Source organism: Schistocerca gregaria, chromosome 2 (assembly GCF_023897955.1).
Source record: "Schistocerca gregaria isolate iqSchGreg1 chromosome 2, iqSchGreg1.2, whole genome shotgun sequence".
Lineage (NCBI taxonomy): Eukaryota > Metazoa > Arthropoda > Insecta > Orthoptera > Acrididae > Schistocerca > Schistocerca gregaria.
The window spans coordinates 474,023,356-474,600,071 of NC_064921.1; the positions used below are offsets into that span (position 1 = coordinate 474,023,356).

The following is a 576,716-nucleotide window of genomic DNA, read 5'->3' on the forward strand; positions in this document are numbered from 1 at the left end:
TTCTTGATTTTTTACTATTATTATTTCCACTTGATTTTACAAATTACTGTTATGCTGATTTGTCTTTTTCTTACATCAAGCTAGAATAACTTCTCCAGTATCTTTAACTTTCCCGAAATGAAACAGATCTACAGTACTCTTCACCCGTTCTTTATAATCTCCTGTAGGTACATTATTCTATTCAGTGCCTATGTGATGATAATGGTTTTCCACAAATCTGATGACAAGTCTTCTGTTTCATAAGTTTCTTCTCTGTAGATTCACAGAGAACTAATTGTGACAGCCTTAGGTACTTCAAGTCATAAAATTTTACTATAGAACTTAAAACATTATGGTATTAAAGCCACTCCTTGCTTGGGTGGACTTCTACCACAACAACAGAAAATTGCACTAATAAATCTTACCACAGGCATAAAACTAAATTCTGAGTGAGGAAAACATTAAATATGGTGTCCTGCAAGGTTGAAACTAGGTGAAGTTGCCCTATGATAAGATGTTAGACTGGGATTCAGGAGAATGGCTGTACAAACTCTCATCTGGCCATGTAGATCTACATTTTGCATAGATTCCATAAATTTCTAAGGCATATGCTGAGTTAGTAACTTTGAAAAGGACATACCCAAGTTCCTTCCCACTTGTCCCTGAAGACTGATTTGATATAGCTCTCCACAATAGTCTATCTTGTGCAAGCCTCTTCATTTATATAGTTACTGCAAACTACATACATTTAAACCTGTTTACAGTACTTGTCCCTTTGACTGTCATTACAATTTTTACCCCTTACACACCCCTCCATCACCAAACTGGTACTTGTTTGATGCATCAGGATATTTCTACTTTCCCCAGTTTTACGCAGTCCATCCTCTTTAGTTATATGACCTAACCTTGTAATCTTCATAATTCTGCTAGAGCTCCACATTTCAAAAGCTTCTGTTCTCTTCTTGTATTGTCTATCATCCATATTTCACTTTCATATAATGCAACACTCCAAATAAATAGCCACTTAAGTTTATATGTAATATTAACAAATTTCTCTTTTTTCAGAAATTGTTTACTTGCTGTTGCCAGTCGGCTTTTAATTTCCTCTCTCCTCTGGCACCCATCAGTTATTTTGCTGCCAAAATAGCAGAACCTGCTCATTACTTTTTGTCTCTCATGTCCTAAGCAATTTCCATTTGCATTGTATGGGTTAATCTGATTATATTCCATTACTTTCAGGGCGAATCTGAGAACACTTTTCCAAAGAAGTGTATCCTACCTCTTCCTTCAGGCTTTAGTTAGCTTTCACTTTTTTTCCCCCAAATCAGTCTTCTGCCTCGTTTGACGTGTTCCATCATGAATTCCTCTCTTGTAGCAACCTCTTCACCTCAGGGTAGCATATGCAAGAAATATTCTTAATTATTTGTTGGATATATTCCAATTTTTGTCTTACACTACAATTCTTGCTCCTTTCAGTTACCTCTATTACTATGGGAATTATTCCCCTAAATCCTTTCACATGTGTTACCGTCCTGTCCTCCTCTTCTAATCAATGTTTTTCATACATTCATTTAGTTGGCCAGTCTGTGAAGAACTGCCTCATTGCATGTTACAAGTCCACATAATTTTGAACATCCTTCAATAGCACCACAGAAGTGCCTTCTACACCTTTGTTAATCTGCTTTTTATATGCTCATGGTTTTGTCCATCATGAAGTCATTATTTTGCTACCGAGGTAGCAGTATTCCTTCACTTCTTGGCTAACAATCTTAATTTTAAATTTATTGCTAATCTCGTATCTCCTGCCCCTCATTTCCTAAACTCTCATTTCTTTTTGGTTTCCTCTCAATCCATGGTGTGTGCTCATAAACTGTTAATTTATTACAACAGCCTAGCAGTCAGTGGCACCTACAGGTTTTCAATTGGTAGGACTGAAATATTTTCATCATATGTGTAATTTAGAATTTTAAGAACTTTTCATCTGCTCATTATTTTCTCTTACTGGTTTCTACCGTGTACTTTTAGAACATGTTAGTGTTATCAGTACAAACAAGGTAACAGTATAGTTGTAGTTAAACCTTCTTCTACATCCCAGATTTTACGCTTTCCCACCATTTATATTATTTTCTGTTGGTCCTGTTGTAAGCGCTATTCCCTTAATTAATTGTTTTCATGCTGTTAAAAGTTTCATATAGATAACATTTTGTGCTTTTGAACAAGTAGCACATAGTTTCAGCATAGATTTTTCAACAGTTTTATGTGGAACTATATCATGCTAAGATATGTGTTGCATTTTTAGGGGCACTTTCAAAGTTCCTCAATGTCTTGTTACTAGGCTCGTCTCTAAACTGCAATAAATAATCAAAAAAAGCATTTGAATCTGTTTTCCCTCATAAAAGTACTTCATGTAAGACATAAAACAACACATTAGAAACAACTGATTTCAACTTAGCACTACCTGTTTGTACTAATTTCATGAGATTCTCATTGACAAATTGTCCCAGTCTCTTGGTTCTGTGTATCATGACAGTAACAAAATTATTCAACTTATCTTTTTAAAGACCCTAATTTTACTGAAATTGTTAGTCAGTGGATGGAAGAAGTGGTCAGTGATACAGATGAAGAACTAGATGAAAAAGATAACAATTTTATAATAGCCAGTGATTACAGTTCTACTACTAAGTATCACCCAGACAATGCCACATGCAACTTCTATTTCTATATCCCTGGATCTCATCTATTGTGACAAATAGTTTCTCCAAGCAACTTTACGAACGAACAAACAGCATGGAAGTCCAGCTTTTTCAAGAAGTTAACTAAAGAGCTTCATGCACATGAGGTTCCTGCTACTAACACATGAGAGAACTGTTGAAGGCTGATTAAGACTGAAGACTTTCAAAGACTGCAACTGAGACTGGGCCTGGTAGCTGCTGCCAAGCATTCTAAATTGCAGCGGTATAGAGCGCTCGTAGTTGGAGCCACTGAAGGCATGGCTCAGCGAGTGTGTATCACGGGATCTGATGGGTCCTCGCGTGATCGCTATTGGCGCCTGTCCGAAACATGCTTTTCCACTGCCAAATGTGGGATGCTGATGGGGGTGGTATCAATCTATGACATGACAAAATTTAAAAATAAGTGATGCAGCAATGACAATAAACATATGAATCGCCAATTTATTTTCATCGCGTACAATTATCTTCTTGAACAGCATTGTAGCTCATAAGGAAGGAAAAGATTACGTCAGCAAACTCTAGGCATTACTTATAGGTAATAATAAAGCTGCTGATTGTGACAAAACAACTATAAGTGTACTAGTCCCCCTAAGAATGATATCTGTGGTGAGACTTGCCTTATTATGTATGAAAAAGTTACCCACCCATTTCCCACATCACTAGGTGAGTACATTTTCATTTCAGTATGTGATAAGTTGGAAATCTGAGTCGTTAAGGGATCAAGACGGGATGGTTGAAGTAGTTAAGAAAACTTCTCATGAGGAGTGATAAATCCGAGTTCTAGTCCTGGTGTGGCACAAATTTTTAACTTTCACAATTGCATTACCACAATACTGCGTGCAGCTGGAAGTGCAAATTCCCATCCATCCCTCCCCTTTCTTTCCCAATTCTCTATTTCATATACATCATCATGAACCCTATATAGCTATTGATGTAACAAAACAGCTGCACAATAAAATACACTCGACAAAAGCTTACTCCTTCAGAATTAAAGTAATGTTTATGTACTGTATGCCACTAATTTAAAGTAGTATATTGTGTCATATTTATTTTCATTTATTGAAGGGGTTTTCATCTGGGCTGTGCTGGCCACTGTTCAGTACTCATCGGTAAACGTATGAACTCGTCGTCATTGGAACTAATATAACCTGTGTGCTCACTGTTGCACAGCTACATTTTTCTTTAGCACCAGTAAAAACTCATTTAATTTTAACTAACCTTTAAGTATTTTACTAGAGAAACAGAAACATCCACATGATAATAGTGCTGAAGTTGTTCTTTCGAATGCTGCTCTTGTTTTGTTGGGAACAAAATGTTAATTGGATCCTTCTATTTGCCACCAAACTCATTTCCTAATGTAATTGAAAACTTTAGAGAAAAACTCAGATCACTTGTACATAAATTCTCCAATCATACTGTAATCATCTATGAAGACTTTAATGATCTATCAATAAGTTAGGAAAATTACAGTCGTGTTATTGTGGGCATGATAAGACATCCTGACAACATTAATAAATGCCTTCTCTGAAGGCAATCTGAACAGATATTTCAGAACCTCACTCATGCTGGAAGTATATTGGAGCTAGTGGCAACAACTAGACCAGATCTCTTTTGCAATGTCTACATTGAAACTGGTATCAGTGACCAATACATACCAAAGTCAAATGACAAGTAAAACAAGTAGGAAGATATACACATTCAGTAAACTAGATAAAAAAACAGTAGTGCCATATCTCAATTATGAACTTGAAACTTTTAGCAGAGGGTTGGAGTGTGCAGAGGAACTATGGCTCAAGTTTAAAAGAATAGTTGACCATGCATTGGATAGATATGTACCCAGAAGAATAGTTCATAATTGTAAGGACCCTCCATGGTATGCAGTCATTGAAGAGAAACTTTTAAGGAAACCGACACTACTGCATAATAAGTGTCAAACAAAGCATTGGGCTGCAGATGGAGAGATGCTGAATGAAACATGTTTGGTTGTTAAGAGAGAAATACATGAAGCTTCAATGACTACTGTGAAAGTATTAGTGTTTTCAATGTTGTTATATGTATATATATAATTAAAATTTGGAAGTTGTCTCTCATAGGTTATCATAGATTTGTTATTTGTTTTCAGTTTTTTGGTGTAGCTCTCTGTGACATGTGTCTCTTAGTTATACACTGATGATATTGTTGTACTTTTGTGGTTTTTTGAATAAATGTGTGGCGATTATTAATAAGTGAAATGCGTGGTTTATCTGTGAATGGCTTTCTTTGGATCAGTCGAATGTTTGTTTTCTCCCATGTTGTAACACTCAGGTTTTCTGCTGTATTGTGTGAAGTAATTCAGTGTTTAATAAATGTATTTCTATCGTAACATTTTTTATTACTGACGTACATTACCTTAACTGCACCATGTAAGTGTTTATCACCTATATTTCATATGCTTCAGTATGCATCTGTAGACATATGTGCTATATTATTTTAACACACATTATTACCCCACCTTTATTCATTGAATTCCTAGCATAATAAACAGCTATGTTGAACTTATACAGTTGCATCATCTCAATCCTTTCCTTCAAATGATATTCAGTAAAACTTTATATATGGGCATTGCTTTTCACTAATGTACTATGTGAACAATGATCATATAATATATAGGAGAAACAATGAATATCTTGATCATGATACAAGAAGTAAACATGATCTTCAAAAATCTCAGCATGATACAGAAAGAAGTATATTATTCGAGCATAAAAGTATACAATAAACTTCCAGTTCGTGCTAAATTAGTCATTGGGGATAAGACTAAATTCAGAAAACAGTTAAAACTATATCATTTGAATAGTTTTTTGTATTCTTTACGGGGATTTTTTTGACAATGGGTAATAATTAGAGGAATGTGTTTAATTTTAAGTATTCATATAAGAATTGATTGTGTCAGTGGTTAACAACACTTTTTGTATGAATTAGAATGTAAGCCTTACAATTTGTTCGTATAACCATGATTACTACTACAACCAATGTTGTTATCTGAAGATTTAAATCTCGTGTATCTATTTACCAATGATTTAGATTGTAAGTCCCATGACCATGTCCATATGATTATTATTGTAATACTGACATTTTAAGAATAATAATAATAATAATACTTCATTCAACATTGAATGATTAACTACATATGTATAAAAACAGGTTACAATCCATGATACATAGCACAATAATACATTCTTCTAAATACATCATTGATTAAGAAAATGATTAAATTACAGATATGTTTAAGCGAGCTGTAGTGGCATAATTATGTGTTGCCTTACATGATCAGAATGAATAATATATACCTACCGGTCCCAATCCTCATTCCCCACCCCCCACGCCCCCCCCTGAACTCTGGGGACTCCCCTCATCGACACAAGCACACTTTTGATATAAATTTGATTAACAAATTAATTAAATCAATCAATTAATTAACCCCTCCCTCTCTAGGAAACACACCAGCCCTCCGCCTCCTCTCCCCCATCTGGAAATTGGCGGCTAATCTATTGTAGTGTATCCAATATCGTTTAAAAAAACATATACTTTGTGTGGATTATTGTTTGTTTAATCAAGTTAGAGATACAAGGCGGCGTGTGGAATATAGTTTATTTATTTGAAGAATTAGGTGGGAAATCAATTGCAATGTGCGGAATATTGTTTAAACAATTTAGGGATTCGAGGCAGTGTTTGGAATATAGTGTATTTATTTAAAGAAATTGAAGGAAATCTATTGCAGTGTGTTGAATATTGTTTAAAAAATTTAGACAATGTGCTGAATATTGTTCATTTCAACATTTTATGTGATATGAGGCGGTGTATGGAAAATAATTTATTCATTTATTTAAAGTAGCAATAGCTAGATGTCGGTTAACCACTGAAAGACTGGCGCATCCTACGCGCTCATGTCCCGACGTCCAGATGCCGTACGCCAATCCTCTCAATCGCCACCGGCGCCAACGCTCGGAGGTCAATGAAAAAGGCCGCCGTGGCAGCAGCTGCAGTCGTTTATGCCAGAGTGTGTAGCACGCCCCATCATGGAATCGTAGGAATTCTGATGTTATCATTATGTCCAGGGCAAACACCAGTTATTTTGAATCTTCTCTCACGCAACATACACGTCCGTTTCTGAGGCCACTCGCCCAGCACACTGGTTACTCCGCTACCGCTGGCAAGATCAAACAGGTCGGGGCATTCTTTGTATCTAACCGGACGTCACAGGCTGTGCTAATCTGTTACTCCCAGTCGCCGACTCCTCGTGATCGCTGCTGCTGCCAGCTGTGGTAGGCTGCGAAACAAGCAGCTGTAGCTTGGATGTATACAGTAATTCTAATCAATTCCACCCCGACATAGACCCCCAGTTTAAAAAATCCACTTTACCCAATCCGAGACAGCATTGTTGTTGACCAAAAACCTGGAATTTCTCACCCGAAATGTACAATTCTCTCCTTTATTTTCGAACAAAGAAGGAATCGAGCCATACATGCTCTTTCACATCGCTAAAGTATCGTTATTTGTTGTGAAATTCCTATGACAGTATGGCACAGGCTACATTTCCTCTAAGATTTTATCGTCAGGTAGGAAAATATCTGTTATATTCGACTTCATATCGTGCACCACAGAATTAGAATATTAAACTCACTTTTGGCCCATGATAGTGCGCTGGGATCTACCTCTGTCTGAGGACACCTCCTCACTTTCGATCTCTCTCTTAAAGCAGGCAAATCTCTCGCCACATACGAAGTCTCTTAAGACAAAAACACAAAAAATGGTTCAAATGGATCTGAGCACCATGGGACTTAACATCTAACGTCATCAGTCCCCTAGAACTTAGAACTACTTACCTAAGGACATCACACACATCTATGCCTGGTTCCTGACTGAAGCGTCTAGAATCACTCGGTCACAACAGCCGGCGCAAAAACACAAACATTTGTAAATATCAGTTTATGCTCTGTATTATTTTATAAAATCGGAACAGAATGGAAGTTGGAGAGTGCCATATCCAATACATTCTGCATCCCACGGAGAAACAGAAACATGTCATAGCTCTGCCAACCTTGTACAATACAGAAGGCCAGCGCTAAATGAAGTTTTTCTTGCAACACGAAGTAGTAGAACAGATAGAATGAGGAGTTATGGTGGTGTTTCTTATTAGGAAAATTAGTAAGACGCCACATCATGCAGGAACTGGAAGAAGGACAAGGATATTGGTACGGCATTGTGATTCGTCTTTAATCTACATACATAGTGCAGTCCAATGGAGATCTGCATCACTGAGTTTGCATTCATGCCTGTCACCCAAACATTCTCTCCCTTCTTGTTATTTTGTACTATCCAACAGAGAAAGTCGATAAGATATTACCATGTCCCTTGTTTCTGATATATCAAAAACATATACCATCTGCATGCCGGAATTGACTATCATTGGCGAACCTATTAAATATGCAGCTATTGGTTCATTGGATCTGGCGGCTTGTGATCGAAGATCAGGGTAAAATTTCATCACCCGTATTTTAGGAGGACCATATCCTTAGACTAGTAATCAAAAGAGAGAGTCCCTATGTTGTTGTTTGATAAATTGTTTTTTTGTTCTAATGTAACACATCCAGGCACTGTATACTAATAGCTATACACAGCATTTTTTTTTTTTTACACTGCGATTTCGAGGTCTGTGCCAAGTGCTAACCTGATTCCAATGTGATATATGTACCTTTGTGAACTCATCATTTCTGAGAACGCATGCTGTTACAGCGCGATTACCTGAAAATACTACATTAATTCAATATATGCTCAAAATGATGTCCATCAACCTCAATGCATTTGGTAATACCTGTAAGACATTCCTCTCAACAGCAAGTAATTCGCCTTCTGTAATGTTCACACATGCATTGACAATGCGCTGACACATGTAGTCACGCGTTGTCGGTGGATCACGATAGCAAATATCCTTCAACTTTCCCCACAGAAAGAAATCTGCGAACGTCAGATCCAGTGAACGTGCAGGCCATGGTATGGTGCTTCGGTCACCAATCTACCTGTCATGAAATATGCTATTCAATACCACTTCAACCGCATGCGAGCTGTGTGCCGGAAATCCATCATGTTGGACGTTCATCGCCATTCTGTCATGCAGTGAAACATCTTGTAGTAACGTCGGTAGAACATTACATAGGAAATCAGCATACATTGCAACATTTGGATTGCCATCGACAAAATGGGGGCCAATTATCCTTCCTCCCAATAATGCCGTACCATACATTAACCCTCCAAGGTCGCTGATGTTCCACTTGTCGCAGCCATTGTGGATTTTCCATTGCCAAATAGTGCATATCGTGCCGGTTTACGTTACCGCTGTTGGTGAATGAAGCTTCGTCGCTAAATAGAACGCTTTCAGAAATCTGTCATCGTCTCATAATTTCTCTTGTGCCCAGTGGCAGAACTGTACACGACGTTCAAAGTCGTCGCCATGCAGTTCCTGGTGCATAGAAATGTGGTATGGATGCAATGGATGTTGATGTAGCATTCTCAACACCAATGTTTTTGAGATTCTCGATTCTCGCGCAATTTGTGTGCTACTGATGTGTAGATTAGCCGCGACAGCACCTAAAACTCCTACTTGGGCATCATCATTTGTTGCAGGTCGTGGTTGACGTTTGACATGTGGCTGAACACTTCCTGTTTCCTTAAATGACGTAACTATCTGGCAAACGGTCCGGACACTTGGATGATGTCTTTCAGGATACCGAACATCATACATAGCACACACCCATTGGGCATGTTGATCACAATAGCCATACATCAACACTACCTTTTTCGCAATTTGTAAACAGTCTATTTTAACAGGGGTAATGTATCATGAAGCAAATACTGCCCACATACCGAATGTTACGTGATACCATGTACTTATACGTTTGTGACTATTACAGCGCCATCTATCACAAAGGAGAAAAAGTGGTCCAACTAAAACTTTCATATTTCTTTACGTACTGCATGAATATGTAATAAAAAATGGAGGTTCCTGTTTTAAAAAAAAACGCAGTTGATATCCGTTTGCCCTCTGGCAGCTCCATCTAGCGGGACAACCATAGCGCCATCTGGTTTCCCCCTTCAAGCTAGACGAGTTTCGTTCTTTGTAGTTTTTCGTTTGATGCGTATTTCGTGAGATATTTGGCCTGGTCACTATCAATGGACCACCCTTTATATACCAGACTGCTTCCTATAGCGATCCACATATTTCTAGTACTTCGATCATAGTGAATAATTTACGATAACGATTGCCCATCTCTCCCTGTGCATATAGGAGTAACAGAGCATTCTCGGGTTCTTAGTATAAAGTTGGAGACTGAAAGCTCTCCCCACATTGTCTTTGAGCAAACCTCCATGCAACACTGTAACCGATTTAATTTGTAGCTAACCAGAAGTAGGAGGCTACTATATGCCCTACACTCCAAGTCTTGTGAAGGAACAGAGCAAGCCGAGTCCATAACTGCTTCTCAGCAAAGACTCTTCCACACCAGTATTATTCACAGTGCCTAGCATGTGGACAAGATCTCTTCCTATACACGCACGTCGAGGAGGTTAGCACCCGCTATTGGTGTATAGTAGATATGGAAGTGTTGTGATAATATAACAGATAGTTAAGAAGAAATGTGTGGTTTTAGGCATGATAGAGCTCCCGACAAATGTAGTTTGAAACATTTTACGTAAATCAGGTGTGCTATCAATTCTGAAATATTGTTCCAGTGTTTGGTGCCCATACCAAGAAATTATCGCAAAGAGAGTAATGGTCGTCGAATATAAAGGCATTGCAAAGGCTATATGGTTGTGCACGTAAACACTATAACGCTAGAGCAGTGCGGTTCCCGACCTATTAGTCATGTGGAATGCAACGCTGTCTAAGTCCAATGTAAGAAACATATTCCCAGCGCATGAGATACATTCTCCCTGCAAGTTTCTCTGCGATAAACCATGGCGACAAACTATAAAGTGATAAAACTACTACTTCGCACTCCAAAGAAAACATCGATTCTTTGTAATACAAACCCTACATAGGTTTCTTGAGGTGTATGAGGCCTACTGTTTATGAATTTCAAGCCCGATTATGTTTTGTAAATTATGATATGTTCACAACAGGCCTATAAAAACACCGCGGACAGCCGAAAATGCATATGAAGGAACAGTGACATCATACAAGGAAATAAACACCACAATCGGTACCAAAGGAGATGCAACAGTCTTACCTTCCTCTTGCATGCAGAAGTCATGGTCCGATGTTAGGCTGTATTGCTCGTGTGTGGGTTAATATTACCGTTTTTCCTTGACGTCATGTCCCTAGAATACCTGCTCTCTCCAATGTTAAAGTGTGTATACGTAGCATCAGTCTACTCTCCTCCTCCAGAACACGCAATCTTATGGGATTTCAGTACTCCTTTCACTGTATTTGTCTCTAATTTTATGTATTCTCAGTCAATTTCCGTAATTTTACTAGGTTTTCGCGATTTTACGTATTTCATGGTATTTCCTTCAATTTCTACGTATCTCACATCAGTGTTTAATGATTATACCAGATGTTCCTCAAGTTTTACCGATTTTATGTCATTTTGCATATTTTTCACAGTTTCCATATGTATATAGTCATACTGCAGACATACCAATGTGGTGTTTGATTTTCTATGGGAAAATCACCAACCTATTAAAAAATCCTAAGTCTTTCTCTCTCCCTGACGATGCACTTGCATGCGTTTAGGATAGGACGAACATGAAAGGTATAGTAACAGTCGCTTTGTACCTGTATGAAACTGGAGACTATTTACGTCCAAGGTGTGGCAGAGCACGGTACCGAAGCAGGTTTTCCACCGATGGATATGTTTCATTACATATGAATTGGAAGTCCTCTGATGACTGTGGTTTGGAGAGGTTTGCTATTAGCGATTGCACGTAGATAGTGCTCTAAGTAACAGACAGAACCCGCAGTTGTATACGAGTCAAAAGCAAATTATACCACACAACTGATGGACCCCAAGAGACCGACGTAAAAAAGGGTAAATGCATGATAAATGACCTGCAGCAACATCTCCCTCCCCCCCCCCCTCTCTCTCTCTCTCTCTCTCTCTCTCTCTCTCTCTCCCTCTCTCAGCTGATTATTCCATCTACTTTCTTCTACTTTCTATCGTCCTTCAATACAGATCCTTGTCAGTGTAGAAACAGATGGCTCTCTTTTCTAGGAAAGCAACAAAGACAGCAGTCAACTTGCATGTACCACTGTTACCTCAATAGACATACAGTGGAATGTCATTAAAAAACCAAACTGTTTGTTAGCTGACTCGCATTATTGCGATTGGCGGAGAGTAAAGAGAAGCACATTGTAAATACTGTTTGTTAGGATTTAAAACACCTAAACGGTCTTGCACAGGATCAAACACGCGATCCATTCTGTAGTTGTATATGAAGTGACCCCAGCAGGTAATACAACGCTCTTTACCCAAGGCCGCTTTATAAAAATCTATAAGGTGATTGCCGGTAACTTTGGGGTCATACCTAGGCTTGTGGTTCGACATATATAAATTTATTACTCTACATTTGTTGGTCATCCCCATGTGATCACAACATCACTTCTCGCTCCATATTCAAAAACTGATATAGTGTTCTCCGACTTCTGTTCAGTTCCGACTTAAATTGGGACGATCACACGGATGAAGCCGCAGGGATCGCGGGGGAAAACAGAGGAGGAGTTACAAGACGCATAGGAACTGTCTAAAATACCTCGCTGGAGTTTTTGCTCTATGGGATCCTTACTTACAGATAGGTTCGAAACAGGTGACTCAATTCAACGTAAGGGAATGTCACGAATGTGATTCACCACGGCTGTAATCAATTAAAGACGTCGCCATAGAACCCATCGCCAGTATGTGGTTGACTGGATAGACTTGACTTCAAAACACAGACAGCATTTCTACCAGAAAGCGTTACGCTATCAGTGACTCGTGCATGTGTCTATAGAACCAAGCCCGCTTTTTATGCCGGGTGACGATAACACAGTCACTGTGATCATGTTTTTAATGGCGCGATCCTTACGCTAAATGAATGCTGCCGGCAGTAGAATCCTTGTGTGGTCAGCTTCAAATGTTGGTTCTCAATAGTGTTCCTCGAGAAGAACATCGTCTTCCTTCCAGGTATTCCCATTTGAACCATCTCGTAGTGTACTACGACAGCTGAAAAAAAGTTATTCGCTATGCGAAGTGACTCTCATGATCAATTTAATTAATTAGCCTATCAGCTTGATATCAATGATGTGCTGCCTGGCGGATGGAAGCGATAAGAGTGGTGCAATGGATATGGTTCTTGACTTGGAGCGGTAAACAGGTTTTTTTTTCGTTGTGGTTATATCTTTTAACGAAATTTTTATCTCCCACCTACACAGGGAGAGACGACCATCGTAATAAAATCAGATGTATTAGCGAATTTATAAAGTGATATATAGTACGAAGGTTGCCCAGAAAATAATGCACCGCATTTTTTTTTTCTCAGCCGAAAACAATGCTATGAATGCGAAATGTTACACATGTATTATTTGAAGTCTCCTGAGTGAGCATGCGAAGTTTCCATCACTTCCGGCAGATAGCATAGCTGTAGGACAGTTTCAAAATGGCTTCTGCAAGTGATGGACGTTACAAGCAAAGTACCATCATTGAATTTCCCACTGCAGAAGAAGAAACTGGGGGGAATATTCACAATCGCTTGTGCAAAGTCTATGAAGCATTTGCTGTCGACAGAAGTACAGTTAGTCGCTGGGCACAGATGGTGAGTTCATCAGAAGCGGTTTGGCGGAGCTCCACGATTTTCAGCAGTTGGGGAGACGATGCACAGCTGTCACACCTGACAGCCCTGACCAAGCCCCGTTGGACTTGTTTGGGGCATTAAATGATGCCATTCGTGATCGACGTTCTGAGGACGATAAGGACGTGATTTACACAGTGAAGCACTGGCTCCACCACCAGGACAGGAATTGGCACCGGCAGTGCACACACGCCCTTGTTTCACGATGGAGGAAGACCATGGAACAGGGTGGAGACTATGTAGAAAAATAGGGTATGTAGATGAAACACCATTCTTTCATGAGTGTATTCTCATTATGTTCAATCAAGAATCGTCGAAGAAAAAAAATGCAATGCATTACTTTCTAGACAACCCTTGTGTAAACTGATATTTAGATCGTCTTTGTACTGTTACCTTAAGAGACATCATATGTGGCGACAGATTTGGCTACTTTAAGGGAGAGATGTAAAGTGAGGAGGTGTCCTATGACAGAGGTAGATCCTAGCGTACCATCACGAGCCACAAAATTAGTTTAACATTGTAGTCCTGTGATGCATGATATGAAGGTGATTAGAACAGATTTTTTTCCTATTTGATGAAAAAATGCTTTGAGGAAATGTAGCCTGTGCCATACTGTTACAGGAATTTCACAGCAAGTAAAGATACTTTAGATACATGAAAAAGTATGTATGCCTCCATTTCTTCTTTCTTCGAAAATAACTTGTATAAAAAAAGAGGAATGTACATTTTGCGTGAGAAATTCGAGGTTCATGGTCAGCAACATTGCTGTCTCGGATTGGGTAAAGTGGATTTTTTAAACTAGGGGTCTATGTCGGGGTGGAATTGATTAGAACTACTGTATACATCCAAGCTGCAGCTGCTTGTTTCGCAGTGGACCACAGCTGGCAGCAGCAGCGGTCACGAGGACTGGAAGTAACAGATTAGCTCAGCCTGTGACGTCCGGTTAGATGCAAAGAATGCCCCAACCTGTTTGATCTTGCCTCCAGTACGGAGTAACCAGTGTGCTGGGTGAGCGGCGACAGAAACGGACGTGCATGTTGCCTGAGAGAACATACAAAATAACTGGTGTTTGTGCTGGACGTTGTGTCAACATCAGAATTCCCACCACACCGATCATCTCCGGATGCCCTCCATGGCTGAGGGTGGAGTACTCTGGTATACACACATGTCAAAGACTGCAGCTGCGGTCGTGGCCATAGTTTTCAAGGATCTCTGAGAGCTGCCGCTGGTGACATATGAGAGGACTGGCGCGCTGCAACTGGACATGAGTGCGTGGTGTATGGGAGTGTTTCAGTGATCTCTACATCTAGCTACTGCTACAGACAGGATTGTCGTTTAAGTGTGTCGTGTTTAGTGCTTCTCAGTACATCGAAGTGAACTCTGTCTTGCATGGGCTTTACTGTTGACTCTACTCTATCACACAGTAGACACATCCTCCACCTCCTCCTTCTGACTGTAGTAGAGAGAAACAATTTAGGAATTCTATAGTGCTTTATAAACCCAATCATAATGTCGCATGCCCGATTGAAAGCAATCTCTAGCATCTAGGCATGACAACTACTATTACTACATATTGGATCATGATTTAAGTGTATCATGGTTAGTGCTTCATAATACACTCTAGTGAACTCTGTCCTGCAGAAGTATTTTTTGTTGTTGTTGTTACTATCCAATCATGTGGTAGACCCTCTTCTCTCCCCCTTTTTTGTCCCGATGTAGCGGAGAGAATGAATTTACGATTTCTATAGCGGTTTAAAAAAGAAAATACACTTAGCAGACCTTGACACTATAAACACATATCGAAATTTGAAATTGCAACTCTCATTTCTAACATCATCGCCTCCAATTGTGACGTCAAATAATAGCAGTTTTGGATTATTTAATGAAATTTCTCATCAAAAAATGACACTATTGTTAATGCACACAAACTACTATGGAGTGTCGATCTTATTTTATTTCCAGTAGTTTTAAACTGTGTGATGTAAACTTTTTACATGTGTGTGTTAATGATTTAATTAGTATTTCCTGTGGCACATCTTCTGAAGAGACATTTGTGACATCTTCAAGATATGATACTCCACACCAGGTTTAATAACTCTTGAAATACACTCCTGGAAATTGAAATAAGAACACCGTGAATTCATTGTCCCAGGAAGGGGAAACTTTATTGACACATTCCTGGGGTCAGATACATCACATGATCACACTGACAGAACCACAGGCACATAGACACAGGCAACAGAGCATGCACAATGTCGGCACTAGTACAGTGTATATCCACCTTTCGCAGCAATGCAGGCTGCTATTCTCCTATGGAGACGATCGTAGAGATGCTGGATGTACTCCTGTGGAACGGCTTGCCATGCCATTTCCACCTGGCGCCTCAGTTGGACCAGCGTTCGTGCTGGACGTGCAGACCGCGTGAGACGACGCTTCATCCAGTCCCAAACATGCTCAATGGGGGACAGATCCGGAGATCTTGCTGGCCAGGGTAGTTGACTTACACCTTCCAGAGCACGTTGGGTGGCACGGGATACATGCGGACGTGCATTGTCCTGTTGGAACAGCAAGTTCCCTTGCCGGTCTAGGAATGGTAGAATGATGGGTTCGATTATGGTTTGTATGTACCGTGCACTATTCAGTGTCCCCTCGACGATCACCAGAGGTGTACGGCCAGTGTAGGAGATCGCTCCCCACACCATGATGCCGGGTGTTGGCCCTGTGTGCCTCGGTCGTATGCAGTCCTGATTGTGGCGCTCACCTGCACGGCGCCAAACACGCATACGACCATCATTGGCACCAAGGCAGAAGCGACTCTCATCGCTGAAGACGACACGTCTCCATTCGTCCCTCCATTCACGCCTGTCGCGACACCACTGGAGGCGGGGTGCACGATGTTGCGGCGTGAGCAGAAGACGGCCTAACGGTGTGCGGGACCGTAGCCCAACTTCATGGAGACGGTTGCGAATGGTCCTCGCCGATACCCCAGGAGCAACAGTGTCCCTAATTTGCTGGGAAGTGGCGGTGCGGTCCCCTACGGCACTGCGTAGGATCCTACGGTCTAGGCGTGCATCCGTGCGTCGCTGCGGTCCGGTCCCAGGTCGACGGGCATGTGCACCTTCCGCCGACCACTGGCGACAACATCGATGTACTGTGGAGACCTCACGCCCCACGTGTTGAGCAATTCGGCGCTACGTCCACCCGGCCTCCCGCATGCCCACTATACGCCCTCGCTCAAAGTCCGTCAAGTGCACATACGGTTCACGTCCACGCTGTCGCGGCATGCTACCACTGTTAAAGACTGCGATGGAGCTCCGTATGCCACGGCAAACTGGCTGGCACTGACGGCGGCGGCACAAATGCTGCGCAGCTAGCACCATTCGACGGCCAACACCGCGATTCCTGGTGTGTCCGCTGTGCCGTGCGTGTGATCATTGCTTGTACAGCCCTCTCGCAGTGTCCGGAGCAAGTATGGTGGGTCTGACACACCGGTGTCAATGTGTTCTTTTTTCCATTTCCAGGAGTGTAGTTCGTGAAGTGTATCACAAGAAAGTTCATCAGGAAGGTTGGGGCAGTTTAGAGTCAATGGCGGAATGAAATATCCCATACTAGTTCCTATATCATCTGTAAAGCAAACTACAGCTCTCCATCTCTCTCTTTCTCTGTCTCTCTCTCTCTCTTTCTTTGTATGCAGTATTACAATGTATTTAGAGTCAACCTGCTACTAGTTTGTGACATCGCCAATTTGTCTGTGTGTGAGTAATAGCTACAAATACTGCCTTACATTTCCTACACCATTGTCTAACGACTGGAAAATAATTATTTATTAACTTCAGCAGTATTTCAAGATTGATTCCCAGTCAGGTACTAGCCACATGTTGCATGTTCTGGTATCTGACAGGCTGGTTCATGCGTGCAGAAACAGTACTTGACCTCTTGAGATGGCAGACAGCAGCCGAAAGTGCTGTGGTGAGGCCAGTGGTGCCTCCAAATCGGTGCGGGGCTCCCTGACTCCGGGCAGTCAGCATGGGTGGTGGGTGTGAGAAAGTTTTTCAGCTATGTTTAACCGATCTGTGACAGTGGAATTTTGCCGCCAATTTGCAGGTGGGGAGGGGGGGAGGCGGAGGGCTGGCGTGTTTCCCAGAGGGGGGAGGGGGTTAAATTGATCGATTTAATTAATAAGTGAATCAAATTTATATCAAAAGTGTGCTTGTATTGGTGAGGGGAGTCTCCAGAGGTGTGTGGGCGGAGGAGTGGGAGGGAAGGAGTAGGGGGAGCCATGGGGGTTTCTTCGAAAGTCACTTAGCCAAACAATAGGTTAAGGACCTGTCAATCAAAAGGACACATTGTCCCCAGGGGGTCATAATCTTCTTACCAGAAACTGAGGACCTGTCAATCAAAAGAGAACAATAGGTTTGCCCCTGAATGTGTACTTGCTCCTGATATAGGCAACTCACAATGTGTGGTGATGTCCTTGTTGCCCTACTACTAATCCTACCTTCTATCACCAATACAACGTGAGGTATGAGCCACAGAAGAATTCCATTTTTGTGAGCAGAGTTTTGGAACGCATTAGGTAACACATGCTGTTGTGTGCGTACTGATTTATCATGCGCATTTTAGTGTTAGGAGTCACCAAAGAAATCCCCTATTCACCTTTGATACAGCTCTTTTCATTTAAGCAGTGAGGCTGCATGTTTAAGAGAACTAGAATCTCTCAGGAAAGAAAGGAATTTGGATTGAACTGGCTGTGGCCTATGCTAAAGGATCAACATCAGTATTTGCTTAAATCGAAAATGGGAAACCATATAAACCCATTTTGAAGGTTGCTGGCGCATACATTCGAACCACCTCACATCCTGAATCCAGAGTTTGCTACCACAGCACCTCTATGTGTGTATCTGCCCCAGTTGCTAGAGAATTTGGCATAACTGGTTGATGAACATTGTTTTAAAGTGAAATAAAATGCATAACAACAAAAGAAGTAATTCTGATATTGCATTTTTTCCCTTTAATTCCGCTTGTTTGGTCATGCGATAGTGCATGAATGCAGGCATATTTTAAGATTTAATTTTCAACGCGTTCCTGGCTTCAGTTATTATAGCATTATGACACTATACTAGATTTTTGGCGGCAGGGTGGAGGGAATGGAGGCCACAGTTGGTTTGGACAAATTCAAGCAGCCCACTTCTTTTAGAAACGAACAAGCTATACAGTGTGCTATCATCACATACCGCTCCAGAAACACCTCCCTGTCGTTCCATCCCAGTACTGGTTTTCAAGATTTTGGATGATACAGGCCAATCCAAGCGTATTTTTATGCATTGATTTTAATGTAATGTTATTTGTAACATTGTTTACTGCTCCACTGTCTGGTGAACTACTGAACTGTAGCAACCCCAAAGCTCTACCAGTCTCGAAATAATGGCTCTGCATTTGCATTAAACAGCTGTAATTACACTATTACAGTACTATGTACATAATTTTAACTTGTAACGCCAGTGGGCGAATCAAAATCGGTTTCGTCTTTTTTCTTGTTGCAGTGAAAACTTCAGCTGTAATGAAGGAGAAAAATACACCTGTTTTTGATGTTATTCAGTACTTAGCAAGGAAAAACAAATGGACAAGGCAACAGTCGTGTGTTATCTTCACATATTGTCTGACTTGTTTGTATGTATATATTTTATCCAGAAAATTAATGTCTATATTTTTGAAAGTTTAGAATATGCATTTTTTTATTGTTGCATTTCTAAGCAGTTTACCATACAAACTTCGTCAACAACATCTGTTATGAAGTTCACTGTTATCATTAATGAAACGAATCCCTGTTGTTCCTTAATTCTAAGGCTATATTCCAACTATTTGCATTTCATAACCTAACGTTTAACGTTCTCAACCTTTTTCCCTAACATGAAAGACTGATATTTAGTCTTGAACATCAGTGTTACTACATTTGAAAGACAGACAGATATTGAAATGATATTTTGTTTTTAACATCAGCGTTACTATGTTTGAAAGACAGCCAGATATTGAAACTTCAATATGTCATAAAAAGAGCTACCAAACACTAAAGACCAATTCACACTTGATATCACGTAATGTCATGTCACACCAATACCAACTCATGCAAGGCCACACAACTGTACCGTGATACTGAAACCAAAAGCCTACTGAGGTACAAAGCAGCAAACACTAAAATAATTGTTGTTGTTGTTGTGGTCTTCAGTCCTGAGACTGGTTTGATGCAGCTCTCCATGCTACTCTATCCTGTGCAATCTTCTTCATCTCCCAGTACCTACTGCAACCTACATCCTTCTGAATCTGCTTAGTGTATTCATCTCTTGGTCTCCCTCTACGATTCTTACCCTCCACACTGCCCTCCAGTACCAAACTGGTGATCCCTTGATGCCTCAGAACATGTCCTACCAACCGATTCCTTCTTCTGGTCAAGTAGTGCCACAAACTTCTCTTCTCCCCAATCCTATTCAATACTTCCTCATTAGTTATGTGATCTACCCATCTAATCTTCAGCATTCTTCTGTAGCACCACATTTCGAAAGCTTCTATTCTCTTCTTGTCCAAACTAGTTATCGTCCATGTTTCACTTCCATACATGGCTACACTCCATACAAATACTTTCAGAAAAGACTTCCTGACACTTAAATCTATACTCGATGTTAACAAACTTCTCTTCTTCAGAAACGCTTTCCTTGCCATTGCCAGTCTACATTTTATATCCTCTCTACTTAGGCCATCATAAGTTACTTTGCTCCCCAAATAGCAAAACGCCTTTACTACTTGAAGTGTCTCATTTCATAATCTAATTCCCTCAGCATCACCGACTTCATTCGACTACATTCCATTATCCTCGTTTTGCTTTTGTTGATGTTCATCTTATATCCTCCTTTCAAGACACTGTCCATTCCATTCAGCTGCTCTTCCAAGTCTTTTGCTGTCTCCGACAGAATTACAGTCATCGGCGAACCTCAAAGTTTCTATTTCTTCTCCATGGATTTTAATACCTACTCCGAATTTTTCTTTTGTTTCCTTTACTGCTTGCTCAATATACAGATTGAATAACATCGGGGACAGGCTACAACCCTGTCTTACTCCCTTCCCGACCACTGCTTCCCTTTCATGTCCCTCGACTCTTATAACTGCCATCTGGTTTCTGTGCAAATTGTAAATAGCCTTTCGCTCCCTGTATTTTACCCCTGCCACCTTTAGAATTTGAAAGAGATTATTCCAGTCAACATTGTCAAAAGCTTTCTCTAAGTCTACAAATGCTAGAAAATTAGGTTTGCCTTTCCTTAATCTTTCTTCTAAGATAAGTCGTAGGGTCCGTATTGCCTCACGTGTTCCAATATTTTTACGGATTCCAAACTGATCTTCCCCAAGGTCGGCTTCTACTAGTTTTTCCATTCGTTTGTAAAGAATTCGAGTTAGTATTTTACAGCTGTGGCTTATTAAACTGATAGTTCGGTAATTTTTACATCTGTCAACACCTGCTTTCTTTGGGATTGCAATTATTATATTCTTCTTGAAGTCTGAGGGTATTTCGCCTGTTTCATACATCTTGCTCACCAGATGGTAGAGTTCTGTCAGGACTGGCTCTCCAAAGGCCGTCAGTAGTTCCAATGGAATGTTATCAACTCCGGGCGCCTTGTTGCGACTCAGGTCTTTCAGTGCTCTGTCAAACTCTTCACGCAGTATCGTATCTCCCATTTCATCTTCATCTACATCCTCTTCCATTTCCATATTATTGTCCTCAAGTACATCGCCCATATATAGACCCTCTATATACTCTTTCCACCTCTCTGCTTTCCTTCTTTGCTTAGAACTGGGTTTCCATCTGAGCTCTTGATGTTCATACAAGTGGTTCTCTTATCTCCAAAGGTCTCTTTAATTTTCCTGTAGGCAGTATCTATCTTACCCCTAGTGAGATAAGCCTCTACATCCTTAAATTTGTCATCTAGCCATCCCTGCTTAGCCATTTTGCACTTCCTGTCGATCTAGTTTTTGAGAAGTTTGTATTCCTTTTTGCCTGCTTCATATACTGCATTTTTATATTTTCTCCTTTCATCAATTAAATTCAATATTTGTTCTATTACCCAAGGATTTCTACTAGCCTTCGTCTTTTTACCTACTTGATCCTCTGGTGCCTTCACTACTTCATCCCTCAAAGCTACCCATTCTTCTACTGTATTTCTTTCCCCCAATCCTGTCAATTGTTCCCTTATGCTCTCCCTGAAACTCTGTACAACCTCTGGTTCTTTCAGTTTATCCAGGTCCCATCTCCTTAATTTCCCACATTTTTGCAGTTTCTTCAGTTTTTATCTACAGCTCATAACCAATAGATTGTGGTCAGAGTCCACATCTGCCCCTGGAAATGTCTTACAATTTAAAACCTGGTTCCTAAATCTCTGTCTTGCCATTATGTAATCTATCTGATACCTTTTAGTATCTCCAGGGTTCTTCCATGTATACCATCTTCTTTCATGATTCTTAAACCAAGTGTTAGCTATGATTAAGTTGTGCTCTGTGCAAAATCCTACCAGGAGGCTTCCTCTTTCATTTCTTAGCCCCAATCCATATTCACCTATTATGTTTCCTTCTCTCCCTTTTCCTACACTCGAATTCCAGTCACCCATGACTATTAAATTTTCGTCTCCCTTCGCTACCTGAATAATTTCTTTTATCTCATCATACATTTCTTCAATTTCTTCGTCATCTGCAGAGCTAGTTGGCATATAAACTTGTACTACTGTAGTAGGTGTGGGCTTCGTATCTATCTTGGCCACAATAATGCGTTCACTATGTTGTTTGTAGTAGCTTGCCCGCATTCCAATTTTCCTCTTCATTATTAATCCTACTCCTGCATTACCCCTATTTGATTTTGTATTTATAACCCTGTAGTCACCTGACCAGAAGTCTTGTTCCTCCTGCCACCGAACTTCACTAATTCCCACTATATCTAACTTTAACCTATCCATTTCCCTTTTTAAATTTTCTAACCTACCTGCCCGATTAAGGGATCTGACATTCCACGCTCCGATCCGTAGAACGCCAGTTTTCTTTCTCCTGATAACGACATCCTCTTGAGTAGTTCCCACCCGGAGATCCGAATGGGGGACTATTTTACCTCCGGAATATTTTACCCAAGAGGACGCCATCACCATTTAATCATACAGTAAAGCTGCATCTCCTCGGAAAAAATTACGGCCATAGTTTCCCCCTTGCTTTCAGCCGTTCGCAGTACCAGCACAGCAAAGTCGTTTTGGTTATTGTTACAAAGCCAGATCAGTCAATCATCCAGACTGTTGCCCTTGCAACTACTGAAAAGGCTGCTGCCACTCTTCAGGAACCACACGTTTGTCTGGCCTCTCAACAGATACCCCTCCGTTGTGGTTGCACCTGTGGTACGGCTATCTGTATCGCTGAGGCACGCAAGCCTCCCCACCAATGGCAAGGTCCTTGGTTCATTGGGGGGGGGGGGGGCGCGGGGGGGGGGGGGAATAATTGTATGGCTCTTAAAATTAATGGATAACAGGTTCCACAGGTTCCACATATTCCCTTACAAATATTGTCTGACATCGTTGTACAGGGCAGGGTAAATAAAAGTGGCCCTGATGAGTGGATATGATTGAACCTGAATGTATGAATATAATTACTATCGATGACATGCATACCATGTGTATGCCCACCATGTGATCCACACAGGGTCAAGGTGTAGTGTAGGCTGTGTCAGTGTGAATGGAACAGTGTAAAGGCTACATTGGTACTCACAGTGGAGAAGTGGGTATTCATTGTTGAAATGGCATGGTCAGTTATTTGCTGAGAAGTTTAAGTGTGTCAAAGTGCCAGCAAAAAGTGGTATACAATGCTTAGTGTGAAAATGGTGTCACGCAGGAACTGTTTTGTACAAGTCAAAAAACATTACGAAATGTGCCACAACACCAGAGGCCAAAAAAACCAATAGATGAACAGTGGTCACTTTCAACATCTACTGCAGTCAGATTAGTACTGTATTTCATTTCTTTTGCTGTGTTTCTTTATAACTTGGAATTCTGTTCTCTGGGCCACTTTTATTTGACCCCCCTCTGTGTAAGTTGGAGTCAAATGAAAATGAAACAGACGGAAATCAAGTAAGTAAACTGTTTATAATACAAAAGTAATTGCCATAAAAGTAATCGCATTCAACCGACTGTGAAGCAAGACAAGCAAATTAGGGCCAAACATGTCTCCCTTCAGGGCTCCAGAAATCGGGAAATAGCATGGGGAGAGATCACTACTGTATGGAGGATATGTAAGGGCTTACCAGCGAAACTTCTGCAGCATACTCGAAACAGTATTGTTCTATTACAGGATACTGTCTACCAACAAGTTGGCAAGGTTGTTTCAAGTGCAATGCGGAAATTTCTCAGAAAAGCCCTTACACATCCTTCATAGAGTCCTGATCTTGCCCCATGGTGACTTCCATAATTTTGGTGCGCTGAAGAAAGACAGTCATGTCTATTGATTTAATTTGGACAAAGAGGTGTATGCCTGGATGCAATCAAGAAGAAGGCGAAGTACCAGGCAAACTTGGCAACTGTCTTGCAAGCCACCAGGAAGGGACAAAGGAGATACAGACCATGGCCTCGCCTCTAGAGATGTGGAAAAAATCCATCCACACCTGGTCCCACTGGTGGACATCCACATACAAACAGATACAATGGGGTGACACCTGTAAGCAACTAGACTATAGGAGCGCAGGAAAGACAGGACAATTACAGCCAACTGAAATCACTTTAATAATAGGTAACGAGCCGACAACAGACAAAAACGAACTAGCCTATACCTCTAAACAAGTCCTACAGGTAGTATACTCCTTTCCCAACGACGACCTCTTTGACGAAACTCACAGACGAACGGTAGAATTACAACTAACGCAACTACTAACAACAGGAACAGTGAGAACAAGAGCTGAACACATTCTGAAAAAAGATCACCTACACGAAATCACGAAAATAATAAGTTCAGGACGAAACTCCGCATCAAGACAAAAAGTAATCAAATAACTACACTTCCAGAAAGTGTCTCCACACATCCTAACCTCTATCCTGTCAATAATCTTCAATTACTGCATCATATTCGAAACCTTACCAACGACCTGGAACACCAGCAAAATGAGCAAGTCTATTAAGCCAATATTTGCAGCTTCCTCTGGCCGCTGCTAGATATTGCCCACGCTAACAAATAATAATTGTAATACATTTTACCTCGATGCCATGTAGAAAGTCTAACAAAGGTTATGTGATACATCCATGTGTTTATAGGTGAGGGAGGATGGTGGATGTTTGAGAATGATTAAATACAGTAGTGGTATGCTGTGTGACGAACCACTAAAAAATGTAACAGTAGATGATGGTTGTAAGTAATGTACAAAATCCTGTAACAAACACTCTGACTTTTCAGATCTTTAGTGTTACGCTTTCTGGTAGAAACGCTGTCTGCGATTTGGAATCAAGTCTTTCCATTCAATCACACACTTACATTGGATCCTATGGAGAGGATTTTATTTATTACAACCACTGATGAATCATATTTGTGCCTCTCTATATCTCCAAACGAGTCACCAGTTTTGAATGTACCTGCTAAGGACCCTATATAGCAAAACTCCAGTCCCTCTGCATCTTGTAACTGTTCCTCAGTCTCAACCCCGCCCTCTCTATGGCTTTGTCTATGTGATCATTCCAATTTAAGTCGGAACTGAGCGGAAGTTGGAGAACGCTCTAAGACCCTCTGCATTCCTTGTAGAAACAGTGTGAGCTGAGTTAATTCGACAGGACCATGTTTTGACCTCTTAGCAGAAATGATAACATGTTTCAATAGCTCCACCAATCGAGTACAATGTGTAAGACCAGCGCCAAACAAAGTTTTCTCCTGGAACACGGGGTAGTAGAAAAGACAGTATAAGTGGTGAAGGTGGTGCTTTTTATTGAGAAATTTAGGAAGACTCCAGATAATACGGGAAGTGGAAGAAGGGCAAGGATTTTGCAACTGCATTGCGATGTGTCACGAAACTACAGACAGATACTGCAGTCCAAAAAAAGATCTGCATCCCTCAGGATGTATTCATGTCTGTCACCTAAACACTCTCTGTATCATCTTTATTTTGCGCCATCCAAAAGAGAAAAACTGTGAAGTATAAAAACTCTGGTAGAGAACACAATAAGATATTACTGCATCCGTCCCCCCTGATACATCGAGAAGAAATACTGTCTGTATGCTGACATCGAGCATATGTGGTGATCCTATTAAAAATGCAGGCAGTGGTCCATTGTAGCAGGTAACCGCTGGTCGAAGTCCCTTGCACAGACCAGTGTAAAGTTTCGTTGCCCATACTGTAGGAGGGGTGCATCCCACAGTTATCAGTAACAAGAGTGAGTCCCTGTGATTTTATTTTGTAAGCTGTTCAATACAGTGTTTTTTCTGCTTGAACACATTCAAGCAGAGTATGACCACAGTTTTGTACCTGTCATAAATTTTGTTTTCGCACCACGATTTAGTGGTCTGTGCCAGGTGCTAAACTAACATTAACACATTTCGATCCATTGGCTCTCACAAAAAGCTGGACATTGTACGATGTGAACTATGCTGCAACCCACAACACACAGAATGGTTGAAATAAAGGAAAGAGGAAGTATTTCTCATTGACAAAATTGTGGAAGATAAAGATATGGAAGATATCGCAGCATATAGAAACTGGAAGCGTTTGTGACATTGTAGAGCTTCCTTCTACATTTAATCTCATCTTTCATAGTGATGGGATAGTAGATGTTTAAATTTTCTGTTTCAAAGAGACGAATACCATTGGTTCCTTATACTGCAGCCATGTATGTAATTACTGTTTCAGTGCTGACCATCTTGTTGCTTCTGCCAAGACTCCATCCATCTCAAACAAGTGGGTCAGTCAGTCATTACGTGATAACCAACGAGGTACCAGTAGATGGATGGGATGCAAAACACACCGTCGATGTGGAACGATGTATTGTAATAATCGTGTGATCAATTTTAGCCAATGACACAAAAGCATGCTTCCCAATTTGTGTATCATCACTAAACCTCTCCTCCTCTACTTTTCGTGTACTATGTAATAGATTGCGAATTTAGATAGAGGACTGCACAATACCTTCATTAATGATTAATTATTGAACATAGACACCATCATATAGACAGCGACCTACACTGACGTAGTTAGGTTGTCTACATGCTTCTAGCACTTCAAACATGGCGCATAATTTACGATTATGATTTCCCATCATTCCCTATGTGAGTGGGAGACACAGAGTATTCTTGCATTTTTAGGATAAAGTTACTATTTGAAAGACCTCCCCACATTGTATTTGACCAACCATCGCTACAACACTGTAGCCAGTTTAATTTGCAACTTAGGAGAAGTAGGAGGGTACCATAACCACTAGATTCCACGTCTCATGAAGGAACAGAGTAAGCTGAGTGTGTAAGCACTGTTCAGCGAAGACTGTTCCGCACCAGTCTTACTCACAGTATCCATCCAAGTGCACGAGATCTCTACATATGCGCACATGCCGAAGAGATTAGCACCCCTTATCGGTGTGTAGTAAAATGAGTGTGTTGTGATGCTATAACAGATAGTTAAGCAGAAATGTGTGGTTTTAGGCATGATGGAGCTCCAGACAGACGTAGTTTGAAGCATTTTACGTAACTCAACTGTTCTATCAATTCTAAAGTATTGTTCTAATGTCTGGGTCAGCACCAAGGAGGTATTGGCGAGAGAAAAATAGTCCTAGAACATAAACACACGCACTTCTAAGGCTACACAGCTCTGCTCTTCAACACACTATGATGTTAAAGCTAAGTGGTTTCCGAAATATTAGTCATGCATAGTGCAATGCTCTTAATATTCTAATGCAGGACATATATGTCCAACATCTGACGGACATTCACCCTCCATGTTTTTCTATCCCATTCATTATAGTGACAGACTTTAATATGATGAAACTACTTCTTTCTACATCAAAGAAAAATATAGATTCTTTGTGATCCATGCTCAATATAGCTTTCTGGTTGTGTATAGCACCCACTGTTCACATCCAGTTACGGTTCAGAAATTATACTTTGCTTGCAACAGTCCTATAAAATGAGCAACAGCAATGGAAAATGCCTCTTATACAGAAACAGAAAAACTCATAGCAGCAGTGTTTGAAACATGAAATTACATGTCATGCTGGACACTCCGTAAACAGGACAACTGTCACGCAGTGGAACAGAGGGTGGGAAACATGACTTTGGCGCGAATTGTGCTCAAAATGGCTCTGAGCACTATGGGACTTAACTTCTGAGGTCATCAGTCCCCTAGAACCTAGAACTACTTAAACCTAACTAACCTAAGGACATCACACACATCCATGCCTCAGGCAGGATTCGAACCTGCGACTATAGCGGTCGTGTGGTTCCAGACTGTAGCTCCTAGAACCGCTCGGCCATTCCGGCAGGATGATTGTGCTCTCCGCCACACACCGCTTGGTGGTTAGCGGAGTATATATGTAGATGTAGATGTAGACTAATGCATACATAGGATAAGCAATACCTCACAAACACCTGCACTAATTTAGAATCACTGGAGATAAGAAACTGAGGACACAATTTATGTCCAAGATGTGGCAGAGAAATGGATACTTCACATACATGTTCATTCATCTAGAAGGGGTTTTGAAAAACGTTTTCCATCACTGGACATGATTCATCACATATGTGTTGGAAGTCGTCTGCTGAATGTGCTATGGAGACATCTGCTGTTAACAGTTTCAGGTAGATAACCCTCTAAGTCACACAAAGAACACACAATTGTATATGAACTAATGACAAGTCATACCACTCAATGATGCATTTGACAGAATGGAGAATAATGGTTAAATGATTGATTGCATCAACATTCTACCATTAACTCATGCCTTGTTCGGCCGCAGTGGTCTCGCGGTTCTAGGCGTGCAGTCCGGAACCGCGACTGCTACGGTCGCAGGTTCGAATCCTGCCTCGGGAATGGATGTGTGTGATGTCCTTAGATTAGTTAGGTTTAAGTAGTTCTAAGTTCTAGGGGACTGATGACCACAGCTGTTAAGTCCCATAGTGCTCAGAGCCATTTGAACCATGCCTTGTTACAGACACTCTCAACTGATCACTCCCTCTACTTTTTATCATCGTTTATCACAGATCCATGTCACTTTAGAGGCAGATGGTTCTCTTTTACAGAAAAGCATCAAAGACAGCTGTCAGCTTGTATTATCACTATTACCTCAATAGACATAGTGTAGAATGTTGTTAAAAAACCATGCACAAACTGTTCTTAAAGGTATTTGTTAGCTGACACTGTGTTGTTGTGACTGGAGGAGAGTACAGAGATGCACATTGCAAATAATGTTTGTTAGGGTCTAAAAGACCTAAACTTTCTCACACAAGGTCAAACAAGCAATAAATTGTGTAGTTGTATACTTCAGTCTTCCAGCTGGTAATACAATGCTCTTTAGTTAAGGATGCTTCACAAAACTCCATAAGGCAGGTACTCCATCTTCAGGCCACGAATGGCCTACCGGGACCATCCGACCACCGTGTCATCCTCAGTGGAGGATGCGGATAGGAGGGGCGTGGGTTCAGCACACCGCTCTCCCGGTCGTAATATGGTATTCTTGACAGAAGCCGCTACTATTCGGTCGAGTAGCTCCTCAACTGGCATCATGAGGCTGAGTGCATCCCGAAAAATGGCAACAGTGCATGGCGGCCTGGATGGTCACCCATCCAAGTGCCGACCACGCCCGAAGGCGCTTAGCAGCGGTGATCTCACGGGAACCGGTGTATCCACTGCGGCAAGGCCGTTGCCCACAAAACTCCATAAGGTGTTTGCCAATAACTCTGCAGTCAAACCTAGGCTTGTGATCCGACATACATAAATTTATTGCACTACATTTGGTGGCCATCCACATTAAATATTCAATTCCAGCTGTCTCATTGCTGTCAACTAAAAATGATTGTTTCCTGGTTCCTGGTGCTTCCCTGTCATCTTTTCCTCGTGTTCCTCTTGCTGTCACACACTCGTTCCCATGTACGAAAATTTTCCTGCACCAAGCAGAATATATACAAGTACTCCTTAATTCCGCCTCAATTTCCCTGAATTTTGGCGTATTTGCCCTCAATTTATATGCATTTCCCGTAGTTTTTTGTTATTTTATCGGGTTTAAGTCACTTCTTCCCTTCAGATCAGACATCATTTCTCGCTTGGTATTCTAAAATTGCTTGTGAATGTAGTACAGTCGTCAACAACTAGCGCAAATGCATCATTTTTCTGATTGGATGGCACAGTGTAGCACTGTACACGAATGCATCCACCCATTTCCAACCACATATTTTATAGTTGCAGTGCATTTTCTTTGTTTCCTGTACGTCTGTGTCAGTACATATATTGTGGATGGCTCCCTTGACTCAGTGTAGAACCGAATTAATGTCCAGTGTGGATCCACAATGCGTTATTTGAAGAGCGATTTTCAGAGGTGGATCCATAACATGCTATGTCAGGGATAGAGTTTGGAGATGGATCCCCCCCTTGTTATTTCCAGAGATGTACTCTATGTCCGAAGGTGGATCGACCAGCAAGACGACTGGGTCATGGGAGCTATCCGCAACAAGACAGTCACAGACACACAGAAAAGAAAGAAAATGCACTGTAACTATAGAATATGTGGTTGGGAGTGACTGGATGCATCCGAGTACATTGCTATACTACACCATCCGACCAGAAAAATAGTGCATTTGTGCTAGGAGTTGGCAATTGTACTACATTTACAAGCAATTTTCGAATACAGAGTGAGAAGTTATGTCATGAGAACAAGGGCAGAAGTGACATAAAATCTACAAAATTACGAAAAATGACGGAAAATTCGTATAAATCGAGAGAAAAAACGCGAAAACGCGATGTAATTGAGGGGGAATGATGGAGTACTTGCATGTCTTCTGCTTGATACAGGAAAATTTTTGTACATGGGGAAGAGTATGTGACAGCAAGAGTAAAACGAGAGAAATATGATATGGAAGAACCATGAACAGGTGAAACAGTCATTTTTAGTCGACAGCAATAAAACAAACGGAATAGAATGTTTAACATCGATGGACACGAAATATAGTGTAATAAATTTATATATGTCAGATCACAAGCCTAGGTGTGACCAAAAAGTTATTGACAACCACCTTCTAGACTTTTATAAATGGTTCTAAGCTAAGGAGCATCGTGTTGCCAGCTCAGGGACTACAATATACAACTACAAAATCTTTTGTGTGTTTGACCTTGTGCAACTGTGTTTAAGTCTTTTAAACCCTAACAAACGTTATTTATTCTCTATACTCTCTACCAATCACAACCATGTGGTGTCAGCTAACAAATATATTACAGAACAGTTGCCACATGGTTATTTAACAAGATTCTACAGTATGTCTATTGAGGTTATAGTGATACATGCAAACTGCTTTCCTGGAAAAGAACACCATCTCCCTCTAAACTGACATTGATCTACTTTAAAGGATGATAAAAAGTAGATGGAGTGATCGATTGAGAGGAGATGTAGCAATGTATAATTTAATGGTAAACTGATGATGCAATCTAGTAAGAGGAAGCTGTTACTACAGGTAATTTATCAAGCATTTAATCATTTCTTTCTGTACTCTGATGTGTATCAGTTGAGTGGTACAGCAGTGTGTTCTGGAGGCAGCATAATTTACACCATGCAATGTCCAGCTTTCTGTGAGAGTCAGTGGATCAAAATGTGCTAATGCCGATTTATCATCTGGCACTGACCTCAAAGTCGTGGTAGAAAAACAAAATGTATGGCAGGTACAAAGCTGTAGTCATACACTGCTTGGATGTGTTACAACAGAAAAAACAATGTATCAAACTGCTTACAAAACAAAAGCACAGAGATTCTCTCTTGTGATTGATAATCTGTGGGATATGGTCCTTCTACAGTATGGATGACGAAACTTTACACTGGTCTGTGCAAGGGACCTCGATCAGTGGACACCTCCTACAATGGACCTCTACCTGTATATTTAATAGGATCGCCACATATGCTCGATGTCCACCTGCTTAGCTGAGTGGTAACGTGCTTGCCTCCCACGCAAGTGGGCCCTGGCTCGATTCCCGGCCATGTGGGAGATTTTCTCCACTCGGGGACTGGGTGTTGTGTTGTCTTCATCATCATTTCATATTTATCACCGGCGCGCAAGTCGCTCAATGTGGCGTCGACTGAAATAAGTGTTGCACTTGGCGGCCGAACTTCCCTGGATGGGGCCTCCTGGCCAACGATGCCATACACTCATTTCCATTTCTGTATGCTCAATGTCAGCATACAGACGGTAATTCTTCTCTATATATCGGGAGGGAGGGATGCGGTAATATCTTATTGTGTTCTCTACCAGAGTTTTTGTACTTTATAGTTTTTCTCTTTTGGATGGTGCAAAATAAAGATACAGAGAGTGTTTAGGTGACAGACATGAATACATCCTGAGGGATGCAGATCTTTTTTTGGACTGCAGTATCTGTCTGTAGTTTCGTGACACACCGCAATGCAGTTGCAAAATCCTTGCCCTTCTTCCACTTCCCGTATTATCTGGAGTCTTCCTAAATTTCTCAATAAAAAGCACCACCTTCACCACTTATACTGTCTTTTCTACTACCCCGTGTTCCAGGAGAAAACTTTGTTTGGCGCTGGTCTTACACATTGTACTCGATTGGTGGAGCTATTGAAACATGTTATCATTTCTGCTAAGAGGTCAAAACATGGTCTTGTCGAATTAACTCAGCTCACACTGTTTCTACAAGGAATGCAGAGGGTCTTAGAGCGTTCTCCAACTTCCGCTCAGTTCCGACTTAAATTGGAATGATCACATAGACAAAGCCATAGAGAGGGCGGGGTAGAGACTGAGGAACAGTTACAAGATGCAGAGGGACTGGAGTTTTGCTGTATAGGGTCCTTAGCAGGTACATTCGAAACTGGTGACTCGTTTGGAGATATAGAGAGGCACAAATATGATTCATCAGTGGTTGTAATAAATAAAATCCATCTCCATAGGATCCAATGTAAGTGTGTGATTGAATGGAAAGACTTGATTCCAAATCGCAGACAGCGTTTCTACCAGAAAGCGTAACACTGTAGATCTCAAAAGTCAGAATGTTTGTCACAGGATTTTGTGCATTTCTTACAACCATCATCTAGTGTCACATTTTTTAGTGGTTCGTCACACAGCACATCTACTGTATATAATCATTCTCAAACAGCCATCACCCTCCCTCGCCTATAAACGCATAGATATATTACAGAATCTGTTACACTTTCTACATGGCATCGACATAAAATGCACTACAAATACTAATTGTTAGCATGGGAATTATCTAGCAATGGCCAGAGTAAGTTGCAAATATTGGCTTAATGACCTTGTTCTTTAGCTGAATCACTTTCTAAATGTGGTGATAAGGGTGATTTTATTACGAACTAACACCACTGCACTTTCGGCCTGTTAATACAGACCTCGCGATCACCATACCTCGATTTATAAAGCATGTATAGTTTTTTAGCATGGGTATCATTAGGAGATACATGTGTGTGCCTGTAGAACCAACACTGCGTTTTATGCAGGGTGACAGTAAGATGGTCGTTGCGAGCGTGTTTTTAAGATCTGGTCTCTTACAAGAGATTAGATCTCTCTTCCTAAGAGACACAGGCACCACTCGCAAGAAAAATGAAATGAGACACGTCCATTCATCGCGGATTTTCGCTCAGTGTTGTTTGGTGCGAACAACACTCAATTATTGGCGATGTGTTATACTTAGTAGGCTCTATGCGACAGATTCACTGTAATCGACATACTTAAAAAAAAATCGTGTTAGTGTGTAAAGTTATTGTCGTCATTGGTCTGACATGTGCAAAGAAAATGATTATGTCCGAGCTAAAAGAGGTATAGGTTTGACGTGGGAAACTGTGAATTGAATTCAGCTATAGTAGTAAGGAGATGAAGGATTTTATGTGGAAAATTATGTGCAGTCATGAGAGGGATACAGTTATCGATATTTCTAGAGCCATAGCCATCAGGAGGAAGTATTTTCGGTACTTCATTCACTGTTGAATGTCATAAGATTGGGGCTGCAGTTGTAATATTTAAATTTAATTACAGTGATAAATGTGTCGCTGCTTTCTCAGGACAGCATCATCTGGTGTATGGACAGATGACGGAGATGTCCTGTGGCTAGAACGAATGGGCATTTCTGGCTTAAGGCTCGCGCAGGCGGCAGGTACAAAGGAAGGCTGTGGCTCGCTGGCTAGTCGGTTTTTGCGCACAGCTGCAGGGCGAAGTCCCGCCGGCAGTGCTTTCTAGGTAGCTGAACAGCGAGCTAATCAACAATATACATTGGGCTGTCGCCACAATTGTGTGTGTTGCCTGTATTCTCGGTGTAAAATTGAGTTATTTAATATTGATCACTGCCAAGCGTTGGCACAGGAAGTATTGATAACATCCGAATTCTTAGCACTCTGATCTCCTCGAATTCCCTCCATGGCTGGAGGTGGGTGCACTCCGGGATACATGAGCTTCCGTGACTACAGTGTTGGTTGTGGTCGCAGTTCTCAATGACCTCTGATCCTTGCCACTGGCTGTGTATGAGGGGATTGGCACACTATGTGTGAACGTTGGGACATAAGCACATGGGCTATGCATGTGTTTCAGTGATCTCTGATATCTATCCACAACTGAAGTGTGTCGTATTTAGTGCTTCTGAATACATTACAGTGTCCTCTGTGTTGCAGTGATATTTACTGTTGTCTCTATCCTAGCACGCAGTAGGTCCTTCCTCTTCCTTCCAAATGTAATGAAGAGAACCAATTTAAAAATTGTATAGTGCTTCAAAAATCCAGTTGCAATGTAAAAATTTCGACAGGTAAATTTATTGTGTCTGAGGCATTGGCACACAATTCCCTGCAGTCTGTGTGAAAGATTTCTAATAGTATAACCGCATGTGGTGAAGTTTTTTGATGGTATTCCTTGCACAATCGCAATAAAACATGATTTGTTGAATTACTTCATTTCAATGAATTTTTCAAGACACAAATTTCCAGTGCAGCAGAGAATGATGGCAAGAGACATCCAACCCCTGCAAACTGAATTTTATAAATAAACAGTATATCCTTTGCTGTGTAACTGAATTTCCTGTCGTGAGTTCCTTCTTTTCTAACACAGACCTGCTTATATCCAAGTGGGGGGTGGGAGGGGAGGGCTCGACTATTTCACAGAACTTTCATTGCCCTAGTACTCACATTTTGAAATGAAAGTCCGTAGGCTCACACTATTTGTAATGTAATTGCTTCAGGATTCAACAGATTGGAACAAATCTGATTTCTGCAAGCCAATAGGCATCTCCTCTAGTTATCACTAGAACATCTAATGGGAAAATCAGAATTTATGCAGACTTTAAAGCAACAGTTAACCCTCAGACAGTTATTGACTTGTTCCTGTTTGCATGTATCCAGGAGCTTATGGACCGACTAGCAGGTGGATAAGTCTTTTCTAAAACTGATTTAGCCAATGCTTACCTTCAACGTCCCTGGATGAGGAAACAAAAAAATTATATTGATCAATATTCAAATCAGTACCAGCCCCTTCCCTTTGGAAATGCAAGTGTTCCTGCATTGTTTCAACAGTTTCTTAAACAAGTGACCTCGAAAGTTTCATTCTGTTTAAATTATTTCGATGGCACTATTGTGTCTGCACAAATACTGGAAGAGCATCTCAGAAAGCTATAATCTCTTTTTCAAGTATTAACTGATGGAGGACACAAGTGCAGTCCACATAAATATTCATTTTTCAATGCCAAAATTGAATATTTGGGGCATCTCATTGATGTCCACAGCGCTTGTTCTCAACTAAAGGTTTAGAAGCCAGTTAGATATTACCATCTCCTAAAAATGTACAGGACCTACAAGCATTTCCGGAGTACATATTTACTACATTAAATTTATCCCGAATGCTGCACACATTGCTGTCCTGTTCCATCGCCTCTCGCGTAAAAATGCGTTTTCAATGGACTGGAGAATGCGAACGGTCATTTCAAAAGTTGAAAAATGCATTGCTTAGTCGTCCATACGATATTCATTACGACCCACAAAAATCGGTAATGCTTGTAATTGATGCTTTGTTACATGAAATAGGGACAGTTTTATCTCACAAGTTTGGAAACACTGAACGCCCCACAACATTCATATCTAAGACGCTGAATAAGGCCCATGTCAACTACAATCGATTGGAAAAAGATGCGTTAGCCATCATATAATTATGACATCATGAAGCTTCATCAATATCTGCATGGCAGACCATTTTTTCTCACGACCGATCACTAGCTGTTAACTACTCTTCTTCATCCAAAAAGAGATGTGCTTATGGTACAGCACAAAAGCCACAAACATGGTCACTAATTATTTCCAATTACCAAGTATGATATTCTCTATCGCCTATGGCACAAGAATGCAAATACAGGAACTCTGTCTTACTTACCTATGAGAAAATGATTCGGAATTAAGCACATCAGAAGCTCCCTGCCTTCAAATAGATCAATCTGATTTAAAAATCGTGCAAGCTTTTCCCATTAATTGTTGGCAGATCACATAAGCTACTGAACAGGATTACTCACTATGACTGCTCAAGTACCACATTTGGATGGGTTGTCCTTATAATCCAAAGTCAACTGCAGATGCATGAGTACGAAAATACCATACTCATCAACAACACTTTTTCTTCAGAAGTCAGTAATATTATTACATTTTCATATCACTGGTCCACATATTTTCGCTTTTTATTTTTTACAGAAACAGAAATAACTGTGCTTTGTAGACTCACATGCGCTGAACACGAATATCAAGGCTAAAATTATCGCCTAGCTTAGGGTTACAAGTAACTGTGGTGTTTATGTTTCATAGTCACATTTGTGGGACATAATAAGAGTTACACACAAAGGCATTGTATCAATGGTTCCTTTGCCACAAGTGAGCCAGGTGGATAATTCCAGCACAATTCGTCAACACTGCTTCACATTATGACTCATTTGCACACCATCCTGTCATATGAACATTTTAAATTGTACACTGCTGGAAAAAAATTAGTACAACCTTTTATAGGTTTCCAGTTCACTCAAGATTTATTGTTGCCGCAGTGTATAAGGAGTACATGAAATGATTGCATTTACATATCAATAGCACAAGTGGTTCTGGCATACCAGGTATTGATTCTTGTTGGTACACCCATATGTGTTGTGTAGCCTCCACCAGTGGCAATGCAGGTGCTGACTCTAGCATCCAATCGATCGACAGATGGCAAATACTGTCGTTGAATACGTTATGCCACGCTTGCTCGACATGTTCACATAGCGCTGTAAGAGTTGTTGGCACAATTCTTTTTCCGTCCCATTATACCCCACAGATTCGCGATTGGAGACAAGTCGAGAGATTGTGCTGGCCAAGGAAGTCGCTGCACATCTATCAGAGCATGTTGAGTTCCATGGGCAGTGTGTCAGCGAACATTATCCTGTTGGAACAACACACCACCTTCCTTTTACAAGAAAGGCAAAAGTATGGGTCTAACAACACCGTTCACATACCGAGCACTGGTCAATGTCCCGTCTGGAAACACATAAGGTGAACGAGAGTTGTATCTTATCGCACCCCAAACCATAAGGCCTGTAGTATGCCAGTGTGTCTTGACTGAAAACACTTTCTGAGACAACTGTGACCAAGTCTGTGTTGTATGCGTAAACTATCACCACTTACATGCGGGCAGAATTTACTCTGATCACTGAAGATCTTGGTGCACCATTCCATCTTCCAACAATCCTCTGATCACTCCAGCCGAGCCATGCACATCAATGCTGTGGCGTGAATGGAAGATGGGCTACAGGTGTTTGTGCCTATAGTCCCACTGCTAATAACTGGTTCACAACATTTCATGTTGACACATCTGGAAAAACAAGCTCTTTTAGCTGTGCTATAGTAGCTGTACCATCTGACACTGGTGCCCTCGATTCTGGTAGGCGTCTACACTGTGTGAACGTAAGTAGTGGGGTGAAGAGAGAACAAGGACAGTTTTAATTTATTCAAGAGGGAAGATCCTCCCCCATTCAGCTTTGGGAAATCCCCAGCCCATTGGGGGAGGGGGAGGGTCCTCCCCTTCCCCTGTGGGAAATTCCCATCCCATCCTATCACACCTCCACTTCCCCGCACCCATTTGGCAGGAAAGACCGCTCACTCTGTCCTGAGTTGTAGAGGTGGAAGGATATAGGTTACTTTATTTTCTTTATTTTGGTAGTTATCCTGTTGGAAATTGCTTCCTAAATGTTTCTTTTTTCTGCATGTGCTCACCTTGATGTGTGGAGATCAACTGAACTAGTTCACATTACTATCACCAGAGGGCACCCGAAATTTTGATATCATGGGTGAAAAAAAGTACTCACAAGCAGGTGGAAGACCAGGAATTGCCTTTGTTGTCATTTATCAGTCCTCTTTGGAAAAACTGGTTGTTGGCTATATCAAGGCTTGGCACTTAATCCCTGGGGCTGGCTTGCTGATCTACAAGTGATTAGCTGCTGGAAGGGTAGTGGCCCACTGTCCCAGTGCTACTACAACATTCAAGCTCCCTATGTGCAGGAGTCTTGTAGCAACAGCACTGGTGAATGAAACACACTTATATATATATATATATATATATATATATATATATATATATATATATATATATATATGTGTGTGTGTGTGTGTGTGTGTGTGTGTGTGTGTGTGTGTGTGTGTGTGTGTGTGTGTGTGTGTGTCACAAGTCGCATCTTAGTCAACAGAAACATGGGAAGTATTTCATACAATATTTGAGCACAGCATCGCAAGACGAAAAAACTGGCTATTCACCTTCGGTCTAGTCCAGCACCATCTACTGAGTGTATTGTGCACCTGAAGAGATGACAGGTCAGAGCTTTCTTTGTACCTATCGGCCACAAGGGGCAAAGCCCTGGTTTCTGGTCGACTGAAGCCTCATGACCACACCAGCTGCTGGACATAGATAGTTGTTTCCAACTCCTAGTGCACTGTGAGACAAGCAAGCCAGGCTTGGATGGAGAGATCTAACTGCAGTTCCACGCCCGACATGGACTCCCCAGTTTAAAAAATCAACTTTACCCAATCAGAGATGGGGCTGTTGTCCATATACGTAATGTAGATTCCTCGCTTTTAAGCACGTTATTTTCGAAGACAGAAGAAATCGGAGTGTTGATTCTTTATGTGAAAATCCTGAACTACAGTATGGTAGAGGCTCCTATTCCCCCCAACTCTCTGAAGTGAACGAACTTCCTGTGAATGTAACATTCTGATTGGTTGTTACTGAATTTACCCACCAAATTGCTGTTGCTAGTGTGGGAGCACTATCTGCCACTTTCTGCAGGTGCACAAATTATGAGAATTTCAGTGCCGAACTATTTCATACAGGTTGAGAAACATGCAGCAGTCATATTGCACTGACAGTTAAACCCTGCAAAATGGTCTACAAATCATGAATGGAATGAAGTGCGGTATATTAGCCACCATTTGGGGTCTCACGAGTGTGTGTCTATCATAAGGACGCCTCCACAAAGGTCAAAACCTCTCAATGTCCTAATGAAAGATCACATTACTAAATGCCATTGCAACGGACCAGATATTGGCCTCCTACGATCTTGTAGACCCAAACAAACCAACAAGTGGCAGCATTCTGCTGATCGGGTAATTCCAGACTCGTTTCCTGTCTCTGTCTCTCTTAAGAGGCCACTCTCTGTTTGTGCAAAACAACGACTCGAAATACATACAAGGAGATTCCCATCTCTTCTCAGAATACTGTGTTCCAATTGGCTAATGCTGGAGACAAATCGAGAGCTCACGCAATTTCGATATAACAAATAGAGTGAAATAATGCACTTGCCTTACCCTATCAAATTAACTGTTTAACAATTTACAGTAGTCAATAGATCGCTTAAAACACTCACCTCCACACTACAATGATCATTCTTTGTAATAAAACATATTTTCAACATTTGAGTACCACACGCAAACATTATGTAAGTAAAGTAATGAATGCACTGCCACAAGTAGACCACCATACTAAATATATTCGAGGTCTTGTATGTGATAACGTTTGAGAGCACAAAAACCCTCCTCCTCCCCAACGTTTCCACTAAACATATCAGGTGAAAACAGTCCAACCGATCATATAAACTCCCGATCGTGAAGAGCGCGCTGTCTGCCGACTGCCAGAAGCCACAGTCGCGCATTCCACCGCCGGAAGGGACACTGCACCGTCTCCCGAGCGCCAGTGAGGAGAGATCTGTACACTTATTGGCCACGCCAATCAACGATGTACAGAAACTACAGGGTCGCATCTTCATTGTATGCCACCAGGTACAACAGCATGTACTTCAAAGGCTGTGACATTCCTTACACCAGAGGGCAGAGGCGTGCATTGTCATGAATGGGCTCCACGCTGAACACCTCCTGTAAACATATGCTTATCCAGATAGTATGCATTTCCGGACCTGTGTTTATATTGCATCGACCTAGAACTAACATCAGATGTTTCCTTATGTTCACTTGTGATCCTCTTTCACCAAAATAACATTTTCTGCAAACCAGTATTTCCTAAATTACAAATAGATCCATAAAATACATATACAAATAACCTGACTGATTAATAAGCAGATACGCACAATTCATAAACACATTTTGTGTACTGTCCTCTTGCCATCCTATAGCTACTTTATTATTTCTGTTCATGGCTTAAGTGCACAGAGATGTCTCAGGATAACTACAGAACTGTTTCGCTCTTCTTGTCTCAACTTTCCCATTTTCCCCCAGCTTCTTCACTTTCTTCTTTGGAAGACACTGTTGACTGTGAAGGCAGCACTTCTACAACTGCCTTAAAAGGATGAATTCGACTGACGTGGTCTATTTGATGAGTCGGGAGTTATAGCTTAACAGGTGACATCATTTTTATCGCCTGAAAGGGGCCTTGATAATGTGTCACAGACTTTTTAGTTGTCCCTTTTGGTACATGTTGACTTACATCGTACTTAGGTAACATTACCTTCCTATTATGTGTCCTGTCTTGTAGCTCCCAAGGTTTGGTGTTGATCTTTTACAGCTGTCACCAAATAGTTTTTAAGCTATTAGAGAAATTTTTCACTACAAAATATCACTTCCTTTGGAAGGCTTACACAACTCAAAAAGGGACAGCATCTTCAGACCAAAAACAACCTAATGTGGAGACAACCCTGTGCTGCCATTGATTTTTTTTAATTGTATGCAAGAGAGCATCTCAGTTGTTAAGTTGCAAGTTAACATAGTAGATTAATGTCTTTGCACTTGACCAGTGACTCCTTTCTGCTCAACTGTTTGCCTGTGGATGTAAAACACTAGCATAAAACTTCTTGATATGCAATAACTGGCACAGCTGCTTCATTAAATTGGGCATAATGTGTGTCCCTTTGTCATTTATTATTGTGTCTGGCATTCTGAACTTGAGTATCCACTGGTTCACCATTGCATGTGGTACTGTTTCAGCCTACAGGTTTGGTATTCTTATCATAAAATCGAAACGTAAAAAGTGATCGATTGTCGTCAAAACATAACAGTTTCCTGCTGATATTCACACGAATGGTCCAAGGATATCCATCCCAATCATTTGAAATGGTTTATCTCCCTCGGGTAAAGTTCTTAACATAATCCTTTTGTAACTAAGCTCTACTTTTTGTGCACATGGTATACCATTCTTTATGTAACGATCGACGCTCTGTCTGCATGTTACCCACCAGAAATTTCGCGCTTCTCTGCTTTCCATTGGCCTGCGACCAGTATGTCTTTTTAAAATCGAATTGTGGGACTGCTGCAATACTTCGTTTCGTAATATCTATGGCACTATCATGTGTTGCCTACATCTCGTCTTCCTGTACAATAATCCATTCTCCATGCTCAAATATGCCTGCCATGCGAAGTGTTGACAATTTGGGCCACTGCTTTGTGCTTCTTTCCATCATCCTTGTCTAAGCCTGAGCATTCAGTGGCATGTACTTTGCAGCTCACACCATGTGCATTTGTGTGTGACCTCCTTGGATGATGTATGACTTCGAAATGAACCTCTCTGAGATGTGATACCCTTCTAGTTAATCTACTAGATGAATATTTATGTCTCAATAACCATTTTAGTGCTGCATGTTTGGTTATTGTTAAAAATGATGTTGGATACACGTTATTCTGAATACTAAAAACAGCACTTCTTTCTCAGATGTTGAATAATTACTCTCTTCCCTACTAACCTGTCTGGGTGCTTATGCTATGCAGTTTCCTGCTCATCTATTTCCTGACTCAAAACTCGAGATAAGCCCAAATTGCTGGAGTCACAAGAGAGCATGAACTCTTTCTGGAAACCTGGAAAGGCAAGAACTGGACTAAACATGAACAAGTCTTCAAGTTTTAGAAATTCTCTTTCACAATCTGATGACTAATGAAACTGTATCGCTTTCCATAACAACTGTGAGAGGAATCTTGCAATTTCAGTGAATTTTGGAATGAATTTTCTATAAAAATGGGGGAAATCTGGATATGATTGCTTCTTCTTCACTTCTTACATCAATTACAATGACTAATGAATGACTTACAATGAATTACAATGACTAATGAAACTGTATCGCTTTCCATAACAACTGTGGGAGGAATCTTCCAATTTCAGCGAATTTTAGAATGAATTTTCTATAAAAATAGGGGAAATCTGGATATGATTGCTTCTTCGCCATTTCTTACATCAATTACAACACTAGTGTTGTCACAGAAGTTCCACAGACACCAATTACAACATTGTGGTGTGGCTGTCACATATTGCTATGAGGACATCAGATTGCATCCAGCTGGAAGGCTCAGGTCATATTGGGTTTCTGTCAGCACCCTGGCAATGGCAGAGATAGCTGGATCACCACATGGTGATCTCGGGATGGTGGCTAAATGCACTACTGCTCTTATCGCCCAGATGATTAGGCGCCAGGCAGCAAGGTTCATGTCCAAGTGAGGCAGACTGCCCAGCTGTTCGATGATAATAATCTGCTATGGGAGACCTTAAATATTCCTTCTCCATGCTGATATCACGCTAACAAAGGCGTTAATGGGTTTTGCAGAAAGTTCTGAGGTGAAGCTGATGACCTAATAGTCGTAATCGGGCTACACTGCCTCCCCGAAGGCTTGCAACACAGAGATGGTTGTGAAGCAGATGAATATGCAGTCCACTGGCGAGCTCGAGCGATTTTGGCGGTGGCTAAATTCTGTCCTATAGCTTATTTTTTGGTTCTAAATCCTGTTCAACTTCTTCTCTTTACTCATGGAAGAAAGGCTATTGTGGAGACATGGCTTAGCCACTCATTTGGGCCACGTGGGGTAGCCTTGCTGTCTGAGGCATCTTGTTATGGTCCGTACGGCTCCCCCTGTCAGAGGTTCGAGTCCTCGCTCAGGAATGGGTGTGAGTGTTGTCCATAGCAGAAGTTAGCTTAAGTTAGATTAAGTTAGATTAAGTAGTGTGTAAGTTTAAGGGCTGATGACCGAAGCAGTTTTGTCCCATAAGATCGTACCACAAATTTACAAATTTTTACACTCACTTGGGGATATTTCCAGAATGAATTTTTCGCTCTTCAGCACCGGAGTGTACACTGATATGAAGCATCCTAGCGGATTAAAACAATTTGCCAGATCGAGAGACTAAGAAGGGACATTTGACTTTCACGGGCAAATGTTCTACCAAATTACCTTCCCAAGCACGACTTATGGTTGATTCTCACAAACCTTATTTCTGCCAGTACCTCATGTCCTACTTTCCAAATCCTCTTGAGAAATTTGCATGACTAGCACTTCTGGAAGAAATATATTGCTGAGATATGGCTTAGGGGATGTTTCCAGAATGAATTTCTCACTCGCCAGTGTTGTGTGTACTGATATGAAACCTCCTGGCAGATTAAAACTATGTGCCAGACCAAGACCAAGAATAAAGATTTTTGCCATTTGCGGGCAAGTGCGCTACCAACTGAGCTATCCAAGCACGACTCACGGCCTGCCTTTAAACTAAACAGTTACAACCGTTAGTACCAAATTTCCGCCTTCCAAACTTCACAAAGGTTCTCCTCAGTAATTTGCAGACATAGCGTTCCTGAAAGAAAGATATTGCGGAGACCTGGCTTAGCCACAACTTGAAGGACAGTCCATAATGAATTTTTCATTCTGCAATGGAGTTCGCACTGATATGAAACTCCCTGGCTGATTACAAATGTGAGCTCAACCAAAACTCGAAGTTACGGCCTTTGCCTATCGTGGGTAAGTGCTCTACCAGCTGAATTACCCAAACACGACTCACAGCTTCACTTCCACGAATACCTCATCTCCCACCTTTCAGACTTGACAGGAGTTCTCCTGCATAGCTTACTGGACTAGCACTCCTGGAGGGAAGCTTATTGCATGGACATGGCTTAGCCACAGACTGTGTGATGTTTCCAGAACGAAATTTTCTGTTCTACTGCAGTATGTGCGCGAAAACCCCTGGCTCTGAGTTCCAGTCTTGGTCTAGTACACAGTTTAAATCTGGCTGGAAATTTCATAAGAATGCACACTCCCTGCACAGCGAAAAATTCATTCTGGAAACATACATAAGGAAATGGCCAAGCCATGTCTTCGCACCACAGTATTTTTCTTTCATGAGTGCCAGTTCTGCAAGTTTCACAGGAGAACTTCTTGAAGTTTGCAGTACAGAATATGAGGCACTGGCGAAAGTAAAGCTGTGAGGAAGGGTCGTGAGTCGTGCTTGGGTAGCTCCGTTGTTAGAGTACTTGCCCATGAAAGGCAATGGTTTAGAATTTGAGCCTTGATGTGCCACACAATTTTAATCTGCTAGGAAATTTCATACCTCATTATGTTTGAGCTCAGAATATATTCTAAGATTCTATGATAAATGACTATGACTATGCCACTATACAGATATTACAATGCGATCCTACCCCTGTCTTAGTACAAATGACAACCAACTATGCGATGTTACACTCTACTGTTATTAAAATTTGATACTACCCCTTTGTAATTCGAAAATACTCAAAGATCTGAAAAATTTCACCACGCAAACACACACAGTAATTTGAATTAAACCTGCGGAACTTATACGAAAAACTGAATATACAACAAGTTTCTGCTTCTGCTGCTCTCACATGTCAATCTGCAAGCACAGATAAAACTGCACTGGCCTCTGTCTGCTGCTAACTGACTCTACGAAATAAACAGAAAGGACTGGCTGTCCAAAACAAACAACTGACTAACGACTCCGCGAATTTATACTTTACAGCTATCAATAAGCAATATAACTCCTCTCAAATACGAGAATACGCAAGGATTATATGTAATTAAATATGTAAGCATACAAACACTCGAAAAGAAATTAAGAATCAAACTACAAAACAAATATGAAAGCTAAATATGCGACTCCCTACTACACTGCTGCTGCACTGATACTTCACCAACGGCTGCTCAAGGCATTGTCTGAAAGACATTATTTGCAATTTCTTCAGCTGATTCTTGCTTCTGGGATGTGATTACTGTACTTGTATCATCAGTAAAAAGAACCAACTTTGCATCTTCATGAATATAGAGTGGCAAGTCGTTAATATATGTTAAGAACAATAAGGGACCCAAGACTGAACGCTGTTGGACATTGTTCTTGATACCTCCCCAGTTAGAGGGCTCTGCTGGTTTTTGCAGACTATCTGTACTGTTAATTTCAACCTTCTGCATTCTTCCAGTTAAGTATGAATTCAATCATTTGTGCACTGTTCCACTCATACCACAATACTTAAGCGTATCTAGAAGAATTTCATGATTCACACAATTAAAAGCCTTTGAGAGATCACAAAATATTCCAATGAGTGATATTCAGTTATTCGTTGCATTTAATATTTCACATGTGCAATGTGTGATTCCTTGCAAATACGGGCACAGTTTGTGTTTTGTTTGACATATCTATGACAGATTACTGTTGAAAGAGGGGTTAATCCAACCGCAAATTCAGTATAGAGTCTGATAGGGATTTCATTTGACCTGGGAATTTGTTTAATTTTAACGATTTCAGCTGTTTTTCAACATCACTAAAACTTATTTCACTCATTTCTTTCGGTGCTATGAGGATTAAACTGGGGCTATACTCTTTTATAAAAGAACATGTGAGGATGGAGTTCATCGTTGTGATTTTTATTTGTTACCCTCAGTTCCTTTTCCTGGCTCATCTGTGAGTGACTGGACACTAACTTTGGTGCCAGTAACAGCCTTTACGTATGACCGGAATTTCTTTGGGTTTTGTAAAAAATCATGTGAGAAAACTCTGCTGTGGTAGTCACAAAGACTTCATGCATTGTTCTCTTTACAGTCAAACGGGATTCATTCAGCAGCTCTCTGTCTATAGCCCTGCCCTTTGTTTTACACCTATTATGCAGTAGTCTATGTTTCTTAGAAGTTTCTTTATAGTGATAGTATACCATGGAGGGTACCTCTCGTTATGAACTGTTCTACTGAGTACATATCTATCCACTGATGGTCAACCATTCTTTTAAACTTGAGTGGTTGCTACCCTACATGCTACTGTCCTGTGGTCAAAGTTTCAAGTTCTTTATTCAGATATGACACTATTGCTTTTTATCAAGTTTACTTAACTTATATATCTTTCTACTAGTTTTGAGTTGTCCTTTGTACTTTGGTAATCACTGTTGCCACAACCGCATCTTGGTCGCTGATACGAGTTTCGATGTGGACATTCTCAAAGAGGTTTATTTGTTGCCATTGGATGTAATATATTTCCATCATGATTGTGGTTCCACGCCAGTTATGTTAGGTAATTTTCACAGAAAGTATTTAGTTATGTTTCACAGGATGTCTTGGCAAGCCCATCATTAAGAAAACTGTAATTTTTCCAGTTGGTTGTTGGGTGAGTACAGTCTGCACCAAAGATTGCCATATGACTAAGCAACTAAAGTATAAGCGAACTGAGGTTTTCTATAAACTTACATCAAGAGGTGACTCCAGTGGTTGACGCGAAATTCCAGTTCCAATTTTATGCCCACCAATGATGATGAACATACCCAGTCAAACTCACATGCACCTTCAATTTCCATCCCTGTGGATTTGAGTGTCTTGTCCACTGTGACAAATACACCACCACCATTCCCGATTAGCCTCGCCTTTCGACATACACTTAAATTTTCCAGAAAAATCTCACTGCTATCAGTCTCAGGTTTCAACCAGTTTTCTGTACATAGTATTATATGAGATTCACTGCTTTTCAGGAGCGCTTCAAATTCTGCCACTTTGTTGCAAACGCTTCAGCAGTTAACTATTAGGCTTTTAACACTCTCACCTGTGTGAGGAATTCCTTTGGATCTTACACTAGTGCTTCTGCGTCTACCACAGTTGTTGTTGTCTGGGCTGGATGGAGAATCGCCTAAACTAAAAAAAATCTTGTGTGCACCCCACGCACCGGACCTATGTGGGTAGCAGCCTCTGGTGTGTAGGACACACTTTAACCATTTAGAGGAACCCTACAGTATTCAGCCCTGCGGCGCAAGTTTAAGAAGTAACAGCCTAGCTTGTCACTCAAATATCTAAGTCTATGGTCCAATCCTTCCACTTGACTCAGAACAATACTGCAAATTGAGAGCTTTGCACAAGGCTGCTCTTCTCAAATTTCTCTGGCAGTTGCTGGAATGATCCAAGTATGAGTTCAGAACCCAGGCATTGTTGGTTACAGCTTGTTCCCTCAATGCCTGCCAGAATATCCTCATGAGCATGTTGAATGACCCCCAAGGCATACACACTGAGTGCATCTGGTGTACCTTCCTGTTCCTTACTGCCATTTCCCCAAAAACGAGCTCCTCGTCCAGGTCATGAAGACCCAGGGGATGGCTACGAGCCACTGTGTCACACTCTGCGTTGTAGCGTCATGCAGATGCAGTGTGAAGGAGCAGGTAGTCACCACGCTGCTCTCCCAGCCATTTGACAGACTTTCCACATCGTGCAGACGTTACTGTCCAATCGTAGAGGTCCTCAGTTATCATAACGAGGCTGAGAACACCCTCTACCAGTCCTCCTGCCAAAGAAAACTTCTTGGCAGTACCAGGAATGTAACCCGTGTCCTACACATGGCAGACATCTGTGCTTGCTGATCACTCAGCTGCTATACGGACAGCCATTCCATTATCGGGTACCATTATGTGCTGTATGTCTGAACTGCAAGCAATTAATAGATCCTACGCTTTTGCATTTGCCTCCTCTTCACACAGGACAAAGCAGGTTTTCCAACAGGTGAAGTGAGTCCCACTAGGTCAGTTTCAGTTTCAGTGAAAGACAGCATATTGGTTAGTGGTGTTGGTATAAGACTCTGAGTTCTCCATTGTTTCTGTTTACCCTGTACAGGATGCCTAGACCTACCACTGACATACCACTCACAGTCAAGTGGACGAGTAATGACACATCCCTTACTTTCCACATGAGAGGGTAGTACCTAAAATACCTTTGTTACCTCTGGTACACGACTCTTCGGAGCTCTACCAGTACACCGATTCGCAGCAGCTGCCAGTCAGCTGACAGTAGACAAGACAATTTTCAGCTAGTTACGAAAGTCAATTGACTCATCCCATGTTTGAGAACAGTGCTAAGAGTGGGCCTGCATTGTGGCTGGTGTAATGTTTTATAGAACAGTGAAAAATGATTTTAAAATAGGACTGCTGATTATCTTTTAAACTGTTGAGCTAAAATATAACTAATTGTCTTTAAGAACTAAAGTTCATAAATAACAATAATATCTCATGGCTCACGACCAGGTGTAAGTAATAACTTTACAATTGAAACTTATTATAGGAGAAAGTTGCCTTAGTTGGACCACATTCATATAACACTATGTGTCGATAACTTAAAACCTTCAAGTTGGTTATACCGGTGAGAAATGCTGTCAAAGGCGTGTGGCCCAATGGTCAATTGACTCTACCCAGTGAAGCAAGAATATCTGCCATTGTCGTATTCCTATCGTCTTTGTTATAAGTTTTGTGATACAAATCAAACTTCTGTATGGGCAGTATAGTTCGTAAGTGCCTTTCAATAGTCAATAACTAGACATTGCAAAGTAGAATTTAATTTTGTATGTTCCCGTAGCATTATCATGTTCGTTCAAGCGGCTGCCAAAGAGCTAATTTCGAGCGCTAGAAAACGCTACGATGACGTAAAAACCCGTGTTTGGGTTTGCTCTGCTCATACGCTTCTTATCCCAATTCTGTTTGGAATTCCGTTCCTTGGTCACTTGTAGTGCTAGTTGCCAACCCCCAATTTGTTTCTACGGCCTGCTGCATTCCATCGTTCCAAAACTAATATACTGTGCTTAGCAGTTCTATAACATTGCTGTACTAAGAAAATGCCACGCTTTAAACCCTGATGCTTCAAAGATCTGTCAAAAGGATGTAATTTTTGGTGTAACTTGCTGTTACAATTGGGAAAGGAGATGGAAGTGTATAACCATGTTACTTTCAATATATCTCTGTTAACAGTTCTCAATAAAGCTATCTTTTAAACTTGTACATCATGAATCCTACGATTACATTTATATATTAGTCATAGAATACCTCCAGATAGCACTTAAAAGTATACTGTTCTAGCCGAACGGAAAATTGATGCCTTATTTGTGTTGTATATTTGAATTCCTTGAGGAAGAAAGCTATTTTTATAGAGGCAAATGTCAATGCGAGTCTCGGTCCGCTACACAGTTTTAATCTGCCAGAAAGTTTCATATCAGCGCACACTCCGCTGGGACTGAAAATTTCATTCTGACTACGTTAGTAGTGAAGCATAAAAGTTGAAATTTTTCGTCTATCCGGGAGCGTGCTAGGGTAGCTCCCGCAGCTGCGCTATCCACCGTGTCCACATGGCTTGGTGCTAGTGATTAGAGTTGCGGCGATTTGTGAACGAATCGTTCATTTGAATGAATATAAATAAAGAACCGTAAGAATCGAATCGTGGTAGGGACGAATCGCCGTTCAAAATAATCGTAAGAACGATTGCGTATTTCTGTCTCGTGACACTTCCAAGTTTCAACGATTCATTAGAACGCTATGCATCGATGGCAACTGCCGAATCTTGCCGAATGATTACGAACGCCAGAGAGCAGTCAAGAGGGGGACTTATGTGAACAAACGACGCATGGAACGAATATCGCGAGCCGTTGACTAAATACACGAGGCAGAAAACAAAACAGACTTAATTTGTTTTCTGTCAATTCACCACTGGTTGCTGTACCAAAATCCTCCATTAACTGGAAAAACTTTTTTAAATACACGAGATACTGATAACAGAAACGAAATACAGTGAATATACAGCTGCCCATACACACGATTAAAATCAAGAAATCAAAGTATGATGAATAAATATGTACATCTAAATTGTTCCAGATGCAATGCAACACAAACACACGTTCTTTATACGGTTTAGATATATTTAAACGAAAAATTCTTGTACATACCGTATAATATTTCGCATATCTCAGAAATAGCTCTAACGATTTGGATGAAATTTTGTATTTAGACAGGTTTTTGCTTTTTGAGTTCACGTACTGTATATTTCGTAGAAACGCACTTTTAAAACAAAAAATATAAAAACGCGATTTTTCATGTTTCATAACGCCATCTCGTAAATCTGTGTTATGATTGAATGTAGCTAAGATTTTGGTTTTTTATGTTTATCTGTATATATGTGTCTTTCCTAAAAGAACGTGATTTTACACAAAAACATTTTTATATAAAAACGCGAATTTCGTGTATCTCGGAAACGGCTTTAACGATGTGGGCAAAATTTTATATTTATACACGGATTTCTATTTTTAAGTTTATCTATGTAGGCGTGTTTCTAACCTCCTGTTCTGCCATTTATGAGTAAGATGTAGAACGTTTTGGCTAGAAAGAATCGTGAACGAATCGTAGGAATCGATACTCATTGGGGGATTGAACAGCAGGAATCGTTTGCTGCCAGAGACAGCACGGTGGCACGGTTGAAAATGAGCTAGTGCCAGTGACACTGCTATATAATAAATCTGTGAAACGTTTCCAAGAGTAAAAAGGTCTATGACGTGAACATTGATCATAAAGGGCAACTCCTTATTTGGTAAGAACAAGAATCAATGAAGCCTGCTTTTCGATGAGTACATTTAATATCATTTCTTGGAAGTGTATAGCTTGTACATTATTGTTCAGTATATTTTGTTTTACTTAAATACATATTGAAGTCTTGGGGTGACAAAATCTAAAGGTGGTCCAATGTAGGCAACCATCCTCCATTTTCTGTAAGTCTTCCCTTTATTTCTCTTAACCCTGTTTTCTTTCCATGGCTAAGTAGTAGGAAAATAAATTACATGTATTTATTTTGTAGGGACTACCGCTCACAAAGGGAAAAGGAGTCGGAATAGTAGCAGTGGAACCGATGACGATCATAAGAAAAATGATGTGTCACAATTGTCACCTAAAAGTAACGCTGAACAACAATCAAATTCATCAGCAGCACCTGTAACTATAGCAGCCCCTGTTCACTATTCGCACTCAACAGCCCAACTAGCTTGTGTGTCCAAAGACGATTCGGAAATTGCAATTAATAGTTACTGCAATGAAAATGATCTGGGGCTGCTTATTGGGCTAACTACCCAGCTACCAGTGGACAAGAAGAAGGATCTCTTACTAAATCCTTGGATCCCTTTAAATAATTATGATTTTGAAAGTGATGCAAGCCATTTGCAAAGAAAATTTAAACATGCATGGTTAGATCAGTATGCACCATGGCTAGTATACTCCAAATATGTGAAAGGCGCCCTATGCAAGCACTGTGTTTTGTTCCCTCCTGTCACTGGTACTGTTAGAGGCGTTTTAGGATCATTTATCACTAGGACATTCACAAAATTAAAGAATATGCTTGAAGACTCTCGGAAACATATTAAAACCCACATTCACTTAATAGTGTCAGCTGCACCAAAATCTTTTCATGAAAATGTACCTGTGGATATCCAATTGCAGAATGTGCACCAAAGAGTGATCGATGAAAACAGGCAAATACTGTCATCCATTCTTTCTTGCATAGTGTTTTGCGGCACACATGATATGCCTCTTAGAGGAAAACAAACAGATGAAGGTGGTTTATTAGATTTACTGAACTTAAGAATCGATTCTGGCAACGACAAATTAAGGAGTCATCTGGAAAAACGTAGCCGCAATGCTGTTTACACATCGCCAAAAATACAAAATGAATTCATAAATTTGTGTGGCGATGTTATTAAGGAGAATATAACCACTGACATTTAAAAAGCGACGTTTTATGCAGTCTTGGCTGATGAAACAGCTGACATAGCTGGGAAGGAACAGCTATCAATAGGTGTGCGGTTCTACGACGAAAGAAAAGTGAAAAACCGGGAAGAATTTATAGGTTTTATAGAACTGAAGTCACAAAATGCCTCTTCAATCGCCGAAGCAATTGACAGTTTCTTGATCAGTAATAAGCTTCCAGCTGAAGTCTGTGTAGGATTTGGCTTCGATCGCTGTTCTACTATGGCAGGTAGAGAGAGTGGTGTACAAGCCATTTTAATAAAGAAATATAATCGAGATTCATACGTTCATTGCTCAAGCCACAAACTCAACCTTGTGATGAACGATGTATACGCAGTGCCAGAAATTATGAACACTGTTGCCACTGTGAAAGACACTATAAACTTTTTTAGAGAATCGAGTACACCTCGGAAATACGCTCCCAATTTAACAAAAATGTGTGAGACGAGATGGTCTGAAAAATATAAATCCATCAGACTATTTTCTCAAAATTTCCCAGAGGTTGTGAGAGCTCTAGAAAATTTGTCTACTGAGGGAAATTATGCAACGAGGAAATCTGCATATCAGTTGCATTCAGCCATTACCAAACCAGTGTTCATCTTATCTTTACAAACAATAGCCAAATACTCAGCAGTTTTGGAACTAGTAGCTAATGTCCTGCAGTCTAAGTCTGTAGATATGATCGCAGTGAGGGAACACATCAGAGGAATCCTTGACGTGCTCAGTAATGATCGAAAGGAAGCAGACAGAGTAACTAACGAATTACTTGCAAAAGCACAAGTTATAGCAGAGGAACTGGAAATAGAAATTACTGTTCCATGTTTTGCTTGCAAGCAAAAATTCAGGAACATTTCACCATCCCAAAATGACAACGAATACTGGCGACGTTCGCTGGTAATACCATACCTCGAATCATTCATGTCATCATTAAATATACGATTTTCACCAGAAAATACACCAGCTTTTGCTCTAAATAATCTACATCCCTTGAATATGAGCAATTCTAGTGTAACAGACTTCCTTAAAAGTGCAGAATTGTTTAAAACATTTTATGGATTGGATGATATTGCCAGAGAGCTGGAACTATGGTACAATTTGTGGAGGAAAAAGAATATAACTGAAGTTAAATTAAAGAATATGGAAGTCGTTGACCTGTTTAACGAGACCAATATTTTTTCCCTAGTATGAAAAAAGCACTAAAAATTTTGAGCACTATTCCATGGACAACAGCGACTGTGGAACGATCCTTCAGCACACTTCGAAGAGTGAAGACGTGGCTCAGAAGCACTATGGGAGAAGAAAGGCTCACAGGATTGTGCCTGATGAGCGTACACCGCAATTATGTAAAAGAAAACTGCAAGATGTTAGAGAAGAAAGTAGTTGAGAAATTTTGCGGCAAAGCCTAGAAGATTATTACTGAATTAAAAAGTTGTATTTTTAAACAAATGCATTCTTATATTTAAAATGTTTATTGAAAGCAGTTTTTCACTAGTTTACTGTTTTATTTGATAAGAAGTGCTGTATGTTGTCTCGAGTCCTTGTTTCCTGAGATTAGTATGACCTGTTCCCCCCCCCCCCCCCCCCCCCCACTAGTTCAGATCCTAGGTAAGCCCTTGGTCACGACGATCATTTCTGTCTGAGTAGATGGGCGCCAACAAAATATTTTCGCTTTCAAAGGGGAAAGTTGGACATTTAAATTACGTGAAAAGATCTCCCATAACGAGAAACACCTTTATTTTAATGATTGCCACCCCGACTTGCATATCGTGACCGTTACACTTTCATATCTATAATACAAAACAAGCTACCTTTCTTTGAACTTTTTCGATGACCTCCATTATATACTGCACAGCAGTACTCTATCAGAAGGCGGACAAGCATAATGGAGACAGTTTCTTTAGTGGATTTTTACATTACATTACGTTAATACTTGTTCCATATTCGAGAGGACGATGGTTAAAGCCTGCGTCTACCCATCCTGATTTAGGTTTTCGGTGATTTCCCTAAATTTCTTCAGGAAATGACAGCATGGTTCCTTTGATAGGGGATGCCGACTTCCTCCCTCACACTTCCCTAATCCGATTGGATCGATGACTTTGCTATTTTGTCCCCTCACCCAAATCAGCCAACTAACCAACTTTTTCCATAGATCATGAATGTGACATTTCGTAATGATGTGGAATATATCAGCATAACATAAGTTTTCATTACACAATATACACTCCTGGAAATTGAAATAAGAACACCGTGAATTCATTGTCCCAGGAAGGGGAAACTTTATTGACACATTCCTGGGGTCAGATACATCACAAGATCACACTGACAGAATCACAGGCACATAGACACAGGCAACAGACCATGCACAATGTCGGCACTAGTACAGTGTATATCCACCTTTCGCAGCAATGCAGGCTGCTATTCTCCCATGGAGACGATCGTAGAGATGCTGGATGTAGTCCTGTGGAACTGCTTGCCATGCCATTTCCACCTGGCGCCTCAATTGGACCAGCGTTCGTGCTGGATGTGCAGACCGCGTGAGACGACGCTTCATCCAGTCCCAAACATGCTCAATGGGGGACAGATCCGGAGATCTTGCTGGCCAGGGTAGTTGACTTACACCTTCTAGAGCACGTTGGGTGGCACGGGATACATGCGGACGTGCATTGTCCTGTTGGAACAGCAAGTTCCCTTGCCGGTCTAGGAATGGTAGAACGATGGGTTCGATGACGGTTTGGATGTACCGTGCACTATTCAGTGTCCCCTCGACGATCACCAGAGGTATACGGCCAGTGTAGGAGATCGCTCCCCACACCATGATGCCGGGTGTTGGCCCTGTGTGCCTCGGTCGTATGCAGTCCTGATTGTGGCGCTCACCTGCACGGCGCCAAACACGCATCAGACCATCATTGGCACCAAGGCAGAAGCGACTCTCATCGTTGAAGACGACACGTCTCCATTCGTCCCTCCATTCACGCCTGTCGCGACACCAGTGGAGGCGGGCTGCATGATGTTGGGGCGTGAGCGGAAGACGGCCTAACGGTGTGCGGGACCGTAGCCCAGCTTCATGGTGACGGTTGCGAATGGTCCTCGACGATACCCCAGGAGCGACAGTGTCCCTAATTTGCTGGGAAGTGGCGGTGCGGTCCCCTACGGCACTGCATAGGATCCTACGGTCTTGGCGTGCATCCGTGCGTCGCTGCGGTCTGGTCCCAGGTCGATGGGCACGTGCACCTTCCGCCGACCACTGGCGACAACATCGATGTACTGTGGAGACCTCACGCCCCACGTGTTGAGCAATTCGGCGGTACGTCCACCCGGCCTCCCGCATGCCCACTATACGCCCTCGTTCAAAGTCCGTCAAGTGCACATACGGTTCACGTCCACGCAGTCGCTGCATGCTACCAGTGTTAAAGACTGCGATGGAGCTCCGTATGCCACGGCAAACTGGCTGACACTGACGGCGGCGGTGCACAAATGCTGCGCAGCTAGCGCCATTCGACGGCCAACACCACGGTTGCTGGTGTGTCCGCTGTGCCATGCGTGTGATCATTGCTTGTACAGCCCTCTCGCAGTGTCCGGAGCAAGTATGGTGGGTCTGACACACCATTGTCAATGTGTTCTTTTTTCCATTTCCAGGAGTGTATATTTTATTTTACTTTTACAGTCCCTATTTCATACCTAAAAATTGAGTAGAAGAGTAGTTATTTAGAAATTCTTTTAAGTTGTTTTTAAATGTTGGTTGGCTATCTGTCAGATTTTGCAAATGACCAAAGGTTTTTGTGGCAGCATTATTCACCCTGTGTCTAAGGCAGATTTAATCAAGAATAGTAAAGATCATCCTTTCTTCTAGTGTTGTAGCTATTGTTTTTGAATTGGCATGGAAATTTGAAAAGTGAATATACATACTGCAGAGGTTTTGTGAAATTCACAAGTTCCTTAAATAAATGTCTTCAAGGTGATCTTGGGTGGGCTCCAGCTATTAGTCTCATTACACGCTTTTTCGCTTAATGATGAATTACCCCAAAATGTGATGTCACGTGGAAGTAGATGTAGTAGCCTAATTTCCTGATTTATTTATGTGTTCTGCCAACAAAATACAGTCTTTGGGTTTCCTTCGCCACAATATTATCTGTGTGAATGTTCCATTTTGAGCTGTTTGTCATTTTTATTGTTATCTCTAGCTATTTAGCTGAACTGAAAGCCTTTAGATTTTTGTGACGGATTCATAAATGAGTCTGCAGCTCGTGGTCTTGCAGTAGTGTTCTTGTTTCCTGTCAGATCCCTTAATTGGGCAGGTAGGTTCGAAAATTTAAAAATGGAAATGGATAGGTTAAAGTTAGATATAGTGGGAATTAGTGAAGTTCGGTGGCAGGAGGAACAAGACTTCTGGTCAGGTGACTACAGGGTTATAAACACAAAATCAAATAGGGGTAATGCAGGAGTAGGTTTAATAATGAATAGGAAAATAGGAATGTGGGTAAGTTACTACAAACAGCATAGTGAAGCATTATTGTGGCAAAGATAGATACGAAGCACACACCTACTACAGTAGTACAAGTTTATATGCTAACTAGCTCTGCGGATGACGAAGAAATTGAAGAAATGTATGATGAGATGAAAGAAATTATTCAGATAGTGAAGGGAGACGAAAATTTAATAGTCATGGGTGATTGGAATTTTAGTGTAGGAAAAGGGAGAGATGGAAACGTAGTAGGTGGATATGGATTGGGGCTAAGAAATGAAAGAGGAAGCCGCCTGGTAGAATTTTGCACAGAGCACAACTTAATCATAGCTAACACTTGGTTTAAGAATCATGAAAGAAGGTTGTATACATGGAAGAACCCTGGAGATACTAAAAGGTATCAGATAAGTTATATAATGGTAAGACAGAGATTTAGGAACCAGGTTTTAAATTGTAAGACATTTCCAGGGGCAGATGTGGACTCTGACCACAATCTATTGGTTATGACCTGTAGATTAAAACTGAAGAAACTGCAAGAAGGTGGGAATTTAAGGAGATGTGACCTGGATAAACTGAAAGAACCAGAGGTTGTACAGAGTTTCAGGGAGGGCATAAGGGAACAATTGACAGGAATGGGGGAAAGAAATACAGTAGAAGAAGAATGGATAGCTTTGAGGGATGAAGTAGTGAAGGCAGCAGAGGATCAAGTAGGTAAAAAGACGAGGGCTAGTAGAAAACCAGGGTAACAGGAGGAATATTGAATTTAATTGGTGAAAGGAGAAAATATAAAAATGCAGTAAACGAAGCAGGCAAAAAGGAATACAAACGTCTCAAAAATGAGATCGACAGGAAGTGCGAAATGGCTAAGCAGGGATGGCTAGAGGACAAATGTAAGGATGTAGAGGCTTATCTCACTAGGGGTAAGATAGATACTGCCTACAGGAAAATTAAAGAGGCCTTTGGAGATAAGAGAACCACTTGTATGAATATCAAGAGCTCAGATGGAAACCCAGTTCTAAGCAAAGAAGGGAAAGCAGAAAGGTGGAAGGAGTATATAGAGGGTCTATACAAGGGCGATATACTTGAGGACAATATTATGGAAATGGAAGAGGATGTAGATGAAGATGAAATGGGAGATATTATACTGCGTGAAGAGTCTGACAGAGCACTGAAAGACCTGAGTCGAAACAAGGCCCCAGGAGTAGACAACATTCCATTGGAACTACTGATGGCCTTGGGAGAGCCAGTCCTGACAAAACTCTACCATTTGGTGAGCAGGATATATGAAACAGGCGAAATACCCTGAGACTTCAAAAAGAATATGATAATTCCAATCCCAAAGAAAGCAGGTGTTGACAGATGTGAAAATTACCGAACAATCAGTTTAATAAGTCATAGCTGCAAAATACTAACACGAATTCTTTACAGACGAATGGAAAAACTAGTAGAAGCCGACCTCGGGGAAGATCAGTTTGGATTCCATAGAAATACTGGAACACATGAGGCAATACTGACCTTACAACGTATCTTAGAAGAAAGATTAAGGAAACCGAGCGAGGTGGCGCAGTGGTTAGCACACTCGACTCGCATTCGGGAGGACGACGGTTCAATCCCATCTCCGGCCATCCTGATTTAGGTTTTCCGTGATTTCCCTAAATCGTTTCAGGCAAATGCCGGGATGGTTCCTTTGAAAGGGCACGGCCGTTTTCCTTCCCAATCCTTCCCTAACCCGAGCTTGCGCTCCGTCTCTAATGACCTCGTTGTCGACAGGACGTTAAACACTAACCACCACCACCACCACCAGATTAAGGAAAGGCAAACCTATGTTTCTAGCATTTGTAGACTTAGAGAAAGCTTTTGACAATGTTGACTGGAGTACTCTCTTTCAAATTCTAAAGGTGGCTGGGGTAAAATACAGGGAGCGAAAGGCTATTTACAATTTGTACAAAAACCAGATGGCAGTTATAAGAGTCGAAGGACATGAAAGGGAAGCAGTGGTTGGGAAGGGAGTAAGACAGGGTTGTAGCCTCTCCCCGATGTTATTCAATCTGTATATTGAACAAGCAGTGAAGGAAATAAAAGACAAATTCGGAGTAGGTATTAAAATCCATGGAGAAGAAATAAAAACTTTGAGGTTCGCCGATGACATTGTAATTCTGTCAGAGACAGCAAAGGACTTGGAAGAGCAGTTGAATGGAATGGACAGTGTCTTGAGAGGAGTATATATGATGAACATCAACAAAAGCAAAACGAGGATAATGGAATGTAGTCGAATTAAGTCGGGTGATGCTGAGGGAATTAGATTAGGAAATGAGACACTTAAAGTAGTAAATGAGTTTAGCTATTTGGGGAGCAAAATAACTGATGATGGTCGAAGTAGAGAGGATATAAAAGGTAGACTGGCAATGGCAAGGTAAGCGTTTCTGAAGAAGAGATATTTGTTAACATCGAGTATAGATTTAAGTGTCAGGAAGTCTTTTCTGAAAGTATTTGTATGGAGTGTAGCCATGTATGGAAGTGAAACATGGACGATAAATAGTTTGGACAAGAAGAGAATAGAAGCTTTCGAAATGTGGTGCTACAGATGAATGCTGAAGATTAGATGGGTAGATCACATAACTAATGAGGAGGTATTGAATAGAATTGGTGAGAAGAGGAGTTTATGGCACAACTTGACAAGAAAAAGGAATCGGTTGGTAGGACATGTTCTGAGTTATCAAGGGATCATCAGTTTGGTATTGGAGGGCAGCGTGGAGGGTAAAAATCGTAGAGGGAGACCAAGAGATGAATACACTAAGCAGATTCAGAAAGATGTAGGTTGCAGTAGGTACTGGGAGATGAAGAAGCTTGCACAGGGTAGAGTAGCATGGAGAGCTGAATCAAACCAGTCTCAGGACTGAAGACCACAACAACAACAATGAGGTTCCAACCTCAACTTGAACGTAAGTAACATATCATTCATAGCAGCAGGTAGTAAATCTTCATTAGTAACTTCTTAGTAACAAAACAATATAGTAACTTGTCAGTAGTTTCCAGAGATAGTAAGTTATTAGCAGTAACAGTCAATGAGAAATTGTGAGTAACAACGAAGGCAGTGAATTCTCAGTAGTACCGTAACAGACAGTGGAAAAATGTCAATAGTAACAGGAGTTCTTAATTCTTAGTAGTATCAGAAGGTAAAACTTATCATGTATCAAATCTACAAAATGGTCAGAAACAGTATGAAAATCTTCTAATGGTTTTGCAGGGGAGATTGAGTTGAGAAATAACTGTTAAGAAAAAATCGATATCTGCGCCGTTTCCAAATCGTTTAGAATTGAAGTTAGCCAACTAGGTTGTCACACGCTCAAATTCAGGCACTGCAATGCACAAAAATGTGTCAATGCACAGAAAGCTGTCAGCTCATTAATTACCTGTTGCTGAAATGCTCAGTAGCCTACGAGCTAAAATGTGCCTTTTTCAGAAGTGATAAGACCAGGAGTTCCTTTGTTCGGTCTGAGGAAACCACATCAAGGGCATTGTGGCAACACTGTCTTCGGTAGGTTGCTGGAATTTGAATGTGCAACAACATGGCTAGCTAATTTCAACACTAAATAACTGAGAAATGGTGAATGTATACAGTTATTTCTGAATTATTTCTCAGTACAAACTTTCCTGCAACACCCTTATAAGCTTTTCTGTTTCTGTCCTCCTGTATACTGTGATCAATTCAGCCAGTATAGGAGGATGCCACATCAGATTCAAACTTCTCGAAATATGATTCCATTTGATCTATTAATACTGTAATCGTTTCTACATTGTTAGCTGTAGTGTGATTTAAAGAACATTCAGTTTCTATTTTTATTCGTTTACTGGCATGTCTTGTACTGAACTAATAATATCAAAATGTTTAACATTGTTTTCTACTGTTTCTTACTTGATGTTTAAATGCACCCAAAATCTTATGTCTGTGTTTTTGCTAAGTATATTGTTATTTTCTGTTTTGCCCAACCTACCATTTAATTGAAAATTTAAATCGTGTATTTGTTGTGATATGTTTTAAATTGCCTGTATCACTTTATTAGTCAGTTCACTCATTTGTGTTAATTACTGTAAAATCGCCAACATGTTTGTCTCTTTAAGTCACATTCCACTGTACAAAAGCATTTTTGTCAATTTCCTGACAAATCTTAGTGATAAAGTCCAAGAATTGGCATTGTAACTTACCTAATATGATACTAATACTAAATATTATATTTATATTGTGTCTGTGTCCTTCACTGACTTCAAAATTCTCTAAACAATTTATCTCTTGAATTTGGATTTCACCTAAAAACCAAATTTTGGTATTTACATGACAAGTTCAGTCTGTCTATTGACAAAATAAACCTCTGAGTTGCAATCAAAAGATCAGCACAGTACATCTTATCGTAAAATGTTTTCTGATTTTCCCATAAATATCAGCGTTGTAGATATTTCACTCCATTGGTATACTTAAAGATTCTGTAGCGATAATAACAGTAATAAATGAAGATATATAGTTACAATGATAAACAGAACTGATTCCATTATGTACAAGACCGATTTCATTAAAGTGCATATGATTGTTTGACTTATGTTGCAGCAAGTGTGGCATGGAGCTATGGAGCTTCAAACATGACATGGGCCACTCAAGGAAAGCACCACAACAAGCAACACCAAGAGTCATCAATGAATAAGCAATAAAAGGATGAATGTATAAAAGTTATAATAGGTTTTCTAAAAAATCTTCAGTTTGATTCAGAATATGGATAAAGGCTTCACTCCAATTTGATATCTGTGGTTCATATATATTAAATGTTCATCACTCTTTGTAACAGTTGAAAATCATTTCAAGAGTAGGAATTAACAGGTAGTACAGCAACATTAAACCTATATCAACATATCAACGATTTTGCCAACAGAACTCACTGTATGTTGAGAAAAAATGTACAGTGAAGAAGTTCGACTCAAATATTAATAAAACATAGTAGATTTATTAATAAGAAAAAGATTTTTTAATAACAGAAAAAAGATTCATTAATGAATAATTTATTTATGACTTATTTCTTAAAATAGGAATAATTTGCTACTTCCAAGTGAAGAGAATGGGAGCAGGTAACATAGTTTTGATTTGAGCGGCGTTATACAGTGAGCAAAATTAGGCAGCTAGGGTGTAATGTAAAAGGAACTAAAGACTTTGAGATTACTTTGAGTACAGATAGAATAAAGATTTAACTTCTTCTTTAAAGTGAACTATAAGTTTTCTTGGAGTGATATGGAAGTGCTGTGATTAAGTGGTGTGAATTCAGTATATGTATGTAACATTTACACCATGGGAGAATTTACATTGACTGGAAGTGACATATATAATACATATTTAATATGTCAAAGCAGTAGTAAGTGCTTCATTATTTGATCTGGGAATAATTTTAAAATATTTCATATCATTCGCAAAGAAGAAACGGGAGTGAATTTTTCTTGACAAGGCTAACAAATGAACTATTATAAAAAAACCAATAACAAGATCAATATGCCAGTAAACACTATCAAGATCCATTTGGCAGCCACTGTCAAATGCAAAGAATTTTTCAATACACATATAGAAGGCACACACACACCCAAAATTCATAGGGCATGAGCTCGGTGTGCATGAAGAATACTTTGAGAAAGTGACAGCAAAATGTGTGGTAGGTGCACTCTTACCAGTTTGATGGTGACTGGCAGCCTAAAGTCACCAATTCTTCATTTATTGATTGATCGATTTGTTCATCTGTAGAACAATATACATTGTATGGATGCCGTCATATGTTTGTGCAATATTTCTTATTGAAATAAAGATTCCTGTTATCGTATTTAAGGTTCCTATACTTGGTGCCACTTTTCTGAAACTGTTACAAAATACAATTTTCATGAACATTAAGTTACAATCTATAGTTATTTTAAATATTCATTTACAATGTAGTAGCTATATTTGGTAAATATTTTTTTAGGTTTTGTCTCTCTTCTGTATCTTGAAAATAGTCTGTACATTCCCAGCACATTATCCTGTAACTGAGTATGGAATGGATATATCGAAAGTAGGCTACTTTGAGGCATGAAACGCTGCACACGGTGCAAGGATTTGCAGGGCATAACGTGCTGAGGATAGCTTCTTTGCCAAAATTCTCAGCTGTTCTGTCCATTCCAACTGACAGTCTAAATTTTTACCCTAGAAATTGGTATAAGTTGTATAACCTATTACATCATCATTTACTTTCAATATAGAATAATGTCTTTTTTATTTAGTCAGAAGTTTATACACTATTTCTTCTTCACATTTAAAGTTACTATATTCTTTAATGACCAGTTGTGGATGTCTCTGAGAGCTTCATTGGATTTTTCTCCTAACTGAATTGAATTTTTGTTTGTAATCGCACCTGTGCTGTCATCACCAGATGAAATTTTTTCTCCATGTATTCACGAAAGAGGATTAGGCCCTATATATAGATGTCTATATTAATAAATTGTGGGTCAGTGACTCCTTAAACGACTACCGTTTTATTAATTTATTTCGCAAGTTACAGATTGAACATGATGACTGGCGAAATTGTAAAAGGTACTCGCAAACATGACAACGTGTACTGACACTCTTAACTCCTCACGTTCTATTCCCTCTGACGTTGCCTGTCCAAATACGTCCTCAGTCGTGTTCCTGTTGGGTCTCAGTATTTGTTGGTCGACTGGAAAGCGCAGGAGACCAGAAACTTGGTTTATATGTTTATTTGGTCACTCCCTGTGCCATATCCAATAGATTTCATTACTTTAATGATTTGTTTGCAGTTGATAGTCCTCAACGATTTTATTTTGTTGTTACCGTTAACCTGTTTGGAACAGAGTCAACTGTTATTATTTTATTTTCCACGAACTTCTGTGCGTGCTTGTGGCTCAGTAATATTTCGTCTTTGCATATTTCGGCTGCTAGTGATGCAGCTATCTTCAGTGTGAGTCAATGGCTGAATTAAAACCACTTGCCAAAATGATATACTGATGGAATATTGTATACAAACTGCTGATACTTTTCATTTTGTATGGCTGAAAGATGTGGAAACAATGAGGTTGCGGCACGTGAATCGCCAGACCATTGTAAATATAAAAATGAACTTATACTATTATGCAGTGAGAACCATTTAAGCAAGAAGAAGTCACCCTTGTCACGGAGCGAGGTGGCGCAGTGATAGCACGCTGGACTCGCTTTCGGGAGGACGACGGTTCAATCCGGCGTCTGGCCATGCTGATTTAGGTTCCCCGTGATTTCCCTAAATCGCTCCAGGCAAATGCTGGGATGGTTCCTTTGAAAGAGCACGGCCGACTTCCTTCCCCATCCTTCCCTAATTCGACGAGACCGATGACCTCGCTGTTTGGTCTCTTTCTCCAAACAATCCAAATCACCTTTGTCGAAGAAAAGATGGTACTATGAGGTACTCTTCAATAAAAGTCTACAACAAATAGTCGCGAAACCCTACAGGGCAAAAAAAGAAGCAACCTTCTGAGTCAGGTTAGTGCACGCCACTGACGTCAGCCGCTATGTCTTCACTTCAGCTATCAAAAAGCTCCAAGCGGCTGGTGTGTAGTAACAGAGCTATGGAGTCTTATACAAGGAAAACTTGCTATTTTTAATGGTGTTACTTCCCTACTCCCCAGTTACTAAACAAGGAAGTGACTCTTCCAATACGAAAAGGAAAATTGAATTAAAGTAATATCCCATCTCCTGTTAATATCAACTTATCATATTGAAATTTCAGTCCAGTGTTATATATACGGTTCATAGTTCATAGTAGCAGCGCCGTAACGTATCGCTGTAAAGTAATGTGTGGAAGTTTAAAAGGAACTGACTGTGGGTATGCTCGTGTTTTGGACAAGTACTTTCGTAATTCTGATGCTCTGCGGCGATTGTACTTCGTTTCACAAGTTTCTTTGCATATTTCAGACTCATATTAATACGTTCAAAACTAGGTACGTTTTCTACAGTCTTGGGGGATATTTAGATACATTTTATTGCTATGCTAGTTATAGCGGTACAATTAACTTCGAAATACAGTCTCATTTGTGTTTTGAACATGCATATACATGCTCACAACACACAATCTTTTCGCAGAACATTCATACAAGCCAGCCGCTTGGAAGCGCTGCAGTAGCAGTTGGGGGAAAATAATAATAATAAAAATGCGGCAGTTTTGCTACTTAAGTGATTTAACTACTGGCTTTAACTATAGGAACCATGTCCACTGAAGGGAAAAAAACAATAAGTAAATAATGGAAAAGCAACTAGTAACGTAGCAAGAGCTCACGTTAGTTTAAAACGTGAAGCTGAATTTCAAAATGTTGCGTTTAGGAGCTTCTGAAGAGAGTATGTACCATTTACTGCTGTACACTAACACGATCCTGTACTGTTCACATTTCGCGTACTGAAAGCAGTGCACTCTTAACTCATTTGTTTGTCCAGCTGTTGCTGACAGTGGTACCACAATTTTAGCAGTAACTATGTTTGCGAGTTGACAGCGAATTTCGTTTGTGTTTTGTTTACAGCGACAAACTATGCTGTTTTGAGTGTGTAGACAGCTCAGCTGTTTGACGTGTTGGCATTTTATGGGTGGCTAAATTACAGTTTTAAATTTTTGTCATACTAATGACAGTCATTCGCTTGACTCGAAAAGTTCACTAATTCTTTGTTGTTGCCCGTAAATACCTTTAATGTCGTGGTTCGGCGAAGGATTGTCAACGTTAAAAGGACAGCTACAGAATTTCACCAAGGAAGTTCTGTCTGATGGAGCTGAAGAAGCAAACGGTAAGAAACATTCCTAGCTGTGTTATTCCATAACATTTTACTTCAGCTCTTTAATGAAATTGGTGGTGCACCACTACCTTAAAAATTATCTTATCAAGCAATCCTTGTTACACTAATTTAATGCTGCTGCTGCAACATTTAAGATATCAGAGAGACGGACACAGTTACGTTGAGGTGTCACTGCTTTTGTGTGCATGAGGTGGGGACTATTCTAAACAGCAACTGCAAAAATAACGTACTATTTGTGTAGGCCCACATTTAAGTCTTTTTAATATTGTATGAATCCACAGTGATCTTGAAATGATCTTTTAATTGTAGCTTTGCTGTGATAGTTAGAAATATCCGCATCAACTTCAAAAATAGAAAGTAATAACTGTCAATGTCTGTGAGACACTGTAAGTGAAAGAATTGAAGCCATCATAGGAAAAGCAGGAAGTGTTATCACTTGTGTAGTTCTTTACAAGAGGTGAAGTATGATGTATGCAGGAAAGCAATTTTCTTTAAATTAACAGTACACACAAAACTGGGTGTTAAACATAGAGCTCAAGGGGCCATTTTCAGTTTTGTTTTTAAGGGATTACTTCTTCATCTCAAGAACACTTTCTTTGTTGTTGTCTTAGTAACATTCATCATGGTTTGAAAAAGTAACCCTACAGTACATGTTCTTGTTACTACCAAAACATATTCTGTAACAGATACTGTAGTTCTACTGAGTGTATTGGATTTTAGTGTGTACTGAAGCCTGTGAGCTGAGGGCTCAGTTTCCTATCACCAAACAGAGGAAATAGATGAGATTCTGACTAAGTTTTTCAGGTGGACTAAGAGAGGACACGAAAATGTGCTTTGAGCATGGTTGCATGTTTAGGCATCCTGAAGTCAGTATTTCAAACAGTCTGGAGGTAGTGTAAGGAACATAGTAACAAGACTATGGTCCGGGAGTCACTTGTGGGTGTTCTTAATGTGTGCAGTGATGAAGAGCAAAATTATGTTTTATATTTTAAGTTTATTATAAGTTATCTGGGGCGAATTGTGTTTAAACCATAAGGAAACTGTTTAGTACGGACCAGTCAAATAAGGCAGTGCAGTTGTTGAGGCACTGACCTCATATTTGGGACAATGGAGTTTGCTGTCTCCAACCATCCTAAATTATGTTTTCTGTGGTTTCCTTAAATCATTTCAGGCAAATGCTGGGATAATTTCCTGATCAAGGCCATAGCAGGCTACCTGCCTTATCCTCATAAAAGCAAACTTAGGCCTACACCGTGTGGTCAGAAACGATCTGAAAAGCTTGTAAGAGTGTTGCAGTGGAGGCTGTGGTCGGAAGTAATTCTTAAGAAAAATATTTGATTCATTGCACTGTTTCTGAGTTATTCAGCATTGAAGTTAGCCAATCAAGTCCCCCACTTGCAAATTCAAGCTGCCTGCCAGGCAGGTGTTATTACCAAGTGTGTACATTTGATTTCCTTAAACTGTGCAACCATAGCTTTTGCTTACCTTACGTAAATTTATCACTTCCAAAAAACGCACGTTTTAACTGGTAATGAACATTTCAACAAGCAGTAACTCGCTGACCCACAGATGTCTATGCATTACTGTATTTTGGTGCATGTAAGAGCTTGAGTTTGAGTGTGCAGTGACTTAATTGGCTAACTTCAATGCTATATACCTCAGAAATGGTCATGTTGAATCTCATTCTTGACAACTATTTCTCAAGACAACTTCCCCTGCAACGCCCTAACAAGTTTTTCCAACTGTTTCTGATAAAATAGAAAGGAACTTCCACATGGTAAAAATATATTAAAAACAAAGATTCCAAGACTTACCAAGCGGGAAAGCGCCGGTAGATAGGCACAATAAATAAAACACACATACACACACACACAGAATTTCTAGCTTTCGCAACCGATGGTTTCTTCTTCAGGAAAGAGGGAAGGAGAGGATGTGGGTTTTAAGCGAGAGGGTAAGGAGTCATTCCAATCCCATGAGCGGAAAGACTTCCCTTAGGGGGAAAAAAGGACAGGTGTACACTCGCGCACACACACACTCATATCTATCTGCACATACACAGACAGTGACAAATGTCTGCTTGTGTCTGTGTATGTGCGGATAGATATGAGTGTGTGTCTGCGAGTGTACACCTGTCCTTTTTTCCCCCTAAGGGAAGTCTTTCCGCTCCCGGGGTTGGAATGACTCCTTACCCTCTCCCTTAAAACCCACATCCTTTCGTCTTTCCTTCTCCTTCCCTCTTTCCTGAAGAAGCAACCGTCGGTTGCGAAAGCTAGAAATTCTGTGTGTGTGTGTGTGTGTGTGTGTGTGTTCGTGTGTTTTATTTATTGTGCCTATCTACCGGCGCTTTCCCGCTTGGTAATAGTGTGTGTGTGTGTGTGTGTGTGTGTGTGTGTGTGAGCAAAAATGATTCACTACACACTAAAAATTCAAAGTTACGAGAACAAATTAGACATATATAATTTGTAGCATTCTTTAAGCACAAGATGAATACACTTAATAAGATAAATGATGTTGAACTCTAACATGACAATACTTGCAAAATGGATGGTAGTAGATTCAAATCATTGATCGCTAAAATCAGTGAATTATTCCTACAAATTGCTGAAAATGCACCTGTAGGATTGGAAAAAGACCTTCAAAAGTAAATCTGTTAGGATTAGTTTGGCAGGCCTTGTGTACTTGAACATTACATGTCAGTTGTGTGAATACAACAGTAACAGAGATTATAATAAGTCTTTATGTCTGTAGAGAATTGTGAGACAGCCTATCTGAACATGCTGAAACACATGTGTTCAATGAAGAAGTCATTCCTGCCTACATTTATTGAATTAAAAGAAGAATATTAAAAATGTGTTACAACTAGTATTGCCACACTGTTTTGCAGAAAGTTAGTGTCCATAATTATTATTTCAGCTGAGCAGTATGCAGCTAATCAATGAATCATGGATGTTAAAAGTCCTGGTAAAATTTTTTTAAACTATAAATCACAAATTTTTTGTTCCAGATTTCAATTTCTACCAAAGAAAAGTCCATCTTTGATCCAGCACTGATAAAAATGTAGAACTGCAAGTCTCATAAAATCTCTGGTGGCAAGGCTGCAGACACTGTAGGAATTACTGATTAGTTCTCAGTTGTGCTGCACCACTCCTTCAGGAAAGACCAAAGCACTGTCCACAAATATTGTTGGAAAACGTCTGTGCTGATCAGATCATCTCTGTCAGTCATAATTGGTTTCAGAAACAGGTCCTGGTGATAACTTTGCTCTCATATCAGGCTGAGGCTGAAGGTTGGGTGTTACTGTAAAAATGTTTACTAGTTTGGCCCTGTCTTAAGGCACTGTTATAGTCTTGCCATTTAGTAACAGGTCGAGTGTTCTGTCTCCTCTTTTCAGTATTTGGTGTGGACCAAAATATGATGGCTGTAGTGCTGATTGGACACTATCTGCCCATAAAATCACAGACTTCAACTTTGAAAGTCCTTTGGATAAAGGTAGGTGTGGAACCATGCCTGAAGGCTGGTTGTGGGTGAGTATGAGCAGTGCGGTCACGTGAGTGTACACCAGAATCTGATAGGTTGGTGTTTGATGACTGCGTGGCAATCAGATAGACACATTCGCTAGGCAGTTGCGGTTATTTGCAATAAAGCTGGTGAAACCGTGAGTTTGACCTTGTGTCATATGAAGGCCGAATAGAACAATGGGAAAAGCACTAGTTCAGTGAATCATGCTGCACCTCAAAGCAGCCCTGAGTGTACGATGCAATTACTTGATCATACCACTGCTATCTGGATTATAGCTTGTGGTCCGATGATGGTTGGTAAAAAAGAATTTACCCAATTGGTGAAATAACTCTGATTCAAACTCCCAACCATGGCCTGATGTCATATGAAGAGGACAGCCAAAGTGGATAACACAGTTCAAAATGAAAGCTATGACAAACATTACTGCTGTAATGTCTGTGACTGGTATCACTTCTGGTGTGAAGTGGTCTGTCATTTCAGTAAATAGCATTTCCCATCAGAGTGTGGCAGTGGATGAATCACATTTATGTATATTTGAGCGAAATGCGCATGGGTGGATTTACATGGTACGCTACTTGGAAGTGTTGGCTGGCAAGGCATGTATAGACCCACTCAAGGCAATTCTTTTTCAACACCAGGGCAGACAAAATGCTTTGCAATCAACCGGGTCAGTGCACTGACTCCAGGGTGTCTAAGGTTGTTCAAACTATTGAAGGCATGGCATCAAAATTGACCTGGAAAGAACAATTGAGTCTTTCTAGTGGAGATGTCACAATACAGTTGACGACAGATCTGGGAATGTCAATGAGTCACAGTTGTAAGTCAGTGGAGGCATCATCCAATTATTTTTCCAGCTCTACTTTAGTTTTTTGCACCTTAGAAAGCTTTGCAAAATCTGAGATGCTGATGACAAGATCAAAACAGTGCATGGCAACATTATTTAGTCTGGATACATGGTGAATGTTGCTAGTAAATTGTGAAATAAATTCCAATTAATTGTACCGGCACTGTCATTATTGTTTTGGCAGAACGTGTAGAGAGGTGGCTTGTGGACTTTGAATATAATGAACTCTCTGGCTTCCAACTGAGGATTAAAGTACCGGAGTCCTTCATCCACTAACAACAGTTTATGTTCATAAGCGTCCCAACTGTGCTGTGAGGAGGAGATATTATGTGAAAAATATGTGAGTAGCAGCTATGTACCATGAACTTGTTCTTGCAACTCAGATCCAGTTGTGAGCTGATTGGCATTCACCACCAGAGGAAGTACTGCATCATGCTCAGGATGAGCAACCATTGCTGCATCAGCAAGGCTCTACTTCTCAACATCAAAAGCCATGTCCATTTCTTGTGCTCTCTGTACAGGGATACTGCTCTTTGTATTGGGACCTACAAGTGCAGTAGTCCATGTCTTCTGCAATGTCGTCATGAAGTAAATGTCAACAACAACAAAAAATCAACTTTCCAAGGGAACAGCATAGCTCTCTGATTGTCTCTGCCTGGCAGACTTGAGTGATAGCTCCCACATTTTCAGATAAGGTTTTCTATCCTGCTGAAGAAGTAGGATGTCCCAGGAATGTGACCTGCCAAAAACACACTTAGCTGGCCAGGTTGCTGACCACACCAAAATGCTCACAGCATTGGCTGAGTGCTGGTGATGTTGTTTTCGGCAGCAGAGAAGAAAAGATTGTCATGGAAGTAGGAGAAAATAGAGACAAGGCCTCGGAGAATGGAGTCCATGGACTGTTGTTTTGATTGTGCGGTATTATGTAAGCCAAAAATCAGAAAGAAACTCTTAGAAAGGCAAAACAATGTGACAGTGACTGTTTTTGAATACTTTCCTCTGCCACTGGGATCTGAGTAAGTGCCTTAACACAACCCAGAATGCCAAACACAGTGGTTCCACTGGGCACATCAATATATTCTCTGAAAAGTGTCTCTTGATGTTGTCCATGTATAGTCCAAACATTAATCATGTGATATTGGTCATCTTTTTTTGGAACTAAGTGGAAGACCAATGACCCAGCGGTGCTGGAGGACCAAATGATATCTTCACATAACATTGTGTTGAATGCTATTGCTACAGCTAAGCAGTTCTATGCAAGGCGTCAGGGATTGCATGAGACAGCAGACCAGATGTTTAAATTTATTGCAAAGTGCTGTGATGTACCTCTCATGATGTGGCAAGTTGCTACTGATCATTGGATATTGGTCTGGTAGTTCCATACACTTATCAAAATATTGAAGAAGTGTGACATGTAAACAGTAGCTTTATGACAATATCTTGTGACAGTAGCCTGGTGGATCTGCCCTCAAGACAGGATGAGCGGTAGATGCTAACATCTTCACACTGCTCCAGGTGGAAGGTCAGGTGGCCACTCTTTCAGCAAGTTCAGAGCAGGCACACAAGAGGAGGGATTTGCTAATAACTGGGAGCTTTAGTGTTAGGCATATTAAGGAGCGTCTTAGGGAAATAGTGTTCAGGGCTGGAAAGAAAGCCAGTGTATGCTCAGTATGTCTGCAGGGGAGCCTCATCCCAGATGTGGAGGAGGCCTTGCCTACAGCTATCAAGTGTGCAGCCATCTGCAAATTGAGGCTCATGTCTGCACCAATAACGCATGCTGCTTGAGTTCTGAGGCCATCCTCAGTTCATACAAGTGACTGGCAGAAGTGGTGGAGGCTGCTGGCCTTGCACATGGGGTGTGAGCAGTGGTTGCAGTTTTCAACATTATTCCCAGAGCTAATCGGGGTCCTTTGGTTTGGAGCTGAGTGGAGTTATCATGTGGAGAATTTTAGGACTTCTCTACCACAAAGGAGGAGCTGTTGAGGTAGCAGAATACTTGTGGGAGTGCACATGATGGGCAGACGGTAGTTTATGAGGTACTCTGATAAACACTCGGCAGTCTACATGCAGATAGCGAAATCAGACCGTTTAGAGTAAAGGTATTTCAACTGTCAAAATATAATCAGTAAATTGTTGAAGTATTCATAACAAAACTCCTGAATTTACTACATTTCTGGATATTTGTTGCACTCGGATTATTTTCAGGACAAAGAGCTGTCTGAAACCTGTCGTAGAAAGCTCTGAAATATTTAGTGAGTCATGGAACGTATTGTTGCAGAAGAATCTGAGTAGCACCGTGGTGTAGTGATTATGATACTAAACTGTTGCATGGAGGGTCGTGAGTTCAAAACTCACCTGGACTGTACAAATTTAATTACATATTTGGTTCGAGTACACTCTAGAAGTATACACAAATGTCAAGAAGCATTGTACTGGAATGTTCTGTAGCTGTCTATATACTGTATGTTTTCTGGCCAAAGGCAGTCACTCCGCGCTCTTGTATGTGCAAGTGCTGAATAAACCTTTGTTAAGTGAAGTTAATGTTCATCATTCATCTAATTACACCTTCTTCTATGTGACATTATTCTGGTGGAGACACTGGGTATTGGAACTTGTGATAGCACACATTATCGACGACACAGTGACTCCCATCAGGCCACAACGGAGCCGCCGTTTACATGGTGAGAAACCCGAGTTTGAGCCATAATCAGCAGATCGCTGTCTATCGGAGTCAGGAGAAGAAGACAAAGTTATGATGAGAGCAACTGTGTGCCACCACATGAGACATCTTTCTGGGTTCTCTGGTGACAATGGCCAAGATCCAAACAAGTGGCTGAAGGTATATGATTGTAAAGCCAAATTTAATAAATGGGATGACACCGTGTGTTTGGCCAACATATTTTTCTACTTGGAGGGCACTGTCAAGGAATGGTATGAGAACAACGAGGAGAAGTTCACAAGCTGGGAAGTATTCCAGGCGGAACTGCGCAAGTATTTCGGCGACACATGACGACAGAAGTGCAAGGCTGAAGATAAAATAAAGTGCAGGGCACAGCGTCTAGAAGAAACTACAGCACCCTGCATTCAAGACGTCTTGGAGCTGTGTAAAATAGTGGATCCTAGAATGGAGGAGGAAGATAAGGTTGCACATCTCATGCAGGGTGTTGCCGAAGACGTGTATCAAGCCCTACTCCTGAAGGAGGTTTCGATAGTAGACAACTTCATAAAATGGTGCCAGTATATCAAGACAATGCATCAAAAAAGAATTACATGCAAGAAGTTTGAACGGCCTCCAAATGTCGTATCAATGTCTGTGATGGAGGAAGCAACTGATTTCACAAGTGTTCTTCATCAGATACTGAGAGAGGAAGTTCAGAAGGCTCTTAGATTGCACGGCAAGCAAAAAACCAAGATGCTTCAAGAGGTCATAAGGGAGGAAGTGGAACAGACATTGAACCCAATCTCTTGCCTTTCATTTCCCTTTAAAACGGTGAAAAGTCGAGACCCAGGTGGAGTTACGTTCCTACAATGCCACATGAGGAACCTGTTTGGGCACCAAGGAAGACTGACATCTGGAGGACCCACTGTAACCAACCAGTATGTTTACACTGTGGACGACTGGAACATGTGGTGCACTGTTGTTGAGAAAGGTGGCAGATATTTGATGATGCCCACACCAGAAGACAGCAGATCGATCTTAGCCGATGCCAACTCCGGAACAATGAAGATGAACAAGAAGGTGTGGGTGAAGGACGACATAGGTCACCATCGCCGCAAGCTAGCCGCTGGAGAGACTTCTCCCCAGCATGCCGATCAGGCCTCCATTGCCGTTTAGAAGCTCATGCCAGTCACCTAGCCACCGCAAACTGGAGAACTAAAGGGTGCGACCTTCCTTGGTGGTGAGGCCGCCGAAGAGAAAAATCCTCCACTGTCGATCACTGAAAAATGATAGGAAACTACTTCGATATCCTCATGGATGGCCGACCAATCCAAGCTCTTGTGGACTCTCGAGCATCATAGTCAGTCATTTCGGAGAAGTACCATCGCCAGTTGCAGAAAGCCGTATTTGTCGACAGCCAAACATCTCTGCTGAAGGTGGCTAATGGGAAATATGTAAACCATACAGGAAGATGGACCATTCATGTGGGAATAAGTGGCCATACACAACCCTTAGAATTCATCATCTTACTAGAGTGTATTCGTGATGTCATTCTCGGATGGGACTTTATGAAAGCTTCTCGGGCAATTATAGATTGTGGTCGGTCGAAGATTATGCTAGACGAGATGAGATACTGTGGACAGGAAGATGCGCATCCAAGTGTGTGAAGATTATGTGTGCTGGATGAAGTGATGATTCCTGCAGTCAGTGCTAAAAAGGTAACTGTCACGTCTCATGCCATGCATCAACCCATGAATCTTCTAGTGGAGTGTAAAATAAGCATACCACTGAAGAATAACTTGGTCATCCCAGCCTCTGTCGTCTCGTTTAAGAACGGACTCGGTGAATTGTGTATAGTTAACTGTCACTGAGAACCACAGATCCTTCTAAGATGCATGTGTGTGGCAAATGCTGAGCCATTAATTGACGAACAGCCGAGCATCATAGAAACCTCCCATGTCGAGTCTGTGAGCGAAATTAGTGCTACCACTACGAGACGAGATCTTCTAGCTCACTATCACCAGATCTCATTAAGGAACAACAGAAGAAGCTACTTGCCATTCTTCATGAGTTCTCTGAATGCTTCAGTCCACAGGTGAAGAGCAAATTGGACAAATCGATGGTGAAGCACCGGATTAGCACTGGAGACCATCAACCAATAAGCCAGAGAGCATACCGTGTGTCAGCAATGGAATGTCAAATAATTCGTGATGAGGAAGAGAAAATGAAGAAGAATGACATCATTCAGCCTACACAGAGCCCATGGTTGTCACCAGTGGTCCTCGTAAGAAAGATGGATGGCAGTTGTTTGCTTTTGTGTTGATTACAGGAAGCTTAATAAGATAACTAAAAGGGACATTTACCCTCTTGCTCAAACTGACGATACACTAGATTGTATGAAGGGGGCTAAGTTTTTCTCAACCATGGACATGTACTCGGGGTCGAAGTAGATGAGGCTGATTGTGAGAGAACTGGATTCATCACCCCCTGAGAATCTGTATGAATTTGAGGTAATGCCATTTGGTTTATGTGATGCACCAGCAACTTTTGAACAGATGATGGATAATCTTCTAAGTCACTTGAAGTGGACAATGTGTCTTTGTTATTTAGATGACATTATAGTGTTCTTAAAGACATTTGATGAACATATAAAAAGACTGAGGCCCATTCTTAAGTGTCTCCAACAAGGCAGACTGAAACTTATTCCAAGAAAGTGTCTCTTTGGAGCAAAAGAAATCAAAATACTTGGACACCTTGAGTCCAACAAAGGTGTGCAGCCAGACCCACAAAAGGTGAGTTGTATAATGGAATTTCCTATTCCTAAAAGTATTAGAGGTGTGAGAAGCTTCCTCGTTTTATGTTCTTATTACCATCGTTTTATCAAAGACTGCTGTATCAAAGCCAGGCCACTCCAAGAGTTGTTAAAAGCTGATGCTAAATTTATCTGGGGTGCTGCTCAACAAGGTTCTTTTGATGTGTTGCGTAAAGCTCTGACAACTGACCCTTACTTGGTCTGTATGATGAGAGAGCAGCTACAGAACTACACACAGATGCCAGTGGGTATGGGATCAGTGCTGTTGTGCAAATTTCGGATGGAACAGAGGAGGTCATAACCTATACTTCTAGGGCACTTACAAAAGCTGAGAGAAACTACTCAACTACAGAAAGAGAATGTCTTGCTGTGATCAGGGCAATGTGCAAATTTTGAAGTATCTCTATGGAAGGCCATTCACCGTTATAGACTATCATTCACATTGTTGGTTGACAGGTCTTAAGGATCCAACAGCATGACTCGCCAGGTGGGCACTACGTCTTCAAGACTTTGTTGAAGATAGTGACTGTTTCGCTGCACTCCAGGATCTCTCTGCTGAGCAGAAGAAGGTCGCCAAGATATCTCAAATTATGCTTGCCTTAAATAGGCCAGAAGATGTGAAAGGCCAATTTAAGGTAGTTAATGGATTACTTTGCAAGAAAAACTTTTATCCATTTGGAAAAAGGTGACGACCAGTGATTCCTAAATACATGCGCTTAGATGTTCTACAGAAATTCCATGACACACCTGAGGCTGGACATCCAGGATGTATTAAGACATACACTAGAATTTGCAAGAGATTTTTCTGTCCAGGCTTATTTAGGAGTGTCCGTCACTATGTATCGCATTCTCAAGAGTGCAAGAGGAGAAAGGCGGCTCCTCAGAAACCACCTGGCCAACTCATACCAATTCCAACATCCGAAACGCCTTTCCAGCATGTTGAGCTTGATCTCGTCGGACCATTTCCAACATCTGCTAGTGGCAATAGATGGATTATTGTTTGCACTGATTATCTGACACACTATGCCATTACAAAAGCTGTGAAAACAGCTGAAGCATCTGAGGTAGCCAAAATCATCGTGGAAGACACTGTATTAAAACACGGTGCCCCAAGGTTGTTAATTACGGACCGAGGTGGTGCAACATTACTCATCACATGACAACTGCCTACCATCCACAAACTAATGGGCTTACTGAAGACCTTAATAAGACCTTGGCCAACATGTTATCAATGTTCGTCAATGTTGAGCAGAGCAACCGGAATGAAGTGCTACCTTTCGTGACGTTTGCCTACAACACTGCCAAACAAGACACCACAAGATTTATGCCATTTTTCCTGGTGCATGGGTGTGAGGCGAATATGATGATGGACACTGTGTTTCCATTACATCCTGATGACATGGATGATGACTACATCAGCCAAGTATTAACCAGAGTTGAGGAAACTTGACAGTTAGCTCCACTCCGAACACTGCAGGCTCAAGAAAATGATCGCTGAAGGTATGATGCAAGCCACCGCCCTGTTGTCTACCAGCCTGGTGACATCGTCTGGATCTTCACTCCTGTTCGGAAGGTTGATCTCTCTGAGAAGCTCCTCAGTTGCTACTTTGGACCTTACAAGGTTGTAATACAGTTGTCTGATGTTACATATGAAGTTGAAGATTTCGACCCCGACACAAGATGACAGTAGATCAGAGATATGCTGCATGTCCTTCGAATGAAGTCCAGAAGGATCCTGCAATCCAGGGTAAATTTGAAGCTCCAGCAACAGGCAACAAGTTGAAAGGTGATGAAGAGCATAGTGGCAAAATAAGTTCTAAGAAGATCACTGCCAGGGCGAGAATCAATCAGCAGGAGTCAGAGTATGCAGGACCGATGACTCATTCCCGGACTGGGAGGACCTAACACCGAGACGCTGTTCTCCTAAGGAGGGAGCAATGTCACAGAAGTAGCTGAGTAGCACCGTGGTGTAGTGGTTATGATACTAAACTGTTGTATGGAAGGTCGTGAGTTCAAAACTCAACTGGACTGTACAATTTTACTTTCAAACTTCGGTTCAAGTACATTCAAGAAGTATCCACAGATGTCAAGAAGCATTGTACTGGAAGGTTCTGTAGCTGTATATATACTGTATGTGGTCTGGTTGGAGGCAGTTCGCTCCACGCTCTTGTATGTGCAAGTGCTGAATAAACTTTTGTTAAGTGAAGTTAGTGTTTGTCATTCATCTAATTCATGACAGAGCAGATGACACAGGAGAGGGAGTGCTCATTACAGCCAACAAAAATATTGTCTCTATTAAGTATAATTTGAATGTGATTGTGAAGCTGTCTGGATGCATGCAATATGTCTACATGAAATCAAGCTAATTGTTGGGTATTTTTACCAGCCACCTGGTTCCGTCATGATAGTCTTACAGTTATTCAAAGAATGTCTGTGCTTAGTAGAACAGAAATACCCATATCATGCAATATTAGCTGGAGGCAACTTCAACCTACTGATTACAGACCAGGATGTGTATGGATGCACTGTGGGGATTACTGACAGGCAGTTTTGTGAAGTATTTTTGAACAACATGGTGATAACAGAGTTCATTGTTGAAAATGACAGATTATAACAGCAGACATACAGACCACAGTGCAACAAATCACTTACCAATTCAATGCTGTACAACACCAACCAGTGAGTATGGAGGCCATCCAGTACCACTATTTCACTATAGGTACCATATCCACCATCTTACCAGTGTGCCTCTGCTTGTTCCACATCATGAAACAAAGAGATATTAGTATGAGCTCAGAAACATCAACATTGCATACTAAACTCTTCTAGAAAGATCGTCTGGATTGATGAGTTGTGGGGTGCCTACATACATGCTGTTGCCAATATACAAGTACATCAAAGACCACATTAAGTGGTGCATCTCACTTGCAAATATAACACCATTTGTACAAGTAGCAGAGATATTTTGATGTGACAGTGTTTACTTAGGTACTTAGGTTGAAGTGCCCCCCCCCCCCCCCCCCCCCCCCCCCCCCCCCGATATGTCTGTCGTCAATCTCCCTGGCAAATAATACAAAATTGTGGCAGATGATGATCTGTTTCAGTACTTTCAATGATAACCGGGAAGCCATCATATGACTGGAAATAACTAGCATACATCACAAATGGTGTGTTCTAGAAACAACTTTACAAAGGAGTTGGAACACCTACAATCTGTTTGAAAGGAAAATGGGTATTATTCTTACGGAGTTTACGCAGTTTTAAGAAGGAGTAAATATGAAAAGTCACAAAATAAAGAAGATAAGGGGCTATTCCAGCCCAGGGCATTTCTCATACATGTTGGCAATATTTCATCAAAATTAAGTGGAATCCTGAAAAAGAATTATGCCAAAGTAATTTCCTAGTCATATACAAAGAGCTGTACTCTTCTCATCTTGGTAAAGAACCATGTGAGCCTGCCGAAAAACTAGAGTCTTAAAAATAACATGTCAATATGGATGAGCCTGATGTGACCAGACCACACTCACAACACAGTAAAAGTGTGTGGAACACACACGCACACTACCCTTGTGCACCTGAGGAAGTCAACCATAGCTGAAAACTGTATTACCATGGGACATTCAAGGACAAGGTGTGAAAAATCTTGGTTGTTTTGAGATCCTTTTCGGATCTGAATATTAAGGAATCTATGTAGATACATTTAGCTGAAGACCTTATTAATTGGAATGGCAGTTTTCAGCTGGATAAGGTGTGAACCCAGTCATTACTGTAATTTTTTCACAGGACAAAATTATGTACCTAGTGCTATGTCAATGGGCAATTGATTGTGGAGAGAGATACTGGCAGAAGTAAACCAATGAGGGTGGGTCATGGGTTTCGCTTGAGTAGTTCATTCAGTAGAGCAATTTTCCATGAAAGGCCAAGGTACCAGGTTCAAATTCCAATCTGGCACACTCTCATCACAAAGTCTTAATTTTCAGTTTGATTATTGAGCTTTAACTCTTTGGTCATGCAGTTCGACAGGGGAAATGCATTGATTAGCATTGTTATACATGTGCCTCGAATGCAGCAGACTTCAACAGAGGGAAGTCATCCAGACAATATGTATGTGTGTGTGTGTGTGTGTGTGTGTGTGTGTGTGTGTGTGTGTGTGTGTGTGTACTGCCACATCAATTTTTGTTATAAACTCAGTGATGATAAATTGTGGTTTCCAGTTCTAAAATCAGCTAAATATGGCTGCTACATTGTTGCCTGAAACACCGCAACAAGAAGTGAACAACACCTAGCTGCAACTCAGAAAATCCTTGAAATATTCATAAGGCCAGGAAAACTTCAAGATAAACAATACAATAATGTTCTGTTTCATTATGTGCACCCATATGTTCACTTACACATGATACGTGCCAGTATCCAATTCACTTATTCATGAGTGTTTTTTTTTTTGGTTCCTTTCCTTATTCTTCAAAATATTTGTCACAAAATGTTAGTGAACAGTGATTGTCTTCTAATACTTACTGTTTCAATGAAGACACAGTGTGGTTATGCTCAGAATCTGTTTTGTGCCTTAGCAACAAGTGGCTGATGGACTGTTCAGTGTAGCCACAGTATATTGTACTAGAATGACAGATATGAATTAGCAATAACATTTGAATTCAAAGGTTAGTCTCCATGTCCATCTTATGCAACTGACCATTGTACAACAGTTTTGCAGCTACTACTATGAGTAACTAGATTTCTTCTTGTTGTTATGTGAGTAAGAAAATTTGATTTAGATGAGAACAGTGTGTTAGGCACATGGATGCATAGTCTCAACATAAAAATGCAGATATATCAATATTTAGGTTGCAAACCCCTACCTAAAGTAGCTCACAGGCACAAAGGTACCAACTCTTTCAGAGGTCAGGTTATTTACCACCACACAACACCTGTGTTGGCATCTCTTACAGTTGGATGCCAACTGAACTAACTTAATTTCTTTTATAATGCCTAAGTTGGAAGAAGGTGATAGCAGAGTTAATAGTGCATATTTAGTTACAGTTCAGCCAAAGAAATGAAATCTGAGAAAATAATAGAGAAGTCCCTATCAGATCTCAGCATAACTTAAACAGGAGTATACAGTCAGTCACAATAAAACTGCTAATAAACTTGAGATATGCACAAAGCTAGATAATATCAAATTTGCTCTCTCCACTCTTTCTTGAATTAGCACACACAGTTACTCACAAGGTTACAAAACCAAAAACTGTTAACACTGTCCATGTCTGAAGACATACTACTAAAATCTGACTACCAGCCCAGGAAAGCCATGAAACAGCAAAGTTGAAAGTGGTGAATGACTGATTCCTTACTTAATAACTGGATGAGCCAACCATACTAAAATATTGTACCTAACTGGGTAGACAGTCAAACAAAACACAGATCTTAAGTACAAAATAAAAATAAATAAAAACCCTTGCCATGTGCATCTTATCGTCACTTAAAGTTGAGGTAGGTCTGCTAAAATGTGGCTCCTTACCTCTTGTCATGATATAAAATATACTTAGTTATATTGTGGCAAACTGTAATCAGTATGCCAAAGTATAGTGAGCTGATGAGTCTTAAAGACTGAGAAGGAAGCCAAGTGTCATGGGGCTGTATCCTATTCAAACATGTGCTGAACAGACTTCATCACATCTAACTGACTGGAAGGAGATGTACCACAGTCTTACAGTCACTTTTATTGATGACGACTAGTCATCGATAAAAACCAGCCACTCTTCCTCACATAGACGCACTACAGAACTATGGAGCAATGACATTATAACACACCAAGGGATAAGATGTTGGATCACTAGGTAGGTTATGTGCTTCCTAAGCCACGGTATCCATTACCTCATTTTCACAAATTCCCGTACGTCCCAGTGCCCAGCTGAATGACACCTCTTTCCCCTGTCTTTGTGGCTGGAGGAGTGCATCCTGGATATTCGTGAAGTTTAATCTGCTTGATATGTGTGTTGTATGGATTGCAGAGAACTGAGAGAATCTGAGCAGAGGAGGAATTTTAACCACTGATCTCACATCATCAAATCCACAGTTTTCAGAATTGCATAAAATTCAGCATGAGGAGATGTTCTAAAGATGTGGTTGGGAGAACTTATGGAGCAGACAATATTGTCTCAGTGTTTGGACCCATGAGTATGGTGCACATTGAAAGTGTTGAAAGTTCTTTTCTTACAAGCGTTGTCATGAATGAATAGTTCGTTGTTCTTCGTCAAGTCTAAAACTGTACTGGGCTTCAACAACAACCGGGGTGATGGTTTGCTCCAACCTCACTTCTGTACGCTAAAGAAAGATACACACAGATCTGTTAAATGCTGATGTGCTTGGATACTGAACAGTTTTGTCACTCATGGGTGACGAGTTGTGTGAATGTTAATTGATGCCAGTGATATTGTTTAGACATAAAGCAGTTTTGTTGATCAGGTAAAGTGGCTCATCTGCCTTTGCACATAAGTTCAGTTTAGAATTTGTTCTATGAGCTCCTGTGGTCAGTCTGAAGTCTGGAATTTTTAAGCCTTTTGGTCATATTGAGCCATAAACCAAGCAACCATAGTCTAGATGAACAGGTACAAAACCTTTATAAAATCTTAGAAAGAAGGATGGCTGCCCTCCTTCCTTTTTCCCCTATTCTTTCCATTCATACACTTAATAATAATAATAATAATAGTAATAATAATAATGGGAAGCACTTTAAGTCTGAGTCTTATTTTTAATTCCCATTAGTGGATTGTCCAAATCAGTTTATTATCAAATAAGATGCCCAGGAACCTCACTGAATCCTTAAACTGTGTAACAGTTTTCTACAGTCTTGGATCAAGTGAATTAAAAAGAGAATGATCAGGAATAAAGTCATCACGGACTGTTTTTTTCAGAAGAGAAATTAAAATCTGTTCTAGTAGTCCATTCTTCCAGTCTCTTGTCAATTGTAATTGATGAGACAGTGACTGGGACTAGAAATGGTGCAGAAAGTGAAGAAATTGTCTGCAGATATGGAGCAGTTCACAGACTACGTCACTGGTGACTATTTACTGTTGATTACAGTTGCAGAAAAACTCATTCCTAAAACATTCTTCTTAAGTGTACTGTTAACTTACAGAAACTTATCAGAGAGAATATTCCTGACTCTGTATCTAAACTGACATTCAGTGATCAGCAACCACTGAAAAATGAGGACACAACCATAGAAACACTTTCATGCAATTGACAGGTGATACTGCATCTCCACTCTAGTGAAACAGACATGCCACAGAATTAATGAACTATCTAAACAATTTGTTTTCAATGCGAACTTTGTCAAATATAGGCATCATAAAAATAAAAACCTGGCATGCTGTGAGAACTTTGATTCCATAATAATTTTCAGGTCACTCTTCAAGCCAAGGTAAAGTTATATTTTATATGAATTACTTCTAGAATGAATTAGAGAATATCATGTAGACATCTGCATGGAAAATAGGGAAAGCCAGTTATATATAGTTTGTCTGTAAAGAGAAGAGTGAGGAGCACTTACCTGAGAGAAACTGCCCTTTCCTGGAAGAATACTGTGCCAGCTGTGCGCTTGACTAGGTAATAATTTTCTGTTCAGCAGTTCATTGAAGTATTTGGTGACTGAAGTAGTTACTGTTTCTGTACTGTTCTTGCATCATAGTAGTTACTACTTTCTGTATTCCATATAGTGTTCACACATTCAGTGAAAAGCAAATGCTCCTTTGCTGTTTGTACACAGTATATCTGATTTCAAAGGCATGCTGTGAAGGGTCAGTATAACCTTGTGGAAGTGCTTGTAGGTGCTCCTCGTGATGTAGCTTTTTCCAACTAACATTTCACTTCACAAATTCAATACTGGGAATAAGAAGAATCTGTATGAAGCTTTAAATGCCTTTATTTTGATCTATAAAAGTTTTTTGTTATTCAAGAACAAACATTTTAAATACAGTAACTTTCCAGCAATCATAAAAAAAGTTCGATGGCTAAGTACATTTTAAGTGAAGCTTTATGGTCTTATTGGTAGCAAACTCCTTACACTCCTTTAGCTGGTTTCTTACCAGAATGTGTTGACATATAGTGTGTTGATAATATCTCACAATATGAGTGCTTTCAGTCTCTAAATTTTCTGCATCGCACATGGAAGTAAGTGCTCGATCTGGGGGTTGGCAGGCAGCATTCTGATTAACAAGAGAATCTCCAGTCTTCATGTCCTTCACTGATTTATTTTTCTTTTAATTCTGCTTGGCTTTAATAGCATAGACATTAATTGCTATACTGTAAACAATGAAAGATACAAGATGGAATGTAACAATGCCAGAGAAGGAAAGTTGCTACTCACCATATATCGGAGATGCTGAGTTGCGATAGGCACAACAAAAAGATTCCTACAATTATGGCTTTTGGCCATTAAGGCCTTTGTCAGCAGCAGACACACACACACACACACACACACACACACACACACACACACACACACACACACACATATTTTCTGGATGACATCCCTCTGTTGAAGTCTGCTGCATTCGAGGCACACCAGCACATGTATAACAATGCTAATCGATGCATTTCCCCTGTCGAACTGCATGACCAAAGAGTTAAAGCTCAATAATCAAACTGAAAATTAAGACTTTGTGATGAGAGTGTGCCAGATTGGAATTTGAACCTGGTACCTTGGCCTTTCATGGAAAATTGCTCTACTGAATGAACTACTCAAGCGAAACCCATGACCCACCCTCATTGGTTTACTTCTGCCAGTATCTCTCTCCACAATCAATTGCCCATTGACATAGCACTAGGTACATAATTTTGTCCTGTGAAAAAATTACAGTAATGACTGGGTTCACACCTTATCCAGCTGAAAACTGCCATTCCAATGAATAAGGTGGAATATAACAATGTTGCTATACCTTAGTAATTATAAAATACTGTAAAACATTTTGCAACACTCTTTTGTTTTGCATACTTTGTATCTTTTTTGACCAAAAACCTCTTTCCCCATACTCATCTTCTCTAGGAAAGTGCTGCATACAGTCACCGATGTAATGGAGGTAAAAGTGAACCAGCATTCTCAGTGCAGTTCACTGGAGCTTGTAGTGTCTCTAGTTATGGGACATTACAGCCTGTGTACAATGTGTTCAGTTTGTTAGCACACTACAAAGGGCCTTTTAAAGCTTGGACTGTGCATGAATTGTCACTTTATGGCAGGAAGGGTTGTCTGCACGGGAAGTTGTCCAATAAATTAGCAAATACCGAAACATTGTTATTAAAGAATTCAGCTGCTCTCGTGAGAAATGTAATATTGAAGATATGCCTCAGAATGGTCATCCACCACCAACAACAATAGCTGATGACCCCTACTTCCAAATTATGGCTCATAGGAACCTCAAGGAGAACACAACCTTACTGTGCACTGCCGCTTTGAGACAACTGAGTGGGCTTTGTCGACCCGTACAGTATGAAACCATCTCCACAAAATCAATTTAGACCCTTAGGCATCCATTGCAAACAACATGCACTATGATGCATGAAGAAGATGAGAAAGGATCACCTGTGATGGAATCTGGACAAGTGTGGGATTTGTCTAGTACTTGATGATTGTTGTTGAAAAGTGTTGAGGCATCAAAGCACAAATAGACATCTCAGGCATGCAGTTCTTCAGGTTTCAGCTGGGAAGTAGGTCAATCATGTTTCAGACCTGTACCCTGTACAGATGTTCGATGTCTTGTATTATTATTGAAGATTTTTTGAGAGGGCTGAGTCCTTCAAAAAGCTTCTGTCCAATGCTACAGTCAATATTATGACAATGTGTTGATCTTTCAAGATGATTATGCATGAGCGCACCAAGTTCAGTCAGTGAACACCTTCCTTGAAGAAGCTGAAGTCAATTGAATGAAATGACCTGCAGTATTTGTTGGCATGACCCCAATTTAGTATGCTGGAGACTACCTGAAACTTGAACTGCATCATTGCAGGAACCTTACTCATACACTGGATGATCTTTGGAGGTCCTGTGTTAAGAGTGGGACAGGCTGCAACAGTACTTTCTCAACCTCCTTGGGAACAGTATTCCAAGGAGGTTCCAGTCAGGTCACAATGCATGTAATGGAGCAGCACATTATTGTATGTTACCCAACAGTAGATTTTTGATGTTACGGGTGTGCAAAAATGTGAATTTTTGAACAGACTGGCTTTACTTCGTAATTGTTTTGTCTTTATTATATTAAAATTTCTTTGTAGTTTCATAACTCTTATTCTTTCATTCCTCTTCCACTTGAATCTAAGCTTGTACATTTTCATAGATATGCAGGTGGTCCAAAATAATTGTCAAGTGACATACATTGTCATGTCTACTACTCCTCCCTACAAGTGGGTCTGTTTCATTCAAGAATCTGAGTGACTTGCCCTTCCTTTCTAACCTTCCACCATATACCCATCTCTCCTCCCTGATGAAGGAACTATTATTTCTGAAAGCTGGATGCAATGTCTTTCTTGCTTTTATATGTGTCTGGTCACAATATAGATGAATGATCTAGTTGACAATGTTGTGTACTCCATGAGGCTGTTTGGAGATGATGCAGTAGAAGATGGTAGCAATGGGGAAGGCTGTTAGCAAACTGTAGGGAGACCTGCAGAGAACTGATGAATGGTGTACAGACTGACACTTGATCCTGAGCCTAAATAAATGTGACATTAATATGAATACATAGGAGTACAACCACACTGTTGGTGACAAACTGTTGTAATCAGTAACCACTGTAAAATACCTAGGAGTAATCATTTGAAGTGACCTTAAATGAAATTGCCATATAACACAAACGGTAGGAAAAGCAGATGCCAGATTGAGGTACTTAGGAGGAATGTTAAGGAAATGTAATTCATCCTTGAAGTAAATAGCTTCAAAAATTCCATAACATTTGTAATTTCGCACAAGTGATATGCTGGAGTGAAATGCAGTTGGCATCCCTGTACACACCTGTGTTTACTGTTTAACTGCTGGAAGTTTCATTGTTGTGTGTCTGTTAGTTATTGTTCAGTTCTGCATTGAGTAGAATGTTGTATCACACAGTTTGCAGATTTCGAGATGGCACAGAGTTAGAGGAGCAACGAACCTGCATTAAATTTTTTGTAAAACTTAAGAAAACCTGTATAGAGACACACCAAATGATGCAGGGAGACTAAGGTGATGTGTGCTTAAGCCATACCTTGGTGTTATGAATGGTTCACACTTAAAAATGGCCGGACGGAAGTTAAAGATGACCCAGTTCAGGACACCCTTCGACGTCTACTGACAGTGCTCATGTCATTGTGCACACCAATCAAAGACTGACTGACTGAGAGATTGTAGAAAAATGTAATATTTCAATTGAATCAGGTCATAAAATAATGTCACAGCATCTTGAAATGCATTGTGTTGCCACCAAGTTCGTCCCATGGTTCATGAGTCAAGACCAGAAAGACCTTCGCCTCACAATCTGTGAAGAGCTTTTGGATCATGCAAATGAGAACAAGATGTTTCTTGAGAGAATTGTGACTGGTGATGAGATGTGGATCTACGGTTATGATGTTGAGACCAAGGTTCAATCTTCACAGTGGGTTTGGAAAGATTCTCCAAGATCAAAAAAATCTTGTCAGGTCAGATCAAATGTCAAAAGTCATGCTGCTACTTTTCTTTGATTTTAAAGGATTACTTCATCATGAATTCGTGCTACAGGGACAAACTGTTAATCAATGGCACTATTGGGATGTGTTGCGATACCTGCAAGAAATTGTGAGAGGGAAAGGCCTGAAATTTGGTTTGACAATTCATGACTCTTTCATCATCATAATGCACCCACATATTCATCTCTGTCGGTGCGTGACTACTGCACAGAAATCAGTGTGCTGCCTCATCCTCCATACTCTCCAGGCTTTGCCCCTGTGGACTTTTTTTTTATTTCTAAAATTAAAAACCCCATTGAAAGGATGAAGATTTGCAATGATAGACGAGATAAAAGAAAATTCACAGATGGCACTTCGTGCAATCCAGAAAGAGGCATACCAAGACTGCTTCTAGAACTGGAAACGGCAGTGGGAGCTGTGTATCAGTTGTGGAGGAGAGTATTTTGAAGGAGACCATGCACAATAAATAAAATTCTGTGGACAAACTTCTCAAATTTTTTTAACAGACCTTATATTTTATCAGGCTGAGATCCATTCGAGCTTGGGTTAATTGAATACAGGGGGACACGATCCAGTGAAGAGCAGTGTGTTTCATCAGGGGATCATTTAGTCAGTGCAAAAGGATTATGGAGATGCTCAACAAACTGCAGTGGAAGATGCCATAAGAGAGGCTTTGTGCATCATGGAGTGGTTTACTATTGAAATTCCAAGAGGGTTCTTTCTAGGAGGATTCGGACATCATATTACTTCCCCCTACATATGTCTTGAAAATGACCGCAATGGAAAAATTCAAGGAATTGGAGCTAATATATAGATCTACTGACAATCATTCTTCCGACACACCATTCTCAAATGGAACAGAGAAGGAGGATGATCAGGTAGTGATATCAGTAGTACCCTCTCCCATACGTTGTCAGGTGGCTCATGTGGTAGAATTGTGGATGTAGTTAGTGCACATTTCACCTCCTCAAAGTAAGTTCTGCCCAACCTTTCTGTCTCCTACTTTATTCATTTTCTTTGTTGAATTTTACTGTGTTAGAACTAATATTAAGTTGCCATTAACAACTGTGGACACAAATTGTAGAGGAGTAGGTTTTGATGAGATTAAGATTAGATTCACTGTCCGTTCCATAAACCCAAAGTGAGGAGAACTTGGAGAATGGGAAACATATCAGGAAACAAGATTACACAAAAACTGGTATGCTAATGTTTCTTGCAACGATGCTAAGTAAGATGATCCTCAAGGAAGTGGAGAGAGGGAGAGTGGAGAGTGGTGAGAGAATATTCATTTACATAGTAATAAAAAATGCTCACCACAGATATTTAAATTTATATATATTAAAGTGCAACTCAATTCACTGCTACATCCAACCATTACCCACCCCCCTGCCTCCCAAATCACCCCGTTAACTTTCGAGAATTTCTTAACCTCAAACCTTGCCTCACCATCATTCCTCAAATCCCTCAATATGCAAGCTAACCTTACATCTGCAGAAAGAATCACAGTATACCATCTAAAAACTGACCCCGACCTTATAAGATCTTACCTGTAGACAAAGGCTCCACCACTGTTGTTTTGAACCACAAAGATTGCCTGGTAGAAGGACCCCGCCAGCTGTCAGATGCTTCCACCTACAAACTTTCCACAATGACCCCATTCCAGAAATCCAGCAGTATCTCCAGTCACTTCTTAGGCCCATCCCAGAACCTCACCCCTACCACTCCTCACACTCCTACCTTCTACATGCTCGCTAAAGTCCATAAAACCAACCACCCAGGATGCCCCATTATGGCCAATTACTGTGCCCCCACTGAGACAATCTCTGCTCTCGTAAACCAACACGTACAACCTGTTACCCAAACCCTACCCTCCTATATAAAAGATACCAACCATTGCCTCCACCGATTCTCCACAGTTCCTGTCCCTTTATCACACAGTGCTCTGCACGCCACTGTTGATGCCACTTCCCTTTACACTAACGTCCCTAATGCCCATGGCTTAACTGCTATTGAACACTATCGTTCCCAACTCCCGACAGATTCCAAACCAACAACCTCCTTCATAATTGCCATGATCAACTATATCCTCACCTAGAATTACTTCTCCTTTGTAGCCATTACTTACAAACAAATCCAGGGTAGGCTATGAGCACCCGCATGGCACTATCCTGTGCCAATCTATTCATGGGCAATGTAGAGGAATCCTTGCTAAACACCCAGAATCCTAAACCCCTCGCCTGGTTCAGATTCACTGATGACATCTTTGCAATCTGGACTGAGGGTGAGGACACCCTATCCACATTCCTCCAGAACCTCAACTACTTCTCCCCATTTGCTTCACCTGGTCCTACTCAACCCAACAAGCCACCTTCCTAGATGTTCACCTCCACCTCAAAGATGGCTACATCAGTACCTCCATCCATATCAAACCTACTAACCACCAGCAATACCTCCACTTGACATCTGCCACCCGCTCCACATCAAGAAGTCCCTTCCATACATCCTAGACACCTGTGGTCATCGCATCTGCAGTGACAAGTGGTCCCTCAGGAAATATACCAAGGGTCTCACTGAAGCCTTCACTGACTGTAAATATACTCCCAACCTTGTACAAAAACAAATCTATGTCTACATCTACATTTATACTCCACAAGCCACCCAATAGTGTGTGGCGAAGGGCACTTTACGTGCCACTGTCATTACCTTCCTTTCCTGTTCTAATCATGTATGGTTCGTGGGAAGAACGACTGCTGGAAAGCCTCTGTGCACACTTGAATCTCTCTAATTTTACATTCTTGATCTCCTCGGGAGGTATAAGTAGGGGGAAGCAATACATTCAATACCTCATCCAGAAACGCACCCTCTTGAAACTTGGACAGCAAGCTACACCACGATGTAGAGCACCTCTCTTGCAGAGTGTGCCACTTGAGTTTGCTAAACATCTCTGTAACGCTTACCAAATAACCCTGTGATGAAATGCGCCTCTCTTCTTTGGATTTTCTCTATCTCCTCTGACTTATCTATCCAGGCTCCACCATCTTGCAAAGTCCCACCATCTGGCCACAGAGGAGCATTCTCCTTATAACTCAGTACCACACAGGACTGGAGCAACTGAATTACATTGTCTGTCAGGGTTTCAGTGACCTCTCGTCATGCCCTGAAATGAGAAATATCCTGCTCTCTATGCTTCCCACTCCTCCCACAGTGGTAATCCACCGTCCACTGAACCTACACAATATACTCGTCCATCCCTACACAACTCCCACTCCCGCTGCATTCTATGTGAGCATGACAAACAACAAGCTGTCTGTCCGCATGAATGGCCACCAACAAACTGTGGCCAAGAAACAAGTGGACCACCCAGTTGCAGAGCACGCTGCCGAACATGACATCCTTCATTTCAATGTCTGCTTCGCAGCATGTGCCATATGGATGCTTCCCACCAACTAGCTTTTCTGATTTGTACAGGTGGGAACTTTCCCTGCAATACGTCCTACGTTCTCATAACCCACCTCTCCTCAACCTTCATTAGTCACTAGAATGAAATTTTCACTCTACAGCGGAGTGTGCGCTGATATGAAACTTCCTGGCAGATTAAAACTTTGCGCCGGACCGAGACTCGAACTCGGGAGCTTTCCCTTTCATGGGCAAGTGCTCTTGCCCGCGAAATGCAAAGGTCCCGAGTTTGAGTCTCGGTCCGGCTTACAGTTTTAATCTGCCAGAAAGTTTCATTAGTCACTGTCCTCACCCATCCAGCCCTATCCCTGTTCCCATTCCAGCACTACTCAGCCCCCATTCTACCATCACACCCAGTCTTTTTACTTCTTTACTTGTCTCCTTTTCCACTGGCCCTCCACCCCCTCCCCCTCCCTACCTTTCCATTTAATTTGCAGCACTTCACTGCCCGCCACCCCTACCTTACTATCCCTCTGCCTCTCCGCTTCAGCCTCCTCCTCATCCCCACCCAGTCGCCACTCCCATTATGCACTGGCACTGCTGCTCGCAGTGTAGTTTCAGTTTCCTGAGACTGCAGTCATGCATGTGAGTTGTGTTTGAGTGAATGTGGGTGTGTCTGTCATCTATTTTTGACAAGGGCTTTACTGGCCAAAAGCTTTATATGTGACAGTCTTTTTGTTGTGCCTATCTTTGACCCAGCATCTCTGCTATATCGTGAGTGGCAGCTTTTCTTTTCATGATACTGGTATATTAAAGTGCATGATATTATTCCACAGTTATCTTAAATAAGTATCATAAAAAATCGTTTTTAGAGCTTACATTATGTAAGCAGCATGGGATGTTGATTAGTGAAATGACTTAGTATTATGAAAGACTATTGCATTGCAGTACTGATTCTAACTATAATAAAGCTAAAACCTTAGATTAGAGAGTTTCTGTTATTATATTTTTCTGTGGATTAAAAGAAGTTGCCCAGCATAATTTTCTTTAATTCGGTCTTATCAGTCTTAAAGTCCATCATATTATTTTGTTACATGTACAGTTTTACATTATTTACAGAGGTTGTGTAACTGCACTGATCTTGTACTTAAGTCAGATACTAAATAGCTCTCATGTTATAAGACTTAGTTAATAATAATAATACATCAGTGGGTTCTTCTAAGAAATTCATCAGTTGAATAGAAGAAATATATTGAAATGCATATTTGTGAATAATGCAGACCCTACTGGACCAAAACTTTAAATAGTTTTAAAGACTGTTCGTGTCTCTGGTTTTTAACTGTGCTGTTGGCTTGGTGGAGAGACAAATTACTGATGAAACATTTTGTTAAACAGCAAATTTATTGAGAAGTGTGCTTGTGGACACAGAAAACTGTAGGTTGGCTGGATGAAATACCCAAAATATCATACTGAATGACGTTATGGGTTGATAGAAAACAAAGTATGTCAATTTTTTTATTTAGTGGTATTGTTATCTTTTATGTAGATCACCTGTTCTGTCAACATTAATTACAAACAAATCTTTTTGGGGTATTTAAGCAATTCCATTGTAAGTACCTGAATTCATTATCAAGTTTAAATATCTAGAATTTTACTTTGTCAACCTCTTCTATCTGGATGTTCCCAAATTTGTATGTATGTTGCAGATAATGAACTGCACATTGTAAGAATTTTCAAAGTTTAATGACAGTAATTTGGCAAGAATCTACTTATTACTGCAAATTTTCTGAACAGCACTACTAAAAATGCATTTTTGAACCATTTTACTGATTTCACTCGGACAGTATCATGTTTTAATATAGTTTTTGTTGGTAATAAAGATCACCCTGTGGCTAAACATGCATTGGTGCATGGCCAGCACATCTTGGCACAGTGTTACACTGTCCGGACTATCTGGATACTTCCCACTGACACCAACCTATCAGAACTCCGGAGATGGAAACTTGCCCTTCAATATATTCTCTCTCCCCGTTTCCCACCAGGCCTCAGCCTCTGCTAATTTCAAGTTGCCGCCCCCTCGTACATCACTTGCCATTCAACAACATCTTTGCCTCTGTACTTCTGCCTCCACTGACATCTCTGTCCAACCTCTTTGCCTTTACATACATCTGCCTGTGTCTGTCTATGTGCGGATGGATATGTGTGTGTGTGCGAGTGTATACTTGTCCTTTTTTCCCCCTTAGGTAAGTCTTTCCGCTCCTGGGATTGAAATGACTCCTTTCCCTCTCCCTTAGAACCCACATCCTTTTGTCTTTCCCTCTCCTTCCCTCTTTCCTGATGAAGCAACCTTGGGTTGCGAAAGCTTGAAATTTGTGTGTGTGTTTTTGTGTCCATCTACCAGCACTTTCTCGTTTGGTACGTCACAGCATCTTTGTTTTTTATATATATTTTTCCCGTGTTGAATGTTTCTTTCTATTATATTCATACAAAGTATTTGTTTATATGAAGTGGATTCCTGGGTAAAGACAAAACAGGATGGAAGACATGGAGGAGGAGGTGGAAGGCTAATGTGGTGACTGGCCTCAACCATTCATTCTGTGAGTGGACATATAGCCACTTCTTCAGCAGGGTCCGAGCAGGCACAGGGGGGAAGGGATTTACTAGTTACTGGGACCTCCAATGTTACATGCGTTTGGAGTCCCTTAGCAGATAGTGTTCATGGCTGGAAAGAAAACCTGTGTCCACTTGGTATGTCTGCCGTGAGGACTCATCTGAAATATGGAGGTGGCCTTGTCTGAGGCTATCGAGTGTGCAGGGTGCAGTCATCTGCAAGTTATGGCTCATGTTGGCACCAATGATGTCTGTCACATGGGTTCTGAGGCCATCCTCGGGTCATACTGACAGCTAGCAGAAGTGGTGAAGGCTGCTGGCTTCACACATTGGATGCAAGCCTAACTTGCAATTTGCAGCATTGTTCCCAGAGTTGATCAGATTCCTTTGGTTTGGAGCTGAGTGGAGGATCTCAGCTAAATGGTTCATCAACTACGTGACAGTCTTTGCTGCAGATTTCCAGCCCTGTATTATCAGTTAGAGATTTGTAGAACTCCTCTTGATAGGTCAGGGGTGCACTACCCAAAGGAAGCAGCTACTTGGGTAGCAGAGTCCTTGTGGAGTGCACATGAGGGTTTTTTAGGCTAGTCAGTAGTTTGTGCAACACTGATGAACATTCAGTGGTTGATATGCAGCAAGAGTTCAGGGTAAAGATAATTCTGACAGCCCGCCAGAAGGCAGGGATGTAGACGACATCTGCTAAGTGGTGTCTCTATAATCTGTGAGCACTGCTGCTACTGCCACAGTGCTGTCAGCAGGCCATGCCTGCTCTGCTGACCTATCAATGCTTGCGGTGGTCCTATAACGCTGGCAGCACAGGGGCTCAGATCACAGTCATGTCCTGACATCACTCGTGATCATTGGTCTATTCATCATTGCTCTGGTTGCTGGTAGTTGCTATGTCTTGGTATCTGATTTGGTTTTGCTCTATAGTCTTGGTATTTTTCAGTGGTTAATTGTTGGATGTTTTTACTGGCCACCAGATTCTGCTGTACAGTTGTAGAGTCATTCAAAGAAAGTCTACGGTCAGTAGCACGTAAATATCCAGATCGTGCAATGCTAGTTGGAGACGATTTTAACCTATAAAATATAGATTGGGATGTCTATAGTTTCCTTGCAGAGGTACAGACACAGTCTTGCAAAGTAGTTTTGAATTTGCTTTGGGAAAACTGTCTTGAGCTGCTGGTTTGGCAACCCACACGCAATGTAAATATTTTAGACCTTGTAGCTATTTCAAGAACTCAGTTAAGTAGGGTAGGAGAGTGTTTCTGCTAGAAAAATCAGATAAGCAGTTATTAGCATCACACTTAGACAGTGAATTGATGTCACTTAGTTCCAGCAAGATGGATGCAGAAGAATTGTGGACAAAGTTTAAGCAGATTGTAAATCATGGTCTGGAGATTTATGTGCCTAGTAAGTGGATTAAGAATGGGAAAGACCCATCATGGTTTAAAGAGGTTTGAAAAATGCTGAGGAAGCAGAGGCTGTTGCACTCGTAAGTTCAAAAGAGAATGTGAATATGATAGCAAGCAAACGTTAGTAGAGATTCGTACATCTGTGAAAAGATCTGTGTGCAAAGCACACAACTACTGCCACTGTCATACCTTAGCAAAAGACCTGGCAGAGAAAATTTGGGCCCTATGTAAAAATGCTAAGCAGGTTCAATTCCTTGTTGACTAGTCTGATGTGACAGTTGAAGATAGCAAAACAAAATCTGAAGTTTTAAATTTCACTTACAAGAAATCGTTCAAGTTGGAGAATTGTACAATTGTACTGTTGTTTGATCATCGAACAGACTCTTGTATGGACGACATTGCAATTAGCATCCCTGGTATAGAGAAACAACTCAAAAGAATTAGAAACCAATAAGCCAGTAGGTCAGGATGGAATCCCAATTCAGTTTTTCAAAGAGTACTCTGTGGCATTGGCCCCTTACCTAATCTTGCATTTATCGTGAATCCACAAAATTCCAAGTGCCTGGGAAAAAGTGCAGGTGACTGCGGTATATAAGAAGAGCAAAAGAATGGACCCAAAAAATTACAGGCCCATATCCCTAACATCGGTTTGCTGCAGAATCTTTGAACATATTCTCATTTCAAATATAATACATTTTCTTGAGACTGGGAAGCTTATGTTCATGAATCAGCATAGTTTTAGAAAGCATCACTCATGCGAAACTGAGCGTGCCCTTTCCTCACATGATGTACTGTGAGTGTGGATGAAGGGCAACATGCAGATTCCATGTTTCTAGAATTCTGGAAAGCATTTGATGTGATGCCCCATTGCAGGCTGTTAAAGAAGGAATGAGCATATGGAATAGGTTCACAGATGTTAGTGACTCAAAGACTTCTTAAGTTATAGAACCCAGTATGTCGTCCTCGATGGTGAGTGTTCATCAGAGACAAGATTATTGTCTGGAGTGCCCAAGGGAAGTGTGGTAAACTGCCGTTATTCTCTATATACATAAATAGTTAGGCAGACAAGGTGGGCAGCAATCTGCAGTTGTTTGCTAATGATGCTGTGGTGCACGATAAGGTGTGGAAGTTGAGTGACTGATGACTCATACAAAAGTTCTCATTGGTTTGATGAATGATAGCTACCTCCAAATGTTGAAAAACGTAAATTAATATGGATGAGTAGGAAAAGAAACCCATAATGTTCAGAGACAGCATTATTAGTGTCCTGCTTGACATAGTCACATAATTTAAACATGTGGGTATAATGTTGCAAAGCGATATGAAATGGAATGAGTTTGTGTGGGTCGAGGTAGGGAGGGCAAACGGCTGACTTTGGTTCAATGGGAGAATTCTAGGAAAATGTGGTTTATCTGTAATGGAGACCATATATAGGATGCTAGTGCAACCTGTTCTTGAGTCTGCTCATGTGTTTTGTATCCGTACCAGGTCAGATTGAAGGATGACATAAAAGCAATTCAAAGGTATGCTGCTAAATTTGTAGTTTTAACAACACTCAAGTGCTATAGAGACACTTCAGGAACTCAAATGGGAATCCCTGAAAGGAAGGTGGCATTCTCTGTGAGGAATGATATTGAGAAAATTTAGAGAACTGACCTTTGAAGCTGACTGCAGAATGATTCTGTTGCCTGCAACAAATGTTGCACATAAGGATCATTAAGACAAGATACAAAAAATTAGGGCTCGTATGGAGTCATATAGACCATTGTTTCTCCCTTGCTCTACTTGCGAGTGCAACTGGAAAGGAAATAACTGGTAGTGGTACTGGATAGTCTCTATGACATGCCACATGGTGGTTTGCAGAGTATCTATGTAGATGCAGATGTAGATATGCAAATCCATTTTTTGAGAAGATTTGTAGAGATTCAGGGTGAGAGAAGATCCCAAACAAAGGAATCATAAATGAATGAAAACTCCCAAGTACATCACCAAAGAGGTGGATGAATGGCATTTGAAGTGATACAGGCATGTGATGAAATTAGGGGATGAACAATGGCTGAATAAAGTATTATGTTGGCAACCACCATACAAGAGAAAAAAAGTAAGACCCTGTGCAGAATGGAAAACTCAAGTGGAAGAGGGTATGCAACAAATAAATTTGAAAGAAGATTTATACAATGAACCAGAGGCTTGGATGCGAGGCCGTGAGAAACAGCCTAAAGAGCTGTAAATAACTTGTAAAAATATATACAATTTATGAAGTGTCTTGAGTTTTCCACATAACTTTTCTACATTGGCCACATTTGAACTAAACATTATGAATTCATATTAGTTTGGATACTAGTTATTGTGTACATGTACTACCAAATGTACAAATACTCTACTAGCCCTATTGGTAGACTTCGTATCTTTGATGCTCTTTGTCATAGTAATAGAATTATAGTTGCTAATCCTTGTCTGATTTGCACTGTGGATAAGGATACCAAAAATATTCTCTCCCATGTTAGCTGTTGGCTTAATTCTGTGGGACAGTTTTCTGATAATTCACTCAGTATTATTTTGCAAATTGTCTTTACTGCTGGTGGTGTATGCATACTGTTTCCTAGTTAAAACTAGGTAACTTAAACTCCTCTCCCCTTTTTTTGCTAGATTGGCTTTGAAAGACTCAGTTAATCGTATTTTTGAATCTGCAGCTTTTAGGAATATAAGACTGTTAAAGTAAGTCAACCTACACTGGGTATTATCTTCCAAATAGGTCTTGCAGTGGATTCATCTTTGATCCTGGTAGACCTAACATTTTTTCGTAACACATGCTATAAACGTGCTGCTTTGTGACAGAGTGTCTGATGTATTTTTTTCAGTATATATTCCACATATTGACAGATATTTCTTATCTTGGGTTTTCATCAGTCCACAGCTTCTAGTATTTATTGAGCGCAGCTGCTTTTTTGGAAGGAGGTATGTTTGTGGACTTTGCTCTAAATGCTTTTGGCATTTTTCTTAATCTAAATAAAACCAATGGACAGAGTATATCCAGGACCTGAGTTGGGCTTAGGTGGAAGCAACTCATATGAGTTGCATGGAAAGGGATGGGTGGAAATGTAGTGCAATTGCATACAGAATACAGCCTAGAACTATTTAAAAGCTGTGTTGATCATGTATCAGCAAACATCCCAATGCTTCCACCTTATAGTAGGCACCTACTATTGGCTTTGTTCTTAACTGAGAGAGTGTAGTTTTTGTGAGACAAGACTTTATTCTGCAGTCAGACAGGTTTCATTCAGCCTCGTAAGAATGCTTTCTGAATTCATAATTTTTGATGTTGTCTGGTAACACAAGAAAAAAATTGTGAATTGAGGGTACAATGCTAGTTGAAGACTTTAGGACCCAGACCCAGCAGGAGTTTTCAGTTGTAAGGAAAATAACAGTCATAGTTTTGAGATTGCATGTCAAAGGACTCTGGCTGCACTTGCTACTTGTTAATATTCATTATATGTTCTGGCTTTCTTCAAACTGCTGCTGAATTGACATATCCGTCTTCTTATTTCTATGACATTACCATAAATGCCATATGACAAACTACAGCCTCTTTCACTCCATCCCCTATTTGTCCTTGAACTCTGTACTTGTAGATTGCATCATGAAATCTTGCTTCATTTTCAACTTTCCTAAGCCTTCTACACTGTATTGGGAGTACAGAGATTAGAAGATATAAATAAACACTTTACAAGTCTACAGATTCCATTAAGTTGAATTTTTAAAAAATACTTAGTCTCTTATATTCAGGCTTGTCATCCAAACACTATAACCTCCAGTGACAGTATTCTCCCATCGCATGAGACATAAATTTAATCTTTTTGGTTACCTGAAATAATTGGCCAGATATTTTTCCTTTTTCTTCATTAGGTGGTGGTTGCTTTCCATACTTTCATTCTAGGCATAACTCATAGTTCACTTTGTATACAAGTGTTCTCTCAAAATTGCAAAAATGTTGGTGTATTACATAAAGAACTGCATACGAAAGCAAAAAGTGATTGTTTGACATGAAAATTAATCTACTTTGCTTATTTTCATTCACTTATGTCCTATGGTATTATATTTTGAGGTAACTCTTCCCATTCTAAAAGGACATTTTCGGCTCAGAAAAGGGCGATTCACGCAATAAGTGGTGTAAGTTCATGACACCTGTTCACTAGTTTGGTTATTTTGACATTGGCCTCTTTATTATCATTTCTTGTTAGCAATATCAGCTTATTCCCAAGAATTAGTAGCTTTCACTCAGTTAATACTCTGCAGAAATCCAATGTGCATTTGGATCGCACTTCCTTAACTCTTGTGCGGAAAGGTGTGCAGTATACTGCTGCATCCATTTTCAGTAAGCTGCCACTAGAATTCAAAAATCTTAGCAGTAATCCTTGCGCTTTCAAATCGAAACTGAAGAGTTTCCTCATGGGTCACTCCTTCTATTCTGTTGAGCAGTTCCTTGAAAAATCAAGCTATTGTAGATTGTGTTTACTTAAACTTATGGGTTGACTTTTTTGGGTTCATAAACATTTTGTTTTTTATCAGTTATTACTTTTATGTTGTAATTTCATGTGCTTACATGTTTCATGACCTTGGAGGTTTGCTCCTCAATTTGGTCCTACAGTACTAGACTTGTAAATAAATAAGTAAATAAAAAAGTTCCAACAGTGAACAGAATAATAACAATGTTTTCCAGCTGTTTGTCAGGTCAGGGGTGCACTACACAAAGGAAGCAGCTACTCAGGTAGTAGAGTACGTGTGGAGTGTACATGAGGGTTTTTGAGGCTAGGTGGTAGTTTGAGGTAATCTCATGAACACTCACCAGTCAATACACATATAGGGGAATCAGACCACATTCAGAGTAAAGATAGGTTGACTGTAAAAATGTTATCAGTAAATTGCCAAAGTATTCATAACAAAGTCCCAAATTTACTGCCCTCCAGAAAAGTTCTCAATCTCCAATTAATCTTGGGGCTGAGAGCTGGAGAAAACCCAAAGTAAAAGGATCTGAGATATTTAGAGAGTCTTGGAATGTTTATTGGAAAGACAGATTGGATGCTGTAGGAGGGGGAGTGGTCATTGTAGTCAACAAAAATATTATCTCTACTGAGGTTGAAATTGAGTGTAATAGTGAAGTTGTCTAGTTGTGCATATCAGATCAAGGTGAAACCAAGTTAATTGTTGGATGTTTTTACTGACCACCCAACTCCAGTGTAATAGTTGTAGATTCATTCAAAGAAAGTCTATCCAGACCATTCAATACTATTTATTTAGTTACTTAGTATTCTTGTATCTCATCATTCTAAAAATGATATAGGATTTGTCATACATTGCCTTCATAGAAAATAGGACATGAAAAGATTTACAATTATATGTCCATAAATAAAATATTATTACATATAACATGAAGCCATATGTATAACAACATTCATAATATGCTAAATTAGAATAATAGATGAATACAGTTTAGTTTTCAATGAGCATTTTGTGCCATTATGATGAAGGAAATAACCTACTGTATATTGAATGCTGGTGATTTAAGTATTCCTTGACACTATAAAAACTCCTACTAATTAGCATTTTTTAAGTTCTTTTTTGAATATGAGGAATTTTGGTATACTTTAAATTTCCTTCGGTAGTGCACTAGTATAGACTGGGATATGTATGGATTCATTGCAGGGGTACAGACAGACAGTCTTATGAAGTACTTTTGAACATGTTTTCTGAAATCTGTCTTGAGCAGCTCACACACAATGTAAGTATATTGGGCATTGTAGCTAGAAACAGGCTGCACCTTATTGATGGCATCAGTACAGGGATGAGGATAAGTGATCATGATGTCATCATAGGGACAATGTTTAATAAGTTAATAAATTAGTCAAGAGGCTACAAGAGTGGTTCTGATAACAGATAAGCAGTTGTTAGCATCTCACTTAGACAGTGAACTGCAATCATTTAGTTCCAGAATGATGCCCACAGAGGAATTATGGGAAAAGTTTAAATAGGTTGTAAATCATGCTCTGGACAAGTATGTGACTAGTAAGTGGATGAAGGGTGAAAAACCACACCCTGGTTTAATAACAAAAGTTTGAAAATGCTGAGGAAGCGAAGGCTGTTGCACTCTTGGTTCAAAAGAGGATGCACAAATGACGACACACTAACATTAGTAGAGATTTGTGCATCTGTGAAAAGATCTATGCATGAAGCATACAACAGCTACCACTGTCATATATTGACTAAAGATCTGGCGGAGAACCCAAAAAAATTCTGGTCCTATGTAAAATCGCTAAGCATGTGGAGGGCTTCCATCCAGTCACTCGTTGACCTCTCCGGTTTGGCAGTAGAAGATAGCAAAAGGAAGGTCAAAGTTTTAAGAAATCATTCAATCAAACAAACATACCGCCATTTGACCATTGCACAGAGTCCCATATGGATGATGTAGTAATAAGCATCCCTGGCATAGAGAAACAACTGAAAGAGTAGAAAACAAGTAAGTCACCAGGTCCGCATGGAATCCCAATTTAGTTTTACAAGAGTACTCTATGTCATTGCCCCTTTACTTAGTTTGCATTTATCCAAATCTCGCAATCAGCGCAAAGTGCCAAGCAACTGGAAAAAACACCGGTGACTTCTGTATATAATAAGGGTAAAAGAATCGACAAGCTAATTTACAGACCAATATCCTTAACATCAGTTTGCTGCAGAGTTGTTGACCATATTCTGAGTTTGAATGTAATAAATTTCCTAGAGGCTGAAAAGCTCATATCCATGAATCAGCATAGCTTTAGAAAGCATCGTTCATGCGAAACCCAGCTTGCTCTCTTCTCACATGATATACTACAAAGAATGGATGAAGAGCAACAGGCAGCTACCATATTTCTAGATTTCTGAAAAGCATTTAACATGATACCCCACTGCACACTGTTAATGAAGGTTCTTGCATATGGAATAGTCTCTGAGATATGTGACTGGCTCGAAGACTTCTTAAGTAATAGAACCTAGTATATTGTCCTCGATGGTGAGTGTTCATTGGAGACAGGAGTAATACCAGGAGTGCTCCAGGGAAGTGTGACAGGATCGTTGCTATTTTCTATATACATAAATGATGTGGCAGACAGGTTGGGCAGCAGTCTGCAGTTGCTCACTGGTGATGCTGTGGTGTACAGGAAGGGGTCAAAGATAAGTGACTGTGGGTTAGTACAAGATAGCCAAGACAAAATTTCTAGTTGAGTTGATGAATGGCAGCTGGCTCTTAATGTAGAAAAATGCAGATGAGTAGGAAAAACAAACCTGTAATGTTCAGATACAGTCTCAGCAGTGTCCTGCTTGACACAGTCGCATTATTTAAATATCTGGGCATAACATTGCAATGCGATATGAAATGGAACAATCCTGTGAGGATTGTGGTAGGGAAGGCAAATTGTCGACTTCCGTTTATTGGGACAATTTTAGGAAAGTGTGGTTCATCTGTAAAGGAGATCTCCAATAGAAGGCCAGTGTGACCTATTCTTGAGTACTGCTCGAGTGTTTGGGCTCTGCACCAGGTCAGATTGAAGGAAGACATCAAAGCTATTCAGAGGCAAGCTGCTAAATTTGTAACTGGAAGGTTCAATCAGCATGCAACTGTTATGGATGTGCTTCAGGAGCTCAAGTGGAAATCCCTGGAGGGATTCATTTCAAAGAACACTACTGAGAAAGTTTAGAGAACTGTCATTTGAAGCTGATTTCAGAATGATCCTGCTGCTACCAACATACATTTCACATAGGCACCACAAAGATAAGATACAAGAAATTGGGGCTCTTATGGACACGCATAGACAGTTGTTTTTCCCTTGCACTATCTGTGAGTGAAACAGCAAAGGAAGCAACTAATTGTGGTAAGGGATACCCTCTGCCACTCACTGTATGGTGGCTTTCAGAGTATGAATGTAGATATACAGAGATGTTGAGTTGCAGCGTCTTCATCATATGGTGAGTAGCAATTATCCTTTTCATTATATTGAGCTCCTTTTTGAAGATATTTATCTGGAATGTTGCCTTGTCACTTGACATGGGATTCTGGGCGACTTTTCTGACCTCTCCTATTCCTAAACCTCACCAGTCCTTCTCCTTCATACCTCTTCCTTTCCCTTCAACCCTTCTGCCAGAAAAGGGAGTCATTGCCTCTGAAATCATGCAACTTTTAATACCTTTATATTTGTGTCCTTCTGCTGGCACTTGGTGAGTGGATTTTTTATCCATCCAATTACATTAAATTTTCGAAAGGTGATTATTTTCATTGCTAAATGAGGAAATAAAGAAATATATGACAAAATGTGACTAAAAAAAGTATACTCGGGCTCACATCTCTTTTGTGAGGACATGCGTGGCCACCACAGGGCCCCAGACCTTGTAGCATTACTTCCCTTTCCTTGCTGCATGTCTATTCTTTGACTTCTTTTTTCCTCTCTGCATTTTCACTAGATAGTCTTCTTAGTGCCGATTCTGCTTGGATCTGGTTGTGATTCTGTACCACATTTCTCATTTTCTTCCCTTCTGGCATTCTACATCTTTTCATTCTTAACTATATATTCCCCCTGTTGAGTTTAACTTGCTATTCCTTTTCCAAATTTTAAATAATCGTGAATCATGCAAGGAAAGTCATCCAGTGTGGTGTATCTTCCACTTTTTGTACCTCTCTCTCTCTTTGCATTTGTCCTTTCTTTGAAAAATGCTATGCCAAGAAACCCAGCAGCCATTCCATTGTGTGTGTGTGTGGGGGGGGGGGGGGGGGGGAGGGGGAGAGAGGAGATCATCAAGTTCCTGTATGGTGGTAGCCTCCTGACCACACAAGGACTGCACTATGGGTGTCTGAGCTGGAAACTTCCTGTGCAAGCTAAGGAATTGTGCCCATCATGGCCTGGGCATGGGGACTTCAGGCAATGTTTGATGTCCAGGTAATCGTTCTTCTTGCTGGGCGAGACACAAGGCAGGAGTCTCCATTCGGAGAAGATGGTATCATGGTGGGAGAGTCACTCGTGAAGTGAATTAAACTTACTTCCACTGGTGGCTGCAAGGGTCTAGCACTCTAATCAGATTGTAATGCAGAGAGATATGACCTCATGATGTTTCCTCCCTAGCTGTGTTGAGGGCAGAGGGACAAACCAGATGTCTGGGTCCAAAACACTTCACCTGTTACTTGGTATGTATTTGAATTGATGGGGATTATTTTACTTCAAAGAAACCATTATTTTTTGTCAAAAACATCGAAGGCAAATTTGAAGAAGTTGAGTCTCTGGGGGAAAATGCAAAATGATTTGTTATTATTTAAAACTTCCTCTAATGCCCAATATACAGTTCATCAGATACGAGATCATGTAGGTGACATACCTGTAACCATGTGCCCGCATAAAATTTTAACATGGTCCAAGAAATTTTCTTTCAGATAGATTTTACACTCCAAAACAATGAGGAGCTGCAGGCTAACCTCCAGCGGCAAAGCATACATCTGATGTGTACGAGAAGTACCCTAGGATAATTGCACTGATACAAGCACATTTATCTTAGCCTTTGAAGGGAATGTCCTCTTGAAGAAAGTTAAGGTCATAGTGTACAGCTGTTGTGTGAAATTGTATGTCCCACCACCTATGAGGTGCTTCAGATTTGTACACTTCGGGTATATATATCATTTTGCTGCATGGCAGATCCAGAATGCAGCAACTGTGGACCATCACTCCATGAAGGTAGTCCTTGTGAGCGCCCACCTTTGTGACTCAACTGCGCAGAATGTCACCCTCTCTTGTTCGCCAGTGTGCACAGTTTTCAAGAAAGAACAGAAGATCCAGTAATGCCTGTTACATACTAAGGCACGGAAGAAATATGAGCACTTGCACTGTGTGGATGTGATGGCCATTACACTAAAATCATGACCAATGCCACCCCTCCCTCCCCTACCTCTACCTTCCCCAAATCAGATCTCCCACCACTGTCCCCTCCCTTGGTTTCTACAGTTCTTTCTTTGGGAAGCAGTTCCTGCACCCAGCTGCAGAAGTTTTTTCCTTCTTCGGTTACCATTAACAGGGCTTCTTCTTGGGATCCCTCTATCCGGCAACCCCTGGACCAGAGGTCCGGTACTAAACAGTGGCTGAAGGAGCCACGGCCTGTGGGCACCAGCACTGTCTGCTCTTCAACTGTTCCTACACTCAGTGCAAATAGCCCCTTGAAAGAACCTTGCCCATCAAAGGTTATGAAGGAAAAAGAAGAAGAAGAAGAAGAAGAAGAGGAGACAAGGCTCCTCTGGTGGTCCCAGAAGCATCGGATCCCCACACACAGTGGAATTCTGCACCAATGTTTATGGATGTGGTTCTGTGCCCACTGGTGACAGGCAGTGATACTGCTGCATGATCAGTCCTCCTGTCCCCTTCACGCCTACCCTGGCCACCAGTCACGTGATCAGTCAGTGTAAGTCTAATGGGTTCTACAGTCACCTGCTGGAAATGCACCACCTTATTTCCTCTAGTTTGTGATTTGCATTTGCTCTTCAAGAAACACACTTCCCTGATGACCAGTCTCCAATGCTCTGCAGTTATCGCACATTCTGTTGGAACCGTGCTGGCCTGAGAGGGCATCTGGAGGGGTCTGTGCTTTGTCAGTGAATGAATTCCCTTTGTCTCTTGTTGGAGGCTATAGTGGTGCTGGTGCAAGCAGCATCAGTAATTACCATTTGCAATGTTTACCTACCTCCAGCAGGCCAGTTACTTATGTTGAATTGGCCACATTTTAACACAATAGTTTCCCACCTGCCTTCCCCTCCTCTTCTCCTGCTTAGGGACTTCAGTGGACACCAACCCTTGTTGGGGAGTACCACTTTGTATGATAGGGGCCTTCTAATTGACCAGCATCTCACAGACCCTGATCTGTGTCTTCTCAATAATGGTTTTCCTACCCACTTCAGTGCCACCTGTGGCACTGTTTGAGCTATCACTCTGTCTCTTCCCCTAATCTTGTGGCTCTGCTACATTGCTCACAATTACTTTTGTGACAGTGACCACTTTTAGGCGATCCTGTTGTTTCCTTGCCACTGTCAGGTGGACCAAATACCCTGTTGGGCACTTCAACAGAGACGACTGCCCTTTGCATGTCTCTGTTGTTACATTTACCTCCTCTCTGTGGGCTTATATTGATGAAGTTTTGCAAGGCATCTCAAATGCAATCATCCATGTCCCTGGAACTCCTGTTCCCCTTTCTACAGCTCCCTCCCCCCCCCCCCCCCCCCCACCTGCCCCCCAAATATCAAATGGTGCTGTGGTGGACTAAAGACATTACAATAGCTATTCATGATAGGTGATGAGTCCTTCAATGATTCAAATGACTTCCTTCACAGGCCAACATTATCACTTTTAAGCGACTTAGTGCTAAGGCTCGCTCTCTAATAAGACGCGTTAAGAAGGAATGTTGAGAGTGCTGTCTCACCTCCTTGGGGATGTGTGCCTCATCATCTCAGGTGTGGGCCAAGCTCTGTGGTCTTATGAGCTGCCAACTTCAACAGCTGTTCCAGGTCTTGTCCTACAGGGTCATCTTTCTACCAGTTCATCAATTCTTGCAGAACACATTGTGACACACTTTGCTACATCAGTGTCCTCTTCCTATCTGGATACCTTTCTACTACAGAAGCGTCAAGTCAAAGACGTCCCCTTTTACTTCACTCCTCAGCAAGCTGAACCCTATAGTGAGCTCTTCACTGTTGGAAATTACTTCAGGCTCTTGACTCGGCCCGCAACATAGCTTCAGGCTCTGATTCAATTCACAGTCAGATGATCCAACACCTGAATGTTCCTCAAAGGAAGCATCTCCTCAGGGTCTTCAGCCACCCTCCCCTCACAATGGTGAGATGGCATTGTTGTTGATTAGCACCTCATCTGTGGGTTCACAGAATACAATGAAAATGTGGCACAATATCACTACACCACAACAAATAACTTGCCTTTTCTGGGTGATTTCAGTTTTTTCTGCTGCAACTTGTGTTTTCCTAAGAATGAATGGCAAATAGACTACGAGCAGTGTGTGTATAATTGAGAAAACTAAATTAGAAGTTGTTACATAATTCACATCACTCGATCTTCAAAAGCTTTCACACACTGTTGCGTTCAAAAAATACTGTATTTAGTATCTAGTTTTTTTCATTCTCTGTTCAGACTTGTACTATGTCTAATCACTTTGTTACTGAAAGAACACTGACCTCTAATTGCCTTTTTTCTTTGTATATACTATGCAGTCATGTAACTAGAAATTATATTGGTTGTTTGGCACAGTATAATAACTTGTGCTAGATGGTATTACTTCACCGGTACTACCAATGATGGTCTGCATCATAGTGGATATTAAATTGGTTTGAAGATAGATGAACACCTGAGATTAGTTACCAGATAAAAAATACATTTGAGATGTTTTAAGATTAATTTTAATATCAACTGTTGTTGTTCCTCAGATACTGTGTCAAAAATAATTAAATTTTGAAAGTTATGGTTGTATGATTTTAATGCACATCCTTTTCGTGATTTTCAGATGAACGAACGCCAGCATTGCTGGAGTCAAAACAAAAATGTGACGAACTGGAAGCATTGTGTGAGGCTCAAAACCTGGAGGTATGCCACTATTAACATTTTTGTAATCAACAATCCACAGACTGATATTTAATTGCATAGCTATCCGTACCCTATATCCTTTTCCAAACGTTTGCTGTATTCAAGCACTGGCTTTCTTCCATAATTCCCTCACCTTAGATTGCCCCGTGCCTCCCCTCGCACCCCCCCCCCCCTCCTCTATCCAACCCCCACACACAAATTTGGTGTTTATTACCAAACTGTCTGTTACTTGATACCTCCTGTGAACCTTTCTCTTTCTTTAGTCAAGATGTGACATCTAGTTATTTTCTTCCTATTTTTATACTGTACCTCTTTATTAATTATGTGGCCTATCCACCTGTTCTTCAGCATTATTCTGCACCACTACAGTTCAGAAGCTTGTATTTTCTTTTCACCTGTACTGTTTATCATCCACACTGTCAGAAAAAGCATTTAAATTTATATTCAATGTTAACATTTTCTCTGCTTTACAACAAAAAATTTAAAATTAGATTTCTCCTGTAGACAGGGAACAGTTGGGGATGCTCGTACTCTGCAGGGTTTTTGTATGTTATTTGCAGGTGTTAACTTGCTAATTTCACACTATTTTGGTTGTACCAGGTGGAGATTTATGTTCATAAAAATTTATTGCATTAATGGTCCTTTAAGGTCAGCAGCAGAAAGACAGAAGAAATAACCACATTGTAAAAGGAAAAATCCAGCACACTGCATAAATTATGAAAGAACACATTAAAAAATGCACAGCAAAAATGAGGTCAGTCAGTCACAACAAAGGATATATGTACTGCAGATGATAGTTAATCATCGCTTGTCTCTGGCTTTGTCTTCCACCTCTACTAGCTGCACTTGTTTAAGGATTTAACACCTGATCCTCAAGTTGCTTTCCCTTGGGCATTCACATTCTCTGCTACCAACAGAAATTAACGCAATACAACATAACACTTCATTGGATATGTTGGGAGCATAAGCACACAATTGCTGATAATGCATGGGCTACTGTGTGTAAGGAGGGAGAGGAGAGTTGTGTGGGAAGTGAGACCTGTGTCCTCCTCAAGAAGCAAGAGGTACATTGGAAACAACATTGCATTCACAATGCTTACTACACTGCTACATTGCTATGGCAAACTATAATTTTTTGAGTTAAGGCTGACAACAGCAGGAAACCATCTGTACTGTCCTGGAGTTATCAGAATTCCACTGACACCCCTGCTCCCTGAGAAGTTGTAAGTTGTATGTACAGCATTATAAACTGCAACAGTTAATGTAGACAGAATATGTATAAGTTGTTGGTGTAGTGACTAGCCTGAAGACTGGTTTGATACAGCTGTTCATGCTAGTCGTTCTTCATCTTTGCATAATTACTGCAACCTACATTCATTTTGAACCCACTTAAGCATTGTATCTGTGATTCTGCAGTTCTTCATTAGTTGTCTGATCTACACATCTAATTTTCCATCATTCTTCTGTAGCATCACATTTCAAAACCTTCCATTCTGTTCTTATTTGAAGTGTTTATTGCCCAAGTTCCACTTCTGTACAAGGCACTCTACAGATGAATACCGTCAAGAAAGACTTCCTAACACTTAAATTTATATTCAGTGTTAACACGTTTCTCATTTTCAGTAACATTCTTTTTTTCTATTGGCAGTTTGCATTTAATTTACTGTCTGCTTCAATCATTGTCAGTTATTTTGCTGCCCAAATAGTAAAACTCCACTATTACTTATAGTGTGTTATTTCCTAATTTCAGTCCCATGGCACTGCCTGACTTAATTTGATTATGTTCTGTTACTCTTAATTTACTTTTGTTGGTATTCATCTTATAACCTCTTTCCGAGACACTATCCGCACCATTTATCTGGTCTTTGAAGTTCTTTGTGATCTCTGCCCGAAATAAAGCCAGTTTGGAAAACTTCAATGTTTTATTTCTTTCCCAGAATTTTAATTCCCTTTTAATTTGCTCTTTGGTCTCCCTTACTGCTTCCTCAATATACAGGTTGAATAACATCAGGGATAAGCTATAAATCTGTACATATAAATGACTTCTGTGCTTCCACTTCTGTTTCAAAAATATCTGACATATTGAAATAATTCATTATGATTTATAAAGTTTTTGTGCTGTCCATAGATGAGTTAGTTAATTATAAATGAAGAATGCATATGCATAATGATGTAAACCCAGCTGCTTCTAGAAGTTTTTGTGGTAAATTTGACTTCTACATCTCTTAACATTTTGTGCATTTAAATACTTATGCTTACTTTGTATCTCAAATTACACGTTAAGTTGTAGATTCCTACATTATTGAATGATGGATTGATCTACAGGTCAGAGTAGGGCAAGATTTTTCCTTTAGAACTGTTTTCAAAAAAGCATTGTAGTGTTCAAATAAATTCCCAGACTGTGAACTGCTTTACTTTCATTGCAGCTGTGGGAGCTGTTATCACAAAGAACATTTTGACTATAGAAACACTTTCTAGTGGGAAAAAAGGAGTAAAGTAGTCTTACAACCAACCAGTCAATTTAAAACCAAGTAAAATGATGTAATTGTAAAATACTGTGCATTTAAATGTGATGTAAAAACTGAAATCTCAGTCCCACTGTTCTGGTATAGAGCTACCTTGATTTTTACAACTCATTCGAAGTAAGAGCTGAAGAGATGTCCTCAAATAAATAAACTCGAGCTGTTTGTGTTCTGTTACAAGACAAACAATAATCGTAGCAGATAGTTTGAAGTACGCAGCAATACTATAGCATTTGTTGCACTAAGTAATATATCCTGTAAGTTCCTTTCATAATAAGTTGAAAAGAATATGGGGTTATAGTTGTCACAGTCTGGACCATCAGAGAGAATTGATGACAGGCTGAACATTTGCAGTACCTGTACTTAATTGTTTATGTAGATGTGAAGTTCATTATGTGCAAGATTGAATCCTGATGCACCTAACTGCATATTGTCAGTGATCCCACAGTACATACATAATCTTCCTCTGTCATAGTATTCCACCAGCTGCCAATCCAATATTGAAAGTTCCCTCTAAGAGAAGTGACTGTTGTTGTGCATGAATACTAGTAACTTGTCTGATAAATATCACAGATTTTTATGTATAAGCAACTGATGAATTCTCTAGCACTCCTTTCAATCTCTGCTGAACATGATTTGTCTAAAAAACATTATGAAGAGCAATGTTAAGCTAACACATGTATTCTGAGTTCTTGTAGAATTGATGCTGAAGATTGTAAAAAATAATTATGTTTGTGTGACAGGAGCACTATCGAATTTATTTTGTTGAACAGGTGTATTTAGAAATGTATTTAAATTACAGATCAGTATCACTTTTTCAAATTTTTATTTTTTAAAAATTATTTTAGCTGTTTGGCCTACAGCATGGACCTGTTTTACAAATAACTTGTCAACAGTTCTTAGATTGGTTTCATCCATGATTGCTTTTCTTTATAAAACTGCTGTTTGACCTTACTGGCAAAATACTGACACAAATAAATTTTAAAAATGTATTGCTATTTTCTGTGCAATTTAAAAAAGGTGAAAGTGAGATTAGGGTTTACCATCCAGTCAACAGTGAGGTCATTAGAGATGGAGGCTTAGGCTGTTTCAAAGATGGAGGAGGATATTGGCCCTGACCTTTCAAAGGTATTGTGCCAGCATTTTGCCAGAGTTATTTTAGGTTTCTTAGGCATTGCAGAGATACTTGATCATGTAGTAGATCATAAAAGCTTATTACTGAATCCAAGTGTTATGGTAGTGACGGCTTATCAGTAGAGGAGTTCAAATCTTCATCTCCATAACATAAAGCAGAGGGCCAGATTAAAAAGACATAACCACAAGAATGAAACCGACCTTTGAATTGCAGAGTATTTATATGTTTGTCAGTGTTGTAGTAGTAGTAGTAGTAGAAACAGACATTTGAATTGCAGAGTATTTATATATTTGTCAGTGTTGTAGTAGTAGTAGTAGTAGTAGTAGTAGTAGTTAGTAGTAGTAGTAGTAGTAGTAGTAGTAGTAGTAGTAGTTGTTGTTGTTGTTGTTGTTGTTGTTGTCATTGTCATCTTCGGTCCAAAGAGTAATTTTATGAAACTATCCATGCTCCCCATACTAACCTACATTACAGTATTTTGCTTCCATGTAAAGCAAAACGTAACACAAATACCTTCACAAGTGACTTCATAGTGTTTAAATTTGTATTTGATGTTACATTTAACTTTTTTCTCCTTTTCTGACAGCTTGACATTCTGCAGTTTATAATCTGTGTACCTCTGCCATTGTCAGCTACTTTGGTGATCAAATGGGAAATCTTGCCTACTACTTTTATGAGCAGTGTCTCATTTACTAATAGAATTTCCTCAGTATTACTTCCTTAATTTGTCCACTCTTTATTACCCATATTTTACTTTTATTTATGTTCGTCTTATTACTTTTTTTTCAAGCCGCTATCCATTCTCTCCAAGTGCTGTTCCAAGTACTTTGGCATCTCTGACAGCATTGCGATTGGGAATCCTCAAAAGTTTTTATTTCGTCTTCCTGAGGTTTAACTCAGTTTCCACATTTTTCCTCAGTTTTCTTTACTGCTTGTTTTATGTGCAGACTGAATGATGTAGAACAAATTGGTCTAATCCCATTGTCAATTACTACCTCCCTTTCATGTGCTCCAACTCTCATAACTTCATTCTAGTTACTGTAGAAGGTTTAGATTAAGTTTGCACTTCCTGTATGTAGTGCCTGCTACTTCCTGAATTTTGAAGAGTGTATTGTAGTAAACATTGCCAAAAACTTCTCTAAATCTAAAAGTGTTATAAATGTGGCTCTGCCTGTCTTTAGTATATGTTCTTGCACATTCGACATTTCTTTGATAGGTAATTCATGTTAGTGTTTGACAACCATGATTTATTAAACTGATGATTTGGTAATACACTTGTCAGCACCTGTCATTTTTGATATTGGGCTTATTAAATTCTTGAAGTCTTCTGGGTACCTTGTCTGTCTCATATATTTGTTTTTGTTTTTTTGTGGTTGGCTATCCCAAGAATCTTAATAATTATAAGGGAATGTTGTCCAGGTGACTTCAACTTAATACCAAACAACCTGTGTCAAATTCTTCTCAGAATATCACATTACCTCATCTCATCTTCATCCACTTTCACACTTCTTTCCATAATATTTGTTTAAGTTTATTTCTATTGTAAAGTACTTCTATATATTCCTTCCACCTTTCACCCTTCCTGTGTTTGCTTAGTATAGACTTGCCACCTGAGCTCTTCCCTTTTCTCCATGTCCGAGGAAGACCGGTGCTAAGATGTGAATACTAACAATCCATTAGTTTAATAAATTGTTGCTGGAAAATATTAACACAAAATATTTATAGTAGAATGGAAAGACTAGTACATGCCCTTACCTTAGGGATGATTAGTTTGGGTTCTGGAGAAATGTAGAAAAACACAAGGCAATACTGACCTTACAACTTACAGTATTTTAGATGAAGAAAGGCAAACCAAAATTTATAGCATCTGTATTTTAGAGAAATCTTTTTACAGTTGTACTACAATAGGCTTTTTGAAATTCTGGAGCAAGCGGGGATTAAGTACAGGGAGTGAAAGGTTATACAGTATATACAGAAACCAGACTGCAGTTAGTAGTGTAGAAGGACATGAAAGGGAGGCAGTGGTTGAGAAGGGAGTGAGACAGGGCTTCAACCTATTCCTGGTGTTATTTAATCTGCACATTGACAAGTAGTGAAAGAAGCCAGGAAAAATTAGGAAAGGAAATTAAAGACAGGGGAGAAGAAATAAAAACTTTGAGCTTTGCCAGTGACATTGTAATTGTGGCAGAGAAGGCAAAGGACAAAGGAGATCAGTTGATAAAAATGGATACTGTATTGAAAAGAGGTGATAAGATGTAAAGTAAAACAAAATTAATAGTATTGAATAAAAAGAAATCAGGCACTACTGAGGGAATTAAATAAGGAAATGAGATACAAAAAATAATAGGTGAGTTTTTCTATTTGTGCAGCAAAAAAACGGCAATGGCCGAAGTAGACAGGAAATAAAATAGAGACTGTCAATTGTGAGAAAATTGTTTCTGAAAAAGAAATTTGTTAACATTGAATATAAATATAAGTGTTTTCTGAAGGTTTTGGTCTGGAATTTTGCCTTGTATGGGAGTGAAATGTGGGCGATAAAGAGTTCAGACTGGCAGAGAGTAGAAGCCCTTGAAATGTGGCACTGCAGAAGAATGCAAAATATTAGATGCTTTGAACAGATAATAATGAAGAATCAAATCAGGGGAAAAATTTATGGCACAAATTGACTAGAAGGAGGAATTATTTGATACACATCCTGAGACATTGAAGAATTATCACTCTGATAATAAAGTGATGTGTTTGGGGAAGGGGGGAAGGGTGGGGGCACTTGACTACCGTAAGTTTATATGAATGTAGGGTTCAGATGTTATGCAGACATTTGGATAGGATACCCTAGCATGAAGAGCTGCAGCAATTGTTTTTTTTACTAAAGACGACAACAACAACTACTACAACTACTTTTCAAGCAAGACCCTAAACAGAAACAATCTCGACACTGCTGCAGATTATTAAATCACTCTAATCATGATTTTCTGTGGTTTCCAAGAATATATCCTATTTCCATCCCCTTCTTTGCACCACTGAAAGCTAGTGCTGTCTCTCTACTCATTTTGTCAGCATTGAACAAGGCATTAAGTGCTAACATTACATTCATATACAGCTCATTACTGGAGTTCTCAGCATTCAAGAGAACTATACCCTTCTACAAATTTTCTGAACACAACAGAGGGGTCTCGAACACACCAGGAGCACGATGGCTGCCCCTAGTCACCCGACCACAACCCTATTTTAGACACACACAATTTTCTCCTGAGTAATGCGTGAATTCAGGCCATTGAAATTATTCTTCATCTTTATTCTAACAATGCTTGTTAAATGATTATTTACTGTCTTTCCCAAAGGATTAAGCATAAGGACAGCCCCTGAACATAACATATGAACATGACTGTAATGTCGTTCTCACATTTAAAATCATTTACTTAAGTTAAGGGCAAGGATTACCTACACTGGATGAAGAACTACACTAATAGAACATCGCCCCCCCCCCCCCCACACACACACACAGAGAGAGAGAGAGAGAGAGAGAGAGAGAGAGAGAGAGAGAGAGAGAGAGAGAGAGAGATACACTAGCTATTAATATTGCATCAGGGAAGGATATAAAGTTATGAAATTGTACACAATGTGTGTGTGTGTGTGTACAGTAGAGGGGGAAGAATATGTGGCATAAGTTGTAGGTCATTTACGAGTGTATAGGGTGTGAACTTTAGTACACAGAGCTACGGCCTCTGGCTCCGACAATGGCTGTAACCCTGCTGAGTGTGGAATCCAACTGAACTTTGATGACAGATGTGCTATGTCATTCTATTATGCTTTAGCCCTGTACCAGAGTTTATGAATCACAGTAGCAGATGTGTGGTGGCATGCCAGTCTCTTGGCTACCAATACCCAGAAGTTGGTGAGAGATCTGAAGAACTTGTTGGCCAGGGCAGCATTTGAACATCCACTGTGTTGAGTAGGTCAGTACAGCATAGATTCCACATGGCCTTGCATTACGTTATTGAAAGCTCTCAGAGACCTTGAAGACTGGAGACAGCTACTGGCCTCAAAACGCGTAAGAAATGTAATGTACTTGCGGTCCAACTGCTAAGCAAACCAGAGGTGATTGTGTTTTGTACCCAGTAGCACACACCAGATGCTGGGCCCATATGATGATGAATACTGCAGTCTGACAATGTTTGTTTTCCTTGGAACCTCACACACTGATAAATCCATAATGATGGGGTTCACAGAACCAGAACTCATACAAAAAGATAACATGGTGCCACAATTGTGTCAAGCCATGGATGCCATCTATAACTGTTACCCCCTCCCCTTCCCTGTACATACACACACATCTCTCAATTATAAAACTGTTTGATGCCACATTCTTGTAGTCAAAGTGTACCAATGATTTTTTTTCTGCCCAATTCAGTTCAGCATCTCTATATTAGATACCTGATCAACCTATCTAATTCTGTAGCTTCTGGCCTCTTTTTCTCTGTATTGTTTATCATCTTCATTTCAAGTTCCACATGAGGCCACACACCAGACAAACACTTTCATAAAAGACTTCATAACTCTTGGATTTGTATTAGATGTTCACACATTTCCCTTTTTCAGAAAAGTGTTTCACACTATTTACAGTTGGCACTTTCATGTCCCATTTACTTTTGTTGTCATCAGTTATTTTGCTGGTCAAACAGCAGAACTAATCTGTTTCTCTCAGCATCTCATTTATTAATCTAATCCCCTCAGTGTCACACGACTGAATTCGACTATACATAATAACCCTCTTTTATTTTTGCCCATCTTATAACCACTTTTCAAATCACTATCCTTTCCAGATGAAACTATATTGTTCTAGAGACCTTGTCAAGTCTCAAACATCTATGATGTTTACATGCAGACTGAAGTGATGAATGAAAATTTGTACCAAGGCTGGGATTTGAACCCGAGTCTCCTGCTCATTAGTGAGGTGCACTAACCAGTACACACATTTGCCTAGTGAACAGGAGACCCAAGTCCAAACTTTAGCTTTAGTACAAATTTTCATTTGTGGCTTAGTCCGCATATATACATCATAGATGTCTGAGACTTGAAAAGGTATCTGGAACCATTTGATTAAAGCACCTATGCCTGGGCTTCTGGCAGGATCCCCCATTTTGTTTGATTCTGGGGTGCTATTTCAATATAGTTGAGACCCATTGCAATGCTGTTTGAGTTTAGGGGGAATACCAAGTGGGCTGAGGCATGAATGGGAATTTGGATGTGTGAGGGAGGAAGAGATCAATGCCAGAATACAAGAATACAATACCTCAGCTTAGCACAACTGCTTCATTCCAAATATCTCTCCAGACAGTTCAAGATTCAACTGTACAAAACCCTGATCCAGCTTGTTGTTCAATATGACAGTCAGACATGGAGTATCCGGAAACAGGACTTTCATAAGCTCCTTGTTTTTGAGAGAAAAGTGCTTCGGAAGATCTTCGGTCCAGTACTGGATGCAGATACAGGGGAATGGAGGATCAGATACAACCAAGAGCTTGAGGAACTATACCAGCCGCCCAACATAGCAGGAACTGTCAAAGCCAAACGAATGCAGTGGGCCGGCCATGTGGCCCAGATGGAGGATCACAGATGGCCTCGGAAGCTCCTGGATTTCACACCTACAGGAAAGAGACTGCCAGAGAGACCCAAGAAGCGTTGGAGGGATGAACTCCATGAAGATTTAAACCAAGTGTCAATAGATGTGGACGAATGGTGGATAGTAGCAATGGACAGAATACAGTGGAGGAGGAAACTTGTAGATGCGTGCGGTCCACTGGGCCTGATCACGTAGTAGTAGTAGTAGTAGTAGTAGTAGTAGTAGAGGGAGGAATACCAGGGTAGTCCATGCAGTTGTACAAAGCCGCTGTGCCGGGGTGGTGTAATGGTCAGCACCCTGCCTAACGAGCAGGAGACCTGTGTTCAAATCCTGCCCTTGGTACAAAGTTTCATTTGTCACTTCAGTCTGCATATATACACTAAGTATTCGATCCAAATGGCCTTCCAAACTCTTGTTGTCTTTGACAGAATTACCAAGTCCTCACCAAAGCTTTATACTTTTTCTCCATGAACCTTAATTCCCTTTTGACATTTCTTCTTAATTTCTTTTACTGCTTACTGTGTGTACAGATTTAGTAACATGAGGATAGACGCTGATCCTGCCTCACTCCTTACTCAACTACTGCTTGACTTTCATGTCCTTCAGTGGTAAGACTTGCACTTCAGTTTCTATTCAACTTGTAGACAACCTTTTCCTCCCGTGTTTTATCCCTGGTAATTTCACAATTCCAAGGAGTCAGCAATACCGACTTCGAATCTATCTGCGTAGCCCATTGGTCAGCATGTCTGATTTTCACAGGTTGCACCTCAGTTAGGTGTTCGATTCTCGGTACTGTTAGGAATTTCTCTTTGTTGGGAGTACTGGGATGAAGCTACGGTCAATCAACAGCAGCGCGTGGTCCCCTGAGACCGATCGGCGCGTTAAACTTCTTTTGCGACTCTGTTCACTTCACTCGCATGACTGCCCTAACTTGGGCTGCAAGGGCCTAGTGCTGACTGCTTATAATCCACCAACAAAAACGCCAAAGCGTCCAAGTGCGCAAAGCCTGCCAGAACGACGAATGAAGAGTCCTTCAGTTTAGGGAGGAAGTGTACCGACTGCAGTGCTGTTGCCAGCTTTCAACCACGTAGTGCTGAAGACTGCCACAACGCTGTCTGAAACGTGTGACCAAAATTCGGAAGCCGATCTCTGTCTTGACTGGCGAATTTACGAAAGTGTTGTCAATGATTCTACCGCAGGTAAATGTTTGTGACAAGCAGGAATATAAAATATGTTTCACTCGCAGCAGTTTAAGCTGTCCTCTTAGATTTCTGCTGCTTCTTGGATTGGTATGTTGACAAGAGGGGTACACTCAGCCCTTTTGTGATACGTCTTCGATGTACCATTGCCATAAAATGCCATACTGTCTTTAACAGGCAGGTTGTAATATAGAAACAACAAAATATGACGAACTCCAGTACGTTGCCTCCAGAGTAGCTCGTGAGGGACGTCACGTGACATTACCCGAATGCCGGTTGTAGCTTCCTCATTTTAGTCACTCGTCTCTCTGAAAGCAGTGGCTGCGTAAAACTAGGACTGGGCAAACCATACTCGCATCCGGAGGCGCTCGAGGTCTACCGATAAATCTGCATTGATCGGTACAGTATCCAGTTTGCTCGAACTGTCACGTGACAGTGCAGGGTACACTACAGAATCTACGAACTAGGCAACTAACTATATCTCTGCATAAAATCTGACATTTTCGTGAAACACACAGCAGGTTGCGTTAAAATCTGCCATAGTACAAATTCCTGTTGTGTTTGAACATTTAATAGGAGTTCCAATACAGAGCAGGTATTCATATATAAATATTTATATTGATTTTTAAGTAAAGCTATAACTGTTGAAAGGAAATGTCGTCCCTCAAAAAATATTTCTTGACCTCTGAATCGAGCACAATATTTTATTTGGTTATTTTAGACTGTATTGATTTATCATGTTACAAATGAGCATTTCGATTTCTGTTTATGTATTAAAATCCATGGGTATTTCAAAAATGTGTATGTACGTATGTATGTATTTGTTTTTATGTATGTATGTATGTATGTATATTCCGCATCTCCTCCTAAACCACTGGACCGATTTCAACCGAACTTGGTAGACATATCATTTGCTGTCTGGAAAGAATGATTGTTGGGTAAGAGTGGTGGGGATGAAAAAGAAGTATAGCCCACTATGAGCGAATACGCAAACTTTATTCATCCAGTATTTGAGAATGAGAGTGACATGTAACAAACTTTACACATCATTTCAAACCTATACGAAATTTTTTCTCTCCGAAACCGTTCACAAAATTATGAAATGAAAAAGTTATTGCCTGTTACATTTTTGCTTTTAATGAGTAAAACCACCGCGTCAGGCATTATGTTTTAATTTATTACTTCTTTACTACTATCTCTACTCGTGACCCATTTTGCAGACAGTATACACATATAACATTGAGTGAATGTACTTGCACAATCGCATCATTGCACGACGCACAGTTCAGAACGAGGCCTACAAGAAAGACAGGTCGCGGCGCGTACGTCACGAAGGTAGTCCTGGCTCACTCGCTCGCTCAAATCAGCAGACAAAATACGTTTCTACACCTGTTAACTCGTAATTAGGCGTGTCCGTGCAACCGAAAACTGAATCTTCTACTGGAATCCGATATTATGGAATCTTACTGTTATTAGTCCTATAATGATGAGAAGTCCATGGGCCTACTTATAATTCGTTACGGCTGTACTGGCGTACGGCACCACTTCCAGCATGTAATGAGTACTGTTAAGCAGAAGAGACTGAATGCTATAAACTAGCCGTTATACCATTTATATCGAGTATTGATCTTAAATTTTGCTGTAGTACTGTTTATCAGTAAGACTTCATATTAGCAATTCTAGTGGAAGATGCAATTCTTACTAGCTGCGAGTTAACAGGTTTAGAAACGCATTTTGACTGCTGAGCTGAGCGAGCGAGGCGAGCGAGCAAGTTCAGGACTACCTTAGTGATGTACGCGCCGCGGCCTGTGGGCCTCGGTTCCGAAGATATGACGTCATGAACACTGAGATGCGTGAAAAGTGCCGCATCATGCATGACGTTTAAATTTATTATTTCGTTGATATGTACTCTATTCGCAAACAATTTCGAAGGCAGTATCCGCGTATGCCGCAGAATGAGCCTACAAAATTATATCATTTTAATAAAATATAGTTCGGGAGATGGGACGTTATAGACATTGAACTTTGTGAAAACGAAACAGGGGGCGAAATTCGCTAAAGATATTGGTGAAATACGTATGATATATGTTAAATATATATAGCGTGCGTATGTGGCCAGAGCTGCGGATAAAAGAGCGCCTCCTAAAGCCTAGGATCGACGTCAACCGAACTTACCACACCGGAAACAAATACTATGCGGGTAAGAGCCAGCGAGATGGACAGAAATAAAGGATGAAGAAGGAGATGGGTAGAGAGAGTGAGTAGGAGAAGATAGGTGGGATAGGAGTATAATTGGAATAGCCTAAATATGTCTCGGGCAACACCGCGTTCTCTACTAGTAAGGGGTAAAAAAAATTACAATCAGGGTGACATTTTACGTCAGGGTACATTTGTACAGCTTACTCCTTTTGTTGAAAATGGCAAGTGATCCACCCGCTTGAATTATTTTGCACCAAAAGTAAGAGTTTTATTACTTCTGTGATTTCTAACTAGTATTTCAATTCTCGTTCTACCTTCCTATAATCTCTTAGGCTTGTGATTATTCGTTGATTGCATTGGCTATGAAGAGAGCTTCTGACGACAGTGTTTTAAGTTGAACAATGCAAGGTCGCTACGGATATCTTCGTATTTCAAAATAGACTTGCAAAATGGATTTACGCTGTTTTTACTACTTATTAACACCTGATTTTCTTTTGTCATGATTTAAATATACTCATAGCATTAGAAGTAGGAAAAATACTACGTTTTTTAAGAATAGTCTAAAATTAGATTAACTTTGTACCTGTATAAAAACTTAATTTTTACTGTAATAGGGCATAATTAGTATACATTTCACTTTCTCAAGCACTCAGTTAACTGTAGACATAAAATGTTGCAGTGTCTGTTTCCATTTGTAATTTGTGTCCAGTACATTTCAAAAAATGGAAAAAAGTGGTACAAAGTTACCAGTTTTTAATCAGATTGAAAAAAGTTGTTAACATTGAGATGAAACAGGAAAGAATATTAATCAAAAATTGAATCCTAATAACGAAGTAAATCGTATTAACTGGTTGTAATTGGCCTCACGACATAGATTACAGTGCCAAGACACGTCGTGAAGATGCTAGAGGCAGACTCCCCGTATCGAAGGACGAGCGAAAGCTCGACAATTTGCCTGAAGCGCGAGTGCAGCCTTTTCATTATTTATTAGTTGGTGCCGTTGTCGTTGTACCTCAGAAGCTATAGCAAACTGTATTCCACAGTGGCTTTTATTGCTAAAATCCAAAGTACAATAATTAACACAGATATACCGCATGTACCAAAAGAAATCGCTTGATCGCGGAGCTATCGAAAGTTCTGGCTGAATCCGAAATTTCTCGAGCTGACGTAAACTTCTCGAGCCATTCGAGTCGTGTTCAAGCACAGCAGTACGTAGAACTGTGGCAACGTGTGAGGCGTTGCCATAGAGACGTAAACAAAAGCGTGTTACGTGATTGGTCGTGGTAGACGAGCTAACATCCGTGCCAAGCCTACTCCAAATGTCGCCTATCTTCTCTGGTCGGACGGACTATAGTCAACAGTGTGTCAGTGCCGTATGAGCAACACCGTTTGCCGTTTAGTGGCAGCCGCGGAGGGCGGCCGTTTTAGCAGAGGGAAACGACACTGAGCGACGCAGCCGGCGTGCGCCCGCTGTTATCGCGGGTAGAGCCGTTGTGTTATCGCGGGCCGGGCGGTGTTCTGGTCGCGCTATCTCGCAAACAAGGCGGCCACGTCTGCGCTGCCACACCTCGAGCGCACCGCAAACATGCGCCAACTGCCCCGCATATGGCGCTTCTCTCTCTCTCTCTCTCTCTCTCTCTCTCTCTCTCTCTCTCTCTCTCACACACACACACACACACACACACACACACACAGTTAAATGTTGAAACTGTGTTCATCCTGTCTACTTTGGTGTACAAAGTGGGTGGCGATGAAGAGGGAGGCGGGGGGAAAGCGGACTGATGAATCACTCAGGTCCTTATCTTACCATATGTTAATTTCGCACGCTGCAGTGACGGGAAACGTCTAGAATATCCTCATAAGCCTAGAGAAAAGCACCGGCTCCCACGCTGTTTCCTGTGTTACACATGCTCTGTTTGCTTGTGGCGGATATTTTTAAGTTTCGTTACTACAAACGAGTCCAAGTTCTGTGTCGAAGAAGCGGTAACAGAAATGAAAGGGTCTGGAATTCAGAGTGAAAGTATGTCGATAAGAAGATAAGCTTTTCTTCTCGTCCATCTCGTCACGAAGAGATGACTGTACTTAGACTATGTACGGGGCACTAAACTCTTCAGACCACTGTGAAATGCATGGCAGAGGGTACTTCCCATTGTAGCAGCTTTTTCCCCATTCCATTCACAGATGGGGCGTGCGAAGAATGAATAAAGGCCTCTGTGCTTGCTGTAATTTGTTTAATCTTGTCTTCGCGATCCCTGTGGGAGCGATATTTAGAGGGTTGTAATACGTTCCGAGATTCATCACTTAAAGCTGTATTGCACGATATAGTTTGCGTCAATTGTCAAGCGTGTGCTAGTTCAGTTCTTTCAACTTCGTCGAACGAACTTGTGACCATTCAGGCAGCCCTTGTTTGTATCCTTTCAATGTCCACTGTCAGTCCTATGTGGCACGGGTCCCTCACACTTCACCAATATTCTAGGTTGCGTTGCACGCGTGTTTAGTTTGCAGTCTTCTTTGCGGACTGGTTGCAGTTCCTCAGTATTCTACCGATAAATCGCAATCTGCCATCTTCTTTACCTACGACTGAGCCTACGCTATCGTTCCATTCGGTATCACAAAAAAAGTGTAACACCCAGGTATTTGTATGAACTGCCCGAGTTCAACGGTGGGTCGTTGATATTGTAGTTGTAGGATAATAAATGGTTCAAATGGCTCTGAGCACTATGGGACTTAACATCTGAGGTCATCAGTCCCCTAGAACTTAGAACTACTTAAACCTAACTAACCTAAGGACATCACACACATCCATGCCCTAGGCAGGATTCGAACTTGCGACCGTAGCGGTCGCGCGGTTCTAGACTGAAGCGCCTAGAACCGCGCGGCCACACCGGCCGGCATAAGATAATACGTTTTTTCGTTTTGCGAAATGCACAATTTACTTTTTGAACTTTTAAAACAAGTTGCCAGTGGTTGCACCTCTTTGAAATCTTATAAAGACCTGACTGAGCATTTGTGCAGTTCTTTCAGACAGTATTTCGTTATAGAGATTTCAGCCGTCGTCATCTGTTAAGTGACGGCCCCGCAACACATTGCTCTCACTGTAACGAACCACTGGCGGTGCTAACCCTTCTTGTCGCGCTATGCGACAGCTGTTGCCGCATCCCGCATCTCTGTCGCCAAACGCCTCGATCCCGCCATTTTTCGTCATCTTCTATTCCACTTCTCTCCGTCGCCTCTTGGCTACCGCTTAGCCGCTCTTTTCGGGGGTCATTCTTCATATTCTTCTTCTTCCAGTAGGTTGTTATGTAAGTGCTCTCTTTGGCCACATCTTTTCTTCCATTCTTTTGACTTGCCCTAACCATCCTAGCTGTCTTTCTTCTGTTCTATCCGTAATACTATAACTGACTGCTCTTTATCTCATATCCTAATTTCTTTCGAAGTCAAATCGGGAAATTCTACATGTTATTCTCAAGTGGTCCATTTTTAAAGCTCTAAATGTCTCTTTATTTCTTTCTAAGTTCTCACTTCCATAACTCGTTAGTACTTCCACGATCGATTTGTGTAACCCAATGTCAGTTATTTTGATCCTTATACTTGAATTTCCTCCTGTCATCTGAGCTGTCGGAGGTTTTAACAGGTGTAGCAAAGGCTGTAAAACGTTCTACTCTTTACTCGCCGCAGCATCATGGTCAACGAGATTTAATTTTCGATCATGGTCACCGGTTGCCCTGGAAACACGAACGGAACGGCCTCTTAAGAAAGAGGGGTCGTTGTAACTTCATTTTACCTTTCAATTTGGTTTGTTAATTTTTAACGAGCGTCCCATGTTCACTGTCAGTATTCATTATAGTTTTATCCATCTACTAATGCCGTTTAGGCTCCTATGTATCGACTAACTCCCAGAATCGCGGAGTGTCTTCGCTAGAAAACGGCCCAGTTTAAGCCATCATCGTGGCGCTTTAACCCCCTTTGTGTAAGTGAGGGCAGAATGAGATGAACAGTCTACTAGTACGTAATATGAATTGACACTAAACCAGACAATGACGAAACTACCGAGGAGAAGCAGAAACTGGATTAGCGACAACCTTAGCATCAAAATAATTGGGGGACCACGACGATGACGAAATTAAGGGAATCGGCTGCCTTGGAACCAAAATAACGCTTGGCGGACGAAGCACAGAGTAAATAAGAAGCAGACCAAGAAGGCATCTGCTGTCTGAAGGCCACTGGTATCAGATAAACTCCTTAATTTGAGTACAAATTGCAAGCACTTCTGAAGCGTGAATCACTGATTTTGGAAAGCGGGAGAGCCAAAGTCATGTTGTATCATGTTGTACCAGCTGCTATGGGAAATCTTGATTATTATTACCAGTTTAGACAGTTACTAACCATAACTAGGCACAAGAAGTTTTACAGTTAAAAGTTTCAGTGGATACAGATTCGACGTTCCATCTCACTTTACATAACGTCAAAACACGAAATGAACAGCAGAACTCAATGCCGTACATAGATTTTCAACATTTTTTTCTGAATGTCCAGTAACTCAATATAATGAAACACACATTCAAGCTCTGCAGAATTGTAAACTGCTCGAACAATGTCATTGTTCCACTCCTGAACTGCGAGTGACGTCTGACAGTAATGTTATTGGAAAGTTTCGCATCTTTACCAGAAATGGAGCGCGATATTATGAGGACTTGGTTTCATCCCTAGATATTCTACCAGCATAATTAAAAACGTTAGCGTCATTCCTTGCGACCTTTATAGTGACATTCCAGTGGCAGTTACAGTGCCACTGGTCTCACAGCTTGCGGTGTTCCTTTTGTTGTAGGGAAGTCCTCTGCAGCGTAGGTGGCATAATCTCCGAAACAGCAGGCCGATTGTGTTGTCCCAAGTCCTGCACGTTATTCTTATAGTCGCATAGGATTCTAGCTTATTCAACACCCAGGCAAAAAGAAAAAAAAATGAGCAACGTGGCGCATTGGATCACTGGAACCCTCTGCTAATACTCCTCTTGGAACACTTTGTCTAGGTTCGGTGTTCCATTTTGATGAAATACAACATTGTCCCCAAAGGCATCTTGCACTGACAGAGCTTGTAAAAGGTACTCAAACATATCATCATGGTATCTTGTTCCAGTGACAGGCAGAATCATCTTAGGTGCCAGTAATCCACCATGATTTACAACATAATGTGCCTTGTGCATAATAAATACAAAGCATAAAATTGAACCACAGATTTCGGTGAAAACATGTTTGACTACCAGAAGGGCAATAAACGAATTCTCCCAGTAACTGCCTAATCAAAATGTTGTGACAGATTCTCCCTCAAAACCTTAAAACATTTTGGTAATACGTTAGGAGGGTCAATGGCATTAAAATGTGTGTCCATTCAGGTGCTGAAAACAAAGGAATGGAAATGACCAATAGCAAAACACAATTCAGAATGGTGTTATTATGCCTAGAACCGTACTAGTATCTATAAGAAGAATCTTGACGAACTACCAAGTTTGATTGACGAAAAAACAAAAGGAAGAAATTCAAAGACAATCTGCGCTATTCTTCAGGGGCCTATTTGGTCTGCGTGCATCGTGGAAATGCCCAACGATATTCAGTGAACGACGGAGCTCATCCGAGGATCTACGTTCTAGAATCAGTCGAGAAACATACAGCTTCCTCTAACACGTGTAAGGCGTTAAAATTCAGAGAAAATCGGGCTAATACGGATGGGGTACGTTCGGCGCACAGCATTGAATGGAAGTGAATCGTGAAGCGTGGGAAATCCGGAAAAGAAAGAGAATCGAAGCGTTTGAGATGTGGTGCCACACAAGGCTGTTGAAATTGTATTGATAAGATAAGAAACGAGGAGGTTCTCTGCAGATTCGGCGAGGAAAGGAATATGTGCAAAATACGGCTAAGAAGAAATACAGGATGGTGGGACATGTGTTAAGATATCAGGGAGTAGCCTCTGTGCTGGTAGAGGGAACTGTAGAGGGTAAAAGTTGTAGAGGAGGACAGGGACTGGAATATATGGAACAAATGATATTCAGTATGTTGCCCGTAAAAGGTATTCTGAGATGAAGAGGTTGGCACAGGAGAAGAAGTCGTCAGGAGTCATATCAGACCACAAAAGAAACACCCACCAAAAAGACAAAAAAGGTCAGGGTGCCGACAGTCATATTTCCCACGTACCATCCGTGAATGGAATACGAAGCGGGGAAGGGGAAAGCTTCTTGTGTACAGGGTGGTTTGATCAGATTTTTCCACACAACCAGCAACGTTTCGGCGCTCCCCTCCCCTCCTCCCCTTTAGATATGATTTGTCTTTCCTTTGGCTATTACTCATTTTATGCACGTCGTAATAATCCCCCTCCATAGCTGAATGCTGTGAGCCACACGAGAGTTATTGTTTACTTATATAAAATATTACACCAAAATTCTGTTATTATATAAGGTGATTTTTTCCACCGTGTACAAACTCCAGGAATTGATCGATGAGAAGATACGGAAAAGGTCTAATGAACTTACGTCCGGAAATGCATGGTTTCCATGCTGTAGACGATTTATTCAGTCACACTTTGTTACAGATAATTCAGTTTAATACGCGCTGTATCATGCAGCCACATTTACAGTATACATGGTTTCCTCCTAGAGGGCGGTACTGTTCCTCATAGTTATGCTATACAGCTCCCTCCTGCCATAGTAATTGGTAATGTTTTGTCCGATTCACCTCTCTTGCTGACTCGCCTTGTAGTGGATCTTATACAACATTGTACACAATGGTTTCGTATTCGAGTCGAGAGCTTGCAGGACACCAGTCCCCGTCAACAGCCAAAGCATTCAGTGTATGCAACAGTGTTTCATTGTTTGTCTGAGACAGGGTCGTTTCAGGAAGCAGAAATCGTGAAAAACGTCCCTGAAATATTCGGACACCAGACTTGGAGGAACATGTGATTAACACTGTGTCAGTACCAGGCAGCTGGCCTGCCAGAACGGGGTAAGTCAGATGACCGTGCGAAACATTCTCTATGAACTGTTACTACCCTTGTCACATACAGTGTGTGCAGAGCTTGTTAGCGACAGACTTTGCACATCGGGAGCAATTTTGTCACTTGGTTCTTCACCAGACAACCAGGATTCCGGAATTCGTTTCATCCATCCTACTCATAGATGAGGCTACATTTACACGGAGTGGACTTTATAACAGTCAACTGTGGGATAGTATGCAGAACCCCCATGGTGTGGTGACAGCGAATCATCAGCATCGGTGCAGCCGGAATTTGTGGGCCGGGATAGTTGGCTACCGTACTTTAGGACTACTCTGTCTTACACGTCGCCTAACAGGCCGGAACTGTCGGCGTTTCTTGCGGGTGACTTTACCTCGCTTGCTGGAAGAAGTGCCATTGATAATTCGAAGGGTTGTGTGGCTGCTACACGATGATGCTCCAGCCCACTTCGCCGTTAACGTCCGGACGCATCTCAATCGTGTCTCCCCTGGTCGATGGACTGGACAAGGGCGTCCAGTTGCATTACCTGCTTGTTCAGCGATCTCCACCCGTGCGGTGTCTGGTTAGGAGCCATCTCAGAAGTATCGTGTATGCAGAGTCCATTCCGGATGTGGAGACACTAGAGCAGCGTATTCATGCTGCCTTTGACTCTGTTCAGATGCACCCTGGCTGATATGAACGAGTTAGACAGAACACAGCTACAGAGCGTACACGCAAGCGTTGAGACACATAGAAACCATTTTTAGCACATGCTATAACTGTGGCTGCATGCTACAGCGCGTGTTAGACAGCAGTCTCTTTAACAGCGTATGACTTAATAAATGGTCTCTAGCATAGAAATCATGCATTTCCGGACATAAGTTCATTAGACCTTTTTTTCGGTATTCTCTCATCGATCAGTCCCTAGAGTTTGTACACGGTGGAAAAAATCACCCTGTATGTACAGGGTGAACCACAGTTAATAGTGAAAACTGACACAGATTAAAATCAGCGGAAAAATGCTCATGTCGGAGCGGAAAAAAGGCGAATATATTCCTCTTTAAGACTATTACGGAAAAGTGGGGAACCGACTGATTCAATCCTCATCCCGCGTTGCTCACCAACAACTTTGACGCACGAACATATTCCCAATCTTTTAACTCGTCATTTCGCTCTGACTGCCACTGTCTGTATATGTTTCTCTCCCACGGTCTCCGTTTCCTCCGTTTGATTTACAGTATACCCCACTGCCAGCCACTGTCTCCTCTCTCACGTACACTGTCTCCTTTTATCTTTCTTTCCCACTACCACTGCCTGCATCATACTTCGGCAGCTCAAGAATGCTGGAAGGTCCAACTTACTTTTTCCCTATAGCCACATGTTCAAAATTTCTGTCCAATATGCGTCTTTCCGTATACCCATGTGTTGAAGGTAGCCGTTGTGGGAGGGTCCAGAACCCCCATCCTTAAGTCTGTGTATGGTTTCCAGTCATCCGTATTTTTGATTTCTTCTCTCTCCTCTCTCTTTTGTTCCCACTGTTTGTACCTCCGTCTCTCTCTTTCGCTGCCACTATCTCTCACTGACCATCAGTACCTCCTCTCTCTTCGGCTCCCACTGCTACCGTCTTCATCCATCTCTCTCTCTCTCTTTTCACTGCCACTTTCTCTCTCCCGCCATCACTGTCTCTTCTCTCTTTGTTTCCCACTGGCACTGTCTCCTCGTTCTTTCAGCCCAAAGAAGGGTGAATATGTACGCATGCCAGATTTTTTTGTGAGGAATGAGGTTTGAGGTAGCTGGTCCAACACTTTTCTGTCAGAGTCTTTCCAAGAGGAATGTATTCACATTTTCTGTGCTTCAACGAAATCAATTTTCCGCTGGTTTCCTTCATTTCCCTGTTACAGCAGGGTGTGCTGCTTGTATACAATGAGTTCTGTAGATCAGCAAAATTTTGACAGTTTATTTATATGCTTCGAAAAATTTAGATTCTTTGACACATTAAATAACAAATAAGTGAGCGTAATATAAGGTTAATACAGAATCGTTTGCTTTACATTTTTATGGGTATTTCGTCAAGACCGCAATTCGTGGACAACGCCCAGCTAATGATTTGTATCTTAAAAGAGTAGAAATGTTACTAGAAATGTTGTCATAAATTTGCAGTGTTTCCAGGTGTACAAAATTTTTGGCAGTCACGTTACGTTCATTTCAGGCATGTTAACATCCTTTTCTAGCCCTTTTTTTTTTTTTTTTTTTTTTTTTTTTTGTCGCTGCAGTGCCACTTTGGGCACATCTATATAGGCGTGCAGCGCCCATTATACAGAGACAGCGCGTCATAAAAGGTTTACTCGTAAAGAATGTGGACTATAAGCATAGTTTAGTACCCTCAGAATTCTTGCGATGACCTCAGAGCGCTTGCCATGTGTTTGCCACGTTAGCTAAAACTAATTTTCGCCTCAGACAGGATATTATGTGTAGAAGTACGGTAACTTCGAACCTCTAGATAAAATTTCGACGATTTGGCATGAACTAAAATTATAGAAATGGCCGTTCCATCAGTTCGTACTTTTCGTACCCAAAAATGACGGATTTTCTCAGGAACTTCCCATGAATAAATGGCGCTTTTATAAGCCACCTAAGGTCAAACCTACACCATACCTAAAGCAGAAGATCCAACCGATTTGCTCAGTTTGCCGTCAGTGGAGGAAGTATGTATTTAAATTTTGCCACAGTATGCCCGTTCTTCAGATAGGTATAAAAATGATCGCTAGGCCAAGGGCTATAAAAAAAAACCCTTATTATCTGTGTGATCAATAAAACCCGAGATATGACACCCTGAAAAATCGGATTTTCGCGCACGGCTTTTCGGAACATATTGTTAACTGTCGGTGCACGGACCGATATATGATAACCAAAGTAAAAGCATTTCAATAAACATTGATACTCAGATAAACCATTTGTGAAATAACTGTGCATCTTTGGTTGCGAACCACCACTAATTTGAGTATGAAATATTCTCTTACTTACTACAAATGTAAACTTTTCGATTAAGTTCCCATCTAATTGTGCTCAAATTTGATTTAAACGTGCATCCGGTCCATGAGTCTCCATCAGCAACGTTTCTCATTGAATGTGCGGTTAGAGGAAGTATGTGTACAAATCACTGAGACACACATTCTTCCAAGAACACTTCATTAGCTTGAGGATGTTCCCTTTACGCAACGGTCGGTAAGTGCTACAGGATGATGGGGCACTGACACATACTGCTTCTGATGTAAGATGACATGTAATGCACCAGGAGGGCTAAGATGAAGGGGTCCAGACTGCAAGGTCACCTGACCTCAAACCTCTGGATTTTTTCTGCTTGGTTTCATCTAAAAGGTGAACTGTACACCACTCGTGTTCATTGGGTAAGTAACGGGAATAGCCGTGTGCACTACGTTATAACGTACCGAAGTAGTATTTCTTGTTAAGGTGGCCATGGGTGAAATTTGAGCCCAAATCTCATTTGGATTTTACCAAAATCTATTTCAGATACCGCGTGTTACAAAATGAATATCGTGGTTTTAAGACTTTGTAGCATTTATTACATTCAGAGTACAATCATAAATAATACAAGAAACGAAAAAGCAAGTCAAACAGCTGTTCTTACAAGTGTTCAGTGACAGCATCATTCGCCACACGGCACACATTGAGTCGATAAGCGACTTCTTCCCAGACTTTGATCAGTGTGTTTGGAGCAAAGGTTGCAACAACTGCTTCAGTCCTGTTTCTTATGTCGGGTAGATCATCTGGTAGCGGAGACTCACATACGTGATTCTTTATGAACCTCCAATGGCGTCACATGACGTGAACGTTGAGGCCTTGCGAAACAAGCTCTGTCTTTCGCTCCCTTGCGGCCAATCCATCGATAGGATACAACGTCGTTTAACCAATTGAGTATTGAGTAATGCCAGTGAGGCAGCGGACCACCTCGCTGCCAAATAAAGTTCTGTCGTTTAGCTTCTTCCAATTGTGAAAAGAGCTATAGTTCTAACACAGCAAGATAAGAAACGCCAGTTACAGTTGCTTCACGGAAAAAGGAAGGCCTATAAACGTCCTGCGGGGATATGGCACAAAATACACACAATTTAGGAAAGTCTTGTTGCTACTGTAACATCTCGTCGGGATTTGCTGACCACCATATGCGCACACTGTGTGTGTTCCCGCTTCCTCTTAGCTGAAATGTCAATTCATCACTGAAGACGACACAATCCAGGAAATCTTCCTCACGCAGCAACATTTTGTTTGGAAAGTTGGCTTGTAAACCGTAATCTGTGGAGCTTGTAACAACTGCAAACGAAACTTATAAGATAGACGTTTTCACTTGCTCTTTCATTTGATGTTTTACTTGGTCCAATCACATTAATGTGACCACCTTTCAAAATCCTGAAAAACCACCTTTCGCAGCGCAGACGTGCAGGAAGAGTATCGTTGAGGTTCCGGAAAGAACTGGCAGGAATGTAGAGCCTACTGCACTGCCGTGGTCATCTGCTCTGATTCTCGAGTGGGTTTAAAACTGGGGAGTTGGTGGCCAGAGTAGTACAGTGAATTCATCCTGATGCTCTTCGAACCACAAACGTACACTACGAGCTGTGTGGCACGTCGAATTTTCTTGCTGGTAGATGCCATTGTGCCGAGGAAAAACAGACTGCGTGTAGGGATGGACATGGCCTCCAAAGGTATATGCCCGCTTGTGATGATAGTGTGCCTTCCAGAATGCCGAGATCACCCAGGGAATGCCACGTAAACATTCGCCAGACCATATCTCTAACTCATCTGCCCTGGAGCCTTTGCTTTGAGACGTTTCTCGCCGTTCACGCCAATGGCCATCTGGCCAAAGGAGCGTTAAACGCCATTCAGTTGAAAAGGCCGCCTCTCCAGTTGCGGTATAGGCGTGCAAATTGCAGCCATCGTCAGCTAAGAAGATCAATCATGATGGGCGCACGAATCAAACGCCTGCCCATAAGGAGCAACCCCTGCCAACGGTCATTGAGACTCTTGGTATCCGCTTTGTTCATTTGGGCGGTCAGTTGCTCAACAGTTCCACGTCTATTCGCCCGTACACATATCCGCAGCCGTCAGTGACCCGTGTCATCTTATGGTCCTTAGTGTACCACAGTTGCCTCCGCGCCGGTTTTGCGCAGCGTCATTTTGAGATGCACGGTATACTCTAACCACAGCAGCAGTTTACAAGCTTAGCCGATTCGGAATTGCTTCCACATTTGTTCCGAAAGCCAACGATTATGTTGTTTTCGACGCCAGTAAATCTCTCTGTTTCCGTATTACGACAACGAGTCCACTGTTGCCCGCGTCCCCGCGACACACTTTACTCCACTGCTAGCGCTGTGAGTGGTTATTGCACGCAGACGTCGAATGTAGGCGGTGGTCACACTAAAGTGACTGGATTGTGTGTTTGTAAGTGAAATTGGGTGTAATAAATACTACAAACCTTTAAAATCCCGATATTTATTTATTTTGCGCCCATGCAAAAAAAAAAAAAAACTGTGAAATTTGCGCCCAGTATTACTGGAAGCGATCTGTTCACCACGTCACGGCCTACCTACGCCCCAAGCCCTTGTCCAACATAGACGCTCCCTGCGCCCGCCATGAGGTGCTGCGCTTTCCAGTTCGACGTGCGACAACGTCGCCATGCAAATGACCAGCAGCGTAAGCTAAACATTCTGTCTTCGGAAGAAGAATAAAAGCGTCACTGATTGTTGCATAATCTTCTACGATAGGCCCTCTTACACACGCGTATGACATTAGTTCTAGTTATTTTAATGTTTAAACCCTGTTTTACCTTCCTTTTATTATACGTTGTGTATCCTGACATGAAAAATAGTTATATATTGTCAACTTAATTATTTTTGCTACGGAAGTTATTTTGTGATAAATAATCTCCTTTTAAAGCGTAACTTACTCAGGAAGTAATCGGGTTTTTGTAATTTTTTATGCTTATGGTACGTGAAGTTTAGAATTAAAATTTCAACCGACCATAGCACTTAGTTACAAATTTCAAAAATCTCGAGAAATTCGACTTTGAATATTTACGAGGAACTTTAATTCTATAAGTTAAGGTTGTTTCCCCCCCCCCCCCCCCCCCCATGAACCATGGACCTTGCCGTTGGTGGGGAGGCTTGCGTGTCTCAGCGATGCAGATGGCCGTACCGTAGGTGCAACCACAACGGAGGGGTATCTGTTGAGAAGCCAGACAAACGTGTGGTTCCTGAAGAGGGGCAGCAGCCTTTTCAGTAGTTGCGGGGGCAACAGTCTGGATGATTGACTGATCTGGCCTTGTAACAATAACCAAAACGGCGTTGCTGTGCTGGTACTGCGAACGGCTGAAAGCAAGGGGAAACTACAGCCGTAATTTTTCCCGAGGACATGCAGCTTTACTGTATGATTAAATGATGATGGCATCCTCTTGGGTAAAATATTCCGGAGGTAAAATAGTCCCCCATTCGGATCTCCGGGCGGGGACTACTCAGGACGATGTCGTTATCAGGAGAAAGAAAACTGGCGTTCTACGGATCGGAGCGTGGAATGTCAGATCCCTTAATCGGGCAGGTAGGTTAGAAAATTTAAAAAGGGAAATGGATAGGTTAAAGTTAGATATAGTGGGAATCAGTGAAGTTCGGTGGCAGGAGGAACAAGACTTCTGGTCAGGTGATTACAGGGTTATAAACACAAAATCAAATAGGGGTTATGCAGGAGTAGGTTTAATAATGAATAGGAAAATAGGAATGCGGGTAAGCTACTACAAACAGCATAGTGAACGCATTATTGTGGCCAAGATAGATACGAAGCCCACACCTACTACAGTAGTACAAGTTTATATGCCAACTAGCTCTGCAGATGACGAAGAAATTGAAGAAATGTACGATGAAATAAAAGAAATTATTCAGATAGTGGAGGGAGACGAAAATTTAATAGTAATGGGTGACTGGAATTCGAGTGTAGGAAAAGGGAGAGAAGGAAACATAGTAGGTGAATATGGATTAGGGCTAAGAAATGAAAGAGGAAGCCGCCTAGTAGAATTTTGTACAGAGCACAACTTAGTCATAGGTAACACTTGGTTTAAGAATCATGAAAGAAGGTTGTATACGTGGAAGAACCCTGGAGATACTAAAAGGTATCAGATAGATTATATAATGGTTAGACAGAGATTTAGGAACCAGGTTTTAAGTTGTAAGACATTTCCAGGGGCAGATGTGGACTCTGACCACAATCTATTGGTTATGACCTGTAGATTAAAACTGAAGAAACTGCAAAAATGTGGGAAATTAAGGAGATGGGACCTGGATAAACTGAAAGAACCAGAGGTTGTACAGAGTTTCAGGGAGAGCATAAGGGAACAATTGACAGGAATAGGGGAAAGAAATACAGTAGAAGAAGAATGGGTAGCTCTGAGGGATGAAGTAGTGAAGGCAGCAGAGGATAAAGTAGGTAAAAAGACGAGGGCTGCTAGAAATCCTTGGGTAACAGAAGAAATATTGAATTTAATTGATGAAAGGAGAAAATATAAAAATGCAGTAAATGAAGCAGGCAAAAAGGAATACAAACGTCTCAAAAATGAGATCGACAGGAAGTGCAAAATGGCTAAACAGGGATGGCTAGAGGACAAATGTAAGGAAGTAGAAGCATATCTCACTAGGGGTAAGATAGATACTGCATACAGGAAAAATAGAGAGACCTTTGGAGAGAAGAGAACCACGTGTATGAATATCAAGAGCTCAGATGGCAACCCAGTTCTAAGCAAAGAAGGGAAGGCAGAAAGGTGGAAGGAGTATATAGAAGGTTTATACAAGGGTGATGTACTTGAGGACAATATTATGGAAATGGAAGAGGATGTAGATGAAGACGAAATTGGTGATACGATACTGCGTGAAGAGTTTGACAGAGCACTGAAAGACCTGAGTCGAAACAAGGCCCCCGGAGTAGACAACATTCCATTAGAACTACTGACGGCCTTGGGAGAGCCAGTCATGACAAAACTCTACCAGCTGGTGAGCAAGATGTATGAGACAGGCGAAATACCCTCAGACTTCAAGAAGAATATAATAATTCCAATCCCAAAGAAAGCAGGTGCTGACAGATGTGAAAATTACCGAACTATCAGTTTAATAAGTCACAGCTGCAAAATACTAACGCGAATTCTTTACAGACGAATGGAAAAACTGGTAGATGCGGACCTCGGGGAGGATCAGTTTGGATTCCGTCGAAATGTTGGAACACGTGAGGCAATACTGACCTTACGACTTATCTTAGAAGAAAGATTAAGAAAAGGCAAACCTACGTTTCTAGCATTTGTAGACTTAGAGAAAGCTTTTGACAATGTTGACTGGAATACTCTTTTTCAAATTCTAAAGGTGGCAGGGGTAAAATACAGGGAGCGAAAGACTATTTACAATTTGTACAGAAACCAGATGGCAGTCATAAGAGTCGAGGGGCATGAAAGGGAAGCAGTGGTTGGAAAAGGAGTGAGACAGGGTTGTAGCCTCTCCCCGATGTTATTCAATCTGTATATTGAGCAAGCAGTAAAGGAAACAAAAGAAAAATTTGGAGTAGGTATTAAAATTCATGGAGACGAAGTAAAAACTTTGAGGTTCGCCGATGACATTGTAATTCTGTCAGAGACGGCAAAGGACTTGGAAGTGCAGTTGAACGGTATGGACAGTGTCTTGAAAGGAGGATATAAGATGAACATCAACAAAAGGAAAACGAGGATAATGGAATGTAGTCCAATTATATCGGGTGATGCTGAGGGAATTAGATTAGGAAATGAGACACTTAAAGTAGTAAAGGAGTTTTGCTATTTAGGAAGTAAAATAACTGATGATGGTCGAAGTAGAGAGGATATAAAATGTAGACTGGCAATGGCAAGGAAAGCGTTTCTGAAGAAGAGAAATTTGTTAACATCGAATATAGATTTAAGTGTCAGGAAGTCATTTCTGAAAATATTTGTTTGGAGTGTAGCCATGTATGGAAGTGAAACATGGACGATAACTAGTTTGGACAAGAAGAGAATAGAAGCTTTCGAAATGTGGTGCTACAGAAGAATACTGAAGATAAGGTGGATAGATCACGTAACTAATGAGGAGGTATTGAATAGGATTGGGGAGAAGAGAAGTTTGTGGCACAACTTGACTAGAAGAAGGGATCGGTTGGTAGGACATGTTTTGAGGCATCAAGGGATCACAAATTTAGCATTGGAGGGCAGCGTGGAGGGTAAAAATCGTAGAGGGAGACCGAGAGATGAGTACACTAAGCAGATTCAGAAGGATGTAGGTTGCAGTAGGTACTGGGAGATGAAGAAGCTTGCACAGGATAGAGTAGCATGGAGAGCTGCATCAAACCAGTCTCAGGACTGAAGACCACAACAACAAGGTTGTTTTTCACTACGGGCTGCTTGGCTCATTCTGTAGTGTTGGAAATTGGTAATCAGATAATCAGTTGGATTGCTGGTTCGAATCTTGCAATTATATTTTTTTCGTTTTATTTTATCCGTTCAGTTCGAATACCTACAGCATTTAAATATAAAATTTATCAAATATGCGCTAAGTAACACATATCTAATCATTATTTTCATGGCAATGATCGTATTCTTCTTTCTAATTACATATCACAAGCAAAATTCTACTTTTCATTGTAAACATAAATTCTCAGTTATCGACAGTCTATAAAAGACTATTAATAAATTTGTAAGGTTTTTTTTAATTTAAACAAAATTATCGATAGTTACAAATTTATATCGCGACCCCTCTCGCCGGAGGTTCGACTTCTCCTTCGGGCATGGGTGTTTGAGTCTTTCTTGGCATAATTTAGTTTAAGTGGTGTATAAGTCGAGGGACCGACGGCCTCAGCAGTTAGGCCCTTAGGAATTCACACACATTTGAACATTTTTAAGAATTTATATTTGCAATGCTTCTTAATATTCGTGAATAATTGTTACTTCGACGTCGACTTTACCTAGATTTTTTGGGAGTTGCATCGAACACTTCAGGAGTTGATATTTGAGTTCTGAACTTGAGATACCATAAATATAAATTGTTAGAAACATGAGAATGAAGGGTGGTCTCCTTGTTAACATACTTGTAATGCTCATGTGTCTTACAGCTGGTAATAACGACAGTAATGCGCAAAATTGTCCAGCAGTTATGTTGCAGTGGTGTTGAGAAGCAGCTGAAACTGCTGAAACTGAGCAAAGCTTCATGATCCGATGGAACCCCCATCAGAGTCTATAAAAGATTTTCGGCTGAGTTAGCCCCTCTTTTAGCCATAATCTACTGTAAATCCCTCGGGAAAGAAATTCCGAGTAGTTGGACGAAGGCACAGGTCAGACCCGTGTACAGGAAGAGTATCAGCAGTGATCCACAAACATACTGTCCAATATCCTTGCAGTCAGGTATATGCAGTATTTCTTGATTTCCGAAAAACATTTGACTCAGTACCACACCCATGATCATATGTGGTATCAAGCAAAATTTGTGACTGGAATGAGAGTTTTTTGTAGGGAGGATGCAACATATTATCTTGTATGGAGAGTCATCGACAGATATAGAAGTAACTTCGGGTATGCCTCAGGAAATTTCGTTGGGACACTTGCTGTTCATGTTAGAGTTTAATGACTTTGTGAACAATGTTAATAGAATTTTAGACTTTTCGCAGATGATGTAGTCACTCGTAATGAGGTACTGCCTGAAATAAGCTGCACAAATATTGAGTCGGTCCTTAATACTATTTCAAAGAGGTTCAAAGATTAGCAACTCGCTTTAAATTTTCAGAAATGTAAAATTGTGTACTTTCACAATACAAAAAAAGACATGGTATTCTATGACTACGGTATCAACGAATCGCAATTGGAATCGACCAACTAATAACCAACTTATACAAATATCTGGGTGTAACATTTTCTAGGGATATTAAGTGGAACAATCACACAGGTTCAACCGTAGGTAAAGCAGATGGCAGTCTGCGGTTCATTAGTAGAATACTAGGGAAATACAATCACTCTACAAAGGAGACTGCATGCAAAATACTCGTGCGACTCATCATAGAACATTTCTAGAATGTATGAGACCCATATTAAACAGGACTAACAGGAGATACTAAACATAAACAGAGAAGGGCAAGATGAATGGTCACAGGTTTGTTTGATTCATGAGACTGAGTCACGGAGATGCTGAAGAAACTGAAATGACAGATGCTTGAAGGAAAACGCAAACTGTCCCGAGAAAGCCTATCTAGTAAGTTTCAGGAATCAGTTTTAAGTGATGAATCTAGAAATTCCCTAAGTATCGTTCCAGTAGGGAACGCGAGTACAAATTTAATCACAGTGCACTCAGAGGCGTCTTAGCAAATCATTCTTCCCACCATCGATACGTAAATGTAACTAGAAGCAGCTCTAAAAACTGGTGTAATGAAATGTTCAAATGGTTCAAATGGCCTTGAGCACTATGGGACTTAACTTCTGAGGTCATTAGTCCTCTACAACTTACAACTACTTAAACCTAACTACCCTAAGGACATCACACACACCCATGCCCGAGGCAGGATTCGAACCTGCGACCGTAGCGGTCGCGCGGTTCCAGACTGTAGCGCTGTAATGGGAAGTACCCTCCGTCATGCACTTCAGTGGTTTGCACAGTATGGATATAGATTAGGGCTATTATCATAGATATATTTTTCCATGTTTTAAGCCAGATACAGCGGACGCACCCAAGCAGCGCTAGGAATGGGAGAAGAAGCTATATACGGCTAAGAGTCTCCTACATATGTGCAGAATGGCCTTTTAGTGACAACGCGTCTTATGTACAAAGCATCTACCATTTGTTGATCCTTGAGTATGGACCGTATTTTATGTTCTTTTTATTTTCATTTTAAGTATGCCTTGTCGAGTAAAAGAGAGCTAATTTTTAAAATCCGTGTTTGTGATTCGCTTTTAATGTTTACTGCTGTAGTTCCTGGAGATCCGGTCGGAAGTAAAAATATTTTATCGCGTCCAGCAGAAGATAAAATAAATTGTGATCGCTTCCGACGGTAAAAATGCTGGCATTGTAGTTCTTGTTCGAACGTCTCCAAATCTCTCTATCAGAACACGGCGTAGGAACCTTGGCTCTCCTACTTGTCGGGTACATTGCGGAGTTCCGACCGGTGGGTTACTGAACCCTCCATCGACATTTTGCACTCAGGCGTTTCTGGAGCCTCCCTCAGCTTGGGACCCCAAGGGGCCGCTTGTGTCGCTTCGGACTTAAACCGGCCCTGCCAATGTACCATCCTCCATGCACCATACGATAGCTCTCAAAGTACTAATAGCCCGGCGTTTTTGCGGAGGATGCTAGGAGTAAAAGTTTGCGATCGCCTCGTAGCACACGAACTGCCGGCACAAGCCCCGCCTTAAGCCGTCGGCACACGGACCGTGCTGTCGAACATCAACGTCGAGCGTGCTGAGTTCAACGTGCTGCGGATCGCTCAGGAACGATGCGACATGTGCATACGGTACGTGGGCCCCACCGTGGTATACTCGATCACAACGCACTCCAGAGGCAGTTGCGGGATGTTTCTAGCTCGTATATCGCTCTTTTTATGAAACGGGCGCGCGTAAAATTCCCACGTTAACTCTATCAAAACGCACATTTCCTCCATTGCCCATACGCCATTCACATTGTTCTATATGTAATATGCACAAATACAAACTTCAATATCCATGTACATGTTTTAAGACGAAAAGGGAAGTACCATAATGAGATTTTCACTCTGCAGCGAGTTCGAGTCTCGGTCGGGCACACAGTTTTAATCTGCCAGGAAGTTTCATATCAGTGCACACTCCGCTGCAGAGTGAAAATCTCATTCTGAACACATCCCCCAGGCTGTGGCTAAGCCATGTCTCCACTATATCCTTTCTTTCAGGAGTGCTAGTTCTGCAAGGTTCGCAGAAGAGCTTCTGTAAAGTTTGGAAGGTAGGAGACGAGATACTGGCAGATCTAATCTGTGAGTACCGGACGTGAGTCGTGCTTCGGTAGCTCAGATGGTAGAGCACTTGCCCGCGGAAGGCAAAGGTCCCGAGTTTGAGTCTCGGTCGGGCACACAGTTTTAATCTGCCAGAATGTTTCAGGGAAGTACCATGTCCAATAAGTAAGGACACAGGCTTCATAAAAGTGCGATTCAGCTTTTGAAATAGTTCTCCACATAAGATAAGCATTATTTCACCATTCACGCATTTTATTAAAACCCCAAGGTCATTCTTACTTGATCATTGTTCCTACCCAGTAGCAGAATTTTTTCAACATGTGAATTACGAAACGTAAAAGAAAAAGGAGCAAAATATCGTTATACAAGTAGCGCAAGCTGTCCTGTAGATTAAGCCGATCGAACAAACTCACTTCTCAAAAAAAGGTGAACTTATATTTACATAACACCTAATACTATAGTATATACTTATTATTAAACTAATAATAATGCATCAAAACCTATTATGCGAATGTTAGGAAAAAAATTAGACGTGGCGAGAACCATCGGCAGGTCATGCATTACGATGTAAATCAGTAACGCTACTCACTACGCTAAACTGACAACAAACATCGCTCATCCAATTCCACCCTGTTGCCACTTGCTAAAAGCCTTAATCGTAGCTATGTTACTAATTGAATTTTAATTATAAAAAAATGTACCAAGAACAATGCGTTTTTGGTGGATCCTCAGTGTGTCGTTGCCTTCAAATGTCATACTCTCACAACACGCAAGTTAAAATAATACTTTTGCAACGAATTTTATTGCAACGAATCACACAGTTAACAACGGGTTTTCGAGTGATTCTCAATTTTTTGGTGCTCAGAAACGGTATATATATATATATATATATATATATGTGTGTGTGTGTGTGTGTGTGTGTGTGTGTGTGTGTGTGTGTGTGTTGGTTTGAAATGAATGGCAATATGGCGCCTCACAACTCTATGCTGTAGGGAGGTGGCGTGCATGTGACGTAGGTGGCGTTGTACCATCTCATTGGTCAACGCTCAGACGCACGCTCAGAATATCTGACCTGCTAGATATTGCCCTGCACACTCGGAAAGACTCCCGAACGTGCTATTCTACGCTATGATGTCAGAAACTCGGCACGCTCAACGTTCGGGTGCACGGTCCGTGTGCCGACAGCTTTATTCTCTCAGGCCACAAAGATTAAGGCTTATAAAAGCCGTTACAGCTGCTGATAGTAGCTAGGAGAGCCAGTCATGACGAAACTCTTCTATCTGGTGAGCAGGATGTATGAGACAGGCGAAATGCCCTCAGACGTCAAGAAGAATGTAGTATTTCCAATAACAAAGAAAGCAGGTTCTGACAGTTGTGAAAATTACCGAACTGTCAGTTTAATAAGTCACGGCTGCAAAATACTAACACGAATTCTTTACAGACGAATGGAAAAACAGGTGGAAGCCGACCTCGGGAAAGATCAGTTGAGATTCCGTAGAAATTTCGGAACACGCGAGGCAGTACTGACCCTATGATTTGCCTTAGAAGATTGGTTAAGGAAAGGCGAACCTATGTTTATATCATTTGTAGACTTTGAGAAAGCTTTTGAAAGTGTTGACTGGAATACTCTCTTTCAAATGCTGAAGGTTGTTGTTGTTGTTGTGGTCTTCAGTCCTGAGACTGGTTTGATGCAGCTCTCCATGCTACTCTATCCTGTGCAAGCTTCTTCATCTCCCAGTACCTACTGCAACCTACATCCTTCTGAATCTGCTTAGTGTACTCATCTCTCGGTCTCCCTCTACGATTTTTACCCTCCACGCTGCCCTCCAACGCTAAATTTGTGATCCCTTGATGCCTCAAAACATGTCCTACCAACCGATCCCTTCTTCTAGTCAAGTTGTGCCACAAACTTCTCTTCTCCCCAATCCTATTCAATACCTCCTCATTAGTTACATGATCTATCCATCTTATCTTCAGTATTCTTCTGTAGCACCACATTTCGAAAGCTTCTATTCTCTTCTTGTTCAAACTAGTTATCGTCCATGTTTCACTTCCATACATGGCTACACTCCAAACAAATATTTTCAGAAATGACTTCCTGACACTTAAATCTATATTCGATGTTAACAAATTTCTCTTCTTCAGAAACGCTTTCCTTGCCATTGCCAGTCTACATTTTATATCCTCTCTACTTCGACCATCATCAGTTATTTTACTTCCTAAATAGCAAAACTCCTTTACTATTTTAAGTGTCTCATTTCCTAATCTAATTCCCTCAGCATCACTCGATTTAATTTGACTACATTCCATTATCCTCGTTTTGCTTTTGTTGATGTTCATCTTATATCCTCCTTTCAAGACACTGTCCATTCCGTTCAACTGCTCTTCCAAGTCCTTTGCCGTCTCTGACAGAATTACAATGTCATCGGCGAACCTCAAAGTTTTTACTTCGTCTCCATGAATTTTAATACCTACTCCAAATTTTTCTTTTGTTTCCTTTACTGCTTGCTCAATATACAGATTGAATAACATCGGGGAGAGGCTACAACCCTGTCTCACTCCTTTCCCAACCACTGCTTCCCTTTCATGCCCCTCGACTCTTATGACTGCCATCTGGTTTCTGTACAAATTGTAAATAGCCTTTCGCTCCCTGTATTTTACCCCTGCCACCTTTAGAATTTGAAAAAGAGTATTCCAGTCAACATTGTCAAAAGCTTTCTCTAAGTCTACAAATGCTAGAAACGTAGGTTTGCCTTTTCTTAATCTTTCTTCTAAGATAAGTCGTAAGGTCAGTATTGCCTCACGTGTTCCAACATTTCGACGGAATCCAAACTGATCCTCCCCGAGGTCCGCATCTACCAGTTTTTCCATTCGTCTGTAAAGAATTCGCGTTAGTATTTTGCAGCTGTGACTTATTAAACTGATAGTTCGGTAATTTTCACATCTGTCAGCACCTGCTTTCTTTGGGATTGGAATTATTATATTCTTCTTGAAGTCTGAGGGTATTTCACCTGTCTCATACATCTTGCTCACCAGGTGGTAGAGTTTTGTCATGACTGGCTCTCCCAAGGCCGTCAGTAGTTCTAATGGAATGTTGTCTACTCCGGGGGCCTTGTTTCGACTCAGGTCTTTCAGTGCTCTGTCAAACTCTTCATGCAGTATCGTATCACCCATTTCGTCTTCATCTACATCCTCTTCCATTTCCATAATATTGTCCTCAAGTACATCACCCTTGTATAAACCTTCTATATACTCCTTCCACCTTTCTGCCTTCCCTTCTTTGCTTAGAACTGGGTTGCCATCTGAGCTCTTGATATTCATACACGTGGTTCTCTTCTCTCCAAGGGTCTCTTTAATTTTCCTGTAGGCAGTATCTATCTTACCCCTAGTGAGATAAGCCTCTACATCCTTACATTTGTCCTCTAGCCATCCCTGTTTAGCCATTTTGCACTTCCTGTCGATCTCATTTTTGAGACGTTTGTATTCCTTTTTGCCTGCTTCATTTACTGCATTTTTATATTTTCTCCTTTCATCAATTAAATTCAATATTTCTTCTGTTACCCAAGGATTTCTAGCAGCCCTCGTCTTTTTACCTACTTTATCCTCTGCTGCCTTCACTACTTCATCCCTCAGAGGTACCCATTCTTCTTCTACTGTATTTCTTTCCCCTATTCCTGTCAATTGTTCCCTTATGCTCTCCCTGAAACTCTGTACAACCTCTGGTTCTTTCAGTTTATCCAGGTCCCATCTCCTTAATTTCCCACATTTTTGCAGTTTCTTCAGTTTTAATCTACAGGTCATAACCAATAGATTGTGGTCAGAGTCCACATCTGCCCCTGGAAATGTCTTACAACTTAAAACCTGGTTCCTAAATCTCTGTCTTACCATTATATAATCTATCTGATACCTTTTAGTATCTCCAGGGTTCTTCCACGTATACAACCTTCTTTCATGATTCTTAAACCAAGTGTTACCTATGACTAAGTTGTGCTCTGTACAAAATTCTACTAGGCGGCTTCCTCTTTCATTTCTTAGCCCCAATCCATATTCACCTACTATGTTTCCTTCTCTCCCTTTTCCTACACTCGAATTCCAGTCACCCATTACTATTAAATTTTCGTCTCCCTTCACTATCTGAATAATTTCTTTTATTTCATCGTACATTTCTTCAATTTCTTCGTCATCTGCAGAGCTAGTTGGCATATAAACTTGTACTACTGTAGTAGGTGTGGGCTTCGTATCTATCTTGGCCACAATAATGCGTTCACTATGCTGTTTGTAGTAGCTTACCCGCATTCCTATTTTCCTATTCATTATTAAACCTACTCCTGCATAACCCCTATTTGATTTTGTGTTTATAACCCTGTAATCACCTGACCAGAAGTCTTGTTCCTCCTGCCACCGAACTTCACTAATTCCCACGATATCTAACTTTAACCTATCCATTTCCCTTTTTAAATTTTCTAACCTACCTGCCCGATTAAGGGATCTGACATTCCACGCTCCGATCCGTAGAACGCCAGTTTTCTTTCTCCTGGTAACGACATCCTCCTGAGTAGTCCCCGCCCGGAGATCCGAATGGGGGACTATTTTACCTCCGGAATATTTTACCCAAGAGGATGCCATCATCATTTAATCATACAGTAAAGCTGCATGTCCTCGGGAAAAATTACGGCTGTAGTTTCCCCTTGCTTTCAGCCGTTCGCAGTACCAGCACAGCAAGGCCGTTTTGGTTAATGTTGCAAGGCCAGATCAGTCAATCATCCAGACTGTTGCCCCTGCAACTACTGAAAAGGCTGCTGCCCCTCTTCAGGAACCACACGTTTGTCTGGCCTCTCAACAGATACCCCTCCGTTGTGGTTGCACCTACGGTACGGCCATCTGTATCGCTGAGGCACGCAAGCCTCCCCACCAACGGCAAGGTCCATGGTTCAATGGGGGGGGGGGGGGATGCTGAAGGTATCACAGCTAAAATACGGGCAGCGAAAGCCTATTTACAATTTGTACAGAAACCAGATGACAGTTATAAGAATCGAGGGACATGAAAGGGAAGCAGTGGCTGGGAAGGGAGTGAGACAGGTTTGTAGCGTATCCCCGATGTTATTCAAACTGTATATTGAGCAAGCAGTAAAGGAAACAAAAGAAAAATTCGGAGTAGGAATTAGAACCCATGGAGAAGAAATAAAAACTTTGACGTTTGCCGAAGGCATTGTAATTCTGTCAGCGACAGCAAAGGACTTGCAAGAACAGTTGAACGGAATGGACAGCGTCTTGAAAGGAGGATATACCATCAACAAAAGCAAAACGAGGATAATGAAATGTATTCGAATTAAGTCAAGTGATGCTGGGTGAATTAGATTAGGAATTAAGACACTTAAATTAATTGATGAGTTTTGCAATTTGGGCAGCAAAATAACTAATGATGGTCGAAATAGAGAGGATATAACATGTAGACTGGCGATGGCAAGTAAAGCGTTTGTGAAGAAGAGATATCTGTTCACATAAAGTATAGGTTTAAGTGTCAGCAAGTCTTTTCTGAAAGTATTTGTATGGCGTGTAGCCAAGTATCGAAGTGAAGCATGGACGATAAACAGTGTAGACAAGAAGAGAATAGTAGCTTTTGAAATGTGGTGCTACAGAAGAAAGCTGAATATTAGATGAGTAGACCACGTAACTAATGTGGAGGTACTGAATGGAATTGGGGAGAAGAGTGGTTTGTGCCACAACTTGACTAGAAGAAAGGATAGTTTGGTAGGGCACTTTCTGAGGCATCAAGGGATCACCAATTTAGTACTGCAGGGAAGCGTGGAGGGTAAAAATCGTAGAGGGAGGCGAAGAGGTGAACACAAAAAGCAGATTCAGAAGGATTTAGGTTGCAGCAGCCACTCGGAGATGAAGAAGCTTGCACAGATAGAGTCGCTTGGAGAGCTGCATAAACCTAGTCTTTCGACTGTAGACCACAACAACAAAAGAAACGAACATGTAATGAGTTAACACGTCGCAAAAGTGACACGAAAGTCGACGGTGAGACTGTAGATGGAGTAGGTACAGCGTCTTCCCCCATTTTTCACGATTATTAATTTTATTATTATTATTAGCCCTACAGGCAATACAGCACTCGAATCAACACTAATTTCACAATGGCCATTTTATTTCTACTGCGCACAATGTTATGTAGCTCAAGTTGGCAACGAACGTAAATATTCAGTAGCGGCTCGAAGTCAGCCGAATTTCACCGATTACAAAAGTACCACCTTAAAGTGTGCGCTTAGTGCAGACATACAGGGTGATAATTATTGAACCATATAAAAAACGTAAATTAGTTACAAACTACGGCGTGCACACATTTTATTCAACATGTAAACGTCACTAAAGATATTCAGACTTAGGTTATGACAAGTTCGATGTGCCATCATTGCCGATGTAGCGCAGATGAACAGCGAAATTCTGCATGGCCCGGTGAAGTGTCGGAACATCAGTGCTGTCGATGACCTCCTGAATGACTGTTTTCCGCTCCAAAGTGGTTTTGGGGTTATTACTGTACACCTTATCCTTAATATAGCCCCACAAAAGGGAGTCGCATGTGTTCAGATCCTGAAAATATGGCGGCCTCTGGGTACCACAGAGCTAGAATGCGGTTCCCAAAGTGCTCCTCCAAGACATCAAACACTCTCCTGCTTCGATGGGGTCGAGCTCCGTTTTGCATGAACAATATCTTGAAATAAGGGTCGCTTTGGATAATGGGGATGAAATCATCTTCCTGAAACCTACATGTATCGTTCGGTAGTCACCGTGCCGTCAAGGAATATCGCACCACTTATTCAAATAGTTCAAACGGCACTAAGCAATATGGGACTTAACATATGAGGTCATAAGTCCCCTAGACTTAGAACTACTTAAACCTAACTAACCTAAGGAAAACACACACATCCATGCCCGAGGCAGGATTCGAACCTGCGACCGTAGCAGCTGCGCGGTTTCGGGCTGAAGCGCCTAGAACCGCTCGGTCACAGCGGCCGGCATCGCTTATTCGATGACTGGACGTTGCACACCTCACAGTCACCTGTTGAGGGTGAAGAGACTTCTCGATCGCGAAATGGGGATTCTCAGTCCCCCAAATGCCACAATTTTGCTTATTGACGAACCCATCCAAATGAAAGTTCGTCGCTAAAGCAAACTATACCACCATGCTAATTTCCATCATGCCCCGTGGGCAACCGTGCAGTTTGAACGTCCTAACGCAAACCGTTTAGAAGTTATTTCGCATTGTCAATAATTGTCACCCTGTATGTGTATATTGGAAGATAGCGTGAGCTGCCGCCCGTCTACGTAAACGATTTCGAAACGGATCAGCTTTTTCTCCTGTTTTGTGTCATCAAGTCACTCGTAATGCGTTGTCTGAATTACGTTGAGATGTTTCTTTGTGTCTTTTCAAGTATCGTGTGTTCTGGGTTTTGCCGTTTCATATCCTGCTGATGTACCTGCATCAAATTACTTGTCTAAATGTCAGGATGCTCCCCATAGGCGTCCACTACGGGTGGGCAAAAGAAGGTTGTTTCCCTTCCATTTCCCCTATCCCTCCAACCCTCGCCCGCTCTTGGGACGTGGAGTACAGAAGGCTCATACGCTTCTAGAAGTGATTCGACAACCATCAAGTCTCTAGAATATGCACTTGTGTGCAAAACTTAAGACGAAAGTAACCTTCGTATGATGTGTCACTTCCAAGTAACACAAAACGTTGAAACTTGAACCATACACAGGAAGAACTGCTACAATATATTACTGATTGGTTGTTGTTGTTGTTGTCTTCAGTCCTGTGACTGGTTTGATGCAGCTCTCCATGCTACTCTATCCTGTGCAAGCTGCTTCATCTCCCAGTACCTACTGCAACCTACATCCTTCTGAATCTGCTTAGTGTACTCATCTCTCGGTCTCCCTCTACGATTTTTACCCTCCACGCTGCCCTCCAATGCTAAATTTCTGATCCCTTGATGCCTCAAAACATGTCCTACCAACCGATCCCTTCTTCTAGTCAAGTTGTGCCACAAACTTCTCTTCTCCCCAATCCTATTCAATACCTCCTCATTAGTTACGTGCTCTATCCACCTTATCTTCAGTATTCTTCTGTAGCACCACATTTCGAAAGCTTCTATTCTCTTCTTGTCCAAACTAGTTATCGTCCATGTTTCACTTCCATACATGGCTACACTCCAAACAAATACTTTCAGAAACGACTTCCTGATACATAAATCTATATTCGATGTTAACAAATTTCTCTTCTTCAGAAACGCTTTCCTTGCCATTGCCAGTCTACATTTTATATCCTCTCTACTTCGACCATCATCAGTTATTTTACTTCCTAAATAGCAAAACTCCTTTACTACTTTAAGTGTCTCATTTCCTAATCTAATTCCCTCAGCATCACCCGATTTAATTTGACTACATTCCATTATCCTCGTTTTGCTTTTGTTAATGTTCATCTTATATCCTCCTTTCAAGACACTGTCCATTCCGTTCAACTGCACTTCCAAGTCCTTTGCCGTCTCTGACAGAATTACAATGTCATCGGCGAACCTCAAAGTTTTTACTTCGTCTCCATGAATTTTAATACCTACTCCAAATTTTTCTTTTGTTTCCTTTACTGCTTGCTCAATATACAGATTGAATAACATCGGGGAGAGGCTACAACCCTGTCTCACTCCTTTCCCAACCACTGCTTCCCTTTCATGCCCCTCGACTCTTATGACTGCCATCTGGTTTCTGTACAAATTATAAATAGTCTTTCGCTCCCTGTATCTTACCCCTGCCACCTTTAGAATTTGAAAAAGAGTATTCCAGTCAACATTGTCAAAAGCTTTCTCTAAGTCTACAAATGCTAGAAACGTAGGTTTGCCTTTTCTTAATCTTTCTTCTAAGATAAGTCGTAAGGTCAGTATTGCCTCACGTGTTCCAACATTTCGACGGAATCCAAACTGATCCTCCCCGAGGTCTGCATCTACCAGTTTTTCCATTCGTCTGTAAAGAATTCGCGTTAGTATTTTGCAGCCGTGGCTTATTAAACTGATAGTTCGGTAATTTTCACATCTGTCAGCACCTGCTTTCTTTGGGATTGGAATTATTATATTCTTCTTGAAGTCTGAGGGTATTTCGCCTGTCTCATACATCTTGCTCACCAGCTGGTAGAGTTTTGTCAGGACTGGTTGTCCCAAGGCTGTCAGTAGTTCTAATGGAATGTTGTCTACTCCGGGGGCCTTGTTTCGACTCAGGTCTTTCAGTGCTCTGTCAAACTCTTCACGCAGTATTGTATCTCCCATTTCGTCTTTGACTCCTGATAACGACATCCTCCTGAGTAGTCCCCGCCCGGAGATCCGAATGGGGGACTATTTTACCTCCGGAATATTTTACCCAAGAGGATGCCAACATCATTTAATCATACAGTAAAGCTGCATGTCCTCGGGAAAAATTACGGCTGTAGTTTCCCCTTGCTTTCAGCCGTTCGCAGTACCAGCACAGCAAGGCCGTTTTGGTTAATGTTGCAAGGCCAGATCAGTCAATCATCCAGACTGTTGCCCCTGCAACTACTGAAAAGGCTGCTGCCCCTCTTCAGGAACCACACGTTTGTCTGGCCTCTCAACAGATACCCCTCCGTTGTGGTTGCACCTACGGTACGGCCATCTGCATCGCTGAGGCACGCAAGCCTCCCCACCAACGGCAAGGTCCATGGTTCATGGGGGGAGGTAACTGAAAGAAATAATAAGACGCACAGCAAACACACCTTATTCAAAGACAATAATACACTGAAGTCACTACGGTTCATGATATTTCCCTAGACGATACACAGGCGGGACATGTTTCTTTAAAGGGTGTGTGATCGCCACGGACGGCAGTATATGTTCAGTAAAATGTTCCTGTGCAGCGCACAGGGTTGGAAATGAGTTCTTGCTGTTCCTCCACCAGCGCGTTTGCTAACTGCTGGATGGTCTTTGGTGCACGTGGACGAGCTGCAATACGTTTGCTCAATGCATCCCATACTTTCCCAATCGGAACTGGAAGGCTAGTTCATTCGCCGAATATCCTCTTGTTCCAAGAGCATCTCTGCTTGCGCTGTTGGATGCGGTCACACATTGTCATCCATAAAAATGAAGTCAGGCTGAAATCACTCCTGAAAAGACGCACGTGGGGAAGGAGTACAGTATCAAAATAAAGTTGGCCGGTGAGTGTCAGTGTCGAAAGGTTTCGAGGTCAGTACGACAATGCAACATTTGGCCTCCGCACATGATTACACTTGAACCACCAAAAAGGTAATGTTGGACAATGTTCCGGGACGCATTACCTGATTACGCGTCTCACCATATGAGAGTACTTCCAGCACTGTCGAACGTGATCGTTGTAATTACCCTGGTGTTACGTTGTGGTGAGGGATAATGTTACGAGGGCGCACTGGGGTTCAGACCTTTAAACACGGTACACCCACCGGTCAGCGCTACTGTGGCACTGAACGTCTTTCCTATGTGCCTCTTTCCGGGGTTGCATTCGGCTCTGACTTCATTTTAATTGCTGACAAAGTGCGACCGCATCGAACAGCGCACGTGGAATAACTCTAGGAACGGGAGGCTATTCGGTGAATGAACTGGCCTGCTTTTTCCCCCCACTTAAATCCTATCGAGCATGTGCGGGAAGCTTGGCGGAGACTTACACACACACACACACACACACACACACACACACCACATGTCCCGCCTTTCGTAATGTCTAGGGGACCGCCAAGAATCGTGGTGACTTCGGTGTAATTATTGCCACTGAATGAAAATGTCTTTTTTGTGCGCCTCAAAAAATGGTTCAAATGGCTCTGAGCACTATGGGACTTAACATCTGAGGTTATCAGTCCCCTAGAACTTAGAACTATTTAACCGAACTAACCTAAGGACATCACACACATCCATGCCCGAGGCAGGATTCGAACCTGCGACCGTAGGAGCCGCGCAATTCCGGACTGAGCGCCTAGAACCGCTCAGCTACCGCGGCCGGCTCTGTGCGCCTCATTGAGGAGGTCTTTCTATTACCATCTTTACTATAGTGTAGCAGTTCTTTCTATGTATGGTCCAAGTTTCATCGATCTGTGTTTGTAGTTACAGACCATGTGAAAGTTACTTTCGTCCTTAAGTTTTGCACACCAGTGTAATACGTTTTTTGTGTCGCCTATAAAATTTAATTCTTGTTTTATGACACGTCCCGGAAGTGAAGCTCTTATTTATATAAAAAATGTCAATTTTAGAGCCTTACTTTAGTCTGGAAAAACATATGCGAGCGCTCACCATTCCCCGAACTGTGTTGCTTTTGGTATAGTGTTAAAGCTTGACGCCACTGGAAGGCTTTGCGAAAGTTCCCACAAAGAATGTTAACGGGCAAGATGGTTGCGGATTATCGTGCGCAGGACGTGTCGAGTGCCAGGAGCCGAGGGCTCGCGTTGCGAGCGCACGTGGGAAACGCCTGGCCAGTCCAGCCCGGCTCACGAGCAAGGCCCGGCTTGCAACCACTGTGCTTGTCGTTTCGCCTGGTGCCCTGGGACATAACCAATAGCATTTCATGGCATTCGGGTCGGGTCACGTACGTCCCTGGCTTTCTACTTTGGAGACCGGATTTCATAGTATTTGGTTGTTTCTGTACTATAATTCGCGTGTTATGACAGTATGCCGTTTCCAGGTAATGAGTGGAACTGTGAATATTTATCACAAACGTCCCCCTTGGTGCGATTTGTTACAATTACGTCATCGGCGGTAAAAAGCTTTAGAAGAAGCTAAAATAAACGATACTACTACGAAGAATTATTGTAATTGGCGTGGCCTTGTGGTTAGAGGCGTATGGTTAGTGCCGAAGGAAGCAGGTTCAGGTCCTGTTAATTGCTAATATTTTTTTATAATTTTCCCGTTTGCAACCGATTCTAGTTCTAACTAATTCGTGTAATAGAAGTACGTTGTGCAATATTTGATATAGAAAAGGCAATGTCCTGATTGAATCACTGACTCATCATTGCCCAGTCCAAATCACTAAGGTTGTAAACTTTAAATTTCCAGTAGGTGTTGATCTTATACTGCAAGCGTCGTTTAAGAACGTATTTTTCGAAATTCCACACCCGAGGGGGTGAAATAGGAGATTAAAGTTTTTTTTTAATATGTCACTATTAAGAATCTTCCGAAGCTAGCTAGGACCACGAAAATTTGTATTTGGTTTCTCTGTCAGAAATAAAAAAGGTGTTCAGCATTTTTTTTTAAATCCAACAACTAAGGGGTAAAATAAAGGGTGAAATATTTTTGTAAAATAAATCATTATTAAATTACTGCTAAAGCATTTTTAAAGCTGCATCTACGAGAAATGGTTTTTGACTTCTCGATTAGAAATAAAAAAAGCCCTTCAGTGTTTTTGTCAATTCAGCCCCCTAATCTAATGAAATAGGCGATGAAAATTTTTGAGAAAATATTTCGTTGTATTAACAAAAGCCGAATCCATGAAAACTGGTATTTCACTTCTGTCTTATATATAAAGAAATTTATGTTAGGGGGTGAAGTTTTCCGTCGAAATATCACCACATGAACACAAAAGGCAACATTAACAAGAACCCTGGACTTCAGTTACCAGAATCGCTTTTTGGTCTCAAGTACATTCGGATTTGACCAAGGTTAGAAGACTTAATTAGCATGAAAAGTTTAGAATGTGTTGCAATTTGTGAAGTAAATCAAAGAAAGCTACTTAACTGCGACCACGATAAATTGACGTTACGGAGAAAAGGAAGTGATTCATTAATACATAAATTTTTCAGTAGACCTAATTTCGTTTATAAAATTATTTTTGATGTAATTACTACGCAAACGCGAGCGAACACAGCAGGCGCTAGGCTAGTTTGCATATAGAAGTTGCTCCTCTATCGGATCAGTTTCTTCTATTTTGTGCCTTCAGTCTGATAAAAAAACGAAAGATGAAATTCCTGCAAGCGAAACGACCAGCAAAGACGTGTGCTCTTTATTCCGAATACGTCGCAGTTTCCGAGAGTGTGGATAGGCAGGAACCTAAGAGGACAGCTTAAATTGCAACTAGTGAAACGAGCAGCAATGAGATTTATATTCTTACTTGTCACAAATACACTGAAGTGCCAAACAAACTAGTATAAGAATGTGTATTCAAATACAGATATATGTAAACAGGCAGAACACGGCACTACGGTCGGCAACGCCTATATAATACAACAAGTGTCTTGTGCAGTTAGATCGGTTACTGGTGCCACAATGGCAGGTTATCAAGATTTAAGTGAGATTGAACGTGGTGTTACAGTCGGCGCACGAGCGGTGGGATACAGTAGCGATATCAGGAATCCGGTAAAACATCAAATCTCCGACATCGCTGCGGCCGGAAAAAGATTCTCCAAGAACGGGATCAATGACGGTTGAAGAGAATCGTTCAATGTGACAGAAGTGCAACCCTTCTGCAAGTTGTTGCAGATTTCAGTGGAGCCATCAACAAGTGTCAGCGCGCGAACCATTCAACGAAACGTCATCGATACGGGCTTTCGGAGCCGAAGGCCCACTCGTCTACCCTCGATGACTGCACAACACATCTTTACGCTTCACCTGGGCCCGTCAACACTGAACTGGACTGTTTATGGCTGGAAACATGTTGCCTGGCCTGACGAGTCTCGTTTCAAATGTATCGAGCAGATGGACGTGTACGGGTATGGAGACAGCCTCATGAATGCACGAACCATACATGTCAACACGGGACTGTTAAAGCCGGTGGAGGCTCCGTAATGGTGTGAGGCGTGTGCAGTTGGAGTGGTATGGGACTCCTGATACGTCTAGATACTACACTGACAGGTGGCATGTACGTCGGCATCTCGTCTGATGACCTGCATCCATTCATGTCCACTGTGCATTCCGACGAACTTGAGTAATTCCAGCAGGACAATGCGACACCGCACACGCCCAGAATTGTTACAGAGTGACTGCAGAAATACTCTTCTGAGTTTAAACACTTCCGCTGGCCACCAAATTCCCCAGACGTGAACATTATTGAGCATATCTGGGATGCATTGCAATGCGCTGTTCAGAAGAGATCTCCACCCGCTTGTGCTCTTACGGTGTTATGGACAGCCCGCAGAATTCATGGTGTCAGTTCCCTCCAGCACTACTTCACACATTAGGCGAGTCCATGCCACGTCGTGTTGCGGTAGTTCTGCGTGTTTGCGAGGGCGCTTCACGATGTTACACAGGTGTACCAGTTTCTTTGGCTCTTCAGTGTATTTAGCTGCGATCGAAGCATTAACAACATTTTCTAAATTCAGCAGTCAGTATCAACACCTCAGTACACAGTGGCTGATAACGAACTTTGTGCAAAATAGAGAATAGACATAAGGTGTCGGACTATGATTTGTACCATAGTTAGTTTTTTCGCCTCTCTAAGTGATTATTTGAGGACAAAATACGTTACGAAAATTGTGCATCGAAAGTGGCTTTGTTTACCCGTTGCATCGTGGGCTCCTGTTCTGAAAACGACACTCAGACACTCAGACACCTATTTACGCTGCTCCCAGAAGGTCATGGCGGATCATCAGTGTAGTGAAACCTCCTACATACAGTGACTGGAAGTAGTGTCAAGTTTTTCTATCGAAATTCAAAATACCTTTAGAGTTCCTCTGAACTGATCCTTAATTTCCTGAAAACATGTGTTTACTTATCTTTAGTTCGCCTTCTTAGCTGAGAGGTCAGCGCGTCTGACTTCGTCATCGAGCACGGGTTCGATTTCCGGCCAGGTCGGAGATTTTGTCCGCTCGGGGACAGGGTATTATGTTGTCCTCATCATCATTTCATTATCATCGACATGCAAGTCGCCAAAGTGGCATCAACTGAAAGGACTTAAAAGTCGGTGGCGGAACTTTTCCAAGTGGGGACTTCCGACCATCACTGCGGTACGATCATTTCATTTCATCCATGTTTGGACAAGGGTATATCTCCTTATGCGTTAAAAATCATCCCCTTTGTGCTTGAGCCTCTGTTCAGAATACTAATAAGTTGAACTAGTTGATTGTCCCTGCAACAAATCCACCAGGCTCACATTCTTCTCATCCCAAAAACCGTTTCGAAGTAGGTTGCAGTAGTTATGCCTACATGAACAGCTTAGACCAACGTGTAGAGCTGCTTCAAACAGTCTTCGGACTGAAGGCGGCGGCGGCAACAGCAGGAGCAGCTGCAGCAGCAGAATTTTTTTCTGTCTCAGTGGTGTTTAGTGATTCTATTTCATTGACTGATTTTTCAATTCACCTTCAAAGTAACGAACCCACTCCTGACCCTACCTAACTATATTTGGGTGAAGAACTCCTCTCCTTCCCCTTTGGAACTAGTTGTTTTGCCCCTTTATTCTAGTCGTTAACCACGAATAATGGCGGTCACACGACGGCACAGACATTGCAGTGGTAAATCGATTGATCCGCTATTGATTTCCCCCCCCCCCCCTCTCCCTCTTCTGTACAGCGCCAACCCCAGCATTTAACTGTACCCACCACCTCGACACGAACACTCCCCCCTCCCTCTTTCCAAATAATAATAATAATAATAATAATAATAATAATAATAATAATAATAATAGTAATAATAATACTGATTCTTCACCTTTTCCTGAAGTTAAGGTAAATCGCAATTTCATCTTCAGCATACTGGAATGACGGCCGGTGTGGCCGAGCTATTGATTCCCCCCCCCCCCCCTCTCCCTCTTGTGTACAGCGCCAACCCCAGCATTTAACTGTACCCACCACCTTCAGTCTGGAACCGCGCGACCGCTACGATCGCAGGTTCGAATCCTGCCTCGGGCATGGATGTAATATCCATAGGTTAGTTAGGTTTAAGTAGTTCTAAGTTCTAGGGAACTGATGACCTCAGATGTTAAGTCCTATAGAGCTAAGAGCTGTTTGAACCATTCTGGAATACTGAAACAACCTGTTGTCTGATACGAACGTCGATGTGTAATATTTTCACAAACAGTGACGGTCATTTTACGAGATGAAAAATACAAGTCCTAACATTCTGACTGCCTCCTTGTATTACTGTAGTCGCTATCTCGGCGGGTTTACGCCGTATACGTGAGTTCTTCAAATGCTCATAGTTATTGCTGCATTGGAACATAGTGATTCATGTGTTCCTCACGCTGAGTCGTCAGAGAAACTATGAATAGAGCTAATGGAGTTCCTTGATGATACTGCCGAAATTAATCTGTTTTTCACACAGCCTCGATTTCACCTTATCAGTTATCGATAAAAAAAACATTACGTAGTGACTAACAGTTGCCGAAGGAACTTGGGAATTGATGTAAAATACTAAATCGATATGTAGCATCGATGGCAGTCATTAACCTGGCATATTGAAAGTCTGCGGTCTGTACACAGTATCTCATCCTGATCTCTTACTGTGTCACGTAACTGCAGCTGTTATCACGAAGTTGCAAATGTAAGTGTAGATGTAACAGTTACATGCAGTGTATGACGCTACCGTATCTACAGTGCCCTACGTGAATGGTGACTGTGTACTTCTGATTGTTTCTCGTTATTATTCCACAAGCATACGCCTTACGACATACTCGTGCATTGAAAAAAAAATGATACAAGCTGTCGACAAGATTTTGAATGAAGGTATTCAGGTTTTCTTGGCTCTTTTCATTGATGGTAAAATCTCACGAGTTGCCAGAACCCGGTAACACCAGTAGAATCTTGAAGTAGATCCCAGCAGAAGGATCGAAACCTTGACTATTCTAGAAGTAGAGGAATATAACGCAGCGTAACAATTTGGAAAATTTTACCGTCAATGACTTTGAATATAAAAAAGTCTAATTGTCTTGCAGTTTGCATATGTACGGGAATAGAATTTTTTAATTATAAGAGGCAGCCAAATGAAAAATAGGAAGATAGAAAAAGTAAGTAAACTATTTATTATTTCCAAAGCAATCCTTGGCTTAATAAATAGTTGGTTTCTGACTGCTCGTAGAGGCAGTGAGGCGTGCTGGAGTCAGCATGATCTCTCTTTAAAATAAAGATGCTATGGTACCCATCCCCTCAGTCTTGTATTTGCAATAATCTACATGTGACTGTGGAATCAAAGTTCAAAGTTACAATGTTTTAAAATAAGTCAGTAAAACACATCAGTAATTGTTTTAACAAGCAAACTATTATGCACATTTTTCGAATTTCCTGCTGTTTCTCATGTTGCATGATAAATTATGGTAGTAAGCATGTTAATAATATCGTAGTGTTGGCCATATTGCATCTGCCATATTCAAAAAGTCTAGAAATCGTGCAGGCTGTGCCACCCCAGCCAATAGCCAATGCCCCATTTCTAATTTTTTTAATTTCCCGCCGTTTATACTTCACCTTGAAAGTGACAGTTGGGGGAGGCAGTCATAAATCATTAGTCATGGATCACAGAAATTATGTTAATCAGATAATTAGTCAGCTATGAGAATTTTCATATATTCAGACCTTCAGGTTTTATAACAATAATAGGATTTAGAACAAAACAAAACCTTATTGCAAGTATGTCACAACTCGTGAATAAACCATTATGATCAGAGTGGTACATCTCCAATACAGTTTAAATTTCGTGACATTATATACTTACGAGAAGTGAGGAACCCTGCTGTCTTGTGTGAGGGTGTGGGTGAAATAGGCGCTGATCATTAAAATTGCAGCGGCTGGAGGGCTGTATGGTTGTCCCTTTGGTGCAGTTTCCTCTTAAGCTTGTAGTGTGGGTTGCCTACTCTGCCTTATTCCGACACCCGTATGCCTACAGCTGTGCTTCTTACGGCAACATTCCCAACTGAATCAGTGGATATGCCCAGTCAAGGTTTGTAGTAAATTTGACTCGATCACTGAAGCAGTGTTACATACTCTCTTAACCGTGAAGTTTCATACCATTTCCTCCTCCAGTTCTCGAAGTTTCATTCGTTCGACAAGGGCACAGTTCATTTCTGTCCCATCTTTCCCCAACAGAGAAAGTGTCTCACCCTCTAATGCCTCTGATGTCGAATAGACGCTTCATTCGAACTTTCCTTCCTTTGGTAACGAAGTTTACATTGTATTTAAGGTACCGTGAAGTACGAATGGTATTCAGGAGACAAAAAAAGTATGAAGTTCGGATCCGCGCCGTAGATTTTTTGTGAAAACCTAGAGCTAAAATCGTAAGTGTTTTGTGGTAATATTTAATTTAATAATCAATCTCTTTTAATACAGTGGTTATACAGAGTAGTATAATGGTCACAGAATAGACAAATCACAAGTTCGGACTGCCATTGGCCGCTGTATGCTCCATAGGTTGTCTACATAATGGCGTTGCACCGTTTTTTAATTTCCTTTTCGAAGCTGCCGTAGGTCTTACATTCGCTCGGCACTGGACTTTTTACGCGTTTCGGTTTCCTTTCGACGCGAGCTTTCCTAGGACTTGGGTTATACATAATTCCGAGCATATTTATGAGTCATATACAACGACATCTTTCACTATTTTAAGATTTTCAGTATAAACCGTTTTTCACTTATGCTTCCGTCGGCTTGTCGTGAGTTTCTGTCTGTTATTTCACGATGACACCCTTAGTCGTTTGATAATACACTGAAGTGACAAAAGTCATGGGATAACGATACGCGCATATACAGATGGCGTTAGTATCACGTACACAGGATATAAAAGTGCAGTACACTGGCGAAACTGTCATTTGTACTCAGGCGATTCATGCGAATAGGTTTCCTATGTGATTGTGGGCGCTCGACGGGAATCAACAGACTTTGAACACGGAGTGGTTGGTTGGTTGATTTGGGAGGAGGGGACCAAACAGCGAGGTCATCGGTCCAATCTTATTAGAGGAGGAAGTCGACCGTGCCCTTTGAAAGGAACCATTCCGGCATTTGCCTGCAGCGATTTAGGAAAATCACGAGAAACCAAAATCAGGATGGCCGGACGCGGGATGAACCGTCGTCCTCCCGAATGCGAGTTCAGTGTGCTAACCACTGTCTCACCTCGCTCGGTGCGGAATGGTAGATGCAGCATGGGACATTCAGTTTCGGAAATCGTTATGGAATTCAATATTCCGAGACCCACAGTGTCAAAAATGTGCAGAGAAAACAAAATTTTTGGCATTACCTCTCACCACGGACTACGCAGTGGCCGATGGCCTTCGCTTAACGACTGAGAGCAGCGGCGTTTGCATAGAGCTGTCAGTGCTAACAGAAAAGCAAAACCGCTTGAAATAACTGCAGTAATAAGTGTGGGACGTACGACGAAAGTATCTGCTAGGAGAGTGCGGCGAAATTTGGTGGTAATGGGCTACGGCAGCGCCCGCATCTCGTGGTCGTGGTCGTGCGGTAGCGTTCTCGCTTCCCACGCCCGGGTTCGATTCCCGGCGGGGTCAGGGATTTTCTCTGCCTCGTGATGGCTGGGTGTTGTGTGATGTCCCTAGGTTAGTTAGGTTTAAGTAGTTCTAAGTTCTAGGGGACTGATGACCTCAGATGTTAAGTCCCATAGTGCTCAGAGCCATTTTTTTGGCTACGGCAGCAAACGATCCACGCGAGTTCCTTCGCTAACAACACGACATCGCCTGCAGCTCCTCTTCTGGGCTCGTGGCCATGTCGGTCGGACCCTAGATGACTGGAAAACCGTGTTCCGATCAGATAGGTCCAGATTTCAGTTGCTAATAGCTGATGATAGGGTTCTAGTGTGGTGCAGACCCCACGAACCCTTGAGCCCAAGAGGTCAACAAGCCAATGTGCAAGCTGGTAGTGGCTCCATAATGGCGTGGGTTGTTTCTACTTGAAATGGACTTGGTCCTCTTGTTCAACTGAACCGATCACTGACTGGAAATGGTTATGCCAGGCTGCTTGGAGACTATTTGTTGCCACTCGTGAATTTCATGGAGTCCCAAATATCGATGGAATTTTTATGGATGACCGGGCCACAATTGTTCGCGATTGGTTTGAAGAACATTGTGAACAATTCGAGCAAATGATTTGGCCATACAGATCGCCCAACATGAATCCCTACGAAAATTTATGGGGCATAATAGAGAGGTCAGCTCGTGTACAAAATCGTGCACTGACAACGCTTTCGCAATTATGGACGGCTTTAGAGGCAGCATGGCTCGGTATATCTGCAGGGAACTTCCAACGACATATTGAGTCCATGCCATGTCGTGTTCCTGCGCTAAATCGGGCAGGAGGAGGTCCGACACGATATTGGCGGTATCCCGTGACTTCTGTCACCGTATATTCACAACTATCATGAAATGATTCACAGTGTGATGTGTTTTCCGTAGTCACTATCGTACTTATTTACTGTAACGTCAATTTACGTTTCTGGTGATGGCCACGAGAGGCCAAGTGCTATAATACCGCGGTCGGCTCGTATAAAACGGAGATATGGCGCTACAGACTTAACGGTGTATATTGCTTTGAAGCCGGCGCCGCTATGTTACACATCCTAAAACATTAGCAAACTATTGGTTACGATTGCTTCTTGTTCTTTATTTCTGTCTAATGCACGCAAAAGTTGTATGAAATATTAAATATTGAAGTGCTTTCGTGAATAACACAGCGTCTGGAAGGAATTTTCAGGTATTTCTTTTCTTGTCGTAAATGCATATTTGATACATTTGATACATAATACGACAATTGGGCCTCCATAATGTAACTCTCTTTTTGTTATAAGTTTCGAACAACCAAGAACAGAGGTATATGATCTGAAAAGGCTGTGCCGGCCGGGGTGGCCGAGCGGTTCTAGGCGCTACAGTCTGGAACCGCGCGACCGCTTCGGTCGCAGGTTCGAATCCTGCCTCGGGCATGGATGTGTGTGATGTCCTTAGGTTACTTAAGTTTAAGTACTTCTAAGTCTAGGGGACTGATGACCCATAGTGCTCAGAGCCATATGAACCATTTTTTGAAAGGGCTGATTTTGTAATCAAGCATTTTCCTTCATAAGGACTGACGAAACAGATGTCCAGTCTACGTCCTCTTCCTGCAAATACGGAGAAAATATTTTGGTATGTTTCGTCGGTTTCCATCTTTCCTTCTCACAAAGTGATGGGCTGCCCATGGGATCCACAGTATCAGGAATATTAGCAAACAGTTTCATTAGTCATCTAGAAAATCAGATATTTGAAAAGATAACCACTAATGAAAGTCTCAAAATCATGTATTGGTACAGATATGTGGATGACATTATTTGTCTGGTAGATGAGCCAAGTGAAAAAATGGATAAACTCCACTCGGAAATCAACAAATCTCATTAGAACATAAAATTCACACTTGAAAAAGAAAATCAAATAAATTTTCTTGACATTACAATAAAAAAGAAAACGGCAAGCATACATTTAACAGCTTTAGAAAACCAACAGCCACAGACATAATTAATACATTCTACATTAAACATTCCCACAACCAGAAACTTGCTGCACAAAGAAACATATTACATGGATTAAACAGAATCCCACTCAACAAGAGAAACTAGGAAAAAGAAATGAATATAATCATACAAATTGCTAGGAACAATGGGTATGACACACATATTGTACACTGGCGCAGTCAAAAAATAAAAACGCAAATACAAAACAAACTCAACATTTCCAGACTACAAGAGAACTCACAAGCGACAAACTTACAAACACACACAGTGACAACACCACACTGAAAAGAACCAGATGGTATACCATGACTTACATACATAAATTAACACACACAGTTGCAAACATCCTAGAGAGACAGGGCTTCCAGGTAGCATATAAAACTGGGCAAGCCTCCAATCACACCTAAGCCAACCTGCTACCAAGAGGGACAAATTTCAACAGTCAGGAATATATAAAATTAAATTTCAAATTTGTGATGCAGTATACATAGGCATGACATGCAGGAATTTTAAAACACGGTACAAAGAACATATCAGGTGTTGGAAGTTATAAAAACGCTTCCACAGAAGCTAATGTTTGGGGAACTAATGTGGCGGATGTAAGCTTCAAGTTTATGACGTCATGACAACGCCCCTTGTTATACCTCCATATGCGCGACAAACATGTACAGAAATGATGACCTAATCGTCGTGAGCTGAGCCATTGTTTGTGCATTACTGTATTTGTCTCGTAGTTATTAGCGATTCAAATCCGACTGTGTTTTGTCACACAAGAAAGTTCGACCGTCGAGTAATGATAATTTTCATACTCGTATAGGCGAACGGGATACTGACGATGCTACAGCCGTATCGTGTTGCTCCTTTATTTACCCTTGCAGAGCAAGGTCCACGATTGATTTCCTGCAAGAAGTAAAAGAGCAAAAGTATTTGCCTTCTGGTCGTAACGGCCTAGATTACTGTAAGTGCTAAGACTTCCACGCCCAGTCTTAATTTGAATAAAATCCATTTGAGCATTAGACCGCGTCATTATGAAACACTAAAACAACTACGAAGCCGACGTGTCGACTGTCTTTGCAACGGTGCTCTTCAGTATAGAGAGACTTAACAGTTGCATTCTGGAGGTGGTCTTACACCGGCTATCAGGTGACGATCGATGTCATATTCTGGTACGTCACTGGTGAGTTTGTAATGAAGATACCTGTGGAGGGATGGGGCTATTGCCTGTGGTAATCTGACGTGTTTCGCAGGCGAATAGGCAGCTTGTGTAACGAGAGAGAGCGTTTTCTTGTAGCAAGACGTCGATCCTGCACAGCAATTCTTTTGTGTCCGCTTGTTTATATTTGTGTATCCGGGTCGTTGGCTGACGAACGCACATGGAATCATAGGGCAACCAGTCCGTCGGCACCTTGTAACCCATCCCTCGTGTTCGTGCTATTGGAGCATTTAATTGCCTCAGTAGTCTGTATTATTTTCGCAATGCATTATCTTCAGCTGCTGGTTTAACATACGGGCTTTTTGAAACTAGATACAGCGGCCACAGTCCAGGTGGTGTTCGGCTAATGCACTTCCATCTAGATTTAGGTTTTCCGTAATTTCTCTAAATATGTTAAGGCAAATGCCAGACATTGTTCCTTTGAAAAGGACGCAACCGTTTTCCTTCCCCAGTTCGAGCTTGTGCTCAGTCACTGAAGACAACGTCATCGACGGGACGTGAAACCCTAATCTTCCTTCCATCGTTCCTTGTTGCTAATCACTAATTGCTGTGCTGCAGGTTTTTTTCCGATTATTGATGGTCCTGCATCATCATCATCATCATCATCATTTGAGAATGATTATGCCTTTCAGCGTTCAGTCTGGAGCATAGCCCCCCTTATAAAATTCCTCCATGATCCCCTATTCAGTGCTAACATTGGTGCCTCTTCTGATGTTAAACCTATTACTTCAAAATCATTCTTAACCGAATCCAGGTACCTTCTCCTTGGTCTGCCCCGCCTCCTCCTACCCTCTACTGCTGAACTCACGAGTCTCTTGGGTAACCTTGCTTCTCCCATGCGTGTAACATGACCCCACCATCTAAGCCTATTCGCCCTTACTGCTACATGCATAGAGTTCATTCCCAGTTTTTCTTTGATTTCTTCATTGTGGACACCCTCCTGCCATTGTTCCCATCTACTAGTACCTGCCATCATCCTAGCTACTTTCATATCCGTAACCTCAACCTTGTTGATAAGGTAACCTGAATCCACCCAGCTTTCGCTCCCATACAACAAAGTTGGTCGAAAGATTGAACGGTGCACGGATAACTAAGTCTTGGTACTGACTTCCTTCTTGCAGAAAAGAGTAGATCGTAGCTGAGCGCTCACTGCATTAGCTTTGCTACACCTTGCTTTCAATATGTTGCCATCCTGTGAGAATATGCATCCTAAGTACTTGAAACCGTCCACCTGTTCTAACTTTGTTCCTCCTATTTGGCACTCAATCCGTTTATACTTCTTTCCCACTGACATTACTTTCGTTTTGGAGATGCTAATCTTCATACCATAGTCCTTACATTTCTGATCTAGCTCAGAAATATTACTCTACAAACTTTCAATCGAATCTGCCATCACAACTAAGTCATCCGCATATGCAAGACTGCTTGTTTTGTGTTCATATATCTTGATCTCACCCAGCCAGTCTATTGTTTTCAACATATGATCCATAAATAATATGAACAACAGTGGAGACAGGTTGCAGCCTTGTCTTACCCCTGAAACTACTCTGAACCATGAACTCAATTTACCGTCAACTCTAACTGCTGCCTGACTATCCATGTAAAGACCTTTAATTGCTTGCAAAAGTTTGCCTCCTATTCCATAATCTCGTAGAACAGACAATAACTTCCTCCTAGGAACCCGGTCATATGCCTTTTCTAGATCTATAAAGCATAGATACCGTTCCCTTTTCCACTCATAACACTTCTCCATTATTTGCCGTAAACTAAAGATCTGGTCCTGACAACCTCTAAGAGGTCTAAACCCACACTGATTTTCATCCACTTGGTCCTCCACTAATACTCGCACTTTCCTTTCAACAATACCTGAGAAGATTTTACCCACAACGCTGATTAAAGAGATACCTCTGTAGTTGTTACAAACTTTTCTGTTTCCATGTTTAAAGATTGGTGTGATTACTGCTTTTGTCCAGTCTGATGGAACCTGTCCCGACTCCCAGGCCATTTCAATTATCCTGTGTAGCCATTTAAGACCTGACGTTCCACTGTATTTGATGAGTTCCGACTTAATTTCATCCACCCCAGCTGCTTTATTGCACGGCAATCTATTGACCATTTTCTCCACTTCCTCAAATGTGATCCTATTTCCATCATCATTCTACCTTGGAATCTGAAACATTGCTGATCGTATTTTCACCTACATTGAGCAATTCTTCAAAATATTCCCTCCATCTGCCCAAGGCATCCACAGGATTCACCAGCTGTTTTCCTGACCTGTCCAAAATACTTGTCATTTCCTTCTTACCTCCCTTTCGAAGACTGCTAATTACACTCCAGAATGGGTTACCAGCAGCTTGACCCATAGTCTTCAACCTGTTTCCAATGTCTTCCCAAGATTTCTTCTTTGGATGCTGCAGTTATCTGTTTGGCTTTGTTTCTTTCTTCAACATAACTTCTCTATCTACCTGAGTTCTAGTATGTAGCCATTTTTGATACGCCTTCTTTTTCCTTTTACAGGCTGCCTTGACTGTGTCATTCCACCAAGCTGTTTGCTTCATCCTACTTGTACACACTACTGTTCCAAGACATTCTTTAGCCACTTCTAGTACTGTGTCCTTGTACCTTGTCCATTCCTTTTCCAATGACTGTAATTGACTACATTCAACTAACTGGTACCTTTCTGAGATTGCTGTTATGTACTTGTGCCTGATTTCCTTATCCTGAAGTTTCTCCACTCTTATCTTCCTACATATGGATCTGACCTCCTGCACTTTCGGCCTCACAATCCCAATTTCACTGCAGATTAAATAATGATCAGTGTCATCAAAGAATCCCCTGAATACACGTGTGTCCCTCACGGCCTTCCTGAATTCCTGATCTGTTATTATATAGACAATGACAGATCTGGTTCCCCTGCTTTCCCAAGTATACCGGTGAATGTTCTTATGTTTAAAAAAAGAGTTTGTGATTACTAAGCCCATACTGGCACAGAAATCCAAGAGTTGTTTCCCGTTCCTGTTGGCCTCCTCTCCAAATTAACCCATAACCTTTTCGTACCCTTCTGTTCGATTTCCCATCCTGGCATTAAAATCACCCATGAGCAGAACACTGTCCTTGTCCTTTACTCTAACAACTACATCACTGAGTGCCTCATAAAACTATCCATCTTATCTTGATCTGTCCCTTCACAATGCGAATATACTGACACAATCCTAATTTTCTTGCTAGAGACTGTCAAATCTATCCACATCAGTCGTTCGTTTACATACCTTACTGCAACTACGCTTGGTTCCATTTCTTTCCTGATGTAAAGCCCTACACCCCATTGTGCTATTCCTGCTTTGACTACTGACAGGTAGACCTTGTATTCTCCCACTTCCTCTTCTTTCTCACCCCTTACCCGAATGTCACTAACAGCTAAAACGTCCAACCCCATCTTACTTGCAGCCTCTGCCAGCTCTACCTTCTTCCCAAGGTAGCCCCCATTGATATTAATAGCTCCCCATCTCATTACCATTTGTTTGCGAAGTCGTATCTTAGGAGTCCCTGGTTTGTCAGTTAGAGGTGGGACTCTGTCACCTCCAAACGTCCGAGGCATTTTGCTCTGATTGTTGCCAGCATCATATTTAAAGTACCAGGGAAGCAGGTTGCTAGCCTTACTTGCCCCGAGTCCCATTGGGTTTTACCCCTAACGGCTGAGGGACTAACCGGTGGATTTGGTAGTCTTTGCCGTATGAGCACAAAGGTGACCACGACTCAGAATATGTCCGAGATGCCCAGCCTTATTCCATAGTAACTGGTATCCCGACTGTTGGGACCACTTACTTGGCCACTCATACGTTGCCCGTGGTTCATAAACTAGGACATGACTACAGGAACCCAAGCAAGTACAAATAATTTACTCCAGTTTTTTTCCGTTAAATTCTGATCTCATGCTTCTTAATCAATATGATGGGGCATGTTGACATTTGTTAAGACAATTTTTATTTCCTGGCACTCACATTTATCTTGTGAAGTGCGACACAATTGTTGTTTTGGAGAGTGCTGTGACTGATAATGTAATTGTTTTATATTCTTTTATTTAACGGAATGGCAGTCAGCTGTAATCTGCAGCCACCTACAGATCAGCTTTGCAACCTAATTATGACAACTTATGCACCTCTTAAGCTAAAACGCTGATCTGAAGAGGGTTATAGATTATAGCTGCAGTCGGTAACTCGAAGTAGATACATGATTCTCGTCCAGTTAAATAAAATAAGAAAAAATTTCATTAAAAAAAATCACCACTCTGCTGCACATAGATTTGAAGACGACCTTTTGTTACGGCTGGAACGAGTGCCATAAAAATATAAACCGGTTCTGACAGAATAAAGACAGTTTTAATGAATATAGCAATGAGGAAAGTCTCCACGATAAAAATGTCGTAATTCATAAAACATAAACGTTGGCTTCAATGGTTACGCCCAACAACTAAAAAGAACCAGTTTACATTCTGCAAGCCACAATCTAATCGATGTATGAAGGTGTTTTTTTTTTTTAATTTATCCAATTTGTAGGCTTTCGGAATGTGCCCATATAGTCATCGCAATACTGGAAATGTTATACACAGAACTCATGAAGATAGACGTTGACTGTGGATATTGTATCACAGACACAGTCCCTTGGACTGTCCAGAGATGTCACTAAACCCGCCCAAAGATGTGAACAACCATGCATGAGCAGCGCATATTAGACGGAGGGATCCGACAGCCGATCAGTTCCAGTGATTCCACCAGGAAGGAGGTACACGGCTCGTGTTTTCTGTAGTTCACACGGCTCGTGTTGTCTGTAGTTCAACCATGCGTAGACAGTCAGTACCGCTTTTCGATCCCGTCCGCATTGTCACTTTGTGCCAGGAAGGGCTCTCAACAAGGAAAGTGTCCAGGCGTCTCGGAGTGAACCAAAGCGATGTTGTTCGGACTTGGAAGACATACAGAGAGGCAGGAACTGTCGATGACATGCCTCGCTCAGGCCGCCCAAGAGCTACTACTGCAGTGACTGACAGCTACCTACGGATTACGGCTCGGATGAACCCTGACAGGAACGCCACCAAGTTGAATAATGCTTTTCGTACAGTCACAGGACGTCGTGTTACGACTCAAACTGTGCGCAATAGGCTGCATGATGCGCAACAAGCTCCCGATTCCCATGGCGAGGTCCATCTTTGCAACCACGACACCATGCAGCGCGGTACAGATGGGTTGACAACATGCCGAATGGACCGCTCAGATTTGGCATCACCTTCTCTTCACCGATGAGTGTCGCATATGCCTTCAACCAGATAATCGTTGTTGCCAATCCGGTCACGCTGAACGCCTTAGACACGAGTGCCGCAAGGTGGAGGTTCCCTGCTGTTTTGGGTTGGCATTTTGTGGGGCCGACGTACGCCGCTGGTGGCCATGGAAGTTGTCGTAACAGCTGTACGATACGTGAATTCCATCCTCGGAGCGACAGTGCAACCACACTGGCAGCATGTTGGCGTGGCATTCGTCTTCATGGACAATAATTCCCACCCCCATCGCGCACATCTTGTTAATGACTTCCTTCAGGATAACGACATCACTCGACTGGAGCGGCCAGCATGTTCTCCAGACATGAACCCTATCGAACATGCCTGGAATAGACTGAAAAGGGCTGTGTATGGACGACGTGACCCGCCACTGACTCTGAGGGTTCTACGCCGAATCGCCCTTGAGGAGTGGGACAACCTGGACCAACACTGCTTTGATGAACTTGTGGACAGTATACCACGACGAATACAGGCATGCATCAATGCAAGAGGATGTGCTTCTGGGTATTAGAGGTACCGATGTGTAGAGCAATCTGGACCACCGCCTCTGAAGGGCTCGCTGTATGGTGTACAACATGCAATGTGTTGTTTTCATGATCAATAAAAAGGCCGGAAATGACGTTTATGTTGATCTCTGCTCCAGTTTTGTGTAGAGGTTCCTTAACTCTGCGAACTGAGATGATGCAAAACTTCTTTTAATGTGTGTTTATCACAGATAAGTTTGTTTTAACATTCCATGTAGATATTGGTTTAAGTCGGACAGATTCCGATGTAAAACATGTTTTATAAACACACTATATTGAAACGAGTAAAAAAAGACGAAAATGTAACACAGGACACACAGAAGCAGCACGCTGTAAAGATCCTGCTGGTAGCACAATAAGAAAAGATAAATCGCCATTGTTACACATTTGGGATTAACCCCTATTCAGTCTATATTAATGACCATTTATGTAAATTAACAATATTTTTTTTAAAAAGCTGCAGATAGAGTATTGAATATTCCTGCAGGTCTATTAGTACCATCTAGACCAGCGTGGCTAAGAGTAGGTGTGAGAGCATGGGCAGGACCCGAGTGCCAAAGCGTTCAGCTCGACTGCACATTTCCACCACCACCACGCCACGCTGTCCGAGCGTTAGGGGTGGGGGGGGGGTGGGGGGGGGGGGACGGAAAAGAGCGAACGTGCCACATTTAAATGGCAGTGCAGTCGCTCTGCATACCACTTGGTTATATATATTTCACAATTCTCACAACACAGATCACAAAGAAAAGAAATTCTTAATATTATTTAACTATTTTTGCCACGCCTAAGACAAAATATAATTTTTATCTGGTACATATTGTCGGTATACGGACAGATGCAGGCAATTTCACAGATTTTTACACTCAAGTTGCCACATAATCGCGAGTTATTTAGTTTCATAATAGAAACAGATTTTCAGACAAATTTGTCGAGTGAAATATTGTAACACTTTTGCGGCCTCGTTAAGGAGATGTGTAATTCTAAGTGAGTATAGCAATGTAGACGCCCTGGACAGCTTTCGTGTAAAAAGATTTGTCACTAAAACTGGAATTACCGTAAAGATCAGTCAGCTACGTCTGCAGATACACAGGGGCGCTTTCAAGTGATACGACAAATGGTCTTGGAAACGGCTCTTAAACGGATGTAAGATTGGTATTGTCCTCGAAACCTTTAGAAAACTATCCTTGTAAATCTTTCAAGGCCACAATGAATTCTTCAAACCTCCCGTTTTCTTTTACATGCGTGAGCTTAGGGAACTGGACTGTTATTGGTCAGAATTTGTCCCACAACGCGATTTTCTTTTTAAATGCATCCCCATCAAATCAGAAATAAGTCGTTTGTCACCTTGCGGTGACTTACTGTGGGTAAGTCCATGTCAGCTTAAAATGCGAGGTCTTCAATCCATTCCAGATGTTCTAATTTTCGTTCCTGAGCTCCTTTTTTCTTCATAAATTCGATAATAGCTAGTCTCAAATCTAAAAATTATTGCAGGCATGGCCCTTGACTTAACCATCGTACTATGCTGCAATATACAGGATGTATCAAAAACAATCATCCGACTTGGCACGTCTATATTTCTGAAACTAATAAATATATACAATGAATTTTGTTTTTTGACGAACGGGAAAAACACACAATTTTTTTCATACCTTTTCATGGGTGTTCAATATGCAAGGCACATGTCAGTGTGGTATTCAGATTGCTCCCACAATGCAATGAGCATGTCTTGAGCTACAGCTTCCACAGCTGCTGTTATGCAATGTCTAGACATTCACTGTTGTTGGTAACGGAGTCACATAAACAGAGTCTTTTAAAAAAAAACCACAAGAAATAATCACATACAATCAGGTCCGGTGACATTGGAGGCCAGCAATGTAAGGCTGAATCATTTGATCCAGTGCGACTGATACATCGTTCAGAAACTCTTAGATTTAAAAATTCCCGCATTTCCAGATGCCAGTGTGACGGTGCCTCATCCTGTTGGTAAACAAAATCGTTGGAATCAGTCTCCAACTCTGGGGAAAGGAAGTTCTGAAGCATATCCAGTTATGTGGTTCCCGTAAGTGTGTTCTCGGCAAAGAAAAATGGTCCATCCATCTTTCCCGTGAAACTGCGCAAAACACATTAAATTTTGGAGTGTTCCTCGCACGTTGTACAACTTCACGTAGTTGTACTGTACCTCATATTCTCACATTATGCCGGTTCACCTTTCCATTCAAATCGAATGTTGCCTCGTCATTAAACATTAAGCATGGAAGAAAACTTGTCATCCGCCATCTTGCCAAGAAAGAAATTACAGAACTCTACACGTTGTTGCTTGTCACCTTCATGAAGAGCTTGCAGCAGCTGAATTTTGTATGGTTTCATGTGTAAACGTCGATGCAACACACGACAGACGGACATCGGAGGCATGTTGAGCTGTCGAGCTGTCGAGCTGCACTGCGAACGGATTTCTGCGGACTCCTTGTGAAACTATGGTGGATGCGTTCGACGTCTTTGTCAGACACTCGAGGACGGCCCGGCGATTTGCCTTTACACAAACAGCTTGTTTCTCAGAACTGTTCATGCCATCGTTCAATGCTCTGTGCTGTAGGAGGATCTACGCCACACCTAGTACGAAAGTCACGCTGAACAGTTATCACTGCTCGGCACTGGGCAAAACGTAGAACGCAAATTGCTCTCTGTTGTCCCGGCACCATTTTTACTAGAGCTGGAGTGGGCGCAGACTGCTGCTACCTAGCGGGAACCATGTAAAGCTCAATAGTTTGCTCTTTTCAACAGTACGTTGTTCATGCACGTATCTCAAATAACATAATGGTCATGATGTTTTAAAATTGGATCAATGTTTTTGATACACTCTGTATAGCGTCTCCATACTCTTCGTTCAGTTCCATCGAAAAGTGTTGCATCATACAATGGAATAATGCGTGCGACTTCGGGAATTTTACTGCTGATGGCACCAGTTTCTTTACTTGCTGCGTGCCTGAAACTTTAGCCCTACGTGCTTATTGATGAACTGAATAATGAATCCTATCTGTCGGTCGTTGTAGGTTTTTGCTCTTTCAGTGTCAACCAAATCTTTAAATACTTCCTGTATTGTATAGTAATATCTTTTCATAGTAGGTGTGCAGTACCCGTCGCTTATGTGACTGCTTAATATATAGTAAAAACTCTCATCTCTCTCCTCCGTCATTCGCATTCGTTTTTAAAGGCTCATGACGATAGATAGGTACAGTGCCTCTTTCTGTGCAAATATCCACTGACCCCGTGAACGGCCGTCACACCGCGAACAAATAGCGAGGGATAAACAGCGCTGACACACGATTCTGCCGAACTGAAGAGTTGTGCCGACCGAAAAATGCCACACAGCAGTACTAAATGAAATGTCGCACTGTGCCGAATACTTGCGGGAAGGTGACGACCAAAGCCGAGACAGGCCGAGCGAGCCGTGGCCGTCCCGCGGCCCGCACACCCTGCCCGCGTGAAGTTTAGGCACGCCGTGGCCGACGGAACAGGGGACCAGTTTACGAGAATCAGACTCGGGTATTACAGCCATACACCAGTATTCAGACGCACACACACAGGAGGTAAACACAGTGACCTAAATTTAGAGGCTGAGCGTTCCATATTCTGCTGAGTAGCCCGTGGGAATATAGTCATCTAATTGAGCTTTGGTCTTTGCATGTCATTCTCATTACCAAGAGCATTAGATGAGCAGTGCAGGGAGGTAGATCTTGATGTTAGCATTGTTGACGATCTCATACAATAGTTTATTTTCACAAGCTGCAACATGTACTGTTACGGAATTTTATCATTCTTTTCTTGCAGCGGAGTGCCGAGGGGCCCTTTGCCGGCCACGTTTCTTCAACCATTTCCCGCCTGCGCGGAATTCTGGCGTTAGCGCTAACAGAGGGCGCTGATTATGTGCAGCACTATGTTTTCTTTCATTTGTGGCTCCCTTAGCGATTTGTTTTATGATTGTTTAATATTACCCGGTGCACTATCAACGGTGTTTAATATTTATGTCATTATCTAGAATATTGGCTCTAGAGCACATGTCAACCACTGCTTTTTAACTCTTCCTCTTTTTAACAATATTACTTTTGTCGTGTTATTCTTTGTATTGCTTTTTATTACTGTAATGCCTTTTATACGTTATAAGCTTATTACAAACTTCAACAATTGTATCCCCCTTTATTTTCGCTGTTTCAATTAATTATTGAAAAGTAGTGTATGCCGACATTCGCGACATCTGGTGAACTTACGACACAAACATCTTGTGGCTGCTGTGCGGCAGCTTGTTTTAAACAGCAGTACTACTGACAACATGAGTCGTGCATGTGATGTTATTCATATGTATCTGACGATGCTGGTGCTGATTCCGATTTAACATTTGACGATGCCACTATGGCAGCAGTACATTAGGACTTGAAACAGGTATGCCTCTTCATATTTAAGGTGCACAAATGTAAATTTTGTCAGAACTATTTTTCATTATGGTCTACGTATTGTTCTTAAGCTGTATACAGTTTGCGAGTGTATTTTTTATTTTTTCCCATTTTTTCTGCAGCTCTGATGATGGTCATTAAAGACAGAAACCGGAAATCTGTTAACTAAAAGTTTGTGACCATAGATGTAAATTAAAGGAAACTTATCAATAGTTTATTTGTTACTATATTGTTGGACGCTAACAAGTTTTCGAGGCTGCTTAGGAATTGATGACCAAGAACCCGAAGATTACTTGCAAGTAAGTTTATGTGATACATGACATTCTAGAAATATAGGGTTTTGATCTTCTTCCTCTCCGCAAACACAGAGATGGGCGGCGTTTAGGTCGAGCCGATAGAGGTGTTTGTTGAACTTCCAATGATTTCAATTTCGCCCGTGCTATAACCGTCGTTGATGTTTGTTTTGTGCCTTACTGTACCATGTTACTCTCAGAATCGTGGGATAAATTAGTGCGTATTGACTGCCTTTGATTTTAGATGTCCACGACATTTTAGATGTCCAGTTAGAGGACAACCGCTTTGTGAGCATGGGTATCAAATCCGTGAAAGGGGCTTTAATAGGTCAATGCAGAGATACCTACTTTGCTAGGGTGTCTAATGGTTCATTTCCAGGTATCCCAAGAGTGGCTTTTCATTCATACCATCAAAATGTTGCGATAGTTCCTCCGAACCCGCAACACATTGTCGATAATTGCTGCAACTGTGGGGTTCGTACAACTATTATGATAGTTACTGATCAGTTGTAGGGTTGAAGTACTATCAGAGTGTGTACTGTGATCGTCTGTGCAAATAGTAGGGCTTCCTAAATAGCAGTAAGCTCGGCTGTCTTAATAGCGGAATGTGTCTCTGCGTACTCAGTAAACACTCTGAGCGCCTTCTGTATACACTACGCACGCATCGTGTTAGTGAGACAGGAATTCCATTTGCTGGTGCGTTATTGGGGACTGCTTTTGAAACGTTAAACTGGACCCGGCATCAATCTGCTGAGTCGACATTTCGTATGACCTGTTGTAGTACAGGTAGAAGAGGGCTCTTCCACATCTGGTGTCTTAGTGCCTACATCTCAGCGGAAGATACTTCATACCAGTATCAGGCATTGCCTGTTCTACACTATTCCATTATGGGCCGTTGGAGGAATTCCTAGTATCTTGTCCTCATGTTTCCTTTTGCGGAATACTTACTGAGGTAACAGAATTGATGCACTATTTACCTCGAATACGGGTTGTTTTACAATTCACACGAACGATATTAGCTTGCTTCCTATTACTTGCACTAACGTTCCTTTGACATTTGAGGTGCAATCTTCTGTGGTATACCAACCTACTGCGATCGTAGCAGTAGTAACATGTCTCAGAATTCCTGTCTGCTCTGTCGTCAGACCGGCTTGATATCAACTGCAATCACTGGGGCAGTACTCCGGAATGGGTCGCTCTATCCTGGTGTGAGATCTTCGTAACGGTGCTCCACACTTTCCCAGAAACCTTTCAGCTTAATTGAGGCCCCCATTTGCCTTCTGTACTGCTGATCTCACCTGTTAGTTCCATTTTATATTATTTCATAATTTTACTTCTACTGGTAACAAGGAAGCGGTGTCCCCTTATATGCTGTATCAGCGCTGTTGTCGTACAGGGCCATGCATTGGTGGGAAAAAGACTGACTCAGAGTGACAGGCAATAAGCTGCGGTTGGCAAAACAACTCTGCGCTGGCGTACCTCCTTCCGGCCACTGACGCAAGATGTAGTAGGTGCTTCTCACTCGACTTCGGATAGGGCGGGGTCCACTGAGCGTGGCTTCCTGCTGCGGCGGGATGACCCTCGAACATGTGGTGCTTGTCCCACATCGCTTTAAGGGCGCCAAATTTTAACTGTAGGGGTATTTTGTATTAAAGCCAAGAGGGCAAAAGTTAGTTTACCAGCTAACCTGTTCTTCATTTTAGCAAACAATGAGATGAATGCGGAACGATTTTTAAGATTTTTGAAATGTCTAACTTGCTCCCTGAACTGTTAGGGAAAAGGCTGGCTGTAAGCGACGGGCCAGTCACATTCTGTTGAATTTCTTTTAACGTATAAAATTTTTTATAGTTAATTTAAAATTTTAATAAGCCTACAACATTGTAAAATTGACCAAGCTGAAAATTTGACGTTTTTCATGGTTACATATGACCGGATAGATTTATGTGAGCAAAATTGTATTTTTATGGTGTTTTAGTTTTAACTATTTTAGCTACATTCGTACGGACTATCTTAGCAGGAGTATCGGTAACTTCATCAGGAGCTGCGTGCACCACGACCACCACACCAGAATTAATAAGAACAGGACGCTCAGCATCATCAGTAGTTTGGATGGGATGATATGACGCTCAGCATTAGGCGTTGAAGCAGAAATCTGTATTTCTCTTGCAAATCGATTTCAATCACTGTGTGACCATCTTCAGTTATTAAAGCTCTGTGGACTCATTAATACAAGCAGAAAAACTGCAGTATCTGTTCATATTAATGAAGAGTACTTGTCAAATCGCCGGCCGGTGTGGCCGTGAGGTTCTAGGCGCTTCTGTTTGGATCCGCGTGACCGCTACGGTCGCAGGTTCGAATCCTGCCTCGGGCATGGATGTGTGTGATGTCCTTAGGTTAGTTAGGTTTAAGTAGTTCTAAGTTCTAGGGGATTGATGACCTCAGAAGTTAATGCCATAGTGCTCAGAGTCATTTGAACCATTTTGTCAGACCCAAGGTGCAAATGCAGATAGCATTTGTATCTTTGGTCTTACAAGTACTCTTCATTGATATGTGCAGATGTTGCAGTTTTGCTGCTTGTGTTAATGAGTCCACAGAGCTTTAATAATAACACAGATGATGGTCGCAGAGTGACTGAAATCAATTTGCAATAGAAATGAAGATTTCCGCTTCAGCGACTAATGATTACGCTCACTTTGTTATTGATAACCTCATTCTTGAGCGCCCTCCACGAGCAAGCGCGCGCGCGCTCGCACGCACGCACGCACGCGCACACACACACACACACACACACACACACACACACACACACACACACACACACACACACTTGAACGAATTGACAAGTTCCATACGTTTCGCACAAATCTCGTAGTCTGAGTGTACTATCGGGTAGTTATTTTTTATAATCGCGTTAACTTGAATTGTCCATATTTAAGGTAGACTGCCATTAAGTACACCATATGGAAGTGTTGCTTAAGCTCGGCATAATTCAACTGAAAACAACTGGAGGCTTGGAGTAATCATTTCATGTTATGTAAACAGCAGTAACTTCACAAATTAGCCATCAGAGAAACAACTTAAATACCTTGAATGCTACATTGGATCATCAGTAAGACCTAGAAGGTGCAAAGGTGATTCTGACTAAGACAAAAGTTAAATAAAAGGAATCACTTTTTTTTATTGTAGCCAGCATACCGGAAACGTCCAACAACTTAGGCTATTTGACAAGTCTCAAGATTCACACTGAAAAAGTGAATTACTTTTTACACCAGTTTTATTTATGCAAATCGTATAGTCTAAATCGGAAATAGGCAGTGCCTGCAAGATAATTTTAGCCATTGAGAAGTTATATTGTAGGCACATGTTGGGAAACTTGTGGCAAAACTGCACCTGATAGAAAACAACCTGAGGTGAGATATGGATGCAGCGCCCAGAAACCATGTAATTAATTACCGAAAAATGTAATAAAAATATATTTTCATTTACCTGTGCCATTTAATGGAAAGGATTGCAATTATAGGCTGGTGTATGTTGATACAGATGAGTTTCTTGCTCCTTCATGTGTACTGCATTCTTTCTGACATAATTGAGATCGTTAGTTGAGAACGTGATACAGAATGTAACCATGAAATCTGAAACGTGCTTGGTTTAGGGTGGACGCGAAAAAATATTGTTAGCGAATGAGAAGCGAAGTTGTAGGTACATGTAGAGGACCTATCATACAAAATAACATAGAATTAGATATTCAGAAAGACACTAGTCCTGAATGTTCTAAAAAACGATGGTTTCTGAAATGCATGTTATTTCATCTTTAAGGAAAACGCTTTCCGCTATGATACTCGTGACTGTAAAATTGTGTAATATATACGCAAAGCATTAACAATACCGTTAACATTCAACACTGTAGCATACCTGTTGTATCATAGAACCAGTATGAATATAGGAAATGTAACATACAGATAACAAAGGAAGCCAGTATCAGCAAAAATATCAGTTTCATTTACCAAGTAGTAAAGAAGAGTTTTGGTTTTTCAGATTGCTCGATGCTAAAAAATACTCAGCTCAAAAGCTACAAACTGGTTCACGTGAGACATTACGTTTATTGCACGCAAAATTCATCCACATATTGACCTCATCTCTCTATGTACCCCTCGTGAACGCAGGGAATTCGTTACTCTTGCAAGCACGTGTGGCCTAGATTTCTATAACAAACAATAATTGATAAAAAATTTCGTGTAAATTGAGTTTATGGCTAGCCAAGGACAGTTTTTTTCTCTTTGCGCTCCTTGCATCCACTAATAAATTGCCAATCGCCTAGTAAAAGGCACTGGCCTCCCATTGCGGCCATTCAGATTAGGGTCTCCGTGATTTCCGTAACTCGCTCAAGACGTACAGTGATATGGTTCATTTCCAGAGAGTGCATACTTTTCCAGTGGAATTTCCACTCTTCGCCTAATGGCGTCGTCATCGACGGGACTCTGAAGCTAGCAGTTCTTTTCTTTGTCAGTAAATCGTGAACGAAGAACAAGTGTTGTTTGATAACAGTTTCTGGGCCGTTGAGTCCCTGTATTGTCGCCATGTTTCGTAACTATCTTCTTTCTTCAGCTTCCTTGGTGATAAGAATTCATATTTTGCCTTCCTTTAATAGTTCTGATCATCAGTGGAGCAGTTACCCAGAATATTTTTCATAGTATCCTCCAAAATTATCCCACTTAAAAGCACTGCAGAATTACCATTACCAAGGTAATCTTCAGTAACTATGAATTGAAGAATTTTTACGTACTTTTCTCCGATACGTTATATTGCTCTTGAAATTTTGAAATGTACAGCGTTGCTGTAGATTCGTTGCACTTTCGTATCATCGTCACTTGCAGTGTCCTATATTTGCTCTTCTATATGAAATAATAATAGCTTCCTTAAAAATAAGAAAGCTGGTAGGCGTGTCTACATCTGAAAGATAACGTCTATTCAAATTTCGCGCCAGTCGGCTAGTAGCGCCACTGTGAGGATGCAAATCAGGTTTGCTTAAGATGCACGCTGTAAAGCTCGTGACCGTTAGATACTTTTGAGGTTGGACGTGGTGAGTTGATGCTAGTAAAGAATGCCTTTAAGGCGACAAACACGCCAATACCGACACCTCCCTGAGTTAGAACGACGCCGTGTAGTAGGGCTATGAGAATCTGTGAGTTCGATCTGCGATACTGCAGAAATATTTGGCACGAATGTAGCCATCGTAGGCGATAGACGGTCGCCAGAAGACCAGGCTCCGGACGGCCACGTGACACTACCGAGACGAAGACCAGCGTGCTTGGCGTATGGCTCTGGCGCATGGTACTGCATTTGCAGCAGCAATTTGAGAAGCAGTTGACACCACACTGGTACAACGAACTATGGACAGACGTCCTGTAGCGTGTATTCCACTGACCCCATACCGCCGCCATTTGCGACTTAAGTGGTATCAAGTGAGAGCTCGTTGAAGGGCAGGCTGGAGGTCCGTTGTGATGAAAGCTGTTTCTGCCTCGCTGCCAATGATGGGTGTGTGTTGGTTAGGAGGCGGTCAGTTGAGGGCCTGCGAACAATCTGTCTGCTTGCTAGACACACTGAGCCTACACTTGGACTTATGATGTGGGCTGAGGTTTTTTATGACAATAGGAGCTCTCTTGTGGTTATACCACGCACCCTGACTGCAAATTTCTGCGTTAATCTGGTGATTCGACCTGTTGTACTGCCAGTCATGAACAGTATTCCAAGGGGTGCTTTCCAACAGGATAATGCTCGGCCACATATCGTTGTTGTAACCCAGCATTCTGTACAGAGTGTCGACATATTGCTTTGGTCTGCTCGATCACCAGGTCTGTTCTCAGTCGAGCACATATTGGACATGATCGGACGAAACTCCAGCGTGATCCACAAACAGCATTAACCGTCCCTGTGTTGACTGAGCAACTGCAACAGTCATGGAAGTCCAACCCACAAACTGATATCCGGCAGCTACAACGCAGTTCATGTACGTTTGCATGCTCGCATTCAAGATTCTGTCGGCTACGCCGCTTATTAATGTACCAGTATTTCACATTTGCAGTGGCTTATCTCGCGCTTAATTAATCTGCGGTCTTGTCCTGTTAATCATTTAAATATATTATCTAGGCAATTTCGTTACTCTTCATTAATTATTTTTTGGTATTGCGATTTTATTTCCATCGGGGTATTTTCTGCTGCAGTGAAAGACTGGTGTTACAGATTTGGGACACTACGTACTTCTATTGATTAAAGATATTTACTCTGTATCTCTGTTTGACGAGAGTGAAATCGGTATCGTACAAACCACGCCGTAGATAAGTCAGCTTGAGATATGTTAGCAAAGATCTGAATTCTGAGACAAGAAGTTAGCTTCCACCTTTTTGTCCTTGGACATTTCTAAAAGTTATCAAGAGGTGTAAATAAACAAAAAAATTACTGTAGGAAACGCTTACAAATGTACATATTTCTGGAAAGTTGATTAATATGTTGCGTCTACTCTTTCTCAATATTCTTTTTTATTCGCTTAATTACATTTCTAACTACATATTCATCTTTATGGCTTCAGTTCGTTATTAAGGCCCGTCATTCCGATGTTAAATCTATGGAAACGCGTTATGCGTTGAATGATGTATTATTTATTCGTATACAACAGCGCAGCTTCACTTCAAACATAGCAGACGGCTGTCTTATATACACAGAATGTAAAGACGTTTATGATCAATTTATACCAAGACAGCGTCTGTAGTGTATGAAAGCGAAATAACTTAAAAGTATCATTCACGACGAAACGGCACACCATTCATATGTGATCCAGATGGCATAGCAGTGAAGCTTTCGTCGGTAAAAAACTGAAGCCATGATGATGAAATCGTATTTCGAAATGCGCGTTAACAAGTGAAGTACGCAATTGTAAAACAGTAGGCGAAATGTGCCATTCATTATTTCTTTTCTCACTGTCTCAGACTTCCAAGATAAAGTACTATAAAAAAAGGAAATTCTTCTAGTTAAAGCAGAGTCTGAAGATAATTGTATTCTCAGTGTCATTAAATGAGACGAGATACCCGTCAGAAAGCTTTCGATTAACATCTTAATAAGTGTTCATATTGTTTCAGTATCTACAGAAATCTTTTTAACACCTTTTTAGTGTGTGTAGTTGTAAATATTTTTTCTAATTTTATCATTTGTCGGCTCCATTGTTGCGAACAGTGAGATTTTCTTTCCTCAAACTAATGTTTAGTAAATTTACAAGGACATTTACGAATACTAGAAAACTTTCTCTCACAACACGAGCAGCCTTACGCACTCACTAACGCTGTGCAGTCTTAATTGATATCTCAGACCAGTATGTGCTCCTAGTGGTAATTCATTTTAAAATCATATCTGGCTCTAGCATTTCTGATCCGTGTCAGCGCCTGTTTCGTAGTTTTACGGCTTTTTCCCGTATACATTAATGTAACTAAGCTTCCTTTTGTTCACGCGATGTTGACTTGCTGCTTTCTTTGCTACTTTAGCTTTTCGCACAGTATTTTGCGTTACGGATTGTCCAAACGAAATTTTTGGAAATAAAATATTAAGACCAAGGGTTGATGATTTTCAGCACCTAAATAATTTCAGCTGTCGAATTCACTTGTCTTACCTTCATACGAATGCTTTCTTTTTCTGGGGCGCTGTAGTGGGACCTGGTCTGGGAGTGTAATTGTCCAAAGTGCTTCTATAAGCGCATGTAAATTATAGGCCTACGGCGACGCTTGTAGATGGAGCGGAGGGTTTCTTTTTGTTTGTTTTGTTACGCATCTTTCAATAAAGATAAAAATTAAATTCGTCATTTTAGTCTGTGAAAGCCTGAGGCTCATTGAAACATTTGTAGCACTCTTGTACCGCAAATCACTACGCCATCAGACATTCTTCACGGTCATCTTGTACTCGAATTGTATCAGCACTTCTTGTACATAGGTGTTTATGGTATGAAACATTATCTTTTAACCTTAAGTGGACATTACGTAATAAGAAGCTAATTTTTAGCTAGCTGTATCAGTCACAGACACAAAGGAGATAGTAAAGTGTACCCCTGAGATATCTTAATCGTTAACACCCATTCATTCCATCAGCCAATTGTGTACTTCTGCTGCTGTTCAAAGTAGCATTTGGCAAACTTCGTGGAACAATGTTCGGGCGATTTCTAAGCCAACGTTAATGCATTTGATGAGTACCTTTCAGTTGTGTAGTTCAGATGGGAATGCAAGAGGCTTAACCGGCGATACTCCTACGGGAATAAATGGTTCACGACGAAGTGCAGCAGCTTCATTCTTGTGCACTATTTCTTCGTGATTTATTTCCCTCTTTACATGAAAAATTCTATTATTAAGACATAATAATTTAATCCGTATTTTGCATGAAGAAAGACTATATAAAATTTAGTTTATTTTCGGGCACCGAGTGGTACAGAGAACATCAGCTTAATCTGCTTATTCAAATCATGTTAATATGTGATCGTAACTAATCTGTCTTTAAGGACAGCTCTCAGTTCACTTATCTCGGTGGTCAGGAGACTCTGCGCCAAACGTGATTGCATAAGCGTTTCACATTTGTAATATCGTGATGCATTAGACGTTTGTGGAAGTTCATTTCAAAAACAGACCCGCGTTTCGGCTAGTAGACTCTCAGCGCATCGTCTCTTGCTCTTTGCAGATAGTCTTCATAAACCATTTAGAACTGGCATAAAACTTTATTCGTAGCCACAGCCAGTGATCAGCATGTACTTATTATGATAAGGACTGAACACTTCGCTGGCGGTCTTCAGATAGCGGACAACTTGTGGAAGATCCGAACACACGGATCGTTCGTCACCGATTCATCATGACAGTGGTACATATCTAACCACAGTGTCGGAAAAAGAAATAATGATGGTTTGGTCTCAGGCTCCAAAGCTGACAAGTGAGTAGCTAAATATCCAGTTTATAACGACAAATTAAAGGCATTATGCTACACTGAAAACCAATGAAACTGGTACACATGCTTGATATCATGCAGAGCCCCCACGAGCGCGGAGAAGTGGCGCAACGCGACGTGGCAGGGATTCAACTGATGTCTGATGTAGTGCTGGAGGGGATCGACGCCGTAAATCCTGCGGGCTGTCCATAAATCCGTAAGAGTACCAGGAGATGGAGATCCCTTCTGAATATTCTCAATAATGTTCATGCCTGGGAAATTTGGTGGCCAGCGGAAGTGTTTTAACTCAGAAAAGTATTCCTGGAGCCACACACTAACAATTTTGGACGTGTAGTGTGTCGCATTGTCATGCTGGAATTGCCCAAGTCCGTCGGAATTCACAATGGACATGAATGGATGATGGTGATCAGACAGGGATGCTTACATACGTGTCACCTGTGTGAGTCGTATCTAGGCGTATCAGGGATCCCATATCCTCCAGCTTGAACAGTCCCCTGCTAACATGCAGGGTCCATGGATTCATGAGGTTGCCTCCATACCGCACACGTCCATCCGCTCGATAAAATTTGAAACGAGACTCGTTAGACCAGGCAACATGTTTCCAGTCATCAACAGTCAAATGTCGGTGTTGATGCACCCAGACGAGGCGTAAAACCTTGTGTCGTGCAGTCATCAAGGATACACGAGTGGGCCTTCGGCTCCGAAAGCCCATATCGATGATGTTTCGTTGAATGGTTCGCACGTTGATTCTTGCTGGTGGCCCAACATTGAAATGTGCATCTTTTTGCGGAAGCGTTACACTTCCATCACGCTGAACGAAACTCTTCAATCGTCGTTGGCCACGTTCTTGCAGGATATTTTTCCGACTGCAGCTATGTCGGAAAATTGATGTTTTCCCAGATTCCTGATAATCACGGTACGCTCGTGAAATGCTGGTACGGGAAAATCCCCACTTCATCGCTACGTCGGAGTTGCTGTGTTCCGTCGCTCGTGCGCCGACTATAACACCACATTCAAACTCACTTAAATGTTGATAACCTGCCATTGTAGCAGCAGTAACCGATGTAACAACTGTGCCATACACTTGTTTTATATAGGCGTTGCCGACCGCAGCGCCATATTCTACCTGCTCACATATCTCTGAATTTGAATACGCATCCCTGTACCAGTTTATTGGGTGCTTCAGTGTAGTTCAGTTGAAAAGTGATAGAGACTAGATTCTGCCATTGAATCGTTATTGGAACGATACTGACTTCCACCTGAGGTGATTTATTTGAATCACGGAAGCTGTCAATATGTCTGGCTCAGTTATAACTAAAAGAAACGGCAATATTTATTATACTATTACTATGTTCATATATAAATTTACCTTTTTTTTTCAATCTCTTTTAGCAGAGCCAGGTAAACATTGGAACTGCGTAGCTATGGTGTACCTTACAGCGTTGAAATTGTGATTAAGGTTGGAGTTTTTGGGTTATTGAATGGAGAAAATGTTTTGTAGCTCGTAGTTTTTGATAGATGTTTGCTACGTTGTGACGTACGTTAAAACGTCCATAAGTAATCACTGCGTTACGTGCTCCCTTGTTCTGTCATTGTGTCACTGAACGTGTGTCGTTCATAGCAGAGCGGTAAAGGAAACTAATACAGTTGCGCTGGAACTATGTACTTGTTCCGGCAGTCAGCAATACACTTGTGGTATCGTGCAATGTATCCAGTGGAAAATCAGGTACTTACTCAAGTCTCCATTAGAGTGGAGCATGATTTTTCTGCGTGTTTCGGAGATTTTATCACTAATCTCTCCGACGCTAGAGTAGAAATGAAATGGGACCGTGTATTCACCAACGGAGTGAGAAAAAATGATTTGCTCGAAAACTGGTTTTGAACATTGATGTTCGGTGTATATGTCCGATGTCGGTGTCGTACCGTGTTTTACCGAGCCATTTGGAGTGATAATGTAAGACAAAAGACTCATGTTCGAGAAAAGTTTCGGATGTCCACGCTGTGAACCTGAATTGCGTTAACTATGAAGTTGGAACCGAACTACAGTCATCCTGAGTATATTATTAACCACAGCGTCTGTGTTACCGCTCCAGTTTAATTACAAGCGGCTGCAACTGATTGCGAGTGTATTCTAACTACATGTGCCCGTTCTATATGCCCTAAGTGTTATTCCACTATCACAGTTTTGTCAATTTAGTGAACATTACCTTATGTGCCACGACACACATTTAACGACCGTACATTAATGGGCTGTAGATATAGTGATTGTGTATAAGTGTTATGTCCCAACTGTTACCAGTGTAACTGTATCTTGGTGATATGCGGGAGTGCGATATATTGTGGACTGAAGAGCTTTCTTTGCTTCCGCTCTCAAAAGCACTTCTTACAATACCCTAAGTCGTTTTTCGCAAGATACTAGACGTCTTTCGTTACGTGAGTGCACTTTGAGCGGTTTCAACAACTCTGTTACCATCTTTCGCGAGACAGACAGGTGAGTTGCCGTCTCCGTTGTCTTAAAGTTTTTTTTTTTGTTTTTTTTTTCACTTTTCATTCTCTGCCCTGAGGGGACAGAGCGGGTTGTTTTAGGGCTTGCTGTTTGCCCTTTTCAGCCATGGGTTTCTACAATTTATTTTTAAACTTTTTTTTTACGTTTGTCTTGCTACATAGTGCAAGTTTCGTTTTGGTCATTATCAATTACAGAGATCTTAAGATATTTTAAACAATTACAAAGGTTTTTAGATATTTTAACATTTACAGTGGGATTTTAACATTTACAATGATATTTTAGCAGTTTTTGTAATATTTTAAGAATTACAACGTTTTTTTTAAATAATTTCTGTTAATATTACATTACAGTTACGATTTTTTTAATATTAATTTCAGGTTTGTTTTACAATGCATTTGTTCTTGTCGTTAATATTTAACAATTACAGATATGTTGTAGTATGTGTAAGTACTTATTCTACTATACATATGCATTTGTCTTACATTTCTTATTTGGTGTACAGAGCGAGGGAGGGGGAGTGGAGGGAGTTGGGTTGGCGGGGGAGTGGGAGTTGTTTTTGGTGTATTTTGGTGGTTCTTTGTGGGCCATGTTCTTGTGTACTTGGTGGTGTTAGTGTTTTATTCTTGGGTCCTTTCGTCTAGGTGTGGGGGGATGGTGGTGTTTGTTGTTAGTGGTGATAGGATTGGGGCGAGATCGGGGTACGTCTTCGCTGTGTTGTGGGCGATTGTGTGGGAGGGTGTTGTGTACTTGAATTTGGGTTTCCTTTTGGTTCTGTGGTTGACTGTGATTAGGTCCTCCAAGTCCGGTCTTTTGTTTAGGATGTGGTTTCCGTATCTGGCTCTCATTTTGGCCAACCTTGTTTGTAGTGGCTCTATTCTGGCTGTCTCATATACTTCATTGCTTGGTGTTAGAAACGGTAGCCTTGCGATACTTCGTATTAGTCTGCGTTCTGTGCTGAACAGTCTTTTTGCAGTCGGTGCATGTATGCCTCCCAGGGGGGCTGCAGCATACGGGTATGCGATCGGCGCTTCCTGTTAGTCGTATGTGTGGCGTGCATCTCACATGTTTCAGCAGTAACCCAGTGCATATCTTAATAGTGTTAGGAAGACTTTCTCTCTGGTTGACAACCTACGTTTTCCATGTATCCTAGCAATAAAACGAAGCTTGACATTTGCGTTACGCACAACAGAATGTGTGATTATTCCCCTGAATATATACTCACATTTTTATTGACAGTTTTTCATTAACTCGACTGATTCTAGGTTTAGATAATTGATTGTACAGTCAAAGGCCTACTGCATTTTTACATTTGGTGAAGTGAAAATTTGTTTGCCGGTCTTTGTAGCAGGCATAATGTTACCAAGATTTAGCAATATTTTACAACTTTAGTGTTGGTTAGTAGAGTCATCTATGAAAAATCTACTATCATCACTAACAAGTTCTGGTAAGTCAGTAATTGACAGATAATGCCGCTATTATGCTTTCCCGGGGCATTCTCGATATTATTAGTGTATCTGTGAAGGAGTATAATATAGGAATACGTGCAGCATTCCGTTCGTCAACACAAATCCAGCCGCAACATCAAGGTGATCCTAGGCCGCCGATCACCTACGTTGTTAAGAGGAGTAACACATTTTCATTGTTTATTTCAGATATCGGCGCTGCGTAAACAGATCTCCCAATTGCAGAGAGAACCGCGCGACGGCGCTGCGGAGGTAAGTTAAGTCCAGTTCACGCCAGTCACTAGGGTTTGTGTAAGACCAAAGAAGCGATGCTGCAAACAAAACGACAATGACACGCTGACTGTGATACTGCAACTACTACTTTTAAGCAAAAGATGTAACATCTCGTGCTTTGACAGCTGCGCGGCAAGAACAGTACAAGTAAAGCTTTACGATATATGGTGTTCATCAGTGACCTATTATTATCATTGTAGATCTAAGAAAGTACTACATGCTGTACTTAAGAGGTACTTGGTCGCTTTGGTGGCGCTGAGTGTACTGACTTACAAGACAAGGAAGTAACACACATCCAAACAGAAGTCGCCCATCATCTTCATATGCTACAGTAACTAGCCAAAGATAACTTTTGTGGGAGGTTTCCCATACTTGAACATGAAAATTTCGGTCAAGGACCTGACTTCCACATCAGAAACACTACACACAAGCAGTTACAATACAAATAAACCTTTCTTTCATAAGAGGAACATATGCCGCGACGAACGTCGGTGTCAAGTTAGTTTTGTGGGCCGCAACATGAGTCGAACTGGATCCATACGTTTCGAGAGCAATGGCCAACAGTTTTGCTATTCATGCATGGCTCACGAATCACTTGAAGTTTCAAGGTGTCACTCTCACTCGTGTCTCTACGTAACTTCCAACCTCCACGGAGGCTATCATCTTGCAGTGTTACTGGAATAGCGCCTCTAGGCGAAATGAAACAGCAGATAAATCGACTTGATTAATAATTTCAGTAATGTTCATCGCAGCGTATAATCCACAAAGAAATCTTCTCGGTAATGTTGTGTGTAAGTCGAGCACTAATCATCAATTAAAGTACATTTACAGTTAGAACAAAGTTTTCACACGACCTTTCTCCCATGCGATTACTGAAGTTTCTCGCATTAGGAATGACATCCAACCAGAGACTTATAAGAAAAATTGTCAGATCCTTGTCGGGCAATTGCCAGTTATTAACCAACCCTCCATTGGAAGAGTCAGATGCACAAGAAAAGAATGACGATTAAAAGCTTCATATAGGAAACACGTTTAGACAAGTTTCCTATCCGTCATCCTCAGATTGTCACACTGCTGATAAACTGAGATGATTTCATCGGTGGAATTCGCCACAGAAGCCTGCAGTCTGAATGAGGAATGTTCATACCGGAGTAGAGCTTATCAGACACTACGTCGAGTTCAGTTGTTACGTTTCTTCTACGTTTACTGAGATCGTCTTATAAAATGTATCCTTTTGTTGTTTATTCACGGGTCTGAAATGGGTTGCAAACGGAAGTGTAGAACTGCGCTGTAAGATGTAGTAGCTGAGTTCATTCGCTTCGTATAACCCACATTATCTTGTTATATTCTATTTATTTCGTGTTAGAAACGGTAATCTGAAAGTACAAAAAAAAGTTTCAATAGTTACAAAATAAACGTATCCCAAATAACAACGATGCACAGCTGCATGGACTTAAGTGTCTGTCTGTAAACAGAACTGCAGCAATGCCTTGCCAGTGTTATGGCGAGTTGCACGTACCACATTCGACAGTGCATTGTCTATTCTCTTCTTCCTTGTGCAGTCGCGCGCACGAGAGCGCTGGGTCTTGTAGAAAGGCTTGTTTCACTAAGTGGTCTATTGATCTGCGAAACATTATTCAGAGTCAGTTAACGGGCTTCTACGCAGACCACCTGTCTGCTATACAGCCGGTTTCTCCTCGGCAGATCTCGACCACTGGTTTTGTTTCCCTGCAGGTGGTCCGCGACACAAGCTGTATGACATTACTCACGAATGTCGTATATTTTACTTCTAGGATAAACGCATAGTTTTCGTCAGAATAACGCACAATAACGTGGCCGCTCACCCCGCAGACAGAGCTCCTCTCTTGGTGTAGTCCTCGATTTGTGGTACAATCGATACAGGCCTATCACCCATCGCTGTAGTTTCTATCCTATTCTCCACGACAACACAACTTTTTGACTGATTTGTACCGACAGCTTCAAGTACGATGAGAAAGTCGGATGTGCGTGCATCGATAAAATGTTAATGAACAATGGTCCTTCCCACTGTTCAGTATCTAAACGGCGGAATTAGTTGCGATGCACAGAAGTATGAGCTCTGAACTTACAAACCTAGCAGGCCGGAAACACACTGACGGAAAAAAAAATCGCAGCACGAAGGGAGGAGTTGTTCAACGTGAACGGAAGTTGGTAGGCGTGTTTCTACGTCTTTGTCCGTCGGATTTTGCTAATGGCGTTAAGCTACCGTAACGATTATTCAGATTTCGCGCTAGTATCGCCACTATGAGGATGCAAATGAGGTTTGTTTTAAATACGCACTGTAACGGTGGTGAGCGTTAGTTATCTTTGAGACCGGACATTGCGTGTTGATGTTAGTTAAGAAGACACTTAAGGTAACATAGACGCCATTAACAACTCTTCACTGAGTTTGAACGAGGTCGTGTAATAGGGATACGAGAAGCTGCATGTTCCTTTTGTGGTATTGCAGAAATACTTGGCAGCAATATAGTCACTATAGACGATCGCTGGCAGTGGTGGTCACAAGAATGTACGGTCGCAAGAAGATCAGGCTATAGATGGCCATGTGACACTACCGATTGGGAAGACCATCGCGTTGACCATATGGCTCTGGCGCATGGTACTGCATCTGTAGCAGTAATTTGAGCAACAATTGGCACCATAGTGTCACAACGAAATGTTACAAATCGGTCAGTTTAAGGACAGCTCCGAGCTAGACGCCCAGTAGCGTGCATTCCTCTAAACCCAAACCATCGCCATTTGCGACTTCAGTGTTGTGTTTACTGATAAAAGCTGGTTGTGCCCCTGTACCAATGACGGCCGTGTGTTGGTTAAGATGAGGCCGGTTGAGATCCGGCAACCAACTTGTCTGAGTACTACACTGAACCTAGGTCTGCAGTTATGTTCTGAGGTACGATTTTGTATGATAGCAGGAGCACTTTTGTGGCTAGCCCACGCACCCTGACTGCAAATTTCTGTGTTAACCTTTTGATTTGATCTGTTTTACTGCCAGTCATGAACGGTATTCCAGGACGAGTTTTCCAACAGGATAACGCTCGCCCACATACCGCTGTTGTAACCCAACATGTTGGACAGTGTGTCCACATGTTGCCTCGGCCTGCTCGATCACCAGATCTGTCTCCATTCGAGCACATATGGGCATTATCGGACGAAATCTCCAGCGTGATCCACAAACAGTTTTAACCGTCCCTGTATTGACCGACCAAGTGCAATAGGCATGGAACTCAATCTCACAAACTGACATTCTGCACGTGTACAACACAATGGATCCACGTTTGCATTCTTGGATGAACACCGGTTATTAATGTACCAGCATTTCACATTTGCAAGAGCTTATCTCGCGCTTACATTAGCCTGTGACCTTGCAATCTTAATCACTTAGATATATTACTTAGACAAATGTATTCCCTAAATTTCATTACTCTACATAGTTATTTTTTTGCGTTGTGGTATTCCGTTCGTCAGTGTATTTCCCTATGCAGCACTCCCTCAGCAGTTTGACGGCGATTGAGAATTACGCTTCGACTCATCCGGTGGTGTTCACTATTCACGAACTTTAATGCGACCTCGAGAACATAGGATCTTAGGTTGTTTTCCTCTAGATGCCGTGCTACTTAGGCATCTTGGGCGCTGATCGTGCTGATAAATGAGCTGAAGAAGCCTCCACAGTGTATCTTCTGTCAATACCAATCCCAAAAGCTGACTTACCATCGCGTCTCTCACATTGGGAAGACAAGCGGATGTGCAACCTCCGATTCAACACCGTTGTCCTTAATTCATTTCTTGTGATCAGCGACAAGTTTAACTACTACAAGCGTTCTGGCCATTGAACAGCTCTTCCACAGTTGAAATCGAAGGTGGCACACGTTGATGGGAATAGCTGCTGCAGCCGGATACGAGGTTATTAGGCGCGGGCAGGCAGCGCCGGCAGAGGAGGTGGTCGGCGTTTGAGCACCCCTGGGACAGCGTTATCAGCGCGAGAAAGCGCAACGTGGGCGCGATAGCGCGGCGCGTCCTGCGACGCCACACCTAGCCGGCGGGCAGCCCACGCGGCGTGCGACCACGTCGCTGACTGCTCGGCTGCCGCAGCCGTTGCTCGAGACAGCAGTTGTAGACTGCAACAGCGAAATGTCCAAATGTAAGGAAACACGGAAAAAACCATGAGGGATTCTCATTGCAAATCATTTCATTCGAAAGAATGCATATTCTGGTAGCTTAACGCCATTTTCACCGTCTGACAGAGGAAGTGTTACAAAAGTGTGATAAGTTTAGGACTTAAAAAACAAAAACAGTAGAAATGTGGATAAACTCTTAAGTTCCATGCTTCGTTTCCAAGGAATTACTGAATGTGCAGAGCATCACCCCAGTTATTTCCCTGGAGTAACAAAGAATACTGTGTTGAAATCTCTGACACAACGGGAAATAAAATTCCTTGTATTTCACTCCGAGAAAATCGACTATGGCTCTTCTTTTTTTTAGCACTTAATTTGTTGGCCAGTGGAATGCGAGGAATTCATCTAGGATGGGAAGGTCGTGCAGTCTGAATCCAAAAATTACACGATATTTTGTTTTGCTATACAATACGCAGTTAATTTCTAATGCATACTCCTGACACATTGGCGATGGAACACCGACCAAGATAGCACATAAAAAGTGTATGTTTGTGCCTACAGTCGCAATTCACTTATTTTCCCTACTGTCGACAATACAACCCTTGGGCTATCCTGTGATCAAAAGATACTATTACGTAGTTAGAACAGTAGTCCGAGAGCAATTTTCAAACGTTTTATGACAGCTTACTCCTGGCAAGCAGTAGTCACACTTGTTTCCCTAGCAGGTGTGTCAAAATGGTTCAAATGGCTCTGAGCACTATGAGACTTAACATCTGAGGTCATCAGTCCCCTAGACTTAAAACTGCTTAAATCTAACTAACCTAAGGACATCACACACATACATGCCCGAGGCAGGGTTCGAACCTCCGACCGTAGCAGCAGCGCGGTTCCGGACGGAAGCGCCTACAACCGCTCGGTCACAGCGGCCGGCCTGTGTCGCACTGAAATGAAAGATCAGTGTTGAGCTTTAAATAGATATAAATTGCGGCCAGCAGTGCTTGGTAAGAGCCCCTCTATTGTACAGAGTCTATTTACATTTATTATTATTTTTTGTTTCTGAAAAAAATTACGGCAAAAGATATCTAAAAATCGCATAAAATTTGAAAATAAGAAATTCTGTAACAAAATAGTCCCCACTATAATAAAAAACTAAAAGTAAAATCCCAAATGTGTTTAACCAAGATTATATTTTACTATTACACACAATTTATATCACTGTAAAACATCGATCTGACCATAAATCTTTAAATTTCTAATGTTTCAGCTTCCGTCGCGTTGTCGTGGCTCTGAGCAGCAGCTGCCGCTTTCTTACATATTGATTTATTTTTATTCATAGCTCACTATTCTGTTTTATGTTTCTAATCGTGCCTTTAATTTTCATCATAAAGCAGTGGGCACAAAAGCTACGCGTCAAAAAACAACTGAAATGAAGTAAAATGTACTACTGCTTTTTGCTTCTAGGAAAGCTAACGAGAAATTGGACTCGTGATTTCCTGTCAGCAAGGTCGCACTTCGTAGTAACAGACAGCAAACCATCGGGTAAAACTGAATATCAGGTGTTCCCCAGGGAAGCGTCCTGGGACCTTTACTGTTCCTGATCTATATAAATGACCTAGGTGACAATCTGAGCAGTTCTCTTAGGTTGTTCGCAGATGATGCTGTAATTTAACGTCTAGTAAGGTCATCCGAAGACCAGTATCAGTTGCAAAGCGATTTAGAAATGGTTGCTGTATGGTGTGGCAGGTGGCAGTTGACGCTAAATAACGAAAAGTGTGAGGTGATCCATATGAGTTCCAAAAGAAATCCGTTGGAATTCGATTACTCGATAAATAGTACAATTCTCAAGGCTGTCAATTCAACTAAGTACCTGGGTGTTAAAATTACGAACAACTTCAGTTGGAAAGACCACATAGATAATATTGTGGGGAAGGCGAGCCAAAGGTTGCGTTTCATTGGCAGGACACTTCGAAGATGCAACAAGTCCACTAAAGAGACAGCTTACACTACACTCGTTCATCCTCTGTTAGAATATTGCTACGCGGTGTGGGATCCTTACCAGGTGGGATTGACGGAGGACATCGAAAGGGTGCAAAAAAGGCAGCTCGTTTTGTATTATCACGTAATAGGGGAGAGAGTGTGGCAGATATGATACGCGAGTTGGGATGGAAGTCATTAAAGCAAAGTCGTTTTTCGTCGCGGCGAGGTCTATTTATAAAATTTCAGTCACCATCTTTCTCTTCCGAATGCTAAAATATTTTGTTGAGCCCAACCTACATAGCTAGGAATGATCACCAAAATAAAATAAGAGAAATCAGAGCTCGAACAGAAAGGTTAAGTGTTCGTTTTTCCCGCGCGCAGTTCGGGAGTGGAATGGTAAAGACATAGTATGATTGTGGTTAGATGAACCCTCTACCAAGCACTTAAATGTGAATTGCAGAGTAATCATGTAGATGTAGATACATGTTATAGCATGTTCACTACCGCGGTCAGACACGCTAGGCACATTCGACGTTCCTAATGTCACGAACAAAGGAATTTAACAGACTGTTAAATCTGGTGAACGTCTTTTGTTGTACAATGAGGCTTCTCTTGTATTTCCAACCTGTCTCAAGTTGTTAACAGTGGCACATTCAGCAGTTTACGAAAAAAAAAAACGAAAATATAGAAGGTAATGTAGGCCCCCTGCTGTTCCGAATCTACATAAACGACTTAGGATTCTGGAGTACTGCGGTGCAGTGTTGGATCCGCGACGGAAGGCATAGAAAAACTTCAAAGACGGGCAGCTTGTTTTCATTAAGCGAAACAGAGGAGAAACCCCACGGATATGATAAGCGAATTGGGCTGGCAATCATTAAAAGAAAGGCGTTTCGCTGCGGCAGTATCTTCTCATGAAGTTTCAATCACTAACTGTCTCCTCCGAATCCGAAAATATTTTGTTGGCCTTTGAGTGTTCGCTTTTCCCGCCCGCTGTACTAGAGTGTAACAGTAAAAAAATAGCTTCTGTGATCAGGTTGTCTCCAACGCAATCACCTGCGCCCCTGGCACTGCTGTTCCTCTTTGTACAGGCAAACTCTGCCACCGGCCAGTCTTATGGAGGACCAAAGGCGTTCCAACAGCTATTCAGTGTAGTCGTCGTGCCTTGCAACGTCTCAAGCTGCATCCTTTATGGGCCACCCTTCACTATCTAACTAAATGCACTGAGAAGGAATGCTTAAGAGTTCTACGTCTCTAACCCTGGGAATGCATCATGCCTTTTCCTCCCATGTGCAGGCCAAGTTCCATAGCTTCTGGGCCGCCAATGATCAGCAACTCTTCCGGATCTCATCCTTGAGGGTGGTCTTTGTGCAGATGCGTTAGTTCTTTCTGAACACCTTCTGACCCATTTTGCGACAACTTCGGGTTCTTCTTCTTACCCTGATATCCCTGTAACAAAGAAACGAATGTTGACTACATGCCCCGTTGTTTCACCCCCCTTGCAAGCTGAATTGCATAACGAACCTTTCAGTAACTAGGAACAGCTTCAGTTTCTTGCTTTGTGTCACTTTATGTCGCCAGGTCCTGATTCAGTTCATAATCAGCTGATCCACAGTATGAAGGCTACTCAAGGCCTACATCTACTCAGGATCTTCTTCTGTATTTGGTATGAAGATGTCTTCCGCTTGCAATGGCGAGATAGTATTATTGTACCAATCCTTAAGCCAGGCAAAATCCCAACTTCTGTTGACAGCTGACCGAATAGCGTTACTAACGTGCTCTGCAAACTGCTTGAAACGAGTTTCGGCCCTTCCTGTCCCCCTATCAGTGTGGTTGCCGGTATGGACAGGCCACAACCGACCATCTGGTTAGGCTGGAAATGGTTACATTGGAAACAGGTTGGAAATGGCAATCCTACAAGCTTTTTTCAAATGGCAACATTCCCACTGCAGTCTTTTTTGAGTTACATAAGGCTTTGACGTAGCCTGGCAGCATCACATTTTACTTACCCTTCACGACTGGGGCTTTCCAGGATCCCAACCATTTTTTACTCATCAGTTTTTATCCCACCAGTTGATCCAGTTTAGAGTTGGTACTTCAATCACCTCTTCACATGTCCAACAACGGCATTCTACTGGGCTCCATGTTGAGCGACGTACTCTTCCTCATACCTATCAATAGGCTAATGACTTCTGTATGGCTACTGGTCACCCCTGCACAGTATGTCGACGACTTTTGCATTTGTTACAGCTCTCACTCTGTAGTCTTGGTTGAATGCAAACACCAAGACGCCATGCAAAGAACCTCCGCTTGGATTATTTACAATGGTTTCCATCTCTCGCCTGCAAAGAGACAGATTATGTATTGCTGCCCCTGTCTGTCCTGACTCAGAACTCTACTCGAGCTCCCAGTGCTTGGACGTTGTTGCACAGTCCCATTTTTTGGTCCTCCTTTTTGATAAGAAGCTGACTTGGATGTCTCATATGCATCAACTAAAGATCAGCTGCTTATGGAAGCATAATGCTCTCTGGTTGCATGCCAAAGTCTCATAGATTTTGTATCATGCTAGTCTTCTCCTTATTTATCGGGTCCTGGTCAGTCTTGTTCCAACTGGGCTGTGGTTGCCAGGTTTATGCATCAGCGGCATCTTCAGCTTTGAAATTGTTAGTCCCAGTCCGTCATCATGGCATCTGAATGGTAAACTGGCACCTTCCGCAGTAGTTCTGTCGAACCTCTTCAGCTTGGATGGTACCAACTGTTGCTCACTTACGAAATCACTGCCTGATAATTTCCTCATCCGACAATTTCACATATTCTTTTGCTTGCGACAGGCATTGACCTCGTCACCTGCCCTCAGGTGGGATCATCAGTTGGAGTGCACCTCACAGCCCTCTGCCAGGAACTCCACCTAACAACCTTCCAATGTTTTCCCACACCCCGCTCCGCAGCTCACCCCCTCCCCCCCCCCCCCCCCCCCCCCCGCCATGGTTTGTACCAAAGCTGTAAAGTTGGACGATCAGTTCCACAGTTCTAAAATTTCAGTTACCCCCACGGCATGATTATTCAGAATCTGTTACTTTCTTTCCTCCAAGAGTACCAGGGTGCTACTATCAATTACAATGATGGCTCTAAAACCATGGATATGATGGGTTCGCTTTTATGTCTCCTGCCAGTCAGGAACAACATTCAATGCCAGGAAAGTTTAGTGTTTTTACGGTGGAGCTGATAGCCATTAACAAAGATCTACATTTTATCCAACAAACCACCATTGATCGCGTTTTAATTTTCAGTGACTCAGGCTGTTGATCACTATTACTCTTGTCATTCTGTGATATCTGGTATTCATAACCTTCTCTCTGATCTTAATCCTACTACTTGCTCAGTGATCTTTCTCTCGGTCCCACATCCTGTGCACATCCCAGGGAATAAATTGATTGACTGTTTGGACAGGGAAGTAATCACTCCCCTCACATTCGACGATCCCAGATGTAGAATTGCAGGCTAAAAAATGAGGCATCTGCTCACTTGGATATGGAAAACATGTGGTGGGTTACTGTACCTTCTAATAAACTCCACACTATAGAGAAGACCACTGCTACATAGTGCTCTTTCTTTAATTCCTCCCAGAAGGAATTTCACAGTGTTATGCTCACTCTGCTTTGGTCATACCAGAATAACCCATTGTTTTAGTTTATACAAGGAGTCACCTCCACAGTGAGGTTACAGAGCCTTGTAGACAATAGCTCATATTCTGTTGAAATTCCCCCTCCTGTTGATACTCCATGTTAAACATGGTTTTCCAAATTCTTCTGTGAAAGTGGTTTCCATTCTGAGATGTAAGGCTTCAAAACTACCTTCAAGGCAAGGGTGGGGTGGATGGCGTTGGTTCCCCTGTGCTTCATGCTGGCCCTAGAAGGACCCTTAACCCTACCTCCTTTGCCACGTGCCTGTTTCACCCCACTTTTACTCTGTTTTAATTGCTTGTAGGAGCAGTTTGCCTCCTTTTCTGCCATATCCTGTTTTCATATTAGATGTAGCAATGTATTGGATAGTGGGCACACTTTACTGCCTTGACTATAATGGATCAGGTGTGGAATGACTGTGGGTGAGACATCTCCCATTGCATGCAGAGACCCGAGGACACCCACGTGCTGCCTCACTCATTTATCTCGTCTTGTTTTTACGACTAATGATCCAACTGATGTTCATTACGTTTTTAGCCTTCGTTTTTCTACTGTTCTGAATCTCCCAAATAGAAGGCAATGTTTGGTCTGTAACTATCTTCGAGCTTAACTGAGGTGGCAGGGATCATATGTGAGTGGGGTTTCTCTTGCCATGGAAGAGCTCTAGGGGATCACTCCTCCATTGTGATCTACACATCGGCCTGATCCGTTTACTTCTCTGTAAATTATTTCTGATATCTTGCATTAGTATTAGCTTCAGTGCCTCGATTTTACCACTCCTATATAATTTCATCAGAACATGTTCCTGGTAGTCGATGCTAACTCCAAATGAACTACTTTGAATTCGCTCTTTATTCCCTTAACTGCCAACCAACCAACCAACAAACCACCTGCCCTTTATCTTAAAAAAACTGCCTAGTCCACTTCTAAGATCCACCGCTACCCACTTAACCACATTCTGCCTGTAATTGACTCCTGCTCTGTTAAGCAGATCCCAGTACCTCTCCATCTAAGTTGCAAGTCGAGACGACTGCAACCTTCACAGTCGTATAACCATACGAGCCTCTGATTTGGACCCTCTACTTAGCTCCGTAGCAAGGATCCGCAATCTGTCGTGTCAACGATGCTACAGGTGATGAGCTCTGCCGTCATCTTCCAAGCAAGACTGGCTTTCTGTACCACTTCGGATAGCGGCCAGGAACCAGTATAACTGGCTGCACCCTCTGCTCTTCATAGCATCCAGAACGACCTGTTCCGCATCTGGCCTGACACCGTCCAGTATGCATCCACAGTGCGCACACTGGATTTCTTCTCCTCCTTGGCAGCCATACCTGTAAGGGGCTCCGTCATGCATCTGAATTTTGAACGCCTAACTACTAAAAATCCCACCCTCTGTGAATGCCCCTACTTTTTGGCATGCAAAGGGGACAAAAAATGACCATGTGCTAATTTGAAGACTTTTTTTAAATTTAAGTGATCAGTCCTCTGACTGGTTTGTTGTGGCCCGCCACGAATTCCTTCTCAGAGTAACACTTGCAGCCTATGTCCTCAATTAGTTGGTGGATGTATTCCAATCTTTGTCTCTCTTTACAGTTTTCATCCTCTGCATCTCCCTACAGTACAATGGAAGTTATTCCCTGGTGTCTTAATATATGTCCGATCATTCTGTTCCTTCTTCTTGTCAGTGTTTTCGATATATTCTTTTCCTCGCCGATTCAGCGGAGAACCTGCTTTATTCTCTTCTGTACCCATTTTGCCACAGTTCATGCCTCACTGCCATGCAATGCTGTACTCCAAACGTACGTTCTCAGAAATTGCTGCCTCAGATTACGACCTATGTTTGATACTAGTAGATTTATCTTGGAAATGGAAGACCTTTTTGCCGGAATTAGTCTACTTTTTACGTCGTCCTTGGTCAGTCCGTCATGAGTTATTTTGCTGCCTAGGTACCAGAATTCATGAAGTTCATCTACTTCGTGACAACCAATTTTGATTTTAAGTTTATCGATGTTCTCATTTATGCTAATTCTCATTACTCTCGTCTTTCTTCCATTTACTCTCACTCCATATGCTATAGTCATTAGACTGTTCATTCCGTTCATCAGATCCTGTAATTCTTTACTTTCACTGATAGCAATGTCATCAGCTAATGTTGACATTGATATCCTTTCACCTTGAATCGTAATCGGACTGTTGAACTTTCGCTGATTTCCGTCATTGCCTCTTCGACGTACAAAAGAAAGACCACTACCCTGCCTTACACCCGTTTTCTCCACTCTTGTTGTACCCTCTTGTTTCTTGTGATTATTGTGTAATATCCATATTTCTCTATAGCTTACGCCAATTTTTTTCAGGTTTTTGAACACCTTGCACCACTTTGTCGAACGCTTTTTCAAGGTCGACAGATCCTATGAACGTGTCTTGATTTTTTTTCGGTCTTGCTTCTATTATCACCTGTAACATCAAAACTGCATATTGGTGCCTTCAACTTTCCTAAAGCCAAACTGATCGTCATCTAACAGATCCTCAGTTTTCGCCTCTTACTATCTTCACAATTGTATGGATTAGATTTTTCCGTAAGTCTGATGATATATCGCCAGTCTCATACATTCTACACACCAAAGTGAATAATCGTTTTGTTGCCATTGCCCCCAATGATTTTAGAAGTTCCGATGGAATATAATCTATCTCTTCTGCCTTTTTTATGTTAAATCTTTCAAAGCTCTTCTAAATTCTGATTCTAATACTGGGTCTCCTATCTCTTCGCTATTGACTCGTTTCTTCTTTCATCACGTCATCAGATAACTCTTCCCCGTCATAGACACCATCAACGTATGGTTTCCAACTATCCGCTCTCTCCTCTGTATTTAACAGTGGAATTTTCCTTGCACTCTTAACATCACCGCCCTTGCTTTAAATTTCACCGAAGTTGTTTTGACTTTTCTGTATGTTGAGTCAGACCGTCCGACAATGTCTGTGTTGATTTTTTCACCTTTTTAATGTAGACATTTCGCCTAGCTTTCCTACACTTCCTATTTATTTCATTCCTAGGTGACTTGTATTTCTGTATTTTTGAATTTCCCTGGACATTTGTGTACTTTCTTCCTTCATCGATCAACTGAAGTATTTCTTCTGTTACCGATGATTCTTCGCAGTTACCTTTCTTGTACCTACGTTTCTCTCTCCAACTTCTGTGATAGCCCTAATTAGAGACGTCCATTCCTCTTCGAGTAAACTGCCTACTGAGCTATTCATTATCGCAGTATCTATAGCCTCAGAGAACTTCAAGCGTATCTCTCCATTCCTTAGTACTTCCGTATCCCACTTCTTTGCTCATTGATTCTTCCTGACTAGTCTCTTAAACTTCAAGCTACTCTTTACCATTTCCAAATTGTGATCTGCGTCTACATCTGTCCCTGATTACGGCTTACGATCCAATATCTGCTTCCAGAATCTCTACCTGACCATGACGTAATGTAACTGAAATCTTCCCGTATCTCCCGGCCTTTTCGAAGTACATCTCCTCCACTTGTGACTTTTGAACAGAGTATTCCCTAGTAACATCTGAAATTGATTGCAGAACTCAATTAGTCTCCCGCCGCTCTTATTCGTAGTACCAAAGCCATATTCTCCCCTAACCCCTTCTTCTACTCCTTGCTGCTGTACAACCGCATTCCAGTCCCCCATGACTATTAGAGTTTCATCTCCTCTTACGTACTGAATTATTCGTTTAATATTTTCATATACTTTATCTCTTCATGTTTTGCTTGCGACATCGGCATGGATACCTGAACTGTTGATGTCGGCGTTGGCTTGTTGTCGATTCTGACGAGAACAACCCTATCACTGAACTGTTCACAAGAACTCACTCTCTGTCTCACATTCCTATTCATTACTAATTGTACTCCCTTTATATCATTTTCTACTGCTGTTGATATTACCGTACACTTTCCACTTCATTTCATTGGCCCCTAGTATATCTACATTGAGCCTTTGAATTTCCCTTTTCAGATTTTGTAGCTTCCAGACCACGTTCAAGCTTCTGACAAACCACCCCCAACTCGTAAAGCGTTATCCCTTCTTTGGTTATTCAATCTTTTTCTCGAGTTCATCTCCCCCTTGGCAATCCCGTCTCGGAGATCCGAATGGGGAACTAGTGCGGAATCTTTTCACCAATTGAGAGATCACCATGACATTTTTTTTAAATTATCGGTCACATGTCGTGTGGATACACGTTATGCGTCTTTAATGGAGTTGTTTCCATTGTGCCGGCCGAGGTGGCCGAGCGGTTCTAGGCGCTACAATCTGGAACCGCGCGACCTTTACGGTTGCAGGTTCGAATCCTGCTTCGGGCATGGATGTGTATGGTGTCCGTAGGTTAATTAGGTTTAAGTAGGTTTAAGTTCTAGGGGACTGATGACCTGAGAAGTTAAGTCCCATAGTGCTCAGAGCCATTTGAACCATTTTGTTTCCATTGTCTTCTGCATCATCATGCCGCTGATTATTGCCGATTCTTGCGCCTTTAAGGACGTTTTCCCACACCAAGGGCAAGAGAGTGTCCTGAAGCTCTGCCCGCTCCTCTGCACTCTTTGACAAGCCCGTTGGCATAATGAGTATGACTTCTTATGCCGGGAGTCTTCGGCCGACGTTTAATCAGTGGCGGGGTTCGAATCCGGAACCGAGGACGTTTTGATTAGTAATCTTAGACGCTATCCATACGAGCGATACGTATGAAGACTATGATACCAAATGGCTTGAGACTAGAGTTTTAGCAGTCACAGTGCTTTTGTATGGATGAGCAGTAGCAGTTCAAAAGCACTTTACTAATTTTAATAGAAAGGAAGAGGAATTAAGTCAAATACATTTGCCGATTCTGCACAAAGAGAATGATTCTAACGATCGACTACTTGTACTCGAGAATTATGCCACCCGCCATCGACGAAAACCATATGCAGGAATTGTTGTGCCCCGTAAAAATACACTCATGGAAATAGAAAAAAAGAACACATTGACACCGGTGTGTCAGACCCACCATACGTGCTCCGGACACTGCGAGAGGGCTGTACGAGCAATGATCACACGCACGGCACAGCGGACATACCAGGAACCGCGGTGTTGGCCGTCGAATGGCGCTAGCTGCGCAGCATTTGTGCACCGCCGCCGTCAGTGTCAGCCAGTTTGCCGTGGCATACAGAGCTCAATCGCAGTCTTTAACACTGGTAGCATGCCGCGACGGCGTGGACGTGAACCGTATGTGCAGTTGACGGACTTTGAGCGAGGACGTATAGTGGGCATGTGGGAGGCCGGGTGGACGTACCGCCGAATTGCTCAACACGTGGGGCGTGAGGTCTCCACAGTACATCGATGTTGTCGCCAGTGGTCGGCGGAAGGTGCACGTGCCCATCGACCTGGGACCGGACCGCAGCGACGCACGGATGCACGCCAAGACCGTAGGATCCTACGCAGTACCGTAGGGGACCGCACCGCCACTTCCCAACAAATTATGGACACTGTTGCTCCTGGGGTATCGGCGAGGACCATTCGCAACCGTCTCCATGAAGCTGGGCTACGGTCCCGCACACCGTTAGGCCGTCTTCCGCTCACGCCCCAACATTGTGCAGCCCGCCTCCAGTGGTGTCGCGACAGGCGTGAATGGAGGGACGAATGGAGACGTGTCGTCTTCAGCGATGAGAGTCGCTTCTGCCTTGGTGCCAATGATGGTCGTATGCGTGTTTGGCGCCGTGCAGGTGAACGCCACAATCAGGACTGCATACGACCGAGGCACACAGGGCCAACACCTGGCATCATGGTGTGGGGAGCGATCTCCTACACTGGCCGTACACCTCTGGTGATCGTCGAGGGGACACTGAATAGTGCACGGTACGTCCAAACCGTCATCGAACCTATCGTTCTACCATTCCTAGACCGGCAAAGGAACTTGCTGTTCCACAGGACAATGCACGTCCGCATGTATCCCGTGCCACCCAACGTACTCTAGAAGGTGTAAGTCAACTACGCTGGCCAGCAAGATCTCCAGATCTGTCCCACATTGAGCATGTTTGGGACTGGATGAAGCGTCGTCTCACGCGGTCTGCACGTCCAGCACGAACGCTGGTCCAACTGAGGCGCCAGGTGGAAATGGCATGGCAAGCCGTTCCACAGGACTACACCCAGCATCTCTACGATCGTCTCCATGGGAGAATAGCGGCCTGCATTGCTGCGAAAGGTGGATATACACTGTACTAGTGCCGACATTGTGCATGCTCTGTTGCCTGTGTCTATGTGCCTGTGGTTCTGTCAGTGTGATCATGTGATGTATCTGACCCCAGGAATGTGTCAATAAAGTTTCCCCTTCCTGGGACAATGAATTCACGGTGTTCTTATTTCAATTTCCAGGAGTGTAGAATGCCATGTCAGCGGACAGTTTTAGGCATCCAGTAAGGCCTCTCATCCCGGAAATGTTAATAGATGCCGTTCTGTGCCACTGTCTCCCTAGGTAATGAAACCCGCAATGAATTTTGCAGCTATTCTTTGCGTCTCATCTATCTTAAATCGTTATCTGAGCCTGTTAAAGAGTTCCAATTCGACGGACAATTTCCAACAATTGGCGCAAAGATGATTTTGTGAGGCACTCCTTTCTTAGGTAAATTATTTGCAAACAGTTCTTGCGGTAGACCGCTGTCTGGCATCTAGTATAAAACAAATCCCAAGTAAGACAGATGCTAAACTGATTCATTGGAAGTACTATCAGGAAACCCACAAAGCATGTAGCTTATAAAACACTCATTCGATCATTACTTGAAAAAAGATAATCAGTCTCCGATCCGTACCAGATAGAATTGATGGAAGAGATAGAGAAGATTCAAAGAAGAGCAGATTCTTTTCCTCACCACTAGATCAGTGTGGTCGTTCCACGTTAAATCAATCAATAGCGATTTGACAGATGTGATTGTTTGCAGTGACTGATTATCAATCGCTTTGCCAGGCGATAACGTTTCTTTTCGTCTATGTTATGGCATTATATGTTATGTGCTTATGTTGAAGACCAGCTGCTAATTTTCGCTCACTGCATTTCTCTAGCTTTATCACCTTCGTTGACACAACTTGACATCTAAACCCCAGAGAAATACACACGTTATCCACTAGGTTGTTTATACGTTGTTCTGCAAAATCTATGGACGAGGTAGGTGAAGTAACTACTCGCTGGAAATGAATGAAAGTGCGAGAGCATGTTTCCAGAGATCTCCCAATCACGCACAGAAAGGTGGACGCCGCATCGTCTGAGGACAGCACAAACAGAGCCCGGGATCCGCAACACGAGGCAGTGGAAGGAACGGGGGAAGAGGTTTGTGTGTGTGTGTGTGTGTGTGTGTGTGTGTGTGTGTGTGTGTGTGTTTGTCAGAGTCAGCCAGCCAGCGAGAAGTTACGAAGCACTATGGTAATGGCCAGCAGACAATATTTGGATGACTTCTCGCGGGAAAGAATCATTGGGGTACTGGAAGGGGGACAATGTGTGACGAATGTAGTCCAGGAGTTTGATATTGCTCACGTCGTCTTTGCATGGGGAATGTTCCGAAACACAGACACTGCTGCTCGAAGGGCAGGATATGGTCAGCCACAGTCAACTACATTAGCAGATGACCGTTACATTGTTCAACAGGCAAGAAGTACCCACGTCAAATAGCACGTGCAATTTTTAATTTTTAACAAAATTCCTTTCGTTCGCTTACTACCTAAAAATTAGATGCGTAGCTCATCGAAAGACAAATTGTTTCTAATTCGTATTTTGTTGCAGCTTAAATGTGTATTAGTGATTTTTTGTTTACAGTAAAAGTATCGTCATTTGTGACAAATGTGGATGTTGTCGTAGGATAGTTAGTGTGGGAGGAACTTGTCAGGACTGAGGGCTGGGTTTTTATTCGGCTGAATGCAGCGGGGAAGCCAGTATAGTATCCCTTTCAGGCTCTACCCTGGAGTTGTAGACTATGTAGTCGATATTAGAGAATCGTGGAACAGGGAAGAAATATTTGTCTCTCTCTGGTGGAATTAGAAATGATATACGTTGAACGACATAAATTGAAGGGATAAAGAGATTGCGGAAGCGGGGAAAAGGTGACAAGTAACAATCAAATGGAGGTATCATCAGAAATCACATTTCATATTCGGGTTAGTGATCAGTTTGACTTGTTATCTGAAATAGTAGAAGAGCCTCAACCAATTTGTACAAAGTTGAGTGCAGCAGACTCGCTACAACAACTTTAAGGCTATGTCGGGTGGAAAATCAAATAGAAAGAAAAGAATCCTACTTCTAACTAGCAGTCACGAGTGGTATGTAGGCCAAGTGCTACAGAAAACACTAGGTGTAGAATACCATGTCACAAGCTTCATGAAACCTAGTTCCAAGTTTAACCAAGTAATCGAGGACGTAAGAGCTTGTGCAGGGATTTCGATGAAGAGGGTGAGTCACTTACAGTAGGAGGAGCAGGAACAGTCTGGCTAGCAACATAGAGTGTAGTGCTACAGGTGACTTGGAGGAAGCAGGTGCAGCAACAGCTCACACTTGTACGGGGCTTGTGAAGGTTTACGGCGACATGATAAATCCTTGCGTAACCCAGCTGTCAGCCATGTAAACAAAGAGCTGAGTGCGTTGCTTTCGACTGAAACAAAGTTTCATATATGTTTTGTATCTGTTGCTGAAATTGGGAGTTGGGGAAACACTAATCATGGCCTGCACCTAATATAAGTGGGAAGGAGCTGAGCGCCTTGCAGAAAGTGTAAGGGGGCCCACAAGCACACGAGAAAAAATCCCTATGTGTTTTGGAGTCTGAGGGGCACTTCTTTTAGGTTAGAGTTATGTTATAGGCAGACAGTCTTGAAAGAAATTACAACAGAACAGGGTCATAATATATGTAATAGTTTCCAAAAAAGTAAAATTAATTTGATTTATAAGAACATTAGGTGGCTAAGATGTATGAGCTGCTTGTATGTCTAAAAGATGTGGAAAATTCTGAAGTGATAGATGTTCCGCGTCACTCTCAACACCATGTAGTAACAGAGTTGGACAAGTAAAATATCTGGGATTATAGATTAGATTAGCATCGTGTTCATACAAGTTACATGGAAAAAGGAGGAGTTGCAACATATGTAACAGTTGGACGCAAAGTCAGAAATATTGAAACAAACAGTTTTTTGGTGGACCACAACCCACAGTCATGTATTTGTGAGTTGTTAGTGCACAATACTTCGCTGGTAATTGTAGCAGTCTACAGATCCCCCCCCCCCCTCCCCCAGCGAATTTTCAGCTATTTATGAGAAATCGAAATGCATTATTGAGCAACATGTCAGATGAGAAGAAACAGTTAGTAGATTTTGATATAGATTTCCTAAAAGATGCAGACAGGAAAAATGAACAACCATTATTTGGGTGTTTAAATTTAATTTCAGTAGTGAATTTTCACGTGGATCCCAATTGTTAATGTACTGTCTGGTCATGATGCACAGTTAACGGAAATAAACAGTATAGCACCTTACAGTACTGAGGCAGTTCATGCAAAGAGAGAACAGGACATAGTATTTTAAGAGTAAGTTAAAAAAAAGGAAGTATATCACGAGGTGTATGTAAAAAGAGATACTAATGTCAAATTCAGTTTATTCTACAGTGAATTTGTGTCTAATTGAAAAAAGCTTTCCTAAAAAGTTATTCTGAAAATCCATTAAAAAGCAAGTGAGCTATGTAAGAGAGAGGGGGGATTTATGTATAGGTCAGATTAAGTCAAGATACGATGTTACTTGCATACTACAAAAAAATACTGTAGTAGTGTAAGGAAAGTCATAAAAATATCTAGAATGATGCACCTCCTTGACAGAAATAAATAAAGCAGATGATAAGATTAAAACTGTGAGAGATACTTTCAAGTGGGAGACACGAAGCCAGTCACTGTACAAGATAACATAACAATTAACGCTAATTACTATGGTGTCACTGACAATCCTCACGTTGCGAGTACTTTTAACTATTACGTTCTAAATGTATCAGCAAAAATAGGATTAAATGGTTCAATTGAAGGAGCAAGTGAATATATTGCAAATGTCATTCCATAAAACTTCAAGCAACTAGAAGTAGCAACACCATCCTTCACTGAAATTAATACAATTATAAAAACTGTAAAAAACAGTCTCATATGCTGTTAATGGAATTTCAAACAGAATTTTGTAAAGTTTCTCTAACTCAATATGTAACGTCCTCAGTGATAATTTAATGCGCCACTGACACAGGATTTTGCCAGACATTAAAATTTGCAATTGCTAAACTGTTCGATTAGAAAGGTGACAAAAAAGACTTACATAATTGTTGTCCAATTTCCTTACTGACATTTTTTCCAAAATATTCGAAAACGTAATGCCTTCAAGAATAGTTTCACTTTCAACTTGAAACAATTTCCTTAGCATATAACAGTTTGTCTTCCAGAAGGGTTGCTCGACTGAGAGTGCTATTTATGCATTCAACCACCAAATATTACAAGCCTTAAATAATAAAATATAGCCATTTGCAAATTTTGGTGATCCAAGCCGTTTGATTGTGTAGATGCTGTTACGCTTATAGAGAAACATAAATTTTATGGAATGGATGGCTTTACACACAACTTATTTGAATCATACTTGAGCAACTAAGTTATATGGAATGCATGGCCATACATATAACTGATTTGAATCATACGTAACAAATAGAATGCACAATGTTGTTCTGAATAATTCCAAAAATTTTGGAGAGGCAGAAAATCTTTATGTCGTTGATGAAATCACAAATGGAGTCCCACAGGGTTGAATTTTAGGTCCGCTCATATTCCTTATATACGTGAATGACCTTCCACTTTTTTTGTAGTCGATACTAGTGTTATAATGTATCCCATTACAGGGAAGGCAACATAAAACATTTTAATGATGTTCTCCAAGTTCTATGAAAATGTACCCTCCCTTACTTTTGAGAAAACACACTACATTCATCTCTGTACAACAAATAGTCACTAAATAAAATTTACGACAGGTAGCAAAGCAAGTTTCAAATCTAACCCAAAAAATTGTTTTTCCTGGAGAGCTCCTTCTACTCCATTGATGAGTTTATATTTAAAAAATTTTAAATGGTAATTTTTAAGTTTAGTCGCATTAGTAGGGCTAAAAATATTTTGGTTATTAATATAAACACTAATGATGTATTCATGTCCTGTAAACTGACTCGTACCACATCATTTCTATAAATGGTTGAATGATCTGTGGGATGCTTGACGTAACTAACAACCACATTTAACAGGAACAAAAGGTACCCAATCTCACTTTCGACAATGGCACCGGGACTGCATGGAGGTGGTCTCTGCCCTAGAACTAGTACGTTGTATTGTGTTGACATCCGTACATCGACGGCACGGTTTTTGAAGGTGCCAAGAGCATGGGGACTTAACCAACGAGGAGTGATGTCGCGCTCTCTTCTCGGATGAGAGCGGACACAGCCTGAGTAGTGATTCTGGTCGTACCCTCACATGACGAGAGGCAGGAACATTGCGAACATGATCGTGTTGGTGGTCCACCTTTTATGGTGTGTGGAGGTATAACGTTGCATGGGCGCACTGATCTCCAAATCTTTAAACACGTTACACTCAACGCCCAACGTTATTGTGACACTCTATTCCTGCCCCATATGCGTTTCTCCAGAGATGCATTCGTTCCTGACTTTATTTTTATGGACTACAATGCGTGACCTCGTCGTACAGCGCAGATGGAGTTCTCGGAAAGAGAGGATATTCGCCGAATGGACTGGCCTGTCCGTAAACCCGACTTTAATCCCATCGAGCATGCGTGGCATACGTTGGGGAGATGTACTGAAGTACGTCTACATGCACCAACGACTTTCCAGGCAATTCTCACCCACACTGATGGATGAATGGAACGCCTACCACAAGAACTCCTTACCAATCTTGTGGCCAGAATGGGGGCATGTTGCCGAGCATACATTGCTGCCCTTGATGATAACAAACAATCTTTTGTAATATGCAGGTGACCATCATATATCGCGATGACTTCAGTGTAATTATTGTGTTTAATAAATGTGTCATTTCTTTCAGTTGCCTTCTGTACTATTTTATAACAATTCTTTTTATGTATGGTCCAAGTTTCGTCCAGATAAATTACTAGTCAGTGACACATCCTGCGAAAGTTCTTTTCGTCCTTCATTTTTGCTCAGCAGTGAATGAATCGTGAACATCAAAAGCCCTGTCACAGTACCTTGAGGAACGCCGGATGCCAGTTTTGCTTCGGACGGTGCTGCCCATTAAGAACCACGCAGTAAGTTCTGTTGGCTAGGAAGTCTTCAATCAAATCCCATATCCCTCTGGATGTTCTGTATAGGGCTACAATTATTTTGTTTACAAGACGATGGTGTAGACGGTATGGAAGTGTTTCAGGAAGTGAGCTTTCCTTAGTTTTAAATGTCTATACAATTTTTATTAATGAACATTTGCACACGAAAAAAGTTGTAGTCGACTCGTAGGACCACGAGAATGTGTATACTGTACTACAATTCTACATATGCTCCCACGTTGTCGACCGAAGACGAAAACGTATAGGAATGCCATCAATTGATTTCTGTAGTAAAGCCACTGGTGCATTTCCGAGGGCAGTTGTGATCCTCTCTTCTTATTCGTTCAGTGTGCGAGGGCTTTTTCGGTACACTCCTTCTTTGGCCCAACACAATGGGCGAGGTCGAACTTCTGGAGGCCATTCATAGGATCCTCGCCGTCCCAGCCAAAATCCAGCAAAGTGTTTGTCCAGCCGGTCACGGACGATGCAGGCAAAATGAGGTGGTGCTCCATCTTACTGAAAGACTATATCTGCAACACTGTCCCACTGTGATATCAGTAGCCACACACATTCATTCAGCAAGTGACGATACCGGTCGCCGTCCTTGGTGTCCTGCAATATGAATGGACCAAGGAGGCGATCTTCGGTCATATTACACCAGAATTTCAATTTTGGTCAGCTTTGCGGTTTTTCAGTTGTCATTCCTGGATTTATTTCTGCCCAACAGTGGCAGTTGTGTCGATCGACGAATCCCTCAATGTGAAACACCCCTTCATCACTCCAAATAATGTACTTGAACAAATCCGGCCAGTCGTCATGCTATGACAACATAATTTCTCCATCTTCCTTTCACAATCCTCAAACTATAAATCCTGAACAGAATGAGGTTTCCAGGTAAGGTTCTTTAAAAGAATATGCACTGTGTGCCTGCTGATTCCACTCTTTCGAGATGCCTTGGCGTGTTTATTTAGGAGGATTGCGCATGAAGATGTCCATCACTCCCGCTAAATTTTCTGGAGATCGTCCTCCTGGTTTATCCACAACTGACCCAGTTGTCGTTTGCTTGGTGTGACAATTCCTAATGGTTTTGGCATAGAGGCCATGAACACCAGGCCACATCGCTGAACAAGGGCTGCGGATCGCGACACTTCAAACAGCGAAGCGATCTGGACGCGCTCTTGTACTCGTAAAGTCAACTTTTCTGTCATCTCGTCGTTGACCAGACATTCAAGCTATTCTCTGGGATACTGTAACAAAACACAATAAGGTTCGTTAATATATATCGACAGTCACAAAACTTACGGAAATTTAAAACTAGGGAGCGACTTCTCATTCACCATGTAGTTCCAAGCAGTCTGAATCCAAATAGGTATTGTAATATAACTATACCTTTATTCCACATACCATGTGAGCACCGCTGTAATTCCGAAACGCCATGGAATACTTATTATCCATGAAAATTTCAATAATTACAGTCAATTTATGAAGTAGTGTGGGCTGTCCTGGGTCTGATCGTCAATGCACGAAGAAAATCGGATTGTGAGGGTTTGTGTTGTTTATTGGCGGTTCCCTCTTGCGCTTACTGGCTATCCACAGAAAAATTTCAGTATCGGAAACCAAACCCATAACACAAAGAAGAACAAACGTCCAGAAATACCGCTAAGTCGTCGCAGTGGTTGCATCACATCGCCGAAATATCCTGATAAGTAGGTAGCCTTCTGACTGCGATAACGGGTTTCAGCGTAACACCTACGGCTACTTAACAGGCTTCATTGAGTGACAAACCACACAACTGATTCATATCTTTGCTGTTTGTTCTCACTTTCCTAATGACCCTTGACCTTACGTTACTTTTAAAAGATCGCTTCATCGCGAAGTAACGCCGTTCAAACATATTCCCTGCAGTCTTATGAATGGGAGGGAGCCAGGTACCGTAGCGACAAACTCACGGGGAAAGTAACGGAGGAGATTACCTGTACGTATTTTTATACTCTTCCCGGACTTTGATGAAATTGGTTAATTTCTGACTTATGAATTAGGAGAGCAATGGACAAATTACGGTTGTCTACAGCAGTTATCAGTCGCTCGATATCTGCGTTTATGTTGCAAGAGAGCGATGTTGCGGCCGGATGGTAATATCTGTTATCACGTGTTACTTTAGTGTCCCTTAAATTCACAAAATCTAATAGAGGAAAAATATCGGGCAACCATAAGGTAAAAGCACAGAACCAGTCGTCATATTATTCTCAGATAAGAAATTTGTTCTCTATTATGAGAAAAAGAAGATCGAATAACCGAAAAAGCGGAGGTGGGATCGTATCAGACATTTCTTTTCGCGTACTACGCAGCAGTCAAACAGAAATGACTCTAAGCAGATCTTATCGGGTTGGAAGGAATTGTAAGGCACCTCGGGTCATAATGAAAGTACTCCATTATACGATGAACTAATGCTGTTCACTTCACACTGCCGATATGTACTAGGTGGAGAGAGAAATTGTTGACATTCTAGTTAGTGCAGTGTCTATTGTTAGGTATCCCAATTTAAAATGCGTTTGTTTTAGAAACGCTTCTGCAGCAGATCAGTTATCGGATACGAATATGAGTACAAAATAACATACCCCATCGATAATGGAAGGACTTTTTACTAGGTAGTTGCCTGCAACGCCGTCGTCGCAACCATACTTTTCAAATTTTGTTAGCAGAAGTATCGATTAATTGACTGCAACATGCTACATACATATGATGTGTACTCTTGAGATTATTGCGGGTTGTATAGTTACAAATAACATCGATTACTTTACGTTTAGTTTTTTATTTATAAGTGGTAAATCCGTAGGAACTGTACAGTCCCTTGATATTCTGTGAGTGTGTCAAAGTACTGGCATTCCAGAAAATTCGAAAATAATTGTTCGCCGTGTGAATGTAATAAATAAGAAGAAAAAATTAGAAATTGAAAACACCTCACTAATTCCTAGTAACCCCAATTATAATGTCTCTATGTATATTATATTTTACTACTCAACTTCGGATTAAACTCCCTATCCCGTCATCACCCTATATCTACACTCCTGGAAATTGAAATAAGAACACCGTGAATTCATTGTCCCAGGAAGGGGAAACTTTATTGACACATTCCTGGGGTCAGATACATCACATGATCACACTGACAGAACCACAGGCACATAGACACAGGCAACAGAGCATGCACAATGTCGGCACTAGTACAGTGTATATCCACCTTTCGCAGCAATGCAGGCTGCTATTCTCCCATGGAGACGATCGTAGAGATGCTGGATGTAGTCCTCTGGAACGGCTTGCCATGCCATTTCCACCTGGCGCCTCAGTTGGACCAGCGTTCGTGCTGGACGTGCAGACCGCGTGAGACGACGCTTCATCCAGTCCCAAACATGCTCAATGGGGGACAGATCCGGAGATCTTGCTGGCCAGGGTAGTTGACTTACACCTTCTAGAGCACGTTGGGTGGCACGGGATACATGCGGACGTGCATTGTCCTGTTGGAACAGCAAATTCCCTTGCCGGTCTAGGAATGGTAGAACGATGGGTTCGATGACGGTTTGGATGTACCGTGCACTATTCAGCGTCCCCTCGACGATCACCAGAGGTGTACGGCCAGTGTAGGAGATCGCTCCCCACACCATGATGCCGGGTGTTGGCCCCGAGTGCCTCGGTCGTATGCAGTCCTGATTGTGGCGCTCACCTGCACGGCGCCAAACACGCATACGACCATCATTGGCACCAAGGCAGAAGCGACTCTCATCGCTGAAGACGACACGTCTCCATTCGTCCCTCCATTCACGCCTGTCGCGACACCACTGGAGGCGGGCTGCACAATGTTGGGGCGTGAGCGGAAGACGGCCTAACGGTGTGCGGGACCGTAGCCCAGCTTCATGGAGACGGTTGCGAATGGTCCTCGCCGATACCCCAGGAGCAACAGTGTCCATAATTTGCTGGGAAGTGGCGGTGCGGTCCCCTACGGCACTGCGTAGGATCCTACGGTCTTGGCGTGCATCCGTGCGTCGCTGCGGTCCGGTCCCAGGTCGACGGGCACGTGCACCTTCCGCCGACCACTGGCGACAACATCGATGTACTGTGGATACCTCACGCCCCACGTGTTGAGCAATTCGGCGGTACGTCCACCTGGCCTCCCGCATGCCCACTATACGCCCTCGCTCAAAGTCCGTCAACTGCACATACGGTTCACGTCCACGCTGTCGCGGCATGCTACCAGTGTTAAAGACTGCGATGGAGCTCTGTATGCCACGGCAAACTGGCTGACACTGACGGCGGCGGTGCACAAATGCTGCGCAGCTAGCGCCATTCGACGGCCAACACCGCGGTTCCTGGTGTGTCTGCTGTGCCGTGCGTGTGATCATTGCTTGTACAGCCCTCTCGCAGTGTCCGGAGCAAGTATGGTGGGTCTGACACACCGGTGTCAATGTGTTCTTTTATCCATTTCCAGGAGTGTAATTTCGAGCATGTCTCTAAACCGCTACCTCAAACATTCGAAGTTTTCCTTGCCATTAAATTGTAATAGAACATTAAATTTCTTTAACAATAATTTTTTGGCCTGATTGACAAGTATTATGATCTTCACATTGCGTTCTACTGAAAATCACGTCACTTTTTTCACAAATTTCTCGGAGAATTCGATAGTCTGCACATTTGCAACTGAGTAGACAATTTTGCAGATTATTTTAAGCTTCCTTAACTATCTTTTTTAGTGTAACGAGGTAGGTCTCGGAATTCTGGCAGCGTTCAACCGGTATCTGCTCTCCACGCTCTTGAAGAACACTGTTAGCGCGGCTGTCGCAATAGCCAGGAAAAATCAAACGTAACTCGCTTGCTTACTGGAAAATCCAGATATTTGTCGGATTGCATTTGTATGCCGAGCAGTGATCATTAAAAACATACACGTTTGAATGTTTTGGAGGATTGTTTCGTACACTTCAAGACACTCTCACTAAAATTAAAAACACAAGCAACGTATATAGTAGTGGTATTCACACCTACTTTAATGATAAAGTATTTCCATACTACATACTAATTTTTTTCTCAAACTAACTGTGACATATTGATGTACCGGACAGCTTTTGGTAACGCCATGTTATAAGTATTCGTCAGGATTTCCCACTACCAGAAGTGATAGCCACACGTCTCTCTCTCTCTCTCTCTCTCTCTCTCTCTCTCTCTGGTGCGCCGTTAGTTACCTTACCTTCTCATTCTCTTGCTCTGTGTGTGTGTGTGTGTGTGTGTGTGTGTGTGTGTGTGTGTGTGTGGCGTGGAGGGAGAGATGAAGCAGTCATCTCCGGTGAGTTTTCCTCCTTCGTACCTTATCTCTATTTCCACTTTTCCTTGTCGACTTCAAAGACAGGAAAACTAATCGTTCATAGAGTAAAGGTAATCGTTCAATGTCGTCTTGTAGTCATGTGGAGTGTCAGGCGGTATTATACACTCTAAGAAAGAAGAAAACGACCCACCACGAAGGAATTATCCGAATGGAGCGGAAATCGGCAGATGTGATGTAGATATACAGACAAACAAATGATTACAATATCAGAAAAACCGGATGATTTATTCGAGAGAAATAGTTTCACAAATTGAGCGAATCAGCAACACGTGGGTCCAACTCTGGCCCATATGCAAACAGTTATTCGGCTTGGTATTGATTGGCAGAGTTGATGGATGCCCTCCTGGGGGATATCGTGCCAAATTCTGTCCAATTGTGGCGTTAGTTCTTAAAAATCCCGAGGCTCTACCTCCAAACGTCCTCAGCTGGGGAGAGATCCGGCGACCTTGCTGGCCAAGGGAGGGTTTGCCAAGCACAAAGACAAGCAGTAGAAACTCTGGCCATCTGCGAGCGGGCATTGTCTTGCTGAGATGTAAGCCCAGGGTGGTTTACCATGGAAGGCAACAAAACGGGGCTTGGAATGTCGTCGGCATAGCGCTGTGCTGTAAGGATGCCATATATGACGATCAAAGGGGTCTTACTATGAAAGAAATGACAGCACAGACCGTCATTCCTGGTTGTCGGGCCGTATGGCCGGCGACAGTGAGGTTGGTATCCTACCGCTATCCGGGACGACTCCAGACACGTCTTCGGCCTGGAATCTTATTGGCTGGAGTAGAATTGCCTTTAGTGATGAGTCGTCCTCTTTCGAACTGAGCCCCGATGTCTGTCTGTACATGTACATTACATCTACCATTTCCGTCCTATTCGAATAATTTTTCGGTGGTGCATCGCTTTTTTTAATTTTTTATTATTTGTCTTAGTGTGCTTACGTTTGTGATTTCGTTGTGCGTATTGCGATGTCTGTTTCCTATGCAGATTTGACATTTGCACGGTTCTTCCTTATGTGGAAAGTCATTTATAGCACATATTTCCACATACGTTCCTTTTGTGCAGTGGTTGACATTCCGTAGCTCTCGCGCCGCTGTTTCGGGTACCGCAAGTCTGCCATATCATCACCACGACCATACAACAACCGAAGAGCACTCAGGAACTTGGGAACATGCTCATCAGGTTATTCCACACTAGGTGGTCATCCGACATACGTGGTTAGTTAATTATCGCAGTCTTCTGTCAGGAAAAGGAAAGAAACCTTTCTGCCGACCGTTCTCGATTAATCTTAAATGTCACACCCTTCGCATCCTCACCCCATCTCTAAGCGTGTTAGAGGTGTCTTACCCGACAGTAGATTTATTTCCTTATAGTAAGTCGTATTCGTACCAAGTTTGGTGCCGGCCGAAGTGGCCGAGCGTTTGTAGGCGCTACAGTCTGGAACCGCGCGACCGATACGGTCGCAGGTCCGAATCCTGCTTCGGGCATGGATGTGTGTGATGTCCTTAGGTTAGTTAGGTTTAAGTAGTTCTAAGGTCTACGGCACTGATGACCTCAGAAGTTAAGTCCCATAGTGCTCAGTGCCATTTGAACCACTTGAACCAAGTTTGGTTGGAATTGTTCCCAGCGTTCCAATGATATGGTTACATGTCCGCTGTTAGCCCATAGATAAAGTGTGGTAACGTGCAGTGATCCGTTTTCTGTATTTGTAAGGAAACAACTCTGAGAGTCGTTAAGTGGTGCTTACGCTTACAAGTCTGAAGAATTAACTATAAACATTGCACATTGCAGCTCTCAGATATTATGACAAAGACATTTTTTAAATGTTGAACAGCAAAGCTGCTACTTATGTACGGTATAACCTACAATAAATAAGCCAGCTTGAGACACAGTGTAATCGAATGCGAACAAATTATCCAGCTATTGACATAAATAAATAAAAGTAAGTGTTTCTTTTTGCGTTTGTCCTGTATGGGTTGCTAAATCATTTATCTGATTGCGAGGAAACTTTGGTGAGTTGTTTTCCGTTCGCCCGCGAAGGTTCCTAGAAAAGAAGAAGGAAAAAAAAAAGCCGCGGCGCGAAAACAGCGAGATTTGTGCATTTATGCATCTGCATCCACTATTTGAGGATGATAGCACTTAGCAACTGGCAGCAAACTTTACATAGTTTATAATTTCAAACCTATACGAAAATTTTTCTCGCTCGTACACACCCCTCCCTCGGTCCCTCCCGAGCCGCACAAAATGATGAGAGGAAAAGAGGTTATCGCCTGCTGCATTTTCGCTGTACATGCCGTAAAACTGCTGCATCAGGTATGATGTTTTAATGAACGTCATAAACAATGAAATTCGTGAGAAACTGCCGCGTCAGACATGACGTTTTCTTTTATTACTTCTTTACTGCTAAAGCTATTCGCAACACTTTTCGCAGACGTATTAAAAGAAGGTTTATGAAACGATTGGGCGTATTCCAATGCAATGTTGTGTCAAAATTTCACACCATTTAGTCAAGTCGCACCAGAGGGAAAAATCAAAAATATTTTATATCCAAAAGCACTTCAATAAACAGATTATAAAACCAAACACTTTTTCTCGTTCAAGATAATGATCTGACGTATTTGTAAGTTTGATGAATAAATAGAACTGTCTAGACCAAAAATATCCTAAATACAAAATACTTAGCTTGTGAAAATGAGCAGAGCCGGAAACTAGTCGCCCACTAAGTAAATAACGTTTAAAATGTGTTTTTTTTTTTTTTTTTTTCGAGTAATGGAATGACAGACCATCTTTCTTTGAAGAGCCGGAACGTAGAAGAAGTGGAGGCTCTCGTGGTTGGAGACCTGCCTGTCACAATGGAGACGATAGTGGAAAAATGTCGAGTCTAGGAGCCCTGCGTACTGGGTTCGCTAGACAATCAAACAAGTCGTATTAATTAGTTTCATTAGAATAAGCAAGACACAAACTTAACATTGAAAGATGTGTTGCAAGCAAAGGGCGACATACAAAATAATGTCTTCTTCAGAATAGACAAACAACTGTGCTACGTAGCGTCGGCTAACGAAATGGCTGACGTTGAAGCTGCTATCGAAGTGGGTTGGCACCAGTCGGGCGCGGCGCCTATGTCCTCTCAACGTCGCATTGTCGTCCTGGAGAGAGGTCGGTATGCGTTCGATTGACTGACTTCTCATAGCCTTCTCTTCCCTGTCGTTCCCGACTGGCGTGCCGACGATTACTTTACGGGGTAACAAAAGAGTGTAAATCAGTCACTGATCACTTTTCAACATTTCGCACATGATAAAGGTCGCCACTCGTCGGGTTCCGCGACTGTACTTAGGCGGTAGCGGAAATGTTCCTGCTATGTTAGGCCAATACAGATGACGTCTGTATGCACCTGAACACCGTGGACTAGTGCTGGGTGTATCATTATGACCCTAGACTAAAGCAAACACTGAAGACATGTGGACTCGCCTCCGCCGGAACGGGCGATGACGCAACAACCCGCTGAGTGATGCCGAGTGTGGTTCGGAACTCCTCGCAAGTATCTCGAACAGAATGACCTCATCCGTGCCAATCAGCACGGACGTCTAAAAAATAGGTAATGTGAATCTCAACTCGTGCTTTTCTCGCATGACATCCTCAACGCTGTGGATCAAGGCAGTCAGGAAAATGCAGTGTTTCTTGTGTTCCAGGAGGTAGTTACCTTGGCACCACACATGTGCTCATTATCGAAAGTAGGGTCATATGCAATATGAAGCGAGATTTATGACTACATTGATGATTTCTCGTTGAGACGACACAGCCTACTGTCCTGGATGGATTGTTATCGACAGATGTAGAACTAACTTCAGACGTGCCTCCAGCGAAGTGTGTTCGGGGTGTTGCCGTTCTTATTGTTCATCACTGATCTAGGGACAGTATAATAGTAACTTCAGAGTGTTTGCATATGATACAGTAATCTATAATGAAGCAACATGAAAAAGCTGCGCAAATATTAAAACAGGCGCAAACATTGGCAACTTGCTTTAAATGTCCAGAAGTGCACTTACGAAAAAATATCGATGAGCCACTGTTGGAATCGGCCAACTCTTACAAATATCTGGGGGTAACAGTTTGTGGGGATATGCAATGGAAAGATCACGTAGGCTCAGTCGTAGGCGAATCAGATGCCAGACTACGGTACATTGGTATATGTTATGAAAAATCAGTCAGTCTAGAAAGTACCGCGCTGTCTCAGGCGGCTTGCCAAGGTTCACTTGTCTCCCCCCGTCGGAGGAACGAGTCCTCCCTCGGGTATGGGTGTGTGTGTTGTTCTTAGTATAAGTTAGTTTAAGTAGTGAGTAAGTCTAGGGACCGATGACCTCAGCAGTTTGGCCCCTTAGGAATTCACACACATTTGAACATTTTTGAAACCTTTATAAGACATGGCGCTGAAATCTGACGAAGCTTTGAAAGGCTGGAATTTACCAGAGGGTGTGTTTTCGCTCCACGACAACGCCTCAGCTCATTCTGCACAGGACAGCCACACGCTTTGTTGCTTTCCGCTACAAAATTTTTTGCTCAACTCCCATATTCCCTTGAAACAACATGCAGAGACTAGTTCTTCTATCCTCGAATGAAGGAATGATTCCTGGCAGTCATTTACGGAATGATTAGGAATTTTTTTCCGAAGTATAACGTTTCGTGAACAGCCAAAATGCAGAATTGTACAAACAAGGTCTCTGCCAAGTCATCCATCGTTCGGAAAATTTGTCGCATTTGAACGGATTTCAGGGTCGCAACTTGATATTTTGTGGATAATTAAAAGTTAATGACTACGTATTATACATTTGAGTCAGACGGTACGATAAAACACTGCCCCTTCAGCAGTTGATGCCTCGTCTAGTCTGAGCTTGTGATAGTCGTTTCTCCCGCTCACCATTCGTGACTGAGACAGGAGAATGAAGTAAGTGACTGTATTACAGGAAATACTTTTCGCCATACACTGTAAAGTGAATGGGCGGAGATTGCAACATGATCAGCAAGTGATTGACAGAACGGAGTGTACTGGATTGGGGGTGCGTTGGCAGGCCTGGCGGGTGGGCACGGTGTTTGCAGTGCAGCCGGTCGGTGTCACCTGCGCTTCTCGCGTTCCCAGAAGTGGCCACGGCCGCAGATAAGCGCCGGCGGCCCGTGAGAACCCGCCACTCTCCCGCGCTGCCGCGCCTCCTTAGGCACTACGCACTGCTGCCAACCTAAGCAGTGTCTCTCTGCTGAGCATGTTTTTCACTTCTCAAGTAATTCCTACTTTCTTCTTTTAACTGCGTCACGTTTCCTGGTATTTCCTTCTACATACACAGTACTTATACAGGCATTTAGCATGGTACCCCATGTTACGGTTCTCCGTTGGAGTCGCTTATGAGGTGCAGAAAGAGTGTTTAAATGACTCTTGTATTAATCAAGTAGTGCCTTCACTGGTCTTACAGGGGCGATACATTGGGAGCTTTCGGATAACTGTAGATTATTCACATAATACTGGTTCTTGAAGTTTTGTGGGCGGGCTTTCCAAAGTCCCCCAATTCATGTTTTTTCATCTTTCCCTGATGTTCTCCCCTAAGTCAAACCATCCTATGACCATTCTCGCCATTCTCCGAGGTATACTTTCATATTCCTTGTAAGTTGGATTTGGTATAAGTCCTGTATTCCAAGACGGGATGCACAAGTGATCTGCAAGCAGTCACCTTTGTAGGCTGACTACATATTCCCAGTGTCCTGCCAGTGGTATGAAGTCTACGAACTGTCTTACCTACAACTCAGCTTATGTGGTCATTCCCTTTCATTTTCCAATAACATGTTACATCCAGATGTTGATATGAGTCGACTACTTTCAATAACAACTCATTGATGTTGTAGTCATATTTCGTCCAGAACTGTTAAATGTTCATTATCATCTACGTTAGTGCTTAGGTCTTCAGGCGTTTTCCGTCTCTTTATTGTGCCTACCATGTTTTACAGGAGCGTCCCTGGTTTCGTCGACCTACTTTCAGAGAAGCAAAATTTACTATAAACAGTCACTTCTACCAAATGTGCAGTTTCAGTAATCTATATCAGTTAACAAAAACTCATGACCATCTTTCACTTTAGAGCTCTCTGTCCAGATTCATATGTATGGCCACTGATTTCGTTGTCCATCTCTAGTCGTATTTTTTTTTCTTTTGTTTTCAGGAAGGACACGTTCATTAATTTCGTGTGGCTTTGTAGACTGTAGCCTTTTACTCCTTTTCCTGTTGCTGATGACTTACAGTTCCTGGTCACGGGGAGTTGTTGTGTAGAGCTGAATTGCAAATCTCCTATCAGAGTTACGCGCGGTGAAAAAGTAAACATTGTCGCTGGTGAACTTGAACACTTGGTCGCCAAAGCAACTCGAGAAACTTGGGTGCGATAGATAATGGCTTCTGCAAAGCCGTCTCGCAAGTAAGAACAACGAGATTCTTCATTTTTCAGAACGTTCGGATTGTGTAAAGGTAGAGGGGCATACATTTATACGAAGCAAGAAAACCTAACGAGCTGCCGCAGTGGCAAGTCACTTGACACAAATTCTGTAGGATGGTGGTTCAAATACCCGCCCGGCCATCCAGATTTTGGTTTTCCGTGATTTCCCTAAATCAATTGAGGCGGATGTCAGGGTGGTTGCTTTGACAAGGAACGGCCGTTTTCCTTCCCCGTTAATTCCCCAAATCTGAGCACGTTCCACGCCTCTAATGCCCTATTACACATGGCTTTTTACTACGGCATGAGGGTTCACCGTTTTGTGATGCTTGTGGCTATGAAGACTGTAGCCTTTTACTCCTTTTCCTGTTGTTGATGACTTATAATTCTTGGTCACGGGGAGTTACTGTGTAAAGCTGAATTGCAAATTGCACCGTCTTTTAACAGAGTGCAATTTATGCCGTGATGCAAGGGCAGAAGCAAATATCGGTGGTGATCTGCCCTGTATTTTAGCCGATGATGCGACGAGTGTGACTGTTTCAAAGTTTGGTTATCTGTGTGCGCCAGCCGTGGTGGCCGTGCGGTTCTAGGCGCAGTTCAGTCCCATAGTGCTCAGAGCCATTTGAACCATTTTTTTTTTTATGTGTCTGCATTCTGGCATAAGCTTTTAGGATGGAAGTTTTGGTGTGTTTCAGAGTGGATGGTTCCTCCTTTTTTATTCTTGCAGTCAATCAGCCACGTCAATATGCTATATTGTTTTAACTCCTCCTACGACTTTCTTTATGTGTAGTTAATGTTTTAATATTGACATGACACTTCGTTTCTTGCTTCCGCGTGGGAGCTTTCCACATTTTGTTTCTTTTAATTTCTACACTGTTTTATACTCCTCTTAAGTGTCCTTTTCCGGCATTCGTCTCAAACTTTCTTCGCTCGGGCGCTGAAGACCTTGCTGTCGTACGCCTATCCCATCATAACCATCCGTCCAATGACTTCGTCACATATCTACTTGCGCCGATCAATCACCAATTCACTAACGTCTCGTGTCAGTGATTTCCGACTTCGCCGTTTGTCTGTATTGTTAGTTTTCTCTCCTGTAAATTTCATCCACCTGTCCACATTGCTCTTCTCAATTATGTCACCCATCTTCGCACTCTCTCTGTAATCCACTGTGACTTTACGCCTTCCTTTCTTTCGAAGAACTGCGTTGTAGAATGGATGAATCAGAATGCAGAATGCGAGCGTCATCACTGGTGTAACTTCCGCGTCCTGAACTTGACCGCTGAGGCGATCAGTGTTGGTGGTGATCCCGGATTTCTGGCCGTATCGCCGTGCCGCGCATATTAACCGCGTGGCTGATTTATGGGGACGCTGTGCTCAGCCCTCGAGCTGCTAGGCATCAATAAGGCTTGTTTACCGGCAACGCGGCTGCTTAGCCCTGCTTATGAGGTCTGGGTCCGGCCCAGCACGTGTGGGACGCGCCGGCGTTGCCAGGCACACTATCGATTGGAACACCTCTCTGATAAATCTGCACCACGCTAATGAAATTTTCCAGAAATCCAGTTACCTCTCTGTACTTCGGGTAACGCCATTATGAGGCAGCTGTTTGCGAGCAAAGTTAATAACAGGGCGCGTGTGTCGAATTGATTTGTCAGCGAATGATTGCACGCTCTGGCTATCAAGAAAACACGTGAGCAGAGAGTAGTGCAGTATGTAGGTGCCCGAATACTGCGGCAGCGGCGCTGTAACAAACAACACTTGTCTGAGGCAGCGACGGAACGAGGTGGCCCTCTGCATAAACCACTGGCCACATATTCATTAGAGCAGAGGGTAAATCCCAATCCAGCCCTCCTGGTCTTGGTGTCCAGTGGTTTAATCTCCTGAGGCGAATATATCATGCATTTTTTAAAAGACCACCGCCGCTTTCGTTTCCATTCTCGTGATTCGACCCATCTGTGATGACTGCGATGCTGAATTTCAAATATCCTCCTTACCGTAGAGAGAGGTCTAGAAAGTGTTGCAAAATGAAAAGCATTTTTGCAATCAGAGAACTTTGTTGATTTTTTTTACTCTAGAAGTCGTTGTCTAAATTAAGTCACTCTTCGAAAATGTAAAATAGGAAAAAAGTTAACTACTGTAACCAGTTCTGCCTCGACGATTTGTTAAGTATAAATGTTCAGTGTCACCTATATTGTGAGCGCTCCCTAGGCGGTTGGGTATTATTGAAGCTAGCGATACTACCTATCTGCGTTGACCCATGACGTTATCAGAGTGGCGGACACAAATCGCTCATCAAAATAAATATTCATGAAATAAACGCTATAACAAATTTAAATTTATCAGCGTTCCTGGTAATGGCAACGTGACCGCTTGCCGAAATTTTGTGCCCGCTGGACATTGGCATCGTGAACTGTTTCGACAAGAATTATAGTTATTCACATGACATCACATTCGTATGCTTCGTCTCGTCAACTCGCAGTGAATATGGACGAAATACAAGACAGATACTATATTTTTAACGAAATAGTTGCAGATCCTAGAAAGCCAAATACACTGGAAAATTATGGCTATTAGAAGAGCTCATTGCAACTTCAGGCGTAATCCTAAGCTAAATATTAGGAGAGCTACAATTGTTTTAATTGTGAAAGATTTCAAAATTAATAACTAAACCACTGGAGTGACTTGATTATATGAAGTGTAAGGGTGAAAGCTGACGACGTCACTAAACATCACACGTTACCTCGCAAACCATGGATTTGTATAGTGAACCACAGACGAGTTGATTAAATGTCAGACGAAATAAATCCTCCACATTTGCACGTAATATGAAGGCAGCATGAGTTTCCTATATCCTTATCTAAGCACATGATTGAGAATCCACAATTTGTTATTTCAGATATATTTATTATTTTATGTTACTTTTGTCACATTGAAAGTGTGAATGAGCCATGCTTCGTGAACTTTATTAATAACTTGTTTATACTGTGTTATTTCAGTAAGAGGTCGCAAGACGACTGCAATAATTTTCACTATTTCCTAGTACCTTATATATCGGATATTTTTCCTAACAGTCGTCAGTCGGTTTTTCTCCGACGTTTCGGCAGAAATTTACAATTTAGTTTTGACGATGTGTAGCTGGAGTGATCCCAAACAAATACTGCTCATCTACTATTTCATCAAGAGCCAGTGCCGACGATAAGCGTCGCTTTGTTTCCCACAACAAACAGATTTTCAAAGCGGAATTTTACGTATGTAAAGGTTTTTGTAATGCCATTTAGCCTGAAGATCAGGTTTAACCCTCGAAACACGTCGCTAAATAAATAAGTAATACAATAGTTGACAAAGTTTGTGACTGGTAGCGCTAATTTAAAAAAACCTTTACACATTTCTTGAAACAGTCATGGTCGAAAAATAGTCAAAATGGAATTTTACATGTTACCCGATAGTCCCCCATTCAAATCTCTGGGCGGGGACTACTCAGGAGGACGTCGTTATCAGGAGAAACAAAACTGTCGTTCTACGGACCGGAGCGTGGAATATCAGATCCCTTAATCGGGTAGATAGGTTAGAAAATTTAAAAAGGTAAATGGATAGGTGGAAGTTAGATATAGTGGGAATTAGGGAAGCACGGTGGGAGGAGGAACAAGACTTCTGGTCAGGCGAATACGGGGTTATAAATACAAAAACAAACAGGGGCAATGCAGAAGTAAGTTTAATAATGAATAAAAAAAATAGGAGCGCGGTTAAGCTACTACGAACAGCATAGTGAACGCATTATTGTAACCAACATAGACACGAAGTCCACGCCTACCACGGCGGTACAAGTTTATATGCCCACTAGCTCCGCAGATGAAGAGATTGAAGAAATGTATGATGAGATAAAAGGGACTATTCAGATAGTGAAGGGAGACGAAAATTTAATTGTAATGGGGACTGGAATTCGATAGCAGGAAAAGTAGTAAGTGAATATGGAAGAGGGTTAAGGAATGAAAGAGGAAGCGCTTGGTATAATTTTGCACAGAACGTAACATAATCATAGCTAACACTTACAAGGGGAGGCCGCCAATTGTGAAATTCAGATTCGATTCATACTGCGCATAATAAAAGCTCATGGCCAGAGGTGTTATGTGGCAAAGCACCAAGATGCACTTCTCAGCTGTTGTCGAGAAAATCGACAGTTAAAAGAAACCGTTGCGGTGAAATACTGTCTACGATTAATAATTTTCTGCAGCGTAATTGTTGAAACTGATCGCCGGGAGCTATATATATATATTTGAATTACAAAAAACAAATACTAAAAAAAAAAAGGTTGACTGGGGCGAGATTCGATCCGGCGACCTTCGGATTACGAACCACAGCGCTTACCGCTGCGCACGACGCTGCAGAAAATTATTAATCGTAGAGAGTATTTCACCGCAACGGTTTCTTTTAACTGTCCATTTTCTCGACAACGGCTGAGAAGTGCATCTTGGTGCTTTGCCACATTACACCTCTGGCCATGATCTTTTATTACGCGCAGTATGAATAGAATCTGAATTTCACAATTGGCGGCCTCCCGTTGTTAGTTTAAGAATCATCAAAGAATGTTGTATACGTGGAAGAGGCCCGGAGACACTGGAAGGTTTCAGATTGATTATATAATGGTAAGACAGAGATTTAGGAACTAGGTTTTAAATTGTAGGACATTTCCAGAGGCAGATGTGGACTCTGCTCACAACCTATTGGTTGTGAACTGTCGATTAAAACTGAAGAAACAGCAAAAAGGTAAGAATTTAAGGAGATGGGGCCTGGATAAACTGACTAAACCAGAGGTTGTAGAGAGTTTCAGAGAGAGCATTAGGATCGATTGACAAGAACGGGAAAGAAATACAATAGAAGGAGAATGGGTGGCTTTGAGAGATGAAATAGTGAAGGCAGCAGAGAATCGGGTACGTAAAAAGAAGACGGCTAGCAGAAATCCTTGGGTAAAAAAGTGTTGAATTTAATTGATGAAAGGAGAAAATATAAAAATGCAGTAAATGAAGCAGGCAAAAAGAAATACAAATGTCTCAAAAATTAGATCGATAGGAAGTGTAAAACGTTTATAAGCAGGAATGGCTAGAGGAAAAAATAAGGATGTAGAAGCATATACCACTATGGGTAAGGTAGATACTGCCTACTGGAAAATAAGAGACCTTTGGAGAAAAGAGAGCGACTTGTATGAATATCAACAGCTCAGATGGAAAACCAGTTCTAAGCAAAGAAGGGAAAGCAGAAAGGTGGAAGAAGTATATAGAAGGTCTATACAAAAGGGAAGTACTTGAGAGCAATATTATGGAAATGGAAGACAACGTAGTTGAAGATGAAATGGGAGATATGATACTGCGTGAAGAATTTGACAGAGTAATGAAAGATCTAAGTCAAAATAAGGCCCCAGGAGTAGACATTTCCTTAGAACTACTGATAGCCTTGGGAGAGCCAGTCCTGACAAAACTCTACCATCTGGTGAGCAAGATGTATGAGACATGGGAAATACCCTCAGACTTCAAGAAGAATGTAATAATTCCAATCCCAAACAAAGAAGGTGTTGACAAGTGTGAAAATTATCCAACTGTCAGTTTAATAAGTCACGGCTGCAAAATACTAACGCGAATTCCTTACAGACGAATGGAAAAACTGGTAGAAGCCGACCTCGGAGAAGATCAGTTTGGATTCCGTAGAAATGTCAGAACACGTGAGGCAATACTGACCTTACGACTTATATTAGAAGATAGATTAAGGAAAGGCAAACCTACGTTTCTAGCTTTTGTAGACTCAGAGAGGGCTTTCGATGATGTTGACTAGAATACCCTCTTTCAAATTCTGAAGGTGGCTGGGGTAAAATACAGGGAGCGAAAGGCTATTTACAATTTGTACAGAAACCAGATAGAAGTTATAAGAATGGAGGGGCGTTGGAAGGGAAGAAGTGTTTGGGAAGGGAGTAAGACAGGGTTGTAGCCTCTCCCCGATGTTATTCAATCTGTATCTTGAGCAAGCGGTAAAGGAAACAAAAGAAAAAAATATGGAGTATGAATTAAAATCCATGGAGAAGAAATAAAAACTTTGAAGTTTGCCGATAACATTTTAATTCTGTCAGTAGAGGAATGGACAGTGTCTTGAAAGGAGGATATAAGACGAACATCAACAAAAGGAAAACGAGGATAATAATGGAATGTATTGTACGTTAACCGGGGGCCTAGAAACGACAGAGAGGCTCCGTCCTCGCCGCAGCCGCCGGCCCGTGTGGCCGAGCGGTTCTAGGCGCTTCAGTCTGGGACTGTGCGACCGCTACGGTCGCAGGTTCGAATCTTGCCTCGGGCATGAATGTGTGTGATGTCCTTAGGTTAGTTAGGTTTAAGTAGTTCTAAGTTCTAGGGGACTGATGACCTCAGATGTTAAGTCCCATAGTGCTCAGAGCCATTTGAACCCGCCGCAGCCGCAGTGGTCCGCAATACCATGACGACTACCATAGTCCACTTCACCCCCTCCGCCGCCGCACACCGAACCACTCTTTCAGGGTTATTGTGCGGTTCGGCCCGAGGTGAAACCCCCCCAGGGAAAGTCTCACACCGGCCGAGGTCAACCCCTATGTTTGCGTGGTAGAGTAATGGCGGTGTACGCGTACGTGGAGAACTTGTGTGTGCAGCAATCGCCGACATAGTGTAACTGAGGCGGAATAAGGGGAACCAGCCCGCATTCGCCGAGGCAGATGGAAAACCGCCTAAGAACTACCCACAAACAGGCCGGTTCACCGGACCTCGACCAAGTCCGCCGGGCGGATTCGTGCCGGGGACCGGGAGCTCCTTCCCTCTCCGGAAAACCGTACGCTAGACCGCACGGCCAACCGGGCGGGCCTTGAAGTGTGCACTGAATGAAGTGTAGCGCAGGACCGCCTGCTTTCTAGGAGGGCCGAGCAGAGACCGCCCACATGTGGCTCGCACATCCGGCTTTTGTAATGTTTGGCACGCCGTGGCCGATCCCGGCCTAGAGTACACTCAGGTACTTGACCTACTTCCCCATTCGCACTGCGAATACCGGGAATCTGGCTGCTACCCTATGTTCATAGCTACTTGGTGCATCGTCACCACAGCTCCTTGGCAGTCTCCATTTTAAAGACCACAACAACAGTTCATAGCACGCTGTCTGGACGCTATAAAGCATGTGTCCGACACTGACGTTACATACTGTTCTGGTTGTGTCGTTCATGATGAGCAGGACCTCAACGAATGGGCCGTTTACTAGAATTATATGTATTAACAAGGGCAGTAAAACACGAGTAATAACCAGTACTTCAGAAGGAATGGCACTGCACTGACTGCCACCGCCATGCAGCAGCGCTGCTCAATGGCTGCTGGAGTACTGATTATTATTCGTGTTTTATTGTGTCTGTTAATATATACAGATAAAGGAGGGGCACTATATATATATATATATATATATATATATATATATATATATATATATATATATATATCTCCAGAGAAGGGTAGCCGAAAACAACCGGTATGCTTCACTTCCTGACAGGTTAAAGTCTGGGTGCCGAATTCAGACTCAATCATCGTTCTAGTGATTAACATGATTTTTGCCTCTGGCAGTGCTATATGTATATACAGATATCAACATGCGTCGTCCATTTACAGTCAGTTTTGTTGTAAGAGAGATCTAATGTCCAGTAAAGAATTGTGGTCCTCAAACCAGCCTTTGGACTGGCGGAGGATATATGTTGGGCAGTAACATATGAAGTTGGTGAACACATTCTTCTACGAAAGTAATCTATTAAATAATCAGTGAGCGATTAAAGGCTTAGCTATTCTTTGAAGAAACTGTATGAAGTGTCCCATTTCTTATCTGTCAAGAAGTTTCGAATCATTACATACTCCAGTGCACAGTGAATATTTATTCCGCAGGTATGTTCTGCGACAAAACTTTAACGTGATCATAAAGTCACGTAAAATTATGCGAAAACAGTTTTCTTACAAAATGCACCAAACCCGATCTGGAGCGTGGATATGTTCGCAGTCAGTATACGTTTCGTGTGTGTTGTATAAACAGTTTTCATGGATAGGTGACGTTACCTACGCATTAAGGTGGTGTGTCAAGATACTGGTGATTTTCGGATATCCATACGTGAACGTATTACTTTGAATTGGTGTGGAAGTGACTATACACATCTGATGATAGAATGTGTTTTCCGAAATCAGTGTTACAGGGTCCAGTCACATTAGTGTGACCACCGCCTATGTTCAACGTTAACGTGCAGTAACCACACGCAGACAGCAGGTGGCAGCACTATCAGTGGAGGTATATAAAGTATGTCGGGGGGACGCGGGAAACAATGCAGTCGTTGTCGTAGAGCGGAAACGGAGCGATTTATCTGATGTCGAAAAGGGCAAGGTCATAGATTTTCGGGCCAAGGGTTGCAGCATTTCCGAAACGGCTAGGTTTGTAAACTGTTCGCGTGGTGCCTCTGTTAAAGTAGGCCCATAACGTGCGTGGCAAAATGGCACTATCCAAAACCAGCACCGACGTATCTTTGGCGCACGGATATGGAGATGTCAGGTGAATAGAGGTGCAACTTTTGAGCAATTGCCGCCCGGATGGATCAAGCGGCTATGAGCAGTGTCTTCTTAACGACCTTTCAGCGGACGTTGCTACGTATGCGCTTCCTCAGCAGGCGCCTGGTTCAAGTACCCATGCTGATGCTGGTCGTCATCGACGAAGGCTGGAATATGGACGCCAATACCACAACTGGACCTCCCTGTGATTGGCGGCAGGTGGCCTTTTCAGATGACGTGTTATACCCCATCGGACATATAGCCATTGGCGTGTACGGGTTGAAACGTCTCAAAGCAAACACCTTGCAACTAGGAGGGATTGTTATGGCCTGGTGGATGTTTTCGTGGTATTCCCTGTGGGCTCTCGTCATTCTGCAAGACACAGTCGATCAACACAAGGATACATCTTGCGACGGTACCTAACTGTTACTACTGAGTACAGTTGGTCTTCCAAACAGCTGTCCACACGAACAAACCTTTGCGTCTTTATCTACGGTTACTTGTACTTCAGGTACTGGGGCTATGCGCGGCTCTGTCTAGAAATGAAGAGTTCGCCGCAGTCATGTGCTCGAGCCTCGCACATCTGCTTTGATGCCCCACAGCTAATTCGCTGCAAATAATAACCTGTAGCTGTGACCCTGCAGTCAGATAGTATGTGCATTGACTAGAATTGCGAGTTAATAAATTACACAGAAATATAAAAGTTAAACGAATAATGTAATAAAAATGGTTATATTCTAACGTCTGCAATTGTAGACCACAAAGAACTGTGCTGAATAACCTGTAGTTAAGAAAGGACATCTCAACTAAACGGGAAGCGGTCCTACGATAATGAGATGAAGTAAAAACAGGAAATACCCTTAACAGATGCAGTAAAGTTACGGTGAGAGCGATACGAGAATGGGAGCAAAATCCCGAAACTAAACAGTCATCGAACATACGCGAAAACTAAGTCCATTTCGTAATCACAGTACACGAAATATTCAGCAGCTCAAAACTGTTCAGAGTTCAACATGATGATTCACAATTAACACATGCGATGCAAGAAATAGTAACTCATACTCTATTCTCAGTTCCGTAAATCAAGCGGAAATAGTTCTACCCTGGATCATAGTCAGACCTCTCGAAGTATAAAGCCCCTTCAGAAGGTAAAGTATGGTAGCGGCTGTTCACCGCCCAGAACCAATCACAGGTAGGTCAGCCTTCTTCAAGAACAAACGCAAAAGTGTCCAGAATCGCTCCCTTGAGCTCATCACTCCAGAAGCCGCAGTCTCCTCTTGACTCCCGTAGTATTCCGCTACTTTCTGCCATTTTATTGGCTGAATCCTTAAGCTCTACAGACACGATCTGATTCAAACTGGCCACTTCCCAGACCAAACTAAAATATTACAACACTATTTAAATAAAGAAATGTTACAAACATTGGTTACACTCAGATCATTTACAGTAATAGTTGGTTCATAAATTAAGCCTTCATTCTTTCGTAAGTGCGCTCACATTAAATGACAACGAATTGTTGTTAAATATTATTTAAATAATTATTGATGCCTTGTTGACAGAACAGTCTTTTGGTTCTCTTTTGAACTGTGGTGTCCACTAACACATGCAATTTTAAATTAACGCAATTTTTAATAGCTCTTGAAATTAGCATTTAAATAGAGTTACTGGCAAAATAGTTAACTGTACCTTAAATGAAAACATCAGTATGGCCAATGATGAGGTACTGGTGCTGTGTTCATTTTTGTGTAAATGTGGAGAATACGATGTTCTGACAAATACTTACGTAATAAAAAAGATATAATAAATCAACAAATAAAATGTAGATACTTAGCTTTCAGAGATTATAACTATAGAGGCTTGGTATTATCTGAGATATCGCATGTTGAAATCACGAGTAGCATTAAAAAGTTGTTAATTCAGAGGTTCATTTTGAAAATGTTTATTCACTGTGATATATTATGTTCTTTAGTTTTAAAAATACTGAAATATTGTTTCGTTATTTGGACGCGCCTCGTTATGTGAATTATTATAGACTCTCAAAGACCTGTAAAAGGCTATCTTTAACGTCCTCTGTTTCCCTAATTTCTTGGAGCATCTTCTGCGCAAAGGCCATGCGAGTAACAGCATTCCAAATTCTCACCTTCCGGATTTTCCCCGTTTCCGGCGACGCAGCTAGATTTTGCACCTGGACTCCCTAGTACCGATCACGTAGACGGAAGCCGGAACTGCAGCGACTTGCCGTGAGACCTGGGCCCGTAAGTGTTCAGCCGTATAAAAAATTCATCTTGCCTTGTACCAATACTGGGAGACCGATTACCTCGCCTAGAAACGTGTAACGTTACAATCTATCCTTTGGAAACATGAAATTCGGTTTTCCTCAGCACTATGGCATGTTTCAGCGGGATAATGCAATGACTCTCATGTGGCCGGCAGGAGAGGCCGAGCGGTTCCAGGCGTTTCAGTCCGGAACCGCATCACCGCTGCGGTCGCAGGTTCGAATCCTGCCTCGGGCACGAATGTGTGTGATGTCTTTAGGTTAGTTAGGTTTAAGTAGTTCTAAGTTCTAGGGGACTTATGACCTCCGCTGTTAAGTCCCATAGTGCTCAGAGACATTTGAACTATTTTTTGAACTCTCATGTGCGGCTTTCGAAGAGCGCCGGGAGGAGTTAACCGTACTCCCCCGGCCACCCAAGTCGCCGGATTTAAACCGAATCGAGAATCTTCGAGACCACCTCGATCAGGCTGCTCATGCCATGGATCCTCAAACGAGAAACCTAGCGCAGCTGGCAACAGCACTAGAGTCGCCATAGCTCCAAATCCCTGTCGGTTCCTTCCAGAACCTCACTGACAGTCTTCCTGCATGTTTTTTTTCTGCAAAAGGTGGTTATCAAGGGTTCTGTCAGTTGGTCACATTAATGTCACTGGACAGAGTGTATGTTGAATGAATAGTCGTCGTCAAACAAAAGCGACCCGAGGAAGTCTGTTGTCTTTCACGTAGTAAAATACAAGGCGGCTGAGTGCCTGCGAGATACCATCGTCAACAGCGGTGGAGAGATTGAAAATATTTCTTATACAATTTTCGACCCGGGCACTACAAATTCACGCATTAGGATTTCACATTGTGGCATGCCGTCCACGCGGGTTGCAGTCCAGATAGACGGAGAAGTTTGCTCGTGCAGACCCTATGTCACCGTGGGAGACTCGGATTTTCGTCGTTCAGCTAATTATAACCGGCCGTAGCTCGTACGCCGGATGTAGGCCGGTCAGCAGTTAGCGTGCAGCTGGCGGTTTTCTGGGTGTGCGGCGTCCAAAAACGATAGCCCGCCGACCCGCGCCCTCTGCCTCCCCGGGCACCTGTTGCAGCGTCGCGGACCGTCGGAGGCGCGGCGTGGTCGCTCTGGAGCCGCGGGCCGCACCCCGGCCGCCCTAATTGCGAAAGGCCCGCGGGCAGGTTGGGCGCCGTGCGGCGGCGCCATATGGCGGTGTTTGCCCTGCTGCCGCCGCTGGCAGATATTGCGAGCAGTGTGGCGTCGCACGTGCTGCCCTCCCCACGGCGTAATCAGCCGCGCAGCGCGCGCTCCCATAAACCACGGTGTGACTCACCGCCACTTCCGGGAAAGCGAGCCGCGGGCCGCGGGCCGCTTCCAGCTTACTCTCCGGCACTCGCGCTCGTCTGCAGTAGTTCCGATGCGCAGATGTCACCTGATTATGAATTGCTAACAAGACCTCTGGGAAAATCAGTTTGGATTCCGTAGAAATGTTGGAACACTTGAGGCAATACTGACACTACGACTTATCTTAGAGAACTGATTATCAAAGGCAAACCTACGTTTCTAGCATTTGCAGGCTGAGAGAAAGCTTTTGACAATGTTGACTGGAATACTCTCTTTCAAATTCTGAAGGTGGCAAGGGTAAAATACAGGGAGCGAAAGGCTATTTTCAATTTGTACAGCAACCAGATGGCCGTTGTAAGAGTCGAGGGACATCAAAGGAAAGCAGTGGTTTGTGAAGGGAGTGAAACAGGGTTGTAGCCTATCCCCGATGTTATTCAATCTGTATATTGAGCAAGAAGTAAAGGAAACAAAAGAAACATTCGGAGTAGGAATTAAAATCCAGGGAGAAGAAATAAAAACTTGTAATTCTGTCAGAGACAGCAAAGGACTTGGAAGAGCAGTTGAATGGAATGGACAGTGTCTTGAAAGGAGAGTACAAGATGAACATCATCAAAAGCAAAACGAGGTGATGCTGAGGGAATTAGATTAGGAAATGAGACACTTAAAGTAGTAAAGGAGTTTTGCTATTTGGGGAGCAAAATAACTGATGATGGTCGAAGTAGAGAGGATATAAAATGTAGATTGGCAATGGCAAGGAAAGCGTTTCTGAAGAAGAGAAATTTGTTAACATCGAGTATAGATTTAAGGGTCAGAAAGTTTTTGTATGGAGTGTAGCCGTGTATGGAAGTGAAACGTGGACGATAAATAGTGTAGACAAGAAGAGAATAGAAGCTTTCGAAATGTGGTGATACAGAAGAATGCTGAAGGTTTGATGGGTAGATCACGTAACTAATGAGGAGGTGTTGAAGAGAATTGGGGAGAGGAGGAGTTTGTGGCACAACTTGACTAGAAGAAGGGTTCCGCTGTTAGGACATATTCTGACGCATCAAGGGATCACCAATGTAGTATTGGAGGGCAGCATGGAGGGTAAAATTCGTAGAGGGAGACCGAGAGATTAATACACTAAACAGATTCAGAAGGATGTAGGTTCCAGTATGTACTGGGAGATGAAGAAGCTTGCACAGGATAGTGTAGCATGGAGAGCTGCATCAAACCAGTCTCTGGACTGGATTGTGATCCGTCGACCACCTCGGATGAGAGTTTCCGCTTGTTTCAACAGTGTAGGAGTCACAGCTGCGGCTGCCGGCCGACACACGGGAGACCAGACAGGTTTTGCACGACACAGCTGAGGAAAGCCATCTCGCCCAACGGCTGACCGCGCTTTTGTCCACTGCCAGGTCTCCGTAGGCATTACGCAAGCGCCTATGAATATCTGGGATGCTCTGGTTTTCCGCCAAAAGAAACTCAATGACAATGTTTGTCTTTAGGCAGCGTTAAGTGACAGCGCGCATTTCACGGGGACTACTCGTCCAGTATCTCAAAATGAGAGCTCTTAGCCTCTTCTAAAACTATACAAATAATTTCAAACTTTTAGAAATCTTTTCTATCCAACACTCGCCACAAAATGATGAAAGTAAAAAACTTTATCGCTTACTACATTTTCGCTGTCCATGCAGTAAAACGCCAGTCAGGCACGGCGTTTAAATGTATTACTTCTTTACTGCTCACTCTCTTCGCAACACATTTTGCAGACAGAATACACATACACCACACAATGTAGCTACAAAACGATAACCAAACAAATGGAAAAAAATTGATCCATGGAATGAAAGTACCAAGAATTTTTAAATAAAAATGAATTTGTAATAGACCATATGTTGAAATCGAATTAAAAACAATAAAATAATTTCTCCTAGCTGCATTCAGATTCCTAGCCCCGTACAGACAGCCCTGAAAATTTTTGATTGCAAATTTTGAATTGTTGTGAAAGTACTTGCAAGATTTAAAATGAGAAACATGAGCGTAAACAATAGATAATAGTAAGGAGGTAAACTGTTCATGCATCAGTTAGTTATGTATCGCATGTGCTCCACGATCCACGTTTTATATTTTTCAAGTATTTTCACAACTATTAAAAATTCGCAATCAGAAATTTTCGTACTCATTATCTATATGGGGCTACGAATCTGTATAGTGCTAGGAGATACAATTTTATATTTTTCAGCCCGATTTCAGATGGGGTACATTAACATTCATTTTTATTTAAATAATTATTTTCTGCTTTTTAATCTTGCGTGTGTGAATTTCTTCAATTGATTTCAAACATTTTGATGACATTACAGCAGAGACATGTGGTAAATCTTAGTATCTCCTCACCTGACTCAAATTGCTAGCTGTGACATATACCTTGCGAATAAGACTGTGAAGGTAAAAATTAGAGAGATTCATGCTCACAGGGAGCAGGGTCTGCACGCAACAGGAACAGAAAAAAGGGATATTGCATGGTACACAGGTACCCCCTGCCACACGCTAGACAAGAAAGCGTGTTAATACTGCACTGCTTCTAGTTCTGAGCTGTGTTTAAAATTTAAAATGTGTAGCTCATTCGGAAGTTAGTTTAAAATCAGTTGCAAAATTTGTACTGGACAGAAAGACAAACAGCTGTATCCATCTGCTGGCATACTGCCTGGAATGCATTCCAATACTGAATGCACAACACGTTGGTCCTGCAGGAGAACTGAGGTGTTAGGCATTACCAATCTTCTTCACCTCCATGTGAGCTAGGTGTATCAGACAGACAAGAAAGCGAGTTAATATTGGATTGCCTTGCAGTTAAAAATTTCAGGTCTCTACCTCATTGTAAAGTTGGTTTAAAATCAATTGCAAAATTTGTACCAGACAGACAAAGTGCTGTAATAAAAACGTGATAAACATGTGGAACTTCCTTAGCCATTTGAGAACTGACCACCCTGTGAACAAAGCAAAGCTGCATATGTGGGGACTTACCGATGACGACCAATGTGACTGCAGAACTTCGGAACGAACACTGGACCACATTTTGCACCACTACCCAAAAAGAATATTCAAGGATAAATTAAAAGACTTTGCAGTTGCAACACTTGCAGCAATTAACTAGCTGTTTCATATTTTCCAATCTGTATCAGTTTAATGTATGTACTTGTAAAATGTCATTGTGGAAGCCACCACCTAAAATAAATGAACCTAATAGATTGAATCAGTAATTACTGCAATAGTCCTAGCCTGGTTCATATTTCCAGTGCATCAGTCTAAGCTGAATACTAAACTAGGACTGACTATTTTGCTATCAAATTTTAATTCTTTCTTCTTAAAAAGGATCTTTTAGTGGGTTATAAAGGGCCTCTAGTTCCATGGTAACTGTTACGTACTTCACCATATTTACATTAGTTGCCCAGGTGCTCCACCCTTTCCACTTGGTGCTGCGTGGCGGTCGGGATGTTCTTTGCAGTGTACATCCAACAGATTTTTACAAAACTCAAGTAAAAAAATCCTAGTTTACACCCTTCTGCCATCACTCAGCAACCACATTATATTCATTAGATTCCCAAGAGAATTTAGGATCAAAACCCCCAAATCCCTAATAACATGAAAACTCACAAACCCACTACCCAATCCTAGATAAACCCAAGAAAATAAAACACTTCTCTCACAAACCACAAGACCAGACTAAAAAAGCCATGACTATCACCCCTCCACTCCAAAAGGCAGAAGTAAATGTCGCTAAGACAAAACACTTCATCAACTCAGCTCTCAAGTAAGGCTTATAATAAGAGAGAGACGGCGCCGGCGGAGGCCCATACGCAGCAACGGTAGCCGAACACTCATTGATGAGACACTGTTGGTAGACCATTGGATTATCTAGGCCGTGAGTAGCTCAACAGTTGCACATATATTCGCCCATACATACATTCGCAGCCATCGTCCACCTCTTCTATCTATGGCCCGTGGTGTACAGCAATTGCTAGAGCACCGGGTTTGGATAGTGCTATTCACCATGGACGCTGTACTTTAGCCATCGCAGCAAGCGAACAGTTTAGAAACTTCGGAAATGCTTCCATCCTTGGCCTGAAAGGCGATGCTCATGCCCTTTTGGGCGTCAGAGTAATTGCCCCGTTTCCACATTACGACAACGATAGCACTGTCTTCCGCGCCCTGTTCTCCCTCCTCCCTCTCCCCCCTGACACGCTTCACTGCTAGTGCTGCCACCTGCCAATATTGCATGTTGATGTCGAACATTGACGGTGGTCACATTAATATGACTGGACCATGCAAATTTCCCAGTACATGAGAAGAAGCGGGCCGCATGCGACGAGATAGTCGCTTGTTTGGGGGGGGGGGGGGGGGGGGAGGGGGGTCAGGCCCAGCGCACAAATTGCGGCGTCGGATCCAAAGGGCAGATTGTATGATTCTAAAATAAGTGTAAAATTGTTCGAGAGGAATGTGGTGCGGCATGTAACGGAGTATCTGGTAGCTTTCATACCTTCATGTGCTGTCAGTTTGTTGTAGGTCTCTCCGACGCAGAAGTTGTAAGACGCCCACATATCAGAATAAGTTGTTTCAAGTGGCAAAAGAGACAGCAACGGGGGACAGAGGCCATCGATTGAATAAATGATTTTGGGAGAAGTCTCGTGTTTGCGGTGCAATGTCAAGTTAAAAAATATCTTTCCCTGACAAATTAGCATTCCCTTAGCAAGATGACTATTGTTGCAATATTTTATCTTGAGATGTAGTTAACGTTTTGAAAATCGGTAGCTTTCATGAGAAGCAACATTTGTAAAACGTGATCTTTCTACATCTACATCTACATCCATACTCCGCAAGCCACCTGACGGTGTGTGGCGGAGGGTACCCTGAGTACCTCTATCGGTTCTCCCTTCTATTCCAGTCTCGTATTGTACGTGGAAAGAAGGATTGTCGGTATGCTTCTGTGTGGGCTCTAATCTCTCTGATTTTATCCTCATGGTCTCTTCGCGAGATATACGTAGGAGGGAGCAATATAGTGCTTGACTCTTCGGTGAAGGTATGTTCTCGAAACTTTAACAAAAGCCCGTACCGAGCTACTGAGCGTCTCTCCTGCAGAGTCTTCCACTGGAGTTTATCTATCATCTCCGTAACGCTTTCGCAATTACTAAATGATCCTGTAACGAAGCGCGCTGCTCTCCGTTGGATCTTCTCTATCTCTTCTATCAACCCTACCTGGTGCGGATCCCACACTGCTGAGCAGTATTCAAGCATTGGGCGAACAAGCGTACTGTAACCTACTTCCTTTGTTGTCGGATTGCATTTCCTTAAGATTCTTCCAGTAAATGCTGTACAGAATCTAATTTGTGGTAGTTTACTTGTCTTTATTGCGTAAATAAACTGATGTTCGATCTAAGGGCACAAGTGTAAAAGAAAATAGGCAATCCTCTCGTGACTGGAGCATTGGTTTGTTAGCATTCACTAGGATTTTTTGTACAGTTTAACTCAAGTTTCACCCGTAGAAATACTTGGAGTATGCGAAGACATTAAGTTGCAGCACAGCTTTGATTGCGTATTAAACTGTGCCTCTGCTTGCAAGTAGCCGGTTGAATCATACGAGATTCCACCGTGATTGTTTTTAATGGCACACATTCAGTGTGACGGTAACTTATAAAAATAAAGGGACATATGTCTAAAGTATTAGTGGCAGTTAAAGGACACTTGAAAGATGTCTGCCTAACACCAAATTTGTATGAACGTGATACAACTCTCACCAGCTAAAGGACCCGATTGGATGTAATTCGTGGGTGGATCTTTCTGAAAACTGCGCTGTCAATAAATGAGAGTTAACTTTGTACAACAATGCAGAGCATAGTTTTCCTTAAGTTCGAGGAGGACGGAATGGGATTATACGGCACTGCCTCTACTACACCTACACCATACTCTCCAAGCTGCGTTACATTTTGTGGCGGAGGGTACATTTCGGACCGCTGTCTTTTCCTCCCTTCTGTGTTTCACTCGCGAAGAGTGCGCGGTAAGAACCTCATATGAGATCAAATTTCTCTGATTTTTTTCGTCGTGGAAATACAGTTTCCAGTGATTTCTCGCCAGTAGTGCATCTCTTCTCCTGTTTACGCGCAGTACGCTACGCTCATTGACTTTCAGGGTCAGCTACCAGTCCCCCGACAAGCAGTAGTCCTCTGCATGTCTTCCTGCATTGTCATAGTCATCTAACGTTGCAACGTTCCTGTGGAGAACAACAACATCTCCAACGTCGTCTGCTAGACGATTAATATAAATTGTAAGCTATAATACTCCCTTGAGGTGCTCCCGAAATTACCTTAATATCTGTCGATTTTGTTGCGTTAGTAACGACGTGTTGAGTTCTGTGTGCAAAAAAATCCTGAATCCAGTCACAAATTTGGTTCGGTAATTAGAAGCACGTTAAAGGGCTTTGGGTAAGTGTACCGATTGCCTTCCGCAGTCGAGAAACACAGCGTCAACGTGGGCGCTGGTCTCTACGTGAAAAATATTGACTCAACTGTTCAGTGATTAAGTGACGAACGTTTGAGGCGGACAAAGAGATGAAAGAATTTATCGGTGTTTAGCAAGGACAGATAACGCCGCTTCGGAAGAATGGAACTTCGACACAGTCCGAGAGTTGTAGTAGCTGAAGACAATAAGTTACTTATTCTTAATTATGTTCAACGAATCCTTTACACACACACACACACACACACACACACACACAAAATACTACAGTATAGTGCATACTGAAAGTAGCTTTGTACTGACCACTGATTTCGGATGTAGATTGCGTTCAAGCCCGAAACAAAATTAGCAGGTCACAAATTGGCAGAACTATTTTTTCGTAGATATGCGATTTTTTTCAATTTGTTCTAGTGTTGCGTAACGTTTAACTGTATGTTTCAGTTGACGAAGGATATTGAGTGTGATGTGCAGTGGTCAGTTTTTAAACAATGGTTCTTTCATCTGAACAACGTATTTCTCTTGTTGAACATGTGTTTTGACAGGGCGGTAAATACTCAGATTTAGTGCAGGATACATTTGCTAAAACATTCTTGGTAGCAGCTGTACCCCATCGTTATGCAGTTCGTTGATCTATTGAGAAATTCCGAGAGACAGGGCCACTATTAGATGCCCCACGCACTGACAATTACCTAAATAAACTAACAGAAGATGGATATTCCTGACTGTGCAGCACAGCCCAGCAGTATTGTTGCTCAAGATGGCACAAGAAGAAGATATCGAGCTTGCACGGGGCATAAAAGCGGTTAGGCAAACGTCGAAATCGTTTCCATGCATGAATTGAAAGGTGCAGGCTTTGAAAATTGAATCAGTTACAGCAAATGGTTTACATCTCTTACTGAGTGGAATACCATTGATATTCCTCTACAGTGGAGGCCTGGTCCCACATCTCCAGTCATGTTAACACACAAAACACACGATTATCGTCAACGGAGAATCCTCGTACTGTTCATGAAACGCCATTGCTTCATCAGAAAATTGGAGTGACCGTACCAATATCCGGATGCTATGTACCAATATCCAGACAGCGCATTATTGGACATTTATTTTTTAAAGAATCAGTTATTGTTTAATGATCCACGATTTCACTGGCCAGCAAAAGGAAGACGAAATGAGCTACTTGTGGTTTCAACAATATCGCGCTACTGAGCTCGCAGCTAAAAACGCAATGGGTCTTCTGGAAGAGTTTGTTGGGCAACGTGTCATATCAAAAAAACCGACGGTCCCTCACTCGCCGGGGAAGCATCTCCGGAGACGTTTTCCGATAAAATTAAGCGGGTTCAGACTTGTGTAGCCGTCCGCGAATATTTCCAACATATGTTGTAACTCCACAGCGACATTCCAAGCGCCCTGTACTTCTTTGGAGTAGAAAGAGGTGTTAGGGAGATATAATTTCAGTTTCTGTTTGAAGTTATTATCCCTTAACCCCTTCGTGGTTGATAAAACATACATGTCCCGCTAAAATAATATGAAGTTTTGAGCGCTGGGACGTTTGTGTCTCATATCTGTCCGCCCCCGGTAGCTGAGTGGTCAGCGCGACAGAATGTCAGTCCCGGGTCCGATTCCCAGCAGGGTCGGATATTTTCTCCGCTCAGGGACTGGGTGTTGTGTTGTCCTAATGATCATCATTTCATCCCCATCGATGCGCAAGTCGCCGAAGTGGCGTCAAATCGAAAGACTTGCACCCGGCGAACGGTCTACCCGGCGGGAGGCCCTAGTCACACCACATTTATTTATCTCATATCTGTCTATTGGAAGCATGTAGTGAGGTGTTTTGGAGAAAAACACAACGGACTGTTGGGTGGATATATATAAGGCTGCGAGCGATCAGATGGGGCGGCGTGTGTTTATAGTGTGCCTGTTTCACGAAAATAAGATCAAATCACCATCTTCTCTCCAGAATGAGATTTTCACTCTGCAGCGGAGTGTGCTCTGATATGAAACTTCCTGGCAGATTAAAACTGTGTGCCCGACCGAGACTCGAACTCGGGACCTTTGCCTTTCGCGGGCAAGTGCTCTACCATCTTCTCTATTCGAAGAGTGTCTGAAGTGACTAATTGTGCTTTCTTATACGTCATAGACATTGTTTTGGAACATTACTACTCACCCCTGTAATTGTATTGTTGGCAGGAGAATAAGTGTGTTTTGGTACTGATTTGTTATACTTTTTCCTTTATCGCCATCCTGATAAGATCACTTGAAGACATGGATCTAGTTAGATTCAGAGGTATCCCACTTCACCGATACTTACAACATCGGCCAGCTTAAATTATTTTGTACTAAAAGTTTATTACGAGGGTGACTCAAATGAAAACCTTAAATTTTGTAATAACAAATCGAAATTTCGCGCCGTTATCCTGTAAGTTGGTAAGCGTGCTACAAACAGCGTGCAGAATGGCCTGTAGGTGGCAGCATAGTGCAGATGCACACATACCGTCGCAGTATCAGTATAAATATGGCCGCCCCACTTGCGATTTGCACCAGGGAAGAAAAGCGTTCTGTTATTCGGTTTTTGAGTAGTGAAGGTGTGAAACCTATTGAAATTCATCGGCGAATGAAGGTTCAGTACGGTGATGCATGTTTGTCACAGCAGCAAGTCTACGAATGGAGTAGGAAGTTCGCAAATGGTGTGACTTCAGTGGAAGATGCTCCTCGTCCAGGTCAGGCACAACGAGTTGTGACTCCACAGAACATTGCAGCAGTTGAAGCCATAGTGAAGGAAAACTGCCGAGTGAGACTGAATGACATTGCAGCATGTTTACAGATTAGTCATGGGTCAGCACTCCACATTGTGCATGATGTGCTCCAGTTTCACAAAGTGTCTGCAAGATGAGTGCAATGGCAGCTGACTCCTGAAATGAGAGAACGATGTGTTGGTGCTTGTGAAGAACTTCTTCGGCGCCTTGATGGTTTCCTTGCAAGAATCATTGGGGACGAAACCTGGGTTCACTTCCACCAACCAGAAACGAAGAGAGCGAGCAAAGAATGGCGCCATTCTTCATCATCAAAACCAAAGAAGTTTCGAACAAAACCATCAGCAGGGAAGGTTATGCTGACTCTCTTTTGGGACGAAAAAGGCGTCATTTTGGAGCATTACGTGCCTAGAGGGACCATTGTCACCAGTGCATCATGCACAGATCTCCTAAAGAATCCTCTGCAGCCAGCAATGAAATCAGAGCAACGTGGATTGCTGTCAGCAGGTTTCCTTTTGCAGCATGACAATGCAAGGCCCCACAGTGCCCGTACAACAGTTGCAACAATCACAGACCTGCATTTTGAGTGTCTTCGTCATTCACCATACCAATCCCATATGTTTGGACCACTCAAAGACGCATTGGGAGGAAAGAAGTTTGGTTCTGATGAAGAGGTACGCCACGCGGTGCATGAGAGGTTCCGCGGACTACCAAAAGAATATTTTTCTAATGGAATTTATGTACTTTGTAAGCGCTGGAGGGACTTGCATTGAGCGTGGGGGAGATTATGTTTAAAATTGATATAGCTTTGTACCACTTCTTTACAATTAATAATATTTAAAAAATATTTAAGGTTTTGATTTGTCTCACCCTCGTATTTATCATAAAGGAAAAAGGCGTTAATCTTTTATTTTTCAGATGTATGCTAAATAAATTTTAATCACGAAAGTGTTAAGTTCGTCGTATCAGAACCGCCCGCGGATATTCGCGCGGGTTTGTTAACGCTTCCGGATTAGAGAAGGCACGCCGGCACCTGATCGAATCCCCCTTGTGGATTAACGACGAGGGTCGCGTGTCGGCCAGCCTGGGTGTAGTTTTCTGGAGCTTCCCCATATCAAACTGGGTGAAAACTAACCTGGTACCGACGTCCTGCCTCAGTTACACGATTCTTAAACATTTAGAGAAGGTTTACGAACTTTCATATGGGATAAAACTACGTCGCGCGGCCTAAGGGCATCTTGTCACGGTTCGCGCGGCTCCCCCCGCCGGAGGTTCGAGTCTCCCTCGGGCATGGGTGTTTGTGTTGTACTTAGCGTAAGTTAGATTAAATAGTAGTGTGTAGGCCTAGGGGCCGATGACCTCAGCAGTTTGGTCCCATAAGACCTTACCACAAATTTCCAAAAATTTGAAGGGACCGATGGCCTTTTTAGGCTGGTCCCTGAAACCCCACAAACCAATCAGCGAAAAATTTCCACCACCAACATTGCCAGGTCGAATAATTAACATGGCGACCCCTTGAAGATAGGGGATCAAGACCAAGAAAAAGAAGAAAGAAAGCGTAAATCCTTTACATTACTGGTTAGGTGGTCGAAGGTTTTTTATTGCTCAATACGATACTTTCTTTCTCTAAGATTGAGTGTAATGGATAGCGTAAATTATTTCTTTTTGCAGTATTATACCTATGAAATTTGTTTTAGAAATTTGATGGCTTGTTGATAACAAACCCCCTAAGGGAATAATGTACTGTAAGGATGTTATCAGCTTTCGCACTGCTTAAAGAGAAGCCTATAGGAGATTCTAGAGTGCACGCCACACATTATCCTTATTACACACTTTTGTGCAACACACAGTTTTTTCTTCAGTGACGAATTACTTCAGAATATGTCATAAGACAATCGACAGTGGTGTCAACACGTGGAATAACAAGCCATCGACAGAACTGTGCATTACAGTGGAAGTTTGGTAGTCCAGGCGTGCAGTCATTCGTAGCACTGTTGCAACAGACGGTTCAGAATAGCAGTGGCCAGCTTGGCAACATAACGCTCATAGCAATTCAATGCGAACCGTACCTTAAGATTTCCCCAGCAGACGCCCACTGCGTCACCCGGGCGTCTCGGTTTCAGCAGCGAACAGGGTCATCGACGCAGCGACCATACCGCTTGTACCACTGATGACTGGGAAAAGGTGTGCTGATCTGCTGAGCCTCCAGCTACACATATTGCTAAATTAACGTCCGCTGCAACGTTTTACTGTCTGCACGTAAAGGCTATCTCGGAAACTACTGTATGGTTTTTGATACAATTCTCACTAATAGACAAACTGATTCACGAGGGAGGTTTACATGTATAATTTATTAACGCTATGCCAGACAAGTAGTCCGGCCGTAGATAGGTATTGCTACCCGTATGAAGAGAGGTAGGTCGCAAATTTCTACTATGTGCCGTGGGATGGATTGGCCGCGTCTGGCTTTATCTGGTGCGGCGGTGGTTTCATCGTGCGGGAGGTCCACATAGGCGTCGTTCTACCTGAGCCAATCAGCAAAGACAATAAAAAGGCAGTAGTAGTAGTATTAGTAGTTGTTGTTGTTTTTGTTGTTGTAACGAGCATTCTTTAATTAGTGAAATACATGATTTGCTGTTTAAGTTAAAGTTTAATGTTATCTCAGGTTTAATATTGATATCTGCTTGTTTTATAAAGTACATGAAATTGAAGAGTAATTAGTTGAATTGAAAAACAAACAAAAAAAAACAGTTTTCTACTTATGACCCTATTTTCCTGGCTTCAATTAGTGCGTGTTAAGATAGACTATTACGCACTTATTTTCACTCCATGTTAAACAGTGTAAGTAACAGCAGAGGCCAACACTTGTTCTAACAGCTTCGGGGCAGGCAGCGATGCCTTAACCCTTTGGGTACCAGTGGTTTCTGCCTGAAACCACCATATTATTATTATTATTATTATTATTATTATTATTAAGTACCAGTGTCTAGCATAAACAACAGATGCTGTTGCAAGGCAGAGACATCAAGTGATACGGTGAGGTACTTCTATGAATGTAGTGCAGTATAGCAGTCACTTACAGCGTTCAAAGCAACAGTCGACACGGAGATCATGCTACCTGCTCGTAGTAGATTGCGCCATGAGGTTTTTTATTATTATATTTTTTTAGTGGCCATATTGAGGAGATCAGTGACAGTAAGTATATATAAAGTTACGGTATCGTAAATTTGGGTTTGTAATACAGTTTTTAGGATTGGTTTCGAAATGAAACCACTGGGACACTATGTAGTTTTCATACAAAATTTATTAAGTTTTAGGCCTATTTTCGCTTGTTATTGAGGACAATAATGGTTTTTGGGCATTATGAGGTCATGAATGTTTTGAGATGTGGGATTTTATATAGGAGAAATGCGAATTTGCTATTATGATGGTTGGTTGAAAACTGTATGTTCTTATGGTTCCAAAGTGAAATACCTTCTTAAAACAATTTGATTGTTTATTCTTTGGCAACTTTTTATTATATTCGTTGCTTACTATGACAATAAAGATTAATTTTGTGAAATATTTAGAATTATATTCCGAAGTGAAAGTACCTTCTTAAAACGACTGAGAGTTTACTTTTTGCCAGTTTGTTCTTGTATTCGTTGCTTACTATGCTAATAAAGATTGCGCTTATTGTTGGAACTCAAAAGGTTAAGGCGAAGGAAAATATTTCTAACACTTCGCCTGATGCTCGTGGGTCGGCGGAGCTTTCCTTACCGTGAACGCACGAACTTGGTACACATTAGACTGCCATATCTCTACATCTACCCTCTCATTTCTCAAATCTTATCTTTCTGAAATTTGTTTCTAATCAGATTTAGCAAATTTTACAATATTTTAGGTAGTTTTAGTAAAAATTAAACATTATTGAAAAATATTGCACACGACAATTTAAATGTAGTAAATAAATCACAAAATGTATAAGCTTTCTAAAAGAAACTGAAAGTATTACAAAATCTGTATCTTCATCATGACAGCTGATGTATTTTTTGTTTTAATATAATGTATAATAAAGAACAGATTTTATTTGCTCCTTATAACTTATTAATACTTTATAAATTATTAGTTAGAAAGAAAGGAAAATGTCTGTAATTAAGAGCTGAGAAAATAACACTTTCCAGCAATTACGTTTTTATTATAATTTTACTTTGCATTTCCTTGCTTTGAATGAAACTCATAGATTTTCATTGAAGCCAATCTCAGCAGCTGCGCCATGTTTTCTCGACAAATCTTAATTTTATAGCTTACTTTCACCCAAACTCGATCTTGAGCAACTCTTTATCATTTTAATTTGTTAACACTGCATTCACAAGATGTTGCAATTACTACCATTGTCATTAATATCCTCAAAGCTATTTCGTTGTTCGGGTAAGCGTCTCTTATCCCATACTTTGATAAAATGTTCATAATGGGAGGTAGGTCAATGCTCAATGCTTTTCTTCAGCTCTTTCATCCTACTACTTGGCGCAGCTACTTCGTTAGTAGCTTCACTGTATCAATATCTCTGCTTTATGTGGCACAAAAATGAGCTACACGTTTATCATGTCAAGAAACAGCGCTTTCTTGTAAGGTATTTCCTGTAAGGAATGAAATGGTGTTGCATATGAGAGATTTGTTTTCCATTTCACGAATTATTCTATCAAATACTTCGAAGCACTCATGCTCAAACAGTTTATCAGCACAGATCAAGTTTACTTTGTATTCAGTCATTTCTCCAACCATCCTCTTCACTTCTCTCAACCTTTTAACAACAAAACTGCTTTGGATGGTTGTAGGACCACAATCATATATGGCTTGGTTATTGTATTTCTACACTCCTTCTTTTCGTAGCTGTATAATACTTTTCGCCATAGTAGATTTCAGTCTCGGTGCTAAATAAAGGGGAGTAATTTTTTCTTGTAGCGCTTCGATAGCACAGTCGAATTGTATTAATACATCAGGCCACAGCTCTAAAATCTCCAGTCAGCTTCTATGGAAAGGATCAAGAACATGTTGCCGTTTCAGTTGCCCATTTTCCTCATACACTGTAACACCTTGTGTAGAGAAGCTGAGCTTTGAAGAGTTATCACAGCGTAAGGCCTAGAAGACCACTTTCATCGCAGTGTCTCTTGAGAGTCTTTTAAAAACAATCAAGGAAAACCTCCCACCGCAAAGTGAAGCTACTGAAGTACCTAAAAAACTATAATACTTTTCGAACAAAACAAAGTGACCATTAGAACTTACACTTCCGTGGCAGCACGCCAATGAGATTTAGACTGTGTGCTGCACAAGGCACAAATTCAGCGAGGTGATTTTTTTTTTTTTTTTTTTTTGCATATACAGGGTGTTTCAAAAATGACCGGTATATATGAAACGGCAATACAAACTAAACGAGCAGCGATAGAAATACATCGTTTGTTGCAATATGCTTGGGACAACAGTACATTTTCAGACAGACAAACTTTCGAAATTACAGTAGTTACAATTGTCAACAACAGATGGCGCTGCGGTCTGGGAAACTCTATAGTACGATATTTTCCACATATCCACCATCGTAGCAATAATATGGCGTAGTCTCTGAATGAAATTACCCGAAACCTTGGACAACGTGTCTGGCGGAATGGCTTCACATGCACATGAGATGTACTGCTTCAGCTATTCAATTGTTTCTGGATTCTGGCGGTACACCTGGTCTTTCACGTGTCCCCACAGAAAGAAGTCACAGGGGTTCATGTCTGGCGAATAGGGAGGCCAATCCACGCCGCCTCCTGTATGTTTCGGATAGCCCAAAGGAATCACACGATCATCGAAATATTCATTCAGGAAATTAAAGACGTCGGCCGTGCGATGTGGCCGGGCACCATCTTGCATAAACCACGAGGTGTTCGCAGTGTCGTCTAAGGCAGTTTGTACCGCCACAAATTCACGAAGAATGTCCAGATAGCGTGATGCAGTAATCGTTTCGGATCTGAAAAATGGGCCAATGATTCCTTTGGAAGAAATGGCGGCCCAGACCAGTAATTTTTGAGGATGCAGGGACGATGGGACTGCAACATGGGGCTTTTCGGTTCCCCATATGCGCCAGTTCTGTTTATTGACGAAGCCGTCCTGGTAAAAATAAGCTTCGTCAGTAAACCAAATGCTGCCCACATGCATATCGCCGTCATCAATCCTGTGCACTATATCGTTAGCGAATGTGTCTCGTGCAGCAATGGTAGCGGCGCTGAGGGGTTGCTGCGTTTGAATTTTGTATGGATAGAGGTGTAAACTCTGGCGCATGAGACGATACGTGGACGTTGGCGTCATTTGGACCGCAGCTGCAACACGGCGAACGGAAACCCAAGGCCACTGTTGGATGACCTGCTGCACTAGCTGCGCGTTGCCCTCTGTGGTTGCCGTACGCGGTCGCCCTACCTTTCCAGCACGTTCATCCGTCACGTTCACAGTCCGTTGAAATTTTTCAAACAGATCCTTTATTGTATCGCTTTTCGGTCCTTTGGTTACATTAAACCTCCGTTGAAAACTTCGTCTTGTTGCAACAACACTGTGTTCTAGGCGGTGGAATTCCAACACCAGAAAAATCCTCTGTTCTCTGGAATAAACCATGTTGTCCACAGCACACTTGCACGTTGTGAACAGCACACACTTACAGCAGAAAGACGACGTACAGAATGGCGTACCCACAGACTGCGTTGTCTTCTATATCTTTCACATCACTTGCAGCGCCATCTGTTGTTGAAAATTGTAACTACTGTAATTTCGAAAGTTTGTCCGCCTGAAAATGTACTGTTGTCCCAAGCATATTGCAACAAACGGTGTATTTCTATCGCTGCTCGTTTAGTTTTTATTGCCGTTTCAAATATACCGGTCATTTTTGAAACACCCTGTATGTGACTGAACGCCGTATTGTTTTCCTCCCATATTCTAGCCATTATTGAAACCTTGACGACGACATTATGAATGTCCAAGACAATCACTGCTCATATTCTAAAATATTTCTTCATATTCCCATACCAGGTTTCTGTTGACTTATGTTGTAAGACAAACAGGATATTGTATCAGTGAGCCATGTTGCCCAGAGGCGCTGTCCATTATTCCATCCACAATTTGGGTCTGAAGGGAGGCGTGCTAGGGTAGTCCGTGCGGTTGTGGTGGACACTGTGTCTGGATGGCATAATGGACAGCGCATCTGCCTAGTAAGCGGGGGACCAGGGTTAGAATTCTGGTCTGACAATATTTTCAACTTGCCCCATTGATATAAATGAATGCCCACTCATAGTGGCTGCAGGATCAATATGGTGTTTGTTCTTTCGGGTAAGTCCGAAAGAACAGACACCACATATAATGTAGTCAGCAAAACTTTTTCCTGCTGATCGCTTCCCCTTTCTTAATACAGGCGTACATAATTGTTTGACTAATATGTCGTAAAAGAGCTTTGTGCGTAGCGCAGTCAAACATGATAGAGAAATACTTAACACGTTTTACCGGTAAGTTTTTGCGCCCCCTCTGTGCCTGCGCGCTTCGCGGGGTCCTACCTCGCAACTACCTCGGTACGATCCTGTTCGTGGGATGAATAACGAGCAATGGCCGATGAGCGTTCAGTCACACGTATAGGCGTGGTGGAGCGGAGTTTCTGGAACTCCCATATTTCGTGGTTAAAAAAAAAAATACTCGCTCACCTGTCTGCGAATCATAGCTCCGTGTCAGTAAGGGTGGTGGTTAAATTTAGCTTAATTGCTCGCACGAAGCAGCCAATGAGCGATGCGTTCGCTACGTGGCCACCTGCGGCGAGCGGCTGCCGAGCTTAGCCGAACGGCGTCCGAACTTTGGCGCCAGAAGCCATGCGCCGCGCCACGCATTGCGCGTGCGCAGCAGCGCGGGGTCTGAATAGTCGCCGGCGCCTGGGCTGACGCAGGCGGCGCGTCGCGGCGGACTTCATTCGCAGTGCTGCGACCGGCGCCGACGGAAGTGCAGCGCAGCGAAAGGTGAGTCCAAACAACTGTCTGGTGTCACTCAAGTCTTACGATGCTGGCCAGCTCGTGACTCTGCCACCTGAATAGCATATTCCACCAACCCAGTGTATCGCTATGGAGCCCTGCGCTGCCGCTTTTGTCACCTGAAGGCAGTTCTAACGAACATTACCGACAGCAGTGTTTCGTGTTACCGTAGACCGTTGATAGTGTAATTTCCCAACGATTATTGAAGTTTCTAAGTCAGTGGTGATTCCAAATAATTATTCCTTGCTCATAATACCTGATGGCTGCATTAGTTACAAAAGTAACTTTAAGAGGACTCTTTCATTCACCATTAATTTAACATATTTTACGTAAGGGCGCACGAGGATCATTAATTTGCACGTTTGCGAGAACTTGAAATAACACTCGAGTAGACTGTCTCCATTTCTTTCCGATATAACTGTCGGTTGCTGGTGGCGATTTCTAGTTTTAAAAATCATCCTTGTATTTTCAGAGAGTTTATTCGCTTTCCTCCTTGTTAGGCCCTGAAAGTGGTGATTAATGAAATTTCTTACTTATTATTATATTATTCGAAAATACGCGACAATTGAAACAGTATATTGGACCGGGACTCCCTCAGGATTCTGGAAAAGGAAGTGAAAGGAGTGTTGCAGACTGCTTCTCGGGTGATTCAGTTGGAATAACTCGGCGCCCGTAGAACGACATCAAAGTTCCACAGCCATTCCGACACATTGTTTTATTTTCTCTCAAGTGTTATACTCGGTATAAGGCTGACAGTAACATATAAACCATTATTTAAGTCAAGTAGTTGCAGTCATCTATTCCGTGAATATAGACAGTCAGTTCTTCACAAAACTCTTCAGGGAAACGTGGAAAACTATATATTTTTCCACTTTTTGAGTTTTTTCGATTATAGAAAAAATTATAAGAATCTTTTTGTTTTTTAATTATTTTTCCTCTCTGTTCGTACGTTACGCAAATTGTTTATCCTTCTCACAAAGAACTCTAGTAACTACAAAAGGAAAGCCGATTTTCGTGTGAACGAGACGTGTATTTGCTGCATTACATTATATTTTAATTGAAACTTCCGTTTTCTTTCCACGGGCGGAGTTCATTACTGGCGTGAGCGTGCGTTCATAGTACAGGCAGCGGCGAGTACTTTAAGACGTTCGTTGCGTAAGCGCGGTGCGGTATTCCTGATGGTGGCGGAAGTTCCGCCGAGCCTCATGGCCACGACTTACTCGCACGTGGAGTCTAGCTACTCGAGCTCCTAGGAGAGATCTTCGTTGCCCATACCTCGCCGACTTCACAATTTACGGTGTATTTCTCACTAGGGAATGTCCACACAGAAGTCGTAAAATACATCACCGGACGTGGAAGTAGCTGTGCGTTGTGGGGTAGCATAAGACGTAGGCGCCCGTCTTTTCCGCTGCGCGATTCGCCAGTCGCCACGAGTAACTACTTCTTTTCTGTAGCGCGCAACTAGTCTCATTATATCATCATCGTTATATATGTGTTTCGATACATTCGTAATTCATTACTACTGCGGGGAGACGAAACATACGGTAGTTGCGGTGGTGCCAAAGCGGAAAGTAAGTCCACTTCCATGGCGCTCATAGTTTCTCATGATGATTTACCATCAGTGTCGTATTTATGTTCTGATACTGTCTTTGTGAGATACCTTCTCTTACGGCAGTAACGAGTAATTCGTGAAGTTTCTCTTTGCCATACATATCTGCGTATACCGTAAGTACAGAGCGAGGTGGCGCAATGGCCAGCACGCTGGACTCGCATTCGTGGGGACGACCGCTCAAACCCACATCTGACCATCCTGATTTAGGTTCTCGTGATTTACGTAAATCGCTCCGAGGAAATACCGGGACGCTTCCTTTGAAAGGCCACTGTCGATTTTCTTCGCCATCCTTGAAAAAATCCGAGCTTGCCCTCCGTATCTGTTGACGTCTGTGTCCGACGGAACGTTAAATTCTAATCTTCCTTCCTCCCTTCATTTTCTTTTCTAATATTAAATTAATCTGTACTTATATAAATTCCTCGCACGAGTCAGTTTTTTGGCCTGATTTCTTTGTGATTTAAGAAACGAATATCTTCAAACGTTTTAGCCCACTCCTCAGCTGCACCAACCCTTCCATCAATTTTCTGCAACCAGCATAGTATCTGTGACTATGAGTCCGAAATTATAATTTGCGGGGCGATAACAAATAGACGCCAAAAGCACAGTTGGAGCAGACTTCAATCAATATACATCTCGTAGACCTAAGTATGTCTACTTTGTGTCTGTAGATGCACAACTGTAACCATTTCTTAGAAGGCCTTAAGCTGCTCGACTGACATAATTCCTCACCAGCGTATGCCGGTTGTAGAATGACGGTATTTTATAACTTCAGTTTGTCCCATAAGTCTTTACCCCAAGTAACTTCTTATATGGTTTTGTACCTTAATTTAAAAAAACTGCAATTTTTTAGCTGTTTTCATATTAATAAGCAAAATCCTCTGTAAGCAGATTACGTTTCTATTCTTGAACCTGTTCCATTTCGGTCCACATGCAAAAGCGCTTATTTTTAAAGTTTAAATCTTCGACAATATCTTCTGGGTAAAGAACATTTTGTTTGCGATTAACATTCTGTCTTTCCCCCAGAATTCAAAAAGGAAAGGAAATAGGTAAAATATTGAAATTAGATTGAAAATAGATTGCAGCCTCTAAGTGCAAGGTTACAGGTCTTACGAGGTGAGAGGTGGAAGATCATAGAAGGTGGAGAAATCGTGAAAACCGAAATATCTTTGAAAACGATGTAAATGAGGGTAGCTAAATGAGTTATAAATTGCTTGCAAGGCAGTTGTGAGTTTAAAACGATCGCAAGTTAACGTGTTTCTTCGGAGAAACTCTTTGACTAGCGTATTCGTTTGACATTGTGTGTAAATCATGTCGCACTGCCGGTTGCATTTCTATACGGCGACCCAGTCGCTCCCCATTATATTCTCCTAAGAGGAATTAAACATGGGAAATGAGAATACGTTAAGAGGAAGAAGCAAACTCAGCGAAAGATGTGAAATGGCAAAGCCTCAGAGAAAGACAACGTACCACGTTCTTTTCGAAATTTCTCGTATAATTTACTTAATAAAACGATGTGGACTTAACAATTTCGAATTGTCGTTTGTTGCAGCAATAGGTAGTTCTCAAATGGTCAAGATGGGAAGGGGGAGGGGGTCGGATCGTTCAGAAGCTTCCATAGCGATTGTCTATTTTCCTGATTTCCTCTACTGTTTTTCTCTTGTAACGGATATATGCTACCCTGCATTACATTTCTCGCTGTTGCTGAATATACATTTACTTGGAAAACCTATCAGATATAATATTTTAAACTCATCCGCGTACAGTGTATTTAACGTGACTCACTACATTTTATTCGACAGTTTCTTTTCTCCCTGAAATAGAATTATCACTAAATATTCTTCTATGTGTCATGAAGCAGAATGAAATATATACAGTCAAGCACAAATATTTGTACTATCATTCGTGGTACTTCTATGTTTCTGGTCAACTGCCGTTACCAGTTTGTATGTTGTTTTACTGTCGTGCTATTAGATACGTCTTGGGTAGGAGACAAAATAGGGAGTGAACTGACATTTTTTGCAGAAATTCTCGCATTTCCTGAAAACCAAAATCAAATAATGAAATAAAGCTCAGAGGTTTCCACCGAATTTTATGCACCATTAACACTCTCCGTATCCACATTATGTTGTACTGTTGGGTATCTATATGATAAATCTGAGACTGTATAAATCGACAGAAAAAGATAATTTCACGGTTATAGAGGGGTTTAGATCTATTGTGGTTGTGCTAGTTCCTGAGCTGATTCTTCTAACGTGTAAATGAATTTTATTATATCGTGCTATTTATCAGAAGGGAAAAGTTGTCGCAAAAGGGAAAAGTTGTTCCTTCTGTGTTACTTTCTTGCAATCTACTGGTCCAGTAGTCGTTCTGGAGTTAATGGCTGCACATCATTACGGTGCTAGACGGTTAACGGAAATTATGTGGTACACGTAACTACCTTAGTGCCATGTTAGGAACTAAACAAAAATTCTCTGCTGATAAGTTTTCAGCTTGTGTTTTATTGGTTGCATTCATGGCTACTACGTAAAACTTCCTTCGTATAAATTATATGTTTTTTTCCCGAAGTTGTTTCCTTACGGTACTTAATTTCGTGTTTGCTGATGCACCAGGCATAATATTTTGACTCATGAGATATTGTATCGCTTTTTTCCCATTACTTCATTGATCCTTCTCGTGTAGATTCTCAGACCAATGTATCAGTTATCTAACTTCGTCATGCTGCGACACTTATGATGCTTCCGGGAAATCCGCATTTCATAGTCTCATCACGTCATTTCGACGAAGGCAGGCAACTAACTAAAATGTCAATGTATAGTTAGATAGTAGGGAGTGAAGAATCCGTCGATATCGTTGTTTTGTTCCATAAATAAGGCATGCAAAAAAGAAGTATTTTGTTTGAGGGTACTCATGAAGGAGACACGACCGACACAGCTCTGAACATTCCTGACGCTGCAAGCTGCGAAGGTCATCTGTTTACATATGCTACAGTGCTAGGGGAAAAACTGTTTATTTCTACCTGTCCCCGAGAGCAGGTTCCTGCCGTATTCTTGTGCTTGGAAGAGGCGAATGCGCAATGTAATTGTTTGTTTACCCACACACTGTTTCAGATTACTTTGCTAAGAAACAAGCCTCTTGAGCGCAGGAGTTGTTGGGACTTGCAGGACTGCGTGTCGTCTGCTTCGACTACACCAATGACTACAGCATTCACTGGTGAACATTTATGCGGGAGTGTAGGCCAAAATGTACGACAGTACTGGATACCTACTGCTGTCGCGTTATGTGTGACCATGATTCCTTGTCAGTCCCGAATGGTTTGACACCAGCCAAAATTTCATACACTTCAGGTTAGCGTCATCACAGCACATTTGCTGTCGCCAGCTTCCTCATGCGTGAAAGGCACGTTTTTTGATATTTAACCCTTTGAAAGAAAAAAAATGTTTTATCCGACATAACAATGAAACAATGCTAGTGTGTGCTCCTTGGGTGTACTAATCAATAAAACTACTCAAAATGTTATGTATTTCTAAGTCCACCGTGTGTTAGAGGGGCGTAATTATTCATAACAATAAATCTGTAGCACAGAATCTCCACTGAGAAGATTTGAAAAAGTATGCAGGAAATGACCAGTCTTAACTTCTATTAGTAAACATATGCCCTCAGGAGTCAGACATTTTCCATTTTTAGGTTATATATATATATATATATATGACCTAAAAATGGAAAAATATATATACAACCAACTCAGCGTCAGAGTTAGTTTCAAGCCTTTCATGAAATGCTTCTTCAAGCACAGGCTAACAGCCTACCCCACCTGCTGCATCTGTACGAGACATTTCAACCACTGGTCCACTTAATATTGTGTTACCTAACTGTCAGTTATTGTGGTAGTGTTTGAAACTATAGAAATAGTAGTTACAGTATCTTCATCAGTCTCTCCTCCATATTCTGAATCTTTTGCGTGATCTTCTGCAATCTCTTCCCAGCAGTTCGTTTCACCATCAGCCAGAACTTCATCGGCCATGAAACTATGCCACCTGCATGACGTTTTTCTTATAGATGTAAAAGCCCTTCTAACTGTAAAAACCAAGCAAAAGTGAGCAAATAATATGCTTATAACGTAATAATATGCTTATAACGTTCAGTTATGGGCATAAACCGTTCACAATAATCTATTTTCTTACATGCAAGGCGCGGAAGAAAACTAGTTATAAATATGCTTACAAACAACTCTCATGTTGGTTTTATACATTATAGTGTAGGAAATGTTTCTATGAAATGAACTTACCGACATATGCCAAAAGATTGAATCCACAGGTGAAAAATGCTAGCTGAACGCACAATCTACTCGGAATACGGGCGCCTGAACAGCCATCGGTAAATACCCATATCATTGCTCACTTGTGCGCCGATGCTTCAAGCCCACCGAGTGAGAAACATAATAATGGTATTCATACATATCAGAAAACTATTTTAAATATAAGGGGTGCTTCAGAACGACGTTTTAAAAAATTGGGTATTGGTTCCTTACACCAAAACAAGAAAAAATGTAGTCAACATTGGCTCTAAATAGCGTATTTTAGGACCTGTGAGCCCTTGTTAATATTTTCTACTGAGAAACACATCGCTTCTACTGAACAAGTGCTCATAGCTCTTAAGGTACGCAATTTAAAGCCCATGTTTACTGTATACTTTTTTCTTGTTTTGGTGTAAGGAACTTGTCCCCAAAGTCGTAAAGCGTTCTTGTGAAATTTCCTGTATCAATACCAATGCAATCTATTGTTCGTAATAATTAAAGTAGTAAGCACCTTTAAGTCAGTGGTATCTTTGTTGACCTGTGTCACTAAAAGAGTTAAAGCTGTTCGCACGTTTTCACTATCGGTCAAATTGACTAGCGTTTGATGCTGCAGCACATGTCCCACACACTTGCCCACGTCTTCAGGAAACGCTTTACTTTCTATATCTTTCCTCAATTATTCCGTTATAAGACCTCCATGTTCCACACTTGATCTCTTCAATTCATTTCTCTCTCTGTTCCATCGCGTGAGGTAGCACAGTAGTTAAAGATACTGGACACCCGTTCGCAAGGAACCGGTTTTAAACCCCGTGCAGACTTGCATATTTAGATTTTGTGTTGTTTCTCTAAATCTTGAGATAAACCGAGCGAGGTGGCGCAGTGGTTAGCACACTGGACTCGCATTCGGGAGGACGACGGTTCAATCCCGTCTCCGGCCATCCTGATTTAGGTTTTCCGTGATTTCCGTAAATCGCTTCAGGCAAATGCCGGGATGGTACTTTGAAAGGGCACGGCCGAATTCCTTCCCAATCCTTCCCTAACCCGAGCTTGCGCTCCGTCTCTAATGACCTCGTTGTCGACGGGACGTTAAACACTAACCACCACCACCACCATCTTAAGACAAATGCCGGGATGGGTCCTTTGAATAATGCACTACCGATTTCCCACCTCGACGAGTTGGTGATGCATCCTAATGAGCTCGTCGTTGGCCAACCGTTAATACTAATCTTCCTTTTTTCGTGAATTTAATGCTCGTATATGACAACAATTAACTTTTAAAAAGAAGCCTTTTTTCCAGTGTAACAGTTAGCGGTCTGTCTTCCGTGCTCTGCCTATTGTGTAATCTTGCTTTCTAAATTGCTCAGTTCCTTCAGTTGTGTAGTGTCTTCTCTAACTTCGATATTCAAGCACATGCTCGTCCCCGCAACTTCTCGTCACCTTTAACTCGAACTGGTGCCAATTAGTGTCTCCATTCCACTTCATAACTCTTGTAAGCATCTGTTACTTCCAGCCAGATGTATACTAACGCCAGAATATTTAACTGAGTTTTCCGTTGGTGCTTGCACATGACGATAATAATAAATAGGAAACACTTCCCTAATGTTATGCAAAATTACATTTACTTTGTCACGAACAGGCTTTTACCTGATGGTGGCTTACGACGTCGGAAAGCCGGTTCGTGACCAAGTAAATATCACTAGCGAACCCCCTACCCCGGCTTCTCACGGGTAGCACTAAGGCCAGACCACTTGTCAGGCGTAGAGGTAACTTTGTTTACATGCCACTGCGTAGAATGATTAAAATTCGAGGAACAGCTTTAGGTAATTGAATATTAACTCTAAATTATAGTCGCTTTCATGTAGTGGTTTAAGCAACGCACGCCGGGAAAGTCCTCAGGAGACACGACTCAATCGGTAAATATTATCGTAGTTCAGCCATTACGCTCGAAATGTTCATGAATTATATACACCAGGCTTCCTCGTGAATCATTTTGTCTAATAGTGAAAACCATATCAAAATCCTTACAGCAGTTCTTGAGATCAGCCGTCACATAAAGAGAGAAAAACGTTGCGGAGGACTTTAACCAATAACGCCTAGTAATTTTTCAGAACGTAAAGAAAGTGTTTCCTATTTGATGTTGTCAGAAAAGCTGTTTGTACACTGACGAGAAAAAATCGCAGCACCAAAAAGTAGTTAATGTAGAGTAATGAAATTCGGGAGTACGTTTATATAAGAGGATAATCGCAGAAGTAAGGTCTCCTATTTTTTATAAGTACATAGACCTGTTTATTTCTACAATGGTTTACAGCTTGAACATTTAGCTATTTTTCTACATGATCACCATTTCTGGCGATGCATTTTTGTAGACGCTGTGGCAGTTTTTGTATGCCCTTGTCATACCAGCTCGCCACCGTGCTGTTCAGAAAGTTATGAACCTATTTTTTCACCTCGTCGTCGGAGCTGAATCACTGGGATCACAATTAAGGCTGACAGGTACTGTAAGACTCTGAAAAAAACTCAAACAGGCAATTCAGAACCGGAGAAGAGGAATGTTGAGCAAGGGCGTACACATTCTCCATGACAACGGTCGCCCACACATCGCTCGGCAAACCGTCTCTCTCCTGCAACAGTTTCAGTGGAACATAATCACCCACCCACCCTATAGTCCTGGTTTGGCGCCCAGTGACTATCACTTCTTCTCTAGGTTAAAAGAACTTTTGGCCGGAAAGCGATCAACTGCGACGACGAGGTGAAAGAAAAGGTTCATAACTTCCTGAACAGCATGGCGGCGAGCTGGTATGACATAGGCATACAAAAACTGCCACAGCGTCTACAAAAATGCATCGACAGAAATGGTGATTATATGGAAAAATAGCTAAATGTTCAAGCTGTAAACTGATGTAAACCATTGCAGAAATAAACAGGTCTATGTACTTAAAGAAAAATGGGAGACCTTACTTTTGGGATTACCCTCGTAGGTAGCATATGTGATTAACATTACTAGATCACAGGTTAAAATAAGTGCGAGATAAGCCATTATAAATGTGAAATGCAGGTACATCAATAACCTGTGTAACCGTCAGAATGTTGAATGCAAGGATGCAAATGTGCATGCATTTTGTTGCACAGATGGCGGATATCAGTTTGTGGAATGAAGTTCCATGCCTGTTGCACTTGATCTTTCAATACAAGACGGTTAATGTTGTTTGTGGATGACGGTGAAGTTGCTGTCATCCGATGATGCTCCATATGTGCTCGATTGGAGACATCTGGTGATCAAGCAGGCCAAGGCAACATCTTGACACACTCTAGAGCACGTTGGGTTACATCTGCGGCTAATGAACGAGCGTTATACTGTTGGGAAACACAACCTGAATCGCCGTGCATGGATAGCAGTAAAATAGGTCGAATAATCTGACTGATGTACAAACTGGTAGTCATGGTGCGTTGGATAACCACGAGAGTGCTCTTGCCCTCTTACAAATTCGCACCCCAGGCCATAACTCCAGGTGTAGGTCCAGTGTCTCTAGCACGCAGATAGGTTGATTGCAGGCCCTCAGCTGGCCTCCTCCAAACCAACAAACGGCCATCTTAGGCACCGAGGCAGAACCAGCTTTCATAAGAAAACACAACAGACTTCCATACTGCCTTCCAGTGAACGACTGAAATCGCTAACGGCAGTGGTTTGGGGTCAGTGGAATGCACGCTACAGGTCGTCTCACTCAGATCTGTACTTAAAGTAACCGATTTGTAACAGTTCATTGTGTCATTGTGATGCAAACTGCTTGCTCAGATTGCTGCCCCAGTTGCAGTGCGATGCGCTAGAGGCACCTGGCAGTCTGGAACCTCTCTTCTTGCGACCGTACGTTCCCCAGACACCGCTGCCAGCCATCATATATAATGACTGCATTTGTGCCAAGGAGCATCCTCGCAGTGGCGCTACTAGCGCCACTGTTATGCAATTGGCGCGAAATTTGAATAGACATCATCTTTCAGATGTAGAAACAAGCTACCAACTCCTCCTTGGTGTCGCGATTTTTTTTTGTCCATATATTTGTTTGCTGTGCACTTTTACTGCATGTAGTAACTCTTTTTGCACGTTCAGCACGATTTTCTAGATGTAAGTGTTTATCAGTAGAGATAAATACCTGATTCAAATGGTTCAGATGGCTCTGAGTTCTATGGGACTTAACATCTGAGGTCATCAGTCCCCTAGAACTTAGAAATACTTAAACCTAACTAACCTAAGGACATCACACACATCCATGCCCGTGGCAGGATTCGAACCTGCGACCGTAGCGGTCCCGCGTTCAAGACTGAAGCGCCTAGAACCGCTTGGCCACATCGGCCGGCAAATACCTAAGTTCATGTCCTTTAACATGTTGAATGCGAACTTTGATTTCTTGGCTCTCCTCTCTAATAATTTCCAATTCTAATCTATACATTGCGTTCCCGTAACTTTATCCCTGTTTGCTACCGAAAATCCAGCATTTAATACCAGTTCAGTTTGCCGCTTTAAGTGACACCGCTAACGCACGCTTGTGCGGTGGAACTCGACTTGAAAGTATGCTGGAATGAATGCTGACGCTGGAAAATTATCACTGCCACTATTTGGCTGGAAAGGGGAGGAGAGGTGGTGCCGTACGGCGGCAGCTTGGTGCAATTAGGGACGAGTCGGGTACGTGTCGTCACCGGGTTTCACCGCCAGCCTGCCTTTCATTCACAACAATATAACCCCAACGCCCCTCTGTACAAGCACTCACGAAAGCCATCCACAGGACGCAGGTGCACGCTTCATAACGCTTCGAAGGAAGGCAATGGCAAACTACTTCCACTAGGACCTTGCCTGAAATGGCGATTAGGATTCCTGCACCTGCTCCCCTACGCTTATTCCCTGAGTATGGGACTACCTTGGCTTTTCAATATACTTTATAGCACTGAAGCCCCCCCCCCCCCTCCACAATGAGCGTGAGGTATATGCTTTTTGTTTGTTGTTGTTTCCATTATTGAATTCACTGTCAGAATTGAACGTTTTCTAAACCCAAACCAATCCTCGTCCAGCAATCCTTTAATTTATCGTTGCTTTTTGGTGTATTATGAAAGAAGGTTGTATACATGGAAGAACCCTGGAGATACTAAAATGTATCAGATAGATTATATAATGGTAATACAGAGATTTAGGAACCAGGTTTTAAATTGTAAGACATTTCCAGGGGCAGATGTGGACTCTGACCACAATCTATTGGTTATGACCTGTATAATAAAACTGAAGAAAGTGCAAAAAGGTGGGAATTTAAGGAGATGGGACCTGGATAAACTGAAAGAACCAGTGGTTGTAGAGAGTTTCAGGGGGAGCATAAGGGAACAATTGACAGGAATGGGGGAAAGAAATACAGTAGAAGAAGAATGGGTATCTTTGAGGGATGAAGTAGTGAAGGCAGTAGAGGATCAAGTAGGTAAAAAGACGAGGGCTAGTAGAAATCCTTGGATAACAGAAGAAATATTGAATTTAATTGATGAAAGGAGAAAATATAAAAATGCAGTGAATGAGGCAGGCAAAAAGGAATACAAATGCCTCAAAAATGAGATCGACAGGAAGTGCAAAATGGCTAAGCAGGGATTGCTAGAGGACAAATGTAAGGATGTAGAGGCTTATCTCACTAGGGATAAGATAGATACTGCCTACAGGAAAATAAAAGAGACCTTTGGAGAAAAGAAAACCACTTGTATGAATATCAAGAGCTCAGATGGAAATCCAGTTATAACCAAAGAAGAGAAAGCAGAAAGGTGGAAGGAGTATATAGAGGGTTTATACAGGGGCAATGTACTTGAGGACAATATTATGGAAATGGGAGAGGATGTAGCGAAATGAAATGGGAGATACGATACTGCGTGAAGAGTTTGACAGAACACTGAAAGACCTGAGTCGAAACAAGGCCCTGGGAGTAGACAACATTCCATTGGAACTACTGACCACCTTGGGAGAGCCAGTCCTGACAAAACTCTACTATCTAGTGAGCAAGATGTATGAGACAGGTGAAATACCCTCAGACTTCAAGAAGAATATAATACACTCCTGGAAATTGAAATAAGAACACCGTGAATTCATTGTCCCAGGAAGGGGAAACTTTATTGACACATTCCTGGGGTCAGATACATCACATGATCACACTGACAGAACCACAGGCACATAGACACAGGCAACAGAGCATGCACAATGTCGGCACTAGTACAGTGTATATCCACCTTTCGCAGCAATGCAGGCTGCTATTCTCCCATGGAGACGATCGTAGAGATGCTGGATGTAGTCCTCTGGAACGGCTTGCCATGCCATTTCCACCTGGCGCCTCAGTTGGACCAGCGTTCGTGGTGGACGTGGAGACCGCGTGAGACGACGCTTCATCCAGTCCCAAACATGCTCAATGGGGGACAGATCCGGAGATCTTGCTGGCCAGGGTAGTTGACTTACACCTTCTAGAGCACGTTGGGTGGCACGGGATACATGTGGACGTGCATTGTCCTGTTGGAACAGTAAGTTCCCTTGCCGGTCTAGGAATGGTAGAACGATGGGTTCGATGACGGTTTGGATGTACCGTGCACTATTCAGTGTGCCCTCGACGATCACCAGAGGTGTACGGCCAGTGTAGGAGATCGCCCCCCACACCATGATGCCGGGTGTTGGCCCTGTGTGCCTCGGTCGTATGCAGTCCTGATTGTGGCGCTCCCCTGCACGGCGCCAAACACACATACGACCATCATTGGCAACAAAGCAGAAGTGACTCTCATCGCTGAAGACGACACGTGTCCATTCGTCCCTCCATTCACGTCTGTCGCGACACCACTGGAGGCGGGCTGCACGATGTTGGGGCGTGAGCGGAAGACGGCCTAACGGTGTGCGGGACCGTAGCCCAGCTTCATGGAGACGGTTGCGAATGGTCCTCGCCGATACGCCAGGAGCAACAGTGTCCCTTATTTGCTGGGAAGTGGAGGTGTGGTCCCCTACGGCACTGCGTAGGATCCTACGGTCTTGGCGTGCATCCGTGCGTCGCTGCGGTCCGGTCCCAGGTCGACGGGCACGTGCACCTTCTGAAGACCTCTGGCGACAACATCGATGTACTGTGGAGACCTCACGCCCCACGCGTTGAGCAATTCGGCGGTACGTCCACCCGGCCTCCCGCATGCCCACTATACGCCCTCGCTCAAAGTCCGTCAACTGCACATACGGTTCACGTCCACGCTGTCGCGGCATGCTACCAGTGTTAAAGACTGCGATGGAGCTCCGTATGCCACGGCAAACTGGCTGACACTGACGGCGGCGGTGCACAAATGTTGCGCAGCTAGCGCCATTCGACGGCCAACACCGCGGTTCCTGGTGTGTCCGCTGTGCCGTGCGTGTGATCATTGCTTGTACAGCCCTCTCGCAGTGTCCGGAGCAAGTATGGTGGGTCTGACCCACCGGTTTCAATGTGTTCATTTTTCCATTTCCAGGAGTGTAGTTCCAATCCCAAAGAAAGCAGGTGTTGACAGATGTGAAAATTACCGAACAATCAGTTTAATAAGCCACAGCTGCAAAATACTAACACGAATTCTTTACAGACGAATGGAAAAACTAGTAGAAGCCGACCTTGGGGAAGATCAGTTTGGATTCCGTAGAAATACTGGAACACGTGAGGCAATACTGACCTTACGACTTATCTTAGAAGCTAGATTAAGGAAAGGCAAACCTACGTTTCTAGCATTTGTAGACTAAGAGAAAGCTTTTGACAATGTTGACTGGAAAACTCTCTTTCAAATTATAAAGGTGGCAGGGGTAAAATACAGGGAGCGAAAGGCTATTTTCAATTTGTACAGAAACCAGATGGCAGTTGTAAGAGTCGAGGGACATCAAAGTGAAGCAGTGGTTGGGAAAGGAGTGAGACAGGGTTGTAGCCTCTCCCCGATGTTATTCAATCTGTATATTGAGCAAGCAGTAAAGGAAACAAAAGAAAAATTCGGAGTAGGAATTAAAATCCATGGAAAAGAAATAAAATCTTTGAGGTTCGCCGATGACATTGTAATTCTGTCAGAGACAGTTGAACGGAATGGATTGTGTCTTGAAAGGAGGGTATAAGATGAACATCAACAAAAGGAAAACGAGTATGATGGAATGTAGTGTAATGAAGTCGGGTGATGTTGAAGGAATTAGATTAGGAAACGAGACACTTAAAGTAGTAAAGGAGTTTTGCTATTTGGGGAGCAAAATAACAGATTATGGTCGAAGTAGAGAGGATATAAAATGTGGACTGGCAATGGCAAGGAAAGCGTTTCTGAAGAAGAGAAATTTGTTAACATCGAGTATAGATTTAGGTGTCAGGAAGTCATTTCTGAAAGTATTTGTATGGAGTGTAGCCATGTATGGAAGTGAAACATGGACGATAAGTAGTTTAGACAAGAAGAGAATAGAAGCTTTCGAAATGTGGTGCTACAGAAGAATGCTGAAGATTAGATGGGTAGATCACATAACTAATGAGGAAGTATTGAATAGGACTGGGGAGAAGAGAAGTTTGTGCCACAACTTGACCAGAAGAAGGGATCGGTTGGTAGGACACGTTCTGAGGTATCAAGGGATCTCCAATTTAGTATTGGAGGGCAGTGTGGAGGGTAAAAATCGTAGAGGGAGACCAAGAGATGAATACACTAAGCAGATTCAGAAGGATGTAGGTTGCAGTAAGTACTGGGAGATGATGAAGCTTGCACAGGATAGAGTAGCATGGAGAGCTGCATCAAACCAGTCTCAGGACTGAAGACCACAACAGCAACAGCAACAACAACATTGCCATCAGCGGTTTTGTGTGTGCAATATTTCAAACCGATCTCGTCCGACTTTTCACGTTTATTTGTGCGTACTTTCTTCAGCAATACAAGGCGATTGCTTTCATAAATTTTGGTGACACGTCTGGTTTTCAAAGCTATGTCAAATTTCTACTTCCTACCTCTCCCACTGTTTTCAGTAACTTTGAAGATACCTGATGGATACCTGCTGCCTTGTTTGAGATGTTCCATTGCTCTGTCATACTCGAACAGTACTCCTGAATCATATTTTTCCTGCATCAAATATGGTTCAAATGGCTCTGAGCACTATGGGACTTAACATGTGAGCTCATCAGTTCACTAGAACTTAGAACTACTTAAACCTAATTAACCTAAGGACAGCACACACATCCATGCCCGAGGCAGAATTCGAACCTGCGACCGTAGCGGTCTCGCGGTTTTTGACTGAAGCGCCTGGAACCTCTCGGCCACACCACCCGACTTTCCTGCATCGATGTCTTCCTTATCTTTCACCTCGTTGCTAGGAATTCTTGAACCTCTTTCAAGTTTCCAGTATATTCTTTTACAGACCTGCTATTTCTTCAGCATTCGGCTGTGGTTTCGTATGTGCATTTCTGATCGCAGCATTGTTGCTATTCACTTTCCCCATTCTATTTTTCATCTTTCACCATATAGCGCCAGTTCTCCCAACAACTACACACACAAAAAAAGTTTTGCACCTCCTCGGTTCCGAGAGTTCCGGAACCTGTATGGGAAATTAGAATAGAGGTCAAATTAACGTCATTTCTGCCTTTTTTATTGTTCATGAAAACCACACATTGCATGTTGTACCACCATACAGCGAGACCTTCAGTGGTGGTGATCCAGATTGCTGTACACACCGGTACCTCTAATACCAAGTATCACGTCCTCTTGCATTTATGCACGCCTGTATTCGTCGTGGCATACTGTCCACAAGTTCATCAAGGCACTGTTGGTGCAAATTGTCCCACTATTCAACGGCGATTCGGCGTAGATCCCTCAGAGTCATTGGTGGGTCACGTCATACATAAACAGCCCTTATCAATCTACCCAAGGCATGTTCGATAATGTTCATGTCAGGAGAACATGCTGGCCGCTCTAGTCGAGCAATGTCGTTATCCTGAAGGAAGTCATTCACAAAAGGTGTGCACGATGGGGGCACGAATTGTAGTCCATGAAGACGAATGCCTCGCCAATACGCTAGCATAAGTTGGCGCTGTCGGTCGGAGGATGCCATTCACGTATCGTACAGCCTTTACGGTGCCTTCCATGACCACCAGCGGCGTACGTCGGCCCCACATTGTGCCACCCCAAAACATTAGGGAACCTCCACCTTGCAGCACTCGCTGGACTGTGTGTCTAAGGCGTTCAGCGTGACCGGGTTGCCTCCAAACACGTCTCCGGCGATTGTCTGGTTGAAGGCATATGCGACGCTCTTCGGTGAAGAGAACGTGATGCCAATCCTGAGCGGTCCACTCGGCATGTTGTTGATCCCATTTGCACAGCGCTGCATGGTGTCGTGGTTGCAAAGATGGACTTCACCATGGACGTCGGGAGTGAAGTTGCGCATTATGCAGCCGATTGCGCACAGTTTGAGTCGTAACACGACGTCCTGTGGCTGCACGAAAAGCATTATTGAACATGGTGGCGTTGCTGTCAGGGTTCCTTCGAGCCATAATCTGTAGGTCATCCACTGCATTAGTAGCCCTTGGGTGGCCTGAGCGAGGCATATCATCGACAGTTCCTGTCTCTCTGTATGTCGTCTATGTCCGAACAACATCGCTTTGGTTCACTCTGAGATGCCTTGACACTTCCCTTGTTGAGAGCCCTTCCTGGCACAAAATAACAATGCGGACGCGATCAAAGCGCGGTATTGATCGTCTAGGCATGGGTGAACTACAGACAACACGACCCGTGTACCTCCTTGCTGGTGGAATGACTGGAATTGATCGGCTTTCGGATCCGCTGTGTCTAATAGGCGCTGCTCTTGCATGGTTGTTTCCATCTTTGGGCAGGTTTAGTGATATCTCTGAACAGTTGAAGGGGCTGTGTCTCCACAGTCACCGTCTATCTTCAGGAGTTGAGGAAACCTGGGTGATGCAAAACTTTTTGGATGTGTGTATTTAGTCTGTAGTTTTGTCACTTTCTTTCTCAACTACTTTGATTTTACTGTGTTGCTGTCATTTTTTTAAATGATGTAGGCGCTGAATTCCTTTCACAGCCTGCGTATTATTTTATCCTCTCTTTCACTACACCTTCAGTTTTGTTCCTTCTACTATATACAGCATTTTGTGTTAGTATTTCACCCCTACTATTGCTGCATCATCATTATAAAGTTCTTCCCGTCTTATTGTAAACTGCTTACATGGCTATTGTTTAGCCCAGTTGCTCCGTTGTCTGTGGTTTTCAGGTGCATATTGTCGTTTTTTCCCCAAATTTCGGACTTAACAGCTTTCTGTAACCATAATGTACTTCCGATGATGTCTTCCTGTGTGTTCTAATCTCTTTCATTTATGCCTTCTCCACTCGGTTCCCACGTCGAAGGTTCGATTCCTTCCTCAGCATGGGTTTGTGTGTTGTCTTTAGCGTAATTTAGTTTAAATTAGATTAAGTAGTGTGTAAGCCCAGGGACTGATGACCTCAGCAGTTTGGTCCCATAGGAAGTTAGCACCAGTACCCATTTTTTTTCTTCTGCACGCGTAATCTTTGTTTTCTGCCAGTTGCTGAAACCTATGGCAGAATACCAGGTGCATGTTCTTTGATTCCTTTTGTAGTTAGTTTACTTTTTTTCTATGTGGCGTCTTGCAGTTGTCCATCGCTATAGGATTTTCTTCTCTTTCCACCGTGTCATAGTTTATTCTATAACTTTTATTTTACGCTCCTTAAGCCTACAGTGTTGTCATCTAACCTGTACAACTGTATGCTGCGGAACGAGCTGGACGGTTTAACTGAAGAGTTAGAAAAATGACGAGTGTGTCGGAACATCCGGTAAAGACGACACCACATCCGCAGTGTGGCGGGTGGCACGAGGTGATAAGTGTCTGCGTGATCAGTTCTTTATAGCACTGTCAGAAAGCATCTCTCCTTGGTAGCACCTTCTGGTGCTCCGTTACTGTACAGGGGTTTTGTTTTTTTAGGGACCGGACGAGCATTATACTTTCTACACGCTACATAATTCGTCTTTCACAACCATCACTAATCTTGGACGTTGGACCGCTAAAGACTTACAGATTAAATTCCCGTGAGTGACTCAGGCAGTGTTCATACATGTACTTCGTACCGTATCTGTTTTGACCCTTTTAGTTACAGAAGGTTATAGAAAAATGTTTTATGTCTGCTTATTGCATGTCATAAATTAAGCACCGAAAGAAGCATTACGCTGAGCTGCAAAGAGTTCGAAGAAAGCAACATAATACAACCCGTACGTAAAGTAGCGAATCATTATTCACATAAACTTTTCCAGTTATGTGGCCACATCGTCATGTTATATGGACTAACATATCGGGAGTGGAAGCCGACTCCCTCATATAACGAATCATTAAGGTTGTCTCGCTGTGCAAGTTGGGGTACAGCAGCTAGTACGCTCATCATTCAGGAGTTACCGTAATAGATCTGTTGAAATGTGTGTGAAGTGCTGTCGCAATTTAATAAGATTCGTTGAAATAAAATGCATGGGTGATGGGAATGAAATCAGTGGCGATGCAATTATACGAAATATCAGAGAAAGCCGTCCAGAAGTGAAGAACTCGCAGTGTAACGAATATGTCGAGACTATTTAAAATTTGTGCGACATCGGGGCTGCAAGCCGGATTTCCTGCTTTTCGCGTCGCCCTAATCTTTAGGGTGCCTTCAGGGCAGATTTAGAACCTAGCGAAGTGGCGCAGTGACTAGCACACTGGACTCCCATTCGGGAGAACGACGGTTCAAACCCGAGAAACACTTTCAGTTTTACATTGTTATCAAGGCTGTCTGTTAGCCGCTATAACCCTCCTTTAATTACTGCAAATCGGTATTTTGGGAACATTTTCTCAAGACGTCACTCATGTTCCGTATACTTTGCTGGTAAGATCATACTATACCACCTCAGATACGGAGAAGTTGCTCTGTGGCTTGGAGGTTTTTATAGCGTTGTGAACAAGTCTCCTCCGTTGCATTGATCTCCATCTCACCCAGAAGGTAAGTAAAGTCAAATTCCATTATTTGCTGAGGACGCCGAATGGCACGTTACGCCAATTAAATGGGGAGGACTATCTGTTCTTCGCGCACAATGCCACATTCATTTCGTGAAGAGTGATAGTTGTGTGTTTGAGTGTGTGTCACAAATGTGGAGCCGGCCGCGGTGGCCGTGCGGTTCTGGCGCTACAGTGCGGAACCACGGGACTGCTGCGGTCGCAGCTTCGAATCCTGCCTCGGGCATGGATGTGTGTTATGTCCTTAGGTTAGTCAGGTCACTGTAATGGGTGTGTTTAGTGTAGCTTCAGTTTCTGCTGGATGACGATGAGCGATGGGAGAGGGTGAAACCTAGTGTCGGCACGTAGTCTACTGCTTTCGAATAGCACCGAGGAGGCCATCGCACTTAATGTCCCGATCCAACGGACCGATCGCCATCAGCAGTGTCACATGCCCTCACTTCATGACACGCTGCGGAGAGGTTTGGAATTCAATGCAGGAGACTGGCGAAAAATTTAGTGATCAGAAGCTTTACGCTACATCCCCAGGGTGGTGTACCCAGACAGTTAACCATCCAAGTCCTGACAAAGCCCAACGAGGCTTAACCTCGAAAATCCACAAGTAGAGTATTTAACGAGGCTAGGTCGTAGGCGACCATAAGGTAGCCCCGTTCGAATCGTGGTCGTGGAAGAAAAATCCTCAGTTGTATTTAGGGGCTGTGAGTTTTTAAGTGTGCATAATGCGCTCCGAAGTTGTTGTTTAGAGTTCACTGATCTGCAATGTCTCGTGTGGTTCGGGTAGGCATTTTGCACTCTGGACTGAAGGGTCTGTACCTACACCAGTTTTACCTCAAGATTGGATTTTCACGCTGCAGCAGAGCGTGCGGTGGTTTGAAACTTCTTGGCAGATTAAAACTGTGTGCCCGACACGGACTCGATTTTGGGACCTTTGCCTTTCGTGAGCAAGTGCTCTATCGAATGAGCTATCCGTTTTTCTTAACGGAACCGAGAAACTGCAGCTGTCCCAAACAAAAATGTGGAGTCGTGCGCGCCCTCACTTGTGAGGTGGGTGGGTGTAATAAAGAATGAAGTACATAAAATGCTCAACGTGTGTTTCATCGTATCTCACAGACGTGCGAAGTGCGTATCTGCCCACAGTTAAAAGAATTCCCGTTACTGAAACAGTGTTTGCAGACATGAGTAAATGCGTCAAGGTAGGTAAAGAGAGATTCTTGCCGAATATTAATTTCCACGTGTAATAAACATTAATCTCTTGCTGCGGTCCGAATTGTCGAACCCATTGAACTTCTATTTTGACCTGCTTATTGTGTTACTTTTGAGAGGACGTAACTGTCGGAAAATTACCGTAGCAGCTCCGATTAACTTTCTGTTTTCTGTGACAGAGAGGGAGTTGACTGCTGGTGAGCCGATTTATCCGGTCGAACAGTGAACATAGTACAGTTAAGACACGCGCGGTGCCTTGGAGGAAAGCTAGGCACATGGCGTAAGCCATATCGTAAAGTAGAAAAATAGCTGCCGCAGTTAACCCGTGCTGAATGCGAACGTGCCGTCATAACGTGCCGCCGCGACAATCACGGCACGGCCCGCATTTCAAAACGCTCCCCAGTAGCAGGTCCAAGGGGCGGCGGTGACCACCTTCCTATCGGTCTCTCATCAAATACACTACCGCCACTAGTTAACTACTATCCTCCTATTGGATTTAAAGATCCGCTCCTCGAGCCTGTGTCGTCCTAAATCGACTTTCCCTTCTCCCTAGGTACTCTGAGCGTCGTCTGTTCTCATTTTTCTTATTACACCATGTTACTTTTTACGTGTTATTTTATTATGCATCCATGTTAATCTTTTAAATACCATTTTGTTGTATATTTTATTTTAGTCGTTAAGCATTTTATGACTTGCTTCTCCCCTCTTTACGCTCACCTCCTGTCACGCTTCAATAGGCGTTCTGCGTCCCGTCAGAACGGCTGATATACAACTTCATGTAACATATCGACTTCTTAGATTAACGACTTCGCAATATTTATGTTATATTGATGTTTGTTGGGAAATTGCTTTTTCAACATTAGTGTACCTAAGATATAACTTTTTTAATAGTAGACGTGTTCTGACTACATTATTTTCTGATTTCTTGCTTTTATAAACTGTGTGGACGAGTTTTTTTGCAACATTTATGTATTAAATTTTTCGTTGATGACACCTATAGCTCATTCTTCTTCATTTGACGAATTCTTTTGTACTTTGTTGTTAGGTACTTTGTACATACCACTAAATAACGGCTTTGGGCACCGAAACCGGTCATGGTTTTTACAATAAAAAGAAATGTACGCTTAAACCCGTTGTGTGGCCACTATAAAGTGGCAGTCAGTCCGAGCGTGAACAAACAGGGGATTAGGCCGTCACGGGGAGAGAAGCGGTGCGAGGGAACAAGTTCTGCCTACCTTCCTCTCGTGAAGTTATACGTTATTTGTACTTCAGCAAAAGCAGAAATGACACACAGTCAAATGGATCGGTGGTTACATTTGGTTTCTTTGGAGTCTTAGCAGTGTAGTAAACGAGTTAGTTCAGGCCCGACCTCTACCGTTATCTTAACACAACTGAAGTTCAGAACACGCCCACTTAAAGCTGCCACGCTAAATGTCCACCGAAATAGGATAATTCATAGTAAATGTGATTAGCTTTAAGATTTAAAATGAAAGAAATCAAAGATTTTATTCTTACAGTGAACATTCCAGAGAGCTGACTGCTGTTTCGTAAAGAAGCTCTTTAAACGGAAGGAATTTCAGAATAAATGACATCCAGACGCTCATTTGGCGCTTCTGCATTTCCAGTTCTTCCACTGTTAGTCGAAATTGTCAACGACGTTCTTCTTTACCTGGTTCTATCAAGTGCTCTAACAATAAGTGAAGTGAAGCGAAGCTCAGTTCACTACAGATCTGGATCTGCGTTTAGAAATTCAAGGTTACTCCACGATAGTTCAAGGTCAAGAGCACACTAGCACCTCAACTGCGAACTGCGGTGGAAGGAAAGGTGCAACTCATAAATTTCGAGGAATATAGAGGGACGAGGGAAAATAAGCACAATTTCTTCCAAAATAAAAGCTATAGCTGTTGAATACTGTTTATCAACCACGAAATAAATTAATGGTAGCATTTCATAATAGCTATATGCTGCGAGTATGTACAAAGTACTTGAAAATGAAATGTTGTGTGACGAAGGCCTCCCGTCGGGTAGACCGTTCGCCTGGTGCAATTCTTTCGATTTGACGCCACTTCGGCGACTTGCGCGTCTATTGGGATGAGATGATGATGATTAGGACAACACAACACCCAGTCCCTGAGCGGAGAAAATCTCCGACCCAGCCGGGAATCGAACCCGGGCCCTTTAGATTGACAGTCTGTCGCGCTGACCACATTTTTTTTTTTTTTTAAAGTCATTTTGCTCTGTATTGGTCGATGCATTTGTTCGTGGCGGACGTCCGATAAACGCCGTCCAGGTTCTTTGTGGATCCATTCACTCAGTTTTTTTTATTACAGAGGGTAGCTAACCCTCTGACCGGGCACGCTGAGCTACGGTGCCGGCTACCACTCAGCTACCGGAGGCGGACTACGAAGTACTTGACCGAGAGATTATAGTTTATATGAGTTTTGTGCGTATGACATTTCTGTCTGGTACGTTACAGCCAGATATATGGGGGCACTTTCATTGTCCACATCGTCAGCAGTTTTAACAGTGGCTGGTAACCACACAAAAACATTGCGGATTGAACGTGCACCAAATGGCATTTTCAGTTGCAAGAAGAACAACAACGAGCGGTGAAATAGTTTTGAGACTTCGCAGATCGCCCCGGCTGCACTTATTATTAAATACCCTCAAAATGTTACTGAACTCTTGTTTGTGTGGCGCAGCCGAACGCGAGTTCGGTTTTCGAAAAGCAGAAGAGTGGCCCACAGATCTACCGTCCTGTCTCATTGGCGTCCGTATGTTGTGTGCAGTTCTAGAGCGTATTCTGACACCCAAACCAGTAGAACATACGTAAACTGTAATTAAAATTAACACCAGAACTACGGAGCACAGGAAAGGCGTATCTTTGAGTGATTGTTTTGAAGATCTCGTTTGGGTAAGATGGTAGAGTGTGAGGTCGTTGTACCGCAGGTCCCACGTGCAGATCCCACTGATGACAATTTTTTTAACTGTTTACGTATGAAACCGTTATATGCGAAAAGGAGAAGAGTGGGCCACAGAGCTACCGCCCTGTCGCATTGGCGTCCGTGTGTTGTGCAGTCCTAGAGTGTATTCTGACACCCAAACCCTCCAGATGTCACTTATATCGACACCAAACGCTGTGTGTCGATAGAGTAACAATCAAAACACCGAATTAGTTCGTGCTGTGTGCTGTCGTCCAGTAGAACTTACGTAAACTGCAATTAAAAGTAACACCAGAACTACGGAGCACAGGAAAGGCGTATCTTTGAGTGATTGTTTTGAAGATCTCGTGTGGGTAAGATGGTAGAGTGTGAGGTCGTTGTACCGCAGGTCCCACGTGCAGATCCCACCGATGACAATTTTTTAAACTGTTTACGTGTGAAACCGTTATATGGGAGACATGTGTGTCAGGACACCGCACTTATCTACACAAAGGTACGCTATGGGTTTGTGATTTTCAGCAAACGAGGCGAAAGCAGACTGCCAAAATAACATTGCTACCAACTCCGGGAAGTCCTTTTATACTGCAGGAAAATGTTCTCCCATGTAGCCTAATAGCTCCACGCGTAAACAGTTAAAAATAATTATCAGTGTTCTTGAACGCGGTATCTTTGGTGCGACCACCTTACGCTATACCACCTCACACACGAGAGATCTTCAAATCAGGCACAAATACGCCTTTCCTGTGCTCCGTAGATCTAGTGTTATTTTTAATCACAGTTTACGTGTGTTCTACCGGACGACAGCACACAGCACGAACTAAACCGGTGTTTTGGTTGATACTCTGTCGAGTGCCGATATGAGTGTTTGACGTCTGGAGGATAAATGTGGATAAGTAGGGTGGCCTCCTCATGCAGTTCACAGTAGTTTACATTATATGTATGTAGATCGTAATTTTTTTACTAGGGGGAGGGGGGGAGGAGTGCTGCGGTGGAGCTGCCTGTCGTTGGGTACGCCCACGGTTATGGCGTTCGCGATGAGTGAGGTTGGCACACCTGGCGGAAGGCGCGCCACTCGCCGTCTCGTCACACACACACACACACACACACACACACACACAGTACTACACAGCGGCGCGGTACCCGTTGCATTGTCCCTGGCTCGTGCTTTATTGCCACCTTTGTTGCCGGCGTGGCGCGGCATTCAGCAGGCCAGGCCCACAGCCCGTTCCAGGAACGGAGCGCTTGTCTATGCCTGGCGCGCCCTAAGGCACTTCGCTTTCGCCGATATGGACTCCTTTCCGCCAGCAGCCTTTTATTGTCATTTCAGCGCACTGCCTGATGAAAATGAAATAATTCAACATTTCTTCCGTCGCTCTCTTGCCCTTTCCACTCGTCGAGGACGACGAGATGTTCCCCTTGCAACTGAAAACGACAATTGGTGCACGGTTCTAAATGTTTCCAGCAGCGTTGTACGTCCCATCCGAAATGGTTTTGTGGTGTTACCAGCCACTGTTAAAACTGCTGAATATGTGGACACTGAAAGTGCTCCCATATGTCTGGCTATAACATATCCGACAGAAATGTCATATGCACAAAACTCATATAAACTATAATCTCTCAGTCAAGTACTTTGTACGTACTCGCGGCAGATAGCTATTATGAAATGCTACCATTAATTTATTTCGTGGTTAATAAACAGTATTCAACAGCAATAACTTTTATTTTGGAAGAAATTGTGCTTCTTTTCTCTCGTCCCTCTATATTCCCCGAAATTTATGAGTTGCGTCTTTCCTTCCACCGCAGTTCGCAGTTGAGGTGCTAGTGCGCTCTTGGCCTTGAACTATCGTGGAGTAACCTTGAATTTCCTGTCCACGTGACCCATATCGGTGCCATTAAGAAGATTCGTCCCTACACACACACACGTTGAAGGAAAGGGCAATGAGAAGATGCGCAGGAGGGTGAAAATAACTTGTCGTTTTCCTACAAACTGGGGAAACCCTCCATAGGTCACTCTCAGATACAGTCGAGATTTGGCAGCCTGAAAGAAGGATAAAAATAACGGAAGACCTGGTTCGGCTTAGGTGCCAACACTCCGTAGTTTCCTAGAAAATGACGCCCAAAATTTCCAAGCCACTTCATCAATCTGCTCGCACAGTATGCATCTAAGACAGTTGACAGTGCAGAGGTCAGGAGTACTGCTTTGAATTCTTGAGCACCATGTTCAAATCCAGCCTTCGGTTTTCTGTTTTCTCTCCTTTCTCGCCTCGGAAGTATGTGACATCAATATATTCTGTGCCATCGTCTAATACAATGGAATTATTAAGTACAGAAAAGAGCATTTCATATTGTATTAAAAATAGATTTTATCATCAGAAGTGTTATGTAATGAACAGTAACTGAAAATTAAAAACACACATTCTATTATTCCATTTTTTACTCTAATTTCATGCTTCAAGACAATCAGTGTGTTCTCCATGGCGATATCTATCACAAAACATTGAAAATATAAGAATTTCAATCCAACGAGCAACTTACTAAGGCACGTATGCCATAGTCACATTTCTTAGTGTGAATGTTTTTCTGAAAACATCGGTGTTAAAGTACCTCGCGATCTGCCGATAATTTCACGGCAAATTACGGATATGGAAACATTTTATTCAAAACACGAGCTTGCAGTTGATTGTGGGTCCAGCTGTATATTTTAATTGCATTATTTTTATTTGTTATTTCCCTTTGATTTGGTATGAAAATAGGGAACTTCTCTAAACGACAGATGTCATACAGTAAAATAATATGTCGCTGGGTGAACACTAAGTCATGGGGTTAACAAAAACGCATACACTTTGGCGGAACCACTTTACATGAAAACGTCGATATTCCGACTTCATTCTATATTACAAGAATTGATCGCTATACCCAACCCACTAGTCAATAATGTACAGAAACGGCTGTCCAAAATCTGATGATAGGTTTCTTTTCAGAGCTCTCTAAATTTTGTGGCTGTTGCGTACACATTCCGCTGGCGTTCCATAAAGTGGTTTACGTCTTGTTGGAATCGCAGACCAAATTTGCCCAAGACTTGTTAGGGTCGAACAAAAACTGTTGGTAACAGCTTCCTTTTTGTGAATAATTCACGATGCCATAAAAATATTGATATTACATACTTACCCTACAACGAGGAGAGAGAGAGAGAGAGAGAGAGAGAGAGAGAGAGAGAGAGAGAGAAGAAAAACATAAGAGTGAATTAGAACAGGGGCTGCAAGTTTTCGAAGTTTTGCTCTTGGGTTGGCCACTGCGCTACGCTGTCAGTTGGTTGTATACTGTGGGAGCGGACAGGTAAAATGGCGTCGAAACTTCGACTGCAATTTTTTCGGAATTTATTTAGTCGTGGCAAATAAGCCAAAACAGGTGACCTCTATTTCCACCCTGCCAAATTTCGAATATATGAGGGAGCACCTATGGCGGTTTCTCTTTGCAAGATGCGGTCCCCTAATCATACTAGAACCTCAGTAATTGTTTTTTACTAAACCGATGTGGTAAGAAAACTATGGGAGTGGTTTCACTCACGTTGCAGTAGAAGAGGCGCGACAGAGGCTAAAGAAGAAGGGAGTTTACCTCATTTTATAAGTAATTTCGCTCATAGACATGAAGTTAGCAAACGGTAGAATTTGTGATCATTGTAGCATATCTTTTCCCTTTTAACAGAGAACTAAAATCTAAAGCACTGTCGGACATAGCAGCATTGAGGATGTTATTTTGAACACTATCATCTTCAAGAAAACTTTCTAAAGCCAAGATCGCACAAATATTTCTTTATTTTAAACAACCCGTTGCGACAGACTTTGCTATCATCCTCATGTCTGTAACATAGTGCACGTACATTACAACCAGTAATGCATAAGCTTCCTTCAGTGCCTGGCGGAGCACAGTTTGACTTCCCAACATGAGAAAATTTAGTTGAGCGATCATTTGCCCAGTTACACAGATAAATCGACTCAGGGATACAGTATAAGCCTAATGCTGTACAGTAATAGTGTGCAGCAGGAAAGCATCTAGTGTTTCGAATGCTAGAAATAAACATGCTCAGCTTCGGAACTGTCGATTAAAGTAATATTTTCAACCGAGTGGCCACTTGGATCCAAAGACACTAGCTGAGATTCCGAAACTTTCTACACAGATTGTCGAGTTCTAGCGTATGGCAGAAGCAAGCAGAGACAAATAGTGCAGCACGTCTTCTATAGCAACCGAGATCTTGCATACGACGCAACTGACGGTACTGATACTTTCTAACACTTGTTTAACTGTTTGCTTGGGATATCTCTCACAAATATTACTTCTGATTTCCAAGACTTCGGAAATGTCCACAACTTTTCTTTAGTCATGTGATCCGACGTACAGAAAGATTATTTGGGTTTAAGGTCGCTTTGAGGTTGAGGCTACTGCATACGGAGGGAAAGCGTACTTTTATTTATTTTTCCCTTTCAGCGATTTCAGGAAATGGACGGGAAACCTCAATGTGGATGGCCGGGCGGAGATTTGAACCTCCCCTTCCAACTTTCCAGTGGGTGTCCAGAGTTGGACCGCTGTTACAATCGTTCGTTCCGACTTAAGGAATACAGGACGAAAAACTATTCTCCATGTTTTATGTAGCTTTATGTACTTTCTGAAAATACAACAGGAAAACATACGTTTATTTACTAGAGGTAGGTGATGTAAAGATCGCTATCATTCTCGTAGGTGTAATATCCTTGTGAAAAGGTAGCATTTATTGTGAATGCATTTCGAGTACCAATTCTCAAGACAAATATTGTATTCTTTAAGTTTGGATAGTTAAATATTGATCAAGCGCATTCAGTTTTTAAAAATAGCTATATCAATCACAGTAAGGTTACTTGCGTATTCATCGATTAGCGCTGAAGACTTGGTGGAATTGTCGCGTTAGTATTTGTGGGCAGCGTCCTACAAATTCGCCGTTACCTTCCTCTTGCATAGTTTTGACGGACTGTTGTAACGCACGGGTGATTGATAATCGTGCTTGCATTTTTCGAGGTGTTTGTGACGTTAAGGATGATGGTGATGGTGGTGGTGATGATGATGATGATGATGATGATGATGATGATGTAGAGACCACATCCGGTGTAGGCACTGTGGCCGCAGCATTAAACGTCTCTCCTCGTTAACGTTGTCACAGTGCCTCGCTGCAAGACACTGCAAAGAGCAACCCAGGGCGTAGCTGCGCTATACGTCAATCAAGCAGCGTGCAGCATCAGTTGCACTGGCTTCGTCGGCGAAACGTTCGAAGACTGAGATTTCTGCTTCGCCCATGATGAGATACTCACCGTCTGTTAGTGATCTCAATGAGGTTCATTGATAAACAAAATAAAACTTGTAATTTATCACTGATTTTAAGGTGAAATTTTTGCATTACACCATCTGCTCGTTTCAGAATAGATTGTAAGTTTTATTACTGTTTAGCGCACTGTGAATGATATGTTTGTTGTATGGAATTTCAAAATTTAAATAAGGCCGACATTACTGCAAGACGATTAACAAGAATCTTATAATTAAAAGTGTCACATGTTCCCAGTCTACTTCTCGATAGCGCATAACGGAAGGAAACCACTTATTGATTTTATAAAATTTCAGTGGTGATCAGTTTCTATAAACATCCATCAAAGTCATAACTATAACAAAAAATGATAGTAAATTTGTGACATTAAAAACCTTGTGTAAATTGTTGCAAATCACCGCCAAGTGCAGGAAGCGATTCTTGCAGCCCGTGGTATGTCGGTCAGTAAAGCTCTAGCCTTGGTTTTAAATTAAAATTCGATAACGTTTCCTGTGGACGTGAAGCTATTATTAGAGGTAGTATACTTCAGATTACGGCTTTTGTGAGATATGAAAATGTTTCGTGGAAGTAGATTAGGTGCTGTACTTAATAGGCGCTGAGATTACACTCCGCCGGTTTTAAGTTTAGCTGGCAGAATCTTTTTCCTTTCTCATTCGACAGGCGAACAGCGATTAGCATCATCTTTGTAGCAGCTATGCTTCATTATTCATTGGGAATGTCGGAAATCTTCAGTTAGACCAGGAGTTCAATAGCTCACATCTCTCAACAGTAAGAAGTTTGCAGTTTTAACTGAAAAATTAAATCACAAGAAAAGCCAAGTAAAAGGAAAAAAATCGTCGAGCTCTTAAACGACATTCTTATGTTGACGTAAGGAAAGGAAAATGTAAAACAACCTTGACATGGAATGAACAGACTCCTTCCTTATAGAAATATTTTTTTCCGTTTAAGAGAAGGAAAACGGTAGTTATGAGCATATGGTGGAAATGTGCGTTTGGCGTCATTGGCCGGGAGGCCCCTTGCGGGGCAGATCCGACCGCCTTGGTGCAGGTCTCATTACATTCGACGCCACATTGGGCGGACTGCGCGCCGGATGGGGATGAAATGATGATGAAGACAACACAGCACCCAGTCCCAGAGCGGAGAAAATCACCGGCCCAGCGGGGAATCGAACCCGGGCCCGTAGGACGGCAAGCCGTCACGCTGACCACTCAGCTATCTTTTTTAAACTCTGTGTTGATCTCATTTTGTTCGTTTTTTTTTTTTTTGTTCGGGGCGGACGTCGTATGACACCCGTTCAGGTAATTCGTTGATCCGTTCACTCAGCTTTTTTTTTTTTTTTTTTTTTTATTACAGAGGGCAATTAACCCTCTGACCGAACACGCTGAGCTACCGTGCCGGCTCTATCGCGGCGGACATGAGCATATGATGGAAAATTGATAGTATACTAAACATAAAAACTGCAATTAAACAGGCTGTGAAAAATCACTGAAGGGTAGCCTGTCGAAAATTGGATTGTGGGTCTACATAACTGCTTGAAAAATTTGATGAGCATCGTGTTAGGCAAGTATTTCAAAAATAGCGTGGAAAGACAACTGAAAAAGTGAAATTCCTTAGCAGCATTGGCGAGCAAGCACTGGATAGTAGCAAATTTCAGAAGACAGGACGTTTTAACTCTTTCGATCACATAACTTCTAAGAAAGTGTCTGCGTCGTTTAGTCAATGATTCCCAAATTGTTCCGAGCATAGATCGTCACGATGAAACCATGTGTACCTCTTAGGAATACTCTGTGTCGTTAATCGTCTATCCCAATCCGCTACGAACTTGTTGAATATTATTATTTTGCATTGCAAATGCATTGGAGGAATGTGATTTTTCCGGTCGTGGAGAAATTTGTTTTATTTCCTGCACGGCGTTTGCGAAAAGCCTTCCGCTCCTGCTGAACTCTATTGAACAAACGATGCCCTAAATCTTGGATTTGTTAATGTGAACATGGGCTGAATACTTGGGAGCGAGTACCTTTGAGTAAGTTGTTGAAAGTGTTAACAATTATTCCCCGATGCTATGGTATAACAAACACAAAGAGATGGTGACAGTTACACGAGTAGGAAGACATGGAAGTCTAAAACAGACTCTTCAGTAGAGCGATCGAAAAGGGGGAACTTCAGTATTTACAATGATTAATTATAGTGCATTTAACGATTGCATTTTAATATAATCCTGTCTCACCATGCGTTTCTAGGTTTGATACATCATCTTCAGACATATGGCTCCTACGTTGGAGAGATATTTACCGGATGTTGTATTTCTGGGAGCATAAAAAGTAGGAAACTTTTATAAATCTGTTAAAATTTCATTCGAAATTGAGTATAAAATACAAGTTTTCTTTTCGTGGGCGCGAGACGGGAACCGGCATAGGTAGCACTACTCCAGAAGTGGATTTGCACGAACCTTCTCAACAATGAATACCATGTCGTTAGAATGGTGCTGCAATATATTTTGGGCAGTGTTCTGAGAATTAATATTCGGTGTGCCACGGCATGTATGCCGATGCAAGAGGACCGCGCAGACGCACTGTCACTTCAGCGTCCCAGAGACTCCTGTCTGGAGGACAGAAATAGTGATCCTAGACGTTGAGAACAACTGAAGTAGCTGTCCACAAATCGTAACGGTTTTAGAAATCATCTTTCATGCAAAACTCAGCTCGCCCCTTTTTCACATTACATGCGGCGAACCATGGAAGAAGGGAGGCAAGCAGGTTTCATGTTCCTAGATTTCCCAAAAGTGATTTGACACTCGTACTGTTAACGATGGTACTAGCATGCGGAATAGGTTCTCAGATATGTGATTGGTTCGAAGACTTCTTAAGTAAAAGAACTCAGTACGTTGTGTTCGGCGGCGAGTGTTCAGCAGACAAGAGAGTCGTCAGGAGTGCCCCAGGGAAGTGTTACAGGACCACTGTTATTCTCTGTATATATAAATAAATGATCTGACGCACAGGAGGAGCAGCAGTCTAAGGCTGTTTGCTGACGATGGTCTGATCCACGGGAAGGTGTCGTCTTTGAGTGACTGTAGAAAGATAAAAGATGATGACAGACAAATTTCTAGTTGGTTTGACGAATGGCAGCTAGTTTTAGATGTAGAAAAATGGAAATTACTGTGGATAAATAGGAAAACCAATGCCGTAATGTTCAAATACAGCATTACTAGCATGCTGCTTGACATATTTACGTCGGTTAAATATCTAACTGTAACGTTGTAAAGAGATATGAAATTAAACGAGAATGTAAGGGTTGCAGCAGGGAATGTGAATGGCCGACATCGGTTTATTTGGAGAATTTCAGGAAACGTAGGAAAGTGTGAGTTCATTTGTAAAGGAGACCACCTATAGGCCCATTCTTGAGTACAATTAGAGTGTTTGGAATCCCTACCAGGTCGGAATAAAGGAAGACATCGAAGCATTTCAGAGACGGGCTGGTAGATTTGTTACCGGTAGGTTCGATCAACACGCAAGTATTACGGAGATGCTTCGGGAACCCAAATGGGAATCCTTGTGAGAAAAGAACTTTCTTCTTGAGGAACGCAAATGAGAGAATTTGGCGAACCAACATTGGAAACTGACTGTAGAACGATTCTACTGTCGCCAATGTACATATCGCATAAGGACTACGAAGATAAGAGAAATTGGGGCTCGTACGATGGCATATAGATAGTCGTTTTTCTTTCACCCTGTCTGGGAGCGGAATGGGAAAGAAATTGAATAGTAGTGTTACCAGGTACCCTCGTCCACACACCATACGATGGCTTGCGGAGTATGGATGTGGATGTAGATGTATATGTAGATAGAGACTAGCCGTCGTCTACTGCCTCAGGGAAGCACAGTGCCCGCCGTGCAAAATTTATTTATTGAGGTTGAGTCACGTAAGACGTAACAGTCCTTTTAAGTCGTGAACGGTTCAAAGTAAGAGTATTTCAAAGAATTGGCTAGTGCGAGCACGTAGACTGGACTGAAAACCTTACGACTAACATGAACAATGAATCAGGTACGGAGCTAATTGTAGGATACGCGCTACTAGCATGGAACTTAGATTCTATTCCTGCATGATCTGGCAAGCGTTAGTCCGCCAGTAGCCGCAATCCCCGTCCAATCTGTCGCAAGGGTTTTCTTACCACAATGCTTGCCGATACTCTTTTCTCCCTTCGCCCTTAGCCATCACTCTTCAACCACGTTCTGTCTACTTTCAACTAGGTGCGGCCGTATTAATGGCTGAACGCACTCAGGCGTATGGACATTACATTCTCGCACCTTGTGGTTCCTCGGAAAAAAATGCTGCCCCATTCGTAGTGGTCCCAACAAAACATTTGTGATGGTCACCATACAAGTGCTTGCGTGGAGGAGCTCTACTTTGTTATGGTATCAAGATGTCGGAACCATATTTTCGGCCGATGACAGGAGGGGGAGAGGCACGTAATTTTATTGCGTGGCAATAATACAGTTGCAAGTATATATATGGAATATACGCTTTTTAAACTGCATGCGAAAGCTCGCGAGGAGATGTGTGTAGCGACACAACGCAAGTTATTGTCGATGTTCAAACTTTTCGCAAAAATATCCGATGTATGTGACAAAACTGAAAAGCAAGGCGGCCGGAATCGGGTTATGCGATGTTAACACCACCAAGGTGGGTTGCAGTTTTGATTGTTTACTCGTTTCTTCAAAATCTGGTATCTTAAAGACGAGCACTTACAAGCACTCAGAGTATTGTTGTTGTGCAAAGTGGGCCCAAGAGGAAGTATGTAATGTATTGCTGTCCTGCTTGCTCTATCTAATGACAGAGCTTCACTTCGCGGTGTATACACTGCAACAACGGATTCCGGTCTCTTTGCCTTTGAGTTTTATATGTTTCTGTGAAAGTTTCATCCTCATCATTAAGTACGAGGGTCAGTCAAAAAGTAATGCCTCCTATTTTTTTTTCTACGTTTAATTGTCAGGAAATTTAAATGCAATTACATAGGTTGAAAACCACAACATTGAGGATCATTTTGTCATTTTTCAATGTAATCTTCGCCCATCTCTACAGTTTTGGTCCATCTTTGAACAAGGGCATGTATCCCAGCACGGTAAAAATCACAGCTCTGCTTCCTAAGCCATTGACGCACGGATGTTTTGACGGCCTCCTCATCTTCAAAATGAATCCCACGATGAGCTTCTTTTAGTGGCCCGAACAGATGGAAGTCTGATGGTGCCAGGTCAGGGCTATATGGGGGATGAGGCAAAACTTCCCATCCAATTTTGACAATCTCGTCAGAGGTGTGATGACTGGTGTGTGGTCTTGCATTGTCATGCAAAAGAAGAACATCTGCCATTGATTTTGTTGGGCGAACTCGCTGAAGACGTGCTTTAAGTTTTTTGAGGGTTGTGACGTATTTAACAGAATTTATTGTGCATCCCTGCTCCAAAAAATCAACCAGAATCACACCCTCTGTATCCCAGAAAACTGTTGCCATAACTTTCCCTGCCGATCGCACAGTTTTGAATTTTTTCTTCCTCGGCGAGCTTGTGTGAAGCCACTCCATTGACTGCCTCTTTGATTCGGGTTCAAAAAAATGCACCCATGTTTCGTCCCCGGTCACAATTTTTTTCAGAAACTCATCTCCCTCCAAACGGAAGCGCTGCAAGTGTTGGGAGGCTATTGTTTTCTTTGCCTCTTTATTCTGATCGGTTAACATTCTTGGAACCCACCGTGCACAAACTTTTGAGTACCCCAATTGTTTAATAATCGTGATCACACTGCCTTTACTAAGAGAAATAATGCGACACACTTCATCTGCAGTCACCCGACGGTCACCACGAATGATGTCATCAACTTGCTGAATGTTGTGTGGAGTCACTGCACTCACCGGCCTGCCGCTCCGCTTTTCGTCAGTCAAAGGTGTTTGGTGTTTGCCCTTCAGCTTCCTTGCAACGACGAACCTATCGTCTAACAGTGCTGACATCCACTGTCACAACACCATACACCTTCTTCAGTCTTTCATGAATGCGTATGGGCGTTTCACCTTCTGCATTCAAGAATTCAATCACACAACGCTGTCTCAAACGAACATCGATGTCGGCCATCTTACAAACTTCTGCTGTGCTGCCACCTGTTGACACAGAAAGTTACTACTGCAGTGGATTGCAGAAGGTTTGAGGAATGGCGCCAAATTCAAATTTTTCACTTAACTTATTTTTTTAAGTAGAAAAAAAATGGGAGGCATTACTTTTTGACCGACCCTCGTAATAGGCCGGCCCAAGTGGCCGTGCGGTTATAGGCGCTGCAGTCTGGAACAGCGAGACCGCTACGGTCGCAGGTTCGAATCCTGCCTCGGGCATGGATGTGTGTGATGTCCTTAGGTTAGTTAGGTTTAACTAGTTCTAAGTTTTAGGGGACTAATGACCTCAGAAGTTGAGTTCCATAGTGCTCAGAGCCATTTGAACCATTAAGTAATAATGATACAGTGTTTCCCAATCGCCGGATCCAAGTCTTTCAGTTGGACACCACTTTGACGACTTGAGTGTCCTTAACCTAACCCAGCTATCCAACCAGGGAAAGGGGGACCTACAAATTAGCATAGACTCTGCACCACGTGTCGTTCCAGGTGCCTCACACGTTGTTGAGAGGTGAAGGTCTTACTAAAAAGACACAGAAATTTCCGTTGGTCAGCCGTGATTCGATCCTACAGCCTCTCGGTTTCCAGGCACGCACTAAACTGCTGGACCATCAGGCCTGACCATGCTGACAGTAACATTACAGTACTAGCTGTTACCCACATTTGTGCTCACGTATCATTAGTTTTGTAATGATGAGTGATGGTAAGTAAGCTATTGTATGTGAAATAACCGTCAGCTGCCCTCACGTGTCGGCATTTTTGGGGAAGCGTAGCTTTAGGTGTGCACCCCCACTCGCCCTCCCCCCCCCCCTTTTTCCAAGCTGTCTCACAGCACGATGCGGCCGCATGCACACCGTCGATGCCGAGCAGTGCGTACAGAGTACAGACTACAGAGGGACAGGAGAGTGCATCTGTGCATCGCACTACTGAAATAACTATACATTGTACAATCTACATTTTACACAAAAAATTAAATTTCTTTAGCATGGTTCACGTTCACACGTGTAAAAAAAAGTCCCATTCCGTACTTCACCCTCTTATGGGCCTATATTTTTTTCTTACTCTCTGAAGTAGCGTATTTCTTTGTTGCGGTTGAATCTGCGTACCAGACTTTTTCCAAATCAGTTCAGCGGTTTAGTTGTTAAAATGAAGACATAACTTTCGCATTTATAGTATCAGTATGGATTAAATTTTCAATTACATACTTTTCAATGATCCGATTTTGATGAAATAAAGCCTAAAGGCCATATGTTGCGCCAAGCTCAAGTTACCTGTGGTAATCCCATGAAAATGTGTCTTGCAGTTTTGGATATTAAAGTACTGAAACAGACAGACAAACGGACAGACAGACACAACCGTTTTTCATGTTTATTGTTAGTATAGAAGATATGGAGGTATACAGTTTCTGTTAAAATAAGTATACCATTCCATTTTTTAACTATACTAGCTTCAGTGTTAGTTTGTCACAATAGTTGAGAGGTTTAAACTTACAACATTTACAGACAACCTTGTTTCTATATCTTGAACTGTTCAGGAAACTAAACACGTGATACGTCTTACTCACATAACCCAGTTTGAGCCTCAGATCCACTTGAATGGTATCCTTACCTGTTTCGACTTATTATCAAGTCATTACTAGATGGTCTGTTCTAAAAGAAGGAAAAAAAGAGGCTAATGTGTAGAAAATTGATTTGTAATTCAGTTTCCTTATATTTTTCCTATCCTCCCCATTTTTTTAATATAGAAACGCCAGTAAAACATAAGTAACATCGCTCAACGAGTATTAAACGAGAAGAGGTAAGAATCACGACTCGAATGATGAGTTTTTATAAATTTATATTACTTTCTACCATTTATAAATATGATGTGCCACCTAGTTACTGAGACAGTATTAAATTCTGCATATGCATAAAATGAAGCTTATTTCATCTCTTATTTTAAAGAAGTGTAACAACGTTACCAGCTGTAAATACGTGTAAGCTTACAACTAATTAGGGAATGACAATGTCTAAAACCAACAATTTATGCATTAAGAAGATGGGAAAGAGTTTGAATTACTACTACTACGCGCCATGCGAGGATAAATATCTCAGTAATACCTTCAGCCTAAATGTTTAGGGTGTGGCTCATTGCCGAATGAGAAATGAACCATGCCCTGGCTGTGTTGAAAAGTTCAATCTTCAGCAGCTTCATAATGATGTAGAAGAATGCATATACCTTAAGAGCTCTCTCGAAGTTGTCCCACTCCCTTTGCCATGAATTCACTCTCCAGGTTTTGAGCTCTCTCCAAGGTCTGTATTTGCTCCCCTAAGAGGTTTCTTACTGTATCTGGTCTGACCGTTTTTTGCCAGTAGGTAATAGTTACGTCTTCCGGGTATGTCCAGACCACGATGCACAGTGCCTCCACTGACGTGGTGCCGAATCATCAAAACTTATTTTACGAATCTATTGCATAGAATTGTGACTTGTTGCGAAGTACAGACTTCAGGTTTTACACTGATGGCTTCACACGCTCGTCGTTTTCGACTGGCGGCCGCGTAGACACACTGGGCAGGGGAGAGGAGAGGCGTGGGTGTGACGTGTGTCGCGTCGCCGCCTCCGCCCCCGCTGCCGCCACCCAATATGTTGACAGTGCGGCGCCGGGCGTCTCGTAGCAACGCCGCCCTCCCGCCAGAATTGATTTCGGCCAGCGGGGCGCGGCCCTGCCGCCCATATGGAACGCCAGAGCGAACAGGTTGCAGCTTGTTGCTGCCCCACGCAGCCGGCCGGCGACACACCCTGACTCCGTTTTTCTATAAATTGCGGTAAAATAACTAAAACGTCTGTGACCGACGTGTACGAGGCTATTCGGAAAGTGAGGTCCAATCGGTGGCGAAATGGAAACCACAGTAAAAATAAAAAATGTTTTATTTGCAACAGCTGACCACACCTTCCAGATACTTTCTACACATACATTTGTTGTAGCGTTGCACCTACTTTCCAATACCCTCGTCATAGAAAGCAGCTGCTTGTGGCTTCCGAAAATTCTCTACGCTAGACTGCAGTTTATTGTCTGTGACAAAGTGTTGTCCTCGCAGTCTGCGGGTTCGTGTGAGCAGAGATGAAAATCAGAAGGAGCCAAGTCTGGGCTGTGGGGTGGGTGATCAAACATTTCCCATCGATAAATAAGGCTGCAGGAGGGTCCTCATTGCTTCTATAACGTGCTGCCGAGAACTGTGATGAAGAAGGAAATGCCTAACAGTTACATTGTGTGGGCTGCATAAAATCTGACGAAATATCTCACAGGCACTCGTGTTTAACGGAAGACGCTATTTTTTAGGCATCTTTTGTGCGTTCTGAACTAAAAACAGCGACGTGACACTATCGACAGGTATACTAGAGACATTATCCATCACGTCTGTGTAAAGCTTCATCGGAATTTCGCTGGGGTTTTCATTTTGCGATCTATCGGACTGTACGTCCCGAATAACCCTCGTATTTTCTTGTCAGTAGCGTAACAGACGTCTTGAATGCTGAGGATGTAGTAACTCTCAGTCGAATGACGTTGGAAAAAATATTATTTACTCTTCAGTTTTATGAAGCCAAACCCAGTATCGGTCGAGATCAAAAGCAGCATTAGGTAATTCCATAAAAAGTGAAGGACTTATAACGTATGTAACTGTTACTTCGTTTGCCGGCTGGGGTGGCCGAGCGGTTCTAGGCGCTACAGTCTCGAACTGCGCGACCGCTACGGTCGCAGACTCGAATCCTGCCTCGGGCATGGATGTGTGTGATGTCCTTAGGTTGGTTAGGTTTAAGTAGTTCTAAGTTCTAGGGGACTGATGACCTCAGAAGTTAAGTCCCATGGTGCTCAGAGCCATTTGAACCATTTTTGTTACTTCGTTTGGTTGAAAATCAACACAGCTCGCATCGTCAAACCCTCGCTGTATATCGTTCGTACTGAGGTCTGTTGGTTCTTTTTTAATTTTATTTCCTTGTTGGTACTTCAGTATAAATTGTACAGATGTCACGTCTGTAACCATGGAATGACCCCATCACACATAGCTACGAATGGCAGCAATCAGCAGTGTGATGTTTTTATGTTGCATTTACTGCGCAAATGGACTGTTCAAGATAGCGATGAATCACTAAAAAAGGGGCAGTCAAATGAAAACCAAACACCCGCCCCAGTGGGACCGTGGAATGATCCAATGAAAAGTAATAATTTTTTCGCTTCGAGACGAGACGATTAGTTCTTGTTTCGCAGAACGCGGTCGGCCTTTAAAGGACCTACAAACGCACTCACTCGTGCAGTTCCTCGTCTGAAACCGGCGCCCACCCATGTATTTCTTCAAGTCCCAAAAGATGTGAATATCACGCGGTAAAAAATTTGGGCTGTACGGACAACGCTGCAGTGTGTCCCAACCAAATCTTTGAAGCGCACCCTTCGTTCAGTTGGCAGTGTGGGGGCAGGCGTTATCGCGCAACAGGATGATTCTGTCCGGCAGCATTCCTGGGCATTTTGACTTCGTGGCACGTCCCTATTTCTGCAAAGTGTCTTCATTGCGCTGCACATTGATTGTGGTTCCTCGCTTGAGGAACTCGACAAGCAGAGGTCCCCTGCAGTCGAAGGAGATCATCATGACGTTACCGGAACTTATGTAGATAGCTTTGGATTTCTTTGTGGAGAAGATGCGGGGTGTTTCCAATGTCGGCTTTGCCGTTTGCCGTCGCGCTGTCGTAATGCTGTTGGACGGAATCAGCCTGGTGCTCGATAACGCCCGCCCCCACACCGCCAATCCGTTGTGGATCCGTCAGCGGCCGACCGCGTTCTACGAAACAGGAACTGATCATCACGCCTTCCTGTAGGATAAATGTCTTAACCCACTGGTGATTACTTTTGAATGGAACCATTCCATTGTTCCGTTGTGGCGGTTTTAGATATTCATTTGACGGTCCTTTATACAACAAACTCACTCTCCCGTAATTATTTACTGGAAAGCGTTAGAATAAGATTTTCGGAAATTTTCAATACGCCTGTAATCGACTCGATTCCATTTGTGTTCTGCAGAATGTGTCGTTTCTTACTACTCTTCATAATTTGTAATAGCACTGCAAAGTAGTTTGCAGCACGATGTTAGTATGCTGTGAATCGTACATCAGTGCAAAAACAACGCCAATTGTAGCACGTCTCTTGTGATGCATTTACAGGAGATTTACGGTATTGGTACACCTGCCTTATGCAGGAAATCTCGAAGGCCGTGAGCAGCATTTGACGAGCGAAGCCTAAACTTTTACAATTTTCTCACTGTAGACGAGTGTGATGGGTACTATATCGTACGATAACTCGCTGTTGTGACAGTGACCCGCTTTCTGTAGTGCAATGAAGCAGGTTGTGAAAAATCTTCAGCAAGTGCTACCAGAGGCTCATCCCTATGGTCTCATCCTCCACAAAAGTCAGTGATTATGCTGCAAGGCGCAAGTGAAATTTTGTCGGCGAGTCTTGATGTGATCTACTTTTCGGTGGTCGGTGATGTTTTTTTGCCTTTCGTCTTGGGTCTGTGTTGTTAAAGGCGCTCTTCTCGAGAAGGCTGTGCTGCCGAACAGACACGAGAAGTGAATGCTCTATCATTTCAGCAGGCTTGGAATAATATTGGGAACGCCAGTTCCAGACATTAACTTCTCACTGGACAGTGGTTATCTGACTGCATTATTGATTTTGCGTGGCTCTACGAACTTTAATTTTGTTTACGGGCTTTAAAACAGTAGTGAACTATAATAATTGGTGCAGTTATTATTTATATTCTTATCGTAGACTTGTTGCCTGCTTTTCGCAGCTGTTAATCAAGTAAACGAACTTACTGTACCACTCGTAGTACATTCTACCTCCTCTGATATGCATGGAGTGTGAGCGATGCGAACGATCGGCTCAGTGGCTTACTGTCTGCTGCACGCAGATGGCGCGACTGGGCCTTCTATATCCGTTTCGGTTTGTGCACCATATGGGCACATGCATATCAAAACAAGTGTGTCCGTTTGAGTCAGCGGAAAACGTGCGCTGAACCGATCTGCGCAAGTGCTGTGTACTGTCGAAGACGCGACACTACGTTTTCGCCTCTCTCTCTCTCTCTCTCTCTCTCTCTCTCACACACACACACGCACACACACACACACACACACACACACACACACACACACACACACACACACACACAAAATTTTGCACATAGTTTTTTTCTCAACTCTTGGATGCATGGCGAAAGCATGTCTTTCTTGTACAACTTTCAAGAAAGTAGTTAGTATTCAGCGTTGCCATGCCTTTTGATTAGTATCAAAGGAAGGATGTGCTGCTTCTCCCCAGACTTTTCTTTAAAGAAAGAACAATATTATTGTACTGTTGCAATCATTTCATTGTTTCTCTTAGCTCACATAAAGAACCTCCACTTATAAGCTGGGGCAGTCCATGTAAATCACGTCGTTCATCTGTATGACATCCAACGGTCACTAGGTTTTACATACGACTGTTTCTTAAAATCGTGCAGAACAACGTACCAGATGTGACGTACTGTGATGTTCGACAATTACGATTTGAAGACTCCATCGACTGGGGGCATTGTTTGAAGAAGGAAGAAATTGACCGTGTCTTCGCTGAGGTTACGATCTGTCAACTGGCAGGAAAACTACAGGAAACCTGAATCAGTATAGCCGTATTCCAAAGTAAATCTATTAGTCTGCATTCGGTTTCTTGCCCATTGCACAATATGTCTCTACTACATCGCCTCTTTCTTTATCTTCGTTTTCACTATCTAGAATCGCGTGACGACTTCCTTTTCCTTCTTTGTTGTTTCGTGTATTTCTTGTACTGCTTAATCTTCTCCCCATATTGCCTTTTTCTTCCTTCTGCCCTTGTTATTCCTGATTTCGTATGTATTCTACTTTGAAATCCTTCTAAGATTAGTGTTCTATTTTTTATAAATCTTCGGAAAACTCAACAGCTAGCTGTTAACGTCGCACAATTTACTTACGACGAGGTAGAGAAGAGAGTGCAAGTGCTAACTGAAAAGGTAACGGAACATGCAACCAAAATATTAAAGCTGTGTGTGTCTGCAGCGTCCAAATTAAGGCGGGAGGGACAAGATACTGAGTGAAATAGGATTCAAGGATCTGTCTCCAGAATGAAGAATAAAAGCGCTCACAATAAATATCCCTTTGACGATATGGACAAATGTGTTACGAAGCGCAGGGCCACTTCCAGAACATTTATACACACAAGCGACGTATCTTTTGGAGCTTACCCTCCCGCTCCGTTCAGGCATTAGTTGCTTTCCATTTGGCTCTTGGTAATACCTATAAAAGTAAATCGAAACATCCAGGTTTTTCATCGAACACTGTAGCATCCGGTATCGCACTATCGGAGCCCTCTTTATGCTCTTCAAAACACTGCCAGCACTTTCAACTAGATCCACAGCACTGTTGGTATACAGTAATACTTTGGAATTTGTTGCTGACCTATTTTATCCTAAATATGACGTTATACCAAAGCACTGTACAGTAAAATATCTGAAATCTTGCAGGTTTTTTTGCAACACCAGTGGCTGTCTTTCTTCCAGAAGCATCTTCTTCAGTATGTTCACTAGCTTCATAAACAGCATCATACACTTTTTCAACGTAGTATCTACGAGAATACAAGGCATCTATTCGACTTTCCCAAGGGGTACAGCTGAGAGACTTTACTGTCAGATTAGATACACACGTCTTCAGAATACCCCATCGACAAGGTGATGCAGAAAAGAAAAATTCCTTGCACTGTGTTGGAGAAGTTGATAACAAGAGGGAATGGCAGCGTGGCAACGTTCACAAGAAAGTTTAAAGGAAGAGCACCACATGGAACAAAAAATGCTGCACTGTTTAAATATTTGATTATGTTTTGAAGTCCTGTATTTTTCCCTTCTACATTGGAAACGATATCATCCCCAGGTCTCGTTTTTTTTTTTTTTCAAAGGATCAACTGTTTTAAGAGAACACTACACTGCTTATAGCGTCTGCAATCAGAAAAAGTCAAGAAAATGTGCTTGGGAAAATTATTTATTCATCAAACTCTGTCTGGACAAAACGAAATACTATTTATCACGTCGGGAGTACAGGCTAAAATAAATGAGCAATACGTTGCTTTTTTAAGTTATATTAAAGTGTTGTCTTGAATGTGTGTTGATAACAGAGTAATAAATTAATTTTGTATTACTTTATTGAGATAGTGACGTTGGATTCATGAAAACTGTCTCTTCGCAAATAGTCTTTCAATAAATCATCAGTTGTGTCGATGTGTTTTATTATTTTCAAAAAATTGCGTTTTTTCTTGAAAGAGAATATATGTTGTTCCTCGAAACGCCAGGCCCCGTGTTCGTTAGAAATGTGTTATCTGATATTCTTCATCAAATATATTGCCTATGCGCAATCTCATGTGTAATTCTCGCCATGATTGATATTCGTTCATTATTATTTGGGAATTCTTCGTTTGGGCTAGAAAACACTTATGTATCTGCAAGTAAGGTAGTGTTCGCATTGAAAAGTTCGCAATAAAAACGAAAAAAATAGGATGTTTGACAACAGAATGAACCACTGTCTGTGGATCTCTTCACCATTAGACAATTTTTGATACTGAAGTTAATAGCAATTTGTAGGTAAACATTCGCAGTTATGTCGTAAACGGCTGATTTGCGGACCCATGTTCGCTGGAATGTTTTTTCTACTATTGTAGTATAACTTGACCCGTGGCAGTTTTCAGTACTGATTGTCATACAGCTTGTTTACGAACTTTGCACTTGGGGCCCCTGCGGCGTCCCTCCCAGCTTGGCGCCCTAGGTGGCCGCTTTTCTGTCTTGGGTCTTGAAGCGGCCCTGATTAGGCGGCAGTGTTATAAACAACACAGAGATGTACCACCATTGCTAAGAGAAGGAAGAAAGATTAGGGTTTAACGTCTCGTCGATAACGAAGTCATTAGAGAAGCAGCACAAGATCGGATTTGGGAAGAACGGTGAAGGAATCCGGCAGTGCGTTTTCAAAGGAGTTTTTGTCGCTCAGAACTGGAGTTCAAGGCTAAGAAGGAAGCTCTGAGGGAGCTATGCTGTCTGATTTTATAAAGTGTCAGAATAGACGATTCGTCATGCGTGCGAATGAGACGACATAGTCTAAGGGAAAAATTTCAACATGAAATTTTCATGAGCAAATCAAGCATTAAACGAAACATGATTTTGTACACATGACACTGCGAATCAGTGTTGTCAAATTGTGCGAGTGGTATTATCAAACAAGTCAGTCAGTATTAAATTGACATGGTTTGCTGGGCATTGTGATATAGACATGCAACGTGCGAGAGCGCTCCAGTAAGAATACGAGTACTGAAGTGTACGCTGTTAATGCCCCCCCCCCCCCCCCCCCCCCCGACCGTGTTTCTCTGGCGTAAATTCGACCGTGTGCCATCCTGGTCAGCTCTCTTTGTAAGCTATACTAACCAAACGATAGCGATACTATCGTTATCCAGTGCCGGTTCCAGATATTTTCCCATACAGGCGACATACTTGTGGGCGCCCCCACCGGCGCCTGTTCCTCAGACATTATTTGCCTTTTTTGGGTCGTTTACTCATTTTCTTCGCGTCATAAATGTAATGACCCCTTTCCGTTGCTGAACAGTAGCGTTCAGGATTTTCACACGGAGGACCTGGGCGAGATAACAGTTGACAGCACCTGTTAAAACTGACGCGGCCGTCAGTGAAATGGTGCCAATAGAAAATTTTGCGCGAAAGTGTGAGCCACTTGAAGTTTATTGAATATTTATATACGAACATTACACTAATATTTAGTGATTACATACAGTGTGTCTCTGGAGGAACAGATATGACAGGAACGACCATTTGAAGCAAGAAAAAGTCTACTAAGCATGGGCTCAGAAATGCATACTGTAAGACCTATGAGAATCCCTCTATCTGCGATAATGTGAAACAAATCTCTTCTACTGCGGGCTCTTTGCTTTCCATAGGTTGATAGGTGTTAGTTTGGACCAAAACAAGAAATAAATTGCTAGAAAACAAGAGCTATGAAGTGCATACCTTATGAGCTATGGACACTTGTTCATCTTCATTACTGTGAAACACCTCTCTTCTGCTGAACAAGTACTGATAGCTCTTAAGGTATGCACTTTCGAGCCCTTGCTTTGTGGGAATTTTTTATTCTTGTTTTGGCCCATACTACCATCTTTCAAAATATGGAAAGAAAAGAGGTTTCGTACGAAGAGATTTGTTTCACATTATCGAAGAGGAAGTAGTACTCAAATATCCTCATAATTTTGGTATTCCTTCTCAAAATAGTCTGCTTTGGATGCGATGCACTTTCCTTTCGTTTCTGCCAGTCAGTAAAGACATTCTGGAAGCGAGTTTTTGAAAGGTCCATCAGAATCGTCTCCGCAGCATTTTCTACTGCTTGCGATGATGGAAAATGCCTCCCACGGAGTTGTTTCTTCAGGTTAGGGAATAGAAAAGTCATATGGAGCCAAATCCGAACCACAGATATGTTGAGAGATGCACTTCTCGTTGATTCTTGTAAGATATTCAGTAACGATATTTGCAGTATGCGGTCGTGCAATATCGTGGTGCAGGATTACAGCCTATTTCAGCGATACGTTGCGTTTTGCTCCTGATATGGACTTGCAAAGTTTTCGGGGCATCCCTGTAGTATAGTCCAGTTATTGGTGGGTGTGCAGGTGCAACATACTGATAAACCATTACAGAAATATCAAAAAACGAGATGACCTTAACTTTCCCAGGGGAAGCAACAGACTTTGTGTTTTGTGGGAGATTTCCACTCTGAGCTTTGCTGTTTGCCCACAGAATCAAAATGATGTAGCCAAATTTCATCAGGAAGTTACCTTTGAAAGGAACTCTCGATCTTCGTCTAACATCAACTTCAACTGGGCTCAGACCTGCACGCAAATGTTCTTTTGTTCGGCAGTCAGCTGACTTGGAACACACCGCACACAAATATGTCTCATGTGTAAATTTTCTGTCACCAGCTTGTTGAGGGCTCCCAGTGTCTCACAATGACAGCAGGAGTGGTGTTTTCCTCCGTCACAGCAGTAAGTGAAGTGCTGGGCCCAACTTTCTTTGAAATTGTGTCTCCTCTTTCAACAATTTTAACGACTTCGAGCTCTGCTGTAGGGAAGAACACTCTCTCCATAGGTCCCTTGCAACATTGCATAGGTCTCGTATGAAGATTTGTTAAGACGTAAGCAAAATACTGTTAATCGCGCGTTACCTCCATCGTTATTGTGGGCTGTTACTGAACTGGTCTTATTTTGCCCGCAAATTACAAGCCGAGACCAGAAGTGCTATCAACGTAACTACCGCCTTTGTTACACATTAAGCTAACAATATCATAAGATTAAATTCTAGCGGTAGAAGTTATGGGTATAAAAAAGTTATGAACATTCTCTATTGAACAGCCCTCGTGCATTTATACTAACTAGTGAATTGCATACTGGAGTAGGTGGCATCTCGTAAGCACACATTTGCGATTCTCTCTCAAACGGCTCGTTTCCGATCCCATGTTTAGTGGAACGTTTATGCTGCTGTTACTGTATACTTTCACGCGTGTTAGTTGTCGCTACTGATGTGGCTCTGAGCACTATGGGACTTAACATCTATGGTCATCAGTCCCCTAGAACTTAGATCTACTTAAACCTAACTAACGTAAGGACAGCACACAACACCCAGTCATCAGCTACTGATATGATAAGACCTTGTATCAAGAGTGTCACATATTGCTGTGCGGTATTTGACTTTTTATCAGGCTATATTTGAAGAGAGTACGTGGCTTGTTAACTGAGGAATGAGACTTCACATTTTCCTGTTGGAAACGAGCCGGTGCATGTGATCGTCCTGTGGTCTAACTTGACCACATGAGCCCATGAGGTCATTCGGAGAAGCTCTAGGGAAGGGAAGGGAAGGGAAGGGAAGGGAAGTCGGTTTGCTATGCCGCTGTTTGGCACTTCGTTGGCAACCTGTTACTAAGCTACAGCATCTCTGTCGGGCATCATTGAGAGTGACGAATTCACCTTCCTGTCCGCTGATCTAAGAAGGGGCTGCTCAGATCTGCTCGACCATCATGGGAAAATTTGTAGCCGTGCTTTCCAAATTTCGTTGGCCAATGAAATGGGCTCTTTCCCAACGCAATGTCTCGGTGCGAAGAGATCGACCAACGAGTGGAACATGACTAGCAGCTGATGTTAAAATGTGTTCTGTAAGCAAAAATGAGAAATTTCTGCAGGTTGTCCCTGTATTTGCGTAAATAGCATGTATGTAGAGTTTTTCAAAAAGTTAGAAGTTAAGCATAGAAGATGATAATTTCTGAATTGTGGTCGTGCTGTTGAGAGACAGAGATTTTGGTCATGGCTCCGAATGGGGACGCACGCTTGCTGACACCGATCTGGCGATCTGTATCCGGTGGTGTTTGGCGCAGTCTGGCGCACGTTGGACAAGTATCACATTTCGCATTAGCGCTATCTGCTTTGTGAGTAGCTCACAGTTTAAGAGGTTTGCTACGCCTTAATAATTGTACCGTTCGAAGGAATTGGACCCGTTTACTTTGCGAGTTGTACAGATTAGGAAAGTTTGTAGCGTTTCCCAAGCAGTCTACCACGTAAACAAGATACCTTCTGGCAGTGGTGGCGCGACAATCTTGTTTAAACTGGACTTGCAGAGAACTTCATGGAGCAATTTGTTAGTTTTACGGGACTTCATATTCATGGTGCTGAAAACATTCTCTGTAATTTTAAGTTGGTATGTGTCGAGATCTTAAAGTAAATAAATGACTTATTATATTCAGACTTTTTGTGTCTGATGATCCAGTCTCGTTTTTTTGAGGCATTTTACTGACATCCAGAGCGGAGAAATAATTTTTTTTTTCAAATGCTGGGGAGCTGGCTCAGCGATTCAGTCCCTACCCTGGAGGACGGGACAATATTTCGGGTTGTCATTCTCTAGGCAGTTTGCATTCCCTGGGCTTCCAGCTCTCCCACTCGGCAAAACAAGGACAGGAAACATCAGGACTGGATGTTGGAGAGATGACACGTTGTTAGACGCTCTTCGTTTGACTCCTACGCAGAGCCTGCCCGGCTTGGAAGACCATGGCACCAGCTACTCTGCCGCTGGTATAGCCCTACACCTTATTGAATCACTCAAACCCTGTCGCCCGCACAGACGGTGCTACGGTAAGACGGTGTCTCCTGTGCTTTGGTCCTCAAAAAGAAGCTCAGAGGTTAAAATGCTTTATCTACCGTGGAACCAATAACAAGCAATGGGTGTGAGTGCTGGGAACGCACAGAAAGAAGTAGAAAGGGACTTACAGCTTTAGAAATGGATCTCTTGAGAAGAGCATGTAGAGTTATCCAATTTAATCACATAAGAAATGAGGACGTGAGAGAGAGGATGGAATAGAAGAAAGAGAGCTACAAGGGTTTGGACACGTCAAAAGAATGGATGGCAACAGATGCCCCGAGATAGTACTTTCATAGCGACCTTCTGGATGGAGTAGTAGTTTAGGACCGCGGGAAGTGCGGCTAAAGAGTGTCCAAGAAGCAATAGAGGAAAATGGAATAGAAGTGGATGAAGAAGAGTGGGAAAATGGAGGCGCTTGGCGACGGAATTGCGGGACACGACAGCTTCTGTAGGACCCCGCAATAAGTAGAAGAAATTCGAAATTCATTTGAATCTCCGAACCGATCTGGTTAGGCGGCCCTCTAAAATATAGTATACCCACTTTATCTGTGTCTCTAATTGGTCTTATTGTGACGGTGTTCAGTTACAATAAAGTGGCCAAACCTTCTGAACTTTCAGCTTATACCCAGGTATTGTGATCAGGTATTAAATTGAGCATTAAACTCGCTCGTCTAGCACGCTATTGAGGATATCGTAAGTCAAGATAAAAGTATCCCATATAAATTAAAAGAAATGCAGTGAAATTATAGAAACGAAGAGCTGAAATAGACTTATCATTGAATTACAGTGAAAAATACATTTATTGAAGATGTTGGAAGTGACTCCTTGCAACATCAATACACAGATGTGCACGTCTAAGCATATTCAGACATACCCGGCGTAATGCTCTGATAACGATGGCGGCAACTTCACGGCTGATCTTCTGCTTCAGTTCCTGTATTTTGTGTGAATTTGTTCCATGGATCTTGCTCTGCAAATGTCGCCACAAGAAAAAATGGCATGTTGTTAAATCCGGCGTATGTAGTGGCCATAAATGTTTGCTGGCAGTTCAATAAAGACATCACGGACTCGTTCCAGGCATACCTTAGGCGTGTAGCAAGTTGCCCCATCTTGCTGGAAGAACCACTATTGTCTTTCATATTCAGTGAGTTGAGCACACTATGTATCAATTTCCATATATGCAACTGTACTGAGGGTAGCGTCAGAAAATTTATGTTCAGTGGTACCCGTTTCTGTTTCGCCGCACCAAACGCTGATTTTTTTCATCATGGAGTGGTTGCTGACACACGATGTTAGGGTTCTCCGTTGTCCAGTTCATCATATTCTGTGATTCATGTGACCGGAAAAATGAAATCATGCTTAATCAATGATGACGTACGGGGAAAGGGTCTAACGAACAATCGTTGATGTTGATCAGAAACCACATGCAGTAATCTACACGTTTCTGACTGTCATCCTCCTGTAAATGCTGCACAGCCGTAACAGGATATGGTTACAAATTAAAACAATTCAGTATCCGCTGGCAACTCCTCCTATTTACAAGGTGACAATTATTTAACTATAAAGTAGTAAAGGAGTTTTGCTATTTAGGAAGTAAAATAACTGATGATGGTCGAAGTAGAGAGGATATAAAATGTAGACTGGCAATGGCAAGGAAAGCGTTTCTGAAGAAGAGAAATTTGTTAACATCGAATATAGATTTATGTATCAGGAAGTTGTTTCTGAAAGTATTTGTTTGGAGTGTAGCCATGTATGGAAGTGAAACATGGACGATAACTAGTTTGGACAAGAAGAGAATAGAAGCTTTCGAAATGTGGTGCTACAGAAGAATACTGAAGATAAGGTGGATAGAGCACGTAACTAATGAGGAGGTATTGATTAGGATTGGGGAGAAGAGACGTTTGTGGCACAACTTGATTAGAAGAAGGGATCGGTTGGTAGGACATGTTTTGAGGCATCAAGGGATCACAAATTTAGCATTGGAGGGCAGCGTGGAGGGTAAAAATCGTAGAGGGAGACCGAGAGATGAGTACACTAAGCAGATTCAGAAGGATGTAGGTTGCAGTAGGTACTGGGAGATGAAGCAGCTTGCACAGGATAGAGTAGCATGGAGAGCTGCATCAAACCAGTCTCAGGACTGAAGACAACAACAACATGAAATAAAAATCATAACTTCTGAACGGTTTGTGTTAGGACGTCCTAAATGCACGGTTGGCCGCGGGGCATGATGGTAATTAGAATGCGCGTGGTATGGATTGGATGGGTTCGTCAATAAGCAAAATTGGCGCATTTGGGGGACTGGGAATCAGAATTTCGCGATCGAGAAGCCTCTTTACTCTCAACCCGTGGCTGTTTGGTGTGCAATGTCCAGTCACGAAATAATCAGTGCGATATTCCTTGATGGACTACCGAACGGTACGTGAAGATTTTGGAAGATGATTTCATCCCCATTATCCAAAGTGACTCTGATTTCGACAAGATGTGGTTCATGCAAGATGGAGCTCGACTCCATCGAAACAGGAGAGTATTTGATGTCCTACGGGAGCACTTTGGGGACCGCATTCTGGCTCTGTGGTACCCAGAGGCCACTGGCATGGGCCTCGATTGGCCGCCACATTCTCCGGATCTGAACACGTGCGACTCCTTTTTATGGGGCTGTATTAAGGACAAGGAGTACAGCAATAACCCTAAAACCGTTGCTGAGCTGTAAACAGCCATTCAGGAGGTCATCGACAGCCTCGATGTTCCGACGCTTTAGCGGGTCATGCAGAATTTCACTATTCATCTGGGTCATATTATCGCCAATGATGGAAGGCATATCGAGCATTTCGCAAGCTAAATATGAATAAAGTGTGTGCACGCCGTAGTTTGTAACTAAAACACGTTTTTTTCATATAGTTCAATACTTGTCACTCTGTACATGCTCCTACTGGGCCAATTAACGAGAGACTTCTTTGGGCTCTGAATAATTCTTCGACGAATGTCTGCAGTAACTTCTGGTGTGAAAACTGAAGGAGTTCTTTGTCGTCTTACGCTTTGCACAGATCCGTAGATGCGACAATTTTTATACAGACTCTGTATTGCTTTCTTTACTGGTAGACCTGTATCAGGATAATTGACCCCCGAAAATTTCGCGAGTCTGCATGTTTTCACATATGCTTCCACAACTTCAATTCTTTCTTCCATCGAGAAAGTCATTTTGCAGATCCTAAAGAGAAACATCTAACTTCACTGATGAAATATACTGAAGTTTTGAAAGAAGGATGTTAACATTCGATTGTTGCTTAAAACTGTCCATTGTAGTAGCAGAGTGCTCTATTCCAAGGGTGAGATGGGCTACTTTTAACTGTGACACCCTGTACATGCACCAGACACAAACGGCGCGTGCATTTCATGTCGACCGTGATCTAGGGTATGATAACGCGTACATTTCACCCTGTATGCAAATTTTGCAGTCGGGAGATGCCCTCTCAGCTTGACGTCCCAAATGGCCGCTTGTGTCGCTTGGATCTTAAACCGGTCATGTCGATATCGCAACAAAGGTGACGATAGCAACAAAGGTATCGGTAGAAGTCGTGTCAGTAATACCAAACCGTCCGTGGCAGGCACTAGTGTTGACTGTTGGCGCCTGTCTGCAGTCTGGGGTGGGCTTGGTACGGCGCAGGGACGAGCTGCACGCGGCAGTGGCGAACAGTTTGCGCAGCTGTCTCCTGGCCGGCTGCAGCTGCCGAGCCTCCCGCCCCGCTACTGGCCGAACAAGTGGTAGTGTGGCACAACACGCGTCTGCCCTCTCCCGCCTCCGCACACACGCGGCAGGTGTAATTCAGCCCAGCCGCGCCGGCGGAATATTAATCACCCTCCTGCAGTGCTGTTATAACACTGGAGCCGTTAAGTTGTACAGATACACCGTATTGGCATTGACAAGGAGCCTCGTTTCACAGTGACTAATGCGTCAAAGAAACCAGAAAGTCAATTGTCTCAAATACTGCCACTGGCGTTCTTTCTGATACAGTATATGGTATGTGGCTAATTGTAAATCGTTCGTAGGGTGCCGTGTGGTACGCTGTAGTCTCGCGCAGCTTCTGTGGGTGGCACATGTACTCCTATGATGAGAGATACATCCTTTAATGCTAGGTAGCATACTGGGAAACAAGTTTCCCGTAGCGAGCTCCATCACATGCCAAATTTTCAGCACCTCCCAGTTCATGTCCATGCATTGAAGATCCTTTGCAGAAGTAAGTTTCCTGGTGTTACGAGGTCTTCTCCATCCGTTGGTTTGCACAGAAGTCTTACATCTACCCATGGCGTTCAGTAAGCAGTGCAGTACATTTTTTTTCTGAAAGCAGGTTGGTTTTATTCAGAATTCCAACATACCATATTATTCCCAACTCTTCTGTCTACAAAATCCTATTTTTCAACATAATCTCGTTCAACGCCAACGGCCTTTAGCCATCTTACTGGCCAGTATGCCCACATGGTACCACTCTACTGATGGACGTCGAGCCAACGTCTTGCTGCATCTATAACCTCCCTCATAACGCGCGCAAGCCGTTTTGCACAGATGGTCCTTCCTTGCTCTTTACGGTGTTGTGTTAGGCGGCGAGAACGCAGCAAGCACACACCTTTAAGTACCCCAACTGGTGGACGAATGCGTCAACACTATCAACAGAGATGTCCAGTTGAGCAGCGAAGTGTTTTTATCCTCATCTGTCGATCACATCGAATGGGAGTGTCCGCACTTCAGTGACAGCTCTTTGCTTGGACTGCACCTTCGTTACAAACGCCATTACAGAAGCTACATGCAGCGCCGCCGCCTATTGGTACTTCATGAAACTATAGGGGTTGAAGAGGAACTGTTCCACGATGCCCAATAACAAATTGTGCATTTTTCCAACTAAAAATGGACGAGAAAATATGTGTTGCATTACTTATTGAGTGCTCCTCGTACCATTCGTAGTCTACTATCGGTATTTCAACATTTGAAATGTGGTCACGATGACAGGGCTTTAAAGTTCGCCTCAAACATCGTTATTCAAAAACACTGGGCTCGTGTGCTACTTTTGGTGACATTTCCCAGGTCTGTTGGTAGGATGATAGAGAAATGCAGGTGTTTTGGAGACACCGGCAGAGCCTTGTCAGGCAAAGCTGACTGCGCGCCGGTAGCACGGCCACTGCAACCTCTCTCTCACAAAGTTACCGTTCTCCAAGTGTAGACCTCAAAACTATTTCGTCATTTACCGCCAAACTAACATTTGTCTCTCCCTGCTCTTCAGACCACGAGTACGTTCTCGAATTTCGCCGTGCAGCTTACCGCAGTGGATAGGACGTAGGGCACAGGCGGGATTCCAGTTGCTTTTATGAACTCATTAAGTGCTCTCATTATCAAACACTGAATGAATACAGTCAGGGTAATGTGTGCTCCATTTTAAGCGAAACATAGAAAGCAAAACGTAGATTTTCACGATCTAATTATCTATGACGTCATATCTTCTTCACTACGTCTCATACAATGACGAAATTTTTCAGGTACAACCTGCATCCTATGTTACGAATAGAGTCGGTAGTAAAGAAGTAGTAAATTAAAATATCATGCCGATGTTTTACTGCACGACCAGGGAAAATACAGTAAGCGATAAACATTTTTCCTTTCATCATTTTGCGGCATGTTAGCAAGAAAAAGGGTCGTAAAACTTCGACATATTTAAAATTTGTTGGAAGTCGTTAAGTGCCCTCATTTTCAAATACTGAATGAATACAGTCCGGATATTTGCGAGCCATCAGTTACGCTGCCCGAAGACAAACACACAGTTTCAAAGATAATACTTGGCTTGCCGTATTAAACTTTTGACTTTAGAGTATATCTCTCAATGAATAGATTATGACGGCATTTAAAATTTTTTAATTCGATCGGTTATTACGGGAAGTATTGAGAACCAAATTTTTGTTGCTCCTGGGAGCCTTTAGGCAGGCAAACTTGAACTGAATTGGGTTCCCGGATAGTCGCATGCAAGGGGACCTACTTGATTGTGCCGACGGGGTATCAAACTCTAATTGTCGTTCCTTAGTCGTCGTTTGGTTTATCTCCGAACACGAGCTCGCTCTGCGTCAGTTCTCAAACACTGTAGTAAACGGATATGACCGGAGAGTAAGTCTTCACGCCTGTTTGCTCTATCTACATATTTAAGATTCCACTTCTATGGTTGTTCAAACACTCGTACGATGATTTTGTGCATAGGAAGAGGGCCTTTTATTGCACGGTTACGATGGACGCCTGGTGTTTGCATACCCGTAGACTCGTGCACCATTAACGGAAACGTTGTGAAGAGCGCCGCGCCGGTGCTCCGCTTATTTATTCGTGTCATTTAAGCTGGACTGTGCCGCGCATTTCCCTGGGGACAACAGAGTCGTAGAAATGCTAAGGAAGCGGCGAGGCGCAGACTGACGGCCGGCGCGGGGGGCAGGGGGCGGGGCAGCGGCGCGCCGGCGCTGTCTGGCCGACCGTTCACCGCTGGCGCCGCGCACAGCTGCTGCTCCCTAGCGTCTTACAGTTTCCAAACCAATACCAAGGATTACGTAGGCGCCCAAGTCTTCTCGCAAGGGCCATCGGTGTTTTGCTGTGCAGTTTTGAACATCACTCTCGCTAACAAGGATACGGCTGCGTCACCGTTGCCTTTGTACGCGGACCAAAAGTCGATAAAGTAAAAGGGCTATATAATTTCAATTCACGTGATGTCATCGCTTATCGGACATTTAAGACTTGTGAAGTTTACAACAGAGATGTTGTTGTTGTGGTCTTCAGTCCTGAGACTGGTTTGATGCACCTCTCCAACCCACCCTATCCTGTGCAAGCTTCTTCGTCTCCCAGTACCTACTGCTGCCTACATCCTTCTGAATCTGCTTAGTGTACTCATCTCTTGGTCTCCCTCTACCATTTTTACGTTCCACGCTGCCCTCCAATACTAAATTGGTGATCCCTTGATGCCTCAGAACATGGCCTACTAACCGGTCCCTTCTTCTAGTCAAGTTGTGCCACAAACTCCTCCTCCTCCCCAGTTCTATTCAATACCTTCTCATTAATTATGTGATCTACCCATCTAATCTTCAGCATTCTTCTGTAGCATCGCATTTCGAAAGCTTCTACACTCCATACAAATACTTTCAGAAACGACTTCCTGACACTTAATCAATACTCGATGTTAACAAATTTCTCTTCTTCAGAAAAGCTTTCCTTGTCATTGCCAGTCTACATTTTATATCCTCTCTACTTCGACCCTCATCAGTTATTTTACTTCCTAAATAGCAAAACTCCTTTACTACTTTAAGTGTCTCATTTCCTAATCTAATTCCCTCAGCATCACCCGACTTAATTCGACTACATTCCATTATCCTCGTTTTGCTTTTGTTGACGTTCATGTTATATCGTCCTTTCAAGACACTGCCCATTCCGTTCAACTGCTCTTCCAAGTCCTTTGCTGTCTCTGACAGAATTACAATGTCATCGGCGAACCTCAAAGTTTTTATTTCTTCTCCATGGTTTTTAATACCTACTCCGAATTTTTCTTTTGTTTCCTTCACTGCTTGCTCAATATATAGATTGAATAACATCGGGGAGAGGCTACAACCCTGTCTCACTCCCTTCCCAACCACTGCTTCCCTTTCATGCCCCTCAACTCTTATAACTACCATCTGCTTTCTGTACAAATTGTAAATAGCCTTTCGCTCCCTGTACTTTACCCCTGCCACCTTCAGAACTTGAAAGAGAGTATTCCAGTCAACATTGTCAAAAGCTTTCTCTTAGTCTACAAATGCTAGAAACGTAGGTTGCCTTTCCTTAATCTAGCTTCTAAGATAAGTCGTAGGGTCAGTATTGCCTCATGTGTTCCAACATTTCTACGGAATCCAAACTGATCTTCGCCGAGGTCCGCTTCTACCAGTTTTTCCATTCATCTGTTAAGAATTCGTGTTCGTATTTTGCAGCCGTGACTTTTTAAACTGAGATTTCGGTACTTTTCACACCTGTCAACACCTGCTTTCTTTGGGATTGGAATTATTATATTCTTCTTGGAGTCTGAGGGTATTTTGGCTGTCTCATACATCTTGCTCACCAGATAGTAGAGTTTTGTCAGGGCTGGCTCTCCTAAGGCCGTCAGTAGTTCTAATGGAATGTTGACTACTCCCGGGGCCTTGTTTCGATTCAGGTCTTTCAGTGCTCTGTCATACTCTTCACTCACTACCATATCTCCCTTTTCATCTTCATCTACATCCTCTTCCATTTCCATAATATTGTCCTCAAGAACATCGCCCCTGTATAGACACTCTATATACTCCTTCCACCTTTCTGCTTTCCCTTCTTTGCTTAGAACTGGATTTCCATCTGAGCTCTTGATATTCATGCAAGTGGTTCTCTTCTCTCCAAAGGTCTCTTTAATTTTCCTGTAGGCAGTATCTATCTTACCCCTCGAGAGATAAGCCTCTACATCCTTACATTTGTCCTCTAGCCATCCCTGCTTGGCCATTTTGCACTTCCTGTCGATCTCATTTTTGAGACGTTTGTATTTCTTTTTGCCTTCTTCATTTACTGCATATTTACATTTTCTCTTTTCATCAATTAAATTCAATATTTCTTCTGTTACCCAAGGATTTCTATTAGCCCTCGTCTTTTCCCTACTTTATCCTCTGCTGCCTTCACTATTTCATCCCTCAAAGCTACCCATTCTTCTTCTACTGTATTTCTTTCCCCCATTCCTGTGAATTGTTCCCTTATGCTCTCCCTGAAACCTAACCTCTGGTTCTTTGTCTATCCAGGTCCCATCTCCTTAAATTCCCAAAACAGAGATAAGGGTTCATATTCATGGTAAACATCCACACTTTGATACACTATTACCAGTTTTGCAAATACAATCGTCGCCACGGTGGCAACACGTTATCGAGGTGGGTTTTTGCAAACATGGTTGGTCCACGGCTGCCGAGACCTAAACATAAACACCTGTGACTCTTGTCGCACATGACCAGAAGTGTGGGGAAAATAAACTTAAATTTCGAATAAACGTGAACGAAAGTAGTTATTTCTTTGTTAATTGTTGATTTAACAAATTTTAATCAACTTTTAATGATATTACATTTTATTTTTGTAGTTTAACCAATGGGAAGGACAAGCATCGTTCTCCTTCATCAGTTCGTAAAATCTCGGCACACGAAGGAAAACAGCGAGTAGCGTCCCTGCTTCCACTGGTGATAGTCTGCAGCCATTCATGAGTTGATGTTCCCAAACAAAGAGAGAATATTTATGGATGATAATGCACCATGTCATAGGATCGCAGTTGTTCGGACTGGTTTAAAGTCCACTCTGGACAATTCGTTCGAATAATCTGGCGCCCCATTTCACTCGACATGATTACAAATCGTTTATGGGATATTATTGAAAGCTCAGGTCGTGCACGTCATCCTGCACCGGCAACACTTCCGCAATTATGGACGGGTATAGAGTCAGCATCGCTCATTTATTTCTGCAGGGGACTTCCGATGACTTGTTGAGTCCATTCCATGTTGAGTAGTTGCCCAATGCCGTTCAAAATAAGATCCAAAACGGTATTAGGAAATACACCATGACTTTTGTTACGTCAGTCGAAGTATGGTGTTATAAAACGTATCAAAACTCGTAGAGCTTTATTACCTATTTGCCGATACTCCTGCTTCACCGAGCTCCGAAACCCAAGCAATGATGAGGAAACGAACTTAGAGTTCAGTTCGGAAGAAATATTAATAAACTGATGAACTGCGCATATTCTTCAGTGTTAAGTGTAAATTGAAGTTGTGTACTGAAAGTACCTTTGGTGCAGTAGTGTTGATCAAATTGTTCTAAAAAGTAATTTACAAAGTAATCACTGAGTTCAGTTAAATGATCCAATTCTTCCCTCATCTGACAGTCACGCTCTTGTAAAACCGTGTGAGGACCAGGGAAGACGTAATGTACATCTTTATCAACCAACTTTTTATTTCATAATCGCAGTTCCTTACTGGAGGATGGAATTTTGTCTGACAGTTGCAGATTGTTGGTCTCATTACCTTGAAAAAAGACGCTGAATGGATTGAGTTTTCTATGGCGTCATTACCATGCACCAGCTTCAGAACAGTGTTACTGTCTACGAACTTCTGGAAACTGAAATATTCATCGCGAACAAAGTAAGAGTAAAGTTCATTCCTGAGCTTTTCAATATGCTTCCACTTGAAAGCCAGCGTGAGCCACGGTAATAAATTAAAGAAATGTGCTCATCCCAATATCATCGCTCATTTGTTGAAAACGTGTTGACTTCAGTGGCAGGCTTTTAATGAAGCTTACTACTTCGGTCATTGATTGACGAACATCATGAAGGACAGGGCACATGTTACTTGATGACACTGCTGCTCCGTGAATTAAATAGTGTGTCCAAATAGCATCAGAAGTCTCTTCATAGAGTATTCCATTGATCATGTTTTGCTTGGCTAGACCAATCACTGATGTTTTTGGGTCATACACGGCATGTTGTTAATTTTTTTGTCCAGGCCGTTCTTGAGTCTATGCATTAGTAATGATGAACTCATATTCCACAGCGACCCTCGTTATTATTGATTGTGAACGTTTAGAGCGGAGTCGGTTATGGTTTGCATCACGATGCATTGGTTGATATTTGTTATATAGAGCTTTTTGTACTCGTTCGTAAGAGCATTTATTTGTCGTGAGCGAGTGGGTGGAACGTGTCTTAGTATTGGCAGGCATTCCGTAGGCAACGATTTGATAACACAAGCAATCCTTCTCGTGGCGTTATTTAGTTGGACATCTGCCTTTTGCGCGATGGGCTCTTCACCCAAACTGGGGCAAATTATGCGGTGGCTGAGAAGACAAGAGACCCAGAGAGCAGAAGAACGTAAGGTGAATGACGATGCTCCACTTAGCTTCTGAATGATGTTTTTTGTTTTCAGTATTTCGTCTGTTTTTGTTAGGCGTTCTCTGAAAGAGTTCTGTCAAGGTTTACAGCCTGGTACTTCGGTGTTTTGTCGTAAGTGTAATGTTTTAAAACCGCGTGTTGAGTTTTCTTCTGGTGCGTTTATTACTTAGGTCAGTCTCCTTTTGCGAAAATACTTTCTCACTACATCTAGGTTCTTCGTTAGGATTTCTTCGGACTGTTCAATTGAGGTACAGCGCGTTGCAAGTATCCAGTCGTCGGTCTTACATTTTGTTAAATATCAAGCTATCAGGCCAACAAATGTAGACATTTCAAAATGTAAGGCATAGTTTTCTATTGCAGAACCACAGAATCGCTTGAGGATGGCTTAGAAGGCTGAAACTAGTCGTGAACAAATAAAATTAACACAACAAAAGTGGAAAATGCCACCTTTTAATAAGTTCATTGCTGTTGTACCCGCTGTGCAAAAATCAAACGACTGGTTATTATTCGTGTTTTACTCTTGCTATTAATGCATATCTACGAAACAAAAATCGCACGAGACTAATTCTAGACCGCTCTATCGAATGGACAAGTAAAATTCCGCTTTAAAAATCATATTTCTGTTTGTAAAAGGAAACAAACCAACGCATACCATCGAAAGAAGTAATGTGCAGTATTTGGGCTGGCTCCAGCTACACATTGCAAAAAGGATATTGCAAATATTTCTCAGAAAACAGAAAAAATGTGTCTGACGACTCTTACGAGAGGTATCCCGTATAAGCGGAGCAGAGACGAATGGGGAGTCAAGTCTAGCGACGCTTCGGTGCGTAAATGGCGGAAGGCCCCTGCCATAAGCGGCTTCGACAAAGGGCAGATTGTTACTGCTCGGTGCGTGTGAACTAGCGTCTCGGAAATGACGAAGCTGGTCGGCTGTTCGCGTCCTACTGTCGTGTGCACGTGTGGAAAGTGATCGAAGGACGACGAAACGAGTAGGCGATAAGGTGTTGGACCTCGACGTCTCACAGAACGTGGAAGTCGGAGGCTCTATAAAGCAGGATAGGCAGCAGTCCGCGGCAGGTCTGACTACGGAATACAATGATGTGGCAGGCACAAGCGTTTCGGAGCGCATCGTTTAGGACACACTGTTGAACGTGGGGTTCCGCAGCAGAGACAACCCTATGTGTTCCCAGGTTGACTAAATGACATCGTCAATTACGATTGCAATGCGCACGGGATCATCGCGATTGGAGCGTGAATCAATGGAAACATGTCAACGGCCGTGTCCGTCACCCAGGCAAATGGCTGCTCGAAACATGCACCGCTGCGTGCCGGTGGGGGCAGTGTTATACATTGAGGTGACAAAAGTCATGAGATGCCTCTTATAATCATGCAGGACTTCTTCATGCCCGGCGTAGTGCAGCATCTCGACCTGGCATGGACTCAACAAGCCGCTGGAAGTACCCTGCAGAAGTAATGAGACATTCTGCCTCTGTAGCAGTCCATAATTGCGAAAGTGTTGACGATGCAGGAGTTTTTCCGTGAACTGACCTCTCGATGGGATTTATGTCAGGTGATAATGGGTCGCCAGATCATTCCATCGAACTGACCAATGTGTTCTTCAAACCAGTCACGAACAACTTTGGTCCGCTGCTCTGACACATTGCCATTCATAATTATTTCGTCGTGTTTGGGAACATGAAATCCGTGAAGAACTGCAAGTAGCCAAACACTATCATTTCCAGTCAGTGATCGGTTCAGTTGGACCAGAGGACCCAGTCAGTTCCATGTAAATACAGCTGACACGATTATGAATGACCACTGGCTTGCACAGTGCCTTCGGCCCATGGCTTCATAGGTTCTGCGACACACTCGAACCTACGATCAGCGCTTGCCAACTAAAACCGCGACTCACGTGAGCAGGCCACGGTTTTCCAGTCGTCTAAGGTCCAACCAATATGGTCACGCGCCCAGGAATGCACTGCAGGCGATGTCCTGTTAGAAAAGGCAATCGCGTCGGTCGTCTGCTGCCATAGCCCATCAATGCAAAATTTGCTGCACTGTCCTAACGGATATGTTCGTCGTATGTGCCGCATTGATTTCAGCGGTTATTTTACTCAGTGTTGTTTGTCTGTTAGCACTGACGACTCGACACAAACGACGCTGCTCTCGGTCGTTATGTGAAGGCCGTCTTCTATTTTGTTGTCTGTGATGAGAGGTAATGTCTTAAGTTTCGGATTCTCAGCACACTCTTGTCACTGTTGATCTCGGAATACTGAATTCCCAAATGATTTCCGAAATGGAATGTCCATGTGTCTGGCTCGAGGTACCAGTCCGCATTCAAAGTCTGTTTATTCCCGTCGTGCAGCGTTAATCACGTCAGACACCTTCCCACATGAATCACCTGAGTACAAATGACAGCTCCACCAATGCTCTGACCTTGTATAGCTTGTGTACGCAATACTTCAGCCTTCTGTATAGGGGCTGTTCGGAAATTATCTTTACAAACTTCTAGGACTTGTAGAGGGGCATGAGTACATAATATTTTGAACAGGAACCCATATCGGGAAACTTATCGTCTCCATGCTACAGCCGCTTGGAAACATGTTTGCTAGGTAGTTACGCAACAGAGTAGTCGGACCGCCTGCGATGATGTGACGTTTATCCTACCTCTCTGACCTGGTTCGAGCCTCATTCACTGCCTGTGAGTGTTAGAGCAACATGCTTGAATACACACCGGTAGACCACACCGACTTGATCCTTGTATATGGCGAAGCTCACGGTAATGGAACGGGTGCTCGTCGCCTTTATCAAGATCGTTCCCCACCACGTCTGACTTCATCGCATACCGTTCCCGCCACAATTAAGCAACGGCTTCGAGAAAGGGTACCTTCAGCGTCAGCTGGCGCGACTGTGGTGCTGCAAGAAGACGCCTCACTTCCGACTTGGAAGAGGCCGTATTGGATTATGTTGAAGAGAACCCGTCTCAACAAGTAGACGATCAATTTGTTTGGCTTTTAATGAATAGAACTGTAAAATAAGTATCGGGTCATGCATAATCAATTACTTGTAAAACTGGTCATGTTAGCAGTATGTTTTCAAATGGTTGTAGCACGGAAACGGACATGAGTTCCAGTTCAGAGTATTATCTACACACTGCCCTCTACATGTCATAGAAGTCTGTAACGGGAATTTCCGAACATACTGTTTGTACATATCGCTGCCTCTTGACTTTTATTACCTCTGTGGTTTACCCTGGACCCTCACCTGGGTGTCTATGGGATATATGGTAATAACAGAAGGCACCCAGACAGTTGTGGATGACATGAACATTGTTGCAAACCACCTGCATCGCTTGATGCATGATGTCTCCCCAGACGGCGATGGCAAGTTCCAGCAGGATAAATGCCCGGGTCACAGTCTCAGAAACGTTCTGCAGTGGTTTGAGTGGGATCGCAGTGAACTTACGTTAATGTCCTGGACACCAAATTGGCCTGATGTGAACACGGTGAACGCTATTGGTCACCAGCTCCGCTGATACTCAGACATGAGAAACGGAAGTGCAGAATTTCATTTATTTAAAACACCTTGAGAGTTTTCACATAAAAAATCGGAGGCATTACTTTTCAGCACGCTCTCGTGTATATAGATATATGTACATGTATTATATTTAGTGAAGGGGGCTCCAAAGTACTTCAGAGATTTGAGAGAAGTAAGGAAAAAGTTGAAATAATGTAGAACAAAAGGAAAAAGTAGTAGTTAGATCTACCGCGTCACTCGTTTTGTAATTAGCGCAAAATAGTAGTACTGAGCCGTAATATTTGTTAATAGCAAGTGCGCATGTCGGCGAAGACATTCCGCGCTCCATTCTATACGGGATTGGAACGTGTCAGTATTACGTCATTTGAGTTCGTATCCTGTATGACTAGGACCGCAGCTCGCATTATGGATAAAGATAGCTATGCGGACTGAAATTGACGGAAGTGTTATACCGGTTCAGAATCATACAAAAGAGCTACCTGACTCTGGGCTCGCTGGAAAACTGCTCTTCTTTCCAGGGTGGACAGCGAAGAGCCGATAACGGGCAAACCACCCAAGCTCTATAGTGGCACTTAGACGACGATGTGCTCGGCTTTGGTCCATCACTAGCTAGCTCTGCATCTGAGTGATCGTGGCAAGTGTATTTCATAATGGCGGCTGCAATGCTCATGTCCTGAACGCTATGAGGTAAATTAACTTCGTATCGCGCGAGTGCCAACAAAATCCAGAGTTTCAATGTTTCGGCGCGCTTCAGTGTCACGCGAGGAAATAGTGAAATGCCATGCACAACCTCACATTAAAAAAGAAGGTACATTTAACCTAACATTGAAAATACATTTTACCTAACATTTAAAACATCTTCACTTACACTCTTGACTTATTTTTTCCGGAATACAGAGCAGCATTAGATGTGTGCGGACTCTGAGAAGACCCACATCGACAACTAAGCTACCGCTGATTAGATACGTGTGTGACATGCAGATTATAGCGATTCAGGACGGATTGTGTAGCACTTCGCGCTGGAGAAACAATAACAGCCGATGTCGTCTCTTCATGTACGAAATCTTGCACTCTTGTATTTACAGATTTGTAGACGATCCGTTGTATCCCCTTACTAGCATGGAAGTGTAATATAAGTATAATATGGAAGAACAAATATCACGTAAACCAAATAAGTGCTGAAGATATATCGGAAAAAGTATAAGATTGGACGCAAGACTTCTCAGCGAATGGATATCAGCACATCAATCCGAAAGGGTGGAGGAGAGCTTATTCAACAGTTGAATAGGGCGTGTAGGAGTGAAATTTAATAAAATCTTCACTTTTCATTATGTCATTGTAAATTACGTAGTTAGCTTTCAGATTTCTCTTGGTCAACACACATGTCATTAATAGAAGAGTGGTTACAGAATGCAGAAATACTTGCAAGTGACCTTCATATAGCAAAGAATGGCCTCTGACTCTCAGTATAAACAAATATAAAGTATAAATGACAAACGCGATGTGTGGATTTTGTACAGTGCTGTAAAACATCCAGAATATTGTGTTTTTTCATTCATAATTATAAAATTGTTCTACTAAGAAGCAGTGGAAGAATCAGTTGACATAAATGTAAAGCAATACCCTTAAACAGGCGAAAAGGCCCCAACTTGTAGCAATACAGAATGTCTCTGGACTCAGTGACTGTCATCAAAGTTATAGAGCTATCTATTATGGTGCGGGTTTAACGTGTACCGACCACATAAATAGAGGGAATGACTGGCGTGTTTTTTGTGTTGTTTGGGGGGGGGGGGGGGAGAGGGGGAGAACTAGAAACCGAACTGAGATTTGTTGAAAGAAGCGTGAGTAAACGTAATTCATCCATGAAGGGAATAACTTGGAGAATAAATATTTAGTATTTTCTATCAGTCTAAATTCCGTAGCAAGCTGGAAGTGCTGGAGGACGTTACGAAAGGAGCGCACTCTGAGATGGCTGTAGATGAAGCGTATGATGTGAGTTGTCGAATCGATGGAATTGGCATGACAAAGACGTGTTGGGCTGATTACTTGTCGCGGCCAACATTTTCTACCAGACGAGTTCAGGGTGCCTTTATGAAAGAAGTAATACGTGGAGCTCCTTGTTGACATTTTAGATCCATTGCATACGGCATTGTTTCCTAGCTACAGACAGCAGCTCTTGATGCCAAGAGGCCCGTATGTCGTAGGCGGGAGATTCCAAATTCAGTGGCGCGAGATTAGTACGAATCAGGCTGCAGCTGAATTTTCGAGTTGGCTTAATTTCCTGCAGTGTAGGCGATGTAGCCAGCTTGAAGTGTCTTCTTCTCTCTGACGGCCACTTGGAAAATTTGGGTAGCTACATTCGAACCACTACAATACGGATTACGTTTATCACCGAAACTACACGTTTTCGGTTATACTTTCTTTCAGGCAAGTTTAATCTGACTGTTATAACCGCTCGAAATAAATACTTTCTAAAATAACGGATTTTCGGTTTTTTTTATTCCTATTATTTCCTGTAAAAAACCGAAATCAAATGAGTGAAAAATTTTGGCCGGCCAGGGTGGCCGAGCGGTTCTAGGCGCTACAGTCTGGAACCGCGCGACCACTACGGTCGCAGGTTCGAATTCTGCCTCGGGCATGGATGTGTGTGATGTCCTTAGGTCAATTAGGTTTAAGTAGTTCTACGTTCTAGAGGACTGATGACCTCAGCAGTTAACTCCCATAGTGATCAGAGCCATTTTTTTTTTTTTTTGTAAAATTTTTACTGTCTCAGTTTCAATATTTATAGAATCAAAATATTAAACTAAATAGGCAAATAAAAGGAAACTTATTGAAAGATATAACCACCATTGACTGTACAACAGGTTTTATTTCATAGTCTAGATTTCGGCCTTAAGCCAGTATCAGTTGTTAAAGTATCAAGAATTGTTAGACATGAGTAGAACACAAGTCATCGTCAAACTATATACCTTCGGTTATATAAACCAATTTTCTCAAAATCAAATGCGAAAACATTTGTGTAATAGTCTAATTTACTTGCAGTTAGTATGACAGCTTCACTTGATACGACTGTGGAATGAAATTGCTAATCAGGTCACAGGTTTTCAACTTCGCTACGCTGCGACTAAGCAATCACTAACATAAACGTAAATGAAACGATCGTCAAAGACCATCATTATAGCAGCCCAGTTTTTGCTAAGTCATGCTAATTGCCAGAAAAGTAGCGTATTACGCAATTATTTTCGCATTTACTTTTTACAAAAGTGTTTTACGTATCTCAAGATACATATTTTGATGATGACCTATGTTCTACTCAAGTGTAATCATTTTTGGTACTTGAAACGCTTGATAATGGTCAAGGGCCGAAATGTATATTGTGGAATAAAACCTGTTGTACATTCAAATGGTGATTATATCTTTCAATAAGTTTTATATGACTGTGGTTCCACAGCAAAGTAAAATCGTTAAAGAGAAACTTAGTTTGTCCGCCATTCGTTGCTTTTCTGCAAAAGTGATAAGTGGTTGAATAGTACAAAAACTCACCCCATATTCTGTTGATTGTAATATTTGAAAATTCTGTCCGAAAATCATGTCGTAATGAGAGATCAAACCACTGTTTGGGCAATACGAATAGTCAGTGCTATAGAGCGAAAACTGATGTTAAAGAATTCTGTTTTTCGTGTTAATTTGTCAATTTTCATGGGCTACAAGCAGACGAAGACACTACGTAGACATAGGCAGCAGAATAGCTACTTTCCATCTTTATTGTGCGCTTTGAATGAATTATTGTTAAGCTTTTAATGTATTACTGTTACCATCATTTCCTTCCTCTTCTGTTGTTTCACAGAAATGGCACACAAATCTTTAATCTATTAAAACAAATGAAACATGGTACTTCATCGCTACGTCACTTCATAGATATAAGAGTATTTCCAGACCAGGGTTACTGCCATTCCTGCGATACAATAGATGTCCGGCGACGAGAGCGAGCAACTACACTAGAAACCAGTTAGGGCAAGTCTTGCACATTGCACGTGCACCTTCAGCCACGACGCGCAGCAACAGGAATATTATTCTGTCAAATGCTGCACCAACTCTTCTGCCACGTGTTTTTTAACTGGTTTCTGTCGGCATTGTTATTAAAATAGCACTGATCGCTTTTTACCTTTTATATAATTACGCATTGTTTCAAATCATTGTTTTAGAAATAAAAATTACTCCTTCGTTTAAAAAAATAATTTAAAAACGAAAAAATTTAGCACTGCTGATATGGCTAAATGATATTTCTGTTTTTTAGTCGGTTGTTAGTAAAAATAAAAAAGCCTGTTATAACTGCAATCAAACAAATACTGAAAAATACCTGTTATTCGGAGATAAAATACCGGTATCGGTTTTTCCCATCCCTAAACTATAACCGAGGGCAACAGCCGAGTAGGGTAGGGTGCCGGAAGCGCGTGCAGGGTGCGTGGGCGTTACTGTGCGTTGTGGGGCCCGTCGGTGCCTCCGCCACGTGCGAGCGGGCTGCCTCTCTCTTCCGGCGACATTTTGTCGCTCGGCACAGGTGCGCATGCGCGCCGCTGCTGATAAGAGAGTCACATAAAACACTGGGTGTGGGTCGCGCGGCCTCACACCACAGGTCGCAGGTTCGAAGGCTGCGGCTGCTGCAGCGCTTCGCGGCGGGCGGACAACGTGGCAGGGTCCAGGTAAGCCGGTCTGCGGGCGGAAGCCTTTGACTGCACGCCAGCTGCCATCTTCCGGTGCGGAAAGCTGCCATTGATGCGTGTTCCGCCGTGCGACCCACAGGTCTCCTCGTGCCTGGCAAAGCACTCGCACCACACACGCAACAGGTTGGTGCAACAGCTGCGTGACGTGTTGACGTGAAGTCTGGGCGCGGACTGTGGCAGCGCCGCGGTGTTGTTTCGGGTCAGTGGCCCGCTTCCCTCCTTCCTGGCGACGACATTCGTGTCAACAAGGGAAACATTGGCCCCGTAGTCGTTCTCGGCGGACTTCAAAGATGGGAAAAAATCGCGTTAGCGAAGCCGCGTCGAGTAGTATGTAATAGACGATATTTCAGTGAATACTGTCGTTGTCATCGTCAACGGTAAAAGGGCACAAGTTAATGTCTCAGCTCTAAACAATGACAATAACGATGGCGGGGACCGAGATTGCGGGTTTTACGTGCAGTCTGTCACGGCTAAATCACAGGAAAATATTTAATCAAAGAGCAGCAGTATTCGGAGACACACAGATTCGAATGTGTGTAAGTAACCACTAATACGCATGTCATTCTTTGAAGATTATCTTTGTTAAAAAAAACACTTTGTTATTAAAATAGAGCCAATGTGCTGGTTACTTTCCTTCTCTAACCTGCGAACTAACGAGGAGACACAGCAAATAAAAAAAGCTACTTCCACAGTTTTCTAAACCATCTGCCTCTGACACTTCAACGAAACATGTTTTAAAAAAAACTGGTTTATGCTGCCGGAAATTTTTGTGCTCATTAAAACGAGATACTTACAACGCCAAAGAAATGAATTTTAGAAACTGCAGAGATAATACGGCTATGCCGTTAAATTCGGTTAGTGCTCAGTTATTTTGCTCTAGCCGCAAGATATACCGTGACAGGATTTCGTTTGTTGCGTGTTTTTTCCCCTTGCGGTGTGTACGGCTGCCTCTCGTGCCACTTTTTTGTTTTCCAAAGCTGCAGTTGCTATCGAAAGTGAAAGATGTTTTGGGGCTCACGAATTTTGCAGTGGGTGATACGTCTCCCATGTAATGATTACCGGTAAGCCGTTGCTGAAACACTCTTACCTAAATAACTGGCGCGTCACTGTAGACATTTTAAAGCTTTGTCTCCAGTGCCACCATTATAGTCTCTGCCAGAGCAGTCACGTGCTGCGCATCTCGTTGGCGCCCTGTAAGAGTTATGGCTTACGCGTCTCAGTTGGTTATGTTCTCAGAACAGAAAGCGGAGTTCCCTTTTCGGATTTGGAAATCGCCCGTTCTACAAAAAGTTCTTATGTTCAAATAGAATTGTAGATCCTCTACGCTTAGCAAGCTGTTCGGAGGTCAGGGATAGTCGTTTGTGTTGTTTTATTTTGCCCCCCCCCCTCCCCCCCGCCTCGCCTGAAAAACCGGCATTGGGGATCCATAGCATGTACTACATGGATAAACTGCTTCTGGAGGCAGTGACACATTTTGCTTAGGCGTATGCTGTGTAGTGTTAAATCCATTGGGGTATGATTCACCGATGTGTCGCCGACACCGCTGTCACGCGCTGATACGTTAGTCACACTTCCTCCTCCGCCGATACAAATGTGCCTCTAATAGTCTTCGACTCGGTTCCTCCTGTGCAACGAAATAATTTCGGCGTCTGTTGGTAGACTCTTGTTAAAGAGTGTTGCGCAGTGTTTGGATCCTTATTCGACAATCCCCGGCTTAGAATTTCCTTGGTTTAAATTAATTTAGAATAATAATCGTACGGTTCTTTCAACATCTTCGCGTGTCATGAAAGTTATTGATATTATTGTCCGCAGAAATAATACTCAGTAGCTCAGATGGTGAAGGTGGCAGTACAGAATTCCTGTTCATTACTAAGATACCATTCTGTTTCAAAACACTTACTATTCACGAGAGGCAACGGCGTAACATGAAAGAAAAATAATAAACGAACGAAATAATGTGTGCAGCGAGACTTCCATTGGACAGCATAGCTTAAGGAGTACCAGTCACCTCCCTTCACCTCTCTCATACTCATCCAGATTCCTGCATGCAGACTGAGGTCTGATGCTGCAAGTCGGACCTCGAGTAGTCTTCGTGAAAGACCAAGTTCCCTGTCTCGCTCTCAGTTGCTCTCTGTCAAGACGTTCCAAGAGAAGTTATAGTTGGGCATCTTTTCTAGAATGGAGTCAGAGAACGAAAATTAGACCTACCCTCCAGTTAACTACGACGCCGTTAGAGGCGGACACCAACTCTGATGGTCAAGCAGAGAGCAGGAAAACGACTGGCAATCTTGTCAGCTTGCAGAACGGCATTGCTTGTTCGTGTTCACTGCCTGCTGTGCAGTGTTGTGAACCTGTAGTGGAGGCACCAGGACTCCTGCTTTATAAAGTCACTGAACGTACAATCATAGTTCGATTTCAAAGCCACGTGCAACGAGGCAGCACGCAAATTATACCATCTAAGAATTCACTCACTCTTCTGCGCTGTCCTACCAAAGGGCGTAAGGTTAGCTTCGCAATATGTTGACGGAAAGAAAGCTGAAAATTAATATTCAGAGACAAAAATTATATTAATTAATAACGTCTTATTTCATAAATCACAGCCACAATTACATAATCTACGGTAAAAAATATCACGTAGCATTCAGAAATAGTTAGGACACACGCAGAAACTGCATCTCGGATTTGTATTGAAGAAAATTAACATTTTATGATAAATTAACAACGAAAATTATAAATGCTAGCCAGTAACTTACGTCACCCTAAGGAATTACTATCGTCGTAAAATAGTGCTGTGTAACATCATGCGAAATGTACTAATACATCTTCCAATTTTTGCGAATGTAGGATGTCTAAATGTTTTTGAACATTAATTATCAATCACCCGTGCATGTGAAATGCCAGAATTTTTCGCTGGGTGTGCCAGTTAGGTTATGTTCCGAATGTTATTGGTGTGTCAAAAAAAAAAAAAAAAAAAAAAAAAAAAAGTTTAGTGTACAATATCACGGACTTGTATACGTAGATAATCTTCACGATATCAATACTTAAAAGTTCTGGGTATGTATAATTATCTTGCACACGAAGCATAGCAACAAACACAATATCATCACTTCACATAGTTGTTTAGATGCCAAAGTGTGTTCAGCTGCAAAGATAATACATGCTTTTGATTTGTATGATAAATAGTACACTAAGAAAACAATCGTTTTTTGTAATAGCAGACGTTTATAGCAGAAAGGAAATCTGCAGATTTGAATGCTGATTCCATTAATAGTAAAGAAACCTGAGTAATGCATGTAAACAACTGCGTGAACTGATAACACTGTTGTGTGAGTGGTCCTGGCGGAGGTTCGAGTCCTCCCTCGGGCATGGGTGTGTGTGTGTTTGTCCTTAGCATAATTTAGGTTAAGTAGTGTGTAAGCTTAGGGACTGATGACTTTATCAGTTAAGTCCCGTAAGATTTCACACACATTTGAACATTTTTGATTACACTGTTCCTGTGCTTCCTGTACCAGGTTAGAATATATTCCCACAACATGCAAGTAATTACATCAATTAGATTATCTAAATATACAATGTGCGTACCGTTGCACACAAAAATAAATTAATTCTTCTGTCCAGCGCTAATAACAATCGAACTTAACCTCTGGCACATACAGGAAAAATCTTCTCATCACCTCACATGCAAACTCAATTAATAATTAATAAAGAGTCGCGGTCCTCAACGAATTCCATGCAATATTGACAGATGTAAGTCTATCTAGTTTTGCAAGTAGACAAATGAATTCTTTCGCGACTAATACACATTGTTGAAGGGCTTTATATTACCCCGAACTTTTCTGTTTTTGAAAAGTCAGTGTAGAGGCTCTGAGCACTATGGGACTTAACATCTGTGGTTATCAGTCCCCTAGAACTTAGAACTACGTAAACCTAAGTAACATAAAGACATCACACACATCCATGCCCGAGGCAGGATTCGAACCTGCGACCGTAGCGGTCACGCGGCTCCAGACTGAAGCGCCTGGAACCGCACGGCCACACCGGCCGGCGCAGTGTAGAGTACCATGTGAAATCGTCTTTACTTGGACGACATGGTTTCTTGTGCGATTACGTGAAAAGTCGTCTGATTGCGAATTTGTCGGTTGGAAACGGCTAACGGCGTTATAATTTAGTCCATAGAATATTTAACTGTGGCTAACTGCTGTTTGATTTATGTAAGAATGAACCTGTACTGTCACACAGCTACCGTTCCATGAGGTCACTTTAGACAAAATAATATTAGCTTTTTTCTATATTTTTCTACAAAAAAGGGACCAATGTGAGGCCGTGACTGCTGCTATTTATTGTTGAGGCTTCACACAAACTACTCCAAGCTATTTCAAACATACGGCGAAAAATGCTGTCCGGGGAAATTAGTGTACGCCAGCGCCTGAGCACACCGTGGGCGTGGCACACCACGCGCAGTTCTTCGGTTACGGAGTCTTGGCGCATCCTTCCTACAGTACAGACTCACGTGACAGTCGCTTGTTTACAAAGTGGAAGGGATATTCGGACTATTTCAGAAGACTGCGGACGTCAAGAGTTCGCTGACAACGTTATAAACATGATGTGATTAAAAAGATCGTTTGGTGTCACATAACATGTGGACATGGGGCAGAATGCCCTTGAATATTATGAGAGCTTTTCACAAAGTAAAAACATTTTATTATTATTCAAACGCTAACAATGTTTGGAGGTTTTTGTCTGTGTAGCTATTAAAAAGTAGAGACCTAAGATGCTCCTCAACATGATTTTCTGCTGCGTTACGACTTACGCCATGATGGTCGTTTACGAAACGGCGGCCGTTAACCACATTTTTCATTGGAGGGAGAAGTGGTAATCAATAAGAATACAATGATTATTTTTATTTTTGTTCACCACCAAACACCAGTGCTACAGTAGCAGTTGCTGATTCAGGTACGTCTCGAGACAGTATGTACTCATGGCATGAGATGGAAGCCTTGTGGATGAAGGGCCACCTGCTCTTCCACTCTGCCTATGCAGTTTTATGCTTCGCGTACGGCATATGTCTGAAGACTTCGAGATTTTTCGTGTGCTACATCAAACGTGAGTCCGAGCTCTGGTCGCAGGTGAATTACATTAATGAAATCTATAGTCCTCTCGTTTGTCCACTGGACAGTATCGGCAACCCCTCGGCAATACGTTGGCAACTACATGCAAGATCAGCAAAATTGTCGTCTGTTGTAGCCTCATTACAGTAATGCTGACAGCGGCATTACTGTAAAATATAGCCTATCTAGAGGCGCCTTAACAAAGACTAATTTCTAGGCTGGATTTCAAAACCTGCAGAAACTTTGAGATCGGTGTATTCGTTCCGTTGGAGACTGCTTTGTACGTGTAGGTGATGGCACAGTACATCATCTTCGTAAGACGTTTGGCTGTCTGTGTTGTGTGTGAACGTGTGTACTATTGCTGGAAAAAGAACTAGTGCTCGAAAGCTAGTGTGAATACTGTTTTATGTTGTATTATGTGCTTCATGCAACGATCCGTTATACTCTAATATGACAAAAGCCATGCTACAGCGATATGCACGGATGGCGTCAGTATCATGTACACAAAGTCTAAAAAGGTAATGCTTTGGCGGAGCCGTCATTGGTACTCGGGTGATTCATGTGAAAAGATTTCCGACGTGACTGTGGCCGCTCCACGGGAATTAACAGACTTTGACATGAAATGGTAGTTGCAGCTAGATACATGAAACACTCTGTTTTGGAAATCCTTAAGGAATTCAGTATTCCGAAATGCACAGTGTCAAGTGTGTGCCGAGAATACGAAATTTCAGACGTTACCCCTCACCACGGGCAATAAAGTTGCCAACGACCTTCACTTAACGACCGAGAGGAGCGGCGTCTGCGCATAGTTGTCAGTGATAACAGACTAGCAACCATGCGTGAAATAACCACAGAAGTCAAAGTGAGACCTACGACGAACGTATTCGTTAGGACAGTGCGGCGAAATTTGGCGTTAATGTGCTATGGCAGCTGACGATTGACGCTTTTGTCTTTGCTAACAGCACGACATCGCCTGTAGCGCCGCTCTTGGACTCGTGACCATACCGGTTGGATCCTAGACGACTGAAAAATCGCGGCCTGGTCATATGAGTCCCAATTTCGGTTGGTAAGAGCTGATGGTAGAGTTCAAGTGTGGCGCAGACCCCACGAAGCCATGGATCGAAGTTGTTAGCAAGGTGCAATGCAAGTTGGTGGTGCCTCCATAATGGTGTGGGCTGTGCTTTCATGGGCCGAGCGGTTCTAGGCGCTTCAGTCTGGAACCGCGCGACCGCTACAGTCGCAGGTTCGAATCCTGCCTCGGGCATGGATGTGTATGATGTCCTTAGGTTCAAGTAGCTCTAAGTTCTAGTGGACTGATGACCTCAGATGTTAAGTCCCACAGTGCTCAGAGCCATTTGAACCATTTTTGTGCTTACATGGAATTGACTGGGTCCTCTGGTCCAACTGAACTGATTGTTCGCTGGAAACAGTTACGTTTTGCTACTTCGAGGCCATTTTTAGCCATTCATGGGCTTCATGTTCCCAAACAACGATGTCATGTCACCGGGCCACATTTGTTCGCGATTGCTTTGGGGAACAACCTGGAAAATTCGAGCGAATGATTTGGCCACCCAGACCGCCCGACGTGGGATATGATCAAGAGGTCAGTTCGCGCACAATATCGTGCACCAGCAAAACTTTCGCAATTATGGGCAGCTGTAGCGGCAGCATGACTCAGTATTTCTGCAGGGGACTTGTAACGACTTGTTCAGTCCATGCCACATCGAGTTGCGGCACTAAGCCGGGCAAAAGAAAGTCCGAACGGTATTGGGAGGTATCCCATGACTGTCACCTCAGTGTAGGTGAGTGGTCACCTTTTCCTTATTGTACGTATTGCTCCATCCAGGAATTTCTATTGTTGTCAAGACGTAATAATTTTAATTGCTATATTTCGGGAACATCTGAATACCATCTCGTCTTATTTGTGACTGGTTGCTGTCTTCCTAACAACCTGTAAGCGAACGACAGCTACGGAGTTCAGAAACATCCATAGTCTATGAAATAATACACTTTTGCGACACACAGAAGCTACTAGCGACGCCACGTGGGCGCCTCTAGACGGCAGTTGCGGTGTCACGTGACGCGGTGTCGGGCGTGGCAGGTGCGTCGTAAGTCAGAGCGCGGCCTGGTGCGTCGCGCGTGGTGCGGGCGCGAGCATACGGGCTGCGGGCGAGCTGCACGCCGTCCCGCCAGGCAGCAGCCGACAGCAACGCTGCGAGGGTCCCAGGTTCGCTTCCCGCCTTCACACTCCTCGAGACTCAGCACCCTGGAATCGGCCCGATATGGCGGCACTTTCCTCTCATTACGACGACCCATCCCAATCACCGGGGCGATATCCTCTTGCACAAACTATAAGCCTAACTTTTTCACCTCAAATAACTTCTCTACTCGTTGTAGGTATTTGTAATTCCTTCTTACCTCCACAAATTTTTTGCCAGTGGCTAATGAAACATAGGGCAACGCGTTTCTGCACCTTCATTAATCACCGAACTATAGGCACTGACAACTTCTATTTTCGTAAAATGAACAACAGCCTTCAGTCACAATCGTGATTTTATTTCAGTTCATTGATCAATTTTGAGCTCTGGCGGCTCATTTTCAGGTGCTTTGACAGCCTACATCAATTTCTGTTCTTTTTTCCAAATTTAGGTCAATTCTGGTCCTGCTAAAATTATACTGCTATGTTACAAAGTGGCTCATTGTGAATATAAGTTTACAAAACTAAGATCTACCGAAAAAAATTTACTGTTTTCAGTAGTGGATATATGGTTTCGAAGTACTGTACAATATGAATAGACATCTTGATGAACATACACACACACTTTCGATTATAAAGCGCATTTGTCAGCATAAGTAAAAACAGGCCGAAGAATTTCTAGTAATACACAGCAGTTACTATTTCAGAGAAGATATGAAGTTGTTATATTACCAATTATACAAGATATCACTGATAAAACAAATATGGCTGTATATTATCAAATGGTAGCACTATCAAATATCTTTAATTTAGGAAAAAATAACCTTTTTAAGTTACTGAAATAACTGTGGCTGCTAAAGGTTGCGAAGTTCAATTTATTGTTGTGCAGATACAGTTTCTTCTGTAATTTAAAAAGTTCATTTTTTCCAAGTGAAGCATATTTAATAGTGCAATCATTTGATAACATATAGCCATATTTGACATATTTACAAATATTTGTTGTACAAATGATGTCTATGTGGAATTAAACAACATAACAGCTTTGTACCCTCTTTGAAATAATAATTCCTGTGCTGTATAATGAGATGTCACGTATATACATAAAAAAGTCTACCCGTACTGTACTTCAAAACCATTATCCACTAGTGAAATAGGAAGTTATTTTTCGATTTCTCTTAGTTGTGTAAACTTATATTCACAATGTGCCACTTTGTAAAATATCAGTATACTCTTACCAGGACCAGAATTAACCTCTATTTGAAAAAAACATATATATAGACTGTCAAACTACCTGAAGATTAGCAACCAGGACTCGAAATGCATCGTGCATTGAAATAAAATCACGATTGTAAATGAAGGCAGTTGTTCTTCGTTTTACCAAAGTTTTGCAGTCGTAGAAGAAACACTGACAACAATGGATAAAGTTCAATTTTTGTTTTATCTTTTTCATGCAACTACGATAGTTTTGCACCAGAATAGCAGACCTGTATGAGACAGATTCAGTGATATAGCTTTTGCACGTGTGGCAAGAACTTACGCAGTAAAATTGCTTTCTACAGGGAGGGGGGGGGGGGAGTTCTTAATTACCACCCCGAAAAATGCAGGCTGCAGCCATGACTATCAGTAATGGTGTCAGTCCTTCTCTACAGATTTATCCTGTAGTGCGACATATATTCTCCCAACGTTTAATGAAATTGCGGAGACCCTGGTTTTTGAAGTCTGCAGTTTGGTTGTGCAGTGAATGTTGCACCCCGAGAATCACCTCGTCGTCATTCTGGAATCGCATGCCGCGCAACGATGTCTTCGTCCGATGAAAGAGAAAGAAGGCACTGGGCGTCATGTGAGGAGAGTACGAAGGTGAGGCAAAATTTTATAGCTCAGAGAAGCAGCAAAGCTTCCTCTTGACAACCTTCCGGAAGCTGGTCTGGAGTTCTAGATGCTGCGCTTGGTGCACTTCTCCTGTGATAGTTTACTCCGTAAGAGTATAATAAAATGATCGTACAGCATTATTGGCCGGGAATACACTGTTAAGGGTTGTTCGGATGTCTCCTGCAAGTATTCCCGTATGACGCACATCAAGTGAAATGATTAGAACAACACAAAAACTCAGTTTCCGAGTGAAGAGAATCTCGGATCCGGCCGGGAATCGATCCCGGGAGCCCGCGATCTAGAGGCAGATTCGCTAGCAACTAGGCCATGAGCTGCGGACCTTAAGAATATATGATGGTTGCATCGTACCTTGGCATTTTCAGAACAGTCAGCATCACCTTTCACTGACTCTAACATAAACTGTCGACCTTTTACTGAATAATGCTGCTGTAGCACCCAAGTTCCCTCCCATAATGAATTCAATGACATGGTTACTTCCAATATTTGGGGCGGTGTCGCTGAACGCACCTTAATGGTTTGCATACGTGTTGCACCGTGCTCCTGGCTGGTATTGGGAAAACGATAATACGGTCATCCAACTGGAGTGGCGCTGCTCAACCTAAGCGCCATCCATGTCTGTGTTTGCGGAGAGGAAGAAGATCGAAACCATATATTTCTACAATGCCCTCGGAAAACGTATCATATAAACATACTTGCAAGTAATCTTCAAGGTCTTAGTCATCAGTTCCCAAGCGGCCTCCAAACCTAGTTGGCATCCATTGGTATAGGAGCTTATAAAGTACTGTAGCCCCTGGGCTGCTACTCTAATGATCTTGGTAATAGGAATGCCAGGGGAAAACCAAAGCCCAATTAACTGCTTATATTCCCACGTGCTGCTCAGCACAATATGGAACGCTCAGCCTCAAAATGTGTCACCATATACTTCGTAACCGTATGCATCTGACTACTGATATAATTATACGTATGACGGTAATACTCGAATATGGTTCTCGCAAACTGTTCTGCTGTTCTGTCTACAACTGGATGGCACCTATAGACCTACACAAGTATTCGCATCTCCATCCGCAGTTTTTGAAGCAATTCTTGCCGGACATAAAAAAGAACATTTCATTGTTAATTTAGATATATAGTTATTAATATGGATTGAACAGGGAAAATCCCAAATGTGTACCAATGGCGATTTATCATTTTTTACTGTGTTGCCAGTAGGATTTTTATAGAATAGTAACTCTTTGTATCCTGTGTTACATTATCGTCTTGTTTACTAGTTTCAGTATTGTGTGGTAGTAAAACTTGTTTTATCTTGGAATCTATCCTTTGTTAAGCCTATGTCACTTCGCACCAGGATGTGACTTAAACTAATGTCTACTTTGAATTGTCAAAACAAACTGTAATCTGTACTACGACATTTCCTGTGTTGAGGTGTCTGTATGGACACGTTCCGAAAGCCAATAAATTAAAAAATAAACAAACAGACTTGCGTAATGGTTTTGTATAACGCCAACAAAATATAATTACAAAAGCAGTTGGGGCCATCCAAAAGTCGTTGTTTGTGAACCTACGAAGAATTCTGACAAAAAAAATGAATATTTGGTTGTTCGTTTTCTACGCGCCGTGGGAAACTATTCTTACATTCAGTGAAACAGGTCGAGTATTGCTATGATTCATCATAATGTCTTAACCATATCGAGAATATCAGTGAGACAGATGTTTAAAAAAGTTTAATTTTGTCATTGCGATCCGCTAGAATGACGCTCCTTCATTAATTTAAAGTGCATAAACAATGTGTTCTAAAGTAGTTAAGTGATGCCGTGTTACTTGACTACTTCTGCGTAACTTTACTATCGTGCAATGGAACCACGCTTGTTGCCAAAACTGATGCCAAGAATTATCTAAGTGGCAGTTCTGAAAGCAAGTCAAAAGGAGAGATGTACCGATTCCACGTATTCCCACCGACTTGCCATTTGACTTCAGACATCTGTAATTCCCCGTTCGCCTTGCATTCCCAGTGACTATCAAAACAACGCACAAAGTCAGTCGTAACAAGTGTGTGGATTAAATCTGAAACATCTATGCTTTACTCGCCGTCAGTTATATTGCATACTGACGAAAACGGAAGCGCCAAAACTCTTGTGCATTCCAAAGCACCCGAGTAAACCTTTTCAGATTAAATGTACTGCACGAAAACTTATTCTTTTAATTATTTTGAACATCTAAATGTTTCTGCATTGCAGTTGTGTACCTATTTAGAAAGAGAAATTGAAACGCATGCCAGGCAAAGGCACCTGCAGTTCAGAATAAGTAGTTCGTAGATATCAGTTGTCACTGTAAAATTGTGTTGTGGAACGGGTACCACTCGAGGCAGAGTGATGTTAATCGTAACATACTGTAGTAAAAAGCTTGCTAAACTTACTTTGCTCTATAGCTTCACCGTCGCCGTCTCATATTATTGACCCAGCGTCGACGCACGGCTGAAGTGGATTGTTGTTGCGTTAGAAGCGAAGCTCCGTCGCTTCTCGTTTCGCACTCAGCGTCCTGTTTACTTCTCGTCCGTCCCGACCCGGCGGTCCTATCTACCGGCTACCGGCGTCCCGTCTGCCATTAACAAAGAGATTTGGATTAGAGGGGGCGGGGATTATTCTCTGCTCGTCTGTGCTGCCATTACTGCGGATGTTGGTACGCTGCTAAACAAATTCTCCAGTCGATTGTACCTGTTTCCTGTTCGTTTTACAACATCTCTTTCCTGTAGATTTTCGTTGATATCATACAATGGTATCAGATATCGCAGCAACTCTGTTTTATATGCAGGAAGCGAAGGTAGTTCTCATTTTGTCGTGGACATCTGTATACCATCTTTGTCGCCCCGTCGCGTCCTCTGTTTTAGAATCGTCTGTGGCCACCCGGAAAGGAAGGATGCGTCGTAGACTTTTCAGAATGCTGTAGATGGTAATTTGATCCGTCATTAGAAGCTGGCACGATGCAAGTGAAGCTGCTGTCTGTTCAGTATTTTGTATTGATAATCTGACGCTGTGTAAGTTGCAGCACTGCTGGGGAACGTTTCATAATTATTGTGAAGTAGAAGAGAAGCAAATCGAGATGCTCTTTGAAAATAATCGTTAACAGCAAAATGCTTTAAATAAAGATCTCTACCGTAATCAGTAAATTTAATTACCGGTTTAATAGTCATTTTCCAAATATTCGAACAATCACGCACAAAAAATACAAGAGACAGGTCCCTAATTTTCCATCTGAAGCGTTGCAACTGTCATGCAGGAAAATGCTGCTGAAGATAATTCATTTTAAAGGACTCATCATTATACAGTGTGTGTGTATAATTAAAGTGCAGCTACTCACGGAGATCCGTTGTGAGCTGTAATTATCGCATGATGGAGAAACTTGGTAGATATGCTCGTGTGCTAATTCGGAAACACTTACGTTGGAAAAAAATTATTTCCAATTTTGGACACCAGGTGCAAACCTGGCGCTGTACATCATCTCGTCGACGTTTCCCGAGCTCACACTGAATGAACTATGTAACCGGCTGTTAATAATAAAATCACCATTATATCTTTGTGACTTGTTTGACCTTTTCTGCCAACGTCCATTTCCGAATCCATTACATATGGAAACATTTCTATATGTCTTTCTTGCATTCACAGCGTCAGATTTGCATCTGATGCCCAAAATTGGGGATAATTTTTTCCAGCTTAAATCGGTTCCGCATTGAAGCACTAGAATGTCTACCAAGTTTCGCTGCCATACTTAAGTTACAGCTCAGACTGGTACTTACTGACGAAATAAAAATAGACAAGCTGTCACCAATCAGTTGCCAATTCCTTCTTGATACCGGGGTCATGGTGCATCTTATCCGCTCTCTTCTCCTTGTACCTCTTTCCTCCACTATGAAAAGGAGTGACATTCGCTAAATCTGTCTTCAGTGTCTTTCACTTTTAACAGGCTTACTGCTAAGAATATAGGCGCTGTAATATTACTAATTTTTGCACAATATGCGGCCATATGTCGACTCTGTGTTCATCCATTTTCAAGGATCCCTTACGTCTGAAAATACAAACCGCTCATCATATTTTTCACTTACAAATATACCTGATCAGTTCATTTTTCATCAGCAGTATTTGTTCTGTAACTCCGCAGATTACGAAAGTAACCCAATATTTGGGCAATGTTTCGAAATTCACACTGCCGTGCGCTGTAGAATAACGCTGAAAAGTGCGTGACTAGGTCGGATAAATAATGATTAGATGCTGAGTCAATCTGGGGAGAAATATTGTGTGTGGCACAACAGGAGTGAAAGAAGGGATCGTTTGGCACGATACGCAGAGTTGGTAAGGCTTGCTCAGTATAGACTATTGTGGAAAGCTGCATCTTTTTCATGAGGACGATACACAATGCAACACTCCCCACGTGTCCAAAACCGATAAGCCACTGTGTCTGTTTGTATGCAGTGTTGCATAAACTGCTAGGGGTAACGTGGAATAATAAGAGATTCCCAAGCTGTGTAATGATTTCTGACGAGCCATTCCCTCAACAGTTGTGATTCAGTCCTGCATTATGTGTCGACAGATAATGCCCTACGCTTCGAAGGCACCCTCTTGATGCAAATCAGGTGATTATCGGACAGCGAAATTCCTCAGCCATATCGCCGGCAGTATTGAGGCTGCATGAGCTGCAGCCACATGTAGTGTAACATGCAGCCACTATTGTCCAGCAGTATTTGCTGCAATACATTTCTGGGCCAGAAGATTTTACAAGGAGCTACAGTGTTGCCACAAAATGGATGAAAGCGCGCTAGTGGATGTGAGTGCAGCTTTACTGCTTCTACATCACACAAAATAACAGTAGAAATTGGACTTCGTTGTAGCGTTCCTCTGTAAGTAAACAAAATGCTTCAGACAATTTAACTAGTGAACTTTTACTGCATACCTATCTGTTCCAGAATTTTTTAAGAATGTCGAAACACGATTTCGAATTTCTCTCACACGCAATTCATCCGAGAATTGCTAAAACCGATACAAGTATGGGAGTATGTATACCAGCTACAACCCGATTGGCGACGACCCTTTAGTTTTAGGTGTTGTTGATACGTGTAGAAGTTTAAAGTACCTCTTTGAAATTCACTATTAGTAAATAAGCCGCATGATACCGGAAGTATGCAATGCTTTGATAGGTCTGAAAAGATTTCATTAGGGGAAGTTTGAAATAAGAATACAATTTTTATTTTATATTTTTCAGAAATTTAGACAACATTGTCTATGGAGCGGTGCGATCTGGTGCTAACTTTGATTGAAACAACAGTCAACGTCGCAACAACGTTTTTTTTTGTGCACCAGCTCACCACAGCGTTTACACTATTAGTTCCTGCTTCAGGTAAATCTTGAGATGGTATGAAACTCATGACATAAAATACAAACCACACGAATGAAGAGCCACCTGCATTTTCTCTCTTCCTATGCAGAGTTTTTGCTTCGTATTTGGCATAGGTTCGAAGACTTCGGAACTTTGGTATGTTTCATCAAACGTGATTTCGAGTTCATCCGCAACAACTTGTTAGTTTTTGTTTTCAGATTGCGATTTTTGTGTACATTACTTCCGACGTTCCGTAGCGTGGTCGTAGACGAATAGTATTTATCAAATTCAGAGTTCTCACTCTAGTCCACTTGTCCATTACTGTACACAACAAACTCAACGACAACAAACGATTCCACAACATTGGACTACGTGTACGCACGCAGACTTCAGAAGAAAAGAGAAACGGTATTGTTCTCGCCCAGATACATGCTTTCGGTGAAGGGAGTAGGAAACGAAGGTGAGAACGAGAGGAAAGCATTTATAGAGAACAGAGACATACTGCCGAGCAATAAGAAATATTCTCCACATTTGGTGGACAACACTGTCAACTCTTCGACAGTACGTTAGCAACTATCTGAAACATCAGTTATATTGCCGAGCCATACTGCAAAATTGCCCTGTATTGTAGCCACGTTGCAGATATGTTGAAGGTAACGTTATTAGCTCCAAATATTGCCTTAAAATATGGTCCATCTAAATGCACCTTTAGTACATTTTCGTAAGATTGTGCCATTAGAAAGTGAACTCCCCAGGAGGTTTCTGTGTCGTGATCATTTCCGCCGGCGCTGGAAACACGTAACCGCGCCTTTGGTGGTAGATGTAACATTTCAAGTTCAGACGCACGCGATTATTCTCAGGGATAAGAAGCAGGACGTCTGTCAGTCGCTGATACTCTGCGAGTGTATCCCCCAACCGATGGCTCCTCGTGTATTTCGTAGTAGTTTGCTGGTCTGTTTTAGATGACCCGCAGTACCTTTCGGGCCAACAGCGTAAAATCTGAGACGTGTTAATGCGTTGGGCTGGAGTGAACCGGTTGTGTGTCGCGCTGAACGGAGTCATTAGCTGGACACCTCTCTCCTCCAACGGCGCCTGCAAGCATGCCTTTTCATTCCTGGACTGCCCCTTCAAGTCTTCCAGCGCGATGTGGCGCAGGCGTCACCGCTTCCTTACCGCTGGTGTCCACCGAAGCCTAAGCCTGACTACGTTTCAAGAACACACTGATAAAATCAACATTGTTTTCACGTTCCCTAATGTCTCATTACAACTGCAATGTTGTATATGCTCAGAAGATGAACTACCTTCAAGCTGGGTTGTCGCTGAGATTTTGCGTGAGACTCCTTTCATCCTGATGTTACTGCATACTCTGTATCGCTGTAAAAAATACTGGTTGGCCACAAAGTCTCCAATATCTCGACTGCTCCACTGTACGATTTTGCGGCAGAAGCGAGAGTAATTGGTGAAATTTTTCTTCTGTATTGTAAGAACAACAAATATTGCTATAGGAGGCACTCCCATTGCTTGACTAAACGAGGTGGGCGCGGTGGTCAAGCCAGTGGACTCGCCTTCAGCAGGAGCAGGTTTCAAATCCTCAGGTTTCTCCCTTGATTTTCTCAAACCGAACAAGATGACTGCTTTGAAAAGAGCACGGCCATTTTCCTTCCCCATCTGAGTATTGCCAGAACTTGTGCCCAATCCCAAATGATCTCGTCTTCGATGGGACGGTAACACTCTTCCCACCTTACATTTGATGGTACTTAAAATGACATCAAAATCATAGTCTTTTGTGATGAATGCGTAGTAGCGGATAACATTTACCTTGGGGCGTGAATTCACGCATGGTGTTGATCCAGCAAGATGGCACAGCGCGTAGCTACAAGAATGATCGTACCCAACGGAGTGCCATGGGTGTGTCCTCTCGCTCCAGATAACGAGTTCGGATTCCCATAAAAATTTCAGAAACAGAAAATGACTACCAACGGGAATAGAGGTCACAGTGAACAATTCTTCACCAACGTGTGCGGGTGTAATTCTCTTGGTTTGGGATAAATTGCGAGTCTGCCCGCAGTGGCTTAACAGTAAGACACACAAAGACTTTGTCGTCGTATGCTTGGATTTCGCTCTATTGTTAGAAGGATGCCACGCCCAAAATCTCATAGTGTCGTTCAGGGACATATTCGCATGACTCTACATATCGCCAAAAAAAGCTTTTTGGTCCAAAAAATGTCGTTTTTTTCAAAAAGCGAAATTCCTTGTATGTAAGTGCTCATTAGGTACCAGTACTTCATGGCTTGATGTGGAGTTAGAGGGTGAGAGGCGAACAACACTGAAACTTATTCTCCGTGGACAAGACAGCTTATACGTGTATAGCGAGCTGACACTGTAACAGAATATAATTTAATTCTTGCTTTCGGCTGTATCAGACTTTGCCTGTTGAAGGATTAAATATAATATCGAACGATTATTGAATACCAATTTCTTTACCGAGCGAGGTGGCACAGTGGCTAGCACACTGGACTCGCATTCGGGAGGACGACGGTTCAATCACGCGTCCGACCATCCTGATTTAGGTTTTCCGTGATTTCCCTAAATCGCTCCAGGCAAATGCCGGGACGGTGCTTTGAAAGGGCACGGCCGACTTCCTTCCCCGACCTTCCCTAATCCAATGAGACCCATGACATTGCTGTCTGGTCTCCTTCCCCAAACAACACCCCAACCAATTTCTTCAACAGCTACAGCTAGTCACTAGGATGTTCAGTTATTATTCAGGGGATGTGTCTTCAAAATAAGGCTATTAGTGGATACTTATCAGCTCCCTCTTTTCTTTAGTAGTTAAGCACGGAACGACCGAAACTTAACGGGAATTTACTAACGCACATATTATATCGGTACGTGTGCTTAGAGACGCACTGCATCAACGTAACATAGTCTATTACAATAAGTTATTTATTATTTATTCCTTTAACTGCTTATGTGGAGCATAGGACTGCAACGCTATCATGTTCTGTCTTCTGCTAGTATCTTCATTTCTTCCCATCCAATTCCTTGCTGATGGCCTTCTGCTTCAATTGACCGTCTCCATATCATTTTGGGAGTGCCTCGTCTCCGTCGTCCTTGCGGCATCTAGTCAAGTGCTTCTCTCGCAATATGTTCATTTGGCCATCTAAGAGTATGTCCTAACATCTCCACTTCTTGCTTCTGATTTGCAGCTCAGTTGGCTTCTGGTTTGTTCTTTCCCAAAGCGTTTCGTTAGAGACAACATTTGGCCACCGTATCCCCAGGATGTTCCTCAGGCATCTGTTGTTAAATGTCTGCAGTTTGTGGATTAACTGTTTTGCCACTTTCCATGTTTCACATCCATAAAGGAGCACAGATTTTACATTACTTTCAAATATCCGCAATTTGGTCCTCAGTGATATTTCCTTCGATTTACAGATAGAGTTGTAAAAGCTCCTCTTGCTTTTTTGATGTGGCTGTTAATGTCCTCTGTTACACCGCCATCTGGTATTATCATGCTTCCAAGGTAGCAAAACTTATCCACCTTTTCAATTATCTGTCTCCCAAGCTTAAGCTCTGCAGTGCTGTTATCATTTGCCCGCACGTCTTTAGTTTTTTGGGCGTTAATTTTCAAGCCAACTTCCTTAGCTGCAGATTTCAAATCTTCTAGCTTCTCTTTCATGTCGTTGTGGTGTGGGATAGAAGGCAATGGTCATCTGCAAAATCTAGGTCTTCTAGATGTGCCCCATTGCTCCATTTTATTCCTCTCACCTTCTCTATTGCTTGCGCCATTACAAGATTAAGTACTATGTTATAAAGTAGCGGTGAGAGCATGCAGCCTTGCTTTACTCCTGTTTTCAGTGCTATTGGATCTGAAAGCAGACCTTGATGTTGAATCTGGCATGTGTAGTTTTCATACATGCACTTGACGAGAGCTATTATTTTCTTGGGGATTCCAAAAGTTTGCAGTGAACTCCAAATTTTTGTTCTAGTTATACTGTCAAATGGCTTTTCAAAGTCTACAAACAGCATGTAAAGTGGTGACTGGTATTCATAGGAATGTTCTGCTATTATTCTCAAGGTGTTTATCTGGTCATTGCAAGATTGACCTTCCCTGAATCCTGCTTGTTCCCTTCTTATTTTCTTGTCTACGTGTGTTTTTATGCTATTCAGGATTATTCGTGAAAGGATCTTACTTGGGATTGACAGCATGGTGATGCCTCTCCAATGGTCACAAACGGATAGGTCTCCTTTCTTGGGGAGCTTGATGAGCAAGCCTCTGCTCCAGTCATTTGGTACTAGTTTGTTCACCCATTTGGCTGTCAGGGTTGGGTTGTTTTGGGGAAGGAGACCAGACAGCGAGGTCATCGATCTCATCGGTTTAGGGAAGGAAGTCGGCCGTGCCCTTTCAAAGGAACCATCCCGGCATTTGCCTGGAGCGATTTAGGGAAATCACGGAAAACTTAAACAGGATGGACGGACGCGGGATTGAACCTTCATCCTCCCGAAAGCGAGTCCAGTGTCTAACCACTGCGCCACCTAACTCGGTATGGCAGTCAGGAGTGGATGTAAAATTTCTTCTGTTATAGAGAGATCTGCTTTAAGTAACTCTGGGTTGATGTTGTTCAGACCTGGAGCTCTTCTGTTTTGTATTTGTTGGATAGCTTTGGCGATTTCTTCTCTGGATGGCGCCTCTACATTAATAGGTATATCTTGTAGGAGTCCTTCCTCATCCAAATTCAGCTGAGTTACAGTCATCTGTAGTTTCGCGGTTCAGGACATTCTCTAAATGTTGTCTCCATCTCTGCACCTCTGCACTTGGTCTTCTCGATTGGTGAGTAATTTTCCTTGCTTGTCCTTGATTGGCACATCACCCCCAAATTTCTTATTTGACGGTTTTCTTGTGATGTTGTATAGTGTCTTGTTATCGCCTCTGTTAGCTGCTGCCTCTGCCTTAGCTCCAAGATTAATGATGAAGGTTCTCTTATTTTTTCTGAAACTCCTTTTCAGCATCCTATTTAATATTCCGAGTTCCTGTTTGATTTCTTCTTTTGCTTCCCCTGCCTGTGCGCAATTTAACTGAAGTTTTGCCTTTCTCTTCTGCTGTATTGCATCCCAAGTACGGTCAGAGATCCAGTCATGTCTGCTGTGATCTTTTTTCGAAGAATTTCTTCAGCAGTATATGCATAGGTCATTTTCACGGCATCCCATTGCCCCTCGATCTTATCCTCCTAGCCGAGCGGTCTAACGCGCTGCAGTCATAGACTGTGCGGCATATCCCGGCGGAGGTTCGAGTCCTCCCTCGGGCGTGTGTGTGTGTGTGTGTGTGTGTGTGTGTGTGTGTGTGTGTGTGTGTGTGTGTTTGTCCTTAGGATAATTTAGGTTAAGTAGTGTGTAAGCTTAGGGACTGATGACCTCAGCAGTTAAGTCCCATAAGATTTCACACACATTTGAACATTTTCTTCTTCTCTCCGATTCCTCTGCTAAGGACTTCAAAACGATTTCTCAATTGGGTCATGAACTCTTTTCGAACATTTGTATTGTCCAGCTTTCTATAGTTAAACTTAATCCTCATTTGCCCACAATGTCTTTTGTGTGCAGCTATTTTTAGTCGGACTGTTGCTAGCATAAAGTGGTGGTCGCTTCCGACATCTGCTTCTCTTTTATTTCTCACGTCTAGGAGTGATTTTCGCCAGGTCCTGCTAATTTGCAAAGTGGTTTATCTGGTTCTTTGTGTTGCTGTCAGGTGAGATCCACGACACTTTGTGGCACCTTTTATGTGGGTCCATTGTCATTGCGAGTTCCCAGCCCATGTTGACCGATATTATGCTCTATCCATCATTGTCATTTCCAATTTTTGCGCTAAAGTCACCCATCGGAAGGAGGATATCTGTTTTTCGACACTTTGCAATGTTTCTCGAAGTTTGCTATAAAGCTTGTCTTTCTCTTAATCCTCAGACACTTCTGTTGGTGCGTAACACTGTACAGTGGTGACTGGTCTCACTTTCGTTGATTGGTTGCCTCTCTATCATAGGCTGCTTTGCTCTCCGGTCTCTTAGTAATGCCACCCCTTCACTATGGGTTTCATCGCTTCTTCCAGAATACAGTAGAATATGTGCTTCCTTTATTCTTCTTCCTCCAAATCCAGTTATTCTTGTTTCACTTAATCCCAAAATTTCTACTCTGTATCGTTCCATTTCTTGTACCACTTCCATTTGTTTGCCAAATTTGTTCTAACGTTCCTCAACCCTATACGTGTTACCTTTTTCATTGCCAAGGTTGTCATCTTTAAATCGGTCTGATTGTTGATATTCTCTGTTGCAGTTTCTGTGATATGTTAGTTTAAGGTTCACGGGTTATCGGCCCATGAACCCTAGCCTGATGGGAGGGCTGCTCTCTTGACTGCAATCGAGCTCACAGGAGTTTTCTGTTGCGGTTGTCTCCCTTAGCCTTTGAGGGTCTTCTCTTTCTGCAAGGCAGCAGCTATTGGTTTTGGTCCGCCCCGGGTATTTTATTTTCCCGGTACTCACCATATCTACTGAGCGTTTCCCTATCCGCCACCTGGAGAGGCGCCCGATGGGGGACCAGTAACCCCTCACGGGCACAATTAATTAACCTTAGTTAAATAAATGATCAAAAATGTCTAGCGTTCTTTTACCCTGATAGGTCAATCTTCCCTTCAGAAATTACTGATTGCAATGTGATGTGCTAGATCACTAGCTTCGCTACCGCAATGCATTTACAAGCATAACGGGAAAAAAAAACAGCAAAGAAAGGTGGGGGGACAAGTTATCAGAATAGTAGTGGGTCGTACGTGCTTAATACATTTTATTCTTCAACCCTGTTACTCTTTTGTGATAATTTCGAATAAACTAGGCGTCTGAGTAGATTTGGCGGAAAAAAAGGCTGGACGCAAGGAGGCAGAACGTCTGGCGATTGTGGTACACGAACATCTGACTTTCCTTTTCCTCTCGGTTCTGTCGGTCTGTTTGGCACAGAGAAAACCTCGAAGCTATATTAGTTTCGTCCAGTGTGCAAACCACATCTAAACAGAATCATCTTTATTTATTTGTGTAGTTTTATTAGGGACACTAGGCCGAGCTTCCACGTTGTCTTTGTCTCTAAGAGGGACGTCACAGCCGCAGGCGGCGACTGTATTGCATGCTCAGTTACATATGAGCCAAGATTAGCTGTCTGAATACAAGTAATTAACTTTATACTCCAGTTTCAATCGCCGCACTGCTTTAGTTCACACTGCTTCAGCAAGAGGTGCCTAAAGGAGGTCATCCCTTATCGGTTGATATTACACGTTTCTTTTTTTTTATTTCTTTAAAACATACGTGTTTGAAACTATCAGTTATTATGCAGTTTCCTTATTTTTAGTTTTGCGCCTTCCAGACACGTACGAGATGTGAGAAAAGTAATGAGACTGATTTGTTATCTACCAAAATTTTACTTTTTTCAAACACAAATTTTGTCTCCTTAAAGTAGTTCCCTTCAGCAGGTATACACGGCAGATTCGTTGTTCCCAGTTTTGGTAGCAACGCTGAGAGGCTTCTTATGGTAGGATCTTTAACATATTAGTCATATTCTTTTGAATGCTCTTCATAATCCCAAAATAACGTCCTTTTAAGAATTTTTCAACGTCGGGAAAGAAAATGTCACGAGGACTCAAATCAGGTGAAAACTGGTTCAAATGGCTCTGAGCATTATGGGACTTAACATCTGAGGTCATCAGTCCCCTGGAACTTAGAACTACTTAAACCTAACTAACCTAAGGACATCACACACATCCATGCTCGAGGCAGGATTCGAACCTGCGACCGTAGCGGTTGCGCGGTTCCCGACTGTAGCGCCTAGAACCGCTCGGCCTCTCCGACCGGCTCAAATCAAGTGAACAGGGGGGGCTGTGGAACAACAGGAATGCCTTTTGAGGTCAAAAATTCCGTCATGGAAGTGACCGTGTGACAATGAGCGCTGTCATGACGCAACATCTACTTGGCTGCATTGTCTGGTCTCACTCGATTCACCCTTTTCCAGAGCCTTTCAAGGACATCTTTGTAAAACACTTAGCTGACAGTTTGTCCTGAGAGAACCGTCTCATACGAGCGCGTGCATGTTCGACGTTTTCATCGATTTTGCGTTTCTCGGCGTTCCAAAATTGATTTGTGCCAGTGAATACTTGATAAGGAGTGTTTCTCACGGCCGGTTTCAACGTTTCAAAGATCGCATAATTTGATGGCATAACGCTCTAAATTCCGCTGTTTCATTTTCGCAACACACAACAAAAACACAACTTCATTTATGGTGCCCTAAAAAAACTTATGTATTTTCCTGGAATCTTTCTGCTACAAGCTTGAACTTCATTAATCAGTGTTCCTACAACTGTCTCGTAATCATTGTTACTAGTTTAAATATGGATGTCTCCAAGGAGATCAGGTCTGTTTGTTGCCATTAGATTTATTTCTGTAATGAGCGTGCTTCCGGAGTACCTGCTCAAAAGTAGTTATGAGAATTATATAGTATTGTTTCGCAGGATATCTTGGTGCACCTACCATTTTCAGAACTGTAATTACTGAAATAGTTGGATGATTGAAGTCTCTTCTAGTGATGAAAATATGATTAGGAAATTACTTACCAGCACGCTGAGGTTTTCTTCAGTCTTCGATTGCATCAGGGAATAAATCTTGCAGTCGATAGAGGATCCAATAATACCCCGTCAGCACAATAAGTTCCGAGATAGGACTAATAAAAATAAAAAAGGTAAATATGGTGTTTAAAGGCTTCAGGAGCTCTACATAGTCTCTCGAGACTTGAGTACAAACACACAGAATGTTCATACAACCATGTGTCAGAAAAGTCCTTTGGGATATTGTTCAACTCATGATCGCATTCTCACCTCCTTCGGTTTTGGCGAACCATCAGAGACCCATTCTGCACTGTCGTTGTATGGTAGGTTCGTACTGGTAAGATGAAGTCTCGTCCTCCGTGATGACTTTTTCCAGTAAAAAAGTGACCACGTTTTTAATTTCAGTCTAGTCGCAGCAGGCGTCCGCGCGTAGTTGTTTCTGTTTGGGAGTCAAGATGTTCTGGACATATATGCAAAAACTTCTTTCTTCTTCAAAAAATTCTGGAGATTGTCTTGAACTCTTAAATTAGGTATGTTGCCCCAATGCGATTTGTGACATAACGACGTTGACACACTGCGGGCCCATGTACTTAACGCACGTGCTCACAATTGACTGGTTGAATACACACCTGTTGTTTACCGTTGTCAGTTGAAGTTGATACTGACGTCAGCGCAGTGATTATGCTTACACGCCAGAAGTACAATCAGTCTCCGAACGTTTTTGGACAATTTCTGTGTCCTTGGATTCGAGTTTCTTGTCTACTGCGACAAGTATACCCCAGGAGCGAGTCACTTCTGTATCGATAAATGCCCTGGGAAATAGTTAGCGTCTAGTATGGAACAATGGCGAGTAGCATAGCAGCACGCTGTCCTGCGCCGTTTTCTGTCTGCAACCGTGTACCCCGTGCCGTACTAGCAGGCAACCGTGGAGCGCCTGTCATTTCATGTGTCTGCCGGCAGTCGAGGCGGTGCGATAAACTGGCTTAATACCTCTCTATCTCTACGAGCCTCGCTCACGTGCGTCTTGGGGCGCCTCTTTCGCAACAGCGCTGCCTCTTTCTTTCCTTGCGTGTGCCACGTCAGCTGCGTGTCCTCATCTGCCGTCGCATTCGTGTACTTACGTTATACCTGTTTTTCTTAAGGTTGGATATAATGCGTATACGAGTGGTTACGGGTGGAAACTGAATCGAAAGTGAGGTGATTACGAACAGGTAGTGCACAATAATTGCTGTTATGACAAACTTGATTGGTAAATTCTGCTGTATGACTCAGCATGCTTTGTACTCATACGGCGGCATAATGAACACACCCGAGACACAGTCGACTGGTGCTGAAAATACCTATCTGGCAGCCCCACGTCCTCCGTAATCGACACCGCACAACTGAGGGCCACGGTTACCAGATTTTTTTTTCCCTAATGAAAGTTGTTGAAGGTGTTGACATGCGAAAATTACCGAACTATCAGTTTAATAAGTCACAGATGCAAAATGCTGACGCGAATTCTTTACAGACGACTGGAAAAACTGTTAGAATCCGACCTCGGGGAAGATCAGCTTGGATTCCGTAGAAATGTGAGAACACATTACGACTTACCTTAGAAGAAAGATTAAGGAAAGACAGACCTACGTTTCTAGCATTTGTAGACTTAGAGAAAGCTTTTGACAATGTTCATTGGAATATTCTCTTTCAAATTCTGAAGGTGGCAGGGGCAAAATACAAGGACCGAAAGGCTATTTACAATTTACAAGGCTATTTACAAATTGGGAGAGCCAGCCCTGACAAAACTCTACTATCTGGTGAGCAAGATGTATGAGAAAGCCAAAATACCCTAAGACTTCAAGACGAATATAATAATTCCAATCCCAAAGAAAGCAGGTGTTGACAGGTGTGAAAATTACCGAATTCTCAGTTTAAAAAGTCACGGCTGCAAAATACTAACACGAATTCTTTACAGCTGAATGGAAAAACTGGTAGAAGCGGACCTCGGAGAAGATCAGTTTGGATTCCGTAGAAATATGGGAACACGTGAGGCAATACTGACCCTACGACTTATCTTAGAAGCTAGATTAAGGAAAGGCAACCTACGTTTCTAGCATTTGTAGACTTAGAGAAAGCTTTTGACAATGTTGACTGGAATACTCTCTTTCAAGTTCTGAAGGTGGCAGGGGTAAAATACAGGGAGCGAAAAGCTATTTACAATTTGTACAGAAAGCAGATGGCAGTTACAAGAGTTGAGGGGCATGAAAGGGAAGCAGTGGTTGAGAAGGGAGTGAGACAGGGTTGTAGCCTCTCCGCGATGTTATTCAATCTGTATATTGAGCAAGCAGTGAAGGAAACAAAAGAAAAATTCGGAGTAGGTATTAAAATCCATGGAGAAGAAATAAAAACTTTGAGGTTCGCCGATAACATTGTAATTCTGTGAGAGACAGCAAAGGACTTGGAAGAGCAGTTGAACGGAACGGATAGTGTCTTGAAAGGAGGATATAAGATGAACATCAACAAAAGCAAAACGAGTATGATGGAATGTAGTCGAATGAAGTCGGGTGATGTTGAAGGAATTAGATTAGGAAATGAGACACTTAAAGTAGTAAAGGAGTTTTGCTATTTGGGGAGCAAAATAACTGATGATGGTCGAAGTAGAGAAGATATAAAATGTAGACTGGCAATGGCAAGGAAAGCGTTTCTGAAGAAGAGAAGTTTGTTAACATTGAGTATGCAGCGTAGCCATGTATGGAAGTGAAACATGGACGATAAATAGTTTGGACAAGAAGAGAACAGAAGCTTTCGAGGTGTGGTGCTACAGAGGAATGCTGAAGATTGGATGGGTAGATCACATAACTAACGAGGAGGTATTGAATAGAATTGGGGAGAAGAGGAGTTTGTGGGCACAACTTGACAAGAAGAAGGGACCGGTTGGTAGAACATGTTCTTAGGCACCAGGAGATCACAAATTTAGCATTGGAGGGCAGCGTGGAGGGTAAAAATCGCAGAAGGAGACCAAGAGATGAATACACGAAGCAGATTGAGATTGATGTAGGTTGCAATAAGTACTGGGAGATGAAGCAGCTTGCACAGGATAGAGTAGTATAGAGAGCTGCATCAAACCAGTCTCAGGACTGAAGACCACAACAACAACAATGAAAGTTGGGATTTTTACGAACCTGCCACTTCTAAACTGGACGAAGTCAGTATTTTGTTCCGAAACTGACAACCCTGAAGTTAGAATTAATTATATACGGCCCAGTCCTATTATGTGATCACCGCCTTTATTCGACTTCAACGTGCGATAAACAGGGTGATCTCGTCGTTCTGGAAAGCACAGTAGATGAACACAAGTATGCATCTACCCTTCGGAATTATGTCCGCTTCTACATGCCGTTTGTTTTTCCTGGGCATGGTGGCAAAGTGCCACTCGGCAAAGTGTCACACAGCTCGCAGTGCATGTGCTTGGTTCGAAGCGCAGCAGGATGAATTTACCGTACTCCCTTGGCCACCAAACTTCCCGGCTTTAAGTCCAGTCAATCATCTGTGGTACCTCTTCGATTGGGCTGTAAGTGCCATGGATCCTCAACCGAGAAATGCAGCTCAGCTGACCACGGCAGTGGAGTATGCACGGCTCCACATCGCTGTCTGTGCCTTGGAAAACCTCATTGACTATCATCCTGCACGTCGCAGCCGCCCACGTTGCAAAAGATGGTTATTTAGTTTTTTTGCCTGATGGTCACAGTAATGTGACTGGTCAGTGTATACCCTGCAATTACTTGTTTATCGTTTTCAATCTTTAAATTGCCACAACGACGCAGATCATATTTTCAGGTTCGCCAACTTGGCTATTTTATGACTAAAAGCTGATTGTTTCATTTCAGTCACTTTTACAAATGTGGCTGTTTAATTTAAACACTCACTTAATCAACGTACTACACTCCTGGAAATGGAAAAAAGAACACATTGACACCGGTGTGTCAGACCCACCATACTTGCTCCGGACACTGCGAGAGGGCTGTACAAGCAATGATCACACGCACAGCACAGTGGACACGCCAGGAACCGCGGTGTTGGCCGTCGAATGGCGCTAGCTGCGCAGCATTTGTGCACCGCCGCCGTCAGTGTCAGCCAGTTTGCCGTGGCATACGGAACTCCATCGCAGTCTTTAACACTGGTAGCATGCCGCGACAGCGTGGACGTGAACCGTATGTGCAGTTGACGGACTTTTAGCGGGGGCGTATAGTGGGCATGCGGGAGGCCGGCTGGACGTACCGCCGAATTGCTCAACACGTGGGGCGTGAGGTCTCCACAGTACATCGATGTTGTCGTCAGTGGTCGGCGGAAGGTGCACGTGCCCGTCGACCTGGGACCGGACCGCAGCGACACACGGATGCACGCCAAGACCGTAGGATCCTACGCAGTGCCGTAGGGGACCGCACCGCCACTTCCCAGCAAATTAGGGACACTGTTGCTCCTGGGGTATCGGCGAGGACCATTCGCAACCGTCTCCATGAAGCTGGGCTACGGTCCCGCACACCGTTAGGCCGTCTTCCGCTCACGCCCCAACATCGTGCAGTCCGCCTCCAATGGTGTCGCGACAGGCGTGAATGGAGGGACGAATGGAGACGTGTCGTCTTCAGCGATGAGAGTCGCTTCTGCCTTGGTGCCAATGATGGTCGTATGCGTGTTTGGCGCCGTGCAGGTGAGCGCCACAATCAGGACTGCATACGACCGAGGCACACAGGACCAACGCCCGGCATCATGGTGTGGGGAGCGATCTCCTACACTGGCCGTACACCTCTGGTGATCGTCGAGGGGACACTGAATAGTGCACGGTACATCCAAACTGTCATCGAACCCATCGTTCTACCATTCCTAGACCGGCAAGGGAACTTGCTGTTCCAACAGGACAATGCACGTTCGCATGTATCTCGTGCCACCCAACGTGCTCTAGAAGGTGTAAGTCAACTACCCTGGCCAGCAAGATCTCCGGATCTGTCCCCCATTGAGCATGTTTGGGACTGGATGAAGCGTCGTCTCACGCGGTCTGCACGTCCAGCACGAACGCTGGTCCAACTGAGGCGCCAGGTGGAAATGGCATGTCAAGCCGTTCCACAGGACTACATCCAGCATCTCTACGATCGTCTCCATGGGAGAATAGCAGCCTGCATTGCTGCGAAAGGTGGATATACACTGTACTAGTGCCGACATTGTGCATGCTCTGTTGCCTGTGTCTATGTGCTTGTGGTTCTGTCAGTGTGATCATGTGATGTATCTGACCCCAGGAATGTGTCAATAAAGTTTCCCCTTCCTGGGACCATTTTCACGGTGTTCTTATTTCAATTTCCAGGAGTGTATATTATGTAAAATATTTCCCCATTTCCTGTAATGGATTTTTACGTATCCCCACGTGATTCAATAGGGAGTCGGGTTTTCAAAGCCGCCTGAAACTGAATACTTGTCAACCCTGCTGGGGTCGTGCCACGCCAGTGGGTGCGCCTGGCCCCCACTAATATACGCATACTATTGTACTGCGCTATGGTCTGGCCGTCTCAGACTCTGAAATCAACGCCCTAGGCACGGATGCTTCGACGGCACCGCCTCCTCGTGGTTGCACGGGTCCGCGGTTTTACAATTTCTGAACAGTGGCCGCAAGACTGGTGTGTGTTTGGATCATAGTCAAATGGAAGATTTAGGTACCCCATGGCGAAACTGACTCGCAGATGGCATTATGTGTACAAGAATTTCACGCGGTGCCTAAAAGGTTTCAAAATGGTCCATTTCTCAATGTCCAAAACTCGGAATAAGCGACGAAACGTATGGTTTCTACTATGGCACGTTCGCTGGAGATAGCCGCGACAGCTTCCTTAGTCACAGGGTTGTAACGTTACCTGTTAAAGCAGGCATTACGTTTCGACTCCCGCCTCGGTCTTGCGTATCGGTTGTAAAAGTGTTCTTAAGGATACAGAGAGAAAATTAAAAATGGGAGAAATATCTGGGTTGCACAGTATAATCTCCTCACTAAACAGAGCCTTGGGTAAATGATCGAAAAGAAAAAAGAATAAATAATAATAATCATAATAACAGAACAGGGGTGGCGTTGTGATTAAGATGCTGGAGTCATATTACTGAGCAGAAGGCTTCAAAATCCTTTTCGGCCGTCGTCATTTATGTCTTCTGTGTTTTCCCTGAATCATTTCAGGGTAGTAGTTGGTCGAGAGAGATTCCCTCTCCCATCCTCATATTAAATGGTGCTCAATTATCAGTATTCTGTTCATCATAAGAATAAACCTGATGTAAACATTGGATCATGTGTTATTCCGCGTTTGCTGGACTCTCATTTCATTTCGTTTCACGTGGAGCCGAAGTCAAGCTGTCTCAAGTACGATAAGAGAGATACTTTTTATGCTGTATACGAGCATATCAACCGCGCGTTAATACGGGACAACAGCTTTACCGGCTCATTTAACTTGGACAGCACATGCCAGCCAGCTGGTCTGTCTGACGTACAGTGATATGAGCGATTGAAGTTAGGACGTAAAAAGAGACGAGCAGAGAAACAGTATAGCTTCTAATGTCATTTAATTTTTAACAGAATTCGGCGAACTTTGTACGGGACCAGACGGAAAGCATAACATGTTCTCGTTCTTAGCTAACATAGAATCGTCATTAAAAACAAGAGCGATGAAAAATCGTAGCTCAAACACAGGATAATTTTTCTGCCCGAGATATGTGTGACTTAAAAGCGTATAGCGGAGATTTCATAATACAGTTAAATATTGAAGCCACTGAAGATACTACTTACAGTCATTCGTCGGGTAATCTCTGAATTCCTTCCGTATCAGAATCAGAGGAATACATTGCAGTACTGGAAGTGTCATCTGATCCGTTGATTACGAGTCCATCAACAGAGTCCACGAAGCCATCAGAGCGCCACATTGTCTCCACTTTTTTTTTATGACTTGCTTCTCTGTATCCCGCAAGCGTTCGGCAGTGACGTGTGACAAAGTTCGTGCATTAAATCGAGTACGTCCAACAGTTTAAATGTCTTGTTATTTCTCGCGACAAATTCCTTAACTTGACTTCTGATCAGTTCATAATGAAGCGACACGGTGGCAACTGAAAAGATGTATGGTGAACTCGATACTGTGAGAATTATTATTTTCCATTTTAAAACGACGTTTATCATCTGGCTCGTGTGTATAAAGCAGTCCACACAGTCTAAATAAAGAGTATTTGATTTTTCATTTTCGTCCCCAAGAGCTTAATTTGTTACGTTTCCTTGATTTAAAAATCATTTGTTTATAATCTTTTATCAAATATCGATAAGTAAGAATTAATATTTGCAATGAAAATTGGAATAATGTGTAATATATGATTAGAAACAAAATGTTGTGCTTTTTTCATAAAAATGGGTTAGATGTGTATTAAATAGCATATATGTTATGAGTTTTATACACACATCAAAAAAAGTTTTGCATCGCCCCTATTCCCAAAACTCATGAAGCTAGACGTTGGTTGTGGATACTGTATCACAGACCCTTTGACTGTTCAGAGATGACACGAAACCCGCCCAAAGATGTAAACAACCATGCATGAGCAGTACCTATTAGACGGGGGAGGTCCGACAGCCGATGAGTTCCAGTCATTCCACCAGGAAGGAGGTGCACGGCTTGTTCAACCATGCCTAGACGGTCAATACCGCGGTTCGACCGCGTCCGCATTGTTATTTTGTGCCAGGGAGGGCTCTCAACGAGGGAAGTGTCCAAGTTTCCCGGAGAGAACCAAGGCGATGTTGTTCGGACATGGAGGACATACAGAGAGACACGAACTGCCGATGACAGGCCTTGCTCAGGCCGCCTAAGGGCTACTACTGCAGTGGATGACCGCTACCTACGGATTATGGCTCGAAGGAACCCGTACAGCAAAGCCACCATGTTCAATAATGCTTTTCGTGCAGCCACAGGACGTCGTGTTACGACTCAAACTGTGCGCAATGGGCTGCATGATGCGCAACTTCACTCCCGACGTCCATGGCGATGTCCATCTTTGCAACCACGACACCATGCAGCGCTGTGCAGTTGGGATCAACAACATGCCGAATGGACCGCTCAGGATTGGCATAACGTTCTCTTCACCGAAGAGAGTCGCATATGCCTTCAACCAGACAATCGTCGGAGACGTGTTTGGAGGCCACCCGGTCAGGCTGAACGCCTTAGACACACTGTCCAGCGAGTGCAGCAAGGTGGAGGTTCCCTAATGTTTTGAGGTGGCATTATGAAGGGCCGACGTACGTCGCTGGTGGTCATGGAAGGCGTCGTAACCGCTGTACAATATGTGAATGCTATCCTCCGACCGATAGTGCAACCATATTGGCAGCATATTGGCGAGGCATTCTTCTTCATGGACGACAATTCGGGCCTCATCGTACACATCTTGTTAATGACTTCATTCAGCATAACGACATCGCTCGACTAGAGTGGCCAGCATGTTCTCCAGACATGAACCCTATCGAATATGCCTGAGATTGATTGAAAAGGGCTATTTGTGGATGACGTGATCCACCAAACACTCTGAGGGATCTACGTCGAATCGCCGTTGAGAAGTGGGACAATCTTTACCGACGGTGCCTTGATGAACTTGTGGACAGTATGCCACTACGAATACAGGCATGCATCAATGCAAGAGGACATGCTACTGGGTATTAGAGGTACAGGTGTGTACAGCAATTTGGGCCACTACTTCTGAAGGTATCGGTGTTTGGTGGTACAACATGCAATGTGTGGTTTTAATGAGCAATAAAAAGGGCTGAAATGATGTTTATGTTGATCTCTATTCCAATTTCGTGTGCAGGTTTTGGAACTCTCGGAACCGAGGTGATGCAAAACTTTTTTTGACGTGTGTATTTAAAAGACGTAGGTATTCCAAATTGATGGGATAAAACAGAAGATCAACGTGAGATTTGGACCAGCGATACATGCACGTCAGATTACGATTCTACAACGCTACCACCGAGCGAGGTGGCACAGTTGTTAGGACACTGGACTCGCATTCGGCAGGACGACGGTCCAAACCCGCGTCCGACTATCCCAAATTAGGTTTTCCATGATTTCCCTAAATTGCTTCCTGCAAAGTCGGGATGGTTCCTTTGAAAGGGCACTGCCGGCTCCTTCCCCCATCCTTACATAATCCAACGGGACGATGACCTCGTTGTTTGATCGCTCCCCCAAATCAACTAGTCAACCAGCCTACAAGCTACCGAATCATCTGTGCACCCTATTTGCTGTAAATGTCTTTATTTATTAAATTTCTCAGAAAACTTCAAAGGCGATTTTTTTCTGTAAAATTGTGATAAACATTGAGAATAGTGTGTTTCTCGCCACTTTTTAACGATGTTCAGGGCTCGTTTTTCATTACAGAGCAGGAAGCTGCGTCACCCATTTTCACATTACGTATTAACAGTACTACAGTCAGAGCACAACGGTACAGAGATGCGACTGTACACGATTTGGGAAGAAAACAAAACTGCGGAGCTAAAGTACTGTTTAGGAAAACGTTGATAGCTGTTAACAAATTATAGTATCTTAAAGTTTCATTTATCGTAATATAGTAACAAGATATCTAATAATAAGTAGGACCTGCTTCCAAGATCGTAACACCAGCGGTGAACGTGTGCTATTGTTGCGTTTCTGTTTGTTTACGTCATGTTTATTCTTATGATGAACAGAGTATAATGATGGTGAGTTGAGGGAGATGAGAAGCATTTTGAAAGGCATCGCTAACGTCTTTGGTGAACTTTAGTCGCGTATTTATCTGTCTCATCTTTATTGCAGAGAGAGAGAGAGAGAGAGAGAGAGAGAGAGAGAGAGGGAGAGGGGGGGAGGGGGGGGGGAGGGAACAGTCCCATATGCAACCTATGTTACTAAACTGCAAACCCGGTTCCTGCACCCATACGCTGTTGCTTGTTGACTATCTAAGGGTTTCCAGCGGCAACAATATTTTTTACTATTGTTGAGTGAATTAAAAACTTGAAGAGCTCTCGTAATCTCATCATTAAGAGGTAAAATCTTACGTTAAAGGCTTAACACAGTAAGAAAAGTATTACACTTCGAATCTGTGTACATGACCTAAGGCAATGTAACTCATCGCACGCAAATACCTAAATGATGTTCACACATTATTAGAGAATGAGAGCACTTAGCGACTTCCAACAAACTTCATAAACAATTTCAAACCTTTACAAAACTTTTATTCGCTGACGCGCCCCACCAAACATGACAAGGAGTAACGTTTATCGCTTACTACATATTCGCTGTTCATGCAGTAAAACATCAAGATCCAGCTTGACGTTTAAATGTGTTACTTTTTTAACTGCTAACTCCATTCGCAACTCATTTTGCTGGCGGTACCCATATATACCACTGAAAGTACGTGCAAAATTATGTCATTGCAAGGCACATCGTTCAGAAAATGTGGCGTCAAAAACTTCTGATTGAAACGACAGGCGACAAAGTCATAGAATAGCGATTTCCATATGTACAAATGGCGGTAGTATCGCGTACACAAGCTATCAAAGGGCAATACATTGGCGGAGCTATGATTTACACTCAAGTGATTCATGTGAAAAGTTTTCCGACGTAGTTATGGCCGCACTACGGGAATTAACAGACTTTGAACGCTGAATGGTGTTGGAACTAGACGCCTAGGACATTCTGTTTCGAAAGTCGTTAAGGAATTCGATATTCAGATCCACAATGTTAAGAGTGTGCAGAGAATACCAAACATTTTCAGGCATTACCTCTCACTATGGACAACGCAGTTGCCGACGGCCTTCACTTAACGATCGAGAGCAGCAGTGTTTGCGTAGAATTGTCGTTTCTAACAGGCAATCACCACTGCGTGAAATAACCACAGAAATCAATGTGGAATGTACGACGAATGTATCTGGTAGGAAAGTGCGGCGAAATTTGACTTAATGGGGTATGACAGCAGGCAACCGACGCGTGTGCCTTTGGTAACAGCGCGACATTGCCTGCAGCGCCGCTCCTGGACTCGTGACCATATCGACTGGGCCCGAGATTGGAAAATCGTCGTCTGGTCAGATGAGACCCGATTTCATTTGGTAAGAGAGTGTGGTGCAGATCCCACGAAGTGTGAGACACACTTTGTCTGGATCCTCTACTGAGACCTTTCCGGCTTGGGAGGCCCTGCTGGTAGCTAGATTACTGCCGGTATAGCCCTCCACTTCAGTGGATCACACAAACCCCTCGCCTACACGGACAATGTTTCGTTAAGGCGGTGTCTCCTGAGGGGGAAAGGGCGAAATGGACAGGTTCAAAGATATGGTGGGAATTAATGGATTGTGGTGGCGGGAAGAACAGGACTACTGGTCTAGTAAATACAGCTTTATCAACAGAGATTCAGATAGAGGCAACACAGGAATAGACCTAATAATGAATAAGTAAATTAGGTTTCTGGAGAGTTGCTATGAACAACATAGTGAATGCACAATCATAGCCAAAGTAACCACATAGCAACGCTCAACGGAGTAGTACAAGTTTATATGTGTGACGAGCTATAAGGAGCTTCAAATAATTGAGAGGAAAATTTTTGTTGTGATAGATGACTGGAATTGCATTGCAGGAAAAAGGGAGAGATGGAATAATAATAATATGAGAACATGGACTGGTAGAACGGCACGAAAGGGAAAACCGGCTGGTAGAGTTTTGGACTAGCATAATTTAATCTTTGCAGACATTTGGTTTAAGAATGTACCGTAAGTGTTCGTCTGAGTATAGCGTTGTAAAGAAATGAAACGTGGACAGTAAACGTTTCAGGCAAAAAGATAATAGGCGTCAAGGAATAGTTAATTTGGTAATAGAAGGAAGTGTTGGAAGAAAAAGGTTTGACTACAGTAAGCAGAATCAAGTGGATGTAGGTTGCAGTAGTTACGCAGAGATTAAGAGGCTAGCACAATATAAGCTGGCGTAGAATATTCTTGCTGAAGAGAGCGGTAGCAACAACAACAACTACTACTACTACTACTATTACTGCTGCTGCTACCACTACTGAAACTACAACTACACAAAAATATTTGATCCATGTATATGTCATTATTCTTTTGTTCAAGCCTTTGACGGATCAATACAGAGCTACATTGGTGAAGAATTTCACGGTTGAGAGAGGCACAGACCACGGGTCCCTCATACCAAAATACTGAAAACAGACAAAAAATCCCTGAACAACCTGACAACCCGCACAATTGCGTTGGTGGAGTTCGGGTTCACTCTGCAAATGTAGGTGTAGATTTACAGCAAGCAGTCACGGATGTCTGTGTAGACAATTTTCGCCATCACTTTCCATGCTTGCACTGCGAGGTCCTGTAATACTTAGAACAGAAACATAACTGCAACCAGTAATGTAGGAAGTTAAAAACCCGTTACGGCTGGTACTGTAGTTCGCTTTATCTAGTAGACTGGATTTCCGTAACAAGTAGGGAAATCGCGACGCGCACTGCTGCGCCACTAATAGCGAGCTATTATACCAGTGTGACGAGTAACATGGTGTGTTAGCCGAACCTGGGAGAGGGAGGGCTGGCACGGCTGGTTGTCGGGCCAGGCCAGGTGAAAGAAGCGCATTCAGACGCTGCGCGCTCTATCTCATTAAATATTTGCTCTTTCGCAGCTTACGCTGGCGTTTCGTCATGGCGGGCTTTTGCGCTATCGCCCCGGCTGTTTGCCGTACGCTAGTGGCGAATAAACAGTATCTGCGGTGCTCTCCTCCTGCGCCCCCCCCCCCCCCCCCCCTTTTCCCTTTCCCCCATTACGTAAAAATCGTTACTCTTCTGTGCGCTCCATTGCTTTCAATATGTCTTCTTTCAAGACACAGCTACTTCCTATAAATGCAGTGTACATAGCTCGTCGGTATTAACTGCGCCAAGAAATACGCAGATATTTTGAAACATTATGAGCAGGTAGACAGCGTTTCGGCTTCACAAACGCTTAACGCTCACCATAACTGTAGGCACTCCACACTGGCGCAATATTCTCTACCGTTAAACAACTGCGGTACGCGTAAGCCAAGTTATTTTGCATACGTCTGCTGTTTTATAACAGGTACTTAAGCGTTGCATCCTACTGCGCTCCGATTCGGACAGAAAGTGTGTTGCAGTAAGACAGTATTAGCGTCAGTTATGTTGAACCGTGAATCGCTGTCGTGACGTAAATTTCACTTCAAGCGAATTGGGCATCTTGGCTTGCAACACTGTTATTTTGAAAGATTCATTTATTATTATTACTACTATGATTATTATTATTGATTCAGTAATCAATATGCCCAAAGATTCGCGAGTGGAGATCTCAGATGATGGATTACAGAGGTACGCAGCCGGCCGCGGTGGTCTAGCGGTTCAGGCGCTCAGTCCGGAACCGCGGGACTGCTCCGGTCGCAGGTTCGAATCCTGCCTCGGGCATGGATGTGTGTGATGTCCTTATGTTAGTTAGGTTTAAGTAGTTCTAAGTTCTAGGGGACTGATGACCACAGATGTTAAGTCCCATAGTGCTCAGAGCCATTTGAACAGAGGTACGCAAAGTGAGCAGGACTGCGAAACCTCGCTACTTGTCTTCTATTAGCGTTAAATGCTCGCACGTTTTTATTTTGTTTTTTTTTTGCTGTTGAGATGTACGCCAGCACCTTTTTTTATTACTTATCAACTCCTCTCGACTGGAAAATATTTCTTGTGTTGCCTCCAGTCCATGTCATTGTAATCTGTTGAAAAGCTAGGAAAGTTAATGAATTCTGGATTTTTAAAGTGAGACAGCCGAATTAAAGCCACCCGAATTTCTATGCCTCATAATGTTTTAGCATCACGCGAGGCGAATATATGGACAGTTACTCTTTCGCTGTTGTTCTTAACATACAGCGCGAATCCGAATGCCGAGAACAAAAATTCGAAAAGATGTTCAGTTATATATTTATAGTATTTTGGTATAAGTGGCCCATAGTGTTCATTGCCAACGTAGAGAGTAATAGCGTTTTGTTTTACTTCTTGCCATATTTATCTCTGTAGGTGTATTGTACTGAAAATATCTGCGCAACACTGGTCTTGTTGACAGTATGCACTGTGTGTCTTGTTTGGCACCAAACTTGTTCCATTCACTCATGGTACTTGTCATTGACAATGGTAGAGGCCGCTTTACTCTTTGCACTCAACGCGGAATTGAGTACTCCTCAGTTATGTCCGCCAGTGTTGCACATTACCAATGGCACGCAGCAGTAAAGTAATGGAAGAGAGGCAGAACGGTGCTGTGGTGAACGGTTCCCGCAACAATAGCAACCACATCAGTTATTTTGCTTCTGTCTGAGAGCTGTGGAGTTCTGAGTGACTTTCCTGTTGCACGGGTTTTCCACTGTTTTGAAGGAATTTCAAAGAAACAGAGGTAGCTGGGGTAACAAATCGAAAAAATAGTAATTGTATTATTACTCTGTGTTCCGATGGGAGGCCAAGACTCCCTTCTAGCCAAATACTCAGAACAATATCCCTGCACAATCTCCAAAATTTTGTCGGCGAAGCTCTGGTTTCAATTTGAAGTTCTCTCAGATGTCATCAAAACAAATCGAACTGACAATCTAGAGGATGAGTGTTCAAATCAGTGTCTGGCTGAAAAGATTTTTATTTTCTGTTACAGTCCCAAACATACTTTCAGATTATCCATTCTGACCATCGCAAGCAGTCATCCTCAAATCAGAATTCCTTGGCAAGAGAATGCTATCGATTTCAGAAATAATTACTGTCTAGCTATTGCTTGTCATGTGGAATGTCTAAAACCAGTTGCTGTAAAAAATGGGGGCAGTGGGATAGGGGGGGACTCTTTAAGGCAGTGAACTCATATTCTGAATTAAAATGGTTCACATCACCATCTTATATCCAAACATAGGTTTTTCATGCTTTTGCTATTGCTAAATCAGTTAATGCAAATGCAAGGATGATTCCTTTTTCCAAGGTCATGGCCAGCCAATTCCTTTCCCCACCCTTGACCTATCGGTGCTTGTGTTCTGCCTCTAATGATATCATCTTTGATGGGACATTAAACACAAAAGTCTAGGTTTCCTTTATACGTTGGCTGTTGGAATTACAGTTTGCTGCAGAACACCCTGAGACTCCAGGAAGAACGTAATGAATAATGTTAAAGACATATGCTGACAGGTGTAAATATTACCAAACTATCAGTTTAATAAGTAATGCTTCCCAACTACTGGCACAAATTATTTAGCAATGGATGGAAAAACTGGCAGTACCAAATCTTCAGGAAGAAATGTGAAAACTTGATATTAGTACTTAACATATGACTAAACTTACAACGTGGATTAAAGAAAAGGAAACTTGTGTTTAGAATAGTTGTAGATTTAGTGAAATTCTTAGATGATCTTGGCTGGAATACATTCTTTGAAATTCTGAAGATAGGAGCGATACAATACAGGGAGCGAAAGGCCATTTACAACTTATACAGAAAACAGTGTTATAAGGGTCAAAGGGCACATAAGGATAGCAGTGGTTGAAAAGGGAGTGCAATGAGGTTTGAAGCCTTTTCCCCACATCATACAATATTTACATTGAGCAAGCAGTAAAGCAAATCAAGAAGAAATTTGGAACAGGAACTTCAGGGAGAAGAAATGAAAACTTCCAGGTTCGCTGATGACCTTATAATTATGTCTCATAGCAAAGGACTTCGAAGAGCAGTGGATCGGAGTGGATGTCTTGAAAAGTGGTTAAAGATGAACGCCAACAAAAGCTAAACAAATGTAATGGAATAAAACTTCCCAGTAGATTAAGACACTGTGCCAGACAGAGACTTGAACTCGGGACCTCTGTCTTCTTTAATCCCTTTACTGCTGTGTGCGAGACTTGGTGACCACGCTTCAACTGCTACATCATCATGCTTCTCATCATGTGCTTGGTACTGAAGACTTTGTACGTGCCCCCAGTTCAGAGTATTTCTTTAAAATATTTACTACATTACTGACTCCAATCTGTAACAAAAGTACAGTCATGCAGAAGTGTGTCAAGATTCAGAATTGACAGAAACATCAAGCTGTGCAATTCTACACTGCAGTGAAATTTTACAAAAAGTGACAGCATTGAACTGACTGTTGAATGAAATGTGATCTGTTTGAATTAGAACAAACAAGAATCTGACAGTAACATTGCAATCAAATGGATCTCCCATTCTACCACAGCTAAAACTAAGCAAGATCATTTCTCAAAACTTCTACAGTGATCGGCCTCACCATGGCACATCAGTGCTGAACTGCTGCAGCAGACAACTGCACTCAAAGTGTGGCACACTTCAACTCCTGTAACTGTCAACTGTAGTCAAAAAGCTAAACTAAGAATCACACCAGCACTCAATAGACCTATCAGAAAATCCAAATAAATGAAAGTAATTTAAACAGAGAAAATTCCAGCTAAGTTTATATTGGCTTGCATATTTGTGCTCTATATTACTGCCATACAAATGTAACGAAAGAAGATAAGGTTGAGTACTTTGGATCACTGTTTACGGGTGGCCATTCAGTTCAATGTATACTGTAGACTGCAGTTTGTCTGTATAGATGTATGTTAATATGATGGGACTAGACAGTGTGTCCCATGAATTTTGATGAATTTCATTAGGAGGTACACAAAAGCACTACCTGTAGAAAAGATTTTTAGCCATTATGCTTCCATTTCCAAAAATATCGATGACAAATATTGTCATGCAAAATCTGTTTCAAGCTAGGCGGAGTCGATAGCATAATTAAAAAAAGAAAGAAATTTTACTTGGACATGTCAGATCTCAAGCCATACCATTTCTGTGAAATCGAAGAATTAGTGGTTTTCTTAGCCACTATGTGTTTGCTTGGTAATTAGTTACAGCAGCAGTCAAATAATCAGACTACATGAATACAAATTTTGGCAACATGAGTAATGATTATAGCCAAGATAGACACAAAGCCCACACCCACCACAGTAATACAAGTTTATATTTCAACTAGCCACGCACATGATGAAGAGCTTGAAGAAATGCATGATGAGGTAAAAGAAATTATTGAGATAGTTAAGGGAGATAAAAGTTTAAAAGTGGTGGGGGACTGGAATTCAATACTAGGAAAGGATGAGAAGTATAAATGATAAGTGAATATGGACAGGGAGAAAGGAATGAAAAAGGAAGCCACCTGATAGAGTTTTGCACAGAGCATAATTTAATTATCACTAACACTTGGTTTAAGAAACATAAAAGAAGGTTGTATATATGGAAGAGACCTGAAGACATTGGAAGGTTTCAGATTGATTACAAAATGGTAAGGCAGAGATTTAGAAACCAGGTTTTAAATTGTAAAACATTTCCAGGCGCAGATGTTGACTCCAACAACAGTTTATTGGGCATTAACTGTAGATTAAAACTGAAGAAAATGAGAAATGTTGAAATATAAGGAGATGGGACCTGGGTAAACTGAAAGAACTAGCGGTTCCTGAGTGTTTCAGAGGAAGCATCAGACAACAGTTGACTAGAACAGCGGAAAGAAATACAGTAGAAAATGAACAGGTTGCTTTAACAGTTGAAATAGTAAAGCAGTGCAGGATCAAGTAGGTAAAAAGGCAAGAGATATTGAATTTAATTGGTGAAAGGAGAAAATATAAAAATGCAGAAAGCGAAGCAGGCAAAAGGAAATACAAACGTTTAAAAGATGAGACGGACAGGAAACGCAAAATGGCTAAGCAGGAAAGGCTAGATGATAAATGTAAGGATTTAGAAGCATATTTCACTAATGGGAAGATGGATACTACCTACAGAAAAATTAAAGAGGCCTTTGGGGAAAAGAGGAGCAGTTGTATGTATATCAAGAGTTCAGATGGGAAACTGGGCCTAAGAAATGAAGGAAAAGCTGAAATGTTAAAGGAGTATATAGAGGGACTGTACAAGGGATATAAACTTGAAGGCAACATTATAGAAAGGCAAGTGGATGTAGATGAAGATGATAATGAGATACTGTGAGAAGAATTTGGCAGAGCTCAGAAAGACCTAAGTTGAAACGAGGCCCCGGGAATAGATGGTATTCCATCAGAACTGCTGATAGCCTTTGGAGACCAGCCATGACAAAACTCTTCCATCTGGCATCAAGATGTGTGAGACAGGCAAAATACCCCAAGACTTCAAGAAGAATGTGATAATTGCAATTCCAAAGAAAGTAGGTGCTGACAGGTGTGAAAATTACTGAACTACAGTTGTCACGTTTGGAAAATATTAACACAAAGTCTTTACGGAAGAATGGAAAAACTGGTAGAAGCAGACCTTGGGGAGGATTGGTGTAGACAAAATGCACTATTTCTTGGGAAGTGAATAAAGGTGAAACCTCATATTATTCTTAGTGCCTCCTAGTAATGATGAAGGCAATCTCTTCAAGGGACATTAGAATATTACTCCATGAAATGCTATTGTGGGAAATATGCAATATATGTAGGTTGCAGTAGGTACTGGGAGATGAAGAAGCTTGTACAGGATAGAGTAGCATGGAGAGCTGCATCAAACCAGTCTCAGGACTGAAGACCACAGCAGCAGCAGCACAATATATATTAAGATACTGATTTGTCTGTTTCCTTTACTGGTAATAAGGTTAAGTGCAGAACTTAATCAACTTACTGTGTGAGAGATTGAACAGTATATTTCTGTGAGTTAAATTTATTATCAATAAGTATGCCCAAAAATGTAGAACTATCTGTCCTAATTGTTGACCTGTGTCCCTTTGCTACTTTAATCCTTGTTGCTATTCTATTTATTATAATACAAAGGTGTACTCTGTGAGGGATAGCTGCTTCCCCATGCTAGAAAAAATCTTCTACTGGGAGAAAAAAATGTTATTGAGAGTTTCTTATGTTTTTGTTTATCTAAAGCATGTTTATAACAATGAAAACAATCAATTATTGAGAAAATTATTTAATTGGATAGATAAAAAAATATACTCACCAAGCGGCAGCAGAACACATACACATAAAAGGCGTCGTGATTGGCAAGCTTTTGGTGCCAGTGGGTCCTTCTTCAGGCAGGAGGGTTGAAGGGGAAAAAAGAATGGTGAAGGAAAAGGACTGAAGATATCTAGGAAAAGGGGTAGATTGTGGGAAAGTCATCCTAAACTGTGGGTTAGGGGAGACTTGTAATATGGGATGAGAAGGAAAGACCTTCACCCTTGCCAATCACAACAGTCTTTTATATGTGCGCGTTCTGGTGGCACTTGGTGAGTAGATTTTTTAGAGCACATTTATGCTACGCTAACACAGTGAACATTCTTTTTCTCTGACTGTCTGACATGCTTTGTGTGTTTCAGATTGCCAATAATGATCAGAATGAAGCACCATGGTGGACAGTGGAACACAGGTGTGATCCCAGTTTCAGCAGTGGTTCCAAAACAGCAGCATCAGGTATGACCTGCTTGTAAGGAGTAGTGATTGCATATATTTATTATGCTTTTAATGGTGATAAACAATGAAAAAATGTGTAGAGTGGTACACTAAATCAGTAACCATCACAAATGATGATTTATAATGGAAGTTTTTGAGCACAAAAAATTGCAGTATTTCTATAATCATAATGGCCAGTAAAAGTAATCAGTGCATCAGCAAAGAGACGAGAAGAAAAATTATCATGGTTGTACTGCAGACAGTAAAGTGACTCTTTATAATTTTATTTTAATCTGCATTTAACTGTTGGTGAGAATATTTATCCTTCCCCCTTCCCCCTTCCCCCTTCCCTCTTCCCTCTTCCCTCTTCCCCCTTCCCCCTTCCCCCTTCCCCCTTCCCCCTCCCCTCTCCCCTCTCCCCCCTTCCCCCTTCCCCCTCCCCTCTCCCCCCTTCCCCCTTCCCCCTTCCCCCTTCCCCCTTCCCTCTTCCCCCTTCCCCCTTCCCACTTCCCACTTCCCACTTCCCACTTCCCACTTCACTTCAACTGATCATTTACATTTACTCCAAATGACTTACACAAAAGACAAATATTTCTAGTTATGTTTTCCACTGTCATTGTGAAACACTGATTTTTAAATACACTTTGCGAGAAGGAACATCACATGTGCAGCATAATTACTTATTCCTGAAGTGCATCATAGTGAGTGAGGTCACACAGCAGCTAAGACACAGGAATGAGTGTGATTCAACCTTTTTCGTGAGTTGCAAGATATGTCTTTAAATTGTAAGACATCTTTAGGGAAGAGAGTTCCATGTTTTTAATAAAGAAATTTAAGTTTTTCTGGGAAATATGTAATTCTAGTGTTGCAACACCAGTTGTTTTAATTTCACCTGTACAATTTTTTTGAGCTGTCCAAAAAGAATTTCTGCCACTTTCCTTGAATGAAGGTATTTCTTACTAAAAAGGTATAAGCTGTTAAGAGCAAGCTTACTAGATTTTACTTGTTGATTATATTGACAGTGCTAATAGACATATCATCATTGTGTGGTAAATTAAAACTGTACAAAACTGAGACTTGAACCTATAAGTGACTTTTATAAAGCTTCAAAGTGTTCTTCAAACACAATAGAGGTATTGCACCAGGTTCAACATGGAACTGCTCCTGTTCTTTTTATGTAAAAATGTCTTGCCTTTAAACATCAGGTTCACCACTGGAACATTCTTTGCAGATGATACAAGTATGTTACTTAGTAATGTAAATGACTATGAGTTCCAAGAGACCATAAACAGTGGAGCAAGGAAGCTGGATGATTACTTCTCCATAAATAACCTGATAATTAGCGCAAACACCTTTTAGAACTTGCACTTCAGAAGAGAGAGCCACCTTGCTTGCCCATTGGTTCCAGACTGTACCTGAATGTTTTGCTCACACGAGTTCAAATAAAAACAAAATCACCCAGTTCAGAAATGTTTTTGTTTAATAAAGTGTGAAATAATACAAAATTGTCTGTGTAAATGTTTTACATCTTAACTAATTTATAACGTACTGTCTGTTTCATTTTCTGGTTTGGCAATCCTTTAACCTTCATTGAGTTCCTTGTCATGCATTCCAGACTCCGCAGAGTAGTTTGGGCCTTTAGAGCCAGACTGTAAGACATGCTCTGATCATCAGATCATGCAACTGATAATCCACCCACATGAAAGGCAGGTTTCTACATATGGCTCTCAGTTCAGCAAACTTTCAGCTTGTTACAAAATCTTCGTTGAAGCATAAGTCCATTAAAGAGTGTAATGAAGTAATCTCTGATAGACGTACCTTTACCGAAAATGAGATTATACGTTGGTGTGCTAAACTTAAGGATGAAAGTAAGTTTTGCATCATGTGTCAATGTTAAGTAATGTAGTTCGATGAAACTTGGACTGTATGTAGAAAGAACTGCTATAGTATAGTACAGAATGCAACTGAAAGAAATGTGCCCTGTGATGAACAGAAGTGACACTTTTCTTCAAAGATTACACTGCAGTCACCATGATTTATAATAGCACCTGGGCATTACAAAAGAAGGTGGGACATGGTTTTTAACAGTGTGTATATAACCATGAACAGCAGTGTATGCTGTGTAACATGACCGCTCGCTGGCCACAAAGTTGGTGAGGAGTTCTTGTCATGGGGTATTCCATTCCTCCATGAGCACAGTTGACAACTACTGGATGGTTGTCAGTGCATGTTCTGCTGTATGTCCCCCCAATGCATCCCACACGTGCTAAATTGTATTTAAGCTGAAGAGAAAGGGCAGACCATTCCAGTCTACGAATATCCTCTCATTCGAAGAGCTTCTCCACCAGTGTTGTTCATTGCAGTCATGCATAGTCATCCATAAAAATGAAGTCACTGCCAATTACATCCCTAAAAAGACATAAATGGAGAAGGAGTATAGTGTCACAGTAATGATGACTGATGATTGTACTATGTTGAAAGATTTGGAGGTCAGTACACTCATGTGACATTATGTCTCCCACACTCTAACACCTGGGCCATCAAAATTATCACATTTGACAATGTTCCTGAGTGTACTGTGTGTTCCCACCTCTCACCACAGGAGGGAACAACCATAATTACTATGCACAAAGAATCTGCTCTCATCTGAGAAGAACATATGACCCCATTCCTCACTGATCCAGTCCCTATCTTTTGGCACCATTGTAAATCTTTGAATGTGGTACCCTCACTGGGCAATTTTGTCATCTCGCTGTGTCTTTTCAGGTGCACATCCAACCCTGACTTCATTTTATGAACGAAAATGCACTGCATTGAATAGTGAAGGTGGAGGAGTTCTTGGAATGAGAGGATATTTGGCAAATGGTGTGCCTCCCTCCCCCCCTCCCCCCATTCGACTTAAATCCCATTGAGCACATTTGGAAATATGGAATGTGTTGGGGAGATATATTGCAGCACACCCACATACACCAATTAATGTCTTAGCAGTTGTCAACCACATCAGTGAAGGAATTGAATGCTCTACCACAAGAATTCCTTACAAATCTCGTGGCCAGCATGGGAGCACATTGCACAGCAGGTGTTACCGCCAATGGTAACCACACACCCTTTAAAAAACTGTGTCCCAACTTCTGTAATGTCCACATTACCATCATAAATTGCGGTGACTTCAGTGTAAGTATTGTCTTTGAATAATAGTGTCATTTCTGTTCATATTGTTACATATATTTCATACTGTTTCCATTTGCACTATACTGTCTTTCTACATGTTATCCAACTTTAATTGCACTTTGTTATGTGGCACTGACACATCAAGCAAAAGGTACTTTCATTCTTAACTTTTGGACACCACTGTACAGTCTCATTTTGTTAAGTCATGTCTATCAGAGATAACTTTGTTGACTCTTTTATGGATTTACTGTGTGATGAAGAATTTGTAACAAGCTGAGAATGTGCTGAACTGAGACTCATACCTAGAAACGTGCCTTTCATAGACATTGTTTTATCAATTGCATGATCTGATGAAATAGGCATGTCTCATAGCATGACTCCAAAGGCCAAACTTAACATGTGAAGCCCCACTGTAACTTGCTTTGTGGTCCCACTGAAAGATTTCTGCTCTTCTTGACCATCACCTCCAACCAGTATATCATGAATATATCATTAATTAACCTGAAACGACCAAGAGGTTTTCGATTCTGGAAAATTAGGATGGTTTCATCTAGATGGCCCATAAAAAGATTGGCACAGGGTGGTGACTAGCTTCTCACATCTGAGATACCAACTACTTCCTTCACCAACTCTCTCCATCCCCATCCCATTACCTCCTGGATCCCTACTTGTCACTATTGATCCCACCTGCCTATACACCAGCATCCCTCATGCCCATGGCCTTGCCACAATCAGACACTATGTTTCCAGACTCCAGATCTATTACATCATTTCTCACATGTCTTGCCATCTATATCCTGACACACAGCTACTTCTTCTCTGAGAGGAAGGTATATAAACAAATCTGCATTGCATCTACGGGCACCCAGATGGCAGCAGCGTATGCTCTAGAGGAAACATACCTAACCTGTAAAGACCCCCAAGCCTCCTATCTGGTTCAGCTTAATTGATGATATATTCATAATGTGGACTCAGGGTCAAGAAACCTGACGTCTCACGAGGGCCTTTACAGACAGGCACTACCCCCAAGACCTAGTCTGTAACATATTTCCTATTCCCTATCCTTACTCACACTTAATCCTTCCACCACTCTCAAGAATCAGACACAATGGAATGACCTCCTCTTCACCCAGTATTATCCAGATCGTAACAACTGAACCATATCCTTCACCAGGGTTTGATTATCTGTCATCATGCCTAATGTGGTGTTCTGCCACCCACCCAATCTTCACAACATCCTAGTCCATCCTTGGTCACTTCCACCCACATCTCCTTGCCACAGGGGTCATATCTCTGTGGGAGCTCCAGGTGCAAGACCTGTCCAATCTAACCACCCAGCACTTACTACACTAGTCCTGTCACAGGCTTATCTTACACCATCAGAGGCAGGACTATCTGTGAAAGCAGATATTTCATATACCAAATCTACTGCAATCACTGTGCAGCATTTTATGTCTGTCAATCTGTCAACCAACCACCTGTCCATCACAAAGAATGGCTACTGTCAAACTGTGGCCAAGAACAAAAGTGACCACTCGGTGGTACAATTTGCAGCTGAGCACAGTATGCTCAGTTTCAGCGACTGCTGCATAACATAGCCTGGACCAACTGGATCCTCCCCTCCAGCAACAGCTTTTTCTGAGTTACACAAATTAGAGTTCTTCTTGCAACACATCTTTCACTCCCATAATACTTCTGGCCTCAATCTCCATTAACCCTCTATACCCACACCCTGCACCCAACAATTTCTCCTTTCTCTATACTATCACCGCCTTCCAACTTAAATCCACATCAGCTTCATTGTGAACCACTTACTATTGGCTCTAAAACCCACACAACACATGCCTAGTCAATGCATCTGCCACCTCTCCCTGCTGCATTCCTAGACAGCAAACCAGCTGGTTCCCTCTGAACCAGTGGCTGCCTATCACAACCCCTCCCCCTCCCCCCTCTCGCTCTCCCCCCCTCTCGCTCTCCCCCCTCTCGCTCTCCCCCTCTCTCGCTCTCCCCCCTCTCGCTCTCCCCCCCTCTCGCTCTCCCCCCTCTCGCTCCCCCCCTCTCGCTCTCCCCCCCTCTCGCTCTCCCCCCTCTCGCTCTCCCCCCTCTCGCTCTCCCCCCTCTCGCTCTCCCCCCTCTCGCTCTCCCCCCTCTCGCTCTCCCCCCTCTCGCTCTCCCCCCTCTCGCTCTCCCCCCTCTCGCTCTCCCCCCTCTCGCTCTCTCCCCCTCTCGCTCTCCCCCCTCTCGCTCTCCCCCCCTCTCGCTCTCCCCCCCTCTCGCTCTCCCCCCTCTCGCTCTCCCCCCTCTCGCTCTCCCCCCTCTCGCTCTCCCCCCTCTCGCTCTCCCCCCCTCTCGCTCTCCCCCCCTCTCACTCTCCCCCCCTCTCTCGCTCTCCCCCCCTCCCTCTCGCTCTCCCCCCCTCCCTCTCGCTCTCCCCCCTCCCTCTCGCTCTCCCCCCTCCCTCTCGCCCTCCCCCTCCCCCGGTCTCCCCCTCCCCCGGTCTCCCCCTCCCCCGGTCTCCCCCTCCCCCGGTCTCCCCCTCCCCCGGTCTCCCCCTCCCCCGGTCTCCCCCTCCCCCGGTCTCCCCCTCCCCCGGTCTCCCCCTCCCCCGGTCTCCCCCTCCCCCGGTCTCCCCCTCCCCCGGTCTCCCCTTCCCCTCCCCCGGTCTCCCCCTCCCCTCCCCCAGTCTCCCCCTCCCCCTCCCCCGGTCTCCCCCTCCCCCGGTCTCCCCCTCACTCGCTCTCCCCCTCTCTTCCTCCCTGTACAGCCCCCAGTCTACCTGCTGAACTGTCTTGATCTCCTTTACTCCTAAAGTATTTACTGGAGAAAGTTTAACAAGTGGTGCTGTATGCATTGGTTCAAATAGTAGTCTTCACAAATTTTTGTTTTTGACAGGTGACAGATCAGACCTGAATGTCTTGGCTTTTGAGAAGAAACTGAGAGAAAAAGGCGATGAGCTTGATAATCTGAGAGACCAGTTTTACCGCTTGCAGAAAGAAAATGAGAAGGTATGGCAAGAGTAATTTATTTATAATTCATTGCATAGAACTTTGCATTTTTTAGGACTTTAACAATTGATAGTTCAGGCACTTCTGAATTCTTTGTAACCTACAGTTAAAGAACATGAGGATAATTTTAGATTTACTTTATTTCAATATTTGTCTTTTGCTTAATATAATCTTATGCTAATGGCAAGAATTAGTTACTAAAACATTAGAAAAGGCAACCCCTCACTTTACAACTAACTGGTGCTTCGTGTGGCTGTGATAAGAATTGTCACAAGAGGAGATAGAAAATTACGTTTAGAATTCTTAATATAACCTTTAGCATCAGTTAAGAGTGACAGTGTTTCAAGAAAATTGGTGTATATGAAAGGTCATGTGACAATAAAGAGCCTGTTCTTTTGGATTGTATTCTATTTATGAAAGCAAGAAACACTGACCTGAATACAGAGCTCAACCCATATGGCACTAGCTTAGCTTAGTTTAGCATCTCCTCATTATTTTTCACCCTCAGAATAATTTCGTTTCTCCTTGTTATATAAGATTACATTATTCTCAAGAAACAGAGTGATATTTGATTCCAATAATCTTCTTCCTTGATCAGGTAATGTAGATATTAATGTCTGATGTAAAAGCATTCAATTGCAATTTGTCAAAGGCTTATCTAAATTGCATATGCAAGAAAACTTAAGAACCAAATTGGCATGTCATCTTTTGTTGTGTAATCAGTAATGTCTCTCTAGAATTTCACCACCTTAATATATATATTAATTCAGAATAATTCCTGTTATGCACATTTGATGTTTTCTATAAGAACTAGAGTCCACTGCCATTAATTTGTTGGAAAATACTCCCATAATGTACTTGTTTCTTTGTTATTTTCTTACTGTAAGCCATAAGTATTAATACTAAAATACAGTGAGTCATTCTGAATGAATAATAAAGGTACCTATAAATCATATAATTCTTATTTTTAAGTTAAGGTTGCTTTCCACTGAAGTCAGAGGATCAAAATGTGCAAACTGTCAGTCACATGAGAGAAAATTAATGGGAGAAGACACAGTACAGCCTATGGAGCAAAAAGAAGAGAAATGGATTGAATTAGAAGAAAAGCTGATTGGTAAGCTTGGCTTTGGCAACTTGTTACTGTGTTTATCATTTATCTTCTGTATGTGAAATTACGCACTGAATTACTGCTTCTGATTTCAGTGTCAACAAGGAGATCCCAAGAACTTGAAACTGAACTACAATGTATGTGGGAGCTGTGTCAGAGATACTTAATGGACACACAGGTAAATTTTCTTCCATATATTCCATGTTTTGTAAAATAATGTGTTCAAGAACAGAGCTAAACTTATTGTTTTTTTCCATGTTTCTTGTATTCATGTCAGCAGTGTGTGACTGCTCCTTTCCTGATGATTTCACTGTCATTGTGATATTATTAGACCGCAGGGAAAAAATTCTGTTACAAACTTGTATAAAGTCTTTACGTTATATCACATTGATAACAACAAAACCCTAGTAACTGTACTTAAATTTTCACAAGATGTGATCACTTTCTTATAACAGTGCTTCTGTAAACAGGTGCAGGAGCTTGAAAATGTTGTTAAACAGTTGAAGATGGAAAGAAATGATCATCATCCAAATACATTAGTTGAAACTTATGCCTACCAACAGGATGTGGTGAGAGGTAAACTGGACAGCTAACTTCTATATGTCCTCCATAATATAATTTGTACTGACATAGGTCTGAGTTTATGTATTTTAAATATATGATATCTCTCTTTTAGACACATGGAAGAAAATTCAGCAAGAAAACAAAGATTTAAAATTGAGAATTGAAGAGTTGGAATCCTTAATATCATCTAACTATAAAGGTTAGCTCAAATCATTTCTGAAATAATGTATGTGTTGTGTATTTATGAATGTTTCTGTTCCTGGAAACATTGCCATAATTGATGTGAACATTTTGATTCAATAGAACAACAACGAAGTCCCAAATTATGTAAACAGTATCTGATCTTATAATCCTTGAGTAACTTAGCAGTCATTCAGCTTTTTTTATTGTACTGAAGGATATGCTATTAATAATATTTCAGTCTCCATTAGACTTAATGTTGCATTCAGAGCTGTAAGAGGAGACAACCAAGGAAATTCCATATAAATGAAAACTATTCCAATAGCCTTAGAGGAAGCCTTCAAATCCTTTAACACAGAGAACAAAACTAAAATTCACATTACTAGATTACATGCGAACTGCCTTCGAGCTATTGAAGATATCATACTGTTCACCTCTATTGCAGATAGCCTTGAGGAGTGAACAGAAGTGCCTTATACAGCAGATTTTAATGTAGATTTGAAAGTCAACAGTAATAATACTAAAATAATGTACAATAAACAAGGAAACTAAAGTTATGTAAGTAAACGATGAAGTCGTAGAACAAATTGACGAGTTTATTTTTTAGGTTCTGGAGTGCTTACGAAAACTAAATAGGGTTTTTCAAAACTAAACTCCAGTGTGCCTGAAAAGGAAAGTTCAGTATCAATGCAAATTTCCAGTTTTGACTTAAAACAATGAGACAAAGTTTTTATGCAAAATTCATTCAAATACTGATAGGGAAAACAAACAAAGGGATTTTGGGAACATAAGGGAGTAGAAGACAGAATTATGTATATTGAAAATGAAATTGAGGTTAAAAGGTGCTGGATGGACGAAGGTGTTCTTTGCTGAATTCTAAGGGACAAGAAAAGACCTACGTAACAAAAGTAACACAAGATGGGTAGATGGCCTAAAAAACTTGCAGTGCCACATGGATATGAGTAGTTGATAATCATGCATGGAATCTTTTGAGATGGTCTTCAACCAGCAGTAGATAGCAAGTGGTGGCTGCTGCCATTGCAGCTGCTGCTGCTATGGATGATGATAATAATAATCATTTTCATATTGTCATAAAAACATCAAAATAACATTTAAGTAATGCCATCATCATTTTAAAAGAGAGGTTGTAGAAAACAAGTTGAACATATGTTTTGGAATAGTCATTCAGTTACTTTTATGAACTCCACAGTGTTTGCCAGTTATAAATTGTTTTGTGTTGTTACAAAGCAGCCATATACATTTGCAATGATTTTACAAATTTGCTTTTTGCTGCTAGTATAAAATTACTGTTATTTTTTACAAAGCTATTTTCGTATATGTGAACAAAACTAGTAATTAACATTTGTAGATTGCCACATCTGCTTATCTTTTTCTCATCCTTGAGATTCATCAATCTTTTGATTTTGGTGCTGTTGTTAGAAAGGAAATCTTATAATTGAAGTCAGCCCAAACACTTCAGTTTATTGCTTGAACAGTCCACAGGTGTACTTCTGGTCCATCGTGTCCTACGGGCACAAGATTTCGGCGATCAGACTTGTTGCTATCATCAGGTGCACTGATGAACTGAGCTCCTGAGGGCGGGCGGCTGTCGTAAATCCCCTTCCCCCGCAAGGCATTCTCTCCACGGTCCGCGGCCGCGCGCCGGCGGTTGCTGAGAGGCTGGCGTTGGCATCTGTGGTGGCGTCGGTGTAACTGTCTTGTCCACCCTGGTCGCTTGTTCGTTTTATTTGCTGAGCCTCTTTTTAATTAGACTCAATGCTAGTTCCCATGCCTTGCTGAGGTTGTAGCCACAATCTCTGTTGATGAGTCCGTCGCTGGTACGAATTTCGATAGCCCCTCTAACGACGCTGTCCCAGTATTTAGATGTCTGTGCCAAAACCCTGGTATGTTGGTAGTCCATTTCATGATTTTCAGACAAACAGTGCTCTGCGACTGCCCACTTGTTGGGGTACATAAGTCAAGTGTGCCTCTGATGTTCTCGGCAACGATCTTCGACGGTGCGCACTGTGCACCAGTGTTTTTAGTACCCCATTCCTCTGCGAAGGGTGGTGGCAGTATTTGCATGCAAATACATGTCAGTGTGCATTTTCTTCCTGTACACCCCATGGCCCAGGAATGGTAAACTTCCTTCTGCTTCAGTCTCCATAGTGAATTTGATGTACGGATGTATGGAGTTCAGTTGTGTAAGGAAGTCTAGGAGCTTGTCCCTTCCATGGAGCCATATCACGAATGTGTCATCAACATCAAGTAGAAAACAAGTAGGAAACTTACTTGGGAAGACTTACATTGGACAGACAGTGCGCACCATCGAAGATCGTTGTCATGAACATCAGAGGCATACTCAACTTATGTACCCCAACAAGTCAGCAGTCACAGAGCACTGTTTGTCTGAAAATCACGAAATGCGCTACCAACATACCAGGGTCTTGGCACAGACATCTATACTGGGACAGCGTCATTAGAGAGGTTATTATAATTTGTACCAGGGACAGACCATCAACAGAGATTGCGGCTATAACCTCGATAAGGCATGGGAACCAGCATTGAGTCTAATTAAAAAGAGACTGAGCAAAGAAAATGAATGAGCGACCAGGGCGGATGAGGCAGTTACACCAATGCCATCACAGACGCCAATGCCAGCCTTTCAGTGACCGCCGACGCGCGTTCGTGTACACGGACCGTGGAGAGAACACTCGCGGGGGAAGGGGATTTAGGACGGCCGCCCGCCCTCAGGAGCTCATGTCGCCATCGTCAGGTGCACTGACGAACTGTCTGATCGCTGAAATATTGTGCCCAGTGCACACTATGGACTGGCAGTACACCCATGGACTGTGCAAGCAAGAAATACACCAGGAGAAGCTGAAGAATGACTTCAGTTTATTGTTCAGAACCATAGTGTTTCTGTTACATAAAAGTCAACCCATTCGCCTGAATAAAAATGAAATACTTCAACAATGTTAAAAAACTGATTTACTTTTGTATGAGAAAAAACTAATAAACAGCATACAGAAATTTTGCGGTTGTGTCTATTTCATTTTCTTTTATATAATTGTTCTTCTGTCTATAACAGGTCTGCAGCAAGAATTACAAAATGGATTCACAGGAAGTGAAAGTGTTAATAAGAGTGTGAGGAATTTTTGCAAGATGGGTCCAAGTGTAAGTGTAAGTTCTTTCTTTTATTTTTTGAAATTCAAGCTAACTGTCTGTTTCCATTTTTGTTATTACTTTCAGAGTCATGAAAATGCTGTATTTTCTTAACACTCAGCTGTATGTGCCAAGGCAGTTCTATTGAAGATTAATTTGAACTCTCTATCTTTGTCACATAAAAGCATGATAAGATCTATGTACTTTTCAGTAAACTCACTATTGTTTACAGGAAGTGAATGGAACTATGGGAAAAACATTAGAAACTTCAGTTCATCAATTAGATGATGCTTCTTGCATGGTACAGCAGAACGAAGAAAATGCTATTGCTGCTACTACTACTGCTGCTGAGGAGGTAGTGTATGGCTTTGACACTAGATGTAGTTTATATTATGTCATTATCCTTCTCATGTTTCTCACTGTTGAATAGATTGCTGAACATGTTGACACCAGTGCAGCAGGAGCTATGCCAATGGATAAGAAACAGCATGAATCATATGCAAAAGCAGAGGCTTTATTAAAAGAAGAGAACAAAAAACTCCAGGAATCAAATGTAAGTAAAGGATTTATTTGATGTAATGTTGTAACCGCTCATAATTTTTTATTGTTACCATCATGACCTAGCTAATTCTATATTGCTTCTACTGCCTCTATTCTAGGTAACATTGACTTTCATAAAACTTTTTTCAGATACAAATAGTTTCATTTGGTTATAGACTATTTCTTCTACAGAGCTAAAACCCAACATAGAAAACCACAATAATTTATTTAGGAATTGTTTGCTACTCACCACATATAATAGGCATTGAGTCAATTACACAGTCTTCATCAGATGAAGGAATAAGTCCGACAGCTGAATAATATCGAGCAGTCTTTTTCATTGTGCCTCACTGCCTTTCAATGCCTCCTCTATATGGAGAGTAGAAGTCTACCATTTCATATTGTTGCTAACACAAATCGGTTTTGATAGATCAACTTTTCTGGAGCAAAATCAACAACATCGTTAGTTAGTTAGTCATCGTTAGTTAGTTAGTTAGTTAGATTTACATTTCATGGATAATTTGCATGATTATTTACAACTTATATATAGTCACGTATGTAAATTAGTAATTTTTCTGTACCGCCTTTTACATAAACCATGAAAATAATTTTTTCTGTGGAATAGTAGAAGCTCTCAACAACAAAATTTTTTGCTTTGTTTTTAAAATTTGATTTGCTGTATGTCAGATACAGAAATTTTGGTGATAGCATTGTGCACTCCTGTTAATGCTAGAGTCAATCGTAATGTGGAGTAATGAATTTCACTTTTCTTTTGGTATTATGCCGATCATTGTTCCTTTTGAACTGTAATAAGTTGTTTTCACCCAAAATATCTCTGGAACAATAACAGCTATTGGAAAACGACTTTCACCGGTATCACGTAGGGCTGGGGCCCATGAATGTACATATTTGGAAACATTCTAAAACGAAAGCATATGTGTTTTTTATCACAAACTTATGTTTTTTTAAATGGGCGTCCTATATTTTTTCTTCAGCAATCCATAGCATGACAAAGCACATACACAATGGCATTGATTGCATCACAATATTCCCATTACATCCCGAGATATTGAGATGTGAAGTTGACGGTTGTCACACCCGACATGCGCTGCTAGCTCACGTCCTGAGGCTCAGGCGTGAACCCCATGCTTCCCGCAATCGAGTTGTGATTGACATGTGTAATCACACATCAATACTTAACAAGAGGTCCGAAACGAATAATACGGTCTGCTGCCATCAACTCTCATAAGCACATAATGGTTTCCCTCTTGCATGTTTTACATATCTACGTACACAATATGAACCAGTACCGATTAGTGTACACCAACAACACCAGAGGACATGAAGCAACGCATTATTGATGCTTGTACAACCATCAAAGAGGAAACAGTAGCACGAATTAGGGCATCCTTCATCCACAGAGTGACCCTATGTATGCAAGCCAATGGCATCACTTTGAGCATGAGAAGTGAACGCTATGTGTAGCATGTAGTGCTGGTATCACAGTTGAAGTTTCTACAAAGGGCCATTTTACCCAGTGATGTTAAGAAACATTTGTTTGCAACAATTTGTCATTTAACGCATTAGATAAACATAACATTGATAATTATGTGATAATAGAACTAATTGGTTAAACATGTTTACATTCATCTTCTATGTCCTACCTGAACTTCACAAATCAAAACATTTTTACCTAAACAACGGTAAAACTTTTAGTCCACTTGCTCGTTTCACTAAAACCATCAACATGAATTTTACTGTTACGAGTGAATGATTAACTGTCACTTGCGCTAGATCTACAGTAAAGTAAAGTTTAATGTTGAACGGCATTACCATTTTAGTAACAGATTAACGATAAGCAAAGTTAACTTTGTGACTAACGTTGCGATACACAGATATGTTACAGAACCGCATCACCCCTAGCCTATTGGATAAATACCTGCTGGAATGTACGACGTTAATGCAGGATGGCAGCAGACCGTATTATTCGTTTCGGACCTCTTGATAAGTATGGAAGTGTGATTATGCATGTCAAGCACATCACGATTACGGGCAGCATGGGGTTCACGCCTGAGCCTCAGGACGTGTGCTAGCAGTGCATGTCGGGTGTTTCAAGCGTCAACTTCGCATCTCAATATCTCGGGATGTAATGGGAATATTGTGATGCAATCAACGCCATTGTGTATGTACTTTGTCATGCTATGGATTGCTGAAGAAAAAATATAGGATGTCCATTTAAAAAAACATGAGTTTGTATTAAAAAACACACGTGCTTTTGTTTTAGAATGTTCCCAAATATGTACATTCATGGGCCCCAGCCCTACATTGATACCGGTGAAAGTCGTCGTCAAATAGCTGTTATTGTTCCAGAGATATTTTGGGTGGACAAGATAGCTGGGACACCCTGTATATGTTGTGTAGCAGTAGTCAAAATGCCAGACTCATTAAACAGATGTCTACAAGATGAACATGGGTGAACACCACATTTTGATCAGTGAGAACTTTCTTACCCCAGAACATTATGCCATTCAATATTTTTGAATGAAAATTCACAAAATATATTAACTTCCCAATTTGTTTATCTTCAAGGTATTAGATGTATGGAACTTAGTTGCTTTTGTATTTCAGAAACAGGTTTATTTTATCAGTTTAAATTCTCAGCAATATAGACACCTATTTTTTTTTTCAAGTTTCTTCAATAGTCATGCTATGTAATACATTCCTCAGTAGTGTAGCATCTGTACATATGCTGGAGTGAGATGACGTGTTTTTGAATTTGAGAGTTGAGACTGTTGTCAGCAAACTGCTCAGTTATATGTTTAAGAATATCATTTACTAATACTTCTTCTGTTGCTGTATACGGGTTTTGAATGGTTAGACTACTAATGGCATCTACAAAAAGAACCAATTCTGCTTGTTGTGTATGAATGTAAGGTCTTTACATATTTGAGAAACAATGGTCTTGTGTAGTCCCACAAATGATTCCTCCCCAATCAGAAGAATCGTTGTTCTTATTGGATTACTGAGCACTCAACATTTTCCCACTCTCAGTTCTATTACTTGGTCAGTCCTAATACAGTCATTTATTGCCCTCCAAATAGAGATAAAATATGTATGTAAATGGGATGATACTTAGTGAAATAATAAGTGTTTGTGTGATCAGGGAATTAGATTACTTGTTTTTGACTATGTTCTTAATCATTTATTAACACTCTGAGTTGCATTAAAGAATTAATATAAAGACAGTGTAAACAATCTGTTGTGTCTTGGCCTCCTAGGCACAGTCTTTGCCAACATTGTACATGTTAGAATAGTTTACATTTTAAAATAGCTGCTTGTGAGATCTGTACTTGTATTCTGCTTATATGTTCCATATTGCAATTTTGTATTGCTTGACATAATTCAAGTTGTCTTCATATTGTTCAAAATTCCCCATGGAATCACTGTTAGAACTCCATCAAACTTCAGTGCTTAGCAAAGTTGGGAAACTCTACATCAATGCGGGATGTAAGATAGATATTAATCATATTATACACTAAAAGAAATAGGATAGTGTTCTGAACAGAATTTTCATCAGAAATTTCATGGCATATGGCAATGTTATGTACTATGTTTCCATAGTTTGTTACTGTATGTAAACAGCCTGTGTTTTCAGTAAAATAGATGATGTCTGCATAAGGTTTACAGCAGGAGACAAAGGGATGATCCTTTACTGTATCCTACCCTCTTGTATTAAGTTGTAGGTCGTGCTTCTTTAGTGAACATTTCTCAGAAAAAACTGTTAAACATTGTTTCTTAAATGAGTTAGAGACATTTCATATAACTCATATGTTGCTCACTATACAGTGGCATCAAATCAAAGTTTAATATATCTGTGCAGAATTTAGCAAAGTTTACCTTAATGTGAAAAGTTACTTCTTCTGAATCTAACTTTTTCGTCTCAGTTTTGATGCTATGGTCTACATTTTTAATGCTTTGTGTGTGCTTCTCACTAACCAGCATTCCTTCTGTGACTTCTCCTAGCACAAGAGCTTCCTTTGCCTGTACGATTTTTTTAATAACTGGATTTGCTCATCTTTGTTAATAACTTGTAATCAACATTCTGAGGCAAGGCATGAATGTTGCATCATTGTGCCAAAATATTGCCTTAATTCTTCTTTTTATGTTACCCTGCACCAGAATTGCTAGCTTTCGCAACCGATGGTTGCTTCTTCAGGAAGGAGAGGGAAAGACGAAAGAATGTAGGTTTTAAGGGAGAGGGTAAGGAGTCATTCCAATCCCGGGAGCAGAAAGACTTCCCTTAGGGGAAAAAAAGGACAGATGTACATTCGCGCGCACACACACACACACACACACACACACACACACACACACACACACACACACACACACACACACACACACACACACACATATCCATCCGCACATACACAGACACAAGCAGACACAGTGAAGAACAACTCCAGAATTTCCTCTCCAACCTCAACTCCTTTGGTTCCATCAGATTCACCTGATCCTACTCCAAATCCCATGCCACTTTCCTTGACGTTGACCTCCATCTGTCCAATGACCAGCTTCACGCATCCGTCCACATCAAACCCACCAACAAGCAACAGTACCTCCATTATGACAGCTGCCACCCATTCTATATCAAACGGTCCCTTCCCTACAGCCTAGGCCTTCGTGGCAAACGAATCTGCTCCAGTCCTGAATCCCTGGACCATTACACCAACAACCTGAAAACAGCTTTCGCATCCCGCAACTACCCTCCTGACCTGGTACAGAAGCAGATAACCAGAGCGACTTCCTCATCCCCTCAAACCCAGAACCTCTCACAGAAGAACCCCAAAAGTGCCCCACTTGTGACAGGATACTTCCCGGGACTGGATCAGACTCTGAATGTGGCTCTCCAGCAGGGATATGACTTCCTAAAATCCTGCCCCGAAATGAGATCCATCCTTCATGAAATCCTCCCCACTCCACCAAGATTGTCTTTCCGCCGTCCACCTAACCTTCGTAACCTCTTAGTTCATCCCTGTGAAATCCCCAAACCACCTTCCCTACCCTCTGGCTCCTACCCTTGCAACCACCCCCGGTGTAAAACCTGTCCTATGCACCCTCCCACCACCACCTACTCCAGTCCTGTAACCCGAAAGGTGTACACGATCAAAGGCAGAGCCACGTACGAAAGCACCCATGTGATTTACTAACTGACCTGCCTACACTGTGACGCTTTCTATGTGGGAATGACCAGCAACAAACTGTCCATTCGCATGAATGGACACAGGCAGACAGTGTTTGTTGGTAATGAGGATCACCCTGTGGCTAAACATGCCTTGGTGCACGGATAGCACATCTTGGCACAGTGTTACACCGTCCGAGTTATCTGGATATTCCTACCAACACCAACCTATCCGAACTCCGGAGATGGGAACTTGCCCTTCAATATATCCTCTCTTCTTGTTATCCACCAGGCCTCAATCTCCGCTAATTTCAAGTTGCCGCCACTCATACCTCACCTGTCTTTCAACAACATCTTTGGCTCCACACTTCCGCCTCGACTTACATCTCTGCCCTTACTCTTTGCCTTTAAATATGTCTGCTTGTGTGTGTGTGTGTGTGTGTGTGTGTGTGTGTGTGTGTGTGTGTGTGTGTGGCGTGGGCGTGGGCGAGTATATACCTATTCTTTTTCCCCCTAAGGTAAGTCTTTCCACTCCCGGGATTGGAATGACTCCTTACCCTCTCCCTTAAAACCCAAATCCTTTCATCTTTCCTTTTCCTTCCCTCTTTCCTGACAAAGCAGCCGCCGGTTGCGAAAGCTCGAAATTGTGTGTGTCTTTGTGTGTTTTATTCATTGTGCCTATCTAGCGGCGCTTTCCCACTTGGGAAGTCTTGGAATCTTTGTTTTTAATATATTTTTCCCATGTGGAAGTTTCTTTCTATTTTATATATATTATAAACAAAGATTCCAAGACTTACCAAGCGGGAAAGCGCCGGTAGATAGGCACAATAAATAAAACACACACACAGAATTTCTAGCTTTCGCAACCAGCGGTTGCTTCTTCAGGAAAGAGGGAAGGAGAGGGAAAGACGAAAGGATGTTGGTTTTAAGGGAGAGGGTAAGGAGTCATTCCAATCCCGGGAGCAGAAAGACTTACCTTAGGGGGGAAAAGGGATAGGTATACACTCGCGCACACACACACACACACACACACACACACACACACACATATCCGTCCATGGATATGGTGGGAGGGTGCATGGGACAGGTTTTACACCGGGGGCGGTTACAAGGGTAGGAGCCAGAGGGTAGGGAAAGTGGTTTGGGGATTTCGGGGACTATTAAAGTTGCGTTGCCAGAATGGGTCCCAGTTCAGTTTTACAAAGAGTACTCTTTGTACCCATGAACCATGGACCTTGCCGTTGGTGGGGAGGCTTGCGTGCCTCAGCGATACAGATGGCCATACCGTAGGTGCAACCACAACGGAGGGGTATCTGTTGAGAGGCCAGACAAACGTGTGGTTCCTGAAGAGGGGCAGCAGCCTTTTCAGTAGTTGCAGGGGCAACAGTCTGGATGATTGACTGATCTGGCCTTGCAACATTAACCAAAACGGCCTTGCTGTGCTGGTACTGCGAACGGCTGAAAGCAAGGGGAAACTACAGCCGTAATTTTTCCCGAGGACATGCAGCTTTACTGTATGATTAAATGATGATGGCGTCCTCTTGGGTAAAATATTCCGGAGGTAAAATAGTCCCCCATTCGGATCTCCGGGCGGGGACTACTCAGGAGGATGTCGTTACCAGGAGAAAGAAAACTGGCGTTCTACGGATCGGAGCGTGGAATGTCAGATCCCTTAATCGGGCAGGTAGGTTAGAAAATTTAAAAAGGGAAATGGATAGGTTAAAGTTAGATATCGTGGGAATTAGTGAAGTTCGGTGGCAGGAGGAACAAGACTTCTGGTCAGGTGAACACAGGGTTATAAACACAAAATCAAATAGGGGTAATGCAGGAGTAGGTTTAATAATGAATAGGAAAATAGGAATGCGGGTAAGCTACTACAAACAGCATAGTGAACGCATTATTGTGGCCAAGATAGATACGAAGCCCACACCTACTACAGTAGTACAAGTTTATATGCCAACTAGCTCTGCAGATGACGAAGAAATTGAAGAAATGTACGATGAAATAAAAGAAATTATTCAGATAGTGAAGGGAGACGAAAATTTAATAGTAATGGGTGACTGGAATTCGAGTGTAGGAAAAGGGAGAGAAGGAAACATAGTAGGTGAATATGGATTGGGGCTAAGAAATGAAAGAGGAAGTCGCCTAGTAGAATTTTGCACAGAGCACAACTTAATCATAGCTAACACTTGGTTTAAGAATCATGAAAGAAGGTTGTATACGTGGAAGAACCCTGGAGATACTAAAAGGTATCAGATAGATTATATAATGGTAAGACAGAGATTTAGGAACCAGGTTTTAAGTTGTAAGACATTTCCAGGGGCAGATGTGGACTCTGACCACAATCTATTGGTTATGACCTGTAGATTAAAACTGAAGAAACTGCAAAAATGTGGGAAATTAAGGAGATGGGACCTGGATAAACTGAAAGAACCAGAGGTTGTACAGAGTTTCAGGGAGAGCATAAGGGAACAATTGACAGGAATAGGGGAAAGAAATACAGTAGAAGAAGAATGGGTAGCTCTGAGGGATGTAGTAGTGAAGGCAGCAGAGGATAAAGTAGGTACAAAGACGAGGGCTGCTAGAAATCCTTGGGTAACAGAAGAAATATTGAATTTAATTGATGAAAGGAGAAAATATAAAAACGCAGTAAATGAAGCAGGCAAAAAGGAATACAAACGTCTCAAAAACGAGATCGACAGAAAGTGCAAAACGGCTAAGCAGGGATGGCTAGAGGACAAATGTAAGGTAGTAGAAGCTTATCTCACTAGGGGTAAGATAGATACTGCCTACAGGAAAATTAAAGAGACCTTTGGAGAGAAGAGAACCACGTGTATGAATATCAAGAGCTCAGATGGCAGCCCAGTTCTAAGCAAAGAAGGGAAGGCAGAAAGGTGGAAGGAGTATATAGAAGGTTTATACAAGGGCGAGGTACTTGAGGACAATGTTATGGAAATGGAAGAGGATGTAGATGAAGACGAAATGGGAGATACGATACTGCGTGAAGAGTTTGACAGAGCACTGAAAGACCTGAGTCGAAACAAGGCCCCCGGAGTAGACAACATTCCATTAGAACTACTGACGGCCTTGGGAGAGCCAGTCATGACAAAACTCTACTATCTGGTGAGCAAGATGTATGAGACAGGCGAAATACCCTCAGACTTCAAGAAGAATATAATAATTCCAATCCCAAAGAAAGCAGGTGTTGACAGATGTGAAAATTACCGAACTATCAGTTTAATAAGCCACGGCTGCAAAATACTAACACGAATTCTTTACAGACGAATGGAAAAACTGGTAGATGCAGACCTCGGGGAGGATCAGTTTGGATTCCGTCGAAATGTTGGAACACTTGAGGCAATACTGACCTTACGACTTATCTTAGAAGAAAGATTAAGAAAAGGCAAACCTACGTTTCTAGCATTTGTAGACTTAGAGAAAGCTTTTGACAATGTTGACTGGAATACTCTTTTTCAAATTCTAAAGGTGGCAGGGGTAAAATACAGGGAGCGAAAGGCTATTTATAATTTGTACAGAAACCAGATGGCAATCATAAGAGTCGAGGGGCATGAAAGGGAAGCAGTGGTTGGGAAAGGAGTGAGACAGGGTTGTAGCCTCTCCCCGATGTTATTCAATCTGTATATTGAGCAAGCAGTAAAGGAAACAAAAGAAAAATTTGGAGTAGGTATTAAAATTCATGGAGACGAAGTAAAAACTTTGAGGTTCGCCGATGACATTGTAATTCTGTCAGAGACGGCAAAGGACTTGGAAGAGCAGTTGAACGGAATGGACAGTGTCTTGAAAGGAAGATATAAGATGAACATCAACAAAAGCAAAACGAGGATAATGGAATGTAGTCAAATTAAATCGGGTGATGCTGAGGGAATTAGATTAGGAAATGAGACACTTAAAGTAGTAAAGGAGTTTTGCTATTTAGGAAGTAAAATAACTGATGATGATGGTCGAAGTAGAGAGGATATAAAATGTAGACTGGCAATGGCAAGGAAAGCGTTTCTGAAGAAGAGAAATTTGTTAACATCGAATATAGATTTATGTATCAGGAAGTCGTTTCTGAAAGTATTTGTTTGGAGTGTAGCCATGTATGGAAGTGAAACATGGACGATAACTAGTTTGGACAAGAAGAGAATAGAAGCTTTCGAAATGTGGTGCTACAGAAGAATACTGAAGATAAGGTGGATTGATCACGTCACTAATGAGGAGGTATTGAATAGGATTGGGGAGAAGAGAAGTTTGTGGCACAACTTGACTAGAAGAAGGGATCGGTTGGTAGGACATGTTTTGAGGCATCAAGGGATCACAAATTTAGCACTGGAGGGCAGCGTGGAGGGTAAAAATCATAGAGGGAGACCGAGAGATGAGTACACTAAGCAGATTCAGAAGGATGTGGGTTGCAGTAGGTACTGGGAGATGAAGCAGCTTGCACAGGATAGAGTAGCATGGAGAGCTGCATCAAACCAGTCTCAGGACTGAAGACAACAACAACAACAACTCTGTGGCATTATCCACTTACTTAACTAGCATTTATCACTTACCGTTCACCCAACACGAAGCCCCTAGCAATTGGAAAAAAGCACTGGTGACCCCTGTATATAAGAAGGGTAAAAGAACAAACCAACGAAATGACAGACCTTTATCGTTAACATTGGTTTGCTACAGAATTGGAGAACATATTCTGAGTTTGAATATAATAAATTTACAAAGAACCAGAAAGCTCACAACCACAAGTCAGCATAGTTTCAGAAAGCATTGGTTGCGTGAAACTCAGTTTGCCCTTCTCTCATATGATATACTGTGAACTATGATTGAAGGGCAACAGGCAGAATCCACACTTCTAGACTTAGAATAGGTTCCCAGGTATGTGAGTGCCTTGAAGACTTCTTAGTATGTTTTCCTCAAAAGTGATGGTTCAGCGCAGACAACGGTATCACTGGGATTGCCCCAGGGAAATGTGATTATGACAGCTATCATTTTCTATATACATAAATGGTCTTGTGGACAGGGTGTTTAGCAATCTGTGGCTATTTGCCAATGATGCTGTGATGAATGTGAAGGTGTCAAAATTGAGTGACTGTAGGATACAGGATGACTTGGACGCAATTTCTAGTTTATGTGATAAATGGCTGCCATGTTGAAATGTAGAAAAATGTAAGTTAAAGCAGATGAGTAGAAAAAACAAACCCATAATGTCCAGCTACAGCATTAGCAGTGTCCTGCTTGACACAGTCACAGCATCTAAATATCTGGATATAAAGTTACTAAGCAATATGAAATGGAATGGCTGCAGTAGTGAAGGTAACTGATTGATGTTGGTCTATTGGGAGAATTTGAGGAATGTGAGGTTCATCTGTAAAGGAAACCATATAAGATGCTACTGCCAAATATTCTTGAATATTGCTTGAGTGTTTGGGTTCTGCACCAGGTCAGATTAAAGGAAAACACTGAAGCATTTCAGAGGCGAGTTTTTAGATTTATTACCAGTAATTTCAAATAACACACAGGTATTATGGAGATGCTTAGGTAATCCAAATGGGAATCCCTGGAGGGAAGGCAGTATTCTTTTCAAATAACACTAACGAGAAAGTTTAGAGAACTGGCGTTTGAAGCTTTCTGTAGGGCAATTCTATCACTGCCAATGTAAATCTTACAATGACATTCATACACTCTTCTTTCCTTACTCTGTTCATGAGTGGAACAGGAAAGGAAATGACTAGTAATGGTGCAGGGTGCCCACTACCATGCACTGTACAGTGGCTAGCGGAGTGTGTATTTAGCTGTATTTTTGAACACATTTTTTATAATAACTAAATACTTTTATGTTTATCATTGCTTTTTCGTAATTCATTTTTTCTGTATTGAATTTAAGATTTTTCCAGTTTTCTACCTTTCACTATTTACATTTTCCTTGGGTATTATTTCCTCTCATTCATTCTGCTAGTTCCTTCTTCCATTAAACACTATCTTTCCTTGTTGGTTTGTGGTAATTCTCTTCATTCAGATACTCCTTTTTAGGGATCATACACCACATGTTTTATCAGAATTCTTCCCTTTAACTGTTCACCCTTCTTTCTGGCACTGCTGGAAATACTATAAATTTTATGAAATCATTTTGGAGCCATTTTGTTAATGCTTTTTGGTATTTTCAGGTCTTCTTGAAGTCAGAAATGGTGGCCATGGCAAAAGTGATTCAAGATTTGGAATCCCAACTGGCAGATATAAAAGGAGAAAATGATTGTTTGAACAACAGTATTGAGGAACTGGATAAACAGCATCAGGCTGCCATAGGTAAGGTAGCAGTTTGTTGCTGTTTCCACTACACTAATCTCCTCTATCATTTTTATGTTGCTCTTGAGTGAATTTTCTTCAAATCAGATTATTGTAACTTATTCTGTTGTGTGTATATGTTGTCATTAAGTAAGTACATTGATACTCTCTGAGTAAAGACCTGTTTTGGTAAGGAAATAACAATGTCTTAAACTGCTTCATTTCTATTTACATGCATCACTTTTTGAAATGCAATAAAAATGTGATTTACATGTGTGGTTTGTGGCAGCTATTAGCTTACTGGTGTTTTCATTTCTATACATGTCTACACCTGTAGGATTTCAAAATTAATGGCTGCTTGTATAATATCATTAAACTGAAAGTAATTTATTTGATTTAGTGAAAACACAGGAGTGCTAGACACTTTAAATAAATGCTTCCTAGTTAAAGAAGTGGAAGTTCCTTGTTAATTTATGTACAGAGTACTGATGTAAATTTCTTTGAAAGGGAACATAAAGTGTAAATTTTGCTGGAGAAAAACAGAAAATGTGTGCATTGGTCTCTACATGGTGTTTGCGATACTTGTAGCATTTAAACAGATCAGAAGAAAAACATTTCCTTGTTCACCATGCCTTCAGTGTGATTGCACGAATAATACTTCTTTACCCAATTGCAAAACTGTTTTGGTATCAGCAGCAACAATTCGATATATTTGTGATTTATTAATGAAGTTTTCTATCAGAATTGCAACTAATAGTTTTATAGTAACTAGGGTGAACATTTTTGTTGATTCTCAGATTTTACAGGTGTTTCGTGGCAGATCTGTTGTAAAAACAAATGTGTTGTATACAGTGAAACATTACAAATGCAGGTAATGGTTTGAGAAGGAACAAAAATGTTCAAACAAGATAGTAATAAAAATTTTATTTGACAGAAAAAATATCATTTGCAACTCTTGCAGAAACCTTCACTAATAAATTACTGATGCTTTTTCCTCTGGTGGAGTCACTATTCTGTTAATTTCTTCTTTCATAGCAGAATCTACAGATTCCTGAATCAGCAGTAATTGCAGTTTGTTCATTGTTGTGTGTAAAGTCTCTAAGATGATGTTAGTTTTCTATCGGTGAGAAATATTGCATGAGATTTTAGAGATGCATCTAACTTTTTTTTTCAAATTTGTTTGTAGAACAATTGCTGCATGTCAAGTCAACTCTACAAAAGCAGAATGACACACTAAATTGTGAAATTCAAGAATTACAAAAGGAGATGAAAGAAATGACTCCAAATGGACACCTGGAGAACCTTCTGAAACAAAATAAGGCCCTGAAAGATGAGGTTGAGGAATTAAAAGCTAACTGTGATGTATTATCAAAGGCATCCATTGAAACTCATAGCTGTGATAATGATAATATGGTTTTGGAAGCAGTGAACACTTTTAAAGCAGAATTGGATATGAAGTTGGCAGAAATAATTACTCTTGATATACCAAAAGACTTTTATACCAACAGAGACAGCTTGGATGTTATAAATACAGTTGAAGCCTTAACTAAAATGTGTATGGATTTCAAATGGAAAAAAGAAACATTAGAGCGTAAAGTTGTTGAACTGATGAAAGAGATAACAGACTCCAAACAGACTTTGAATGGACATGAGGAAACCATAAAAATGCTAGAAAATGAGTGTAAACTTTTAAACAGTAGTGTTGAGTCATTAGTTGAAGAACTTCACGTTTCTAAAAGTGGAACTGATGAAGTTCTTGCCCCTATTCCAGAAAACAGTGAAGAAACTGAAGCCTTAGAACAGAAAATTACAGCACTAGAAAATGAAGTTGATGTGTTGAGAGAAGCTAGGTCTAATTTGGAAACTGATGCAGCTAAATTACGAGAACATGAAAGCAACCTTGTGAAACAATTGCAATCTACAGAGGCAATGTTACGAAATCAAGAGAATATTCAGAGAGAAGCAGCAAAGTGGCAAGAAATGGCAGATGATGCAAAGAGAGAAATTAATGAACTTAGAGACTCGAAACTAACACTTGAGGCTGAAATTGATAAATTAAAAATCCATGAACAAACTGTCAGTGAATTAAGGGGAAAGAATGAGGTCTTGCGTGATGATATACTTAAGGCAAGAAGCGAAGTTCAGTTGTTGACTGAAAAAGTAGCAGAATATGAAAATTCAAATTCAGCATTACGAGATAAAGTTATGGAATTAGAAGAAAAAATTGCAGCTGCTAACAGGCAAAGCATTGATGACAAAACTGAGCTTAGGAAAATGCAGGAACTGCTTAAGGTAACACAAGATAAATTAGGTGCAGCTGAAAACATGTTAATCAGTATTGAGACTGAACATGATAACCTCAGAAAGGTTGCTGAATTGAGAGATGCTGAAATAACAGGACTGAAAAAGAACTTGGAGGAACTGGATAAAATGTCAGAAAGCATGGCACAGCTGCGTACTGCTCATACAACTCTTCAGAAACATCTAACAGATAGTGAACAGGAACTGCAAAGCATAAAAAGCCAGTTTGAGATCAGTGAAAAATTGAATAATTTGCTTCATGAGAAACTTAATATAAAATTTATGTCTTCTGAAGTTTTAGTGGGTGATGAAGTTGGCCTGCAGAGAAAGTTAACTGAAATTGAAAATTGTGGCAGTGCTGACAAACATTATATTGATCAGCTGAGAAATGAACTCCACACAAAAGAACTGAAATTATATGCATTAGATCAGGAGTTAAGTTCTCTACGGATGGAGGAAGAGAGATGGAAAAAAGATAAGGAAACTGTTGATGAACTACAATGCATGTACCATGAAATCTTGTCACAGTTAAACAGTAAGGAAGAAGAGATCATGGCTGTAAAAGAGACATTAGCTGCAAGTGAACGGATTAATGCTGTGCTTCACAAGAAGCTTAATATTTCATACAAAGGAATCAAAGCCCTGCAGCAAGGAGGTCCATCAGTTCAGCAGATAATTCATGAAATTGAAAATGTGATTGTAAGAGATGAAAATGAATTTAGAAATCTGAATAATGAATTACAGCAGAAACAATGTAAAATTCAGGAACTGGAGTCTCTCAATGAAATGTTGAAGAAAGAGATTACAAATAATTTACAAGGACATTGGGAAATGGGCTCTCAAAAACAGGCTTTGTCTTCTCAGTCAAATATACACAACACTGGAGATACGGAAGTCTCAAAATGGGAGGAAGTAGCTTTCAGTGCTGATCAGCAAGTGGATAACACATTACAGTTAAAGTCTGATTCCTCAAAGGAATGCCAGAAGCCATTAATTGATGAGCCAAAGATGCATGACACAGAGCTGGAGAGTGAGATGTCACAAGATAAATTACAGCAGAGGTATGAGAGCTGTAGATCCCATAGTTTGGCTGATGGTACTGCACATGCTGATTTGATATTCTTAAAGCAACTGCTTTCTGCAAAAAACAAAGAATTAAGTGAAAAACAACAAGAAATATTTGAATTACAATTGCAGTGCCAGAGATTACAGGATGTAGAAGCTGCACTTACTGTTGCAAGAAATGAAGCTGCAAATTGGAAATCAGAAGTGTATTCCATTCAACAGAAACTTCAAGAAGAAATGAAATACAAGACTGAGGTGACATTGCTAACTGAAAAACTACTAGTCGCTGAAGAAGAACTTACCAGAACAAAACAGAAACTGAAGGAATTTGAACAACTGAGGGAGGCCAAACAGGCTCTAGAATCAAAATATGAAGAACTCTGTCATTCAAAAACAAAATTAGAGGATGAAATGGAGAAACTGAAGGATATGGATAAGTCTAATCTGTCCAAAATACACAGTGATAAATCAGTAATGACCTGTATGAAGGTTCTGGATGGTACACATTTGTCTGCTGCTAGTGCTGATCATGTTCAACATGAGACTGGCCAGTATATAACAGAAACAAACAATTCTACTCTAGGGAGGTCACCTGTATTATCATTGCTCCAGGAAAGAAATAGTGAAAACAACTTGCTAAAATTGGAGAACAATAAATTGATTCCATTAGCTGTGTCAGATAAATCAACTGCGTCTATAGTTCAGGAAAATAATGATGGATTAAAAGACCAAATAAGATTGCAGAATGAAGATGTAATTGGAATGGCCAAAGAAACCATTGCAAACCTATCCAAAATTATACAGGATAAGGATATAGAAATTGAAGGTCTGAAAGGAAAGACATTACAACTGCAACACGAAAAAGATGAATTAGTTAAAACTGTTCACATAAAACACCAAGAGAATATCCAGTATCACAACGAGATTCAGCGTCTGAGTGGCCTCCTGAGCCAAGAATTGAGGAGATCACAGGAGATACAGCAACAGCACAGAGGACTGGTTAAGCAACATGAAGACAAGCAGAAATTATTGCTGAACACCCAGAATGAAGTAATTTCTCTTAAGCAGAGACTGGAGAGACTTGAAGCAAGCTACATAAGCCAAAGCAGTAATGCTGAAATAGAAGGTAATGCTCCCATAAGAGAAGGAAACCACACTGACGAACTGAAGTCAATTATAGTGAGTAAAGACCAGGTTATTGAGAAAACTGCTTCAAGGCTGAACATTTGTGAGCAAGAGCTAGAGTTGAAGCAACAGGAGGTCAAACTTCTCAAAGATCAGTTGAATGCTGCTCATCACACTCAGAGAACTGTTGATTGTGAAAAGAATGATGGTCTCAAGGTTGCAGAATCTTCTAATACTCATCCAAACAATATGGTAAGTATGTCAAAAGACTTTAGTTAGGTTTCAACATTAGTGCTACATTTCATTGTGATGTTCTGCATTTCTGAGTTTAGGTGGGAAATGAAGCCACAGTGGAACTCCCTGAACAAGCTACGCTTATATCTCGAATACAGGATATGGAACAGGAATATCATCGCTTGACAGTCTGTCTTCATGAGGAACAAGCAAAAACAAAATATTTAGAAAATGAGGTATTTAATTTATGTAGTATTATGAGTAAATACATTAGAGTCTCACTATATTATGAGGAGTTGTTACTCACCATATGGCGAAGATGCTGAGTTGCAGATAGGCACAACAACAACAACAACAACAACAACAACACACACACACACACACACACACACACACACACACACACACACACATACTTATGCAAATGCAACTGACACACATGACGTTCCATCCTGGATTTCCCATTGTTTGATCATAGTTTCACTATGTTTGATCATAAATTAAACTATGAAAAATCCAGGATGGAATGTAACAGTATTATGAAAAGGAAATATGCTACTCACCATATAGAGGAGATGCTGAGTCTCAGATAGGCAAAACTATTTGCAACTTAGCATCCCCATTATGTGGTGGGTAGCAACTTTATTTTTCATAATATTGATCTTAAACAGATATTTTTAATTCTTATAATAATATCTAAAAGTACCAATTATCAATTCTCCTTCATTTCAGGATTAAATAAGGGCATGCCAGAGAAAACTTGTATTCAGTTTGAATCCCCAGATCTAAAATGATTCTGTGTAATATCTCTGATTCACTAATTTTTGGTAATGTGTTTACCAAGCTTCTTGGTCTGTCTTTACTGTGCCATGTTTTTAACATTCATTAGGCTGTACTTCTTTTCTTGATGGTACTAACAGTGAACAAACTTCAATCAGGTTGACAGACATAGGTGAGTATGGATTTGGCCAGTTTGTGAACATAATAAAACTAGCACATATTTCAATTACTATTATTTCATGAAATGGTGAAATGCCAGTGTGCTGCAGACATTTGAATTTTATTTCTGTTGACTGTGTCACAAGGAAGGTGGGAAACTATATAAAACGTCTTCAACCTCTGCAAGTAACTTTATAAGGATGGGGATACCTCCAAAATCTGTGACATATGTTAAAACTTTATTCTGTAAAACCAAAATACCCTTACAGACATTAACTTACATTTGTGGTCTTGTAATCCTAATTGTCAAAAATTGAAATTCACCTCTGAAAGGATGGACTACTTTTGTTTTTTCTTGTATCAGAAACATACATATATAGACTAACAATCAAATCAGAAGTAGGTGACTTAGAAATGGAAAATACAAATATGCTGAACTTGTATCTTCATATCACATGTATCAAGAACTTGCAACCTCCAAGGTACTTGTTAACTGTGACATTTGCCAAACAACTATGCAATTGAGATGTTATTTTATTTTTGCTACCCGTTTAGGCAATTCTTATGCCAACTTCAAGCCCCATATACACCTCTCAAAAATACTTGATATTGGCATACTGGGGCCATATTCTTCTGGATGTCATGAATTTGTAGCTCAGGCACTTCCTTTGAAGACTTGACTGCAACTGAGCACACTTGCCCAAGTCTTCAAAGGAAGCACTTGAGCTACTAATTCACAACATCCAGAGCCAGTATGATAATATCAATCATTTTTTTAGAGATTCATATGGGGTCTGAAGATGGCACAATGAATTGCCAAAACTCATAGCAAAAATGTAATAAAATAAAATAACATCACATCTCAATTGCAGGGCTGATTGGCAAATTTCATTGATAAATATTTGACCAGCTGCTGTCCCATGTCCATGATGGATCAACATGTCTAAGGTACTTGGTGTGGCATGAATGGTATCATCTGCTGTGCAAGATGTTGAGCATAAAAGGTACTGAAACTTATGCCTTGTGATTTCTTCTTGTCAACATTTACAGTATGTGTCGTATATTAATGTTCAGCACACCACCACCTACGAGGCAACTCACCTGAGACAAACTTCTGCCCTGTTTTGTGAATATTTGTGTTCTTGGTAAAAAGCATGCCATAGCTAATGCAGTAATGATTGCTGACTGTTAAGAACCACCCAAGATTGCAATCCTGTTTCAATCTAACCATGTTTGACTTTCAGTTAGTATGTAGGTCTTGCTGGCCATGTATTGATACTATAAAAATTAGGGCAGTGATTCAACTTAAACTCATATTGCTTGATTTGCAGACTGCAGTAAATAAAAATACTTTAATGCAGATAATAACAGCCAAGGTGGAACCAAGTCTCTAACATTTGAATAAATTTGTGGTTTTAGTATTCCATGTGAAGAATATGATCTTGAAGGTTGTCAAGAGATGCTGATGTGGCACAAGAATGAATATCATCCTGGTACCATATGGAAACTTAAAGCTTCTTGATAAATCATGTACATATGCATGCAGGATTACCTGAACATCATCTTTGTGATTATTATGGCATAAATTACATTGAGGAGGTACCAGAACTAGCATTTTTTCCTATGATCAATATTTTGGTTCATTATTGCCCCACATTTGGATAGGAAGGAAATGGAGCTTCTCAGGTAGTTAGTGTAGTACTGCCAACCATATGTCAAAAGACACTAGGTTGACAATATTATGTAAAGGACAGACTGTTACTCACCATATAGTAAGTTATTGAGTCACAGATAGGCACAACAAAAAGACTACTAAACAAGTAAGCTTTCAGCCAAACAGCCCTCTTCTGAATTATGCAACATACACATTCATGCAAACACAACTCTCACATGCATGATAACAGTCTCAGGCTGCTGCTTCACAACCTGTGCCATCTAGATCCTTCCAACCAACAACAACTTTTCTGAATTGTGCAGGAGGCAGCTATATCTGCAATATATCCTATGCCCCATAACCGTCCTGACCCTAACCTTCATCAGTCAACGTCCTTCACCCACTTATCATATCCTCCCCTCTTATGACTGGAGCACTACACAAGCTTATCAATGCACCTGCAGTCTTTTTACTTCTCTCTTTTCCCACTCTTCACCCTCCCTCCACCCCCCACCAACTGTCTAACCTGACTGCAACTAGCTGCTCTAACCTCTCCCCTCCTCATTCCTGTATGCTCCCACAAGCTGTACTTTACCATCCCCCAGCCAGCTGGTGTGGCCGAGCGGTTCTAGGTGGTTCAGTCTGGAACCGCACAACCGCTACAGTCGCAGGTTCGAATCCTGCCATGGCATTGATGTGCGTGCTCTTCTTAGGTTAGTTAGGTTTAAGTAGTTCTACATTCTAGGGGACTGATGACCTCAGATGTTAAGTCCCATAGTGCTCAGAGCCATTTGAACCATTTTTTTACCATCCCCCACCCTGCCTGCCCCAGCCTTCTCCTTACCCCCAACATCCAGACTGCTTCTCTCAACATGCACCATTGCTCGCAGTCGAAAGCTTACTTGTTTAGCAGTCTTTTTGTTGTGCCTATCTGCAACTCAACATCTCCACTAAGTGACAGGTAGCAATCTATCCTTTTCATAACATTGTAATTATTCCATCCTGGATTTTCAGTTGCTACATATTAGGTTGGATTATTAGCACTACTGCATATAGATTATATGATCTAGAAGTTTCATCTTTTACTTTCAATTTAAATGAACATATGTTTGTAATTTTATGTAATACTTTTATTTGTTAGTGACCAATCACAATCCCTCTGTCATTATCAAGCATTTACGTATTATCAAAAACCATCCATTTTGTGTTAACTGGCAAAAGCCTGATACTGACCATCAGGTTGAGACTACCAATAGCAAATAAAAGTATTACACAATGTTACAGCTTCAGCAGAAACATCTCTTCATTTAATGTGTATTTAATGACTGTGGTCCTAGTTATAAGAGAGAACACTTACTTCGAATTGAGATTCAGACAATATAATATTGTCCTTATTATGTTATTCCAGTAGAAGTAATTACATCATTGGCTGCCATTTTTCAAAAGATGAAATAAGTATATTATTCCTGTTCAGCACTGAAGCATCATTCATATCATAGTGGTTTCTGTGGTCTCCTCATGTACTTTCCTCTCAGGTCTCTGTGCTGATATGTATTGTCAATTAGTTGGAACATGAAACAAAAATATTACTTGAGTAGTTTGTGTTACAGCTTCAGTACACTATTTTCTGCATGTGTCCAAGTCATCCAACTTGTTCCATAAATATTACACTCTGCTCAGGCCAGTGGAGAGCTAGGAAGGGGTAGATCTCAGTGAGCCATATGATTTGATTATCTCTCTCTCTCTCTCTCTCTCTCTCTCTCTCTCTCTCTCTCTCTCTCTCTCTCTCTCTGTAATGCCTGTAAATGGTTGGTGAAGTGGCAATTTCAACAAATGGAGCTCTCTTTTGTTAACATTGTATGTCATTTGAGTACAACAGTACTTGCACATGAAGCAACTCGTACATCCTCATTTAATGTCTTAATATTTGGTACTATCAGAAACATGCTCTAGTTATGAAATAAACAAAATAAAGGAAAATAACTCTGCTGCTTTCCTCGAGCACACTACACTACATTCCTGTATAGCATACCCTTGGATGCCTTTGGCACGGTGATAATGAGATGATGAAGACTACATAACTACTGTGAAAACAGTCTTCTAACACACAGTGCAGTTTGCTGGCTACCACATATAGTGTTTCTGTGAAGCCAAGAAATGCTCTAGGAAACACTTTGTTTATCTTTTGTTCATAACATAAGACTGTGAAAGGGAATTTATTTTCCCTAACTATGGTGATGTGCCTTTAAGTCAGCTTGATTACAACATGTCAAAGATGGTAATAAAGGAAGTACCTCTTTTCTGCCTTTGCTATATAGCACTGTAGTAAGTTTTGTAATATGGAAGGGAGAATGACTTGCAAATCAGAAAACTGATGCTGTGTGATTGAGAGCATGGTGTTAACCTTTGTTACTGCTTTCTTCTTACTGTGACCTGGAATTTCTTCTTACTGTGACCTGGAATTTCTGTGAATTAAATCTGTGTTTTATATATATTCACACCATTTTTAAGAAAAGGTGTTGAATAAATTTGGCAGATTGTCTATTTTGTGATGTCTGATGTCTGGGCCCTAGGGGTCTAACTGTTTTTAACATCATGCCCACAAATATTGCTGATATAAATAGAAAATTGTTAAGAGTTATTTCTTGATTGTTTCATGTTATGTGATAGATGGGGCATTCTTCATAACCTACAAAACATTTTTTTTTTTCGTTCCAGTCAACAAAAATTTTGGTTTAGGAAATGGAGTCAAGAAGACAGAGATAATAAATTATACAGTTTATTTTCTTACTCCTAAAACACACACATAAACACCTGTCCTTATTAAGCTCTGTGACCTAAAACTATGTACCTTATAATTAGAAATAGACTAATAGGTTATAAAACTGGTAGTTACAGGAAAAGAAGGAGAAAGAAGTAACTTTACAAAAGGAGTTGGATCGCCTGCGAGAACACTTGGTGACAGTGGAGGAAAGCTATACTCAGGAGACATTACGTGCTGAACAACAAGTTCAGAGCCTCCAAGCAAGGTTGAGCAGTGCAGAGGAGAGACTGAAGTGTTCTTCCACAGCATATACATCGGCCAGGTAAACTACATTGTTTCAATTTTTGTTTTATCAAAATTATTATGTTATCCTTTATAACACAATAAAATGGAAAGTTCAATTAAGAAAAATATTACGTTAACAGGAAGATAGAAGTACCTACATTCAGAGAGGAAAGTTTGTAGCTCCAAATAAACAGATAGAAATACTTTTTGTTCCTTAAATCCACGCTGGGGAAGCCCTGAAGGATGTATAACATGTCCTAACAAAATAAATACATAAATATGTGTATACATTTATGAGTACCACACCCACAAATGACTCAGGTTCTGCTCAGGCAAAAAATGTAAGCAGCGAATGTCCCCTGTACATTCAGTGATCCACATTGCTCACTAGTGTGTAGAAACTTCTGAGAATATAGCCATCCCACTGGGTCTAAACATCCCTTTTTGGTCACCATAAACACTGACATTGGGTGTCTTACACCAAGCAGTTCACAAGCAAAGTGCACTCTTGTGAGCATCACAAATGGCTTGAGAGCAGCTTGGTTCACAAGTCTGTATGCACTTTAATACACACATACAAAAGAAGAGCTATGCCAATATTTCCCAAAGATCCAAAATTAAAAGAGACTGAAGCTGATAAGTTAACTTTATAATACTTAATAACAGTGACCACATTACTGCACCACAGATTTAAGTGACACATATTGATATTATTGATAATATACACATCAGTTGCTGCTTCTAAAAAACTGTTATAGAAAAATATCTAAAGTATACTTCAGACTTTATATGTTCCTTTTTTAGGGTGAAAAGAGGACTTGGTTGGGAAGGAAAGGGGGGGGGGGGTTGTAAGACTCTTAAGTTGAGAAGGACCCACTTGTTTGTTGTGAGTCCATCAAGCACTGTGGTTTGACTGACCTCCACCTCTTCCCCTACCAGTTTCTCTTTCTTCCCTGAAGAATGAACATAGAGGGTCCAAAAACTATGGTTACTATTTCATGCTTACATTTCAGAGTGGTTTGCAAAGTATGTATGTAGATGTAATATTTAAGTCATGAGTTCAGTGTATTGTTTTGTAGCACTGCAGCCACAATAGGGCAAAGACATTTGATTGTATTTACAGTGAATTGTTCCCAGTGCCTGCTCATGTACTGTTCAAGGTAAATCATGCACTATAAGAAAAGTTGCTTGTGGCAGAGTCTTACTCACACGGCATACATAGAGGTTGTATTAATATTCAACTTGTTTTGCCGTTTCCAGATATTATCCAGACATACTTTGCAGTGCTTAGCCATTTGTCAGTTCCACAAGGGTGTCAGAGATTTATGAATGACATTGCTACTGACGTTTTGAAGTGTAGGTTATTCTGCCTGATATCAGCATTGTTCTCGCATGATATTTTTGTAACATAACTCATATCATCATCAGGTGATACCCGATACTGCTTATTGAGTGGAACAGGTACAGTATTTGTACCTGCAGTCCTCTTTCTCCATAGTTGGTTCCAGGTGCTCTGTCTGCCATCTGCTCCCTCTAGCAGCATCCTGAGGTGTTCCACTTTCAGTCTGTTGTGCATGTCTGTCCTGTGTAGTTTTAGGTGTTCCATCTGCAGCCCACTCCCACCATAAATGTTCTTAGGCATTGCCTATTTGGTCTGAGCACTGACTTTTGTCTTAGTTCAGTACTCTTGTCTGCATGCTGATGTTCCATTTTTGGTTCAATGCTGTTCTAGATGTTCCCTTTGTAGTCCGCTCCTACTAGAAGCATCAAGCAATGTTTCATCTACAGTCTGGTACACCTGGTACTCTGTCTAGTGTTCATTCACCATGTCCACCTCAGTTCTTCTTTTTATGGAGTTGTGTTGCTGCCCGTGTTACATTCTCAGCACAGGATCCCAGGCTCTGCTGAACTGGTACCCATTGACATGATTTTCTGTTAGCTACAGGCTCTCTCATAACTTTACACCAGCATCTGTGGTCCGTGCCAAAACCCTTGCTTCATCATAGTTTATGGAATGATTTAATTCCTGACAATACTTGACAATGGCTCATATAGTCACCTGTCTTAGACGATTGTGCCTCTAATATTGTTTGCATCTGACATTCATGGAATCATACTGAACAGGAATATCACATCAAAACTTATGGTTATATAAGTTTCTGCGATATGTAGTTGCTTGAGATGTTGCAAGAAGTACTAAGAGTTTCAGATGTGGTGAACACGCTTCCCCGTGTATAAGAAGGGCAGTTTCTTGAAGTACTTGGCAGATGCGTACCTTGTGCCATTGTTGCTGACAACTGGGCAGGGTAGGCTTGCCTTGCCCTCTTTGTGTACGTTTGGCAGCCCGTATCATATATTTGGAAGTGGCACTCTCAATTGTAGCTGTTTGGCGTTCCAATTTCCTTCAAGAGAGCTCTGGTCTTCTTGGCCACTTTTTCCATAGAGTCATTATTCTGAAAGTCTGTATGCAGGGTCTTCCAGAAGTTGCTGCACTTTCTCATCATAATCAGCCTGCTGAAAAACAGTAGTGGAGTTCTCTTTGTCTACTGGCAACACTACAATGCTTGTCTTCATAGAGCATCTCGAATGCAAGTCCCTCAGTGCCTGAGATATTTGATTTTGGATGCTTTGTCTTGGTAAGCACTCAGCAAGCCTCGCGGTGAATTTCTTGTGCCTCACTTGATGGGAGTGTGTTGGCTACTTGCTCCACTGCACTGATAAAAGCTAAACTGGGCACATTTCTAGGAGTTGTCGATGCTTTCAAAATTGTGTCATAAAACTTCTTGCCACTTTTTTAATAACAATACAAGTGTCCTATCTGTTGTAATTTCTTCTCAGGTGGCCAAACTTTACGTGTTAGCATTCTTCTTGGCACACTCCGCAAGAGAGAAAGAAAAACTGTCTATCAAATCCCAATCATCTGCTGCTAAGGAGGCTGCCATGTGTGGGAGAAAAGGTGTAAAAGCTGCCTGGCTACCACATCTATATATTCAAATTCTCTCTCACACAACTGCCATCCATGCTTGGCCTGCATTTTATCTTGTTCACTGCTCTGGAGTTGATGTGATGCTGAGTCCTGGCAAAAACTGGTACTATGTCTTCTTCTTAACATGCCACCCGGAAGTTAAGAGAACTCACCGTCCTCCCTTTCCATGGTCGAGACGCCAGATATCAGCATCATTGTTGCCTAATATTTCAATGACATGACCTGTTATTTTTATCAAGTGCTGTCTGAGATCGCTCGAGTGGAACAGGTCCTGCATTTATACCTACGGGCTTCCCCCTCCTTGGTCAGTTCCAGGTATTCCATCTGTCCTCCACTCCCACTAGCAGTGTCCTTAGGCTTTCACTCTTTGGGCCAGTGTGCCTGTCTGCTCACTGGCATTTCAGTTTCAGTTCATTTGTGATTCCATGTGTAGCCTCTGTTGCCTGCTCCTGCTAGAAATGATTTTATGCATTCTTCTTAAGTCCAGTGCACCCAGCTGAGTGCTGGTGTTTCATCTTTGGTCCAGTGAATATGTCTGTGCACTGGCTTCCCTTTTTTGGTCTGGTATGGTTCTGTGTGTTCTCTTTTTGGTCACTTCCACTAGAAGCACCATGTGACATTCTATCTCCAGTCCAGTCAACCTGGTGCTTGGTCTGTCATTTGTTCCCCATGTCCATACCCTTAGTCCTTCTTTTGTTGATTTCTGCTGCTGCCCTCACTGCATTTTAAGAAACTCCAGAACAGAATCCCAGGCTCCTTGTCAGATCCAGATAGTTTGGCAGTATAAGTACAGTAGAGCATCTGTGATCAGTATTCTGCAAGAATGATACATGACCAGACAGATTCAGCTGGCCTTTCAGCCAACTATTCCACCACAGGATCTGAAAGAAGAGGAAGATGAGCAAAGGCCATGGCTTACCTGCCCTATGCAGACTATTTCTGCCAAGATCAGCATGGTTCTCTGGAACCATAATGTCAAGTGTGCATGCTGTCCACATTGAAAAATATTAGGACTATTGGAAAATGTGAAAGATGATCTCAGGTTACAAAAACTAGGAATCTATCTTATACCTCGCCAATGTGGCATGTTGTACATTGGCTAAATAACTAGGATAGTGGACATCAGATCCACACTCAACTAGGACAGACAACTAAATCAACCATTGCTGAGCACCGTCTGTAATTCAATCATTCCATGAACTATGATGAGGAAAGGATCTGGCACAGACCCCAGATATTAGAAGACAGTTAAAAAAGAATCTATAGAGATAAAGGTGATGGAAACCCTCATGACACTGGTTACCAACTCAGTAGAGCCTGGGATCCTGTGCTGAAGTTGCTGAAAACGTCACGGGGCAACAGCAGAACTCCACAAAATTAAGGACTGTGAACATGGGGAATGAACCCCAACAGAGTACCTTGTGCACCAGACTTGAGATGAAATGTCACTGGATGCTTCTAGAAGGAATGGTCTTCAATGGGAATACCTTGACCCATACTGGACCAAGAATGGAATACTATTGTGCTGATAGGTACACTGGACTGATGAAACACCAGCACTCAGTCTGGTGTACCGGACCGAAGAGGAAACACATAAGAACATTTCTAGTTGGAGCAGGCTGCAGGGAGAACACCTGGAATGGCAGCAGACTGAAAACGGAATGCCAGCATGCAGGAAGGCTCACCAGAACAAAGATAATAATAATTTCATGAGGCTCAGTGGCTTGGTACAAGTCTTTCAATTGGACACCACTTTGCCGACTTGCATGTTCCTAACCTATTCCAGTTACCCAACTGGAGAAAGAGGACCTACAGTTTAATGTGGAAGTTGAATCATGTTTACTTTTTATAACTCCTCACATCACTGAGAGCTGAAGGGTAGGTTAAAATGCAGACTAAAAAACCTGTGGTACTACCAGGATTCAATCCCATGACCTCCCAGCTTCCAGACATGTGCTTTACTGTGACACCATCAGACCCAACATTAACACTGTAGTGGATAGCAATGGACTGCAGATTTTTTGGATAGGAAGAAGTACTTATGATCTGGTGTAAGGATATTTTAGGGTTTTGGAAAATAAAATTTGTTTACAAAACTGTTAGATGAGGATTTACTAATTTAGAAAAGCTATATGTTTCAACAGTGACTTGATTTTGATAATAAGTAGTTAGCGAATTACAAAAGGTTGCAGAACTATTTTGCATGTCTGTGCTGTGAATTACTTATTTACAAGTAAAGTTGCCACACTTGAAATTATGATAATTTGTGCAAATTCATAACTAGTTGCTTAGTTGATTAATGAAGTGACCCATTTGATCCAGAAAAAATATAGCAACAAAAAAGCATCGTGGTAAATTTACAAACTATATAGATATTATGGCACAACTGGCAACAATCATTTTGAGTGTGATGATTTCAGTTATTCATTACATTTAGTCAGTATGGTATCCAGAAAAACTAAACAGTTACTGTAAACAGCAGTTGAAAATTATCATCCAATTAATGAATTTGTGTCACATTGGTCTGAATAATATTTTAAAAGATGTGGGCATATGCAACATATACTCAATATGGATAACTAGAGTCAAAATACATAAATGAGAAAAAATAAAAATAGTTGTGAATAGAAGTGCAACAAGAAAGGTGGGAAGGTTCTAGCTTGTTTTGTTTAAGCTCTACCAGTATAATATTTATTATTCATCTGTGGTATCACATTTCAGAATGCTATTCTTCTCTTCACCGTTTATCACCCGTTTCAGTTCACCGCAAGGCTAAACTCCAGACAGATACCTTCAGAAAATGGAAACTCCTGGTTGAAATAACACACACACACACACACACACACACACACACACACACACACTCACACTCAAATGCAAGCACACCTCACACATTTGACCATCTCTGGTAGCTTGGACCAGAATGCCAGTACAGGAGATGGCAGTTGTGTGTGTGTGAGGTGTGATTTCTTGTGAGAGTACATATGCATATGTTTTCTCTCTCTCTCTCTCTCTCTTACTATTAAGGTAAAGGTAGAGTTTCAAATTCTGGTCCTAGATGGACCAGCTGTTGCTTTATTCTTGGCTAGTGGCATCATTGGATACGACTTGGAGGAGTGTGTCTTCAGCACACTGCTCTCCCAGTCATCGTCAGGTGTCTTTACCTCAGAACCACTGCTACTCAGTCAAGTAGCTCTTTAGTTGGCCTCACAAAACTGAGTGCATCATGTTCCAGTCCTCATGCCAAGAAAAAAATCCCTGGCTGCGCAAGGAATCGGTGCCAACTCCCAGCGAAGCTCTGAACCATACTGAATGCTCAGATACAGAGACAGACTTTCCTTACTGTTGCCAGAGAGTGTTTTATAACCTCCGTACATCAGTTCATCATCAGTTATTTTACTGCCTAAATGACAAAATTCATCTGCTAGCAACTTTAGTGTCTCATTTTTTAATAGAATTCAGCTGATTTAATTTCATTCCATTCCATTATGTTTGTTTTACTTTCATTGATGTTCAGCTGATTTAATTTCATTCCATTCCATTATGTTTGTTTTACTTTCATTGATATTCATCTGTGATGTCCAAGTCATAACATAATTTTCTTTATATTTGCCTAATTTTGACCAGGTCTTTTCCCAGTTATTTTTAGCAGTTGTACTCTCAAAAAATTTGAAACAATGAACATGTCAAGATGTATGCACAATGTACATTAACCTGCTTATTCATTTTGAATTATTTTCTTCTCTCCACAGTAGAAACAATATATTTATACAAACCACAAACCATTACTTTGGTACTATTATTATCATTATTACTAACAAACATTTCAAGGCTTATCCTTTGTGTTGTGGTATCTATTGCTTACGTTGGCTGCCACTACCATCACCACCACCAAGAACAACAACAACAACAACAACAACAAAAGTTGAGTTAATTGTGCCCTCGTGTAACAGAATATATTTATGCAGATAACATGTGTCATATGCTGTCTTATGGAGTTAAGTGTGCCTTTGTCACCCCACCTCTCCCCTATCCTTCACACATACACTATGTCATCAAAATTATCAGGACATCTGGACATGAACCATGGACCTTGCCATTGGTGGGGAGGCTTGCATGCCTCAACGATACAGATAGCCGTACCGTAGGTGCAACCACAATGGAGGGGTATCTGTTGAGAGGCCAGACAAACGTGTGGTTCCTGAAAAGGGGCAGCAGCATTTTCAGTAGTTGCAGGGGCAACAGTCTGGATGATTGACTGATCTGGCCTTGTAACATTAACCAAAACGGCCTTGCTGTGCTGGTACTGCGAACGGCTGAAAGCAAAGGGAAACTACAGCCGTAATTTTTCCCGAGGGCATGCAGCTTTACTGTATGATTAAATGATGATGGCGTCCTCTTGGGTAAAATATTCCGGAGGTAAAATAGTCCCCCATTCGGATCTCCGGGCGGGGACTACTCAAGAGGACGTCGTTATCAGGAGAAAGAAAACTGGCGTTCTACGGATCGGAGCATGGAATGTCAGATCCCTTAATCGAGCTGGTAGGTTAGAAAATTAAAAAAGGGAAATGGATATAGTGGGAATTAGTGAAGTTCGGTGGCAGGAGGAACAAGACTTCTGGTCAGGTGACTACAGGGTTATAAACACAAAATCAAATAGGGGTAATGCAGGAGTAGGTTTAATAATGAATAGGAGTGAGGGTAAGCTACTACAAACAGCATAGTGAACGCATTATTGTGGCCAAGATAGATACGAAGCCCACACCTACTACAGTAGTTCAAGTTTATATGCCAACTAGCTCTGCAGATGATGAAGAAATTGATGAAATGTATGATGAGATAAAAGAAATTATTCAGGTAGTGAAGGGAGACGAAAATTTAATAGTCATGGGTGACTGGAATTCGTCAGTAGGAAAAGGGAGAGAAGGAAACATAGTAGGTGTATATGGATTGGGGGGAAGAAATGAAAGAGGAAGCCATCTGGTAGAATTTTGCACAGAGCATAACTTAATCATAGCTAACACTTGGTTCAAGAATCATAAAAGAAGGTTGTACACATGGAAAAATCCTGGAGATACTAAAAGGTATCAGATAGATTACATAATGGTAAGATAGAGATTTAGGAATCAAGTTTTAAATTGTAAGACATTTCCAGGGGCAGATGTGGACTCTGACCACAATCTATTGGTTATGAACTGTAGATTAAAACTGAAGAAACTACAAAAAGGTGCTAAATTAAGGAGATGGGACCTGGATAAACTGAAAGAACCAGAGGTTGTAGAGTGTTTCAGGGAGAGCATAAGGGAACAATTGATAGGAATTGGGGAAAGAAATACAGTAGAAGAAGAATGGGTAGCTTTGAGGGATGAAGTAGTGAAGGCAGCAGACGATCAAGTAGGTAAAAAGACGAGGGATAATAGAAATCCTTGGGTAACAGAAGAAATATTGAATTTAATTGATGAAAGGAGAAAATATAAAAACACAGTAAACGAAGCAGGCAAAAACGAATACAAACGTCTCAAAAATGAGATCGACAGGAAGTGCAAAATGGCTAAGCAGGGATGGCTACAGGACAAATGTAAGGATGTAGAAGCTTATCTCACTAGGGGTAAGATAGATACTGCCTACAGGAAAATTAAAGAGAGCTTTGGAGAGAAGAGAACCACTTGTATGAATATCAAGATCCAGTTCTAAGCAAAGAAGGGAAGACGGAAAGGTGGAAGGAGAAATGGAGGGTTTATACATGGGTGATGTACTTGAGGACAATATTATGGAAATGGAAGAGGATGTAGATGAAGACGAAATGTGAGATAAGATACTGCGTGAAAAGTTTGACCGGGCACTGAAAGACCTAAGTCGAAACAAGGCCCTGGGAGTAGACAACATTCCATTAGAACTACTGACGGCCTTGGGAGAGCCAGTCATGACAAAACTCTACCATCTGGTGAGTAAGATGTATGAGACAGGCGAAATACCCTCAGACTTCAAGAAGAATATAATAATTCCAATCCCAAAGAAAGCAGGTGTTGACAGGTGTGAAAAGTACCGAAGTCTCAGTTTAAAAAGTCACGGCTGCAAAATACTAACACGAATTCTTTGCAGACGAGTGGAAAACCTGGTAGAAGCGAACCTCTGGGAAGATCAGTTTGGATTCCGTAGAAATGTTGGAACACGTGAGGCAATACTGACCTTACGACTTATCTTAGAAGAAAGATTAAGAAAAGGCAAACCCATGTTTCGAGCTTTTGTAGACTTAGAGAAAGCTTTTGACAATGTTGACTGGAATACTCTCTTTCAAATTCTGAAGGTGGCAGGGGTAAAATACAGGGAGCGAAAGGCTATTTACAATTTGTACAGAAACCAGATGGCAGTTATAAGAGTCGAGGGACATGAAAGGGAAGCAGTGGTTGGGAAGGGAGTGAGACAGGGTTGTAGCCTCTCCACAATGTTATTAAATCTGTATGTTGAACAAGCAGTAAAGGAAACAAAAGAAAAATTTGGAGTAGGTATTAAAATTCATGGAGAAGAAATAAAAACTTTGAGGTTCGCCAATGACATTGTAATTCTGTCAGAGAAGGCAAAGGACTTGGAAGAGCAGTTGAACGGAATGGACAGTGTCTTGAAAGGAGGATATAATATGAACATCAACAAAAGCAAAATGAGGATAATAGAATGCAGTCAAATTAAATCGGGTGATGCTGAGGGAATTAGATTAGGAAATGAGACACTTAAAGTAGTAAAGGAGTTTTGCTATTTAGGGAGTAAAATAACTGATGATGGTCAAAGTAGAGAGGATATAAAATGTAGACTGGCAATGGCAAGGAAATCGTTTCTGAAGAAGAGAAATTTGTTAACATCGAGTATAGATTTAAGTGTCAGGAAACCGTTTCTGAAAGTATTTGTATGGAGTGTAGCCATGTATGGAAGTGAAACATGGACGATAAATAGTTTGGACAAGAAGAGAATAGAAGTTTTCGAAATGTGGTGCTACAGAAGAATGCTGAAGATTAGATGGGTAGATCACATAACTAATGAGGAGGTGTTGAATAGAATTGGGTAGGAGTTTGTGGCACAACTTGACAAAAAGAAGGGACCGGTTTGTAAGACATGTTTTGAGGCATTAAGGGATCACAAATTTAGCATTGGAGGGCAGCGTGGAGGGTAAAAATCGTAGAGGGAGACCAAGAGATGAATACACTAAGCAGATTAAGAAGGATGTAGGTTGCAGTAAGTACTGGGAGATGAAGAAGCTTGCACAGGATAGAGTAGCATGGAGAGCTGCATCAAACCAGTCTCAGGACTGAAGACCACAACAACAACTGGCTGAAAACAACTTAAAAGATTGTGGTGCCCTCCATTGGTAATGCTGGAGTTCAGTATAGTGGAGCTATTTCTAATCAAGCGTGCCTATGGGGTATCGTCTCAGTTGTCCGACTGGATTCGTGATTTCCTGTCAGGAAGGTCGCACTTCATAGTAACAGACGGCAAATCATCGGGTAAAACTGAATATCAGGTGTTCCCCAGGGAAGCGTCCTGGGACCTCTGCTGTTCTTGATCTATATAAATTACCTGGGTGACAATCTGAGCAGTTCTCTTAGGTTGTTCGCAGATGATGCTGTAATTTACCGTCTAGTAAGGTCATCCGAAGACCAGTATCAGTTGCAAAGCGATTTAGAAATGATTGCTGTATGGTGTGGCAGGTGGCAGTTGACGCTAAATAATGAAAAGTGCGAGGGGATCCACATGAGTTCTAAAAGGAATCCGTTGCAATTCGATTGCTCAATAAATAGTACATTTCTCAAGGCTGTCAATTCAACTAAGTACTTGGGTGTAAAAATTACGAACAGCTTCAGTGGGAAAGACCTCATAGATAATATTGTGGGGAAGGCGAGCCAAAGGTTGCGTTTCATTGACAGGACACTTAGAAGATGCAAAAAGTCCACTAAAGAGACAGCTTACACTACACTCGTTTGCCCTCTGTTAGAATATTGCTGTGCGGTGTGGGATCCTTACCAGGTGGGATTGACGGAGGACATCGAAAGGGTGCAGAAAAGGTCAGCTCATTTTGTATTATCATGTAATAGGGGGGAGAGTGTGGTAGGTATGATACGTGAGTTGGGATGGAAGTCATTAAAGCAAAGACGTTTTTCGTCGCGTCGAGGTCTATTTATGAAATTTCAGTCACCAACTTTCTCTTCCAAATGCGAAAATATTTTGTTGAGCCCAACCTACATAGGTAGGAATGATCATCAAAATAAAATAAGAGAAACCAGAGCTCGAACAGAAAGGTTTAGGTGTTCGTTTTTCCCGCGCACTGTTTGGGAGTGGAATGGTAGGGAGATGGTATGATTGTGCTTCGATGAACCCTCTGCCAAGCACTTAAATGTGAATTGCTGAATAATCATGTAGATGTAGATGTAGATATGGATGTTTAGGTCAAGTACATACATATGACACAAGTGAGACACAATCACTTGACCACGTTTGAAGTCCGTGAGTTCCATGGTGCTTGCCATTGTTCTCTCTCACGATGTCCAATGACTACTGAGGTTGCTGATACGGAGTACCTGGCAGTAGGTGGCAGCACAGTGAAAAACGTATGTTTTTGTGGATGTTCATATACTTTTGATCACATAATGTAGACACACACACACACACACACACACACACACACACACACACACACACGTACTTTGAAACTTAGCACAGTATAATGAAAGTTTAGTGGTAGCCTTATTTACACTGTGACAAACATGCAACCTATAATACTGAATTGACTATTTTTTCCAGTAATTAACTTAAGTAATGTAATATCTTTCTCTTAAACCCGTCTAAAACAATTTGTGATAATTTGTTCCACTTCAATAACTCTTCAAGTTTTACACCATGGTATTTACTAGCCTTTCTGCTTTCAGACCTTTTTAGGTATACATAATATTTTGCACCAAAATTTATGTTCTGCATTCATTTTAATGTTATTTCATCATAACAACAAATTATGTTAATATGTTAGTGTACTCTGTGCAGCATTCTGGTGAACCAGCAAGTGGAAGCACTGCAGAACCAAAATCAAACACTAGTACAGCAAAAGGAAGAAGCATTCTTGTTGTTATCTTCCGCTGAGGACAAAGTTCAGAAACAGGAAGCTGCTTTACGAAATTTGCAGGCTGTGCTTGAACGTTTTCAGAAAGGTATGTACTACCCCGTACCTATTAAAAACAATATTATTTGTTTCTGCATAACCAGAAACGTGAGGCATGAACTTGTAGAATGTGCATCAAAAACAAAAGGGATGCATGTTGGCTCACAGCTAAAGTGGTCTAAGGATATTACTGTACTAGGAAAGTGAGGCTCTTTGAATATTTACACCAGTATGTGGTAGACGACACATTTCTACAGTATACTTCCCATATGTCCATTCCATAATTAATTATGTTGTAACCTTCTGGGGAATAAATAAACAGAATATACAAACAGTTTTTAAGCTACAGGAAAGGACTATATAAAAAGTAGCTTCAGAACATATTTTCTTGAGTTGTTTAAACAGGTGGAAATCATGACTGTTCCATGTAAAAGTATTTTGCAAACCGTGCTCTACATAAACAAAGATATTGAGTAGAACCCAACAAACAGGACGCTGCATGAAGATGGAACCAGATTCAGCCACTATTTACCTCTCAATTGGAAAAAACATAACAAACACCCTAAATAACTTGCTACATAACCGAATAGAATTATACAAGTGCTCAAAGATGAAATTGAAGTACAGACCTTCAGCAATCTGCAGAATTATCTATCAGAAAAGTATTTCTATTCTGCCAAGGGTTACCTGAAATAACATCTAAATTATTTTGACAATAATGCTAAACTGCTGTCATTAAGAGACATTTTACAATATGTCCAATAGAATATGGAAATATGCTTTACAAACAGTAAAGCAGATCATGTATGTATCTACTTATATGTCTGTGCTTGTGCACATTTATGTGTTGTCAACAACCATACCACTTATGTTGTGTATGTATGGATAAATAAATAAATGAAAATAGTATACACACTCTATAAACTGGAATGCCAAATAAGAATAGAAAATGAAACCAACAGTCACTTATACCCTGCAAAATTATGAGTATAATAGAAAATCTAGGATGGAGTAGTGACAGTATTATGAAAGGGATAGATTGGCACTCACTTAATAATGGGGATATTGAGTAGCAGACAGGCATAACAAAAATACTGCTAAAGAAATGAGTTTTTGTCCAAAAGACCAAGGCCAAGGTGGCCAGAGACAATGGTCATTTGTGTATGAGATGTGCTTTTGTATATGCGTACATGTTGTCTATTTTAAAAGAACGTCTTTTGGCCAAAATTATGAGTGCACAGTCATATCAGTACCACTTAGAACTAATGCCTCAATGTTTGCAGTGGATTACATAAAAATTAAAGTGATCAAAACTTATGAGGAAAGTTGCAGGTTTTGGTGGTAAGGATGCCATTACAAGATTCTAAACTGTGCAAACCAACATGTGACACAATCGGATTACTTATAAGATGACTTTCCCCTTGTATACGTGTTTCTCAGGAGAGATGCGTTATAAATTATTCTCTAAAAGTATAGCCATATTTTCATTGGACACATAAGAAGCAACAGAAGTATAACATGTTTTGACATGAATGGTAATGTGTTGGTTTGTGTGTGTCTCAGGGCTAGTCTCTTGCTCATGTGATAGATACTCAGTTGTGGCAGATGTCATTTACTCAGTTGTGGCAAATGTCGTTTCTGTGTATGACTTTTGAATTTTGACACTCTTCTAATGGATTAACTGATTCGTAAGAAATAGCAATAAAAATAAAATGTGTTTCAGAAAATGTACACTTATCATAAACAGCTTCTAAGTAGGAGGAGGAATTTTTATTAATTGATGGATCTATGAAATATGGAAATAATAAGCCAGTTCAAGAAAGAAAGATGGATAAATATAAATGTGAGAATATCATGACTAAATTTTGCAGGAAATGGGAACAAATAAAGAAGGAAATTTTTGTTTACCTCAGTCATCTGGTATTGAAAAATAAATTGCTACACAATTTTGTGGAAAAATATCATTTGTGGGGATGTTAATCATGTGATATTTGCTTACCAAATGATCAACATAGAGAAAAGTTTTTCTCTGACCTGGGCATTCTTGGGATTCCATTTCTTTTAAATGTTATTAGCCTACTAATAAGCAATGAATCGTGCAGTGCTTTGATGTCTTTCAAGATTCATTTTAAGGAGTGATATGAAAATTTGACCAAAGATATTTAAAAACAATCTGATGCCATTTTTCCTACAGAATCGATTACTAGTGATGTGTATTTTCTAAACTGTCTGTGTTTACTAAAATGCTGTGTAGCAGATACTCTTGTATCATAGCTATTGCACCTATCCATGGCTAAATAGTATTATACTACTAAGGCCAAATAAAATAAAAGAACATCGTGTGTGTGTGTGTGTATGTGTGTGTGTGTGTGTGTGTGTGTGTGTGTGTGTGTGTGTGTGTGTGAAATATGGTTCTTAGTACAAATGAGGGCAGTATTCATGAGAAATAATTTATGTAGAAGCTTGTGCTGAAAATGGAAACATGGAGGTGAACATGGAAGTCATCACATTAGAGCAGCTCTCTTACCATTTTTCCCCATTTGCATCACACACATGGGTGCACATTATGTGCTGTCTTGTTGAATATTGTTTCCTTTCTGTAGGAAGTATGAGCTGGGGAAAGAGTCTTCGTGAAATACAAAGAGTAGTTAGTACTTTACCTGAATGCCCAACTGTCAGAGATCATAAACTGCTTTATTTACTTCCTGATATTAGTCTCTCTTGTTTCATCTGTGCTGTAAATGCTTTCCTCTCCTTGTAGGTGGATGGTAGTGTGTTATGTGCTGATCTGCAAGATCTAGTCTATTCATATCATCCTTGTAGTCAAAAACTACTTGCTATTTCATAATACTCGCCTTCCAGTATGTGAACATTAGGTACAGAGTTTGGTAGTGCAATGGTACCTAAATTCTTGTTCTTTGTTTCTGATTGCATGCCTTTCCTGCTCAGCTTGCCAGTACCATAAAAGTCTGTTTCTAATTATCAAAATATCTATTTGCTGTTCAAAAAATGTAAAATTTTTCATCTGTATGACAGTATCCTTTTCTCAAAAAAGATTTTCATTAGCATTATTACAACTTGTGAAGACATATGGAGATATCTGTACTCTTCATCAATCTTAGTGATCTTCCCAGTGAACATACTGATAAATGCTACATATCAACTTTTGGCTTGCATAATAAGAACAAGATTGTGATATTTTTAGCAGTACACACTGTATACAGCAAAATCTGCCTTTGCCTAGTAACAGATATACAACTGTCATGAAAAATATCTTTATCTCAGGACAATCTCTACATAAAAAGTTGCCCTTGGTGTATGAAATATGGCCCAGCATTTGTGCATTTAGGGATTGGCACTATTGTTTGGCTTATAAATTTTGATTTTATTGCATTTGAAATCCAATTGCAGTTAACTTCACTATGCTTGGAAAAATTACTAGTGATAGAAAAAATATCTGTTACTTCATGTATTGCTGCCCATCCATCCCTGTTCAGACTTGGAAATATGTTGATTTGAGTGCCGGGGTCAGCACCTTCAATGAAGATATTCCCTGACTCAGCATGTAGAAAGAATTGGAAGTACTGCAAAACATTTCTGTCTTCTAGTTTTCAAAATCCCAAGACAAAGATTCAGCCAACAAAGCATAGGGTGGTAATCAGTCAGGTGAGGGTATATCAAACTCATATGACAGTTGAACCTGTGATGAGTCAGTGAACTTTTGCAGCTGGAGCTAAAATAATTAAAGAAGACTTTCAATTATTCTCTATTTGAGTGTGAAGTGCACAGGTCTTCCGTCTAATTGGAATTGCCATCATTGTTCACTGTCTTAAAACTGTAACAGTAGCAAATTAGAATCAAATTTCTCACTCTTGATTCCAACAACGATAGAAAGTAATGCATGAGATGAAAGTGCTGCACACATTTTTGTTGGTGACATTTCTGCCATTGAATGTAAGAAATGCCACCTATCAATACACGGAAAGACAATGTGGTAGGATGCTGACTGCAGTGTAAAATTACATGGTTGCATATTTAGTGGAGAATGATTTATTTCAATTGATTAAGTGGCCAGTGAAAAATAGTCCTGAATATGGGATAACTCAAGGTGATAAATTGTTACCACCCACACTAATACAAGTTATTGTGGGATAAAATGTAAAAGGTTTCAGTTGTTGATCTTTCATTTTAGTGGTAATTTTTCATTTGTTGGCAAGCAAAAAGAGAGAGTTAGAAAAAAAGTGTAGCCTTTGTACCGTTATGTGCTGTATATGCATTAATTGTCTGCTGCTCCTTCATGTTTCTGACAATTCTAATAGATAAAGCAGATCATTGTCCCCCTTCTATTTAGAATTTTCTATTTTTGTACTAATTTTGGTTAGTTTTGGTTGGATGTAATCTTTTAGTTCTTCTGATACTAAAAGGTACATATATTTTATAAGTATTACTGAAGAAATGGTAATAATTCACACATGACTATAAAATCTTTGCTTTCCTGCTCATAAATCCTTTTCGTATTTGTATTCCAGATAAAGAAAGAGAAATATCTCTTGAAGTAATGAAAGTTCAAAAGCAATTGCAAGCTTCGGAAAAAAACAAGAAAGAATTAGTAGAGGAGATACAATCTCTGAAGGTAAATTATTATATAAATTCAAACCATTTATCATTTTTGTTGTTTGGTATATTGTGTTTGTGTGTGTGTGTGTGTGTGTGTGTGTGTGTGTGTGTGTGAGAGAGAGAGAGAGAGAGAGAGAGAGAGAGAGGAGATGGGGGGGAGGACGTAAATATGCATATTTATAATTTAATGACCTTATGTTCATTGTTTGATGGGTGTTATTATTATTATTATTATTATTAGGGAAGAACATTATCTTATTGTTATTTAAGATGTTGATTCATGTCAAGCTTTTATTAATTATCTGCGAAAGATGAAAGGCGTTAGTCTACATTAATTAAAAGGTACTTTGTGTACTTTTAATGGCTATTTAATTGGCTCTGTCCACTCGAAGTAAGTATCAGACAGCTTACCTTTGTTAATTTAAATTTATTATATTCTATCTATTCATTCTGGCAGATTCTGAAAGACCTTGTTTATATTGTCAAGTTGGGCGTAATGACGTAAAATACCTAAAAAAGTGTCTGAGCAAATAATATAGTTGTCGGTTTTTTAGGTAACTAAATTACATCTGAACTCTGCAACCTACTGCAGTGTTCAGAGTACATTGTGCTATTATTTATGACTCTTTGTACTATTTTAATCTCATACAGAGTTGGGGAAAACGGTCAGTCTTAATGTACATAAACTATCTTATCTTGTACTTAAGCAGAGTGTGTGATTTAATCAATTTACTTTTTAGTCCATTTCAAATACAGGTTCATTAAGTTTATCAGTATTTTGTCAGATAAATGGATTCCACTGACTAGGCATAAAATTTAGCAATCCAGTGCTGATTTATTTTGATTTCTTCCTACAGAGCTATTTCACAAAATATTAAAGGGGAACTCTAGAATAAATCTTCAGTACTTCTTTTGTTAGAACCTTTCCAAATATACTATGGTTTCTCAAAATTATCTCAAACATTTTTCTTTGCTTATTTTCCTTACAAATAGTTAGCGTAGTGTATTTTCAAGATTATGTCATCTCTAAAAAATAACTCATTAATGCTTAATTCAAATGATAACTGGAATGAAGTTACTGTTTTTTGATGTGGTAACATCGCAACTTTGCCATTCATTTCACATTATTGGTTCTTAATTTTATGACCATTGTTTTGGGCATTTTAAACAATGGAAAGAGTAAAAGCAACCACTGATGTACCAGATTTAAATCATCTTTAAGCTTCTAAGCAATGTCCATCCTTAGAGCTAACTCTCTCTCTCTCTCTCTCTCTCTCTCTCTCTCTCTCTCTCTCTCTCTCTCTCTCTCTCTCTCTCTCTGTCCCCCCGCCCAATTTGAGTCTCTCCCTTCCACCTCCCCTTCTCCACCTCCTCTCCTGTGTATACCTGCTATGAGTCATAAGGCACATTTTTCTCTGATTTTTTGGAAGATATTTGTAATTTTGTTTTTGCAATGTGTAAATGGCATTAGCTGGAACAAATTCTGCTCTTCACAACTTTTATGTGATGACCAGTGTTGATGGAAAGCATCTGCTTGTTTCCCATTACAAACAAAATTATTTTTAAAGTGGAATTTTATGTTCCCATTCATAGATTAGTCTAGTGTGATCTTTGTTTTACCAAAATGTATTAACAGGGACAGTAAGACATGAAGAATAACCAGTACCCCACAACAGTGACTGCATCCCCCCCTCCCTCCCATTCATGCTGTCTACTACTGCCATGCCGCAAAGCTGCTCGGTCACTGATCTAGTACTGGTTATTCTTCACGCACTAGACTAATTTGGGATTGCTCTATCAAACAGGGAAGTAAAATTCTGCTTTAAAAATCATTTAGTGGGTAATGGGAAACAAATCAGCACTTACAGTCGACACTGGATGTTGTATGAAAGACTTTTTGAGCAGTATTCATTTGGGGTGACTCCAGCTACACATTGCAAAAATGAAATAGCAACCACACAATTTTTATTATGGCACTGCAAGTCATGTTGCAGCACTAGGTCAGTGGAAATGTGTGTTTTAATCTATTTATTACCTCTACCAAAATTAGGAATAGAGCATCAAATATTTCACCCTCTTATATGCGGCTGTCAACCACAAGGCATCTCAACTAAATTGCTGAAAAAAGTGAACCATCCATGTGTCTGCAAATGTTTGTAGGCTAAGGTTGAAGAGAAATACAAAATGAAAGACTAAGGCTTAGAGTAGAAAAAAATGACCTTAACTGTGAATAAAAACAAAGCAGTAATTAAAGTAAAGGCAGTCTGTTCAATAATACACATCTTTACTCTGACATGTGAAATCAAGATCTACAACTGTGTCACACACACTAGCGTGTTGCTACATTTTGTGCAGTGTAACATGGTTCAGTCCTCCTTGACATGCCATTCACAATGTGGGAGAGACATCGCTAGGGAAACCTATCCTTATCTTTGATGGCAGCTCTCCTAAAATTATCCAGTTCGATGAGGGTTTCTGTGATGACACACTGTAACATAATCAGATTCATGTCAAAAGATACCGCAGGACATCCCATTTTTTGATTCCGGCCTCTTGCAAGAAGGCATTTATTAGGTGAGTGTGGTGTACTTGTGTATTGTCATCTTGATAGAGGAACCCATGATTGAAATTTTCACTGCAGGGTTGGATAGCATATTGGGGGTTCCTGTCCTTATTGTGCACAGCCCTCAAATTATCTTCAATAGTAATGAGATGTGTTCAACAAATCAGCCCATAACATGGTGGACCAACTTCCTTGCTGAACCCGCAGAACTGCATGCCCATGTTAGTCATTGGTACTTGGCTGCCTCCACACTATTCTATGTGTATTGTCAGGCTTTGGATAAATCTTGCACTCATCAGTGAAGAGAATGTAATGCCTGTGGTCCAGTTTCCATTCCAGCAGTTCTCTTGCTCATCATCTTAGCATTTCATGGTCCCAAGGATTTGTGCTGGTGTTCGTAATGATCTACTAGAGCCCAAATTGATCATGTGGAAGTTGTTGTATGCTGTCTGGTTAGATAAAACTTTCATGTTTGCTTATAATAAGTCAGATAACTAATTTATATTCATGTAAGGAAGATTGCATTGTCAAAATGTGCATTAAAAGTTGTGAAAGAAGCAATACCAAGAAGGATACACATGACTGAAATAAAGTGTATACTACAGACTGGGTACAAGGCAATACACAAATGGTTAGGGCTACAGAATTTTACATGACCTCTGCGTTTGTGATGTGCATGGTGAGCACAAAAAAAGTTTTTAACTACTTTCTTTTTTTTTTGTTTTATTTTTTACATGTGGTACTTCCTCGTTGGTAAGGCAGTGGATAAGGCTGCCCTGGCGTAGCACCATGACGCTCACACTCATTCCATGTGAATATCATCCCCCAGTAGTACCGCTGACTAGGGGCACTACGTTTGGCTATCGCTGATGAAAGGTTGCCCGCTGAAGCGCCCTCCGTCCACCAGTTGGTGGACTGGGGTGGTCTTGTGAGGCGTGCCAGGACAGTTTGGTGAGTGTGTCAGTATTCCGAATGCTCTCTTGCCTTCTGGCTCAGTCCGTGGCCAGAGGTGTCCACTAGTTCCTCCCTTTGGGGGCGCAATGCTCACAATTTAACTGTGGCAGCCTCCTGTTTCTGTAGTGGGTTTGCATTTGGTGTACCACTTAGTTGTAGACTTTTGAAGAAATAAAATCTCTATAGTGACTGGAATCAGTCTTTTTGTTCGAAGGATTTCTCTCCATACCACTGGACACTCCACTTTCCACTCATTTCCCAACTTGACCAAATCCATCATGTACAGAGAATTCATTGTGGAGTGCAGCCTACACATGTCATCATCAGAGCCTCTAAACATAATGATTAAAATCAAAGAGGGCCTGGATATGCTTTTCAGAAATATTCATCCATGCAGTTTGCATGTGATCGTAAAAACCAACAATCATTGCAGGAAGACCTATAACATACAGTCTGCTGACTAGTCATATTACAGAGATATTTTATGGATGATCTTTCCTTGTAGATATACCTTCCACACTAAATGTGGCTGGAAATTGTTCTGCTGAAATATGTCATATGAAGTTCCATGAAAGAGGGTCAGTAGCTTAGGATATATAAAAATGTCTTTGGTGTACCTGTTTCTGTTCAGATGCCCATGAGTGTGTTGTAATCAAGATGACCACCAAACTTTTTGTTTGTCAACTTTTCCCCATAAACAATACGGGCTACTAAACTGCAGTAACTCCAGTAGTAGCTAACCTGTATCCACCCACCACTGTAAAACAAATTGACACAGGACTCATCTAAAATAGTTGTATTTTGCCATTTGACAATTCATACATGGCTTTCCCATGTCCTTTATAGCCTAAGGTCTTATCAGTTGCAATGAAAGACCGGCCACACCCATTCCTGTGTCAAGCCAACACTGACTACAAAACTGATGATGTTTCATTACAGCCATGTGGACAACATAGTGATCATCCCTTGCTGTGGGCATAATGTGGTTGTTGCATATGACCCTCTAATATGCACTGGAACCTCACAGAAGCACTACACTATGTACCAGCTGAAATGCCAAATGCAACTAAAGCCTCTTATTCTGTCAGAGTGAACTAGCTTATAGTGTGTTGAAAAGGTGTACTTTCATATGTTTTCATGTTGCTCTGTCATATGGTGGTTCTTCATTGACTGAGCATGCTGTACTGCTGATATTTCTAGTCAAACAATATAGAGCATGCTGCTGCTGCTGGTCCTGCCTGTACTTCATAATTCTGTGATGTTATCCACTTATTTGCAGTAGAATGTTCTGCAAATGTGCTGTGTTTGAATTCATTTGCATCACTCTTTCCAAGGTATTCACAAACATTGGTGTATATTATTTACCTCAGAATCTATTGCGTGGCTACAGACATGTGGAACAAATCTTTATTTAAAGTCTTAGGGCTTTACTGTGTCATATTTGACTCTGTGATCTCACTACATTAATTAATCGTTTCTGTTTCATATACATATGTGTTATTTTTTTCTGGCTGGATGTTGGTTGCCAGAATTGTGTAATGCTAATCTGTGGTGGGGCTCCATGCTGGAGAATAAGTTATGTACTGACCCTCCTACTCTATCAGCCATTTTAATGATTTGTGAATGCCAGGTTGCTGAAAGTAAACCAACTTCTTCTGCTTCTTTTTCTTCTTCTTTAGCATTTGTCCCATTTGACAGGATCCACTGAGTGAATTTGCTGTCTTCGTTTTGTTTGATCATTAGCCATGTCTGAATGAAGATTATCAGTTTTCAGGTCATGTGCAGTGTATCGCCAGTCTCTGTCTTGGTTGTTACTGGGGTCTCTTTCCCAACACTGCCATTGTGCAGGCTGCCTTTGCTGTAGTATCATCCACTATACACAGCACAAGTTCAAACCATGCCATAGAGAGTGACAGGTGGATGCCAGTCCAGTAGGTCTTTGATTTAAGATGATCCTTGATCTGATGATCATACGCAATGCCTGTTGTCATTCACCACTTCATCCACAGTGCCTGTGCCCTTGCCTTGACCTTGCCAGTCAGTTGGCCTTCACCACAGGGTGTAGAACCAAGATGATAAAATTTTGGTATTCATGGTAGATCTTCTCTGTCAATGTTGATGATCCCAATTTCTCATGAATTTGATGTCAAGTACTCACTTTTTTTGTTGAGCTGCAGGCCATACCATACAACTTGGTCCTTTCACTCTTGTGTTTGGCATTGATGACCAAACTTGTTCTCTGCAGCCACCATTACATCATCAGCATAGAGAAGTGTCCATGTAATGGCATGTGCAAGTCTGATATGACAGTGTTCATAAGCTGAGCCTTAGTGGACTCCTACTGTGACTTGAAAGTCACTTGATGGTCCTTGGTCTTGCAAATGCTTCTACATCTACATCTACATTCATACTCCGCAAGCCACCCAACGGTGTGTGGCGGAGGGCACTTTACGTGCCACTGTCATTACCTCCCTTTTCTGTTCCAGTCGCGTATGGTTCGCGGGAAGAACGACTGTCTGAAAGCCTCCGTGCGCACTCGAATCTCTGTAATTTTACATTCGTGATCTCCATGGGAGGTATAAGTAGGGGGAAGCAGTATATTCGATACCTCATCCAGAAACGCACCCTCTCGAAACCTGGCGAGCAAGCTACACCACGATGCAGAGCGCCTTTCTTGCAGAGTCTGCCACTTGAGTTTGCTAAACATCTGCGTAATGCTATCACGGTTACCAAATAACCCTGTGACGAAACGCACCGCTCTTCTTTGGATCTTCTCTATCTCCTCCGTCAACCCACACAGCTGGTCTGATATTCCGTAGGCTCTTACTTTGTTTATCAGGCGACAGTATGGAATTGTATCGAACGCCTTCCGGAAGTCTAGGAAAATAGCATCTACCTGGGAGCCTGTATCTAATAATTTCTGGGTCTCATGAACAAATTAAGCGAGTTGGATCTCACACGATCGCTGTTTCCAGAATCCATGTTGATTCCTACAGAGTAAATTCTGGGTTTCCAAAAACGACATGATACTCGAGCAATAAACATGTTCTAAAATTCTACAACAGATCGACGTCAGAGATATAGGTCTATAGTTTTGCGCATCTGCTCGACGACTCTTTTTGAAGACTGGGAATACCTGTGCTCTTTTCCAATCATTTGGAACCTTCCGTTCCTCTAGAGACTTGCAGTACACTGCTGTTAGAAGGGGGGCACGTTCTTTCGCATACTCTGTGTAGAATCGAATTGGTATTCCGTCAGGTCCGGTGGACTTTCCTCTGTTGAGTGATTTCAGTTGCTTGGACATAGCTCCTCAGCTTGACATACAGAGACCATACACAGTTAACAAAGAACTCTGGAGTGCCATTTTCTCAAAGCACTAACCAGTTTTATTTCACACGGTACCTGGTTGAAAGCCTTTTCGATTTGTAGAAAAGCAAGGTCCAGTTGCTAGTTCTAGTATTTTTCAACAAACAGCCATGCAGCATGGATTGTGTCAGTTGTGCCACAATTTTTCACAAATGCTGCTTGGTTCCTTATGATTTTGGTTGTCTTGTGAATCCTTTTGTTGAGAATGCACACCGGCCAGAGTGGCCGAGCAGTTCTAGGCGCTACAGTCCAGAACCGCGCGACCGCTACAGTCGCAGGTTCGAATCCTGCCTCGGGCATGGATGTGTGTGATGTCCTTAGGTTAGTTAGGTTTAAGTAGTTCTAAGTTCTAGGGGACTGATGACCTGAGATGTTAAGTCCCATAGTGCTCAGAGTCATTTGAACCATTTTTGAGAATGCGCTTGAATTTATTCATCGCCTGGCTCAGTAATGTAATTGTGCAATAATTAGAGCCTTTGGGGAGATTTGGGGTGGGGGTGGAGGTCCTTTCTTTTTTGGTCACTGGTACAGTGATGCTCCACTGCAGTCTTCTTATATTTGACCTTCTATGATGATCTGGTTGAAAAGATCTGTTAGCCCAGCTGCTGCATTCCACTGCTGAGAGCACCATTACTCTGCTGGAAGGCTATTTGGGGCCATTGGATTTCCTGGTCTCCATCTCCTTCAGAGCCATTACAACTCTGCCAATATAAATGTTCTTCACTTGTCCTTCATCAGCTGGCAGGGTTAGCATTGGTGGATACAGAAATTTCTCAGTTGAAACTGTTTCAAAGAAACTCTGCAAGTGTTGCCTTGCTTTCCTCCATTTGACCTGCAGCTCACCCATTTTATCATTGATGCCATAAAAACATTGCATATCTTTCATTTTTTGATGCTCTGATTTAACTAGTCGATAAATGTCACTCTCTCCTTTGCATGTGTCAAGTTTTGCATAGAGATCTGACACCCAAAATGAGGTTCTTTCTGTTGAAACTCCTTATTTATTTCCCATTCATTGGTGATTCTCTTCTTTCTCCACAGTTCATTAGATCGCATTTGGACATCCAAACAGAAAAACTGCCCTAGGCAGTTTCCTTTGATCCCCAGTCATTGTGTATTTTCTTGTTCAGAAAACGTGGACTGCATCGAGGGCTCTGCATTTACTGCAGCTTACAAAGCATCTTTTGTTTTGATATTTTCTTACTAAAAGTAGTTGCAAGAGAACAAGCAATACCATGGACTGTTCTTGGTTCCAGAAACTCATGCAGATGGACAGGTATACAAGAAAGAATGTTATTATTATTATTATTATTATGCAGTATTCTGTGTAGTGGCAGGTCCATGTCTTCATACGGAGAATTTCTGATTCCACTGTTCCCTATCTTCAGCTTCTTCCTTCAGTCTGTTGCATCTCCTTCCATCTTTCTTTCATGTCGTCCAGATGTTGAATTCTTCGTCTTCCTCATCCTGCGTTTCCTCTGAGTTTCCCTTCGATGACATCATATATGAGTCCCTCGTGTCTAAGTACATGTCCAATCCAGTTGGCCTTTCTCTGAAGAATTGTACGCAGAATACTTCTCTTCTCTCCTACTCTTCGCAGTACATTGTCATTTTTTATGCGATCTGCCCACTTGATCTTTTCCATTCTCCTCCAGCAACACATTTCAAAGCTCTTTAAGTATTTTTTCTCCTTCTTTCTCATGGTCCATGTCTCTGCTCCATACAGTGCAATGCTCCAAACGTAGCACTTTATCAGTTTTTTCCTCAGTGCCAAACTCAACTTGCTGGTCAGCAGAGTCCTCTTCTTGTTGAAAGTAGCTTTGGCCATGGCGATTCTTGCTCAGATTTCATTGGTGCAGTGGGCATCCTTTGTGATAAAACTTCCCAGGTACTTGAACTGATTCACATTTTCCAGTTCCTGATTGTCAACAGTTCTCTTCAAGTTTTTCTCACATTTTGGTATGCACATCACTTTTGATTTTTCGATGTTCATTTCCATGCCATATTTTCTTCCCGTTTCCACCAAATTGTTCATCGTGTGTTGCAGCTGTCTCTGATTTTTGGCGAGCGCTACCAGGTTGTCTGCATACTTGATGGTGTTGATGAGACATCCTCCTACTTTGAAGTTTCCGCAACCTTTCACTGCTTCTCTCGCCAGCATTTCTCCATACAAGTTGAAGTCTGATATCGCATGTGGCAAAGATCATTGCAAGAATACTAAATAGACGGTTGGAAAACAAAATTGAAGAAGTGTTTGGAGAAGACCAGTTTGACTTCAGGAAAGGAAAAGCTACCAGAGACACCCTTGGCATGCTGGGGATATTGTCAGAGAGAGTTTTGGCTGTTAACAAAGAAGTGTGTGCTTGTTTTATAGACTGGCAGAAGGCCTTAGACAGAGTCAATTGGAATATATTGATGAACATCGTTAAGGATATATGAATCAGCTGGAGAGATGAGAGACTTATAACAAACTTGTACCTGGGACAAAGGGTAAAGGTTCGACTGAACTATGGAGAAACGAACAGTGTGGAAATAAAAAGAATGAAATAAAAAGAATGTTGGGGTGCAATAAAAAAGTGTGTGTGCGTGTGTGTGTGTGTGTGTGTGTGTGTGTGTGTGTGTGTGTGTGTTATCTTAACTACCTTATAGTTTATTATGCTAGCAAGTGAAATATTAGATTACAGTCCCTTACAAGGTTTATTTTTCATGTATGATGATTGTGATTCCTTACAGATGCAGCTGGGAAAGGCTAATGAAGGGCTCAGTGCAGCTGCAAGGCTTGGAGAGCAACTTGATAGGAAAACAGAAACCATAGCCAGTCTGAAAGAGAAAGGTATCATCAAACCGCCAATTTTTCAGAGTAGCACTTACTGTTGAAGTCTACTGGCTGCACAGTTTTCTTCTTTCTTTCAAAGCATGAAATAGATGCTCTCTCTCTCTCTCTCTCTCTTTCTCTCTCTCTCTCTCTCTGTGTGTGTGTGTGTGTGTGTGTGTGTGTGTGTGTGTGTGTGTGTGTGTCAGAGAGTGAAGGGTCAGAATTTCTTTATTCTGGTAACTGAACACTGTGAGAAAATTATAATGGTAAAATACATTGTTCTGTTACTTCTTTTATGCCAGTTACCCATTGAATATTAATCACAATAATGTTGAGCCATCAATAAACAGTTTGCTCAAGGCATATATTAAACTGTTGTGTGTAGAGATACCAAGTGTAATGTGTAGACAGCTTTTTCACTTCATAATTTTAAGACTTTCCTGCTAACGGGTGAATATTCTGCAAATCAGAGCAATAATAATAGTCAAAGGTAAATGCTTTAAGAGTATTATTTTCTCCCTTGCTTGCATTGCTTGAGGACAGCATGAAGGAAGAACAACTGCATGTACCCTGCAGCATTTGCTCAAATTATTATAAATTTGTGGTCTGTGCAATGCTTATGAAAGGTGGGATGATACTGGGAGGAGTTTTAGATTATTCCACTTTCTTCAGAGACCATATTCTTTGAATTTTAGGAGGAACTTTCTTCTGGTGGACAGCATCTTTATTTTACTGAACTCCCTTATAATTTACATTAGTTTTCTTGCCTCCCCTATTCTTACAAGGACATCTTCGTTTCTAATTTTGAGAGTCCCATCAATTATTTTTCCCTTCTTTCTTTTTAATTGTGCAAACAACCATATAATTTTACTCTACTACTGGCCAGATCTCAAACTAAATCATAGAACTGTAAAATTTGCAATAAAATTTGGACTATTAAGTATAAGAGCTTCATTCTTCCTTTGTTGGTAACATATGAACTAATAACACTTGAACTAACAGTAATATGCAAAATACATATTATTAAAACACATTCTTTCAGAGAAAAAAAATGAAATTCAAAAGTGGGCTTTTAAGAGGAAAGAATTTAAATGTTGATTTGAATTCTTACTGAGATGCTGTAATATGCATGTAGGTAAAAAGTCTTTATTAGCTCGAAAACTGCATGATATGCTCCTAAAAATCTAACTGCAAAAATTATTTTTATTTAAATTCACGTTAATATTATCAAAGGCATCCCTGCATTAGCACACTTTTTAATGGTATTAATTTATTAAAAAATATTATTTCTGCCATTTCTATATTGAAATCAACACAAACAGCAGCAACAAACCTTATAAATTACCAATTAATTTTTTTCAGTAAATACATTTACATCACTATAATGTAATCTTACTACAAAATATTTATGGAAGTGACAACAGTGTATCAGGAAAATCCAAAAATGGATTAATAGTATAATCTGACACTGTAAACTGCCAACAGAAGTGAGCCTATAGGTATTCGCAAAACACATTGAAAATACAAACTCAAAATCCTAACAGACAAAACAATTAACAAATAAAGTATTACTGTATGTACAAATGAACATGAAATTAGAAAATATTTAACATTTAAGATACATAACAACACAGTTAGAAAATTCATGCTAACAAGAAGCCAGCCTGCAAGGGAAGATTTACATTTTTTAAAATTAACATTGTGTGTGAAAATTGTATTTGTTGTAATTTTCAGTTTGACAGTTAGAATTCATTGTGTAGCAGTACCCAATGGTCAATTGATAAGTAACTATTGTTTGACTGCTCAAGAAGAAGGCACAGTTTCACTTGGTCCTCTGCTCATCCATGGTTTTCGCTACCACTGCTCATCCAAGCTTATTACAATCAGCCTTTTACTAATTGAGGCAAGTTATCCTCCTTGATGAGAATGAGGTAGCTGGTATGGGGCTGTCATGCTGCCTCTGATGTCTATTTACAGTGTTACTACAGCTGATGCGGGCTTTCTGTTGACCACCTCTTTCGCAAGAACTGGTTCAGTTCTTGTATATAAGTTGGCACCTGTACAGACTGTTGTCCGGCTTACGGTATTTAACAATAACACAAAGGAGGATACCCTTTCAAATGTGCTCTCCAGATGCTGTAATCATATAGTGGATTGAAGTCTAGAATCATCTGAGCATTTACACATAGGTTTTACTGATACCCAGACCACAAATCTGTACTTTTCATTACAGTCTGCTTCACACAATTTATCTTTCTCACTTGTTGTTTTAGTTGACTTTTCTTCTAAAATAATTGAAGTTGTGCATCCAAAGCGCCCCTGGATAAAGCACATAGTGGCTGAAGAGCAAGACCCTTTGCATGAAGCTGCAGGAATCTTATCTGGCACAATCCACCTGACTTTTTTTTGTCAATTGCTAAGAGGCAATCTCATTACCTGTCATTCCTTGCCTAGTACATAAAAGAAAACTTCATCTCAAGATCTTGGGTCATATAGAATGTGGGTGTGTGGAGAGAAAGGGGGGGGGGGCTACTTAGTACTTGATACAAAGAGTAATTTTGGGAGAAGGCTAAGGATTTAAGTAGGGATTTGAGGTTATGCTGGACTTCTGGAAAGGGATCACTGTACCTATCAATGGCTCAGTGCCTCAGCTATTGGATGAGTTGTTCTCTTTTCATCTTAAGTTAATTAATTGTCCAGAGTTCATGGCACTGCCAAAACTGACTATAGGCTGGGCCAATAAGCCTCTCGCATGCCAAGTTGAAATTATTTTGGGATTGCCATACCTGTTCAAGATAAGCCTCCAAATAATCATAAAGTTTTCTACTGGGACAGGTATGTGCCTTAATAGGTCCTTCACTTCACCTTGAATGCTAGAATTGAGGTAATGGAATTTCTGTGTATTATCAATTAAGATATTGTTCATGACCAAACTAAGGAAAACATTCTGTATGACCATCTCTTGAAGTAGTCATCTTTGAAAGTTGGCATGTTAATAGTTGGTAACTTCAGACAACTGACAGGCACAACAGGTTTGATGAAGCAGTCAGCTTGATGGGGCAGCCAGAATTGGAACAGCTGTGATATCATGGACACTGGCACCTTGAGCTGCAATATGTGGCAATCTTTGCCCTGAAACTTTGGGAGAAACAGGTGTTGTCAGTGATGGCAGTTAACACTGTCTGTCTCTTTGTTTCCCATGAAGAGACCTTCTCATACCTCATCACCTTTCAGCAGAGTCTCAGTAGCTTTGAACATGGAAACACATACACACACACACACACACACACACACACACACACACACACACAATGCTGTTGTGCTTGTTCATACTGGAAGGACCATATATGTAAAATGTTTACATACAAACTTCTTCCTCTTCCTCAGAGGTATAGGCATTGTGTGATGGTCTCACTGTTTGTGCTTGAGTTCTTGCATTCTCACAGCCATTCAACCTGACTGCTTGAGTGAGGTCTTTTCAGACACAACCAACTGCTGGTTTGTTTTCATTTATTTTTCCTGCTGACAGTTATTTTACTGGTTTAGGAAAGATACTTTGTTCAATTATTTAACTAGTTTAGTTACTTGTATTTTGAAAGCCTTTTCCAATTACTTAGTTTTGTGATCATGTGTCAGATTGCTTGATTAACACCTTACCAGTCTGCAATGTCATGAATGTTTGGTACTCATGCTACCTGCACTTTTATTTTTTTGTAGGACAACAAAGACTTTTGCAGTGAACAAAATGTAATGTTTGCATAATTTTTTGCCCTGTCATTGGTGCTTCTTAAAATGACAACATATTCCTCCTTTGTAAGTTTAAGTACAGCACTGCACTTCTGTAATACTACAGTCTATGGGGCTCCTGTCATTACTTTTGTACAAATTTTGTACTTTTCTATGTTTAGATTTATCATGCTTACAGAACAATTTCTGCCATAGTTATCTGAGGCAAAATTACCTTATTTTCATGCTTCATTGCATGGCTTTCTAAAACTTTGATTGCCTTATTAGTGATGCATTTGTAGATACATTTCTTTATCAGCTGTATTGTATCAGTGCATTGTAATCACTTACATCTGCTGCTATGTGAAATGCGTGCTTTATGCAAAACCATTGTTTATTCAAGACACCATGAAACTTTTAAATAAAGTGCTGTTTTAGTGGTTAAATTCACTATGGGCCATGTGTTTACTAACTGTGTCATGTCTCTGCAGTTCATTGGCTGGTATACATATTATTATGTTAGCGTTCATTAGTTCTGTTTGTGCATTTTTGAGTTCACCTTTGATTTTTGATATGCACTTTTTTCCAGAACTTTTGTTGATTTTATCCTTGTCAGAACTTTACAAATTAAAACAATCTGTGCATTTCTGGCTCTTGACTTTAGTTTCTACACATACAAAAGGTTGTTGCACTTAGATGAGTAGCAGTATTTCCACTTACATTTTATATATCCCAGTCCTTTTCCTGGAATATTTTTATGGGAACATGCTCTTTATTCCACATTATGTATCTCACTTTATGTTTGTACTATTAGATTCTGTGAGACTAATAGTGGGAATTGTGAACAAATATATAAAATCATATGTCCTATGATATCCCACAAATTACTGAAAAGTTCAGCTACGAAGCAACAACAAATATTGAACTGTTAAACTTATCCATTATGGATATCCTTGAATACCACATTTGTATATTTAGGTTGAAATATTTATCTGTATAGACATAGCAAAATCTTCTCCAGTAAAACACTTCAGTATTTATATTCAGAAATTAATCTATTCAGACACAGCAAAATCCCCTTCAATAAAACATTTCATTTCATTAAATCTCTCTCTCTCTCTCTCTCTCTCTACAAGAAACTCTCTCATTAATGAAATGTGTTGCTAATTTGAGTTTAATTTCATATTCATCTTGTGCAAGTCCGGCAAACTCATCCTTGTATAAATTATTTTATGACATTATTGTCAATGTCATATTTGTTCAAATAAAACATATTGCTTGATGAAATCATAATACCTTCTGGATGCAGGCACTCTTGTAGAAGTCTGCTGACAATTACGTGCTAATAAGACAAGCAAAGTTATGGCTTCTTTTACACCTCCAATGGTCTTTGCATTTTATCAATTGAAAACATAAAGTCTGAAAATAAGTCCATGATCATATTTTTGGCACTTTATTTTAGAGGTCCGTCTTGATCACACAAACTTTTACACTTCATTATTTCTAGTTTCAGGTACTGCCATCGTCACATAAAATATTGTGATGAAATATCAACATCAAACTTAAACATGTAGGTACATAGTAAGTACTGGTGGTGATCAGAATGCGTCCGATATTTATTGTATCATCTGATTATCACCAGTACCTAAATGTTTAGTTTGACGTTGATACTACATCAGAATATTTTGCTTTCAGCATAGATTAGATTTGCAGTGGTACAACATATCCCCTAAATGTTCACTCTGAATGCTCACTATTTGTTGTTGGCAACAGAAATATTTAGGAATAACACTTTCTTGATACATTTACTAAACTAAGATATTGTCCTGACTTTGCAACAGTTCTACAAGTTCATGTACATTCACCTTGTAGTAATTGGTCTAATTCTCTGATGTAACTGTAAATGGTATTCTTAAGTGTGCAAATAATGCTAAACACAGGTTGTATCAAAAAGAATCATCTGATTTGGCATGTCTATATTTCTGAAACTAATAAACATATAGAATGAATGTTGTTTTTTGGTGAACAGGAAACCCAAAAAAAAAAAATTTTCATACCTTTTTGTACGTGTTCAATATGCCCCCTTGAGATACACAGCAACCTTGTGAAACTATGGTAGATGCGTTCGATGTCTGTGTCAGACACTTGGAGACGGCGCGGCTATTTGCCTTTATACAAACAACCTGTTCCTCGGACTCATTCATGCCATCATCTGTATAGGAACCACACAATACCTAGTATGAAAGTCACGCTGAACAGTTATTACTAACCTGTACAGCACAAACATAGAACAGAAAACATTTTCTGTCACCCTGACACAATTTTTACCAGAACTGAAGTGAGCTCACACTGCTGCTACCTAGCGGAAACCATATAAAATTTGAGAGTTTGCTCTTTGCAGCAGTACGTTGTAAACGCACATATCTCAAATAACATAAGAGTTGTGATTTTTTTTTAAATCACATGATTCTTTTTGATATACCCTGTATTTAATGTATAAGTACTTCATGCTCACACATTTTCCCAGTTTTAGCTTTTTTTTATAACAAGTAGCTTTAATTATGTATTTATTGAAATATTTATTTAAAAATATCTTTGAAATTAAATTACTGTCAATTATAGAAACAAATTCTCTTATCTAATGGCAGCAATAGGCCTAAGAGTTTTTTTTCTCATGCTGTCCAGTTGTCTCTTACAAGAAGAGGTCCCCAGTGGGTGGGATCAACTTTTTGAAAACATCTACAAAAAATACATTGGAATTTTTTGTGACACTCAATAGCATTAAAAAAGTTGCATTACATAATCTAGTTGTTTGGTATAATGAATAGGCTAATAGCTTCACTTGCAGGTGGTTGTGAGTTTGAATCTTGTCAGGTGCAGCAATTTTTAATTTTTTTTGTTTTTAAATCTTTATCAAAATTACTTTGATCATCGTTTTTATTCAAGTTATTGCTTTAAATATAATTTTTTATTTCCAGTATGTTTCCACATAATTTTAATCATAACATCAACTTCTTCATTTTTCCTCATTTTTCTTCCTATCATTCTTTTTCCACTTGAACTCTTTGTTCGTATGTTTTTAATTACTTTTCTGTATTAATTTATTTTGTATTACTGCTCTGTTTTTTTGTCCACATTATTGCATTCATTATATCTAATTCTGAATTTGCTTGAATTTTATATTACTTGTAAACCCTTCTTTCATATAAAACCTTTATCTGCATTTTTGTCCCTAGTGCAATAGGTATTTAGGTTATATTTTAAGTGTTTGTATGACAATTACCATGCAAATGATAATAATAATAATAGCACCTCTGGTAATGAAAAACACTTTTTCATACCATTGCACAGTCAATATAAATAGATCATTTTATCTTTTTTTTTTTTTTAAGTGATAGATAGGAATTTTCAGATAATTAAATGTTGAAATAGATAAATATAATTTAGTTCATATTCATAAAAAATTCCACTTGGAAAAAGAATGACACAAAGAAAAAAAAATGAAATGAATGAGAAAGTTCATACAGTGATTAAAAATGATGTGACAAAGGATTAGGAATAAAAAGTTAAATTTAAACCAGTTAACAGAAAAAATAATGATCAGAGTCATTTAGACACAAGATTTAAAAATAAATTTCTGCACCTGATGAGATTTGAACTTTCAACCTCACTACACTGCACAACAGGTCTACGTAGTAAGACTTTTTTAACATAATGTAAAGCCCTGAAATTTTTATTTGTCAAATTCTCGCAAACAAGGGTCCACCAGGGTGAATGGCTGCAGGGTGTGATACCGGGGATCTCAATGTATGTCACAGTATATGTGGTTTCAAAAAGTCGGTCCCACTGCTGGGGACCTCTCATTGTTAGCTTCATCCAGGCTGGCTTACATTCCTGTGTAATCTATGAACAGTGTTGCTTTTTCAAATTTTTCCTCTCATTTACTGGATGTGGTTTCCAGAGAAAGTGTTTGTGTCACGTTTTGTTTCTTTTCCTGTTTACTTCTTGCTACGGATCGTGTCAACTCAACATGTATGCCTATCATTGTTACTATACATGATCATTAACTTGTTTGCCAATCAAATCAGCAAACCAAGTACATAAAGGGTAGTAGTCAGTGAATTCAGACTTAAGCCTTGTTTGCCAATCAAATCAGCAAACCAAGTACATAAAGGGTAGTAGTCACTGAATTCAGACTTAAGCCGGTAGATGTACTTTGCTGTAGCTACATTTTTTAGATTTGGAAGATTTTCGAAAAGGTTCATTTTACATATTGTTAACCAGTCATCTGTGAATGTATACCATGTTTATTATGACACCCCTCACTAGGCGGCCATGTTTGACGAAAAGAAGGAAATTAGGAGACCATATCAGATCTGGACTGAAAATCAAACCTTTTTGCCAGTAATCAGTCAAAATGCACTTAATGAATATCTCCAGAAAAGATGCATACCCCACAGTTCGTATTGTATAAAAAAAATGTAGGAAGAAAATATGTCGAAGACTGACTGTCTTGAAGAACAATTTCAGTGTCTTATATTCCTTCTCGTAGGTACAGTATGGTCTTCCAGTCTAATGTAGAGATAGTCATACAGGTGCTGGATGTCATCTTGGGAGATAGTGTTCACATTTCTTCCACCAAGTTTTGCCAGTAATAAAGATCAAATTGATGCTCAATGGAGACAGTCTGTTGATTGTGCTGGCCAGAGGAGTTTACAGACATCTTAAAAACTCAATATGGTTATCTGAGAACAGTATACACAAGCATTCTCTTGTGGAAGACAATCACTCGCTGTCGTTTCAGTCGTTTCAGGAACAGCAACAGCACTGGTTGGATTATATTCAGGACATAACCTGCACTGCTCAGTGCTCCTTCAACAACCAACAGAGATGGAAGTTTATTATAGGGTACAGTTTCTCGCACCATGTTGCATTAAGTTGGTTTATAGTCATTGTATGAGGTACACAGATAGTTTCCACCATTCCGGTTAACAATGCACTCATAAATACCCTTTACTGATGCAAATTTATGATCTTCTCTCAATCACTAAACTCAGTTTTGCACCATTCATCACTCCAGTTGCATTGTGTACTACATCATCAGAGACATGTTGATGAGGTGTAAATAGCACTTCTTTTTTTGGTAGCTCTGCTGCCTTCAAATGATCCCTAATGGTCATAGTCTACACTTTGGATGCAGGGTAGCTCCTAATTTAAATTGCTGCCACCATGAAATCATATATGGCCCTTCATATGATGCAGAAATTCAGATATAAATGTGTTACCATTGCTGGCAACTTTCTTTAGGCTTCATCTTATGTTAGAACACTAGGCATCATTCACTGATATACATATATTTGTGATGTATTTCAATACTGGCCCTCACATTCAGTATGTTGATGAATGCACTGAAATTAATTTAATTGTTGGAAATGTGTTTGTCAGTGAAATTTTGGCATATTTCCAATATAAGTTTCTCAAGTGTAGAAAGAGAGTGGGACGAATCTTCAGTCAACAGCTACACAAAACTAGTGTATTGGTATGGATAACCTGATAGTTCAATGAAACAGATGAAAATTGAATTCAAATTTTATAAAATTTACAGATCACATGCTTTTCTTCATTCTTTACTCCAGTGTGTCAAATGGGCACTGTTGCCTATATATACTGGGTAGCTGTGCTTCCTGATGCCCCTGTGCCATTTTATGCTACTACTTGTGCTTCTCTTTTGACTTGTCATCTAATTCTTCCCTCTCACATCATCCCCATTAATCCATCACCATTCATTTATTACTTCTCCTTCATTCCATCTCTTGTGTTTTTTAACATTCAAGCAAAACTGCAGGAATCTAACATTTGATTTACATTGCGGTTCAAACGTTTGTGGAATCATCTTATTACCTCTAAATGATGGAAATAATCTTCTTAAAATTCATTTTAAAATTTCATTTCTTATTTCAGGAACACGAATATTCCTTGCAGAGTTTTAGAACATCTAACTTGTAGATTTTAAGTGTTTGTGTGTAGTTTTGTAGTTACTTCTTGTTATTTTTGGTTTTCTGAGTGTTTAATTGTTATTCTATGTGAATTATTCCACAAGGTTCAGTATCCAAGTATTTAGTGAATTTTTTAAAACTTGTTTCAAACATAATTATTAATTTTTAGATAGATGAACTTTGCATTGGTATAGCATGCAAAATGCACTATATTTATAGCAAGCACAGTTATTTTCATGTTTGCTTCCTTACATTTCTAGTTCGTTTGTTGCATTTTGTATGGGAAAACATCTCATAGCCCACACTGCACAATATCCCATAAGAATATATGATGCCTTTTTTCTGTTTTGTGTATAATAAGATATTAAGCAATGCATTACACATTGATTTCCTTAGTATTAGCTATTAGTAGGCTGCATTGTTCCAAGACGCAGTTGGTAATTGAGCACAAGATGGTGTAAGACACGCCCCTTGCAGGTAATTGAAACTGTGGCTCAAGGCCAAATATCAGTTGGTAATTCTGGGGTGAAATGATGTGAAAACCCAGATTGCTTTCTGATATGAGGCCTTTAGCCATGATTTTCTACTTTGAGACGTAATATTTAAAGCAACTTCAGCTTCCCAGACACTGGCTGTTTCCAAGCATACTCACCTACTACAGGAAAGAAAATTGTTTTATATTTATGTATATAACAAGACAGACAGAAAAAGCATCCAACAGAACAGAACTTCAGAAGATGTGTGTCACATTTAGGTGGGTCTCATATAATTTAAAATGACTTTAACAAATATATTTAGAATTAATTAAACTATTTGTAAATACATAAACATTCATGAACTGCACGTGTGGGCTTAGGACTTGTTAACCAGTGAAGTTAGGGAAATAATACAAAGATCATTTATGATATAAAGAGTGTATGAGTCACTTACTTCTAATGAACTGGAATAAAAGACTTCTCTGCATGGTGTGCTAGTTCAGACTTGCAAAAAAAATTCTCAACTGCAACACACAGATGGAGTAGTAACAACCATAAAATAGAAATTAGTTCTTCATATGAGTGGTAGGATTTACTGTAACGCTATATTGAAATGCCAAGAGTCTATTTAGTGGATAGTTTAACAGGTTTCCTCTCACTGCATGATGCCTGCCATTTAAAAAATTAAAATTTAAACCACATCACTGGAAAACAAAAAAATCCATTTTACAATGCAAAAGAGTTTTATGTTATGGACAATGTTTATATTAATATTTAAGATTATAAATGTATATAAGATACTTAATTTGTACCTGTAATGTGAACATTGAATTTAATACTTTGATCGCAGCTGTAACTTACTATCACTGAGAGAGTGGTATATGGTAAACAACAAATAAAGAATCTGAATCTGTTGTCAAAAACAAAGGACTGAAGTAGTTGATAATTCTGAGACTGTGCTGGTTAGTAGATGTATGAGAGGTAAACAAAGGAATAGAGATCTTTTGTCGCTGATAATTTGTTAGAGAAGCAGGACAGTATATTCTTAGAGGAAAACAATCTGTGCCATAGTCATTAATACACTTAATGCTACCTGCTGTGCAAGTGTCATTTTGGATTTAATTTTTCCTGTGTATTGGCACAAAATGAGAAAATCAAAACAATGGGATAGAAGAAATTGTGGTATTGAAGTTTCTGTCTCCAGTGATGCTGATTGAGACAAAACTGGATAGAAAGATCAGGAATGTGAAGTATACATTGAATTTATTAATACCAGCATTTTTTGATCAAGAGACACCACTATAAATATACTATAGTGAATATCTTCATTTGGATATTGCCCATCTGTTGTTCTCTTCATTTTCCATATTCTCCATTAACAATACACTATTTGTTACTATTTATGCAGAGAAATCTGGAACATAAACCTATGTGACAAGGGTATAGCGTACTAAACAGAGTTTCACAAAAGAAAAATAATCCAGGAAAACTTTTCAGGGAACAAAGCAGTTTCTGTGGTGGTGGGCAAAAACTTTAGTCTCTCATAAATTTACTAACAGTGCCACCACCACCACAGCCACAGCCGCTAACACCACCACCACCACTTCTTCTTCAGTTCTTATCGTTACACTAGTACTACTGTTCCTTATGTTGTTGCTCATACCTCATACTTTTATGGAGAGGAGGGTGTCTTAGTAAATAAAAATGTTGCTCCAAGAAGGTAGAAGCTAGAGAGTAGCTGTCCCATGAAAAACTAATTTTAAAATAGAAAGCTTTCAGCAGTTGTTTTTCACTTATAAGGAAGTCTCAGACTGAGAGTTTGACAGTTAACAGTACATTCATTAGTATCCCCAATGTGGTTTTCAGCTTTGAGTATTTGTTGTATAGCATTTGATTGGCACACATAATTCTTTTACATGCAAAGTCATGGTTATGGCTTTGCTTGCCAGGTTATGTCTGCTACATTTTGGAGATTAATTTTGATTACACCTTTATATTGGTTCTCACAAAGAAGAAAGGGTTTATTCTATCCTTTACATATTACGATGTTCTTGTTCATTCTGCATTGTTATTACTGCTTTTATAGTGACAATCGTCAATGAAGTGCCTTGATGATCTTATTCCAGTTTCATCATCATCATCATCGTACTGTTACTAAATAAATATTTCATGTCATGGTGAAAAACATGTCTTCACAGTACTAAAAAAATTACCCTGTAATTGTTCACAGCATTAAGAAATTGGCCTGTAATCATGTGATATTAAAATAATTTTTTATTATTTTAATAATATCCAGTTAAGTTGATTTCTGATTTTAATTCTTGTAATAAGAGCTACATACCTCCCAATGCATCTTATTAGAAGTTGTTATAGACTTGTTTTAAAAGTGGCTGTAAGAATAGTATTCATTTCAGATATACGTTTCCTCATTTTTTTCTTCAAAATGTGTTACAGTTGTTGTTCTCTTCATTTTTATGCTTCTATTTTTATTTTTATGTTTTGATTATTTTATTGTAACATAATCACAATGTAAATAATAAAATTTTGATCATATATACACAAAGCTATAACTGATTTTATCAGAATTGTAGACATGCTCAACCTATATATAGTTAGAGTGGTTATGCATGTGTAATCTCATGTGGTAACTGTGAGTAAAGTTAGAAAACTCAGATTGCCATGTGGGGTTTCATATGCTTACGACCATATCACCAACATCAAAATCCATTCTATAATTTAATAGTGTAAATGAGTGGAGTGTGATATTTTTCCAAATGATTGAACCATTTTAATAGTTAAGAACATCTGAAAGAAGTCTCCTTCTTTAGTGTGTAAAGTAAACAATTTTTGAGTGTTTGTTCAAAGGGCATATTTCCAACTTTGACATTTATTGCATATTGTTTATAAAGTGATATTGTGATATTTGGGCACTATATAGTATTATCTAAATCACAAATGTCTGTTAACATATATTTCTTTCCACAGTTCTCCATTGTCTGTAACATGATTCAGTGCAATATAACAACCTGTATGATAAAGTAAAGTAGCTATGTGTTGTAATGAAGTATTGTTTGAAGTAGAAATTAAGTACCAACACTTATAAAGTAGTGCTACCTGTAAGTTATCCATGTACAGAATTTTACAGCAGTTGTTCATTTTGTTAATATTGAAAATGTCATGATTATCCTTCATTTGCTCTTGTAATTTGCCTTTTTCTTCTCTGGCTTTCCTAGCTGATGAAATTTCAACATATGTCATTTCATTACAAATAACTAGTTATGTATGTTCAAGAAATATTTGTCTCTTTCCTTAATACAGTTTTTCATTTCGTTGATTTTAATGTAGAGCATAGTAATTTTTTCCATATTGTGGACTGAAATAGCTGTGAAGTGCTGTTCTTTCATTTTAAATGCTTTGTAGGTAACAGCATGATGCATTTCTTATCCAGTGCTATAAACCCCCCCCCCCCCCCCCCCCCCCACACACACACACACGAAGGATGTTCAATAAAGGTTTAAGTGCCTGCTCGCAACATCTGTTTGCGTCTCGTTAAACTATGTACTCTGATCACTAGTCACTGCAATCTTCACAGTAATAGCTCCATCACTTGAGTGTTGGCCGCCAATAAGATTGAAGGTGTTTCACAATCGGCTCTAAACATCCTTATGGCTGATTTTTGTGAACAGCACTATGCATTTAAGTCTTGTGTTCTCTTAAAGAAAGACACTACTGAAAACTATGATGATTTGAAGAGAGTTTATGGGGACTCTTGCAATATCTTGTTGAATGTGTTTCCTTTCACATCATGCCTTAAAAAATGGGTGGGAAAAAGCTGAATTGTGGGGGGAGCATGTGCACCTGTTTCTGCCATAAAAGAAACAACAACAATCATTGCAGCAGATGCCATTATTCGTGATGACTCGCGTCTCACTGTGAGGCAGCTTTCACACTTCTTTGATATATCCGTTGGGAGTACTCACATAATAAATTTAAAAAAATTAAAGTCTAGGGTGTGCACACAGTGGTACTGCAACTGCTTGTGCTAGAGCGAATGCAGGTTTGCGTCAGTCTGTGTTACTGTTGGAACAATGTGTTGAGGATGAGGTTAATGCTTGGTTGCAAAATATCATCACTGCTGATGAAACATGGGTGTACCATTTTGACCCAGAGATGACATGGAGCAGCACAGAATGGCTCAACCACCACCACAAAACATGTGGGTGCAGAAGTCAGGCAATAAGGTCATGGTCATAACTTTTTACCGAGCGAGGTGGCGCAGTGGTTAGCACACTGGACTCGCATTCGGGAGGACGACGGTTCAATCCTGTCCCCGGCCACCCTGATTTAGGTTTTCCGTGATTTCCCTAAATCGTTTCAGGCAAATGCCAGGATGGTTCCTTTGAAAGGGCACGGCCGATTTCCTTCCCAATCCTTCCCTAACCCGAGATTGCGCTCCGTCTCTAATGACCTCGTTGTCGACGGGACGTTAAACACTAACCACCACCACCATAACTTTTTCTGATTACCAGGGACTGGTGAACATTCATACAGTTCCAAGAGACAAATCACTGTGGATTACTATAAGAACACTCTGATGCAATTGGTAAAAGGTCACATCCTCAGAAAGCGAATGAACATCATTGGACAGTGGAAGTTTCATCAGGACAGTGTCAGGGTACCTATTGATAGGTCTGTTATTGGGTTCTGGCACAAAAACACCTTTACTGGACCTCATCCACCTTCTAGTCCTGACCTGGCACTGTGTGACTCTTTTCTTAACCCACCAGCCTAAAAAGGAACTGAAGGTACATCGGTTCGAAAATGGGACGAAGACAGCAAAAGCTTTGGAGGCAACCTTGAAGAGGATGTCTAGGAATGGCTTCCTGCATATCTTCCAGGAATGACAAAGGAGTGTGAATAAGCACTGGGGGGGGGGGGGGGGGGTATTTTGAGGAGGAAAAAAAATCAGTATAAGTGATTTTTTCACAATAAATTGTTGTATGAGCATTAATGTCAATCTTCATTGAACATCTTTAGTGTGTGTTACTTGGGGAAGGCACTGTTTAAGTATTAGATCTTCTGCACAATACAAAATAATAATCAACTGTGCACTTAAATTTAAAGAAAGGCAACAAGCAGTTTTCTGAAAATGGAGAGACAATAGCATTTGGAATAGCAGTACCTGGAGGTACACACTTAATATTGTTCATGGTGAGACATAATTGATATTTGTGCAAGCTAAGGGATGTGAAGAATAGATACAGTTTGTTTGGTGGCAGCAGCAGAATTGATACAATCGGTGCTTGATTTGTGAAAAAAAAGAGGTCTCAGTACTGTGACCTTCCAAGGGGCACTTTTGAAATTTAGACTTCTTAATATGTTATTTTAACACTTTTTTGGAAATTTTAAAAGTCTGACTACAACATTTGTTTTACATCAGTTCAACTGGAGCAAACGTTCTATCATTCCATGTATCAAAATTTGCTGTTCTGATTATTTTTTTCCAGAGCCGTTATGGTGTAGCTTACAGTCACAAATTGAGCACTAGTTATAATAAACTGAGTCTCAAGAAATTCATTACGTTATTCATTGTTGCTATTCTATAATACATTGAAATCTGTTGATGAAATCATTATCTTAAATTCCTATTCTAATTGCCTTTTGAACTTTTTTGTGAAGGTTATCATCTCTTTAGATGTAGATTCCATCTATCAGATGTGGAGTTTATTCTTCTGCAAGCTCTGTATAACTCTTGCTTGCTGTCATTTCAGATATAAGCACTCCAGTTTTCATCAGCTCTGGAAGCTATGTAAAATCTTTCCTCCAATAGATTATTGTGGTAGCTGAGAAATATTTCCCTGCTTTAATTTCTAAAGTGTTGTTGGTGGATCTGTTACCTTTTATTTCTCAGTTATTTGTAAGTCTGCACGAAAGATGTAATGGTAGTTGTATTGTTTGAGATATTACTAGCTAAAAGATGCTTTCCCTGTCTTTTGAAATATATTTGCTGTATTTCATACATTAAGAATAATTTTCTAGAAACAAAGGTCAGTTTACCATCAGAGCATGAGTTGTGTGCATGGAGGAGGTAGTGAATGCTGCATGGGACCTTGCTGCTTGATGCCGGCGGTCCAAGGCGTGAGTATTACATCAGGTACTGACGGGCTGTGCAACGCCAGTACTTGTGTCATACTTTCACTTTGCCGTCCTATTCAGCTGGGTGTATCCACTCTCATCAGCCCTGGAGTAACCTGCATCAACATGTGAATCATTGCCACGCTAGCTTGGGTTAAAGTTTTTATGAATTATTGGGACTACCATCTAATGGCATGTAAGGTGGTTTTTGCTTGTTTTTTTCAACATACTGAAATAATGTTGTTGAAATATGTATTCTGTATTATTCTCAACTTGTAGAACGCATTATCTGTAAGTATCTTAATTGTTATGTGTATCTTTGAAGTTAGATAACTATTTAGCACCTTTGAACATATAGTTGCCAAAAAATTAACAGTTCTTGTTAGATATAATGCTTAGCAATGTGCTGATTCTTTTTTTATAAGTATAAATACTTAAATACACAGTAAGTGCCGTTCAAACAATGCAGCATTTGTTCTTGGACATTAAGTAATTATGGTAACATTCTACATTTACCAGAGTTAAATATGATCATGTAGATGAACACAAGGCTCAGAAGGGACCTCTTCATGGTAAACTACAATAAAATGTGCAACCCCTTCCCCCCTCCCCTTGGCCACGTGCACATGCTCCTTACCTTGTTGGATATGAAATGAACTTGGGAGGGCATAAAAACTCGTACATCAGTGCATAATTTGTCTCTTAGAGTTAGGCTCATTCTGTTAAGTAACATCTGAATGTGAATAGCAATTAATGGAAGTGAGGATAAAACTTTTCTGATTTGAAAGTGCATCAATGTTTTTGAATTAATTCAGATTTCTTTTTAATGTTAAGAAGATATCCGTCCAAAAAATACTCAGCAATTGGAAAAATAAACCTTGGTGAACATGTTAAAGCAAATTGATATCTCTAGTTACTGATTTTTTTTCTCATGGGTAAGAACTTTTCCTGATGCATGGAGTATGGCAGTGTAGACAGTCATCAGTGCAACACATACTAAAAATTTCCCATGTAATGTATATGATTGCAATGAAATAAGAATGACCTTCGTGCATCCATAGTTGAAATGGAGGACAGTGGGACGTCAGCTGGTTTAAATTTATATTAAAAATGAAGAAATTCCTCCAGCTGTATTTAAGGTGTCAATTTTATTTTGGCAACTAGTTTCAACGTTATAACAATGTCATCTTCAGGCCCATACACTTGTTAACGTCAACTGCGTGTGGCTGATACTAGAAGTCAGTGGTGAGATATGGACTTGCTCCATGTGGAAGATTGTTAGTAACTTGTATGAAGTTTAGACTGGTAGTTCAAAGATCTTTGAACTACCGGAACTACCAGTCTAAAATTCATACTAGTTCAAAGATCTTTGAACTACCGGTCTAAACTTCATACTAGTTACTAACCACCTTCCACATGGAGCACGTCTGTCTCTCACAACTAACTTCTAGTGTCAGCCACACCCAGTTGATGTCAACAAGTGTATGGGCCTGAAGATAATGTTGTTACAACATTGAAACTAGTTGCAAAAATAAAATCGACACCTTAAATGCAGCTGTAGGAGTTTATTCATTTTTAATATAGAAATAAGAATGTTCCAAAATTTATAGGTTTAATAATGTATCCATGACATCAAGGTCTAAATATTTATACGGAGGAACATAAAACTTTGTGACTGAGGCAAACATTTGCTAGCTTTTCATGACAGCATCAATGAGTAGCTCTATTGACACAAAATGAAACAGCAGCAGCAGTAATGTATATGGTCTCTCTTGCCCTTGATGTTTGTCAACATTTGGATATCTTATAATTTTGTTTCCTCTTCATTGTTAATTATAACAAAAGTTGTATCTCATTGTTTGTAGTGTTGGAAGGTTGTTTTTTAGCTGATTAGATGTCGACTGAAGCAGTTGATATGAAAATAATTATGTGGCCTTTTCATTTGTCTGTTTAATATTTCATTTAAAGTTTCTTGAAGCTGGAGTTTGGTAATTTTTAGTCGTGTGGCTGATAATGGAAAGGGAAATTTACTTGCTGAGTGGATTATGAGGAAAGTACACTTAAAAATTGGTACCGGTAATGTAATGACTCATTTAGGAATAAAGAATGCTATATGGAAACCTACCATACTTACAGTTCCCCACACCTTGCTGTTTTGTATGGAATCTAATTATTAAACTTTTTCACTTGATGCTTTTTTTCTATTTGATAATTGTAGAATGCAGTAATTGTAAAGATAATGTAAATAAGTTTGATGTTTACATGCACTGAAGAAATTTCAGTTTAATTTGAGTACTACTGTCCTTGATATAGTAACTGAGTATTTGTTCATCTCTTGCACATAATTAACCCTTACATGATTCAGTTGTAGACACTTGACATAAATTTGCTGTATAATATCTGATACAATAGTTACAGTGATTCATTTTTTATAGTTTAAGAACATCCATTATTTTGTACAATGGTTTCTTTTTCGTTTTTGCTTTATAAAATCATTTTCCACCTCACAGAAATGACATTATTACATTAATGCAAATAGTTATTGTTTATTCCTAAGTTTCTGGCATAGCTTTTCCTTACTTCCATAGACAATTCACATCTATAAATGTCGACAAATATTGCCTATCTGTATTTGATTTTGTTGTGATTTTTTTGAGGGGTTAGAAGACTTAAGAATGCATGGTATTATATTTGTCACCTGGATGCCTGTCTTTTGAAGCTCATGGTTTGAAAGGATGTCAGCCATCTCATTTGGTTTGTTTGGTGTACTTTTTATGTTATTTTAGAGGTAAAATTGTCTATAGTTTGTTTGATCTTAATTTGGTGCTTTTTATTGTGTGAAGAATAAGAAAATGTGTGTAACCAGTTAAGTGACATGATCAAAAACAGAATGACATGGCAAAATAAGATCAATCTGTTGAGTTGGGAGCTTTGGACTACATCTGTTTTGTGACTTACAAGGGACAATAGTCAATAAGCACAGTGAACATGATCCCTTGCATTTAACTGTATTTGAGACCTGTTTGGTGTTTTTTTAAGGCAGTCCTTCATGAATTACACTACAGTGCATAATTTCACACCCACAAGCACTGGTTTATCCAGAAACATATAGTCCATATGGTTTTCTAGTAAAATTACATGTTCATGTGAAACAGAGCAATTTCCTTTTAATAATATCTGCTGTTATTGTTCGGCCTCTGTAATTTGTATTCTCTTCTCAGTAGCTACTTGTTTAAAACTGATTATGCATTATATCATTTCTTCTCCAGCATCTTGTGTAATCCCGTTCAAAGATTTCCACTTCTCTGTTAAGTGATATGTACCACCAAACTGTACCTTAGTACTTACCACAGGTTTTACAGTGCCTGCTCATTCTGCAGTGAGCAACCAGCACAATAAACAGCCACTGTCTCAAATGTTATCTATGTTCCTTACTTCAGCACTCCTGTAATTCAGTTATTACTAAAAGTAATTTCAGTCCTCTTTTGAGACAATGATAACATGAAACTCAAACTTCTTCAGTTACACTCCCAAATATTTGTCTGTGTTCTACTCACATCGTCATTATGGTATTACACCATTTATTCATCTCCAGTGTTACTCCACATACACTCTACTAATTTATCCTTATGTAGAATCCTCCTTTCTGTTTAATTCTCTTCACCTTTCATATTTAACTCTAGTTTATCATGTGCCTAAAAGATCAGCACATCTTCGTGAATGATCTTGATTTTTAGTGGGTGGTGACTTGGAATTATTGTTGGTGCCTTATTCTTCTCCCAGACCTCTATTAATGCTCACAAAATTAATCACAGCTGAGAAATGCTAGTGTGTTGAAAAACATTTTCACATAATTAATGCATAAGTAATCAAAGTCTGGCATATCACAAATCAAAACATTTTGCCTATGTAAGGAACCACTGTAAGTGGCCTCATTTTACACAACTCTGAGTATTGTGTACTCATCATCATATTATTTTACCAAAACAAATGGACTGAGTAAACAGCACAAATCCAGTAAAATGTGGGGGAACAGACCTGTTGAATCCCTTTCAAAGCTGTGATGCCAGTCATAAACAAGTTACAACTAGATTTTCCAGTGTTTCACATAATAATAATAATAATAATAATAATCTTTATTTGACCATAATAAGTTTACAGTTGGACTTCGTCTGTTTTTATACATTTACAATACCATGCCATACATATAATGGATATATACAATAAATAGCACACTATGTGCTATTATATATCATTTACCATCATTAACAAACTGGGGTATGCAAAAGCAGAAGTGTAATAATGGAGCTCAAAAATCTTTGAGTAAGTACAAACATTATTCAGTTAACAGCTGTTGCAATTTGACTTTAAAACGATTTCCATGGAATTACTTTATATCATTTGGAAACCTTTTATAGAATTGTCTTCCATCTTCAAGCGTACTGTGATCTATAGCTCTTTTATTACTCAGTCTTCTATGATGATTACATTTGTTTTGGGTATTGTAATGATGAGTGTATGTATTCATTATGCATAGTTTGCCATTCTCTTTTACAGACATAATAGACTTAAGCACACTGTCAGTATATTGTAATTTTTGAAGTAGTTCCTACAGGACTGGCATTTGCTTACATTAGCAAATTTCCTAACTGTTCTCTTTTGAAGCCTAAATATCTTATCCATGTGGACTTTAGTGCTCAGCCTCAAATTTCAATCCCATATTGGAAATGTGAATAGATTAATCTGTAGTACACTTGTTTAGGGACAGGAGAATTTATTGTATTTGAGAGGTATTTTAGTTAGTAAATATCATAGCTAATCTTTTTACAGATTTAGCTAATATGCTCTTACCATGTAAGATGTTCATCAATCATAATACATTTATTTATCAGATGTTTCCACTGTAGAAAGTAATTAAATATGACACTGGTTATAATTTAACAAGAACTTCATTTACATCCCTTACTAAAATGTTTTATGAGGATCTCACATACTGCCTTTGGCTCACTCGCTCATTCCATTTTCTTCTAGTGCTGTGTTACTGAGTCTTGGATTGTCTTTGTTTTCACATGCTTTTTTTACTGTGTTGCATGTTACTAACATCACTGGATTCACTTATCTGTTCCATATAAAAGTGTGTTTTTAGAGAATTCAGGGATTCCCAGTATGTTGTTTTGGGGTTTTTCCACTTTGCCAGAAAGTACTGCAATTTTATGTCTCGGAATGGCACATATCATACCTTTCAAATTTTCCTTTAATTTGTGGATTTCTGGCAGAATTTTTAGATTCTTTGTGTGATCTGATTTCCTTAGAATTCCCCCGCCCCCACACCCCCAAGATTAGATATGCCCAACTAAAATTAAGGTTAAATATTTCATAAATATGACTTCACTTTTTGTTTACAATAATTGATTTGTATATCTACTGCTAATCTCTGTGCACCATGTGTTCCTGCCATTTATTATGGTCAGTTTATGTCTTACTTGTGAGTAAATGACTATGCAGAATTATTTTGTGGCCTGTGTGGCCTGACTTACTCTCTGGATAGCATTTTGTGGTCTAATAGATAATTTTCAATTGTTCTTATCACTAATTCTTCCCTATTTAAATGCGTAACAACACAGTCAGTGCAAGATTGGAGTTAGGTGTTACTCTGGTTGGTAACAAATTAATGTGGACATGGTTGTAGGAATGTAACAAGTCAGAATTCCTAAGACAATTTCTTATAGTTTGAGTCTATGTTCACATCTTCTTTTGTTTGTTGATAGTTTATCCAGAAGTTCTGCTAAATAGCAGAATAATTCATCTACATCTCTATTTGTTGATCTGTATAGGCCTACAATAGTTCAGCTGTTTTTGCATAGCTTTATTTCTACTTCTACTGATTCAAAGGATGTTTCCACAGCAAGTTCATCAACCTAATCAATGTTTTTGCACTGAATGTTATTTCTGACATAGATACTACACCACCACCAGTTTGTGTCTTTCTACAGTATGCACTCACAAATTTGTAATTATTTAACCTTGCACCCAAGTTCATTCACTGCATGTAAGTTTGGTTTACTCTCTCTTAGACTTTCATCAAAAACTGGACTTTATGGAACATTATTTTACATTTTTTGTCTTCTTTGCTTCTGTCAGCAGGTGTTTTGCCATCATCCGTGAACACCAAAGGCTGTTTTACACTAAAAAATGGACTTCAAGTTCACTGATAAATGAACTTTATTATTATTATTATTATTATTATTATTATTATTATTATTATTATTATTATAAAGCTACTCAGTTTGATCTATTTTGTAATCAGTTTGCTTAATTTTTCACACAAAAAATGCGTACCCTCACAGTTGAAAATTCTGATAACGAGCTACGCAAAAATTTATGCCACTGCCAATATGTGGGCATAAATAAAGGCAAATGAAATAGGGTGTTGTCTACTCCTCTGCTCAACTGTCAAAAGCCTCTTTGCTGGGGTGTCCTTCTACTGAAGTTTCTGGTTAGTTACCTTTGTAATAAAATTAATATCTTACAACCTGGAAACAACACCAAAAAACCAAAAATGCAGAAAATTACACATACATTTACATGTCGTGTTCTGTAAATCTCATCGCGACAGTGAGCCTTCAGGTATGCAGAAGAAGTTATACCTCTATCAGATGACCATTATAAGGGAAAAGTGAATAAAATACAGAAACAGGAAAAAAACTGAAAAATTATTTCCTGAAAATGATCTCAAAGCAAGGAATATGAAATACAGTGTGGTTCAAGTGTAAATTTCTATATGCACTGTTACTTCCCAGCATGTAGTGTGTAAGTAATGTAGTACATTTTCAAATCTGATATGAAGCATCTTTTGTAAATACAGAACATCACTTGTGTTTTGAATTAATTGTGACTTCTAATTATCAGTGCAGTATAGGATCCACATTAGCCCAGATAATCAGGAACATTCTGTATACAAACAACAAATTGTGATTAGTACTAATTTACTCATATTTATTATCATGGGAAATACTTCTAGATTATTGTCCTATATACACATACAAATAAACAGTTGACTCTCAGTAATTCAAAGTTTGACTGATCAAGCTGAAGTTGCAATAAGGGTATTCAAAAAAATAAATAAATAAATAAATAAATAAATAAAATTAAGAAATAGTACTGCAGTTCATGAACTTCTAAATTAGCTAGGTTAAATACAGGGTGTCAAACGGAAGACGCCTGGCAGGGATCTGTGGGTTGTGCAGCATGGCCAATGGCCATGGCATCTGCCAGTAGTCTGCTGCATGTGCGCTTGCCCTGAGTTAAGCATGAACAACATTGCCACCTAATTAAGCTTACCTTTATTTATGGCAAGAGCTCAAAATGATGTCCCTCTGTGATAAGAGCAGGCTGACAACTGAACACATTAGTAAACACTCGATAAATTTCAGCTGCTGAAATTTGGGAAATGGCTAGCCAAACCCTGTCTTCCAACTCTTCAAGCGTATGGGGATTGGTGACATACACCTTGTCTTTTAACATTGCCCAAAGATAAAAATTACACAGATTTAGATCTGGAGAACGATGAGGCCAGTCAGTTATCTGTCACAGAAACACTGACAATGTGTGGGCTTGCGCAGTCCTGCATGAAATAACCATACAACTTTCTGTTAGGCGTTCGTCCTAAAAAAAAAAAAAAGTTTGCAGTATTTTGTTCACATACCTGTTTCAATGTATTGTTCATGGAAAAAGATTGGTGCAATAATTCATCTTGCACTAATTGCACATCACACTCCTGTTTTCACATCATGCAGAGGTTGTTGTCATAATTCGTGAGATCCAACTTTGATTGTTCTTAGAATCCGTGTAACCTGAGAAGTGCAGCCAAGCTTCACAAGAAAAAATAGCATCTGACAATCAACTGTACCATCAAACACAGTCTATAACAGCCAGTTGCAATAACAACATCCAGCAATAGTATCTAAATCTCTCATTTGTTGTGGTACAGTTGTTTTGTGTGATTTCGGTTTGTGCATAGCTCTGTAAGCAGATGCTGTTGACACACAAACCTGAAGTGCCAAATTGCACAGAGATTTTCTCAAACTTCTTTCCTAGGTCTCCCCTTTCTTGTCTATTTTATAACTGATTAAAACACTAACTTCTCTAGGCCTTAGTTGGTGTAACACAGATCTAGTCTTGAAATGTCTTCATTAATCTGTGTATTGTCGAATCATTGGGAACATGCACACTGGGAAATTTTCATATGGATTCAAGCCGATATTCCACGTACGATTCTATTTTTGCATAGTCTACACAAGAAACACTTGTTTATCCTTAATCTATACCTTACTGAATCAAAACTCGTCATGAAGCAAAACAAAACACTCAAACACAATATAGAAGACACATGCACAGTATTTCTGTGTGAGGACTGGACCCATCAACGTACAGGCAGGAAAAGCCTCAGACTTGGTGCAGTTGCAATAATGATGTCCAGCAACAATATTTGAAGCAATTAAACTTGAAAAAAAAAAAAGAAAAAAAAAAGAAAACACTGGTACACTCAGTCGAACAGTGTAGGAGACACGCGCAAAGTACAAATGTCAGAGAACCATGCACAGCAACAACCAGCAGATGCAGTGACAGCAACTGGCAGATGTGCTGCATGATCCTCAGACTCCTCCCGGGTTCTTTTGTGAGACATCCAGTATGTTCTAACTACTGTAGATAAATTGCCTTAATATAATTAATGTATTTCTAATGTTATGGAAGCAACAACAGGTGAATAGGGTAGAAATGTAATGCCAGGAAACTCACCCAGTGTAAACAAGGAAGGTTGCATGGTGCAGTTGATGATGCAGCTCAGATTAAATTGCTGATAGGAAGAGAAGTCGGGCAGAGGGAATCGGGCTGTGTATAACCTCATCTTTATCAGTTAACTGCTGGTGGCTCAAATGGTTTTAAGTCAAAATGTAATACATGCACTGGTTGATTCCATTTAAAAGTGCTGGGCTCTTCAACATCACAACCATTTCCTTTTTTCTTGTAATATACTTTTGTGTATACACATATGGAGAATCCCATCTATTGTTGGAAAACATTCTGATTCAGTGTAGTAAAAATTAAGTATAAAAAATTACTGAAACAATATAAATATTGAAAAAATATTAGGTTTTTAACAATGCTTACAATTTCTATAAGAGAGATGCATTTTTATTTAGTGCAGTTTCTACAGAATAAAATCAGAAGGTGAATGAGCTAACACTGAACATTGCTTTTCCCTGAGAGAGGATTTGTTAAAAGTTGGTTGCTTTTTGGAGTCTCCTATTACATTACAGAAAACAAATTGTTTCCCAGTTTTGTCTTTTGCAATATTGCTAACTCCCAACAAAATTTCTCTTGAACATCGTTTGGTTGCAGATGCCAAGCTACCTGCATAAATAATACACAAGGCGTCCTGAAAAACCATTAAAACCGAGTGTAAAGGTATTAACAAAAAGAAACAAATTGTTGTTTGGATTAATATTCCTATAATTTTGTAACTATTTAGTAAAAATGTTCACATTACAGATTAAATGAAACAGAAATCCACTGATGATGGCACAGAGATGCTGAAACATGTTTTGGAACATGGAAAAAATGGTGTTTTGCATAACTGTTAGACTTGACACTTAGCAGTTATAACTGCAAACATGGTAAACACAAGGAGCTGCAAACCCAAATGATGAATATTGTTACTGTTCTGTAATGAGATTCACACCTCTTTCACAATAACTGGCATCTCAAGGCTTCTAATGTTCCTTTTGTGACCAGGAAGGATGATTCTTTGCCATAACAGGGGTTTAGCATGTTATCATTCCACAAGGATAGAAGTTAAGTTTTGGGAATTCAGTACCAGAAATGGCTGGAAATTTTTATTGCAAATGCATTATTGATATTTGGTTCAATATCCTAGTAAGTTTTCAGGTGGCATACAAATAGGGAATATGATAAGTTGTATTATTTGCTTCCAGTATATGTTCTAGCTATAAAAATAAACATTCTTCTTAAAGAGGTAACTGCTAGTGATCCTGAAACATCTGCAACTGAAACACACAAATTATCTTTGAGATCAAAGTTTCTTGCGATATTATCCTCGTGTAAACGTTTTTGGTGTTCTTGTTGCATCAGATCCAAGTAAATATCAACCTTAAGATGAAATCCTCCTCCATATTTGTCACGAGCAGCTGACTTTCAAATGCATGAACACTTCGGCATTTGTCAGTACTGTGAAACAAATCTCTTCATCTGCTTTCGATATTTTGGAAGGTAGCAGTATAGATCAAACAAGAAAAAACTGTCCAGTAAACATGGGCCCTAAAGTACATATTGTAAGAGCTATGAGCACATGTTCATCTTTGCTAATGCGAACACATTTCTACTGAAAAAGTGCTCATAGCTCTTAAGGTATGCATTTTAGACCCCATGTTCACTACACAAAATATGGCCAGCAGTGAGTGTGCAGTAGAAGAGATTTCTTTCACAGTATCAGAGACCTAGTGTTGCTCATAGCTCGTAAGGTATACATTTTAGAGCTCATGTTTGCTAGACTTTTTTCCTTTGAATTATTGTTCTTGACATATCCCTGAATATTGACCATTCCTCCTGGGACATCCTGTATAGCCACTGTTCCTTCATATTCCAATTCCTACTGTTTCTCTAATAACAGAATGCCAGTATGTAGAAACATAGGACAAAATTTTAAATTCATCAAATATTATTCTGTGTTTATTTGTAAGATCATGGTCAGCAACTGCTGATTTCCTATGTTCTCAGTTTTTAACATACATCTGGTGTCCTGCACAGCAGCACGTAACAGTATAGGTAGACATCATCATCATCATCATCATCATCATGCCTTTCAGCGTTCAGTCTGCTGCATAGCCCCCTTATAAAATTCCTCCATAATCCCCTATTCAGTGCTAACATTGGTGCCTCTTCTGATGTTAAACCTATTACTTCAAAATCATTCTTAACCGAATCCAGGTACCTTCTCCTTGGTCTGCCCCGACTCCTCCTACCCTCTACTGCTGAACCCATGAGTCTCTTGGGTAACCTTGCTTCTCCCATGCGTGTAACATGACCCCACCATCTAAGCCTGTTTGCCCTGACTGCTACATGCATAGAGTTCATTCCCAGTTTTTCTTTGATTTCCTCATTGTGGACACCCTCCTGCCATTGTTCCCATCTGCTAGTACCTGCAATCATCCTAGCTACTTTCATATCCGTAACCTCAACCTAGTTGATAAGGTAAACTGAATCCACCCAGCTTTCACGCCCATACAACAAAGTTGGTTGAAAGATTGAACGGTGCACAGATAGTTTAGTCTTGGTACTGACTTCCTTCTTGCAGAAGAGAGTAGATCGTAGCTGAGCACTCACTGCATTAGCTTTGCTACACCTCGCTTCCAGTTCTTTCACTATGTTGCCATCCTGTGAGAATATGCATCTAAGTACTTGAAACTGACCACCTGTTCTAACTTTGTTCCTCTTATTTGGCACTCAATCCATTTATATTTCTTTCCCACTGACATTACTTTCGTTTTGGAGATGCTAATCTTCATACCATAGTCTTTACATTTCTGATCTAGCTCTGAAATATTACTCTGCAAACTTTCAATCGAATCTGCCATCACAACTAAGTCATCCGCATATGCAAGACTGCTTATTTTGTGTTCACATATCTTAATCTCACCCAGCCAGTCTATTGTTTTCAACATATGATCCATAAATAATATGAACAACAGTGGAGATAGGTTGCAGCCTTGTCTTACCCCTGAAACTACTCTGAACCATGAACTCAATTTACCGTCAACTCTAACTGCTGCCTGACTATCCATATAGAGACCTTTAATTGCTTGCAAAAGTTTGCCTCCTATTCCATAATCTCGTAGAACAGACAATAACTTCCTCCTAGGGACCCGGTCATATACCTTTTCTAGATCTATAAAGCATAGATACAGTTCCCTGTTCCACTCATAACACTTCTCCATTATTTGCCGTAAACTAAAGGTACAGGTAGACAGATCAATATAATTGCTTCCACAGTTACAAGGAATTTTACTAATTCCAGGGAATCTGAGATGGAGACTATCCTTAACTGTGTGCAACATCTACTTTTCCTTCTTAGGTGTTCAGAAAATAAGTCTTGCACCTCTACTTCTGAGGACCCTACCTTTTTTTCTAGATGTAGCACCATAGAAAGGAACTAGCACAATAGGATGATCATCACAAAAGAAACAAGAATGTGGAAATGTTGATCAATTGCTCATGCTCTTGATGTTCAGAAGAGACACAGAAATCCACTAAATTGTTCAAGTTTATGTGAGAATGCTGACATCATCAATGTGGACATGGACAAAATATCTAGCAGCATGACATAATTATGAGTCATACTGACCAATTACAAGCCATCTATGGGCAATAAATGGTCACAACAGCAGCACCCATGACTGTTAGTTGTTCCTGAAAAGGACATGGACGATATACATTATTAATTGACATTAAGTCAGGACTGTCCGTGACTATAACTTCTAGGGTAAGGATGTATTTTATCAATTATATTCCATCTTAAGTCACAATCTTTTTATTTTATAGTTGCTGCCAATATGGTTCAGAGCCACAACTCCATTGTCAAGGACTGTACAGACATAATGGCTGTTACATCTGTTTCAGTTTTTCATCTAACAGAAACAGAAAGACATAGTTGTTAGTCTTGATGATAAAACAGTGTCAGGTGGGATAACTGATAGAAATACAAGTATTTCAAAATAATATATGCATTTGACCAAATAACAAATCTCTTCATCTGCTTTCGATATTTTGGAAGGTAGCAGTATAGATCAAACAAGAAAAAACTGTCCAGTAAACATGGGCCCTAAAGTACATATTGTAAGAGCTATGAGCACATGTTCATCTTTGCTAATGCGAACACATTTCTACTGAAAAAGTGCTCATAGCTCTTAAGGTATGCATTTTAGACCCCATGTTCACTACACAAAATATGGCCAGCAGTGAGTGTGCAGTAGAAGAGATTTCTTTCACAGTATCAGAGACCTAGTGTTGCTCATAGCTCGTAAGGTATACATTTTAGAGCTCATGTTTGCTAGACTTTTTTCCTTTGAATTATTGTTCTTGACATATCCCTGAATATTGACCATTCCTCCTGGGACATCCTGTATAGCCACTGTTCCTTCATATTCCAATTCCTACTGTTTCTCTAATAACAGAATGCCAGTATGTAGAAACATAGGACAAAATTTTAAATTCATCAAATATTATTCTGTGTTTATTTGTAAGATCATGGTCAGCAACTGCTGATTTCCTATGTTCTCAGTTTTTAACATACATCTGGTGTCCTGCACAGCAGCACGTAACAGTATAGGTAGACATCATCATCATCATCATCATCATCATGCCTTTCAGCGTTCAGTCTGCTGCATAGCCCCCTTATAAAATTCCTCCATAATCCCCTATTCAGTGCTAACATTGGTGCCTCTTCTGATGTTAAACCTATTACTTCAAAATCATTCTTAACCGAATCCAGGTACCTTCTCCTTGGTCTGCCCCGACTCCTCCTACCCTCTACTGCTGAACCCATGAGTCTCTTGGGTAACCTTGCTTCTCCCATGCGTGTAACATGACCCCACCATCTAAGCCTGTTTGCCCTGACTGCTACATGCATAGAGTTCATTCCCAGTTTTTCTTTGATTTCCTCATTGTGGACACCCTCCTGCCATTGTTCCCATCTGCTAGTACCTGCAATCATCCTAGCTACTTTCATATCCGTAACCTCAACCTAGTTGATAAGGTAAACTGAATCCACCCAGCTTTCACGCCCATACAACAAAGTTGGTTGAAAGATTGAACGGTGCACAGATAGTTTAGTCTTGGTACTGACTTCCTTCTTGCAGAAGAGAGTAGATCGTAGCTGAGCACTCACTGCATTAGCTTTGCTACACCTCGCTTCCAGTTCTTTCACTATGTTGCCATCCTGTGAGAATATGCATCTAAGTACTTGAAACTGACCACCTGTTCTAACTTTGTTCCTCTTATTTGGCACTCAATCCATTTATATTTCTTTCCCACTGACATTACTTTCGTTTTGGAGATGCTAATCTTCATACCATAGTCTTTACATTTCTGATCTAGCTCTGAAATATTACTCTGCAAACTTTCAATCGAATCTGCCATCACAACTAAGTCATCCGCATATGCAAGACTGCTTATTTTGTGTTCACATATCTTAATCTCACCCAGCCAGTCTATTGTTTTCAACATATGATCCATAAATAATATGAACAACAGTGGAGATAGGTTGCAGCCTTGTCTTACCCCTGAAACTACTCTGAACCATGAACTCAATTTACCGTCAACTCTAACTGCTGCCTGACTATCCATATAGAGACCTTTAATTGCTTGCAAAAGTTTGCCTCCTATTCCATAATCTCGTAGAACAGACAATAACTTCCTCCTAGGGACCCGGTCATATACCTTTTCTAGATCTATAAAGCATAGATACAGTTCCCTGTTCCACTCATAACACTTCTCCATTATTTGCCGTAAACTAAAGGTACAGGTAGACAGATCAATATAATTGCTTCCACAGTTACAAGGAATTTTACTAATTCCAGGGAATCTGAGATGGAGACTATCCTTAACTGTGTGCAACATCTACTTTTCCTTCTTAGGTGTTCAGAAAATAAGTCTTGCACCTCTACTTCTGAGGACCCTACCTTTTTTTCTAGATGTAGCACCATAGAAAGGAACTAGCACAATAGGATGATCATCACAAAAGAAACAAGAATGTGGAAATGTTGATCAATTGCTCATGCTCTTGATGTTCAGAAGAGACACAGAAATCCACTAAATTGTTCAAGTTTATGTGAGAATGCTGACATCATCAATGTGGACATGGACAAAATATCTAGCAGCATGACATAATTATGAGTCATACTGACCAATTACAAGCCATCTATGGGCAATAAATGGTCACAACAGCAGCACCCATGACTGTTAGTTGTTCCTGAAAAGGACATGGACGATATACATTATTAATTGACATTAAGTCAGGACTGTCCGTGACTATAACTTCTAGGGTAAGGATGTATTTTATCAATTATATTCCATCTTAAGTCACAATCTTTTTATTTTATAGTTGCTGCCAATATGGTTCAGAGCCACAACTCCATTGTCAAGGACTGTACAGACATAATGGCTGTTACATCTGTTTCAGTTTTTCATCTAACAGAAACAGAAAGACATAGTTGTTAGTCTTGATGATAAAACAGTGTCAGGTGGGATAACTGATAGAAATACAAGTATTTCAAAATAATATATGCATTTGACCAAATAACAATTGTCTTCTGCATTGGTGAAAAATTCTGCATTTGCTCTTACATTTTGAATGACTTAGCATGTTATGACGGTAGCTACTAAATGACTCAAATGACACACACTAAACTACATCATATTATGGGGTTGTGACAGAGTACTGAATTCAGAATTATTTCCAGTTACGAATGTTAATGAAAGAAAATAAAAAACAGGTTAGAGGAGCGAGAGTTGATAATTTCTGTTTTAAATTCTTATATATTCAACATTAGATTTGACATGTTTATTAACATACTGAGTGACTCAGAATACTCATTACAATTTCCAGCTTGCAGTGCAAAGTGTGTAATTTATACCTGTGGAGATAGTAAAATAATAATAATAATAATAATTTTGGGATTTTGTCAAAAGCTCGAGATTTTACTCAGATTTGATGCAGCAAGAAAACTAAGCATGTTTTGTGCAGTATATTGTTTTTGTCACCTATTTAACTCCTGGTATTTAATATCCTGTTCTTCAAAGTGCAGTGCTCAGCAATTATCCTGCTGCTGTTTCTACACAGAACAAACGTTTTAAAGAAATCCAAGAACAGTAGACCAGGCATCATCAGTCAGCTCATTTCTACCACATATGTGAATCATCTTGTTCTTTCATCATGATTTCTTTAAATCTTCTGAAATGTGCTATTTCTGAACCATAAGTGGTATAGATGTAGATGTAAACTGCACCTGATGGTGAGTCAAAAATGTGATGATGATGATGATGATGATGGAGGTGCAACCAGTCATGACTGGAAAATTTTACTAGATTTGTATAGACATTCTTTTCTCGTTTTGCTCAATGTACTGATCAACACACTGAAAGTCTGAATTTTGACTGTTACACTCCACTTTTCCACTGTTTGGTAAACATCCATGGCTTCCCATTCTTCTGAAAAGTTAAGGATTTCAGGAACTCTTTAACAATTGTGCTTGCCTTGGAAAGTTACTATCATTGCCCATGTATCAGTTGTTATAACACATGTGAGAGCTGGAAACAGGTTTCCATCCATGTCCAATACTATTCTTGGCAGTTCTTTAGCTTAAATTTATACTGACTATTTGCATGTCTCACTTTTCTACATTTGCCCCTAAGGCATTAAAAAGCAGTGTGGATTATTACCAGGTTTTCAGTCCTGTACATCAAAGCTCCTGTAACAGTCATTACTATATATGCCCTATTTTCATTAGTGATTTTACACCTATCAAAAACTTCAGAAGGAAGGGGAAAAAATGAGAAGCTGGAACATTGTTGCAACTACTGCAACTGTTGGTGTTACTAATACTTGCTGAACAATGACGGAGGAATTTTTCCTTCCATTACTGCTTTGCCTGTTTGATACTGAATAACAAGTTTCAATGTAACAAGCTGATGAATACCAAAGTGTTGTTCCATTTCTTCATAACCCCCATTTTTTGCAGTGTTTTGTGGCCTTTAGTTTCTGATGGACAAACACCAAGGAGCCTGGTTGTTTTTTCTCTTTCACTGAGCCATAAAAGAATTCTTAGCTTATTCATTTTGCATCTCTCTCATACCATTTGAATGATTTGTGACAAAGAGATCTCCTATCATTAGAAAAAAATCTTTTTTGTTTCTTTTTCCTGGTATGCAGTTCTAGTCAGATTTCGTAATTGAAGACATAATAGCCATATGGTACTGTGACTAGTCCTAAAGTGTATAAACACAAACACTTTCTAGGCCACTTTTTATTTTATTTGGTAAAAGGTCCTCCTCAGATCCATTACGTATGAATTACCCTGAAGCACAGGTCATTGATCTGCAAAGATTCTAACTGGTGACCTGCATTTCACAACAACTCCAACCAGAGTTCAGCAGTCCAAACTCAATTTCAGATTATGTAAGAAAAACTTTCTTAGCAGTAAGTGCTATAACTTGGATACCATTGCATAGATTGACAACCATGGTGTTTTAGTTGTGAATGAACAGTGGTATACAAACGAGTTAATTAGTGTATATCATACACTCTCTGTGATGTTTTGCCCTGTCCCCAGTAGAAAAGGAAACATAATGGTGGGGTAGCAATCTTTGCTGTGACAGTTAAGTAGAAATTATAATGTAATGGATGTAAGTACTTTTAGAATAAAAGGGTATTGTAGAACTTGCAGCAATTAATTACAAGTGGGAGTAAGAGAACTTATTTATTTTAAGTCCTCCCTGTGGTATCCTGGATAATTTCTTTGAAGTTCTTAATGACTTGCGTGTTGACATAGTAAATATCACAAAAAAATAAAGGCTGGGTTAAGATGATACTGACTGGAACTGTAAACAGTGATCTATTATCTACTGACTCCAGCTCAGGAAAACTGATTCAGTATTCAGTTTATTCACCATTGACCACTTACAGTGGAATAGGTCTGAACATTAAATATACAATTAACAATAACTTTACAGTAAAGTTTTTACAATTTAATTCCACTTATTTTAGGAATATTCATATATACTAATGTCAATGATTATTTGAAAATATTCTGTTATCTTATAAAATGAGTGTTTGAGTAACCAATCATAAATCTTACATTTGAAAATATTGCTGGTCAGTGACCAAGCAGCTGCTGGAAGTTTATAGAAGAATTTTAAACTCATTATTTTGTGTGAGTTAGCAGTCTTTGTGGGGCTGTGTCTTGGTATGTCAAAGTCCAGTTTGCCTCTGGCATTGTGGGGATGTATGTTCTCTCTGGTCTCAAACTCATTTAAGTTGCTTTTGACATAAAGCAGTGCTGTGTAGCTGTATAAATTCACAACAGTTAATATCATGTGCTTGATAATGAGGGGGCAGCAGTGTTTCTTAGGCTTAACTTTGCCCATTATTCTGTTTACTTTTTTTTTCTCCAAAATTTCACTGACATAGTAAGAATGTCCATATAACAATATGCCATAGGAAATGGGTGATTGAAACAGGCCAAAATATACCACCTTTAGATACTCATCAGTGACTACATCTGTCAGTCTCCAGATGAGATAATACACTCTTGCTATTCTCTTGCAGATATGGCTAATGTGTTCCTCCCAGTTTAATTTTGAATCAATGTGGAATCCTAACAATTTAACTGATTTGCTTTCAACAGCTATAGTTAAACCCAGAATTAGTTCTTGAGTTTTATCAGGATTACATAGGAATTCATTAGAAGAAAACCACTTCATTACTAGTTCTAGTTTTTCCGGTGTTGCCTGATGCAGTTCTGTTGTCATGGTGTGTACTGGGCAGTGTTGTGTCATCACACAATTGAATTTGCTCCTACATGGTAAGGTAAGTCATTAATTGCAGTGATGAACAGAAAAGGACCTAGAACCAAGCCCTGAGACACTCCAGTCCAAACTTCCGTCAGTGAGGAGCATCTATTTTTAATTGATACAAACTGTTTCTTGTTCCTTAAGCATGATTTGATTACATGTAAAGATGATCTGTGTATGCTGTAAAATTCCAGTTTTGCAAGTAGGGTGTTAAATGGTATGCAGTTGAAGGCTTTGCTAAGATCACAAAGTACAACTGATACTAGATCCTAATTTTTTAATGTAGTTAACACCTGGTTAACAAATTCAGTGACAGCAGTAACAGTATTTTTACCATGTTGATATGCAAACTATCTGTTGGAGAGGGGATCATGCTTTTCAAAATAGTTATTTAATTGGTTGTACATTAGATATTCAAAAACTTAAGAGAAAATTGGGACAATAGAAACTGGTCGATAGTTTTGGGGCAGGTCCTTATCTCCCTTTTTAAAGACTGGTATCACTTTAGCAGATTTGAGTGCATCTGAGAAAACTCCAGATTCTAAACACATATTAAAAATGAAAGAAAGAGGTTGACAGATAAAGTGTAATTTTTTTTTTTTTCATTAGCATACACAGCATACACAGATCATAGTTAGAGAACCAATAACAGTCCATACTTTTGGAGTTGGTGAACCTTGTCACAGCTTTTACAATATTCTCTGGGGTGACAACATTCCAGTGGAAAGTATACCTCCTATGGGGCACAGCACCAAGATGATCTAGTGCACAAGTGCCATTTTGCTTGATTTTGTTTTTCAGCTCACTCACTGAGGTTAGGAAGTAATTATTTACTTCTTCTGGGACCAGCACTGCATCTTATGTGTGGATTTGTGAATCATATTGGTTGATGATGTCCCATGCTGCTTTAAATTTTTTGGCAGCACTGTCAATGTATGTTCACATGCATGTTTTTTGGCAACTCTTATAGAGTTTATCTAAAATGTAAAAAAACCTTCAAAGACAATTATCTAGCTCAGGTCCTTGTTTACAAGAATTTTTATATATTCTGTGCAGTCTGAGCATCTCCTCCCTAGTGAGAGCTAGCTCATCTGTATACCATTTAGCTGTTTGTTTTTGTTTATGCTTAGGGCTACTTTTGATTAATGGTGAGCAGGTGTACCATAAATCTGAGTATTTTCAGGAAGCTGTTAAACACAATTTCACCAGCACCCTTCCCAGATTGTATAAAACATTCAAAGTCCCAGTTAACATCAGATAATTTGTCAATAAATAAATTAATATATTCATCTTTCTGCCCTCTTATCCATGTGGCATTAGACTTGATTCTGACTGATGTGTCTGATTTAGGCAACTGACTGCAGCAGAATGTTAAAATCAATGGTTCATGATCAGCTAGGGCTCCACTGGCAAGTTTGACGTCATACATATCTCGAGAAAAATTTACTATAATATTATCTAAGCACGCATCATCCTGTGTTGGTGTGTAATTTTTACATTGTAAATTAAGTGATCTTAAGATATTAAAAAATGTTCTAGTAACATGTTCATCACTGTTGGCCGTTTCAATGTTGAAATCGCCACAGATAATTAGTTTTGTTTTAGACTTTAGTATTTTCCTCATAAGCAGCTCAAATCTTTAGAAAAATGTATTTGCATCTCCACCTGGTGATCTATATAAGCTAACAATTATAGTATTCTCTGCATTTAGTCTTATACAGATAAATTCTCCATCTAGTTCTGCACAGTAAGAGCTAACATCTATTTTGGTAAACATTATAGTATCTTTAGCAAATATTAGAACACCTCCATTCTTTCTTTCACTTCTTCACATAATGTCTCCAACAGCTTACCCTTGAGGAACAAAATATAGTACTTGATACGCTGTCAGCCAATGTTCTGAGACACAAACAACATCAATGTTTTCAATACTGCAAAAAATGCTCTAATTGTAATACTTTCTTCCTGATGCAGTGAATGTTCATTTGCATCACAGATTTATGTTTATTGTTTATTGTCTGTGAACACTCTCTCACCTGAATGTTGCTTTTAGCACCTAGTTCAAGTACAGGAGGTTTATTACCTGCCGATTCACTGACTTTTATACTAAAAAATGTTGCACATTCCAGGTATTATTCAAATCGCTACTTTTGTAGATTGTTTTATTCCGTTTGAGTCTTTCTTTAATTATTTCATTGACATGTTCGCACACAAACTTTTTTCCATAATAGTTTAGGTGGTGCCGAAGTCTGGTGAGAAGGTTACGCTGCAGTTTACTTATATTGACCACAGCATAATTTGCATATTCAGAGCTTAGTTTCTTTATTTTAACACAGATTCTTCGAATTTCTTTATTAGCGCATGAACTCTAGATTAGATCTGCGTATGAGGCACTGTAGCAACAACTGTATTCCTTGATTAATTTTTTTCTAGAAAGTTCTGAAGCACTTTTACGCAAACAAGTGCTTCATTTTTCACATCATCATTTGATCCCGTTATGCATACAACAAAATCATTTTCTTGCATGGATTTTGTTTGAGTGCATGTGTCTAAACTGTGTTTAGTTCCCACTCCAGGTTTGACAACACTGGTCACTGCTATGTCTCGATTTATTTCTTAAAACATACTAGATATATTCCTGCCGTGGCTGTCTGTTAGAAAAAGCACACTGTTCTTTTTACCTGATGTTCCCCATTTATCATCATTTTTCTCAGCGTTATTATTCGTTTTCAGCGCATTGTCTTTTGCAAGGTCTGGATCATTTACACTGTCCTTAACACCATCACTGGACTGCAGAACACCGTATTTGTTTATACTAGATCAGTTTAATTCAACTTTCCAGACAAATAAGCCCACTAGAGAGGTCAATAGCAGCAAAAAATGCATTGACAATTTTACAACTAACAAAATTCCCCTGGAGCTTGTCTTTTCTGAGCACCATGCGTTTCAGGTACTGACGGAAGCTGAAAATCATTATATGATTAACAAAAAGAAAAAAAAAGTGACAAAAAGAAAAAATCTTGATAATGAAGTTGAAAGCCTCAGCAGTATGATAAAAAGTTTAAATAAATTTGCCATCAATGACTGAAAAAAAATCATGAAATGGAAGCCACAATATGGAAACTTACACTTTTTCAGTAATCACAGACTAAATGTGGAATTGAAGAACTATCATGGTTATTACTACCATCTATAATCAGAAACTACATGGTCCATTTACAATAATGTGACCACTACATATGATCAATGTCTACATGCAATAACCACTCACAGATGGCAGGTGACAGAACTAGCAATAGGAGTAAATAATGAATGTCTGAGGGGCATAATGCTGATACGGAGAGATTTACTGAATAATCAAAAGGGCATGATCACTGCCTTTCAGGCCAAAGATGGAAGCATTTCTGAAATGGCTAACACTGTAAACTGTTCATGTGCCACCAAGTATACTGTGCCTGGCAAAATGGTGCTGCCAAGGCAACTGTGGCACACCATGGGCCATAGATGACAGAGGTGAATGATGGCTGTGGAGATGTCTATGGACAACTGTTGAGCAACTGACATCCCAGATGAACCAAAAGGCTACCAATTGTATCTCTTCAGTGACCATTTAGCAAACATTGCTGTGTATGTGTTGAAGGTTGGAATTTTCATGCCAGTAGTCCAACTGTGTATCCATTGAGTGGCAACAAGTGTCCATTTTAGATTAATCATGTTTTATGCTGCATCAAAAAAATGACCGTTGGCATGTACAGCGTGAAAGTCTGAAAACAAACACAACAATCGTTGAAAGGGCTGTAGTCTGGGGAATGTTTTCACTTTATTTCCTGGGTAATCTTGTTGTTATGGAAGGCACAATAGATCAACACAAGTATGCACCTACCTTTGGCAACCATGTCCATCTCTATATTCAGTTTGTTTTTCCTCTGCATAGTAGCATCTACCTGCAGGATAATACATGTCACACAGCTCGCAGTGTACATGCATGGTTTGAACAGACCAGAGTAAATTTACTGTACTCTACTGGTTATCAAGCCCTCAGATCTAAACTCCATCAAGAACCCGTGGCATGAGCTTGATCGTGCTGTTCACACCATAGATTCTCTACTGAGAAACTTTGCACATCTGGACACAACTTTGAAGTCAGCATGTCTCCACATCCCTGTTAGTGCCTTCCAGAAACTCATTGACTCTCTTCTTGCATGTCTCGCAGTGGCCTGTGTTGCAAATTCGGTTATTCTGGCTGTTCGGTTATTCTGGCTGTTCGGTTATTCTGGCTGTTCGGTTATTCTGGCTGTTCGGTTATTCTGGCTGTTCGGTTATTCTGGCTGTTGACTCATCTCAGTCTTTCCTGCATTTTCTGAGGTAATTGAGGAAGTTATTTACACTATATTAATGATATTCCTGAGTCAACAAAATGAAAAATTTGAGAATCGGAATGGCTTTTCGGAAAACAGGCAACTTTAGTAGCCACATCACAGTTAATAGATGAAACAATAACTGCCATAGAGAACAGGGAGTATGTGACTGGAGTGTTCCTTTATCTTGAAAAAGCATTTGATTGTGTTAACAATATTCTACTACTTAAAAAGCTATGGAACCTGAGTATTAGATGAACTGGCTATGAATTCATAAAAGTTCATCCGAGCAACAGGAAACAATTTGTGCTGCATAAAACATACAGTGAGTCGTTCAAATCCAAAACTACAAACTACAAATTTCAAATTAGAGCCACAAGATTCTGACTTGGGACTCCTTCTCTTCTTGATTTATTCTTTTTTCTTAATGATGTAAAATTCTGTCTTCCTAGCTTTAAAAAAAGATGTAACATGTTCAAACACAAGGCCTGTGACAGTTAGAGGTACTGTACAACAATGTACCAATGAAATAGTCCGGAATTTCAATGAAAGCCAATAAATGTAAGTGCTAAAAATACTGTCGTAATGGAATTTTACACCAAGAAGCAGTGTGTGGCATGAAATTATCAATAAGGAAATGACATTGTAAAAAAAAAAAAAAGAAACCTGACAAAATTCATATGAATCACAGTCCAGGACAATGTCATGTGGGACATGCTTATTGTTTCCTTAGCCTGTAAAGCCTGTAAGCTGTTGAAAGACATATTTGTCATAAACATAACCAGAAAATGTTTTGAATATATATATATATATATATATATATATATATATATATATATATATATATATATATATATATATATATATGTGTGTGTGTGTGTGTGTGTGTGTGTGTGTGTGTTAAAAACGTCATATTACTCAGTGTTATAATCACATTTGAAAAGGCAGTAAAAGTATGGAATTTAACAACACAAACCAACCTAAATGCATTACTGGCACTGCAAAAAAAATGCTGCCAGAATTATTTGTGGTGCCAAACCCAAAGAATCCTGTTTTAACCTGTTCCTAAGATTTGATAAGCTTATACTGTGTATTGGACATAATATTGCTTGTGAAATGAATGAATCCAAACCTAAACAGTGACCGACAGTAGCATAAAACTACACAAAAATCAGAATACCACGTAAATAGCCAAAGAACAGATATTATATGAAAAAATAGGCAATTCATGCTAGACAGAAGCTTGACAATGCCTTTCCTAAAAACCTTAAATTAAAAGACCAACTTAAAGAATTTTAACAGGAAATCCATTTTATTCTCTAGATGAGTTCTTTGTCTTCATGAAAAATAAATAGAAATGTTCTGTTTTGTAAGTATTTATGGGTTATCATGTTAGGCAGTTCACAAGCAATCTAAGGATGATGAAAATAATTGTTTCTTGTATATGAGGTCTGTTCAAAAAGTTCTGAAACATTCATAATTTCGCGCCAATCGTGAGTTGGAGTGAAATGCTGTTGGCATCCCTGTACATGCCTGTGTTTAATGTTGAACTCCCGAAAGTTTCATTATTGTATGTCTGTCAGCTATTGTTAAGTGCTGTGTTGATTAGAGCATCATGTCACACAGTTTGTGAATTTCGAGATGGCAGGGTTAGAGGAGCAACATGTCTGCATTAAATTTTCCATGAAACTCAAGAAAATCTTTACAGAGATACACCAAATAACACAGGAAGTCTATGGTGATGAGTGCTTAAGCTGTACTCAGTGTTAGGAATGGTTCAGCTAGAACACACAGGTACAAACAATAAAAAATCTAATTTTATAAATGAGGAAGACAAGTGGAGGATGTTACATTTTTTTTAATCTTATTTCTACATTATGTTCTATGTGTATGCTTATGTTCTCTCTTGATGGAGGTATATATTCTTTTTCATGTGTCCATACTTATAAATCAGGTATTGTGTAAACTATGTATCTAAATATGTAGATGAATGTAATAGAGGGAAACATTCCACGTGGGAAAAATATATCTAAAAACAAAGTTGATGTGACTTACCAAACAAAAGCACTGGCAGGTCAATAGATACACAAACAAACACAAACATACACACAAAATTCAAGCTTTCACAACCAACGGTTGCTTCTTCAGGAACTTTGTTTTTAGATATAAATACCTAGATGTGTACATATTCCTTTTATGGAATTGTGTGCTCTTATTAAGTATGTCCATATTTATAAACTAGAGAAACAAACATGAAAAAGACTTAAAATGAAAGATTTTAAACCACTATGCAAAATATTAAGAAACAGGAAGAAATCTAACATGTGTTTACCTTTTTATGTTGTAATGTGCTTCTGGGAGCATCCATATGCTTTCTTTTAATGTATTTTGTTTTTAAGGTATACTTAGATAGGCATAGAATTATTCCTTGATGAATCACCAGTGTTTCAATCAAATGATTGTTGGTAACATGTCATGTGACCATAAAATTTCTATTCTATTCTACATTGCAATTGCTTTTTTTTACATTCATTGGAAATTAGCCATTTACTGAAGAGTGAAAGGAATAGCTGTGCTAATTGTCTTGCTTTCATTATACATTACCATTTCTTATTCATTTCATCTTTGAGTTTCATATCTTCCTTAATAAACTCATACAACTGGAATTTGCATCTAAAGGAAACCTTAATAATTGGGAAGTTAAAATTTGTGGTCAATAACATATTAAAAATTACTGGCAATCTGGTCATTATTCAACTGCAAATAGACTAATAATTAATTGTTATAGTAAGTTAGATTTTTTTCTTATACACAGTAGTTATTCTTTTAATTTGTTTTAGTGGCAGAACTGACTGAAAAGTTGGAGAAAGCTGAGCAGCTCTCACAGTCTAAAGTGACTGTTGGTGAAAATAAGATTGACAGGTAAAAGAAGAAAATTTAGTTAAATAAAGTAAAATTTCAGTTGGAACAATTTCTCTTTTCTTGCTTGAAAGTGTTTGGTTTCATATATGCCATTTGTTCTTGGAGTTGCAAGTAAGGCTCGTTCATCCCTTCAATCTGCACTAAGCATTAATGATGTTTTCCTTATTTTCCCCTCTCAGTACATGCACTGTCAGCTGTTCCTGATGTTGACACTGAAGACGCACTGTTTCTCATTTTATTAAAATGAAAATATTTTTACATAGAATTTTTTAAGCCAGAAGAGTTGTTTCACAGAGAACTTAAATTCAGTGTCCCGTTTGTTTAATATGTGGAAGGTCTACAGAAATATAAATTTTAATCTCATTTTTCAATTTACTACAGCATAAATATTAACATACTGTTGTTTGCCAGCTGTGTACTTTTTCTGTCATATTCTAGAAGTATGCAAAACTTTGAACTTACAAAGAATCTTTCACACACGATTGGTTAGCAATATATCAAGCAGTACCAAATGATACCACATCTTATACTATGTATTGGCAATGCATAGCAATACTTGTGAATTTTTGTTTTTCCACTTTGGGAAGTCTGTAAGCTGTAAACATAAACAGTAGGAAGAATGTGATTCCCAGCAAAACCGTTCATTGGGTACACAAAGTGTGCGTTTCATTTCTGGAAGAAATTGGTTAATACGGATCCAGTAAGAATTGTCAGGTATGCATGTAGATGTTTGATTTGTGTTTGACATTTTAAGCTGACTGGGCTTCCCTAAAATTTTATGTTTCCAGATTTGTTTTCTTTTTATCCAACAAGTGTTCAATAGTTCTAAATATAGTTAGCATACAGTGTACTTTCAGTTAATGTCAGTGTAAAGATTTTTTTCATCAGTAAGCTGTGACATTTCTCTAACAGTTTCCATGAAACATTTTTTGAATGAGCACTGTTGTATTAATTATTAATATATTTTCCAGGAACTTGGTGAAGAACTTAGTGCTTGGCTACTTCTCAGCACCAGCTGCTAGTAAAAGTCAAGTGCTTCGTGTACTTGGAAGTGTGCTGGAATTATGTCCTGATGAGCTTTCAAAACTTGGCTTGGCATCCAGTAGTCCAGACTCGAATCAGGTAAAGTTTTATGCTATTTGATTAAAACCAAAATGAAAGTCGCATTTAAGAATGAGCTCCATAAAATCATCTAAGCAAAATACATGAAGATAGAAACTGTTCCCGGAAGAACAGATACCACTGAGGACCGTGCAGCTTCTCTAGAATAAATGGTAATTAATTGAAACCCTCAGCTGCCAACAGGTGTTTTTGATGTACCTCAATGGGGACAGCTGAAAATGCGTGCCCCGACCGGGACATTACGTATGTAGATTGTGGACAGTTGTAAATATGGGTCTCATGGGAAGTGTGCAAGGGATAAGTCCCTGCAGTCGCGCTATTCAGTGTCCTCAGTGGCTCAGATGAATAGAGTGTCTGCCATGTAAGCAGGAGATCCCAGGTTCGAGTCCTGATTGTGGCACACATTTTCAGCTGTCCCCTTAGAGGTATATGAACGACACCTATTGGCAGCTGAGGGTTTCAATTAATTATCATTTAAGCAAAATATGTTTAATGTAGTAGTGGTGCTACTGGATTCACAGTTTTGTTCCTATATTAAGTATACATCAGGAACACAGATTGTTTTTTTATCCTTAATAGCCCTTTCAACCAATAGAATAAAATGAAAGTGGATTAAATGGAAAATGAAATGAAATCATTGTTAAAGGAAACTGCAAAATGTGGTTCACCAAGTAGAAATTGTGCTAGCATTGTAAAATATAAGCACTCTGCTGTATTGGCAATGAAACAATACTCTTATAATGAAAATGATAATGAAACTATTGGAGCCTGTGAATTGATAGCAGTCAGTCACCATAGGTATCCTCCCTCAGGTGGCTTGGCTACCACTGGGCCCCAGCCTTTGCAACATCTTTTCCCTTCTGTTCTGCATGTCTATCCTCTTGCTGTTCCTTTTCCCCTCCCTTGGGGAATGTGTCTGGGGTGTTTTTGGGAATGTGTTCCACATTTTCAGTAGCTGACATAAGAAAAGACTCGCCACTTTTTTTTCATTACTTTTTTCTTTATTCATTCATCTTCTCCTATCCTTCCTCCACTTCAGTGTTTAAGATTTCTCTTTTTCTTCTTCCTCCCTGTGTGCTTCTGAAGGCTGGCCCACGCATAACAAGTGACTGGGTAACGCATAATTCCCAGCTCCAGATCAACAGGTAAGGTTCGCAAGCACACCCTGGTACAGGCCTGTTCCAAGAAGGGGTGATTGCCCGAGCTGCTCCCTTCCGAAATTGCTGATTGGTCCCACTATCAGGTGTTTTGAAGGTGTGACCTGAGGTGTGAGCAATCACCTAAGGCAGCTGAGCCCCCTCTGAAGGGGGGGGGGGGGGCAGTTGGAAGGAGAATGCCAATGGAGACGCTGGTACTCACGGGGATTTTCTCACAATGAGCCAATGATCTTCTTCGCAGTCAATGTCTGTGAAATGTAAATGAGGCTCCTGATTCAAAGACCTCCTAGGTGCACCATGGTTCCTCACGGTTTCACATACTGAAGACTGTCAGTCCTTTGCAACGGTAAATGCATTTCTTACTTGGAGAGATGTTGATAAAATTTCTGGGCCGGTGAAATCCTGCTCTCATTTACACCAAGGCACTTTGCTTTTGGAGACTACTTCTGATTCTCAAGCACAACAACTGCTTACTGCTTCACTCCTCCACTACTATCCTGTTCATGTTGAGGCCCATAGGACCCTGAATTGTTCCTGTAGTGTTACTTACACTAGGCTTTGATAGTCTGACTGAACCAAAATCCAGATGTACCTCTCTGATCAGGGTCACATTGCAGTCCATTGGGTGATGAAAAAGGTAGATGCATCCTTGGTGCCCACAAACACTCTTTTTCTCACTTCTGATAGAGTGGTGTTTCCATCCAAGATCAAAGCAGGTTATGAAGTTGTCACAGTTTTACTGTACATTCCAAACCTGTTGCACTGCTACCAGTGTCATCATTTCAACCACACTCGAATGTCCTGTCAGCACCCCGTCAAATGTGTAACCTGTGGTAGGGGTGCTTACAAGGGCGATTGTCTGCTTCCTTCTCCCCACTGTATCAACTGCAGTGGCAACCATGCTGCCTCCTCTCGAGATTGTCCCACGTATCTCGACAAGTGGGCTGTCTGGGAGATCCAGGAAAGGGGAAAAGTGCCTTACCTGGTCGCTTGCAAGTTATTGGCTAGTTGCAAACCTTATGTTGTACCATCTGGCTCTTACAGGAATGTTCTTGCTACATCTCGCTCCACGAAGGGCATGGCCACGTGCAACCTCAAATTGAGCACCAAGGTTGTAAAATCACCCAGTGTCATGGTAACATCCCCATCTCCTCCTCCAGCTGTGCAACACATCACCAATCTTTCACCTCATGGGATGATGTCAGCTGATGCACAACTGGAAGGAGAAAAGGACAGAAGTAATACTGCCGCAAAGACTTCCTACATCCCTCCAGCCGACACACATCTGAGTCTTCCTCTGACAACCGGAAAGGCTCCAAGAAGTTGTTGTTGTTGTGGTCTTCAGTCCTGAGACTGGTTTATGCAGCTCTCCATGCTACTCTATCCTATGCAAGTTTCTTCATCTCCCAATACGTACTGCAGCCTACATCCTTCTGAATCTGTTTAGTGTATTCATCTCTTGGTCTTCCTCTACAATTTTTACCCTCCACGCTCCCCTCCAACACTAAATTGGTGATCCTTTGATGCCTCAGAACATGTTCCACCAACCAATCCCTTCTTCTTGTCAAGTTGTGCCACAAACTCCCCTTCTCCCCAATTCTATTCAATACCCCCTCATTAATTATGTGATCTACCCATCTAATCTTCAGCATTCTTCTGTAGCACCACATTTCGAAAGCTTCTATTCTCTCCTAGTCCAAACTATTTATCGTCCATGTTTCACTACCATACATGGCTACACTCCATACAAATACTTTGAGAAACCAGTGCCTGACACTTAATCAATACTCAATGTTAACAAATTTTTCTTCTTCAGAAATGCTTTCCTTGCCATTGCCAGTCTACATGTTATATCCTCTCTACTTTGACCATCATCAGTTATTTTGCTCCCCAAATAGCAAAACTCCTTTACTACTTTAAGTGTCTCATTTCCTAATCTAATTCCCTCAGCATCACCCTACTTAATTCGACTACATTCCATTATCCTCGTTTTGCTTTTGTTGATGTTCATCCCATACCCTCCTTTCAAGACACTGTCCATTCCGTTCAGCTGCTCTTCCAGGTTCTTTGCTGTCTCTGACAGAATTACAATGTCATCGGCAAAATTTAAAGTTTTTATTTCTTCTCCATGGATTTTAATACCTACTCCAAATTTTTCTTTTGTTTCCTTACTCAATATACAGATTGAATAACATCAGGGAGAGGCTACAACCCTGTCTCACTCCCTTCCCAGCCACTGCTTCCCTTTCATGTCCCTCGACTCTTATAACTGCCATCTGGTTATTGTACAAATTGTAAATAGACTTTCGCTCCCTGTATTTTACCCCTGCCATCTTCAGAATTTGAAAGAGAGTATTCCAGTCAACATTGTCAAAAGCTTTCTCCAAGTCTACAAATGCTAGAAACATAGGTTTGCATTTTCTTAATGTAGCTTCTAAGATAAGTCATAGGATCAGTACTGCCTCACGTATTCCCATATTTCTACGGAATCCAAGAAGTTAAACAAAGACAAATGGTCTTCGCCTTCACTGACTTGGAGATCCTCTGTGATGGTGTAGCCACACGATACACTCGCCTGACTGACCTCTGTGTTGCCAGTGGGCACCACCAACCATTTTTCTGCCATTGAGTCTGTAGACTGAAAGAAGGAGAATGCTAACAGCTGTGTAGATCTCATGGAGTAGAACCCTCCAGCTTCTGTGTCCTGGAGCAGTGAGTCTTCACTAACTGGCAGTCAGCAACTTCCAAAGTGACACCCCTTTGTTTTTTCCCTCCTCCCCTTTCCCCATCATGACTCTCCTCCAGAGGAATGTTCACAGCCTTTGATCCGACAAAGAGGACTTACGGCTGCTCTTAGAATCACAACATCTGCTTGTTCTCTGCCTCCAGGAAACAAAATTGTGTCCTTGTGACCACTTTGAACTCTTGCATTTCTTTCTGATATTCTTTGATCTTCTCCCCGAGGGCAGTATTCCATCTTGTGAGGGAGTGAGTCATGCTGCTCATCCTTGATGATGAACATAGTCAACCCATCTCCCTGACTACCCAGCTTGAAGCTGTTGCAGTCCTTATTTTCTTTCCTCACTTGACCTTTTCCCTTGTACCGGTTACATCCCTCTATCGTTCAGTGTCACCAGGACAGACCTCCTCCAACTTATTGGGCAACTATCTTACCCCTTTCTGCTGCTTGGTGACTTTCATGCACACCATCCCCTTTGGGGTTCTCCCATAACCTGTCCGAGAGATGCCCTCTTGGCTAACCTTCTCAATCAACTTAACATCATCTGCTTTAACATGGGAGCACTCACATTCCTTTCACACTCCACACACACCTATTACCTTTTGTACCTATCCTTCTGAACTGCCCAGGTTGCCCATCATCTCAAGTGGTCCATTCTCCCTGTCACATACTCAAGCAACCATTTCCCATGTGCTATCTGTTTGCTGACTCCAACCCCATCTATGTGCACACCAAAATGGCAACTTTCCAAGGCCAGCTGGAGGCTTTGCTCCTCCCTAGTGACCTTGAATGAACAACATTTCCCCAGTTGTGATGGCCAGGTAGAATATCTTACAAACATTATCCTTACTGCTGCAGAATGTTCCATTCCTTGCATTTCCTCTTTGATGCACCATGTCCCTGTACTTTGGTGGACTGACATGTGCCACGATGCAATTTGCGTATGGAGGTGTGCTCTCTTCATTTTTAACCATCATCCTACGATGGCAAACCGCATTCATTATAAATGGTTGCGTGCACAGTGTCATTGTGTTCTTCATGATAGCAGAAAAGCTAGCTGGATTTCATTTACTAGTTCATTTAACAGTTCCACTTGCTCTTTCTTCATGTAGGACAACCTCCAACAGTTCTCTGGGACCAAGGTGAATTCCCAAATTTCTGGCGTGACAGTAGCAAACGATGTCATAGTGGAACTTAATGCTATCTCCAATACCTTGGGCTTCCACTTTGTGGAGATTTAAAGCTCCTCCCACTATCACCCTGCCTTCCTCCATCAGAAATGAGCAGAGGTGATATGGGCGATACCCTTCTCTTCTCAGAATAGTGAGTGCTACAATGCCACCTTTACTATGAGGGAGCTGGATCGTGCTCTCACTTCATCCTGATCCTCTGCTGTAGGGCCAGATGATGTTCACATTCTTTCTCTTGAAGGCAAATACTTTCTCCTTTATATTTACAATGACATTTGGGCAGAGGGCACATTTCCCAAACACTGATGTGAAGCCACTGTCTTACCCATACCTAAGCCCGCTACAAACAAACACCGTCCTTCTAGCTACTGCCCATTTCTCTCAGCAGCTGTGTCTCGTGTCTGCAAGGTGATGGAATGTATGATTCATACCTGGCTGGTATGGTGGCTCAAGTTTCCCAATGTACCAACTACTGCACAGTGTGGATTTCAAGTGGCCGTACTGCAGTTGACTATCATGTCACTTTGTCCACCCATGCCATGCGTGGTTTTCCACAGAAATCCCAGACTGTGGCCATGTTTTTTGATTTGGAGGAAGCCTACTACACCTGCTGGAGGACTGGTGTCCTCTGTACTCTCGACATGTGGGGCTTCTGTGGCCGCATGCCCCATTTCCTTCAGGATTTTTAAAAGACCGAGTTTTCAAGATATGTGTGGGTTCTGTGTTGTTGGACACATTTATCCAGGAAAAATTGATGTTCCTCAGGGTCATGTCCTGAATGCCGTCCTATTTGTTATCACCTTTAACCCTATAATGGCATCTCTGGCTCCCATTTTCTTGACGATTTTGCCATCTGTTCCAGTTCTCCATGGACTTGTCTTATTGAGTGGTCTCTTCAGTGATGTCTTGATTGCCTTTACTCATGGAGCATTGACAAAACTACTTTTATGAATTTCTGGCAGTGCAGCTGGTTTCTTCCACCATCTTTGCATTTTGGGCCTGTTGCTCTTCTGTTCATTGAAACTAGGAATTTCCTGAAGTTCATACTCAGTAGGAAACTTTCTTGGTCCTCCCACATGTCTTACCTGGCAGCCCGCTGTGTGCAGTCCTTCAGTGTGCTACATGTCCTCAGTGCTAATTCCTGGGGAGCAGACTGAACCACCCTCCTCCTTTTGTACTGGTCCCTTGTTTGTTCGAAACTAGACTATGTGTGTTTTGTTTATGCATCTGCACGTCCGTCCCTCTTACAGCATCTCATTACTACCCACCATCATGGCATCAATTTAGCCACTGATGTCTTGCCTACAAGCCTGGTTGACAATCTGTATGCAGAATCTGCCAAACATCCACTGTCCTACCACCGTGACTTTCTCCTCAGCAGATATGCATGTCATTTGTCTACCATGTGTGATTACCCATCCTATGCCACCTCCTTTGATTGCCAGTATGGGGCACGTCCCTCTTCTCTGTTACTTCCTGGAGTTTACTTTCAGCTCTTGACCCAGCAGCTTAACTTAATGGTAGCTACAAAATTGTTAAGGCTTTCATGGCCACTTGTTGACAAACTGCCTACTGGCTTCTGTCTCGGGTTCTCCACGTCGGCCGAAGAACCCGAGACAGAAGCCAATAGGCAGTTTGTTAATGGTAGCTGCCACTTGCCTGATAGGTATGAACCCTTTGCCACCATGGCTTCATGCGGTAGTCCCTGTTCACCTTGGCCTTCAATTGCTACGTAAACACACTACTCAAGCCTCACACTATCACCGTAAGTTTCACAACCTTCGCACGGAACTTTGCGATAGTACCTTTGTGTACACTGATGGCTGTCAGACTGACCATGGTGTCATGGGTGCCTTTGTCATTGACGCCAACATTTTTTGTATTGGCTTCCAGGACACTGCTCAGTGGAGCGCATCGCTCTGTATCAGGCCATGCAGTACATCCAGTAACACAGGATTTTCAATTGTGTCTTGTGCTCTGACACTCTCAGTGCCCTTCAGAGCCTGTGTGTGCTATACAATGTCCACCTCTTAGTGCAATGAGTACAGGAAAGCTGTCACTTGCTCATTTTTGATGGAGCTACTGTGATGTTTACATGGGTTCCTGGTCATGTCGGTCCGCTGGGAAACGAGACCACTGACGCTGCTGCCAAGGCTGCAGTCCTCATACCTTAGCTTGCTAGTTCTTCCACCCCCACAAATGATCTCCATGTTTCTGTCTGTCAGCTGGTGAAATCACTTTGGCACCACCACTGGTTGTCCATTCATGGGAATAAGCTCCGAGGAATTAAGCCTTTTCCATCAACTTGGGTGACCTCCTCTTGGCCCTCTCACCATGACGAGATCATTTTAACTAGGTTGCATATTGGGCACTGTCTTTTTAGCCAATGCCATTTGTTAAGTGGTGCTCCCCCACCACATTGTGCTTATTGCCCTCAACCTTTGACAGTCCACTATTTCCTGATAGTGTGCCCATTTTTTAAAGCCTTACATTCTCATTTGTGGTTGCCATCTGAGTTATCGGCCATTGTAGCAAATGACACACGGGCTGTTGACCGTGTTTTACTTTTTATACGTATTTTAGAAATATGACCGAGGATATTTAATCTTTAGTTCAGGACCTCCATTTCTCTATGGCGTATTTTATAGACCTTTCTCTACATCCCTGTTTTTAGCTGTCTTTTCTTCCGCCGATTGGGATTAATGTATAGTCGTTTTTAACTACGCTCTTTGTTTTCATGTTTACAGTTCTGACATGGACACGTATGAACCTAGTTGTTTTTGTGCCCTAAAACAAAACAAACCATAGTTATCCAATGGCATGCAGCTCTTTCTATTACATATGTGTTAAACAGAATGCAGTACGAGGAATAAATAGTATAAATGCTTTGTACCCAGCACCAACAGTTATTTGTCCAAACTCCACATGGGAATGAATATTTGTAACAAATTAAAAGGCAAAAATATGAATAAGATTCAGGGTAGTTTGCTGAAGAGAGAATTGTACAGCATGTTAGTCCAAAACTGCTATTACCGTGTAGAATAATTCTTGAAACATAATATTGGTACTTGACCAAGACATGGTAAAAGAAACTGAAACATGATCACAGTCCTACAAAAAAATTAACAATGATTAAGTTTTCGTACAGTGTTTGAACTTAAATGCAGTATAATACATTGGTGTGCAAAATGTAAGGATGAAAGTAACTTTTACATGATTAGCCATTGCCAAGTGGTGTAACTCAATAAAAATTGACCCATACATAGATAAAACTGCTGCATATCATACAGAATATAACTGAAACAAATATGCAATAAGACAGACATAAATAACACTTGTGTTCAAAGACAGTCATTACACTGATGTCACCACATTTCCTGATCCTCCCTTGGTCATTACAAATGGCAGGAAATAGTTCTTAATAGGGTATATAATCACCACAGATGGCAATGCATGCTGTGCAATGTGCTCCAATGCTGGCCACAAGGTTGTTATGGAGCTTTTGTGGTAGGGCATTCCATTCCTCCAGAAGTGTGGTCGACCAGGGGGAAAGGGCATGCCAGTCCATTTGCCAAATATCCCTTCCTTCCAAGAGCTCTACCTCCTGTATTGTTCGATATAATCCATGCAATCATCCATAAAAATGAAGTCAGGGTCGAATGGTACCCTGCAAAGACACATATGGGGGAAGGAGTACAGTGTTAACAATAACAATGACTGCTGAGTGTACTGTATTGAAAGATTTGAGGGTGCATCATTATGCCTCCCCACACCACCAAAATCATCATGTTCAGAGGTTCATTGTCTGTTCCTACCTGTCACCATGTGAAGGTGTGTACGCCATTGTTGAACATGATCTTTTTTTCAGGTATTGTTGTGTACTGGTAGAAGCTGAACTTGGGGAAGATCAGTCTGGATTCCGTAGAAATGTTGGAACACATGAGGCAATACTGACCCTGTGACTTATCTTAGAAGATAGATTAAGGAAAGGCAAACCTACATTTCTAACATTTATAGACTTGGAGAAAGCTTTTGACATTGTTGACTGGAATACACTCTTTATAATTCTGAAGGTGACGGGGGTAAAATACAGGGAGAAAAGGCTATTTACAATTTGTACCGAAACCAGATTGTCATTATAAGAGTTAGCGGGGGCATGAAAGGGAAGCAATGGTTGAGAAGCGAGTGAGGTAGTGTTGTAGCCTATCCCCGATGTTGTTCAGTCTGTATATTGAGCAAGCAGTAAAGGGAACATAGGAAATATGTTGAGTAGGAATTAAAATCCGCAGAGAAGAAATAAAAACATTGAGGTTTGCCGATGACATGTTAATTCTGTCAGAGACAGCAAACGATCTGGAAGAAGAGCAGTTGAACAGAATGGACAGTGTCTTGCAAGGAGGATGTAAAATGAATATCAATAAAAGCAAAATGAGAATAATGGAATGTAGTCGAATGAAGTCAGCTGATACTGAGGGAATTAGATTAGGAAATGAGACACTTAAAGTAGTAAAGGAGTTTTGCTATTTGGGGAGTAAAATAATTGATGATGGTCGGTAGACTGACTATGGCAAGGAAAGCGTTTCTGAAGAAGAGAAATTTGTTAACATCGAATATAGATTTAAGTGTCAAGAAGTCTTTTCTGAAAGTATTAGTATGAAGTGTAGCCATGTATGAAAGCGAAACATGGACGATAAATAGTTTAGACAAGAAGAGAATAGCAGCTTTCAAAATGTGGTGCTACAGAAGAATGCTGAAGATTAGATGGGCAAATCACATAACTAATGAGGAGGTACTGTGTAGAATAGGTGAGAAGAGGAAATTGTGGCACAACCTGACTAAAAGAAGAGACCGGTTGGTAGGACACGATCTGAGGCAGCAAGGGATCGTCAATTTAGCATTGGAGAGAATTGAGGAGGGTAAAAATTGTAGAGGTAGACCAAGATATGAATACACTAAGCAGATTCAGAAGGTTGTAGGCTGCAGTAGTTACTCAGAGATGAAGAAGCATGCACAGGTTAGAGTAACATGGAAAGGTGCATAAAACCAGTCTCTGGGCTGAAGACCACAAGAAGAGGTTGCGGTGTGAGGAACCATAATGTTGTATGAGCATACTGGCCTCCAAATCTTTGAATCCAGACATTCACCCACTATACCCCTTCCATATGTGTCTCTTTTCAGGGATGCATTCAGTCATTTTTATGGACAAAAATGGGTGACTGTATCAAACAGTGCAAGTGGAGGAGCTCTAGGAATGAGAGGATATTTGATAAATGGGCTGGCTTGTCTTCTCTCTTATCTTCAATCTGATCAAGCACATGTGAGATACATTGTGGAGATGAATTGCAGCACATCCAGGTGTATGAATGACTGTCCAGCACTTGCTGAGTGCGCTGGTGGATAAATGGAATGTCCTACAACAAGGCTCCTTACCAACCTTGTGGCCAGCATGGGGCATGTTGCAGAGCATGCATTGCTCTCCATGATGATCACATGCCCTATTAAGAGCCATGTCTTACCTTTTGTAATGTCCAGGGAACCATCATAGACTGCATTGATTTCAGTGTAATAATTGTCTTTGAATAAAAGTGTCATTTCTGTTTCTCTCATAGCACATTTCTTTCAGCTATGTTCTGTACTACACTGTAGCAGTTGTTTCTATGTATGCCCAAGTTTCATTGAGCTGTGTTACTTGGCAGTGACACATCATGCAAAATTCACTTTTGTCCTTAAGTTTTGCAGACCTGTGTACTTAAATTTACAACACTAAAATTCCCTAAAACTAAAATTTTCTATAGCGTAATGTTGAGAAGTTTCCTGTACAATAAGTCACTGGTCTATCAGAAGAATTACCAGACTGGGAGGCAGGACATAATTATTGTTGTTGTGATCTTCAGTCCAAAGACTGATTTGAGATTAGCCCTCTTCACTAGTCTATTCTGTGAGTCTCTACATCTCATCATGATCACTGTAACCTACATCCTCTTCAGCCTGCTTATTTTAGTCAAAGCTTGGTTTCCCTCTGCAGTTTCAACACCCTCCCCCCCCCCCCCCTACTGCTTGCCCCCCCCTCCCACCCACACACACATCCTACAAACAAAATTAATTACTCTTTTACACCTCAGGATGTGTTCTGTCATCTATTGTTTTCTTTTAGTCAAGTTATGCCATAAAGTTCTTTTTTCCACCTTTCCAATTTGATACAGTACTTTTCCATTAGTTACTTAATATACCCACCTAGTCTTCAGCATTCTTCCATAACAGCACATTTCAAAAGCTTATGTTCTCCTCTTGTTCTCTTTGTCATCCCCATTTCACTTCCATATAAAGCTATAAACACTCCCAAAACTTAAGTGCTAACATTTTTTTTTCTTTTCTGGGAATGCTTTTTTTGCTATTGTCAGTTTACGTTTTACTCCTGTCTATTCTTGTTTCTGTCATTTATTTTGCTGGCCAAATAGCAAAACCCATCCACTACCCATGATATCTCGTTTCTTAAGCTATATCCCTCAGTGTTACCTAATTAATTCAGCTATGCTTTTCTTGGTTTTCATCTTACAACATCTTTTCAAGACACTGTCCATTCAATCCCAAGCCAACTCTGGCAAAATCACAGAGTCATTCACAAACCACATTTTTTTTTTTTTTTTTTTCCGTAATTGAACTTTAATTCTGGTTACAACTTTCTCCTTGGTCTCCTTTACTGCTTGCTCTGTGTACAGCTGAATAACATGCAGAGAGGGACTGCAGCCTTCTCTCCCTTCCTTATCCTTGAGCTATTATTACAGCTGTCTGGTTTTCATTGAAATTTTAGATAGGCTTTCACTACCGGTATTGTACCCCTAATAACTGTAGAATTGTAAAGTGTGTATTCCAGTCAATAGATTCGCCTTTCTTCAACCTATTTTGTGGTATTACTCCACATGTCACTATATTTCTCCAGAACCCAAACTTACCGTATGACTGGGATAAAAGTGAGGTGGGGTTGGGTGTGAGTTGAAGACTGTAGGAACAAGGAGGAACAAAGCAGATGCTCAGAACAGAAGACAGTAATCTGTGTATAAGTGTTGCTATTGCTGATGATGTAAAATATGTTGAAATAAGGTATTGAGCAAACAGTAATATGCAGCAGGACAGTATTTTGCAGATTAGTTGTACCAAGATTAGAAAGCAGCTACAACAAATCTTGGTAAACAGTGCATTACAGTTAAAAAGGAAACTTGTAAAAGAAGGAAACATGAGACAAAAGTTGTCTACAGCCTAAAACACAATCTAGTGCTGAAGACCAAGCCTAAAAAAGTCTACTTCAAATTACATTATATGTGTGCCTCCATAGCTGAATGGTCAGTGTGGTAGAATGCCATAGAGGGGCCCAGGACTGATTCCAACTGAGTCGGAGGTTTTCTCCACTCGGGGACTGAGTGTTGTGTTTTCTTCATCATCATCTCATCATCATTGATACGCAAGTTGCCAAAGTGGTGTCAACTAAAACGGGGATCTGTCTACCCAACAGAAGGCCCTAGCCACGGGCACATTATTACATTACACATGTTCATTCCACTCCTGAAGTGCTGAGGATGATCCTGAAATAAATGAGATGAAGCACTTCTGACTAAAACATGTAATTTCTGGTATTCCTGTACAATGATTGAGCTTAACTGTAAAGAAAATAAAAATTAAATTTATAATGAAGCTTATATTAGGTCTCTCACAAGAAAGTCATAGTTGATGATATTGTGTCATTTAAATTGGTTGTTATTTGTTTAATGAGTAGAAATAGGTTTGGTGCGTGGATATTGCCACCTGTCACTGAAAGTAACATTATCATAGAATCTCGTTTTGCAATATTTTTACTTGTAATAAGATTTCTTCAGTCAGAATATAATTTCATTTTTTCAGAGATATTGTTCAGTAATCGTCAAATATGCTATCTCTCTTACATAGATACCCCTTAGCATTTTTACAAAAGTGCTTGTGGAAAGCAAATACAGTTATGACACAGCAGAATGAATTAAATGAATCTTTTTAATGATTTATGCTAAGAGGAATTTCGTTTCTTCACACAAAGTGTTGTTCATGAATGTGTCATCAACAGTTTTAGTTTCGTGGTAACAAAAAGAGAATAATTAGACTGAAGCACTTAGTTTCTCAAGTTGTAAAAATGCATAATACTTTCATATCTCTTACTGTAGAGTGTCAAAGTCAGTTCAGTAAACAACTACTTCGTGCATGAGTAAGAAATAATTACCATGTTCTATTCTTTGAATCTTGTATTTTGCAGAATCAGCTGTATGGGATATTTTTCGAAAGTACATTTATTTAACATGATATTTCAGTCCCTGTCCGAGGCATTCATTCGATTCTTGGAGAATGAATCCAGACCACAGCCAAAACTTCGACTACTTCCACAGACTCAAGAACAAGCACCAAGGGAGAGATCCACTGTAAGTATCCAGAATAAATATATTGTGAATATTTGGACTATTCTGTTTTAACACTGACTTAAAACACAATGACATCAATAATTAACAGTGGTGCAAAATAAAGTGCCTGTCTGTCTTGTGATACATTTTTGCAGTAAGTAAATAAGTTAAACAGTTTGCATAATTTGCAAAAATAAATGTAATTTGAGGTGCTATATTAAATACCCACTATCATTTATATCGATGAAACAACTTCCTGTTCCCAGAACTATGCTTTAATAATGATGATTGTCAATTTTTTAAAGATGAGCTTGAAATGTTTCAAATGTTACTATTAACAACTATTTGCAGTTATAACTGATTTGTTAACAAGAGTTTCAAGATTACTGATCACATCAGACATTGTTAAAGCAAATTACTGTTGTGTCATTTTGGCCGTTGTGGCAGCGCAGTAGTTTTCCATGATTAAATTTTGAGATGTGGGCATGGTGAATAATGGAAAAATATAAGTTGGATCAATAAAATGAGAAATAAACGAGTTCTGAGAGGAATGTGAGAGCAGAGAAAGTTGCTGAGTTAATGAAAAGCAGGAAAGTGGCCAGGATACATACTAAGGATGAAGGAAGGGCTTATAATGTGTACGTGAAAGGGGAGAGGAACTGAGGGAGGAAGAGTTTCAGATTTCACATTTTCAATGATGGGCTGGACAGCAGCATTAAGAAGGAAGTGATGGACCAACAGAAGTGGAGTCACAAAGACTCTCCTGACATACCAGACATTACTGATGATGAAGACGGTTTTTCCAATGAAACCATCCTTGCCTTCAAAGTCTTATGATTCTCTACACAGTGGGCTTCTTGCCGAATTGGCATTATCTTTCTTTTTTGTATGAGACCAGTCTTGAATCAGATTATGCTTCCAGGGCAATGTGATGCATACACTGTCTGTCCAAAAAGTTCTGAGACTGATGTCTTTTCCTGGCATATACATAGCACCAGCATAGTAACTAAGGGGGCCGTTTGAACTAACATTCAACCAGTCAATTGTGAGCAGGCACTGTTAGCTAGTAGAAGCATGACCATAAAGTGTCAATCTGTGTCACAAAATGCAAGGCAGCAGCATTTCTAGATCATTCTCCAGAATTTTTTGAAGAAGTGAAAAATGTGCATGAAGTTTGTCCCACACACCTTGACTTTCAAATATAAACAATGATACCTGGGCACCTGCAAGACTGAAATAAAAATTAATAAAATTCTTTTCCGGAAAAAGAACCATCACAGGTGATGACACTTGGTGTTATCAGTATGTACCTACCACAAACAATAATTCAACAAAGGGTCTACATTTTGAAAACACAAACAGCATTCAAGCCAATGTAATACACAAGTAGAACAACATCCCAAAGAAGAACTTTTCTGGCAGCTTCAAATGCTTGTATGAACTTCTGAGCGTTGTACTTGAGGGGAGGGGTAGAGACTAATTAGAACACTTGAAGCATTAAAACCACCATCTGAAATTTCTCTCTTTCTTATTAATTCAGTTTCAAAACTCTTTGAACTGAGAGCTATTAGTGATATATACAAATGAGATTGCACAAATTTCCTTATTTTTATTATATGATTCTAACAAATAAACATTATACTTTAAGAAAACCATTGTAAATATTATTTTATGGTATAGCTTAACACACTGTTATTCTTTTTTGCAATAGCCGTCACCCAGTTCTTCAAGTACTACCTCAAGACGTTCACCACTGCTTCTCTCAGAAGTCCATCTACCCACATTCACACAGTTCCCTGCTGCTCGCAGTAGCAGCAGTATACTTAAAGATGTTCTCAAAGAGAGCTGACAGATTCTTTACCCTCTATCTCTGTAAATAGTGATTTGCTGTGGTTTTTAATTTAATGTATAAAACAAGAGATTTCACAGTTCTTTTAATCCGTATTTTCACATCTAAGGATGAAATTGAATTGAATGTTCTGAAATCAAGAATAAAACGTACCATGTTGAATGTGCTCAAGCATGATTGATGCTACAGAAATGTGAATTTTATATACTTAGGATTAAGAACAACTTCATTCTGTAATTAGACATTATTGTATATTTTTGCTTAAGACACTGATACCTTGTCACAACATTCCTTGCTAACTGACACCAAGTGATAATATCAAAGGTGATAATAACAATAAAACAAATTGTATTAAATATCATAAATGTGAAGCATTACCCACTTTTGGGGTATTTACAATCTTTCAATAACAACAAAAAGATGGGTAGTTAAACTGATATTCATTCTTACTATTGATTTTTTAAAAGTGAAAGATAAGGAAATGGTGTAATAATACTCAAATACAAATATTTATTACTTGGTCATGGATATAATCATCATTTAGCATCATGCTTATGAAGAATGCAATATGTTTCCTACATGTAAATGCCATCCTGCCTTTCAGTGTTTCCCTCTCACCTCTCCTAGTATCTCTAAAAGCCAGATGGCACAGCCAGAAAGTGCCAGTGTCATCATAACCCCTTGTTGCTACCAGAAGATATTAAAACTTGTCACAGGTTATGGCGAAGAAGGCAGTGTTACTAGCTTTTAGAGATAATATTTTTAGTGGGCCTGTTCATAAGCAAATGAGGTGAGAATAGTTATAAGGTATCACCAGAATGTTGACATGAAGCTAGTATTTGTTTCAGGTAGAGTATTTTATGTACAGTACTTCTCAAAATAGTATTCACAGTCTGGAGGTGTTTCATTTCCACATCTTGATGGGATCCTCTCAAAAAGATGCCATCAGCAAGAAAAACACATACAAGTTATGTAATGACACATGATATGAGTAGTTTGGTCACCACTGGTAACTAGAAAAACTATTTAGATATAGTTAGTTGAAATTAATCTTGGTATGTCTATTAGAGGGGGTCTGACACAGTATATTTTTTTATTTTACAACTGCAAACTGATCTTTATATTAACAGAACAACTAGCCTGTTCTCTCTCTCTCTCTCTCTCTCTCTCTCTCTCTCTCTCTCTCTCTCTCTCTCTCTCTCTCTCCCCCCCCCCCCCTCCCTCTCTCTCATGTATTTAAAACCCTTAATTAAAATATGTTCTTTTGATGTGCTTGTACATCGTATTCATCAGCCATATAAGAACAAGTTGCCTGATGTTATCATTTGTATTGTTGAAACCCTTCAATGCAGCTGTGCTGCTGAAAACCTTATATGCTGATAACTGTTAAAAATTAATTATATAGTTAATAAAAAGATTCCTTACATTTTAAGTTCCATTCTATTCATGTAAGTGTGCTGTGAATTCATATACTGCATTTGGATGAAAGTTAAAATGAACCTCATGCTGACTGAAAGTAATTTGTCTAACAAGACAAATTTTAAAAATGACAAAGAAACCACTTTTTCTCTTTCTAATATAATACAATGAAGTAGCTTCTCCTCAAGGATTGAACACAATTACTGAGATATGAAAAAGGGGCCATTGCACCATTGGCACCTAACAAAACAAAGACTGTGTGGTCATATGACTATAAGATTCATCTCAGTATTTCCTAGACATGCAAGCAGGAGCAGTTTGTACCGTCACATTTTGGCACATAGTACAAATATTGCAGACGATGGTGCATTAAGATAACTACAGCAAGAAGGTAAGGAAAAGGGCATTTGCCAAAGTTTCTGTAGAGAACAGTATGTTGAACTTGAAACAGTGCTTTTGAATTGATAACTTGGGAATAATTACTGAACTGACACAGGTAACATCTTTGCTGGTAAGCTTTGGACAGTGTAGTTGCATGTAGTATGTAATAAGGAGTCAAGTTTGTTATCTAAAGATATGGATCTTAAGGAGGTGACAAATTATCTCCCTGAGATGCTGGCAAGAAGTACCAAATGGCTTCAGAAACATGTTAAGAGAAATTCAAAAGGGACAAAAGAACTGGACAGTGAGAATCCACATTTCCTCTATCAACTGCAAACTGCAATCAGAGTCACAACGGTTTTGAAAGTGGAATTTGAATTATCAGTAAATAAAATTAACATAGATTATGTACTATCTTTCGTTACTGTAATAAAAATCTTATTTAGACGATGTGCATTCTGCTTTATTTCAAAGCATGTTCAGTACTCACTGTAACATTGGTTGTCCTTACAAGTCTGGTAAGACCATAAACAATCATCATGTTTCAAATTACAATTATTGCTCATGACTTTTTTCCCCTTACTTCTTCCCTAATTTTCTTCTATATGTTGGTGTTTAATTTGTACCACTAGACAAAAACAACTACAATCAGAAGCTATAAATAGTAACTCAGAGTTAACAAAAAACAATGGCTACCAATACTCTCTTGTTACAAAATTAAGTAAGAAAATCGAGAAAGGGTTAAAAATAAGAAAAAGGCGGAACAATCAATACAGAAACATTTAAAAGAGGAGTATGACACTGAGATGAAAAGGAAAGTTGCTCATGCCATATAGTGGAGATGCTGAGTCACAGATAGGCAAAAAGACTGTCACAAATAATAACTTTCGGCCAGCAAGCCCTTCATCAGAACTAGACATAAAACACACACACACACACACACACACACACACACACACACACACACATGAAGGAGACTGGGGTGGGGAGGGGGAGTGATGTAGGGTAGGCGTAATGGACAGTGAGTACAGTGACGTGTGTTGGGGAGTGCGGAGGGATGAGATGGAAAGAAGGTCAGGTAGCTATGTGGAGTCGGGATGTTAGACAGAGGGAGCAGAGAGGTGGTCTGGGGGGTTGGCGATAGCGGAAAAGGAGGGAAGTAAAAAACCTGGGTACAGAGGAATGAGGGCTGTATAGTGCTCGGATGGATACAGAGAAGGGGCAGGAGGGGGGGGGGGGGGGGGGAGACAATGACTAATGAAGGTTGAGGCTGGAAGGGTTATGGAAACATAGGATTTATTGCAGTGAAAGTTCCCACTTGCACAATTAAGAAAAGCTGGTGTTGGTGGGAAGGATCCATATGGCACAGGCTGTGACGCAGTCATTGAAATGAAGGATGTCATGTTTGGCAGAGTGCTCAGCAACAGGGTGGTCCACTTGTTTCTTGGCCACAGTTTGTCGGTGGCCATTCAGGCAGACAGACCGCTTGTTGGTTGTCAAGTCCACATATGAGGGTTGTGCCAAAAGTAAGGTTTCCAATGAGCTACTGCTTTGAGGGAAGGTGCTAGGCTAAATCCAACAACAGTGCCATGTACAGTGGTTCCCCCACTCTCGAGCTGGCCCATCCGCAATTCGCTACATCGCTCAGTGGAGTTGGCAGCCATCAGAGATGGAAGTGTTGACCACCGCTCCTGCCAAGTGTATTGTTTGAGCAGTAATCCGGTTTCTCCACACAAGGAAGTTACCGCCCATGCAGATTCATTGGGAACTGACTGAGGTTTATGGTGAAGAGTGCATTTCCATTCAGCACGTGCGCAAATGGTGCAGGGCTTTTGCTGAGGGTTGCATGGAAGTTCACAATGAAGAACGGAGTGGAGGACCGCCAGTTTAAGATGCAATTGTCCATAAGATAAACAGTGAGCTGCTCAAAGATCGGAGGGTCACTGTCCGTGAACTTGTTGAACACATTCCAGAAGCTTCCCATGGCACAATTAAAAGAAATTTAACAGAAACATTGGGTTATCACGAGGTGTTTGCTTGCTACATTTCCCGGATGCTGATTGATGAACACAAGGAGCAACACCCTGACTGTGCTTGCAATTTTTCTCAGCAATGTGAGGGGGGAGGCAACAAGAAGTTGTTGGACTCTATCATCACGAGAGATGAAACATGTTCAAAACAAAAACAACAATCTTGTCAGTGGCGTTACTCCGCGGTTCACGGCCACCAAAGAAATTCAAACAAACCCAGTCAGCAGGAAAGGCTATGGTGACCACATTTTGGGACTGGAAGCGGGTTCCCTTCATTGATTTCATGCAATCTGAGACAACAATAAACTCAGACAGATATTGTGAAACATTGACCAAATTCCAGCGAGCAATCGAGAATCGCCGGAGAGGACGACTGATGGAGGGAGTAGTGCTTCCTCACGACAATGCTTGAGCTCACGTCGCTTATCGAACACAGGAGCTTTTGAAGAAATTTGGGTGGACTGTTATGCCCCATCCTCGGTACAGCCCGAACTTAGTCCCCAGTGATTATCACTTCTTCCCCAAGCTAAAGGAACACTTAGGTGGAAAACGTTTCAAGAGTGACGATGAAGTCCGACCAGAGGTGTCACGCTTCCTCAGCAGGTTGGCAGTCAACTTCTTTGACTTAGAAATACCAAAGCTGAAGCCCCATCTTCAAAGGTGTGTCAAGAAAAATGAAGACTATGTTGAAAAGCTTTTCAAAGGAGTATAAATTAATAACAGTAAACAATGCTTTCTATTTGTAAAAACTATGTAAACCTTACTTTTGGTACAATCCTCATAGAATGCAGCAGAGTGGTTGCAGCTTAGCTCGTAGATCACATGACTGGTTTCACAGGCCTTTGATAGGATAGGTGGTGTTTGTGACTGGACTGGAGTAGGTGGTTGACGGGAGGATGTATAGGACAGGTCTTGCATCTAGGTTTCACAATATCGGTACATTCCATTCTGGATTTTCCATTGTTTGAGGATGACACTTACATATATTTTTAAAAATCTGACATTCACCAACTTCATTGCAATTGCTGTGGTACTGTATACTTAGGGTAGACCACTAGAATATTTTATGGTGGCCCCCACGTGTTTCAAGGTTGGTTTGCCTACACTGTAGAATTTTTGCTGCGAAGTCCTTACCTGACTGTCCAGTCCTGATGTCTTTCCATGCAATTTCCACATTTTTTGGAATCCTGAAGAAAGACAGTCATAGCCATCAATTTGCTTTGTATGAAGAGGTGTATGTGTGGGTACAATTGTGGTTTTACAGTCAACAGCAAAAATTTTTCCATCAAGGCATTGACCATATTGTCTCACACTGGGATAAATGTAAATTAACAGTTATGGCAATTACTTTTGAAATGATAAACACCATACTTACAAAAAAGTAAGTACAGTGTCTGATTTTATTCATCCATAAATCATTTTATAAGGATATTGGACATGTCTTGGTATTACAATTTAAGAACAACAAAAATAACATATTTCGTATACACAGCCATTTACCCCATGTACATACTTTCACATCTACTTTGATAAGGACAGGACAGGTAGTCAGCCATGGCCTTATAGTAGCAACCATCCTGGCATTTGCCTGAAGTAATTAAGGCAAACTGTAGAAAACCTGAATCAGGATGGCTGGATGAAGACTGAAGCCTCCACCCTCGTGAATATAAAGCCAGTCTGTTTAGAACAGTACTACCTCATTCAGTTTATTACAGTCAGAGTTTAACATAGCTTTGGAAGACCTACAGAGAAATTAGGAAGAAGGATAGACAACATAGTGGGAAATGGCTGCCAAAAATGTATTTAAGTTCGTGTGTACAACCTATGAGGCTGCAGGCATACCATCAGGCTTTTTGGGAAAATGATACTCACACAATCCCAAAGATAGCAAGTGCAACAACCAGCTTCTGTATCCAAACTGATGACACGAATAATACATAGAAGAATGGAAATGGAAGCTCTCCTGGATGACTTTGTTTGTACAATATGTACAAAAACCAAGAGGAAAAAATAAGAATGGCGGGCCAAGAACAAAGTGCTCAAATTAAAAAGGGTGCAAGATGGGGATGCAGTCTTTTGCCTCTGCTGTTTGATCTATACATTGAAGACACGTTCCACATCATTACGAAGTGTCGTATTCATGATCTATGGAACAAGTATTAATCTAATCTAATCTAATCTAATCTAATGATACAAATAAAAGAAAATTTCAGTAGTGTGATTAAAATTCAGGTTGAAAAGACAACAGTTGTAAGATTCACTGATGACATTGCTATCCTCAGAAAAAGTGAAGAAGAATTACCAGAGCTGTTGAATGGAATGAGAACAGAACATGGATTGAAAGTAAACCAAAGAAAGACAAAAGTAAAAAAGTGTAGCAGAAATGGGATTCATGATAACCTTACACCAAAAGTGATGACCACTAAAGTCAAGGAATTCTGTTGCCTTGGAGGGAATATAAAAAACAAAACAACGAAGACTGAAAAAGCAGACTAACATATAAAGAAATGCTGGTATCTAACATTGGCCTTAATTTGAGGAACAGATTTCTAAGAATGTATGTTTGGAGCACAACATTGTATGATAGTGCCTGTTAAAATACCAGGAAAGAAGTAGAAGGAAGGATTTGAGATATGGTGTTGCAGAAGCATGTTGAAAATCAGATGGACTGGTAAGAAAAGAAATGAGGAGCTGCACCATATAACCAGTGAAGAAAGGAACATATGGAAACCACTGACAAGAACAGACAGGATGGTAGGATGTGTGTTAAGACTTACGGCAATTACTTCCATGGTAATAAAGGGAGATTTATAGTGTAAAAACTGTAGGGGTAGACAGAAATTTGAGTACATCCAACAAATAACTGAATATATTTGTAAGTTCTGCTCTGAGATGAAGAACTTTGCACAAGAGAGGAATTTGTGGTGGGCTATAGCAAACCAATTGGAAGACTGATGATTCAGAAATCCTTGATCCTTTCAGTGCCCAGCCAGTTTCTTCACAGTTACTTTAAGTGATGGATAGTTTCTCCTGCAGGAGGTTGATTTTAAGATATGATGTCTTAAGAGAAGCGTAAACTATTTACCATATCCAGTGTCTCAGTTAACCTTAGTGTCAACTGAACTGCTAAGTTCGAATTGATTAAGTACTGAATTATGAATTTTCTTTCTGAAGGAAAGGGTGACACTTGTGGTATAGGTAGCTTAGTACTTGCTCTTAAGGAGCAGCAATATTATGATCCGTACTTTGCTTCTCTTACCGAATCAATTAAAGGTGAGCAACAATAAAGAGACAAGGAAAACAACTAGCCACAGGGTGTTGTATTGGAAAAAACAATCAGCCTATAGGAAAAGAAGGATTTATATCCATCAATGGAGGAAGAGATGTTACGTGGTTACTGTGCATTTAGCATATCAATGAATTTTTATTATTTTAAAAATTTAAGCAGATGGGTTAAGGTGGTACTATGCATCAGAGGCTGGAGATGGATAAAACACACTTAAATATAAATATAGCAAGCAAAGTTCTGGCATAATGTAAATTATTTAGGAGTAAAGGAGACTACTCACCAAAAAGCAGAAAAATTGAGTTGTTGATAGGCACAGACAAAATAGTAAAAGTTGCTAGCTCTTGGAAAAAATTCTCTGATGAGCCGGTGTACAAACACACACACAAAAATACACTATTGCACACACCTGTGCCCCTACATTGTGCGTGCTAGACTCTCTCTCTCTCTCTCTCTCTCTCTCTCTCTCTCTCTCTCTCTCTCTCTCTCTCTCTCTCTCTCTGTGTGTGTGTGTGTGTGTGTGTGTGTGTGTGGGTGGGTGGGTGGGTGGTGTGTATTTGTGCACCAGCTTGTCAAAATACAGGATATCAAATCAAACATATTTCACCTGTCTAGTTTCCAAATCTGTTTTATTTGGCTACCAGTATCGGGAAGTTACTATGCCATCTACAGGCCCCTGTGTACAGACGACAATGGTAAATGTATGAAATATATAACCAAAAAGGGGGGTGGTGCAAGTCTTATATTCAATGGTAATAGGTAATAACATAACAATACCAAGCAGTACAGGACGTTACATAACGTTACAGATAAATTAAGGAATGAAATAAGAGAAGAGTTGCACACTGTGTTAACATAAACTAGTGAGCAAGGTATATACGTCATTGTTGTTGTTGTGGTCTTCAGTCCTGAGACTGGTTTGATGCAGCTCTCCATGCTACTCTATCTTGTGCAAGCTTCTTCATCTCCCAGTACTTACTGCAACCTACATCCTTCTGAATCTGCTTAGTGTAGTCATCTCTTGGTCTCCCTCTACGATTTTTACCCTACACGCTGCCCTCTAGTACTAAATTGGTGATCCCTTGATGCCTCAGAACATGTCCTACCAACCGATCCCTTCTTCTGGTCAAGTTGTGTCACAAACTTCTCTTCTCTCCAATCCTATTCAATACTTCCTCATTAGTTATGTGATCCACCCATCTAATCTTCAGCATTCTTCTGTAGCACCACATTTCGAAAGCTTCTATTCTCTTCTTGTCCAAACTAGTTATCGTCCATGTTTCACTTCCATACATGGCTACACTCCATACAAATACTTTCAGAAATGACTTCCTGACACTTAAATCTATACTCGATGTTAACAAATTTCTCTTCTTCAGAAACACCTTCCTTGCCATTGCCAGTCTACATTTTATATCCTCTCTACTTCGACCATCATCAGTTATTTTGGTCCCCAAATAGCAAAACTCCTTTACTGCTTTAAGTGTCTCATTTCCTAATCTAATTCCCTCAGCATCACCCGACTTAATTCGACTACATTCCATTATCCTCGTTTTGCTTTTGTTGATGTTCATCCCATACCCTCCTTTCAAGACACTATCCATTCCAATCAATTGCTCTTCCAAGTCCTTTGCGGTCTCTGACAGAATTAAGATGTCATCGGCGAACCTCAACATTTTGATTTCTTTTCCATGGATTTTAATACCTACTCCGAATTTTTCTTTTGTTTCCTTCACTGCTTGCTCAATATACAGATTGAATAACATGGGGGAAGGCTACAACCCTGTCTCACTCCCTTCCCAACCACTGCTTCCCTTTCATGTCCCTCGACTCTTATAACTGCCATCTGGTTTCTGTACAAATTGTAAGTAGCCTTTCGCTCCCTGTATTTTACCCCTGCTACCTTCAGAATTTGAAAGAGAGTATTCCAATCAACATTGTCAAAAGCTTTCTCTAAGTCTACAAATGCTAGAAACGTAGGTTTGCCCTTCCTTAATCTAGCTTCTAAGATAAGTCGTAGGGACAGTATTGCCTCACGTGTTCCAACATTTTTACGGAATCCAAACTGATCTTCCCCAAGGTTGGCTTCTACTAGTTTTTCCATTCGTCTGTAAAGAATTCGCGTTAGTATTTTGCAGCTGTGACTTATTAAATGGATAGTTCGGTAATTTTCACATCTGTCAACATCTGCTTTCTTTGGGATTGGAATTATTATATTCTTCTTGAAGTCTGAGGCTATTTCGCCTGTCTCATACATCTTGCTCACCAGATGGTAGAGTTTTGTCAGGACTGTCTCTCAAGGCCGTCAGTAGCTCCAATGGAATGTTGTCTACTCCGGGGCCTTGTTTCGACTCAGGGCTTTCAGTGCTCTGTCAAATTCTTCACGCAGTATCGTATCTCCCATTTCATCTACATCCTCTTCCATTTCCATAATATTGTCCTCAAGTACATCACCCTTGTGTAGACCCTCTATATACTCCTTCCATCTTTCTGCTTTCCCTTCTTTGCTTAGAACTGGGTTTCCATCTGAGCTCTTGATGTTCATACAAGTGATTCTCTTCTCTCCAAAGGTCTCTTTAATTTTCCTGTAAGCAGTATCTATCTTAGCCCTAGTGAGATAAGCCTCTACATCCTTATATTTGTCCTCTAGCCATCCCTGCTTAGCCATTTCGCACTTCCTGTCGATCTCATTTTTGAGACGTCTGTATTCCTTTTTGCCTGCTTTATTTACTGCATTTTTATATTTTCTCCTTCCATCAATTAAATTCAATATTTCTTCTGTTACCCAAGGATTTCTACTAGCCTTCATCTTTTTTACCTACTTGATCGTCTGCTGCCTTCACTTCTTCATCCCTCAAAGCTACCCATTCTTCTTCTGGGTTTCCATCTGAGCTCTTGATGTTCATACAAGTGATTCTCTTCTCTCCAAAGGTCTCTTTAATTTTCCTGTAGGCAGTATCTATCTTAGCCCTAGTGAGATAAGCCTCTACATCCTTATATTTGTCCTCTAGCCATCCCTGCTTAGCCATTTCGCACTTCCTGTCGATCTCATTTTTGAGACGTCTGTATTCCTTTTTGCCTGCTTCATTTACTGCATTTTTATATTTTCTCCTTTCATCAATTAAATTCAATATTTCTTCTGTTACCCAAGGATTTCTACTAGCCTTCATCTTTTTTACCTACTTGATCGTCTGCTGCCTTCACTTCTTCATCCCTCAAAGCTACCCATTCTTCTTCTACCATATTTCTTTCCCCCATTCCTGTCAATTGCTCTCTTATGCTCTCCCTGAAACTCTGTACAGCCTCTGGTTCTTTTAGTTTATCCAGGACCCATCTCCTTAAATTCCCACCTTTTTGCAGTTTCTTTAGTTTTAATCTACAGGTCATAACCAATAGATTGTGGTCAGAGTCCACATGCTACATGACATGTAGAGATATACACCTTTGGTTGTTCTGATTGTAATGGGTGACTGTCTAATATACTGCAAATGTATTGCAATTTGTATTGTTTCAAGAATAGTAACTGCATGATTGTAGTGCAGCAAAGAAAAGTGACATTGCAAACCAAGTAAGGAATAGAGGTAAAGAAATATTTCTGTTCAAGCTGAAGACCATGTTAGTGAGAAGTTTGACATCGCAAACTACAATTATACATTCCTCATACAGAGGTGTCTCATGTGTACAGTATATGGGAAAGCATTGTGTTGCAATGTACATTTAAGACACCACTCTATGAGAAATAGATAATTGTAGTTTGTGATTGTCATACTTCTCGCTAACAATTTGATACAATAAACATGTAATGACACACAATATTGTTTGTACTGGACTTCAGCAGGTACAGGAATATTCATTTACACATATTCCTTACTTAATTTGTAACATTACTTTTCTAGGCTGCACTATAATTGTGCAGTTTCTATTCTTGATGTAGTACATATGTCATTAGTTTTTTGAAGCTTCTTAGTTTTTTCACAGGTCGTGTGTGACATAGGTTAACATTGCCTTGACCTACATACTTGCTTACCTTCATTCTTCGACATGTAACCTTGATGGTTGCTACCTGCATGGTTGGCATTATGGTATTAGTATTGTGAGCTCTTCCCTCTTTACATTGTTTACACGGTAAACACAAGTGTTTATTTTTATGCAACTGCCCTTTTTATTAGTTGATGTGGGTGTTTGTTCAGATTGTGTACATGAACCTATAATGCCCTCATAATACCCTACTCAGTGTTCTGGTAGATTCCTTGATATCCACATTCTCAATCAACTGCCTAATCATAAAGATACCAACTGACGTATTACATATTGTATGGTATACTCTGACACATGTATTCTGGTGATTTTTCTGTTACAGGTCATACTACCCTTTGTCTTCCCTTGCTTAAGGGCTACATGACATGTAGAGATATGCACCTTTGGTTGTTCTGATTGTAATGGGTGTCTTTCTAATATACTACATATGTATCGTACTTTTCTTTATACTTACTTCATAGCTTATCGTTTGGCATATCACCTAGCCCCATGCCTGCTTACCAACAGACTTATCACTTTTGTGATAACATTGGTTTTGCCTCTTCCATATATTTCAGTGTTTACTGCTTAGTGGGAATTCACTATGGTATATTACATCCGGTTCATAGCTTGGGTCATTAGAAATGTTTTATTAAATAAGTTACATCTTATTAGCCTGTGATGGATAAACAGCATTGTTGTATCTATATATACTCCTTTCATTAGTTATTATTAGTATATGAAATGTGATGATACAGATAATTACGCGGTTGACCTCCAGTAAGTGGTATATGTTTTACTAGTGTAATCAAGTGTTTTATCTTCAGTGTGTTTCATGGGCATTGCACTAGCATTGTACTGTGATTACCTATGCATAACATGCAATATTGATGTCCGTTTAGTAGGTTCTATTTTATTATTATATTATATATATAGAGGATGGTCCATTGATAGTGACCAGGCCAAATATCTCATGAAATAAACACCAAACGAAAAAACTACAAAGAACGAAACTCGTCCAGCTTGAAGGGGGAAACCAGATGGCGCTATGATTGGCCCGCTAGATGATGCTGCCATAGGTCAAACGGATATCAACTGCGTTTTTTTTTAATAGGAACCCCCATTTTTTACTACATATTCATGTAGTATGTAAAGAAATATGAATGTTTTAGTTGGATCACTTTTTTCACTTTGTGATAGATGGCACTGTAATAGTCACAAACTTATAAGTACGTGGTATCATGTAACATTTCACCAGTGCGGACGGTATTTGCTTCATGATACATTGCTGTTGCTTTTGTTGTTGTTGTTGTTGTTGTTGTGGTCTTCAGTCCTGAGACTGGCTTGATGCAGCTCTCCTTGCTACCCTATCCTGTGCAAGCTTCATCATCTCCCAGTACCTACTGCAACCTACATCCTTCTGAATCTGCTTAGTGTATTCATCTCTTGGTCTCCCTCTACGATTTTTGCCCTCCACGCTACCCTCCAATACTAAATTAGTGATCCCTTGATGCCTCAGAACATGTCCTACCAACCAATCCCTTCTTCTAGTCAAGTTGTGCCACAAACTTCTCTTCTCCCCAATCCTATTCAGTACCTCCTCATTAGTTATGTGATCTACCCATTTCATCTTCAGCATTCTTCTATAGCACCACATTTCAAAAGCTTCTATACTCTTCTTGTCCAAACTAGTTATCGTCTATGTTTCACTTCCATACATGGCTACACTCCATACATATACTTTCAGAAACGACTTCCTGACATTTAAATCTATACCCAATGTTAACAAATTTCTCTTCTTCAGAAACGCTTTCCTTGCCATTGCCAATCTACATTTTATATCCTCTTTACTTCGACCATCATCAGTTATTTTGCTCCCCAAATAGCAAAACTCCTTTACTACTTTAAGTGTCTCATTTCCTAATCTAATTCCCTCAGCATCACCCAACTTAATTCGACTACATTCCATTATCCTCGTTTTGCTTTTGTTGATGTTCATCTTATATCCTTTTAAGACACTGTCCATTCCGTTCAACTACTCTTCCAAGTCCTTTGGTGTCTCTGACAGAATTACAATGTCGTCGGCGAACCTCAACGTTTTTATTTCTTCTCCATGGATTTTAATACCTACTCCAAATTTTTCTTTTGTTTCCTTCACTGCATGCTCAATATACAGATTGAATAACATCAGGGAGAGGCTACAACCCTGTCTCACTCCCTTCCCAACCCCTGCTTCCCTTTCATGTCCCTCGACTCTTATAACTGCCATCTGATTTCTGTACAAATTGTAAATAGCCTTTCGCTCCCTGTATTTTACCCCTGCCACTTTTAGAATTTGAAAGAGAGTATTCCAGTCAACATTGTCAAAAGCTTTCTCTAAGCCTAGAAATGCTAGAAATGTAGGTTTGCCTTTTCTTAATCTAGCTTCTAAAATAAGTCGTAGGGTCAGTATTGCCTCACGTGTCCCCATATTGCTAAGGAATCCGAACTGATCTTCCCCAAGGTCGGCTTCTACCAGTTTTTCCATTACCCATGTTAAAATGGACCATATACCAATTGTGGAAAAGGTCGATATCTTGTTGATGTATGGCTATTGTGTGGGCGTGTGCTTTGTATGCTGCTCGGTATCCTGGATGACATCATCCAAGTGTCCGGACCGTTTGCCCGATAGTTACATTATTTAAGGAAACAGGAAGTGTTCAGCCACATGTGAAATGTCAACCATGACCTGCAACAAATGATGATGCCCAAGTAGGTATTTAAGCTGCTGTTGCAGTTATTCCGCAGATCAGTAGCAGACAAATTGCGCAAGAATCGGGAATCTCAAAAATGTCGGTGTTGAGAATGCTAAATCAACAGCAATTGCACCCGTACCATATTTCTATGCACCACGAATTGCCTAGCGATGACTTTGAATGTTGTGTACAGTTCTGCCACTGGGCACAAGAGAAATTACCAAAGATGACAGATTTTTTGCATGTGTTCTATTTAGCAACGAAGCGTCATTCACCAACAGCGGTAATGTAAACTGGCATAATATGCACTATTGGGCAATGGAAAATCCAGGATGGCTGTGACAAGTCAAACATCAGCGACCTTGGTGGGTTAATGTATGCCTTTTGCATTGCCTGTGGCATTATGGGAAGAAGGATAATTGACCCCATTTATCGATGGCAATCTAAATAGTGCAATGTCTGCTGATTTCCTACGTAATGTTCTACCAATGTTACTACAAGATATTTCACTGCATCACAGAATGGTGATGTACTTCCAACATGATGGATGTCCGGCACATAGTTCGCGTGCAGTTGAAGCGGTATTGAATAGCATATTTCATGACAGATGGATTGGTCGTCGAAGCACCATATCATGGCCCGCATGTTCACCAGATCTGACGTCCCCAGATTTCTTTCTGTGGGGAAAGTTGGAGGATATTTGCTACCGTGATCCGCCGACAATGCCTGACAATGTGCATTAGCGTATTGTCAGTGTGTGTGTGTGTGTGTGTGTGTGTGTGTGTGTGTGAGAGAGAGAACATTACGGAAGGCGAACTACTCCCTGCTGAGAGGAATGTCGTTACACATATTGCCAAATGCATTGAGGTTGAAGAACATCATTTTGAGCATTTATTGCATTAATGGTGTATTTACAGGTAATCACGCTATAACAGCATATGTTCTCAGAAATGTCAAGTTCACAAAGGTACATGTATCACATTGGAACAACCAAAATAAAATGTTCAAACATACCTATGTTCTGCATTTTAATTTAAAAAACCTACCTGTTACCAACTGTTTGTCTAAAATTGTGAGCCATATGTTTGTGACTATTACAGCGTCATCTGTCACAAAGCGAAAAAAGTGGTCCAACTAAAACATTCATATTTCTTTACGTACTACATGAATATGTAATAAAAAGTGGGGGTTCCTGTTTAAAAAAAACACAGTTGACATCCGTTTCACCTATGACAGCACCATCTAGCGAGCCAATCATAGCACCATCTGGTTTCCCTCTTCAAGCTAGACATGTTTCGTTCTTTGCAGTTTTTTCATTTGACACTTATTTCGTGAGATATTTGGCCCGGTCACGATCAATGGACCACCCTGTATACTTTGCTCTCTAGTTTAAGTTAATACAGAGTGCAACTCTTCTCTTATTTCATTCCTTAATTTATCTGCAGCTTTATGTAACTTCCTGTCCTGCTTGGTATTGTTATGTTATTACCTATTACCATTGTATATAAGACTTCCACCCCACTTGTTTTTGGTTATCTATTTCATACAGTTACCATTGTTGTCTGTACACAGGGGCCTGTAGATGGCATAGTTAATTTCCAAAGCTGGTAGCCAAATAAAATAGGTTTGGAAATTAGACAGCTGAAAAGTGTTTGATTTGACATCCTCTACCGAATTGCCAACTCCTGCAACCACCCCTGAAAAGATGGATTAACAGATCTTGTTGAAATGTTTCTGGTAAAAGCTAGCAAGTTTTCATTCTCTTTTGCATATGCCTGTTGGCAACTCAATGCTTCTGCTATTCAGTGAGTGGTCTCCTTTACTCCTAAATTATTTCCACTTCGATATAGGTTGTACCCAACAGAATCGATAGGCTTACGAGAGTTAGTAGTGCCAGATCTCTATGACCTGCTTTCTAAAAGAATATATGAAAAGATACACATGCACACTATTAATAATGGAATATTGTTTAAAGGATATTCCTTGAATTTACCATCTACATGGAATGTGTATATACTTGGTGGGAAATAGTGATAGTAGAGTTAAATGACCAAATACGTGAGAATAGGCACAAAAGGTGCGGAAAATGTAATTTCATGGCACTTCATTTCCATATAGGTGGATTGGTTTGAGCATTAAATCATGGGAAAACTAGAATCACTAAAGAATTGAAAATAGATTTTCATCCATTTGAAAGCTATACTTCAGGTTGGAGAAATATCTTACATAACGGTTATACTGTTGGAAGAACTAGCTATGAGGAAAGAATGAGAGCTGCAACTTACGGTGGGTACTTTGGCAAGTGTAATATTGACCTCTGTTATCTTATTACCCAACCACTCTATGAAAATGTGGTTGGTTGGTTTGCGGTGTACAGGGACCAGACTATGAAAATGTATCTTCGCTCATTTCTACTAATCTGTAAATCATCTCCCTAATCCCTAAGGAAGACAGAAGAACTGCTACTGTAAAGTGTAACTTACATATTACCTAAATCTGATCTTCATCTAACTTTCAAGAAACGAAATGTTCACAAAACATGTACCTGGAATCTTGTTCTGTGGAAATGACTCTTTCACTCCCATCTGTTTGGATTTTAGAGTGCCCAGTATTGTGAAGTAAGAGGTCACATTATTTATACCCCCAGGTGGTGACCCACACCATTGTTGATACCTGTATGCTGTCACAAGCAGCACTTTACCATCCCCCACTCCTGTTAGAGATGTCTTCTGCTACGGTTGCAGGTTCGAATCCTGCCTCGGGCATGGATGTGTGTGATGTCCTTAGGTTAGTTAGGTTTAAGTAGTTCTAAGTTCTAGGGGACTAATGACCACAGCAGTTGAGTCCCATAGTGCTCAGAGCCACTCCTGTTTGATGCTCAAATTGATAGAATCCAACACGACGGAAACCATATTAATAATCCAGTTAATAACACAGGTCTGACTTGGATGGTAAAGTCTTACCCTAGGCTGGAAACTACTTTTGAATTTAAGGAAGTGAATGTGGAGGAAATAGGAAAAATAACAAATAATTTAAAGAATAAGACCTCATCTGGCTGGGATGGACTGAGTAGTACTATAATTAAAAAATGCAACAAGGAATTAGTTGGAATAATTACCCATATGATCAACAGTAGTATCAGGGATCACACATTTCCAAATATATTGAAGAAAAGTACAGTTAAACTTGTGCATAAAAAAGGATCAAAAGAAGAGCTATCAAACTTCAGGCCCATATCACTAATGCCAATTTTCAGTAAAATATTTGAAATTGTTTTGTTGACACAACTTATTGATTATGTCACAAAGAATAATTTACTAGCAGAAACACAGTATGGCTACAGAAAGCATCACAGTACCATTACAGCAATCACCGAATTTCTCCACAAGGTGTATGATGCCCTGGATGAGGGAATGCAGACAGCAGGGATATTTCTAGACCTTACTAAAGCATTTGACTCACTGAAGCATGAGCTACTACTAAGCAAACTGGAAACTTACAATATAAATGCCACATCCATACAACTACTGATCACTTATCTAACCAATTGTAAGCAGTGTACAAGGCTGAGTTATGAAACTAATGGTCAGATCAAACATTTCCAATCCAGCTATGAAACAGTAAAACAAGTTGTACCTCAGGGATCCGTATTGGGCCCTTTCCTTTTCCTGGTCTACATTAATGATTTAGAGGCACCTCTGTACTCTCAACTAGTAAGTTATGCAGATGATACCTCACTTTTGTTCTTTTGCAAACAAATTAATGACTTGACATTGGCTGCAACTGATGGCTTAAGTCAAATAACTACTTACTTCCATGATCAAGATCTAAAAGTCAATATTAACAAATCCCAGCTATTACCATTTAAACTTGGTAATTCATACCAAACCTTTATTGATAATGTAAGTGGCATCAAAAAAGTAGACACTGACAAATGTAAATTTTTGGGGATATACCTAGACGAAAAACTGAGATGGGTCGAACATGTCAATGTTGTATGCAATAAAAATCAGCAATTCACTGCACTTAATTAGCAAACAAACATTAAAAACTGCTTATTATGGGACAATATTTGCTTATATTAATTATGGAATAGAGGTATGGGCGTGTGCTGCTGATAGACAAATGAACAGAATCCTAACACTGCAGAAAAGAGCAATCAGGACTGTACATCGACAGAGATTCATGTAGGGAAACTTTTGTAAAACATAAATATCTAACAGTATACTCCTTGTATCTGTACAAATTAATAACATTCTTTGTGGACCATAAAAATAATGAAGCTAAGTGCTCTGATGTGCATACCAATAACACAAGACAAAAAGATTGACTCTTCAGAAACAGAACTAAAGACAACAGATCATAGTCCCTGGATACATGGCCAGATATGGTTTAACAAACTGCCAATTGCTATAAGATGCCACAGAGGTAAAGTATTCAAAAGGGAATTAAAATCATTCTTAACTCTCAAATGTTTGTACTCACTGAATGAATACTGATATTAAAACGTAGCTATTCTTAAATGTAGGCCTCTTCTATCTATACAATGTACTATTCTGAGGTGTGTGTAATATAAATTACATCTGTATATTCAGGTACCTATACTACATAAAAACTTTATTGGATTATGAAATACTGTACCATATATTACCAAGTGTGTCACCCTTAAGTGGCTTCTTGTAAATGTGAATTGTAAATTCCTACTCTTTGTACAAAAATTGTATAAAAATGCTATGACATTTGCAAAAGTCACCAGTTGGTGACCATATGCAAAAAAAGACAATCTATATATCTATATATATTAAAAAAAAAATCTCTCCCCCTCCCCACCACCCGTTGCTTCTCCCATCATGTGCGACTCCTTGCAGTGTGACCTCAGCAGCCAGAGACTGTGATCTCGTGTGTGTGTGTGTGTGTGTGTGTGTGTGTGTGTGTGTGTGTGTTTTGTCTATTTCCAATGAAGGCCTTGTTAGCCGAAAGCTCACTTCCTGACAGTCTTTCTGTTGTGCCTATCTGTGACGCAGCAACTCCGCTGTGTGGTGAGTACTAACTATCCTTTTCATAATATTGTTACATTCCATCCTGGATTCCTATTGTTTCTCTTATTAAAATTCTTAGTAGTTTGGACTGATGTGCAAATAGAGATCACTGACCAAGGTGGCTAAAAAAATTCAAATGTCTAAGTGATATGACCCTCAAAGTTGCGCAGCAAGTCAAATTCACATTTCAATATTCAATAAAGGAGAGGGAGCTGATATAAATAATTACAGAGGAATGTTGAAAACACCAGATATGTATATACATACACAAACTTTTATTTCAGTGTTTCTTGACAGAGCATGATTTAAAAATAAGACCAACAACCAGCATTAAGATCTGACAAAACATCAGGAGCAGTTGTTGAATATAAAACTAATCTTAAAACATCAAAACATTTGTAATCCAATTATTCATTGCTTATTCTATTATTCCATAAAAGCCACTGACTTAAATTATTAATTTCAAACACTAAAAGAATAAGAATTAGAGTTCCACTCGTAAAGCAAAATCCTGATGAACACAGAATCCAAATGCATGTTTATAGTGCATTATGACCTTCCCATACAGAAAAATGATGACCAATCAATGTTTTGGCTGATATTTCAAGAGGTTCATCAATTGACAGTATGATGCAGTCCAAAACCAAGAAGAATTTTATGGAAACAGAATCCTAAATTTACATTAATGTCAGAAAAATTGCAGATTGGATAGACATGTTACTTCTTATTACTTTTCAACTGCATTCTTGAAAACCTTAATACAAGATTTTTTCAAAGAAAAATTCATCCTTAAATTTACCAACAGATCACATTCCATGAAGAGAAATAAAATTTGAGATCTTTCTTTTAGATTTACCAACAGTTTAACAGTCTTAACTCAAATAATCATCACAGTACAAAACCAGACTGAATTCTAAATATTTACTCTATAAGTTCACAATACACTGCATAACAGAAATGACAAATTACAAAATGAATCCATCCAAACTAGGCAAAAGTTACAATAGTTTGGATTTCAGTCCCACCAATAGAATTTGAATAAGAGGAGAAACTAAAGAAATTGACTGGAAAACTGGTTTGGATGGAGAGAGGGGGGAGAGAGAGGGGGGGGGGGGGGAGAGAGAGAGAGAAAACAAGCACAGAAATGTGAGTGCAATGGCCAACCAAGACCTCAAAGTATTTCAACCAGTGCCACTGTGGTCAGTCATAATTAATTTAAGATCAGTACTTATCATAATAAAGAGGCAATGAGTAAAGGAAAAACATGTAAAAAGATAATAAGCTGAGTTCTCTTCTTCAGATACAGCTCTAAGCCTTCAGCTGAAACTCCAGCCACTTTGAGAGTACATTAAACTCTAAACTTCCTTCCTTTCTTTTTGAAATTTCTCTCAGATATCCATTTTTGTGTTCTCTTCACTGTTCAGTGCCTTTTTTGTTTCTTTTGCAAACAGAAATCTATTTTCACGTGTACACTTAATTCAGTCATCATTTTCCATTATTTAAATATATGTCACAGTTTTGCAGGATAGAATTGAGAGACACTTGCAGTGTAAAACTTTTCAGCTATTTGTACAAATAAGTTATTGTTTGTTTTTTTTCAAATAATAACTGAAAGGATAGCTGAGTAAACTATGTTACAGTGAGTTTCCTATTAACTGACTTATGGCTTTCAGAATTAAAGATGTTAAGATATTCTGATCTGTTGCTGTCAACCATACCCATGACCTGGAAATTTATACACACCCCCAAGAAGGCATAAATTGATAATAAGAGCAGAACTGCTCACTACAGCCATAGGAAAATGTATATGCTCAAAAATGTATTATAGTAGACTCATTGAATAAACAATTTTGTGTATTTTGAGGTATGATTTACCAGTGTGCCAATGCTGCTCTCTGTGGGATTAATAAACAAACAGATAGATTAATAGATTAGATAAATAGGTAAAATTCTAGAATGAAATAGGTAGACTTTCATAATGAATGAAGGGAGATCCACAGCTTACTGTATAAACTGTGTAGATAGGCCTACCACTGTTACAACATGCCTACAGTTGTAGCTATACAGAGTGATTATAATTAAAGTTAAACTTTCAAACTGCTGTAGAAATAACATCACTGGTCAGAATGACATCAAATTGCAATGGAATATTATCAGGGAAGGGGGAAAAAGTATGGCAGTGAAAAATGAATAGTTACAAAATGAGCAATAGATGATGTTGTAAGCATCATAATTTACCAGTGGTCGACTACAGATGACGAATGAATCATACAACAATGCCTAAGGTGTATGTTTAATTCTAAACAAACTGTACTACTTAGTGTGCATGGGTGTACAGGTGTGATACTGTTGGATACATAAGCTCATCCACCACGGCAAGGTCATATCACTTCAGATGGGAAAAATCAGTTTTTAATTGTCCTGAGGCCAAAAAATGCATAAAAATGATAACTCACATTTGGTTTTAATTGCCCTGAGGCCAAAAACTGCAAAAAAGCATCACTCACATTGGTTTCTAATTGTCCTGAGGCCAAAAACTGCATAAAAAGCATCACTCACATTGGTTTTTAATTGTGCTGAGGCCAAAAACTACATAAAAAGCATCAATCAAACTGAAATCCAATTATTAATTTCCATGTGACTGATGCAAAACATGTTTAGTATGCTGTCTACCATTTTCAGAAACGAGTTGAAATAGAGAAACAGCATGTTATCACAACTGATCGAAATGTTTCCGGGGTAACATTCAGAATGTGTTGCACAATATGTGCCTTGAATGCAGCTAAGTTTGCTGTCGGAACACTGAACATCTTTCAGATAGAACCACAGCCTGAAGTCACATGGATTATGATCAGGTGATAAGGACGGCCAGGCTGCAGGGAAAATGTAGGTGACAATTCTACCATCTCTGAAATGGCACTTCAGCAGTTGCTTTACTCATGCATAAAAATGATCCTATCCACACATCCACGCTGTTGGAGAGATGGAATGACATCGTTACACAAAAGACACTCATAGTGCTTACCAGTGATGGTATGGGTAACAGAACTGGAAGCACCTATTTATTCGAAAAAATATGGCAGTATGATAAATGGTGCCATAAACCCACACCACACAGTGACCTTTTCAGGGTGAAGTGGTACTGGTTGATTTGCCTGTGGATTTATCGTTGCTCACCTTCAACAATTCTGTGTATTGACATATCCTGTCAGATGGAAGTGGGCTTCGTCTGTCCACAAAATCTTCCACAGCCAATCACTGTCCACTTCCATCTGAGCAAGAAATTCTAAAGCAAAGGCCTCTCTTGCTGACAGGTCAACAGGAAGCAACTCATGCACGTGGGTAATTTTGAAGGACAGCAAAGAAGGATGTTTCGTAGGATCTTGCGCACCATGCTCATGGGTATATCCCAGTGTTCGGGCAATTCTCTGTGCCCTACATGTTTGCACACCACCACTCATCAACTCCTGCATTGTTCTGGCCACTGCTTCCACTGACATTGAATCAATTCGTTTCCTCCCTCTACGAGGTTGCACACCAAAAGAACCAGTCTTTTAGAATTTCCGACTAATTTTCTCCAGACCCACGGCAGTCATTGGACCATTGTCTTTTCTCAAACCCTTCAGCGTCTGGAACTTCTTCAGAGTGAAATGTGCAAGGACATCATTCTTGTAATACGGCTTTGCAAGCCGAGCGCGATCGCACATTGAGACAGTCATGGCGAATGCTGCAGATGCGAAAGTAGAAAAAGCTGTTTACCCAGCGTTTTTATACTAATTTCAATTGGTCGTGTACATGACAAGTGTTTTCATTTACATAGTCTGACACATACATCACCATCTATTGATCAATTTTCACACTTTTTTTTTTCTTTTGCCATACATTTTCCACCTTTTCCGATAATATTCCGTTGCAATTTGATGTCATTCTGACCAATGGTGTTATTTCTACAGCATCTTGAAAGTTTAACTTTAATTATAATTACCCTGTACATCACATACAACAGGTGACATACAAATACTCTCAAGACACATTCAAGACAGATGTCATTACCTCAGTTGTTGACATGTAACAAGATCCTGCAGGCTGCGAGATGAACATGGAATTTGCTATTCTCCACAGCAGCCTCATGCCCTCTACATTGTTTACTCCTTACCACCCTGTAGTGTCCAATGCATCAAGGCTGAAGTATGAGGTATGAAAAAAATGTATGCAGCTATGCTGATGTAGCAATAACACAATCATTCAGCAATCATGCACTAACATAGCATAACATCGGTACTTGGATGAGTAAAATTGAATGAGAGTATAGGAACTGCAGTTAATAACTCCATTCATTATAGAGTTTCTTGCAAGTATCAGGGTGGTACATAGATATACCAGACACATTCTTCACTTTCATGTAATAAAACATGTACGTTGTGGTGTAATGTATTATTTAAGTGTATGACACCTACTGTAAGCTAAAGTTTAGAATTATGAAATTTGTTCTAATAGGGCTAAAGGCTGAGAGATCCCAAATAAGAAACAATAACAAATAAGAATATTTTAATCTTTCATTTTATAGAATATAAAATGTGCTATTCCTTGAGCATAAATATTCCATGTCTAAGAATAATTATTGTGAGACAATATATTACATTGTATATATTATATTATTTGATGATGTCTTATTAATTCTATATTATACTATTTTAGCTATTTTCCTGGCCAATAGTGAAGCTGCTACACTAAAAGTCATTTCTGAATGATAAACAAAAGTTATCATATCACAGAAATGATGAAGACATCAACTGTAATGGGTTACATCTGTACTTATAGCAAGAACACATGTGCAACTGAAAGAAAATTAAGTTTGATCCTTCTCATTAAGCAATGTTGAAAAGAAATTTCAAATTGTAGGTGACATGGTCAAGAAAGAAGAAGTACAACATTGTGGTTTTAAAAAGACACCAGAAGAATTTTCCCCACATGCGAAATTAAAATCACTGCACAAGAGCTGAATACGAAAATGCAAGAAACAATATGAAAGAAGGAAAGTTGCTACTCACCATATAGCGGAAATGCAGACCCGCGATAGGCACAATAAAAAGATTCACACAATCATAGCTTTCGGCCATTAAAGCCTTTGTCAGCAGTAAACACACACTTATGCAAGCCAAACTTTCTCACACATCTGCAGTCTCAGAGAGCTGAAACTACACTGCGAGCAGCAGTACTAGTGCATGATGGGAGTGGCGACTGGGTGGGGGTAAGGAGGAGGCTGGGGCAGGCAGGAGAAGGGATAGTATGGTGGGAGTGGCGGACAGTGAAGTGATGCAGTTTAGACGGAGCTTATGAGAGAAGGTGCAAAGGCGGGAGGGGGTAAGTAGTGGAAAGGAGAGAAATAAAAATAAAAGAAATTAAAAGACTGGGTGTGGCGGTCAATGACGGCTGTGTAGTGCTGGAATGGGAACAGAGAGGGGACTGGGTGAGGCCAGTGACTAACGAAGGTTGTCGCCAGGAGGGTTACAAGAACATAGGATGAATTGCAGGGAAGGTTCCAATCTGCACAATTCAGAAATTCTTCCCACCCCTCCTGCAGTGGTATTCTGCTGTCCACCGAACCTACACAATATACTCGTCCACCCTTACATAACCCCTGCTCCCAATCCCTTGCCTCATGGCTCATACCCCTGTAATAGACGTAGATGCAAGACCTGTCCCATATATTCTCCTACCACCACCTACTCCAGTCCGGTCACTAACATTACCTGTCATATCAAAGCAGGGCTACCTGTGAAACCAGTCATGTGATCTACAAGCTAAGCTGCAACCACTGTGCTGCATGCTATGTAGGCATGACAGCCAATAAGCTGTCTGTCCACATGAACGGCCATCGACAAACTGTGGCCAAAAAACAAGTGGACCACCCTATAGCTGAACATGCTGCCAAACATGATACCCCTCACCTCAATGACTGCTTCACAGCCTGTGCCATATGGATGCTTCCCACCAACACCAGCTTTTCTGAATTGCACAGATGGGAACTTTCCCTGCAATACATCCTATGTTCCTGAACCCTCCTGGCCTCAACCTTCATTAGTCACTGTCCTCACCCATCCAGCCCCCTCCCTTTTCCCATTCCAGCACCACACAGCCATTATTCACCGCCACACCCAGTCTTTTAATTTCTTTTATTTTTATTTTTCTCCTTTCTGCTACTGCCCCTTCCCCCCTCTGCACATTCCCTCCTACCCTCTTGTGGGGCGGTGAGTGGAATTTAATTGTTGAATGAAAAATGATGTGGACTGTCTTTCCCGATGATGCACCATATGTGGGGTGGCGAGTGGAAATATTTGTTAATGAAATGTTCCTATGATTTATTTAATGCTGTTGTTTGCCGTTCTCAGCACTGGCTCTCTAACTACAATATTGGCAACCAGAAAGTGATTAGCAAAACGTGAAGCCTGTAATTAGAATTCCTAGTGCCCAATTCAACTGAGAAATACACTTATAGCTACCACTTATAGCTCTGAGGAATTAGGAGATTGTCTGGGATTCATAATCAAAAACGATTCACTCTAAAAGGTTCACTATATTCTGAATGTCACAGACCAAAAAGAATCCACACAATCCAACTACCAGAGCAGTTCAGAGTCTAATGCGCTGATGCAACTATAACTTCCAATTAAATGTTTAAGTGAATGCTCGCCATAATTTGATGATAATGTTCATCAAACGCCACGCTAAATAATGGTAGAATGTCTGTCCCGCGGCGGCATGTGAAAATACGACATACGTGAACTGAAGATAGATCATTAAAGTCATCACAGAATTAACACTTCACTCGAAAATGATTTCATGGTTATGCGTATCCCGAGTAACTTATTATGGCATCCGAGGCTGTTTATAGCAATGATATAGACGCGACGCGACTCCCGGCACAGGTGGTGCGCTGATCAGCATCTGGAGAGAACTGGGGCCTTTCTTTTCTTGCACAGCGTTCTTATATATAAAGCCGCAGTGCGGACGGCTAAGGGAACGCCTGATTAATTCTGCTGTCCCGACTAGCTGCTGGGCTAGTAATGCACCATTTCAATCTATCAAAAAACTCATTCTTTCCTTTGCTGATGGCCGATGTGGTGTCATTGCCAGACACCACACTTGCTAGGTGGTAGCCTTTAAATCGGTCGCGGTCCGTTAGTATACGTCGGACCCACGTGTCACCACTATCAGTGATTGCAGACCGAGCACCGCCACACGGCAGGTCTAGAGGGACTTCCTAGCACTCGCCCCAGTTGTACAGCTGACTTTGCTAGCGATGGTTCACTGACTTCTACGCTCTCATTTGCCGAGATGATAGTTAGCATAGCCTTCAGCTACGTTATTTGTTACGACCTAGCGAGGCGCCACATTCAGTTACCATTGATGTTTGTGAATCATGTACTGTCACGAGCGACGTTCGTCATTAATGGATTAAAGTTAAGTATTCCACCAGCTACATCCGGTTTTCTCAACTCTAATTCCCTTGTCATGTTCCAGTCCTCACGCCAGCCTGCATGAGCTAAAACGCGTGCATTTCGGCCTCCTTTAGTAATACGGTGTTGGCTCTCCTGCCAACCACAACAGCCGATTAAGCTCTCAATGTAAATGTGCAATCAGCACACAGGTAAGTAATCATAATAAAAGTCTGACGTGGCTAAGTCCAATATTTTGGGCGAGAGAATCAGTAGACGAGCTCTGAACTTGCCCTTTGGAGATACGATATTGCTATAGTTTTATAGTTATTCAGTTGAAACTTTTCACATCTTTATGATTGTAGCGTATCTCCCTTCTACTTAAATGTAAACATCCTAGCTTTATTTATTCACCTACTTAATCTATCTTGCTTCCTTAATTTTTAAGACAAAAACCAGAAAATCATGAATTTCAACTAAAATTTTAATTTATGAGATCCAGAATACTGTTTCTACTAAATTGTTATGCAAGAGGAATCTAAATATAAATTTTTAAGTTTCTAGCTCTTTTCTGTTGCGCCAATGATTTTTACAGAAAAACGTCCAAATCTCGAAAATGGTTAAAGCTATTGAACTGATATTCAACACATATTGGTTTAGTATTGCTCCTGAGATGCTAGAAATGTTTCAGGTTATTTACTTGATTTTTAAAGTATTGCGCAACATTTATGACGTCAGAGCTAGTTACAGGGGACTGGTGGCACACAATGGAAAGACTGCTGTGAATTTTATACGGCGTGAGTAGGCTGCTTCCCTACACTCTGTCTAATTCACTTTTTATTTGATATAAAAACCCCAAATGAGCATTCCATCAAGCGTCTTTCGTATCATATCCAATTACAATAGTAGTATATCGGGACATTGGTACAACTATCGTTAGATTCTCATCTACATTCCTGTTTGGAAAGGCAGCACACTGTTTTGAAGAAACTGTAGTTCGCCTTGGTGATATGCAACCAACAATCAGCAGTAGTATGGATTGCGCAACGGGATACATTTGTTGCACTGTATTGAGGAAGAAGAGCACCAACAGTAGCCATTATATTCCAAATTTTATTTTACTGCAAATTCACAAAACTATCAGCCTTAAAGTTACAGCCCAGTACCTATATTAAAAATAATATTTCAGAATTTATGAACACAACACCAGGGCTAACGGTAATTTAGACATACCGCGCCACAGATTAGCGAGAACAGGAAATTCCCACAAAGTTAACCCACTGAAAATGTTCAATAAACTGCCAGTTAATGTTCAGTCTATGGATACAAATTCTTTTAAAATTAAGTGGTACAGCTGGCTGTCAGGTCATCCATTCTATGACATTAAATAATTCTTTGAGATGCCTGAGGAGAATATAAGCATTTAAAAGTTGTCTGTAGTTAAATATATTATTTTGTGCTTTGGTTAATCATGTGTAATTACAAAGTTTATACTATGAACAATAAAATACCATATTATATTAGATTATAAGATAGCTTGTTGCATTAACTTTTAAAAGCTATCCTTTGTAATTTGGTACACCACCATGCTTCAAATGTATTCTATAATGTATTGACAGAAGTTTATTTTATTGTTCTGTATGTACTAGTACATCTTGTATGACGAAGCCAATATCATTGTAAAATGATCTACGGTGAATAAAATTCTTGATAAAACTCTTGATATTCATGTGTATACGTAATGCACATTCGATCGCGACAGACCTATTGTCACTTCAGGTAAGTATAGTAAGTTTTTACCTTTCTTCAATTAGTCTGTGATGCTTGTCTTTAATTATTTTAGTAGGCTTGCATTTATCTTATGTATTCCATTATGGTGAGAAGGAACACCAATCAGCATTAGCGATAGTTTCTGTCTCAGTTCCTTCCTTTCAATTCTAGTAGTACAAATTAACCATACTTAATTGTAATAATTGACTGATGATGTTTAAGGATTAAGCATTACAAAGACAGAAAAGGGACCCTCCTAGTGCAATTTTGTCCAATGCCTTTCTCTCCTATTTACGTCAACTATTAATGTTATCGACCTGACATGTAGAATAGTTTTAAGAAACTAATAACAAAAGGTAAGGCAGCTATGTAATTTTTTATATTTATGGTACGTGGTGTTCAGAACTAACATATCGATTTCCCAAAGTAGTTGAATACTATGCTCAAAAATTCTTGAAAGATCGGAAAAAAAACAGCGGTCGAGACGTAATTGCAGGAATGCAGGTTCGAGTCTAGTTTCGTCAAGTATTTTTTTAAATTTTTTCCATTCAGATTGAATACCTATGCTATATAAATAGGTGCTAATTAGAATATTAAGCATATTCTAGAACATGTTTAATTGTAATTTTTATGAAAAATGCACTACTTTTATTTTCTAATGACATAGAACACACACAAAAATTCAGTTTTCATTGCAGATGTAAGTCCCTATCACCGATCCTTTTTTTAAAGAATAATATTTTCCATCTTTATGTACCCTACACCTTACGGAAATGCCCGTGGAACATGTACCTTTGTTTAAAAATATATTACAACTGGGAATCGATGACCACCCATGTGGCAGTTGGGCATATTCGACCATTTAGTATCTATGGTCGAAGGGCATACTACACAGTGCCACACAGCCCATCAAAATAGTCACCTTTACGGTGTTAAACAACTTCGGGAAACTTTAAAGTAGATTTTATAGGGAATTATTGAGAGTAGCATCCAACTTTAGATAACTGACCTTCACATACCTTATTTAAGAAATTACAAAACCCCGATTACCATGTGTCTCTTTGTCAGTTTCTGACTTATTGTAAAAAATGTCTGTTTCAGTCGAAGATGTAATCTTGGTAAGGAGTCAAAGAATATAGAACTAGGACGTAAGAAGATGAAATTTATAGAGAACCTGACAACTTTTCAAGATAAGTGTACTGTAAACTATTTTTTTTTTGTGGAATATAAAACAAAACCTGTATGTCTGATATGCAATGAGAGTGTCTCAATTCCAAAAGAATATAACAGCAAATGGCACTGGGAGACTAAACAAGCAATTATGTTTGATAATCACAAGCAGTGATCTCTAAGTATATAGATCACAGAGTACAAGGGACAATTTCCGCAAGACCAGGTAAATGACTTATAAAGGAAACTTTTTGCTCAACAACAAAGTCAAATGCTAAGTGAAAGGGAGTTATGCAGTGGCTCTGATACTTGCAAAAAATAAAATGTAAATAAAAAATAAAATTATATCAAAGCCATATTCAAATGGCGAAATAGTTAAGTAATGCTCCATGACCATGTGTCCAGAAAAGAGAAAGGATTTATCAAAAATAAGCCTGTCTCTTCAAACTATTACCACAGTCTAATGTTAGACTGTGCTATTACTAAATGTGACATTGGAAGACAAATTGAAGATCTTACGTCTGAGTTAATGAATGCAGTGATACGGCGGATACCACCAAGTGGCAATTTATGTCAGAGGTGTTGGTGCCCATTTTAATACAACAGAAGAATCAGCGGCATTGTATCTAGTTAAGGATACAGGGTACTTATAAATGGTGGAAAAATTGCATTTGTTCATGACTTTATTAAATTCTATAGTCTTTCCTGATTACATTGATGTATGCATTATAAAGTTTAAAATGAAAAATGGCCTATACATACCAAATTTTAAAGTTATGGTCATGTATGCCTCCAAGCCCCCTTTATTTCTGTTACAGAAACCAGTATTATTTCTAAAAAAACTGGGAACGTTCTGTTTACAGCGATTATACATGTGATGCATTGTATATGTTGGTTTCAATGCAGGTTTTTAGTGCCTGTAAATGATTAACTTTGTTAGTATTTACTTTCGTTTCGATGCCTCGCTACACATCTATCTTTGCCGCAGGGATCTACGGGTACGGACTGTTTTGTAGACGTTCTTACTAACACGTTTGTGTTTTGCCTACCCTTGTGTTACATTCGTTCTTTGCGAGTTAATAAAAGCATTTATGTTCACTTTCAAACTGTAATCGTGTGTTTATTTGAAGTTCAATAACAACAGGTAATGGGCCCAGGCACAGTCCCCCCCCCCCCCCCCCCCCCCAGTGGTTCATTTGAAATGAATAAAAACTACGTGATTTTGGTCACACCAAGATGCAGATACACAACGCCGATATCATGAGTTCACTCAGTGCTAATTCGTTGCCGTGAACTGAAAAACTGAAAGGAAGAGAAAATTGCAAGACATGGCAATTTGCAATGAAACCTTATTTACAGCACGAATAATTGTGGTAGTGTATAACGGGCGAGATCAAAGATATGCACCGCAAGGGCCAAAATAATCTTATCAGTTGATCCTGCTATTTATGTGCATATGTAGAGCACGTCATCTGCAAAAGAAGTGTGGGATAAATTAAAACAAACTTACGAGGATTCAGAACTTATCAAAGAATAGGCTTGTTGAAAACATTTTTAATAACACGATTAGAGAACTGTTCGTCTGTGGAAGAATATGTATCAAGAATGATTTCAATGTCAAATAAATTGAATGATCTTTAACTTTGTAATGAAAGATGGGTGGATAGGACGTATCTTGTTAGCGGGCTGCCTAATGAGTACAAACCAATGATAATGGTTTAGAGAAAAAACTGCAGGAAGTAAAGGATGAAGCGTGTGGCAACTTGTATGTTAATGATGTGACTTTCCAGGCAAATAAAAAAGACAAGCGAATGAGCTCACACCACACTCCCAGAGGTCCGAGATGTTACAACTGCAACAAATATGGACACACAGTGAAAAACAGTCGCAGTAAAAACAAGGCAAGCAAAAAATCAGTAATTAAAGAAAACAGTTACAATACAGTCTTCATGATGTCACCATCAACTAAAGCTATACATAAAGACTGGTTTATGGATTCTCCACAAGTGGTCATGGCCAACAACGAAAATTTACCCATAAAAGGGACAGATTGCATGCCTATTAAAGCAGTGGCAGGCAAGATAAAATAAATTTTAAGGTGACAGATGTACTTTATGTTCCTCAGCGGAGTACAAATTTACTTTCCATCAGCAAAATAGTGAAACAGGGTCACTCAGTAATTTTTGACAATAGGGATACAGCATCATTAGTCAACTGAATGTATAGACTGGACCAACCAAGTGCAGTGCAGAAACAAATTATGCAACCTTGTCTATTGATGCTAATTTATGAGACAGAAGATTAGGCCACCTACACTCCTATGTGATGGAAGAATTACAAAACGGTTTGGCTAATGGTGTCAAATATAAAGGAGCCATCGACAATCCGTGCGTTACATGACTAGAAAGTGAGCAAACTAGATTTTCCTTTCCTCACTACACTTCTAGAGCTAAAAGAATTTTGGAGTTAGTGCATTTAGATTTGTGTGGTGGAATGCAAACCACATCAATTGGTGGAGCTAAATTTTTTCTAACTCTGACTGATGATTTCTCTAGAAAGATTTTTTTGTATACCATCAGCAATAAATACCAAGTACCTGACATTATACGCAATTTTAAAAAGTTCATAGAGAATCAGACAGGCGGAAGGCTTTGTATCTTGCGAACTGATAAAGGAAAATAATATGTAGATGAAAGACTGATGAAATTTTTAAGAGAAGAAGGAGTTAAACGTGAAACCACTGTTTCCTACACTCCAGAACAAAATGGTGTTGCAGAAAGTTACAATAGAACAACTGTGGGAATGGCAAGATGTATGTTATTTGAAGCGAAATTACCTACGAATTTTTGGGGAGAAGCAGTCTCCACCACAGTTTATTTCATTAACAGATCACGAACAAAAGCTTTGAACAACATAACGCTAGAGGAAACTTTCTCAAGAAAGAAACTAGACCTTCGACATCTAAGATATTCGGCAGTAAGGCATTTGTCCACATACCAAAAACTATTAGGCGCAAATGGGACAAGAAATGTGTTCAGTGCATACTCGTCGGATACTGTGAAGACAGCAAGGCATACCGGTTGTTCCATCCAGTTCAACAAAGAATAATTAAATCCAGAGATGTGATATTTAAAGAAGAAATAATTCAAGAGAATAATAACAAGCCAGGAACATGTGATCATTTGCATACACATACCGAAGAAAATGGATGATTATGTGACCTATTGTACTATAGAAGATTCACAAGAATCAGAGCCACCAACTTTGGAAGAAACTTTGCAATCCAAGGATTCATAAGAATGGTTTAAAGCAATAGAAAAAGAACTGAAGTCACATGTGGAAAATAAAACTTGGGAATCAGCTATCCTGTCTCAAGGCAAAAAAGCAACTGATGCTAGGTGGGTCTTTCAGATAAAAAGAGACTTACAAGGACAGATAATTCGCTATAAAACTCGACTTGTGGTTAAGGGATGTTCAGAAGTTAAAGGTTTAGACTATGAAGAAACATACTCATCAGTGGTATGATACAATTCACTCAGATATTTGTTTAGTCTAGCTGCTAAATACGACTTGGGCATTGATAATTGTGATGTGGTGACAGCTTTTCTGCAAGGTGCTTTAAAATGATTTCTTTATTTGGAAACACATGTGTGAACAGCATTTTAGTGGGATGAATTACATTAAATCACAAACAAGAACATGAATTACTGATGTTCGTTTGGAAAAATCTTTGTGTATAGTAACAACTTCAGTTTGATATCAACATTGACTTACTTAGTTCATATAAATGAATATTTCTTGCTTGTTTTGGTTCACAAAACCAAAATTGGTAATGTGGTCCCTGGGAAAGTCCTCTCTTAAGGATTTGGCCCACCTGTTGAAAAGGTTGGCCACCCCTGGTGTACACTATCCCTTACATGTGTTTGCCTATCCCTACACCTGTCCTTCTACAAAACTCTGTACAGGTCACTCCTCCCAAGGATTCATCTGACCTCATAGGCCATTCCCCCTACGGATCCACCTATCCTTCTCTTCTCATACACTTGTTTTCCAATTTTCAGTATGCCCCATCTTAACTTCACCTGTAAACACATCTACTAGCACTTTTCTCCAGTCTTTGATCACTTTAAATTAGAGTTTTTTCATTGTCATATTAAGCTGGCTTTACCTGACTACTCTCCACCTCCACATTTTAACTCCTTTTCCTTCACTCTCTTACTTCTATTAGATTTAGACACTACTTCAGTATTTGCGTATATTCAATGTACTTTTTTTTAATGAACAAGGAGAACATTAGCATCTCATCTCCTATTCTGTAACACCCTTCATCATGAACATGCATTATGTTCTAACTAATACCCTGAATAACGTACTTCTTGTTGAAGATAAGCTAGCAAACCAAATCATTAGTTTGTTGACTCTTTAGTGTACTACCTTTTGTTCTGTTATGCATGTTAGTATACCATCAATTTCCCAAGGCTTCTACACCTTTTCTTAGTTTTTCATGTATGACAAGTACAAGGTAACATGCAATTAAACAAATGTCATGGAAATATTGACTTGCATATATTGATAATAAATTTAATCTGTGTCACAGTTAAATTTATGGACTAGTTGATCATCTATTATCTTAACATAGTAGGTAAATATTCACAAAACAAGCACTAGATGCTACATGTCCAGCAGTTGCAGACGTAGAGATCTACCTGACCACCTTCACGTTGAGCCCAAACCTCTTTTGTTTTCTTACACTCATTTTCTACAGAAGAAGTGATAGGGGAAGTATTACTTTATTGAAAGATAACAGGAGAAAACTAAAAGGAGAAATATGGAAACAATTTAATAGGGACTGCTGCTGATAATCAATCCACTGTATTCACAAAGGACGTGAAATCTCCTAGAGCCTTGAATATTTTAAGCATATCTGTATTGTACAATCCTTTAGTTTGTCCTGTGTCAGTGTCTGGAAAGTATACCGCTTTTGGTGGTGGTATGTCTTGTACTTTGAATGGCCTCCTGTAATGAGGTAAAAATTTAGTTGTCTCCTGCTTTAAGTTTGAGCTATGACAAAAAACACGCACTAATATCATCTATCTGAAAGCTAAGTGTAACAGCAATACCATTAAAGATCTTGAGTCATTTTCTGTGCCTGTGTATGCAGATTCCCTTGCACTCTCTCTTGCAAATTTTTCTAAGCCAGTTTCTGGCAATAATGGCCAGGTATACATTCTTAACAAGGGTACTTCTGTAAATGATTTACTCATAATCTCTACCGGAGTTAGTCAAATTGACATATGCAGTGGTTCATTTAGGATTACCTCAAATTCTGGAACTAGTTGTGTCATATAGTACATATTGTTGAACAATAAGTACTACATGATTGTCCTAATTCCTTTTGTTGTTCTGCAACACCTTCCTTAGAATGAGTGTTAGTGTTAGTTAATTCTACTTATTCTTCTACTGCATGATTTACAAATTCCTGTAACCATTCTTCAAAGTTAGATAAAGCCTTGGGTGTTCTAATTATTTCTCTGAATTTTTTGCACTTCTACTGTATTAGTTACTTTCTCCTTAGTGGGTTGTAACTCAATGCTTAGACCTTTAATTTGCTGCACCAAGTGTAGTGATTTGAGAATTTCTGTGTCAATTCTAGAACCACTCAGCCTTCTACCTTCTTGAACACATGATATTCTAGATATGAGTGTGGGATGGTAGACTCGTACCTACTGCACATCACATGTTTGTGTGCGCAGGTTTCAAATCAGTCGCAGGAAGAAAGAAGATGCGGCGGTCGAACGGCACCGACATGTACCTGTCGGGCAATCTATAGAGGTTTTAGTGCATGTGTAAGGAACAACCATGGAATCTATGTGCAGCTTTATGCTTATTGTGTCACTGACTATTGTTATGTGAAACAAGAACAGTTGTAAAAGTACTCTTGTAGACTCTTGACTCAGCCTCGTTAGAGGCAAGACGTATTTTCTGATTAATTTAAGAAACTCATGGTAGTCAAGCCAACTTTCTTTTAACTGTAACTCATTTTGTTTCTAATGTTCAACAGTACGAGGTACTTACAGAAAGTTTCATATGTATGTTGAAAGTGTGAATTATAGTGTGCATGAAAGTCAAATACATCATTAACTAATGAAAAGGAAAGTTTGTATGTCTACTTTCACACTTTAAGTCAACAGAATGTTAGAATGTGGCAACCTATGTGAAAGGACCAAAAAAACAGGAATTTTCAGTCAAAAACAAGAAAAGCAGCTGTTGTGTGTTGCCATAGCAACCAAACATAATACGACACGGGATTTACTCTGAGAATTGGAATATGCTCAAGTATCTAATGAAGCAAAATTTGAATGAAAAATGGTGAAGACATGAAAAATTGACAATGATAAAACAGCAAAGAAGATTTAGACGTATTTGTCTAAGAAGAAACGTGAATAGAACACTTCAACCACGAAGATCCAGTGCGGGGAGTATACAGCTCTCACACACATCACGGTGACGCAGACGCAGAAACCAATGTACATCCGAAACCGCCGGCAGCAGCTGCTATTCACCGGTGCTGACCTGCCTCCACATCAGCTCACCTACACAATGAGAATTCTACGCTGGGTGAGCATGAAACAAAACTTTATTACTTTAGTACCAAGTGATACATACTGCTGAGTGAACTTTATTTGTGTAGCTCTCATGTTTAAAGTTAGTTTTAAATGCTACAAGAGCTAAGGCATACAAGAGTATGGAAAATATACATCAGGTTGGGGAAACTCAAGACCCAGCTATGGCCATGAAAATTAGCAAAGAAGTGCCTGATTGGGCTGAGTTGATAAATTTAATCAAAGTTCAGAATGCAACTCTAAGTAAAGAACTAGGTTTGGTAAATTCTCAATTAAATGCTCAGAGTATTAAGTTAAACTCATTAGATTCACAATTAAATACCCAGAGTGAGGCTTTAAATGCTTAGAGGGAAACTCTGAATATTCAAACATCAAATTTAGGTTTGTTAAGCGCCAAAGTAGACTCTCAAAGTAAAGAATTTAGTAATCCATACGAAGGCATGGGTGTTTCGAAGACTGAATTTGACACTATAAGTACTGAAGTAGAGAATTTAAAGATAGATTTAAAGAACGAGTTGACTGATTCTTTAACCACTCTTATAAATCATATGTTAGCTGATCTTAGTCAGAAACAGAATGACAATTTGCAAGATTCATCAAAAAGGTTAGAACTGGACATTGAGAACAAATGTAACGATGTAGAATCAGAACTTATTGAAAAGTTAGACTCTTTTGAAAATGTGTACAGTTTTAAGTATTATGATGTAAGCCATGGATTGTATACTATGCAAGAGAGTGTAGATAAGCAGAATGAGTTAATGCCGATCGTTCGATTGCAAATTACAAGTGTCAGTACACAAGTAGATAATGCAGAACAGAATTTCAAAGAGAAAATAGCCAACTCTAATATTATAAATGTAATTAATTTGGAGGAACAATTTGGAGAATTTATAGATTGAAAAGTTACCGAGAAAATAACATCCGGGAACGTACCACCTATTCCTTCTTCTAAACTTAATGATACCGGGAAGGGTATGGATGACCTGTGGAAAGAGAATAAGCTTATCCAGGATAAAGTGGAAAAAAAGGGTATCTTCACCTAATGTTGTATTAGCTAGTGAAGCTGTGATCAATTTACAATGGGGAGCTAATTCAGGGTTATCTAGACAATTCCCTAAATTTAAGCTGGACAGAGGGGTACATGTGACCCATTTCTTGCAAAGATTTAACCAAGCTTTACCAAAAAATTGGGAAGATTCCAAGAATGAATTTGCAGTTGGGTACCTTTTAGGGGAAGCCTCAGAAATGGGTACAGTAAGTATTGAGAATTTTTTTCTTGGGAGGTCTTTCAAAAGATTTAAAGAGAAATACTGGTCTGCCAGTGCACAAGAAAAGTTAATATCAAATCAAAGGCAGAGTCATCTATCCCATGGGGGATGTTAACATTCTGAGTTAACGGGCGGAGTGACGACAGTCGGATCCTGAGTTGTTTTCGGTGTTTCTTCCAAAATGCTTTCCCTGCAGCGAATTCCTTTAAAATCTAAAACTATCATCTAAAACTACCCTATAATCTTAATGCTTAAAAAAACTGGATACAACCATAAAATAGATACCAGTTTAAGAGAATCACTGAAAAAAGTGATATATAGAGGAAATAAATCGAATGAAGTAGTGTATTTGTAGAAAATGTAATATGATGTGTCTAATTGAACAATTGTTGCACTAAAGTGTATAGCTTTTCTATTTCGTATAGAATATTTTACACATTTATGATATGTAGTAGAGACGGGAGGGTTTGTATAAATTTTGAAAGGAGTGGATATTGTAGCTGAAAGCAAGATTTACAAGAATAGATAAATCAAGACTAACACAAAACACACATCACACCTTTCAAACAACCCTCCCAAACAAGTGTGCCTGATTCTTCTTCACTTGTCATTTCTATAGGGTTGTTAGGATTTCCTTGGGGGCCTTAAAGGGTGAAGGTGGGACAAGTCCATTCTGTAGGAGACAATTTAACACCAAACTTCCTCCGGCATCTCACTCAAGTACATGAGAGGCAGGGATCCTGCGGAAGAGGGGTGGGAAGGGCTTCCTGTCTTTGGGGCTATCTTATTTCTTTTCTTCAATGCTAGCAACCTGTTGTGACTCGCTGATCTTTCAAAGTGCCGCCACGCAGTTACGCGCATCCTCTACATGCGGCGCTGTCTGCCAGCCATGCAGCAGCAGCACCACCTAAGCGGCCAGCCAGCCAGCGGCTGCTAGACTCGGACTCAGTTATGATTTGACTGTTAAAGTGTACATACATCCTACTTTGTTTGCTTGGTCTGTGATTTTCATGTATTGTGTCTTCCTTGAAATATATTTGTTCAACTTGAAGTAATAACAATTGGCGATGAGGTATTGAATTTTTCTTTTTCATTGTTGACCCACATGTTCCCATGGCTACTTTAGAGTAACTATTGCAAGGTCTCATTGAACAGCAAACGCATCTCACAAATGCGATTTGTGATTTCGTCACGGCATCAAATGCGGGGTGTCTCTCGTTGTTGCCTCTACCTCCTTTTTCTCCTTATGACAAGATGGCGGAAGACTGGTCTGATTACGAAAAATGTCTTTGACAGCACTTCTTGGCATGCTGCGGATGACCAAGCATGTAAGTCTCTGTTCCTTTCATGGATTTCACTGCAAATGTATCACTTGTTGTCGCAATTGGCTCCTTTGAAAGATCCTGCATCTTTGTCCTTTGCTGAAATGTGCTCACTTCTGTCCATCTATTTTCAAAAGCATACGCTTGTGGTAGACTCTCGTGTTACCTTTTATTGTTGTCAAAAACAACCAAATCAATCCTATCACGCTTGGGCTGCTGAACTTCACAGCCTCAGTAGAAAGTGTCAATTTGTCACTGAAGTTCACAAAGAATCCTACACGCCAATTCCATGGTATGGGATGCTATTATCTGGTCGGCGCCTGACAAAAAAGTTAGGCAACGTGCCCTTTAGTTGGCAAATCCGACTCTAGATGAACTCCTATCCATCGCTAAGTCTTTTGCAATTTCTCGCACCGCTGGAGCGCAAATAGAGGCATGGGGTGACATCGGGGAAATATACAACCTCTGTGCACTGTTGATGAAGCATGTGGCGTGTCCCTGCTGGCCGACGTGGCCGCAGTACACTCCCAAGCACAGCCTCGGCCTAACCGTAAACAGACCTCTAAGAAACTGCAGCAAAACCCACGGCAACTTCCTTCATGCCTGCGGTGTTTTACAAAACATCCACGAGAGGATTGTCCACAACGTTGGGCCACGTGTCACAAATTCAAAAAAAAAAAAAAAAAAAAAAAAAAAAAAAAAAAAAAAAAAAAAAAAAAAAAAAAAGGGGGGGGGGGTGTCATGAGTCATCCGTTTGCAAATCCAACCGCATACATGATGTTCATGAACATGGTGCTGATTCTGATTCTGTGTTGTCTGTCAGTTGTACTTCTTCCCTTTCAGGGAAGTTATTCCTCACTGTCCACATACGTGGTCGAGATGTTCGCATGCAGGTGGATACTGGTTCTGCTGCCACTATCATCAATTCTCAAACATATCTTCAGTTGGGTTCTCCAATCCTGTCACCTGTCACTTGGCAATTACGGACTTACAATAAACTGAAGATTTCTCTCTTTGGACAATTTGTTGCTGCGGAATCTTACAAATCTGTCGTTCACACTTTTCCCATATTTGTGGTCAACCATAGTAATGTGGAGAATCTTTTTGGTTTCAATGCCTTTCGCATTTTTGGGTTCTCCATAGATGACTCTGTCAATATCGTCTGTGATGCTATTCCTTATGCTCAATTGGATTCCTTGTTGACGACATTTTTGTCCTTTTTTCCCCTGGATTAGGCCGTACAAACGACTTTGAAGCTCATATCCCTCTCAAACCCACTGCTCGGCCTAAGTTTTTTCAGGCTCAGCCCATTCCTGTGGCCCTTCATGATCAGGTCAAACAGGAGCTGGATCATCTCACTGCTTCAGGGGTCTTGCTTCCTGTCACTTCCAGTGAGTCCTCTCCTGTCATTGTCATTGCTAAGCCAAATGGTGATATTCGTCTCTGTGGCTATTTAAAAGCCACTGTAAATGCTCAATGCCTTATCGACACCTACCCTATGCCTCGACCTGAAGAATTGTTCATTAAACTTGCTGGAGGCCAGTATTTTTCTAAACTTGACCTGTCAGAAGCTTATCATCAACTTCCACTCGACGCTGCTTCCCGGCAGTTTCTGGTCCTTAACACGCCTTTCGGCCTCTATCAATACCAACGATTGCCATTCAGGGTTGCCAGCACCCCTGCTCTCTTTCAGCAATTCTTGGAACAATTATTGCTCACTGTCCCTGGGAGTATAAATTACCAGGACGACATTGTTGTCACTGGCTCCACCACTGAAGAACATCTTCAGAATCTCCGCACACTTTTTAATGTCTTACAGACTGCCGGTCTTAAGTGTAATCTTCAGAAATCACAATTTTTTCAGGCATCTATCACGTACTTGGGGTGGCTCAGCCGTTGCATTGCCTGTTACATAAACACTTGCCTTTTCACTGGTCTGCATCATGAAATGCGGCTTTCCAGAAATTGAAGACTATGCCGAAACAGGGCCTGTGCCTGTCTACTTATCGACCTGTCCAACATCTTGTTCTTGCCACGGACGCCTCTCAATACGGGGTTGGTGCAGTCCTTGCGCACCGTTTTTCTAATGGTTCTGAACAACCCATTGCTTATGCCTCCAAAACGCTTATGGATGCCCAACAAAAGTATTCTCAAAATGAAAAAGAAGCTTTGGCCATTATTTATGCTCTTCATAAGTTCGGTGTTTTCCTCTATGGATCCAAATTTCATCTTGTTATGGGTCACAAAAACTTGTTTCCTTGTTTCATCCATCAACGTCACTTCCCGACAAGGCTGCACACCGCCTCCAACGTCGGGCTCTTTACTTGTCCCGTTTCAATTACGACATTCATTTGTGGCCGACGGCTCAACATGTGAATGGTGATGCACTGTCTCGCCTTCCCATGGGTCCTGTTCTGGCATTCAATAGGAATGAACTTTTGTGTTTCCACCTGGATGTTGCCGAGCAGCGGGTTGTGGACGGGTTCCCCATCACCGGGGACCGGCTGGCGGCTGCTACGGTTTCTGACCCTACCCTCTCCCTGGTTTTATGCTGTATTCAGAAGGGTTGGCCAGATCATCTGTTCGCTAAGATTTCTGATCCATTGCTGAACTACTACACTTTGCATTACCGCCTCACGGCTAGGGATGGTGTTATTCTCCTTTCCATCGAAAATGCTTCGCCGCGTGTTGTGTTACCTGCGTCTCTGCGTGCTTTGGTCTTGTGCCTCCTTCACCAAGGGCATTGGGGTGTGTCATGCACAAATTCTCTGGCGCACCATCATGTGTACTGGCCTATCATCGACTCTGAAATCACACACATGGTCGCTGTGGCCCTTGTGTGTCACAGGCTGCTGCCTCGAAGTCATCTTTGTCACCGTGGCTTTCACCTGAGAAGCCCTGGGAGTGTATTCATGTTGACTTTGCGGGAATTTTTTTAGGTACTTATTGGCTTCTTGTTATTGATGCATACTCTAACTTTCCTTTCATTTTCCGTTGCACATCGCCTACCACCACGGCAACCACCAATGCTCTCACTCACATTTCCTCTTTGGAAGGCCTCCCCTCTACTCTTGTTACTGATAATGGTCCGCAATTTGCCTCTTCCAATTTTGCGGATTTTTGTGCCCGTCACGGTGTCATGCATGTCACGGCCCCTCTGTTCCATCCATGAGGAAACTCCTGACTTCTGCTGCTGATAATGAGTTTCCCCAATTTCTGGCTTCTAACCGTTTCAGCCCCATGGGTGACCACAGCCCAGCTGAGCTCTTACATGGCCGACAGCCTTGCATGCTACTTCATTTTCTGCGGCCGTCCATCTCACGGCTGCGGGTGCCTTCGCTTGGCTGGTTCACCGGCGGCGACCTTGTATGGGTACGGGGATATGGCAGGCGGTCAAAATGGAGTCCTGGCCGCATCTTACAACACCATGGCCGATGCCTGTATGAAATCTAGACGGACACAGGTGTTGCAGTGGGTCATTCGGACCAGCTTCGGCCTCATGTGCCAGCAACGCCTGTTCTGGATGCCGCTACACCACCTTCGGCTCTACCTAATGCTCGGGATCCTGGAATCTCTCATTATTCACAACGCAGTCCTCTCACCATCATTTTGGTGCCAGCAGAAGAACTGACACCAACAGGAGATGTGCCCATGCAGGACCCAGGTGACCATCATCTGTCGGAGCAACTCTACTCGCCTCCTTCTCCTACGGACGCAGACACATCACCCATGTCTCCTGTTATAACAACCGGACTTGCCACAACGGGCAGATTGCTGCATAGGGCCCCAGCAGATTCGACCCCCACGTCTCCTGTCATCTCGACCCGTTATCATCAGGGATACTTCCGTCCGTACGGGAAGCCTCCTCCTCAAGACTTTACAGCCAGTCAAACAACACCTATGGACGTTAGCAATCTACAGGCCACCTCCATCGAGACCTGTGCAAAAACTTCAAAGGGGGGAAAAGTGTTATGACTCACTGATCTTTCAAAGTGCTGCAATTATGCGTATCCTCTACATGCAGCGCTGTCTGCCAGCCATGCTGCAGCAGCAGCACCTAAGCGGCCAGCCAGCCAGCCAGTGGCCGCTAGACTCGGACTCAGTTATGATTTGACTGTTAAAGTGACACACGTCTTACTCTGTTTACTTGATCTGTGACTTTCATGTATTGCATCGTCCTTGAAATATATGTGTTCAACTTGAAGTTATAACACAACCACATTTATTTTTTCCTTTCTTACTTCTCATCTTGAGGACGTGTCTAACTTTTCCCTCTTTCCATATTCATAAACTTCTATCCTTCCTTATTTCCATGGTTACTGCCAACATACATCTTATCTCTAGATAAGAAGGCCGAAGAATCAGACTACACAAACACACATCCACATATACACCAATATACACTTCTACGCAAGCATTAAATTATATAAGACAAGGCCTGTCACAATGTGAGAACTGCCAGGTGTTGTAGGGGAAAAGTGTGTACACAGGGAATTGTGCACACATATATAGGGAGTTATGATGGTTCTACATCGAATATACATAAGTAGAAGTGCTCATAAGTAATGAACAACTATAAAATAGTAATGAGTAATTGATAAATAAGAGAAAGGCGTCGGCAAGGTCAGTGCAACAAGAACTCTGATGAATTGAAGGTTACAGGGATGTAAGTAGTATATATAGACATAATATCTATTGAAAGTATAGAAGTTGATTAGTAGAGGAGGACTCTAGGAAGTGAATGATATATTAAAGAATGAATGCGAAGTTTACAATAGATTTATAGCTTTACCAGAAGATACTTAATTATTGTATACATAGAAATGTATATCAGGGTTGTGAACCATGAGGCCTACTCAGAAAGGATAAGGGGGGCATACCTGGCATTCACTAAGTGTAAAGGGCAGACGTACCTCTGTGGAGATAGGACAATCTGTGGCCTAAAAAGCAGAGATGTTTTGTAAGGGGCGTACCTGCCAGAATGGAAAGAGGAAGTGCTCTCATAAGGTCAACCCACAAGTGAAGAATAGGTGCTGATCCTAGCAGAAGGGGACAGAATCATGACAAAAGTCACAAATTTTATACTAATTATTCGGGAAAGCGTAAATTCTATGAACGACTAGCATCATTATGTTTCGTGGAAGTAAATGAGTATCAAAAGAACACTTTTATCTCGCCCAGAGTTCCTCCAAGCTACAACTAATGAAAATAGTAGATACTAGGAAAAAGGTAGTACAAACAGATAAGAATAGAAAATAGATAACTCATGTGTCATAAACACCTGAAGTTTTCAACTGAAAAAAGGAAATAAAAAAAAAGAAAAAGAGTCCTCACAATTCCTAAAGATTAGTAAAGCTGACTAAAACCACAAGTAAATGGTCATGTCTTAATAACAAAGTAAAATAAGAAAAGAGTAGAGAAACAATAAGGGAAAGATTGTTGTTATGGAAAGAAGAGATATGTGTACTCACATATGTAAGACGTGTGTACTCTTAAGATATGAAATGTTATTATGAGTGATATTATTTGCATAATGATTATGTATAAAATATCGTGTGTTCGATCTGAGGGGAGGATATGTAGTGGTTCGAGAATTTCTGTGTAAATTCTAGAACCACTCAGCCTTCTACCATCTCAAACACATGATATTCTAGATTTGAGTGTGAGGTATTCGAATCCTACCCACAGCGCATCACGTTTGTGTGTGCAGGTTTAAAACCAGCCGCCGGAAGAAAGTAGATGCGGTGGTTGAACGGCACTGACAAGTACCTGTCGGGCAATCCGTAGAGGTTTTAGTGCATGTGTAAGGAAGAACCATGGAATCTATATGCAGCTTTATGCTTACTGTGTCACTGATTATTGTTATGTGAAACAAGAACAATTGAAAAAGTACTCTTGTAGGCTCTTGACTCAGCCTTGTTAGAGGCAAGACGTTTTTTTCAGTCTCTTTTTCTGAAAGTCAAGGTGTCTAAGCAGACTTTCTTTTGAATGTAAATCAGTTTGTTTCTAACATACTACTGTATGAGAGACTTGCTGGAAGTTACATGTTTTGTTGAAAGTGAGAATTTTTTATTGTGCTTGAAAGTCAAATACATTGTTGATTGACGAAAAGTAAAATTTGTGTGGCTACTTATTTCACAAGTAGAAAGAGGCTTGAAAGTTCCTGTACCTAGCATTATTTGACGGAGAAGAAGTCGAGAGTCTCCAGCAGCCAGCTATCCAGTAGAGAAGAGTGGCTGCAAACCCCACGTAAGTCATCTCATAAAGAAGTGGAATGTGGTTTGGGGGAATAAATCAGTATAACCCAGACTTACACTCACGCAGTTGTCAAAACCTTAGACAAGGCTTGTAGCCAGTTGGAAGCCTCTGCAGCCATGCTCTGTGTGAGTACTGACATATAACACAAATATAGGCCCACCCTTTTGTTTTGTTTACCTTCTACTCAGCTGGGCAGACAGGCATATCATATAGTTTACATTAACCGAATAACGCAAAAACAATGTTGCAGTATCACTACAAATTGTTTTACAGATCTGAATTTTAACCGTTCCCCTTGCTGTCAAATTACAGTCTCAGATTGCGTAGCTGATGCAACAGCATGTATGATGCAATGGACTGCAATATGTTGTACTGCCTGGCACAGCCAATGTCTCAAAAGAAGCAATTCGAAGACTCCAGTGTGGCATACAGCAGTGCTCCTGCAGCATTGCTCAGCTACTATTACCACATCATCAGTGTTGTCGGGATATGAAATCATCTTCTCTGAACCCACTGAAAACTGTTAATGTTGCAATTGGAGGGAAAAAAAACCCTCATATATACAGGTCAACATTATTTTTGGAACATGTAAATTTGATTTAAGTTGACATATTTGCTTAGTTAACAACTGTAGAACTGTGAATTATTTTCAAATTTCATTACTTGTCCAGAAAATATAGGCACACTTTCTGAATGCTATTTTGTAAATAGCTTTTGGCAATACAGCTGTGTATGTCATCTTATATCTTCTTAGTCTGTTTATTTTCTGTTGCTCTTGACAACACCATAATCTGTCACTTATTAATCTTCAAAATCACGAAAATTTATGCTTCACATCTTCCTTATCTTTTTCCTTCTCACCAATGCTCCATATCCTGATCAGTGGGAGCCAAAATGAATTGTTCTTGACCCTCTTCTTATGTGTCTGAAGTCGAGTCAGAATGCTCATATTTGGTCTATCACCCTGAGTGTCATATTTTAATTTACCCTTACTGTAACTTGGTCACCATTAATTATCTTCCTTATGTTGAGGTCCTGCAAAGCAGTATCTCCATAGAACTGCGTATAGCGGTGGAAAGACTTCAACTCTTCTCCTTTGCAGCTGTTATTGGTGGGAGGAAAAAAATGATATCTACTCTCATTATGAAATGATGGCAAAATTTCTTCATTGGCTGTCTTGTGTTTCTTTCAGTGGGTGTACAAATCATGATTGTTTCATAACTAAGAGCAGATACAGTACAAATTAAGTACAACACCTGCCTTGAAAGCTTGACAAGAAATAAGTGACATTTCATTTTAGTGCTTCTTTTGTTTGTTGCTGTTTTCATTCTTGGAGAGGGTGTCTGATCCTTGACAGTCAAGACACTGCCAAGCGGTGACATCAAAACATAAAATGCCCACCCACAACAGATGAAGATGTTTACTCACCGTTGCGCCTTGTTGGTTACTTGAAGCATACACCTCTCCCTTCAGCCCAAATGTGAAACAAAATGACTGTGCACAGTCTGTGTTTTGTAACTTAATCACTAGATGATACTACTTTACCATTTTGTCACAATACTCTTTCCTTGTCATAAATAGTGAGTGAGAAATGTTGTTTGCCTAAACGGCATCTAACACTACAGTAGAGATGACAGCAATGTCCACAACCTGAAGATGTTGAAGAGTTGTATCAATGAAATATTGTGGGATTTGCACATTATCATCCTGTGGCAAACTTATATATATTTGCAACAGATCCATTGTCAAAACCTGAAAAGTCATGTTGGTACCTCTGCAGACAAGAGACGAACAATGGCTTGTGTAAGTTTGACCAGTTACATAATAAGAGAGGAAGACTGCTGGCACTATGGCTATTTTATCGGCATGCTGCAACAAGCTAACTGTCCTTGCATTTGATAAACTTAAACATCATATTGACCCAGTGGCCACTGTTAGAATTAAGTGAGGGGCAAATGCAGAGCTAGTGAGAGAGAGGGTATCTTATGCATGATGGGAACTACACGACATCCATGAAATCACTGTTGCTGTAACTAAAGGTACCTTTAAACTTCTCAGCTGTACCCTGGGACTAGGTAGATAGTACTGTATGGACACTAGCTGACTTCTCTAATCGACAAGATATAGTTCGTCAAATGTCGAAATATACTAGTCTCAGGGCCAAAACACAAGAAGAGAATGCACTGAGTCTAATCTCATGGATAGGACCACAGAAAATGCAATGATTTTGGTGCTCAAGGAAGGTTTGGACTATGCACCAACACCTGGGCAACTCCACTCTGAGGTGTGATAGCAGGAGTAGAACAGGCAATTTTGAAACTTTACAGTGGTGTTGCAGAAGAGATTAGGAGGGACACCTACTGAATTTTAACCAAGCCCTGCCAAAAAAGTTTAATATCACTTCAGCTGAAAGGAAGGCTCTGCAAGATTTGAGAGCAGATGAAGACCTCATCAAGGGTAATGCCACTGTCATTCTCTCAGAAGCTGAATACAACAGCAAGGTAGAGGCACTGTTTGATGACCCTGCATATTTCAAGCTGAAGGAGGATCTGGCTCATTCTCTCACAAGCTGAATACAACAGCACAATAGAGGCTCTGCTTCACAATCCTGGTTATCAAAAGCTAAGAGAGGATATGATTGGCAACATTCTGAGAAAACTTGAGACCTTCTCAAAAAGAGTTCTGTTCTGACTAAAGAGATTTATCAACAGGCTGCAGTTCCCCCAAAACTGTACTGCCAGCTGATGGATGCATCTCTTCTTTGCCCAACATCCCCTAAACATCTTACTTCACTGTTGGGACCTCTCATAGGCAAAGGTGACCTTCACATCCAGAATTCAGAGAACTTCACAGGATGTATGAAGACAGTCTGATCTTTTGGTTAGCATTGAGGCTGTATCTTACTCTATGAAAATACTTCTACAGAACTCATTAGAGGTTATATGTGAGAAAGACACTGTGCTTACCTCAACTTATTTCTTATATATTAACCAGTAATTTGATCAAGTGTAAGGTGCCATCATGGAAAGTCCTCTGACTCCCACAGTGATCAGCTACTTTATGGAAGACTATGAGGAAAACCCATTGCAGTTGGCAAGTCTCTAACATTTCTGCTTCTGGCAATATACAGACGATACATTTGTGGTGTGGCTGTGCATAACGTTTCTCGAGTGTTTGGATTCACTCCATTTAAATATTGTACAGGGTTGCAGCCAGTCAAGGAAAATTTTAGGGAATTGGTTTGAAAAAATTATTTCAAAGGCCCAGTGAAATCTTTACAAGTTTTCTCCCAGAGCAAGTTGCCTGTCTTTCAGAGTCGAGGCAATTCTGTGAGGTTAAAGCTGCTGACAAGAGATGGCTTGAGCCGTCTACTGAAAATGCTAGCAAATTCATGCCATCAGCTTTAGCCTATAGTGTGCATGGGATACAGGTCACAGGTGTGAATGCTGGAGAATGCTACAGTGCAGAACACAGTTGCCTCACTTTCTTGTGATCCAGACCTCGAGCAGAACAAACGTCTTCTTAGGATGCAGAGCCTCCGGCTCTGCATTTCACAACCGGCCACCAATATCAATTAACATGAACCTCCTCTCCTCCCATTATCCATTTTGTTTAGTTGTTCATCACCCTAGACTGGCCCACACCTGGTAACTTCTGACCCTAGGCACACCCCTAGTATACTGTACACTGAAATATATTCTGTTTGTTTTACCTAATTTTCTGTTCTGTCCACCCCCATGAACCATGGACATTTGCCGTTGGTGGGGAGGCTTGCGTGCCTCAATGATACAGATGGCCGTAACCTAGGTGCAACCAAAACGGAGGGGTATCTGTTGAGAGGCCAGACAAACGTGTGGTTCCTGAAGAGGGGTAGCAGCCTTTTCAGTACTTGCAGGGGCAACAGTCTGGATGATTGACTAATCTGGCTTTGTAACAATAACCAAAACGGTCTTGCTGTGCTGGTACTGCGAATGGCTCAAAGCAAGGGGAAACTACAGCCGTAATTTTTCCCGAGGACATGCAGCTTTACTGTATGGTTAAATGATGATGGTGTCCTCTTGGGTAAAATATTCCGGAGGTAAAAGAGTCCCCCCATTCGGATCTCCGGGCAGGGACTACTCAAGAGGACGCTGTTATCAGGAGAAAGAAAACTGGCGTTCTACGGATCAGAGCGTGGAATGTCAGATCCCTTAATCGAGCAGGCAGGTTAGAAAATTTAAAATGGGAAATGGATAGGTTAAAGTTAGATATAGTGGGAATTAGTGAAGTTCGGTGGCAGGAGGAGCAAGACTTTTGGTCAGGTGAATACAGGGTTATAAATACAAAATCAAATATAGGTAATGCAGGAGAAGGTTCAATAATGAATAAAAAAAATAGGCGTGTGGGTACGCTACTACAAACAGCATAGTGAACACATTATTGTGGCCAACATAGACACGAAGCCCATGCCTACTACGGAAGTTCAAGTTTATATGCCAACTATCTCTGCAGATGATGAAGAAATTGATGAAATGTATGATGAAATAAAAGAAATTATTCAGATAGTGAAGGAAGACAAAAATTTAATAGTCATGGGTGACTGGAATTCGAGTGTAGGAAAAGGGAGAGAAGGAAACATAGTAGGTGAATATGGATTGGGGCTAAGAAATGAAAGAGGAAGGCGTCTAGTAGAATTCTGCACAGAGCATAACTTAATCATAGCTAACACCAGGTTCAAGAATCATAAAAGAAGGTTGTATACATGGAAGAATCCCGGAGATACTAAAAGGTATCAGATAGATTATATAATGGTAAGACAGAGATTTAGGAACCAGGTTTTAAATTGTAAGACATTTCCAGGGGCAGATGTGGACTCTGACCACAATCTATTGGTTATGACCTGTAGGTTAAAACTGAAGAAACTGCAAAAGGGTGGGAATTTAAGGAGATGGGACCTGGATAAACTGAAAGAACCAGAGGTCGTACAGAGTTTCAGGGAGAGCATAAGGGAACAATTGACAGGAATGGGGGAAAAATACAGTAGAAGAGGAATGGGTAGCTTTGAGGGATGAAATAGTGAAGGCAGTGGAGGATCAAATAGGTAAAAAGATGAGGGCTGGTAGAAACCGTTGGGTAACAGAAGAGAGATTGAATTTAATTGATGAAAGGAGAAAATATAAAAATGCAGTAAATGTAGCAGGCAAAAAGGAATACAAACGCCTCAAAAATGAGATCGACAGGAAGTGCAAAATGGCTAAGCAGGGATGGCTAGAGGACAAATGTAAGGATGTAGAGGCTTATTTCACTAGGGGTAAGATAGATACTGCCTACAGGAAAATTAAAGAGACCTTTGGAGAAAAGAGAACCACTTGTATGAATATCAAGAGATCAGATGGAAACCCAGTTCTAACCAAAGAAGGGAAAGCAGAAAGATGGAAGGAGTATATAGAGGGTCTATACAAGGGCAATGTACTTGAGGACAATATTATAGAATTGGAAGAGAATGTAGATGAAGATGAAATGGGAGATACGGTACTGCGTGAAGAGTTTGACAGAGCATTGAAAGACCTTAGCCGAAACAAGGCCCCGAGTGTAGACAGCATCCCATTAGAACTACTGATGGCCTTGGGAGAGCCAGTCCTGACAAACCTCTACCACCTGGTGAGGAAGATGTATGAGACAGTGAAATACCCTCAGACTTCAAGAAGAATATAATAATTGCAATCCCAAAGAAAGCAGGTGTTGACAGATGTGAAAATTACCGAACTATCAGTTTAATAAGCCACAGTTGCAAAATACTAACACAAATTCTTTACAGATGAATGGAAAAACTGGTAGAAGCTGACATCGGGGAAGATCAGTTTGGATTCCGTAGAAATATTGGAACACGTGAGGCAATACTGACCTTACGACTTATCTTAGAAGAAAGATCAAGGAAAGGCAAACCTACATTTCTAGCATTTGTTGACTTAGAGAAAGCTTTTGATAATGTTGACTGGAATACTCTCTTCCAAATTCTAAAGGTGGCAGGGGTAAAATACAGGGAGCGAAAGGCCATTTACAATTTGTACAGAAACCAGATGGCAGTTATAAGAGTTGAGGGGCATGAAAGGGAAGTAGTGGTTGGGGAGGGAGTGAGACAGGGTTGTAGCCTCTCCCCAATGTTACTCAATCTGTATAATGAGCAAGCAGTAAAGGAAACAAAAGAAAAATTTGGAGTAGGTATTAAAATCCATGGAGAAGAAATAAAAAGTTTGAGGTTCGCCGATGACATTGTAATTCTGTCAGAGACAGCAAAGGACTTGGAAGAGCAGTTGAATGGAATGAACAGTGTCTTGAAAGGAGGATATAAGATGAACACCAACAAAAGCAAAATGAGGATAATGGAATGTAGTCGAATTAAGTTGGGTGATGCTGAGGGAATTAGATTAGGAAATGAGACACTTAAAGTAGTAACTGAGTTTTGCTATTTGGGGAGCAAAATAACTGATGATAGTCGAAGTAGAGAATATGTAAGATGTAGACTGGCAATGGCAAGGAAAGCGTTTCTGAAGAAGAGAGATTTGTTAACATTGAGTATAGATTTAAGTGTCAGGTAGTGGTTTCTGAAAGTATTTGTATGGAGTGTAGCCATGTATGGAAGTGAAACATGGACAATAAATAGTTTGGACAAGAAGAGAATAGAAGCTTTTGAAATGCGGTGCTACAGAAAAATGCTGAAGATTAGATGGGTAGATCACATAACTAATGAGGAGGTATTGAATAGAATTGGGGAGAAGAGGAGTTTGTGGCACAACTTGACTAGGAGAAGGGATCGGTTGGTAGGACTTGTTCTGAGGCATCAAGGGATCACTAATATAGTATTGGAGGGCTGCGTGTAGGGTAAAAATCATAGAGGGAGACCAAGAGATGAATACAACAAGCAGATTCAGAAGGATGTAGGTTGCAGTAGGTACTGGGAGATGAAGAAGCTTGCACAGGATAGAGTAGCACGATGAGCTGCATCAAACCAGTCTCAGGAGTGAAGACCACAACAACAACAAAAACAACAACAACCATATACGGTGCTGGAGTGAGCACAATGGCTGGGCTGAACACGGCCGAAAGCTCTGGATTTTAAATCAGTGGACATGGCTGGTAGCCTGAGAAAATTTAATCAGATATGTAATGCTTTTGCTTCTAAGAAAGTTTCATGCAGGAATGTAAATGAAGGTGCAGAATCATAGAGTGCAATGGAGCTCTTTCATTTTTTGGTGGCACTGTTCAAGAATAGAAAGAATTCTCAATAGACACAATGTCAAGCATGTTTTTTATCCACCAGAAAAATTAATTAGTTTGTTGTGTTCAGTCAAAGATGATCTTGGCCTTTGGAAATGTGGTGTATATGATAACCAATGTCAATATGGGAAATCTTATATTCAGTAAACATGTCACACCATGCAGGTATATTGTGTTGCAAAGAGTGTGATGACATTTCTAGGATGGCATGTCCTACTTTCAAGCTTCCGTGATAACAAAAGATGTTTGTGATGTTTAGTAAAAAGTAAGTGTTTGGACATCCACTGTGGGAGATATTATGACAATTGTGAGAGAATGCCATGAACCCATTATTTCTACACTGTGAGACAGTGACTGAATGTTTCCATATGCTACCTGGGGTATCATGCATTGAAGATGTTTAGAAGACAATTAGAGAAAGGGGAATGGTCATGGCTACAATGATGGACACCACGAAAAATGACTGTCAAATTGGCTGATGTAAAATCTGATCTGTCAACCCCCTTGGTATATGAGATTGTGCTATGACTAATAGTCTGTTGTAAAAGGAAGTGTGAAATTAGGAAGTTTAGAGTTCCGTTGTTTATGTCATTAAGTTAGCTTTGAGGACAATTAATGCTCTCTTTCAGCACCCATCCATGCTGGATCACAGATGAATGGAACTGACTAACAGATCCACATCAGCACACATCAAGAAAAGGAGACTGAAACAATAAAAATAAGTAAAGTTATTGATACCAAATGTAAGATGGTTATAGACTGCACACTGGAAATGGAACATTGAAGCCATGCCAAAAATCACCCAGGTTTCATTCCAGTGACGGTGACTTCCTTGAAGGATATGGAATAGTGGTACCAAAGAAAGAGAGAATAAGAAGATTTTATGCAAATTTCATTGGAATAATTTGGGAAAAATCAGTTGTTTTCAAGGACACTAATACCAACAACAAACATGAAAGAAGAATGAACATATACAGTGTAGCTAACAAATTGAATTACAGGAAAAAAGTAACTTCATATAATATTCAAAGGAAGACTTTAAGAAAAATGGTTAAAAAAGGCAACTTTAAGACTAGACTATGTTGTCCATAGCAACTCAGACAACAACAGAATACAATTCCATGTTCAAGTCAAACTAGACAAGGAAATACTAGAACATTTGATTGTTTGAATAAGATGATTTCCTTTCCTGATTTTTAGGGCTACAACTGGCCTAGCAGTCAACAATGACACGATGTCAGCTCATCTCCAAGCACCATCCAAAGCATTGTTCATCAATACGACACATTGGCTATGCATTTGCTGCTTGACAGCATTGCACTGCAGCTAGCTGTTTTCATTATCTGGTGTGCTATGTTTATGTTAGTGTTAAACTACCAGAGAACAGAATGGTGTAGAAGGTAGGTAAGAAGTGCCATTATTGAAGCACTATTAAGTCTAAATATTTATTCTTGGTTACAACTGTATGCCAGTTTGGACTAGTAAGATGGAAGAATTAATGGCTCTCATGAAAGCTCAAGGAGAGACATTAAAAAAATTAGACCAGGATAATTGTTGTCAGATTTAAAAAGACAAGGGGGAGGGGGGGAGGTAGCTACAAAAGAAGATAAAATCTACACCTACATCTACATAGATACTCTGCAAGCCACCATATGATGCATGTTGGAGGGTACGCTGTACAACTATTTATCATTTCCTTTCCTTATTCACTTGTAACCAAAGTGAGGGAAAAATAACTGTCTGTTTGCCTCCATATGAGCCTTAATTTCTCAAATCTGACCTTCAGGGTCCCTACGTGCAATGTACGTTGGCAGCAGTAGAATCCTTCAGTGGTCAGCTTCAAATGCCAGTTCTCTAAATTTTCCCAATAGTGTTCCTCGAAAAGACCATCATTGGCTTCTCTCCAGGGATTCCCATCTGAGTTCCTGAAGCATCTCTGTAACACTCATGTGTTGTTCGAAACTACCAGTAACAAATCTAGCAGCCTGTCTCTGAATTGCTTTGATGTCTTTGTTCAATCCGACCAGGTATTGATCCCAAACACTCCAGCAGTACTAAAGAATAGGTTGCACCAGCATAATATATGGAGTCTCATTTATAGGTGAACCACACTTTCCTAAAATTCTACCAAGAAACTGAAGTCAACTATTCCTCCTCCCTACCACAGTTCTCACATGCTCGTTCCATCTCATATCGCTTTGCATTATTATGCCCAGGTATTTAAATGACTTGCTGTGTTAAGCAAGATACTAGTAATACTGTACCTGAACATTACAGGTTTGATCTTCCTGCTCTTCCACATTAACTTTCATTTTTCCATATTTAAGGCTAGCTGCCATTCATCACACCAACTGGAAATTTTGTATAAGTCATCTTGTATCTTCCTACAGTCACTCAACTTCGTCACTTTACTGTACACCACAGTACCATCAGCAAAAACCACAGCTCACCTCATCAGCAAATCATTTATGTATATACAGAACAGCAGCAGTCTTATCACACTTCCATGGGCCACTCCTGATGATACCCTTGTCTCTGATGTACACTCACTGCCAGCCGGTGTGGCCAAGCAGTTCTAGGTGCTTCAGTCTGGAACGGTGCGACCACTACTGTCACAGGTTCGAATTCTGCCTCGAGCATGGATGTGTGTGGTGTCCTTAGGATAGTTAGGTTTAAGTGGTTCTAGGTTCTAGGGGACTGATGACCTCAGATGTTAAGTTCCATAGTGGTCAGAGCCATTTGAACCATTTTTGAACACTAGCCATCATGAACAAAATACTGGGTTCTATCATTTAAGAAGTCTTTGAGTCACTCACATATCTGTGAACTTATTCCATATGCTTGTACTTTCGTTAACAGCCTGCAATGGGGCACTGTGTCAAATGCTTTCCAGAAATCTAGAAGTATGGAATCTGCCTGTTGCCCTTCATATTCTCAATATGTCATTTGAGAAAAGGGCAAGATGAGTTTCGCATGAGTGATGCTTTATAAAACAATTCTGATTTGTGCACGTAAGCTTCCCAGTCTCAAGAAAGTTTATTATATTTGAACTGAGAATATGTTCAAGGATTCTGTAGCAAACAGAATTCAGGAATATTGGTATGTAATTTTGTGGGTCTGTTCTTTTATCTTTCTTGTATACTGCAGTCACTTAAGCTTTTCTCCAGTCGCCTGGGACTTTGCGCTGGGCAAAAGATTCATTACAAATGCTATCTAGGTAAGGGGCCAATACCAAAGAGTACTCTTCATAAAATCAAACAGGAATTCCATCTTGATCTGGTGATTTATTTGCTTTGAAATCATTCAATTTTTTCTCTATGCCAGATATGCTTATTACTACATCGTCTACACAGGAGTCTGTCCACTGGTCAAATGATGGTTTGTTTGTATGACTCTCCTTTGTGAATGATTTCTTGATGCTGAGATTTAAAGACTTCAGCTTTCGTTTTGCCATCTTCAACTGCGACACCAGACTGATGAACTTGGGACTGAATGGAAGTTTTAGATCCATTTAGTAATTTTACATACTACCAGAATTTTCCCTGATATGGAAGAGATGTTATTAAAACTACTGAAGGAGTTGCAGACTGAGATAGGAAAACAAAGTGACTTAGTCAGGAAGAAGATTTAAGAACAGTTGAAAGAAAGATGCAACAGAGGAATTGTCAAGTCCTGAATTAGAAACTATACATAGTCAAATATCAGAAACTTGAGGCTGAGTGGAGCCTTTAGAACAACGTAAAGAATTTGGTGAAGTAATTAGTACCCTGAACACTTTAACTAGTTTGAAGGTGCATCTACAAGAATCTATAGAACAAAAAGTATGGGAAATTTTGAGTCTGCTTTCACTACCACCAATTCTTTGGGCAATACTGTCAAAAATCAAAAAGCGAGTATTCAATGCCCATAAACATCATTTTGAAAATTTTTTAATTAATTAATACGTAGTTTGTGGGGATGCTAAAATACATACTGATTTTAAGTTCGATTGTAGTAAGCATACGAATGCAAACAAATAAAGGAATGGAGAATTAAGTTGTGAATCCCTGTTACATAAGTTGTCATGTCATCTATTGTCATTTGAAACAGAAGAGTTTGTTATAAATGGACTCCCTGTATTTACTAGTATGAGGTGTAGAGTGTTTATTGCAGTGGTTGAAAGTAAAGATGTAAGATATATTTGTTTTCTCAACCTGGGAGGAGGCTACCATCTATAGTGTTTAAGGCACCTAATCAGTCTGCAATGCAGACAGACTCAAATACCTGTGCTTTAGGAAATAGTAGTAGTAGCAGTAACAGTAGCAGTAGCAGTAGCAGTAGTAGCTTTATTCTTCCGTAGATATCTTTTTACAAGGACACAGGACATGTCAAAGTATTTACAAATTTAGATCAATTTAAAATAAGCCAATTCATATACACATATATTTTAAGACTTCTAATTAGAGACAATCATTAGATTTACTCCTGGTATACAATACTTTGTTTACAGATAATTTATTAAATAATGTAATGCAACACTGTTCACTCATATCTCACTGTCAGTCACTGCACACACTATATGCACATTGTTTCATAACACTTTACTCACCACACACACACACACACTGCTGATCTCTGGGCCATTTTCTGTACTGCAACTTCCCATTTGCTTTCCTGAAAAACTGAGTTAGCATCCATCCATAATGAGTGAGATGTTGAGCTCAGAAAGTGGAACAGATATTAGAATTGTGCCACGCATAGCTGGGGGTAAGTATTTCTAGAAAGGAAAAAAACCATAAAATGAAGGTGTTATGTGGAACGTTGGATGTTTTATAATCATTATTATATTTATTTATTTGTATAACATTTTTTTTATCAAATCCCTACTCTGTTTTATCTAAGTAACCCTTCAATGTATCAAATGTATTGCATAACAGGTACTTCTAACTGCCTTTTTAAATAAGTGTATTTTTGCAATTTCTTTAATCTCTTTTGGTAATTTATTGTACAGTTTTATTCCTTGGTAGAAAATACTGTTTTGAGTTTTATGTTTATTTTTTCTTGGTAAATGTAAGTTGAATCTCTCTCTTGTTGCTTGGCCATAGACAGAGCTGTTTGTGCGGTAATTACCAATGTTATTTTTTATGTGTACAACAGAACAGAACAACAAATGCATTCATATAGAGCAGTTAAAATCCCCAGTGTTTTCAACAGATCTATACAATGAGCTTGACTAGTATTTATGGCTCTTTTCTGGAGTTTGAAAACTGTGTTCATATTTTGTGCATTTGTTCCCCAAAAAAGAATGTCGTAGCTAAGAACTGAGTGTACATGTGAATAATATGCAACTAAAAGACACTGCATGTCACACACTGATGATAGGATTCTAAGAGCATAACATGGTGATGACAGTCTGTTTGCAAGTACCTTTGTGTGTTCACACCACTTCTACTGAGAATCGATATTCATTCCTAGAAATTTTGCATTTGTTACACCGTCTACGGAGGTGCCATCTACATTTAATTTTACATTGTCATTTTTCCTCTTCAAACTGAAATTCATGGCATTAGTTTTCTTGTGTTCAGTGTCACTTTATTGCTTATTGACCAATCATAAACTTCCTTGAGAGTTTCATTTGCTTTCTCAGTAATGAGTTCTCTTGTTTTCTCAGTGACTATAATATTGCAGTCATCAGCAAAGAGAATTTTTTCACCATGAGTAACACTACTGGGAAAGTCGTTGATGTATATCAGGAATAGTATTGGTCGTAGTATGCTACCTTGCGGAACCCCTATATTAATATATTTTGCTTCTGATAAGTGTTTTACTAAATGTTTTGATCTATTTGAAGTATGTGTTCTCTCTACTCTTTGTACCATATCTGATAGGTATGATCATAACCGGTCATTAGCTACCCCTCTTGTTCCTAATGCTTCTGATTTATTTAATAGAATCTTGTGGTCAACTGTATCAAATGCCTTAGAAAGATCCAAAAATGTGTCTGTGATGCACTCATCTTTATTAAGAGCATCAGGTACAACTTTTGTGAATTCTACTATGGCTGACTCCGTATTTTTGCTACTTCAGAAACCAAACTGTGATTCACTTACAAGATTGTATTTATTCAGGTAATTCATTAATCTGTCTTTCATAATTGCTTCTATTATTTTTTAGAATGGTGCCAGCAGGGAAATGGGCCGGTAACTTTCTGTCTTCTGCATTACCTTTCTTAAGCAAAGGTACAACTCTTGCCTGTTTTAACTGCTCTGGAAATGTCCCTGATGTGAAGGATTCATTTTTTTATATTTTTTAAGGGGCCTTGTATAATCCCTATGCATTGTTTCAGTACACACATTGGTATTTCGTCTAAGACTACTTACTTTTTATTTTTTGGTTTTTGAACAGTTTTATTGTCTTCATTCTCTGTGGTTGGAAGTAACATCATTGTATTTAGTGCAAAATTATTTACAGATGTTATATTTGTTTTGGGGAATTTTTGCTGTAACTTCTCTGCAATATTTGAAAAATGCTCGTTTACATAGTTTGCTAAGTGTTGTGGGTCATTTATTACCTTATCCCCCTTGCTTAGCAGTATGTTATTCTGCGTTTGTTTGCTTCTCCCCATTTCCTTTTTTATAATGTCCCAGACTGCTTTGCTTTTATTCTCAGCATTATTTTGGGTTTGAGTGTTTGCTGCCTCTAGTTTGCATGTTTACTTTTGTGTCTTTATTTTGTAAAGAAACAATTTCTTTTGTAATATGTTCCTTAAAACACTTTCCTGTTATTATCATTCGTTTTTTTAGGTAATCTTCTGTTCATTTTTCACACTTCTAATACCAATACTGTTTGTTATTTGAGTATAACTTCACTATTTTGACAGGGTTGTGATTCAAATGATTAATTTAATGGCTTATTTCCAATTTTTGTAGCAGTTTATTATCATATTATTGTTGTTACAAATCATTAGAGCCATTAATAGAACACTTTGTTTTTATTCCTTTTATCTTGTTTTCAATATTGTTCTGCACAGATTATTTTATCTCTATTTAGTGAGTTTCTGTTCCTGACACCAGTTGGTTGTTTAACGACCACTGTCAATGTCTGATGGCCTCGGCTACAAAACCTCCTGTCTCCCTGAAGATACCTGCTGCTTTCACTTCTGGAAACCCATGTTCCCCTATCATAGAGTGCCCCACAACGCATTATAAAACCCAAGCAATACTGGCTGGTCATTCTAGACTCATTAGCCTGAAATACTGGGAATCTCTACCACGTTTAACTCTAAATGGGACAGATATCAGCTTCTCTCCTTCAGTGAAGAACCTAGGAGCAATAATAGATGAAAATCTAAATTAAACTCAGAACATAACTGGGATGTGCAGCATCTCTCCATGCCCTACAAAATTATATGAAGGTTTTCTCTTTCGACTTGATAAAGAAACTTGTACAAACACTTATACTTCTGGTTATTGACTGCAGAGATGTTATCTTGCAAGGCATTTCTCTGGAATGCTCACAGTGCCTGGAACTGTTTATTAATGCTTATGTTCATTATATTTGTGATGTTCGACTCTTTGATCATGTGTCACCATAATATGCACAGCTATCCAGGCTGCAGTCAGAGAAGTACAGGGAAAAGGGAAAAGATTTCACACAACGCATGGTTCTCATCTGAATGTACTTGGAAAAAACGTAATAGTAACAAAAAATTTTAGAACTCGTAAATAAAATCTCAAATGTGCAGTGTGATGATAGAAAAGTCATACCTCTCATGGACAGGAAATGTGTGTTACCTGTAGACTCAAATGTGAAATCTGCTGTTGGTGAAGCTACACCTCTCCAAGACAAATGTGAAATTTTATTAATGCAGGTGAACACTTCAAATGTTAATAATTCACAGAAAGGCACAGCAGTTTGGTCACAGAAAAGGAAGGTCAGCTATACATGCCATAGAGCTCTTAGTCAGAGACATTCTAGCAGCATCCGAGGACCATGCACACACACACACAGGTAACCTTATGTGATCTGAGAAAAGTTTTTGACTGTGTTGACCACTCACTTTTGCTCTCTAAACTTGAGTACTATGGAATATGTGATAAAAGTTTAAAACTCATCAAATCATACCTCAATAAAAGGAAACAGGTGGTGAGTTCAGGAAGTCATCTGTCAAACATACTTGAGGTTCAACACGGAGTGCCACAGGGATCTAAATTGGGACCACTCATTTTCCTTGTACACATAAATGACTTACCAGGAAATAGAGATGTAAAGACACACACACACACACACACACACACACACACATATATATATATATATATATATATATATATATATATATATATGATACAACTTTTCTATCTGTAAACCATGTACTTGATACCCTTGTAAGTGATATGAAATTGGCAAAAGAAAATGCAACATCATGGTTTAATGCCAATGGTCTGCTATTAAATGAGGAAAAGACCCAGAATGTGTGGTTCAGTCTAACAAAGACTACAAAAATAGAAAAACAAAAAGGCAAAGTTTTTAGGTATCGTACTTGACAACATTCTAACATAGAACTCTCATGTTGATCACATAGTGGTTAGGTTGTCAAGAGTTATATATTTGTTGAAGAGACTGATGTGTTGTGTGACATTTGAGTATGTAAGAGCACCGTACTTTGCCTTTTTTCAATCTGTTTTAAGGTATGGGTTAATACTCTGGGGAAACAGCAGAAAAATAAAGGAAATTATGGTGATCCAGAAGAAAGCAATCAGAGTAATGGCTAAGGTAGATAATAGAACACATTGTACACAATTGTTCATTAAATATAGAATTTTAACAGTTATTAATTTATACATTGACAGTGTTAACTACATACTTGCTGAACTACCTAATTTAATTGCAACAAATCAAAGGCATGCCTACTATACAAGAACCAGTACTTCTCTACTGTTGCCACAAAATATATTAGCTAAAACTAACAATAGTCATTAGGATATGACAATTAAAATATATAACAAATTGTCTAAAAATGTGTCAATCAAGCCTGACAAATTATTTAAAGAAAATGTTCATAACTTCTTGTTAATTAATCCATTCTATTCATTAGAAGAATTTTTAGAAATGCCCAATACCAACTTAAATATGTAAAAATTTATTTTCTAATATTAATAGGTTAAGTGAAGTGACGAAGTCTATTGCATGTAATAATGCTGAATGACCAATAATGAATCTGAATTTCCCTACACTCTTTCTTCTGTACTGTCTAATCAACAAACACTGTCCTTGATGTCTCTTCTCAACCTTAATGCTTTCATCTGAACAGCACAGCAGAAACACCCATTCCCATCAGTGCAAAATCCTTTGTCCCACTCCATTGTTCAGCCACTTTCTCAAAGTCATTCTCAGCAGCATGAACCTGAATCTGGAATAACCTCCCACATTATGTTAGAGAATCGAATAACATCTCCAGTTTCAGAAGACAGTTAATGACATATTTACTAAAGCAACACTATTGATTACCATTGTCTCTGTACACATTCATTACCTTGAACTTCCTTCTTTCCAACCAGATCTTCCACATTTCCCAGTATTCTTAGCAAGTGCAGTCTCCTTAAATTTCATTTCCCAAGAATCAGAAAACATATGTCCATAAATTCTTCTTATATATGCTACTATCATTATTGCCATTATTATTATTATTGTTATTATTATCACTATTAGTGGCAGCAGCTACTTGTACAAGTAGTGCCAATATTAACTTTATTAATTCCAACACTCAAATAATTTTAATACTATCAGTCACAATAACATTATTTCTGAGGAAAATATGATGCAAAAGAAAGAATGAAAGAAAGAAAGAAAAAAAGAAATAAATAAATGTACTGTATGTGTGATACACTGGTCTGGTGTAAGAGGGGACATGATGGCCCTAATCAGATCATGTTAAATAAATAAATAAGCAAATAAAGACCATTATGGATGCAATATGCCTCAAATTAACCAGTCATCAAACTGGAGAGGGGCCAAGGGTTTAATCTGAAGTTGTAGGATGAATTTTTACAATCTTACTTACCTGAGGCTCTATAGCATTATTGTCCATTTTAGACTAGGCAATGTACAAAATGATCAGCGTCTTTAGTTGTTAGATATCACTGTAATAATAAAGCAATTTACGGATAATCATTGGAAAGAGAGTGCTGCTTTATTGATGGATAGCTAATGAAATACTTAAAGGTATTATGAGTAGTTTAATTATATGATCCTGATACTGAAAAGTGTTTCAAAGTAGTTAAATGGTAGGTTAAAAGTTTATATAATTCCAATATGGTAAAGACAATTAAGTCCCCAGAAGAACCTGAGTTCTGTAGTTTGATGGCCATTGTCTTTACCGAATTAACTGTTTCAATATTTCCTGCATAGTTTTCCTTGAAGCAGTTTCTTATCATTTTATTATTCTGTTGTCTTTCAGCTAGCTTCATCTCTTACTATCTATTTAAATTTAGTTAGAAAGGAGAAGTCACTGTTGCAATTGTTAAAAAACAAGTTGGAACAAAAGCAATCCTTAAGTTTTATAAAGATTAAATAACATTGCTTAAGCACATACAAAAGTAATGAAATAAGAATGGGTTTCTTACATCTTCTATAGGGGTGATTAGGTACTGTAAGTCACAAAATACAGAAGTACTTATGACAAAGATGAAATACTTTAAGTCAGCACATACGAGGACTGTTCAAAAAGTAAAGTGACTTTTCAAATTGCTTTGGCAACGTTCATTCGATTACCAATCTCTTTTTTTTTTCTTTGTTATGTTGGTACACATGTCCTGCACATATTTTCAGTTTCAAGTGTACAGCATACTTTGTTTGTTTTTGACAGGTAGAAACTTTAGATGTGTTTTAGTGTGCTTAGCGATTTTCGATTATTATAAAAAATGGAGGAAAGAATTTGCATCAAATTTTGTGTGAAAAATGGAATTAAGTGCTCTAAAACTTTTGAAATGCTGACAGTGACATACGGTGAATCTGCTCTAAGTAACAAAAAATTTTTACTAGTGGTACAACCTCTTACAAGATGGCTGAGAAAATGCCAACGACGAACCTTGTTCTGGACCTCCAGCACATCAACAACTTATGATAATGTCAAAGCTGTGAAGAAAATTGTCTTAGAAAATTGTCGAATAACTTTAAGAGAAATTGCTGAGGATGTTGGCATATCATCAGTTTGTGTCTTGGAATTTTTTCAGATGTTTTGGGCATGAGACGTGTCCGTGAAGTTTATTCCAAAACATCTCAATTTTCATCAGAAGAACTGTCGCATGCAACACTCAGGAGCTCTTGGATGATGTCAATGATGATCCTGAATTGCTCAAAAGGGTCATAACTGGTGATAAGGTCAATAAGGAGTATTACCTTGACATTATGCGCTGTTTGCGAGAAGCAATATGCAAAAAGTGTCCAGAATTATAAAAACCATTTGTGCCTTTTGCATCACGACAATGCACCTCCTCATTCATCATTGCTTGTGAGAGATTTTTGGCCAGAAACAATACGACAGTCATGCCTCAGCCACCATATTCACCGAATTTGGTCCCCTGCAACTTTTACCTGTTCCCAAAATTGAAGACCTAAGAAAGGAGGAAGATTTTCAATGATTAAGAAAATAAAAACTGCATTGCTGGATATACTCAAGACTGTACCAAAAATTGCTTATGATAAGTGCTTCGAGGATTGGAAGGAGCATTGGCACAAGTGTTTTGTATCTCAGGGAAATTACTTTGAAGGGGACAACATGAATATTGATGAATAAATAAATATTTTTTCATAAAAATATAAAGTCACCTTACATTTTGAACACACATCGTACACACATAGTTATGGCAGTGGTGAAATATTATGAATGAGCAGACCTAGACTAAGTCTCTAGGGATCTGTCTCCTTTATTTCTTTGATTATAACACACATTTTCTTACTTTTAATTTCTTGCTTCTGGAGCAGGAGTATTGGTTTTACCTTCTTTCTTTTCAAATTCTTATGTTTATATCACTGAGACCATTCTATTATCTGAGCCATATTGTGATAATTGTTGTACAACCTGTTTTCCAAAGACAGCCAAGAGATAACACATGTTGTAAAGGGTAACACATGTAAGACAAAATGACACAGACAACATATGTATTATTTACATGGTATTTGTTTTGATATATTATGATAATATTTCTTCTTGAAGTCTGAGGGTATTTCACCTGTTTAATACACCTTACTCACCAGACCGTAGAGTTTTGTCAGGATTGGCTCTCCCAAGGCCGTCAGTAGTTCCAATGGAATGTTGTCTACTCCGGGAGCCTTGTTTCGGCTAAGGTCTTTCAATGCTCTGTCAAACTCTTCATGCAGTATCGCATCTCCCATCTCATCCTCATCCATGTCCTCCTCCATTTCCATAATATTGTCCTCAAGTATATCGCCCTTGTATAGACCCTCTATATACTCCTTCCACTTTTCTGTTTTCCCTTCTTTTCTTAGAACTGGGATTCCATCTGAGCTCTTGATATTCATACAAGTGGTTCTCTTATCTACAAAGGTCTCTTTAATTTTCCTGTAGGCAGTATCTATCTTACTCCTAGTGAGATAAGCCTCTACATCCTTACATTTGTCCTCTAGCCATCCCTGCTTAGCCATTTTGCACTTCCTGTCGATCTCATTTTTGAGACGTTTGTATTCCTTTTTGCCTGCTTCATTTACTGCATCTTCAAATTTTCTCCTTTCATCAATTAAATTTAATATTTCTTCTGTTAGCCAAGGATTTCTACTAGCCCTCGTCTTTTTACCTACTCGATCCTTCGCTGCCTTCATTACTTCATCCCTCAAAGCTACCCATTCTTCTTCTACTGTATTTCTTTCCCCCATTCCTGTCAATTGTTCCCTTATGCTCTCCCTGAAACTCTGTACAACCTCTTGTTCTTTCAGTTTATCCAGGTCCCATCTCCTTAAATTACCACCTTTTTGCAGTGTCTTCAGTTTTAATCTACAAGTCATAACCAACAGATTGTGGTCAGAGTCCACATCTGCCCCTGGAAATGTCTTACAACTTAAAACCTGGTTCCTAAATCTCTGTCTTACCATTATGTAATCTATCTGAAATTAGTCAGTATCTCCAGGCTTCTTCCATGTCTACAACCTTCTTTTATGATTCTTGAACCAAGTGTTAGCTATGATTAAGTTATGCTCTGTGCAGAATTCTACCAGACACTTTCCTCTTTCATTTCTTAGCCCCAATCCATATTCACCTACTATGTTTCCTTCTCTCCCTTTTCCTACACTCGAATTCCAGTCACCCACGACTATTAAATTTTCGTCACCCTTCAGTATCTGAATAATTTCTTTTATTTCATCATACCTTCCTTCAATTTCTTCCAATCCAAAAGAAAGCAGGTGTTGACAAATGTGAAAATTACCAAACAATCAGTCTAATAAGCCACAGCTGCAAAATACTAACACAAATTCTTTACAGACGAATGGAAAAACTAGTAGAAGCCGACCTCGGAGAAGATCAGTTTGGATTCCGTAGAAATATTGGACCTTACGAGTTCTCTTAGAAGAACGATTAAGGAAAGGCAAACCTACGTTTCTAGCATTTGTAGACTTAGAGAAAGCTTTTGACAATGTTGACTTGAATACTCTCTTTCAAATTCTAAAGGTGGCAGGGGTAAAATACAAGGAGCTAAAGGCAATTTACAATTTTTACAGAAACCAGATGGCAGTTATAAGAGTTGAGGGACATGAAAGGGAAGCAGTGGTTGGGAAGGGGGTGAGACAGGGTTGTAGCCTCTCCCCAATGTTATTCAATCTGTATATTGAGCAAGCAGTAAAGGAAACAAAAGAAAAACTCGGAGTAGGTATTAAAATCCAGGGAGAAGAAATAAAAACTTTGAGGTTCGCCGATGACATTGTAATTCTGTCAGAGACAGGAAAAGACTTGAAAGAGCAGTTGAACGGAATGGACAGTGTCTTGAAAGGAGGGTATAAGATGAACATCAACAAAAGCAAAACGAGGATAATGGAACGTAGTCAAATTAAGTCGGGTGATGCTGAGGGAATTAGATTAGGAAATGAGACACTTAAAGTAGTAAAGGAATTTTGCTATTTGGGGAGCAAAATAACTAATGAGGGTCGAAGTAAAGAGGATATAAAATGTAGACTGGCAATGACAAGGAATGCGTTTCTGAAGAAGAGAAATTTGTTAACATCGAGTATAGATTTAAGTGTCAGGAAGTCATTTCTGAAAGTATTTGTATGGAGTGTAGCCATGTATGGAGGTGAAACATGGACGATAACTAGTTTGGACAAGAAGAGAATAGAAGCTTTCGAAATGTGGTGCTACAGAAGAATGCTGAAGATTAGATGGGTAGCTCACATAACTAATGAGGAAGTATTGAATAGGATTGGGGAGGAGAGAAGTTTGTGGCACAACTTGACGAGAAGAAGGGATCGGTTGGTAGACCATGTTCTGAGGCATCAAGGGATCACCAATTTAGTACTGGAGGGCAGTGTGGAGGGTAAAAATAGAGGGAGACCAAGAGATTAATACACTAAGCAGATTCAGAAGGATGTAGGTTGCAGTAGGTACTGGGAGATAAAGATGCTTGCACAGGATATAGTGGTATGGAGAGCTACATCAAACCAGTCTCAGGACTGAAGACCACAACAACAACAACAACAACAACAACAACAGCGATAATATTTGAGCACATGTTTGCAATGTCGAATAAATAAAGGGGGAGATTAAGGGAACTGTTTCCTTCAGGAAATCTCATTCTAAGTAACAAGCTGTCTGTTCGCATGAATGGCCACCGAAAAACTGTGGCCAAGAAACACACTGCCCAATATGACCATCTTTATTTTAAGGACTGCTTCATAGCCTGTGCCATAAGGATCGTTCCCACCATCACCAGCTTTTCTGAAATGCACTGGTGAAAACTCTCCCTGCAATATATCCTACATTCCCACCATAACCCTCCTGGTCTCAATCTTTGTTAGTCATTGTCCTGACTCATCCAACCCCTTTCCTGTTCCCATTCCACCATTACACAGCCCTCATCCCACCAACGCACTCATTCTTTTTACTTCTCTCCCTTTTCGCTACCTCCCCCCCCCCCCCCCCCCCATCCGCCTAACCTCCTGACTGCACCTAGCTGCCCTACCCTCTCACCACCTCATTCCTGTGCATTCCCCATCAGCTGTTTACTGCTATCCCTCCCCATCCCCAACCCAGCCCAGCCCAGCCTCCTTTGTACACCCACCCAGTTTCCACACCCATCATGGACAGCTGCTGCTGCTCCTCACAGCTGCCAGGCTGCAGTCGTGTATGTGAGTTGCGTTAATATGTGTGTGTGTGTGTGTGTGTGTGTTTTTTTTTTTTTTTTTTTTTTTTTTTTTTTTTTTTTTTTTTTTTTTTTTTTTTACGAAGGCCTTGTTGGCATAAACCTTATTTTGTGACAGTCTTTTTGTTATGACTACCTGCGACTCAGCATCTTCATTGTATGGTGAGTAGCAACTTTACTTTCCATAATATATCATGTCAGTAGCCTTATTTAATAAGATTTGTTTGTCACTTTTTGTTGATGTTTACTGAGCTCCAGCAATCTTCACAGAACTTCATCACCTTCTGCATGCATGGGTGTTGAAATAGAGCATTAACAGTCCTTCATGCTACTTGAATGTTGCAAGCAACTAAACTTTAAACTTTCTGTATTCACACTTTCTTTTACAACACCACCATATTTCATAACACAATCTCATATACTAAGCAGGTTGACAGATTATCTTAAACATATGTAGCATGTATAAGGTCAAGACAAGAAGTATATTTTATTGAAGTCAATTCAAAAGTCATTTTCCATGGCGTCCCTTGTAGCTTTGAGGTTTTCTCTTTCCCTCCTTAGCTGCTGAATATCTTCAAAGAAAGACACCAAGGAACAAATGGCCTCACAGCAAATGGAGATGCTCACTTACCATCTCGCATTGTACAAGTGATGGGGTCCAGCCATTCTTCTATCTGCACATATCATAATAATCTTCCACAGTGGTCTGTTCCGAAACTTAATACTAAATGTCATGAACATCTTTTATTGTCACCAAAGTGGGACATGAGGTTTTAAAAATGTCATGTCACACTTCATAACCCTGTGCTAAGATCAAACATGTTGAGTAAATCATCTTAAACAACATAGTGGTTTTAATTACCAAAAACTTATTACATCCCTTACATGGGTCTGCCTACCCTTTACTCTCCAACATAATTATTGTATTGGGTCCACTGCATCACAACACTCACCAACGTGCAAACATCCTACCCTTTATCCCCATTCATGTAAACCAAGACACTGTTCCTTAACCTTTTGACCCTTCCTGGTTATGTTCCCATGCTGCTCTAAATTTACATTCATATCTATACCTCTTTTTATTTGGAATCTCAGTGCTGGTATTACATATAGTTTATTGCTTACATTACCACATTTCAGACTACTGGTCACTTTAATAGTGTGTGGTAATATCAGTAAAATTTTCATTCTTATGTGCTACCCTCTTTTATATATTTTAAACTCTCCTAGCATGAACTTACTATCTGTTTTTAAAACCTTACGGGATACACAACTACGAAGTTATGACTTCTCACTTACATGGTAGCACATCGGACCGAGACTCAAACTCGGGACCTTTGCCTTTCGCGGGGAAAATGCTCTACCATCTGAGCTACCCAAGCATGACTCATGACCCATCCTCACAGCTTATATTCTGCCAGTACCTCGTCTCCCACTTTCCAAACTTCACAGAAGGTCTTCTGCGACTGGTCCTGCACACAGTTTTAATCTGCCAGGAAGTTCCATATCAGCACACACTCCGCTGCAGAGTGAAAATCTCATTCTGGAAACATCCCATAGGCTGTGGCTAAGCCATGTCTCCGCAATATCTTTTCTCCCAGGAGTGCTAGTTCTGCTAGGTTCGCAGAAGAGCTGCTGTGAAATTTGGAAGCTAGTAGCCAAGGTACTGGCAGAACTGAAGCTGTTAGGACGGGTTGTGTCGTGCTTGGGAAGCTCAGATTGTAGAACATTTTGCCCGTGAAGAGCAAAGGTCCCAAGTTCGAGTCTAGGTCTGGCACACAATTTTAATCTGCGAGGAAGTTTCAGCGTGTTAGTTGTCATGCCCACATAGAATTATGGGTATGACAATCTTACCCCCACCCAGTTGCCACTCCCATCATGCACTGCTCCTCACAGTGTGTCTTCAGCTGCCAAAGACTTCAGTCGTGTGTGTGTGTGTGTGTGTGTGTGTGTGTGTGAGAGAGATTTACTTTTGACAAAGGCTTCATTGGCTGAAAGCTTATTTTGTGACAGTCTTTTTGTTGTGCCTGTCTGTGACTCAGCATCTCCACTATATGGTGAGTAGCAACTTCCCTTTTCATAATATTGTTACATTCCATCATGAATTTTCCAAAGCAACTAATATAAAATAAAAGAGGGTTACAGATTGCACACAGGAAATGGAACACAGAAGTCATACAAAAACCCATTACGATACCACTCCAGTTGAACATCACAGTCATACACTTTTGGGCCAATGTGATAAATCAGAAGTAGCAGAACACTGCCTGAACATTGAGTATTGCATGTTCCACGAGAAGACTGAAATTCTGGGACTTTGTTTTTTTAAGGAGGCTATACATATTTTTATGGTGGATGGTCTTATCAAAAGGGATGCAGTTTTTCAGTTAAGTGCCACCTGGAATCCAGCACTGGCTGTCATTAAATTTAAACAGAAGGAACAAGATCTTCTGATCCACCACCTAACATGGCACATTGTGGAAGTTTGATTTAACTATTAACCACAGGAGCCTCCAGCAGCACAGTGACTGACCACAGCAACATGCAGGAAGCCTTTCTGTGGCTGCTGGCAGGGAGCACTTCGAGCACCACTTTCATCCAGCTGTGAGTGCCTTGCTGCGCTTTCCAATGTCTTGCTCTTGGCCTGATTAATTTCGATGCCAATACACAATTATCACAAGTCTCATCATGTAGCTGTGACAGCACCTACCACCACCTGTAGATGTCTAACAGTTGCATCAATGAAAGATTGTGGGATTTGCAGAATATTATCTGGCGGCAAACCTGAGAAGTGTATGTGCAACAGATCAGCTGGGAAGCAATGTGAGGACCCTTTCATGTCTGCACATAATTATTTTACTTTTTTTCATGCTAACAAACTATGTTGTTCTCTCCCCATCAATAGGCCCAGATTTTCTATTTTCTTCCTAAACTACATAATTTTCATGTAGAAGACAGATGCTTCAAACAGAGTGAATTCAAAGGGAGTGACAAGAGTATCTAAAACAGCAGTTTCACATTCTGGATGATGTCGGAAGGTTGCTCCTAATATGGATAAATGAAAAGCAATTGCAAGGCGATGCTGTTAATGAGAACATCACTTGTGAGAAGGCAGTAATGATTTTTGCTGACCTCATTAAGACGATGCCAGGATCATTAGTGGCTGAAGATGTGGTTAAGGGAAGCCGTGGTTGGTTTGAGAAGTTTAAGAGAAGAATAAGCATCCACAGCATTGTGAAGCAAAGCAGCCAGCTCTGACACAAAAGCAGTACGGAATGTCATCAGTAACTTAAAGATGCTCATAGATTCTGAGAGTTATCTGCTGCGACAGGTTTTTAATTGTGATGAGATGGATCTGATCTGGAAAAAGATGCTGACGCATAGCTGTATAACAGCAGAGGAGAATGCAATGCCTGGTCACAAGCCAATGAAAGACCGTCTCACATGCTATTCTGTGCCAATGCAAGCGGCGATTTGAAAATTAAACCACTGCTTTTTATCATTCAGAAACTCCGTCAGCCTTTAAGAAATGTAAAGCCCAGAAGGGCAGGTTAAATGTGTTGTGGAGGTCCAACAACAAGGCTTGGGTGACACATGGTCCTCTTTGTGACTGGCTCAATGAAGTGTTTTGCTCAAGATGAAACTGCCACTCCTGCCCATTCTCAAGGCCTAAAAGTTCACCTCATTGAAGAATTTCAATTCATCAAGATCCAATTTCTGTACTTCAGCAGACTGTTTCTAACTTTAAGAAGCTCCACACTAAAGCACTCTTTGAGCATTGCTTTGAGTTGACTGAAGCTACCAATTTCACTCTTAGAGTGTTTTGGAAATGCCACTTCAACATCGTTGCTTGTGTCAAGAATGATTGAAAAGGTGTGGGAAGGGGGTTACCAGTAGAATTCTCACTTCCACTTGGTAGAAGCTTTGGCCAGAGTACATTGTCAAATGTGACTCTGAGGCATTTGAGTCAGTACCTGTGGAGCCTGTAGTCACAAGATTGTGTCTTTGGCCAAGACCATGGGACTAGAAATGGATAACAGTGATATCGATAAGCTTGTGGAAGATCACAGCCAAGAAAGGACCACTGAGGAGCTTATGCAGTTGCAGTGTGTTTCACAGCAGAAAGTTGTGGGGCGAAGATCTTCAGAGGGGGAGGGGAAAGCAGTAACAGCAAAGCAGCAATATTCTGTTGCAATATGAGAAATGCTGAAAGCATGGGAATCAGTTGCATTGTACACTGAAAATCATCACCCCAATAAAGCAGTGGCTACGTGCACTACAAATTTATTTGACATTAATGTTGTGTTGCAATTTCATCAAGTGTTCAAGCATTGGCAAAAACAGATGACTATAGACAGCTTGTAGTAAAAAAGAATTAGTTATGTTTCTTGAATAATGAAGTATACAATACTGTAGGCATAATTTTCTTTGAATAATTGGCATGGAGCGCATTATGGTATTTTACATTAATTTATATGAGATAAATTGTTATGCTTAACGGGCATTTTGCACTACAAGTAAGATTTTGGAAATAATTTTCCTTGCTATGCAAGATTCCACCGTACTTTCACTGGCAACACTTTTCTCTTCATGTAGCTGGATAAAGCCACTTTCAAGAAAAGTGATTAGAGCTGAAATTCACTATTTATTTTTACAGAACTATATATACAATGTGTTAGCCTGCCAGTAAGGATCAAATCTAAAACTGCAGACTATTATTAAATATTTTACTTCCAGTGCAATATAATAAATGGCAAATTTGATAATGGCATTGCTGTTTTCATGTGTTCAAAAGGGGACTTGCAAGTAGAAAACCCTGTGCATCAAGAGGTGCCAGTTTGCATTAAAATAAGTCAGTTACTTAGGCCACATGATTAGTCAGGAATATGTAAAAACTGATCCAAGATTGGTCCATGCACTACGAAGTTTCTCAACAGCACAAACAAATAAGTAATTACAGTAGTTTTTAGTACTAGTTAATCACTATAGGAACTTTGTAATAGGATTTGTGGATATTGGATGACCACTCAAGCATCTGTTGAAGAAGGATGTCATGTTCCATTGAATAGTGGACTGCCAAGCTGAGTTTCAAAAATTGAAATAATTATTGACAACCTGTTATGTGTTGGTCTTACCAGATTGTGAGAGGGAATTTATCATATGATGCTAGCAACCACGTGATAGATTGTCTAAGTCAGGAAGTGCAGGGTAAGAAGCATCCAAATACTTACCCTTCACGGCATTTCCACAAGGCTGAGAAACATTACTCTCCCAGTGAGGAGGAGATATTGAGCTTGATATATAGCATGACATACCTTTGATGTTTTTTATATGGAAAGAAATTTAAGGTGCTGACAGATCATACAGAGTTGTAGTGGTTGTTAGTTTGAAAGTTACATCAAGTAGACTGATACAGTGGGCGTTGAAACTGAGTTTGACTTAAAATTGACTCCCAAACCCCGAAGGAAGCATGATAATGCAGATGGGCTAAGCAGAAAGACTAGCATAATAAGGACACTGGATTATAGCCCTGCAGAAAGGTACAGAACACAAACTGCTAATGAAGATTGCACGCTACGAGAGTGAGTCATATGAAAACCTTAAATTTGTAATAACAAATTGAAATTTCACGCCGTTATCCTGTAAGTTGATAAGTGTGCTACAAACAGCGTGCAGAATGGCCTGTAGGTGGCAACATAGTGCAGATGCACACATACCATCGTAGTATCAGTATAAAGATGGCCGCACCACTTGCGACTTGCGCCAGGGAAGAACATCGTTCTGTTATTCGGTTTTTCTGTAGTGAAGGTGTGAAACCTATTGAAATTCATCAACGAATGAAGGTTCAGTACAGTGATGCATGTTTGTCACAGCAGCAAGTCTACGAATGGAGTAGCAAGTTCACAAATGGTGTGACTTCAGTGGAAGATGCTCCTGGTCCAGGTCAGGCACAATGAGTTGTGACTCCACAGAACATTGCAGCACTTGAAGCCATAGTGGAGGAAAACCGCTGAGTGACACTGAATGACATTGAAGTATTTTACAGATAGTCATGGGTCAGCACACCACATTGTGCATGATGTGCTCCAGTTTCACAAAGTGTCTGCACGGTGAGTGCCACAGCAGCTGACTCCTGAAATGAGAGAACGATGTGTTGATGCTTGTGAAGAACTTCTTCGGCACTTTGAATGAGAAGGTGATAACTTCCTTGCAAGAATCGTTACTGGGGGTGAAACCTGGGTTCACTTCCACCAACTGGAAACGAAGAGAGCGAGCAAGGAATGACGCCATTCTTCATCACCAAAACCAAAGAAGTTTCGAACAGAACCATCAGTACGGAAGGTTATGCTGACTCTCTTTTGGAATGGAAAAGGTGTCATGTTGGAGCATTACATGCGTAGAGGGACGACTGTCACCAGTTCATTGTACACAGATCTCCTTAAAAATCATCTGCGGCCTGCAATCAAATCAAAGTGATGAGGATTGCTGTCAGCAGGTGTCCTTTCACAACATGACAATGGAAGGCCCCACACTGCCCGTACAACAGTTGCAACAATCACAGACCTGCATTTTGAGTGTCTTCCTCATCCGCTGTACTCACCAGACCTCGCCCCAAGTGATTTCCATATGTTTGGACCACTCAAAGCCGCAATGGGAGGAAAGAAGTTCTGTTCTGATGAAGAGGTACGCCATGCGGTGCGTGAGTGGTTGCGTGGACTACCAAAAGAATTTTTTCCTAAAGGAATTTATGCACTTTGTAAGTGCTGGAGGACTTGCATTGAGCATGGGGGAGATTATGTTGAAAAGTGATACAGCTTTGAATCACTCCTGCACAGTAAATAATAATTTAAAAAATATTTAAGGTTTTCATTTGACTCCCCCTCGTATTAACAACACAGCTGTAGTTCACCGTACATGATAGTGTGTTATGTAGGACAGTGAGATCTGGGTTAAGTGTGGTACTGTCTGCTACATTGGGGAAGGAAGTATTAAGGAAAGCACATGATAATATGTTATCTGGAGACTGTAGGACCACAGATTCAAGAGTAACTGAATGTTATTGGTGGAGAACATGAAACTAAGGCATACATCAGTATGTAAAAAACTGTGTGCTATGTATGAAATGTGCATATTTCAGTCATTGTCAGGTAACGTTATTGAGCCACAGAACCTTTTGAGATAGCATTTGTGATGGTGAAAGTTGGTTGCCTAAACTCTGTGTTCTGGAGATGATGATCATGGATTTCTGATACAGATCAGTTTTTGCTATTGTTTTTGGGAAGTATTTCTGATTTGAGTTGTTGGTTTGGTGTGCTATTTTTGTGCCTTGTTTTTTGAAAATATTGGATAGTCTGTGTATGTATTTGTGGTTTTATGTCATTGTGTACCATCTTTTACACAATGACATTCAACCACAAACACACTCGGAGAATATTTCATACAAGACAGTTTCACACACACACACACACACACACACACACACACACACACACACACACACACACACAAACACACACACACACACACACAAAATGTTTCATAGGTTGGCAACACACACAACGTGAACAAAAACAAATGAGAATAAGCATAAACACTGTAGCAATGATGAATGAAAAACATTTAAGAAAGTCAATTATAAATAGTGCAGTGCAGGAAATAACACAAAATGTCAAAAACTGGAGATGTGAAATGAAGCCTGTTGACATCAACCACTGCTAGCAGGAGGGGAAGGTGCAGACTATGTAAAGAAACACCATAAGTAGCTTACAGACTAAATTCATAAAGAAAACGCTTTTCTTAGTGTAAAAGAATCAAAAAATAAATGTACAAACGTATGTATCCAATTTTCACAATGCCACAGAAGATGCTTTGTAAATAAAAGCAAAATGCATCTGGTGGAGTTCTTTCTAATTACAATGCAGTCAGCTCAAGACAGAGAACCTATAACAACAGGTTAACAGCTGCTGTGGAAGATGGACACACAAACAAATCTATTACTGGTACCTATAAATAATTTTTATTCACATGAAATTGGATACCTGGAGTTCATGTAAGGTTAAACCACACTTTCTTTCAACTTCTTCCAAAACCATTTTCTTAACAATGCTTGATACTGTTGGACATGGGGCCTTGCAAACATAAAATGTAATGCTCTCGGTTCTAAACTTGGTTTCCTTCCTGTTTTACAGTCTGATACTGTAGTCTTGCGTTTATAGATATAAAAATAAGAAATTTGACACAAACTATGTTGGGGGAAATAATAGAAGTTTTTAGTTTCCAACGTAACAAGAATCAGGCCAAGGAAAATGTGAACATCACATTTACAATTTTGACAAGACTTCATTGAAGATGCTTATGCATAGGGACATCATTAAAGAAATGCAAACAAGACACAGTTAGAATATTCTACTCAGCAAATGATACCAGTGTTAATTGTTGGCAACTTTAAAACTTTCCAAATACCATTCGATGGAGCAATATGGTATATAATAAGAGGCTTATTTGCTTGTCTCCAATTTTATGGATGGGTATTTCTGTATTACATTTCTTTTAAGAAATCTTTGATGGATTAATATACAGAAAGGTGCAGATCCAAACGGAATTAAAAAGGCAAAATAGGGGAAAACCACACAAGTGCATATATATATTTACACACACACACACACACACACACACACACACACACACACACACACACACACGCCTGCATGATATGCCTCACAAATGGGTTTCATAACTGAAGTTTACATTCAAACAACAAAAGCACATTCATCTAGGCCAGTAACCTGATTTTTAATTTAAAAAAATCTTTCTTCTCCATTCCAACTAGATGTTTAAAATGCTCAGTTTTTAATATTTCACTTGTTTCACTAGTTCCCAGCTGCCATTCCCAGTTCTTCCAATTGGTCTACTAAAATTTAACCTGCAACACTTCAGCGTTGGATCTGCTTATTATTTCATACTTCTTGCCATGGATTCTGAGCAACGTATTCTTGTTTTCTCATTCTATTGTATCTCCAGATGAATATTGGTTTACGCTGGTGTGATAAACGTCATGGGATATCGATATGCAGTGCACTGATGGAACTATCATTTGTACTAAAGACAATTCATGTGAAAATGTTTCCTGTGTGATTATGGATGCACAATGGGAATTAACAGACTTTGAATGCAAAATGGTAGTTGAAGCTATCCACATGGGACATTCAATTTCGAAAATCATAAGGGAATTTAATATTCTGAGATCCATAGTGTCAAGAGTGTGCTGAGAATATCACATTGAAGGCATCACCTCTTGCCATACACAAAGCAGTGGCCCGAGGCCTTCACTTAATGATCAAGAATAGTGTAGTTTTTGGTAATCTGTCAGTGCTGACAGACCAGGAACACTGCATGAAATAACCACAGAAATCAATGTGAGATGTATGACAAACTTGTGCGTTAGGAAAGTGTGACAAAATTTAGCATTAACGGGCTATGGCAGCAGACAAACAACGCGAATGCCTTTGCTAATAGCATGACATCATCTGCACCAACTATCTAGGCCTATGACCATATTGGTTGGTCCCTAGATGACAGGAAAAGTGTGGCCTGGTCATATGAGTCCTGATTTCAGTTGGTAAGAGCTGATGGTACAGTTCGAGTGTGATGCAGACCCTCAAAGCCATGGACCCACATTCTCAACAAGGGACTGTGCAAGGTGATGGTGGTTCCATAACGGTGTTGGCTGCATTTATGTAGAAGAGAATGGGTGCTCTGAATGTTCCACTATTTGTACACAATTTGCAATTATTCATGATTATCCTGTTACCACATAACAAGGTAATTTTTATGTATGAAATGCATCATGTCACAGGACCACAGTCACAATTGTTCGTAATTGGTTTGAAGAACATTTTGGACAATTTGAGCAAATAGTGGGCCCCTTCAGATCACCCGACATGCATTCCACCGAACAGTTATAGGACACAACAGTTCAGATCATGCAAAAATCCTGCACCTGTAACACTTTCAGAGTTATAGATGGCTACAGAGATAGCATGGATCAATATTTTGCAGGGGCTTCCAATGACTTGTTGAGTTGATGCCACATTGGGTTGCTGCACTACGCCAGACAAAAGTAGGTATGACATGATTTTAGGAGGTGTATATGGGCACAAGATTCATTGTCAGCCATGAAGTGACAGTTGCCTTCAGACAAATATGGTTGTCTGTCATGCATACTTACCAACATTAATGGGGACACCGTCACTAATCAAATATTTTTACATCTAAACCTTCTGAACCAGTTGATAGGAGAAAGAAAAGAGGAGACAAGGAAAACTGAATAAATGTCTGAAATTGTGAGAAAAAAGCATGCTAATATTCTCAACTGACAGAAAGAGTAGCAAGAAACATACTAATGTTCATCTCACTCCATCCTGGTATATTTCTCCTCATATTACAAATAATCTGGATATCTATAATATTCTTCCCTGTAATTTTTTTCTCAATAGAACCTGCAAACTCCAAAACTGTAGATATGAAAGCTCTTTTTTTTATCAGATTTACTTCAGTTATTCCAGTATATGTTAGTATTTCAAGCTTCACTGCGAATAACAATAACCTTAATCTAAACTGGACAGTAATGCACAATGGTTGAGCTCCTGTGGGTTCAAACTGGACTGGACTTAGAAGAAGAAGAAGAAGAAGAAGAAGAAGAAGAAGAAGGAGGAGGAGGAGGAGGAGGAGAAAAAAAAATGCCACTTGGGGGGGGGGGGCTAATAATGCACCACAACCACCACCACCACCACCACCACCACCACCACCACCACCTCTCCCATGATTAACTTTCAAAATTAACTGTTAATTTCATTTGGTTATACAAAAACTTCAGTGAAGAGCTAGAAGAGCTATGTTGTTTACTTCAAATAGTTTGGTAATTATTGGTCAACCCCTAAGTACTGAAGCATATTTTTCATGGTGAATCATCATGATTTGTCACTATCAAGAGCCATCAACACCTGCTCTCTTTTCGTAAATGAATGCAGCAATTTTAATTAATTATTATGTGTAAGATTCTGTGTGCTTATCTTAATTAACATAGTTTTTTAGCTGTACAGACAATGCACTTTTACATAGAAGAATGAGTTGTTATATAAATGTTAATAACCAAAATACTGTTACATATATAAAGGAAAGTTTTAACTGTTGTAAAAATTACGCATTTGATATCACTTCGCTCATGAGAATACAATCTAAAGAACACTTAACTAACTCACATATCGAAGATTTTGTCATAAGTATAACAGGCTTAATATAATAGGCATACTATCTCCATGCAGATAAGGACAGGAGACCATCTAGCATTCACCATGAATAATTTACAGAGAGCACTGATGATCTAGGTCAGGGTAGTTTTACTGTGGAAGTTCCCTTGCTTTGAAGGTCTGCAGTTACTGATCTGATCTGTTGTCTTTAAGAACTTATTTTTATTCTTAACTAAATGACTTTCCTTTAACAGTAATAGGGAAGTATTAAAGGGCACACACAATTTTATAGCAACAGATTATGTCTTTCAAAAAGTTCTCTCTTTAAATAAATTTTGTCTCTTTTTTTAAGATATTGTTAATACTACTATTATCAGTTACAGTTTGTTTCCACCACTGTTATCAAAATAATTACATAAATTTGTAATTTCATATGAGTAGCAAATTTCCTATCTGGAAAATGACTTTTTGATGTATAATATATTTTTGTTTTTATTACTGGGTAAATAAAAAAACAGGTTCATCATATACAAGTACATCCAAGTAAAACAACATAAATAAGTCTTCACTCAGAAAGTTAATATTGCACAACATATGATGTGGAATGTTGCAAAATATTACAGAACAATTCTTTATGTTCAGCTGCTAGTAAAAACGTTATGCCTACATGGCAAAGCTGTTTTGATTTTTGGCATTTCCAATCAACAGAAAATTGTATAACTAATTAAAACATATTTTATACACATATGTACAAAAACATACAAAGTTTATTAGGATATGTACCATTAGTATCAATGGCGTTAAAACCTAAAGTATCACATTCAGTACAAAAAAATTAGCAAAATTGTAACTAGCATCATATGCTCTCATAAAATCAACTGGATTACTCTCAACAAATTTCCTTTCATATAAACCCAGTGGACATTTTAAAACTTTATTCTGATGCTGTAAGCATCAAAGCTTTAACAACTGCACTGAAACCTACCTATACTGTTACAGCTTTGGTGTAGGAGCTGTTGTCACTCCAGTATATATCATAAAGTTAGCACTAAAGCTTTTCAGGAAACTGCAATCCAAGAACAGAAAATTTCTCTGAATGGTGAAAATACTGTTAAGCATATATACACATTACAACACAGTGTAAATAAGAGTCAATAGTTTTTAGAGAAAAGAGGTGGAGCAATATACTATTAATTTATTAATATAAAAATATGTTCATGGTCAAATTGTTACTAGAGGACAATTATCTGTACACAGCACATAAAAAATATACATTTATATACAAATCTCAAGTACTACTTGGGATTAACACAACCTTAATACTAGAGTAGTTCCCTGAATCCAGTTGTGCTCATGTATGACACTGTGACCAAAAGTATCACATAAAAAACCTAACAATGAAGCAACAACCAGTATGCAGTTATAATGAATGTTGCAGCGTACTTACAAACATTAGAAACAAATATCAGTCACAAGCAAGAGGTTTTAACAAAACCTTATATAATGTTATGACTCAATACTCTGATGGAAGTAAGAGGATAGCCAGGATAAAATATCACACAGTTAGCCATAAATCCTCATTCTTTCATTTTACATTAATGGCTTTAACAAGCTGAATCTTACTGTTACATTGTACAAACTAGGCAATGTGATAACAAGAAGCAAAAATCTATCAAAGGCCATATTTGACTAAAGTTTTTTTTTTAGAGCTCTTAGAGAAAATTGTATATCAGTATTTTGTGGAGTATTGAAAATAGCTCAATGCTTTCCCCTTCTCCCACACTCATCATAAATACACAAACTTCCAAACACACTTTCTATCTTACAAATATTTGTATTTCAACAGCAGTAGAAGCTGTACAGTTTTCCATATTATATAACTGATGTAAATACTGAAAGAATACACACAAACAACTGACACAAATAATTGAAGAGACTTCCACATAAATACATAATTACAAACAACAGTAACATATTGCTTAAAAAGAGCCTGTAAAGCTTGAATTAAAAACACAGATTCCAAATGATGAAGATATGATTAAACTTTCATGCAAGTATACCGAATGCTTAATTTTGGCATAATGATCTATACCTAAGACAAATGAAAGAGTTTATTTATTTTCAAGTAAAGAGTAAAACAACCACATGAGATGTTATCTTAATAAAAAATTCTGCTTCATAATTATGAAGATCACTCTCTTGTTTGCAATATATAATCTCCGTTTCCTTTTTTGGTCACATCATACACCTGTTCAATGAAGAGTAATTTTTCACTGGCAATTCTCTTGTGCAAAACTATATACACAGACAACTCACAACTGTGAATGTTGATTGATTGCGCCGCAGTCTGTTAAAAAAGGTTATCCTTGATTATGCACAAAATACATAAATTACTCTGTAATAACTATATAACCAAAGCCATGTCTTTCTTATTAGGCAGAGCCACTTTTTTTCCTTGCCACAAACTGTTATGAATGGTGAAAGCATCAATTGTGACTGTAAGGTGTTTTGTGTGGACTTGGGAAAAACATTTGCCACCGGAATTATACCTGAAATCACAAGAAGGAAATAATTAGAGCTATGGTATTTCTGAAGTGATATCAGGAAGTAATACAATGTGATATAGCATTGTTATCTGCAATTCAAGACACATTTCAAGGCTGGAATTTTTTTGGTTTTCAAACACATTTATGCTTTTTGCAACTTATGAGAAACTATCAAAGCTATCCAAACGCACAGTTTAAACAGAAGAAGAAGAAGAAGAAGAAAGGGGGGGGGGGGGGGATCTGCTTAAACTCTGCCAAGTGATTTTAATTTAATTATTAACCTGCACTTGTGCTTAACACTGTTTCACTTAATATTAGATTATATCTGAATTTTACTGATTTCAGACCTGTGACGTGTTGTTGCTCATGGATATGGGACAAGTCCAAATTAACATTATTGTAAAACTCACATCTGTAGAATTAAATAAATCAGCTAAAAACTAATGGTATATAAAAATTTAACTTTGTTACTTTAGACTCATAATAAAATAACCACAATCTCTGCAGAATGAATTAATCAGTTATAAGCTTATGGCACATAAGTAGCCACTCCCATATGCTTTACACTGCTGTGTCTTTTTTTTTGTAGCCATTGGGTAATTGTACTTTTGGCCTAGGTAATAAATTTGACCACCCCCCCTTCGACTCTTATAACTGCCATCTGGTTTCTGTACAAATTGTAAATAGCCTTTCGCTCCCGGTATTTTACCCCTGCCACTTTTAGAATTTGAAAAAGAGTATTCCAGTCAACATTGTCAAAAGCTTTCTCTTAGTCTACAAATGCTAGAAACGTAGGTTTGCCTTTCCTTAATCTTTCTTCTAAGATAAGTCGTAAGGTCAGTATTGCCTCACGTGTTCCAACATTTCTAGGAATCCAAACTGATCCTCCCCGAGGTCCGCATCTACCAGTTTTTCCATTTGTCTGTAAAGAATTCGCGTTAGTATTTTGCAGCTGTGACTTATTAAACTGATAGTTCGGTAATTTTCATATCTGTCAGCACCTGCTTTCTTTGGGATTGGAATTATTATATTCTTCTTGAAGTCTGAGGGTATTTCCCTGTCTCATACATCTTCCTCACCAGATGGTAGAGGTTTGTCATGACTGGCTCTCCCAAGGCCGTCAGTAGTTCTAATGGAATGTTGTCTACTCCGGGGGCCTTGTTTCGAAGTCAGGTAGATCCAACACATAAAAAGGAGATACTGACTCACCTTCAAGTTACAGGCCAATTTCTATAGTCCTGGCTTTTTCTAAAGTGCTGGAATGAGTAATTTGTCTGTGTTGGCAAGGAAATGTCAAGAATAGAACAAGTTAACATACGTGAAACTTCCTGGCAGATTAAAACTGTTAACATAGGTGTCCCCCAAGGATCCATATTGGCCCTTTTTCTGTTCCTAGTAATGACCAATGATCTGCCATCATTTATAAAGTCTAGTGCTGTTCTACATGCAGATGATACAACTTTTCTTTGCTCTGGTAATGAGCTCAGCAGCCTTAAAAGTTGTGTTGCAAAGACAATGTTAAATTTTGGGTGGTATATTTACACAATACATTATCTTAGGATCAACATGTACAATACATTAGTGGTAAGCTGTCATGATAAATTTATCTGTGAAGGTGACTTATAGATTGTTTACCCGAAATAATGTTAAACCATCATATTTCTCATTCTTCCAAAGCATACCAACATATATTATTTTATGGAGGAACTCTAGTTGTTTGCTTGACATCTTAGTACTGCAGACAAAAACTATTGTGATAATTACCGATTCTTCTTATAAGGCACACTTTGTAACCATTGTTTTGTGACCAAAAGGTCATGATGTAATAAACTTCTACAATTACTATGTTTTAATTTACACAAACAGAAGTTACCGCAATCAAAACACAGAGAAAATTTACATTCTTACAGTACAAGAGGGAATAGAAGCATTTCTACCCGATACCATAGACTGTCAAAATCACTGAACAGTTATGAACTCATCGGGCACAAATTATTTAATAAAGTTCCACAATCTGTACAAGAATTACTAGTACAAGCATTCAAACAAATACTGCATGATTGACTAATTATCAACCTATTCAATGACATAAATGAATACTTCAACTGTTACGTAATATTGTAACACCAACAACAGTCTTGCTGTTTCTTTTAAATTATCAATTGTGTTGTATAAAATGTGTGTGATTTCTATTGCTGTAATGGCTGAATGACAATGAAATAATAATAATAATAATAATAATAATAATAATAATAATAATAATAATAATTATTATTATTATTATTATCATCATCATCATTATCGATAGATCATTCAAATGACAGCTCTGGTAAAAGCGCATGTCTATTTTTTCATAAAAATATGTATATTCTCATGAAGAAAGCACACTATTTTTGAATATCAGGAAAGGAGACAAGCTCACTTCTCTCATTGTCTTAATTATTCTTCTCTACATAACACATCTCTTTGTGTGAGATGCCCCAAAATTGAGTATACATGCTTGTTGAGCATACACGTGCAAAGGATGTACATTTTAATCAAACAATGGAAAATCTAGGACGGAATGCAAAATATTATGAAAAGGGAAGTTGCCAGTCGCCATATAGCGGAGATGTTGCAGATAGGCACAAGAAAAAGACTCAGACAGACAAAAGTTAGTTTGTCACAGTCTTCTTGTCGTGCCTATCTGCGACTCATCCCTTCAATATGGTTGCACATTTTAGTGTCTCAATGTCAAAGATTTTAATCAGGACATTAAATGTACAGCACAAATTCCTCGTCTACTTACTAACTCTTTATTTATATCATTTCATAGTGTGTCATCTGTCCATAGTGTGACGAATTTAGAGGTGACCTCTTGGGTTATGGGTACATCTTCATATCCAGCATCATCTGTCCTTGATAAAATGACATGTAATGGGTGAAAATTTATACAGATAGTTTTGTGTTTATTCAGAAACAGTTTGTTTGTGCTTAACCAATTTACCAGAGTAGAGTTTTCATCAAAAATTGTGTTATGGAGTTCATGTGCACTGTGATTTGAAAACAGTATAATGGTGTCATTGGCTAACATTACTGACAGATCTTTTTACAGACTTTGGGACAGATTATCGATAAATATAATACACAGAAGGGAACCAAGAATGGAACCTTGCGAAGAATGTAATGTCTTAAGACTTGCTCCTTTAACTGTATACTTCCAACATTTTTTGGGGTTATTACAACTTTTTTGAACTCTGCCCAAGATATGCGAGCTAAACATCATTGCATTGCACTTAATTTCACACTGTAGCAGTTTATTAATAAGTAATTCCTGGTTTATGAGACCTAAGTCCTTCGCAGCATCAAGGAAGACTCCTATTCTATGCTTTCTGTCATTGAGTGCACTATAAACTTCATTTGGAAATTAATACAGGGCCCCATTTTTTGATCTCCCTTTTCGAAAGTCAATGTGATAAGGACTCAACAAACAGTTTATTTCCAGGAACTTAATAACACAGTCACACACTGCCTTCTCGAGAACATTGGTATGCTTGATAGGATTGAGACAGGTCTGTAGTTATTAACATCACCCCTGTCATCCTTTTTAAGGAGAGGAACCACTTTGGTGCCATGAAAATTGTACGGAACTGGCCTGACAGCAAGGAGTAGTTCATTGCGTCTGAAAACGGATAAGACATGATGACATATTTATTTTAGAAGATAAACAGGTATGCCATCAAAACCACTTGAGTACGAGTTTGATTTCTGTTCTATAATTCTTCAGATTTCACCTTGTGTGAATGAATCAAGAAATAATGTTTCGGGGAATAACTCTAGGTCTGAAAATACAGCAGGCCTACGACAGCACTCTAGAGATGGTATCAATACAATATTAAGTGTTTTTGCGTGTTAGAATACATGAAGCATTCACTGGTTATGAGTGTTCAGTTTGCACTTGTATGCAAATACAGAAAAGCTGCATCTTGTCACCAGAGCATTTTGCATTGATTTCACCAGTTTCTTGATACGGTTGTCTGCATGAAGTGAAAAATCATTGGGCAACCAACTATTTAAAATCAAACTGCAAAGTGAGTGAGACAGAACTGTGTGTGCAGTCCACAAAAATCAACCATTCGTGCAAGTCATGAACTGGGTATTCCACAAATGTTTTGCAGTGGTGTTTGCATTTCAAACTCCTGTTATTTGCAAATGTTAGGAAATCTCACTCAAGATAATTATGACCAACTTGATTGGAGTTTTGTACCAAAATGCAATAAGCTATGGAAGGTGACAATGATGGTGATGATGGCTTGATGGGGACAGTGACATTTGGCAACAAGGCGATTCTGCATCTGTCAGTAGACGTACAGCACCCATGTGAGAGTGTGGGGTATAGTACTGTCCCGTGTCTGTGAACGGTTGGAAAGAAATTTTCCAAGGTAAATGTCTTCTTTGATAAGTCCAAAACAAAACTGTATGGCCCCTTTTCCTTCACTGAGCAGATGGTGACAGGTTGCGTACCCAGATATATTACAGTTGTGGATGCTGCCACAGTCAACTGCTCACTCCTTGACTTTCATCTTTAAACAGGACGGGGCTTCACCTCACTAGAGCCTTTCTCAATGGAGAACTGCCTCATTATTGGATAGGGCATGCTGGTCTGGTTGATGTCCCTCTGTTGTCATGGACCCTCCTCCCTCCACAGGTCGCCAGATCTCATACCATGGAGTTTCTTCCTGTGGGGTTATGTTAAGGACATATAGTGTGAACACTTCAATGTTGCTGTGATAGACATTGATGGAAACATGCTAGTGAACATATGGATGCGACTGGATTACCATTTGGATGTGTGCTGGGCAGCCAAGGACGCACTGAACATTTGTAGAATGTACTAGAAACAAGGTGAGTGTACTTATCTTGTCATGTATCTCCCATCTTTGTATGTTGTATACTTGTAAATTAATAGTACTTTGAAACTCTATGAATCTTTTAGACTAACACTGTATAAATGACAGTGGTATGTTTCTGGTGCTGAAGAAAGCATTTTCTTTTCCCATCCTACTTCCTGCTGCCCATCCTCTCTATCACCTGCTTTCATCTTCTCTCTGAACTTCACGTAAGTTACATTTACAGGCTACTGTAAACACCACAATTCCACCTGGGATCCATTTCAGTGTGTGTTTTGTACCTTCACCCACACTGTTTTCATATCCGATTTCCACTATTCTGATCTACCATGAACTAAACTAACCTCCTTTTTATCCTCATATGCAACTAAATCTGCCTGAACTAGTGAGAGTCATTTCTGTCCTAAGCTCCTGCTTGTTGTTTGCTTCGCACTTTGCAGAAGTGCCTGTGACATTTAAAAATGTACCACCTGATTTCTCTGAACATAAAGTCTTGGGAAAATAACTGCTGTTGTCATCACCCATAAGATGGGCAACATCCTAAATTTGGCTGTGTCCAATGTTTCCATCATAATAACAGTTTCACATTCTGTTCTAAATTTCAAATAGAGAGAGAGAGAGAGAGAGAGAGAGAGAGAGAGAGAGAGAGAGAGAGAGAGAAGCCAATACTCTAATTGGAAGCTGTGTCTGTAAGTTAACCACCACTCATCTGCACGCATGAATTTCTGTTTCTCATCATAGTGCATTGTTCACATAACAGAATATCCATTATCACAATAAAAATTATGAATATACATTAAGTAATTACTATTATTTGCTACCGGCACCACCATGGCTGAAAAAAAAAAAAAAAAATTGTAGCTGCAAATAAGAAACTTTATCAAATACTTACTTGAAGAACTTGTCAAACATTCTATCATTCACTTGTTTAGGGCCGGTCCCATACAATTTTAGCACTTCTTCTCGATCCGGACAATATGAATATAGGGCTCTAAACTGGCAGCCAGCATCCCTAAATAAGATTAAGAAATGTTTGCTTTCTGAACGAGCAATTTCTTCTAACACTCGTCGCTTAGCTTCTTTGTTGACAACACCAGGGAAAACACAATATTCCACAGCATTCAGCATTATTCCACGATTTGATTTAGTTGCTGGTTGTTTGTACAGTCTTGGACCTGTAAATTTCAGGTTTCTCATTTTTTATTTCCGTAATTAAAACCAAAAATTATTTTTGTTTCTTATCATACAGTACAGACAATATAATTATATTTTATTATTAGAAGACCAGATTGGAAAGTAACTCACGCCTACAGATATTGACATGACTAATGCACATGAGAGCACGAAGTGTATACTTTTCCAGACCACCTCATTAAGCAAAGACCAATTTTCTTAATAATTGAGGGTACTGAATTACTTGTATTTAAAAGAATATAATTTTCACCCGATAGACCTTAAGAAAACAGTTCTTCAGTTGTTTACATTTAAACCCTGCGGTAGACATTACTTAGAGACAATCTTGGAAATAAATACATTCAGAAAGAGTCTAAATATGGAATTGCAGGGATGTAATGTTATGTCAGTGAAGAAGAACCAGAGGTCTTTTGCCCTTCTGTGATGCTCTATCTGTTAAGCCATAGTATGAACAAAGCAGACACTACGTAACAGCCTTTGTAGTACATTAAATGCAAAAGAAGTGAAACATATATAAATGAAGAATGCAGATTCAGCCTCACTAACACATGGAGAATAATGAAGGAGACAATTCACCGAAAAGCAGAAGAACTGCATCATCAAGAGATACACAAATGAAAGGTACGGAGGTTGGCTAACTTTCAGAAAGCACTTCCTTTTCTGGGAAGAGATGTGCATGTGCTTGTCTGTGTGCGTGTGCATGTTTTTTCTACAGCCAGAAAAAAGAAATGCATTCCAAAAGCTAGCCAAGCTCCATATCTTTTGTTTATGTTCCTATCATTGATGCACCACTTCTGCCTTTCAGTGAGTCATCTCCTTTATTCCTAAATAAGTTGTAACAAAGAGAATTCATTTATATCTACGTATATACTCTGCAAGCCACCACACGGTACCACTACTATTATGTGGACAGTATATTGTGGCAGTCAGGAGTGACCATAAACAAATGAGAACTTTGACTGCCCAATGGGAGAGGGGTGGTGCAGGGAAATAAGCCCTGCCTCCCTCTCAAAGGGTTGCCATCCTACGCCCGCGTTCTACGCTTCCACGAAAGTGGAACATAGGGTTCGTTGATTCCTTTTGTTATGGTAAGAGACACATACAAATTCCTTTACGCTCCAGGATTACTCTCTCCACTCATTTGAATATCAAAAAAGAAAACAAGCAATCCACAACACAAAGTAAATTGGAGTACACAAAATGTTTGGTAGTGGCGTAATCATTTCCTTTCCTGTTCCACTTGTAAACAGAGAGAAACAAAAATTACTTTCTATACAGCGCTGTTCAAGTCCTAATTACTCTCATTCTATCTTCGTAGTTCTTACACATAATGTACATTGACAGTCTAAATTTTCTCAATAGTGTTTCACAAGAAGAATATTGTATTCACTCCAGGCATTTCAATTTCAATTTGAGTTCATGGAACATATCAGACACTTACACGTTGATTGAACTTACCAGTAACAAATCGAGCAGCACACCTCTGAATTGCTTTAATGTCTCCCTGTCCAAACTGATGGAGATCCCAAAGTACTCTAGCAGTGCTCACGACTGAGTCAAACAAATGTTCTATACATTCTACACTTTCCCAGAATTCTTCCAATAAACTGATGTCTGCCATTAGCCCTCCCTACAGCCCATCTCACATGACTGTTAATTTCACATCCCTTTGGAATGTTATGCCTAGATATTTAATCAATGTCACTGTGACAAGCACCACATCACCAATACTGCATTAGAATGTTGCAGAACTGTTTTTCCTATCATCATCATTGACTACATTTAGAGCAAGCAATCATGCATCAAACCATAAGAAAATTCTGCGAGAGTCATCCTGTATTGTCTTCTACTCACTCAGTGATGATATTTTTCCATAAACTATTTGTAGTGTCACTGCAAATGTTGTAGGTAAAAATCTTGACAAGTTCTTGACAGATTTACTTCAAATTTTTACACAATAATGCAATAAGCATTCGGTCTGACATAGCTAACATTTTTTTTTAAACAATAAAGTACAGTTTTTCTGTTAAAACTGACTGCGAGAAAGAAAATGCTGTGCTTTGCTGCACTTCCTTTTCTTTCTCACAGTCAGTTTTAACTGTGATGGCAGGCCATTTAAACTGTTAGACTACTGTGTGCTCTTTTGTTTCCTTTATCACAGCTGGTTTTAACAGAAAACATGGAACTTGTACGAATGGCTTATCACCTTATGATCAGGAACTCTTACAGAATGTGAATCATTCAAAACTTTGTAGTCCAGTCTCGCAGCAGATTAAAACTACATGACATGCTGTCATTGAAGTTACTACTATCCTCACAGTCCCAGCAGCAGGAGATATCTCTCATACAGCACGTACCAATGATCACAACCGATTTACAAATTTGTTTTAAGTGACTTCAATTCCCAATCAAGTTTTCATTGGCTATAACAATAAACAAGGCTCAAGGTCAGCGAGAGAGGAAATGGCGAGGCGCCACGTGGGAGGGAAAGGGTAGTATGGTCAGAGTGGGGGGGGGGGGGGGGGGGTGCATCAGGACATATATCCAATTCCCATACATATTTAGCAATTGCAGAGCATTATCGGGTTCACTAGTTTATTTAAAGAGAGAACAAGAGCCATCATATCACACTTCCCTGCTGCATTCCTAACAAAACTCCTGTCTTTGACGAACATTCATCAAGGACAAATTATTGGGTTCTATTATGAGAGTATGCTGAAAAGCAAGTCTCAAATTTTTTATGTGAAAACTCTTAATCTTTTAAAGAAAACAAATGATATTAACATTCTATGCCTTTTATTCTCCATGTCTACATTTTATTTCTCAACATAGTCAGACTGGTAACAAACACATTTCTCCCAAAAAGAGACCAGTTTGCTGATACCATCACTGTAGTATGTTTGACTTTGTTGACAGAGCCACAACCTCACCCCTGCTTGCACCACTTCAAAAGTGTCAAAGTGAAGTCTTCAAAGGTACCCTTTACATTTTAGAAACCAATTAAAATCGGATGAACCTAGCTGGAACTGTCTGGAGGATGACTGATGACAGTAAACCCAAGGTGCTGGATTGCTGTACATGTCACAGCACTTGTATGTGGTCTGGCACTGTCATGCTGAAGGATATGGAACGCCATGTGTGGACAAACTCCCCAAATTCAAACTCTATTACAGCACACTGTTTCTGGCACACCAACATAGTTACATTACTCATCACTGCATTACATGCTACAATTTGGAGACTTCTAGTGGTAAAGGCCTGCAAATATGTAGAAATGAAAAAATAAAGATGTACAATCTTCATAACAATTTTAAATAAAAATGCTTTAAGAGTTTTCACATAAAAAGTTTGGAAGCAATACTTTTCAGCATGCCCTCACACTTAAGAGGTCCTTGTGCCACTTTTATATCTGGGAAACTATTCTGTATGTTCGGACCTTCATTAACACTCTGCAGTGGGATACCACATCAAATGCTTTCTAGAAATCTATGAATGTGGAACCTGCGTGTTGTGCTTTGTCCATGGTTCAAAGGACGTCATTTGTAGAAAGATCAAGCTGAGTTTGCAGGAGTCATGTTTTCTAAATCCGTGCTCAATTGTGGACATAAGCTTTACCATCTCAAGGAACTTTATTATATTTGAAATGAGTATATGTTCAAGAATTCTGCAGTAAACCGATGTTACAGATATGGGACTGTAACTTGGTGAGTCTCATCTATTACCCTTCTTTTACACAGAAGTCAATTGTGCTTCTTTCCAGTCACTTGGCAGTTACGTCGGGTGAGAGATTCACTATAAATGTGAGCTAAGTAATGGGAGAATGCTGTAGAGTAATCTCTGTATAACAAAATGGTATTCCATTCGAACTTTCTTTTCCAACTCTTTCGGGGCCTTCTTAATGTCAGGAATGCCTCTCACTATATCCTCCATAAAGGAGTCTACATGATGGTTTGTTTTTATGATCCTCCTGCATGAATGGTTTCCTTAACATGATATTTAAAATTTTAGTTTCTTTTTCCCACTTTCTAGTGCCACACCAGATTCTCATTGAGGTTACAAAAAACTGCACACACCTTGTAACCTCACATCTTCAGGGTATCGATCATTGAACTATATTAAATAAAATCATCATAACTTCTGAACAGTTTGGGTTAGGACGTTTGAACTGCATGGTTGGCTGTGGGGCATGATGGGAATTAGTATGCATATGCATGGTTTGATTTAGTGGTGAAGCCCACTTTTTTAGGGATGGGTTCATCAATAAGCAAAATTGGCTCATTTGGGGGACTGCGAATTTGCAATTCATAACGAGAAGTCTCTTCACAATCGAAGGGTGACTCTGTGGTGTGCAATTTGAGGCACCGGAATAATGGGTGCATTATTCCTTGATGGCATGGCGACTACCAAATGGTACATGAAGGCTTTGGAAGATGATTTTGCCCCCACTATCCAAAGTGACCCAGATTTTGACGAGATGTAGTTCACGCAACATGGAGCTCGCCCCCCTTCGAAGTACAAGAGTGTTTGATATCCTGGAGGAGCACTTTGGGGAACCCAGAAACCACTGGCATAGGCCTCAATTGGCCACCATATTCTCTAGATCTGAACGCATGTGACTATTTTTTTAGGGCTATATTGAAGACAACATGTTTTTGCTATTCATCTGCAGCACATTGCCAATGATGGCAGACATGTCATAACCTAAATCTGAATATCTGTAGTGATGCGTACATGTTGAATAAAGTGTGCGCATGTCCTGTAGTTTGTAACTAGTTTACTTTTTTTTTTCATACAGTTCAATAATTGTCACCCTGTAGATCCAAATAAGCCATTGATATCTGAATGCATCACAGTCAGTTTGACAAGGTTAAATGATGAGACATTCTCTGATGGAGCACCTTCTAGGCAAGAAGACTCTTGGGTCATGTATTGTAAGTAACCACTGATCCAACCTCATTCATGCACTTAAAATGATGGGGAATTTCAACAAGAATTCTCTTGAATTTTACATTTGTCTAACCCATGTAGCTTTCAAAACAGTGTTAATGCACTACTATTCCTTCATATTCTTCTTTCCTTGTTTTTCAGATTCCCAACTACATAATTATTATTCTGTTTGCTGCCCTGTTTTACCCACGTCAACTTCCCATCCCCCCTTGTTTCCTTCAGTTCACTTTGAAGTGGATTTTTCATAGTCATGTTCTTACATGTGTGTTTCTAGATGTAGTGCCTATCTTACCCTTCTTTGCAACGCTGATGCAGTCATGCACTACTATGCTGCCTCTTGTCCTTGCACACATTTAATATCCCATTATCCTCAGTAATTACTTTTTCATTTCTCCCTTTCTTCAGTATGTTCAGATCTCAAAATGCTGAACAACAACAACAACAACAACATTTTTTTTTGAGATGCTGGAGGGCATGAACAACTACATTACCTTACTGTGACAGACCGAAGATTCTTTAATTAGAGAGCTGACTTTTCATTGTCTATGAAACTTCACACTCAATGTTTGAAGTTATTTACAATTTACCTTTCCTAGAACCATGTTCTGTGCACAGCTTACTGGTAATAATTATGAGGAGCATTTAATAAACAATGCAACACTTTTTTTCTTTGAAAGGAAGTTGGTTTTACTCAAGTTTCCAATACACCATTTTATTCCCCACTCTCAGCTACAAAACCATATTTTTCAACATAATCTTCATTCAATGCAGCAGCCTTACACCATGCACGAATGTGTCAGCACTACTAACAGTGACGTCTAGTTGTGTGGCGTGGTGTTTGTTTGTGATATCTCTCTCTCTCTCTCTCTCTCTCTCTCTCTCTCTCTCTCTCACCTTGAATGAGAGTGTCCGAATGTTTCAACATTGCGGGAGTCACAGCTGTGTGCGGCTGGCCGGTACACGGGAGAATGGACAGGTTTCCACGATCTAGTTGTGATGATTACAGATGCCTAACCCAACAAATCACCATGCCTTTTATTCATGGCCAGGTCCCTACAGACGTTCTGCAAGTGCCTATGAATATCTATGACGCTCTGGTTTTCTGCCACAGAAGAAAATCTCGATGATAGCTCTTGGCTTGCAATGCACCTCCATCAAAAATGTCATTTTGTAGGTTATGTATAGTGTCACCACCAACTAGAACTTCATGAAACTATACCCCCACAATGATCCACAAATTCTGCATGTCTGCATTTGTTTCATAACCAGCAGAAGGTATCTTTCTCATCTTTTAGTCACTTGTCTCCAATTTACTTCTTTTATATATTTTTCACCCACTGTCTTTTCAATTTTATTTGTGTGTCAGTGACAGGAGCTCATTCATGACTCACTGTTAAGCGTTTCCAATTTTCCAAATATTCATTTACTGAGTTCTATCTGTGTGTATCACAGTTGTTTCCTGCCTTAGGAAACACTCCACCCATCTAAACCTCCTTCATTTTTATCCCAATATCCAAGTGATACTATAATGAATATTGTTAGTAAGACCCATGGGTCATAGGCTGCAGGTCAAAAAGTACACTATTGTCCCACAAAATTAGTATAGAACACAGACTGCAGTAAATTTTAAAATATCAATAAAATAATGAACCACCATTCCAGGCAACATAGCTAGTGCCCATCAGGAGTATATAATACCACTAGAATAAATAATATTTAATGTGTGATTAGATATAGAGACTTGGGAGCACAGGAAATGCTATTCTTTATTTATTGTAAATGATGTTGGAACTTTATTAATCTACACTGGCAACTAGGAGAGCACTGCTGCTGTTGAGCACTGCTGCTGTTATATGCTGCCATTCTTAACAGTGCCTGAAAGAGGTTAGGATTGGCCACTGCACTGTAAGCTTTTAGCAGAAGTGTTTATGGCTTGAAGCGATAGTGCAGTCTCACAATGCAGACTGCCAGTATGTTGGTTGCTGCTAGCAGCCAAGACAACTGATGCCTGTAATCATGATTACGGTTTGTGCTGGCAGGCCACTTCAGTATCTCCAGCATCTCTTTAATCTTCCTTTTGAAGGTAAGTGTCTGCCTGTCTAACAAACAGATATCCTCAAACTGCAGATGTTTATCACACAGTGACCTATCAGCACACAGCTAAACATGCATGAATGCTACGTACAGCATGGAAAACATATTAAATTAACAGTAGCAGAATACCAATATTAATGTGGTGAATATAAACAGTTTGAGGAGGCTCACTTCTAACTATGCAACCAACTGGAAAAGAAAGATCCAGGAAGTGAGAGAAATTACAAATTGGTCACCATACAGGCAAGACTGCAGTTGCGAGGCTACCCATTCTTTGCACTCGATAACAATCCAACAGAAAACACACACAATAAGACAAGACACTCATGAGCAGCTCACTCCTGATTCACCAATGTGGCCCAATAAAAATCCAACAGCAATTACTATCAACGATCATCACCATAACCCCTTCTCCCAACCAATGGTACCTAAGCATACATCACATTTATCCTTTTAAGGTTTATAAGGTAGGACAGAATTCAGTATGTTGGAGTCCATGTTTCATTGCTCAAATTGTATTACACACCCTGTTGAAGGCAACTTACAATAGTGGCTGAAAGTTAATGTGGTTTCCAATCATAAAAGTCAGTGAACATATATCAATAAATAATCACTAACATTTCAGAACATACTCTTTGCATTCATTTACCTGTATATTCCATCATGGAACTTGGCGTTGAACTGACATCACTAGACCCATCATCAAAAATCCGTCTCTTTGTCATCAACCCAGGTGGTAACGATCCAGGACCTGCACGAGATAAAACTAAATAATAAAATACATATACGTAAGTACACAAGTAAACAGAAACTGGGTTGACTACTTACAGTTTCTTTCCTTATAGTCAGTCACATCAACTAAATTGTGTCATAACTATACTTTACTGACATGGATGGAAAATGTTACACCATAAACACATTGACCAAACACTACCAAACTTATATTTCAATATTTCAATTTCATCTTTACACAAGCTCATTTTCAGTACAGAAAAAAACATATCTTCTACAGAAGAAGACTGATGTGAGTACATGATGGCTATTTGTGTGTGTGTGTGTGTGTGTGTGTGTGTGTGTGTGTGTTTTCACTAGCGGAATACTTCACAAGAAGATTATAACACAGCCCAATAAGCATTCAATTGTCAGAGCATTAAAACTACATGCCATCGGCAACAAAAGAAATGAGATATATCTGAACATGACCAGAACTATAGTCAATATATAACTTTTCAAAAACCCTGAGTGCTTGCTCGGCGGGCATCGATGCAGCAGCAAAAAAAACCAGATACTATTGAAATAATTCATTGGACCTGGGTTCAACAGTACACTATAAACAAGTGGCCTCAAGAGAACAGCTGTGTGGCATTAACATCTCATTGCAGGAAAATGCTACCCCTGGATACCAGCTGTTGATTTGCTCTTGCCCACCAGTCACCCGCCACAGTCTACTGTACGGTCACCCCATAGAAATCTTTATCAAATTGTCTAACAGCGTCTCAGAATGTGAAGTTAGTAATCCCTTAGCAACTGAAATAAAAAAGTGTGTAGGACAGAATCTAGCAATTAGAAGCCCTCAAGAAGACCACTGCGAAGAGAATCGAAACATCAGAGGATTTGTTGTCTTAGATATGGCCTAATACCCAAAACCTACTTTATTCAAATTGACACTGGCCATTGCTCACATTGTTCGTGGCATGAACTACAATGCAGAGTTTTCCACTAACCTGTCGGAATACGCCATTTGGTAAACTGGTCATGAAGGGCGTGACAATGGGTTTTTTCCTTCTTACCACCTAGTAGAGCACATTCAGCCTCTCTCGCACAATTTTCATATTAGCCCCATATCAATATAATTTCAGAAATTATAGAAGTTTGGATCTTAAGAACTGCTTGCTGTGACTTCTTACCCAGTCACCTGCCAGAATAGCACAGCCAACAAATTATTGTACAGCCTCCCATCAGTAGGAATCTTTCATGTTGAACTGTCCAATGGTGGCCCAGAATGTGACATCAAGAGTCACTTGATAACCAAAGAAAGAGTAATGCAGATAATCCCCAGAATGTAGCAATTAGTAACTCTGAACAGGACGGCTGTAAATGTTGTCAACAAGTTGATGGAATAGTTGTTTATTGTTTTATAATGACATAGTCTAATACACTAAATGATTTTATGCAAAATAGAGGACTGTAATTCATCATGGACTTGCCTGCCCAATCCCATGATTCACACCCATAGAGCACATCTTTGATACAAAAATTAGATATGTGGTTCTGTACTAGTCTTCTGCAAGCAATTTTCATGAAATGACAACACAACCTGACAGTTGCATGCACATAAATTTTGATTCCAGTCCTGTTTATTAGAGATGTGGACAACTTTCGACATAATATGTATGGAGTTTGATATAAATCTGAACTAAAAGGAAGATCTCAAATAGTGGCCGACTTTTTGAAAGCTTATCTCTTTGATCACTGATTGTAGTACCTCATGTTTTTTGAATCCAGCGGTTTTGGTGATTAGAGAAGTGTGTCCAAATAGCATGAGAAGCCTCTTTACAGATCATACTTTGAAATCCGGGCTACAGACAGCCTTATAACCACCATCTGGACACAAGTCTACATGGTTCTTCCTATTAGTATTTTCTTCTTCCATAAAGGAGTGTAGCATTTCAAAGAAGTCTGTTGTTTTTCTTAGAAGAGTAATTTTCATGAAAAAGGATCTTCATGAAATTTGTTGTCATATATAAACCATACATAAAACATTAGGTGTGCTCCATCATGGTTGTCTGTGGTTTGTAGCAGTACATGTAATTATTTAATACAGCAACACACCTCGCTTCTCTCTACTGCAACAATGAAAGATGTTCATGGAGAAAAATGATTTTAATTAGTAATTTATGAAGAACAGCACACTGTGCATGCATTTTTTATTCACATGTAGATATGAAGGGTGAAATGGGAGCACAGTGCATCAACAAGAGGTGATGCCGAGACAGTGCCTTTAGTTGCAATGGGAAGTATTCACACTTTCCAGTTGCACTTTGGGGGTTCTGTGGAGTCCAGAGAAAAAGTGGCCTGAAAACAAAGGTCTAGACCCAAAACAGAAGAGGCTGCAAATGTAACCTTTTGCTTTTCAATGAGTTATCATGTACAGAATGGCTAAGAGCATTTGTATATGACCAATCTATTCACTCGAAGCAATTTTTTATGAGAAATGTTAAATATTGAAAAGCTCTTTCAAGAGTAGTTATGTTGTTTTGTAGCTAGTGGGTACAGATATAATCTCTCTTACAGCTCTTGCCCTCCGCAGAAGGAATAGAAGTCCCATAGTACAATTATAGTGCTGCATTGCTGGACCACTGCATCAAGAATACTGCAAGAGGACAACCATCAAGTTGGAATAAGATAACAGTAATTGTGAACAGCATCAGGATGATGGATCAATTCATGACGTAGGTACCCTTAGCAACGCAAACACAAACCTAAATCATACCATTTCAAGCTTCAGCCAAATGAATAGCAAAAATCACCCTTGCCTCTTTAGTTTTCCAACCAACTGATCATTAAAGATGTTGTTAGCCATAGGGAGTACTGGAAGACTAATAGTGTTGTCTTACAAAGGCACACTTGCCAGTTGCTTGGCAGCAGACTCTAGCAGCATAACTGATACCACATCTGCTGGTCATTTCTTTTAATTTGTGCGAAAAGCATTCTACCTTGTTTTTATTCCGTATTTCTTGTAATTTTATTACGAAACATACTTCAGTATACAGGACTTTGAAACAAATGACACACTCGTCATTCTTCATTTCCAACAGTAGTACATGTAACACCATTTCAGGTAACTATGATTATAGTTTCTGCAGTTTCATCTATTCACATCTTTAAAACTGCACCATACATTTGAAATATCACACTTTGTAGTTATGTTTGAAACATGATCAATGCTGGCAGGGAAAAACAAACAGGGCCAGAGGACAAACTACAATTAAAAATGAACTGAATTTGAGAAAACTAACCTTCAAACTGGTTGTTATACGAAATAACAACAAATGAGTCTTGCTGTGCCAATCATGCTGCCATTTTAACAGCACCTACCTGCTGGTCTGCAATATACATTGATGCGGGAAAAAAATCTCAACAGCAAGGAGGAGTTGTACGACAAACTAAAGTTGGTACCCTTTTTTACATCTCAAAGAGGATTCAACTCAAATATCATGCCATTTGCATAAGAGTGATGCTAGTAGCACCACTATCAGGATGCAAATAAGGTTTGTTTCAAATACACGTTGTAACAGTAATGGACATTTAGTTACCTTTGAGATCGGATGTGGCATGTTGCTGTTACTCAAAAATGCCTTTAAGATGACAAAGACACCATTAAGACCACCTCACTGAGTTGAACGAGGGTGTGTAATAGGGCTACGAGAAGCTGGATTTTCCTTCTGTGATATTGCAGAAAGATTTGGTATGAATGTAGCCACTATATATGACTGCTGGCGGCAGCAGTCACAGGAATGTAGAGTCGCAAGAAGACCCAGTCCCAGAGAGTCACATGGCTTTGTCAAGAGGGAA

The 576,716-nt window shown here is 40.7% G+C and overlaps 2 protein-coding genes across 24 annotated transcripts in view; one reads left to right on the top strand and one right to left on the bottom strand.

The window, feature by feature from the left end:
- Positions 1-64,959: 64,959 nt before the first annotated feature.
- LOC126326538 (thyroid receptor-interacting protein 11-like) lies at positions 64,960-479,293 on the top strand. 5 transcript variants are annotated; one of them, XM_049995698.1, is made up of 23 exons: positions 64,960-65,384; positions 106,904-106,983; positions 185,999-186,061; positions 359,046-359,139; positions 365,182-365,294; positions 366,267-366,408; positions 366,498-366,580; positions 366,873-366,978; positions 367,079-367,165; positions 370,238-370,323; positions 370,544-370,666; positions 370,742-370,864; positions 382,198-382,336; positions 383,502-387,058; positions 387,139-387,276; positions 392,526-392,719; positions 404,696-404,859; positions 409,340-409,443; positions 419,044-419,143; positions 461,302-461,383; positions 462,355-462,505; positions 475,926-476,033; positions 477,724-479,293. In XM_049995698.1, the coding sequence occupies exons 1-23, from the start codon at positions 65,291-65,293 to the stop codon at positions 477,859-477,861; spliced, it is 6,069 nt and encodes a 2,022-aa protein (XP_049851655.1). In that variant the 5' UTR covers positions 64,960-65,290; the 3' UTR covers positions 477,862-479,293. The 5 variants fall into 5 exon arrangements, with proteins under 5 accessions (XP_049851655.1, XP_049851646.1, XP_049851668.1 ...); XM_049995689.1 differs by having other exon boundaries at positions 65,032-65,384; positions 370,238-370,329; XM_049995711.1 differs by lacking the exons at positions 64,960-65,384; positions 106,904-106,983; positions 185,999-186,061 and adding an exon at positions 249,408-249,497 and having other exon boundaries at positions 370,238-370,329.
- A 77,652-nt stretch (positions 479,294-556,945) lies between these two features.
- Positions 556,946-576,716, bottom strand: part of LOC126326569 (patronin) — a 377,528-nt gene continuing 357,757 nt past the window's right edge. For all 19 annotated transcript variants that reach the window (XM_049995777.1, XM_049995779.1, XM_049995784.1 and 16 more), the window contains 3 exons: positions 572,791-572,892; positions 564,799-565,081; positions 556,946-559,020 (listed from right to left, as the gene is read on the bottom strand). In XM_049995777.1, coding sequence (XP_049851734.1) covers positions 558,876-559,020; positions 564,799-565,081; positions 572,791-572,892 — 530 coding nt within the window. In that variant the 3' untranslated portion in view covers positions 556,946-558,875. The remainder of the gene's footprint in view (positions 559,021-564,798; positions 565,082-572,790; positions 572,893-576,716) is intronic.

What these genes read in the sequence shown, in the direction of transcription:
- LOC126326538 (XM_049995689.1), top strand. Translation starts at nt 65,291, where the DNA reads ATGTCGTGGTTCGGCGAAGGATTGTCAACGTTAAAAGGACAGCTACAG. An exon ending in CGCGCGACGGCGCTGCGGAG is followed by an intron (nt 186,062 to 359,045) that starts GTAAGTTAAGTC and finishes TGTGTGTTTCAG; the next exon opens with ATTGCCAATAATGATCAGAA. An exon ending in ATTAGAAGAAAAGCTGATTG is followed by an intron (nt 366,409 to 366,497) that starts GTAAGCTTGGCT and finishes TTCTGATTTCAG; the next exon opens with TGTCAACAAGGAGATCCCAA.